This window comes from Leuresthes tenuis, unplaced genomic scaffold (genome assembly GCF_036924035.1).
Source record: "Leuresthes tenuis unplaced genomic scaffold, fLeuTen1.0.hap1 SCAF_20, whole genome shotgun sequence".
Taxonomy (NCBI): domain Eukaryota; kingdom Metazoa; phylum Chordata; class Actinopteri; order Atheriniformes; family Atherinopsidae; genus Leuresthes; species Leuresthes tenuis.
The window spans coordinates 21,802,175-22,275,502 of record NW_027325374.1 but is presented as its reverse complement, the minus strand read 5'-3'; the positions used below and the strand labels follow the sequence as shown (position 1 = coordinate 22,275,502).

Below are 473,328 nucleotides of genomic sequence, written 5' to 3'. Positions count from 1 at the left end.
GAGGTAAAACTCCATTTGGAACTTTTTTAAATTTATTTTAATTCCAATGGAGGTTGCAGTGTGCTACCAAGATAACACTTGACTCTTTTATGGTTAGATTACTTTTTTCAAACAATGCTTTAAAACCTCAAAAAGAGAAAATATTAAACACTATATGTGACCAACAGAAGACTCTTTTACAATTAGCATTTGTTGCATTTCGCTTTTTTTACTTTAAATAAGAGGTTCCTGTAGTGTTTGAGAATTTGCCTCAGTTTCATATATTTAGTATTGTTATTTGGATAATATGCAAAATGCATTTTTTTTCTTGGGTTGTCATGTTAGCTGAACCACAGAATGACAGATTTGCTATCCAAAATTAAATAATGCAGTGTTTTCTTGTAGACTCTGAGGGCAGCATTCATATAGGACAACAGGATTGTAAACAGGCAGGAATACACACATGCATACAAATATGTGTGTGTGTGTATGTATGTATGTATGTATATATATATATGTGTGTGTATGTATGTATGTATATCTATATATATCTATAGATATACGCACACACACTATATCGCCAAAAGTATTCTCATTGCTCATCTGCCTTTACACGTATATGAACTTAAGTGGCATCCGATTCTTAGCCCGTTGGGTTTATTATGATGTCGGCTCACCCTTTGCAGCTATAACGGCTTCAAGTCTTCTGGGCAAGCTTTCCACAAGATTTAGGAGTGTGTTTATGGGAATTTTTTACCATTCTCCCAGAAGCACATTTGTGAGGTCAGACACTGATGTTGGACAGAAGGCCTGGCTCGCAGTCTCCGCCCCAATTTAACCCAAAGGTGTTCCATTGGGTTGAGGTCAGGACTCTGTGCTGGCCAGACAAGTTCTTCCACACCAAACTTGCTCATCCATGTCTTTATGGACCTTGCTTTGTGCACTGGTGCACAGTTATGGTGGAACAGGAAGGGGCCATCCCCAAACTGTTTCCACAAAGTTGGGGCATGAAATTGTCCAAAATCTCTTGGTATGCTGAAACTAAGGGGCCAAGCCCAGCTCCTGAAAAACAACCCGACATCATAATCCCCCCTCCACCAAACTTTACACTCGGCACAATGCAGTCAGACAAGTACTGTTCACCTGGCAACAGCAAAACCCAGACTCGTCCATTTGATTGCCACATGGAGAAGTGTGATTTGTCAATCCAGAGAACACCAGTGCTCTATAGTCCAGTGGCGGCATGTTTTACACCACTGCATCCAGCGCTTTGCATTGTACTTGGTGATGTATGGCTTGGATGCAGCTGCTCAGCCATGGAAACCCATTCCCACAAAGCTCTCTCTACGCACTAATCTGAAGGCCACATGAAGTTTGGAGGTCTGTAGTGACTGACTCTGCAGAAAGTTGGCGACCTCTGCACACTATGCGCCTCAGCATCCACTGAACCTGCTCTGTCAGTTTACCTGGCCTACCACTTCATGGCTGAGTTGCTATTTTCCCTAACTGCTTCCACTTTGTTATAATACCACTGACAGTTGACTGTGGAATATTTAGTAGCAAGGAAACTTCACGACTGTATTTGTTGCACAGGTGGCATCCTATCATGGTGCTACGCTGGAATTCCTAGAGCTCGAGAGAGCGACCCATTCTTTCACAAATGTTTGTAGAAGCAGTCTACATGCCAAGGTGCTTGAATTTACACACCTTTGGCCATGGAAGTGATTGGAAAATATTGAATTATTTTGATGAGTGAATGAATACTTTTAGTAATGTATATAGTGCAATTTAAATGTTTATAATATATACATACATACATATTTATATCTGTGTATGTGTGCGTGTATGTATGTTAATTTTAAAAGTCTAATATTTATATTCATCAAATTCTATTTCTCATGACTAAGGTAGTATAGAGTAACAAATCCTCAGTCAAAATGGATAAGATTATTCTTTCATTCTAAGTGCTAGAATTTTGCAGCTGTTTACCTACTACCTCCCAATGCTAGTAGCATTTAGCTAAAACTGAATGTGTTAGCATATGCAAACAAATTTTGAGGTTTACAGCCTGAAGAGTAGACACCAAATGGAGATTTTTTTTTCACAGCACATGAGGTAGTCTTCTGAATGTTATGCAATAACATCCCATATTTTTTGCTATGTTAAATAAAAATTTTACACTTGCAACTGTCCTGATAACTTTTTTTTTAATACAATGAAGAGATAAGAAAACTTTACTGAATGCTGTTGTACAACTGTGATTTATCTATGGGCAATGGTTCACAAGGAATATTCACTGAATGGTCAAAGGCCACATTGAAATGCAGAGCAGACTTTTAACTTTCAGTGATGGTATAAGAGCCAGTCTTTCTCTTCCTACCAGTAAGGTTTAGGATTCAGTTCTCAGGAATCTTTTTTTTTCTTTTTGTCAGTCAAATGTATTATAACATTTCAAAATCAAGCAGGGTTTGAGACACTTAACAGCTTTGTTATTTCATTTATCATGATCATTTCTTCTGTGGAAGCAAATAAATGCTCTCATATGCTTTTTAAGAAATGGAGCAACTGTTGAATACTTAGTACTGAAACCTAAAAAACAAATGTATATGATACGCATGGAATAATTGTATTCTAATTACAGAGATACATTTTTTTTCATTTTACAATGTTAAAGATGAAACTGTCAATATTGTTTTGTATTTGTTCATTTCACTTGTGTGTATTATACTTTAGCAAATTATAAATTTCATGAGTATATAAACAAAGAAACCTAAAGTTCTAAAGACTAAAAGTCTTTTTTCAATTCTGGAAAATTAGCTTGAGTTTTTCAAATATTTGAGTCCTGTGTTTCTAAATATAATTTTTAAAAATTGTTTATTATGATTATACAATTCAGTAGTCACATCTTTCTGTGTAACTACTGTGTGACTGTTTTTTTCTGATTAAAAACGTTTAGACAAACCAAAAAGTTAGTATGATGAAATTGGCCTGGCAACACTAAATGTTCTATTTTTTTTTTCTCCCGTTTTATTGTTTATTAAAGAAAATGCAAACGGTTGTTTTTTTTCAGGGTTGTCAGCGATATCTAAATCTGTACAGTGAAAATTGCGGTTAAAATTAAAAATAATTTGGCTGCTTATAAGGCTTGGTTATAACATTACAAACATTACAGTACCAGTTGAGTGTATTTTAGACGCTTTTTTAAATTTTACCCTGCTCCCACTCAGGTTGCTGTAGTTGCCGTTGGTTCTTCTAAAAAAATTAATTTAACAGGAGATATAAGAAAAATTGTAGGATAAATCAAAGGTTTTTACTGAATTAGTCTTTTTTTTTTATCTCATAATTTTTTTGGTTTTATTGATTATTGACACCATGGACTCAAATTGAAACTACTCAGTTTTAAGTGTATAGTATTGCAATTATGACATCCATCCATCCATTTTCTATACTCGCTTAATCCATCGGTCGGGTCACGGGGGGTTGGAACCTATCCCAGCAGTCATTGGGCGAGAGGCGGGGTACAACCTAGACAGGTCGCAAGTCCATCAAAGGGCGCAATTATGACATAAAGAAAATTATGTATTTTGTGATCAATTTGTACCGTTTTCTACAATTTTGGCCAAATAAATTAAACTTGTAATTCATCTGTAAAATTGCTTTGTTAAAGTTCAAAGAAAAAGACAACTTTTGACTTTTAGTCGTAGATTAAATGCAACCCCCACAAGTTTCTATTGAAGGCCTCAATTGTGATATTTCCATATATGAAGAATATCCTCGAGTTTTTTTTTTAAATCGTCTCTCCCCCACCCTCCCAGCTTGTATAGTAACACAGGTCTTTTGTATAGTTCCTCCAAAATTATCATAAAACGTTATCTTGTGGTGCTAACAATATATTTGATAAAAAATTCTGTAATTCGATAAGTGTTGTCTGAAAATAATTACCATTTGAGAGGATTTTGGTGCAAAAAATATTTTGGATACAAATTTTGAAGAAGTATGTTGATAGTTACAAATCTATTTGTATTAACCTTTACTCTAAGTATATTAGACCGCAGTTTAAAGTTTGTATCTTTTTCAGTTTCTTTGACATTTTAAATTTGTACTGTGATAGACTGTAAATAAAGCCAAATGTTTGGATCATCAGTTTGTTATTTTTCTAATTAATGCATAGTTTCTGCTTGACTCTTAGTTTACAATTTCACTTCTATTGGAAATCCCTCAGCATTTTGTTTCAACAGCCTTTTGCTTTGGCTAACCGAGACTGATATAAATTACTGATATTGAGAAAAAAATGAAGGGACTGTACAATTTTATGTAATCAATATCTTGGATCCTCATCCACTATCCAACGCATGGTCATTCTTTCACAATGTAGTTTGCATTTACTTAAGTGAATTTTGGGACAGTTTCCCTTTTTTTTTTATGTATGCATAGTATGGCAGAGTAACCACTTTAACAAGCTAGTAAGCTACTAGGAAATGACTTGCAGCAATTGCTCCCTATTGCCAATAAGTGGTAACTGCATGCATCTGTATGCAACTATAAGATGGCTAGAGGGCACAAGCAAAAGTCATTACTGGATCTGAATGCAAACACCTAATTGTTGCTCTTCTTGTTGGATAACTGCATCTTATGTAATAATTTTTCACAGTACATCAACTGAAACCTTTGAAACTTCTGTAAGCAATTTTGTAATTTGGTGCTGGACACTTGAAAGAATCTAAACCGTGGCAGCTTCGCCTGCACATTCTCATACGTTTATTGTATACACCCCAAAGAATTTAAGCTTTCTGCACATGTGGAGGGTTTATACATGACTGCCTAACAGCTTGCACAACTGATCTAAATCAACTTGAGTGCAACAATCAGTAACACCTTTACATTTAGTTCTGCAAGATGTCATTTTATTCTGGAGTTCAGCAAATCATAACATCACATGTACTTTTTAAGTGTTGTGCCCCTTTATTGGAAAGCAGATCACCTTTAACAAAACAAGTTGCCAGTCAATTACTGCACACAAAGACTGGATGGAATGTTATCACAGGAATGAAAATGGAATGCACAGACTTTAATAGAAACTGCAGCATACAGTATGATGAGTATATGAAAGGAGGGGGAATGTGAAATATGAACATATCACTGTTCTGCATCTAGGCTAGAGGTGTTAGTTTCACTGGTGTGAGGCCAGTGGGAAGAACACGCACGACCGAGGGCAGCTTAGTAAAGCCAGCTGAAGGCACAGCTTGTGTAGCTGGCCAACTCTTCTGGTTTGAACCACAGGGATATTTCCTTGTTGGCACTCTCCACCGAGTCACTGCCATGGATTATGTTCCTTAAAAAAAAAAAAAAAAAGAGTTAGAGGATGAGAATCCCCTCCATTTCAGAGTGAGACCAACTGCACCTCCATTGAAGTATGCAAACAGCACTCACTTGCTGACATCGATGCAGAAGTCTCCTCTAATGGTTCCAGGTTTGGACTCTGCTGGGTTTGTCTCACCCAACATCACCCTACCCGTCTTCACCACACCCTTGCCTTCCCACACCTGGAACACAATAAGAATGATTAGGAGGAAGTCTTTCTGCTCTGCAAACACCGCAGTTCTTGGAAATAAACTAAATTAAACATAACCATGTTTTAGCTCTTAAAAAGGTAGAAGAGCAGGTTTATATGCAATGATTTGAGTATCCTTGATGCCTTAGTGGTTCAAGATACACACTTGTCTGTGTGTGTTGTGTTCTTACCATGGCAACCACTGGACCAGAGCTCATGTAGTTGACAAGGGAAGGAAAGAAGGGCCTTTCCTTCAGGTCAATGTAGTGCTGCATAAGGAGATCTTCAGAGGCCTGTAGAAGGTAGAAGATGTAAATTTCATAAATTTGAAAACAAATCTGGTTTCTACACCCTGCATTCCAATCCACATTACATCCAACTGCTCCATTAACTTCACTGAGTAAAGGATTTCACAGGAGGACATGATCCACTTAATACTCCATAACGCTAAACAGAACATTGTGCAATTAGACCTACAAGACCTTTTTAAAAGACATCTTATCACAATAGAGGTGTACAAGTTGACACACATCATGGTCAAGAAACTCATTCCATTCTATATGAGGATCGGATGTTAAGAAGATAAGACTTCGACCTAGCGCTTATCAGTTGTGCAACAGTCAGGAATAGAGCAGAGGGCTAATCCGCTCACCAGAGCTTAACTTTCCCTCTCAACGTCATGCACAGTCACATTTTAAAACAAGATCATAGATTTACAAAAAGCACCAACATTTACCTTAACACCAGCCTGTATATAACCTAAAAAATTTTTTTACTTACATGGAGCAGCTTCATGCCCACAAGTTTGAAGCCTTTAATCTCAAACCGTTTGATGATCTCTCCGATGATGCCCCGCTGTACACCATCAGGCTTAATGGCAATGAAAGTGCGCTCCTGCAGCTCAGCCATGATTCTGAAACAGAGCAGGTAAAGAACTCAAACAGGGATAAAAAACAAAGACAGCACTCGGCAGGAGAAAAAAGGAAACTTAAAGACTCTCACATAGCTTTGCTACACTTGGCACACAACGTTGCTGAAGGTGCAGACCCCATACCACAAAAAAAAAAAAAACACAAGTGCTCCAATAGCTCACAGCCCAGGTCAGTGTGGATATGTCCAACACCTCAACAGGACTGCAGTGATTCACAGCCATAGTTTTAGGTGGTTGTAACTCAGGACTAATCAGAAGGTCAGTGGTTTGACTCCAGCTTCCCTGGGCCACATGTTGAAGCGTCCAAGGGCAAGACACTGAACCTGAATTTGTGTAAATGTAGCAGAAAGCACTGTGTAGCTCTAAGGACTAAGACAAGCTGTATGAATGACTGTGGCATGTAGTGCATGTAGCTGGACTAGAAAAGCACACTACAAGAACAGTCCATTTACCACATAGTTTAAAAAAAAAAAAAAAAAAAAAAAAACTTTGTTCAATGTTACTATAATGCACACATCTAACAATCATTGCTTATGACTGAGTGATGCTGAGGAAATTTACCATAAAAAATTTCCTACAACTGAATTAAATTAAATCTATTGCTCCATGTCTTTGTTGTCTTCATACACAGCGACTGATAACTGCCATTAGAACCGATGATTTACCTAATATCTGATCCATTTGCCACGTTTAAAATATAATTTTCTTTGGCAAATTGTAATACCACATATGCTTTTTATTCTTCTAGTCTCCCTCATCCCTGTATTAGAGGCTGTGTTCACTTCACCTCATAAGTGGTCTGACTTGTAATTAAATTCCTTTTGCTATTCAAGAAAAAAGACCAACAAACATCCAATCTGCGATGGAAATAGAAAACTGGAGGAAGAACACATTGACGACTAACAAGCATTTTTAAGTGTACTTAACAAACCCACACACACTCAACTTTCCTGCTTCTTCCCCGAGTTTACATACCATTAGATGGAACAGGCATGAAAACAGGTCAGGGGTGTAAAAGGTGAGAAGGATACAACCCCTCTAGTTAATGTCTTTCTGACAGAATGCATCATGCAAACCCCTGCTTACTGATCTTCCTGAACACATGACTTTGTCTTCCAATTTAAGTCAAGACCAGTTCCAGCTGCACTTGATACATGCATCCAGTTGTTTAACCACCACAGCATCTTTCTCTCCCAACACACTCATTCTGGAAATACAATGTTAGTATTAGGGTTAACTTATCAGTGGTTGTTCACACGTTATGTTATACAGATATCTGTTCACTTGAAAAATCGGATGAAAAAAAAAACCAGAAACAACAACACTTGTTTTACCCATAACATTAGTCCAACATATATAGTTGGATTTCAGATTGAAAGGCAAATGTATTTCCTGTTACAATTTAGTATTGTATTTTCCGGAGTACAAATCGCCTCAGTCAAAAAAAAAAAAAAAAATTGTCATGAAGGGGAAAACAAGTCGTATCGGACTACAAGTCGCATTTATTTCACTAAATCCAAGGCATGCTTTTCAATGAACTCACGGAAACTGTCGACCTTGGATTGGAAGTCGGCTGGCAGTTTCGGACACGCCGGTATCCGTGCTCTGATATTGAGGGTTGGTAACACCAACAAGCCCCGCCTGCAAAGTAATTTACATTCTTCTCCTTGGCAAGTACCAGGGCGTGAAGAAGTTGACAAGCGTCTCCCGGCAGTAAGTTGTTTAAGCACCCACCTGTGGTTTCTCCAGCTCTGTCCATCTTGCTTTCAGCCTGCAATTAGCTGTCTTTGTTTTCTTCATTGCAGTAAGATTAATCTCTGCATTTCGCTAGTCCCTCACAAGTTTCTCACTCACAACTTTCTTTCTGCTGCTTCATTACCGTTTTCGGCTGAATATTTTACCACCTATAAACGATCGTGAAGGTGGGAGATTGATGCATCTTGCGCATTAAGTACGCGTTCATTTTTATTTCGCGTTAACCAACGACCAAGTCTGAGTTAACGATGCGTGAAAGTTGCGGTTTAGCCTTAATTGCGGCTTTCAATTTAGGCTATAATCGCTTTGTGTTGACAAAGGCAGATACTCGTTTGGCTACAAGTAGACTTTTCTCTTCTGCTCACTGTTAGTGACGTTTGACGTGCCAGCTGTAGCCTATTTGCAATCAATTTCTTATGATGCAATCTTTCCTTATTACATCCAACTACACCCACTTCATTCCCCAAAAACACCTACTTCATTGTTACTTTTCGTTTTGAGGCCGAAACAGATACTTGACTTTTAGTACAGAACCGGTGAAATACCAAACACTGTAAAGAGTCGCCCAGACAGGCCCGGGCCTTGCATAAACAGCCACATGGTCTCCTCTGTTTCCGCTGCCTCGCTACGGCAGAACCGTCCTGAATCTACCATTCATTAATCACATCGGAATCCCATTAACTCAGGTCTTTAACAGTTCCAGAGTTCACATTCGTATCCTAACATGCGACTATGATGAAACCGGGGGTACGCTACACTTGGTGGAAATAGACTTATACATACATTTTTGAAAGCTGACTTCAATCTCAGCCAAAGTAAAAACAGCGGGGATTCAAATTAAAACCAAAAAGACTCCAACGGTTAAATATTTTAATATGAGACCATAATATATTATTACAATATATGTTCACATTACCTTAACAGTGATGCTCTGTTTAAGCGCCTGGAAATAGTCACGCTGGTTGTCTTGGGAGAGGACCGACGGAGGGTGAGCAGAACGTTTTTATCCTGCTAGGCGGAGACTTAAAAAACGGCAAGTCATAGGGGCCAAAAGTGTTCACAACGAGCTACAGGAGTAAGCTGCCCATTCTCATATTTCACAATTAGCACACTTGAGCACTGTTCGAATTTTTTATTCGTTTACGGTGTAGCACACTATATAGATAGTTGGCCATTTTATAGCGCTGTTCAAAATTTCATTTGAAACTTCCCATCCGCTATATAGTGCACTCTTATTCCGTCACTTTGTACATAAAAGTAGTTATATTATTTTCATCATCATCGTTATTATTGTTATTGTTACTGTTGAAATAAACATTTTACAACAATAATAATTTAAATAAATAAATATAATATAATGATAAAGAACAAGAGAAGATTAAAAAGTTAAAACAAACAAGAGAAAACCAAATTAAATAAAGTGATTCGGGTGACGTTTTAAATAATTTAAAGGCAAATGTGTGGTGATATCTAATGGTCATGTCCTAACGCATTTACATTTGAGAGTGAAAAGAATTTAGGAAAATTATTTACCTGAAATAATTCCCCCCAAAAAAGGAAATCAAATTGGATTGGAAACTATCAAACCTGGGGAGAAATTGGAATTTTGGAGTTTTGGACATGTATATCATACCAGAAAGCATTACTATAAGCCAGAAAGATGATCCAAAGTCGCAACGTCTTCATAACAAAATATATAATTGTTGGGATCAGGGTTAAATTCTAGGAAATTTTCATATGAGGTAAAAATCTTTAAATACCTTACAATTAAGCTCTTTAACCTTTGGTGCCCAGCTCTTAAACTCAGCCCAAAACTTGTGTAAATAATATTTTTGAAGTAGCTTGGCTGAGGTTGTAAGAGGTCAAATCCCTGCTATATTGCCTAAGATGTAGATTGTTTGTTAATAAATAATGTATTACTTTGTTTGTCAGTATCGCTCTTGAGAAATCATGAGGGATACTAATCAATCTACATAGAAGGAATATAGTAAGCAATTAAATAACAGCGTGGCTTTTGACATAAATGGAATATTGATATGGCATATTGAAAATCTTGAAATTTTTAAAATTTATATGAATTGCTATAGGTCGCAATGAAGATGACGTTTCAATCAGAATTTCCAAATGGGTAAAATGTTGACATCTAATAAGTGATGGACTGACAAAATATTTTTCAAAAGAAATATATTGATAAAAACATAAAGACTTATTTCTGATGATTAATCTTCAGTTCCGAACATCATGCAGTGTGAAACTGTGTTTGTTCAGCAGTTTCCAGTATAACAGGACTTTGCCATGAAGGACCTCAAAAATGAGATTTTTAGACTTCTGTTTATATTGTCAAAGTCGATAACCTGTAGACCCCCGTCTTTACAATGTTATTTAATTGGCATCCTTAATACTGAGATTTTCTTTCCAAATATAGCTCAAATTTAAGTAAAGTTTTAATTGCTTTGTTTAGTGTGGAAAGAGACAAAAGTCTTCGCAAATTCCCTTCTTAGTTTTATAAATGCAATCTATTTATTTTTTGTCATATTTTGCATTATTCTGTCAAGTATTTTACCAAAAGTTTTAATGAGGATACTTTATGTTGCTATAAGCTGACAGTTGTTACTAGAAAATAGTTCACACTTTTTCAAGTTCAGCTACATACAAGATGCTTTAGGAAAAAACCTGCTCATTATTTCTTTAGAAGCAGTTTTGTGTCACACGCCAACTGTCTTACAATAATTTGGTGGACAAAGATTTTCAGATCACATCACAACATCACTCTATCACCTGCCTCTGCCCCACAGAAACCCTATGAGTCATGCATGCCTGATCCAGAACCCTTTTCCGGAGATCCCAGTAAGTGCAGGGGATTTCTGCTTCAATGTTCCATGATCTTTCAACAGAGGCTGATAACTTTCAGCACAGAACTATCCTAAGTATATTATATTATGGGCTTATTGTGGGGTAGACCGCTGGGTCTGGGCAGAGGTTGTTGATGTGCACAGCCCAGTGTCGTCTCTCACTGCTTCAGAATTCATTTCAGAAATCCGTAAGGTGATTGCGCTCTCTGGACAAGGAGTGGAGACTTCACACTAAGGAAACCGGGGTATGGCAGATTTTTCTGCGAGTTTCGGACACTGGCTGAAGACTTGATATAACAACAAGGTTTACAGGGACTATTTCTTAAAGCCTTATCTGAACCTATTAAGAATGACTCTAAATTGACCCTAGAAGTGAGTGTGCATGTGGTTTTGTCTGTGTGTTAGTGTTACGACCCAACTCAGCCAGGGGTCAGGGGAGGTAACATAGAAATGTGTCAAGATGGTGAATTTGGAGTTAAGAGTTTATTATAAAACTAAGAAAAGACAGGAGGTGGAATTCAAACCAATAAAGAATTAAAACAAAATAAATCTCTCTTAATATTTGAAGGACTTGTCCAACTGCTAAAAGTAAAACAGCCAAAAACCTCTCTAAACTAAACTGACTATCCCAAACCAAAACACACAAAGGAGAAGCACCACCAAATTTAAACTAAGTACAAAATTAAAGCAAAAAGTGTCTAACTTAGTGTCGAACAGGCTGTAACTACTGCAAAACACAGGCTTTTACAGATAGATCCATAAAGACTCAACAAAATCACAATACCCAAAAAAATCTCAGGAGGAACAAAGGGGACAAGCTGCACACTCAGTCCAAAGCTGCCCCAGTGAATGAATGCTCCTCAGAGCCTTTTGAAGATGCAGGTGTCAGATCATCTGTTATGATTGGTCCAGTGTCCTGAAGCTGGGTTAGGGACACTGGACTTCCACAGGAGGGAGGCAGGCCAAAGGCTCCAAACAGCCAATCTTCAATGTGCGTTGCCATGATCAAATCTGCATGGAGGGAGGCTGCACCACTTCTTCTAAAGCCAAGACCGGTAACAGTTGGTTCTATAATAGACTACCGACCAATCTAGAGTGTGCGCTGCCTCTTGCATGATGGCAGCTGGGAAAGGCCCCTGCCCTCATCCCACAACCTTGAATTGGAGTTATAGAACTGTATCTCCTGTTTCCTTTAAATTGGCAGTGTTGTTACTGCCAAAAAAAAAGGAGAACAGGCTCTACACTAGAGCTGTTGGCTTTACTTTGCACAGATTACAAAAATATGTCTTGAGCATTGTCAAGAAGACTTTCTAGATATTTTTGTTAGTATGGATTATTGTGTACCTGACTGGACAATATTCTAATTCATTATGTGCTTGATCTATGATTTTCTTGATCTATGATAATCTAAATTTTGGTACGTTTCAAGCTGGAAGGCTTTTGATGGTGCTGGGCGCTCTCCCGGCAGTGCAAACGAAACAGGCTATAAACGCCTAAGCGCTCCCCTCTGTAACTTAAGGGGAGGAGGAGCGCGGCTATGAAAATGAACAAACTTAGAATCTCTCCACAACGGGAGGAAAACAGAAACGCTATGAACACTTAGCAAAGCAAAGTCACGCTCTCAGAATGAAGCGGATAAAACAAAGGCGCACTCTTCCAAAACAGAGGCTCTATAAAACTTTAACTTTAACTTAAAGCTCTCCTTTAACGGAGGCGACTGTAACAAGTAAGAACGAAAAATCACTCCGTGAAAATGGAGGAAAAACAAAGGCTATGAAACTTACCGTTCAATAAATAACTAAGGCTATGACTGTGGAATAAATTACAAAACAAGATTGCACTGCAGGAGAGTCGCTCGCTGCAGGCTCGTGGAAACAAGACAAGGAGAGTGGCTGGTAGTGACGCTCGAAATGAGACAACATACTGGCAACGAGACAAGGGAAACGCAGACTATTTGAACACACGAGGGACCAAGGGGAACAGGTGGAAACACTTGGGAATCAGGGAAGACAATCAGACGCTTGACACGGGAGGAAGAGCAAGTTACCTGAAACGAGAGGAGTTGTTAATTTCAAAATAAAACAGGAAGTGACAAGACAAGACATAAAACAGAACGTAGATCGTGTCAGATATATATTGTTGGTGCCTCATGTGCCGGCTATATATAATTTGGCTACACTATCCTCCTGTCTGACTGACTTTGTACAGTATGTGGACTGTCCAACATGTGGAGAAAAGACATTAGATCTGTTCTATGCTTACATGAAGGAGTCTTACATTGCAGTGTCCTTTCCACCACTGGGTAGATCTGATCATAGCATGGTCTATCTACAGCCCACACACAAACCTTGTGTACAAAGACGTCTCCCAGAAGTGGTCATCAGAGGTGAGTGATGCATTGAGAGGCTGTTTGATGTCACAGACTGGGCTGTGCAGCTGGATGAGGAATAAATGGACATTGACATGGACAGGAGGGTCAGCACCATCACAGACTACATTAATTTCTTAAGGGACACTGTGATTCCAGTGAGGACTGTAAGGTGATATACTGATAATAAACCTTGGATCACCGGTGACATCAAGGACCTCCTGAACCAGAAAAAACAGGAGCTTGAAAAGACACTACGTCAAGTTAAGGTGGAGTACAAGAAAAAGGTAGAGAGACAGCTGGGGAACAATAACACCAAGGAGGTGTGGAGGGGCAGGAGGCCCATCACTGGATACAGACTAAAGAACTCTCAGTCTGTGGACGGTGATGTTGACAGAGCCAATTCTTTCAACCACTATTACAATGGGTTTGACAGTGTGGCTTTTTCCACCTCTGCTGCTGATCCCTCCACCCCCACCACTTCAGCTGATTCCTTTATACTGCTTCCACTGCCCAGTTGTACTTCCACCTCAATGACAAATCGCCAAGCCTCCTCCTCCTTCCACCGCCACGCCTCCTGAGCCAAGCTACACCTCCACCTCTGCGGCTGCTTCCACCACCAGGAATCCTGAGCCCAGCTGCACCTCCACCTCTGTGGCAGCTTCCATCACCAGGCATCCTGAGCCCAGCTGCACCGCCGCTTCTGCGGCAGCTTCCACCACCAGGCATCCTTAGCAGAGCTGCACATCCACCTCTGCGACAGCTTCCACCATCAGACATCCTAAGAACAGCTGCACTGCTACATCTGTGGCAGCTTCCACCACCAGGCCTCCTGAGCCCAGCTGCACCTCCACATCTGTGGCTGCTCCCACCACCTGGCCTCCTTTGTCCAGCTGCACCCCATCTCTATGATTGATACCAACATCACTCCTGTCGCCATCCTTACGCTCCCTCTGTCTCTAATTATAGAGGATGTTGGAGCTGAGCTCAGGAGACTTCAATCAGGGAGGGCTGCAGGCCCAGATGGAGTCTGTCCTAGGCTTCTTAGGGACTGTGCTGGACAACTAGCAGTCCCTCTTTAGATGTTCTTCAATTTGAGCCTTCACATGGAAAAAGGTGCTGTGGAAAACCTCTTGTTTCATACCAGTGCCCAAATTGGGGCAACTTGTGGGGCTGAATAACTACAGACTGGTGGCTTTGACATCTCATATCATGAAGACCTTGCAGAGACTCCTTGTTCGTTGCATGAGATTGCAGGTTGCTGGGGATCTTGACCCCTCCAGTTTGCCTACCAGAAGGGCATAGGAGTGGAAGACACAATTCTGTACATGCTGCATTGGGCATATGCTTATCTGGATGTGCCTGGTTCATATGTGAGAATTATAGAATCATGTCTTTGACTTTTCCAGTGCCTTCCACACCATACGGCTTCTCATACTGAAAGACAAGCTTCTAGGTATGGGTGTGGCCCCCTCCCTGACACTGTGGATTATAGACTATCTGACTGTCAGACAACAGTATGTCTAGATGGGAAGATGAGTTTCTGGAACCCTAGAATGAAGTACTGGGGCTCCACAGGTACTATTTTGTCTCCTTTTCTTTTCACCCTGTACACATCGAACGTCAGGTACAACTCTGAGTCCTGCTACATACAGAAGTATTCTGATGATATAGCTGTTGTGGCATGTGTGCACGGTGGACAGGAGAAGGAGTACAGGGACCATGTGGAGTCCTTCAATGGCTGGACCAAAAATAACTGTCTGCTCCTGAACACTACCAAGACCGAAGACCTGGTGGTGAACTTCAGGAGATCTAAAACTCCATGCCAGTCAGTGTGCATTGATGGAGGGGAGATAGAGACTGTTCAGACCTGCAAATACCTGGGGGTGTTGCTGGATAATAAACTGAAGTGGTCTGCCAACATAGAAGCAGTGTACAGGAGGGGCCAGAGCCGGCCAAGGTCCTTTAATGTCTGTAGTGATATGATATGCATGTTTTATCACACTGTCCTTGAGAATGCACTGTTCTATGCTGTTGTGAGTTGCACTACAGACAAAAACTGTAGGTTCCTGCGTCACGGGGAGGAAGGGGGTGGTCGTTCCCTCGCCATAATCCACCGACAGCTTGCAAACCACCGCTCTCCACTGATTGCAGCTCCTTCCCTATAGCTATGATGGTGAGCGATACTGATGAGCCACAACTTAGATGCACAATTAAAAACAATATTTATTGTAAAACAAAATGTCCGCTCTTTAAAAAGAGATGTGGGATCACTCCATAAAAACACTATTAAAAACTATTAAAAACTTTACTAAAACTGCACAGTCCGTGCGCCCACGACCATTGTCTAAATTTTGTCCTCGCCACGTCCTCCGCCACGCCAACTAATCCTGCGAGCCGTCCTCCACACCGTCTCCTGGCTGTTCAGCTCAGCCGGTCTCCGGTGCTCCCCACTGGTCCCAGCAATGGACCTAAAAAACAAAGAACATGGCCAGCAGACAACTATGCGGACAGGAGGGTCACTTGCTCTCTACCAGAGTGGGTCTGACCCTACAGCTAACAGTGCATTGTACATCAGGGACTCACAGCTTTCGGAGCTTTCTGAAGTTTTCAGACAGAAGCTCCAGAAGCTCCAGAAGCTCCTGCTTCTGCCACTGCGTCCCAACAATGCACTGTTCTGGTTCTCTGGCCAGCCCTCAAGTCCCTCCTGCCGTCGCTGTCACTGCTGCCACCGCCGCTGCCGCTGCCGCTGCCGCCACCGCCGCCACTGCCACCTCTCACTTGTCCGCGTCTGCACCGACCAAACGCTACTTCTTGTCTCTTTTCCTTGCTCTTCCTGGCTACCTTGCCTCCTTAAAAACCAATCTAGGTTCCAGTCCCAGCACCTGATTGGCTGGCGCCGCGGTCCAGTCCCAGCACTTGATTGGTTGGCACCGCGGTGAGCCAACAGGTGTATCCACTTACTTGTTAACGTAAAAAAACAACAATACATGCAATAACTCAAATCATAATAAACACAGTTGTAACAAAAAATCCAAAACACAAAATATAAACAAACATGCAACTTAACTAAATACACAACACATAACAGAAAATATAAAACAAGTAGTGGATCACAGTTGTGACACCTGGACAAACGGCTGGAAAAAAAGACCAGTTCTGTAGTAGGCAGAAAGCTAGACCCTCTCAGTGTTGTGGTTGAGCAACAGATGAGGAGGAAATTATATTCTGTTTTGGAGAATAATAAACATCCTCTCCACAGCATCCTGGCAGGACAGAGGAGCAGTTGCAGTGAGAGGCTCATCTCACTGCGCTGTAGGACTGAGAGGTTGAGGAGGTTCCTTTGTCCCCACAGCCATTAGGCTTTTTAACAGTGACTGCTGACATGCGTTTCTCTAATTTAATTAATTAATTTATTAATTTCTTTTTCTTATTATTATTATTGTTCTTATATACAATCATTCTAAAAATTAAAACTAGAATTAAAGCTGCAAGCAGCGATGATCGGGCCCAAGCGCCTGCACACGTTAGTGAAGGCACTGGATGCCGGCCGACGTGCATTGCACAGTAACCTGCACAAGTTTGAAGCCGTTACTATTACATCTGCAGGAAGAGTTCGATCATATGCGAGGTGTGGAAACAAAGTGACGTTTCCAAACACCAGCAGGTGGCACTATAGGTGAGTGTCAGTATGCACATATGTACAGAGTCAGGGCAGAGTCCCCGGCAAGCCTATGAAGTTTGGTGAAGATCAGACAATGTATGCACAAGTTATAAGTGACTTTGTGTTTTGTGGTGAGCTGTAGTGAGGTGTCAAAGTCTGAGGGTCTGCCACAGCCACACCCTTCAGATTTGGAAAAGTTGATCACAACTTTTAATACACCATGGCTGAAGAGTAACATGACCAAGTTTGAAGCCGTTGCCATTAAATCTGTAGGAGGAGTTCGATCATATGCGAGGTGTGGAAACAAAGTGACGTTTCCAACCACCAGCAAGTGGCGCTATAGGTGAGTGTCAGTATGCACATATGTACGCAGTCAGGGCAGAGTCCCGGGCAAGCCTATGAAGTTTGGTGAAGATCGGACAATGTATCCACAAGTTATAAATGACTTTGTGTTTTGTGGCAAGCAGTAGAGACTCCTCAAAGTTTGAGGGTCTGCCACGGACACACCCTGCACATTTTGGAAAAGTTGATTACATCGATAGACAGAAAGATACAGTATTTGTTGATTTTTTGAATAGGGTCAAGTGTCGTAGTAAACACACGCCAATGTCAAAGAGCAATGTAGCAATGTTGAAAAGTTGTGAAAAAGGTGAGGTCAGCTCAGCTTTGCACATATTCGCGATAAATAGTTAATGAGCATAATATAGAGCAGTTCTTTGAGACGTGTCCAGTGTAGCCCAGGCTTTGAGATGACACCCTTTAATATTAGAATCATCCCTTTAAAATAATTCATATTGAGGGATAAACAATTAATTTTATTTTGAAATAAATAAGTAATTCATCAAAGTTGATTTCATGCAAAAGAAATAAATAACTCTAAAAGTGTCTATCTAAAAAAGTAACATTTGGAGTGATGTCACCCATATAATTTCTGCTAAAAGTGTTTAAAAATATGTGAAATTGTGTGGTGAAGGGAGAAATATGGTTAATACTGTGTTTTCCGAGCAGCAGTGAAGAGCTCGGTATGACAGGATCCCCAGATAACGAATCAGTGAACCCCACCAGCCAGGTGATAGGTTCTGCTTCCTGTTACAACTTCCTGATGCGAACTTTTGATGTTGCCACAGACAGATAGTATCGTTGTCATCAGTTGACATTGCAGAGCGGTGTGAGAGACCGGATGATTTGCGAGGGTCTGCCGAGGTGACATGCTGTAAAAGTCCGTTCATACATTGACTCGACGGTGAGTTAAAAAACTAAAAACGGTTAAGATAATTGAAAGGCAGCTGATATTTCTGCAAATTGGTGCTAATGTTACTCTGTCTGAGACTGTTTGTGAGATTAATAGTGTGTTAGTTGGGCCTAGTTACTCGGCTGACACGATTATTTGGTGTTGAATTTGAATTTATAGTGTATGTTTATGGTAATTAAAGAGATTAATATTTAGTGCAGTCTCTCACTATTACCGGTGTAAGGGGAGATAATTAAGCACGTTGAGCCTTAATACCTCTAGTTACTATGAATGTTACCTCGATTTTGACCATATTAAAGGGGTACTCTGTAGTATTTTATTTTATTTTTGTGAAGTAAAACCCCATAATTTGAGTATTTGTTAATGGTTATTAATGTGAATTGTGTATTTGAACATGATTATAAGAAGCGCTTTGAATATATTTATAGTTACACAACTACAAATGAACACTTGAACTAAAGATGTACTTTTGTTGTACAACTAAATCCTTTTTGAGACCATGATTTGAACTAATTAATGAAGAATAATATTGTTGATTGGTGATAATTCATGGGAGATTAGAAAATGAATATGATTTATGCAAACAGTATGAATGTAATGAGATATTTGGATCTCATCTGGCCTGTCTCTAGGTCAGTTTCTTTTTTTTTTTGTTGGTGATACTAAAAGAAAAGGATCCAGCCACATTCCGCCATCCAGTGCTTCCTGAGGTCCAGAGATTCCCAGTGTGACTGGGTGGTGAGCCGAACTACGAGTAGTGAACCTGAGATGTGCGCAGGATTTCTCATCTCTTCCTTTCCCACGGACGGTGTGGTAGGGCTGAAATAAAGTCACACTCTGACATTGATTGGAGAAGGGCCCCAACACAATAAGAACTGACTTTGGGAACAAAAGGGTTTTTTTCTGCCGACTTTATTATTTTAGTTTGTTATTTTCTATTCATTGTTCCTCAACAAGTGTTGTTATGTTTACAACTGGTCTGTAGGCTTGCAACAATAATAAGTAGCCACAGAACTTCAAACCCACTGTTGTCTGTGTCATTATTGATGTTCAAGATACTGGCTCCTAAAACAACTTAGTGTCTTCTGTTACTGGTCCAGTTATTACGATTGACTATTACTTACCTGTGCTCTGTTATTAAGCCGTAAAAATGTTGATGTAGAGGATGACCTTGTTAATGGTGTGTGTGGTGTAGTAACCCATGTAGAGACTGGGGACTGGATAGTGTAGTGGAAAGATTGCCAACTTTCATGTGGGTAATCTGCATGAAAGGTACTACTTCCAGTAGGGATCCTCAGGCAAGACCCCCTTTCCCCCTTTCTGTACACCTACCAGTGTAAGTCACTTTGGATAAAAGTGTCTGCCAAATGCATAAACATAAACATAAAGATGTCAGACAAGAGCAAGTTTCCTCAAAAAGTGTATGTTAAATTTGATGAAGACTTTGTGGGCTAACAGAGGACGAAACAGTGCCCTAACATGGCATTACATGTGCAAGGGTCTAGAAACGTGGCTGCCTGCTGCTTTGGCATTAGAACCAGTAAAGATTGATGGGTTCAGTTGTTACAACTGTCCACGAAGTTCCTCCAATAGTAGCAGCCATCCAGCATTGATCGCACTGCAAGACCAACAACATATTGGGGTTGGCATGTATAGGGCTGACAGTGTGGTATGTGACATTTTAGATGTCCCACGTGTCAATTTGGAATGTGTGGTGTGTAGGTTTGATAGGTACAACATAGTCATGGCGGTCGTTTATCGACCACCATCTTATCCCGTCTCTTTGTTTAAGGAAGATCTAGGGCAGTTACTTGCTTGGCTCGATCCACTAAGTAACACAGTTGCTGTCATGGGAGATTTTAATGATAACATTTTGAAATCATCAACAATCTCCCAGTGTAGAGGGTATGTCCAGTTAGTGAAAGAACCCACAACAGAGAGAGGGACGTTAATTGATCATGTATATGGGAAAACCACTCAGGACAATGTAGAAGCTTCTGTGGGGCCCTCTTATGTTAGTGATCATGAGGCGGTAGTTTGTAGTTTTAGGCAACGATAAAGACTGATGGTTTCAGTTATAGCATTAGTCCACAAAGTTTATTGTACAAAGGTTTCGTTTCCTGCATTATGACAGCATTGAACTAATATGTGTATTCATAACCACTTTCTAGGACATTTCAAAATAGATGTGACAATTGAATTATACACATTTCATAAACAAAATATAGTGTAAGTAATCATACTAAATTATGAAACTGTGACACTGATATGCTGTTCCTAATGTAAGTTTTGCTTTACCTTTTCATGTAGTGTTAAGAAGTAAAAGACACTGGTAGAGGTACTCTTGGTTTAACAGAACGGGGTTCAATTCCTGTGTCCTTTTCACATCTACACGAAAGGTAGTAACGGAATACTGTGATATGTAAAAATAAGGAAGTTGTTCAGTGTTAGTTGAATTTCTTGGGAAAATAAACTATATACGCATCAGGAAAAGCTGTATTAATGTTAATGTGTTTGTCACAGCACATGCTGTGATTTTAAGGTTCAGATTTGGTTTCTCTGATTCCTTGTATTTTTCACCTGCCTTTTTGTTTTCTTTATGTGGTGTGCATGTTTGTGTGACCATGGCTCCTGAGGAATCCTCACACCTGGGTGTGTTAACTCATGAAGCCTGCTAGTTGTCTTGCTCTTCAATCACAGATTGTTCTATCTGACAGTAAATAGACAGTGTTGGCCATGCTTGTATTCTCTAGAAAACTTTTTATATTGTTTTGATGACCTTTTTCTTTTTGTCTTCTGGTACGCAGTTTTCTCAAACTGTGAAGTATGAGTCACATTGGACAATGTCTGTCTGAATTATAAGCACTTCCTGTTTCATATTGTTGTCACAGGAAAGCATGACAAATGCCTTAGGCCCTTCCTGAGCAAATTTGACATCACTGCAGTAAACCAGCCAGATGTAGTATCGCTACACGTAAAAAGTGATGTTTTTGGCCATCAGTAGGTAGCGCTATAAGCATGTGTAAGTTTGGGCATATGTATGCCTATGAAGTTTGGGGTAGAGTGGATAATGTATGTGGAAGTTATAAGCTTCTTTGTTTTTCATGGCGAGCAGTGGCCAGTTTTCAAAAGTTGAGGTTTTGCCACGGCCACACCCTTTAAGGTTTGAGAAGGGTTTGTGCAACATGTAGTCCCCAATGACTGAAGAGTAACCTGGCCAAGTTTGAAGCCTGTAGCATAAAATCTGTAGGAGTAGTTCGATCATATGCAAGGTGTGGAAACGGGCAAAAATGGCGCCGAAACGCATGTGTTGGAAAAATTATATAGTTATACTATGACAGAAGAGTCACTCCATCTGTTCACCTTCTATGATTCAAGCAAAAGTGTTTTGACTCTGGTACTAGACTTTCCCATAATATTAACTGGTGAGAAGCACCTCTTATGTTCCTTCCCATAACAAGGAATGGGGAGAGAAGCACCTTTCCCCATAACATTGAATATTCCTACCCATAATAATGAATGGTGAGAAAAGCGCCTTTTCTCATAACATTGTGTGATCAGCAAGCATAAGCAACATAAATAGCTGGAGCACCGTTTTGTCGGGAGACAACTCTGAGCGATCTTCCCGACAGATTGTGTGGATTTGTGCGGACTTGTCTCTTTCTTGCAAGAAATAAATGTTTTGTGTTAATTAATCGTATCCAGCGACTCTGAGCCTAATTTTACAGAGAATTTTTCTAACATAATGGTCCTTCGAGCCGGATTCTAAGTGCTTTCCACCTTCCAGAATCGGAGCTGAAACCGTGCACGGGGGAGTCCAGGATTCCTAACTGAAGTCCTCTCAGCACAGTTTCTGATAGAGGCCGGCTGCCACTGGCTGGAGGAAAGGTGACAGAATCTATTTTTGAATCAGTGGACAGACTCGCTGGATTCTTCGTTGTTTAACTTACCAGTGGATTTATGGTAAGGAACCCTTTGTGTTACTATCGTTGGTTGGAAATAGTGTGATTATTAGGGAAAATTTTGATTAATTAACTAGCAATTGATGGTAACTGGAGGCTTTTAAATAGATTGAGTCGTTGCTATTTTCCTAAGAATATTACTATTTCGAATGCAACCTAGTAAAGAAGCCTTTTAACTGGTAACTGTGTAAAAGTTATGTTGGATCACTCACAAATGAAGCAGTCAGAAAAAGTAAGCCTTTTAACTGGTAACCGTATGTAGGTTGTGTTGGATTAACCCATAAAAGAAGCAGTCAGAAAAGGTCATCCTTTTAACTGGTAACTGTGTATAGGATTAACCCATAAAAACCTAATTAGCGGTCAGAAAAGGTCATCTTTTTAACTGGTAACTGTGTGTAAATTGTGCTGGATTAACCCATAAAAGAAGCAGTCAGAAAAAGTCAGCTTTTTAACTGGTAACTGTGTATAGGATTAACCCATGAAAACCTAATAGCAGTCAGAAAAGGTCAGCCTTTTAACTGGTAACTGTGTGTAGGTTGTGTTGGATTAGCCATAAAAGAAGCAGTCAGAAAAGGTCAGCTTTTTAACTGGTAACTGTGTATAGGATTAACCCATGAAAACATAATAGCAGTCAGAAAAGGTGAGGCAAAGGAAAAAAGCCTTTTAACTGGTAACTGTATGTTGTGTTGGATAACCCACATATGAAACGGTCAGAAAAGGTCAACCTTTTAACTGGTAACCGTGTGTAGTGGTGGGATTAACCAAGGACAACAAAAATGCAGTCAGAAAAGGTTAGTCCATAGTCTGTGTGAGAAGACTACAGGAATAAATAACTCCGCGCCCCGCGTTAGAAACTGAATCTTTCTTAAGAGAGTTTGCGATGAAAGATCGCAAGTTTTAAATCCATGTTAGTTTTTGTTAGTGTTATACGTCTGATCGTTTGTTTGTTAAATGGCCTGATTGTTATTGTTTGTTTGTCGAATTGGTTGTTAAGGTCTTTACCAACCTCCGAAGGTTGCTAAAGTCTTTGCTGCAGTGTTGTTTTATTTGCTATGTATGTAGGGGGGAAAAACAAGTGTGTGTGTGCATGGTTGCTGAAAGGATAGGTTATTGTTGAATTGTTGCTTTGTGATAAGATTGTTTGTTTCTAAAAGGGCTGGTTGCCGAAGTTATTTGTTTGTTAAATTGTGATTTTTTGTCCTGCTTGACTGCAGTGTTGGTTTATTTGCTATGTTTGGATAAGAGTGAAACAGCTGCTGGTGTGTGATGTTGCGGATGGTGACGACAGAAAAAATGTATTACTGACTAATTGAGTTGAAGTGAACATTGGAATCTGGTTGTTGCTCGTGACATAACGACAGAAGTAGTGTTTCATTCAGTAGTACTCAGAATAACTCCACCGAAAATTGATTAGCTGCAAGAGGACAGTATGGGAAATACCTGTTTTAAAGCTAACCGGGAGTTAAGTGGGAGTGCTAAAATCATGTTTCAGAAAAAACAGATAATATTAAATACTTAGAGAGATGAGAAAATAAATTTGGGTTTGAGGGAGAATTGAACATGGTAAAATTGCCCAATCCTAGAGAAGGGGAAGACAAAAGTAATGTACAAAGTAAATCTAGTTAAAAAAAAACACAAAAAAACAAACAAAAAAAAAAGAACAACAAGGATTAAAGCTAGACATTTGTACAAGTTTGTGTATTAAGATTTAGCAGCTCTCTTAAAGAGTTAAAGTTCAGAAGATCTCAGACAAACAAACAGAGCATTTAGAATCTTTACTCCTTTCACAGGAAAAACTGTCTGAGCAAAAGATGTTTTACAAGCTGAGATTTTTATCATTTCCATATCAAACCTGCCATTCTTAGGCAAAGTCCTAGGAAAATTTGTATACCAACAGCTTTCTGACTTTTTCCTGTCTAACAATGCTTTTGATACTTTCATCTCATAGTCTTGATTTTATGTGTTTAACTGAGAGATGAAACAACAAGACCGAGAGTTGGGAGGGTCTTTGTGCCATATTCAGGGCCAATATACCCACTCACAAGATAAAACATTTATTTTTGTCCTTAATTTGAGCATGTGTCATTTAAAAATGGAGATAAAATTATCTTAAATACTTTGTCTCACCGCAGAATGATTTTATTGATGATTTTACTGGAATTTCTTTAAATTGTGTGCACTGCTGTTGACTGTTTAGTCATAACAGGGGACTTGAAGGTGCACATGGATGTAGCCCATAATAAGCAAGCTAAAGAACTCACTGCTTTCCTTGAAATGTTTGGTCTAACTTAGCGTGTGACTAAACCCCCCCTGCAAATTATCAGTTTTGAAAATACTGTTCTAATGATGATGATCTGTTGAGCTCTTACACATCAAGTCTTTTGAATGCTTTGGATACCATTGCTCCTGTCAAGGTTAGAATGGTTAAAAAGTGGACAAAGGGCACCATGCGAGAAAAGAAGAGTCGGTCAGGGCACAGAAAAGGAAGTGCCAGAGAGCCGAACGAAAATGGTGCAAATCAAAGCTCCAGGTTCATGATGAGATTTACAGATGACAAAGGCATTAAAAAAAATAAAAAATAAAATGAAATAATTTCCACCTGAAGCAGGTCTGAGACCAGACAGTCAACCCTTTCAGGTGCAGATGGTTTTCAAGCCAAACTGAAACATTTTCTAAATTTGAGATTAGCTCCTCTGCAACAAAATCATAAGTGTATCAGAAACATAAGCCAGAAATAGAGAATTTAACATATTAATGTTAAGTTAAGTAATGCTTCATTACTTCTGATTGACTAACTTCCCTAAAACTTATGAACTGACATCATATTCATCAGAGATTAAAGCATTTATCTCACAGAATGGGATAAAGTGAGTATTAGTATATATATATATATATATATATATATATATATATATATATATATATATATATTTTTTATATATAAAATAAAAAAAATTAAAATATATTTAAAAAAAAAAACAACAACACAGCAATGAAATATGCTATGTGAGTCAGATATCAAACAATAGTTTTCTTAAAGAGAAATTTAAAGACAGCTGCAATAAATCAGCGTAATATATGGAGTAATATATTAATACTATAAGCAGTTTCTAAGCCTGCAGATAAATATTAATTAAATTAAACAGAAAGGTTGTGCATGTGTGTTCAACAGGTGCCAAACTAGATGGGTCAAATGCAGAGAGTAATTTTGTGTGACTTGTAACACTTGTAACATGACAATAAACAGTCATCTTAATGTGTTTGCACAGCAATGGAATAAAGAGGGAAAGCAGAGGAGCACTCTAACAACAAAAAGAAAAGGAAGAAAGGACTAAACTTTTTGTTGGAAGGGAGAGAAGCAACTATTTAGGTGATGAGGGAAAGCAAAAACACAGATCACAACAGGAGCAGTGACAGAGAAGGAGAGACAGAGCAGGAGGAGATACATGTTGGCTGTGTGGAAGGAGGGGGCATTGGGCGAGGGACTGCAGGAGCAAGAGTAAGACAGAGGAAGAGTTTGGGAGTCAGTTATGACTAGATAAGAAAAAAAACAGGAGCTGTAACTAGGATAGAAGCAGAAAAGCCAGAAAAAGTGTTAAACTTAGAGGGAATTGAACTTATCTTATAGTATGACATCAAACCTGAGATTTCATTGAATGTTTCCGGGACGGAGGTAACTTTTCTATGCGACACAGGTGCAAAACGAACTGTAATCCATCCTGATGACATTCCGGGAGTTAAGGAATCCAAAGAAATTATTTGGGTCAAATCAGCAAATGGTAAGAGCCATCCTGAGCATTTATCAAAACTCTTGACAGTAACAGATACACGGAGTGGGGTAAGTGCTGATTGTCAGGTTGTCTTGTCCACACTGTGTCCCTGTAACTTACTGGGAAGGGATTTACTCCATTTATTGAAGCTAAGAATAGTTCCAGAAGAAAAAGGGTTAACTGTAGTTCGAATGAAGTCCGCTCAAACAATGATTCAGCATGAGACCACCTTCATACTGGTATAGTTTGGATCTTGTGTCTACAGGCCCCAGCTCTATCACGCTTCCTCTCCTTAAGAAGGCAAAAGAACACGTCTCAGGAGAGCTCACCCTCAGGTCACCACATGAAGTACACTGCACTGTGTCTTACGAATATACTCAAGGGGAGGACATATTTTATTTTTTAAACAAATGAGAAAGTTAAAACATGCTAAAGTTAAAACACTTATACTGGAATAAAGAGGGTTGTTGTGCAGTCAGCTGCTTACTCTCCCACAGCATGAGAAAGTTTTTAAGATCATGTTGTGCACCCCATATGTCACTCTCCAAACCCACAGATGACCACTGGAGGCGTTTAGATGTGTTTGTGACTGCATGTGAAGAAGCCTCAGATTGGGAGAAGGTGGAGCCAGGAATAGAGTATTCTGAGAAACTGGATGCATATATTAGTCCATTAAATTGGACCATGGATGCAAAACCAAATGTACACTTACAAGGACAGATCTGGAAGAATAAAGGTGTCATTTACTATGAAATGTAGAACTTATACTGCCAAAGAGTTTGTTTAAATATGCTTCAGTATCGAGCCATGGAGCACGTCATATCTCTACAGGAGGGATGGAAGCAATAATGAACAAGGTTTTTGCAGTTTATGGTTTTATTAATAATAAATAACAAATCATAATAATGAAAAATAATTTTTGTCTAACATGTCAAATATGTGCAAAATATGATCCATACATATGGCCTAGGACCGGGACGAGGACAGTTCCCGAGGCCTGAGGACCCTTTTCAACAAGTTTGTATGGATTTCATTGAATTAAATAAAGGTGTCTCCCTGGTGATTAGTGATGTTTTACCAAATGAAGTGAAGTATTTCCAGATGCACAGGCAGATGCACTCTCAACACCGGTGAATTAAATGTTACCTAGATTTGGAATTCCTGAAAAATATTATCTTCCTGATGGAAGTTAAGAATAGACCTTAGAAACCACTGTGCATATCATCCACAATCAGCAGGTTTGCTGGAAAGACAAAATTGAATAATTAGGTCAAGACTGAAGAAACTGGGAAGAATTGGGTTTACTGTTTACCACTAGTAGTCCTAAACATACATATTACTCTTACTAGCACAGGATTAACTCCATTTGAGATAATGTATAATGTATGACCATTTTTACTACCACAGTTAAAACTATTCACCGGACATGATGAAGAAAGAGAAGAAACCTTAGCAGGATACATGGTTAAAATGTTAACAAGTAGAGAGATCTCTTCTGTCTAGTCTGTTCCAGGTGACCCTGTGGAGGAATCTCTAAAACCTGGAGACTGGATCCTCATCAAAGTGATAAAGAAAGAGAACTGGTCCAGCCCAAGGTGGGAAGGTTCATAGCAGGTACTGCTTACAGAAACCACAGCAGCTAAACTAATATATCCTGGATTCACTCATCACACTGTAAACTAGTAAGGCCACGACCTGCAGAAGTAGGGAAAGATTAGTTACCCACCATCGTTCTCTGAGGCATAAGTCTGACTACAAAGGGGAATTCTCTCAACAGGAGGGGGTTCGTCTCAACCTCAGTGAAGAAAACAACGGCTAAAATGAGAACATAGGGTGTGGCTAAAATAAGACAGGGAAAATGGATGGACAAAGGCCGTGGCATCCATTCAGATTACCAGGATTTTGTAGGTTAAAAGGAACCAGTTGTGTATTGTTAATCATTATTCTTATTATCGTATTCCTAATTCTATGGGATTAAGCACAGATTAATAAAAAAACTAAAAGATAATGCATTACAATGAATCACACAGCCACAGACTGACCACAGAGATAGGAGGTCCCTCAGGTCCAACAGACAACTTGTCAACCTATTTTTTGTTGCAGGAATAGATGGGGTGGCTGACATTGACTTATGCTCAATTATTTTATGTAAAGACAACCAAAAAGCCCATGTGTATTCTGAAAAGTACATATGTGAAATGTATGTTAATACAAGATTTCTGAAGAATCGTCGGTGTATCAGTTGGAATTTTGTTAGAATGTATACAGCATGACAAAATAACCAATCTAATTGTATTGAATGTGCAAAAGTCAGAATATAAATTTATAAAAGAAGCATTACAATTGCATTACAATTGCATAATGAATCTTTTGTACCTAACACAAAGCAATGTAAAACTCTCTCTTTGTTGTTCCCAGCAGTTAAGAAAAGAGATGTACTGCCCTCAGCGTTGGCTTATAAGGGTAATTATATATGTTTCATCCACAGGGGTACAGGTAAGAATGTGGGTACACTCATGTCAGATTATTGTAAAAAAATCCATCAATGTCACTCAGGACTCAGGTAACTACTCAACATCTTGGTTTCGGAACCAGACTTCCATGAGAGCAGACCTCTGGTGGCTGTGTGGGGATATGAAACTGAGGTCCGTCCTTCTGCCTAACTGGCAGCTGCACAATAGTCCAACTACAGATGCCTTTCCATCTGTTCCCTGTGGAGGACTTTAAGGCCTTGGGTGAGAAGCTGCAATGTCTCAAGCGTTCAACTGCGTCTGGAGGTTCATTTGACAACAGAGTGTACCTGGATAGCATTGGAGTTCTGAGTCCCAGATGAATTTAAAGCTAGAAATCAAGTAACTACAGACTTTGAATCTTTTCTTTTCTGGTGGGCAACAATAAATAAAAATGTTTATTGGATAAATTACATCCACAAGACATTGCTGAACAATTAAAATGTTTGGAACTTTATCCTGTTCCTTTATTCCTAACAATACTTCCGCAGATGGCAGAATCACAAAGAGGGACTCACCTCACTCTCTGCAGAGCTGATAGAAAATCAACGACCCCTTCACTGACATGATGGAGAAGTGGTTTGGTCTCTGTCTGTTGTCACAGCCATAGTAGCCACCTGTGCTTGATGTTGTATCACATGCTTGAGAGGACTGTCCCAAAGACTGATTGAAACCATCCGTACCCGCATAATGTATCAACAGGTAGAGGGAGATGATGACAACAAGCTACACGTGGACGATGGAGACGATGATACAGATAACCTTTAAAGTTCAAAGTACTTTGAATGACCCCGAGTGAATTCTCAATGATTTCTTTAATGATTATTTTTGCGTTCATATGAAAGACCAATGAACATGGGAATTAGACCTATTAAAAGACAATTCCTGAATGTAGAGCATTGTAAAGATGATATGTTGCTTCTTCCTGCTAACATTTGTCCACAGGTTAAATTAACTGCATCAGCAGCAGAACCACTACAGGACTCAAAGTCAGGTAACTGACCAGGTTTCTGGAATTCTGGAATTCCCATCATGCCAAGATGATGGCGGAACAATTTTTATCCACATGTGTACAAAAGGGTGGACGGCGAAGCTAAGCGCTCCACCCCAACTGAATGAAAAGCTGATTTGAAGAGTTCATTCCACCAAGTAACGTCTAACAATCTACAGCCTCCAACCACTGTATGGCTGAATTATATCCTGAAGTGTCCTAAAAGAGGATTAGTTAGGGAATAAGAGGTGGTAAAGACCTCTTCCGGGAAGTGAAGTGCTAGTAACCTCTCCTTCCAAGATAGCTTAGCAGTTCCAGACCCAGCCGGACTGATGTTAGGCCAGAAGCAGACGATTGCAGAGTGGACTGAATAAACTGCATTGTATTATTATTATTATTGTTAGACTGTCCTTGATTTTCATTTATTATTATTTTTCATTTTATTGATTTTTTTATCAATTTCATATTATTTATTAATTGCATATAATCATATTTTCATTTATTATTCATTATTCTTCCATTTTTTAATCATTTAGTCATAGTTTTATTGATTTCCATTTTTATTGATTTTTGTCCTTATTTCCATGTATTTTTGGTTGTATCCGTTTTGTGTTTGCTGGTCACACCTAGGTCCATCACCATTCATTGAAATTAACGGTTCGGAGTGCGACCTTTGATACTGAGTGAGTGACTAAGCGGTCGGTCGCCAAGGAGAGAATGGGGCCATAGGAGAATTTTCCCGTAAATAAAGCAAATGGGTTTTTCGCTCCTATGCACTGCGAACGATAGAAATACATTCAATGTTAATTGTACAGTTTTAATACTTCATAGCATAAACAGGAAGGAATGTTGGAAAAATGATATAGTTATACTATGACAGAAGAGTCACTCCATCTGTTCACCTTCTATGATTCAAGCAAAAGTGTTTTGACTCTGGTACTAGACTTTCCCATAATATTAACTGGTGAGAAGCACCTCTTATGTTCCTCCCATAACAAGGAATGGGGAGAGAAGCACCTTTCCCCATAACATTGAATATTCCTACCCATAATAATGAATGGTGAGAAAAGCGCCTTTTCTCATAACATTGTGTGATCAGCAAGCATAAGCAACATAAATAGCTGGAGCACCATTTTGTCGGGAGACAACTCTGAGCGATCTTCCCGACAGGTTGTGTGGATTAGTGCGGACTTGTCTCTTTCTTGCAAGAAATAAATGTTTTGTGTTAATTAATCGTATCCAGCGACTCTGAGCCTAATTTTACAGAGAATTTTTCTAACAGCATGTTCCACTCAAAATGGCCGACTTCCTGTGGACCTGGCACATTGGTGTCCATAGGCTTTTTTGTGCATCTGGGCATGACGAACGCGTGTACCGAGTTTCGTCGGAGTACCGCAAAATGACCCCAATGCAGAGGCGTTTTTGCAATGTTCTAGGGGGCGCTACAGAGCTATCTTGCAACATCAATACATGAGAAAGCCAAATTGCAGTCCCCCCACGACTGGCATCTCTGGCGAGTTTCGTGAGTTTGCGCAAATAATAATAACTCCTTCAGATACAATAGGGCCTCCGCTGTTTCACAGCTCGGGCCCTAAAAATTGGAGCTATTTGACTAATTCGAATTCCTCCCACTGGGGGATGAATACAGTATTTTTCTATTCTATTCTTTTCTATTTTACTAAGAAGGATAACCCAAGGTTGATCTTAAGGCAGTTTATAGCTTTGCTATTGTGTCTTTGCTGTGCAGGTTGAGGGTTTTGCTCAGTGGTCTTTTATTGTTTACAAAACACTTCTCTATGGAAAGACTCATCCTCTGCACCAGTGAAGTGGGAAAAAACATGAGAGCTTATTGATGTGACAGTTGAGACATTAGGCTATTATTGACTTACCTGGAGGACTTCAAAAGGGAAGACAGGTTTCAGAGTTTAGGGAGGGTTTTTGGGCTCTGACGTGTTTTAAAGAAAGATTTTGAGGGAGTTGAGTTGAAGATGTCTACTTGTGTCAGTGGAAGTGGTTGCTTCCTCAGCTGTCATATAGGGGGAATGGTCTTGGTTGCTAATAATTTGATTGTCTTGACTCTATGACATAGCTCTGTTAACATAACATGGGATTGGCGGAGGAGATTTAGAAGACAATCATGGACTTGGTTCTGGTCTGGTTGACATTGAATTTGGCAGCTGGTCTCTACCTGTCTGTTGCAGACGGAGGGCAGGGCATTATTGATATTCAGAGATTTCCCTTGTTAGACTTTAGACTGCATAGCAGTAATTGTATTATTGTGGCCCTACTTGAATTGACACAGCAAAACTGCTCCTGAGAAAAGTTGGTCACTGAAGAGCTCTTCAACCATGGCAATATTTAGAATAACCAAGGTCTCTGATGAGACTCTGGGCATGTGGTTGTTTGGGATGTATTTATGATTGCTCAAACACTACAATCTGCCACTCATTTGCACATGGATGTACCTTATCAGCGGAAAAAAAGATGCTAGAACGTGCAGCCTTTCAAGAAGGAGAGAGAATAAAAAGGCACCCTTCGATCAAACTAATTTGACAGGTGACCTTTGACATACATCCGGTTGCTCACATCTGGTCAGGTGGCCTTTAACATCTAAGGAAGGGGGAGGTTATGGGTAGGGTTAAGAGTGATTACAGCTAAGGTCAGGAGGTTGTGATAAATATATTTCTTTAATGTTTAAATAAGAGAAAGGGTTGGGTTTAATAGGAAAGGTTAAGTTTTAGAAAGTCCTCCTTTTTGACAGCTTCAAAAACCAGTCCCTGTAAGGTAAAGATGAGAAAATAATTAGATGTGGGGGGTATTGTTCGACCCCAGGAGTTTCCAGCACTGCAAGGATTTGGGTGGGGTGGTGGTAACAGATAGTTAATAATGACCACCAGTGTCGAGACAATCATGCATTGTTACCTTTTTCAGTAAGAGACAGGGCAGTCCATAAGGCTTACATCTGGTTATATCAGACTGACCAACTCATCTGAACTGCCAGGGATCACAAGAATGCACCATACTGTGTGGGGGAACAACCAGGGTCTTTGTCTTAGTTCACAAGTAATCATATTCAATAAATCTGTATCTAATCGTAGAATGGGCGTAGAGTAAGTGTGAAGAATTGGTGTTTTTAAAAAAAGTGTCAATACAATTTTTAAGAAAGAAAACTAGAGTTGAAATCCACAGACTTCCATTTAACAATTCTGAGTATATCTCAGGATTAGTCGGCAGTAAGTAAACAGCCTTAATAACGAACATATATGTATGTATACTTAGATTCCATTATGACACATTTCTAACTGTTATTCTTCTGACCCCGTTGCACAGGAGTTGGAGGTTCTGTTTTACCACAATTCGACTTTGACAAAAGAAATGATTCAATAAAGGAACAACAATTATAGCTACTTACAGATATGATTAGTGATGTGAAGGTAAGCTGTCAGTTAGGGTCACAGAGTTTTTACACTTCAACTTTGCTTTCTCTGCATTGTGTGTATTTATCAGTCTCAACATCACAGAGCAGTGTGTGCATGACTGTGTGTGTGTTGGTGGCGAGCGCACTTCCAGTTGCCCTGTTGTGAAACACTGCAGGCATCCCACGGTCTAAGAGACAAGACCAACACAAGAGGGAAATGGTCTCAAGCAAATATACCAAACAATATAGAAACCTTCAGTTGAATAAAATACTGAGAGTGCACCTACTTTTCCTTTCCTTTTTAATTTTTTAACATCCAGCTAATTATGAGATATTAGTTCATATGAGATAACATAGTTAAATAAAACTCACTGATCTGACAGAATAATGTGATAATTTCACCCTGTTTGTTATAGAAATCAAAGTAATTATGCAAAAATGTCAAGAAATTATTCAAGAAAACCCCTGAATCAGGTTCATATGCACAGGGAGCCGTTAATGTAATCTCACACCAGCTGTATATCTGCATCTGCACCGGACAATATTAACTCTATAAGATGGCTTTTGTTGCTCCTCATACTTTATGTTACTTTGATGCTAAAAGATTTATCTACCTTCAGTTGGCCAGTGTAAAGAACATTTCAGGAACCTTGTTACTGATCCTTATAACTTACTCAACATTTGATTAGCTATATTCAATGTGATCTTCATTGCAATTTATTATTAATCAAGGTGATCACACACAGCCAAAGACAAACAACTAAGTTCTCAGGACTGCAGACTGTACAGAAAATGTAAAAACCTCCGAACAGCATGCACAGGAATAAACTAAGGTCAAAATAAAGTTTTCAAGACTGCAGACTGTACAGAAAATGTAAAAACCTACTAACAACATGCAAAGGAATAAACTAAGGTCAAAATGAAGTTTTCAAACAGTGCAACATGTTCCTAAAGCAAACAAAACTTAATCAATACCTAAGCACCAAGTTACCCACGAAGTGTCAAGAGACAGATGTTTCTCTGTGATAAGATGATTAAATTTTTCTTTCATTCTGAGAGCTCATGAATTTCCAGTTAAACATTTACATTAGCTGTGTGTAACAGATAGATGTACAAGTCATATCCTGCATTTGCTGTTACTGGTGAGCTGTTAACTCAAATATGGAGTAAATTTTCTCAGCAGCAAAAGACTGCAGCGCGCACACTGAAATGTAGTCAAGAGTTATCTTTCCACAACAGCCTTTTAGGGGTGCAATGCAATTGTCCAACCAGGAACTGCAGAAAATAAGTCAACTTTCTGATGAATTTCTCTCAAGCGGCGCCAGTGTAAAGTATTTTACAAGCGTAATGCTGCACTGTACAAACATGTTGAATGTGATAAGTCAAAGGTGGAAGTGGATAACATTAGACTCTGCTCTTAAAAGCTTCAGTAAGCCAGTTCACACATATTCCTGATAAAATAATGTTCATATTGCAACGTTCCACAATACTGGACCTGAATCCGACTTAATGCCTGATTGTAGTTAAGCTGTTAACCAGCACACAAGGCCTGAGTTTAAGAAGTAGGTTTCCTAAAGAAATTTATTCAGCCTTAAAGACTTCAGACTCTGCACAATCTATCCTTCATTTGAAATCAAAACACAATAACCTCAACTGAGGTGACTTTGTGGTAAGATTCAGACATGAACAATTGTTTGATTTTTATGAGTAGACCGTGTGGAACGAACAGATGATCAAAGTCTAATCTCTCCCGAATTGTTTATGGCATCTTGGTTACTGCCTCAGCCCCATTTAGTGTTTTTGTGTTTGTTTTTTTTTTTTTGATAGTTTATGCTCCATGAGAGATTTGATTAAGCTGAAATTAAAACTCCAATGCTTTTTTTCTGCATAAAGACCATATAATTGTACACTTATGACCTAATATGCCTGCATGTCTTGGATTGTGGGTGGAAGCCTGGGTACATGGAAAGTACATGAGGAACTCGACACAGAAAGGCCTCTGACAGGAATCAAACCAGAAACTCTCTCGCTGCAAGAGTACAGCACCAACCACCACACCACCATGCATCACAAAAATATCATATATAATATATTAGACACTACTCCCCCCAACCCCCAACCAATCATTTGCATAACAAAGCAGATATACAAAGAGAGGGACAGAGAAATATAAAAAGAAAACATGAATAGGGGTGTAAATGCCACACAGTTATTTCATGGTTGGTGACATGGAGGCCTTCATTGACAGATGGATAAAGGACCTTTAAAAACTTCACCTCCATCTCCACTACCCACTTTCACTTCCTTCCTGAAAATAGCAGCAGGTGCTCTTATAAAATAAATGGAGAGTTAATCTGAAAGCCTAATCTCTTGTGTTCCTTTTCCACTCCTATTTTTAACATAGCTTAAGGCCAGGATTAAACTGACTTTTTTTTCTCTCTTTCTCACACTGGCTTATTCAGGAGAATGAAACTATCAACGCCTAAGTGCAATTTAAGCCACCACTGACAATTTCTTTGCTGAACTAGTGTGTGTTTGTGTTTCCTGTGAAGACCACCTACAATGTGCTGAAACAGCACACTGAGGATGTGGTATAACTGACATTGCCTGAGCAAGTGGGAAGCAGTTTGTGCTGTTTTGGATTTTTTATATATATATATATATATATATATATATATATATATATATATATATATATATATATATAAAAATCCCCTGTCACAGGCTTTAAATTCATCTGGTAGCAGCTATGTTACAAATGTGGCTCTTCCACGCAAAAGAGACAAAGCCTGTGCACCCTTGCCCCCTCTGTAGCTGAAATCACACTTTGGATTTATGTAAAGACTTTGCAAAGAAAGCCCACAGAGACAAGCTCAGCTTTTTGAAAACAAAGGGCATTTGCTTTGAATGCCTTTCCATAGGCAGCCACATTAGTAAAAGCTGCAAAAACCGTCTCACCTGCAACATATGCAAGAAGGCTCATCCAAGCACCCTTCACATTGAACCAAAAGACCATATAGATAAAGACAGCATGGTTAGAGAGCCAAAAAAGCCCTTTGGTGTTAAAGGGCAGTGGATCAGCAGAGTTATGTGGTCATATAGGGGCCAGTGACAAAGAGAGCATGCTTTCCATCGTTCCGGTCAGAGTCAAGGCAGAAAAGGGCAGCAATGTCTATCAAGTGTATGCTCTTAGATTCTGGGTCCTCTGCCACCTTCTGCTCAGTGGAGCTCAAAGGGAGCAAAAGGACTCACATCTTGCTGCGACCTTGAATCAGGAAATGTCTGTCCCAACTCATGTGGTATCAGAGCTCGAAGTTTCAGCACTGGACAGCGACAACTTCCTTCCTCCTCCTGGCACCTTCACTCAAAAGGAAATGCCGGGTCACCACAAGCAGTGTCCCTATGCTATTAGAACACTGTTGGGGCGCGTTGTAAATAGGCCATTGAGAAGTGCTGCTAACTGTGTAGATAGGGTGACTGTGAACAGGATTTCAGTGGTGAATCTAGAAAAGCTGCTGATATCACAGTACAATCAGAATTTCAATGAAGTTACCTCAGAGGAAAATACTGAGCTGTCTATTGAGGACAAAAGATTTTTGAAAATTACTAATCTAATGGAGCGCTTTTGAAAGATGGACATTACAGTCTGAAACTGCCCTTTAGAAATCCTGATGTGCTCATGCCAAACAATCTCCAAGTTTCGGAACAGAGATTGCAGAGCCTGAAAAGGAAAATTAAAAGAGATAAGCAATTCAAAGGGCTATGTTACGTTTATCAGTGACATACTTAAGAACAACCATGCATAGCCACCAGCAAAGGTATGGTACCACAGGTTGTACCACCCTAAAAAGAACAAACCTAGAGTGGTATTTCATTGTGCTGCCTCCTATCAAGGTGTATCCCTGAACACAGAACTGCTCCAGGGTCCTGATCATATTAGTTATTCTGAGATTTCATAAGGAGCCCATTGGAATACTGGCTGACATCAAATCAATGTTCCATCAGGTCAGAGTGGCTGATTCTGATGTGAACCACAAGGTGACACCTGTCAGACAGCAAAGGAACACCTTATGCTTGTGCATATCTTTGGTGCCGTGTCCTCCCCAAGTGTGGCCAACTTTGCATTGCAAAAGACTGCTGCTGACAATGAAAACTGTTTCCCCCCTCAGGTGGCTGAGACCATCCACCACAACTTTTATGTAGATGATTGTGCCAAGTCTGTGGCCAGAGAATCTCATGCCATCCAGCTGGTAAAAGCTCTCACTGCAGTGTGTAGTAAAGGTGGGTTCCAGTTAACTCAGTGGGTCAGCAATAGCTGGGCTGTTTTGGCATCCATTCCAAAGGAACATAGAGCCAAAGAAATTAAGTCACTGGACCTTTACAAAGACAGTCTGCCCGTTGAAAGAGCACTGGGACTGCAGTGGTGCGTGGACTTGGACAATTTTCAGTTCAACATAAACCTGAGTCAAAAGCCACACATTCGCAGAAGCAGGCTTTCTGTTGTCAGCTCCAACTTTGATCCTCTTGGGTTTCTTGCTCCTCTCATTCTTCCAGCTAAGCAGTTGCAAAGGAGCTCTGCCATAGGGGCTTTGGATTGGACTAACCTCTGGCAGTGGGTGGAATGGACCAGCAGCTTGAAAATGATATGATATGATATGCCCCAGGACTATGGAGAGACAAAATGTGCAGAACTGCATCACTTTGCCAACACCAGTGAGAGTGGCTATGGCGCAGTCAGCTACATCAGACAGGTAATGGCGTTGGCGACTTTGTGGTTTTGCTTTGCGGTAAGACGTATTGCATGTGTGTACTGTGACATTTCTTGCTCCTCTTGGACTACTAATAATCACCTTATTTCTCCCTATAATTTACACTTTGCATGGCTACCAGTTCTCTTCCTCCATCTTCTGCTTTCGCCTTCTCCGTGTGTCAGATGTTTAGTTACTCCTCTGCCTCCTTTAGTGATAATGGTACATGTAACGAATGTAGTCTTTTTGTAGTTTTTGAGGTGAGGTTATCTGAATTGGAAGCTTGGCTCTGCACTGTTGAAAACCACCCGATAGCGAGCCAGGCCCCTTTAGCCAGTGCGGAGCCAACTAGCCTAGTTAGCTCCATTAGTCGTCCCCGAGCAGATCCAGAGCAGCCGGGACCCCAGAGTGGCTGGGTGACTGTCAGGGAGAGAAATCATCGTCCTAAAGTCAAGCCCGTGGTTCACCATCAACCTGTTCATGTTTCAAATAGATTTTCCTCATTCAGCGACACACCCGCTGAGGACAAAACCCTGGTAATTGGCAGCTCTATAGTCGTGGCATTAGTGACACCAGCGAACATAGTCAAATGTATTCCAGGGGCCAAAGTGGGTGACGTAGAATCCTATTTAAAACTGCTGGCTAAGGATGAGCGTAAATACAGTAAAATAGTTATTCACGTCGGCAGTGATGACACCGTTGGCGTCGGTGTCTAATTTTGGCAAAACAATGTTTGGACCCCTGCCAAATCTGACCAGTGATGACATGTTTAGCCGCATGTCCTTCTTCAATCGCTGGTTGTCTAGATGGTGTCCAGCAAACAACGTGGGCTACATAGATAATTGGCAATCTTTCTGGAGAAAACCTGGTCTGATGAGGAGAGACGGCATCCATCCCACTTTGGAAGGAGTGGCTCTCATTTCTAGAAATATGGACGAATTTATTAGTCATCCAAAAACATGACAAGCCAGGGTTGAGACCAGTATGCAGAGTTATGGTCTTAATAAGCTGCCAGTAAATGTCGGGGAATCACCCTTTCCACTTTTAAGATTGGTCTTAAAACTTTCCTTTTTTGATAAAGCTTATAGTTAGGGATGGCTCAGGTGATCCTGTAACATCCCATAGTTAAGCTGCTATAGGCTTAGACTGCTGGGGGACCTCATCTGTCACACCTTTCCTCACTCTTGCCCCTGTTTAATTTCTCAAATGATATTATGTACATGTGACATTATTATGGTGATTAACTTGTGTTTCCCTGTTCCAACAGGTATCTGTTGAATGGTGTTATGGTGTTCTTTCCACCTATTTTCTGTCTTCTCAAACCCCAGCTGGTCGAAGTGGATGGCTACCCTTCCTGAGTATGGTTCTGCCAGAGGTTTCTTCCTGTTAAAAGGGAGTCGTTCCTTTCCACAGTCGCCTCAGGCACGCTCAGGATGGGAGATTGGACTGAAGACAAATTTCGGTGCAATCTGTTGGTTTCCTTAGCTAGGAACTTGTAGCACTTTGAGATCTTCTTGATGAAAAGTGCATAAGAAATTAGATTTATTATTATTATTATTATGAATCTTTTTTGCAATGTTATATTTTATTTGACGTTATTCATTAGTTTATTGTGTGTAACTGTCACAAGATGGGTGAGATATATGACTTAATAAAATCACGGGATGTTTCAGAGGAAGTCAACTGGAAAAGGATAAGGTAATTAGATTGTTAAGGAAATCAGTACCATTAAGCAGTACAACACTATCATAGAGACATGGCAAAGACGGATATGTTATATCATTTGGCCTTTTTTTAACAGATTTTTTTATTTTATTTTCATTTATAGGTTAAATAATTGCTTCAACAATTTTTTTTGTAGATCGATTCCAGTGTCCTTCTGCTCATAACAGATGAGCAGCTTAAGGAGTATCTCCCATCTCATGGTGATCGACTGGCGCTTCTTGGATACTGCAGACGGAGGGAAAATTATCCTGCTGGCCGGAAATCAAACATTTTTGATCGACTGAGAGTCAAGATTTCAAGAAACAAAGGCAATGATCAGAAGCAATCTGATACAATTTCTAATTTTAACAAGAAAATGTTACCATCCAAAATGCTCAAAAAAGCATGCGAAAAGTTGATATAGGATGGCTGAATTCTCGAGATGGGAAGTTTGGACAAAGAAAGGTGGTGGAACAAGAACAATTTGTGCCAAAGAACTGAAGAAAAATGAGTTAATTGAAAAGGCAGTGTTTTTTTTTCCTGCTCAAAGAAATTCACAGGGAAGAATCACAGATTTTGAGGTTGATATGACAGATTTTCAGGAACATTCACTCGATGAACATATTACCGTTGGAGAACTTTATGAGCAGACAAAACTCTTTTGCGAACAACCAAAATGAAGGACAGTGCCAGGGACTCAGAACCAGACCACTCCAGTGGAAATGACCAAGAAGCTTTAAGTTTTTCTACTCACTGTCAGGTTTGCCCACCGCTGACTCAATCCAAAGCACCAGTCAGTGTTGATATCAATGTTGGAATCAGCAGTGACTTGACAAACAGTAGCACAGGTACTGTTCACCTCGTTTACTCTACTGTTGACATGGGTGATTTGTACAGTGTCCAAGAGCTAGATGCAGCGATCAATGTTGACGTTTTAGAAGACAGTGGCACCGTTACCTTTTTCACAGGACACATTTCTTTTTTATTTATTTATTTATTTTTCCCTTTTTCCCCTTGTCCTGTTCAGCATTATGGCTATTTCCTGAATACCTTTGATGCCAAACAGATTTGCTTTGCCAAGGGAAGTTTTATAAATGTAAAGCTCCCCTTGATGCCCATTTATTTATTTCTGTTGACAATATATGACATGTAATAGAACTGAACCGGACCGGGGGACAAGGAAAGAAGAAGAGGAAAGAAGAGGAAACACAACAAAATAGAAACAAAAACCAGACAACCAGCTGCTACACCTGTAAAAAACAAAACAGACAACAATCCATGGCCTCTGAGGGGAATCCAACCTTAGCGCCACCAGGAGCACCTGAAAGCAGACAAGCAGAGAAAAAACAAACACACAAACAAACAAAAACAAGCACAAGAAGCGGTAATCGCATACAACACAGCTGTGGATATAGATGACCTGAGACGACATGATAATACATCAACTGCTTAGCGAGCATGCTACTGGGCTAATAAATGTGTGTGTGTGCATGAACATGCAACACCCATGGCACAGGACCTACATGATAACCGTGCTTAGTTATGAGTGTATAAGTGTACAGAGCCACAATCCACAGCCCCCCCCCCCCAGCAATCAGAAGCAGGAAGAGAGGGCCACAAGACCCAGGCCACCAGCAGCCCCCACGGAGCACAGAACCCAGGAAGCCCACCACAGGGACAACCACGCATCCACCCAGAAGACTGCAGAGGAAGCCCCCGGACAGACCCCCCATAAGCATAGGGCAGAGGCCCTCCGAGAGCCAAGGGCAACAGCCCACCGACCCCGCCAGGCCCCAGCCGCCCAGACACGGGCCGTGCACTGGACCCGGGCCCCAGGAGCCCGAGCGCCCCCAAACCCCCCAGCAGAGGCCCCACCCAATACCCAGGAGGGCCAAGCGCCCCAGACAGCCACACAGTGGGTCAGCGCCTGCCCCAGCGCCCCTGGCCAAGTGCCCTGGGAGTCAAGACGTGCCCACAGGTGGGTGAAATTGCGAGCAGCGGGGAGAGGCAACGCCGCCCCCCCATCGGGAGAAGCACAGGCAGGCCAGGCGACAGCAAGTCCCAGATCCAGGCCCAATCATTACCACACACACTTTCACGTCCCATACATCCAGACGTCCTCCCTCCCTCGACTCCGCTGGGGTGTAGTGTAGCGGGCACACCAGGGGGCCAGCAGCCCCCCAGCCACCACAGACCCCGAACCAGCAGAACAATTAATTAATCCTCTTGGCCCCTCCCGCCCCGAGCAGCAACCAGAAAACAGGGGTGTGGGAAGACCCCTCCCCTCACCCTTCCGGCTCTTCAATATTTTCTAATAGTGAGCGACTAAAATTGAGGGGCAGCCAACCTTGTAGAACTGGGAGCGCGGCCCTCTGGGCAGCCTACATACCCAAAGATACACCAGATGCCACTCAGTTTAACCACCCCCCAAAACCTAATGTGTGTGTGTGAGTGTGTTTGATAAGTAGTAATGTCTAAGGTGTAATTAAAACAGGGGCGGGGAACTGCAGAGTGCAATCAAAGGGGACCACCTACGTGGCCCCATCCACTACACCCCACAGAACACACACGCCCCCAAAACCCTTCATGTGTGAGTGTGTGCTGTGTACAGGAGCCAGAAGGGAGAGGGGTATGGGGATATACACTGGGGGAGCTACTCTCCCCCGGAGAGGGCAGCCAGGGACTGGCTGCAATAGGCATCCCCGCTACCTGGGAGCCAACCCAGGGCAGGAGGGGCTGATGTCCACCAGGCTCGGGGGCTGCAGCGACCATATTCCGGGAGCTACTGTACCCCCAGAAGGTACCCATCCCGCCCCACCCCACCCCGGAGGACCTCTACAAAAAACAAACAAACAACAACAAAAAATAAACAAACAAACCACCCGGTCACACTAGTCGCAACAGCCCAGGCCTGAGACCCCCCCCCCCAACAGGGGAAAAGCGGACACCTTGGAGGTCCCAGAGCAACAAGCCCGGCACCAGGACCTGCACCAACCTACCCATACTGTGGCGGGTCCAGGGCAACCCAGCCCCCCCAGGCACAGGCAGGGCCCCCACCCCCGGGCGCAAGGCAGCGCCCAGCCACCAGGGCCCAGGCCCAGCACCACCACTCACGCCAGAGCGGCCCGGCCACCCGGCATAGAGCCAGCAGCCACCACCCCAAGGCCCCTAAGGGACCCCGCCCCACACCGCAAGACAGCCCCACCCGCAAGCCCCCAAAACTGCCCTCCAAGCCCGACACACAGTCCCCCCCAGCAATGACCAACCCGGTCCCCACGACCCGAGAGACCACCAGACGCCCGAAGCCACACAGCCCCCCCCAGAACACACCCAACCGCCCAGAGCGACGGGACAGCAACCCACCACCACCACTATGTGATAAAGCTAATCAGAGGGGACCAGAGAGAATGAAATTCAGCCAATTGATGTTTTGAGGAGGCAGACATTGTTTCCATGCTAATATAATCTAAAAGAAAATTTCTAAACTGGTTAATACACAGATTGTTCTTCGCTTTCCAGTTCATGAGAATAGTTTTCTTTGCGATACATAACACTGTGAGAACCATGTGTGCTGAGTTAATTTCCATGTTGATGTTGTCTAAGTCACCCAGTATGCACAGTGTGGGGCATGCAGGGATGCTACACTTTAGCCATGTTGATAGGTCCTCATAGACTTCAAGCCAGAACTTCTGGACAGGCGCACAGAACCACAAAGCGTGTGCATAATCATCAGGTGTGTTATCTGTGCAATGTGAGCAGATGTTTGAGTGTGTTAGACCCATCCTGAACATCCTTTGTCCTGTATAGTGTGTTCTATGAAGGATTTTGTATTGTATGAGCTGTAAATTAGAATTCTGAGTCATTCTGAAGGTGTTCAAACATATTTGTGGCCAGAAGCTATGACTAGAACTGATGCATAAATCTGCCTCCCATTTTGAGGATGGAAGAGACATTGTGTCATCTATTTTAGACAATAATTTATATATTTTTGATAGTAGTTTTGGGGTGCAGATACTTAGAAATTCTGCTACCCTAGTCGGGAGTTGTAAGTCTGGTTGGTGGAGGATATATTTCTTTGTTATTATAGACTTAAGTTGTTGATATTCTAGGAATTTATTGCTGCCTATCTCGTGTTGTGATATGAGCTCATCAAATGAAATAAAATTTCCATTTTGGATTATATGTTCCAGATGTTTGATTCCTTTGATCTTCCACAGAGTAAAGTTTAGCATTTTTTTGTTTTGCAGGATGTCAGGATTGTTCCAGATGGGTGTAAGCTTACATGGGACAATTGAAGACTTTGTTATTTTAAGAAATTCCCACCAGGCTGTCAGAGAGGTGCTGATGTTAATGCTTTTGAAACATTTGTGATTTTTTACGTTTTGACTAATAAGTGGCAGGTCAGAGATTTCCAGATTATCACACAATGCTTGTTCTATATTTATCCATGGTTCATCTATTGGGCTAGGTTTAAACCATTTTGATATATACTGTAACCTATTGGCTAAGGAATAGTGCTGAAAATTAGGTAAATCTAATCCACCACAGTCCTTGGTCTTCTGTAGGGTTTTTAAACTAATACGCGGTGAATTGTTTTTCCACAGAAATTTGGAGATGCATGAATCTAGTGACTTAAACCAAGTAGCAGATGGTTTTATGGGGATCATTGAGAACAAATAATTAACTTTTGGTAGTATCATCATTTTAATGGTTGTAACTCTCCCCATAAGTGATATAGGTAAGGACTTCCAACGAGAGAGATCGTCCTCTACTGTCTTTAATAATTGCACATAATTTAGCTTTGTTAGCTCTGAGAGCCTGGAGGAAATGTTTATGTCTAAATATCTAATATTTCCTGACTGTAAAGTGATCGCAGGTATATTCTGGACCCTACAGTTAATGGGCAGAACTGTGGTCTTAGACCAATTGATAGAGTAGTCAGAAAGTGCTGAGAATTTATTTATGAGTGTGATCGTGTGAGTGAGAGACGTTTGAGAGTTCTGAAGGAAAAGTAAAACATCATCAGCATAAAGACTTATTTTATGCTCAATATTTTGGGGTTGGATGCCTTTAATATTTCTATCTTGTCTGATAGCAGCTGCTAAAGGTTCGATGAAAATAGCAAAAAGTGAGGGAGAAAGTGGGCAACCCTGTCTTGTACCTCTCTGCAGACTGAAGCTTGGAGAGGTTTGATCATTTGTCCTGACACACGCATTTGGGGAGCTATATAATATCCTTATCCAGTTGATGAAGTGTGACCCAAACCCAAATTTGTTTAATGCTGCGAATAAAAATTTCCAGTTCACTCGATCAAATGCTTTTTCTGCATCTAGAGAGACTATTGTGGTTTCCAGGTTGTTGATGTTAGAATAGTCTATGAGATTAATTAGCCTGCGAGTGTTAGTGGATGAGTGTCTACCCTTTTATAAAACCTGTCTGGTCAGGATGTATTATAAGTGGAGTTATTTTTTCCATTCTTTTGGCAAGGGCTTTACAAATTATTTTGAGGTCTGCATTTATTAGAGATATTGGGCGGTAGCTGGATGGAAGTATTGGGTCATTTCCTTGTTTCTGTAGTAGGATAATGTTAGCAGAGTTCATGTGTGGGGATAATCTGCCATTCTGCTTAACTTGTAATACCATTTTGTGAAATGCAGGTGCCAAAATAGTCCAAAATTCTTTGTAGAACTCTGCTGGAAAACCATCTGGTCCCGGGGCTTTGTTACTAGGCATATGTTGAAGGGCTTCATGGAGTTCTCCTATTGAAAGAGGTGAATCCAGAGCCATTGCCTGTTCGGTTTGTAATTTTGGAAGGTTGATATTACTAAGAAACTGATCTATGTTACTGTCTGATGGATCATTTTGTGATGAATATAAGGTTTTATAGAAGTCCCTAAAAGCATTGTTGATTACATCGGGGTCATGGGTGACATTTCCTTTTGAGTCTTTAACAGAAGTGATTGTTGTTTTCTCTTTGTTTCTCTTTAGTTGGTTAGCTAGGAACCTTCCAGATTTATTGCCGTGCTCAAAGTTCTCCAAACGAAGTCTTTGTATCAGAAACTGTGTTTGTTTATCAATAATTTTGTTTAATTCAAGTTTAGCTTTTCTTAGTTCATTCAGTGTGTGTTCCTCTTTGGAGGTACTGTAGACAATTTCTAATGATTTAATCCTGAGTTCTAAATCTGATATCCTTGAACTTTCCCTCTTTTTCTTATTTGATGAAAAAGAGATTATTTTGCCTCTCATAACTGCTTCTCCGGCTTCCCAAAGAGTACAAGCTGACATTCCTGGCAGGTCATTATTTTCTAAATATACAGACCATTCCCTTCTGAAATAATTAATAAAATCAGGGTCTTAATGATGTATTAAATCTCCAATTCCTAGCTGGTGGTGTAACTCTGTTATTCTTCAGTGTGATAGAAACTGGAGCGTGATCACTGATAGTGATGGGGTGGATTTTGGTGTCTGAAATATCCCTCATCAAGGAACTGCTAACTAAGAAATAATCTATTCTTGAATATGAGTGGTGTACCGGTGAGAAGAAGGTGTATTCTCTAAGAGTGGGGTGGTGGGAGCGCCAAGCATCACAAAGACCAAAATCTTTCATATACTGTTTAACAATATTCGTGGACTGCCAGTTCCTCTGACTTCCTGAAGTACTGAGTCTGTCTACTCCTGAGTCTAATACCATGTTAAAGTCCCCTCCTATGATGAGTGTGTTATCTGAGTGATCAGAGAGTGAAGTGAAAAAGGAGTGAAAAAATGAGGGGTCATCCACATTTGGACCATATATATTTGCAATGCATAAATTCATATTTTGAATACATAAATTAACTATTAGAAATCTACCTTCTGGATCTATAACTGTGTTGTTTACGGTGAAATTTACTCTTCTATTTATCAGAATGGCTACACCTCTTTGTCTGGAGTTGTAACAGGCTGAGTACACATGAGGAAACTGCTGTGGTGAGAACATCAGCTACAGTCTTTGATAAATGAATCTCCTGTAATAAAACAATGTCCGCCTGTAAATCCTTCAATTTATTGGAGATTTTTAATCTCTTCTCCCTGGACCCAGCTCCATGCACATTCCATGAGATAAACCTCAGCGTGGACATGCTCAGACTAACGCAGTGAGTGCTGGATGCTTGCTAAAAGCATCCCGTGCGTGTGTGTGCATATATGCTTCCATGAACATGCCATTGTTGGTGTTTCAGTTGTCAATATGAGCTTGCTACAATATGTACTTGCGCTGTCGATGCTGTGTGGAACTTGATTATGTGCTCTGCTCAAAACTCTATGTGCGCCGTGCTTGTTAACATTACTTATTAAGGTGGAAACGCAGCGGGTTGGGGAAGAAAGACAGAATAGAAAAACAGTGCAAAAGAGTGGAAGTGTGAGATAGAAGAAAACAAAAACGAAAACAAAAAAACATACCCAAATAAACAAATATGAACTGCATATATCCTATGCTGGTGAGACTGGCAGTGAGCTATATATTTTGCCTTGATAGATAACTGTGAATTGGATAGATTATTTCATCTTACTTATGTCATCTACAGTGAAATGATTCATACAAGTTAATGAATACAGATCACCTGGAGTTTAGAAGAGCCAAGGAGTGGTTTCCTGGTCGCGGTACAGCTGCCCGTTGATGAATAATTTATCCACCGCGATGACAGCTCGGGAGCCTCCTTCCATGAACTTTCTCCGGATGGAGAACAGAACTCTGCGTCTTTCCAGGATTTCTTTGGGAAACTGCTCGTTGACGCTGAAGTCCGTTCCTCTCAGCTCCCCTCACCCGGACCTTCTGTTGGTAATGCTCGAACTTGGCCACAATCGGTCTCGGTCGGCGGGCATCAGGTCTCTTCCCTCCCAGGCGGTGGACTCGGTGAAAAGTAATGTTTTTCACGACATCTACTGGAAGTTTCAGTTGATTTTGGATGAAATTTTTCACTGCGAGTTCAGGATCCTCGTCTGCCTTCCAGAAAACACCAGATTGTCCCTCATACTACGAGCCTGGAGATCAATAATTGATTCTTTTATCCTCTTGTTGTCATCAGAGATCCGGCTCATTCCTTCGGTGAGTGATTTCACCGATCCTCTGAGGGCTGCGTTTTCTGCAGCCAGCGTCTGCACCTGTTGCTGCCTGAACTCCAACGACTCCCGTAATGCCTGGAACTCTCTGTGTAGAATTTCTAACAGAGACATACGGGCGTCGAAGCTGGATAATTTGTTATCGATCGATGTTAAAATGTCCGTCGAATCATTACCAGCTGGAGACGTCGCTCCGGGTGACTCTTCATTACGACTTCTTTTGGAGGTTGAAGCCTTGCTGCTAGCAGATGGGGTTTGGTTAGTTTTCTCCATGACGATCCTGTCAAAACACTCGTCGATGAAATCCGTGAGGCTCTCCAGGCTTTCTTCACTGTACTCCAGTGTTTTGTTTTTGTTTCACCCGATAATATATTTAGTCAAACAGTAATTATTGGCGTAATTATAATCTTACTATATTGTTTGCTCTATTTGAGGCGCGCCTTGTTTGAATCTGCCGATAGTCTCACACAATCTCGCGACACTACAGCATCACACTACCTGACACTACCCGACACATTTCTAGCACAGACAGTCTCAGTCTTGATGACACCCTTCCGCTGTCTCCACAGTCATCTTGTCCAGTGCTTTCTTCTTCACACTTTGATTCTTTGAAGGAGCCCATTATTCAGAGAGAAGGGATTAAAAAAATCCTTGTTCTTCACCGTGGCCAAATCCTGAAAGAACTCATTTCACATTTTTGTGATGCAAGTGTCACTCAAGAGGACATAACTATTTAAGTGGTGCTTCCCGATGGAAGGCGAGAAAAGGCTGTTGATGATGAAGGAGTTTTGAAGGATGTCCTCTCCGAGTTTTGGCAGGACTTTTATGAACAGTGCACACTGGGTAATAACTTTAAGGTGCCCTACTTGCATCATGATTTTAGACAGAAACAATGGGAAAGCATTGGCCGAATCATTGTCTTTGGCTGGCAAAAACAGAAGTACCTGGCTATAAAACTTGCATCTCTTGGTTGTATAAAGAGTTCTCTTGTTGACAGTTTCCTAAGGTATGTTACAGAGTCAAATCGAATGGTGTTTGAATCTTGTCGTTCAGATTTTCAGAGTTTGGACGGAGAAGAGCTGCTGGAAATCTTGGATCTCCATAACTGTCAAAGAGTACCAACAGCTGATAACATTGAGCTACTACTAGAGGAACTTGCCCACCAAAAGTTGATTCAGGAACCTGCCTTTGTTATTGAGAAGTGGAGCACTGTGCTTTCCCCGCTGAGGTCAGAGTTGGAAGGTATTACAGCTGCATATGAAAATCTCCAACCAACATTAAGAAAGGTTATATTTTCAGTTGTATACCCTGCAATCATGAATGCACAGCAGAAAAACATCAGCAAACATTTAAGTTCTTATCTCAGGGAATCAGACACACAGCACCTGTCACTTTTTCTTCGATTCTGCACAGGATCTGATTTGTTTCTTGGAAAAACCATCAGTGTTAGCTTCACTCAACTTTCAAGGTATTCAAGAGACGGCCAGTTGCCCACACATGCGGTTGCTACCTAGAGTTGCCGGTTAATTATGAAAATTCTGAAGAACATGTGTGATGGGGTTTTTCGTTCTTACTAACGAAGTCCCACCTTAAACAGAAAGAACCACACAAGAGATCAATATAAAGTTCAGCTTTTGCAAAAGGGGAGAGCCGTCGCTGCTTCAGCCACAGGTGTATGTGTCTAAGCAACCTACAACAATCTCCGACTCCCTCATTGCAGCAGCCTGGTTTTATTCAGAGATAAGAAAGGGGGAAGAGCTTTACAAAAACAAAGGGTTTCATAGAAAAATCAGAACGTCGGTCGTTTACGTGTGCATTTACGTATGGAGGCACATCTGCCAATTAGAGTGTGAGACCTTGACGACAATCATACAAAGAGATACATCAATAAACTAGTGTGAATCAGCCATTGTTGGTTTGTAGTGTAAACTCGGGTGAACTCGGTTGACCTCTGGAAGACTCCGTCCTGAGGTATCTCTCTTTGTTCACAAGCACCCTCATTTCCTCGCCACATGATTGGAACTAAGTTTTTTCTGCATAATGTGGAATCCACGCTCTGCAGTAGTTGCAAAGTCCTAGGAAGGACATCATTTGTTTCTTTGTCTCTGGTTTAGGCACGTCAGCTATAGTTTGTTTTCTAGCTGTTTGTATCTGCCTGCCTGCGGCTGACAGTGTGTGGCCCAAATAGTTCACCTCTTTTCTCACCCACTGGAGCTTATCTTTTGATACTTTGTTTCCAGTTTTGCAGCAGTGCTGCAACAGGGCAAGAGAGTCTTCTCTGCATGCTTCCTCTGTTTCTGATGCCACCAAAATGTCATCCACATACACAAGCAACTGGCTTCGCTCGGGCATGTGAAAATCTGCCAAACAGGCCATTATTGCTTGGGTAAAGATGGTGGGGCTGTCAGCAAACCCTTGTGGCAATCTGGTGTAGGTGTATCCTTGACCCTCATATGTGAATGCAAACCAGAACTGAGAGTCTGGGTGAATTGGGACTGAGAAAAAGGCGTTACTGAGGTCAACTACAGTAAAGAACTTTTTATCAGGCTTTAGAGAGTTCAACAATGTGTGTGGATCAGGTACATTTGGAGCTCTTGTTTCAACTGCTTCATTTACAGCACGTAGATCTTGAATCATACGCCAGTCTTTACCATTCGCTTTTTGCACTGGAAAGATTGGTGTATTACATGGGGAATCTGGGCATGGTCTGATTATTTCCCCTTTGTTAAGGTCTGTTACCACTGGTGAGATGCCCTTCACTGCCTCATGTTTCAGAGGGTATTGTTTTACTCTGGGCCTCCAGTCTGATCGAGGTTTAATTTGTACTGGAGGTATGGATGTTAAAAGTCCAACATCAGAAGGACCCTTTGACCACAGTTTTTCTTCTTTGGCAGTTAGAAAAACGTCAGTTTATCATGGGAGGGGGTGCACTTGTGCTTCGCACGTTGCTGCTCCACCGAAAGGTTGTCTCCACATGTCACAGCTGGGACTGTAACTCCAGTTTTCGTCACTGCTCTCATAATCATTTGCAACTGCTGCCATTTTTGTTCTCAGGCCAGCATCTGTCCAAGTTATGTTCTCAGACTTGAACAGAGAGATATGAGGGGTAGTTGATAACTTGTAGCTGGATGCTCGATCCACAGGGAGGAGTACAGTCACAGCAGCAAATGACCTTCGGTCAGTGTACATGTGAAGCAATCCCACTACGACAGGAGACATTTTGGCAAATTCTTTGACGTATGTGTCATGGGGATCAGTCAAAACATTCATGGTGACATGTAATTGACTATGCGTCATTTCTGTCTCTGGATTTAGTAGTTGTTCACGTGCTTCTCGTAGCATTCTGCTAGGAAGGTGAGAATCAAACTTTGGGCTCAAATCATATGAACAATACACACTGTTGTCATCTGTGCAGGATGCATAAACGTCAACATCTCTGACTCTGTAAGCCTTCATTCCGTTTTTAATTGGGACGATGGCGATGCCCAGCCGGGTCATCAAGTCTCTTCCCAACAGGTTAACAGGGCATTTTGGTGAAATCACTACAGAGGCTGAAATAGTGAGTTTAGCTTCTTCATCTGCAACAGTCAAAGCTTTAGAAAAATACTCTTTGTGTGTTTGCCCATCTGCTGATTTAACCCAAATGCTATTTTGAGACTGTTTTAAACCTGGGACATGTGTTTTAAGAACTGTTTTGCATGCACCACTGTCACATAGAAACTCTGTAGGTTTACCATTTATTTTCAACACTATATAGGGTTTCTCTTTGAGTGCATTCAAAACGTCCCAAGCTGCATGAACATCAACAACCATCTCATCTGTAGGATTAGAGGAGTCAGAGGTTTTCATGTCTAGTCAGGAGTTAGACTTTCCTCTGTCTCCTCTTCCTCCTTTGTGATTATCTTGTTTTTTCTTTGGACAATTTCTGGACCAATGTCCCTGTTCTCCACAGTTCCAGCATTCGTCAGAATTTCTATCAGATCCAGACTGGAAGGGCCTTTGGCCTCTTCCCCTCCCTCTGTTTTTGCCTCGACCGCCATCACTATGGCTGCCGCGGAAGAAAACAGTGGAGCTGCTGGATTCCAAACCATCGGTGTAAAACACATCTGAATTTCCTTCTTTCTCATTTACCACTCTCTCAGCATGTCTGATCAACTTTCAACTTTTTGTCAACACCAAACTTCTTCTGCCACTTTGACATATAACGTAGACAACCAGGAAATTTGCCAACCATATATTTTTCATCACCTTCGGCACCTCTGGGGGAGGATTTACTGGTTTGATTACCCATTTTTTATTTTAACTTAATTTAGTACTCTGCATATATTTTTATTAATATATGTCCTTAATACAGATTAAACTGACCTGCTTCAACAAACTACTGGTTTGTGTTAACACCGTTAGGTTTCCACCAGTAATGCTGATTCAGTCAGTGTAATCTGTCATTCACACTCTCATTCACTCGTATTTACACAGCAGCAAGAATTTTGTACAGCACAAAACACAAATTCTTTCCCTGCTACTCAGAAGCAAACCTTCGACAAGGAACTACTTCTGACAAAGAGCAGAGTTCTGCAGCAGTCTCTCTCTCTTGGGACTCAAGGTTTTTAGCCTATGACCCTGTACTCTTTGGGACTCAAGGCCTCTCTTCTTACAGAGCCTCTGACCCGTAACACAGCACTTTTCACTTACTTCTCTGTTGGTTCGTTTCACTCCGTCCGGATCCCGTCAATCCACCGTTGGCAGACGAAGTCGGACCTATGACGCTGGCCCAGTGAAGAATTTACCCCCCAGGACTTTCTTCCAGGTCCTGTTGACACTGGCCGTGCACGGATTCAGCGCGTCGTCCTCCGTCCGCCAGCGGTCAGGTATGTTGGGATCCGGGTCACGGCACCAAGTTGATGGGGTTTTTCGTTCTTACTAACGAAGTCCCACCTTAAACAGAAAGAACCACACAAGAGATCAATATAAAGTTCAGCTTTTGCAAAAGGGGAGAGCCGTCGCTGCTTCAGCCACAGGTGTATGTGTCTAAGCAACCTACAACAATCTCCGACTCCCTCATTGCAGCAGCCTGGTTTTATTCAGAGATAAGAAAGGGGGAAGAGCTTTACAAAAACAAAGGGTTTCATAGAAAAATCAGAACGTCGGTCGTTTACGTGTGCATTTACGTATGGAGGCACATCTGCCAATTAGAGTGTGAGACCTTGACGACAATCATACAAAGAGATACATCAATAAACTAGTGTGAATCAGCCATTGTTGGTTTGTAGTGTAAACTCGGGTGAACTCGGTTGACCTCTGGAAGACTCCGTCCTGAGGTATCTCTCTTTGTTCACAAGCACCCTCATTTCCTCGCCACATGATTGGAACTAAATGCAGTATATGTCATATAGGACATGTATAGTAAAGCGTAAGAAATGCAGTTAAAGCATAGCAATACAATTAAAGGCACAGTAAGGTAATTGTAACACAGGGTATATCATGAGATAAATGTTAAAAACCCTAACAATGTGAGTTTAAGGATTTTTTTGCATTGAACTTTTAAAGTTTAGCATTTTCTTTTTTAAAAAAAAAACTTTTTTAGCTCATCTCAAAATCAAGTTATTCTGTGACCACAACACTTAACAAATCTTGCTAGTTCTCTGACTTACAACTGTAAGATGGTTTAATTGGATGTGACATGATTTTGAGTTCTGGAATGGAACAAAATATTTTATTTATCCTTATTCATGAAAACGTTTATTTTGTTTACTCAGCATTTTATTTATGGTGCTGTTATTTTAAGTTAATACTTACTTATATCTTCAATAACAGATTGGTTCCATTGCAGTAACTCAATGTCAGATTTAACTAGAAAACAGCTGAGAAAGAACACTTTTTTTCAGTTATTTATTTAAAAAAAATATTTTTTTTTACACCTTGTAGCATTATTTGTTATTATTTTAAAAAAAAGTATTTTAAAATATAACTCAAAGCCTTCTGTAATGGCCATGTAGAGACTTTTTAAAATGATTTTGAAGAACAATAAACCACTTTCTTAGTTTATAAGAGTGATTTATTTGGGGTGGGTAGGGGCTTTAAATCAGTATTGGGATGCACACATGAAAAATAATTTAGTTTCAACAGCAATTTTCAATTCCTTTGTTTCCTATTTAATAATCAACATAATGTTCAAATTGTAATGCAATGATATTGATGATAAAGGGAATATATCAAAATCAAAATGGTCTGACCATACTAGTCCAATGTATCAATATATTTTTCTAATGTCAGACATTTTTTTTTAAAATTGGCTCAGCATGCATTGATCTTAACATTTTGGCATTTCTTCTTACTTAGTTACAGAGCTTGTGAATGGCTTTGACCCATCTTCATACTTGTGCTACAATGTGCTGAAGCAAATGCAGGTACACCCAGGAAATGTCTACTGAGGTCCAAATTGGTAACATTGTGGCAAAGTGTCAAATCAACAAAATGTTTTTACATTCATCACTGCAGTTCCAAATCACAGGTAATCAGTTGTCTGAGTCTTATATATAGATCAGTTGTTGCAAACACATCATCTGTGACATCCAGGTTATGCTCTGAAATCAGGTTCACACAGATACTGAAGACATCTTCATCGTATGGAAAGTCTTTGAAAACAGAATTTTCCAAGCAGGCTTCACCCCTGTTCAGATCGATGCTACGAGGTGTAGATAGTCTCTGGTTCCATACACCTGAGGTACTATGTACATTATGGATGGGCGACCATGAGGACTTTGTGAATTGTGTGCTGGATGTATCCTGTGGTGGTTCCAAGCTGAAGCAACTTCATTTAGTTCTTTCTAGAAGAAAAAAACAACCAATCTAAACTCATAGCCTTGAAATAAGCATTCAAAAGTTAAAACGGAAATATGAATCTAGCATCACTACTATCTATCTAAAAACAAGGAAATGTTATATAACTAATTATCCAAACATTGCAGGGGCGCTGGAGCCTATCCCAGCGATCATCGGGTGAGAGGCGGGGTACACCCTGGACAGGTCGCCAGTCCATCACAGGGCCACACAGAGATAAACGACACAAACAACCACACACAGGCTCACACTCACTCCTAAGGACAATTTTAGAGACCCTAATTAACCTAACATGCAAGTTTTTGGGAGGAAGCCGGAGTATCCGGAGAGAACCCACGCATACACAGGGAAAACATGCAAACTCCACACAGAAAGGCCCCAGCCGGGAGTGTTGTGAGATGACGGTTCTAACCACCACGACACCATGCAGCCCCCAGGTTCAATTTGTTTGTCAGAATTTTCACACCTTTCTCCTTCAGCAATGACAGTGTCAAACAGACAGTAGCTTCAGGAGATGCTCCAAATGTTCATGGAGTCCAGTATTTTGTGCAGCAAGTTCTAACACATTATTTACTGATGCCATAAAAGTTTTTTTTTATCTTATCAAATCTGGAGATTTGTCTTCTTAATAGTGATGTGTCGTTCGCGAACGATTCGTTCGATATTAACTAATCTTTTATATGACTCGGGAGTAACGAGTCGTCTCAGTGAGTGATTCGTTAATTTTCATGCAGTACCCTTCGACGGCTGCTGCATAAACTCAGTCAGCACGACAGGAAACAGAAATGATTCGTTAATTTTCATGCAGTACCCTCTTTCGCCACATGGCAGGCGGCAGCTTAATAAGATCAGTCAGCAGGACAGGAAATAGTATTGATTCACGACTCAACTCCTTGGGTGACGGGTCCTCCTACAGGAAACAGTATTGATTCGTTCACGACTCAACTCTTTGGGTCTTCGTTCATTTGTCACGTGACAGGCTGAAGAGCAGCAGGCACAACAGTTCGTTCACAAACCGGATCATTCATACGGATCGTTGTTTCGTTCATTTGTCATGTGACTGCAGCTCAGCTACGGGGCTGTGGACCACAGGCTGCATTGGGAGCCGGCGGCTAAAAACACATCCTAGCGACAGGATGTCAATAAATGATGTGGAAAGGAAGCTCAAAGAAGGTCTTTACAGCACAAAGACAAAGCAAGGCAAGTCTGACATTTGGAGAAGTTTCTCAATTGTCCATGAATCTTAATAATTAACAGCCTATAAAATGACGTGTTCCCTCTTGCGGGACGGGAGAAGACACAAAATCAATGCATTTCTATTACTGTGCGGGCATAAATTCTCAAAGTTTTGCGGGTGCGGGCGGGAGTGTAACGTACACGTTGCGGGTGGTAATGGTCAGAAATTCAGCGGGAGCGGGGTGAAGAAAACAGTCCCGCGCAGGGCTCTATTGTGGACTGAGAAACGAAGGAGGAAATGAATGATGTCTGATTTGTGATGTTCATTCATTTGTCATGAAATCATAATTAATTTGTGGTCTTCGGTTCTTGTAGATATGTATAGTGTTGTTGTGTATGTAATGTGTGAAGTGTGTAAATAGATAAATGATAATGTAATAATGACAATAAATACTTTTGAAAATTATATCAGCATATTGATTTTGTGTTATACTCTACCATAAAATAATAGAATATAGTAATGATAATAATAATGACAATAATAATATAATGATAATGATAATAGTAATAATAATAATAAGACACAATAAATGCACCATGTAACATTTTAAGGAACTTATTGTTACTTTTTTCTCACTTAATTGTGTTACAAATTGTCAAAATCAATGTGAGTTTTACATTCACTTGTTCTCTACCAGCTGTCACGTGACAGGGCTGAACGGATCGTTCTCGTTTGTTAATTTGTCACATGACAGCTACTGAGTCAGTGTCGTGCTTTAAACAACAATGGCAGGGAGGATACAGACACAAGTCAACTTATTGTGTATTTGCTTCCCCAGGTTTTCACATGGTTTGAATTGTTTGTGGCATTTTGTGTATTGTATTTTGCCAGCTCAGCTGAAGAAAACTATGTTGCCTTCAATGTTAAGTGTTTAGAACTGTGGCCGTTTTGTGCAACGCCCATAGTAGGGCAACAGTGTAACCTGCTGGAAAAGTGAACGAAATGACTCATTCAAAGATTCGTTCAGTTTACTGTTCGAGAGTAAAAGATCCGAGAACACGACCCTGGACCTTCAATATGCTGACTTTTCCTTGCGGTTTCCAGGGTTTGATTCGCGGAGGCGGGGCATGACGTAGGCCTACGCTACACTTTCAGCCAATGGTATGCCTGAAATTGTTGTGACGTCTGCCTGGGCGTATTTTGTAAGGCGAACTGCAACGAATATGCCTCAAAGCAACTTGACTCCTGCATTCCTCCGTCTCATAAACATTTGTTCAGAGGATTCTAAAAACACCATAACTTGTTAAGATATAAAGGGTAAAGATAAAACAGGATATAAAGACATCAAAAGCAACATAACATAACATAACATAACATGATGGTTATGAGTCTCAAAATCCAGATGGATATCTGTAAAATTATGACGTATGAATAACGAACCAAACAATGTTATTTTCCTGTGTTAAACACGGAATACAATAAGAAACAGCCGAAGCATTGGTTAACAGTTACATTATTTCATTTAAATGTCACATGTCATATGCAAGTTGTTGACTTAGTTTTGGGTTTAACTATTCAGTACTACGAACCACTCGGGGGCAATGTGGCTCCATAAGCTGATTCGTCATTTTCCAAAATAATTACTTATTTCGTATCCTTCCACGTACGATCATGAAAAAGGTATTAAAATGCAGCTTGTGATATCACTGAAAACATGAAAGAACTTGTACAACAATATAAAGCACATTTAATACAGTTTCAAGATTCAGCTAAAAAGTGATTATGAGTGAAATCCTTTTGAGAGGTCCATGCCGCGACTGTCTCTGACTTGAGTCATAGTCAGGACAAACGGTCACTTTGAACCATATAGGGTCGGAAGGGTCATGTTCTGGTTTTCCCCAATACTCTCCCGAGAGGGTCCATTGTTTGTTCAGCTTCGTTAGCACTAAGCTATTAATGCATTTACCTAAATTTATGCCACAGGTCTGTGGAAAGAGGGGCTGAGAAAACTCCTCCAAAATGCTTTCGTGGGCAAAAGTTGTTGTAAATTTCTCTTCTTTGATGTAGAAATCCCCCATCTGGTATTTCCACACTGACCATCCCCACAAAAGAATGTTGCAGTCATTTAAAGTCTTAAGTTTGTATTAAATTCCACACTTGAGTTCGCTACACAGAAAAGGCATTGCCAAATCAGTTAAGAGCTTCAGCAACCTGGGGTGTTTTCTCAAGTTTGATGTATCCAGCTTGCAGTTATCATATGCTAACATTTGTATTTATTTATTTTTTTATTGTTTCCTCTTAACCTGCAGTTGCGAGGAGACACAGCAAAGACATCTACCATCACTGCTTGTTCTTGCATTGGTTTGATGTACCAAAGCTCTATAAGCCTTTCCTTGATTAATCTAGTTTTTGTGTTGTTGATGAAATGGAAAGGAAACTGGAGAAAAAAATTGCTGAAAAAAATATCCTAAATCCAATCCTTTCTGGATATCCTATTATATCTGACCAATAGCTCCAAACCTTCGTTTGCTTTCTGACAAAGAAAAGGTTCAAATTCTCATTTAAAAAAAAAAAAAAGTAAATATTTGACTTTTTTTCATTTAAATATATCATGCATTTTCTGTTATGTTACTTTACATGTATTTGCAATTCAGAATTCAGAAATACTCTTAAATGACTGGTGAGCCAATAACTGGTGTATCACAAACACTGAGAACATGTGGTTATCCCAATTTGTTTTTGGATGACGATCAAATTAAGTTCCTGATATGTAGGAATTATTTCACTCAATTAATTCCTGTATATTGCCAGGTTAATAAGACTGATTGCAAAAATAAGCAATAGCATAAGTCTCTTTCCAGCTAAATTAATCAATATCTTTTAATGCGTATTAGATAGCAAATATACAAAAAAGTGTGCAAAAACAATTGTTAGTAGAAGCAATTAAACTCAAATAAATTCTAAAATTGAAACAAGGAAAGGACTTTTTGAAAAGTGTTGAGTAATGTGTCATGAGTTTTTAAAGTTTTTCACCGCAGTATAAAGTTTGAGATGTCTCAGTTGTCTCTTGAATTTGACAGCAACTCTGTTTGCTCATAGATTAAAAAAAAAAAAAACTTGCTCACAGTCACTGCTGCAGTGACAGCAAAACCTCCATCAAAATTATCACACCATCTACATAAAACACCCCAGAAACACTTTAAACAACCACTTAAGGAACTGAGATTGTTTGCTAATGCTGCTTCAAATCGTTTAGCTGAAAGAATTCCCAGCTAAATATAGATGATCTGACAAGTGCCACAAGCTGACTGACAGCCTAACAGAAATGGTGCATTGAAGGAAAATACTTGTTTTGCTGCAGAGCAGTTTCTGTGTCAGTCTGATAAAGACTGTGTTTACACATTCAGAGTCCTGTTGAGTGCCAGCATGCGAATCAGACTGCATCACTCTGTGTCTGCCTCCTGTCTACTGTCATTACAGGATTTGTGAAAGGAGGACCCAAAAGTAGACATCACACTGGAGTGAGGTGGATGTAGAACAAAATGGGTTTTCACAGAATAAAACACAAGTGCTTCCAAGGCAGGATAAGAACAATTTACAGAATATAAATTAAAATAATGAATGCTAAGAGAAAAAGGAACAATGGGGGAACTGACAAACTAAGTGACTCACTGACTGACTCAATGAAACCAAAGCAAAAGACACAGAGGAACTTACAAACAAACTATGGCAGAAGACAATTAAGACCCCGAGATAACACGTACACTAAACGTGCATGTAGACAGCAGAAGAACGTGGTGGATTGGAAGAAAACAAAAGGCACAAAAACTCATAAACCGTGACAGTTAGTCTATCTTTGTCACTTCTTTTTCTTTGTCTCTCCACCCAACCTTTTATTAGTCTTTCTTTTTCACATTATTTATCACTCTGGAAACTCTGGGAACCATTTAATAATTACTGGTATGGAGGAAATAAACGGAAAAGAGACTTTCCATTGTAGTTAAAGAAAAATGTCTTGGACAGTATTATTGTTAAATGTTACATCAATTGTTGTCAAATTTATGTAATAAACAATAGGTTTACTATTGCATTTATGACCAGCTGTTGAGAGTAGAGTAGATTTTTTTAAAAATAATCTTTTCAAAGGAAAATTTGTGGTCATTTTAAGGAAACAAACTGGCAAATCATAATAACAAAGAAAACGGCAACACCATGATTCCTTCACTTCACAATATTTCAAAAGGAAAAATATTGTAGTCTTCATCCTACTTATTTAATCTGCAAGTTTTAGTTAGTGACTGTGATGGAAAAAATATTAATGATTATCCAAGCACTGTTAAGGTAAAAAGCACTCAGGCAGGTTTATTGAACAGTTCTTGTACAAGAGAGAGCACTTACCAAACTGAATCCCTATCTCTTGCTCCATCAAAGGTTGCTAGAAACTTGGGTGTCATGATTGATGACCAACTAACCTTCAAAGATCACGTTACCTCGGTTGCTCGTTGCTCGTTTGCATTTCTAAACATAAGAAAGATCAGACCATACCAAACCCAACATGCCACCCAACTCCTGGTGCAGGCCATGGTCATCTCCCGCCTTGACTACTGCAATGCTCTCCTAATTGGACTCCCAGCCTGTACTATGAAACCTCTGCAGAAGGTCCAGAACGCGGTGGCGCGTCTGGTCTTCAAACAGCCTAAAAGAACACACGTCACCCCTCTGTTCATTGAACTCCACTGGTTACCTTTAGCTGCCTGCATCAAATTCAAGTCATTGATGTTAGCCTACAAAGTGCTAAGACACGCCTAAGACAATCCAAACTCATTCATGTGTCGTCCCACGATGGTGGAATGACCTACCGAGCACTACCAGAACAGGGGCGTCCCTGTCTATCTTCAAGAAACTCTTGAAAACCCAGCTCTTCAGAGAGCATCTCCTATCCTAGCACTTACCTTGTACTTACCTACCCCCTCTATCTTTGCACTTTATCTTTCTGCACTTCCTTCTATGCCTGCACCCTATCTCTACTCTGTCACCTCTGATAGAGTCGGACTAGTGGGTTCCTTCTATGTAGTTTATTGTTAGCTTTTTATATAGCTTGTTATATCTTCATTTATAAGTCGCTTTGGATAAAAGCGTCTGCTAAATACATAAACATAAACAACTTACAGTTTCAGTGCATGTCATATTATACCAAAACACAGGAGAAGAACAAAATGTCTATGTATCAGACTATGCAAGTTAACTTCTTCTTATCTCTTGATGAGCTGGATGGCCTTGTGGAGTGCGCAAAACAGAATGAACAACGAAATATAGAAATGTTTTATTGGAAACAATTTATGCCTCTAGTTGGGGGCACTAGTGAGCAATGGTAGGGTAAGCTGCACCTCCAGATAGCTCGTCAAAAATCCGTTTAAAACTGAACAAAAACACAAATTTACTGAACGCTATCCACTTGATGAAGAACATAAACGCAGCAGGAATCGACAGTGCACAATATTCTGCTCAGTTTTCACAATGGTTAAACCGAAAAGCAAGAAAAACGAGTCACCCGAGGCAGGCCCAGATGCCTCGAGCACGCCGGACTCGGAGGCCCCAGAAGCTGACGACAGGGGTGTGGATGAACCCTCTAATAAGATGGTACTCGAGGCCATCAGTGCTTTAAGCACACAGGTGAACCGAATTAAATCAGAGGTCTGTGCCACCATAGAGAACCGCATCACAGAAGTTTCTGCTACCATCAGGGGCGAGATTTCATCACTAAATGAACATGTCCAGAGGTCTATTTCGGAGTTGAGAGGCATATCGGTGGTGCACGAGGCCGCTCTGAAAGAGCTAGAAGAATGCGCTTCAACCCACTCTGACATGATTTCCACACTGCAATCCACAGTGGATAATCTGACAACGAACGTTAAGCACCTGGATGAAAAATGTGAGGACCTCGAGGCGCGCTCGAGGAGGAACAATATCAGGATTATAGGAATACCGGAGGGAAAAGAAGGACCACGGCCCAGAGAGTTCATCGTGCATCTCCTGGCCGAAGCGCTATCTCTGTCGGAGCAGCCGCTGATTGACCGGGCACACAGGATAAACCACCAAAAGCCGAAACCCGAAGACCCCCCGCGACCCTTCATCCTAAGGCTGCATTATTACCATGTTCGTGAGGAAATACTACGCAAGGCCACAGAAAATAATAACCTGGAATACCAGGGGCGGAAAATATTAATATTTCCGGATTTCCCCCCTTCTGTGGTCAAGAAGAGAGCTGCATTCACTAAAGTTAGAGGAATGTTACGAGGAAGATCGGATGTCAGGTACGGACTGATCTACCCGGCCAGATTGATGGTGGCGCACGGAGGAGTGAAAATATCCTTCACCGACCCGAAGGAAGCTCAAGATTATGCGGAGAAACACTTTGGACAGCCACAATAGACATCGGCAATGAAATGGATACACCGGGCTGCCCGACTGAGTGGGTAGCGAGCTGCATACAGACATTCATATCCCAGAACGGAGGGCAACGAGAAGACGCTGACCGTCGGTGAGACGTCACCGATGTGGTGAACTTTTTGTTTTCTTTTGTTTCACTCTCTTGTCCCTCTCTTGCCTCTTTGCCCCTCACTTGTTTGTTCATCCAAAGAGTGGTAGCCCATCTTTCTGAATGGCATAATATGTTTAAGGTGTTAAATCTGTACAGGTGAACCGCCCCAGTAATTATGCATACTGGTTTAATTCCCCAGAATCTACGTTGGGACTGTGTTACACCTGAATTGTCTTCATACTTACAATGAAAACGTTTTTGTTATTTTCAAATCTAAGAAATTTGACGAGCTATCTATTTTGAGAAGCTAGAGTTACTTAAGTTAACAAAGGTTAACAGTAACAGCTCAGGGAAGTAAATTTTTGGTTAGAGCCTTATTATTTTGTATTTATTTTTTATTTTATCGTTATTCTTATTACTTTTTGTAACACTTCCCGAAGTATTCTCGCACTATACCTTTTGTTTGGTACTAGCTAGAAATGTCTTTGTTTTTTGTCTGCTCAGTTTGTTCTAGGGGGTTTAAGGGAGTTTATGGGAAGGGAGAGGGAGGGATGGGATCTAACCGTCTAGCTATTGTAAAATCACTCGAAGGTGGACTAATTGAATCAGATTTTTACTCTGCCTCTGTCTGATATGTCAACACAAGATGATCTGAATACAAGAGAGAGGAGAGGTCTAACTTTAGCCAGCTGGAATGTGCGTGGACTTAACAACCCGGTAAAAAGAGGTAAAGTCTTTGCCCATTTTAAATCATTAACACCAGACCTGATATTCCTACAAGAAACTCATTTGAAAAAGGACTCTCATATTAGATTAAGGTGTAAATGGATTAATCATATTTACCACTCATCTTTCAATGCTAAAGCGAGAGGTACGGCGATCATGGTAAGGAAAGGCTTTCCTTTCATCCACAAAGACACAATATCTGATAAGGAAGGTCGCTTTTTGATTGTAACTGGGGAAATATATTCTACGCCTCTGACCTTGGTGAATTTATACGCTCCGAACATAGACAATCCATCTTTCTTTCAGAAGGTGATGTCTCTTATACCAGACTTGTCCCAAACTAATTTAGTTATTGCAGGGGACTTCAATTGCGTGTTAGATCCGTGTTTGGATAGGTCTTCCGCTCGTAGAATAGAGAAAAGCAATTCAAGTGTCTTTCTTAATACATTTATCAATATTAATAATTTGTCTGACATTTGGAGAGTCGGTAATCCGTCCGGAAGGGACTACTCCTTTTCTCTGCAAGGCATAACTCATACAGCAGAATAGATTATTTTCTCATAGATGCTAAACTGATGCCATATGCCATGAATGCGAAATACCACAATATTCTGATCTCCGACCACTGCCCCCTCACGTGCACTTTGAATATTTTAAACATGGCGAAGCCGCAGACGAACTGGAGACTAAACCCTCTTTTATTAACCGAAAAAGAGTTTTGTGATTATTTAAAAGCTCAGATATCCCTCTATTTTGACACTAATGATAATTCAGAAACAACCCCATCTACTCTCTGGGAGGCATTTAAAGCTTTTCTTAGAGGCTCTATTATTTCATTTGAAGCATTCAGAAGGAAAAAGAACAAAGCCAGGTTGCTTGAACTTGACAACCAAATTGACCTTCTAGATAAAGAGAATGCCCAGACTCCTTCCAGTGACTTACATAAAAAAATTTCAGCTTTAGAATATGAATATAATAAGATACTCTCGGCAAGGATTAGTAAGGCATTTTTGTATACCAAACAGAAACATTTCACGTTTAATGACAAGCCACATAGACTCTTAGCCCGACAACTCAGAAAACAGGAAAATGATCGCACAATACATCAAATTAAAACTGACAACGGTGAGACTCGGATTAAACCCAAAGACATTAACGATCGATTTCTTCAATTTTATAAAAATTTGTACACTTCCAAAAATGATGCAGACTATATAGCTATGCAGAACTTCTTAGATAAATGTAATCTCACTCAACTTGATGAACATGAGTCAGCTCAGCTGAACTCTGAAATTTCTATCGAAGAAGTCAAAAAAGCCATCACTTCACTTAAAAGCAACAAAGCCCCAGGCCCTGATGGCCTTCCAGGTGAGCTGTATAAAAAATTTAACAAAACTCTCTGTCCTTATCTATATAAGGTGTTTACTCAAGCTCACATTGATGGTGTCCTACCTCCTACCTTAACAGAAGCAGTCATTACAGTGATTCACAAAAAGGGTAAGGACCCAGAAGAGGTAGGCTCTTTTCGTCCCATTTCCCTGTTAAACCAAGATGGGAAATTATTTTCAAAAATTTTAGCAAATAGATTAAGCCCCTTTTTAGAGAAATCAGTGCATCCAGACCAGACTGGTTTTATACCAAGCAGAAATTCTTTTTTCAATCTTAGACGCTTGTTTAACGTAATGTATGCTACTAACAGACCAAAGGAAGAGTTAGCCATTCTCTCACTCGATGCTGAGAAGGAACTTGACCAAGTTGAATGGCCTTATCTATTTGAAATCTTAAAAAGATTTAATTTTGGTGAGAGATTTATTTCAATGGTGAAACTTCTTTATAACAACCCCCATGCTCAGATACTCACAAACCAAATATTGTCTCCCTGTTTTAATCTACATAGAGGAACAAGACAAGGGTGCCCTCTATCGCCCTTGATTTTTGCTTTAGAAATCGAACCCCTTGCCGAGAGTATCCGCTCAGATCCCTTAATTCATGGTTATAATACACAAAAATCTTTAAACAAAATTTCATTATACGCTGATGTTTTGTTGTTCATCTCTCAGCCACAAGTCACGATTCCGCAGATACTTGATCAAATCAACACTTCTCTGGCTATAGGATAAATTGGAATAAAAGCGAGCTAATGCCCGTGCACGTACAGAATAATGCCTGGTTACAGAACCTCCCTTTTCGTGTATCTCCAGAAAAATTTACATATTTAGGGATTCAGATCACAAAGTGTCACTCCCAGTTATTTAAGGAGAATTTCCAACCACTGCTGTCTAAGTTACAGTCAAATATACAGTTCTGGAAGTCCTTGCCAATATCATTAGTGGGCAGAGTCAATGCCATTAAAATGATTTTCTTGCCCCAATTACTTTATTTACTTCAGAACATCCCAGTGTTTCTTCCTAAATCCTTCTTTAATAAAATAGACTCGAAACTTGGGTGTCATGATTGATGACCAACTAACCTTCAAAGATCACGTTACCTCGGTTGCTCGTTGCTCGTTTGCATTTCTAAACATAAGAAAGATCAGACCATACCGAACCCAACATGCCACCCAACTCCTGGTGCAGGCCATGGTCATCTCCCGCCTTGACTACTGCAATGCTCTCCTAATTGGACTCCCAGCCTGTACTATGAAACCTCTGCAGAAGGTCCAGAACGCGGTGCTCCCTTTCCTTTGGGACTACAAAACCCATAGAATTCGCAAGAAACACCTCTGCAAATCTAAGATGGAGGGGGGCTTGGCACTCCCAAATTTTTTATCATATTATTGGGCCTCACAAATTAGGATTATGGCATACTGGCTGGATGACACAGCAATCCCACCAAACTGGCTCGAATTAGAACAGGAGACATGCCAGCCTTATTCTTTGGGTGCCATTCTCCTGGCACCTTGCACTATTGAGAAGTCTTTATATAATTGCAATGTGATGATCCATAGTACAGTGCGCATTTGGAAACAAATTAAGTCACACTTTAAGCTGAAACCCATATCTTATGCACTACCTATCGCTAGAAACCCGACCTTTCCACCATCCATTATGGATGATACTTTCAATCTCTGGAGGACTATAGGCATCCACACAATAGGAGACCTATACATTAAAGGTATGTTTGCATCCTTTGTACAGTTACAGAGTAAATATAATCTACCTGGACGTAGTTTCTTTAGGTATTTGCAAATAAGGGACTATATAAGAACACATCTGCAAAATTATGAGACTTTCAAAGGCTTGTGTCTTGATAAATGCCTCCGCCCCATGTCTTGCTCAGAAAAATCAATATCTTTTATATATGATATCTTGCAATCTACTAGTCCTGTGAACTCCATCCCAATTAAAACAAAATGGGAGGAAGAACTGGACACTGAGATACGGACACTATATGGGAAGAGAGTTTGCAGCACACTCATCGATGCTCCAATAATGCCAGGCACTGCCTAATCCAATTTAAAATTTTACATCGTCTTCATTACTCTAAGGAAAGGTTACATAGAATATACCCCGAGTTGTCCCCTATATGTGACAAATGTCATGCAGCGGACGACACGTTGCTTCACAGCTTTGCTCTATGTTCTATGGTCAAGTTCTTTTGGTCTAATATCTTCAGTTTAATGTCTGAAACGTCTGTACTTAACGTACAGTTAGAGCCTAAACCACTCACTATTATTCTAGGAGTGTCAGATGATATTAAGAAATTAAACAAATCCCAGCAATGTTTCCTCTCCTATAGTCTCATCGTTGCCAAGAAATTACTTCTCATGCATTATCTCACACCCCGTAGTGGCAATTAATTTTTAAATTTTTTAAAATATTTTGCCCTGTATTAAGACAAATTAATGAATAGACGGTAGGTTAAAAAATATTTGAAACTTATGCCTCTAGTTACTGGGAAAGAAGATCAAGTCTTACAAGTGATGCCTGGGAAGAGAAACCAAGTTTCTCAAGAAACAGAATAAATATTTTACTGGAACATCTTGTGCATCTAATGCCTGAGAAAGAAGATCAAGTCTTGCAAGTGATTCAAACATGATGAGACACAAGCATCAGGCTAAATAAAATTTTCCATTACAGTGCCTTTCAAAACAAGATTTCAGCTTAAACGTTATATGGAGCTTATGACATTAAACACTGTGAAGTTTGCTAAAATTAGATTTCAAAAGAAAAGCTAAAATGCTTGGTTTCATTTCACATTCACTATGAAATAATCTTTGATAATCATTCATGTCATTCTACTGTGTAAAAAACAATGTTTGAGAGAACCACATTTTAAAATGACACTAGAGAATCTGGCAAATGTTTTGCTCCTTGGCTCCTCCTACAGTTGAGATTTGTAACACCACTGACATAAAAACAAAACTTGTGAGCAAATGTACAGCCACCCATGTCATGTTAAAGAGGAAACAAGAGAGAAAAAAAAAACGCCCATGAGTGTTGATTTAAAATGTGTGTATTTACTGTGATTTATTTCAATACTTTTGTTCAGTTAGAGGCTTGGACATATCAGATATTGTGGTGGCTCAAATATTATTTTTTGAAATCTTAAATCAAACATGATATAGAATTAACAGTGAAAGAATCACAGTGGGCAGTTTTCACAGCTTTTGCAGAACATATCAAGGAGTATTTCCACTACTGACAAATTAGGATTTAAAATCATGAGACTGACTAAGACTCTCTAATAAATTTGTGCAGGTACAAAGTTTCCTGAAGGCAACGTGACAGGAGTCCCCTCAGCTGCCACTCTTATGCTGTCACTCATAATTCCACATCCCTGGCATCTGATGCCCTGCCCCTCTCATCAGAACAGTGTCAAAAGTTTGAAACTGGAAAAAAAAAAAAAGGAATCTGAAAGTGTACTAAAAAGATTTGAAAGTGATAAAAAAAGTGTACTTAAGATTTGTGGAACAAGATCTGAAGCCCTTAAAATCAGATTTAGAGAGCTAAAATGTATTCCTGTCAAGTTTTTTTAAACAAAGTTTAAAGTTTGATTATGATCAAATTATCTTTAAAAAATAATTTGGTATTGCACAGACAAGCCTTAAAGTCTTAAAAGCAAAATTGGTCAGTACTTCTCAATATTCTCCATGAAAATTAATAGATTAAAATTAAGATTCATATTAGCTATCAAGAAGAAGTGGTTCATTTGTTTTTTTGACTAGTTTGTAATTGTGTATGTAATTGTGATATATAATTAGCTAACTGTCGAGGATCAAGAGATATGTTTTAGGTGAAGATTAAACTATAGTAACTTTAAAAGCCTGTGGTACATACCGATATGGAAAATAAATAGAAACAACTGGTTTGTTTGTTTCATCTATTGTACATCATCTTTGCATTTTTTTCAAAAAGATAATAAAAAGAATCACATAAGGATCATGTGAAAACTATGTATGTAGTATATAAGGAAAGTACATATCAAAGTATGTTTTCCATAGATGTTTAAAAAATATAATATATAAAATAATTTTTTTGACTATATATCTGATTTAAAGATATATGCTTGAGATATATAAACAAATGCTATTATATATAGGTTTTCTGTATGTAAACTGAGTATAATTTGCAGGGGAATTGCATCCATCCTGTCCATCGCCTTCGTGAGTGGGAACCCTGGGCGGATTCATCGTGGGGGTCCGTGCTGGCTCACGTCTGCCCTCGCCTCTCCTCTCTGCCCTGAAGGGGCGTCCAGATCGCCGGAGGTTTGGTCGTCCACCAGACGGCCTCCGGCCCCGGGGACCATGTCGCCGGAAGTCTGGCCGTCTCCGGAAGTCTGGCCGTCTGCCAGACGGGACCTGGCAGTAGGCCCTTCAGAGCCCTTGCTCCCACCCTTGTTGGATGTCTGGTAGCCATCCTTGAGGGGGCTCTGTCACAGTTTATGTTTTGATATTCTTGTTTTCAGGTTCTTAGTCATGTTTTAGGTTCTCATGTTTTCAGGTTTTGTCATGTTTTTAGATTAATTTCTTGTCATGTTTTTTCCTCTGTCACTTAGTCTCACTCAAGTCACCTGTTTCTGTTCACAGCTGCACCTCATCACAAATCACCTCCCACAGTATATAGTTTCCTGGTTACCATCACTCTTTGCAGAATCCTCACTTTCCGTTCCAGGCTCACGCCACGAAAGCTAAGTCTGGTTTTGCCTTCTAGTCTTGTTGTTCATAGTTTTATTATCCACAGTTCCATAGTCATGTTATCCCTATCCTTGTTAATCCACAGCCATTGTTTTTCATTCACTTGTTATTTATTCACAGTCTTGTTTTCTTTTCATTTTATGTTAAGAATTTTGATTGTCCGACTCAGCTGCGCTTTCTGTTTTTGCTATTTTTTGCCTTTGGAAATAAATCTCAGTCAAGTCTGCATCTGGGTCCTCCCTTCCTGCACCATCGCTTCATGACAGTTTTAGACAAAACAGATATAAACTTTACAAGATTTATCTATATCTTTTCAATATGGGTACCTGTCAACAAAGAAAGAGTGGTAGAATCCGATATGGCAGTGGTAATTGGGGGCAAAACCTCCTTGTATAGTGCATATGTGATAGAGTCCAAAATACAAGTTGATGGTTAGGATTAGGCTATTGTTGTTACTCAGAGCTCAATGGAACTAAAGCAGTTTGGACATAAATCATATTCTACAAATGCTTCTAAATCTAATGATGGTAATGATGCCGTGAAGTTTCCCTCTAATAGAAACAATTTTATGTGTGAAGGAGCTCATGAACTTATCCCAACTGAGAGTTAAAAGAATACACGGCTCAAAAGAGCAAGGAATCTTCATCAGCATTGCTAAAGTGCTGAAAAGAAACCTGGGATTGTTCTTATTATCTTCAATTAATGATGAAAAGAAGCAGTTCTCTATTTCTGAAGAGCTTTCTTATACTTTATTAAACTATCTTTCCAGAATAATTGAGACTCTTCTAAATTAGAGGAGTGCCACTGTCTCTCCAGCTTTCTTGCAGTTTGCTTTAAAGCACACAGCTGCGAATTATACCAAGGAGCCAACCTCTTCTTACAGATTACCTTCCATTTCAGAGGTGCAATGTTATCCAGTGTTGTACGTATTGAAATTGTAGTGCTGTCAACAAGAGTCAAGTTTTACTGGAGTAAAATTTAGGTAGCTGTCCTCTGTAATATTTGCACATAGCAGCAAAGAAAAGGATATAATTAACTCTTTAAATCTGGTTAAAGCATTCTCTGATAGATACCTTCTATATGTAAATTTCTTCTCAGAAGCTTTATAGTTAAGTAATGTAAACTCGAAAATTATCAAAAAATGGTCAGATAAGATGGGGTTATGAGAGAATACAGTGAACTGTTTCGTTTCAATGCCATAACTCAGCACAAGATCAATGGTATGATTAAGAAAGTGAGTAGGTCTGTGAACACTTTGATAAAATCTAATAGAATCTAATATAGAATTAAACTATATATAGGGTCAGGATGTTCTCTGGGTTTGGGTTTTGGTCACATCCGCACAGAACGTTATCAGAAAACATAAGCGAATACCCTGATCTACTGTCTTTGGGTATTCTGTATATGCTGCCATTTAATATGTTTCTATGCAGTTTGTGTTAATAAATTCACCATAAGATGCTGCCAAGTTGAGTCCGACTACTCTTGTCTGTTCTCCACAACACTGACACCCTTTTATAGACTACGACTAATTCCTCTCCAAGCTCTACCCTCTAACTGGTCTCACTATTCTCACTATTCTGAAACCTACTACTCAAACACAACTGGCTTAATTTCTCTATCAACCTCCTGCATGAACGTCCCTCCCAGGCCAACTCTAGGTGCATTTGTTTGTAGATAAATGGTTTCTCAAAATCCGGAGAGTGAGGAACTGACTCTGTACAGATGGCTCTTGGAAAGTTTGTCACATTCCTCAGTCGATTGCATCTTGTTGGGTGACATGCCTGTCATGAAGTTGTTTATCACTGCTGAGTGCCCTGCAAAATGAGGAATGAACTTCCTAAACCACCCCATCAGACCCATGAAGCTTTTACCTTCTCCTTAATGGTAGATACAGGAAAAGCATATATAGCCTTCTTGCCACCTTGGCAACCACCTTGCCAACCTGTGGCGTAGTCTTGCCAAACCCAATAACATAGCCCAAATAGGCCACTTCACTCTTGGCAAGAAGCACAATTAATGGTTAATCCAGCTGCTCCAATGCAATGCAACACGTGTTGCAAGTGGGACATGTGTTGTTCCCAGGACTGGCTGAATATCACCACATCATCCAAATATGCTGCTGAAAAGTCAGACACATCTCTTAAAATATGGTCCAATATGCTCAAAGTGGCTGATACCCCCGAAGGCCAAAAGGCCTAGTTCTTAAAAAAACAAATGCAAAACCTGGTGTCTCCTTGAACAGCTCTGTATCTAGAAGGGGCACCACCTCCTCCTGAATGGAGAAGCTGACAGATGAGACAAGTCATCAAGACCGAACTGTTCCTAGCTAAAAGGGAAAAGCTTTTCAGGCACCTCCATCCTCCTGGACAGCATAAACCACCATCTGTTGCTGCACCTGCCCTTTTCGAAACGGAAACTCCTTCAACAAGTTCACACGAAAAGTCATATTTTTTCCCCTATCTGGCAGGAACAGTTCATAAGAGACCTTAGTCACTTTTCTTGTGACTTTGTATGGTCCACGCCATTTAGTAAGCAGCTTACTGTCAGATCCTTGCACACAAGAGTAAGTCATGGAGTTCCACATGGTTCAGTGCTCGGCCCGATTCTTTTCACCTTATACATGGAAGCATAGAAATAGAAAAATAGAAAAATACTTCATTCATACAATTAAAAAAAAAAAGCATAGATAAAGGTAATCATTTTGACAGCAAATTTCATAAATTTTCATTGCTATGCTGATGATCCTCAGCTCTACTTATTCATGATACCAGATGAAATCAATCAGTTGGACAGACTAGCACATACAGCATGGTGGTCTTAATTTATGATGCGCAGTGTATGACGCATATACAGCGTAGCCGCACCTTCCCACCCAGAACTTGGGATGTGTGTGTGATGTTGCTGTGGGAGAGCTTGTGCTTGTGTGTCTGCACACTGTCTCCCCCTGCTCTTATAGGCATTACAGTGCAGATCCTATATTCTGCTCATGAGAGTGGTCATTCTACATGCAACCAGATTACAGCTGCTACACTCATATATAAAGCTCTTAATGACCAAGCTCCATCAAGCTTAAAGATCTCATTGTTAGATATTTTCACAACAGAGCACTTCGTTCAGACTGTAGGTTTAATTGTCTTTCCTAGACTTTCTAAAAGTAGAATGTGAGGCAGAGACTTCAGTTATCAGTCCCCTCTCTTGTAGAACCAGTTGCCAATATACTGTGTGTCTGGGAAGCAGGCACCCCCTCTACCTTTAAGATTAGACTTTACCTTTTAATTATTTAGGATTTTTGTTAGCATCTCCTTCAACACATCACTTTTTACCTGATTTTATTTGATTGACGGTGTGCTCTTGTCGCTAGGGATATGACAGCCTTTATCTGTGGTTTTGCTACCATGCACTATATAGAATTTTGATAATTTTGCATCTTGTAACTAAAAAGCACTGGATAACATTTTACTTCTACGATTACTACTAGTGCTACTTTTACTGAAGAAGTTTTTATAAATGATGTCTTTCAATAGGAAGCATTTTTATTCCTGTTTGCATTCACATTGGAAACTCTGTTTTAATCATTTTACCAAAATCTACACCCTGGGGACAAAATATCTCTTAATGATAAATTGTCAGGAGTCCAATTGAATATCAAGATTGGTTTTACTATTACAATTTCAATTTTCAATTCTGCCCAAGTATCCTCCAGGTCTCTTGCTCCATGTGGTTGAAGCTGGCCTTGGTCACACTGAAGATCAGAGTTTCCTTGTGTTGTTTGTATAATGACCAATTTCATCAAAAGTCCAGCATGCTCCTGTGGATTTTTGCATACCTGGCCTAAGAGAGGCAGTTTTAGGCCCCTCAAGGCTCATATAGATGTCACCCCACTGAAGTCAGTTGTTTTCACTTGCTTCATTCTTTGTGTGACGTACATGGATGGATTCACAGTTTCTGGCTCTCCCTCTGAGGCCTTTGTTCTGCTTGCAATGATCCCCAGATTGCAGCTCAAAAATCATTAAATTGAGTTCCAAATGTTTTGTGGTCCAAAATCCAATCATTGTTGGAAAACTGTTCAAAATGTCCTTTGTGGTGTGAGTCCCCAAATATGTACATGCTGCTTCAGTGTCAACTACTCAGAATAGACTATCCAAACTCTCATCATAGGAATACTTATTTTACACCCTCATCAATACTGACCAGCTCTGCCAAGTCCTCAGGTTGAATTCTGCAACTAGGCCTGAAATGTTATATCTAGCAGAGTGTATATAGAGCGTACTAGTTTTTTGCAGTTGAAGTAAGCTCATAAAATGTGATTTTTTTCAATTTAAGTTAAATTTTCCACCTTATACAAACAGATTAATCTACCTTTTCCAATATGAGCAGCTCAGACCCGTTATCATTTTAAACTTAATAATAAAGTTTAAAGAGAATAAACTCCTTCACACTATTTTTTTTTTGTTTGTTTTTTTGGTTGAGTGCATCTTGACTGTTATCATGTAAACACTGTTTGTATTTCTATTTCAATCATTTTATTCAATGTTTAATTAATATTTATCTGCAGGCTTAGAAGTTTCTAATAATATTCATGTTTTGTTCAGCTTGTACAGCTCTCTGGTCCACTGTGGTTGTCCTTAAATGCACCATAAAGATAAACCTTGACTATCGTTATGACTCAGATTCACTGCAGCTACCTTTAAATTTTTCGGGGTTCTCTCTTGAAGAAGCCATCAGTATTATCTGACTCACATATCACACATTTATTGCTGTGTTTGTTTTAATAACCTGAAAATTTAACTCACTCAAAATTGGTGAAAATATTATCTCTGTCCTTTTACAGGTTGTCAAGAGATTTAATGATTTCTTTATTTAAGCTGTAAAAATCTAACAATGAAATTCCCTTATGACATAACTAATTTAGATATTATAATCTCTGATGATGATATCTGCCAAAGATACTTTGAAGTTTATCAATCAAATGTAATAAAACCATTGACAAGTTAAGTTCTATATCTTCTGCTTATGTTTCTGGTAAAACTTGTGATGTTGTTGCAAAAGAGCCTCAAATGTAGAAAAAGTATCTGCTTGGCTTGAAACCCATCTGCACCTGAATGTTAGATTGAAAGGTGATTTCACTGAGCAAAAAGCATAGGAGGAATATTTAGATGTGATTTTAAACTTTAAGCTAAATTTTAAAAATCATGTTGAAATAATCTCTAAAACTATAAAGGTTAACCTTTACTGCTTTAAAATGATAAGAAATCTTTTTCTGAACTTTGACTTTAAGAGAGCTGTTAAAGGAGCAGTGTATAAGAGCCACTTTTGGTCAGATTCTGTAATTTCCGAGAGCATTTGAACGGTATTCGCTAGATTATGTCATTTCTGATTGCACATTGAACGCAACACCACGCTTCGGAGAAACTACGGTGACCTGACACTGCGTGCAGCACACACTACCTGACACATTAATTTCTCAAATCTGTCACAATGTCTTTGTCTCTGTCTCCATTGAGTGAAACCACCTTTCTCAGGTTCTGAGGTTACTTTTAGAGATATAAAAGTTAGATATTCTGTGAAAAGATAACTTACAGTGAATGTCATTATTAGTTGTTCTGCATTATATTAGTGTTTTGTGGACCCCAGATAGCTACCTGCATGGTCATTTTCTCACAATTCGCAGAATGTAACACCGGAACGGAGGTAAGAGAGAGAAGGAGAGGACAAGGAAGAGGACAAGGAGGCAGAACTGCTGGAGCAGGCAGGGCGAGGCGAGGGAGAAGCAGGACGAACACAGCCGCTGCCTCACGTGAAGAGGAGGAGAGTATTGAAGGAGGATCTCCTTAACATGACATGAGTAATTTCTTTCCAGCTAACAAAGCTACTTAGTAGTTTTGGTGCATAAGCTCACATGAATCAACAGTTGTCAACAGGGACATGGGGAAAACGTTACGTTTGTTTAATTAGATCAGTTGATCTAACATGCACGGGCTACAACCACCAAACAACATTTATCATTTACATTAACAATAATATATTAATGAATTTAATTTCTAATGCACTTTTCATCGAGAAGATCTCAAAGTGCTACAAGTTAGGACTAGAGTTGCACGATACCCACGGTACCCCGCGGTGTCAAATCGTTACGGTTCCTACTATACTACAAACTCTACATGACAGTACTACCATGGATTACTATACTAACGGTGCCAGTTTCCGCTACAAAGCGTCCGCCTCGACTCTCCTCCCGGCTTCTCACCGCTTGCTACTCCTTTGTAAACAAACCCGCACGGCAACTACTGCAACCGAACTACACACCTGCTGAATGATTGGCTGTTTAGAGGTTACTGGTGGCCTCCGGGATATGATAGGCTGTTTCCGCACGATGGATCTGACCATCTGTTAGCTGATTGGCTGTTCGTGTATTTCTGACGGCGAGAACGAACTCCATGTAGACAGTTCGGCTTCGATAGAAATTTGTTTCAAAACTAAAGTTCTGTCTCGCCCAGACACCGGACAGCAGTCACAAACATGAGACAACACACACACACTCACTCCTGTGAGGATCTTTGGAGTGCAGTTTTGGAGGCTTGTTGGTGGAGCTGTCTTGCGGCATGTCACTAACCCGAGGGTTGTGGTCGCTGGCCCTGGCATGGGTGGTGGTGCTGGTGTCCTGGTGTCTGGGCGCTGCCTTGGGGCGGTCTGGGTTGCCCTGGGCACACCACAGTGTGGGTGGGTTGGTGCGGGTCCTGGTGTCAGGCTGGTTGCTCTGGGACCTCCGATGTGTCTGCAGGTTCTTTTTTTTTTTTTAGGGTGTTGAGGCGTACGGTGGGGTGGGGTGGTGCTTTTCCCCTGTTGGGGGCAGCCTGGGTGGGCCTGGATGATTTTGGATCTCAGGCCCGGGCTGCTGCGACTGGTGTGACTGCATGTTTTTTTTTTTTTTTTCTCTTTTCTTTATTTGTAGAGGTCCTCTGGGGTGGGGTGGGGCGTGTGGCAAGTCTTCTAGGTGCACAGTAGCTCCCCGAATATACTATGGGCCCTAAACCTGGTGGACATCAGGCCGTCCTGCCCTGTGGCAGATCCCAGGTAACGGGGGTGCCTATTGCAACCAGTCTCTGGCTGCCCTCTCCGGGGGAGCTTCTCTCCCCTGGTCTATATCCCATACCCCTCTCCCTTCTGACTTCAGTACACAGCACACACACACACACACGTTTTGGGGGCGTGTGTGTTCTGTGGGTGTAGTGGATGGGGCCACATAGGTGGTCCCTTTTGCTGCACTCTGCAGCACCTCACCCCTGTTTTAATTACACCTTAGACATTACTACTTATTCGACACACACACATTAGGTCTTGGGGGGTGGTAGCACTGAGTGGTATCTGGTGGTCGGGGCTTTCTGGGTGTGTAGGCTGCCCAGAGGGCCCACTGCTGGCCCACTGCGCTTGGCTGTCTGGGGCGCCTGGCCCTCTCGGGTGTTGGGTGGGGCCTCTGCCGGGAGGTTTGGTTGTGCTCAGGCTCTTGGGGCCCGGGTCCGGCACGCGGCCCATGTCTGGGTGGCTGGGGCCTGGCAGGGTCGGTGGGCCTTTGCCTCTGGTTCCCAGTGGGCCTCTGCCCTATGCCTATGGGGGCTCTGTCCAGGGGCTTCCTCTACAGTCTTCTGGGTGGATGCATGGTTGTTTCTGTGTTTCTGTGCTCTGTGGGGGCTGCTGATGACCTGGGTCTCTCCACGTCTTCGCCGGAGGGGGCCCGGGCAGGCTCGCCTCTCTCCACATCTTTGCCAGAGAGGGCCCGGGTGGGCTCGGCCCTACTCTGAAGGGGGCCCTGCCTTTGGCACAGCCTTTGGCACAGCACATTGGTGGTCTTTGTTTCACAGCTGCACCCCATCACCAATCACCTCCCCACAGTATTTAGTTTCCTGGTTTCCCTCAGTGCAATGCAAAATCCTCACCTCACTTCATGATTCAAGGTTCACATATTTCCAGGTTTGGTCAGGTCAGGTTTTGGCCTTTATTTTCCATAGCCATAGTTTTGTTTTATTTCCACAGTCATAGTCCAGTCTTGTTTTGTTGATAACCGGTACAGCCCCACTTTTTGTTCTTGTTTTTTGAAAATAAATCAAGTTTCGCTTTTGAACTCTGCATCTGGGTCCTCCCTCCACACCACCTACCTGATAGAAAGAAGCGATTCTGTACATGCTGCAACGGGCATATGCTTATCTGGATGTGCCTGGTTCATATGTGAGAATCATGTTCTTTGACTTCTCCAGTGCCTTCACCACCATACGCCTCCCATACTGAAAAATAAACTTTTAGGTATGAGTGTGGCCCCCTCCCTGACATCATGGATTATAGACTGTCTGACCACCAGACCACAGTGTGTCAGAATGGGAAGATGTGTTTTTGGAACACTGAAATGCAGTATTGGGGCTCCGCAGGGTACTGTTTTGGCTCCTTTTCTTTTCATATGCATGTTTTATCACACTATCATTGAGAGCAGAGAAAGTAAAGACATCCTTCGATCAAACTAATTTGACAGGTGACCTTTGACATAGATCTGGTTGGTCACATCTGGTCATGTGGCCTTTGACATCTAAGGAAGGGGGAGTTTATGGGTAGGGTTAAGATTGATTACAGCTAAGGTCAGGAGGTTGTGAGAAATATATTTGTTGAATGTTTAAATAAGAGAAAGGGTTAGGGTTAATAGGAAAGGTTAAGTTGTAGAAGCTGTCAACATTTTATGTCTCGTATGAGTATGGCTCAGGGTGCCGGAAAGTCCTCCTTTTTTTTGACAGCTTCAAAGACCGGTCCCTGTAAGGTAAAGATCAAAAAATAATTAGATGTGGGAGGTTTTGTTTGATCCGTGGGTTTGAGGGCCAATGAGTGGACAGGGAAGGGGTTTGGGTATCAGATAGTTAATAATGATCCTAGTGTCTGTACAAACATGCATTGTTACTGTTTCAGTAAGAGACAGGGCATTCTGTTAGGGTTTACATCTGGCTGCATCTGACTGAATATCTCTCATGCTGTGATGAGGAGCCTGGGGCCCTATGAATGCATCAAGAGCATGTGAAACAGATAGTTAATAATGATCCTAGTGTCTGTACAATCATGCATTGTTACCTGTTCACTAATAGACCAGGCTGCCCATAAGGTTTTCATCTGGTTATATCAGGCTGCCTCAAGGGTCGCATGAATACAGCACACAGTGACACTGAACGGAGGATGGGGTATTTATAGCAAATAGGGGTAGGTTTAAATTAAACAAAAAAGGTTTCTCTCTTAGTTTGCACTCACGATGCATTTGGTGTTATGACAACAATCATGCTTTGTTACTGGTTCACAGACAGACCAGGTAGATCATAAGGTTTACATCAGGCTATATCAGACTGAATGAGGAGTGAATGAGGAGCCAGGGGCCCTATGAATGCATAAAGAGCAATGGCGGGGGTGAAACAGATGGTTAATAATGATCCTAGTGTCTGTACAATCATGCATTGTCACTGTTTCAGTAAGAGACAGGGCATTCTGTTAGGGTTTACATCTGGCTGCATCTGATTGAATGGCTCATGCCGTGATGAGGAGCCTGGGGCCCCTGTGAATGCAGTATAGTGTCAGAAACAGATTAATATAGGGTGATACTGTCTTGACAATCATGTATTGTGAGCTTTTCACTAATAGACCAGGCTGTCCATAAGGTTTTCATCTAGTTGTATCAGGTTGACATGCCTCGAGGGTCACAGGAATATACCATACAATGGCAGTCTCTTTTCACGCTCAGGAGACAACAGATTCAATAATTTGTAACTAATTGTAGGATGCAACTAAGGTAAGTGTGGAGAACAAATTAATTCAAATTATCACTTCAAGAAATTTTTAAAACACTCCCTTATTTCTGTGGAGGGGATGTAATACTATATAAAATGGTTCAGGCATTTACTTGGAAGACTCAACACGAGAGGGCTGGAATCAGAGATTGCCTCTGATACTAACCTGGAGTTAATCCTCCAGGTAGTAAGAAACCCCACAGGGGGTGCAAAACGGAAGGCTTCAAAAACTTTAGAATGCAAATTAATCCATGAGAAAAAACGTCACTTGTACGTTACAGATAATTGTGACAATCAGCTCTGCTTTGCCATCAGTCTCGTGCACGTCTCCGACCCTAAATTTACCGATAGTCAAGCCTTGGTACAAGGGAGAGAGTGGCAGCGTCTGGCAGGTCTGACTGATCAGACGCCTGTATCTTTCAGTGATGTTGGAAAATTTGAAAAAATCCTACACAGAAAAATTGTGGTGTTTCACAGAACCAAAGATGACCGAGCTCTGTGTAAATTTGAGACTGATTTCAGAGATCGATCAAGCTCTCTCTTTCTGTTATTACTCCAAAACCATTACTATGGAATAAAAAACCGCAAAGGTTTTATAGGGTCAAGATACATTTGTGAACACTGCTACACCAGTTACAATGAGCCCCACTCACACTACTGTTCTGGTTACTGCTCTGTGTGTTACAACCCTTCTTGTACTACTCAAGAGTTCAGCCCTGTGTTCTGTGGTGATTGCAACAGGAGCTGTCGTAACTCGTTGTGCTTCAGCAGACACAAAGAACCTCGTGAGAGACCCCAAGCCAGAATGCGTGTGAGTGATTGTGATCTGATTAAAAGGTGTCCGACATGTAAGAGATTTTATCGTGTTGTGATGACTAAGGTAAAAACCCCCACGTGTGTGTGGTTTAAAATGTACAATCTGTGGTGAGAAACTGACCCCCGGTTCTACAGCAACTCTCAGTGGACACCAGTGCTACATTCAACCTAGCAGCCTTGACGAACGGCTTGATGAAAAACTGATCTTTTATGATTTTGAATCCTTAGTCGGTCAGAATGTCCCCTTTCTGGTCTGTGCAAAAACGCTGAAAGGTGTCGAGTGGTCTGCCTATGGATTGGATTGTGTCAGGAAATTCCTCCTCCATTTTAGGAGACCATGCTACCGAGGATACACGTTTATTGCTCGCAACGGACGAGGATATGATAGTTATCTTATCCTTAACGTTATTGTGCAACAAGGTATGAAGCCCTCTCTCATCACACAGGGGAGTAAAATTGTCTGTTTTACAGACTGTGATTATGGTTTGAGATTCATCGATAGTCTGTCATTCCTGGCTATGAAACTGAGTATGATGCCGAAAGCATTAGGTTTCAGTGATCATACTAAAGGTTTCTTTCCCCACAGATTCTCTTCAGAACAGAATTTGAAATATGTGGGGCCTTTTCCTTCACCGAGTTACTACTTTGTAGAACTCATGAGCCCCAGTGAGCAGGGAGAGTTCTACAGATGGTACGGAGGAGTGTGTAAAGGTACCTTTAACTTTCGTAAACAGAGCATGCTTTACTGTAAAAATGATGCTGACATACTCTTCAAGGGGTGTGTCAAATTCCGCGAGCAATTCTTTAACGAGATGCGTGTGGACCCCCTGAAATGCATCACGATCATGCATACCTTCACCCATTGATTACAGTCAGCAGAGTAAGACCTTCTCAAACGCATCCATCCAGTGGTTGGAGTGGTTAGCATTTAGCAGAGGGATTGAGATTAGCCACGGGTTAAACACAGGGGAACAGGGAATCAGCCCTTATCACGTAGATGGCTATGCGGAAATTGATGGTGTGAGGGTAACTTTTGAGTTTTACGGTTGTTTCTTTTACGGATGCCCCATCTGCTATCTGCCTCAGGACACATGTCCGTTGTGGAAGGCACCATTTGAACAGTTCTATGCAGAGACCCGTGAGAGAGAGAGAGTGCTTCAGTCTGTGTATGGTTTTTGCCTGCAGGTCATGTGGGAGCACGAGTGGACTGAGATGAAAAAGTCCCATCTGGAGGTGATTGAATTTCTCAAGAGCTTTAACGCCCCTGAACCTTTCTCTCCCAAGCACTGTATGGTGGTCATCAATATGCGCACTCAGGTTGAGGTACACTGCGGGGGTAGATGAAACTGTGCACTATGCTGACTTTACATCTCTTTACCCCTATGTAAATTGCAGCTTTCCTTACCCCCTCGGCCATCCCAGAATTATCTGCAAAGATTTTGATGACCCTGACAGCTACTTTGGTTTCATAAGAGCTGTTGTCTACCCTCTGCGCGGGCTGTTTTTCCCAGTTTTACCTTACAAGTCATCTCACGGAAAACTTGTATTCACTCTCTGTCGCACCTGTGCTGAAATGAATAACCAGGCTGGTGCATGCAACTACAGTGATGAGGAGAGAGCACTAACAGGTGTGTGGGTGAGTGTGGAGTTTAGCAAGGCGTTAAAGCTTGGTTATCGTCGTGCTAAAAACACAGAGGTGGGGCACTTTGACAGAAGCAGTAGCTCAATCTTTGTAGACTACATACACACATTTCTTAAGGGTAAACAAGAGGCTTCAGGATATCCCGCAGATGCACTTGATGAGGAGAGTAAGTTGAGGTACGTCAGAGATTACAAACTCCATCAAGGTATTCAGTTGGATACCAGCAAAATAGAGGTGAACCCCGCTAAAAGACAGGTGGCTAAACTGTGTCTGAACAGTTTCTGGGGGAAATTTGCGCAGAGGAACGACCTGCATCAGACCACCATCATCACTGACCCGAATTCATTTTTTAATTTCATGTTCTCGGGTAAATACAAGATCGTCTACTTCCATTTTCTAAACCCTGACATGTGCATGTTGCAGTGGACTTACAACAAACGATGCATCGCTCCTCCCAACAAGGTAAACAATGTATTCATAGCAGCATTTACCACCGCATATGCACGTGAAACTGGGAAACTATCTGGGGGATTTGACCGATGAGCTGGGGGGTGACACAATTCAGGAATTTGTTGCAGCAGGACCCAAGAGGTACGCCAACCAGACTAGAAATCAGAAAAAAGTATCGATGCGCGTTAAAGGCATCACTCAGACACATGAATGCAGCGAGAAGGTCAACTTTGACAGAGTCAAAGAGTTAGTGGAGGGATACTTGGCTAACTCCAGAGAAATGGTGATCGAGACCCCTCAGCGTACCATCAGAAGAGATAAAAAGGGGTTTCTGTTAAAAAATGCGACATTCCTAAAAAAGTTCTGGGTGGTGTATGACAAGAGACGCCTTTTTCCTGACGGTACAACTCTGCCTTTCGGTTATTAAGGTATTAAGGTGATTAAGAGGAAAAAAAAAATGTCACAATTTTCTGAGTTGAAGGAGATTGATTTTGACCCCAGATTAAAGACTCCTTTTTCATGTCTGATTGTGGGGCCCAACGGATGTGGGAAATCGTTTTTTGTTAAAAGTGTTTTAAAAAAGTGTAACCATGTGATGGATGATGTACCTGATAATATTGTTTGGATTTATACCTCTTTCCAACCTTTGTATGCTGAACTGCAGCGGATGAATAAAAACATCAAATTTGTGGAAGGATTGCCTCATTCTTTTGAAGATGAAAATCTGTTCCCTCCTGATCGTAAGCACTTGGTTATTCTGGACGATGTTATTTTTCAGGCTTCAGACCATCCTGAAGTGGTAAAAATGTTCACACAGTACAGACATCACAGAAATTTGAGTGTCATGATGTTGACTCAAAATGTATTTCATCAAGGGAAATACAGTCGCACCATCAGCCTGAATAGTAACTACCTGGTGCTGTTTAAGAATCCCAGAGACAGATTGCAGGTGAATATACTAGCCCGTCAAATCTTCCCCTCAAAGAAAGCTATCTTCCTGGAGAGCTTTGAGGACGCCACCAGAGCCGCATGGGTATTTAATCGTCGACCTGACCCACTCATGCCAAGAACAATACAGACTGAGAACGGGGTTTACTTCCTAGTCAGTGGCCAGTTGTCTATGTTCCAAAAGCATAGTAATTTATCATGTCTGCCCGTATATAAAGGAATGCTCCATTACTCAGAGCTCTTTACCACACCACACCTCAGAAAAGTAAGGACATTCTCAGCCATTGTTCACCCGACTTTCTTAAAGCTTTGTGCGAGATTGCTCTGAATATTTTAAAGGGTAACATTAAGCTATCCCCTTCCCAGTATCAGAGTTTGAAAAAGCAAAAGAAAGTAATCAGACTGTTGGCTGATAAGAGAACCGGTTTAAAACGTAAGCAGTTGGCTCTCAAAAGTCAAGGAGGTGGGTTTATTCTCTCCATCCTAATGGCTCTTGCACCCATAATTGGGGATCTAGTGGCTGGAATCGTTAGAAGATAAGAACCATGTCGCTCAGGACAGCACAAAAGATGTTTCTCATCTCACCTCATCAGTTCAAACACTTGAGTCAGTCAGAGACTTCTATCAGACAGACGGCGGAGGATGATTTGGATAATAAAATGAGAGCGATACTCGACGAGTCAGGAATGACCTCTTATGAAAAAATGAAGAAATACGACGCCCTGCTGCAAAGATACCTTACCCTGATCAAGCAAGGTCAGATGGAGGAGCCACGGGTGACTGTGACTCTTCAGCGAAACAGTCTTAATGATCCAATACCTGAATCAGATTCCTGTGAGACGCACCGTGTTCATGAACCCGATCAGTTAGAATTGGATGCAACGGCGAGTGAGGTATTAAAAAGGTATTAAAAAGAGGTCCTTTGTCCCCACAGCCATAAGGATTTTTAACAGTGACTGCTGACATGTTATTTTCAAATGTATTTGTTTATTCATTGATTATTATTATTATTATTATTATTATTATTATTATTATTATTATTATTGCTGTTGTCTAATATACAATCAATCTCCCCCACTGGGGGATGAACAAAGTATTTTTCTATTTCTATTAATTACAGCAGGTTGCATGGTGGTGTGGCGGTTAGCACCATCGCCTCACAGCTAGAGGGTTCCAGGTTCAACTCATGTTCAACTCTCAAAGGAACCATAACTGATTTAATGAGCCATTCGCAGTTTCACTGTACTGGTCGTGTGTACTTAGACTCGCATTGCTTAATCTTTTGAAACTTAAAGGACTTGACGGAATGGCACCACCTCACTCGGCCCGGACACGGAAAGGATTGACAGATTGATAGATTGCCTTTCTGTGTGGAGTTTGCATGTTCTCCCTGTGTATACGTGGGTTCTCTCCAGGTACTCCAACTTCCTCCCACGTCCAAAAACATGCACGTTAGGTTAATTGGTGTTTCTAAAACTGTCCTTAGGAATGAGTGTGAGTGTGTGTGGTTGTATGCCTCATTTGTCTCTGTGTGACCCTGTAAGGTGTACCCCGCCTCTCGCCTGATGACCGCTGCGATGTGCGCGACCCGACCGACGGATGAAGCGGGTATAGAAAATGGATGGATGGATTAATTACTGCAACCTTAAAAGTCTGAGGGTGATATCCTGTCAACAAAGACAGATTGATCAAATCCAACGTGGAATTGTCGATTAAGGGGAAAACCTCCTAAAGTACCAGTTGATTGAGACTATTGCTGTTGTTAGCTCAGAGAGATTGACTGAATATAAGCAAATTTGTCTAAATACAAATCAGGTTCTAGAGATACTTCTGAATCTGCGGTACTTGATGATATATTGAAAATAATGGGAAGGATTCCATTAATCTCATCTCTGATAGAAACTATTTTACAGGTAAAGAAGCTCAAGAAATCATTACTACTGAGAATTAAAGGAAAACCTGGCTCAACAGAGCTCAGACTCATCGTCAGTCTGACTACAAGTAACTAAACATCTGACACATGGAAAAAGTGAAAGCAGGAGGTGGAGAGAGAGAACTGGTAGCCATGCTAAGCTAGAGAACCGGGCACATCGCTACAAAAGTGAAAATAAACACCAAAGATCTGTAGGAGTGACTGTTAGAATAGAACAAATATGCTACTAAGTTAAGTATGCAAAACTAGGCAACTTATAAGTAACTTTTAACTGAGTCATTTTAAGAGTTCAAGAGCAGCAAGAAATTCCACAGAACACAATGAAGGTAACAGGAAGTGTGGTGGAAATTTTAGTAAGGCACAGAGTCAGTTATTTTCTGAGGAAATAAGATGCTTTTATTAATAATATCTTGCAAGAGAGAACAACACAGTACAAATTACAGAGTTGCTCTGACCACTGAGGCAAAGACACTCAGTTATATTGCCCACTTGTCACGTCATCTCTCTTTGGGTATAATTGATTGTTCTTCTACCTTTCCTCCCTAACCATCAATTGAGGTAACCCAGACACAGTCGTAAATATCAGCCTCACCCCTGCCCCCCTTAAAATGCAGCTATTTCATTATAACAAGCTCACTATTGTAAAAGAGGAATTTAAGAAAACAGGACAGGGTGGTAACTTGCAGTTAGGTCATTTGCAGGTTATACACAGTAAAACTCAATACAATGCGTATAAAAATAAATTTTCCATTATAGGAAGTGATGCAATCCGTCTTGCCGCAAAGCGTCAGCATGCACGCAACAATGTCAATTGTAGAAATGTCTAATGTGCAATTAAAACTGAAGTGCACGTGACCCACAAAATCCTATGTGAATGGGTGTGTGATATGTAAGGGAAGCAAGAGGAGGAGAAATATAAAAATGTAAGGGGGGAAAAGATTGGAAAAGCCAGCTCTCTATCTGGCTAAAATAGGTACCCCAATTGCCTATGATCCGCCACCGGGGAGAAGGGCTCTGGGTCAGCCAAGCCTGAGCCCAGAGCTACCCCGCCCGCCCTCCTCCGCCAAAAGATGCCCACACACACGGGACCCCCCTGGCCAACACCCAACCACCCAGACCAGCCAGATCACAGCCCCCATGAAGTCATGGAATTAACAAACGGGGAGCAAAGGGTAATTAATGTTTTGAGTGTGCAGATATTGTCTTATTACTGAGGCTGTCTGATAGAAGAGTTCTGAATTGATTAATACATTATTGTTTTTGTTTCCAATTTATGAGAATAGTTTTCTATGCAATACATAAGGCAGTGAGGACCATATGTGCCAGCTTAATTTCTATGCTAATGTTGGCCAGGTGACCTAGTATTCATAGTGTGGGGCAAGCAGGAACTCTACACTTGAGTCTTCACATACCTCAAGCCAAAATGTTTGTATTGGTGCACAGAACCACAAAGCATGCATGTAGTCATTGAGTGTGTTATCAGTGGTATGTGGGCAAGTGTTTAAGTGTGTAAAGCCCAGCCGGAACATCCTTTGCCCTGTATTATGTGTTCTGCAAAGATTGGATGGCATAAGTTGAAAATTTAGATTCTTAATGATACTTAATTAAACATTTTTGTCATCAGAAGGGCTGGAGCCTATCCCAGCAGTCATCGTGCGAGAGGTAGGGTACACCCTGGAAAGGTCGCCAGTCCATCACAGGGCCACACAGAGACAAACGAGACAAATAACCACACATTGACCTTAGGAGTGAGTATGAGCATTTGTGGTTATTTGTCTCAGTATAGAAAATGGCGAGACAAATCAACCTAACATGCATGTTTTTAGGACAGTGGGAGGAAGCCGGAGTACCTGGAGAGAACCCACACATACACGGAGAGAACATGCAAATTCCATACAGAAAGGCCCCAGCCTGGAGTTGAACCTGGAACCCTCTCACTGTGAGGTGACAGTGCTAACCACAGATTTACATCCTGTCCACTAAATGCTGCCTGCCGTGCGCTTTAGAGCGCTAAGTATTGGTTGGATTAGTTATTACAGATGTCTTTCAGCCGGGCATTATATGGCCTATAAAATATTTCGGGAACGGAACATTTGAGGAAGGCAACCAAGGGACCCATCTGCACTCAATTGACTGCTTGGCCGTCTGTCTCCTTGGAAGTCCTCCTTCAGACATCTAAGACCAGCACTCCAAATGCAGGTGAGCAGGGATTCCAGGTTGATTACGTGACTGTGTCACAAGAATGGATAAGGAATGCCCCGGTGGTAGGTTAGGGTGTAAGAGTCACTACCACGTGAAGGTGAGTCTTTCTACTCCTAGAAAGCACTCAGTCAAAGTAGCCTTTACAAGGCCAGCAAGTGCGGGTGCATCTCTGGCATCAAACCCAGCTGGTTGACTACTAGGCAAGAGGTGGATAGACATTGGCCCAGGGGTCCCCTCAACCCCAAAGCGTCCGAGAGACGTTACCTCTGCTAAGAGAGCACTCTTCTCTGCAGCAAAGGCAAAACCAGGTATTATCTTCCTCAGGCTATCGGCCAGTTACAGGAGTGGACTCAGTAAGGGCAAGTTGCCTCGTTTAATCTCTATTGGTCATCATATCCCTTGGTGCAGACAGCCTTGCCCCCTATATGTTACATATAAGGGTTCTGGTACCTTTAGTTCGCTTAGGTGTGCCACCCAACATGCAATCTAGTGCTGCTCTAGGAAGAAAAAGAAGGAGGGAGCCCCATTGGTTAAATGTAACATTTGCCCAAGAGCGTTCTCATCTAAAAGAGGGCTCTCGCTTCATAAAAGATCCAACCACCCCGGTGCTTGTTTAGGGAGCGAGAAGGGCTCTCCCCCCACCTAGATTGAGCAATGATCATTGGGCCGGGAATCTAGATCAGATGTATTCAAAGTCTGAAGCCATACTTTTAAAGGTGTCGGTTCCTCCTGTTCCAGTGGTAGACATCATGCTAGTGGCATTACAGCAGTCCCTCCAGGAAATCCAAGTGACTCAGAATAAATCGCCTGGTAATGAAACAGGTAATGAAAGTTATCCGTAAACTTGGAAGGGGATGTAAGCCACACAGGAGGTCAGTCTGAGCTCTGAGAAAATTTTTCTCTAACTCTTGCAGAAATAAGAGGGAATTGTTCAAGAACCTGTAGGAGCTCTGGAGAAAAGACAAGAAGCAAGTCGCCCAGTTTGTCCTTGATACATGCAGGATACGTGTCGTGTAGAGTTCCAAGAGTGCAAGTCTAGAAGGCATACAATGGCATCTGGGGACGGTGGGATGATTTCAGTCATCTGGGTCTGTTTGGGGTTCTTCCCCCTGCAGATAACCGGTTCCCGTGTCACCCTGTATGTCCTGAGGAAGTTCTAGCAACTCTGAAGAAGTTGAGGCATGACAGTGCACTTGGACCAGATGGAGTGAGGAGAGATGACTTCTTAAAGTGGGATTGCAATGGATCAAAATTTTTGAGTATGCTCAGTATGTATGATCCCCTTCTCCACATGTTGGATGACTTGGGTGAAGGAGTTAAGATTGTAGACATTGTCCTGGGAGCGCTAGCGTATGACCTAGTGCTGTTGAGTCATAACTGGTCTAGCATGAATGCTAACTTAGAGTTACTTAACGTGTTCTGCCAACTGACAGGGATGAGAGTGAATCCCTCAAAATGTCATAGCTTCATGATCCGGAAGCATGGTAAGAGCACTTCCTTCAACCGCTGCAAAAACTGGACAATCAATGGAATACCCATTCCATTGTTAAAAACCACTGACTCGGAAAAATGCCTGGGAGTACTGGTCAGTCCAATTGGGTTAAATACTAAAGACTCGTTTGACCTACGGGCAGATCACGCGTTGGCCGGACAAAAACTCCACCGGGAGTGCGACAGTAGGATCCGGATGGTGGTTAAAGAGTGGCTACATCTTGAGCCCTTCACGACAGATGGAATATTATACTTGAGGCACCATTATGGTCTTGCCCTCCCCAAGCTTGAGTCAATGATATCCGCCATCCAAATGAAGAGACTCCTTTGCATGTTTACCTCTGAGGACAATGTTACCAGGTGCCTGGTCCCACACGTGGTCATCACACTATGGGAAAGATTGACTCACGAGAAGGTGGTGGGAGTCTTGCAACCAGGGTTGCTCAACCTCAGCAAGATATCCCCCAAGCAATTGATGTTCAGACGGAGGGTAGAAACAACCAGACTGTAGCTGACCTGGTGAGGCCTGGTCTTAAGCTTGTTTTATAGTTGACACGTTGCTCATGGCGCGTGACATCAAAATAATGCATTTCCGCCTGGCGCAAGCCATGAAAGGCCGGTGCTGGGCATAGTCATGCACCAGTTGTAACTTGGTGCGTGCGGAGAACGACAAACCGGATGGACCAATTCGAAAACAGGCTCAGTTAGGAAGTGCGTCTGCACTGAAACAGCATAAGCAAGTAAAACAGCAAACCGATCTATTATTATTATTATTATTGTTATTGTTATTATTATTATTATTATTATTATTATTATTATTATTATTATTGCATCCTGAAAGGCAATGATAATTCCCAAGTGTGTCCATTGTAGCACAGTATTTCATAACAAACAAAGAAAAGGTAACACAATACACTTAAAAGTCCTATAACAATATTCTAAGTACTATATCAGACTATAATGGTGATAACGCACCTATTAAAATTTCAACTTCTGCAGGCTCATCAACTACGTAGGGGTAAGTAGGGGTGAGAATGTTCAGGTATTTGGAGGTGATATGGGATATACCCCCCCCCCCTCCCCCGTTGGCAGGTTCTGTCATTACTCATATTATTAGTGTTGAGGTCTGCTCAGATTCATGGGAAACGCACCAGAGAAATTCATATTATAATGCCATGTGTGCTGTGTGAGCGTGTGAACTTGTATGTGTGTGAAATGTATGTCTCACGCAATGACAGCCCTGATCATGCCTATTGAAATGATAATTTCTATAGGCTCATCATCTATTATGTAAGCAGAGGTGAGAATGCTCATCATTGATGACAGTGCTACTCTTCCTGCTCTTGATGGGGGCATTGTTTACTTCTTCACTTTCGTCGTTGTAGAATAGTTAGCGGTAACCTTCACATATTAGCGACACCTCTGTGACAGAGAAGATTGCAACTACTGGCGCATCAAGTTGCACCAATATATAACTATATATGGCCGGCACGGCACTGTGACGTCATCGTGCGAGCCATCGCAGCAACCATTCTGGGACCTTTAGGACCAACGCATGGAAGGACTAGTCAACAAACGAAGGTTGCCAACAAACTGTTCAGAAAATTCTTTCCTTATGTGAACAACCAAATGTAGCCTAACAGGGATAGGAGGTGGTAAAGACCTCTTTCATGGAAGTGAAGTGCTAGTAACCTCTCCTTCCAAGATAGCTTAGTAGTTCCAGACCCAGCCGAACTGATGTTAGGCCAGAAGCAGACGACTGCAGAGTACTGGTGACAGGACTGGACTGGATGAGCTGCATCACATTGCATTATTATTGTTGAGTTGAGCTGCAGGCCGAGCCCCTCTCTGGCTGAGAGCATCAGGTTTGGGTGTGTTTCCCGGGCTGGAGGCAGATGATTGAATGCACCAGGTGGAGATGATCTGGAGAGCAGGGTGATTTGGAGGCACTCACTCACAGGACAGTGAAGAGCGAGCAGTGTGTGAAAGGAATGGTTGGAGAGTCTGAGCTTGGAAAAAGGAGACTGCAGGACTACAGCTTGCAAAGACTGAAGAAGGAGCCGGTGAGGTTTTGGGTGGTTGTCTTTGCAGCTCACAATGGGGTTGAGTGGTGGACTAATCATGGGATCAAATACAAGTTAAAATATGCTGTGGTTAATCATGTGATTAAAATACAATAATACATGAAATAATTAATAAAATCAGGGTCTTTTAGTATTGCTGGTGGTGTAACTCTGTTATTCTTCAGTGTGATAAAAATTGGAGCGTGATCACTGATAGTGATGGGGTGGATTTTGGTGTCTGAAATATCACTCAAAGAACTGCTGACTAAGAAAGAATCTGGTGAGAAGAAGGTGTATTCTCTAAGAGTGGGGTGGTGAGAGCGCCAAGCATCACAAAGACCAAAATCATTCATATACTGTTTGACAATATTTGAACTGCCAGTTCCGCTGACTTCCTGAAGTACTGAGTCTGTCTACTCCTGAGTCTAATACCATGTTAAAGTCCCCTCCTATGATGAGTGTGTTATCTGAGTGATCAGAGAGTGAAGTGAAAAAGGAGTGAAAAAATGAGGGGTCATCCACATTTGGACCATATATATTTGCAATGCATAAATTCATATTTTGAGTAGATAAATTAACTATTATAAATCTACCTTCTGGATCTATAACTGTGTTGTTTACGGTGAAATTTACTCTTCTATTTATCAGAATGGCTACACCTCTTTGTCTGGAGTTGTAACAGGCTGAGTACAGATGAGGAAACTGTGCTGTGGTGAAAACATCAGCTGCAGTCTTTGATAAATGAATCTCCTGTAATAAAACAATGTCTGCCTGTAAATCATTCAACTTATTGGAGATTTTTAATCTCTTCTCCCTGGACCCAGTTCCATGCGCATTCCAGGAAATAAACCTTAGCGTGGACATGCTCAGACTAAAAGCATCCCGTGCGTGTGTGCATATATGCTTGCATGAACATGCCATGGTTTGTGTTTCTGTTCGTCAGTATGGGCTTGCTACAATATGTACGTGCGCTGTCAATGCTGAGTGGTATTTGATTGCATGCTCTGCTCAAATCTCTGTGCGCCATGCTTGTTAACATTACTTATTAAGGTGGAAACGCAGCCGGTTAGGGAAGAAAGACAGAATAGAAAAACAGTGCAAAAGAGTGGAAGTGTGAGATAGAAAAAACAAGACAAACCCAAATAAACAAATATGACCTGCATACATCCTATGCTGGTGAGACTGGCAGTGAGCTATATATTTTGCTTTGACAGATAACTGTGAATTGGATAGATTATTTCATTTTACTTATGTCATCTACAGTGAAATGATTCATACAAGTTAATGAATACAGATCACCTGGGGTTTAGAAGAGCCAAGGAGTGGTTTCCTGGTCGCGGTACAGCTGCCCGTTGATGAATAACTTATCCACTGCGATGACAGCTCAGGAGCCTCCTTCCATGAACTTTCTCCGGATGGGAAACAGGACCCTGCGTCTTTCCAGGATTTCTTTGGGAAACTGGTCGTTGACGCTGAAGTCCGTTCCTCTCAGCTCCCTGCCGCGGCTCCTCACCTGGACCTTCTGTTGATAGTGTTCGAACTTGGCCACAATCAGTCTCGGTCGGCGGGCATCAGGTCTCTTTCCTCCAAGGCGGTGGACTTGGTGAAAAGTGATGTTTTTCACTGCATCTCCTGGAAGTTTCAGCTGATTTTGGATAAAGTTTTTTTACTGTGAGTTCAGGATCCTGTCTGCCTGCTCCGGGATTCCAGAAAACTCCAGATTGTCCCTTGTACTGCGAGCCTGGAGATCAATAATTGATTCTTTCATTCTCTTGTTGTTATTATTAGAGATCCAGCTCATTTCTTCGGTGAGTGATTTCACCGATCCTCTGAGGGCTGCGTTTTCTGCAGCCAGCGTTTGCACCTGTTGCTGGCTGAACTCCAATGACTTCCGTAATGCCTGAAACTCTCTGTGTAGAATCTCTAACAGAGACATATGGACGTCGAAACTGGATAATTTCTTATCGATCGATGTTAAAATGTCCATCGAATCATTACCAGCTGGAGACGTCGCTCCGGGTGACTCTTCATTACGACTTCTTTTGGAGGTTGAAGCCTTGCTGCTGGCAGATGATTTGATTTGATTTGTTTTACCCATGACGATCCTGTCAAAACACTCGTCGATGTAATCCGTAAGGCTATCCAGCCTTTCTTCTCTGTACTCCAGTGTTTTGTTTTTGTTGTACCTGATAATATATTTATTTAAACAATAGTTATTAGCGTAATTATAATTACACTACAGCCTCCTCACCCTCCGACCAGTTTTTTTTTAAGTCTGCATCTGGGTCCTCCCTTCTCGCACCACGAACTGTGACAGTGCTGCACTTTGAACCTCACAAAAGTGAGAGCCACTTGACAACTATTAAGGTCTGATTATTCCTGATTTTCTGTATTGTACATGGTACAAAACTGTAGTTCATTCATTTGATATTCTTTTTGTTTATTCATTTCATGTTTATTACCAGTTATAACTAATCACACACATGAATCAATTGTTCGTAGCGTGACCTTTGGTACTGAAAGGGTAATTAAGTGGTCAGTCACCAAGTGGCGATGGGGCCATAGGAGAATTTTCCTGTGGATAAGAACGTGAGTTACAAAAGTAGCAGCCAGCGGGTTTTTCACTCCTATGCTCTGCGAACAGTGGAAGAGCTTAATGGTAATATTAAAGTAGGGGTGGGCGATATGGCAAAAATATCATATCACGATTTCTTAAAAATAAAATCACAATTTCGCTGTTTGACTCTCAGCATACTGTTTGGGATGCTTCCTCTTCAAGTGATTGAACAGGTTCGTCGTGTTGACATCCGACGTGCAAACCGTTTCTGTGCAAACTTTGCAAATTACATTTGCTTGCGCTTGATCAGTTGCGGAAAATCCAAACCAATTCTATATAATGGAGGTGGAATTTTTTTTAGCAACTAACTCCTCTGTTCAGCTTTCAGCAATGGCTCTCCATGCGGCTACTGCTACACACACAAACAAGGAGGCGGGTAAGAAAGCGGTCATGCCCGTAATTCGCTGTGATTTGTCGGTCAGGTTGACGATGTAATACGTCTGGTATGTCGGTGCATCAGCATAGAACTGCAATTTATAGAGTGTGCCCTCGAGTTTGACAGATTGTTACGGATCGTCTTCACGTTGCAATCCTTCACGATTTAATATCGTCATATCGCCCACCCCGATATTAAAGGTCTTCAATGATTTCTGGATTAAAATATTGTTTGTAATAGATGAGTTTTTATAGTGTTTAATTTGTCGGTTCAGGGTGTAAGTTCACATTCTATGTTTTTCAGTTTTAGCTTGGTACTGTTTCATTTCATTTCATTGAATTTTCAGTTTTCATGTTTGAATATGTAGTGATTTTTAGTGTAGCATTTTATTATTTTTGGTGATTTCTTTGGTTCATCATTGATTTTGTTATGTATTGTTACATATGTATTTTTCCTTTTGTGATATTTCCATTAATTAAATTCATTCCATTTCATTCCATTTATGGGTGAACATGTTTTAATTTATTATTTTGTTTGGTTTTAATAATTTTGTGTCAATTATGTGTGGTGATAGTTTAGGTTATTTCTTATTACTGAGAGTGATTTCAGGGGGGATTATGTGGGGAGAGCAGGGCCTTGACACTGCTCGAACCACCCATATCTCGGTATTGACCTAGAATATAAAAAAACTTTATCCCCTGTAGGGGAAATTCAAATTGTCATGTAGAAATATTAAAATATTGACAATGATTGTACATTAGAACAAAAATAATAATGAATAAATGTCAGAAGAGCATCTCAGCAGTCACTGTTAAAAACCTTATGGCTGTTGGGACAAAGGACCTCCCGAACCTCTCAGTCCTGCAGCGCAGTGAGATGAGCCTCTGTCCTGCCAGGATACTGTGGAGGGGGTGTTTATTGTTCAACATCAAATAATATAACTTTCTCCTCATCCACTGCTCCACCACAGTTCTGAGAGGGTCCAGGTACCAGCCTATCACAGAACTGGCCATTTTCACTAGTTTGTCCAGGCACCTGCAGTTTTCGAATGTACCACTCCCCCAGCAAACAGCAGCATAGAACAGTGCACTCTCAATAACGGTGTGATAAAACATGCACTGCATATCACTGCAGACATTGAAGGACCTGATCTGTCTCAGGAAGAAGAGATGGCTCTGTCCCTTCCTGTACACTGTATCTATGTTGGCAGACCACTCCAGTTTATTGTCCAGTACCACCCCCAGGTGTTTGTAGGACTGCACAGTCTCTACAATATATCGAATGTAATACAGACTCAGGTGAAAATGCAACACTGAGGCAGTGTATAAGAAGAGACGGACCATAATCTACTTTTCAAGGAAGCTTCGGTCCTCTGATGATTGCAGCAATATATAGCATATCTCCTAAATCCCTGTGTTGGCAAGTGTCATCTGCTTTACAACCATCTGATGAGGTGGCAGCATCAGAGCCAATGACCCAAAGAAACTGGACAAACTGATAATGAAGGCAGGTTCAGCGCAATATATCTTAGTGTCAAATACATAAAAGCTTTCATAAAAGTATGAAAGTCATAATTATGACTTCCATGTAGATCTGAACATAATATACAAGTATGAAAGTGATAATTACAGTAACTTAAATGAGATGCTGCAGAATACTGCTCTCAGACATGCTTTTAATTCACTTTCCAAAACATTGCATCACAGATGAAATGAAGAGGAAATGGAGGACTACCTAACAAAATATTTATAGAGACCACTAACCAAACATTACAAATTTCCTTTAAGATGGCAATAATTTTGTCACCCATTGATTATTTATCAACACATTTCACTCTTTTAGCGACACAAGTTCAGTAAGCCTTGTGTACATGGTGTACGTGGCCTAAGTGACATGAATTATGTATTCTGTGTCAGCCTGCAAGGCTGCAGCCCAAATGTTTATAACCACATAGACCAAGTGTGTCAACTACGCAGGTGACTGGATCAGTCTCTCTTCAGAATAAAAAACACATAAAAGACAAAATAGAGGAGGAACAGAGGAACAACCCTGATGCCTTATTCGAAGAGAGATTTTGCAGGAGAATTGCTGCTATCCATACTTTTGCAGTGTAATGTAGACTGACTACAAATCCATGCATGGCAAAGTCTGGCGCAGCTGACCCAAAACGTAACATGAATAGAACAACATGCAAGTCTGCAGAATTAGTTTGCACACACAACACCATTACTTGGTCTTTTTGTTGTACTATATTACCATATATGACGTTAAATAAGTAACATTTATGCTTTATGGAGATTAAGGGTCAAATGAATTGACTCAACCTGTAGAAGGTACACATAATTCTAAAAAAAACATGATAAGTAAGAACCAAATTGTGATTTTGATATTGATGACATCAGAACAAATTCAAACAAGTTCACTGATATTGGTAAGATGGGACATTTTTTTCTACTGTGATCCTCAAGATAAAAGGAAATGAGTCTGATGTAAATGGAAGCCTCAGACCAAATTTCAAGATGTGTCTCATCATTTCAACTAATCAGAATGAATCAATGAAAAAAGTTTCTAAAATTTTGGATTCTTATATATGAAAAAGTTTTGCTATGGCTTGCTATGGAAAATAAATCTTATTATTATCTCAGAGGCTTTAGCCAAAATGTCAAGTCAACTGCGTAAAGGTGAACTATATAATGTGAATTAGAATGCGGATGCGCTATGTCTACCCAAAACTATAGTTTCTTTTCTATCCACTGACAGTGCCATTTTAATTGTCTTTATGATGATCATTTTGAGGCCAGAGAAAAGCTGGCTGCTTACAGCTTCAATGTGACAGTCACTACATGAGGAAAACAAAATCCAAGCTGAATGATAATGAGACCTGCCCATCTTTGAACAGATATATTCTGAGTGAATCATAATTAGCTCAAATGAAATCTTTCAACATGCTTTTTTTTGTTCTCGTTTTCTCTCTGCGGCTAATCTCACTTTGCCTTTCATTCTACAACCCTTTTCTGATATGGCAAAGGCATGGAAGAAAATAAAATCATTCGGCTGGCCTTAATGTGTTTTGATTTTGCCATTAGCAAACCAGTCATTCTTCCTCATATAGGCTTGAGCATAATTAGTCTTTCATCTGCATAAATTTGGCCTCTGAACCACAAGAATATTGATCAGGCTTGTAAGCACAGCCATACCTGCAAATTATGAAGTCTACAGTGACAGCTTAGCTGCTGTGCAACCAGAAGAGACTTTTCGTGTTTTTGTTAATCAGAAACACATGAACCGAATAAACTCGCTATTGTCTGACTCACTTATTTGCTTTCTAGCATTTCCAATTCTTTATCATATTATATGTTATATATTACAGCTACACATTGGAAAATGAGTTAACATTTTACACAATTAAAAACTGATATTAATTTGTTTTTTTGTTTCAATATGTCAGTTTAAGATTTAGTGAGTGTTTAATCAATAAAATCCAGTATTTATACCTTCCCTTCAGTCAGCATAGCATCATTTTGATAAATAATAATTATCTGCTGCCTTCTCCAATACAGGCATTTTTGTGGAGAAGATGCCTAAATGAATCCTATCAAAATGACAGGTAAAAAATGACAAGTCAAAAAGCTTGAAGCTAGATTGCTCGGGAGGAAAGTATTCAAAGTTGTTTTGAAGCTTTGCAACCCCACTGTTACGTGCCAGGCGGCCAGGTATTCTGTGGTTTTGTGTCTTACCTGTGTGTTGTGTTGTCTTTAGGTAATTGCTGCAGGGATGTTGCTCACCTGTGTGATCAGGCGGTGTGGCTGGTTGGATAATTACCTCTACCGCTGACCAATCACAACTGAGGAGCCACTTTAAAATGGAGGAAGTCTCGGGCCTTCAGGGGCTTCTTTACTTGTGATTTTGCTGCACATGATTGCTACCCACCTTGTCTCTGTTTGGTGCTCTTTCAGAGGCATATTTGTTCAGGTAGGTGTGGGAGGTTTTGGTACTAGGTAAGTTGGGGTACCCTTTACATTTCTTTTGCACTCACGTAGCATGTAATTGTTATTCCACTAGGTTTATCGGTTGTGCCACCACTGTACTGTGTTGGAGGGTCTTTTGTTAGACAAGCCAGTGAGGTATTTTGTTTAATTTCTTTCGTCAGAGATAGCTCAGACAGGCCTTCTTTTGTTATATTAATTTCATTTTATTTGGCACAATCACTTTGTCCCATCCTCCCCCCACCTTGGAGTGTCTTTTTTTGTTACAATAAAGCTCATTTGTTCACTTCAACTGAGACTGATTTGATTTACTGGTTGTCGTGTTATTGTCTGCTAACTGGTTTCACCAAGTGGACGTAACACCCACCTAAACAACAAATCTGCATCAAACTTGAGCTGACTTAAAATACATTTTGATAAGGATACATTAGCTGAAGGAATAGAACACAGTTTATCGATGTACAAGAGTTTAAAAGAAGTTCAACTAGAGGGAGAATAAGAGAAGTTTTAAGGAACAAGTATTAGTCTGCTTGGCAATTAAATGTATATGGCAAAAAGACTGTTGGATGAGAACAACATAATTGATAATTATTGAAGTCTGACAGCATTGGAAAAAGATGGCCACAAAGGATAATTAATCAAAGAGCCCAAACACCGGAAAAGAGGACAGATGTGAAGAAACAAATCTTCCAAACTGACTACATGACAAGTTTCATTCAAATTTTGAAACACTGTTATATCCTCTTGGCTGTAGTTCAGGAGGCTGAGTGGCTGCTGGTTCTATTCCCAACTTCCCAGTACACATCTTGAAGTATCTTTAGGATAATCCCGTTCCCCCAATTGAGGTTCATGTTTGTAAGTCACTTTGAATAAAAACATCTGCTGACTGGACATAATGTTTTTCTTTTGAACAGTCTGGAATTATATGCTTATGTGGAGTACTGCAGATTTAATTTTCATACTCAGCCTACTCATACTTATCATTGTGCCCTTCTGAACACACTCGGTAACTAAAACTTGTTTCTAGTCTCCCTTTTTATCATGTGAATCCCTGAATCTTTATGTAGTTTTGGAGGCAAGGTTATCTGAATTGGAAGCTTGACTCTGCACCGTTGAAAACCACCTGATAGCTAGCCAGGTCCCTTTAGTTGGTGGGAGCTACCTAGTGTAGCTAACCTCGTTAGCCACCTCTTAGCGAAACCTGAGCAGCCAGGACCCCAGGATGGTTGGGTGGCGGTCAAGAAGAGAAGGCATAGCCCAAAAGTCAAGCCTGTGGCTCACCATCAACCTCTCCATGTTTCAAATAGATTTTCCCCACTCAGTGATACACCCGCTGAGGACAACACCCTGGTAACTTGCAGCTCTATAGTCAGAAAAGTGGCATTAGAGACACCATTGACCATAGTCGAATGTATTCCAGGGGCAAGAGCGGGCGATGTAGAATCCTATTTGAAACTACTGGCTATGGATAAACGTAAAAATGTGGTGAAATAGTTATTCACGTCGGAGGCAATGCCAACCGGTTACGCCAATCGGAGGCCACTAAAATTAATGTTGTATCGGTATGTAATTTTGTCATAACAATGTCGGTAGTTTTCTCTGAACCCCTGCCAAATCTTACCAGTGATGACATATTTAGTTGCATGTCCTCCTTCTATCGCTGGTTGTCTAGATGGTGTCCTGCAGGGGTGCCGATTTATGTTTCTGCTGCTGGGTGCTTGCATGACTCATTGCTATTTTGACACATGCACACATTCATCTCACAGCAAAACACACATTAGATCAATTAACAGCAGCAGCGCAATGAACACACGTATGCTCTTTCCTACACGCACACGTTCTCTTTCACAAACACACACCTGTGATGCATACGTGGAGTTAATGTCAATGTGACCTAACACAAACGGCCCCCATGAAGATAAAGGATCCACCTCCCTGGTGAGGTGTTCCAGGCACGTCCCACTGGGAGGAGACCCCGGGGAAGACCCAGGACACGTTGGAGAGACTATGTCTCTCGGCTGGCCTGGGAATGCCTCGGGGTCCCCCCGGAAGAGCTGGAGGAAGTGGCCGGGGACAGGGACGTCTGGGTTTCTCTGTTAAAGCTGCTGCCCCCACGACCCGACCCTCGGATAAGCAGCAGATGATGGATGGATGGATGGATGGACGATCCAACAGTGCAAACCTCACAACATACTGTGTTTTTTGGAGCATCATAGTCTATCCATGGGTACTTACCTTTCCAGCTAGCTTGATAAGTCCGACCTTTTTTCTGCCTAACATCTGCTCTGCTACTGTCCTCAGTTGTTGACAAGGTAGAGCTCTCACTGGAAGATGGTGTCGGGTTGGTGTATATTTTTCGTATTTTCTACAAATTTGTCCATTTTGTTGGCTAAATCAACCACTATGCTTGTTTAACAGCAAGTTGCTGTCCAGCCTTTTTGGAGGTTTATCTGACATCACTATGCAATGCTTTGATAGGTAGTGGAGTGGTCATTAGCAAATCAAGTGTAGGCTGCCTGGCACATGTGGGTACTTAGGAATCTCAATGGGTACTCGGGAATCTCCGTGTGTGCTCCGGCCCTGAAGCACCCAGAATTGGCGCCTATGGTGTCCAGCAAACAACGTGAACTACATAGATAATTGGCAATCTTTCTGGGGAAAACCTGATTTGTGTAGAGATGGCATCCATCCCACTTTGGAAGGGGCAGCTCTCTTTTCTAGAAATATGGACAAATTTATTAGTCATCCAAAAACATGACAACCCAGGGTTGAGACCAGAATGCAGTTATAGTTGTAGCTACACCCCCAAAACCCCATGGTGACTGTTTGCACCCACACCAACCAAATTAAATAAATCAATAAACACAAGAGGAGCAAATCTAGAAAACCTAAAAAAAAATTAACAAAAAATTTAACTAAACAAAAACATAAAACTATTAAATGTGATTTGCTGAATAATAAATCTCTCCTTTCCAGATCTCTGTTAGTGAATGACTTGATTTGTGATCATCATATTGATTAATCTTGTCTTACAGAATCCTGGCTGCAGCAATTCAATTCAATTCAATTCAATTTTATTTATATAGCGCCAGATTACAACAATTGTCATCTCAAGGCACTTAAGTAATATAGTCCAATTCAAGCCAATTGGAATTCAATTCATTGTAATCATAATCCAATTAATTCATATAGAGCCTGTTAGCCCGATTTATTTTCATTGGAAGCCCAAGAACAAGCTGGAGAAATCGTTTATTAAAAAAGTATTTGTTAGTGGTCACAAGTAAAGTATATTGCAGCGCTGGTCTCGGAGTGCCAGAGCTCCCGCAGGAAATCCGTCAGTTCGAGCCCCGATATCCGGAAACATGTCATATTTATATTCAGTCAACTTAGCAGGTCCCCAAACTGCAAGTGGCCAACTACCTTGAGGTGCAGCACAACCAGACAGGAGATTCTTGTTATCCCCCTTTTGATATAACTTCATTATGTGAGCTGTTATGTGTAAGCTGTTCTTCTTTGCAATTATCAGCAGCAAGCAAGTTTTCATTGCATATGCATGTGTAAAATAATTGTAATGCGTTAGCTAAACCTTTCTGTATCAGGAGTGTTTATCATGATGCTGGGAACAGAACATCTTTCCCAGAATAGTTAAACCTTCATTACTCAACTGATCATAACTCTGCAATGAGCACATTTCTTAAAAGCTATAAGTATCACGCCTGTACGTGTATGCAAGGAATAAATTAATAAATGTTTCAATATGTCTTAAAATTAGTGTGTGTATGTGGCCCCAACCCAATCTCTGTGTAGAATCTTAGTTCATTTTGGCCCAAAACTATATGTGGTTTGAGCAGTGTCGAGGACCTGCTAACCCATAAGTACCATCACAACACATAACAATCATTAACTAAACTACAACAATTTATAAAATATTGAAACTCCAAAAGTGTTTAAGGCAATTAACATTACCATCAGGATCGTCCACTGTTCGCAGCTAATAGGAGCGAAAAACCCGATGGCTGATATCCGGGAAAATTCTCCTATGGCCCCATTCCCCCTTGGCGACCGACCACTTAATTACCTTTCAGTGCTTAAGGTCCCGCTCCGAACAGCCGATTCACACCAATGGCAATGGACATATGTATGAATTCCTATGATTAATAATTGGTCTACTTAAAATCATTAAAATAAAGAGGAACATCACAAAACACAAAACAATACAGTACAGACATTTAAACATGATGTGAATATGAAGATATGACCCTGTTGAGAACAGATGAGTAATGATAGTGTAAAAACTGACCATTTCTTTTGAGTGAAAATTTCATGATAACATTGTGCAGAGTGGTGTAGTGCAGCTCAGTCTCTTGTGGTCCAATCCTGTCACTGCTTGGTGTTTGGTTGTCCTTCTGGCTGAACCTCAGTTCAGCAGTCTGAGCTAACTAGGAAGGAGAGGTTACCAGCACTTCACTTCCACAAAGGGGTCTTTACCACCCGTTTTCCCTAACTAATCTTTTGCTTTGGGACAATTCAGGAGAGCATTCAGATTATTTTGTTGACAGTGGTTGAAGGTTGTTCAACCATTATCTTGGCATGATGATCATGCCTCCCAGAATTTCAGACTGACGTCTTGTCAGTCACTTGGCTGTGAGTCCTGTAGAGGTTCTGCTGCTGGTGCAGTTAATTTAAGCTGTGGATGAATGTTAGCAGGAGAGAACCGAGCAGCACAACAATGCAACATGACTTTTTCACAATGTTTTATATTCAGGAATTGCCTTTTAACAGGTTCAATCCCAGTATTCATTGGTCGACCAATTAAGTTTTCATATGAACCCCAAACAAAAACAAATAAATAAACCGAAAAAAAATTAAAATAAAAATAAAAATAAAAATAAATGAAATGAAAAACAAAACAACTGGCCAGTTGATAGAAACCATATTTTAGGACAGTACCGTAAGACTCACCAATCTGCTGTACAGCATTAATGTGAAATCCAGTACCATCAACTTTTTCTGTGGAAAAAACTTCAAACCATTTAGAGAACACAGCAAGACAAAGACAAGACAACATAGAACAAAAGACAAAAGAAAGACAAATACACAGAATTTTGGGAAAAACTTGAGAAGTGTTAGTAAACTATGATTAATTGTTGTATCATCCACCCCCCTGATGAGACTTAGTCTCATCCGTATGTTAGTTCTGCTGAACTCTTCCACTGCAGTTTCTGCTCCTGTGTTGCTGCTGCAGGACAGAAATGTTTGTGGTTAGAGTTCATTTTGGGAGCAGCACAGCATCAAGAAAGCAGCCATTTCTTCTCAATGAGTAACTGATTAACCTTTTTGGGATAAATATTGTCTGTCCTCTTAATTCAACTCAGAGTGCTTTTGATAAAATTTCAGCATGATCTGCTTAATTCTCACTTGTTACTTTATACTAAATTCTATTTAATTCTTACCAGTGGCTGTGTTTCGTGATGCTGAGCCATCCACAGGCAGTTCAGGATCAGTATTAGGTTTTTTCTGCTCCATTTGAATTAGAAACACTTCATGTGGTACCAACAGTGTGACATCAGAGTTTCTTATAACATCACATGATACAATAACATATTTCCATACAAATTAGAATCAAAGACAAAGGTTTATTCTATTTTTCTATTTGTCTTAATTTCTCATTTATTTATTTTTTAGATGAGCCATGTAGCCTTGTGCTGCTAACATTTTCCTTAGCAGTGCCACAGCATTGTGCTTGTGTTGTCAGACATCTGATCTTGTAATCTGGCGCTATATAAATAAAATTGAATTGAATTGAATTGAATCTTTGGTTGGTTATTGATCACTGTTACCTTACATGCATGCTTTGACCTAAGGGCCCAGATTCTTCATATTATTTTGTAATATTTTTCTTTGCTCGTAGCAGTTTTGGAATGTTAGCTAAATTGTTCAGGATCCTTCTTGTTTTTCCCTTGACATGAATTAGGCCTTTAATTGTGCAGTTCAAAGCTCTGTGCTTTACCTTACTTAGAGCAGCTCTGCCTCAGTTTCTTATGTTTTACTTAATCTTTACTTCTTCCTTCCAGTATGTGTGGATGTATGTGGGTGTATGTGTACGTATAGATGTGCGTGTGTGTGTGCGTGTGTGTGTCTGTATGTGGCCTTGGGTTTCACTGTTTTGTTTTATTTTCTTCTATCTTGTGAAGCACTTTGTGCTACATTTTCTTGTATGTAAAGTTTTATAAAAATAAAGTTTGATTGATTGATTGATTAAGTGCACCAGATTAAACAACTTGGGTCATCTCCCGTGTAATTTCTCGAATGAACCAGAGCAGATGATTAAAACTGTTCTCACAGCACATTTTATTCATCCCATTCATATCCTTTTCTTTCGACCAACATGTCATGACTGAGCACAGATTGGATTGTACATATTGTTTCTCAATAAATTGCAATTGAAGTGGGTTGTTGCCATTTTTCAGAGATCTTTTAGTCACCTGGTGTGGCGTGGTGGGAAGAGAGGGGGTGTCCAGATTACTGTTGTAGTTCTTTGTCACTTGAGCTTTTAATGTCTGACTTGCACACAGGAGAGGTGTGAAAATTAGTTATTGTAACCTTTATTGTTTCTGCTACTGCGGTTCTACAGTCTAGTCTCCACAGTAATGTTTTCTTTTGGTTTCATAGTCAGTGGTCCGTTCAGTCTCTGATAGAGTTTTAGTCCCCGTGGTCTAGTCTTTGTCAGTAGGTGAGGTTCCTAAGTCAGTCCGGACCTCAGTTAATGTTCTTCCGGCAGGATCTTGAGCCCGAGTACAGTGATCCTTGTGGATCCAGTTACTCAGTCTATTCTCGGTCAACCATACCTTTACACAATGTGTTGTAGCTTCTGCGTCCTGTCCATATAGGAGAGGACCAGTTAAGTTTGTTCACTTTCCTGGTCCTGTTCCTTGGTGAGTATTTCTGTAACCTGTTGAGATATACTCATCACCGTGTTATTCTGTTGTTTCACATTCATTTTCACATTCACACAAGTTTCCATACTGTAGTACAACAAGGGGTGAGCCTTTTGAGCCTGTTTGCTTCTTGACATAGCAAATTTAGTAGTCCAGTTGGAGCTACTATTTTGCCTTCATGATTCCTGCAGCGTCCTGTGGAATCTTTTTTTTTTTTTTCGTTCCATGCTTGCTTTTCCGATGGTGCCGCTGCTTCGTGAAGTTCTTTAATGTTTTCTAAACATAATTCTCGTTGTGATTTTTCCTCCAATGTTTTCTGAGACATCTGGTTAAATGCAGTATACCTTGCTTTTGTTTTTGCTGCCTTATCTGCCGCACTGTTGCCTCTCGCTACTCTCCCATCTCCCATTTGATGTCCTCTGCACTTGACTATAGCAACTTGTTTTGGTTCAAGTATGGCACAATATAGTTCGAGTAATTGATTCAAGTTTTTAACTGGGGTGCCTGCTGAGGTCACAAAGCCTTTCCTTTTCCAGTGACACATGTCTGGTATAGAGGCATGTCTTTAACTGTAAACACTGTTTTTGTTTTCATTTCACTCATTTATTCAATGTTTATTGTTAGATTAATTAATAGTTATCTGCAGGGTTAGAATTAGCTAATAGTATTAATATAGTGTTCAGCTTTACAGCTCTCTGGTTGCTGTGGCTGTTTTTAAATGTGCCATGAAAACAAACCTTGACTTGACTTGTTATGAGTCAGACTTACTGCAGCGCAGCTGTCTTTAAATTTCTTTTAGAGTTTTCTTCTTTAAGAAACTCATTGGTGATATCTGACTCTCGTTGTGCCTTTTATTGCCGTGTTTTTGTTAATTCCCTAATAATCTAACTCACTTTAAACCTTTCTATAAAGCACTTTGCTGCTCTGTTAAGATAACAGATCAATTGATTCATAGATCTGCTGCAGTTATATAGTTAAATGGTTTAATGAGATCAAATATAAATACTGATGATGAATATTAACTCAGAATTCGTGAAAATAAGCAGAGGAGAAGTATTTAGATCAGCTAAATTTTAAGTCATGTTACTGTGATCTCTAACATAACGAAGGCTAACCTTTAATGCTTTAAGATGGTAAGAAACTGTCTGACCTTGCTGTTAAATCCTGATATTTTCTAATATGTCATATGGTCTGACTGTCCGGTCTCAGACCTGCTTCAGGTGGAAATCAGAAAGTCTCACTTTGTAGAACATCTTTTGTTCAGGCAGTTTTTCAATTAAAGGATCAAAGATTTAAATGCTGTGTTTGTTTGTCTGACTTTAACTTTTTAAGAGAGCTGTTAAATCTTAATTCAACAACAAACTGGTTCTAATGTTTAGTTTTAAACAGTCTGTTCTTCCTGGATTTATTTTGGACATTGTATTGCTTCTTATCTCTTCACTGTGACACTTGCATTGAAAAGCGGTTTTCAGATTGTCCATTCAATGTGGTATTTCTCCCATTCAAATTTATTTAAAAATAAATTATTGAATTGATGATAAATGCTCTAGTAAAAACTGCCATTATCATTGTAAATTTTTCGACTAAATAACTATATGTAACTCTGGTACTCTTTAAGTACAGGCCAATGATCAATCAGAATCTGTCCTCACTCTCAGGGCTGAATGGGGGAAGAAGGAAGCAGGGTTGGGATGAGATAATCTTAGGATGAGAGCATTTATGACAAAGCTAAGGATATCTAACCTTGTCTTTTCCAATTACACATGTCCACATGTACAGCCTAAGCTGTTTATGCTGAATCTGTATAACTGGTCAGTTTTTTCTTTTGCTAAATGGCATGCTTCTGTTATTGAGCATGCGTGATGTTGGGAAGAGGTGTCTTATCTTCTAGTGTAGTAGGATGTGTCCCTGGAAAAGATGACGTTGTGTCTGGCACATGCTGTGGTAGTGGTGCAGAGGACTGCGTCTGAATAGAGAATTTAACTTCTCCTAAAAAAATGCTGACAGTCTGCAAGAAATGTTCTTTTTTTTTTTTTTTTTTTCGACTTTATCTGCCCTTGCTTTCTGGAATAAACCTGCCTCCTTTAGCTTTGCTGTTGCTTGATTCCTACTGCCTGTTGCTTGTTTTGAAAACATAAAGAAATCACTCAGTTGCGGAGGAGCACTTTCATGCACTTTCCAATGAGCCGGGTTTACATGTTTTCCACTTATCAACCAAGGTTTGTGACACATTCAGATATTTCACACGTGTTAATCAGAATGGGTGAATGGCGCAATGCCCGAGTGTTGGACCCGACCAAGAAGCTTCTACACAGAATCTTTTACTCTGTGCGCTTGATTGCTGGGGGTTCTCCCAGTCTCTTCACTCGTTTTAATTCACCAATCTCTGTAACACCCTAACTAAATTCCCCTTTAATTTGTAGTCCAATGCCCCCCTTTTACAGAACCACTTGAGATCTGTGTCAGTGTAGGAATTCTCCAGCAGTCTCTATTGCTAGATACACTTCCACTAACACAGTAAAATATCAACCAAGTAGCAAACCACCCCACATTTTCATGAAAAATAACAAACTTAGCCCTGTGTCCTTATGCAGAGATAAACCCTTAGTGTATTGTCTGTTCACAACAACTGCAGAACCACCGCTGATTGCGGAAAAAAACAAAACAGACACACCTCCAATTATGGAGAGGGAAAAAAAAAAAAAACAAAAAAATAGACACACCGCCGATCGCGGATTTTACAGTCCAAACACCAAATGTGAAGTAATACAGACCCACCGCCGATTGCAGATAAAGGTCCAAGCGCCGATTGCACAAAAATTACTCACTCCGTCTATTGTGAAGTAATACAGACCCACCGCCGATTGCAGATAAGGTCCAAGCGCCACTTGCACAGAAATTACTCACATCGCCGGTTGTGTAGTAATACAGACCCACCGCCGATTGCAGATAAGGTCCAAGCGCCACTTGCACAGAAATTACTCACACCGCGATAGCGGACTAATAGACCCCAGCCCATTGGCTCATCTACTTCCTATTCAGTTTAGAAGACAGGATGAATGTCTTTTATTTGGCCAAATTGGACTAAACGAGGACACAAATCACTCTTCCTATGTGAGACTATGTGTTTATACTTTACATGTGACCACCTAGTAAACCTGCAGACACAAATTTTGTGCTTTTGATTTAGTGATCAGAGGACATCCTAATTCAGACAATTTAATTTAGAATGACCAATGTGCAGAAATTTCACATATCCTGATACAAGAGGTTTTCTGCTCACCTTGTGTTTTAGGCTCCTTGAATTGTCTGAAGAAGGGTCCCCTCCACGCAGCTCCAGAAGTCCTCGATCGAACACGGTCTCAGAGTCAGCCAATCCGGGTCACGGCACCAATTGTTAGCCCGATTTTTTTTCATTGGAAGCCCAAGAACAAGCTGGAGAAATCGTTTATTAAAAAAGTATTTGTTAGTGGTCACAAGTAAAGTATATTGCAGCGCTGGTCTCGGAGTGCCAAAGCTCCCGCAGGAAATCCGTCAGGCCGAGCCCCGATATCCGGAAACATGTCATATTTATATTCAGCTTTATCTCACAGAAGTTGTATTCACACTTGTCAGAGTATAATTGGCCAGTTTTCAGTGGCATGATCAGGCCAGCTGCTGTCCTTGTTGTGTTCTTTGGATGTGATAAACAATGCGTGTGTGTGTGCTGTTTTTAGGCGTGGATCTAATGTACCAGACCTATCTGCCCTAATAGAGATGTTTTGTCTGACCCAGTTGTTTATGTCCTTCTAAGGTCTTGGACCATTTAAGGTCATCTGTTGTGCAGTATGAGCAAAGTGGAAAAGTACCAGCTAGGAACAGAGGTTATTTAGGAAAATACAGAATATGAATTTATCCCATCCTGAGCGTGCCTATGGCGACTGTGGAAAGGAACGACTCCCTTTTAACAGGAAGAAACCTCTGGCAGAACCAGACTCAGGAAGGGTGGCCATCCGCCTCGACCAGCTGGGGTTTGAGAAGACAGAAAAGAGGGAAAAGAGGGGGGAAAAACACCATAACGCCATTCAAAGGATATCTGTTGGAACAGGGAAACACAATAATAACCACAATAATGTCACATGTACATAAAATCAATTGAGAAATTAAACAGGAGGAAAAAGAGAGCAAAGTGAGGAAAGGTGTGACAGATGAGGTCCCCCAGCAGTCTAAGCCTATAGCAGCTTAACTATGGGATGTTTCAGGATTACCTGAGCCATCCCTAACTATAAGCTTTATCAAAAAGGAAAGTTTTAAGCCTAATCTTAAAAGTGGAAAGGGTGTCTGCTTCCCGGACATTTACTGGCAGCTTATTCCACAAGACAAGGGCCTGATAACTGAAGGCTCTACCTCCCATTCTACCTTTAGAAACTCTGGGAACAACAAGTAAACCTGCAGTTTGGGAGCAAAGTGCTCTGTTAGGAAAATATCTTACAATGAGATCTTTAAGATATGATGGAGCTCGGCAGGAGCCTCATGTTAGCATTAATGAATCAACTCCCTCTGACTATTTAAATGTTCACATTCCTCAAACCACAGACACAGGAGGAGGAGGAGGTGCAGGTGTCTTCTGATCAGTCCTAGACCCAAGACTTGTTTTAACTCTTTTGAATCTCTGATTCCTAGTTTTTCCCACCTAAAGTGGAAATCACAAAAACCTTTGTTTTTGTGTATCATCCACTTGGCCCTTATTCTGAGTTTCTGTCTGAATTCTCAGAGTTTTTAATCCCAGTTAGTGCTGAGTACAGATAAAGTAATTTTAGTGGATGACTTTAATATTAATGTAGATGTAGAAAATAACAGCCTAAATAGTAACTTTAATTCTATATTAGACTATTGGATTTTCAATAGTGTTCACAAATCTACTCACTGTCTTAATAATACCCTTGATCTTGTGCTGACTTATGGCATTGAAAGTGAAAAGTTAACAGTTTTCGCTCATTACCCTGTCTTCTCTGACCATTTATTGGTAACATTTGAGTTAACATTACTTGACTATAAAGCTTCTGAGAAGAAATTTACATTTGAAAGGTGTCTATCAGAGAATGTTGTAACCAGATTTAAAGAGTTAATTCTATCATCCTTTTCTTCCCTGCCATGTGCAAATATTACAGAAGACGACTGCCTAAATTTTACTCCAGTAAAACTTGACTCTCTTGTTGACAGCACTCAAATTTCAATGCTTAGAACATTGGACAATGTTGCCCCTTTGAAAAGGAAGGCAATTGGTCAGGAGAGATTGGCTCATTGGTATAATTCACAGCGGCCTGCTTTAAAGCAGACTGCAAGAAAGCTGGAGAGACAATGGCGTTCCTCTAATTTAAAAGAGTCTCAGTTAGTCTGGAAAGATTGTTTAATAAGACCACACCAGAGTGTGGCATAAATTTCCATTGATATGCTGATGACACTCAGCTTTACTTATCTATGAAATCAGTTGAAACCAATAGGTTGGTCAGACTACAAAGCCTGTCTTAAAGACAAAGATCTGGATGACACAGAACTTTGAGTCATCACTTTCAGTCAATAAGCTTCTGGCACCCATTCATAAGCCTTCAACACAGCTGATTTTATTTTCTCATAACTAACGCTATCCTTGTGACGCAAAGCTGAAAATGCTTCCTTCGCCTTCCCAGTGAGCACACATGGCACACTCTTCATCAGACCACTTTTACTGACCCTCTCAAACAGTGAAAAAAACATGTCTGTCTCATTAAAATGTGGCAACCATTGCAGATTACTAACTTCAAAATGAGAAGACAATTCTTAAATATCAGAACTACTATCATTGTGCACAGATGAACAATGTATTTAAATCACTAGCTTATTCATATTGCAGGCAACTTTCTCCTATTTCAATTAGTTTTTTTAAAGGAGAACTCTTTGAACCTAGACCTTATTTCTGGCATGAAATATGTTAATCTACTATGAAGCTCTGCATCTACGGAGTGAGCGGGGCTCAGACGATGCAGCCTCTAATTAAGGCATTATCTGTCTTTATTTCACCAATACTTTAAGACGAATGAACGCGTACTATTGCAATGTTAGCTCATAGCTGCTGTGTTGTTGCTATTGGCGGCTATCGGGGGGCTTATAGAGGGCTTTCTACATACTCGTATACTGGGATGATGTCATCGACGCGCGAGGCTGCAACACAGCTCATTCACTCCGGTAAGGACGTCCATTGTACTCAAAGTTGTCGTCCACATCGTCAAAATCTGATAAATATCCTGCCATGTTGCACAAAACTAACAGTAGCAAACTACGTGTGAAGTTAGCCGACTGTCACAGAGCATGGAGTAAATAAGCTGTGGATTGCCCCATCCACTATATAGTATAGTGAAAACAGACCACGCAGGTGGTCCCCTTGGCGGCACTCTGCAGTTCCCCGCCCCTGTTTTAATTACACCTTAGACATCACTACTTATCAAACACACACACACACATTAGGTCTTGGGGGGTGGTTGCACTGAGTGGCATCTGGTGGGCGGGGCTCTTTGGGTATGTAGGCTGCCCAGAGGGCCGCGCTCCCAGTTCTACAAGGTTGTCTGCCCCTCAGTTTTAATCGCTCACTATTAGAAAATATTGAAGAGCCAGAAGGGTCAGGGGAGGGGTCTTCTCACACCCCTGCTTCCTGGTTGCTGCTCGGGGCGGGAGGGGTCAGGAGGATTAATTAATTATTCTGTTGGTTCGGGGTCTGTGGTGGCTGCTGGCCCCCCTTGGTGTGCCCGCTGCGCCCCAGCGGAGTTGAGGGAGGGAGGACGTGTGGATGTATGGGACGTGCCAGTGTGTGTGGTGATGATTGGGCCTGGGTCTGGGACTTGCTGTCGCCTGGCCTGCTTGTGCTTCTCCCGATGGGGGGGCGGCGTTGCCTCTCCCCGCTGCTCGCGACTTCACCCTCCTGTGAGCACGTCTTGACTCCCAGGGCAATTGGCCAGGGGCACTGGGGGAGGCGCTGACCCACTGTGTGGCTGTCTTGGGCGCTTGGCCTTCTCGGGTATTGGGTGGGGCCTCTGCCGGGGGGTTTGGGGGCGCTCGGGCTCCTGGGGCCCAGGTCTGGTGCACGGCCCATGTCTGGGTGGCTGGGGCCTGGCAGGTGTCTGTGGGCTGTTGCCCCTGGCTCCTGGGGGGCCTCTGCCCTATGCTTATGGGGGCTCTGTCCGGGGCTTCCTCTGCAGTCTTCTGGGTCTTATGCGTGGTTGTCCCTGCGGTGGGCTTCCTGGGTTCTGTGCTCCATGGGGGCTGCTGGTGGCCTGGGTCTTGTGGCCCTCTCTGCCTGCTTCTGATTGCTTGGGGGGGGCTGTGGATTGTGGCCCTGTACACTTATACACTCATAACTAAGCACAGTTATCATGTAGGTCCTGTGCCATGGGTGTTGCATGTTCTCACACACACACACACACACATTTATTAGCCCAGTAGCATGGTCGCTAAGCAGTTGATGTATTATCATGTCGTCTCAGGTCATCTATATTCACAGTTGTGTTGTATGCCATTGCTGCTACTTGTGCTTGTTTTTGTTTGTTTGTGTGTTTGTTTTTTCTCTGCTTGTCTGCTTTCAGGTGCTCCTGGTGGCGCTAAGGCTGGATTCGCAACAGAGACCATGGATTGTTGTCTGTTTGGTTTTTTACAGGTGTAGCAGCTGGTTGGCTGGTTTTTGTTTCTATTTTTGTTTTGTTTCCTCTTCTTTACTCTTCTTCTTTCCTTGTCCCCCGGTCCGGTTCAGTTCGGTTACATGTTATATATTGTAAACAAAAATAAATAAATGGGCATCAAGGGGAGCTTTACATTCATAAAACTTCCCTTGGCAAAGCAAATCTGTTTGGCATAAAAGGTATTCAGACTACAATTCTGCTGCCATAATGCTGGACAGGACAAGGGGAAAAAATTTAAATAAATAAAAAAATACACATATTAATAGAGGGACTGCCAGTTTAACATTAAAGTGTAAACAGTTATACTGCTGGGATCAAGGCGGTATGTAGTGATAAGGGGAATCTCAAGGGTATAGCTTCACTGAGGTTATAGATTGTACTTTTAGAAGTGTAGGCTTGATTTGGTTTGGATAAGTCTGTTGGAAATTAAGGTAAGTCTATGCAATATCTTCTGGTGGAAAGAAAATAACCTGCTGGCACACTCCTCCAATGTGTCCAAGTGTCCACGCTTGTAACTGCTTGATCCTCAACGGGCTTCAAGGTCCTCCCTGAAATCTGCATTTCAGATCTGCATGAAAACTACATCTCTCTCTGAGATTCTGCTTCACTTAGAAAGCAATATTTCAACGCCAAACAAACTTTTATTCCTGCAAAGGGCCGTCCCCTGCCTGCCTGTTTATGAACACGCGCTCCATGCAAGAGCCTATTGCCGCGCGCCACTCACTGGTGTGTCCGTGTGAGGTGTGGAACCGCAGAGCCGGGTAGCATCGATAGGGGTCAGACTGCACCAGCACGTCCATGCAAGAGGATCAAATAGTTTCTCTTGTATGGATTAAATAGCAGTTAATCATTAAAGTATCACATTACATCTTTGATGACATTTTTATCTCACTGGGTTTCGTCGTGCTTCTCGTAGGAGAGATTATCTGGTGCATTTCGGAGCTCCTCGCCGTTTGGGTTTTGCTGGGAATTTGTTTCCTCTTACTTTAAGTGATGTCCCTATTTTTTGCTTTCATTAAAACACTTTCCAAATTCGGTCTCGTATCTACTCAGGATGCCAGTAAATTCCCTGCACAGGGTGTGTGCAGTGAAGGAGCAAAGTAGCTCTGTGTCACGCTGAAACTATTTAGTTACAACATGATCGGAAATCAGACAGTGCGGCCTAAAATATAAAAGCACACATAAAATAACAATGAAACTACTGAAAAACAGCCCACATACACTGACGAATAACTCCACTGTGATTTAACAAAGGGGGATTTAGAATTAGCCTATACCAAAATAGAATAATGCTATTGCTGATTGACTGCAGGAAATAAGAGTTACTTCAACATCCTCTTTCACTTTTATATTGCTTTTTACTTTATTTTGATTTGGCGCTATATAAACTGAATTGAATTGATGCCCATCTTTGGGTATGCGTCGAAACTTACTCGCCCAATTAACAATAATACTTTTATTTTGACAGTCACTACCGGAAAATTACATATTGGATGATTTACCTTGATGCTGTTCCCTTGCGGTGACTCGGAGAAGTCTCGATCAGAGGTTTGTCATCTGGCGATGCGAGTTTACTGAGTTGTGGGGTGTCTCCAGGTGTTGGACGTACCGCACAGCTGTCCCAACACAGTTACCTATGCGTTCTACTCCTGCTTCCCTAACCGCACCCAAATCACATAGTTTACTAAAGCGATCGTGTGTGACATGGTGTGGTGAGAACGGGATGTCCGCTCTGTAAAACGGCGCCGGACGGATGGATGGATGTGTCCGTTACAGGGCGCGCTGGAATAATACAGAGAACTAAGTGAACGAAGGATCCTCTTCGGTTATTTTGTCTGGAGTTGATCTTCGGATTTTAAAAAATATTTCCGGTGGGATCGTGTAGCATTCAGTCCCCAGCCTTTAATCACCTGCTATGTGTCAAGTGTGGAACATACCTGGTGGAAAGTATACAGCAGGATCAAGCCCGGAAGGACAGGACTAAAGCTCCGTGCATGATTTGTTTCCCATTTCTAATCAGTGCGTAATGTGCGTGGAATGAACACAGAGGATGGATATAATTTGGGAGATACTGATTATTCTTCAAACTAATTTCATTGTCTGCATATCAGGTGAGTTAAGGGCATGTTTTACGTCACATACATCCAGAAATGTAGCATCAAGGGCAGTTTTAATTTGTGTTATAAAATTATACAACTCACAAGAAGTGTGGCTCAGAAGGCAGCGTTTCAGGTGGAGTGAAAGCGGCAGATTGTTTTTAGTCATGTTGGGTATATATTTCTACGTGTTTGTGTGTGCGCGTGTGCATGCGCGAGTTCATGTGAGACTCTAAACAGGCACGGTGTTGACTCCAGGACTGGATGCGCAGTAAGCTGACGCGCACATGACACGGGTGGGTTTAAAGCATTAGGAGCCACAATGAACGTAATTGATTGTTTGTTGAAGTTTTTGTTGCTCGCAGACTCAGTCCATTCTCACCTCTGCTCCTTATCAGTTGGAAGTACGCTCCTTAAACAATTTAGTCAGAGTTCTAATCGAATGAAGCAGTAATGCGCACCGCTGAGCGCAGTGCACTCTGCGTTGTGGGGAGCGATATAAGTCATATAGTGTGATAATGGTTTTGTGAATACATAACTGGTACCCGTTTTATTTTCTGCTGCTGGTTTCACTGCTAACTGGTGTATTTAAAGCAGTCTTTAAAAATAATATGCGAATATACTTATTTTAGACCTTAGTTGAAATCACCTGGGAGAAATTACAGGTTCGCCTGTTTCCGCTGTTCACTGCGCAGAACTGAGGATTTGCAGTTCAGACAGATATTGTATAAACTGACCCTGCTTTTTCAGTTCGCCTCAAAACAGACGAATCTGTATATCAGACACGCATTCCCGATACAATATGTGTGAATATTCTGTAACCGGAACTGCCACTATTCTTGGTTTCTTTGGAATTCCCGCTGGTTGTGTTTGAGGGGTTGTTACAATCACCTTGTATCAGTGAACTGGCCCCACCCTTCCGGTCTATCTGCCTTGTCTTTGAATGGTTATAACTGAGATAATTTTGAAACAAGGTAAGATTGTTTTCTATTTCAGATAAACTGTGCTAAATTTGTTTTGGATCACTTTCACATTCACTTTAAATGTGCTCATGTTTTTTCACTTCCCACATCGGTCAGCTTTCACTTGGTCAATTTCACTATGCCCTATTTGCAACCATGCTCTCCTTAATCATTTTGGGTCTAGCTTTGATTATGATAGACTTTAGTTGTCAAGTTGAAAAAATGTGTCAAATTCTCATTTACTAAACAGAAAGTGTGATCAATTAATGTAAAATATTTCACATGGTGAAATATTGCTTGGTGTTTGATGAAATACACTTTTACACACTTCTGGACTAACCTATTAGTACAGTCTCTCTGAGGAGTCTGATTGAGTGGTTGCATTCGTACTGCAAAATGAACAGCTAAGTGACAAAGTGTAATAACCAACTGGTGGTTGAGACATGAGTCATCCCCCATCGACCCTGGACTTCACAGCTTGTCCATTCACATGTCTTGTTTAAGTTTTTAAGGCAAATGTCAGGAATTTTGTTTGAGCAATGTTAGTGATGTTTATATTTTTTACAGTGAATGGTTGAGGTGCTGCTCTCAGCCAATCTCCTTCTACTTCTGCCACCTGGTCCAATTACGGTACAGTTATGAACCAAATGTTTTTTGTTTAAGTTGTAAGAAGACCAACCAAGGTAGAACCTCACCAATACTCTACATAGTTATATGAACTACGATCACTCGAAAGAGTTTGTACCTCTTCCATTAGTTGTAAGAACTATGAAGGAAAGTGCCTATTGAGAGTTGGATTGCAGTTTTAGAAGCTTGAGTCACAGTAGATATTAAAAGGGTTTATGTATCACAAACTTTTATTTGAATATGCTTAGTTTATTATTTATTGTTATCATTACCAGTGATGTTACCATGAGTTTTGCTTTGTTCAATCTTTTTTCATGAAAGTTCACATGGCTTGTTTTGGACCACTTGGCATCTCTTTTAAAGCTATTTTTCAGTACTAAACAGGTAAAGAGGATGCCAAAAGACTTTGAATGAAATGTTCTCAGCTGATCATGTCAAAGGCGTTCAACACATTACTGTAGTACCAAGGATAATGGAGAAAATGTTTTACTAAACCAAACAAATTGCTTTGTTTATCATGTGGCTATCATGTGTGTACCGTGGCTTCCTCCCACTGCCCCAAAACATGCATGTTGGCTTAACTTGTGATTCTAAATTAACCCTTGGAGTGAGTGTCCATGGCTGTTTCTGTGTGGCCCTATAATAGCCTGGCGACCCTGTCAGTGTACACCGTGCCTCTTACCCAGTGGTAGCTAATTCTGGATTAAATGGGTATAAAAAAAGAATGGACATTTTTTCACACCAAGGTCACATTCACAAGTTCAGATGACTACTAGACATTGCCTATATTCAAAACATACGCATACAGGCTGCAATACCTCCTTGAATAACAACCCACAGTGTCTTTTTTTTTTGTCTTTTGTAGCAGTCCCATTAAACACCATGCTCTTGAACAGGTCTTAGTATGTGACCAGTTGAGAGTGAGGATGTGTACCTTTCTGGAAAGGTGTAGATGTTAAAACCTTAAGTCATGCTTAACATCTTCCAGAACTTCTTAACTTTATAATTTGAACTATAAACAGTCTGAAGCCTCAAGTGAGCAAGGAAAGATAAACTTGGGTTGCAATATATTTATAACCCAGCATGTTTGGTCTATGTGTCACTTTGCCATAATCCTGAGGAATAGAATAGAAAATAGAATAGAAAAATACTTTATTCATCCCCCAGTGGGAGGAATTCAAATTAGTCGAGTAGCTCAAAAAATGATAAATATTTCGAATGATTGCATAATAGACGACAAAAACAACAACAATCATAATAATAATCAATGATGAAAATAAATTTGAGAAGAACATGTCAGCAGTCACTATTAAAAAGCCTTATAGCTGTGGGGACAAAGGACCTCCTGAACCTCTCAGTCCTGCAGTGAGATGAGCCTCTCACTGCAGCAGCTCCTCTGACCTGCCAGGATGCTGTGGAGAGGATGTTTATTATTCTCCAAAACAGAATACAGTTTCCACCTCATCCGTTGCTCCACCACAGCACTGAGAGGGTCTAGTCTTCTGCCTACAACAGAACTGGCCTTTTTTACCAGTTTGTCCAGGCGCCGACAGTTTTTGTTTGTAGTGCATCTCCCCCAGCAGACAACAGCATAGAACAGTGCACTCTCAATGATAATGTGATAAAACATGCATATCATATCACTACAGACATTGAAGGACCTGAGCTGTTTCGGGAAGAAGAGACAGCTCTGGCCCCTCCTGTACATTGCCTCTATGTTGGCAGACCACTCCAGTTTATTATCCAGCACCACGCCCAGGTATTTGCAGGTCTCTATCTCCCCTCCATCAATGCAGACTAACTGATATGGAGTTTTAGATCTCCTGAAGTCCACCACCAGCTCTTTGGTTTTGGTAGTGTTCAGGAGCAAAAAGTTATTTTTAAACGGGTGTCGGCCCGGTCAGTGCCCTTCTTTTCTCTGGTGCTGGTTCTGGTGGCTGATCTTGGGACCCCTGCTGCTGCTGACTGTCTGGAACACTTTTTCTTTTAAGCCATCGCTCCATTTTTACAGCTAGCAAAGTTGCTGCAGATGAGGCTAAAACAACAACAACGCGCCTGTTTTTTTTTAAAAAAAATCTTTTTCTTCGTTCTCCCCCCACCACTTCACCACAGAGTGCTTCACTAAACAGAATCTGACCTGCACAGATCAGAATCCCATACAAACGCTGCGTTGATACAATGAATTTTGGACAAACAATGAAGCAGAAAACAACTCTCTGTTTGAAATGATGTAATTTAATATGAATGTAACAACGCTTACTTTTATAATGTTTAAGTAGCGTAATGTTTAAGTTTACGTTCTGCGATTTCAGACCGTCTATGAACGCTTTCTGCAGCCGCCGCTCCTGCTGACAGCAGACCGAGGAGAAAAAAATGTCTTTGCTCTGATGTGTGAATGACAACGGCAGACATGAGACTAGTGGACAGGTTCGCTGTTGTTTTGGTGTAGCCTAGTTACGACCGACAGTAACTGGTTTTGAGTAATAAAATGCCTGTTTAAGACCAACCGCTTATCCTTTTAACGTCCAGTCGGAAGGTACATTAATTTTGTGCTTTTATATTTTTCCAAAATGATTTGGCGACCCCCAGAAATCATCTCGCGACCCCAATTGGGGTCAGGACCCCAAGGTTGAGAATGGCTGGTTTAGAGGACTAATTTAAATGTTGAAATTGCAATGTTCTGTGCGTAGTGTTTTTTAACGTCATAAGGGTGATAATTATGTCTGACTATTAAACTTTAAAATTAAAAATAAACAGTTTAATTGCAATTTTAATTGTAATTTAGTTGTGTGAAATGTGACGACGAGTGTATATTAAATGCAGAGTATTGGTTAAATTTATTCGGTAACATTTATCAAAAGAAAAGTGGTAATGATTACCTTATTTTAGGTAGTAGTGTAATGTAATGCAACCAAGTAAATTAAAATGTCAAGCGCAACAAAATAATTAATATCTACTTAATTATTTCATAACGGCAAATACTACAGATATGTAAAATTTACTTAAAATTTGAAAGAAAATGATGTTCCTGCCTATGAAAAGCAAGTAGACTTTACTTAATTTGTTTTAATAAATATACCATAAAACTTAAATGTTACTTAATATCTTCACAACTGTAATGTTTTATGGAAAGTAACATTTACTTGATATTGGCAAGTGAGTGTTACTTAATATTGCAGGATTGAATTTGACTTAAATCATTTGCATGCAAATACTTACAATATATTTTTTAAGTAAATCTTATGAGTTATTTCTTTCAGTGTGTAGTGGTGGGGGTGGAGGGAGCAGCAGCAGAGGTGGAAAAAGCCACACTATCAAACCTGTTGAAATATTGGTTAAAAGAATTGGCTCTGTTACCATCACCTTCCATGGACAGAGTTTTTCAGTCTGTAGCTAGTTATGGTCCTCATGCCCCTCCACACCTCCTTGGTGTTATTGTTCTCCAGCTGTCTCTCTACCTTTTTCTTGTACTCCATCTTAGCTCGAAGTTGTGTCTTTTTAAGCTCCCGCTGTACATTCCTCCACCTTTCTCCATCCCCATTCTTGAACGCCCTCTTTTTCTGGTTCAGGAGGTCTTTGATGTCACTGGTGATCCATGGTTTGTTATTTGGATAACACCTTACAGTCCTCACTGGAATCACAGTGTCCCTTAAGAAATTAATGTAGTAAGTGATGGTGCTGACCCTCCCATCCATGTCAATGTCCATTTCTTCTTCCTCCAGCAGTACAGCCAGTCTGTGACATCAAAGCAGTCTGTCAATGCATCACTCGCCTCTGGTGACCACTTCCTGAAAGATCTGGTAGTAACAGGAAGTCTTTGTACACAAGGTCTGTATGTGGCTTGTAGATAGACCATGCTGTGATCAGATATACCCAGTGGCGGAAGAGACACTGCCCTGTAAGCCTCCTTCACGTTAGCATAAACCAGATCTAATGTCTTTTCTCCACGTGTTGGACAGTCCACATACTGTACAAAGCCAGTCAGGCAGGAGGATAAAGAGATGTGGTTGAAATCCCCTGTGATTGCAATGAATGCCTCAGGATGATGGGTCTGTATTCTAGCAACGGCGTCATGGATGATGTCATACGCCATTGTCGGTGCTACCCTCGGTGGAATGTAAACAACGATGACGACTGTATGTGGGAACTCTCTGGGTGCATAGAACGCACAGAAACCTACTGACATCAGTTCAATGTCTGGACAAAATATCCTCTCCTTAACGATCACATTACGGGGTTTAACCCATCTTTGATTAAAAAAAAACGTACTCGTACTCCGGTCACGATCCGCACATGAGTCTGATGTCCGCACATGAGTCTGGTGTGTTGTCATTCAGCCAGGACTCAGAGAGACAGGTCAAACTGCTCTCCTTATACAGCCGTTGGTTCTGCACAAGTGCCTCTTGCTCATCACACTTGTTTGGTAGCGAGTTAGCGTTTCCCATAATCACAGAGAAAAGGCTTGTACGTCCACCTCCTGTTGTCCCTCTTTGCCTTTTGTTTTACTCCAGCTCTGCATCCATGGTACAGCTTTTTTAGCGGTCGGAATTGGATGTTTAATTCCGCGTCCAATCCTTGACAGTGCCAACAGGTCTTCTCTTGTGTACACTTCTCTACTACTGGTAGCAGTGCACGTTGTCTAAAAAATAAAAAAAAATAAAACAAAATGTAAGTAAAAAGCAGATCACTAAAAATCTCTGAAAAAGTTTAGATATAAAATGAAAATTACATATAATTCTATGAAGGATGAACAAAATTGAGAGCTAAATAGACTTGCTGCCAATAAGGCCGGTGCATAGCAACCGTATTAGGAGCAATATTCTTCTTCCATTCAGAGTATCTGAAGCTTCAACTGTGATTCTAAAGCAAAATTTTCCAGCACTTTTTCAATGTATGCATAAATGACTCTATGTGTAAATGTTAGAAATTAATTGAAATGTCCCCTTCGCTGAGGCAAAAGTGTTATTTAATCATTAAAAGCTAATGCTACAAAATGCTGTGGAAACAATTAGTGAGTAATGATTACAGGATTACATTACATTCATTAAGCCTGTGACCGTCCACTGAAGAGAAGAAAAATTGACAAAAAGATTCAATTTGTATACAGAAATGAGGACACGGTCTTTATAGTAATGAAACAATGAAACACATGAAACAAACAGAAATTACACATTTTTGTCACACAGTTACTCCAGTTACTCTACTGGATTACTGTGATACTGAGGAAAAGTTGAGTGCCGTCTGAGTTTTGTTTTTTCAGTGATTTCTTAGCAGATTTGTTGACATTTCGTCATAATAGACTTCTGAAATATCCATCAATCCGTTTTGTTCTTCTTACTTTGGACTTTCTTCGCTCCCTTTCCCCAACCACCTTCTCCAGGTCTTCCAGGGGACATCAAAGTATTTCCTAAACAGCCAAGAGATATATTCTCAGAAAGTCTTGGGTCTGCCCTGCGGCCTCCTTCCAATATGACATTTCTAAAACATCTCTCTTAGAGGTGTCCAGAAGGCATCTAGACCCGATGCCTAAACCACCTCAATTGGCTCCTATAATGTAAGAGGAACAGCAACTTTATTCTCAGCCCGTCCTCAATTTTTTTTGTGGCGAGCCAAGACATCCTTTGGAGCAACCTCATTTCTGATTTCAGCCACTTGTATTTGCAATCTTATTCTTCTGGTCACTACCCATAGCTCATGACCATAGGTGAGAGTTAGAATGTAGAACACCTAGTAAAATGAAATTCTTGACTTTTGGCTCTCTTCCCCACAACAGTGCAGTGCAGTTTAAACATCTCTGTAGACTGTGTTCCGTGAACAAGACCTCGAGATCCTTAAACTCTTTTGCTTGAGACACAACTCACCCTGAAGTCAGAGTGGGCATTCCAGCCTTTTCCAATTAAAGATCAAGGCCTCAGATTCAGAGCGCTGAAATGATCATTTTGAAATTGCACTGTGTATAAAAATAAGTGTCTGTTGGTTTAGTTTTCATTTGATTACAAGTCTGAGAATTTGCTTTCTTGAACTTTGTCTCTCACAGTTTAAAAAAAAAAAAAAGACTCAATTTAGCTGACAGCTTAAAAACAGGCCAATAAATAGGTGATGTTAAGTCGGAGGATTACCCAGTCACTAATGGTACTTCATAGACAGTGATTAGGTGACTGGATAGTGTAATGGTATGATTGCCACCTTTTCATGTGGGAGATCTGGGTTCAAATCCCCTGCATGAAAGGTACTACCTCCAGTAGGGGTCCTTAAGCAAGACCCCCTTACTCTACCTGTAAGTTGCTTTGGATAAAAGCATCTGCCAAATGCACAAGCAATTAATGGTACTCCCAGGCTAATTGATTAAAGGGAAGCTAAAGCCTCTACATTCCGAGAAGCGGTGTGCAAGTGGATTCCAAGGCGGACCCTTTTCCGGATCCGTTGTGAAGGCAGTGCAAGTCTTTTTGCTATCTGGGTGTGCTTGCTCCCTCCTACAGACAGCAACATTATTTTTATCATGCATCTGAAAACCTGGCAATTGCAAGAACAGCATTCATCTATTCAGCTGCTAAATGCTACTATGTTCATCCTATGCTCCTACGTTCTTGGAAACAAGGCAGTAAAGCAATAAAGTTTTAGACACTGCAACATTCAGAAGTGATTGTTTATTTCATCAATAGAGTTGTCACAATACCAAAATAAGTAACCACAATACTATACCAGACAAAGTATCACGGTTCCGGGTATTATCGCGATACTGCAGCCTTTTTAAAATTATTTTTATGAACTGCAATGTATATGTACAAGTTATAAATACTTATTAATTACGTATGTTGTTATGTGCTTGATAAACTAATATAAATAATCGACTTAGGATCACAAATCCACTGTTTTTTAAAAAACAATAATAATGACAATAATGCTTCTTCTCCAACACAATAAAACATAGAGGACAAAATACAATAAACAGGAACTGATTCCCTGTGGAAACTATATTTGTATGTATTTTCTAGGTGCTTTAACATCTTTTAACTCTCATTCTTCAGCCTGTACGCGGAGCATATAGCCTAATATTGGCCAATTAGAAAATAAACAGGAAATACTAACCTGGTATTCGACATATAAATCTGGGTGATGACACTGCAGATGTTTTATGAGGTTGAATGTGTTGCCTCCTTGGGCTCCTACAGCTTGGTGGCAGCGCCTGCACAGTTGATGGCCAACGTCTATTCCTTTCCCATCTGTGCCTTGTTTAAACCCAAAATAGTTCAAAATGTGGCTTTTGGAGTTTGTTTTTAGTGGTGCCACTAGCACGCTGCGGTAGACTCGCTGCTCAGGTCCGGTGCTTCTGCCATGGTGAGTGAGTGTGTGTGACCGTGCGCGCGTCTGGGCGAGACAGAACTTTAGTTTTGAAACAAATTTTTATCGAAGTGGAACTGTCTACATGGAGTTCGTTCTCGCCGTCAGAAACACACGAACAGCCAATCAGCTAACAGATGGGCGGGCCCAGCGTGCGGAAACAGCCTATCATATCCCGGAGGCCACCAGTAACACGAACAGCCAATCATTCAGCAGCTGTGTAGTTCGGTTGCAGTGGTTGCCGTGTGGGTTTGTTTACAAGGGAGTAGCAAGTGGTGAGAAGCCAGGAGGAGGGTCTAGGTGGACGCTGTGTAGCGGAAACTGGCACCGTTAGTATAGTAATCCACGGTAGTACCGTCGTGTAGAATTTCTAGTATAGTAGGAACCGTAACGATTTGACACCGCGGGGTACCGTGGGTATTGTGCAACTTTAATCTACATGTAACATAAACATCTTTAGTGTTAAGGATTCAAGCTTTAATGCTTAAAGTGTTCAAACTTTGTACTACTGCAGTATATCTGCCACAGGTTGTAAATATGTATTCAATATACCTAATAGCCTCCAGCTTGATACAGATAAGGAAATCTTTTTTTAATCAGGTTTATCTTGTAATGTGTGGTTACAATAAAACTGTTCACAGTAAATCTTGGGGTTCTTTATAATAAGGAGAAATATTGAGCTTTTCATACCTTGCAGCTGCACATCCCAAATTTGCATTACTGTGCTGGAGGTAGAAATTTGCTGTCTTGCGGGGTCAGAGATCAGGTGTTGAGAGTTTGAGGTCTAGGCATTTTTATTTTATTTTTGTTGCTGCAACATTCTGAAATTAAAATCTTCCAACAGGGTGGCCCTCACCACGATGTTAATAGAAGGTCAATATCATCTGGAGTTTGAACTCTCAAGCTTCCAGCTCTATTTTGATTTGTCAACATCTTGATTGGGACCTCTAGGTTGCCTCAGGTTACATATGAAAGAGTGACTAAACTGTGAATTTTTGAATGAACAGTACAAACACTTAGATTATATGATAGTGTACTACATTAGTTCCTCTTTACTTTTTTAAAGTCCTTGTTCTAACAACAAATCAGGCATGAGATGGTAGGGAGTAATTATCCTGACTATGGTGTCATCCCATTATGAATGTCTAATTCTAAACCATGATTTGATGGTAAATTGCCAACAGTGCTTTGAAGATGCACAAGCTTTTCAAAGCAGTCCTCAGCCCTGTAATGTGTGCTTTTCTTCCGTGTCATGTTCATTTAATTGGTGTACTGAGCTCAACTGTAACAAGTTCAGATGGCTCACATAAATAGAAGCAGAGAACTAAATACTGACTGCTAGACTTTATTTTTAAAAAGAACTTCAAATACAATTCATTGATAGCAATGGTGTAGGACACCATATTTTCGATATATCAATTTATTCAATTCAGTATGTGGCAGTTTTCACAAATATTGAATATGTTGTGTTGTGGATGTGAGCTCAAGAGGCCAACATATGTTAAAGTTTTGGACCCTACTTTTGTTGCTCTTTGTGCTCATTTGCTTCAAACTTATTGATGGATACACACCACCTAAGACCCAGTTGCACAATATGGTAGTAAAACGCTAACTACTTAGAAAAACAACTTTTTTGGTAGAACAGGAGCAATCATTTTGCCAAAGGATGAGCACGTCACATGAAGCTGAAGAGTATCCTTTATTAACAGCAGATAACAGTAAAATGCTTTCACAAGCTTTTGAATATATTTTTAAGAGCAGGACAACCATTAATTTCTTTTAAATTGAGATTTTTTGAAAATTATATGAATGCTGTTGGAAATGTCTGCACTGTAGTAGTGGAGAATTTTTTTTTAACATGTTCAAGTGTCATTTTAGCTTCAGAGTGCTTGTGTGAAGAAGCCAACACTCTGAGCAAGGGTTAGCAAGCCATGACACTCAGTTAGGACCCAAACCTTTGGCATGCATTTATCAGGACTGGGTGTTAATGAAAAATAGCTAGTTGAACAATTAAACAAAGGAACAGGTCACATAAAATCAGTTGAGAAATGACAGCTTATTATCAGCTAATTTGGAATCCGTCTGAAAGATGGACTCACAAGCAACAAAAGCATCTCCTCACATGCTTCTGTTGGATTACTTTAAATATTTGTTTAAAATATTTTCTTGTTTGCAGGTTGCGTGATCAAAAGTGTGGAAATTAAGTTTGGATTGGATTTTAGGTGTAGTGACAGATTTACTTGTTTTAAATCTATAATGTTTTTTTCTAACACAATATAAAATCAGGCAATACTTTTTATACCCCCTGTGAAATTGTGCCAGTGTGACTTTTTATTCTTTCACAGCACAGCCATCCCTCTTTCTCGATGTGTTTATGAGCAATATGAGTTTAAGACACTCCTTATAATGACTTTGTTCTTGCATACTTTTTAAAACTAAAGCTTGTATTAAATGTTATTTTGCTATTTTTGTCAAACAATGGCTACTTCCCTTTCAATAGGGTCACCAAAACAGAACTTGCTTCTCTTCCTTGACCTCCTTCCTTAAGCTCTCCAGTAGCTCTGACTGTGTTGAACTGTAAATGAAAACTGACCTTTTTCGAGTAATTCTAAATTATCAGTAGAAAATTAGGCATTGTTTGCTCTTTAGCTCCCCTTTTACTTTTGGGATGTAACATCACTGTAGTACAAACAAATATCCATGCGAGCCCATGCTTATGCACAGCTATAGATGTGTTTTGTCTAGCCGAAGAGACTGACCCCTTCAGAGGGCACCAAAAATGTAAAGCAACAATGTGTTGTAATGTTACAGGCCCTCGCAAGAATAAGACTGCATATTTTCTCTGGTAAATAACACAAAATGGATGAATACACGGCTGTTGTAATGTTGTGTATTTCGCATGACACAGAGCACTAAAGTAAATGTCTGGAGTGTATAATCCATCCATTTTCTATACCTCCTTATTCCAATTTGGGGTCGCAGGGAGGTTGGAGCCTATCCCAGCTGTCATTGGGTGAGAGGCAGGGTACATCCTGGACAGGTCACCAGTCCATCTCAGGGCCACACAGAGACAAACGATACACACAACCATGCAAGCTGTGTATAAACATGTTTCCTTTATTTCATTATTTGAGTTTAATAAGAGAATAAGAGAACAAATCGGTTCTTATTTACCAACAGCTGTGCTGGAGCTAACTCTGTATTTGTCTGTTTCTTTGGGCTCTTCACAGCATTAAAATCCAATCATATGCATTTACTAGTTCGGTATCCCAAATATTTGATTTGGAAAATTTCCAAGGTTTAGAAAAGAGACGACTCTATTGTGGAGTTCCTTGCACAGTTTGCTGCTTTGTCTGATGGATAGTTAAGCTATTATATGATAATTGTGCACTGGGAAGAGCAGTTCATATTATACTTTTGGGTGTATAAGATCAACTATGTGCTAAAATAGTATTTGCTGTTGCTCCTGTGTTAACCTCTTGATTACTTGTACACTACTTGTCTGTTATTTGAAGAGACATTTATAATGAATACAAACACTAACTTAACTGGCTGCTATTATCAAAGTAATCAGGCTATCTTTGGGCTCTATTTCTGCTCCAATGACAAAATCAAAGACCAGAGATTTAGGCAAACTAAACCGAGGAGTCTGGCTGTTTTAGATATTCTAAAGAAAAAAGACATGTATTGATTTTTTGGGGGCACCAGCTGGTAAGATCTATACAGACTATTTGTGTGTGCTTTTACACAGTTTATTTATTTCATGGCAAAAGGCCAGAGCATGGTGCTGTGGTCGACATCAAGAGCTTTTCCAGTATATTTTTTCGTTCAGCATTTGTTGCTCTTAGAGTTCTTAGAGTTCCTCTTCCTGAAGGAATTTTAAGCATAGCTTAACAAGTTTTGATGTGTTGCGAAGTTAACAGTTTGGTCTATTGTCCTCCATCAAAAAGTCATAGAAAAGCTTTTCTGTGCAATCCTTACATTTGCTAGCCTATATATGAAGCTCTTCTTTCTTTTTTTTTTTAATATAATCTTTCTTAAAAAAGTAAAAAGAAAAGAAGTGGATGAGAATTTATTAAACCAGCTTGTTCAAAGTTAATATTGGTGGCTTTCTCTGTCTGTATGTGTCAAACATAACAGCACTGAACTGCATGATAATAACATAAACTGTAAAAAGAGAAAAGTCTTATGTGTGTTCTAGCCGAAATTTTGTCTGATATATGCATAATGCCCCTTTTCTGATGGATTAAAACTTCACTGAAGCAATGGAAAAGGCTAGTTTCTCATAGACTTTGATGGAATACGTTTGTGGAGTTACAATGACAGAGCAACCTTAGCAATACATAGGGAGAGGTAGGCTGCATCAAAATACCTGAACAGGTAGCTAGTCCATCACAGGGCTGTGTGCATATTATTATCTATCCATCCATCCATCATCTACCGCTTATCCAGGGGTCGGGTTGCGCGGGCAGCAGCTTTAACAGAGAAACCCAGACGTCTCTGTCCCCGGCCACTTCCTCCAGCTCTTCCGGGGGGACCCCGAGGCGTTCCCAGGCCAGCCGAGAGACATAGTCTCTCCATTGTGTCCTGGGTCTTCCCTGGGGTCTCCTTCCCAGTGGGACGTGCCCGGAACACCTCACCTGGGAGGCGTCCAGGGGGCATCCTAACCAGATGCCTGAGCCACCTCATCTGATTCCTCTCAATGCGGAGGAGCAGCGGTTCTACTCCGAGCCCCTCCCGGATGACTGAGCTTCCCACTCCATCTCTAAGGGAGAGCCCAGACACCCTGCGGAGGAAACCCATTTCGGCCGCTTGTATTCGCGATCTCGTTCTTTCGGTCACTACCCACAACTCGTGACCATAGGTGAGGATGGGAACGTAGATTGACCAGTAAATAGAGAGCTTCGCCTTCTGGCTCAGCTCCTTCTTCACAACGACGGGTCGGTGCAGAGCCCGCAACACTGCAGACGCCTCACCGATCCGCCCGTCAATCTCCCGCTCCATTCGTCCCTCACTCGTGAACAAGACCCCGAGATACTTGAACTCCTCCACTTGGGGAAGGATCTCATTCTTGACCCGGAGAGAGCATTAATTGAATATAAACTATGTTAAAACCTTGAATTACAATGGGTTTAATCAGATCTAAGTAATGTTTGTCTGTTTAAACATAACTTTTGAATGCAGTAATTACCCCTCTTTTCAGTCTAAGTATGTCAGTCGACCCATATAAATAATACTTTATTTTACTTAAAATAAAGTAAAAAATGTACATAATGTGGCAACTTAGACCATAAATTCAACAACACAATGTTTCCTGAGATATGAGGTAATTTTCTCTAATTTGGTAAATACATTTTACTTTTTTTTTAATGGTTTTATTTGCCAGAGTAGTCACTCCCACTAATAGTTTAACTGCTCATTTTAATGTCATTGATTAAAAACATGCCTGGTGCTTGCTTACTACCACTGTCTGCTGACATTTAAGATCAGGAGTGGTGCACAGTGTGCTAAATGCTGGCTATTTCAACTGCTGTTACCTTTTTTGTGTGGAAGACATCTTTGAGTTTTTGCAGAAAAACATCCATAGATCTGCACTTCTCTCTCTGGACCAAATGTTTCTTTTGAGACTGTGTCACTTTACGTCCTATTCAATAATAGATGTGTTTGGATGATATTCTGCCTCAATCTACATAGCTCGAGTTTTTATTTCTCAACATAATTATTCTCATTTGGTGTAGCTTGGTAGCAAAGATGGTGACAGGTTAACCTACACTAGACAAATGTGCAGAGCTTGTGTGACCTGAAATACAGCCCCTGTGATGACTCTTTCCTGCCTTCTTCACAGCTGTTTAGGCTTTTTAGTTTTAGGCTAAGGGAAAAGTGTCTGTCCTGCAGAGATTTTGGAATATCATCTCAATTTGTGGCATGAGCGACAAGAGATAAATATGCTGAGCACAAAGCAGGGCACCAGGTCAACCTATACCCCGGTCAACAGAAAGAATGAAGGCTCAAAGCACTTTCACAGTGGCCAAAAAAAAGAGATTTTATGTGGTAGGTTTAGGAGAGACCCAGTTTTAACCCATGTCATGTTTCCCTAAACCCTACCAATTAGTTCATTAATGCTATAACTTAACCACATATTTTTTTATTTTTAAACCTAACCAAACAAGGACTGAAAATGAATTTAACGTTTCAGAGTTAAGTAAGGGTTGAAAATATTTTTGTCAGATGCGAGATGGATCTCAAGCTTAATGGTTATGTTTATAATTCCACCAGCAAATGTCAGGGTTTACACAGGGTTGGACTCAAACGCAGGACTCGAGAATAAAGTTCAATAAGTTTATTTTTACAGGGGTGAGTTAGAAGTGAGCCACATGGGTTCATGGGTTGTCCACTGGAGAATCACCACTAACATCCACTAAGCTGAATGAATGAATGAATGTTTTATTTATAACATGAGAAAAACAACCAAAAAACAACAAATCAAAATAGTAAAAAACAAACAAACAAAAAAAGTTAACAAAACATATCTGAGAGGGAGTAGGACGAAGCATATGTTTATTTAATCCTACCCCTTGCCCTGTCTCAATGATTAAAAATCATCAGTTGTTTGTTTATATATATATATATAAACAACTGATGATTTTAAATTTTGGAATACATACAGTACATCTATATACAGTACATACTGTATGTATGCCAGCACATCATGAATGTACATATTTACAACCAAAAGAAAATAAATAATGTAAATAAACAAGTGAATGAATTATCTGTGAAAACACCTGATGATGGTTAAAGCCCTTCATCCTCCCTGCACCCTGTGAAAACCGTGTTTTTGTGCCGCCTTTTGAACTGAGTCATGATTAGACATTGCTTGAGCTCCTCACCCAACTGGTTCCACAGCTTCAATCCACATATGGAAATACAAAATTTTTTCAATGTTGTGTGGACACAAAGATGTTTTAGATTATATTCCCCCCCTCAGATAATCTGAGGGGGGATAATTTACAAAGATTGCTTTGTACATAATTTGTGATGTTTGAAATTGAACCAGGTCAATGAATTTTAATGTTTTTGATTTTAAGATTATTGATTTTGTGTGATCTTTGTAACTGGCGTTATGAATTATCCTTATGGTAAATGGACAGTACTTGTATAGCTCTTTTCTAGTCTAACTGACCACTCAAAGCGCTTCTAACACTACATGCCACATTCACCCATTCACACGCACTCATACAGCAGACATAACTACGTGCTTTCTAACCATTTATGTAGCCTGGGGAAGCCAGAGTCGAACCACCAACCTTCCGATTGATGGGCTACAGCTCTTATGGCTCTTTTTTGCAATATTGATACTGATTATATTGTGCTTTTGTAAGTGTTGCCCCAAACCTCCGTACAGTAATTTAAATATGGTTTAACCAGTGAGCAGTAGAGAATGTGGAGGGATTTGTGGTCCAGAATGTATTTTGCCTTACTGAGTGCTGACATGCGTCTTGACAGTTTATTTTGTACATATTTTACGTGAGGTTTCCAGTTTATTTCGTCATCTATTATTACACCAAGAAACTTTTTTTCATGAACTCTTTCAATGTCCACGCCTTCTACTTCCAGCAGCACTTGAGTATCACTTTTTTTTAGTTGCTAAATAACATGAATTTAGTTTCTTCAAATTTAATAGGGGATGCCAAATGTTGTTTAACCAAGAAAAGGGAGGGCAGCTTAAGGAAACAAAGTCAGAGGGAAGAGTATCTAAGAAATACATATTCAGATCTTGAGCAGTGTAGAGTAGTAGGCCTTCCACCTGACATGCCACCATTAGGAGAGATAGCTCATAAGATGGATGTTAGACCACCTAGGTGGAAAGAGGTTGAGGAGGTAGTCAAGCGTGCAAAGGCTTCGTCGGCTCCAGGGCAAAATGGAGTCCCCGACTGGGTTTATAAAAGTGCACCTGATATCCTAAAGTTTTTGTGGAGGAAATTAAGAATAGTTTGGGAGAAACAGTTTATTCCTAAAGCATGGCGTAGGGCAGGAGGCGTTCTTATTCCAAAGAATAGCTTAATAGATACTACTGTGCAGAAGGCAGGAATTCCAGATTTCGTGGGGTCTTTAAAGCACACTAGCATTATTTAGTGTCAGATTCAGACTGAGAGATTGAGAATAAAAGACTTGCATGTTATATTTCTGGATCTAGCAAATGCATTTGGTTCAGTGCCACATAGCCTTATTTGGAAAGCGTTGGATTATTTTAAAGTGCCTATAGTAGTTGTTAACATAGTAAGAGCATATTTTCAGGATATTAGACTGTGCTTAAGTACAGGAGGTTTCAGAAACGGTTGGCAGAGGCTAGAAATAGGCATTATGGCAGCGTGTACGATTTCTCCAACAGCATTTACAATGGCGATGGAGATAATTATTAGAGCTTTCAAGTGGGTTGTAGGTGGAGAGAGACGTCAGAATGGCATGCACCTTACACCAGTTAGGGCCTACATGGATGACATGACATTGGTGACTACAACAGTGCCATGTATGAAGAGAATACTTGAGAGACTTAATAAAAATCTAAAGTGGGCTGGTATGAAAATCAAACCTACTAAGTCTAGAAGTATCTCAATGAGTAGAGGGAAATCAAGTGATAGAAGTTTGTAACAGATGAAGAAAAAAATTCCAATAATTAGGGAAAAGACAGTAAAGAGTTTAGGTAGGTGGTACCAGGCAGACTTGAATGATGGAGAGCAGGCAGTGCAGTTTCGGAAAGATGTTGCTGAGGGACTGGATAGAATAGATAAATCAGGGCTTCCAGGAAAGTTAAAGCTGTGGTGTCTGCAGTTTGGACTGTTTCCTCGGTTGATGTGGCCACTGTCTGTGTATGAGATTCCAGTATCTGTTGCAGGAAAAAAATGGAAAGATTAGTTAGCTTTTACATTATGAAATGACTAGGTGTTCCTAGATGCTTAAAGGAGAACAATTATACCCCTTTTCCACCAGTTCACACAGGTCCCAAGCACCTTAATGACATGTCTGTGAAATGATTTGGTCTGGGCAGACTGCGAGAGGACCTTTGGTTGCCGTACATGGCAGGCATGTTTTAATCTGTTTAGACAACTCAAAAGAACATTCATACTTTTATTAAGCAATTAATAACAAGTTATCACATTTTTACAAAAAACCTTCATCTGCATGTATTTATGTAACCTTAGAAGCACAGCTGAGAGAAAGTTCTGAGGCAGTGGGATTTTCATGCCTCGGCTGCTAATGCTCACTCCGCCCCTCGGTTCGGCGTCAGGCTGCTATGAGAACAGTTGAGGACGAGCACTCAGGGCCGTACGCAGGGCCCAAAAAATACTGAGGTCATGAGTCAGAACTTCTAGTCAGGTTCAGGGGCATGCTCCCCTGGAAATTTTTTAAATTCCGTTATTTCTTAAAGGAACAAAAACAACATCATAATGACTTTTAGGTTTATTTGTTTTGTTTGTTATCAGAGAACATCACCCTCATCCTAAATGATTTGCAAATGAGTTACAATGTGAAACTGGAGAATGAATTTCATCAAGTCATGGATTAGGAATAAAAAGGAATGAACTGTCCCATGACAGAGGGATAATATATACAAATATTTCCTTCAGTATTTAAAATAGACACCCAAGCCCTGTTACACTATCATGTTGATGATAGTGTCTAATCTGTTCACTCTTGTTAAGGAAAGCCAGCATTTGAACACATTTCTATTATAATCTTACACAATACTTACACAATAGTCATCCAACCATCAGTAATTTTCCATTGATCCTGCTTCTGCCCCACTCAGCCTGTCAGTCACACACACCTCATCAGTTAACTCCACTCACCTGTGCACACAGCTGCCTCTCATCACATGCAATCAGCCCAGCATATAGTCACCAGCTCCACACTCTATCCTTTGCCAGATTGTTCTTTGCCATGCAAGTCTTTCCAGCGTTCTCCTGCCAGCTTTACCGGTACCTGCCTCGTCTGCCTCGTCTGCCTCGTCTGCCTCGTCTGCCTCGTCTGCCTCGTCTGCCTCGTCTGCCTCCTCTGCCTCCTGGTAATTCGACCCAGCCTTCTGTCCCTGACCAAGAACTTTGCCTCTTCTGTCCTGATTCCTGTTTGCCGGTTTCTAAACCGTTTGTCTGTCTGCCAGAGTTTCAGTAAAGCCTTGAACTTTTTACCACTGTCTTCTGACTCCTTTGTACTGCAATTGGGTCCATACACCACCCGTTACAACTTCAATTATCATGCATTATATATCTGACTTTTAAAACGTGTACAGTTTTGGCATAGTCTCTTCCTTTTATAGTACCTGCTCTCCCTCTATCACTGTTCCTCTTCTTGCTGCTTGGCCCAAAGATGATTTTGGTTTGGCTCAGCCTTTTCCTCCCTGTCCTGTTTTCCCTTTAGTGAAGAATATAAAAAAAAACTGGACTATCTCACTCACCTGCATCTTAATGCTAACGTCAATAATATTGTTAATATTGTAAATTTTTACACTTATATTTTAATACCCTACACTTTTACTGAAGCATTTTTCTTATTTTTTGTGGAATTATTGTGCCAAGGTTTTTTTTTTATTCGACATATTTATATGTAAATTTGTATCCTTAATTCTTGGTAGCAGGTAAACTGCACATTGTACTATGTATGATTATGTATGTGACAAATAAAACTCTTGAATCTATAAACACAGTCACATACTAAACTGATAGAAATGAAAAGAATATGCCATTTCAACATCATGTTTTCAGATGTGTCAGAAATCTTAAAAAAACCTTGATGGCAATTGAAATTTGAGGTAAAAATGGGGCATTCTGAGGATATCTGAAGGACCATTATGGTGACTCATGAAGTAAGGACAAGTTACCACAGAAAATTATTTATTATTATTTATTGAATATATTTTTGAAAATTAACCAGGTGTTTTATTTTGTTTCCGCGCACGACTTCCTGTCCCGCACGATTTGCTCTGTGCAGTGTTGCTGCGTTGTGCTCCGGCATCCGGCAGAAATGTATAATAGGATCAGCATCCAACATTGAGAAATCAACACTGAATAAACGTTTAATTTTCAATCAAAGACGTCGCTGACATTTCAATCGCAAAATGTGTGCTGACTCAACCGGTGGAAATTGATTGACGACCGGTACTGACGGAGTTAACCAAAATTTTGATTCACGTTTCCTTGCTATCTGAGTTGTAAGCTGGGCATATCTCCACATTAAAATGCATTTTTTCTCACAGTCATCTGGCACTTAAACTGCTCTCCACCTACATTTTTAGCTTGATGTGCTCCTCTTCCAGCGACAGGTGTGACTGACTGACTGACTCACTAACGGTAGCGGTAACATCACAGTCCGACTTGTGTGTGGTAGTTACCACAGACAGTGCATGTTGTTGATGACGCGTAGCACGTATGCCCAAACTGAGCCACTACTCTTGGCTCTTCAAATATAAAATCACCACAATTTAAGAAAAAAAATACCGAGGACACGACTTCGGTGTCCTCTATGTTAGTTACGGCCTTGCGAGCTCTGGTCATGGATGCCCACACACTGCGAGTCAGCCCTGACTGCAGACTAGTGATGTGTCGTTCGCGAACGATTCGTTCAATATTAACTAATCGTTTATATGACTCGGGAGTAACGAGTAGTCTCAGTGAGTGATTTGTTCGTTTTCACGCAGTACCCTTCCTCCCCATATGACAGGCGGCTGCTGCATAAACTCAGTCAGCACGACAGGAAACAGAAATGATTAATTAATTTACATGCAGTACCCTCTCTCGCCACATGGCAGGCGGCAGCTGCATAAGCTCAGTCAGCAGGACAGGAAACAGTTTTGATTCGTTCCTCGCACAGGAAACAGTTTTGATTCGTTCACGAGTCAACTCCTCGGGTTACTGCTCCTCGCACAGGAAACAGTTTTGATTCGTTCACGAGTCAACTCCTCGGGTTACTGCTCCTCGCACAGGAAACAGTTTTGATTCGTTCACGAGTCAACTCCTCGGGTTACTGCTCCTCGCACAGGAAACAGTTTTGATTCGTTCACGAGTCAACTCCTCGGGTTACTGCTCCTCGCACAGGAAACAGTTTTGATTCGTTCACGAGTCAACTCCTCGGGTTACTGCTCCTCGCACAGGAAACAGTTTTGATTCGTTCACGAGTCAACTCCTCGGGTTACGGCTCCTCGCACAGGAAACAGTATTGATTCGTTCACGAGTCAACTCCTCGGGTTATGGCTCCTCGCACAGGAAACAGGTTTGATTAGTTCACAACTCAACTGCTGGCGGCTGGCGGCTAAAAACACTGTGAGATCGGGATGTAGCCTAGCGACAGGATGTCAATAAATGATGTGGAAAGGAAGCTCAAAGAAGGTCTTTACAGCACAAAGACAAAGCAAGGCAAGTGTGATATTTGGAGAAGTTTCTCAATTGTCCGTGAATCTCTTTATCAATAGCCTATAAAATGACGTGTTTTCTCCTGCGGGACGGGAGAAGACACAAAATCAATGCATTTCTTTTATTGTGCGGGCATAAATTCTCAAAGTTTTTTGGCTGCGGCCAGGAGCAACACACCCGTTGCGGTGGTAATGGTCAGAAATTCAGCGGGAGCGGGGTGAAGAAAACAGTCCCACACAGGGCTCTACTGTGGACTGAGAAACGAAGGAGGAAATGAATGATGTCTGATTTGTGATGTTCATTCATTTGTCATGAAATCATGATTAATTAGTGGTCTTCGGTTCTTGTAAATATGTATAGTGTTGTGTGTAAATAGATAAATGATAATGTAATAATGTGAATAGATACTTTTGAAAATTATATCAACATATTGATTTTGTGTTATACTCTACCATAAAATAATAATAATAATAATAATAATAATAATAATAATAATAATAATAAGACACAATAAATGCACTATTTAACATTTTAGGGAACTTATTGTTACTTTTTTTCTCACTTAATTGTGTTACTAATTGTCAAAATCAATGTGAGTTTTACATTCCCTTGTTCTCTAATTGTTAATTTGTCACTTGACAGCTACTGAGTCAGTGTCATGCTTTAAACAACAATGGCAGGGAGGATACAGACACGAGTCACCTTATTGTGTATTTGCTTTCCCAGGTTTTCACATGGTTTGAATTGTTTGTGGCATTTTGTGTATTGTATTTTGTTACCTCAGCTGAAGCAAACTATGTTTCCTTCAGTGTTAAGTGTTTAGAACTGTGGCCGTTTTGTGCAACGCCCACAGTAGGGTTACAGCGCCACCTGCTGGAAAAATGAACGAAATGATTCGTTCAAAGATTCGTTCAATTTACTGTTCGAGTGTAAAAGATCCGATTCTGCCAAAAGAGTCAAAGTTCCCAACACTACTGCAGACCGCAGATCGGGGCGGTGCTCAATGTGGGCGGAGCTCAACGTTGAGCCCCGCCCACATTGAGCCACGCCCATATTGAGCCCCATTAAAGAGATTCATGGGGTTTTATGTTTCGTTTTCCTTGCTAGCATGTTTTTTGATGCACTGGTCAGGAATAACACTATTTCATTGTTTTAATTTAGTTTTTAATTAAGTTAAGACTGTTTCATATTCTGTTCTCCTCCTCTGTATTTTATTTATTTTTCTATCTTTATATAATCCCGCAGTGATTGAAGAAGAAACATTAATGAGAACACAAGTAGGCTACATCCCAATGTAGCCCTCAAATGTGTGTCTCATAAAACAAGTGTAGTACTAAGCTCCTACACTCATTTTAAATAAATATGAGCATTTTAGCTCAATAGCTTCCAGGTCATGTGACCTATTGGGTAAAAATGAGTGTAAATCAAATTTTGCCAGCCTTTGTCATGTTAGCAGACGGTCAGCTGTTCTTCATCCATGCTCTTCAACATCCATGAATCATCGTTTGTTATTGAGGTGAAAAATGATTTAATATTTTTGGTCTTTTGGATTTCTAATTATTACTTTTATTCATTCCCCATCTGATATGTAGAGACACGTCAGTATATGGTGACACACCAACGGTGACTAAATACACCAACAGTGGACTATTCCACTGTCCCTTAAAAGGCTGCAAAACCAATGACGGACAACCATATTAAAGACCATTCCTCAGTAAAATGCACACTTTTAGTTATCAGTATTTTTTCACAGGCATGAATCTTTTTTCATTTATTACTGTCATGTCCAGGGCATCCAGTCATGTTTATTTTTTGTTTGTTTGTTGTCTATTTTATTTTTTAAATGTATCTCTCCTCTTGTTTCCGGTGACTTGCCCCTTCCTCTTGCATTCGCCTGCTGGTCTAATTGTCTTCCCTGCCCTGATTGTTTCCACCAGTTCCCCACCTCCTTAAATGTGTATATTCAATTCAATTCAGTTTTATTTATATAGCTCCAAATGACATCAAATGTCATCTCAAGGCACTTTGCATGAATGAATCCAATCAATTAATTTCAAAATAATCCACTTAATTCGTATAGAGCCAATTCAAAAACAATATTCTAGCTAAGGAAACCAACAGATTGCTTTGGAAAGGAATGACTCACTTTTAACAGAAAAAAACCTCTGGCAGAACCAGACTCAGGAAGGGTGGCCATCCGAAGAAAGATGAAACTATTGATGGAATTACCTTTTTAAATCTGGTTACAGCATTCTCTGATAGACACCTTCTATGTGTAAAATTCTTTTCAGAAGCTTTATAGTCAAGTAATGTAAATTTAAAAGTTATCAAAAAATGGTCAGACAAGACAGGGTTTTGAGGGGGAACACTGTTAACGGTTCACGCTCAATGCCATAAGTCAGCACAAGATCATGGGTATGATTAAGGCAGTGTATATATTCTGCATTCCCATTTGTTTTGTGCCAGTTTGTCTTGTCCAGAGAAAGCAGGCATGTCCAAACTATTCCACAAAGGGCCATGTGGCTGCAGGTTTTCGTCCCAACCAAGCAACAGTACACAAGACTTGACTCAGTTAATCAACTGATCTCAGGCGTTTTCTGCCTTTGAATCCTAACCCCTACAAATGTCCTGTCATGGTCTTTGTCTTTTGTTGAGATGTACAGACTATCTCTGGTACAATCATATACAGTAGGTTTCTATACAGAGGTGTATGTTTTTGTTTCTGTTCTGGGGAAAATCTATAAAAACTTTGTTTTAAATATAGGCAGAATGGATAAAATTATGGACGGGAAGAAAAAACAAGATTTATCTAATATATGTTATTATAATTGTTTCATACATTGGTGTTTGGTAATGTGCTTCATGGTCTTCACCACCAGATGGCGTCCAAAAAAGAGTCAATCGGGGCTCGACGTGGGCGTGGCTCAACGTTGAGCTCCGCCCACGTTGAGCCCCGCCCCGATCTGCGGTCTGCAGTCACACCGTTGCACACCGCTGCAACCATATGTTTGAGCCAGAGTTAGACCCTGAGAATATATATACTCTAATATAACACAGCCTGCTGTATAAATAATTTATATCAGCATCGTTTGTACCTGCATGAACTAGCGGTTAGAGTTAGCTCGTGGTAATCGGGCTAAAGAAACACAAAGCACACTTACATCGTCCTTTCCCCACAGATGGTCGGTATCGATCCCTCTTTACGGAAAAGTTTTGCTGCCAGTCCTGCATTGTACTGACCCAAATTGTTGAAGCAGTCCATGTAAAAATGTTTGGCACACAAAGTAACTTCGCCGTGAAAAATAAACTATATCGACTCCCATTGTAGGTTCTCTGAGACTCGTGTCTAATGCAGGGTCTTGTGCTGGTCATTACAGCCAACAACAGAGCAACTTACATGCTTACCTTTCAAATTCGCCATACTGCCCACTGTTTTTTTCTTCGCTGCGATTAATGAAATATGGGCGCCTCACCTGAGCTTTGCTGTTTTATAACCTGTAGGGCATGCTTGGTTGAGACTGGATGTTGGCCACTGCTGGAGTTCAGATTCCATTCCCCTTCCTACGTAGGAAGGAGAGTAGAGGCCTTTGGTGTATTCGTGAGAATAACATGTGTCTCCACCAGCTGTCCATATGCCGCCAACCAAAGAGGCGTGTTACCAAGGATGCTTGCAATCTCTCTCTCCTCTGCTCTGACTGGATGTAGCGCATGTTGCAAACCCCAGTGGCATATGGCGCCCACAGTGTGTTTCTGCTTGAATCTCTGCCCATTCACTTATGCACGGCTGTCTGGTCAGTGTCAGGATGTGTCTGCTGCCCTTATGCTCTTCTTTTGAGTACCAGCTAGTTAACTTGAAACATTGAGAGCTGCATTATTTCATTGTAACTCAATCCAATCAGGAATTTGCTTATTAAGTGAGAATCCTTTTGAGAACCTGTAATATTGGTTCGCTTACAAGTTACTTAATTTTCTTGTTGCTGCATTTGGTTTCTAATAAGCTGTACCTAAAGCCTGAAAATGAGATTTTATGTTCAAGTTTATTTGTTGTATAAATTAAAAGTAGTGTTAACAAGAAATGCTCCTGCATTTTGTCCAGGCTCTTTCTCTGTCCGCAAAACTAAAAATGCAGTGCAAAAGAAAATTTTAGATACATTGTGGAGTTTGAAGAGAAAGAGACGACGTTTCGGTAAGTCTCTATTATTTATTCATCTCCTTACTCCACTTAAAGAAAAACTATCAAACTGACAATAACTGACATTAACTGACAGAACATACATTTCATTTTCATGACAACAACCGTTGTCCTGGAGACCAGAAATAGAACTTTATTTGTGTGTGCGTTCTAATTCATCAGTGTCGCCACAACATATATAATACAAATTTAGAAAAGAAAATGAAGACAAACTAAAATATACCTGATTAGAATAAGCATCTATGAAAGACAGTGTGCAACACTGACATTTAATTTAATAATGGGAGTTGCTTTTCAACACATCTTCATCCTCATCTGAAGAATGTATGTGCAGTATTCATTCTTGTTTTAGTTGTGAGAATGCATTAAGGCATTCTCACTATTGTTTTCCTGTTTATCTTTATTATTATATTTTCCGTACGTTTTTTGCCGTTTAACTACTTCCACACACTTTAAGCAAATTAAACCATTTTTGCACAAAACGTTCAGCTCTTTCTGGACATGATGGCTATGACTTTTGGTGTTTCTAATGTTTATAGTTTTTAAAATATTAAGGTTTTTGTGCAAATTTTTCTCCCTTTAAAAGTAATGGTAAATCCTTTCAAATCATTCAAAGAGCTTCCTCCTCTTTCAAATTTAACTACTTCAGCATACGTTAAGATAGAGACACCATTCAAACTTTAAAATGTTCACAAGACATTCAACTATTACTGAATGATTGAGCTTTTTAAAATATTCAGCCAATTTTGAACTATCACAGTTTAAAAATGTACTAAAATCCTTGATGATTTCTGAGTTTACAATGCATTCCAATGACACGGAATGTTCATGTGTAGAGTGGAGGCTCCAACTGGCAGAGTGGAAGAATACAGCAAGATTCTTCAGAAAAAAAGTTTTTAACCTGTCACTGTTTTTAAAATATTTAAGCCACAGAAATAATTTTAGCATTAAAACGTAGGTCATTTTGTCCTCTTTCAGCCAATGTGACTTTCATAGCCTTCAGGACTTTACTTTTTAAATTAGAAGCCTTTGAATCACAGCAGTACCTTCCAACTGCCAGTCCTTTTTGCACGTTTCTTCTCTTTCCTGTATGTTTCTGCCTTCATACAGCTCCACATCCTTTCAATAATGCATTTCAGGCCTTTTGAAGCTTCAGCAAATGAATTTCTACTAAATTTTCACAATTTTTCTATAGTGTTTCTCTTCTTTTTGAATTTATTCACTTTTTGTTTAGCATTTTTCTTCTCTGTCCTGTACATTTCTCAGGTCCTTCAGGTCCTTTCAAAAATACATTTCAGGCCTTTTCAAACTGCAGCAAATGACTTTCTACTAATATTTCACATTTTTAGCAATATTTAACATAACTAACTGCACATTTTTCCACAAAAATTTTAAATCCTTTAAATCTTTCTGTTGTTTTTAACCTTTCAACTTCTTCAACTAAGACTTCTGCAGTTTTTTGGACATTAACTACTGCATATTCTTCACCGATTTCTACAACTTTGGTATCAAAATGTTCAGCTATTTTAGGAGATTACTGCTATATCTCTTGGAATTATCTTATTGAATTAAATTGGAATTAGTTTTTACTTTTGGTGGTTCTAACTTTTATACTTTTAAAATGATTTAAAATAACTAACCGCACATTTTTCCACAAAAATTTTAAATCCTTTAAATCTTTCTGTTGTTTTTAACCTTTCAACTTCTTCAACTAAGACTTCTGCAGTTTTTGCCAACAGGTTTAAATTATTCCACTATTTTATTTTCACCTTCAACCTGCTTCAACCAGGATTTCAGCAACTTGCTTTCAGCTAAACTTTCACTCTTTCTAGTTTTAGAAATGTCACACTTTAGAAATGTCAAGACATTTCACTTATTATCTGCTTGAAACCCTTTTGTTGTTCTTAACCCTTCAGCTTTTCTTTGCTGACAGTTACTCCAGCACCTTTGAATTGTTCCACTATTGTCTTTTTGACCTTCAAATTCCTTCAACCAGGACTAACAAGTACCCAGTACACACAGGACAACAAAAACGGAACGGAAAATACATTCAGAAAAATACACCTATGCCATTACTTCGGCCTAAGCTCCCTTTCCTTTTCTTCCTCCTCATTAATGAGCTTAATGGATAGGGAAATAAATGAGTAGTTGAGGCGATTATGTTTACAGAGTGGAACCCTGTACGTTCTTCCTGACTTTAATAATGTGTATTCTGGACTGAGCACATGTGATGTGCCAGTTGGAAACTCTGACGTTCTTTTGCACATTTTCAGCTGCTGAGTTCAGGTGGCCTGAAGTGATTGAAGCAATAAAGAGACAGCAAGGAGAACAGGTTGATTTTGAATCGCTTGACTGGACTGTAAAGTGTGAGATTCTGCGATCCAACCCTGTCACCTGCATGCGCTTGTTTGATAAGCGTGTTGAGGCACTATTCAGAGATCTGCTGCTCTCAGATGCTCAGCCACTGGGGAAAGTGATTGACTTTTTCTGCAGAGTTGAGTTTCAGCACAGAGGAAGTCCACATATTCATGCAATGCTTTGGGTTGACGGAGCACCTGAACTGGATGTTTGTGATGATCAGACTGTGTGTGATTTTGTAGACAGATATATCTCAGCACAACGGCCTGACCCAGAAACACAACCCGAACTGTTCCAGAAAGTCTATGAAGTTCAGAAGCACAGTAAGAACCACACTAGGGGCTGATTCAAGAGTGTGAACTCTGGTTGTCGGTTTGGTTTTCCAAAGCCACCCTGCAGAATCAGCAGAGCTTTGGTTGTAAAAAAGGATTCAGACCCAGATGTGTTATGAGATGAATACATACAGATGAGAGATCAACATAGTTTAAGTGACAGCAGTTCATTTTTCAACAACCTGAAGTATCAGAAACAAACATTTCAATCAAAGGTAAATTCATTTGTGTTTGCCATACTGTAAGTTTTTAAAAAGTATTATTGAAAGGAGCTGGAGCTGTATGAAGGCAGAAAAGTAGAGAATAGAGAACATGCAAAGAAAGTGTTTTGTTGCCTGAGCTAGCATTAATATTACTGGACTCGTCCAGTTTAAGCTCTCAATTATTCCTTTCTTTCTAATATCAGAGTGCATTCCAATGGTCATATTAGCTTCTTTAAATGTTTATATGTTTCACAGCTGAACTTCTTTACATGGTAGTGTTCAGCACTGTTCTTTTTACATGTTCAAGTCGCTGTTTGTTTTTCTAATCCTCTCAGCTTTTATTCAGCTCCAGGTCCTTCAATAATTGTTTTTCAGCCCTTTTTCAACTAATTTTCTGCTAAGTTGTTTCCATCTTTTCAACTCCTTCTTCTTCTCAACAACTTTAGGTGCCATCATTCTATTATGATTGAAACAGAATTTAAAACTATCAACTGAATTCTTCTCCTTCTGTTCTTAATCAGGTCTTCAACCAAGACCAGGTCCTTTCAAAAATACCTTTGAAGTGCTTTGAAGCTTCAGCTAATAACTTTGTGCTAAATTTTCAGCTTTTTTAGCATGGTCAGCTATACCCATTCAGCAAATAAGCATTCTCACTGCTGTTTCGCAGGAACAGCTCTTTCTAGTTCTGATTTGTTCTCCACCAACACAAATATATCTGCCTCATTAGAGTCTCAATGGCTCCCTAATGTCTAACAATTGTAGTGGGCTTTGTTTGTAGAAATCCTTTTCAGTGAGTTAAAGTTTTGTTTTACATATATATATATATATATATATATATATAAACAGCTGAATGCTGCTAAATATGTTAATGAGAGTAGTGAGACTGTAACATATTAAACAGTGGTGAATTAAGTCAACAGCTCACTATGTTCATATGTATGTGTGTGTGTGTTAAGTTCTCCTTGTTATGTGAGGTTTCATGTGGGTGTCCCATTACTTGTAGTCTGTGGTGTAAGGCCTGTTTTATGTTAAATTAGTATTGGCTTCATTTTATGTTTTATGTTGTAAGAACTGTATCAATTGTGTATTCTGTTAAATTTAGGTCCTTAATCTTTTTTTACACTCACTTCTATAATTTTAATCATTATTGTCCCCAGTATATATGCTACCAGGTTTCTTTTGTTAATCACCAAACTCTTGTCATCTCTTTCTGATTATTTTTTGTTTACCTATTTCTTTTTTTCAGATTTTATTTTGGATTATGTTGGGTATAATTTGAGATTACATTTCACACTTCACACACTGTGCTCAGTGTTTGAAGCTTTAAAGTACATGTAGTAAAATAAGCTATATACTGTATATTTTTGTTAAACTGATGAGAACTATGAGACAAAACTGTAAAGTTGCTGCATGCAAACCAACACAAATGGCTAAAATATAGCTTTTTGGCAAAGGACTGTTTAGTTGGAAGAAATTTTAAAGTTGCAGAGGTGGCTTTTTTCCTATGAGCAAATCATTTTACCATTACACCTAATCATAATCAACTATAGATAATAAGAAATTCTGATTAGTTCAGCATTAAACTGCAGCAGTTCATCAAACCTGTGGCTAATGATAGTTAAACTAAAAGTCTGTTAATATTACCTAAATGTTTACTTCCTTTTTACTTGCTAATGAATACATGTAGATGAAGGTTTTTTTGTAAAATGTGATAACTTATTATTAACTGCTTAATAAAAGTATGAATGTTCTTTTGAGTTGTCTAAACAGATTAAAACATGCCTGCCATGTACGGCAACCAAAGGTCCTCTCGCAGTCTGCCCAAGAAAATAAATGAATAAATAAAGATAATGAAGTTAAAAAAAACACACCTTCTTGAGCTATATTAAATATTAACAAATGGACTAATAGTGACCACGCCTTATGAAAATATTGCTTCATTAACATTTCTATCTGTATGGTCGTTGTTAATAATGTATATACTATTCCATTATGCACACCTGGGTTGAGAGTTGACTTTAACTGTGTTTTATGTTCTGCTTGAGTGTCATTTTCTTTATAGACACTAACTACATGAAGAGATTGAGGAGGGGGGCTTTTTCTTAGCAATAATTCTAGACTTCAGTTTGAGATGTCAAATTTTTTGAGTGCAGTGTCACAGCTCTCATCAACTTTGTTTTCACATACACCATACTGTTGTTTTCACAAAAAGTCATTGCATTATTTCCCTGAACACAGGAGAACTTTTGTGTTTCTCAGCTAATTATTTAGTTTTTCAGACTATTTGTGAGTTTTAGTATTTCAAGCAATAAAATACATATGTTGGTCCTTGGAAAATACAGCAATTTCTCACAAAAAGGTAAACAATTTAACAATATCTACATTTTGCTTCAGTACCTCTCTACTGTGATCTAGCTCCTGTCGCTCTTCTGATGATGATTTTAGACATTAATGCATGAAGACCTCAGCAGTTGCAACTTTTGACTTGGACAAGAAAAAGTTTATTAGGGGGATATTTGGCGTATTGCATTGTCCTAAAGCTTTAAATACAGTTGCTGTTAACTACGTGCATGTGTGTTTATCATGGCTGCCTCAAGTATCCTGTGTTTGGTGCATTTGTTGTGCACGACCTTAGAAATTATTGTTACATGTACACAAACATGTAGGTGACCAGTTGGGGGTGTGTAAGCTTATTTTTGATGTTTCAGTGTTTTGTGTCATTCAGTTTCTAGCATCATGCTTGCTTTAGGGGTCTCATATACCATCTATGATACGGCAGCTGTCACTTTTTTTTGTCGTGGTCTGAAGGAAAACAAAATGCTAACCTCTTGTATTCCGTTGATCAGACTGCTTCTGCTTACATTCTGTAAATCCATGCCATTTACAGTTTCTGGTCTGAGTGATTAGGTGTGCCCCCTTGTGGAATCCTCTAGTAAGTGTGTGAGTAGTTAGGCTAAGAACGGAGATGGTTGCAAACATGAACAACAGCTGTATTATCATATTAAGTCTCTAAGCATCAAGCAAAAGACTGTTGGTTCAAATGCCATTTTTCACAATCTTTTCTCAGTCCGTTTGCTTTTGTCACCCACCATGATGGTTTCCATTAAATGACATGACTCCATCTGGCACAAAACAATTGCCTAAAAATGTAATCTCACAGTTTTGAAGCCTGGACTATTTAACTACTACGTATTGGATGATTTGACTAATGTTCATGTTATACTAGTTCTGGTGAGAGTGAGGTATTTAAGCGTCTATCAACCATGCTTTTGCGTACACCAGGCCTCTGTTTCCATTGGAAAGAGTAGGGTAAAATTTGAACTCATTCTTAACATGCTGAACTGTAAAAAAAATGTTAAAAGCCAAACAGTGATTGGTGATTGCTGATGAACATCTATAAGATTGGAGAAAAAGTGTAAAAATGAAGCTGTGTATAATATGGACAGTGTCCTCTCTGTCCTCAGTGTCCGTGCCCCCCCACGACCCGACTGACGGATTGACGGTATAGAAAATAGATGGATGGATGAATGAAGTGACCAGTGGTCATGTTTTAATGCAGTTATAATGGTATATCTATTAACTCTACAAGAGACATAGAAAGTCAGAAAGACTAAATATAGATCAGAAGGGTGTGGTGGTTAACTGAAAATAAATTTTTCACGAAAACATGATACAAATAACAGACACAGGGATACAAATGTGTGTGTGAGCATGTTAGTAACTACCTTACCTGTCCCCACGCTGCCATAGCTCATCACATCTGCTGCTCAGGAATCTGAAGTCTATCAGCCAGCTGGAGTGAGACGACCTCCATGCCAGATGTAATTTACCACCATGAGATGGGATAGGGGAGTGTGTATATGAGAGGGATTGATGCAGCCAGAAAGTGAGAGATTAATACGTCAGCAGTGTCTGGCAGAGACAGAAGGACAGGAAAGGGGAAGTCAGGCAGTGGCTGTGGTATCGGCAGTGATGTGGCAGCATCACACTACAGGTGGATAGGGAGTTTTTAGTCAGAAAGCTATCTTGTCTAGTGTGTCCAACAGCACAAGCCAAGTGCCTACAATTCAATCACTCCCAAACAGACACATACATACATGTGCCCTGTCAGAGAAGATAAATATCCAGCTGCTAATCTGATAATCCTGTGCAGATGGGTGTCCAACAGCAGGAATGGGAATATTGCGTGCTAAAGAGTGAGTATCTTCAACAGTAAGAGGGTGAGTGATACTCAAACACTGAGAACTGATGTTAAACCAGGCCATCAGTTTCTATGACAGTTCCTCTGGAATAATCTACACTGATGTTTATAGGGGTTCTTTGTTTGGGGATTTCTCAACTCTGGTAATGGTCCCATCTTCATTATATTTGAATGCAAATGAAAATGATTGGATGTTTTAACCCAGCTCGATCAGTTTTAGTTGGTATTTGCTGGAAGATACTTTTGACAAAAAGACTAAATCAGGATAAGAATCAGAATGAATGAATTCTGGCATAGAATAGTTCTTTATTTAAAAAATAAGTCATATGATGTTAAGTAATCACTTATGTTATCATGACTGTTTCATGTTTCACTAGTTGTTTGTCATGTTAGTTGACATACAAACTGAATAATATGGTGAAAAACACACACACACACACATACAAATACAAACATAGTGAGCTGTTGACTTAATTCACCACTTTTTAATGTGTTACAGTCTGAATACTCTCATTAACATATTTAGCAGCATTCAGCTGTTTATATGTAAAACAAAACTTTAACTCACTGAAAAGGATTTCTACAAACAAAGCCCACTACAATTGTTAGACATTATGGAGCCATTGAGACTCTAATGAGGTAGAAATATTTGTGTTGGTGGAGAACAAATCAGAGCTAAAACAAGAATGAATACTGCACATACATTCTTCAGATGAGGATGAAGATGTGTTGAAAAGCAACTCCCATTATCAAATTAAATGTCAGTGTTGCACACTGTCTTTCATAGATGCTTATTCTAATCAGGTATATTTTAGTTTGTCTTCATTTTCTTTTCTAAATTTGTATTATATATGTATCTAAAGTTTTCTTTTGCACTGCATTTTTAGTTTTGTGGGAACTAAAAAAGGAACATTTCTTGTTTACAGTACTTTGAATTTATACAACAAAATAAACTCAAACATAAAATCTCATTTTCAGGCTTTAGGTAAAGGTTTTTAGAAACTCCAAGTTGCTGTGGGGACTGTACCCTACCCTGCTGATTTCCTTGGTTTCATCATAGTTTTTTGCAGCTTCCTCCTCAATAGATTTTTGATTCTAAAGTTGTATTGGTAGCCTGATATTAGAATTGTAGAGTTGTTACACTCTATTTAAAGCTTCATTTGTTGTGTTTTGGTTGTCCATTTGTTCACTCATACACTATTTAGAGTTCACTGGATAGCGGACTCAAAAGGAAATGGGGACAGACAACTGCTGATGGATTTCAGACTGTTTGAATATAGCAGTGCTTCTTAATTTGGAATCAGATATTCACAGTGATGTGTCAAATAAACAAATGGCGGCAGGCCATGACATGTGATGAGTACCACAAGTTTGCTGGTTTTGGTTGAAAATATGTAATAAATATCTTCCCCACAACTCTGACAAGACACTTCATGACATAATCTGTGTGCACCCATAAACGTACTCTCTCCCCTAAGAAAGTATAACTTGCAACTGTAATTACATAACACCTTTCAATGTACCATTATGAAAAAGCAATTATGTCAAAACAAATTGATTGTTTCTCAACTTAAAGTCAAGATGGCCCCATTGCAAATATTTCCAAAGCAAATTATATTACAACTAGAGTTGCAAGGTACCCACGGTACCCCGCGGTGTCAAACCGTTACGGTTCCTACAATACTAGAAATTCTACACGACGGTACTACCGTGGATTACTATACTAACGGTGCCAGTTTCCGCTACACAGCGTCCGCCTCAACTCTCCTCCCGGTGCCCACACGCCAACCACTGCAACCGAACTACAGAACTGCTGAAAGTTTGCCTGTTACTGGTGGCCTCCGGGATATGATAGGCTGCTGGGTCTGCCCATCTGTTAGCTGATTGGCTGTTGGTGTGTTTCTGACGGCTAGAACCAGAGCTATAGTACGGTGTACATTTTAGGACATCCTCAGGATCAGGCTTCAGCGTCATACCTCAGATGAAAAGGTGTCACACTCGCACCAAAAGGCTTCATAAAAACTTTTCACAATGAACGGCCTCAGAAAAAAAACAAAAGGCCGGCTCAACGGCTTCAGCTAAAAAGTTCTCATATAAAACGGCTTCAGCTCAAAAGTTGTCATTTAAAACTGCATCAGCTCAAAAGTTGTCATTTAAAACGGCATCAGCTCAAACGTTGTCATTTAAAACGGCATCAGCTCAAAAGTTGTCATTTTAAACGGCTTCAGCTCAAAAGTTGTCATTTAAAACGGCATCAACTCAAACGTTGTCATTTAAAACGGCTTCAACTCAAACGTTGTAATTTAAAACAGCATCAACTCAAACGTCATTTAAAACTGCTTCAACTCAAACGTCACTTAAAATGGCTTCAACTCAAATGTTGTCATTTAAAACGGCATCAGCTAAAATGTTAACAGAAACAGCAAGACATAATTGTCAAAAGGTGGGCTTACCTAATTTGGTGTCCACAAGACAAAAGCACACTTCTGATGTCTTTTGTTTTAGACCTTGTCTGAACAAGAAGTTTATCAATTTATCTGGAAACAGTTAAGTGTGACAACCATAGGCTAACTCCTCATCTACTTCTTGTATTGATCTTTAATAGCTTACCAGGGAAATTATCAACATTTGTTTAAAAAAAAAGAAAGTACAACAAATGTACAACAGAAGATATAGCTGCATTCTCTTAAAGGTAAAATATACTCCCACACAGTGAACTTAACGAATTGCTATATTCAGAATAGCAGAAGTACACACATCTATGAAATTTGACTATTATGAGATCAGGGGACATACACATTACATTAAACTGATAACATATGGATGCTTGTCCTCATAGCAGCTTAGTAGCTTGTAGGGTTGTCAAAAACCTTTAAGTGTTTTAGTAATTTAGTGTACTGAAATTGTAACTCTCTGTACAATTCATTGAGGTATCAATAACTTATGTTGGTCTGTCTGTTTTTTTAGTGAAAGTAACGCATACCAGTTTATGGAGGTGCTGGTGAAGGAGCAAACATGGATAAAGGGAGGACGCCGCACACTCAACAAATGCAAAGAGTTTTATTTGACGTTTCGGACTGCAACAAGGCCATTGTCAAGTCATGCATGCTCATATAGCCAAATATGAGGAGGTGCACTGTGTGCAATGCCACTAATTGCATGAAAGGCAAGGTGAAAGAAAAAAAGGGGAAAATAATAATAATAATTGACTCAGAACAAGTCCTAACTGCAAAATGAGAAATACAGCAAACCAATAATGATAGACTGACAACACACTGGAAAATCAATAAAACAAATATTTGTACATAAGTCTTATTCAGAAACAGTAAGTTTACACATTTCAGCATTGTGGATGTACAACAAGCAAAATGTTATTGCTCAACCACAGTGCGACATTTTTAAATAGAATTGGGTGCATGCCAATTAGGAGAGAGTGGGTAAGATTCACTTTTCATTATCAAGATCACCAAATCAACACAGTTATATTATCTTTTAATTAAATTGCGTCTGCTTTCGGGGAAAGTATTTGTTTTAATCATAAACATATTTAATTGTGATGTAGTAATTACAACATACACACATAATTAAAATATTTAGTGTATGGGGCAGGTGTCTCAACTTACCCCAGAGGTATTTATTACTTTGTTACTATCTATTACTCCCCACAGCTAAAACTGTGCACTTTCATGCAAGGTCTACTGTTGTAGCTCACAGATAGTACCACAAGTCACATATAAAACAACATAGCCTACAATGTGCTGAACTGTAAAAAAAATGTTAAAAGCCAAACAGTGATTGGTGATTGCTGATGAACATCTATAAGATTGGAGAAAAAGTGTAAAAATGAAGCTGTGTATGATATGGACAGTGTCCTCTGTATTTGAAATACGGTGCACATGCACATGGCCAGGAGGTGGTTTAGCAAAACTGTGCAAATGTGACTGGACTTTCATAGTTCCCCTTTGGTTCACATCAAATAGCAACTTTTAGAGACAGTTTTGCGTTGTGAAAGAAAGAAAAATAAAATAAAATAAAACTTACGTTCGTGTCCTGTTCCAAATATGTCTAGGATCTTTCTGTTTGGAGTTGTTGCCATTGCAGATACAGTCCCAACTTGATGGCGAAGTTGTCTCTGGCCGACGTCATTTATTTCCGCGATCAAACCATGGATTATATTACATCCATGGGTCAAACCTAGACCAAAGACTATCATTGCCTAGACTTTGCACCCGTGACATTTTTTCCCTGTGCCGTTTTACAACCTTTTAGCTGATGCCTTTTAGTCTGACGTTTTTTTTCCTGATGCCGTTCATTGTGAAAAGTTTTTTTATGAAGCCTTTTGGTGCGAGTGTGACACCTTTTCATCTGAGGTATGACGCTGAAGCCTGATCCTGAGGATGTCCTAAAATGTACACTGTACTATAGAGTATATACAGAGTTACGACACTCCCATTGACTCTCGTTGTAAAAAATGGCGGACGACACTTCCGGGTTATGGAGATGCCAATAGTTCCACACTAGGCACGGAGCTCCGTTGAACTCAATTGCTTGTCAACAACAATGAATGAAATAACAGCATTTTAGAAGTTTTTTTTTTTTTTTACATCAGAAGTACACTGTCAGACATAGTTATTTTTACATTTGGTTTGCATGAAATGTCGATGTTAATGTTAAAAATGAAATTGATTTAGCAACCTAGTAAGTACAGTGTCTTGTCACTGGCACAGCTACACAGGGTTTTATGCTTTTCCACTCAATAACATCAGGCCAGGAAGGACAAATTCACATACCTTCTTTAAACTCCCTCAATTATTCATGGAACCAAACCTTTTGTTCTAGCTCTCTGTTTTCTTATAACACATACATAATAATGGATTTCTTCATTTTTCAGCTTTATGTAGTGGGGAAATGGTGTAAAAGTTTTAGAGATGAGATGCTGCATAGGGAAGAGGAAGAGAACCGTTACCCTCAGAAGTCAGTTCAGTGTAAGTTTACCATAACAAATGAGCCCCAAGTATTTTAGTTTTTCTTATATATACAATTTTAATGGTTTACTTATATTAGGGGAGATTAAAATTTCAACTATTAATCAGCTTTGCAATACCTGATATGTTACTGATATGAGTGATCATACAGAGAATTCAAACAACTGTTTCTGCCTCTAGAGTCCCCAACCTCTGGGCTATGGACCCACACTGCACTGTTGATAATTTGTTACTGGGCTGTGAATGGTCTGACAAAAACAGAGGGAAAATAAGACAATCCTTAAAACAATTATACACTACCAAACAATAATTGTTCCATTATGAAATTGTCCCAATCAAGATTTTTTGTTACAATTCCAAATAATTAAGGATTGAGTATCTGCTGACACAGAATCTTAGTCTGAGTTTGAGTAAATCCACAGATGTAAATTACATACCATAAGTGCATTAAAGTTAATGAAATAAAAAAATCAATAGAAATGAAATTTTTTACAGAAAGAATAGTTTTGTAGCTTCAGTAATTTCTCTTTATCGATATGCTATTACCAATGATAATCATGCAGTGACTGGTTTACTGTGATGATCTCATCTGCACAGATTTTGAAAAATAAATCAATCGTAATACTTGTATTAATAATTTTTTAATTCAATGTTGTAAACATTTTCTCTGACTAGCAGGCATTTTCCTAATGTCTGTTGTTTGATTAGTAGCAATATCAGCAATGTAAAATAGGAATGTGGCAGGAAATTGGAAATGTAAATGTATTAAATGTATTTAGCAGTGGATATTTTGGGATCATTAACTGAATGCATATAGGTTCCGATGGCAGCACAATATATAAGCTGTTCTGTTGTATAAACAGTTAACATCTCATAACTGTTAACTGGTCAAAACTAAGTTGGGTGTAATTTTGAAGCAAATCATAGAAATTGCTTTAATAGATCAGCATGTCATTGAATCAACATTGTATAATGGTTCAGTGTAACAACTAAAATGCTAAAATTCCATGAAATGGTAAATAGACTATACTTTATAGCACTTCAGGTCACAATAACTTGAATCAGTACATTGTTAATATCTGAGCAAAGTGTAACTGCAGCAATTCAGCAACAATTCCATATGTTGACACTTTGTTCCACTGCAGTGAATTTGTTGAATGTATTATAAAATTTGTGTGGTGACTAAAGCCATTTTATTTGATTGTGACTTTGTTAGATCTGCTTCTAACATTTGACTCTCATTTGATCTACCTTCACTTGCAATTTTTTCCAGTCACAGCTTAGCATTCAAAAACACTACAATTATTATGCCTAAATAGGCAAGTATGCACAGTGCAATTTTACAAAAACGTGATTTTCAGGACTTAGTAGGTGCTTTGTGCGTAACCTAATGCTTCAAAGAAGACTGCAGAAAAGCATTAGGTTTTTGCACATTAGCCTCAGACAATCAACCTTACATAGCTGTTTTCGTCTATCTAAAAACCAGCACCAGTTCAGCCAGTGTTTTGAAATCAGTTAGCCAAACTTTTCCCCTTGGAAAATGATCAGAGTCCAACCAGTCTGTCTGAATGTTCCTGATACTGTATGCATTTACTTCACCAGAAGGAAATTCCACAGCATGTCATCTCTCTAAAGAGTCAGCTGCTCGACCACCCTGTGACCTGTAACAGTCACAGATGTCCTCCAAGCTCCCTGTTCTTAGCTTTTCAGATAATTTTCAGCGTAGAGATAGCGAGATGTAGTGATCATAGCATCAAGGTCAGCGATGATGCTTACAATCACCCTGGATGGGCGTTTTCTACAGATGATCCAGTTGTGGTTATTGACAGTGTTGCTGGGAAATGTATAATGCTTTGCACCCTAAAAGACTGAACTCTACAAAAATGGGGAAGCAAAGATTTTTACAAAAGTTAACTGAAATAAAGTTATTACAAAGCACAAAAAAAGATTGACAAAAACAGACAATTCTTTTTGTTAGATACTGCATTTCAGCGATTTTTCATAGAGTATGTGTTATCTTAATGAAGAATATAGCAGCATTTTTCAAGTATTATGTCAGGCATTTCTGTCACAGTAGTAAAACCTTTGGTGAAACTTTGATGTTCCAAGGCAGCACAAGAAGATAAACAGTGCTGTGAGAGCATACTGCCCACTGCATTTCTGTTAGAAAACCAGCTGGATTTGGTTTTCGATGCAGACTTCAGTGCCCACATCTTTCATTCTGTAACTCAGAAGCAAATATACATCTGGACATTCACACAAAAAGACACACACTAGTGCAATTTCATTACAGATCATTAAATACAAATGTTGTAACACTGTGTAACACTTAAGGTTCCAAAACTGTACAATAGTGACACTGTTCTTCCTCAGTTCTTGTGAAATAGCTCCCGTCACGCTTCTGATGATATTCTCACCTTGATGCTTGCGATATAATGTCGAAAGTTGCCATTCTTGGCAGGACAAAATTGTCATATAAGGGTTTGGTGGACGATGTTAAACTCCCAACATTCACGCAAGATATCGCTGGTTAAAATTCAGCCCCAAACAATCTGCAGTCCTTTCACTTTTCCACTTCTGCTGTACTATCACGATGATTAATTTTTATACTTCACTCCCACTTGCTAATAGGTAGGGTTACATTTTAAAGAATACATGCTTGGGATTAGAAAATTATACATTATTATGAACTACACAGTTTAATAGTCACTGGTAGTGGTTCCTCCATCCTTCCATCCATCCATACCCACTTAATCCAACTGTAGGATTGCGGGGGGGCTGGAGCCGATCCCAGCCGCCATTGGACGAGAGGCAGGGTACACTCAAGACAGGTCGCCAGTCCATCACAGGGACAAATGAGACAAACGACCACACACGCTCACACTCACTCCTAGGGACAACTTAGAGACACCAATTAACCTTACATGCATGCTTTTGGATGGTGGGAGGAAGCCGGAGTACCCGGAGAGAACCCACACATACATGGGGAGAACATGCAAACTCCACACAGAAACTCCCCAGCTGGGAATTGAACCTGGTGCTAACCACCACACCACCGTGCAGTGGTATATACTGTGTGTATATGTATATATATATGTATATCTATATATATATGTATATGTATATATGTATATATATATATGTATATGTATATGTATATATATATATATATATATATATATATATATATATGTATCGGTTGTAGTTGTGGAAGAAAAGATGGTTGTTGTGGTGTGAGGAGCAGTGATGGCTGGCATTAGGGGAGTGACTCTGGGACACCAGTGATCACTGTCTAGCCTCCTGGAGGTGTCGTGTTGCCCAACTAGACGAAACACTGATGACAGGAGGTTCCCACCTGATGACCCCAATGATATGTTGGTCAGCACTGCTCACTGGTCTATATAGGCATTAAAGGGATCAGGAGGTCTTTTATTAGGTACTGAGCCAATATTAGAAGATTAATTAGAGAATTATTCAATGGGTCCATTTTCTTTTGTAGCACAAGTTTCTTGTGTTTACTTCGAATGTATATATATATATATGTTTGTATATATATATATACATGTATGTATATATATATATACATGTTATATACAGACTCTTGGAAGACTCTTGGACATATAAATATACATGTTATATACAATATTAAAATGAGGCACCAATAGGAGCTTATTGAGAGGTAATTTTCTCATGAGTCAGTAAACACAGCTGTTGCCAAGGTCAACTTTAATATATGGACACACATCACCGCATGCTCTTAGTTTTGTCTCTCTGTCTTTTCCAGTCTGTTTTTTGTCTACTTTCTTTTCCCCCCTATGTTTGCTGGCTGAGCCTTTCCTGTACCTTTGCTGCTCTCCTGTCACTCCCCATCATTCTTGCTCTATCTGCTTGGTTGGACCTCTGGATTGCTCATGCCCCACAATGAATATTAATGGAGGAGTTTGGATATTACATGAAAATTAACTGTTTATTTACAGAGACTCTCTCTCTTGGCCTTATGGGAGCTTGGCGGGGGCTAGCTAGCCAGGCTCCCAAGTATGAGGATGAAATAGGGCAGTGCTGTGCTAAACAGGATTCAGGCCAATAAGAAACTGTGGCCAACCAGATCTGTCATACAGCTTAAGAGGAACATTCTTCCTCAGAACATCACAACAAATTGTAAAATCGTTTGTATCTAGAAGATGAGTGGATGATGTCTCAAGTAGTTCAGAGTTAGTTCTTTACATAAACCAAATTAGATTTTTGTTTGTATTAAGGTATTAGAAAATATCCTTTCTGAATATATACAGATCAGACTGTCAGCAGAGATGGTCAAAAAAGTGAGGTATGAAAATAACTTTAACTAGCGGAAAGAAATGAGAAAAGAACAAAACCCAACTTAATGATACTGGTCTAATTTTTTCATTTGATTAGAATTAGTTGATAGAACTGAGTGGAATGATCTGACATAATGACTGAAACTGAAATCACCTTAAAACCAGAGCCACTCTTCAAATCAAAGAATGGTTAGAAAAGCAGCATTTCTGTTATTTAGAACAGTACTAAAAAAGTGTTTAACAGCAAAGCAACACTTGTTAGTTATACATAATATGGTATTGTACTGTATTACCAACATAATCTTCTCTTACTCCAATTACAATTGGAGCAAACTGTCATTGATTGTCTGTGAGCTTTTGACCCATGGTCAAGGCATGGACGGAACTGTAAGGATAAGAAACCAAACATGAAATGTTGCAGAAGAATTTGTATTTAAGTTTAAACAATGACTCATTTACTGTGTTGATTCTTTTGGCCCTGTGGGTATATCAAAGGGTTTGTGTGAAAGCAATTGATTAGATTAATTTACATTACCAGGTGTCAATGAACATATCTGAGGAGAGCTGATGGGGCTGATGATCATAACCAATGACCCAGAGGGTGAAAGTTCTGATGCAGAAACCTGATTTCACAGTAACTGTAATATGGTAATCATGTTATACCACTTTAGTTTATGGAGAATACCTGTATATGGCTTTCATTTCTCAAGCAATTAGTCTTGCAAACAGAAAATTCCAATTATGCCCCTTCCAATGAATACTGACCTGTACATATCAGGCATTGGTTCACTCATAATGAGCTTGTGGCACTAATTCTGCTACATGGTGAACAGGTCTCTTTTGCTGCATCAGAAGTTCAGAAGGTGTGGTACTTCCTGTCCTTTGAAGAGAGAGAGTACGTGCTGACAGAGAGGACGCTAGAGAGATTTAGCTTTATATTGGGTTTTACCGTGTTTTAACGGATAGTTTTACTGTGTACTTGGTGATATTGGTTGTTTTTATCGGTGTGTTCAACTGTAGCAAGAGGTTTTAACAATTGGATGCTTGGATTGTTATTTTAAGTCCCGGTGTCTCACCTGCCACACCAGCTAAACGCCGGCTGCTACTTGTTTTTAGCAGTGTGGCTAACTGGGAAGCTACCAGAGGCTGTTACGACTAACACGGGACGGGACTCTACTAAACACACAATGCCTCCATTCATCTATGCAACTGGCTGTGGCAGCTGCCTCCGTTTGACCCAGCATTTATCTGAATTACAAGAGAGAATATCCATCCTCTACCAGATCCGCGATGAAGAGCGGATCATGGACTCTCTGGTCACGGTGGGTGCCACAAACGCAGCTACTAAGTCATAGTTTATGCTTCAACTTCATTTCGATGACGTAGCTATGAGGTTGACCCCTCCGTCGTAGGCACCTCCAAAAAATTCTAACTACACGTCGCGTAGATGCGGGCCATAAGGGCTGTGAATGGTCCACTCAGAACGTAATTTCCGGCAGTTGCCTTTTCCGGTCTTAATGGCTGTATATGGTGAAGAAGCTCATTGACATTCGAAATTATCTAAAGTGCATTTGTTCATCCAGGTTGTAAATTCACACCAGTGAATTCACAACCCGTGTTGTAAATTCACCCGTTCCCAGCCTCGGCCGGTCGTACAGACCACCCCCGCGAACGTCTTCTCTGTCGCCTGCGCTTCAACATTTGCAATTTAAGCATTTGTTCTTCAATATTGATAAGCTCCAACTACAAATCCAGCTGCTCCACCTCGCTTGCCATTATTTACTGTTGTTAACTGTGACCGGAAGAAAAAGCAAGGATTCGGCTATATCCCCTGAAACCACTCAAACACACAGCCACACACCCCTAACGGCATGGTGAATTGCAGAGCGACGTGTTCCCTCGACGCAGAACTTCGAATGCTCAATGAAGACGTCACGTCGACGTTCTGGAAGACTATAAATCTAGCTTAACGAGCTGGACTCGACTTTCCCGTGCCTGGACGCTGCTGATACTGCCCAGTCCATGGAGCACTGGACCAAGCTGGGAGGGAAGCCCAAATCCCTGACCAGCTCCACACCAAACCGGAGGGAGCCGTGGACCACAGCTGGCAGAGTTAACCATGGTGGGAAGCTCCTTTCTCGTCTGCACTCGCCTCAGGATCTCACCACACTTTTGCCATCCTGGAGGAGAAGGAGTTTCCTCTGCTTTGGGGTCATAGAAACCCCCCCATCGTCTTCGGTGCCTGACCGGGTGTCACCGCCTGCAGCCTTCGCTGTCAAGTCGCCTGTCAACCGGCGCCTCACCTGCTCCTCTCGTCCCGGTATCATGCACTTCACCCCCTGTCCTGCAAAGAACCATCTCCAAACTGAAGAGAGCAGACTCTCAGCGACACGCCCCCTCCACCGGCTCCTCATAGTCCACTTCTGCAGCCTCCCCATCACAGCCTGACGAGCCTCCATTGTGACTTCATTGTTAGGCATGTTAAATCCAGGACCTCCGCCACACACTGCTACCCTGGGGCCAAGGTTCGGGACATCATCCAGAAGATTCCAGCTCTTGTGAGTAAACACCCACATGCCAAGAACCTTGTTGTACACATTGGTACAAACAACATGGCGGATTGTTTTTTTTTTTTCCCCCCCTTGTCCTGTTCAGCATTATGGCAGCAGAATTGTAGTCTGAATGCCAAGGGAAGTTTTATAAATGTAAAGCTCCCTTTGATGCCCATTTATTTATTTCTGTTTACAATATATGAGTATGTAATAGAACTGAACCGGACCGGGGGACAAGGAAAGAAGAAGAGGAAACAGAACAAAAATAGAAACAAAAACCAGACAACCAGCTGCTACACCTGTAAAAAACAAAACAGACAACAATCCATGGCCTCTGAGGGGAATCCAGCCTTAGCGCCACCAGGAGCACCTGAAAGCAGACAAGCAGAGAAAAAACAAACACAAACAAACAAAAACAAGCACAAGAAGCGGCAATCGCATACAACACAACTGTGAATATAGATGACCTGAGACGACATGATAATACATCAACTGCTTAGCGACCATGCTACTGGGCTAATAAATGTGTGTGTGTGTGTGAGAACATGCAACACCCATGGCACAGGACCTACATGATAACCGTGCTTAGTTATGAGTGTATAAGCGTACAGGGCCACAATCCACAGCCCCCCCAAGCAATCAGAAGCAGGCAGAGAGGGCCACAAGACCCAGGCCACCAGCAGCCCCCACAGAGCACAGAACCCAGGAAGCCCACCGCAGGGGCAACCACGCATCCACCCAGAAGACTGCAGAGGAAGCCCCCGGACAGAGCCCCCATAAGCATAGGGCAGAGGCCCTCCGGGAGCCAGGGGCAACAGCCCACCGACCCCGCCAGGCCCCAGCCGCCCAGACACGGGCCGTGCACTGGACCCGGGCCCCAGGAGCCCGAGCGCCCCCAAACCCCCGGCAGAGGCCCCACCCAATACCCAGGAGGGCCAAGCGCCCCAGACAGCCACACAGTGGGTCAGCGCCTGCCCCAGCGCCCCTGGCCAAGTGCCCTGGGAGTCAAGACGTGCCCACAGGTGGGTGAAATTGCGAGCAGCGGGGAGAGGCAACGCCGCCCCCCCATCGGGAGAAGCACAGGCAGGCCAGGCGACAGCAAGTCCCAGATCCAGGCCCAATCATTACCACACACACTTTCACGTCCCATACATCCAGACGTCCTCCCTCCCTCGACTCCGCTGGGGTGTAGTGTAGCGGGCACACCAGGGGGCCAGCAGCCCCCCAGCCACCACAGACGCCGAACCAGCAGAACAATTAATTAATCCTCTTGGCCCCTTGGCCCCCCGAGCAGCAACCAGGAAGCAGGGGTGTGGGAAGAAGACCCCTCCCTTCACCCTTCTGGCTCTTCAATATTTTCTAATAGTGAGCAATTAAAATTGAAATTGAGGGGCAGCCAAACTTGTAGAACTGGGAGCGCGGCCCTCTGGGCAGCCTACATACCCAAAGAGCCCCGCCCACCAGATGCCACTCAGTGCAACCACCCCACAAGACCTAATGTGTGTGTGTGAGTGTGTTTGATAAGTAGTAATGTCTAAGGTGTAATTAAAACAGGGACGGGGAACTGCAGAGTGCAACCAAAGGGGACCACCTACGTGGCCTCATCCACTACACCCCACCGAACACACACGCCCCCAAAACCCTTCATGTGTGAGTGTGTGCTGTGTACAGGAGCCAGAAGGGAGAGGGGTATGGGGATATACACCGGGGGAGCTACTGTCCCCCAGAGAGGTCAGCCAGGGACTGGCTGCAATAGGCATCCCCGCTACCTGGGAGCCAACACAGGGCAGGAGGGCCTGATGTCCACCAGGCTCGGGGCCTGCAGCGACCATATTCCGGGAGCTACTGTACCCCCAGAAGGTACCCATCCCGCCCCACCCCACTCAACCCAACCCAACCCCACCCCGGAGGACCTCTACAAAAAACAAACAAACAACAACAAAAAACAAACAAACAAACCAACCGGTCACACCAGTCGCAACAGCCCGGGCCTGAGACCCACCATCACCCAGGCCCCCCCCCACCAGGGGAAAAGCGCCCCCCCCCCCCCACCGCACGCCCCAACACCCTGAAAAAAAAACAACCATCTGCGGACACCTTGGAGGTCCCAGAGCAACAAGCCCGGCACCAGGACCACCTGCACCAACCCACCCATACTGTGGCGCGTCCAGGGCAACCCAGCCCCCCTAGGCACAGGCAGGGCCCCCCCCCGGGCGCAAGGCAGCGCCCAGCCACCAGGGCCCAGGCCCAGCACCACCACCCACGCCAGAGGGGCCCGGCCACCCGGCATAGAGCCAGCAGCCACCACCCCAAGGCCCCTAATGGACCCCGCCCCACACCGCAAGACAGCCCCCAAAACTGCCCTCCAAGCCCGACACACAGTCCCCCCCAGCAATGACCAACCCGGTCCCCACGACCCGAGAGACCACCAGACGCCCGAAGCCACACAGCCCCCCCCAGCACACACCCAACCACCCGGAGCGACGGGACAGCAACCCACCACCACCACTATGTGATAAAGCTAATCAGAGGGGACCAGAGAGAATGAAATTCAGCCAATTGATGTTTTGAGGAGGCAGACATTGTTTCCATGCTAATATAATCTAAAAGAAAATTTCTAAACTGGTTAATACACAGATTGTTCTTCGCTTTCCAGTTCATGAGAATAGTTTTCTTTGCGATACATAACACTGTGAGAACCATGTGTGCTGAGTTAATTTCCATGTTGATGTTGTCTAAGTCACCCAGTATGCACAGTGTGGGGCATGCAGGGATGCTACACTTTAGCCATGTTGATAGGTCCTCACAGACTTCAAGCCAGAACTTCTGGACAGGCGCACAAAACCACAAAGCGTGTGCATAATCATCAGGTGTGTTATCTGTGCAATTTGAGCAGATGTTTGAGTGTGTTAGACTCATCCTGAACATCCTTTGTCCTGTATAGTGTGTTCTATGAAGAATTTTGTATTGTATGTGCTGTAAATTAGAATTCTGAGTCATTCTGAAGGTGTTCAAACATATTTGTGGCCAGAAGCTATGACTAGAACTGATGGATAAATCTGCCTCCCATTTTGAGGATGGAAGAGACATTGTGTCATCTATCTTAGACAATAATTTATATATTTTTGATAGTAGTTTTGGGGTGCAGATGCTTAGAAATTCTGCTAACCTAGTCGGTAGTTGTATGTCTGGTTGGTGGAGGATATATTTCTTTGTTATTATAGACTTAAGTTGTTGATATTCTAGGAATTTATTGTTGCCTATCGTGCCTATCGTGTTGTGATATGAGCTCATCAAATGAAATAAAATTTCCATTTTGGATTATATGTTCCAGATGTTTGATTCCTTTGATCTTCCACAGAGTAAAGTTTAGCATTTTTTTGTTTTGCAGTATGTCAGGATTGTTCCAGATGGGTGTAAGCTTACATGGGACAATTGAAGACTTTGTTATTTTAAGAAATTCCCACCAGGCTGTCAGAGAGGTGCTGATGTTAATGCTTTTGAAACATTTGTGATTTTTTACGTTTTGACTAATAAGTGGCAGGTCAGAGATTTCCAGATTATCACACAATGCTTGTTCTATATTTATCCATGGTTCATCTATTGGGCTAGGTTTAAACCATTTTTATATATACTGTAAGTGAATAGTGCTGAAAATTAGGTAAATCTAATCCACCACAGTCCTTGGTCTTCTGTAGGGTTTTTAAACTAATGGTGGTGGTTTGTTTTTCCACAGAAATTTGGAGATGCATGAATCTAGTGACTTAAACCAAGTAGCAGATGGTTTTATGGGGATCATTGAGAACAAATAATTAACTTTTGGTAGTATCATCATTTTAATGGTTGTAACTCTCCCCATAAGTGATATAGGTAAGGACTTCCAACGAGAGAGATCGTCCTCTACTGTCTTTAATAATTGCACATAATTTAGCTTTGTTAGCTCTGAGAGCCTGGAGGAAATGTTTATGCCTAATCTAATATTTCCTGACTGTAAAGTGATCGCAGGTATATTCTGGACTCTACAGTTAATGGGCAGAACTGTGGTCTTAGACCAATTGATAGAGTAGTCAGAAAGTGCTGAGAATTTATTTATGAGTGTGATCGTGTGAGTGAGAGACGTTTGAGAGTTCTGAAGGAAAAGTAAAACATCATCAGCATAAAGACTTATTTTATGCTCAATATTTTGGGGTTGGATGCCTTTAATATTTCTATCTTGTCTGATATCAGCTGCTAAAGGTTCGATGAAAATAGCAAAAAGTGAGGGAGAAAGTGGGCAACCCTGTCTTGTACCTCTCTGCAGACTGAAGCTTGGAGAGGTTTGATCATTTGTCCTGACACACGCATTTGGGGAGCTATATAATATCCTTATCCAGTTGATGAAGTCTGACCCAAACCCAAATTTGTTTAATGCTGCGAATAAAAATTTCCAGTTCACTCGATCAAATGCTTTTTCTGCATCTAGAGAGACTATTGTGGTTTCCAGGTTGTTGATGGTAGAATAGTCTATGAGATTAATTAGCCTGCGAGTGTTAGTGGATGAGTGTCTAGCCTTTATAAAACCTGTCTGGTCAGGATGTATTATAAGTGGAGTTATTTTTTCCATTCTTTTGGCAAGGGCTTTACAAATTATTTTGAGGTCTGCATTTATTAGAGATATTGGGCGGTAGCTGGATGGAAGTGTGGGGTCTTTTCCTTGTTTCTGTAGCAAGATAATGTTGGCAGAGTTCATGTGTGGGGATACTCTGCCATTCTGCTTAACTTGTAATACCATTTTGTGAAATGCAGGTGCCAAAACAGTCCAAAATTCTTTGTAGAACTCTGCTGGAAAACCATCTGGACCTGGGGCTTTGTTACTAGGCATATGTTGAAGGGCTTCATGGAGTTCTCCTATTGAAAGTGGTGAATCCAGAGCCATTGCCTGTTCGGTTTGTAATTTTGGAAGGTTGATATTACTAAGAAACTGATCTATGTTACTGTCTGATGGATCATTTTGTGATGAATATAAGGTTTTATAGAAGTCCCTAAAAGCATTGTTGATTACATCGGGGTCATGGGTGACATTTCCTTTTGAGTCTTTAACAGAAGTGATTGTTGTTTTCTCTTTGTTTCTCTTTAGTTGGTTAGCTAGGAACCTTCCAGATTTATTGCCGTGCTCAAAGTTCTCCAAGCGAAGACTTTGTATCAGAAACTGTGTTTGTTTATCAATAATTTTGTTTAATTCAAGTTTAGCTTTTCTTAGTTCATTCAGTATGTGTTCCTCTTTGGAGGTACTGTAGACAATTTCTAATGATTTAATCCTGAGTTCTAAATCTGATATCCTTGAACTTTCCCTCTTTTTCTTATTTGATGAAAAAGAGATTATTTTGCCTCTCATAACTGCTTTTCCGGCTTCCCAGAGAGTACAAGCTGACATTCCTGGCAGGTCATTATTTTCTAAATATACAGACCATTCCCTTTTGAAATAATTAATAAAATCAGGGTCTTTTAGTAATGATGTATTAAATCTCCAATTCCTAGCTGGTGGTGTAACTCTGTTATTCTTCAGTGTGATAGAAACTGGAGCGTGATCACTGATAGTGATGGGGTGGATTTTGGTGTCTGAAATATCCCTCATCAAGGAACTGCTAACTAAGAAATAATCTATTCTTGAATATGAGTGGTGTACCGGTGAGAAGAAGGTGTATTCTCTGAGAGTGGGGTGATGGGAGCGCCAAGCATCACAAAGACCAAAATCTTTCATATACTGTTTAACAATATTCGTGGACTGCCAGTTCCGCTGACTTCCTGAAGTACTGAGTCTGTCTACTCCTGAGTCTAATACCATGTTAAAGTCCCCTCCTATGATGAGTGTGTTATCTGAGTGATCAGAGAGTGAAGTGAAAAAGGAGTGAAAAAATGAGGAGTCATCCACATTTGGACCATATATATTTGCAATGCATACATTCATATTTTGAATAGACATGGCGGATTGTGAGTGTGAGATTTTTTTCTTTTTAACCTTCTTAAGGACTGCAATAAATCCGTTTTTATCTCCGGAGTGATTCCCACCTACCACAGAGGCATTGGACGTTTTAGCAGGCTGCTTTCTTTTAATACCTGGCAACAGTCAGTCTGCTCCTCCCACAACACAGTTTTTATTTACAATTTTAATCTCTTTTGGGAACGTGCACTATTTTTTTTACAGAGATGGAGTTCACCTCAGTAGACAGGGCACCCAGGCTCTCGCTGCAAACATCTTCCACACTGTTTCAATACATGCATGGTACATCCCTGGTTATGCACAAGGTCACAACACATGCCACTGATATTCCCCCTCTGTCATCATTATTTCCCATGTCACCAAACAGTACCCCCTGCAGTCAATGCAAGGACACACCAAGCCCTGCCCTGTCCATCCCGGTTATCATCACCAGAAGACAATTCTGGAGAAGGACCTCTGGAGTTCATTTTCATAATCTTAAACCGGTGCAGCTACTCAGACCAACTACTCATCCACCTCATAACAGAACTCTGAACATGGCCCTTTTAAACGTCAGGTCGCTTTTAAACAAGACATTTATTATTAATGACCTGATTTTATATATCAATATTGACTGCATGTTTTTAACAGAGACTTAGCTTAGCTCAGATGGACCAGCTACACTCCTAGAAGCCTCACCACCAAACTACAAGTTTTCATTTTCATCGCGGATGGGTAAAAGAGGAGGAGGCACAGCAACCATCATCTCAGCAGCATTCAATGTTAAAAAAATTACGTTTGAGGAATATACATCTTTTGAATATCACTGTCTTGTTTTTAACAGTCCACAGATCTGATGTTTGACTGTTTACAGACCACCAAAAAGATGTCCAACTTTTTGCTCAGATTTCTCAGAGCTGCTCTCAATCATCCATGCCAATTTTAACAGAATTAACATTTTAGGTGATTTTAATTTACACATTAACAATCAATCAGACTAATTTGCCTCAGAATTTTTAAGTATGCTAAATTGTATAAATTTTATCGAACATGTAACTCAACCTACCGTATTTTACGCACTATAAGGCTCACCTGATTATAAAGCGCACCCTCAATTATGGGGTCCATTTCTGTACTTAACCCATACATAAGGCGCAATAGATTAAAAAACTAAAAAAGAACAATACAGATTTTGGGTAATTAGTTTTACTGCAAACATTTAACTTCCCTCGTCGAAGGTGTGATTTCCATCTGCCATACAAGTGGGATGTGTGAACACACTAAGCAGTATACAGTCATCTTCCACTTCATAAAAACACCTGACATTTTAAACAATGTACATTCTCAGGGTCGAGGTAAAATGGGAAACAGGGATCCATCAAGCTTTCCTCCTACACCTTCTCGTCTGCATTTCCGTTTATAGGTGGAGGCATTTTCTTTTTGCTGATGTCAGGAAATGTGTTTTAAGCCATAGCCAGACAGTGTGAGAAATGGGACAGTGCTTTTTGTGCTGCTTTGCTTTGCTTCTTCTCTCACTTTATTCAGTTGAATCGCAGGATGGTATTGAGGCTTATCTTTTCTCTTCAAATTCGTATGGACCATCAGTGGCAGTCTGCAGGATTTAGTGCCAATAATGACATATTCTAAATTTTCCAAATTAATTGTTTTGTTTTTTATTATTATCAGTATTAAAATATATTTATATTACAATTTATAGTTACATTCTAAATTCTGTTCTCATAAACCCAACATTGTTACTTTTATTTTCCTATTTTTTTCACATACAAGCATTTACCAACTGGCAAATCATTGTTACAAACTGGACATATATGTTTCATAAGCCAGGGTTACAGACATATATAACTAATATATTATAAGGTGGAGTATTCATATACACAACAAAACACAATTTTAAATGGTGAAGTTGGCACTAAATTAGGGGGAAAAAAAGATAAATATAGGTTTAGGTATAGGCATAGATTTGTAAATCAATATTAATGAATAAAGCAATAGATAGAACTAATATAACAATCAATATAATGACTTTTTTCCTTTTTGAAAACATTATTTAAATCATTAAGAAAGTGTGAAATTATTTTTTGTTAGAATTTGTAACCCAGTTATATCAGTTTTGCTCCATCATGAATGTTTACTGTGACAGCAAATTAATATAACTTTTTTATTGATAATGTCACGGCCTCAGGATACAGGACACAAATGCAGGGTCGGTTCAGATGCAAAGATGATTGTTAATAAACACAGCAATGCAAGGCAAGGCAGGATGAGGATCTCCTCACAGGGCAAAGGAAATGGCTGTGAAACTCCTAAGAACGCTCTCCTCACTAACTGTGGTGGAGGAGAGTGCAGCAATGAAATTTTATAAACAAAAACCCTCTCCACTCTGGGAGGAAAACAAAGGCTATTAAAGATTACGAAATAAACTCACGCTCTCTCGCTGAGGCGGACTTAAACAAAAAGAAGCTCTCTTGAAAACAGAGGCACTATGAAACTTAACAATTGACTATAGGCACACCTTTAACGACGGCACAAATGTCTTTCAAGAACCAACACACAAAATTGCTCCACTAGCGGAGGAACTATGAACATTAACCTTTAACAAACACAAAAGCTCCGCTAATGGAGATGAATATGAAAGGATACAACAGAAAACACTCCAAAAACGGAGGAACAAAACAAGGCTGTGAAACTTACCGGGATAAATAAATAAACTATGGCTAGGAATAAATTACAAACAAGATAGCTCTGCAGGAGGATCGCTCACTGCAGCTTCAAGGAATCTATGGCTGTGAAATCTATGAAAACTATGGATCAAGAGGCTAGTCATGAGGCTCATGGAAAGAGACAACATACTGGCACAAGACAAGAGAGACGCAGACTATTTGAACACATGAGTGACCAAGGGGAACAGGTGGAAACACTTTGGGAATCAGGGAAGACAATCAGACGCTTGACACGGGAGGAAGGGCAAGATATCTGAATGGAGAGGGAAGTTAATATTTCAAAATAAAACAGGAAATGACGAGACAAGACATGAAACGGAACGTAAATTGTGACAGATAATACTAATTTGCATTCACAGTCTCTATTTTTTTCCAACATATTTGGACACAAGATGTCATTTTTCAATTTCATATTCTCTCCTAATATATGTAGTTGTAATTAGGGCCACTGTTCATATGCTGTAACAGCTCTGCTTTCCCACAGGGATCGTGAAGGGCCCAATTTGTCTCACAGAATTTATCATTTCACAATCCCAGCAGCTTTTTTTCTCAAACTGATTGTGATAAAATGTCCACTTTAATTAGACTGGCATAGCAAAGGGAGTGAAAACTAAACCACTTCAGCTGTATTTTTATAGACCATTACAGTGCACATGCAAAGTGTGAGTAAGGGAGAAACAGCATCTGTGTGTTTGTCAGGAGCTTATAAGAGGATCATGTCCACAGGCTTTCAAAGCTCTTTTATATTATTACTTACAGAGGCGAGTATCCCAAAGGTTCTTACTTGGTATTACTACCACACACCCAAACAAAATCACACAGCTAACACTGTGTACCATTGTTCTCTTTGACCACTCATTAGTTTTAACATGATGAGAACAGTCTGTGGCTGATAAAGTGTTGCACCATTACAACTACATTTATTGTTTTCTAAGGTAGATATAAGCACATTTTGTAGACGTAGTATAACATATTTAACTGTCCTGGCATGTTGTGCAGCTGGGTGTTGCAGCTGCAGAGTTTAATGGCAACAGCTGAATGAAGTTTTGTAATAAAACTCAGGAGAGGAGAAAAAAATTGCCAATAAGGTTAGTCAGTGATGTGTATCTGGGCAAGTCATTACAACCAAACTATTTCTTTTTTTCAGCTGAAGCAGTGTAATTGGTTGCAGTTTGTAATCCAGTTATTTTGGATGTAGACATTTTGGATGTAAACCTATTATCAAAGATAAACTAATCTTCAATGAACCTGTATTATTAGTAACTCTCGCATTCTGTATCATGTGGTGCCTTCGCACTGACTCTAATGTGAAGAATTACAGTACAGTCAGAATAAAAATGGCTTATATAACCATCTCAGTCAGAACACTGATCCAACCTACTCCATTTAAAATTTGATGTGTCTTTCTGAATAATAGGTTCAGAAAGAAATATTGGCATGTTTTTTGGAATAATTATGAAAGTGCAATGTTTTGTGCTGTTACTAACAAAGCTATTGCTGTTAGCTGCACAGTTAGGAAGTGGTACTTTGGTAACTGAAAATCTGCAACAGCTACTTTTGTTTTCGTCTGAGGAGCTCTGGAACACTGTGGCGAACAGCAGGGGCGAACTAAGATAGCTGTTAACTAAGCATTAAATTGCAGTTTCTGCCCTTGTTCCACATATTTTTCAGTTTACAAGGTTGTAACTTGTGGATGTGGCAGCTTTTGAGCACATACTGTTACAAATGATATTTGCTATATTAATTTCACTGTTGCAAAGTTATTGTAATGCTACTTTTCTTTAGGTTCGGCATGTTACATTTGGGTTTTCCTCAATTGCTAAGTTTGTGGGTCATCTGTTATAAAGCTTCAAGATTGCTGTATGAGGTAAAAGAATATTTCTTATGGTATGTAGAAAATGCTTTTCTAATACAAATGGACAGTTTGTTTTCAAAAAAGTGTTGTGGACAGATCACAAGCAAATCAACATAGTAACTATGACATTCCAAAGTATTGTACAGTCAGGTGTCTGAAGTGGTTAAAAAAAGGAACTCTTACTACTCTTTTTTTGTAAAACTTACATATCGTTGTAGAAAATTAATAAATTATCTTGTGTTTTTGATAAGCTATTGTCTTGCCAGGAGTGATGGGCATGGGGCCAGCCTGCCTGATATAGTTTGGAAAGTTATAGTTAACACTACTGCTTAAGTTTTACTGCTGCAAAACTTAATTAGATCCCCTCCAATCCTGATACAGCTTAAGTTAATTTACCATTAAAAAAAATTAGTTTATCACATTAAGAAAGAAATTGATAAAGAACAACATTTTGTTTTTCATTGGAAGCAAACTTCACCACCCATATTTCACTTTGTGCCTGAGGAGATTGTGAAAATAGCCTTTTTTGGACCATGTCCAGCCAGCCCGCCCCACTGTAATTGAACCGGTTCTCCAGTGTTACTGCAGCTAGGCTGTTTGGAGTCGAGAGCAGAGGGAGTAGGGTTGTTCAGTCAACTCACCCTCCATTAAAAGAAAGCATGCAGGGCAGCTTCTGGACCTGCGATTAAACCCCACTTTTTTGTGTTTGGTGAGGGGTGTTTGGGTGGTGGCCAGGAGAAGCAGAGGAGGTATAAAAAGCAATATCCCAAAGTCTCAGTTGGTGATTCTCGGTCAAATCTCCCTGTTTGTAGCGAGACCTTTACTCACCTCAATTACACTCGATCACCCTGCTCTAATCTGGGGATTTCTTTTACAGCTCATACATTACATAATGTATTTCCATAATGCCTAGGAAGTCATCGCATCCCACAGTCTGCAAGCATGTGTTTGCTTGTGTGTGTTCAGTTGGACTGAAACAAGCGGTTGAATTCACTATGAATGCTACAAGGCCATTAATTTACTGAAGTTTCCTGCTGAGTTTAGTGTCTTGAAAATTAATAGGGTGATTGGAAAATAAGAGAATAGAAAACAGAACATTTTAGTCTGAGAATGTTTGAAAACTCCAAGACAGTGATTTTGCTTTCTTGTCTAAATGTCAGTTATAAACAGCTGATGTCCTTGTTTCTGCGTCTCTTCTCACCTCTCAGCTCAACAAAATCCACCAAAAATTCATGAGGGATGGTGGGCGTACAAGGAGGTGGTGCAGGGGAGCTTTGTTCCAGGTAAGCCTCAGCACAGCATGCAGCACTTTGATGGGTGGAAGTTTCCCACAGAATACAGATTATACTGCATACACTTTAAACACAGTGTGCTTGATCTTTTAGTCAGAGCTTATTACATATTTAAGATAGCACTGGGCCACCTTGCCGCTGGCAATAGTTTTATTTTCTCATTCTGACAAGATCTCTTCATCCTTTCCTCTCAGTTGATACTTTTTCGTATGATTGATTGACAGAGACTCACTGTTCCTTTAACCTGTTCCATCTTGTTGTGTTGCTGTGTGCCAACCTTTTTTTCAAACTGTATGCTCTTATATAGAGTATTGTTTGGTTGATAATTAATAAGAACATTTTAAATCATATTTATATTCAAAAGGTGATTTTCATTTTCCACAAATGACTACATCTAGTTCCTTAATAATAAACTGTCAATCAAAATCACTTATGGTCACATCAGAGGTCATAAAATCAGACATCAGTTATCATCAACACTTAAAGAAAATAGTATTCATTCACATTATGTGGGTTAGGTCAAGATGACCGTTTGTTTAGTTTAGTCTCCCACTTCTGTCTGATACCTTGGTAGTTTCAGGACAGTATAAATATTATTTCCCTCATCAATTTTCTAGCCTTTCCTCATCGTCAAGCTCTGATGGTGTTGAAAACTGTCCCTTTGTAAGGTCAGCTTGAGTGTAAACACTAAAAGGCAAGTGTTGGGTTGCTAATCATATGTTATTGATAACCTCTGAGGACTGATTTTCAATTCCACAACAATTTTTATCCCAGAAGTGAGATTTCTCGCATGACTCAGAGTCAAAGCTGAGGACCGACTGTTGTCCACTGTTGTTGCACAAAATGTATCTCACCTATAAAAACAGTAGAGAGGTTGGACAAGTCATCTCAGCACGGCCTGCATCACTGCTGGAATTCTGGACCTACAGGACAGACTGTGGGTTTCTCAAGTCTACTGTGTGTGGAACTCTTTTTCATGACATAACTTGTGATAGCTGCATTGATCCATTGTGTTAAACTTTGCAGTTTCACATCAGAGACTCACAAAGTTTCACAAAGAGACTTGGGGCGGCTGTAGCTCAGGAGGAAGAGCAGTCATCCACCAATTGGAAGGTCGGTGGTTCGACTCTGGCTTCCCCAGGCTACATGTCGAAGAGTCCTTGGGCAAGACACTGAACCCCACGTTGCCTCCCAGTGTATCACTGGGGTATGAATGTGTATGAATGATTAGAAAATGCAGTGAATGCGGCATGTAGTGAAGCGCTTTGAGTGGTCAGTTAGACTAGAAAAGCGTTATACAAGTACAAGTCCATTTACAAATTTAAAAAATAAATAAAATAAAGAGTGACCAGTAGCTTTGAATAATGAACAAAAACAAGTTTGCAACTGACAGTTATGATACATAAATTCACAATATAGTAACACCTCCCCGATATAACACACTTGAATGACATTTTTGAAAGAGACGTTGAGGCTGCTGAAATCATTAATGAGATTAATGAGAAAAAAAGTATTTTATCTACTGAAATGTATGTATATATATGAGAAGAACAGCCTCTGCATGGCAGGATGAAAGCTTCATTCTCTTACAGGTCTTGGGATAAACTAATTGTACTACTACTACGACTGTTACTAGTTGTTGTCAAATTTCAGAAAGGGGTTTCATGTGTGCTGGAATAACATGGAAATGACTGAAAGTGAGAATTTGAGCTTTTCAGTTTTAAGATGATAAAGAACCTCCATTATCCAGTGGATATGTGATGGGGAGGGACAGGTAAACTTACAGCCAAGCAAGACATGTCACCTGACTAGCAGGGTTGAAAAGTTTAAGCCTTATTTGTTGCAACAGATAGGTTAGTATGTGGAGGGATGACATAGAATGGATTTCGAGGTATGACGTTGCCGTGGGCTTTGCTTATCAAATTTTAATTTTTTTTACTGTAGTCCGAGTCACAGGCATCTGCAAAACCAAAGCCCACAGGGCTAGTGTTATCATCATAGTTTCCAGCACCATTGTACATATAAATATATATATATTTAATAATTTGTAATTTATATTAATAATTTTTTACATTTTAATTGAAATGCGGAATGAAAGAAAGAGGGAGAGTGAGGGTCAAGTAAAGAAGATAGAACCAGAATACAGACAACCAGCTGCTGCATCTTTGGAGGAAAAGAAAACACACCACGGATGCGAGCAGGACCATTGGGAGCATTTGCAAAAAGATGAATGAAGGAAAACACTAACAAAAATAAATAAATAAACAAACAGCAACATCACCAGCAACAAGCATATGAAAACTTAAGTATGGTCACTGAAAAGCCACAAAGTGACATGGCAACTGTGTTTGTGTGTGCGAATGTGCGTGCAAAATATATGGCAAAGATTTTACATGAATTACCACCCCCAACTCCAGAGATCAGAAGCAGACATGAAGGGCCCCCAGACCCGGGCAACCAGCAGTCCCCATGGAGCATGGAAGAGAGAAACCAGGCAGCCCATCACAGGAAAACCACGCTCCAGCCCAGAGGACAGCAGGGGAAGGCCCCAGGTAGAGCACCCACAACCATGGAGCAAAGGGTCCAGGGAACCAGGGGCAATGGACCAGGGCCACACTGGCCGCCCAGTATGAGCCAAGTGCAGGGACAAAGAGCCCCGCGTGCCCAAGTGCTTATCATATGGAAAACACTCAAACAAGTCGCCAGTTTGTGTCATGATCTGACTTGGTTTGGAGGTGTGTATTGAATTTCAGGCTGGGTGAGCAGGTTTCCCCAGTTACCTGGGCGAGTCTGGTGGCTGCCTGCTGGCACACCTGTTGGACAGCTACCATCATCAAGAGCCCTTCTTAAGGAGCAGCAGGAGCACCAGTCTACGCCAGATCGTTTTGCCATCTTTGTGGTAACTTGACTAGCTCTCACCAGAGTGTTTGATTATCAAGGAAAAGTATATTTGCACTTACCTTGTCTCCTCGTTCCAGCCTCATCCCAGCCTTGTTCCTTCCAAGTCTGACAGATCCCCTGGCTTCCCTTCACATCTCCCCTACTTTTCGGCCTTACCTGGATCTACTTCACCACCTGCCTGCTCACCCGCCTGAACTCTGGAAAACATTCTCCAGCCAGTCAGTCACTACCTCTCCCTCCAGCCAAGTTTCCATCAGATCACAGTAAAGCAACCTCGTAATAATATTTTGGAACATTTACCCACTTGGACTCTCATGCTGAAGTCTTGTGCTTACCTGTTTTCTCCAGTGTTCCCCACTCCACACTGCTCGTCAAGATCCCACTTCTGTCAAAATAAGATATTTTATCCATTTAAATCCTGCAATTGGGTCCTACCTGTGTTTTGGCTGTTACCCCATGACATTACGATATGGCCAAACATGGACTCAGCGGATTAATTTCATTCAGCCTTATCAAACCAGGGACGGCTCTTGGGAGAGCATGATAAGGCTCTTTGATCACTAAATGACCAACAAGAGTACTGTTGCCAATGTTTGGACCAAGTTTTTGGAATGATGGTGAAAATGAATGATGATCTGTCTACTCTCTCCACAGTGTCTCTTGCTGACAAAAACCCACCTGTGCCACCTCAAGTCCCGGTGCCCCCCACACCTCCGACTGAGCCTCAGTTCCGGAACATTACTTTTCCAACTCCAGACTCCAATGCTGGTGACGTTGGGGGGTGTGAGGGTTTCCTCCTTCAGTGTACTCTTGCCATGACTCAGTCTCCTCGCTCCTTTCCCTCAGATTCAGCAAAGATCTCTTTCGTGATTGGCCTTCTGAAAGACAAAGCCTTAGCTTGGGCTTTGGCCTTCTCCAGGACCAACACCCTCGTGTCGCGAATTTCGTATTCTCGCTGCTGAGACCGGATGGGGTTCCGATACCTTAAGAGGTATCCTTTTGAATTCACTCAACGATCAAATTAAGGACCAGCTAGCGTTCCGTGATGAACCATCGTCTTTCAAGGAATTAGCATCATTAGTCATCAGGGTCGACAATTGGATCTGAGAGCGTAGGAGGGAAAGGGACTCAAACTCCCATAAGCCTTTGCGCAAGCACAGCTCTCTCGAGACTTATCTTCCACCGCTTCCGCAGTTCTCTCGTCCGGTTGACTCTCGACCTACCACCAACACGACGCTACAGAGCCCATGCAATTAGGACGAACCCGCCTAACGCCCCAGGAAAGATTTAGATGCATGCGCAATAAAGAATGCCTTTACTGTGGTTCACCTAGTCACTTAATTTCCTCCTGTTCAGTTTGCCCCAAAATATTACGCCCACCAGTAGACGCTGGGCGTTATTCTTCGGGCGGTTCAACTTCTCCATTACTTATCGACCAGGCACCCTGTACTCCACTAGCTTTCCGGACACCCCCGACACTATCCTGCCGAGCATCTGCGTTTTAGGTGTTACCTGAACCGTAGAGGACCAAATCCAACGCGGACTGAACAACGACCCTGACCCTGGTACCAGGCCTCCTGATCGCCGATACGTCCCATCTTCTGCAAGGTCATCAGCTATCCACTGGGCTCATACGGCCAAGTTCACTTGCCACCCAGGCGCCCAGCGCACCCTGACCTTCCTTAAGAGGTACTTCTGGTGGCTGTCCATGGATAGCGACGTTCGAGAATACGTTTCAGCCTGCTCCATCTGTGCATGAAGCAAGAGTAACAATCGTCCACCCGCCGACTTACTACAACCATTAGTCACTCCCATGAGACCCTGGTCTCACATCGCTTTGGATTTTGTTACGGGACTTCCACCATCCCAAGGTCGCACAGCAGTCCTTTCCATCATGGATCGTTTCTCTAAAGCAGCCCATTTTGTCCCTTTCAAGAAACTCCCTTCTGCGTTGGAGACTGCTGACCTCCTGGTAAAACACGTCTTCAGACTCCATGGCATTCCCACCGAAGTGGTCTCAGACCGCGGACCACAGTTAATTTCCAGCATCTGGAAGGTGTTCTGCTCTTCCCTTGGGGCCAAAGTCTCCTTAAGCTCTGGTTAGCACCCTCAAACTAACGGGTAGACTGAGCGCCTTAACCAGGAGCTGGAGGCAGCTATCAGGTGCGTCACCACCAAAGATCCCTCTACGTGGAGCCAGCAGTTACCTTGGGTGGAATATGCACACAATTCCCTTACCTCTGCAGCCACCAGTCTTTCACCTTTCGAGTGTTCTCTTGGCTACCAGCCACCTTTGTTCCCCGAGTTGGAGAGGGATTTGGATGTCCCTTCAGTTCAGCACCATCGACAACGAGTACAACAAACCTGGGTTACCGTCCGTGAAGCCCTTCTACGGACCGCCGATCTAAACCAAGCTGATCGCCATAGATCACCAACACCCCAATACACCCAGATACCCCAATACTGGCCAGAAGGTTTGACTCAACACAAAGGACGTGCCATTAAAGGCTTCCACCAGGAAACTCTCACCCCGCTTCATCGGTCCATTCAAGATCCAGGCTGTTATCAGTCCCACAGCAGTAAGACTCAACTTACCTCCTTCTCTCCGTATCCATCCCACCTTCCACGTCTCCCAAGTCAAGCCTGTTTCCACCAGTTGTTTGTGCCCTCCGGCTCCACCACCTCCTCCCCCCCCGGCTGGTCGACAACTCGCTGGCCTACACTGTCCACCGAATTCCAGATGTCTGTCGTCGTGGAAGGGGCCAGCAATACCTCGTCGACTGGGAGGGATATGGCCCAGAATGGTTCCTGGGTTCCTTGGTTGCACATCCTGGATCCTTCTCTCATCACTGACTCCCTCTGTTCCAGACAGGGTGAGTCTTCTGGCTTGCCTGGGGGTTGCCAGCCATTGAGGGGGGAGGGTGTGTGGGTGGTGGTGGTGGGGGTTGTCAATTCCTGCAATTGAGTCCTACCTGTGTTTTGGCTGTCACCTCATGACAGTTTGGGGCAACACCAAAACATCTGAATATTTTTTAAATATATTTGAAACATTTTTGCATTAAAACCATTTAATCATTTAAACATTTAATCTGTTTGTGGTCCTTAACTAAAGGGTATCGGTTTCAGTTTGAAAAGTATCCTTCACTATATTTAATTTAAATCAAAACTGAGGCAATGAGATGGAAAATTGTCTCGATAGTTGATATCTCAACTATGTCTGTTCGCAGTTCTCCACAGCACAGTTACTTTACTTACCACCATACAACAGCAGGAGTGGTTATACACTATTCATGATCCTCCTGTGGAGAGAATTCCCAGCCCTAGTTACCTTGTTTGTATCCGGAAGGATCTCACAGCTGGGATGTGAAAGAGAAGAGGTTTTTCACTGCATATGATGGGATATATTCTTATTCTTATTATATTCTCACTAACCTATCTTATTCTTATTGACAGTGGTGATAAAAGATTTCAGTGTAGGATATTCACTGTGGGACACATCAAAGTAATGATATATTCCCTTAATGCAGTAATCTAGTGGAATTAGTTTTATAGAACTTTTCCTCCTCTACCCACACTTCAGTCATTCCACAGAGAAAATCAGCGCCAAAACTCTGGAAATGTCTTCACAATCTTGTTTGAAATATTTCTTCAATAGTTATATGGGTCCTAACAAAAGTTGTTTGATTGACAGCTGAAATAATACTGTAGAAATTGAAATGGAAATAATTTTTCTCCCTCCCTGCAAGAGAAAAGCAATAATATCAGTGTAACGCTCCACTCAGCTGTGGTACAGTAGTGCGAGCAGAGCTCTGAGGCCTCTATGCTTCTTTTCACCTGTTAATGGCTTTTTTTAGCCTCGCAGAAGCATCTCTCCGAGGAGGTCAAAAGCTGTGGCCTAGCATCTTGGAAACATTTGCACCTCAGGATTAGCAAATAGGATGAAATCACATTTTCAGGCTTGTATCACTGTGGCTCACTTTTACCTATCCTTTTAAAACTCTCTCCATTAGCTATAGATTTGGTAAAGGTTGTCTCTTCTCTCACCTTTTGTTTCTCTGCTATGTCTTAATGTTTAACTACTTAAATTGGGGTTAAAAGCTTTGCAGTCTTTCATCAACCTTTCTTACTGTTGTGCTTATTTCTGTAGCACAAACATGTTTCAGTGACACATGCATTTTTTTCAATAGTCTGAATGCAATGTGTTAACTGTAGAAACATACAGAATATGAATTTTTAATTTAATTTATGATTCCATTAGTTTGCACCTTACATATGATTTTATAATTCTACCAACTTTAATTAACAATACAATGCAAAATGGCAAATAAATTATTTTACCAAAGTCTTCTAAAACAAAAGCTGGAGAGCCTGCAGTGCTGGAAAACTGAAAAGACAAATTAAAGCTACAGTATTAAAAATTGTGAAAGTGAGTACTGTTTTTTTTTCAACTTAAGTTTAATGGTATGAAAACACTTCTTTTACATTAGTAGACAGAATCATTTCCGAATCTGCCTTAGAGTTAATTAAAAAACTTGACATATCTCAGCATGGTGTACAGTATGTCCTCAAAAATGGTTGAAACTGGACAAGAGGAGAACAAAAGAAGTGTAGGGATGAAAAATCTGTCTACAGCAAATGAACAGTATCTGAAGATGATAGATAAGAAAAAGATAAAATCTAGCAAAGACCTGACACAGGACCTGGTAGATGCACCTGAGCCTTCAGTTGATTAATCTTCTGTTCATCATAGTGTCTTCAGAAGTATTCTCCTTGAGAGGATGGTTGTCAAGAAGCCATTCTTATGGAAAGAAAACTGCCAATTGACTCAAGAACTGGAGAGAAAATCACAGTTTGGCTGTTTGACCTCCTCCCCTCTGGGGGGCGCTACAGGGTGCTCCGTTCCCGGACTAGCAGGTTCAGGAAAAGCTTCCTCCCTGCACTTTAACTGCTGTTTTGCACTTCTGGTTGGATGCTAACTGCATTTCGTTGTCTCAGTACCTGTACTTTGTGCAATGACACTAAAGTTGAATCTAATCTAATCTAATCTTATAGAATGATGAATCGTCCTCAGAAACTTGACATCAATATTGTTGAAACAGTGTGGGATCATCTTGACAGAAAACCAAACAAATGGCAGCAGACATCTAAAGTGGAGCTTTGAACTTCATGAAGCCTGGAAAACTGTTGCCAATGAGTGCTTAAAGAAATTACAAGAAAGCTTGTCAAAGCGGTTCAGACTGTGTCGAAGAATGAATGAATGAATGAATGAAGGTTGTCATATATTTATCTTTGATCAAGGTTGTTAGAGTTGTACAAACTCTGTTTTTACCTTATATACTGTATCTTTCAACAAATCCCCATACCTTTTCCCATTGTTTTGGCAAATAAATGAAAAGGTGAGAAGTGGCTTATGCACAGTACCGAGATAGAAATTTTGAATTTTCATTGAAGAGGTCTATGAAAATATCATGTGACGCAAACTGGCCTTTATAAACTCTAAAATAAGTTGATGAAAATAGAAGATAATCATGAAAATAACATTATTATTTATGTATGTATTTATTTTTACTATCATTACACCAAAGCATGAAATACAAAAAAAACATGGAATCAGCCATCTACCTTTGTGATTTAAAACAACATTTTGAAAGATTCCATTTTAATTTTGTTCATGCTACTTTATCCCATTTAACACATTACCTTCATAATCACACAGTAATCAATCCTGTACAATTCTCGAATAGGATTATTAATTATAATGCCGGCTCTATTTTCTTAGAATCCAGCTCTCTATTGCAGTTTATTTTTTCACCCCTGCTTTTTATCATCAGAAACGCATTATAAGGCCTGATTGTGCAGAGGTTTAACCTTAAAAGTTTAATGGTCTTCATATTAGTTCATTCTTCCAGCATAGTCACACATCTCAGATTAGACACTTCTAGGAAATCTGGAAACATTTTGAAGATAAATTAGATGACTTGGGGTTCAGATTGCACACAGTGCCAGTCACATGCAGCTACCTCTCCGTTCTGCATCTCTTATTGTCTTTTTTGAGCTTCTATCAGTCTCTTTCATTGATAAAGAGATTATGATGATTGTGACCGCTTGGTGAAGTCAGTGTGACTGCCCTGGATATTATGAACCTGAAGACGTATGAACCCCCTTGGTGTTATGTTGTTTACTGTATAGTGTTGGTTTGTGATTGCTTTTTTTCGAATGTGCAACAAGGGCCTTCTTTGAAAGAGAGACAGAAAGACTGATTTACAGACAGAGGGCCACTGTATGCCTCAGGCTGAGTGCAAGCACCTTTCTTGAAGAAATTGTATTGTGATATCTATGACTGCATGATACTGCAGAGGCAATGTGGACTATGAGGAAGGTAGGTATTTTCACGAGTATACTTTGGGGGGCTGTTGATGCCAGAAATGTTAGGAAGCTAGATTACAGTGATTTTATGGGCTTCCTCAGAGTCTGTCTTCTTTACTTGCATGGACTCCCTCATAACATTTTAGTCCATGCTTGTTGGTGTCTTTTAATTTTACAAAACACATTAACATTTAATTTGATACAGCAATTCTTACTTTTGTTTGGACAGAAAGTCCACAGCAGCAGGTTGATGTCATTTTCCTGTTTCTGTTGTGTATCATCTCATTAATACCCTTAATCTAAGAGCACTTGCAGCTTTCCTTAAGCTGATTTTATCACTGCCCACTACATACTGCAACTCAGCACTGAGATTGGCTACTGATTAACAGAAAAGGCAGAAAAGGGACACCTCACTGCTTTTTTCATTGCCTTAGATGAGGTCCAGATGACAAAGAAGCTACATTACACACAGCCATAATCAGGAATAGATGCAAAAATCCAGAATTGGTACGATTAATAAATCAATATGTTCATGATTTAAATTATATAGGGAATACTTTTGTACAATAATTCATGTATAGCATGTTGAAAAATGTATTTCAATTAAAAAAAAAAACTTCTTTATTGTTCAAGTATTCGTTACATTTTTGTGTCGATCTGCATTTTTTGCTTTTCACTTTGTCATTTAATTTAAAATTGTATTTTTTTCCAATCACTTTTTTTTTTCATTTTATAAGTTTTGTGATTTGTGAAACCTGTATTCGACATGTTAAAGTGCAAAATGGGTCAGAAATTTTTAATCTTTGAACTGAACTTGAACTGAAAATGGCCTTCTTTGCATTCCTAAAAACTTGATAAAGTTTTTGAAACTCACAGTATCATCAAGAATTTATACTATCTGTGGAATAATCTAGACCTGATGAACGTTGGTTCAGAAAAAAAAAAAAACGAGTGAAATGACCCCTTAACAGGTGATTCAAAGCCAAGAGCTGCTGAGAATTGTACAAACCAGAAAAGGGAAATTACACCACCTGTTGCAAGGGACTTAGGCTCAGTCCCATTATAGGAACTGTCCTATCTTTATTGTAAAAATTAAATGTCATATTTCATTATATTTTGTACAGTATTTTCACAAAGGATTGTAAAGTTTCTCTCTCAGTTAACCCAGTATTTTGTATGTTTTACTACATCAGCTTTGTCTGTCTGACAAACCCCCATATTTAAAATACAGATAACAGTGCAGTAATGAAAGAAACCTCACAATAATTTACTTAAAGAATTCATGTTATACAATGATTTTTGTTTAATGATCATTAACATTTTACAATGAGACTGGATTGGCCAATGCTTCATACTTTATGTAGACACGGTGTAATACTTCCTGTTTTTGCTATATTTAATCATAAATTCACCTAAAAAAATGTTAGCCAACACCAAATGGATACGACAGAGCTCTCGTTCTTTGACCAAAAGATAACCAAACCAATGCAGCAGTTTCAACAGTGAGAATTTCTGTTTTGTTTCTGTTATTTCAAACTGTATCGTTTTAAGCTTTAAGAAGAAATGGTTTAATATGTCATCCTTTGCTGATAAAAGTCTTTCTAAATTTTGATAAATAATTTATGATGAATGAATATCTTACAGGTAAAGTGGCATACCCCAAATTTTTCTGAGGCAAACAACCAGTGATGCACACACTCACACTTGTCAATTTAGATGAACCCAATACACATGTTTTTGAGTGTGGGAAGTATCTGGAGAAAACCCACACAGGGACATGGAAAACATGCTAAAGTAAGCTCCAAGCAGAAAGTCTCCATCTGAGATCCAATCTGAAACCTTGCTGTGATGCTGCAGTGCTATCACATCGCTGTGATGCACCAAGAACTCCCTAAAAGTTAAGACTTTAATGCCAAAATCCTAGTTAATATAAGAAAGACTTTCAAATTATGTGCTGACTGATGCAATGCAGATAATTTCAATGTTACAAGCCTTTAAGGGTTTTATTATTTATTAATTTATTTTTCATCTCAGAGATGAAAGATGGGTACCTGATGTTGAAACATATTTGGACGGGCGGCTTTTTTGCATGCCATCTCTAGATATTGCCCACCAAAAAAAGAACTAAATAAAACCTCAACAATAAACCAGACAGTGGCTCGATTGATTGGTATAAATCACTTTAGACAATTCAAAATATGAGAAATAATAATAATAAAAAAAGACCTGATATTTTACATTTGTTTATGTTGACTGACTTTTACATGAGAGTAATTAAATAAATTGAGTTTCCTGTCACTGTATTGGAATGGAAGCAGACGTTTAAAAGAAGGCTTTCAATAAAGTAATATTTGACATTTTGGCAAAGCAATCCCTATAATCGTATATAAGAAGAATATATTGGGGAATTATTACAGAAGGGGTTCTTAATTCTAATTTAAAATATTTCAGATTTAATTTGCCACAAATTACCATAATTATTGATATACAACAATAACTAATAGAATTTGCAGCAACACTTACATGATTATTTCTTCTAATTTCAGGATAAATAGGCACTTAAACATTTTGACCCCACAGAGGGAAAAGTGTACCCAAGCTCTAAGTTCTTCTGGCAGTTCTATGCTCTTTCTCCTTTCTCTTCCCATGTGGGCCATCTTATGGGGAAGAAAACGGAACATAGAGAGGGTGCCTGGTTTCCCCTCTGATATCAGTGGGATGTCTTGTGAATTATATTTCTGCAGTTTAAGACACTTAAAGGAAACACGTTGTGCGTATTTGCAGATCCAAGTTTTTATTCTGTTCAGACTCACCATCTGACAGATCTTTTTTTTTTTTTTAATCAGTCAGTTTTGCTTTACAAATTTAATTTAAATTCTTGTAATGAATATCTATGAGATTAGGCCATCACAAGAGCATTTCAGGAGGCATTGGCTGTCTTATGTAACAACTCGGCCAAGGACAATTGAACCCAACATGACAGATTAATTTGCAACGCAACACTCGCTCTGCCAAGTCATCCTTCCTCTGTCCCTTGATACCATCATGTAAACATCATCATGATCTCTTTATCTTAGGGTCAGGTTATTGAGATATTTGATGCATTTGTTCTTTCTTTCTCAGATTAGGGCCTGGGCGTGCAAATGTGTAATACAACCAGGCTTTCTCATGTTCATATATGTGCCTATGCATGCAAGAAGTATTTTACTTCAACAATGACAGCCGTTTTAGTCCTCTTATAGATATTTGCTGACCAGACAACTCTCTGATTCTTCTAAAATTTGCGCAAATAAAAACTTAGATTTACCTAAACGCCTGGTCTCTTACAATGGCTAGGATGCTGTGATGTGTTTTGTCTTTTACGTTTGTGTTTACTGTACATAAAAGTAATGTTTATAGGTGTACCACCAGACCTTCCAGCCTCCATCACTGCATCCACTCCATATAGTTTCAGTAGAATGCTGTGAGATTGTGTTTTGATATGTAGTTGATTTTATGTCAAAGTAGACTGAAAGAAAAAAAAAGCTGTGTCACGTGACATGAATTAATAGACCATGTTTTGCAACAGTCTTGATCCTTAACAGATCCTGTTAAAAGAGCCCCGCTGTCATGCCAGCCAAACTTCTGATTTTAATAAGATACTGTTAAGCTTTTTTGGTCTTAACGAAGCATGGATGCCTCTTAATCTTAAAAGTGTGAGCATCCCAGCTAATTATCAGACCTTATCACTCATATCCACATCTGATGCATTTTCTGAAGCAGCAATGCACTTTGTCACTGCTGCTTATCACCAGAATTTCATTTCATTTTGTATTTTTACATCTTTACATTTGTTTGATTTCCACTTTTCTTTCCATCCTGTACACAAGTAGCTGCAGTTTTTCTTGCAGGACTGTGCACTGATTAACAATTAATTAAATTTATTATTTTTTTTATCCCAGTGAGACAATATCCAAGCACCAATTACGGATATATATATATATATTTTTATACTGCTCCAGCTAAACTCCTCTCTGAATCAATGGAGGATGCTAATTGGCCAGTACTTTGTATAAGTCCGGCAAGTAACAAGCTCTTCTTCAAGTGGCAATTTCTAATCGAAAACCAATTAAAAGAGCACATGAAGCACCAGCAGGGCAATACACGATTTGTCTTTGGCTGGTTTGTGTGAAGAAAATGGATATCCAATAGCACATTAGCAGCTTTTTGTGAATCCAGCCTCTGTTCTGCAGGTAGAAATCCAACTCTGAAATAAGCCAAAGCTATAGCATTGTGTTATAGAGACAAGACTGAATGGAAAGGTCTCTAGGTGGTGTGATGAGTGCCATCAGAGTGCAGGAGATGGTTTTTGACAGCCAGTATTGCACACCAGAGGCTGTTCGACGGCCAGTCAGCATCTATCTGAACAGATCTGGCCTTGGTAGAAACTTCCCTTACCTATCGTGGCGAAATATTAGCCTCTGCACTGAAACACTGCTCTACTATTTTTCAACTTAAGCACACAGTAGCACAATCGCCGTCATTTCCTCTTTATTCTGTAGTTTAGTGTTGAGGTGTTATACTAATCTTATTTCCCAACTTGCAGTTTCATAGTCCACAAAGCTGTTCATGCAGAAAAAGGTTTATGGTACCATCTCTTCCAGAAATTACTTTCTGACCTTCCAAATAACAGAACCTGAATGGACAAAGGACCAAACAATAAAACTCCAGTGTATGGATGCTACTGTTGCTAAAGTTTGCAAGCTTGGTTGAACCAAGTGTCACTTTTGGCACAGGAGTCAATGTGCACATCTAAGACTATGAGGACTGGTGTGTTCAAGTATTTTCGGAGCATTTTATTTGAGCTGCGATGTACTGGTACACCTCTTAAAAAATGACATAGCAAACAATTTCTAAATGCTGCAAAAACACCATCAGATGTCACAGTGCTTGCTGGTGTGTGTTGTGGTTATTTTAATCGGCATTTTCAAATTGCAAGGCTGCACGGTGGTGTGGTGGCTCGCACAGCAAGAGGGTTCCTGATTCAAATCCCAGCCAGAGCCTTTCTGTGTGGAGTTTGCATGTTCTCCCCTGTGTACGAGTGGGTTCTCTTCAGGCACTCTGGCTTCATCCCACCATCTGAAAACATGCAAGTTAGGTTAATTGGTGTCTCTAAATTCACCCTATTACTGAATGTGAGAGTACATGGTTGTTTGTCTCTGTGTGGCCCTGTGATGGACAGGCGACATGTACCCCGCCAAATGACAGCAGGGACCGGCTCAAGCCCCTTGTGACCTGAATTGGATTCAGCAGGTATGGAAAATGGATGGATGGATGGATTTTCAAATTACAAATGAAAATATACTCTGGAGAAATGTACACCATGTTTCATTTTGGACCATGAGCCCATTTTCATCACAAAATGTGTGTCAGTCCACATGTTCTAAACTTTGAGGAGTCACAATCCATACCTAGAAACTATGAGAAGGTGTTTTGCGGTGAAAAACATCCACATGGCATGACCAAGACCATTGGCACAAATTGGGTAACCCAAAGCAATGTATAGTTTACTCACCCCCAGTCATTAGAAATTGAGAGTAATTAGACAAGTGGAAGGGCATTGGATGATGTTGTGTTGGACTGATATTGAATTAATCTTTTCTGTGTCAGACTCCATGGACTTCTCCCTTCCTCTTCCCTCCAAGCATTTGTGGCCAAATTAAGTCTCAAACTCACACTTGTCATGTAATGGGAAGTTGAACATTGACACGGTGAGATGTTGAACAAGTATGTGATTAAGCTGCCATATTTAGGAGGTCAACAGTATCATGCAGCAAGGCGAAGCAAAATATTGAGTGCCGTGAATCCAACAGAATCAAATTCTACTTACGGTCAAGATTATCTGCATCTACGTGATTAGATGAAGTGAGATTGGGTTGGAGCTGTAGGAGTTGGGAGGTGATATCAATCTTTTTTTTTTCTGACAATGCAATACTTTACTCGGCACAATTACATGCACATTGAGTCGAGCTTGGCCGTTTAATTGAACCACCATCCTTGTCCAAGAATCATGTAATTAGCCCAAGTATGTTTAATGCCATAACACTGTGGAATGTGTGTTTGAAAATGTTTTAGACATTCTGCTGCATACTACTTTCTCTCATTGAGAGATCATTCTACATTGTCTTAATGGGCTGAATTTCAGTCATAATCTAAGACACGTCGTCTAACAAAACAAACAGAAAACTATGTTAATGAGAGCACTTTCATGTGAACTGGATGTATGAATATCCAGTTAAACTTTACTGTTTTTGCAAAAAAAAAAACTTCTTTGGCGCGTGCACAGAGCACCCAGGCCCATTTAAGTGTAGTTCAGTGTATACATAGAGAAAGTAATTAAATTCCTAACCACATGTGCCACGTTCTAAATGTACAATTACAGTTTTGAAAAGCCTGATTCCATATGATTTTGGTTTTTTACTAGTTTCACAAAATGTTTACTAACTTATACTGCTGTAAACCGACTCCTGGTTTTCACTTAGTATACAGAAATGTGTATTTGCATCTATCACGTGAACCCTACTCACATTTTGTTTTGCTTGGCTTATGTCATGATATTATTATGGCAATGTCTCTGAACTTGGATTGTTTTTGTTTAAATTGTAAGGCCAAAATACCTATGCCAGCAAAAAACTGGTTTTAAGTCAGCACATGAACCTCACATTTGAATGCAAACCCAACCTTTTAGATCTTTTTGTTGGCACACAGACCAGAGACACAGAAAGAAAAGGAGTGATGTGTGAAAGTTGATAGAGGAGGAGAAAATATAAATGACAAGAAAGAGGAAAGAAGGAAAGAAAACAGGTGGAAAAGTGCACAGAAAAGAAAGGAAAAAGCAGGTGACAGAACAGAGGGACTGGAAGGAAACAGGTGAAAAGAGAGGTGGATGTAAAGAGAACAACTTAGAGGGGAAGAGGGCTGAGAAGGACACAGATCAAAGATGAGGGCAGGATGCTTAAAAGGAGGAGAAGAAAAAACTGATTAAAGAGGACAAGGGAAAACAAGAAAGGAAATATACAGTCGGACCGGTGTCTCCTTTTCTGTATACCGTATTTTCCGCGCCATAGGGCGCACCTAAAAGCCTTAAATTTTCACAAAAATCGGCCGTGCGCCGTACACCTTGTGTGCATTGGATTCCAAACTCTGTCACAGATACCGCCATTTTGAACTTACCGCGAGGAGTGCCGAGCATTCATCGGGGCATTAAGCCCCCTCCGAATCACTCACCGCTCTCCCTTCGCGACGATCACTTTTGCCGTGTCTCTTCGCTCTCGTACATTGGAAATGAATGGCAACTGGCCACTTCAGCCGCTTGCTTTGCGTTCGGTGTGAATCCAGGGTTATGAGGATCCCAGCCATTCACTCTGAATGGGGCGAAGCTCGTACTTAGCGATTGAATCGCGTCATCATTAATGCTTTTGCCCATGTCCCAGTGAGTGCCTGTTCTTCAGTCTGAGATGGGTGATGCAGACCGATGTGCAGTTTATTTTTTTTGCGCCTTATAGTGGGGAAAATATGGTATCTGAATGTGTCTGATATTGTTCGCTTTCACAGAGTGAGTCTGAGACGAAAACCCCATGTGGTGTTACTGCTCACTGTCAGAAATGGTTGGAAGAACTCTGCTCAGCAGGCCTGCACCATACAGACACTCAAACACACGCACACGCAGGGATGAAAAATAATTCAGTTTCAGCAGTGCGAAGAGAATCATGCTGGGCTGATGTTGGGGCATTACATTTACATTTACATTTTTGTAAACCTTCTCTCAATGTGATATTTGGAAAACACACATACAAACTCTAGCTACCTGAATGCACATATATACTCATCAGCATGCTCAAAGGGACAGTTGTTGTAGTAAGTGGCAGTGTGATGGATGGGGTTCAGACAAGATGGCCCATAACCTTCCCTTTATTTACCCTCTTCTGACAAACAGCCAGGACAGAGAGGCGAAAACGAAAAAGTAAAAAAAATAGGAAGGAGTAGAAAAAGCAGGAGAGAAGGAACAAAAGAAAGGAAACAGGAGTAGATTAAGAGAAAGAGGGGAGAGGAATTGGGAGAAGGAAAACAAATTTGAAAAAGGATGGAAGGGGAGAGGAGAAGAGAGGACAGGAAGAAAAGAAACAGAAGGGAAGAAGACAGAGATGAAAATGAAAGAGATGATAAAATCAGAGTATTGAAGGAAACAGAAAGGGATAGGATAGAAGGAATACAAGCAGATAAGGAGAGGAGATAAGTGATAGGATGAGTAGCATAGCAGGTTAAAGGGGAAGTTTTTTTTTTTTTTTAAACCTGGACCTTATTTCTGGCATAAAATACGTTTATCTACTCATCAATAACATTTTGGTGAAAGATAAGGCATTATCTGTCTTTATTTCACCAATACTTTAATACGAATGAATGAACACGTACTATTACACTGTTAGTTCAGAGCAACCGTGTTGATGTGATTGGGGGGCTTTCTACACCTGGGTCACTTGGGATAAAATCATCGACGCACGCTGCTGCAGCACAGCTTATTTACTCTGTGCTTTGTGATGATTATCATCACATGGAGTTTGCTACTGCTAGTTTTGTGCAACTTTGCAGAATGTTTATCAGATTTTGACGACGTGGACCACGACTTTGAGTACGATGGGCGTCCTTACCATTTTGAGCCAGAGTATACGGATGAGGAGCTCCTGAAAAGGAGGATGCAGAAGCAGAGAGAGGAACAGTTGGCCAGAGAACAACAGACCGCTGCACGTCCGTGAATGGATGCCAACCGGTGGTGTTCTTGTGGACAATGTTTACTTATGCCAACCGAGGAGGAATGCCAACAGTGCAATAGTATGCGTTAATCCATTCATTAATTTGTCTGCAAAGGGAGGTAAGCAGCAAATAGGTTAGAGATTAAACAGATGTAAAGAAGGGACTGTGGTGGAGAAATAAAGGAAACTGATAAAGAAATTAAACAAAGTGAAAAAAAAAGAAAGGAAGAAGGAAAAGGAAAATGAAATGTTGAGAAAGGGAAAGGAGAATAAGACTACATAAGAAAGAAAATATAAGCAGACTAAGAGAGGAGAAGAAATGGTTTCAGAGAAACAGAAGAGAGAAGTGGGGCGGGGAAAGAAGATGAAAGAAAGGAGATGAGAGGACAGAAGATATTGTAGATGGATTGGGAAGGGTTGAGGACGGGGGTATACAGAGAGAGAAGTCAAGTCCGAGTTAGACCAAGTGAGGTTAAGAGAAAGAGAGTGAAGAGGATATAGTTGAAAGTTGGATGGAGAGATGGGGCAGGAGGATCTTAAAGAAGCAGGCAGATAAAAAAGGACTGTAATTGAAAAATATTCCCCTCGGTTGACAGTAACCCTGTGATGATGGGTGTAATCACTTTCCTCACCTCCTTTAAGTCCTTCAGTTGCACAGGTCGGTGTGAATGTGTCTATCATAGCGACCGTGGCTTCCATTTACTCTTTTCACGCTCTCCTTCTCATCTCTCATTACTTCACATCAGAAGGATCTGCAAGTTACTCTGAACAGACACAATATGCTAACTGCTAAATCTACAAAATCAAACTTGCCACACACGGCCACGCTGACGACCTTGTACATACGTAAAGCATATCGTGTGTGGCCGCAGCTAAATGGCTAAGTGGTGCTCCCTATGCATTTTTCAAAAACCCTGATGATGATGTCTTGATATACATGGGATTCTAACAGCCTGCTCTACACTTGACGGGCAGCTGTGCTGTGTGCTGCGCTTCGCCCGGCGTCCAAAGCCTACTCCGACGCATTCACCTGCTCGGGCCCAATCATCGCTGCTTGCAGCTTTAATTGTAATTTTTTCTTTTCTTAGTCATTTGGCTTAACCCTCAGATACCAATATTACAATGGTAAATGTCTATGCTATTTCAGGCTATTTGCTTATTTTTACTGCCTTGAGGCTTTGAGGTTTTAGTTTGGGGGTGAGACTGGTGGAATTGCCAGTCAGTCATTTGTGTGATTCTTGTTCAAATAAAGGGTTAAAAACCCAAAAATAAATAAGTAAAATTTGATGTGTATATTTCAGGCTGAAGTAGCTCTAAAAGACTGATGTGTTTAAAGTCACATTTTTTTTTTTCATACATACTGTTTTTAATAGCGTTTTTTGCGAAAAAGCCACATTTTGGTGTAAGGCCCTTAAAAGTAAATGTAAGCCCCCTTGAGGGTTTTAACACTGGTTTCAACTAACTCCAAAATCCAGATTTCTTTTTTTGGAGACCTTTTCAGAACACCAACTTTATTGTGACTGTTCACACAGACAGCCCCCTTAACAAACAAAAAACCTTCTTCACTCAGCTGGTTTTCCTGACCGTTAACTCCATGTGCCTCTTTTTGTATCAACAGTCACTAGATTAGATTAGAATAAATTCAACTTTATTTTCACTGAATAAAGTAACAGCTACTTGGACAAAAAAATGCAAGTCATCTTCTGTAAATTATTTACAAATGGCCATGTCTTACGTACCTATCTGAACTTTCATAAACCAATATAAGTCATCAATAATTCATAATAAAACAAGCTTCACATCAAGAGCAAAAAAAGATAAGGTAAACCCAAAAAAAACGATCGCTCCAGTTCGACTGTAGCCGCACTACTGTAGCCAACTGGTAAACGGTGCCTGGACTCCAGTACTCGCCGATATGGTATCAGAATCGGAACAACTCTAGTTAAAACAAAAGAAGTGTGAGACACAGCTTTGGAGCAACTTACTTAGTTGATTCCCAGCACTACAACTAAACGAATTCTCACTCTGCGCGAGTGTCACGCTGGACGACGGTTGGGCTGCAGAGCGGTGAAGGTACAAAGGACAAGTAGGGGTTAGAAGAGGATGACACCATTTGCTAAGTGGGAGTGTTTCTCTCCTGAGCTTTGGGCTTTCATCACCCAGAAAAAAGGGTGGAGAGAGAGTGTGGCCGCAGCAGTACACGCAAAATGGACGCGGTTGTTATTTCTAAGACTGGGGGATTGTACGCACCCAAATTCAAAGATATTGGTGTAGAGGAGCTGGGAAAGTGATTTTTACATAATATGTCCCCTTTAAAAGAAAAATATTATCATGACAAAATGTATAAAAGTTATTTTCTTCCAACTATATGGTAATGTTCAAAATGGAAAAACATATTAATGCTTTTTCTAATACTTTGTATTTAATCAGATTGACACTACTGAATACATTTTTGCTGTTTTTTTCATGCTAATTAACATGAAAATAACAGTGTCACAGCATTTGGTAAATATTTACATTATGACAGTTGCATCTCATTTAAGTCAAAATTCTAGGAGGAGGCTGGAAGATTGCACTGCATAACTGCCAAGTAGGGCTGCACCGTGGTGTGGTAATTAGCACCATCACAGCAAGAAGGTTCCTGGTTTGATCCCGACTGGGGCCTACTCAGCTAGAGCTTTTCTGTGTGGAGTTTGCATGTTCTCCCCATGTACGTGTGGGTACACTCTGGGTACTCCAGCTTCCTACCACCACCCAAAAACATGCATGTTAGGTTCATTGGTGACTCTAAATTGTGAAATGTGATAGTTGTGTATCTCATTTGTCTCTGTATGGCCCTGTGATGGACTGGCAACCTGTCCAGGGTGTATCCTGCCTCTTCCTCAAATGACAGCTGGGACAGCCCCCCCAACCCTAAATTGGATTAGAAAATGGATAGATGGACTGCCAAGTAGTAGATCCTTGTGCTTCCACTCACTGTTTTGTTGCCGTTTTCGACATTAAGAAACAACTTAGTCCAGGGTAGGTATTAAAATTGAGATGGTTAAGGTTTGGAAAACATTATGGCTTGCATTAATTAGTGTCACGATGGAAGGAAGGCCGGACCAGGCGTGGACGAAACCTGCAGGACGGCCGGACCAGGCGTGGTCACTGCGTCAGGAACGGCGGCAGCGGACGGCTGCGTCGGAACGGCGATGGCAGCGGACGGCTGCGTCGGAACGGCGATGGCAGCGGACGGCTGCGTCGGAACGGCGATGGCAGCGGACGGCTGCGTCGGAACGGCGATGGCAGCGGACGGCTGCGTCGGAACGGCGATGGCAGCGGACGGCTGCGTCGGAACGGCGATGTCAGCGGGCTGTGCCGGGACGGTGATGTCAGGAGACGGAGCTGGGGACGCAAATGGAGAAACGAGAGGCCCGCGGAGAGCGTGTAACATTTGAGCCGAATCCGCGCCGAACACATCCACGAGTGCCTTGTGGTGGATGGCTCTCACGTCCTCCCAGGCAGCCTGGATTGCGGGCGTCCCCGGACCGAGTCCCCAACGGAACACCTCCAGGACCTGACCCGACAGCCACCACCGGTTGAACATGTCACCACCCTCTGCAAAGCAATTCTGCAGGGCGGCGAGTCGGCTCCGAAGCTCCTTCAGAACTGCTGGGTCCATACTGGCAGAATCCTTCTGTCACGATGAGTGGTGTGAGAAGGGACCCAGATGCAGTTCTTTTCCAAAAAATCAAAAGGTTTATTTCCAAAACGGGGAGCAGGAACAAAAGGCGCGGCAGAGCCGGATTATCAAAAATACTTAAAATAAAAAAAAAAACACTAAACAAAACAAGGCTATGAAAAAGTACTGACTATATTAAACAGACTATGAGGCTGGCAATCAAACTTATCTTTTTCGTGTAAGCATGAAGGGATAGTGAGGTAAGGATTCTGCAGTGACTGAAAGGAAACCAGAAGACTAAATACTGTGGAGGGAGTGATCAGTGAATGAGGTGCAGCTGTGAACAATTAACCAGGTGACTTGAGTGAACTGAGGTGGCAGGGGAAAAACAGGACTAGAACATAACTGAAAACATGATTAAACAAACTGTGACATTACATAAACTTCTATAGCAGACTGTGACAATTAGACCGTGTAATAACAAAACACATCAAAATATCCTTTTCCTAGATCATAAGTTGATGAGTCTCATCCCCACGACTAAACACACAAAATATGCTGAACACATCATTTTGAAAGTTGTGCTGGATGGCAGAAAAAAAAACAGATTTCAACTTCATCAGCATGAATACAAAGTTTTCTGTTATGTGAACGTTTCACATTTTTCAATGAGACCAGGTCATATGCATACATTTAACAAACAACAATAAATGTGAAACCTTGACAGAGAGGAATGATCGTGATATGTCACCTGATCAGAAGCCACAAGGATCTTGTCATAACAAAGCTTCAGATTGTGATCATAAGTGAAACTCCCTCACTATCTTTCATTTTTCATCTTTCTTTTTTGTACAAAATAAATCTCTGAATGGAGCATAGTTTTCCTAAATGCTTTTTTTCCGATGCAGTGCCTGTTTAGAGTTGAATATTTCTTAAAGATTTTACTTCTAGGCCTGTGATTAGGAGGAAATAAGCCTATCTGACTGGCTTTGAAAGCAAAATAATGGCAGATGATCAAGTAAATGACAAAAACACTTGACCTATGGAGCTCTCATCAGCGAGGTGACACACACTGTCTCCCCTGCTGACTACACACAATGAGCAGGTTATGTAATCATAAGAAACACTGTTGCATTTCACACAGTGCGCACTATCTGTCTCTTCTGATTATCAGTTCATCTCCAAATATGCAGTGCTTGATATTCGTCATAAGTGTGAATTCAACTTGCCAATCATATCATCCCATTTGAATGTAGCATTTGGCAGACTTGGTTTCAGCAATAAGCTTGAGCAGACTCACAGACGTTCTGATCTGAGCATAGATATCTGTTAAACAGCATTGCCTTTTATTGATACTGATAGTGTGTCCTGAAGGGATTACAAATGTTGAAACAAGTCAAATAATCTGTTGTCTTCTGAGCCCTGTGAAGCACAAAGAAGATTACAGAGAAAAAACTGCACATGATTACATCTGCTTCCCCTCATCTACCTGTCTTTTTTATTTACTGCTCTGTCAGCGGCTCCATTGTGTGTTTCGCTTCCCTGAGTTGTGTTTAAGAGGGTTAGAGTACAGTATGTGCAGTGCAGCTGTACACCTACACTATTGTAAGTTGCTGATGCTTGTATTCCAGTCAGTTTTCTGTTGTATTTGATAAATGGTTTGTGTTAAACTCACTTACAGAGTTTCACATCTGGCTGCTTAGACAGATTGTTTACAGCTCCCACAAGATGCTTTATAATATTCCGTTATATATATAAACAGTTTTCTGGTTTCAGCTTTTGTAGCAAACATTGATAAATAAAATAGTCACTATGGCATGACTTATGTGTTAATACAATTCATTTTTGTCTTCAAAGATAGATAGATAGCTAGATACTTTATTGACCCCGAAGGAAATTTGAGCATCCAGTAGCAAAAAAGTGACATAACATACAATCAACATACATTAGGGTCTATACAAAAACTATTAAAAAACTAAGAAGTAACTGTAGAAATAAAATGTTTTGTAGAACTATAAATGTAAATGTTTTGTAGAACTATAAATGTTTTGTAGAACTATAAACTATTTGAAAATATAATGTGACCGTAGCAGAAGTACCATCACTGTGACCTGTTGTACAGCCTGATGGCCAGAGGGACAAAAGAGTTTTTGAGTCTGTTGGTGGAGCAGGATTGAGACAGCAGTCTGCCACTGAAAACACTCCTCTTCCTGATGAAGGTGGTGTGCAGAGGGTGGTGGGTGTTGTCCAGTATGGACAGCAGTTTGTCCAGGGTCCTTCTCACTGCCACTGTCACCAGAGTCCAGCTCTGTGCCCGCCACTGAGCCAGCTCTCCTCACCAGTCTGTCCAGTTGGGCAGAGTCCCTCTTCTTGCTGCTACCTCCACAGCAAACCACAGCGTAGAAGAGGACGCTGGCCACCACCGACTGGTAAAACATCTGCAACAGTTTTTTGTAGATGTTGAAGGACCCCAGCTTTCTCAGGAAGTACAGACGGCTCTGTCCTTTCCTGTGAACAGAGTCTATGTTTTCTGTCCAGTCCAATCTGTCATTCAGCTGCAGCCCCAAATATTTGTACGTCCTGACCACCTCCACATCGACCCCCTTGATGGACACAGGTTGGAGCTGTGGTTTCTTCCTTCTGAAGTCCACCACCATCTCCTTAGTCTTAGTCCACCACCTACAGTTCAGCTGTAGGTGGTGGACCTGCGCCACCCCACAAAGTCCTCAACCAGGCCTCTGTACTCCCCCTCCTGTCCATCCTTGACACAGCCAACTATCACAGTGTCATCTGAATATTTCTTTATGTGGCAGAGCCCAGAGTTTTACTGGAAGTCAGATGTGTACAGGATGGGGGAGAGCACAGTCCCCTGTGATGCTCCGGTGCTGCTAACCACAGTGTCCCACATGCAGTCCTTCAGTCTGACGTACTGTGGTCTCTCTGTGAGGTAGTCTGTAATCCATCTCACCAGGTGTGAGTTCACCCTTGTCTCTGTCAGCTTGTCTTTCATCAGGAGGGCTGGATTGTGTTGAAAGCGCTGGAGAAATCAAAGAACATGATTCTTACAGCACCGCTCTCCTTGTCCAGATGAGAGTAAGCCCTGTGGCATCCTCCACATCCACCTTCTCCTGGTATCCAAACTGCAGAGGATCCTGTGCATGGAGGACCTGGGATCTGAGGAGATGGAGCAGCAGCCGTTCGAAAGTCTTCATGATGTGTGATGTTAGTGCCACTGGTCTGAACTCACCCGGCTCCCTGGGGTTCGGAACAGGGATGAGGTTTCTGGTTTCAGCTTTTGTAGCAAATATTGAAAAATAAGATAATCACTATGGCATGACTTATGTGTGAATACAATTTATTTTTGTCTTCAAAGATATCCTGGTGAATGTCAACATAATGCAAAAGCTGAGAAATTTATCAGGGGCTTGTGTTGCTTTGTCTGCTCTGCTCAGAGATATACAGAGATTAGGCAGTGTCCCCTGGCTCGCCACATTCTTCATTTTGCTTATGTTGGTCGTACAGTAACCTGCATAGTGAGTGTAAAGCGTCAGGCAGAGGAAGAGAGAGTCTGAAGACATAATCCAGATTGTACCAGTAGACACTGAAGGCCTCCAACACAGACAAATCAATGGTGGTCAAAGGCACAGCAAACTTCTACAGATGCCACACTGAACCAGTACAGTTCATGTCACAGTTCACTGCAAAATGTAAAATACTTAACATAGATGTCTGATTTTAAACTAAACAAAGATGCTATTGCTTCATCTTGAATATCATTAGATACATACAGGTACTATTGTTTGTATCTTGAATTTTATGAGAAATAGGTAATATAAAATTGAATATTTAAATGATTCATGTTCATGTTTTTTATCAGTAATATGGCAGCGTTTGCTGTGTAAGATACAGTAGAGTAATGACGTCTGACCAGAAACACACGTTGTGTTTATCTGGGGCATTATCCTTTAACTTTTTCTCAAGTAAAAGCTCCTTAATACCCTTGAATGTGCCATTTTAAAATAAGTATTCCTTTACTCATGAATTTTTCTCAAAATGTGTGTATGAACCAACTTCTTATAAGCTGACATTTAGTCAGAAGCCTGCAGTAATGATTTTGACCACAGAGGGTATCAAATGTGCAGGGTTTCCTGAGTGAAATAACAGTCATTTGGTACATCACGTTGACAAGGTGGAAAATTTTGTCAAAGTTATATACAACTGTAACATGTAACTATGGCGTTTTCTGAATCTTAAGCAAGTGCTTTTAATGCTTTAACTTAACTATGTTAACTTAAGTGTTTTTACTGTGTAACCTTAATAAAGTACATTTAATGCATTAGATAGCATGTGGTAGAACGAAGCAAATAAAAATAAAGCAGCGGTCAGAATACTCTAAAAAAAATCGGTGTAATTGTTGGACTTCAACAAAAGTCTCTTGAAATTCAAAAGTCCACCTTTTCTCCTACCTTCTCACATGGTCTGTGTTACAAATAATAAGCCATTATTGTAGAATAATTAGTACTTTTTCCTGATGTCTTTTAGTACTTATGCAGATGATGTATCCCTTCAATAACAACCTGGAGCATTTCCTTTTATACAGGCATTGTGTTGGTGAAGTGGAACCATGTATGCTGAAAACTGATGCAAAGGGCTCTTAACCGAACACTAGTTGGAGATGAGAATGCATTGGCTATGTAGCTTCAAATCTGGGATTTTTTTCCTAGTTTTAAGTTTACATTGTTTATTGATTGTTTATTATAGTGGCTAGATTTGTGTGCTACTTCAAATTCATACAAAAATGTGTAATGTTGCAGTTGGTGCATAAGAAATTGTAACAAGAGAGGTGGTCTGTGCTAATCTAAAAAAAGTCTCTGCTGGCCCGACTCAGCTGCCTGCCAGCATGTTCTTTTGGTCGCTTGCCAAGAGCTTCAGCATCATTGCATTTATTTTTTCATTTATGAACTGCAGGCCTTTCAACATAACTGAAAAGGTTGGAGACTGTTTAAAAGAAAAATACAGGCAGACTCTGGCTACCTAGCACGCTAACTTAGTGGATAAGTAAAAAAGATGAAGGTTTATTAAGTCGTATTTGTTTGGGCTGATATGAAAGCTTTTTAGTTGAGTCACCTGAGAACAAGTGTCTCAGATGCTTACAGAATATTAAAGTATGTTTTCTTTTTCACCTGTTTTTATTTTCCATCATTATGTATTTCACTCAACAATAACTTTTTTTTTTCTCTGCATGTCAGACATTTCTAAATACTGTAGTATCCCTAAGCCATGACTATCACTGCTATGGTAGAGATAGCATTCAGTTGTGAAACTGAGTAGTACGTCCAGTAGGTAGAATGCTGAATTCACCTAAGCAGAACAGTCTGTCGCTTTTATGCATAATTAACATAACACCCGATGTATTTTAAAGGTGTGAGATTGGATGCTTTATGCTGAAATGCACATGCTTGGCTCATTGTACAGTTTGTTTTCCTTAAAAATAGATTCACAAGTTTTTCTTCTGCAGTACCCTGTAAAAACTGTATTTATGATTGGACATAATTAGTACAGTATTATCTTATAAATGACTAAATTGAAAATGAAATGTGGTTGAACTATCCAAGGTGTACTCATTGGTTATGATTTAGGTCAGTGGCTCACTTGTCTGCAGAAATCCTCCAAGCACAGTTTTAAACAGTTAAAAGTTTTAGTTTTAAAAGTACAAGTTCACACATAGGCTGTATAGACACATAAATATGACTAACAGGAATTAGTATTAACTTGACCTCATGCATACCCTTGTAACTTCTCAGTGAAGCTGAAGTTGTGTTTTCTAAGTTCCTATGAAAATTAAAGAAACAAGAAAAGCCCTTCAAAGCAAATCTAGAATAGCCCTCCAAAGAAGACGATAATGACACAAAATAATCAGAGAAGGTGTTTGGATGTAGTTTGAATTTTACACGTTAGATGGTATGAGTAAAATACCATACCATCTAATGGTATGGTAAAACACACAGCCGTCCACATTTCAGAAAATATATGCAGTAAATAAGATGACTTCAGCATCTCCCATTAATCTGTTGTCGCTGTTGCCAAGACCGATGTGAGTTCAGATCATTTTTATCTTTTTTTCCTTTTTTTGATTATCTCACCTCTTCAGTTATATATTTACTTTTAGATGTGTAAGAACGCCAAATAGATTCTGACAGGGAAACAAATGTTTTGCTGCAACCAGAAGGGGAGAGAGTGCTTTCGAGTGCTACATCCCAGTAACTTTAGACTGAGTTTTACAGCAGCAGAGATGTTCTAAACATCAGCTTTAGTGGGAATTTCTCTGGTGAGCATCTTCGATTTCTCTTGGTTTCAGAAAGTAAAATTCTCATCTGTCACCTCAGTACTTTTGCCATTTTCTCTCTCAAGCAGAAAGATTGTTTAATCCTTATTGTAATCATATAGATCAGTACCTTAAAACCTTCAAATCTGTAAAGCCAATGCTGGGATAATAATATTTGCCCCATTAATTTTCTTTGGTTCCTTTGAAAATTGAAATAGACATTGAAAATCTATAACCCCATTTAAATATATGACCTTCTGAGGGTTGAGCACATGAAGGGGTCTCAATTGAATTGGGTAATACAGCGCAACACTGTTTAAACAAACCTCCTCTGCAGGACTCAATACAGTTTGACCTCAATATGTGATACCTCACCAGACTCGAGTGTAAAGAGGAAGAAGTGTCCCTGGAGGCAGGTGACCCTCTACTTACAACTAAATCTGCTTCACAGATCATAGCAAGGAAACAAAGATGAATTTTCAATGTGCAGCAGGGACTGAGTGAAATAGGCAGATAATGACATAACTATTAATTTGCCCTAATCTTTGGCTTTTCTTTCATCAACCAGCAGTGGGTGTTTTATATGTTTCACTAAATACAGAATGACGTTGTCCTCAATTTCCTTGAGACTACACAAAGATAATGATAAAGAGAGACGGAAATTATGTATCACAGAGACAGGAAGTATTGAGTGTGTATAGTTGTTGTGGAGCAGCTTTTTATTCAGTCCGCTCTTCAAAACTACCTTTTCCCTTCTTTGTCTGATTTGGAAATTGTATCATAAGAAACTCAAGTCTGATATCATATTTCAATTTAAATATATTCACCAGGGCTTATGCAAAGTCCTCACTCTTATGAATCATTAAGCTAACTGCAGTGTTTTCTCTAAAAGTCCTCATCCTCTGCAATTTGTTACCAAAACCTTGTTTACTCACCAGGCTTTTGACAAACACATTCATAAGAAGTTGACTTAGACAGATTAATGGTGTTTATAATGCATGAGAAGACAAATGACTCCTTTTAGCTTCCAAAGTCCACATCATCTTTCATGTTCTTTCCGTGCTTAAAACTAAACTCAGCAACCTGTTTGCACAGCAAAGAATGTGCATCAGTGGCAGTGTGAGGCAGGAATCATGATATTTACACGCAGGTAATTGTAAGGGTCCAAGCCTGTCAAACATCAAGCAGCTTCGAAAAGAAATGTCTTTGTTACTGCACCTGTCAAACTCAACATGGTCAGACAAAAACACGACTACCGTATATAAAGATAGTCTGTACAAATAAGCCGTCAGGAGAATAACTGTCAAAGTGCATGTGGCGGCCTGTTGCCACTGCGGGTTCTCTCAGAGAGACTCAGAGACAGCGGACGGTTCAACATATAGTTTATTTAACTATTTTTCACGAATGTGGAGTCGTTCGCAGGCCTTCCCTCCTGGTTCGTGCTGCCGACTCCACTTCAATCCTCCTCCGAGCTCCAGCACGCTACTGAGTTTTTAAAAGAGGAGAGTGATTAGACAAGTGACTGCCGGTGTACTAATCACTCACCTAGTCCTGCTCCCCAGAGCTCTCTCCACAGCTCTCTCCTGCAGCTGATGCACCACGCCCCCTCCACAGTGCAACATTATGAGGGTGTTTTAAGTGGGACTGCATGATGGTGTGGCAGTTAACACTGTTGCTTCACAGCAAGATGGTTCCCGGTTCAGTTCTTGGCTAGGGCCTTTTTGTGTAAAGTTTGCATGTGTGGATTCTCTCTTGGTACTTCAGCTTCCTCCCACTGAAAAAAAACCCAACATACACCTTAGGTTAATTGGTGATCCTTGATTGACAGGCATGGATTAAGAGGCATGTTAGTGTGCATGGTGGCTTGTCTCTATTGGACTGGAGCCTGTCCAGGGTGTACCCTGACTTTTGCCCAATAGCAACTGGGATAAGCTACAGCCCCCCGCGAGTGGGTATGGAAAATATTATGATGGAAGGAAGTTGTTTTAAATGGGAATTTTAAGGGCAGATTCACCTCTAAATGAATACATCTAGTTCAGAACTTTTTTCTCATACGAGCATTAAGGAATGGATCTCTGTACGACAGCCTAATACTGCAAAGAGACATGAGCTGCTAATACTATATAACCATTATATATTATATAACATTATTATATTATATAACTATATTAACCATTAACAAAGAAAATTGCAGAAAAAAAAGAAACAGAATGGCAACAAATTCCTCATCTAACTCTAATTGCCAAAACACAGATGAAGAAATTTACCAGATGTTAAACCACTACAAACTAATGCAAAATTAGTTATGCAGATATGCACGACAACAGTCCATCCATTCATCCATTTTCTATACCGTCAATCAGTCGGTCGGGTCGCAGGGGGGCTGAAGCCTATCCTAGCGGTCATCAGGCGTGAGGCAGGATACACCCTGGGCAGGTCGCCAGTCCAGCACAAACAGTCATGAAGTGAATTAAAATTACTATCAAGATGCACAAAATAACGATAAAGTTACACAAAACAACTAACAAGTATAAATTGTAAATGACCACAGAGACATGAAATGACAAACTTTTAGATAGTGAAATAAGTAAAAATAGATGGTTTGTTTGTTGCTTTTTTCATGTAAATCAAAGCAACAGGTATTCAGTTTTGCAAAACATGAGCAAACCCACATTACCCATGACAACAGTTAAACACTAGACAAGGGGCTGGTTTTACAAGACAAGTTTTTACAAAATCAAGCAGTATTCACATGTATAGAAGCTGCTGGAAATAAATGTTTGCTTTTATTGTTGAATGCTAGGATTGAAAAATGTGTGCTTGTGAAAATCATACAGTAATAATGTGATTACTTTTGTGACTTTTGTTTCATCCCTAGATGATGGCATTATAAACGCCTTATACCGTACCAGTACCAGAAAATATTAAATGTAGCGTTCTCACTATTGAGTTAAATAAACCTCGATAGGAGGCACCATTTCTCCAATAAAGGAACAAATCTTAAAATGAATATTTATCAGTCTCACAGTGCTACTTCATGATTTCTCATTTGAACAGACCAAAACTACATAAAGAAGCAACTTTGGAGTCATTTATAGAAGATAGATTTAGAGAAGAAGATAGTTGACCTTGCTTTGGTTGGCACTTAGCCCAGTTTGTTAGCTGTGAACACACCAGGTCGATGGCCAGCGGTATCCAATGGTGTCTCTCGGGTTTGGTCTCTGTCTTAGCCTTTCTCTGTAGTCAGCTGGTTGTGGATGAATTTCCATGGACTTTCAAGGTGCCTGGCAAGTTTTGGTAGGTCTCTCTTCTCCACTGGGGGCTTCTCGTTGCCAAGGAGACGGAGGTTTGATATCGAGACTTCACCATCAAAAATACAATTGTAGATGTTCACCTGAGAGTTGGACTTGGTTTGTTTGTTTGTTTAATCAAATAACCAGCTCTGGTGAGGTGAACTTCAATTCACAAAAATTGTTAACAAATAGTTGACAAGCTTAGGCTGGCTATAGTTGCAGGGAAAAATATCACTGTGTGGTAACTTATGCAGAGGTGGGGGTTAAAAGTACGACAAAGAACAAAAGATATGGAGACGAGATGGACAAATGAAAAACAAAAGAAAAACCCTATATCCCTCATAATATTTCCTTCTGCTTTTCTTCTTTCTTACTCCTTACTCTGGCAGTTTTTTCGAGTTTGATTGAAGGAGGCGTGGCATGACGCAGGCTTAGGCTCAACTTTCAGCCAGTGATATGCCTGAAAACTTTATGGCGTTTGCCTGGGCGTGTAAAGTAGAAGTTTTAATTCTTCTAGTGTTTAATAAAACAAAGAAAATCAATTTATCCAGTCTTTTTTCTTAACACATTTGTTTAGAGGATTCTGAAAACACCACACCTTAATAAGACATATAAATAAAGGAGTGAAATAAGAATAAGAATATCTTTGTTCCTCCCACAGTGGGGACATATTTTATGTTACAGCAGTAGCAGCAAGAGATAAAAAAATAAATAAAATAAGAATGGTTAGTATATGGTAGTATCTGATTAATATATTATTGCACATAGTTAAACTGTTTCAGTATTACTGAGTGTGGTCTACTGGGAGCACTGCTGGTTGTGAAGTCTGACAGCTGCAGGAAGGAAGGATCTGTGATAGCGCTCCTTCACACACTTCGGGTGAAGCAGTCTGTCGCTGAAGGAGGTCTTCAGATCTTTTACAGTCTCCTGCATGGCGTGGGAGTCATTCTCCATCATGGATGACAGCCCCTCTCCTACCACCTCCACTGAGTCGAGGGGGCATCCCAGGACAGAGCTGGTATTCTTGTTCAGTTTATCAAGTCTCTTCCTGTCAGCCGCCAAGATGCTGCTCCCCCAGCAGACCACTCCATAAAAGATGGCCGATTCTATAGAAGTGTCATAGAAGGTCTTCAGGAGTGCCCCCTGCACTCCAAAAGACCTCAGTCTCCTGAGAAGATAGAGTCTGCTCTGGGATTTCTTCTAGGGAGAAGTTGTGTTGTGAGTGCAGTCCAGTTTATTGTTCATTTACTCGTTTATTGTTATCTGGATGTTCACTGGTGTTGTGTCAGAATCATTGCCTGTGGAAATACACTGGTGGGCAGAAGGCAGGGTACACCCTGGACAGGTTACCAGTCTATCACAGAGCCACACAGAGACAAATTACCACTCCTGGAGACAATTTTATAGACACCAATTAACCTAACATGCATGTTTTTGAACAGTGGGAGGAAGCCAGAGTACCTGGAGAGAACCCACGAATACACAGGGAGAACATGCAAACGGCGACAAATGATTAGCATTGATGCTCCAGCTGGGAATTGAACCTGGAACCCTCTTGCTGTGAGGCGACGGTGCTAACTAAAAAGTTAGCCATTTTCCTAAATAATGATTTCTTCCTAATTATATCAAGCGTGATCATGAAAAAGGTATCAAAATGCAGCTTGGGAAAAAAATCTAAGTTTCGTGTCTTGCGAGATAATAGGTCACCTCATTTTACATGTCCAGATAACATGGAAGAAACATTTGGTCTGGATTCTCCCTCCATTTTCATAAAAAAGGGGTTACTTTATTTGTTCACTGGAAGCTTTTTGCTAGCTGTTATTTTATTGTCCTCCAGATAAGTTATGGGACAGGTCTGGTGGTCTCCAAAGGACAAATGTTGTGGTAAATAGAGGATAGTGTCTGTCTGTCTATGGAAATCCCCCATCTGTATCTTTGAATCAACATTACCAAACAGGAATGTTGATAGATCCTCCAAAGGATTAGGTTTCATGCTGAGTTTGCTCCATGCTTGTTGACTTAGAATAAAACAACTATCCTACTCTACAAGTACAAATCTGCTGACTCAACTTTTATCCTGCCACCCAAGTGAGACCATGAGGGCACCGCAAGTCAGCATTGGGTCAGTTACAACAGGTCTCTTGCACTAAAAATGCCATCACTGACAAGATACCAAGATTTATATTACCCAACCCATCTGGCAGCATGGCAGCATAGCAGCATAGCAGGCAAGCCTATGGCTGCTTAGGAAGGCATCATGAGTCCATACACCAAGTTTGGCATCGATACATCAATGCATCAAAGAGATATGGCGTCACTTCCTGCTTGGTGTGTCAGCGCCGAGTTTGACTAGCTGCTACGGGTAAACAGAAGCAAAAATAAAAAATCCACATGATAACTTAAGTGCGGTTTGGTCTGAAGATTCTATGTGTCAAGTTCCGTGGAAATCGGACAATCTGCGTGACCTGAACTTGTTGGTGGCGCTAGAGGGTTCACTTTTTGGGCACCAAAATTCTTGACTTTGCTAATGGCACTGTCCTGAATATGTCTGGAAAATTTAAAAACTTTTTACCATAGCGCTCTAGGGGCTGCCATAGACTTCAATTGCAGTAGGTCAGTAGGAAAGTTGGTCAATAATAAGAAAAGCTACAATAACAATGGGTGCCTTCGCTGCTTCGCTGCTAGGCCCCCAAAAATATTACTAATAGGAAAACCTACTAACACAATGGGTGCCTTCACAGCTTTGCTGCTAGCCCCCCAAAAAGCTCCCAGCTGTTTCTTCTGGTATTAGAGGCCTTCAACAACAAGTCACATTGAAGTATCATGGAGTAATGTCAACTTTTAGGGGAAACAAAACCTGCAGCTTTCTACATCATAATGTGGCAAGATTCTCATTAGCTTTATAGCTAATATGCACGAATTGTTAGGAACCAATGAAATTAAAAGCATGGGCAAGACGAGACAGTTGTCCTGCTGTTTGAAGCAGCCACTAGCATCTGCAGTTACTACTGCAGTGACTTTAAATTTTCTTCATAACAGAAGGTGCATGGAAGAGTAAGTAAGAAGTTTATTCAATTTTCTAATGCTTCCAACAACAGAAAAAATGCATCACAGCTAGCTGATTTAATGAGGAGCCAAAAACAGCCCCAGCTTAGGCCCTGTCACGATCGTGGGAAGGTAGGACCCAGATGCAGTTCTCTAGTTAAAAAAAACAAGGTTTATTCTCCAAAAACAAGACGGGGAGCAAAGGCAAAAACAAAGCGCGGCAGAGCCGGATTCAAAATACTTAAACATGAAAACAAAACTATGACTAAACAAAGAAACAGGACTACGAATAAATACTTTGACTATGGCTATGAATACTATGGAAAAACAAGGCAAGACTATGAGGCAGGAAAACCAGACTTATCTGCGTGCAACGAAGCATGGAGGGATAGTGAGGATTCTGCAATGAATCAAAGTAAACCAGGAAGCTAAATACTGTGAGGGGAGTGATCAGTGACATGAGGTGCAGCTGTGAACAATTAGACAGGTGACGTGAGTGAACTGAACGTGACGGGGGAAAAATATGACTAGAACAAAACCTGAAAACATGATTAAACATAAACTGTGACATGAAAAAAGACTGTTACAGAGGCAGACTGTGACAGGCCCATTAGCTTCTGCGAACATCCATGGATAGGTCAGCCTAGCAACCAGGAAGAACAACCATGGTGAGTAGCTATATGATATATCTAATATGCAACAATTTGTTAAACCTTAAACAAAATGTCATTGGGACTTTACGATCTGTGTGAATAAGTTAATTGTAGCCTAACCCATTCAACGTGGTGTATTTGTTTCTAATATTCAACACACTTTGAGTCTCTTTGTTCTGATCTAACCATTAAGTGAACCCAAAATGTGAATGAAAATGAACTTCTGCAAGACATGTCTGGCTGTTCCTTCTATTCCCTAGTATTCTTGCAAAAGTCTCTGAAATTAAAGCAAATTAATTATTTTCTGCTCTAAGAAAAAACATGGTTTTATTTTTTTACTCTTTTTTACTGTTACTCTTTTAATGAACCAGCTTGAATAGATTCTCGTGGACTACTTCATATTGGTGTCAACCATTTTATTATTCCATTCTTATGCTTGGAGCCCACCTACTGCCCTCTGATAAGCACACAAATTATTTCCTGACTCTTAATCCATTTCACATGGCCCACAGGAGGCAGCTGCAGGGTGCTGCTCCTGAGCTAAAGGTTAATCGGGCTCGTATCATCTTCATATTATTTCTCTCTGAACAGTCAGGGGCTGCGTGTCTTCCTGTCAGGTCACAGAGCTGAGATGAAATTTACACCCTGGCCAGTCTGATGTAAATTTAACTGGCATTTTTATGAGCTGTGGAGACGGAGCTGTCCTGCTACTTGGGGGGGCAGACAAATGGATCTGCCTGACCAGCGTCTGAGAACAAATCACACTCAGGCAGGTGTCCCAGTGTGATATGTTTATGTGTGTTTGTTCAGGTTACTGAAGGAATATATATTCATTAGAACCAGAGTTTATTGGGAGGAGAGAGCTCACAACGAGCCCCATTATCTCCTGCACTTAGTTTGCACTATTGGCTCTAGACAAGCATGCAGTGAAAACGTTTTTAAATCCCTGCAAATATTTTCATGAAGTATCAGTCTGGTTGGTCTTGGTGATTTAGACTTGATATAATTTACCTACATCCCTCTTTATGTAATGAATCAATATAAACCTGAAAAGGGAAGAAAATCTTAAAAGAACTTTAAAGATGTTTTTGGCACTGTGAATAACATAGCTGATTGCCAGTTTTCCATGATGTTTTGAAAATACACTGTTGCCACTGATGCAGAGCTAGCCTTCCCCCTACAATACACTTCACTCATGAGAGTCATTGATTGATTGATCTTGGACAGCCACAACATTACTAAGAATTGATCCTCTATCAGGAAATTAGCAAGCTAATGGTTTAGAAAGAGTAGTTAACAGTTGTTGAAAGCAAGAAGACGATCACAGAATCACGCCAGTAATCCATCTCTGCACAGGATAATTAAGTGCACACAACCATTGACTGCATTATGTTAAAAGTTGAAGAAAATTGGTCCAAAAACTTTGTATGGTTGATTAGACCAGATGGTTTTGGCATCAGACTTTCTGCTTTCCCTTTCAAAAAAGGTCCTGTTTTTTGCTATGCTGCTTCATCTCGAGATCTCACTTTCATTATCAAGAACAACCGTTTTCAAAAATTAAAACAATTGCTGGGTTTTCTTTGGCTATTCAAAAACATAACTCTTACTTTTTAGTTAACTGCCTTACATGCTACTAACTGCTACTAACTTAAACTTAAAGTTGACGTGACATAATTTTTTTTCTGCATAAAATAAACAAACTGCAGTTTTCATTACTGAGTTTGATCAGAGTTCATCAACACATTAAAGACTTGATATGTGAAACTTAAAAACATGCGGGTTAAATATGTTTGAGCAGTCAGCATGGAAGGAGTTGGTAAACAATATATATTATAGATTATATTATATAACCAATGAGAGCACAAGAAACAGGGTGAGGGGAAATTACAACATGGAAACACGAAAAAGCAATCAGTTGGGTCAAAAAAATCATGAATCACTTGGAGTCACTTGTTTCATAGTCAAATTGTGATGAATACAGAGAGGCAGACTTGCCTGCATAAAAGTTACAAATGTTGCAAGATCAGTCTGATGATTTGGGGGTTAAGTTTGGAGAAAATCTTCCAGTGTGTAACCCTGTGCTGCTATTGCGTGAGGACTTAAAAACTCTCCAACACAAAAGAAGCAAGCCATGCAGTATGAACAATACAACTATCTGATCACTCAAAAAAAAAAATCTTGTACAGTGAACTTGTTTTAGCAAAAAAAAGGTACAATCCAACTACCACTACAAATAAAGGCAGTATATACATTATATACATAATGCTTTAGTCATCTTTTCCTTTTTACTGTAACATTTCACTTTTCAACATAACACAGACAGTGGTACTCATAATGTCATCAGAGTGCAAAACTGCTGCTCAAGATAATATACAGTTAACCCGATAGTTAAATCATTTTCATATTCCACAGAAAATCAGGCCCTTAAAATCTGCTTTTTAGTTCTTCACTAGGATTCGGCACATCTGATCAGGTGCTGAATGAAAAAGAGTTGAAAGACTTGGATAGTCTTTCTGGACTATCTGGACTTGGATAGTCTGATAGCTGGTCTGCTGGATGAGATAATCTAGCCATGTGAGTTTGTGAGTTTTCTTCAAAAAATATTTAGGTAGGTTACAAGTGTCACGGTAAGATCTAGATAAATGCAACGATGCATGTTTTCACCCTGACTTTTAGTGGTTTGGATGATATTTTGATTGCTATTTGATAAACATGCTGCAGAGTTTGTTGTCTCTCATACATATTTCACAAGGCTCATTCCAGCTACCACAAGAAGTACAAATCTATTGACCCTGGAAACATATAAATCTGCTATCCTTATTTCATTGCTGGTCATTTACATGATGAACCTGCTTAATTTTAACTTTTTAAAAAACTTTTTAATGAAACCCTATCAAATAATTTCAAGTATTTCCTTTTAAAACAGTTGATTAAAAAAAGTTAATCGCCTCAACATCTATTGCCAGTACACACTAAAAGTCAGCTTGTATTGGTAAACTTAGGGCTGAACTCCTAAAAAAGGTTGAGGCGTTCAGTTCAGTAAAATACTAATGTGTCCTACGCATTTTTTAAATGCAGACTAGTTTACAGAATCTTGTCACAGCACTACATTAGGGAATAATGGACTACTCAGTTTGGTAACTGGTTTTGAACATGAATATGGGGATTAGATGGAGCAACATTGTAGTGGGAAGGAGAGCTGAACCAAATGCAGTGAATTTAGTTGTGGCTATACTTTCCTATTAGTAGTAGTCATTGCTTTGTATATTGATTAAAATGTGCAGATACAGGTGAGTGCAGAGCAGCAGATCTACTTTGAGCTGTTAATTGGTTCAGACAAGTGACCCCTCATGGACTCTAATAGTAGTCCATATGCTTAACCCCTTAAAACCAACTGTGACATTTTAACAAAAGACTAAAATCTTAAAAAAGTATTTGACTTACCTTACTGAAACAATAACAGATGAAAGTAACATGAATTTGATTTTCACTGTGATGGCCTCATTGCTGCCATTTTGTCAGAACTCCTGAAGAATTTACATATTTAAAATCTACCTCTTCCTCAACATAAACCATCCATCCCTCTATTTTATATACCCACTTAATCCAAATCAGGGTCAGGGTGGGGTGGGACGAGCCTATCTCACCAGCAACTGGGTGAAAGGTGGGGTACACCCTGGACGGGTCACCAGTCCATTGCAGCCTAAACCTAACCAAATAGCTTTAGCGCCTCAGCCTAACCAGGGCATTGTGTTGCCCAAGCCTAACCAAAACAGCAAGCGAAACCAAATGTAAAGAGCACATGTTTACAATGGTCATAGACATTGACATTGTGTGGTATTAATACCTAATTTGAATAAGATTAAATCAACTCACCACAACCAAATCAGTATTGATGTATGGTATCGTCAATCTGCACTTAAACAAACTACAGCATATCCAGACTGTGAAGCAGGATGTAACTGAGCAGCCTAAGTGACATTTTTAATACAACTCAATACTGGACATAAATCAGTGTAACCTCAGCCATCTGGGCAGCATCTCTTCAACAAAAATTATCAAGACAGAACAGTGCGATTGGCATTCCAGAGTGATCATGTCTAGGCCATGCTGAAAATCATAGCAGTCTTTTTAATCAATTCAATCAGGGTCAGTAGCATGTCCTCCGGGATAAGAGGCTGGATAATCGGCAAGGATGAGGCTGCCCCACCCTCCTCATCAGTCCCTATGATTGCTCCTTCAAATGGAGCCCCAAAATACTGATCTGCAGTTTCTGCTCCTGGCAAAACATAAGAAATTATGATAAATAAGCCCATTAACTAGCAGGCAGCGCAGAGATCTGTGAAAAATGTGGACCTTTTACTCCTCTCTGTTTGTGTCTTCACTGATGGCCCAACAGGATCTGAATGAGCAGACATCAGCACAGCTGCTCAGCTCATTGATACAAACCCTTACTGCCACTGCTGGTGTGATTACTGCTGATATGTATTCAGATCAGTCTGCCACAGCATTAAGATGAGATTCATCTTATTTGATGTTTCATTTTATTGTAGTGCTTGGTGGTTCACTGGTTCTCTGTAGCTTGTTCTGCATTACAGCATCTTAGAAGCTTTTAGTTGAGTCCATTCGCTCAATCTCAACCAGTCAAACAGATAAACATCCCATAATTTGAATAAAAAGGCAAAAGAGAAACCAAAGCAGGTGTTTCAGGAAGGAACCAGTATGAATTATGGTTTGTCTATTTGTTTTTCTATGGTGCATGTGTTGGTACACAAAAGGCTGTATAAATCTGTGTGTGTGTATATGAATAAACAAATTTATTTAAAGAGAGTGTGTTTCTGTTTTTTATATGTAAACAGAGCCAGACTTGTGTGTGTATTTCTTTGAAATGATAACTTACCGTTTACAGTTGTAAATTGATTTTGATTAGATTCCTTATCATTTCCACAGACCTGCCATTGTCACAGGGTGTCAGCCAAACTAGAGATAGGACTCAAAAGCAGGATTCAGTTGAAGAAAAAAAACAAAAAAGATTTTATTTTAAGTGACCAAGTGGACTGAACAGGGAACGTTGGATCAGGAGCCAGGTGAATTGTGAGAAACCAGGGCAGCGCAAGAGTCTGAGAGGCAGCCGTGACTGGATAATGAGAGGCAGGTTAATTTGTGAATCAAACTGGGAGAATGTGCCAAAAAGAGACTGCCTTACTTTGAGCTGGTGAGATCTGACAGGAGGGAGAGACAGAGTCTGACTGGCTGGATGGTGTGTGGCGGCGGGTGAGCCAGCAGGTGGTGAGGTGGACGCAAAGGAAGATCTGGGTAATACAATGTCTGTCGGTCAAGAAATGAAGCCAGGAAATCCGATAGGGTCTCAGGAGTAATGTGGCTGAAATGAGACAAGATAAGTGCACGCAAAATTCTTTGTTTTTAAACTTGGAGACTATTACCAGCCTGATTAAAATGGGAATGGTAAAATGAAATGGTGAAGACTTGTACTCCTGCTGCTCCTTAAGAATGGTTCTTGATGAGAGTAGATGATGAACAGGTGTGACAGCAGGCAGCAAACAGACAAACTACGGTATCCAAGGAAACCTGCTCACCCAGCCTGAAACTCAGAAACATACCTCCAAAGCCAAGTCAGATCATGACAGAAATCTGTACTGATACATACAGGTACTGTATGTCTGGAAAATGTCATGATTATAGGGAATTATATATTTATTCATAGGCTGATTTGATGCATAAAGTGTGACATAAAATACAACTAATGCAAGATTTACACAACTCTTGGCCATTTGTAAACCATGTCCCTGGTTAGACTTTTTAGGGACAGCACTTTAAAACAAGCATAAAGAAAAACAAAGAGCCGAGAAAAACAAACAACTAAAGAAAACACACTAGAACAAGCACAGTGACTTACAAACAAGGAGAAACAAATAAACCCCACAGAGAGTAAACCCTCTTGTACAGATGTACAGGCTAACACTGAAACAAAGAAAAATTAAAGCTGCAAGTGGCGATAATCCAGCCCGAGCACGTGCGCACGTCCTGGCCAAATTTGAAGCTGTTACAATGACATCTGTAGGAGAACTTCGTTCATATGCGAGGAGTGGAAACAAAGTTCCTTTGCCAATGTAGCGAACTCAAGTGTGGAATTTAATACAAACTTAAGACTTTAAATGACTGCAACATTCTTTTGTGGGGATGGTCAGTGTGGAAATACCAGATGGGGGATCTCTACATCAAAGAAGAGGAATTTACAACAACTTTTGCCCACAAAAGTATTTTGGGGGAGTTTTCTCAACGCCTCTTTCCACAGACCTGTGCCATAAATTTAGATAAATGCATTAATAGCTTAGTGCTAACGAAGCTGAACAAACAACGGACCCTTTCAGGAGAGTATTGGGGAAAACCAGAACAGGACCCTTCCGACCCTATATGGTTCAAAGTAAACAATGGTGAGAGTTTGCCCTGACTCTGACTCAAGCCAGAGACAGTCGCTGCATGGACCTCTCAAAAGGATCTCACCCAGAATCACTTTTTAGCTGAATGTTGAAACTGTATTAAATATGCTTTATATCTTTGTACAAGTTCTTTCATTTTCTCAGTGATATCACAAGCTGCATTTTAATACCTTTTTCATGATCGTACGTGGAACGATATGGAAAATGACTAATCAGCTTATGGAGCCACATTGCCCCAGAGTGGTTCGTAGTACTGAATAGTTAAACCCAAAACTAAGTCAACAACTTGCACAGGACATTTATATGAAATAATGCAACTGTTAACCAATGCTTCAGCTGTTTCTTATTGTATTCTGTTTTTAACACAGGAAAATAACAGTGTTTGGTTCATTATTCATACATCATAACTTTACAGATATCCATCTGAATTTTGGGACTCATAACCATCATGTTATGTTATGTTTTGTTATGTTATGTTGTTTTTGATGTCTTTACATCCTAAGTTTATGCTATATCTTTACCCTTTATATCTTAACAAGTTATGGTGTTAAAAATAAAACTCAAAGGGAGGATATATTTCCAAGTCAAGCCGGCTGCCTTGTTTGACATATTTTATGCACCGTGATGCACAGCCACAGATGTTTTGGAGCTAGGTCCGGGCTTCCATCAGTGGTGTTGCCCTTTAATTACCTATATTCTAAAAAATTCACACAAAATATGTCCCTTCCTCTCTAATTAAGACAATTTTGGTAAATTAATCTTAAACTTCATGCAATCAAGTTTTTTAATTGAAGCTATTTAAACAGAAAACGACGTAATTTCAATTTGTGCACCTGCAATTACCTAGCACTTTTCACCCATTTGTTGTTGCTTATCAGTGGGAAAAAAAAGATGTAATTCACACATGCCAGACAGCCCCGAAGCAGTGGGTGCTTATACCTATGCTTATGCTTATACATATAACACTGGCATTGCAGTAGCAGCTGAGTAACTGTGTCCTTGGTTTGGGGGTAAACTCCACGATGCCGGCTTGCCATTGCGCATATAACCCATTTTCACCTCTGTTAATACCTCCTTCAGTGGCAGATCAACTTTAACCCCCATCTTCTGTACCTTCACTCATGACACTGATGCTCACTGAAGACACGTCAGTCCTGACCTGAAAGGCATATGTGAAAAGAGCTGCTGTTTAAAGCTAGGCTCGTTAGCTAGTCTTAGCTCTCATGGTGCTGTCAATGCTCAAGGATTGAAGATAAGAAGCACAGAGTCTTGCTGTGAGGAAACGGTTGCATCTACACATTTATTGGAAAATTAATACTGAGAGGACTGACCCACATGTAAAGCTGTGCTATAAGTTACAGTTCTTCTGTAGTTGGTGTAATGAGCAGATTAAGAACATGGATGCTTTAGGCAATGTAAAATAGTAAATATATTACCGTACTGCCTGTGAGGCAACAGTTTGCACTCCATATAGTTTTAATGTATTTGTTCTCATTTAGGCTTAATGGGAATATTACGAGTGTGTGTAATTAGCATATGCATAATTAGCTCTGAGCAGTTCTTGTTTGCAATGTACCCATGGATGTACACATGATTACTGTGATCCTGAAGAAAATTTGCACACCTGGATTTAAGCATTTGCAGTTAATCTTTCTGAGCTAGTGTTTAACTGCTTAATGGAAAGTGTTTGTGAACTGCCATCTTCAAGTCTGCCCTCTGGTTTCCTGGGCTTTGGCCAAAGACTTTAAAATTATTCAGACTTTTCCTGATTCAACACCAGTGTTGTCTTGGGTGTGCACGTTGCATTGTTGTTTTGCTGAAACGTGTACCATTGCCCTATCTCAGGCCTCTGTACTGAATAAAAGTAACCCTACATCATGACATGTCACATTTATGCTTAATCATAGGTATGGTCAAAGCAGGCTGCTTTGCATTCTAATCAAGGTGATTTTCATCTACCTTCTCTACCATAACAGACTAACTGATTGAGAGTTTCTGAAATGGTCTACCCCTTACAGGTATACCAATTATTTTAGGGGACTTCAGAAGCTCTGTAAGAGTAACTTTTGGGTCCCTGGACAGCTGGTTGACCCGAGATGATTGTTTAATGTATTAGTCCAGACTGCAGCCTAAAGATAAACTAATAGTTCCATGACAGAGAGTACTGTGCACCTGAGGAAAATCGGATATCAGATATATATAGGACTTAATTCAAAATATGTAATCTCTAAGCACTTAAGTGAGAAAGTAAAAAAGTTCAATACAAGTCCGATTACATATGGTCCAATTCAATTTAATTCACTGTATTCCAAATATACTAAATTCAATAGGATTATGTTAATTTAATTACAATTCACAAAATGTTGCCTTAATAAGGAATCCAATGGAGAGCATCAGTTCTTCAGTTTGTTCAGTCTTCGTCCTGAGTATGCACAGTGCAGTGGGCAACAGTTGGGATGGAAAGGAGGAGACCTCTTACAGAAGGAGGAGTGATCATCTGCCTGACTGGGCTGGGACACTTTACCTGAATTGAGGTAGCTTAGTTACACTGATGTGTCATACAAACATGTCCAGTCACAGATGATGGAAGGATGGTAATTATAGATAACAATGCCTATCTGACCAGAGCTGGAATGCCACAGTAAAGGATCTTAATGAGATTATTGACTATCAACTATTCTTCTTCATCATCATCCAGTTCCACTGTACAACGTAGGCTATATTTTCAGTACTTGCTCTGGTTTGTGTGGTGGCAGTTGTATTGAGGGTGTGCTGAGACCCGACTATATCAATAGTAAAATAACATCTAATACTGTATGTCTTATGATGAGGTACTGATGCACAGTCACATCTTACTGTAACCTGTTACCTAACATGCTTTTTCATTTTCTGTATTCTTGCGCTTCTAACATGTTTGTTTGTTCTGCTTTTAGCCTTAGCCTTTTTCTCTGCCACTTTACCAGCCCACACATTAATTTTGTGAGTTTACCTTATGCTATTCAGTGTAATCTTATGAGTAAAAACAGTTGTAGATTATTCACATTATTCTAGCTGAGCAGCAGGTCTACCACATGCACCATTAATAGTTCAGTAAAATCTCTCAGAAGCCCAGTGGCAGTAACTCTGCCTCTCTGTGAGTAGCTTGTCAGAAAGTACAAGCACAGCATTTCACCTAATGTGGTAAGCCTTGACAATAATTTTAACACGAGAAATGTAGACACAATTTAGAGGTTACTGACTGACTTAAAACCAAAAAGAAAATCTTACAGACTGGTGAATACTTAAACACTGGTATCATGGAACTTTTTGTTCTGCTTTCTGTTACAATAAGTTACACTTGCTTGATGTCTCATTCCACTCAGATCTTTTATCTACATTTTAACCCTCATTAGGAGACTGGTTTTGTTTACTGACTTTTCACTACATTTTAGTAGTCTCCCTTCAAGCTGTAATTGCTTACTCTCCAGGACTACCTTTGGTACACCTGAGACTGACAAAAGCTTCCATACCAACAAACAAACCAGCATATGTTGCTTTTCTTAGAGGAATGAAGGGTATACTAATACTGCTGTGACTATTTAAACCTGAGCTGAAGAGCTGCAAGTCTATAAATTGATTTAAAAAACGGGAATACTCAAGCTATATTGCAAAATGGGTCAGATGAGTATGAGCACTATAAATGGGGTTGTTTGCATAGTTTATCCTAGATAATAATCACCTAACTACCTATGAAAGTTTTTTTAGCCTCTCTTTCCTGTCACTAAGTTCTTGTTCAAAGAACATACATAAAATTGAGTTGAACTGAATTGAATTAATTTAGGTAATTTTTATGTTTTACACTCACAAACTCAGCTTGTATTATTAACTTTGTTTTAATTTGACCCAGCAAACAGTATTATATCAAGTGTTCCCATCCAGCATAAAACAATATTGTCAATTAGCCAGTCAAAAAAGCAAACATGTTTGGAGTGTTTTTTCCCAGAAGACCCAAAAGGAGAGCAAATATCGGGCTTGAATTTGCCAGTTTGAAAGTAGCAAGTAGTTTTATGACTGATTATAGTCTACTTAAGCAGTAATTATAAAAAAGGAGCAACCAATTTAATTAATTTAATAATTTACCCTATAAATTTGGGCCATCCCAGTTTTTTTCATATACTGCCAGGACAACATGTTTTTCTACCAACTTTTCTGTTATGTGTAGACACAGCACAGGTTCATCCCAAGAGTTAGGTGCCTTTTTTATGGTTGAATGTTTCATTGGACAGTGGTAAGGGTCTAAAAAAAGGGGCCACCAAAAATGGTCGGGTTCAAGGACTGGACCGAAAATAAGTGAAAAAGCAGCCAATGCCCAAATAAAAACTTTTAAAAGACCTTCAAAATTCCTGGAGGACTGTCACTGAATAACACTTTGGAAGATTACCAGAAACCCTGCAACCCAGCTGTCTGAGAAAGATATAAAGACTCTTTAAAAAAAGATTTTTGCTCAGTATTCCATATTCAATTTCAAAATTCCAGGCACAATTTATTAGCAGTTCTTAAATACCAGTGAAACACTTTAGAAATGTAACCATTTTCTTTGAAACTGACATTTGCAAAATGCAACTGATTTTAGTGTAAGTATAAATTAAAGTTATGACTTTCAAAAACAAAATACAAACTCTCATTCAAAATTGGTAAATTTTTAACAATACTGGTACTGGTAATTAAAGATCAAGCCTTTACAAATCTGGTGGAACAGAGAATTTAAACGAGTGTCATGACTTTAGGCACCAAGTCACCAAAGTAATAAAGACACTCTTATCGCTATCAGATGATGATGTTAAGTCTGATACTTATGTCAGGCTTTACCTTTTTTTTAAAAAAATCTTTAGGATCCTTTTCATCTTGTAAACTTCTTTGTCATGTTCAGTGTTTCCTTTTGCCTCTCTCCTCTGACTAATAATTCTTATTGTTTTCTTTAGATGTTCTGTTCTTTATCTAGCTCCATCTCATCATCCAGATTTCCTCCACTCTTCAATGAAGTGCAAACAGAATTCTGTTAGTCTAACAAACAAAGAATTGCCTATTTTGTTTAATCAGAGAACAACCCAGCAGTGGAAGCTTAGGAAGCTTAGGAGAGTAAATAGAAATCCCTATCTTTATTTGATACTTTTGAGTTATTGTATGGAATCTTGGCTTTTCAGTCCTTCTGCAGTCTTGATCTACTCATACTTTTCATTACCAATTGTAGCTTTGCAGTCCTACATGATTTGAATGTTGACAATGATAAACATGATAATAAACATATATTGCAGCACAGCACAACTGCTAAGGACAATAAATATATTTGATCACAGGAACTTACTTAAATTCAGGTTCATTATAAAAGATGGAGTAAAAAAAACCCACCAATGAGTATTTTAGCTAAAAATTAAAGTATACTTTCTTTGTAAAACTCAGTGCTACGAAACTGAGACATCTCTTCTAGTAACACATTCCTTTTCACTTACTCAGATCTTCTAAGCACCCAAATTAAATTTGAAAAGACTTTGAAAAAAGCCAGAATTAGGAAAAAATAGGAGCACTGACAGGAAGTAAGATAAAAGCCATCATTGAGAAAATCATATGAGCTTTGATGGAACGTAAAACTACTGCTAATCTTCTTTTAATGCAGTGCAACAGTACAGTTGGTATAAACAAAAATAAACTAGAACCAACCACTGCATTCATGAGTGGGTATAGCCTATATGACTGCAGTGACTGTTGATACAATTATCCCCTAAGAGACACATTGATTTGTACACACACCTGCACAGACATGATAAAAGAGAAACAGCTTTCTTTTCACCAGTATGTCACTATTTACACCCGGAATTAAGATGTAAGCTTCATCTGTATCATATTCCAAAGCACCATCTGATCTATTATCTTAGCTTTATGAGAAAACAACATGATCATCTGATGTTTTGTTCTTTTAATATTTTTTCGTAGGTAACAACACTATAAAGTTAAGTTAATAGCTTCTTATAAAACTTAGTACAGACTGGACATATTCCTCTTATCAAAGAAATTATGTGTTAATTGGTCTCAGACCAGACACAGCTAATAAGTAATATATTTTTAATATTTTTTCACATTAGTGGATGTTTGATCGATTTTTAAAGTTTCCATTCCCTTTTTCTCATACACATTTTGTAAAAAAGTTTCTGAATTCACATTTTCTTAAATGTTACAGGAAGCCAGGCTTGTATGTCTTTCACTTGGCAGAGTAGGCTAACCAGGTGGTAAGCAAAAAATAAAAAATCAGCTGAACAAACAGTCAAAACACTTGCTGATTTTTTTTTTTTTTTAGACGAATTAAAGACACATCAAATGGAAGAGTGACAACAGTCTGAATGGCATAAAATAGATATTACTTGCTGAGTTGCTCTGTCATTAGGTTACACAATGGAACTGCAGTTAACAGTTGTAAAATCCCCATTTAAAATTTGCTGACAATACAACAAATGAGAAAACTGAATAACAAAATAATAATGAATGATAAATACATATTAGCACTAATATTAAAAAAGAACGGAAGACATCAAAGTATGCACCATTTAAACATATCCAAACGCCTGTATTTCCATTCTTTGGTGTAATAACAACATTGCTTGATAATATTTAAATGTAATGTACATATGTGAACCTAGTTCTAGTGTCTAGTGACTTACGACAGTCCCTTTTCAAGTCTTTTGGCTTTTTATTTGCTTGAAGCTCACGCTGCGTGCGGTCCTGCTTGTGTGATTTTGAAGCAGTGCTAAAAGGCACGACTCACTCTGTAGCAGATGGATTCAGTCCTGTTTCTCTTTAACACCTCTGACATACCAAATAGCACACAGAGGATGAAAGAGAAAGGACCTCTGGTTAATTTGCCAGGTTGCTGTTTATCAGAATTTTTTTCCTGATGGAAGTCAAATTGGTTTGTCATTTAGGTGAAGTATGGCTTGAGGGTAAAATCAGTTCAGCAGTATGCAGCTAAGTTAATTCCACTTCTTAAAGTTAAACTTCTAAAAAAAAAAGAGAATAGAAAATTAGTATTCACAGGTTCCAAGCTATTAAAATGTGAAATTAAGAAATACATTTGATGTAACATAATGGTAAACATGCCTGTATACTATTTTTTTTAATTGTATTGCTCGCATCAAATTTTAGATTTGTTTACATTTTCTAAATACACCGGAAATTGTCAGTAAAACTCCAACCTTTAAACACTGAAAATATATATTTTTATACTTGTTTTTGTGAAATAAAAGTTCAGGCAAATGACCAAATTAAAAAGAATAAAATTTGAGTTTTATTTTAGAAAGCTTCTCAGGTTTTCTGGAACTGAGGCTTGTAATTACACTGATAGGGATTTAATTTACACTGTATTAGATACAGATGTTAATGATCTTATAGCCAGCAGATAATGTTTATGTTTATGTTTATATAGATAATCAAACTAGCCTGTGTTATCCAGTCATAAAAGATTTAAAGTAATTTTGATATTTTTCTAAAAACCATGCTAGCTAGCCCAGCAGTTTAACCTGCACTTGGGCTGGATTATTAGTTTAATGTAACTTTAGATTAAGTTAAATATCAATTAAATTAAATAACCTTTTGTCATGTAGGCTTGTCTTTTCAAAGTAACACTTAGTTCAAATGTCTTTTAAATTAATTTTGAAATTTGAAACAAAATAAAAACTACTTAAATGAAGGTGGAGGTCGCGTGGGGAGATTTTCTTTGTGAGCATGTCAGGGAGGTTGTGAAGGAGTAGCAAAGCTTATGGTGGTTGACCAAAATGTTGAACAGGATTTGTCATATTGGACTATTCAGTGTTGTCCCAGTATGTTCACATACTTTCATGTTAAATTAGCAAAGTTGAGACACCATGAATATAGGAGCTCCTCGTGTTTCCAGAGAAGCCTAATGTGCTACTCATTTTAAAAAGGAAAGCTGTATAGCATGGGAGCTTTTGAAATGCATATTTTAAAAGGAAATTATAGCTCATTGCAATATATGCATAATAGATGATGGATTACGTAGTGTTGATGAGTATGATGGACTGTATGTACCAGGGCTGAGCTTTCCCAAATTAAGCCCTACTGTCAAGCACAAAATAAATAAAATTAAATATTCCTTGTCATCTAATCTAAATAAATCATAATGCCAGCATTAGTTTTTCATTATTTTTTCCACAAGATGCCAGTTTTCTCAAAAATCTTGTTTGTTCCACTAAAGTTTGATAAAGTTATTGCTGGACAGAACTGATCCAGTTGCTGATGCTTATAGTGTGACTGCCAGATGGTGGTCCATTTATATTAGCAGAGAAATGGCAGACTCTTGCAAATACAAGATTCACAAAATCAGACTTTTTGCACACAAAGTCAGAAATATTCGTATGTTTGTGTTTTTCTAATTCGTAATTCGATAAATACTGTTACACACATAGAGCTTGCACAATGAGACCAATGCATTTATCAATCCAATGATTGCATATGATAGTAATTTGAATAAAAAGGACATTGACGCGATATATTTCAACTTCTTCTTGCTGGCTCCCTGTCCAATCCAGCCCTCTTCTTCTTCACTTCTTATGAATGCATGTGTCCCACTGCTAACAATACATTTTCTTCATGGTTTAGGGATGCTATAAAAAACAAGAGAAATAAACAACAAGTGTTTAGCTTGTTTGAACAAATCCCTTCTGCTTTCACTTTTATTAATCTTTTTTCTTGTGATCGGTAGCCTTCCCACCATTTCTGAGTAAGATGTTCCACAATGATCAACCAGAACCTGATTTTAAATACTGCATCCCTATTCTCTTTACACTGGTTGTCTCAAAGTGCTTTGTTTTGAGAAACAAAATGAATCGGGTTGTCAAATGTCATTTTGGATGACCATATTCGTGGTGTATGACAGACAAACACTCTAGTCAGTGTGCAAATGTGATTGACATAAGGTGACGTCATATATATACACATTTCTATGTGTGTTTTATGCTGGACATAAAATACACACTTGGTGTAGAAAGGGCTTAACCACCCTGCTATGGCTGATACTACAAGTGAAAAAAAAAATTCCTTGTAGAAATGTTGTTTTGGAAGTAATAGGACCACGTGTACTATTATCACCAAACTATGTACTCATAGTAGATTATTTGGATTGTCAGTGCTCATGTACAAAATATTGATTTGTGCTGTTCTAACCTGACTTATGTGTACGCAATATGTGAAACTTCCCAAGGGTATCACAAAGCATGGTTTGCAAATGTTGTATACCAAACCATTCACCAGAATTTCCTAGCTTTTCCTGCTTTTTATACTGAAAAATATATCAATATATCAAACAGAAATGTGTGCTCACAACTAAAGTGCCCACAGCAAAAAAATTTTGCATGGGCTTTCAAGTGGCCTGCAACATGCAGCCCAATTCCTATAGTGTATTTACACTCTGCGGTCAGCTTTGATTCATGTTTCTCCCACGACACCACACTGCTTCCACATAATTATCTTGTGAGATTTATCTACAGCACCAAGCCTATGTTCACAAAAAGGATTGATGCAGAATAATACAGTGGGTATTTTTAGAGAACAGTCTGTGAACAAATTAAATCTACAATAGGAAGAGGATTACTATGTAGCATCCTCCCCCCTCCTTCTTCACCTCTCTATAATCTCCCACTTGCCTCCCTCACTGTTGGACATTCCACTGCTATAAAGGTAAATACACAGTGACTTATGGGAGAAGGCATGGGGCTAAGCATAACTTGAACCTTTTGCACTTGTACCTTTTCAGGTCACAAAAGCTCGGGAGATTACAAAAGCAATTGTACACCCATAGCCTAACACCAAGTGATACATCAATTTGTGCACCTTCAGGCCATTAGTGTGTTTTTAGTTTTTCACTGTCTGTGTAATAACAAACACACTCCACACACACTCATAAAACTTGAACCACTGAGTTTACGAACTCAATGCACGTCTTTTGTGGACATCTGTGCCTGGGGCCAGTGATTGAATTGGGCTGGAGCCCTCGGAGCTCAGCTCCGCCTCCTCACCTCGGCAGTACAGCCAGCAGGAACTGAGCTCCCTCTGCTTCGATGTTTATAATAATTATGGCCCTAGTTACCATTATACGACTTTTTAAAATCATTAGTTTGGACCTCCCCTCTTTTACCGTGTCACAAATCAATACATCAGTCTGTTCCCTCATCTCTGTTTCCAGAGCGCTGTGTCAGAGCTTCATTATTGAATTCGTTCCGCTTGTTTATTGATATAAAACCTGAATCAATGAAACTCCATGTTAGGTACCAGATCGACTCGGCTTCCGAATCAGCTCGGGGTCCTTCGTCTGCTGATTACGTCACACAATATGATTGGCTGTACGCTTGAAAGGACAGTTGTGGCTGTAAGCTTGAATGGGAGTACATTGTGATTGGCTGTACGTCGTACAGTTGTGATTGGCAGTAGTCATAGCAACTTGTAGTCATAGCAACGAGATGTAACTAGACGCTGTACCTCGGAGAGTTTTTTTGCGGTTTTTCGGTGATCGGCAGCAGCTATGGAGAGCTTTTTCGAAGTAATTAAGTATTTCTTTGAAATAGGGTTTAGGTAGCTTCCCTTTAAAATTTAGTTTGTTTTGTTTAATTATTTTGGTCTTGGTTTTCTCCGAAGAGAAGCTTCATTTTCAGTTTTGTGTATTGTTTGTGTGCTAAGCAGCAATAAACTGCTTCTTATTTTGACTATACGTGTGTGTGAACTCCTATTTATGTTAGGCAAAAAATTTACATAAAACATAAGAAGAATTGTGATTTTGCTGTTACATATGTGTGTATATACACAACTACACACACAGATAAGTGAAAAATAGTTTAAAAGTATATGTGTATGTGTATAAATATGAAAATATATATAATTGCACAGTCTAAATAAATAAGGCAACTGAAAATTAGCTTAAAGAAATGGCGTCTATCTATCTATCTATATAGAAAACATGACAACATTTCAGAAGACACAACAACATTTCAGAAAATTCAATAACATTTCAGAAAACACAACAACGTTTCAGATTACGGAAAGGGTAGGGACCATGGGGACAACACTTCATGTTTGTGATTGGACGAACCCAAGTCTGGCAACATGGGATTTCCTGTTGCTCTCAGCAGCGTCCTTGTGGGAATTTTAAACCCAGTTTGAAAGAATGGAAAAGGAGAGAATATTTTAACAAAGGACATTGTAGTGAACTCAAGTGTGGAATTTAATACAAACTTAAGATTTTAAATGACTGCAACATTCTTTTGTGGGGATGGTCAGTGTGGAAATAACAGATGGGGGATCTCTACATCAAAGAAGAGGAATTTACAACAACCTTCGGCCCACGAAAGCATTTCGGGGGAGTTTTCTCAGCACCTCTTTCCACAGACCTGTGGCATAAATTTAGGTAAATGCATTAATAGCTTAGTGCTAACGAAGCTGAACAAACAACGGACCCTTTCAGGAGAGTATTGGGGAAAACCAGAACAGGACCCTTCCGACCCTATATGGTTCAAAGTAAACAATGGTGAGAGTTTACCCCGACTCTGACTCAAGCCAGAGACACTCGCTGCATGGACCTCTCAAAAGGATCTCACCTAGAATCACTTTTTAGCTGAATCTTGAAACTGTATTAAATGTGCTTTATATCGTTGTACAAGTTCTTTCATGTTCTCAGTGATATCACAAGCTGCATTTTAATACCTTTTTCATGATCGTACGTGGAACGATATGGAAAATGACTAATCAGCTTATGGAGCCACATTGCCCCAGAGTGGTTCGTAGTACTGAATAGTTATACCCAAAACTAAGTCAACAACTTGCATATGACATTTATATGAAATAATGCAACTGTTAACCAATGCTTCAGCTGTTTCTTATTGTATTCTGTTTTTAACACAGGAAAATAACATTGTTTGATTCGTTATTCATACGTCATAATTTTACAGATATCCATCTGAATTTTGAGACTCATATTATGTTATGTTATGCTATGTTGTTTTGATGTCTTTATATCCTAAGTTTATGCTATATCTTTACCCTTTATATCTTAACAAGTTATGGTGTTTTTAGAATCCTCTGAACAAATGTTTATGAGACGGAGGAATGCAGGAGTCGAGTTGCTTTGAGGCACCCTCGTTGCAGGTCGCCTTACAAAATACGCCCAGGCAGACGTCACAGTTTCAGGCATACCATTGGCTGAAAGTGTAGCGTAAGCCTACGTCTGAGAATCAAACTCCAGAAACCACGAGGAAAAGTCGGAATATTGAAAGTTCAGAAAAGAGTCCAGATCAGTAGAGAAGATGAAGAGCAGACAATTTTAACTGATGGAATTAGAGTCTGGCGGAGAGTCTTTTAAGGAAGGAAGGAGGAAGATGAGATGGAAGAAGAAGGTCCGAACAAAGACAGAAAGGGAAGAATGTAGTAGAAAGATACATTTTGCGTTTTTGTTCGTCCGTCATCCTGTCTCCTCTCTATAGCACGTTTTAAACTCTGCTGCTGTACGCCTCCTCACCTATTTTTGATCACCAAAAGGAGCCAGCTTTAAGTTTGACAACCTTTTTTTCAATCTTTGGTGAATTTAAGTTCACCTCATCAGAGTTGGTCAGCAATCAAAACCAACTCGACCCGTGGACAGTTTTATCATCCTTTGCGGTGTATTCCGACACACCACCCCGTTCATCTTCTGAGCTACCAGAAGGAAGCCATTCTCCAGCGCAGGAAAGCGACCGGTCCAGTCCCTGAAAGTCAACCACAACGAAGGCCGCGAGACGCGGAACCAAGAGAGACCCAGTTGGACCCGCTAGCGATTACCTGTGGTTCGGAGCTGACCTAACCGTAAGATCTGCCCTGTTCTTACATTTCAGACGGTATGCGGTGGGTGTCGAGAGAATTTGCTGTTAAAATGATAAATTAACCCAAGCTGTTAGCCTTTAAATTCAAGTAGTAACAAACCTAGACTATTTGAATGATTCCGGTATCCATCCATCCCCTCCCCTTAGTTCTTTTCAATTCACTAAGTGTTTCTTATATAATCATCCATATTCAAAACATTTCTCCTGTTGTCTTAAGGTTCATGTCTTTGATAATGTCACTTTAATAAATGGTTCATATATATACATATATAAAATCAATCGGCTTTTGTGTACGTGTTCTTTACGTATGTGTGAGTCCAACAAAACGAGAATGCACGAGTAGCGACTATATGAGACTGGAATTTATTAATTATTGATTAATAATTGATTATTAATCTAACATACCAGAATCGTAAGATTCTGTCTTTTTCCTTCGATTGAAGGTGGTGCTCTAAAACAAGGTAAAATAAGGCTTATTCAGATAGTGAGAACTTTCGGATAAATCCTTATATCTTATCACATCATGCTACGTGTGTCCGCTATAAATATATATTGTGGTTGGTGCCTTGTGTGCCGGCGATATATAATTTGGCTGCAACATACATATGATGTAATTTGCAATATGCTCTTGACCCATCATGACATTAAAATGTCCCATGGGACTCTGAAGGCACGACTGAAAGATGTAGGACTGAGGAGATGGGGCGGCTACTCATCGCCAACTGAAGTTAGAAGGGCCATTGTATCAGAGCTGTGCGGACCTGGACAGCTGTTTGGGTACAGAACAATGTGGCTGACCTTAAAACAGAAACATGGTCTGTGTGTCAAAAGGGAGACGGTAATGCGGATGCTTATGGAACTCAATCCACGCGGAACCTTGTCACGGAGACGTTGTATGTTCGTCAGAAGCACGTACCGTTCCATGGGTCCCAATTATTTGTGGCATGTAGACAGATACGATAAATTAAAACAATTTAGCATGGTGATATCTGGCTGCATAGATGGGTTCTCCCACAGAATCATGTGGCTCCATCACTAATCACCTCCCTTCAGTATTTAGTTTACAGGTTTCCCCATGCACTCTGCGAAATCCTCACCATTATTCATGTTTCAGGTTTGTCACTGGTTTTCTCGCTCATGTAAAGTCATAGTCATAGTCATAGTCAGGTTTTGTTTATGTTTATTTCTCCAGTTTAGGTTTTTCGTATTCCAGCTCAGCTGTGGTTTTTAAAACAATTTTTTTTGTTCTTTGTTTAAATAAATCAAGTTTTTACTTTAAAATATCTGCATCTGGGTCCTCTAATCTTCACCACGCCACGTACACCACCAAACTTGACAAATATAGGCAGCACCCTCTAATTTTAAAAAGAAAATCCATTTTGTACTTGTATAGGCCACACCGGATTATAAGCCGCAGGTGTCTATATTGTAATATGAGATATTTATACAGAAAGATGTTACACGTGAGGATTGTTAAACTTCTAATTAAATGCATATGGTAACATATACCAATATATACTGCAAATGCTTTTTTTCCCAAACAGTGCCTGTAACACGGCTGTTTTACAAAAAAACAAACAATAAAAAAACAGTAGCCTACCAGGAAAAGTCATTGATTGCATTCTTCATCTTTCTCCTGCGCACTAAAACCATCAAAGTCATCTTGCTCAGTGTCCGAATTGAACAGCCTCAGAACTTTGTCACTCACTTCAGTCTCTTTGTTGTCCCTTTCCTTCTTCGTTTGCTTTCCATGTTGAGGGTGAGTACAACCGACAATAATTTAGTAGTGCTTTTGATTTATCGTACAATTTCATTACACCACTGTGAACTATTCATTAATTTTAATGGTCTAATGTTACGAGGCAATGTTTTTGGTGGCATGAAAAAAAAAAAGGAAAAAAAACATAGTAGCTGCACCGCAGTGCTCAAAACCTGGGAAAAAAGTAGCGGCTTATAGTCCGGAATTTACAGTACATTTGTCTGGCTATTTCACATATCGTTGTGAGTGGGTTAGTTCAGGTGGTGGTATGAGGAGACCTATAACCACCATCTCACCATTCCTCATCCTGTTTGGGATATTCATAAGTGAAGTCGGTATTAAAAATTAATATACATAAAGTTTCAGAGTTTACCGACATAAAAGGTTGTGTTTTGTTTATGCATGGTACCTTCAGACCACTTCCATTAATTAAATCGCCATGTAACCATAGACAGCAGATTTAAGGATAATTCAGTGTCTCCATTATATAATGCATGCTTTCAGCTTTGATAAGCAGGCAGGATGATTGAAATGTCACATTAACATTATGCGACTTTGAATGGGGCTGTCGATAAATTACATTTTGAAAAATATTGCCCCACCTAAAACCATCTGTGTGCATTCAAGGCTTTATTTTGTCTTTTCAAAGTTCCTTTCAACCTTCCAGAACACAGGGGTGACTGATTTAGCCACTTCCAGGGTGTCAAATACTGCTGTTTTGTCAAAGCCCCTGGCATCTCTGAGATACACACAAGATGTCCTCTGGCATTGGTCCCTAATGCTGCAGCAATATTTACCACTGACATTAAAAAGCATCAAACATCATTCTGGAGTGGCATGAGAGGCGGTGGAGCAACATCTGTGACCACCCCACAATGTGGTCTTGTTCTCATTAATAAATATATTTTACTTTGGTTTCACCTGCTGTTTGGCTGGGTTTAGGCATTAAAACGACCTGGTCAGGGTTGAGCAAAGATTGTGGCTAATTTAAAATCAGTTACTTAGTTTGTGTGGCTTTGAAACAGAATAGCCAGGTTTCCATTGCTGTTTTTGTCAGGCATTTTGAAAATGTGTTTTTACAAAAAAAAAAAAAAAAGTGAGTGAAAATACTAAATGGACTTGTATAGCGCTTTTCTAGTCTAGCTGACCACTCAAAGCGCATTCACCCCACTCACACAGCACGTCTTAAGATATAACTACGTGCTTTCTAAGCATTCACATACCCCCAATGATACACTGGGGGAGCAACGTGGGGTTCAGTGTCTTGCCCAAGGACGCTTCGACATGTATCCTGGGGAAGCCAGAGTCGAACCACCGACCTTCCGATTGGTGGGCGACTGCTCTTCCTCCTGAGCTACAGCCACCCTAAGAAGCATAAAAACTTCTACTTAATGGGGAAAAAGATAAACCTGTTTGCTTGAGGAAGGTTTTGGCTGTTTCAAAGAAGACGTCATGCAAATTAGGTGGCATAGAAACACGTGAGTGAGCTATGTCTGATGAAGATTAAAATGTGACTCACCACCTGTTTTTGTCTGAGCTGGCGAACAATAAACCAAGGTGACTGGACAGCACTTTACGAAATATTATATAGTATCTGTGGATGTCCACCACAATTGCTGAAATTGTTGAAAAACGCATGCAAAAGTGTCCTCTTGGGAGTCAAAACAGGTGCTAAAGTTCCCCTTTGGGAGCCAAAACGCATGCTAAAGTGCCCCCTTGGGAGCCAAAATGTGTGCTAAAGTGCCGTCTACAGTGGTCAGGATGCGCTATATGTGCCCTTTTTTCTTTTTTTTCTTTCCGCCCCTGCCCTTCAAAAAGTCTGCTGCTGTTTAATTCAACCCCAACTTTCTGCAATGCAGTCTTTATTCTTAGCATTTGTTGCGTACAGATAACAGTCACATGAGGTCCTTGTCAAGACAATTTAAAACATTGATTGTTTGAAGTGTTGAATATACTGTTCACCTTTCTCCTGATAGTCCCTGTGCTGGTGGAATCCCTTGAAACTTGAGCTTTATTCTTCTTTCAAGCCAAATAAAACAAAACTGCTAAACTCCCGCTCAACACTTGTAGCTTGTAACTGGCAAAGATTTAGAGGCCCCACTTCTGGGCCTTTTTCTTTATTTCTGTCTACTTTTTTTGTCTCTCCCACAATTCCTTTCATATTCCACTCATTCCAGGAGTGTGGCCGCTCCCAGCAGGATGTCCATTTTGTAAGTGCTGCAGGAGTTTGTGGAGTGGCAGTTATGCTAGCAGAGCTGCAGAGAAAGATGGAAGGAGAGGAAAGGGGCTGATGGTGAACAAAAGGAAGGATGCAAGAAGAGATAAAAGCAAGAGCAAACTCTGGAGAGAGAGAGAGAGAGAGAGAGAGGGAATGCAAGGAAAATTGCATCAAATCATAGTATTTAGTGGACAAAATTAAAGAGTCTTGCTGTCATTACAATGATCAAAATGACTGCATCTCCCCAGATCATCTTAGATTGATTATATTTCAAGAATCTAATGCAGACACATATGAGTTTAATTCAAAACATTATTTGCTGATCATAAAATCAGCTATCAGTTTCCTTGGATCGATACAGCATTTGATGAAAATAAACATTTTTGATCAAATCTTTATCTAGTTTAAGAGGTCTGCGATAGGAAAAAAAAAAAGACATGAAACTTAGATTCCTGATTTGTTATTCATGCACAAGCTCTGCTCTGCGCCTCATTCATATCATACTTCAAATGATTTGGCAATCAGGTCTCAGGGGGTGTAATGGAGAGAAGGAGGGCAGAGACATGAGAAATATTGCTCTGCTTGTCAGCTGTTCAGTAATTATTTTTCAGGCAAAAGCGAGAACGCCCAGAGGCTGATGAAAGACCACTAGATCTTGGGGGTCCTCTGAGAGCCTCAGTGTTTCGTTAGAGGAGTTCCATTAACTAAAACACCATGGGAAATCTTTTACTTGAAGCTGGACAGAAGTCAGATGTGAATCCTCTCACCAACAGAAATGTAACTAAGTTTTTATGTTGTATTTAAGACACTGCTGTGAACCTTTTTCTTTTTTCTTACTTCTATTGAATTATTCAATTCAATGAATAATTGTGTTTATCAACATTTCTAGTTTCCAGATCTTTAGTGATTTCAGTATGTTTGGTGTTTTGGTAATTGATTAATGTTTCTGAGGGATTTTTTTATGTTTAATGTATCACTTTCACATATTACAGTATTGAAATATTGTGAATTGAACTGAACTGGGTTGAATTGGAGTGAATTGCATTATAACAGCCCAATTTCACCAGAAGCTGTGAAAAAGCAATGTTTGTCCACACATCTTATAAGTAGTAGTTTCAGAATCCAGGCTAAAAAATTGTGAGATGATAATGTTTTGGTGGACTGTTGGTTTGCAATGGTTAGTGTCTAGGCATATGATGGAAACTGACCAGTGAGTATTAAACTGTGTAGTCTGTGATAATGTTGAGTTTCCGAACTCCCGCCACATGTATTTTTCTAACATTTAAACCTAATCATGTACAATAATTCTCACCTTTACCATTAGATGATGGGATCAAGTATAAAAGGTAAGCAATCAAAGTAATAGAGCAAAAGAGGTCCAGGGTGGGATTTAAACTAACAATCTGTAGTTAAACTCCCCCCTGAGCTGTCACCTTATCGTGGTGGGGGAGTTTGCGTGCCCCAATGAGTCTGGGAGCTATGTTGCCCGGGGCTTCAAGCCCCTGGTAGGGTCACCCAAGGCAAACAGATCCTAGATGAGGGACCAGACAAAGAACAGCTCAAAAGACCCCCCATGATGAACAAAAAATTTGGACCTCGTGATCCCTTGCCCGGATATGGGACACCGGGGCCTCCCCCCGGAGCCAGGCCCGGGGGTGGGGCCCGGCAGCGGGCGCCTGGTGGCCGGGCCTGTGCCCATGGGGTTCGGTCGGGCATAGCCCGAAATGATGACGTGGGTCCCCCTTCCGACGGGCTCACCACCCGTGGGAGGGGCCAAGGGGGTCGGGTGCTATGTGAGCTGGGTAGCAGCCAAAGGCGGAGGCCTTGGCGGTCTGATCCTCGGCTACTGAAGCTAGCTCTTGGGACGTGGAATGTCACCTCTCTGTTGGGGAAGGAGCCGGAGCTGGTGCGCGAGGCTGAGCGGTTCCGGCTAGATATAGTCGGACTCACCTCGACGCACGGCTTGGGCTCTGGAACCAGTCCTCTTGAGAGGGGTTGGACTCTCTTCCACTCTGGAGTTGCCCGTGGTGAGAGGCGCAGAGCAGGTGTGGGCATACTTATTGCCCCCCGGCTGTGTGCCAGTACATTGGGGTTTACCCCAGTGAACGAGAGGGTAGCCTCCCTCCGCCTTCGGGTGGGGGGACGAGTCCTGACTGTTGTTTGTGCCTATGCGCCAAACAGCAGTTCAGAGTACCCACCCTTTTTGGAGTCTCTGGGGGAGGCACTGGAGAGTGCTCCTACCGGAGACTCCCTCGTTCTGCTGGGGGACTTCAATGCTCACGTGGGCAATGACAGTGAGACCTGGAGGGGTGTGATTGGGAGGAACGGCCCCCCCGATCTGAACCAGAGTGGTGTTATGTTGTTGGACTTCTGTGCCGGTCATGGACTGTCCATAACGAACACCATGTTCAGGCATAAGGGTGTCCATTTGTGCACTTGGCACCAGGACACCCTTGGCCGCAGTTCGATGATCGACTTTGTGGTTGTATCATCGGACTTGCAGCCGTATGTCCTGGACACTCGGGTGAAGAGAGGGGCGGAGCTGTCAACTGATCACCACCTGGTGGTGAGTTGGCTCCGCTGGTGGGGGAGGATGCCGATCAGACCTGGCAGGCCCAAACGTATTGTGAGGGTCTGCTGGGAGCGTTTGTCAAAATCCCCCGTCAGAAGGAGCTTTAACTCCCACCTCCGGCAGAGCTTCAACCATATCCCGGGGGAGGTGGGGGACATTGAGTCTGAATGGGCCATGTTCCGTGACTCCATTGCCAAGGCAGCTGATCGGAGTTGTGGCCGTAAGGTGGTCGGTGCCTGTCGTGGCGGCAACCCTCGAACCTGCTGGTGGACACCAGTGGTGAGGGAAGCCGTCAAGCTGAAGAAGGAGTCCTATCGGGCCTTTTTGGCCAGTGGGACCCTGGAAGCAGCTGATAGGTACCGACAGGCCAGACGGGCCGCGGCTTCGGCGGTTGCTGAGGCGAAAACTCGGGCCTGGGAGGAGTTCGGTGAGACCATGGAGAACGATTTCCGGACGGCCTCGAAGAGATTCTGGTCCACCATCCGGCGTCTCAGGGGGGGGGAGCGGCTCACAGTCAACACTGTTTACAGTGGGGACGGAGCTTTGCTGACCTCAACTAGGGATGTTGTGAGTCGGTGGGGGGAGTACTTCGAGGAACTCCTCAATCCTACCAACACGTGCTCGGAAGAGGCAGAGTCGGAGAGCTCGGAGACGGGGCCTCCCATTTCTGGGGCTGAGGTTGCCGAGGTGGTCAAAAAGCTCCTCGGTGGCAAGGCCCCGGGGGTGGATGAGGTCCGTCCTGAGTTTCTCAAGGCTCTGGATGTTGTAGGGCTGTCTTGGCTGACACGCCTCTGCAGCATCGCGTGGACATCGGGGACAGTGCCTCTGGACTGGCAGATTGGGGTGGTGGTCCCCCTCTTTAAAAAGGGGGACCGGAGGGTGTGTTCCAACTATAGGGGTATCACACTCCTCAGCCTCCCTGGTAAGGTCTATTCGGGGGTATTGGAGAGGAGGATCCGTCGGATAATCGAGCCTCGGATTCAGGAGATGCAGTGTGGCTTTCGTCCTGGCCGTGGAACAGTGGACCAGCTCTATACCCTCGGCAGGATCTTGGAGGGTGCATGGGAGTTCGCCCAACCAGTCTACATGTGTTTTGTGGACTTGGAGAAAGCGTTCGACCGTGTCCCTCGTGGAGTCCTGTGGGGGGTGCTCCGGGAATATGGAGTGCCAGACCCCTTGATAGGGGCCGTTCGGTCTCTGTATGACCGGTGCCAGAGTTTGGTCCGCATTGCCGGCAGTAAGTCGGATACGTTTCCGGTGAGAGTTGGACTCCGTCAGGGCTGCCCTTTGTCACCGATTCTTTTCCTAACTTTTATGGACAGAATTTCTAGACGGAGCCAGGGCGTTGAGGGTGTCCGATTTGGCGACCTCAGAATCGGGTCTCTGCTTTTTGCAGACGATGTGGTTCTGTTAGCGTCGTCAGGCCGTGACCTTCAGCTCTCACTGGAGCGATTCGCAGCCAAGTGTGAAGCGGCTGGGATGAGAATCAGCTCCTCCAAATCCGAGACCATGGTTCTCAGCCGGAAAAGGGTGGAATGCTCTCTCCGGGTCGGGAATGAGATCCTTCCCCAAGTGGAGGAGTTCAAGTATCTCGGGGTCTTGTTCACGAGTGAGGGACGAATGGAGCGGGAGATTGACGGGCGGATCGGTGCGGCGTCTGCAGTATTGCGGGCTCTGCACCGACCCGTTGTTGTGAAGAGGGAGCTGAGCCAGAAGGCGAAGCTCTCTATTTACTGGTCAATCTACGTTCCCATCCTCACCTATGGTCACGAGTTGTGGGTAGTGACCGAAAGAACGAGATCGCGAATACAAGCGGCCGAAATGGGTTTCCTCCGCAGGGTGTCTGGGCTCTCCTTTAGAGATAGGGTGAGAAGCTCAGTCATCCGGGAGGGGCTCGGAGTAGAACCGCTGCTCCTCCGCATTGAGAGGAGTCAGATGAGGTGGCTCGGGCATCTGGTTAGGATGCCTCCTGGACGCCTCCCTGGGGAGGTGTTCCGGGCACGTCCCACTGGGAGGAGACCCCGGGGAAGACCCAGGACACGTTGGAGAGACTATGTCTCTCGGCTGGCCTGGGAACGCCTCCGGGTCCCCCCGGAAGAGCTGGAGGAAGTGGCCGGGGACAGAGACGTCTGGGTTTCTCTGCTCAAGCTGCTGCCCCCGCGACCCGACCCCCGGATAAGCGGCAGATGATGGATGGATGGATGGATGGATCTGTAGCTTGAAGATCGGTGGTACAGGATTGGAAACGTCATCACTGGCTCGATGTATCACAGTAGAGAACTGCGGAAGAACAATGTAGCTATGCACAATTTTTTAACCTTTGTTGTGAAATTTCAATAAAATTTTAAGTTTTGAAAAACTATTTACCACAATTCTATAAAAAATAGTAGTATATATAAATGAGCAGGTGGACCAACCTTAATATAGTTATTTATATGAGGTCTTGCAGATCTGGAAATAATATCCTTTATTGAAGGAAAGATAAAGATTCATATGAATATTTATATGATAATAAATAGAGAAACTCTTTATATTTGGAGCCCCATTTTTATGGATTTCATTTGTACTCGAATGGGCCGTAAGGCACACAATTCAAAGTTGTGAATGTAAATATACTCTTAACTGCATTCAATTAATTTGTAACAGGATGGGCTCATATCATTACCCTGCTTCATATCATGGACAAATAAACCTCAAACTGCATGGTTATCATACACCAACATAAGAAACTGTATTTTTTCAATGGTGTGTACTAACTACTAACTAGATTTAAACTACCTCAGTTTCCTTTTGTTCAGTGTTACTTTTCATATCACAGCTCATTTGTCACATACAAAATAACATACTTGTCAACAGATTTATCTGTGTCTGCACTTGAGTATGAGGCACAGACATTGGGCCCCATGCAAGAACCACCTGTACGAACAGATTTGTTCTTAAATAGTGCGGACGAGTGATTTGCTTGACTTGCACATTCGCCAATTTTCGTATTTTGAGTTTTCTTTCAGGTACAAACAGAATTTACGAGTGATCCAGGCCTGTCGTAGGAGTAATGTAAAATAGTCCACGGATATTCGAATCAAGTTTGCTTGACTAATGGATTGTATATTTAATTACTTTGAAGTTATCATGTATAAATACATTGTACCCCATAATTATGCTGACATTATTCTGTTTGACATAAATTATGCTCTAATTGAAGGTTCATTTGACTCTGTATATAACAAGGTCAATGGGAAGTATAACCAGCGGCTGACTTGCTACTTTTGGATGCTCTTTGAAAAGAGCGTGTGTTCCGAGACTGTGTAGATATCCTTGCGGAGACAGATGAATGGCTGACATTGCGACATCGCCACAACTTTCCGAGGGACTTTGGTGACAGATTGGGTGTCTCCCAGTCTTCTGAGTCCCATGCTCCCCTTGGTCATCAAAACTCTCATCAGTTTATCACCCATGGTACATCAAACTCCCATACACCACTGTCAAACAAGTACAAATTAAGAGGGACTTTCATGCCATGGCTGGACTGCCAAACATAATCAGAGCAATAGACTGCACACATATACGCATCAAAGCACCCGTACTGTTGTAGAGCGCACTATTGGTGTGCTGAAGGCCAGGTGGATGTGTTCCGATACAGCGGGGGGCAACCTGCTCTATAGCCCAGAGAAGGCATGCCAGATTATTCTGGCGTACTGCGTTTTGCACAACATTGCCATGGACGGTCTCCCACTACCTGAACCAGCCCAGGCAGACAACATGCCAGAAGTCCCCCTCATGGACCGCCCCATCAAAGGCTACAGTCACACTGCAGTTGCAAATGACCTAAATCTAATTTTTTTCGCTCATATGTGACCAATATCTGATTTGCTTTTGGCAGTATGAACAATACAAGTCTCATTGAATTCGACATTTTCGAATTGGAATCAGGCCACTTTTACTGAATCAGATACAAATCAGATTTTTTTTTTTTTCAGCCAGGTAGCATTTAATGCAACTTTGACGTTATTCTGACCCGCGCTGCACTGCTCCTGTCGATCGCTCCAGTACACTGGGGGAAACCCCACCTCTGCCTGAAGAAGCCTTGCAGAACCTCCTAGAGATTGTCTCCCTGGGGTAGTTTAATATAGTCAGGCATGAGGACCTGGTGCACAGCTTTGCAGAAGTCATGCACAAAAGCACAAACAGAGGACTTTGTGAAGGAGGGAGGGGTGGGGGGTTGTCTTTTATTACTTAGATTATTATTTGTGTTGTTGTGAGTGTTGGTCTGATCAGACTCATGGAAGATGTGCTTGTTTCCATAGCGATAGCGGCGCTACAGAAAAATGTATATTATACTTTTTTGTCAGCGTGAGAAATACCATGTGTGGCATGTGAGCGTGAGAACTTGTTGAAATGCGTGCCTTGTGAGACTTGAGAGCCCTGATTTTTAGCATTAGGCCATACAGTCCTGCAGTACTGGTTGCCCAATAGATACTGTAAAAAAACTTACGACTTCCACTGGTGTGCCCATATCAGCAAGTCTGACTGAGACCTCTTCCTGAAAATATATAGACAAGCAAAATGATCAGTTGTAATATTCAAAACACAAGCTCCAAAAACAAGAAAAAGAAAACATTCCATCATTGCCCTCTTCTAATAGGTCTACCTAGACTTATTAGAAAGCTCAACAAATGTTAATTTTAAAATCCAATGATGCATTATCTAGACATTTTATTTTTGAATCGCAGACAGCAAGACCGACCTTATCTTGTGAATGGCATTTTCTTTAAAGTGACCCCTCAATTTCAGTACAAAAAATGAATGCTTCTGACCTGAAACAAAAGAAAAACTCAGACAGAACTCAAACAAAATAAAAAGCTGACCTCAGCAATGTCATCCACCTTCTTTTTCATCAGCCTAAGCACTGGTGACACCTCACAGAAGAGCTTTTGATGCTTCTGTTCAGTGGGCAAACAGCTTTCCATGGCTCAAAAAATGATTAGCTCTTATCTAAGAGCAAGTCAAGAAAATGTTTATGTTAGACAATGACAAACAAGTCACATGAACACACACACACAAATCTGTGTGTGTGTGTGCACGTATGTATCTTTAATATAAAATGCAAGGACATTACCTTCAAATATAATGGCATTTTTCATGTGGACCTCCAAATGCTGCCGAACTCTGCCTGTCTACAATTAAAATCCCAGCGCTTGTCCACTGCACCAATCATGCGCTGGGGGTGCCCCATGTGCTCATCATCAGTCCACCCTAATCCAGTTCATAAAATGTAAAAGTCCACAATCCATGCAATAATCAAACCAGTAAAACATGCAATCTTCAATCAATATAAAAAGACTAGACCACACAACATGCAAACAAAATCAAAGTGAAATGGTTGTTAAAAGAGACTGATTAAAAAGGCCCTACTGTGACATACGCACGGGTGTAGGGGAGACTGGGGTAAGATGAGCCATTTTTCATATTTAGGATCACTACATCAAGGCAATCATAGATTTGTTACAAACTAATATATCAGCAAATATTTCAGGATGTTGTGCATCCCTTCAAACAAACAGAATGAGTGTAAACTGTTTTGACAATATAGCATATAGCATGTCCAAAAAAAGGTATCCTGTGGCACAATTTACCCCGTGTATGGGGTAAGTTGAGCCATATCCATCCGACCCCTCCCTTACCTTCTCCCTCCCTAAGTAAAAGTCACTTCTTCACATTCATGTGTATTTTTTTATTATACACAATTCTACAGGTATTCTAAAGGCTCATGATATTTGACACGCGGGAATATGAACATGGGGGGAATTGTGTTCCCTGTAGCATTTACAGCACACACTACCGTTACAAGCTCTCCTCTTTCACCAGATGTGACTGAGCCAACTTGCTTTTTCCCCGTCTTTGTCACAATTTGCTTTGGCTTCTGCGCAGTTATTACGCCCTTCTATAACTTTTGGGGCCCGGTAAACTTACACCACATTTCCCCCCTGTGGTCCTGATAAGGACCACCCATCAAAGAAAATCACGTTTCAGTAGATATCGTGCACACACAGATTAATGAAGTACAGCACACTGGTTATATTATAGAGGTAAAAACACCACACCGACAGTAAGTGGTCAGCACATATGCAGCCCACAGTGAGGATCACGAGAAGATGAAGTTCCAACTGTAAGGACAGCTGTATGACTTCACCTTAAAATCCATCCTGGGACTGGCCCATCCAGATGGCTCTCGTGATCGTCCCTGACGGCTCCTAGCTGAACCTTGCAGACACGGCCAGGGAAACATCCTCTCACATGTAGATTGTGAGAGGTAAAGCCCTCGCCAGGTGGCAATGTCAGCAGTACAACATGTCAACACTAAACTAATCGTACCATAAAAATCACACGTGAACATGCAGGGTAAATATACTTGTGACATAATGATAGTTGCAACACCACACACCAAACCATGTCCATTTCTGCTCACGCAGCTAGTTACCTTTGGTTTGTTCTAAGGGCGAACCCTTGGCACACGTATGAGGGTTAATCCTCTGAAACTTTTTTTATAGAAAGATTTTTAATTATTGTTTTCACTAACTTCATTGCCACTAGGACAATGCTTAAATTGTACCAATTTAAAGTCACTCATCAGGCCTGTGCCTGTGACGCAGGCTAAGCTTACAACAGCATGTATATTGCTATAGAGCATCACAACATAGTGCTATGTAGCAATATACTTATTCACGGTGCATATGCACTCGTGAATACATCATTGAACCATGCCTACATAGCAAGGTTACTAATTTACAAATATTAATCATTATCCCCTTTATCCATAACCAAGCACTAAGTGTATATCTGTACTTACTACCTTTGTCTTAATTACTTTCATTCCTTTAATCCATCGTAATATGTTATACATCCTCTTTCAGATAGTCCCATTTCTATTGCCTTAATCCTCCAGCCGGTCCTTCCTGGGGTAAGGTGGGTTCCCCCACCCCCCTTCTCAGTATGGCTTCAATTCCATTGACTGCAGTAGTTTGTCGCCGCAGTCTGTTTTGACAAAATGTGAGAAGAGAGGCATTGGCTTGTCGCAGTTGCGTTAGGGTTAGCTGAGCCCGATCATAATCAGCCTGGGTCCGATCCATCTGCCTTTGCAGAGTGTTGGCTGTCTGTTGGGCAAGGACCAATTGCTGAGTCAGTCGCTCTTGCTCCGCTCTCGCCCGAGTCAGGTTCTGTTTGTACTTGCCTCTATGAGTGGAGCTTCTGACTTTCTGGATCTGTTTGCGGGCCATAGGAGTGAGACCTGCTCGCAGCGCAGAGTAGACTGTTTTTGTCATGGTCCCAATCTCACCCTGAAGATCACTGAGTTGTATGTACTGATCAAAAGGCCGGGTCAGGAATGCTGAAATATGAGCCCTATCACCCGGGCCGACTTGAAGATAGGTCGGTCTGACAGATGAAGGTCTTGCCATCGGTTGGATCGCAACTGCTGGTTGGTTGATGTGGATCTCCGAAGGATGCCCTCGATCCTCTGGATCGTCTGGACTTTGCGGGTTGGACGGAGGTCTGTGGAAAGCTGGAGGCCACTGGATGTTGGATAGATCTGCTGCTGGTCTCACTGGATTCCCCCTTGGTGGTGTCTGGGACTGGCTCCACTCAGGCCCCCCTGATGGCGGGTTGAAGTGCCTTTCGTCCTGCTGGGAGTCACCAAGGTGCCTATTTGGAACAAATGGGTTGGCAGCTAGGGGTGGGTGTGTTCCGGGTGTGTGTGTGTAGTCCCCTCTGCTAGAGCCGTGACCAAACCAATCATCCACGGCCACATGTGGTCGGGTAAAGAAAGCTTCCGCCATTTCCAACAGTCTGTGATGGAGACATGGTAGGTTTTAGTGGTTATGTGAGTATAACATGTATACGAGAGACTCGCCTTCCTTTGTATATATGACGATTGACAACATGTACGTGAATATTTACAACATGTATGTGAGTATTTACAACACGTACCTTGTGGGGAGCAGGCGGCGACCATCTACCTTCCTACCTATTTTCCTATATTTCATACAGCCCTATACGTTCTTCCACGTCTGGGTGATTTTGCATCAACACTACAGGGAATTGTCCAGTTATGCTAGCAAAAATACGTGATATTAGGAGACGGAGCAAAGGTATGACACAGCAGATCACCAGCAGCACCACCAACACAATTCCGGCCAGTACTATTCCAGCCATTTTTAGGTATTTTAGCCATCCTAATTTACCTAGCCAGTCCCAAAAGCTTGTAATTTGCGTATTCCAATTGGAATTTTTCACATGTTCATTCTCAGCCGCTTCATTTCTTTCAGGACTCCTGTCAAACTACCGTTAGCGCCTGTGTGCATTGGAATCAAGGTGCAACATTGACAGCCCTTTGACAGTGAAATTCATAAATCTCTGCTGATTAAACCCACTGACTGTTTCTAGCTATGTATTGGGTGTTTGCTACAGTTCCTGCAAACGGAACTGAGCCTAATCCCCTCCCAGTCTCTATCCAGGCTTCTCCTATAGCAGTGTTATCATCAGGAACACCCAAGGGGATCTGATCCCAGGTAATATAAACTTCATTTGATGCCCTCCAATCCCATGCTTTCCAAACATCCCAGTCCTTATCTGGGTTGGAGTCAGGAGCACTTTGTTTGCTCCTAAGGTGTATTTCAGTGTCATTTGATTCTTGTGTAATTAGGGATAAACGTCCTGTTAACATTATTGGAGCACATATGCCCGTCCAGTTGGCCGGTAGGTGTGGCAACATAGTGGCGTTACTCTCACAAGTCCAAAAGATATCTCCCAATGGTTCTGTTCCCTTTGCCAAATCCAGCAGTCTGTACTGGGCTATATAGGACGAATTTTGTTCATAAATCACATGTCCCCCGTTTGGTACTATTTGCTTACATTGTATTCGGGCTTTCGGACTGGTCTCACATATTTTGATGGTTCCTGTGGCATTTCCTGTGGTTAGTTTTGGGTACCATGTTAATCTGCTGCATCTCACCAATCCCTCCGCATCCGTCATCACTGCAGATGCTCTCTGCGTAACCTCCTCCAATTCATCTCCTCGTGCTATGCAGAAAGGAAAGATAAGGTCGTCAGGCTTGCGCACCACTGGGGGAAGTACTGTCAGTGTGTCATAATCGTCAAAAGCAAGCTTTTTGGGGCAGACCTTCATGTTTCCACTCCATCCCGACAGTCCCCCTGCCATGTGCATTGTACAGTGGGAAAAACATTTGGAAATGTCTGGACAATCCCCTATCTTACTCCCTGGTAATATTTGAACTTGGGGCAGTTTTTTAGCATTATAGCAGGCAATGCAGTCTCGTTTTTCCTGCTTTCTTGCTGCAAACATATCGCTTATTGAATACTGTATCCATTGTTGGAACAAATTTGTGTCCCAATGTGCTGTTCTTAATTTGTTCAAATCCCGTTTTTGTCTTTTATTCATCAATCTTACGTTGATTCTGGCTTCTTCTAATGACATGCTCTGTCCTGTTTGTGTGTTTTTACACATTGTCTTGGTGCATCTTACCTGAATGGTCACCGTCCCCTCCCCACTGCAGTCCGCGTTTTGGGGATATCCCAGCCAATGCTTACCCATTGACTCAGCCCCTGTTATTTCTTCTGTTAACACATAATCATATATATCTGCTTTGACATGCATTATGTATTTAATTTCCCCATTATCACTATCTATTATCCCTCTGTTAGTGGCTAATGTGGTCATTGCCAAAGCGCATGTGTCTAATGTGTGTCGCGGGGTGACTGTGTGAGGATTAGCAGTGGTGGTTACTATAATTTCCCCCGTTGTTAACCCACAGAGGGTTAACACCAACATGCAGCTAATCTGAATCAGAGGTAAACCAGTCCCCTCCTGGCTTGGGCGGATACGTGAAAGATTGTGGGTCAGACGGGCCTGGTACTTCCTCTTGCGGTGAAAGTGGCGATGGGCATGCATGTGACGGGCCATCTGATGAACGTGCCACACGGCCATCAGAACCCTGTGTGTGTTGCGAATGGTGCTCTTCAGGTGCTGGTGGGCCGTCTTGATTTGCAGGAGCACCTGCGTCAGTAAGAGGGTCACTGGGCCTGTCAGGCGTCTCAGCAGCATGTGAATGCTCTGAGTCGCTGGATTGCAGTCTGTGCCGACGGGCTGACAAACGGGCTGACCTCATCTGACCATGTGGTGACTGTGATTCAGAACTTGAGGAGGTCGGTGACAGACTGGAACTGGTGTCCTGAGGGAGGCTGTGCGCCGCCCTTTCAGCATGCCCAGACCCCGACAGTTCTGGAAAGTGTCCAGGTGGGTCTGGTGGCCTATAGCGGGTGCAGTGATTCTTGTGGAACCAGAAGGGCTTACCTTCAACCTTCAAAGCAGTGGGAGTAGTGAGCACAACCTTAAAGGGTCCCTCCCTACGTGGTTCGTTCCACTGTCGCCTAAACACCCGTATGAACACCAGGTCACCAATTTGGACGTCGCGAACGGCAAGGGGAATGAGTGTCTCGTCTTTGCCGTGGGCCTCTTTCACCTGTTGGAACACAAGTCTGTGGATTTGAGTTAATGCACGTAAATAATCTCCCAACTCACGTTCCAGCTGAGCCATGGCAGGCCCCTCCAGTGGTCCTCTAGTTTGTGGGAGAGGCATAGGACGCCCTGTAAGCATCTCATGAGGAGTTAGATGGGTTAGTCGATTAGTTTGGGAGCGCATTGCCATCAATGCCAGGGGAAGTGCGTCTACCCATGTTAGTTTGCCATTGCAATCAGCCATGATTTTTGCTATTTTGGTTTTCAAGACACCATTGGCTCGCTCCACAGACCCCTGAGACTGTGGGTGATAAACACATCCATACTTCTGCTTGATACCCAGGATTTTGAACATTTCTTGTATCACCTGTGAAACAAAATGCGGACCATTATCAGATGAGATGGTGTCTGGCATGCCAAATCTGGGAAACACCTCTCTACACAGAAATTTTGCTGCAGCCTTGTGATCAGCCTTGGAGGTGGGGCAGGCCTCGATCCACCTACTGAACCTGCAAACAACAACCAGCATGTATCTTTTACCTTGTACCCGGTCAATCATATCCACATAATCCATAACCAGATGTCGAAAAGGACCATCTGGCATGGGAATGTGAGCCAAAGGCTGGGTAAACATTTTGTGGACATTGTACTTTGGACAGTGAGGACACATGGCAAGTTCTCTATCAACCATCGGTGTCATGTATGGCGACCACCACACAGCTTGCAGCTTTCTGATAACTTGGGCCCTAGAACAATGATCAGGTTCATGCATCTTTTTAATAGCAATAGACAGCAGAGATAGTGGCAAAACAAAATGCCCGCGGAAACCCCGCCACAACCCCAGATGGGGGTGTGAAGTTCGAACAGCTCCCCTTTGAACCCACAGGCGTTTTTCTGCTTCCGAGACCTTGTTTTGTGCTTCTATCAATGATGCTAGGTTTGTTATAGGTGCACAATCTTCTTCAAACAGAATTGGTCCCTGCACTACCTGGCCTGTCGCTTCTTTGGCTGCCTCGTCTGCCAAATTGTTGCCTACCGCAATGGGTGAGGTGTTGTTTTGATGCGCTGCACATTTAACTATGGCTAACGAGGTTGGAAGTTGTATAGCCTGTATTTGTTCGATCACTGCTTGTCCATGTGCCACAGGGGTGCCATCAGTACGCACAAACCCTCTTTGCTTCCAGATACTGGCGTTTATATGGCACACTCCATAGCCATATCCACTATCTGTGTAGATTGTGGCCCTTTTGTTAGCTGCTAATCTACAGGCTGCTGTCAGTGCTTTAATCTCAGCTAATTGGGCAGAACAAGGCTGGTCCAGACTTACTGATAGTAGTTTGGTGAAGGAGCCATCAGGATTAAGTTGGACGATTCCATACCCAGCCTTGTTCCCTGTCTCGCCCCTGACACATGAGCCATCAACGAACAAGGTCAGGTCGGACGGAATAGGGTGATTGAATAAATCATCCCTGACTTTCATGAATGTGTCCGTCTCCTTGAGACAATCATGGGGCTCACCTTCTATTGGCAATACCATTCTTGTGGCCGGGTTTATGGTAGTGCATCGCAGTACCGTCAAGTCAGGTCCTGAAAGCAGGATCTCATAACCCGTTCGTCGTGCTTGGGTTATCACAAAGCATGGGCTTGTGAGCATTGCATGCAGCTGATGTGAGGTGTACAAGAATATTGGATGGCCCATAGTGATGACAGAGGCCTTCTTGTATGCAAAAGTGGCCGCTGCTAGCCCCTGGTAACAGGGTGGTAGCCCTTCTTCCATACCATCTAATTTTGTGCTGTAGTACGAAATTGGTGTTTACCTGTGGGGGTTTCTTGCATCAATACTGCGCATGCATACCCTTGCTTTTCTGCCACATACAGATGGAATGGTTTGCCATAGTCTGGATTGGCTAGAGCTGGGGCAGTCTGGAGATCATTTTTCAGCAGTTGGAAAGCCCCTTCTGCCTTATCAGTCCATTGCAGCAGGGTCGACTGTTGTCCTTGTCCCGCTGCACGGATCAAAGCTCTCAACGGTGTCGTTTTGAGAGCGTAATCACAAATCCAGGGCCTGCTGTAGCCTGCCATACCAAGGAAAGACAACATGTGACCAACAGTTTGAGGTTTAGGCGTTTTACTGATGGCTTCAAGCTGGGACGGTGCAATTTGTCTTTTGTCCCCACTTAGCTGTCTGCCCAAATACTCAACCGTTGTTTGGCAGAACTGCAGCTTCTTCTTACTCACTTTGTGTCCTCCTTCCGCCAGAGCTGTCAATACAGCGATGGAATCTTTCTCGCACTGTTCTTTTGAGTCAGAGCAAATCAAAATGTCATCCACATACATTAAGGTGGTGGACTGTATGTCCAAGTGACTGAGATCATGTGCAAGAACGCGATTGAAGATGGAGGGAGAGTGTACAAATCCTTGAGGCAAGCGAGTGTATGTGTATTATTGACCTTTGAATGTGAACAAGGTCTGTGTCTTGTGTGTTGTTTTCTTATGTGTTCCCTCATCTGCATGCTGATGAGATGATGATTCACTTGCCTCCCTCTGACTGCGTGGCCTATTTTCTGAGTGGTGACAAGATGATAGGGAGGCAGGTGCCTCATCATGTCTGGGTGGCCTATCTTCTTCTTCTTCCTCTTCCTCGTTTACTATCATCTTTATCCTTCCTGTAATCCCCCTGCTCTGTTCTGCTCTAGCTGCACAAATTGTCCCACTCTACCAGGGTTGTAAGGTGGTGGTCTGGGGCCTGTGTTTTTATTTATCATGGGGTTTCTGCTGGCTTCTACTCTGAAATACTGCAGGATGTCTCTCTGCTCAGCATTCTTCTGCTTTTTCTTCACGTGTGTTACATCGTACTTTTTGTCTTTATTTCTTAACTCTTCCTCCACCTCATCACAGCATCTTGGATCAAAGCTGCCTTTGAGAGGCCATCGATTTTTACCAGATGTTATCCTGTGCCAACTTTTCATACATCAGAGAATTTTGCGCCCGTTTGTTGGATGGGTGACCATGACTAGTTTTGTAGGCGTTATCTCATTTTTCTGCTTACTTTTGTTGGCTCCCATGTTTTATGGCAGTTCACAGCAATCTCCGGGGTAGTGTGGCTACTTAATAACTTTTTTCTTTTATCACCTAGTGTCTTACACCTGCTTTCTTTCCTACTGCCCCCACTCTACTCAATGCAGAGCTGATATCTGCACTTTGGTATTTCCCAATTTTTGTTACAATTTCGTTATTCTACTAATAATTATTTTCACTGCTTCATGCTTCATTGGATTTTTTAGAGATAATATCACCTATCGTGTGTCAATTCGTTACACTACAACTTTTCTAGCGACCATATCTTATTTATTTATGCTTATGCACTATTCTTACAACATTAACACCTTTCATCTATATTATATGCCTAGTTTGCACTTTTAACAACTATTCCAATTATACTTTAACTTTTGTTAATTAATTACACATTAACGATAACATAGGTACATTTTACAACACTTTTTTTGGAAAATATCAATCCTTTTGTTAACTGCAAGTCTCTTCCTTCAACAGTTACTTTTTTGTACTCGCTGTACTTTACTGTTTTCTACAGTTTTTTTCCCTGCCTTTGTCCACCCCTCGAGAAGGCACGGTGGTTAACGTCTCCACAGGCGGTACTTTTATCCTTATGCTTTACCTTAGCATTTTAGTCACCAATATAATTATTTCATCAATAACATAGACAAAAACACGATTATCCTACGAAGTTTCCACTCGTCTTCTTGCTGCTTTCTTTACTGACTTACTGCGACCTTCTTGATCAGACAGTCAGTGGGGCTGTCTGATTAAACCTTCCTTCTTCACCCTTCATATACCTCACCAGCACATAACTTACAACTCCAAGACCTGTAAGTGACATAACAGCCCATAGACAAATCAATAGGTTAAATATGCATTGTTGGAGCTTGTCCATCCCACACTCGTCATATTTTCACACAATCATTCATACGTGGACCGATCACCAGCTGTTACTTCTGCTCGTAAGCACATTCAATGTTACTAGGTTGTTTTAGGATAGTGTATTAATACCTTCTGACCACTGGAGCTTAGGTGGAGGCTGGATCCCCATAAATTTGGAAAAAATAAAAGGAATTGGTATCTCACCTGTTCTTGGTGGATATGTGGGCCCTTTGGGGTTCCTGGCCTCCAACCAGCGCCCGTGGCCTTCCGGTGTCGTCACTTCCTCCTGAAAAGCTGGATTGTTGTGACTTTCGTGGAGTCCAAATTACCTAATGTGCTATACTTAGTAGTTAAAGATGAGAAGTCACGAAGTGTCAAAGATGAGACAGATTCAGCTGGTTCGCGGTCCAATGATGGTTTTATTGCAGAGTTACAATTCGACCATACATGAGAAGTAGTCTGGGCTAAGTCTGAAAACCCTTCTGAAAGTTCCCCTCTTTTATACAAGTTGGGCCTATGGACGCTCCTCCCCGGGCCCCTCCTTTCGTATGGCGTGTTTTCCCTAATCTTCCACCGTTATGTCTTAATTAATTAGTTTACCCGTGGCAGGGCCCTTCGTCCTGTCTTTTTTAAAACCTTTATTCATGTAATAGTCCTTCCCACTACTCCTGACTTCCCCTCTACATCCATATTTCCTGTTTTTACTATCTTTGCATTGATGCGTGACTCGACACTGACCTTAGGTACTTTCCATGACCTTAATGCCTGACTCCCATTGGTACTTTCCAGATATTAACTTTCGTAAGCATGCCTTTTTATTCTATAACTTTTGGGGCCCGGTAAACTTACACCACAAGGTACATTGACAAAAAAGAAAATGTACCTCTGAAAAAGACAGGTTACGATTCAGTGTCATTCTGTCTATATTGGCATCTTTTGCTGCTGCTCTAATAGACTTCCCTTCTCTCACCTCACTGGTGGCTCTTTCAAGAACATCAGTGGTGGTTCCCCTGCTTGTTTTGCGCTTGTATACTCGAGGCATGATGTTCACTCTGTTCAGGTTCAAATGCAGAATCTTGATTTAATAATTAAGACATATAGGCTACAGCCAAAATACACTTATTAAGTGCATGGCTCAACTTACCCCCACTGGCTCAACTTACCCCTGGCCAAATGGCTCAACTTACCCCAGAGCTACCATTTTGACTTTATTAGTCCCCACAGCTAAAATGCTTCACTTTTATGCTAGGTTCATCACCTCGTGTTGTAGCTCATAGATACCACAATTGATGTATAAAACAAATTTAAAATGACCTATTTTGATCTAAACACAATTCTCATGAAACTTATGATAGACTAAATTCACTTTCAACAGTGAAAAATGTTTTTTTTAAGAAATAAATTTCCTAGCAACAAGGGGTGGCTCAACTTACTCTTTGGCTCAACTTACCCCAGTCTCCACTACGGTGTAAATTTTAGGACATCCTCAGCAGCATCAGGCTTCAGAGTCAGACCTCAAATGAAAAGGTATAAGGTCTCAGGAAAACTTCTGTCACACTCGCACCAAACAGCCACATAAAAAAAATCATCGGACCAAAAGGCATCATAAAAAAACTTTTCACAATGAACTGCCTCATAAAAAAAATGTCAGACTGAAAGGCATCAGCTAAAAAGTTGTCACACTAAACGACATCGTGAAAATCAGTTTCATACCGAGGTCGCATGAGCCTTACAGACATAGCAACAGTAACTAAGGGGGCGGGGCTAAGTTGGGACATTCATTATTATTAATATTGATTGATTTCTCGCCGACTATACTGTAAACAAATGCACGTGGCCTGGACAAACCAACTTGAACAGTTTCCCCTTGGTTCACATCAAATATTTACGAGACAGTTTTGAGTTGTGAGCAAAAGAAAAATAAAATAAAATAAAACTTACGTTCATGTCCTGTTTAAAATATTTCTAGTATATTTCCCTGTTGCTGTTTGGAGCGGTTGCCATGGCAGCTATGGTCACGACTTGAGACCTTATACCTTATCTGAGGTCTGACTCTGAAGCCTGATCCTGAGGATGTCCTAAAATGTACACCGTACTACGGTACACCGTACGGGTGGCATTCAACATTTACGCAGATCGTTCACACACTTTTCCGAAGTTAAGAGCGTTTGTTTAATTTGAAGTGGCTTGTTCGTACGAGATCTTCATCTGAAAAAAAGTGAGAGAAATTTAGAATAAGAATACAAAAATGGTCTTGCATGAGGCTTGTGTTTTTTTGTGTATGGAGAAAAATTAGGTGTCATTGGACATGATTACTGATGACCAATGATTTAGAGCTTAGATCTCAGAGCCAGAGTTGTCAAAAGTATTCACATTCATTACCCAAGTAGATGTATAGATACTAGAGTTTAAAAAGACTTCTGTGGAAGTTGAAGTATCAACTCAAGTTTTTTACTCAAGTAGAAGTATAAAAGTACAGGCTTCAAAACTACTAAAAGTATAAAAGTAAAAGTAATGTAAAGAAGAAAAAAAGCCATCAAATGTTATAGGCCCCGCACCACAGGGGCCTATAGCGCACTGGACACAACCAGTTTTCATTTATGACAGCTAGTGCTTGCAGCTCAAAGGCATTTGGGTTCAAACTGCCTTGGCATTAGTTGTTTGCCAGAGCAGATGCTCTCTGTCTAATTACAAGTCTTTAGATGTAGAGTTGAATGGCCTTGACCAATCTCCTCATAGACCACATGCTTGTTGAATGTATGCTGGATTATACATGATTGAACTAAAGAGTGAATTATAACAAGTTTTCTTTTGTATTAGACTCATTAACAAACAGAAAATGTCTTACAGTGAACAGAAAATAAAATGATTCCAACAAGATGAGGGATCTATAGTATGAGGGATTAGTCTGGACCCAACACAGTATGGTCTGATGCACAAAAATAACAATATTCTCAAGCTGTGGCAACCCAGAAAAAGTGGCCTCTTCCTTTGTGGCATCCTCTTGAGCTACTGCAAATATCTTGCTTCGTGAAAAGCTCTCTCATACCTCCAGCATTTATCATCAAAGCCTTTAAATAGACCTTTGAGATGAAAGGCATGTTATTGCAGGCTAAATGCATTTATGTTGCACTGAGGCAAAGTTGAAGAATTGCTTGATTTTTCTGCCATTATGGCTTGGCTTTTCTCCTATAGTACCGATTGTGTATTCCACCTGTGACGACACAGATGCTTCTGTTTTAGTCTGGAAATTGGCAACACTGCAGCTTGGAACATTGGCAACCTGTTTTAAGAGAAACTGGGAAAAAACTAAAACATACACACTATAAATAAATCATGTAATATGACATCAATAAACTGCAAACAGCATGATCTGCATATTGATGAGACTGATTCAACAAGAGGAAAACATGTCAAGATCCTTTGGTAAGAACTCCTGGTCCCTGTGTTTGGATGGTTAAAGCTCAGTAAATTTGGAAACAGCTTTTTTTAACCTTACTTTTGCTTCTTTCCATTTGGTTCCTATCTGCATTTTGGAATATGTGACCTAGATTTCTGCCTCAGCCCTAACACAAAGGAGGCAAGTGGAGTTTCTTCACTTCAATAAAATTTAACACTAATATTTAAGTCAGAAAATATTGCCTCATCAAAGCCTTTCTCCAAAGCAATTCAATTCAATTCAATTCAATTTTATTTATATAGCGCCAGATTACAACAATTGTCATCTCCAAAGCAGATAGGACTGTTACATTTTTGGCATAAAAACTATTTGGAATTTGGAATCAGATGTCATTATCTAACACATAATGGAAAGAATCTTCCTCATAATCCTCTTGTACAGCGCTGGCTTTAAAGAAAACAAAGACCAGAGATTCTAAAACAAATGGAGATACCATAGCTTGTACTTGTATACTAAAATGGAATGTTAAACAAATTGTTTTTGTAGTTTTCATGCTTTATCTGATCTTTTGATTTAGGCTTATTTCAGCTTTTATTATCTTATAAATTTGGTGTCTTTCAACTTTCATGCATTGTCGTTAGTGTCTATTTGACTGTGCGGTTGTGCTGTATAACATGGATATGCTGCTGCTGGTATGTCTCTCAGTGCGGTTACATGCGGGCAATCGGATCAGATTAATGGCTAAATTACAACAAGATTGCGTTATTCACCTCATGTAACAAGCTTAATCCGACAAGAAATTGAATCGGATCGGGTTACTTGCGATCGAATTAAGACCCCGGGATAACTCGATCCGATCGCCCACTTAACATGCCTGGAGACGACAGTGGATAGGATCGAGCGTTCTGCGCATGCTCGAGATTTTTTCCCGCAATCGTCACCCGGAAGTTGAAGGAGAAGATATTACTGTTGTTGTCGCCGCCGTCGGAAAGAAAGAAACAACGCGATGCGCTTTGTGCCATAACCATGCTCATAACAAATGAAGAGGGATGTAGCTTCATCTTGCTCTTCGTTCGCCATCGAGGTTCGCCAACCCACTGACTGACTCCTTTGTAATATACATCTGTAATTTCCAAAAAATATCCCAACTTGCATCCCATGTGGGTGGTACCTCTTGCAAGCTTGGGCTCGCTTGTGGAGGCCAGGAACCTCAGATTTTATTCCAGGAATGCACTGGAGTCATTTTCCCAGTTTGAAGGTCACAGCCACAAGTGCTCCAATTACCACTGGCACCACTGTTGCCTTGCTTTACACGTCTTGTCAACACACTCTTTTTGAAAATGTTTACCTTTTTTTTCCTTTTGATAGCTAGCTGGTTAGTGTAGTAGTTGTGTAGCTATCCTTATATCTTGGTCAGGGCAACTCTCCAGCGTTATACCATGGAATCAATGTGATAGAAACATAACTGACACCATGGCGTCAAGGATCTATCTATCTATCTATCTATCTATCTATCTATCTATCTATCTATCTATCTATCTATCTATCTATCTATCTATCTATCTATCTATCTATCTATCTATCTATCTATCTATCTATCTATCTATCTATCTATCTATCTATCTATCTATCTATCTATCTATCTATCTATCTATCTCTATCTATCTATCTATCTATCTATCTATCTATCTATCTATCTATCTATCTATCTATCTATCTATCTATCTATCTATCTATCTATCTATCTATCTATCTATCTATCTATCTATCTATCTATCTATCTATCTATCTATCTATCTATCTATCTATCTATCTATCTATCTATCTATCTATCTATCTATCTATCTATCTATCTATCTATCTATCTATCTATCTATCTATCTATCTATCTATCTATCTATCTATCTATCTATCTATCTATCTATCTATCTATCTATCTATCTATCTATCTATCTATCTATCTATCTATCTATCTATCTATCTATCTATCTATCTATCTATCTATCTATCTATCTATCTATCTATCTATCTATCTATCTATCTATCTATCTATCTATCTATCTATCTATCTATCTATCTATCTATCTATCTATCTATCTATCTATCTATCTATCTATCTATCTATCTATCTATCTATCTATCTATCTATCTATCTATCTATCTATCTATCTATCTCTATCTATCTATCTATCTATCTATCTATCTATCTATCTATCTATCTATCTATCTATCTATCTATCTATCTATCTATCTATCTATCTATCTTTCTTTCTTTCTTTCTTTCTTTCTTTCTTTCTTTCTTTCTTTCTTTCTTTCTTTCTTTCTTTCTTTCTTTCTTTCTTTCTTTCTTTCTTTCTTTCTTTCTTTCTTTCTTTCTTTCTTTCTTTCTTTCTTTCTTTCTTTCTTTCTTTCTTTCTTTCTTTCTTTCTTTCTTTCTTTCTTTCTTTCTTTCTTTCTTTCTTTCTTTCTTTCTTTCTTTCTTTCTTTCTTTCTTTCTTTCTTTCTTTCTTTCTTTCTTTCTTTCTTTCTTTCTTTCTTTCTTTCTTTCTTTCTTTCTTTCTTTCTTTCTTTCTTTCTTTCTTTCTTTCAACAATGCTAAAGATTACCAGCCGTATATTTGACTTACCTACAGCAGAACAGACATTTTACCTAAAGATATAAAGGTAGCAAAGCTTGAATAAAACCAGCCTTACATGTCTAACACAGTTGTTGGTGTTCTGCTGCCTCAAGAGGTTGGTATACTCTTGATTTCTGTCCTGATTTATTTGACTGGCTTTTCCAACAAAGGATATATCCCCTGCAATACTACCCAGCCATATTCAGTTCACCCAGTAGAATGAACTAATTACCATATAACTTGCTGGTTTACTTAAGGAACTAAGAATCATTATAAAAGAACCACAGAAGAGGTACAGACTTAGCTTTTATGACTGACTATATAAGATGAGACAGCTGCATAATTACACATTATGAGCGATCAGTCCATCCACATATGAAAATTAGACTCTCATTTGGCAAGTAACTCATTTTCTTTCCCAGCTCATCACATGCTGATGTTGATCATCAGTTTCCGATACACTTTGATGTCACTTTCAGATGCACAGCTGTCTATTGCCAGTTATCCTTCAGCAGCAGTAAGTGATACAGCAGCTGTACTAAAAGTAAACGGCAAAAATAAATTGTTATTCTGCAAAATTGCCAATTAACAAAAACACCACAAGGATGTGAGGAAGGAGAGGAATACCCACCTTCTTTCATGCTTAACAAGTCTAACCCTCAGACTGTTTTTCACTCTCTTGTTTTCCTGTCTTTATTTGGACCTCTAGTCCTAATTTTTACTTCCCTTGGTTTTACTCTTTGTGCTGTGCATGGGGGAAATGCTGTGATATCCATGATCATTTAAGATTTTCTTCTGGCTGCATTTCCTTTGAGAAAATGATGGTTCACCATTATCCTTCCAAATTTTATTGAGGACTATTGTGGATTATTTGTAATATAGTTATAGGAGCTTGACCCTTGTGAGACAGAATAACATCTTTTCCATGACCACAAGAAGGACTGAGAAGCTACTCACTGCATCATTTGGAGTTCAGTAACTCATTGGCAGCTGAAATGGAGAGATGAAATCAGCTATCTATCTGTGCGCAGTGAATGTAATGGGTATATTTGCAAAGTTCTGTCTTCCCCTATATTTTTTCACTATCTCAGTGACTTTACATTGCAGAAAGCACAATGTGATCCCAAAGCAAATAGGACCTTATGTGACCTTAACTACAGATGAAAGGCAACAGAAAAGATGACGTTTGACTTTAGTTGAGGGCTTTGTGGTGTCTTTGTGAAGGCTTCAATGTATAATACTTTCTGAGAAGAGTGAAAGGAGTGCCTTCTGTGCTTCTGTGTCTGTTCAGTATTCCCCACGTTTGTCTCTCTGCTAGGCTCAGCCTCAAGGCTCGTCCCCAGCCTCACACACACAGCTACTGCTGATGCTTTAAGTTCTGCTTGGGACATAGAAAGAGGAATAGGAACACAGACTGTCCACAATGCTATCCACTCTTCAGTTACTTCTCATCAAGATTCTGAATCCATTAGCTGCAGAATCTGTGAAATAAGAAAGTAAATAGGAGGAGCAAAGTCTGATGATGCAATGGCTTTCTTGGTAGAGAAGCTCTGACAGACACATTAGGGTTTTGCTGACGTGTATGTCTGCAGTGCTTTGAAAACATGAAACTGCAGATGCTCAAATAGCCCACATTAATTTGAATATCCAGACATCTATTCACCCATTGCCTTCATATTCTTGAACCACCCAGCATAAATCTGTGCCAACACGGATAGATCACAGAGACATCACACTCCGACTCTAGCCTGGCAATTATGCATCGGTAGCATAAGGGATTTTGTACTGGATTTTAAGCTGTGTCAGTAGGAATATTTTTGTTCTTCATCTTAATTATGAGTATCTAGTGACAAGCAGCTGCAGTCCTACATAAGCTCTGGAAAAATAAAAATAATTCTAATCCTTTGTGAAGGTTTTTTTTTCTTTTCACAACTCTTTTAGCCAACTTTCAACAAAGCTGTTTCTTGTGCAAATGATCCTGTCTTTCATCCAGGTCATATCACATAGAGTTAACATTTTCCTAGTAATCATAAGTAACTGCCTGATTAGTTCTAATCAAGCCCACTCTATTTTTGCTGTTGTTTGCCACCATGACATAACACTATGTTTTTGTTCAATCAGTCTATATTGGTGAGGCAAGCATGGATTTAATTTATTTTCTACAAATTAAAATGTAGATTATAGGGATATCCTGATCATATTTTTTTGCCTCCGAGTCATTTGATTTTGAATATCTGCCGATACCGAGTCCCAATCCGATACTTCAGCAATGCATTAATAATAATAAGAAAAAACAAATCCAAGTTGTCCTTTAAGTTTTTATTATTATTTATATGGCAGTATTCAACATGATCCCTTTTTATGTGGCTCTTTTATCACAAGGTTTGTTAACATTGGTTCAAACTAGGTAAACAAAATAAAATCTCTGCAGCTTATCAGTGGTGCAGCACAAAATAACCATGTAAACCAATTCAATTGAAATAAATATATTTTTTAGAAAAGCAAACTAGAAGATGTCTGTAAAATAAAATCTCAATAATTCCACATAGTGTTGCATTGTAGAAGTAAAACTAAAGCACTTAACTCCAGTTTTACAGTTTGAGGAATTATATGGACCCCATTGCTTTTCTATTCCCCAACAGTTCAGCATCCTCTCGATCGACTGTTTCACTCGCTCTGCCGTATGAGATCCGTGAAAGTGTTGAGCATGCAAGATCGCACGCTGTAAATTAAAACTGGAGTGAACCCATGGTGCAGTAAAGTTAGCAGTGACATTGGACAAACAGATGATCTCCATATGTCTGTGGTAAACCCAAAAGCAGGCATCTCTGATAAACGGGCTAGCAGGTGTTATATATGTTATATATAGCTTGTTGTGAATGCCCGGCAGGGCTGTGTCGGTACAGTATTGACAAGAAGGCAACTCCAGGTGCTCAAGGAGGTGGCGAAATCCGACGTTTGCAACCACAGACAGCTATGGCAAGCCATTGTATCATTTAAAAGCTAAGTTTGACTATCCAGAATTAACATTATAGATATCAACAATGTCTTTCTGACTAGTTGTAATTACTTTTTGAATAGTTGGATTTTTCATTCAAGAATAATACTTGTGACAAGTCGAAACAAAATATAGAGAAATCAGTAATTCAGTTGTGCCTATAGACACAGGTATACAACTACATTCTTGTTAGGACAAATTAAGTCACTTTTGCCATTCATGTATATTAGGTTTAAACATTATTGTTCCTCTATTGCACCTAAGTTTCCACAAGAGATACCAGAATCTAAATTAAAATCTGGGATGATTGTTAAAAACATTGATTATTGTGCTCTGAAAGTCTATTTTACTCCAAGTCTTTCTGTAGAAACCCTAACAACAACGGCTTTGAGAAGTAATCCACAAGCAAAAAGGCTACAAAATATGATAACGGATATCTGTTTTTCAATACGAGAGTTGGTTGAATTAACTAACATTTGAGTAGAATGGTGCCCAACAAAAATTAGATGCATTCGGACAGAGAGTTCTAAGAACACAGTTCTAAGAACTGTCCACCTCAAATTTAAATATAAGAACTGCCCTTCCCCAGGGGAACTGTTTCATTTTGCATTCGCACATAAGTCGGGGACCTCGGTCGGGACTGATGTGACGCAACCGTCTGCGACAGTGAGATGTTACTGTAGCGCCACACTCAACAACAAAACCTGTGAAAAGTAAGGAGAGAAGAAAACAGAACAACACCACCAAGAAGCTAACATGGAGAGCGAGGAGGCCACCGTGTTTATGGTCTGCATGACGGCAGTATTAATCATGGACGATCACATCAGGCGTCTAAGATCGAGGCTGGAAGAGTACAAAGCGAGAGTCAGGAGACAAAGAATCGAGCAGCAGGCGATACTTCTTCGTTTCATGAAGGAAAGAAGGAGAGCAGAGCGCCGCAGACAAAGGAGACGACGTGTAAGTTTAACTTATTAAACATGCGCTGGTAGTGTCCATGTCGTATGAGTAAATATTTCAGACAAGGGGCGTAGCTACCAACCACCAAACACCTATGTCATATGTGTTCCTATGGAACCCAGAAAAGACCCTGCCTCGGAGAAGGAGATACAATGGTTATAGGAACTGAGTGCCGTGGTCCCGAGTTCCTGTATGTCCAAATGTGCAAAAAAACGGCCTGAAAAGGTGATAGGAACTGCAAAAGGTTCCTATAGTGGGAATGCGCCTAATATAGATCCATGAAAAGTTCCCTGCTAATAGATATAACAAAAGTTCAAGGGGACTCCAACTTTTTGGCTCCAAATGTAATGCATGGCCCACAGGATGTATTACAATCCTGCAGATTTATTGTTTGCTCTCATAGTGTGCAAATGGTTATTGCTGTGATACTGTAATTATGGCATTTTGAAGTCAGACAGTTTTTTTTGGAGCATGAATGAGATTTGGAGTGTCTTTATCTCTGTAGACATCATAGTTTTCAAAAGACAAACAAAAATTCCTGGGGCATTTTTCCAGGGAAGTCGGAGCATGATATCAATTCCTAGAATTCAATCCTTTAAACAGTTAACAGCAACAGTTGCTCTCCCTTCCGCACTTTTTTCTATTTATTGTTTACTTTTATTGTTTTTTTCCCAGTAAGTGGCTGAGCTAACCTTAGCCAACTATGTTTGGGAATTTTCTTTCATCGTTTTTGTCCATGGGTCTCATTTTATTGGTAAATTTTTCCAGACCATGTCTCCTTCTGGGCTCAACACTGTGGCAAGACTATTGTATACACTCGGGATAAGCTGGTGTCGCTACGACCATCCGCGCTGATACAGGAGAGGCCTGGAATCCCCGCAGAGCTGAGGAGGAAGTACAGGGGATGTAAGTTTGGACGAAAACACTGGGAGAAGAAGCGGAGATATAAACCTTATCTCCCTTCCTTCACCATCAGAAACATAAGATCGCTTGCTAACAAGATTAACGAGCTGGCCTGGCCTGGCCTGGCCTGGTGAGGACTCAGCGGGTGTTTTGCGAGAGCAGCATGATGTGTTTCACTGAGACGTGGCTTCACAAGGACATCCTGGACTCAAACATAACAGTGGACGGCTTTCAGATTGTTCGGGCTGACGGGAGTCACCGTGAGAGTGGAAAGAGGAATGGTGAATGGTGCTATTCTTATTAACAATAAGTGGTGTCATCCTGGACATGTTACTGTGAAGGAGCGTGTGTGCAGCTCAGATACTGAACTGCTTGCCATGAGTCTGCGGCCATATTATCTGCCACATGAGTTCTCACAAATGATCATCCTGGTTGTTTACATTCCCCCGTCCACTAATGCTGTGCCCACAACTGACGCCTTCCACACCGTCGTCACGAGACTCCAAACACGGCACCCTGATGCATTCATCCACCTGCGGCCCCTGTATATGCCTCTAATACAGTGGCTCCCGATGGCTTTACAGGCTGCTTCGAGCTAACATATTGGGAGTTGCAATGTGATTCACATGGTGAGGACCTTGATGATCTCACGGACTGCATAACAGGGTACCTCAACTTCTGTGTCGACAGTGTTGTTCCCACAGTGATTGTACGCTGTTTCCCCAATAAAGTTGCGAGTTAAGAGGGAGCTTAAGGAGAAGATCCAACAGGGCAAAGACAGCTACAGGAGGAAGCTGGAGCACAAATTCCAGCAGAACAACTTGAAAGACTGTTACGGCTTGAGCCCAAGCTGTCAGGAAAAGAGACTCCAATGCAGACCAGAGGGAATGAAGGAAAAATATGTATTAAAGGGGAACTCCGGTATTTTTAAACCTAGACCTTCCTTTGGAAGAAGAGTGAACGGGGCTTAGACGATGCAGCCTCTAAATAAGGCATTATCCGTCTTTATTTCACCAATACTTTAAGACGAATGAATGAACGAACACATACTATTGCTCTGTTAGCACATAGCTACTGTTATGTGGCTACTTGCAGCTATAGGAGAGCTAATGGAGGGAATTCTACATACACCTCGACTGGGACGACTTCATCGACACGCATGGCTGCAGCACAGCTCATTCACTTCGGTAGGAACGTCCATCTTACTCAAAGTCGTCGTTCACGTTGTCAACATTTGACAAATATCCTGCCATGTTGCACAAAACTAGCTGTAGCAAACTCTGTGTGAAGTTAGCCGACTGTCACAGAGCAAGGAGTAAATAAACTGTGCTCCAGGGGAGCGTGTGGATGAAGTGGTCCCAGTAGAGTGCCTGAAATGCTAGTGGTGGAGACTTCCAGGCATGGGAGGATTCTGCAGAGGGAAGGAGATGATTAGAGCGGACTTCCTGCAGTGAGATGAATAATCTGAGAGAGAGGAGTAAATAGTCCCTACTTGAAAGGAGTAGGAGTCCGGGGTGGAGAAGAGGGTACAGTTGTGTCGGTTGGGGTCCGAGCAGAGGCTACGTGGGCAGGCAGGTGTGGAAATGTGGCTGACGAGGAACCCAGACTACGGAGAGTTAGGTACAGGTTGGAACCAGGAAACCAAGGCATAGGAACAACGGGTCGAGACAGGCAGAAGCTGCGAGAACAAGGGTAAGTTAAACAAGTATGAGGAACACTATGGCAGAGCATAGGGTGAGTCAATTTACCACTTAGTAAGTGAGACAATCTGGTGAAGACTGATTGCTCCTACAGTTCCTATAAGGTAGTCATAATGAGGGATGATGAGGAGCAGGTGTGTTAGCAGGAGCAAATCAAATTTCCCTTTACCCAATACCACTTTATACACTGCCACTTTATCCAGATCACTTGTTTGTATGTATGTATATATTGCTTTTTTATTGAGGGTGCTAATTTGCACACTGCACATATTGTATTCAGTTACTTATGTTAATTTATGTTAGCTTTATTTTATTTTATTTTAGTATTTTCCCTCTTGTACCATAACTGTTGCACAGCAATTTCCCTCGGAATAAATAAAGCTTCTGGAATCTTGAATCCATACTGCATAAGCTGCTGAGCCTGCTATCAGCGAGGCAGCTAAACAATAGTCATCCAGGATTTTAATCACAGGTCAGATCTGCTGTCGTCTATGTCTATTCAATGTGGGGTGTCAAGCTTAGAATTGACTCTTCTTCTTAGAGCCAAGTGTTTTTTTTTCTCCTCTCTACTTCTCTCTGTTTGCGCTTTACATCTAACCTCCCTTACTGCCTAAATTGTGTGTATGTGTTTGTCTGTGTGCACAGCTATTAGGTCCTTATCCTGCACCCTCTGCTTCACTCCATATGTCTTATCCACATCCTTAGATGGTAATAACAGACAAGAGAGGGTGTGTGCTGTCATGTAAACATGCATTTCATTCACACCTGTCACAAAGCGTGTGGATCTTGTTGCTTCGATGACCTTCGATGCTGCAAGACCAAAGACATTTTACTGTATTGTCGGTTTGTCCTTGTGCGGTTCTCTGACTGTGGCTCACGAGCATGCAGAGTTACTGTTTGGATGAGAGTGTAAAAAAACACTGGCTTCTCTGTCTGATGCCATGCATGTGACAGCAGAAATATGTGCATATTGAATCTTTCTAACCTTTCAGTGAAAATATGAGCAATGCAGCAGAACTAGAAAGAGAGATTAAAAGACAAGTGGTTTTTTGGTGGTTGCTGGTGCTTTTGCTGCCACATCACTGGCATCACTGACCCTCTTTCTGCTTCCTTTTGGGCTCTTGAGTATCTAAAAGAGGAAGACAATGATAAAAGCAGCTCTCTCGCTTGCTTTAGTGCTGAGCTGACTACAGTGACCAGATTAATGAGCAGCCAAGTCTCTAGTCCACCCACTCCCACTCCCACACCATCTTTAGAGAGGGCCTTCAACACAGTGTGGCTAATGTGACATGATATAACACACTCTCCCACCTCAATTCATATCTCTTTGTTGAGGTCCCTTTGAATAATGGGGGTCTACATTAGCATACTTAGGGCTCCCAAAGCCTGTCTGGAAACATTACAGACAAAATGTTTCATCCAGAGATAAAACACAAATGCATGGTGAGAGCTGGAGAAGAGTATGCTGGAGCTCTAAAATACAAGGCATTGATTAGTTGGAAATCTATTGTAGCTGGTGAGAGCAGGGTACACTTTAAAAAGAAAGCAGCAAATCCACATTTACTGCAACCGAAATTAAGCACAACAGTGAGACATCTATATCAAACATGGTGGTACCAGCTGAGGTCGAAGATAACTAAATACATTCATTTGAGTTCTGTACCAAAGTGTAGCTTGAAGGTGCTTTGACATACTTGGCAGCATTGATAATTACTTTTGAGATGGAGTTTTCATACTGCAAAAATCTTTTAAAATGCAACACATTGGAAAAGGACTTAACCAAGGGTGTCCAACCTTTTCATGTTCAGGTGTCTTACATATTCTCTAATTTATTTCTCATTTTTTTAGCGACTTCAAAATTCTTAATTTAATTGTTAATAAACATCCATTTTTGCATTTCAGGCCTTGAATACATTCCAAAATTAAGCTGGGATGTAAGTTTTTTTTGTTGTCATTCCATCTGACACCACTGAAGATGTTGGCCTTAAGTCTTAAGGTGTGTAGCAGTTTGGGGTTGCTGTCACGTTTTTCTGTTCAAAATCCTCCACATATTCTCTATTGAGACCAGTCCAGTATCCATACCCTCCTCTTCTTGAGCCATGCCTTGTAAGGTCAGCAGGATGTGGTTTTTCATTGTTGAATAATAATAATACTGATGATGATAATAATAATAGTAATAACATTACCACTGCTACTACCACTACTACTACTACTAATAACAACTTTATTTATATCGCACCTTTTAAAAATATAGTTTATAAAGTGCTTTGACAGACCAGGTAGATGTGACAGGTCAACTGTGAGTCAATTAAAAAGGTAAGACAAGCATTAAAGATAAGAAACATGGAATAAAAGTACAACAATTATGGAAATAAAAGTTAAAAATATTAAAAACAATCTAACTAAATATCTTCAACCTGAGCCTGAGTCTGAGTCTGGAGAAGGTCCTTATGTTGTGGAAGACATTCTGTAAGAAGTTATACCTGCTGCATTCTGAATCAATTGGAGACTGGAGAGTTTTTGCCTGATATCGGAGAGGAGACAGTAATAATCTAGCCTAGAGAGGATAATACGTGGATAACTTTTTCTTTTTTTAAATCTGGGGCATTAAGCAGTGGCTTTACTTTGGAGATACCTCCGAGCAAGTTGACACCACATCTGGTGTAGTGAACTCAAGTGTGGAATTTAATACAAACTTAACAACATTCCTGTGGGGGGATGCTTCCGTGTAGGGACCAGATGGGGATTTCTACACCAAGGAGGAGACCGGGATCGTCTAATTTACAACAACCTTTGCCCTATGAAAGTATTTTGGGGAGATTTCTCAGTCCCTCTTTCCACAGACCTGTCCTATAAACTTAGGTGGATGCATTAACGACTTAGTGCTAACTCTTAGGAGACTCTTAGGACACTCTTAGGAGAACATTGGAGAATAACCAGACTAAACCACTCCCTACCTTATCTGGACAAAATAAACCAAAGGTGACATCTGCTCAGACCCAGCCAGATGAGAGACAGACGTTTCAGGTTCTCAGTGAAATCACAAGCTGCATTTTAAGATCTTTTTCACGATTGTACTTGGAAGAATAAGGAAATATAACGAAAGAATCATTATTTTGGAAAATGACTAACCGGCCGATGGAGCCACATTGCACCCTAGTGGTCAGTAGTATTGAATAGTTAAATCTAAATGAAGTCAGTAACTGGACATTTATATGAAGTAATGCAACTGTTAACCAATGCTTCCTGATGTTTATTTTTGTATTCTATGGTTAACACAGGAAGATAACATTGTTTGGTTTGTTATTCATATGTCATAACTTTACAAATATCCATCTGAATTTTGAGACTCATAATCATTACATATGTTATGTTGTTATTTGACGTTCTGTATGTCATACGTTTATGTCATATCAGATAATTTTTTTGGTCCATTATTTTGTCACAAAATCTCGACATGTCGTCAGGGTTGTGAAATGTGAATTTCAATGGCTCCAAGATCACTTCTCTTTCATTCTCGTCCAGTTCTTCATTCCACAACCTCCCATATTGTAAAGCAGCCTCTGCATGTTCCTCCTCCCCCATACCCAGAATGTCAGGCAAGTCCACTTTGGCAGAGAACAGTGGTTCGTTGGCCTCAACCCACTCTGCTGCATGTCTGCAATTGTGAAGAATACGAACTTCAACCGAGTCCTATGGAAAAGACAGAAAGAAAGATGTCTGTACCATAGCTGCCACACCAACAGTATCTGACCAATAGATACTGTGAAAAAGCTTACGCCTTCTACTTGTGTGTCCACATCAGAAAGTCTGACTGAGACCTCTGCCTGCTGCTCTTCTTCCTGAAAATATATAGATAAGCAAAATGATCAGTTGTAATATTCAAAACACAAGCTCCAAAAAGAAGAAAAAGAAAAGATCTCATCATTGCCCTCCTCTAATAGGTCCACCTAGACATATTAAGAGAGCTCCAAATGCTGCCGAACTCTGCCTGGTTTGCTTGGTTTAAAGAGGTGTTCGTGACACAGGGAGCAGTGGAACTGACTGCAGCATGTTGTGCTCTATATGCTCCAATATATATTAATTGGATTATGATTACAATGAATTGAATTCCAATTGGCTTGAATTGGACTATATTACTTAAGTGCCTTGAGATGACAATTGTTGTAATCTGGCGCTATATAAATAAAATTGAATTGAATTGAAATGAATTGAATTGAATTTGAATTGAATTTGAATTTGAATCTGATTAGATAACTAAAAGATGCATCTAAAAAAGGACATAAAATAAATTATGTGTTTAAATTATAATATATGAACTTCAATTCAAATGAATGCATATGGAAATTTAGATTGTCTTTGCTTACAGGTAAAATGGCCACTTGCTCCAGGTAGTGTAAATGAGGCCATACTTATGTAGAAGAAGTAATAATGACTACGAAAGTACTGTCGCAGAAGTCATCGAGTCCAGTTTAGAAGTTTGCAGTGGTGTTGTGTCTATTAAGAAGCATGTCGGCACACTGGTGAAATGACGGTCACAGAGGGTGTCTGAGCCAGTGAGCTGACCAGGAGCAAATGAAGAGAACCACTTTTATACAGAAAATCTCCATGATTACACAATATGTAAAGGTGGGGAAGGTAAGGGAAAGGGTTGGGCAACAAAGGGTAGAGGGAAAGGAGGGGGATAGGTAACAAAGGGTAGACATTTACATGAGGTGTGAAAGTTGGAGCCAGACAGACCATAAGGCAAGAATACACATTTGGTATGTGAGGAAGATTCAAGACCTAGAAAATGGGGTTGGGGTGATTCCTAGACGTTGTTTGATTACTCATTTGGCAAGTCTACACTGCCCCAAATGTGTATTACCTTGATCAAGGAACCAGACCAGCAGGGGTTACAGGTTGAACCCAGACGTACAAGTTTTCTACATGTCAGGATGTATGTTCTTCATCTTAACATCCATCCATCCATTTTCTATACCATCTATCCGTTAAGCGGGTAGCGGGTGGGCTGGAGCCTATCCCAGCAGTCATCGGGCGAAAAGCGGGGTACACCCTGGACAGGTCGCCAGTCCATCACAGGGCCACATAGAGACAAACGAGACAAACAACCATGCACGCTCACATTCACTCCTAAGGACAATTTGGAGTCACCAATTAACCTGACATGCATGGTTTTTGGATGGTGGGAGGAAGCCGGAGTACCTGGAGAGAACCCACGCATACACGGGGAGAACATGCAAACTCCACACAGAAAGGCCCTAGGCAGGGATCGAACTCTTGCTGTGAGGTGACGGTGCTAACCACCACACCACCGTGCAGCCCTTCATCTTAACATAACGTATTAAATTACTTAAGTGTCTTGTCTTATCCACTTTCACTTAAGTTAGTACTGATGAAGAAAATACATCCTGACAAGAAAACTTGAAGCCAAGTAATGTATGTTTGGGCCCAACCAGTAACCCCTGCTGGGCTGATCCCTTGATCAAGGTAATTTTTTGTTTGTAACTTTGTGACTATGCACAACTAATGCACAGAGAGTTTACAAAAATGTTTCATAACATTACATACAAACAAATGCGAACAGTTACTTTAGATTATGCACTAAAAATGTAAGAATCCTTAGGTGTTTATGCTAACCACCATTGGTGAAAGCAAACTTTGAAGTCATCTAAATAAGCTTCAAAACGACAACCCAAACCAACATTCGGTAATTTGCGTAATTAATGATTTCTATAACGACTACTACAACGGCACCTATATTGACGAAGAACACAAGAAACCATGCATTTACTTTATGTGGATAGTAAAAATCAGAAACTCACTGCTACTCGGACAATAAGCTCACTCTCCTTTCTTCTTTTCGTACATATGCTCTCTTGCTGGTCTCTCTCGAATTTAAAGGGCAGGTGAAAATGACCCTCTCAAAATGTCCTCCCCACCCCCCAAAAAACGTCCTCACTTCTGGGCCTGACAGTGGAGGTCTGCAGCCAGGTGCCTCTCACCAGTTCTGTCTCCTAGGCCACGAGCAGCCCCCCCTCCGGTTTAGAAGAGAGACCTGTCTAGGCAACTTGAAAGTCCACGAAAGTCACCCACAACTCAGGAAGGCCTTGAGACGCGGAACCGAGAGAAACCCACTTGGACCCCGATGGCTATTACCTTGTGTGTTCCAAGTTATATATATATATTTATATATATAATTAACAGGTTGTGTTGTATGTTTTCTTTACGTAATGTCGGTCAAACAGCGGAATAGTAAGATTCTGTTTTTTTTTTATTCTTTGAAGTTGGTGCCCATACATATGAGGTTAAATAAGGTTTGTTTAGATAGTGAGAACTTTTTGTAAATCCTTATATTCTATCACTTTATATTACACTGGATAAGGTTAACACAAGGCTTTTTTTTGACACACTAAACTTTCATTAAATACTAAACCTAGCTCTGTATTGTAGTGGTTCATGTAAATCAGCTATGATGAATGTCAGTTTTTGATGTAGTGCCATCTTTGAGATCAAAGATCTCAGGTGAGTGGCTTGGGTTCTTGCCCTTTCAAAGTTAAATTTCTCCAAATATAATGAATCATTTGATTATATTCTGTACTGTAGGGGAGTTCCAATCTTTATGTAAGGTAATTGTTTTTATATAGTTAAATGAATTAGGGATTTTCTTTTTACTGCTAGAAAGGACTTTGAATAATGTACTCATACTTTTACTCAAGAGTGGAATCATATTTTCTCTGCCAACTTCTAAAAACTCTGTCTGGTTGTATTTTGATAACAGACTCCATCTGTTGCTGGTACTGAGACTTGAGAAGATGAAAGGGATTAATTATTATTAATCTGTTTTTTCCTCTCTTTTTAAAAAGAAACCCTTCAAACTCCAGCCCTAATGAAAACAGCAGGTGCATTTCCATCCACATATTCACATTTTCATTAGTGTATAAACAGTAAAAATACAAAAAAATCAAACTAGATCTTCTAATATACCCATAAACAATTCATTCAAATAGACAGTTACTAACGGATGACATGCATAAAGTGTAATTTATCCTCCATATATTCTGCTGTGACTCTGCTGTGACTCTGTGAAGCTTTTACTGTGTTAAACCCACCAGGCTGATGTGCCCTTTAACAAAGTTTTGAATCTGTTATAGGTCCTACAGCTGCCGCTTACCTCCGACCTGCCTTTTAAAGAAAAACCTTGCCGGGATCTTGGACAAATTGCATTATTATTATCTGTAGGTTAAGCTCACCGACAGTTCTGTAAGTGGGTGTGTGACACTTTCATGTCACCAGCATGAGAGCAGCCCAGGCTTTCAGCTCTAATGCTCTCCATCGCTTCATTAGCAGGGACAGTGTGTATGTGTGTGTGAGTGGGTGTAGGGAATAGAGTGAGGAAAGAGCAGCGTTGATGCTGTCACTTGGTTGCCATTATGCTTAAAACAGCCCACGTAGATGCAGACAGAGTCAAAGAAGAGCCACTATTAATATTCTCCCTCTGAAATGAGCCTGAGAAGAAGAAGCACACAGGATGGACTCTCATTTTCTGCTGCCATTGAAGCCCCCTTTGTGTGGACATGGAAACTGACACAATGATTTCTATTAGGCGACCTTATCAAGCGCTTAGCAAGGAGATTAGCAGTGGTAATTCTCTCTTTTTTGATGTAATGGTCCTTTTTTTAATGCAAAGCTCATGAGGCAGGAGGGGATATAAAGTGAAATGGACTCATTAGCCTGGGATAGGTCTTTCAGTCAACATGTATTCTCTCTGAATGTTACATTACGAGACGTCTGGAGAACACCTGATCTTTCACTGGGGTGAGATACATTTTGGTTTTAGAGGCAGTCTGGTGACTCTTGAGTTGGGTTTCAGTGTTCTGGATTTTGTCAACACCAAAAGTGACTCCAGAGATGCCATCAATCAGACTCACCATTGCTGCAAAGCCATCAGTACACCTGCCACTTGGTAATTCTGCCCCTATTCCCATTTTTTCTCATTTACTTTCTTCTAGCTATGCTTCATCTTCTCCCCTGGAGGACTTGATTCAGTGCCAGCAAGTTTTAATCACGTTCCTCCTTCATCTGTATAAACTCGAGCCTCTCCAAGTGTTGGTTAGACTGAGAGCAGACCCAAGAGAGCAAGGCAGAGATTACCCCTGCTCATTCTCTCAGGGATTTGAAACTACATATAAGCCCATGTACATGCTTGCTTGGACACGCTTGCCACGTGGTCATGCAGATCACAGTAAAATGTTATGACGTGGATTGTTGAGTGCCCTGCTGTGATTGAAATGGAGACATAAAGCTGTGGGAATTTGGAAGAAAAGCCAGAGCTCAGTCTTGTTCTGCTACATCCTTCATGGTTGTTATACTTGCTTCTGCTGTGCGACTACAGCACTTATGGTGTGTTAAGCTAGTATGATAAAGTCTCTGCTAATAAAAAACAAAGAATCCTTAAACATTGAAGCCAATGTGCTTGCTTTTCCCACAAGGTGCTCACCTGTTTTAATACAGATGACTTGGCAGCAAAACTATCTGAGACTATCCCCAGGAGGGGCTGGCAGAGCTGCGGGTCTTTTACCTTTAAGTAATTATTACTGCAGTTGTTTTTCTGCTTTTACCTCTTTCTTTCCTCTGCACGGGGGCTCCACAGAGTTAGTGATAGAAAAACTCCTGAAAAGGAGTAATGTTTGTTTGCTGTGAGCATCAGTGTTTGTCAGTCAGGGGTTGGCCCTCTAAATAAAGTCTAGTGTCTGCCCCAAAAGATCTGCCAGTAATTAACAGAGCACATGACTGACACTGTCCGTGGCTCTCTGCCTGTGAATGATAAGACTATTAGAACCCAGATTAGGACGAGTTGCTAATGTAGTACAAGACTCATCTGCTTAGCTGCATTAATATTTTGTCAATGCTGTCGATTCATTTCACAGACGATGTCATTAAATATGTTTCTATCAAAATCTTGCACAAATTCTCTTTAAAGTTGGTAGAAAGATATGCAAATCACTAAGTTGATTTCTTTCTTTACTGTTTTAGGTCAATTTAAATTTGGCAAAATATTATCTTATCGGAATAGCAATGTCTGATTCAGATTTTTCTAAAACCAGGTACTCGGGAACAGTCTGGTGCAGTTACGCCCTTTACTTTACCTTGAGGTTTGATATTCTTTGTGCACACATACTATAATGAACTGGATAGGATGTCCAAGATGTTACTTAATGCTAAAAAAGCTATGAAACTGAGAAGTCATCAGAAGCCAAAAGAATACAAAGATTCCCTGGTGAAAGTAGGTATTTTCAACAGTTTCCACCACTCCCATGTACTGAGTTATGTTATAAAAATGAGATTAGGTTGAATGGCTCCACACACCAGATAATCAAAGTTTAGCTATGGACCTGCATCTACATATAAGGAGTTTTTACATGCCAAGACTATTGCTTACAATGTTCTTTTCCATCGTATTACTTAACAACCTAAAATTGGTCAGAATTAAAGAAGTGATGAATGGTGATAGATAAATACAAAGTCCTGAGGAAAATATGTTTAATTCTTTCAGAGAATTTTGTTGGGATGCTGGAGCAGTCATTCATTGATCAGAAGGTCACAGACTCAATCCTTGACTTTTACAGTCCTTATTTTTAGCCATGTGTGGGGGCAATATGAACCCCAGTTTTCACTAATACGTTTATCTGTCTGAGTTTGAGTATCAGAGAGATATGTCTCAATGTATAGAATAAACAAATGCTAAATAGGACTTGCAGCCAAAAGCTCTTTGAACAGTAAACAAGAATAGGAAAGTATTACATAAATCCTGTTGATAAGAAAACTTACTATTTAATTCTGTGTCCAGAAGACACAGTTATCAGTTTTGGATTTGAATATTAAGATTATCTAACGAGCAGGCTCCACTTTCATCTCCACAAAGGGTAGTCACGGCACAAACTATATGTGGGGTGTGAATGTTTCATCATTTTGTCAATAAACTTACAAATAATGGTTGATATGTAAACTTCCTGTCCAATGTGTAAAATTTGTTGGCCCTGAAGATTTTTGAAGGGTACACTGAGCATACAATATGATGTTTGGAGAGACAAGAAATTCAAGATTCCAGACTCAAGATATTAAAGTAAATTAACTGTCATTTTATCACCAGAGGTTGTATAAGGCAGATTCCCCTTTATGCTACCCACAAACATTGTGAAGTTATATAAAAATACATAAATTACTATCATTGAATTAGTTATCTCACAAAGTCTAGTGGGATTAGAAGTCAGGAGGATGATAGTTAGGTGGATTTTATCTTTTAGTTTCCTTTGGACTCTGCAGACACTTCATCGATAATACTAATGCCTAAATGGGAACTGATGATGTTCTGGGTAATTTGAGTCGCCAGTCTTGAGCTTTGCAGTCTGGAATGTTTCTGTTTATAATGCTCTTTATTGTTCCTTTGTTGTAATTTATACTTGAAGTTGGTTTGGAGTCAGATGAAGATTCCTTAAAGTTATTTTTGAGCTTTGACAGATACATTCTGTCACACTATGAAAGGTTTAGCTTTTTTAAAGCTCAGCCTGTCATAGTGTGAAGATCAAGACAGGTTCCTGTGATAGTGATTCCTAAAAATCTAGAAATGAACAGCTTCTCTGATTTGGACAACAGTGTCTATCTATGTCCCTTTTCTTCAAACATAAATGATAAGCCCCTTCGTTGTGTTTTACGTCGTGCTGCACTTTACGAGAGCACTGATTCACCCTCAATATGGTGTCATCATTTTTCTGTAATCTGACCGATGATGTTGGTGTTATTCACAACACCACTTCATGTCACGGTGTGCAGTTATTGGTACAGAGTGATAAGTAGAGGGTTGCTTGACAACACATCCTTGGAGGACTCAGGTGTTAAGGGTCAGAGTGAAGGAGGATAATAATAGCAATGTGTCACAGGTGTTCTTTTTTTTGGGAAGTCAAGCTCATAGAGTGTGATGAACTTTACTGGTGACTCTTGTAGCAAACGCCTGACATGGGGGTATCAGAAAATATTATATGTAGTGTTCTCACTATTGAATAAAATAACCCCAATAATTACATAAAGAAGCATTTAACAACAACTTGTTAAATATATATTAACCATTTATTGAAAGATGTAACCAAAAACATGAACCTTAACGACAAGCGTGCATTATGTATGACGGTATAGGGAACACCTTATGGTTTGGAAAAGGGGCAAGAGAATAGAGAAATGTAATGGGATTGGGTATAATTGTGTTAATTTAAGTCACTACTTACAGTTAAAGGCTAAGAACTTTGGAGTCATTTATCATTTTTAACAGTGAATTCTCTCGACACCACCATACCGTCTAAAAAGGAGAAGAAGATGGTAGACCTTACTTTGGTTGGCACTTAGCCCAGTTAGTCAGCTGTGAACACACCAAGTCCATGGCCAGAGGTATCTAATTGGGTTTCTCTCGGTTTGTTGTCTCTGGGCCTTTCTCGGTAGTCAGCTGGTTGTGGATGACTTTCAATGGACTTTCAAGGTGCCTGGCAAGTTGTGGTAGGTCTCTCTTCTCCACCAGCAGGCTTCTCATTGCTGAGGAGATGGAGGTTTGATATTGAGACTTCACCAAATAGTGCAATTGTAGATGAGTGTAGGAGTTGGTTATTTGTTTGGTGAAAAACAATAACACAATAACAGGAAGAAAAAAGAAAGAAAAAAAATAAATAAATAAACAAACAAATAACTTATATCGTTCTATTACTTAATTCTGCTTTCTTCTTTCTGTTCCTTGACTTTCTAATTTAGTTCTGGTGGTTTTCTGAGTTTGATTCATGGAGGTGGGACATGATGCAGGCTTAGGCTCAACTTTCAGACAACAACATGCCTGAAAACATTATGGCGTTTTTTCTGGGCATGTAAAGTAGAAGTTTTAATTCTAGTGTTAAGAGTTTGATAAAAAAAGAAAACTCGATTTCTCGATTATTTTGTCTTAACACACATTTTTTCAGAGGGTTCTGAAAACACCACACCTTTATAAGATATACAGATAAATAAATGTATGAAATAAAAATAATGAAAGAATGAAATTAAATGAACAATACACTCTGATCTAAAATAATCTAAAATTCAGATAGATATGTGTAAAGTTTCAACATATGAGTAAAACCCAAACAATGTTATCATTCTGCGTTTAACAATTTTCCTGAATAACTATTTCTTCCTTATCATACCATGTACAACCTTAAGAAAGGTATCGAAATGGAGCTTAAGATGTCAATGGAAACCCTAAAGAACCTGTACAAAGGTATGAATCATGTTTAACACAGTTCCAAAAATCCAACTGATAGTGAATATGAAGAAAATAGAGGTGTGAGAAGTCTGTTTCTTGTTTAGCTCGATAAAATGCACCTAAAAATAATAAATAATAAAATGTGTCACCTTTGATTTACATGTTCAGATAAGTAGAAACATTTGGTTTGGATTCTCCCACGACTCTCATATAAAGGGGTTCCTTTGTTTGTTCAGGGAAGCCTTTTGCTAGCTGTTATTTCAATGTCCTCCAGATAAGTTATGGGACAGGTCTGGTGGGAGAGAATCCCCCAACTCATCTCCAAAGGACAAAAGTTGTGGTAAATAGAGGATGGTGCTGGTCTCTTCCTGATGCGGAAATCCCCCATCTGTGTCTTTGTACCAGCAATACCACACAGGAATTTTGATGGGGCCTCCCAAAGGTTAAGTTTCATATTAATTCCACTCTTGAGTTTACTACACTCTGCTGGGGCATCAAAGTTAGTGTTCACTTTCCTTATATATTTGCTCTTGTTGATTCTCACTACAGTCTCCTTTGATATCTCTGCTTTTCCACCTTGATGGTTGTTTATTGGCTCAGGAGAGAGAGCTGACTTCTCCATTCATTCAGACTTTTTGTCAGGGAGTGATTTTATTGACTTTAAACTGACATCCTGATGTATGTCATCACTGATGACGTATATCCTTCAAGATAGGGGCTTTCCTGGGTTGTAGTATCTTACTTTGTGTGTCTGCATTTTAAACAATCCTGAGAAACTGTAGCAGCATTATCTGAGGGTACAATGAAGAAGATCTGTCTAATCTGATAGACCTGAATGAGGATTAGGAAGGCTTTATAGCTGCTAGAAATATAGATCAGGGTGTTTCTTTGTCTGTTGTTCACATCCCTCAATAAAGGAAGAAATGGTTTTATGGAGTTCTGAGGTTTGATTTCTATTACGACTTTGATAAGTAGTATTTGAATTGTTCCCAGGGTAGCTGGCCAGAAGAATGTTTTACTTTTTTCAATCTTTCAACAGATATGCCCTGTCTCTTTACCTTGATTGAGAGGCAGAAAGGGCTAACACACAATAAACATGTTAACACAATTGCTCAGCCTTCACAGAAAAAAAGTTTACCTTATTACTGTAAAACCAAAGAAAAATTCCTTGTACAATGTGAAAACATGAAGGCTTTTGAAAAGCCCCGGCTAAAGGGCTTGGTTTCAGCTCTAACATATCTCTGAGATATTTTGGCACTCTTGTCTGGCCAAGAGGTATCGATCACAAATCTGATGACACTCCCCAGCACTTCCAGACTACTCTTCCCATCCAGCACTCATACCTTACGTTATTCCTGCTCACAAAACAACTCTGCCTGAAGAAAATTTTTCCATTTCTCTTCACTCTCTGAAGTAGTACTCTACTTACTCTACCATTGCCACTCCCTCACCTCCAACTCGGCCAACCTCGAGGGATTTGGCATTTGTTACTCCGCCCCCAGGAGTAAAAACCTCTCCTAGCCGCCAGCTTGTATATCCCACACCATTAACAACTTGACAAGAGGAGTTAGCTTGACTGGCATGTTTATTGTTCTGTTGACTGGGCACTGCTAATGAGGCCCTCACACTGTGCTGGGCCAGCAGGATTAGCCCAGCATCACAGGACAAGCGCAAACAAGACCTATTGTCACTGAGAGTGCCCAAGCATCCTTACTCACACACTCATGTGTACCTTCACGTGCTGACACTACACTCTGACCATAAGACACAAGTTCAAGAGTGGTACGTTTAATTTTTAGATGCATTTAGCTGTAACAAATTCAAATTTGTACAAAGTCATCTTGTTGTGACTTTTTTATGAGTGGTCAAACAGTGCTAGGAAATTGAGAGCAAAGGCATGGAAAATGTGCATTATACTTCTAATTGATGCATTGATAATTTACTAACTTGAAAGCAGATTAAGCAAAATTGCACTGGTAAAGTGGAGTCATCTTTAGCAAGTCATTGATAAGATGGAAAATACAGAGTTTTGCCACTCTGCCTAAATGGCTAAAAAAACAAGTTGCATGTTTTTGTGCTAGTTCATTAGCTGCTCCAGCCGACTTTTTTTCTCTTGACATTAGCACTAGTGAAGTATGTCATGGAGCCCTCACCTTGTTTCCTTTTCTTTTGACTTCCCAGGATCTCAGTTGTATGCAGTATACTGTGGCAGCAACGTCTCTTGCTGGCAGGTCAATTTCCATAGCATCCTTCCAGTAATGGTAGCCTAGTGATTTACTGTTCGTTCTGTTAAATGTCAGCAGTTTTAGCATTAGGTCCATTAGTGCTAATGCTAGCTGATAATAAGGCTCATTGATGAGCACTGCTAAAAAACGTTGCTGTTTAACAGGTGATAAATCTCTACAAAGACACCCTAACACATTACCTGCAGCTCCAAACATTCACATAAGTATTTTTAATTTTTTTGTCTTTAGATGCTTGTTAGAGGAAACAATCATTTTTCTTCAACGACTTCATATATTAAAGCTTTCAAAGAGTAGTAAAAAAATTTTATCATTTTCTATAGAAATACATAAATGCATTCACACTGACAACTTTTCTTAAGGTGCATAAAATGGCCAGTCTACTGTCATTGCTTTTTCTAGAGAAACACAGCACTACCTGTGGTGGCTCTTGGTCTCCCTTTTGAAACTAAGTCAAATTTAATTAGTTTGATAATTACAGTAATGACATTAAAGGGAAACTCCGGTATTTTAAACCTATACCTTATTTCTGGCATGAAATATGTTTATCTACTCACTGAGAACAGTTTGGCGAAAGTCGGCGTTCTTCAGAAGATATTTAGATAACTCGCGATCCATATAATGGAGTGAACGGAGCTTAGACGGTGCAGCCTCTAAATAAAGCATTATCTGTCTTTATTTCACCAATACTTTAAGCTGAATGAATGAACGAACATGTACTATAGCTCTGTTAGCGCATAGGTGCTGTTATGTGGCTACTTGCGGCTATAGGAGAGCTAACGGAGGGAATTTCTACACAGGCACTCTACTACAGTAAATGCAGCAGGTCCTGTGTTGTAATAGGTATATATATATTATTATTGGTACTGATGAGTAGTCAATGTCGTAGTGGAAAGCATTCAAAGTGGTTTATAGAGTCAAACGCTTTCCTGCTGGACGAGCTAAAGCTAAAAGTTATTCAGAAGTGGGCCAACAGAAGAATGAATTTCTCACCATCTAAAATGCATACTATTAAACTGAACTGACTATTACAAGGGAAATTAAAAAGATGAGAAATTATGTCAAGCAATGATTTGTCTAGAAATCAAAGGTATCAAATAATAGCAATTATTCATATGATAGGTTTTAGGTTTGTTTTGTTTTAGATGGTGAAAATTTTTTTTTTGGTGGCCCTCCTCTGAGTGGCTTTTAGCTTTAGCTTTCGTATTGGCATAGCTTCAGATTTTTTAAACAGAGAAACTTCTGACTGCTGTCTTCTAAAGGTAAGATAGCCACTCATAGCCACTCATAGCCATTTACACTACTCCACTCTCCTTTGAGAGGAAGGCCGCTGGAAGGTCGGTGGTTCGACTCTGGCTTCCCCGACTTCACATCACGTCCTTGGGCAAGACACGTTGCCTCCCAGTGTATCACTGGGGTATGAATGTGTATGAATGATTAGAAAAAGCACGTAGTTAAGACGTGCTGTGTGAGTGCTGTGTGAGCGCTTTGAGTGGTCAGTTAGACTAGAAAAGACTAGAAAAGCGCTGTACAAGTCCATTTACCATTTTAATGCTTAAAAAAACAAATAAATTAACAGATAACATTGTACAATAATTTATATCTAGAACTTTTTCTTCTGGTACTTCAAGTGAAGAATGAGTCTGAGTCCCCCTTCCACCAGTGGACATAATGCACCGCACAGAAAATCAATTCAGATTTTCAGAGCAAGTCAGCAAGAGCTGTCCAAGGTGCTGATCCCTTGCACCATCTTAGTGTGAAACACCTCTGACTATTTACATGACAGTACTGGTTTTGCTCACACTTCAGTAAATGCAGTAACTACAGACTTTTGAATTTTTAAATTTTCCCCCACTGGGGGATGAATAAAGTATTTTTCTACTCTATTCTATTCTACAGAGGCCCCGCTTCTACCTGTAGACTTCTCTAAAGAATTCAGCCATTATCATGAAATTAACATGACATAGTTACTATAGTTTCTAAAAAACTACTTTAAAATTGTGTTTTGTCTGTGAGTGTTTGTTTCATACTATACAACAGAGCATCACGGCAGCTTAGAGTGGGGAAAAAAAGATGTATATTTACATTAATTTGCACTATAAATCTCATATAGCAGTAGTCAAACGTTTGGACACAACTATTGTGGTTAATTTGTTTTCTAATAAAGTGTCAAGTAAGTATTACATTTTGTACTGCAATTAATATATTTATTTTAGGTAAAAAGGAGGCAAAGTCATATTTAGACTTTACCATTAGCTCTATCGCCACCACACAGCTGTGAATTTCAGTGATTGAATCTTGCATGGTTGATGCTATTGTGTTTAATGAAATCTGTTCACCAACAGAAAGACAAACAGACCTTAAAAAGTACTCAAATGGCATAGTTCTTGCAAGAGCAGATGTATCCAAGACTGTACTTTGCCATCATGACTCACAAGATGAAACCAATGCTAGAAACAAAACTAATATGAATCCTTGCATGTGTCTGATTGTAATCAGACAGTTTTTCAACTATTATTAACTAAATATTTTGTTGACAGTGGAGATATCTCAAATCTAGTTGCCTTGAAGGCCCTTATACATCAAACTGAGAACATGTTGTTGGTTGTATCTGTGAACCTTTTTTAGCCAATCCAGTCTGAATCAGCGTTAGGTCTGTCAGTAAAGAGATAACTTTGACTACCTTTTCAGTTTAGTGGGAGAATCCATGATTCCACCATCTTAGAATGGCTTCTCCTTTTATTTCTTTTCCAACTCTTCATTACTTCCAACAAGATGGAACCCATAGCGCCACAGCAGTGTTTCAAATTGAGAGCTAGCAGAATGTGACAACTCCTTTAATGCTGCTCTTAGACATTTGTTATCATTAAGATGTTGGGTTTCAATACCTGCTTAAGTAAGTATTTATCCCAGAGCAGTTAGGTCTCCTTCTGCACTCTGTCTCTCTCCCACTGCGGCTAAATATGGAACCCAGCTTTGCATCAGCAGTTACAAAAGGAAGGTACTTTTAAACTTTTTTGATATGTGTCCAAGAAATTGATGCATCTGGGTCTTCCAGAGAAGTCGGGAACAGGAGAGAATGGGTGTGTGAGTGTATGTTTTTGCGTGTACTTTTCCTATTCCCTGCCGTCTCCCAAAGTCCCATTACCCATTACTCCCATTACTCTAACTTTTCATCCATATCCAGTTGTCAGAATAAAGACATTTCATTAAGGTTTTCTCTATGTCTGGATGTGTTTAATGAAATACATACTGCAGCTTTGCACCATCTAACTCTACTTTCTACAGGTTTTTTGTGTGTGTTAATGCATATACGGGTACGTGTTTATCTTATTGAACAGTCATTTGGAAATATTAGGTGGACATTCATTTCAGTACAGTACAGTATTAGCTTAGAGACACTTTGTTGTTGTTTTAACACAAATTTAGTCTCACTTAGGTTTCTGCATGTGTACATGATAATGTATTTTGGTACCAGAGTTCTTCTGTAATGAGAAAATAATTGCATTTTTTTTCTTTAAATATGTAATGTTTGTACAAGGCAAAAGCAGAGTTTTTACAAGTCAAACAAGCTCAAAAGTCAGTATTTGGTATGAGCACCTTTAATATTCAGCACAGCCTGAACCCTCTTAGACAAGCTTCTTGTCTTTTCTATAGTCTTCAGGAGTAGTTCTCTAGGCTTCTTGAAGGACAATCATGTTGGCTGCCTTTTGTTCCGTTCTCTGTCAAGATGATCCCACACTGCCTCACTTATTTTGAGGTCCAGGCTCGGGGATGATTCATCCTTGCATCCTGTTGCCACTGATTTTCAGTCCAGTTCTTGTGTCATTTGGTACCTCAACCTTTTATCCCTGTTTCCCTTCCTTAAGAATGGCTTCTTGACAGCCACCCTCCCACAGACCATTTCTGATGAGGCTTCAGTGAACAGTAGATGGATCAACTGAAGGTCCAGATGTAGCTTTCGGTCCTGTGTCAGGTCTTTGCTGGATTTGTTTTTGCTATTTCTGAAGGACATCACTTTCAGATACTGTTCATCTGCTGTAGATAGTTTTTTAGGCCTAACACTTCTACTTTTCTCCTCCACTTGTCCATTTTTTGAGGCTACACAGCACACCATGTTGATTTATTCAATTTACGTTTTTGGCCATTGACTCTTTGAGAATAACTATTCTCAAGAATACTGCAAAAATACTATCTAATTTCTGTCAAACTGTTTTTTTATTTATCATTTATCTTGGGCAACGTTGATTGAGATGAGCCTTGAACGGCGTTCCCTGATGTGACATTGTGTGGCGTTATGCCACCTTTCACTGCTTCTTACCTCCTTATGAGTATTTTTGAAAAAAATTATAGTTTTTAAAATGTTCTTTTTTGACAGTTTTAAGTAATGCAAAATGTAGGCATGTTCGGATCAGAAATATTCATGCAGTTATTTTAGAGCTTCAGAAGTGATATACAGTTTTGGAGCCTTCTGACAAAACTGCTATGCTTTGTGTTATGAATCAATGTAAGTATTATAAGTTCTGTTGTGAGATCAGGTTGAAATGTCACATATTAAAACTTTCCGTTTAAAATCTTTTTAAGAATTCCTGAAAAGTTCAATTTTACTTTAATAATTTCTTGTAACACTAATTGATCGAGACAAGGTACATTAATTTTTACAGCAATTGCGGAAGAGCTGTTTAACTCAGTGATCAACATACTGTAGATTTAGATATTGAAAACAAGGATAATAAAACATGGTTCTGATATATGCATTTGTGTTAAAGAAAAAAACAGGCAAATATATTAGTAGGTACTTGTGGAGAGAATAATCAGCATGTAGTTGTAGTACTGATGGCACAAATATACTGTTGATGTTATTCCCTACTTGTGTATTTCATCATAGAGAGAATAAGTTCTGCTTTGGTGTCAGTTACATTGTTGTTTGTAGGTTATGTTAAGCAGATAATTTCTTAAGCTTTATTACACTTTAATGTAATTGTCTGCTGCAGCTTCACAGGGTTGCACCAGTGTTAGTGTGTTTCAGCCCATTAAACTACAAATTGTTACTACTTAAAAGAAACGTACACATTTGCGGTTAAAGAATGAGCCCACAAGTTCCAAAACCCCAAAAGATTAAAGAGGCATTCATCAGAAGAACTTTGTTAAAGTGTGTTTAAAATCCATTAACCGTCAATAGACTAAGGGATTCTCCAATGCATATAGGTGGAATGGAGTCTCAGTCAGTACAAGCTGTAAGGCGCTAGTTTGAGTGTGACACACTCACCAGCCGTGAATGCGGTGCAATATTTTCAATGTGCCAAAACTGTGTTTCAATTTAAGGAATCCCAATTATTAAAAAAAGAAGCGGGATGAAGAACGTGCATGAACAAGAAGCAGCTCACCCTCAGTTGCCCTATTCACAACCCCATTAGGCATCTACACCATGCAACATCTGCAAAAGGCCACACCATATTTCCCTGTCCACTTTTATTGGTTGCCAATAAGAAATGGAAGTGGCTCTAACATCTGCAAGCTGCTCTAAATTAAATATATGGGTTACAGTGCTATAGGAGGGTCTGTGTATGTTATTGAAGGAGCTTCTGGTGCCTCTTACAGCAGTGAGTGATGTTCCTAGCAGCCATAGTTGCATTCAGGAATCTATCAACAGCTAATAATTATGTGTACATTTACGACAGAGTGCCCGGGTTTAATGGATCGATTCACTCACACTTCAATTCCCATTCTGTGCATGGATTTCCTGTCATTTTCATGAAGGATTCTGCATCAGACGAGGCCTATCTCTCCCCTCTCAACCACACTTCCCGATGAATGTCACTCTATATTTTATTACTGCCTTTAACAAATGATGACTAAAACCATCTTCAAGGTTTTTCCATTCTGTTTTGCTTTATTTGCCTCCAATAAATAGATAGAGTTTGCACATTACTGTCAAGAATGCTGAGGTTGCTTGTGACATGGCGATGATGCACTAACGTAACAGCTCAATAGTGGCATATTCATAACCGCTAATATCAATGGTATATTCATCGGCTTTGCTCCTAAATCCTATTGACTATTTTTAGGAATGTCTGTAGGGAGCTAAATAAGTCTCAATTATCACAAATGCACAGGACAATTTACAAATACGCAGGATAAGATTCACAAACGTATTTCTGATGCACACACAACTATAACTTCATTTACAAATGGCTTCTGGTCTGTGGACTTCGCTGCATTTGCGTGTGACTTTTGAGACTCCCCTGACTTGCGTCAACCCACAATTGCTTTTTTTCAACACGGAATGATCTGCAACCAATCAGATATCTTCCTTGTTTCAGCCAATCATAAGAACACACCCAATGTGGGAGACGATTTACTCATAAGCCAAATACATTAAGCCATTCGAAACAGTGAGACCCTCCGCCCCAGGCTTCCTGGATACCTGCTTGGCCCCACCTGAAACTCAGAACACAACCAAAACACCACAGCCAAGCACAATCATGACAAATTTTAAAAAATGTTGCTATGCAACAGCAGGTATATTATTAAGAAAACATAAATTAATCTTGAAAACAATTTATTTGCATCTAATTAGTAAGTGTGAAAGCAGCTTAACTGTGAAGAATCTCTGCTTGAGTTTTGATAAATAATGAATATGCTTCAGGCCAACCTTTAGCAAGTATTGGAGGGTCTTTACTAATGAGCAGCTTACTTACTGTGCTGCTGAGCCCAGCTTGTCACCTCAGGTTCAAATGGACTGTAGAAGATCTGTGTTACAAATATCACAACCTGAGATTAAAATATCACAACTCAAAATACCATGCAAAGATTGTTCCAACAATGACATGGAATTTATTATTTATCTTTAATATTATGACGCAGTGATCATCATTGGGATACTTGGCTTGGCTTCCCATGTGGTTTAATAAGACAAACATCTCCCAATAATATTTGGATATATATTTGGAAGTAGTTATCCAAATTGGAAGAAAGTATGAGTAAAACTAAATAAAATCAGAGTTGTTATAGAATGAAATTACGTTTAATTCAAGTTTGAATCAGTTTGAATTATTAAAACTGACTGATGCTGAAAAATGCAGTTGAGATATTCTTGTGGTTTTTCATTTCAGCCAACAACCCACATTATTTACTGTCTTATGACATGTTGTCTGGTTGTTTGCTGAATTGCTGACATTCATCTGTTGTTGGGAAACTCCATGAAATCTGCACCTACACTAGCTGCATGTTCATGATAAACGCACTTGCACCTTACTCCATGTTTTTATCTGAAATGCGATGTAGTGGTTTTCTGTACAGAGCATGTCTATAAGCACAGCAAAACACTAGCTCCAAGTCTGAAAGAACTTGTTACCTTCCCTTTAGCTTGAATTCACGCCATGCCATGCTTCCCTCTGGTTCATCATGAATTAGCATATTTTCAAATTATCTCTACTTTTGTTGAAAATCTTGGTGGATTATGCATAGCACAATTGCTGTGAGTCATCTCTGTGTAATACTCAGTTCCTAAATGGGAAATGCAGCTCTAGGCCACAGCAGACAGCTAAAAGCTTGCTTCTTGTTAGAGTTGACATTGATAAGGCTTAGCTTCTTTCTCTGAGAAGGAATTGAATTCTCTGTCCCGGTGACCAATTTTTACATAAGTGAATGACTAACTGAGATGCATCTCACTCCTACAGTGCTGACATTCTATCACTGAGCCATCCTGTTCTTTCGCTCTTACACTCGCTGTATATGAGCTGATTATAGGCTGATTCTACTTCTCTTACCTATATTCAGGTTTTGACCAAATTGCTAAAGTCACTGTGGTTTAGTTTTTCCCACTAAGCTTTGTGACACCCATCCTCATCCTTACTGCTGTATTTTCAAGATGTAGGATGAGTGCATGGGAGGTTAGAACAAAATTTTGAATGGTAATAAATTGTACTGTCACAGAGTTTGTTGTTTGTTTTTTAAAATGTGATTAAAAAAAAAAGCGATAACAAGATTTAAGCAGTTGTATCAAATCAAATGATTGTCACTTTGTCAAAATTAATTTAATAATGAGGATTCTGATACACAGAAGTGTAAAACAGAAGACAAGGAAGTTAAAAACTGCTTCCAAACTTTGGTCCCTTTATTCAAGTCTGGTGACTTAGTAGGTAAACATTTAAGAATGATGGGAGAATTTGCTCTTAGGATCTTATCTCAGCAGGTGAGTCAAGGCACTAATGCCAAATTACACCATGTATGTCTCTAAAATGCCAGTGGTTTTGACAAACAGCACTGTTTAATGCCATGGAAATTAGATAACACTGTATGAACCTATATGGAACACAATGTTTTATGGCTAATGATTAGGAAATTAGTTGCTATAGTCCATCATCCAACTCTGGTAAAAAAACAAACATGTATACTAACGCGTACAGTCAATTTAGAATCACCAATTCAACTAAAAAGCATGTTTTTTGGACTGTGGGAGGAACCCGGAGTACCCACAGAGAACCCATGCACGCACAGGGAGAACACGCAAACTCCACACTGAAAGACAATACCTGACATTGGAACCAGGAACCTTCTTGCTGTGAGTTGACATTGCTCACCATCAGACTACCGTGCAGCCCTTGGCAAATTGTGTAAAGATGTATTCCACTCCCTTTTTGTAGGGATAATCTGTTTTCTGTCCTCTGTTTTCATAATCATTGTCACCACACTTGATATAACAGCACCGAACAACTAAGAACAGGTTGACTTTGCTTCATTATTCAAATATTTTTTATCCTAGTCTAGTCCTAGATTTTTCCCTTTCAGTTATTGCTGTATTGTCACGGTTCGGATAGGTAGGACCCAGATGCAGTTCTTTTCCAAAAAAATCAAAAGGTTTATTTCCAAAACGGGGAGCAGGAACCAAAAGGTGCGGCAGAGCCGGATTATCAAAAATACTTAACATGAAAAAAAGACACTAACAAACAAGGCTATGAAAAAACACTATGACTATGGCTATCTTAAACAGGCTATGAGGCAGGCAATCAAACTTATCTTTTGTCGTGGAAGCATGAAGGGATAGTGAGGTAAGGATTCTGCAGTGACTGAAAGTAAACCAGGAAGCTAAATACTGTGAAGGGAGTGATCAGTGAATGAGGTGCAGCTGTGAACAATGAGCCAGGTGACTTGAGTGAACCGAGGTGGCAGGGGAAAAAACATGGCTAGAACATAACATGATTAAACAAACTGTGACATAACATAAACTTATAGAGCAGACTGTGACATGTATACTGGTGTATCCATGTTATAGTAGCCATAATACAGAGCAGTAATTTGATCATGATAAAATTAAGTAAAAAAACAAAACAAATCATGTACATTTTTTAACTAAGTTTAAGTTTTTAATTAAACAGCAAATAACATGTACCATTGCTATAAGCCATCAAACCCAAATGTCAATTAAACAGTGTTAATTACATTTCTGCCACTGTGAGACTGCCAGGTGTGAATATAAATATATAACTCTGGTCAACACTGTGTGACCTCTGGGTGGAACAAGCTCCTATCTTGCTGGTGCAGATGCTCATTCTTCTAATCACTTCCTGTGTCCTTTGTGTTGCAGTGCCGTCGTTCTGGGGTCTGGTGAACTCAGCCTGGAACTTGTGCTCGGTTGGGAAGAGGCAGTCGCCAGTCAACATCGAGACCAGCCACATGATCTTTGACCCCTTCCTAACGCCCATAAAGCTGAACACAGGCGGACGCAAGGTAAACATGCACCAATACAAATGTGTACACACTATCTCTGCTACCTGTCTGTGGTGATTCTACTTTTTGTGTGCTTTTTGCTCCCCCAAGATGGTTTACTACACTCATTTAGTACTATTGTGTTTGTTGCTGCTTCAGACCTATTGTAGTTTGATAAAGTGTGTGTCCCTGATCGATGCTCTTGACTGCTGTTTGTGTTGGCAGAGAATGTGAGCCATTTTGTCTGACAGACACACTTTATCCTGAAGATAAAATACAACACAATTCACCTATTTAAGGATGCACAAGGCTTCTGTTCTGGTTTAAGAAAAGCTTGGACTTTATCCTGAGGCCTTTGGAGATGAAATTCAGCAGCCTAACAGTGGATTAGTGGAGCATATTGTTTATTATTTCCTCCTTTACAGTGGTGCACCAAGGACCAGAAAACTGTTCCATCATATGCCATATGACAGCAGCTAATTGGGGAGCCTTTACAGATGGGCTGCCTTCAAAAGTGCACACTTGCATGCTGATATTAATGTTATGAGTGGTTTATGTTTATTTTCCAGCAGTGAGTGCAGGGTTAGCCTTGGGCAAAAAAAGAGTGTATAGGACGCATTGCAGATAACCACCCGTGGCACACTGCTGCTGTAGCTTTCTTCATTTTACAGATCCCAAAAAAGACCTATGTAAAGTCTTTGGGCTTCTTTTTGATCTGGATTTATTCCTTCTGTCTTTTATGGGGGAGGTTAGACTTTTAAAATTCATTTGGAGATCCATCTGCTCCCAGAGAGAACAATAAAATCAGTCAGGAAACCTGTGATCAGAGTAGTCAGCTCATACAGCGTTTCACCTGCATGACGTCTTCTTGAATTGAAAATTAAATTGAACAATTCCTCCTTTTGTTCCTTCAAGGACTCCACGTTGAGAGCAGCAACCCTGCAGTGTGTTCAGAGAGAGGACATCGCTCACAATGGCACAGTTTTATTATCAGGATAAATCCTAGAGAATGACAAGGGAGCAGGGAGAGATCGAGACAGAACTGTTATACTTATGATTATATCTCAGTGTCAGCATTCTAGAGATACGCCACCTTGAAGCTGTCCTCGTTGAAGGAAACAACAGTATTTGGTGATTTTGTTTAAGCACAACCTATGCGTTTTCATTGTCAGTGAGCAAGATCTTGGGCTCCTGAGAGCGTTTAGTGTTCACTCCAAAGAACTATGACAGAAACGGTGTGATGTGTCTGGGTTTTGGTTTATAATTGATAATTGTTTTTTGTGCTGCTCATTTTTATTTATTTTTTTGTCAAAAAGTACAAATGTTTCAAAGCTGAAGATTCTCAGTAATAGTAAGTAAGTAAAGGGCAGTGACCACAGAGTCTTGTAGGCGTTAGCAGAAGCCATAGGAATTCTGTCTGTAACTTTGCCTAAAGGCTGATGTTTAGACAAGTGTGGTTATGGGAGACTAACCTTTTATATGATATGAGAATATTACGATACTGAAACAACTTCTTTGGGTTTAAGAGAAAATTTCAGTTGGTAGATTGTTAGGGTTACAGCAGTTTTAGGCTTAGTGGCTATTTGGATTGTTTGTCCCTCTGAATACAGTCCATGAGAGCACCGATATTTGTCACCTTAAGAAACAACTTGGAACAGCGGAGTCTGTTTCATGATATATATATATATGAGATAAGTCTATGTTTACAAGAAATTGTCCTTTTGGCTTGTTTTTCTGCTTGACCTTCCCCTTCACAACTCCGTGTTTACTTACTGCTTTGCTGTTGTGATATATATATATATATACCACTAGAAGAAGCTGTCACATTGGGTCTTCATGATTTTCAGAAGTCTAAAAAACATTTAAATGACCTATCAGCTGATGCATTTGCTGGATGCCCCACTTAGAGTGGTATTTCTGCCCACCTGGACCAAACGGTACATATAAACACAACAGGGTTGATTAAGTGTGAAGCAACATAGCAGTCCAGTTTAATAAATAAAGCCACTGACTCTGCTGAATATGTTTAATTCCAGACTGTATATTATCTGGCAAATGATTGCAGGTAATTTTTATCTCTGTGACACATTTGTCTTGTCCACAATTAATGATACATCATTTGCCATTACATCAACCATGCATCGGCAAAAGGAAAAAGAGCACAACCAGTGACACGTAGCTATGAGTTATTACAGACTGCGTAGACAAATGGTAAATTTTAACCAAAGGTCAGTCTCAAAGTGTTCATAATCAGTGAACATGTAACTGATATTCAGTGTATGTGTATTTACAATTTTACAATGTCATTGAACGTCATTCCACCAATAAAAAGTACAAAGTAATATGATGCCAGTCATATAGCATTTCTAATGAACACAGTTGTTTGTGTAGTGTGAAAGTAAATGTCTGCTATTCACTGGTCAATGTGACCAGAGTTGTTTCAAATCAAATGTTTCACTTTGAGAAATAATTCAAATGACTGTTGGAGGTCGCTTATAAAATATTACTGTGGCTCATAACAAGCTACTTGCTTAAAATCGCTTATTAGGTGAAACGGTTGGTATGTGCTGGCCTTATCGCCAGTAAGTCTGTGTAGCTCTCAATTTTGTTATAGACTAAGTCGTTTTTATAATTATATGTCATTTTTAGTTTTTATCTAAACTTTTTTAGTGATTTTTAGTGATCTGCTTTTTATTTACATTTTGTTTTATTTATTTACTCAGTTTTTTTGACAATGTGCACTGCTACTAGTACTAGAACAGTGTACACAAGAGAAGAACTGTTGGCACCGTCAAGGATTAGATACGGAATTAAAGATCCAATCACGACCGAGCTAAAAAAGCTGCCATATGAGCGGATCGTGACCAGAGTACGAGTGGTAAGCGGTAAGGCAGGGGTATTATCCAGTTTTTTTAATCAGAAATGGGTTAACCCCCGCAATGTGACCGTTAAGGAGAGGATATGTTGTCCAGACACTGAACTGCTGTCAGTTGGTTCCCATATGCAGTCGTCATCATTGTTTACATTCCACCGAGGGCAGCACCGACAACGGCGTGTGATGTCATCCATGACGCTGTTGCTAGGATACAGACCCAGCATCCTGAGGCACTCATTGTAATCACAGGGGATTTCAACCACGTCTCTCTATCCTCCTGCCTGACTGGCTTTGTACAGTATGTGGACTGTCGAACACGTGGAGAAAGGACATTAGATCTGTTCTATGCTAATGTGAAGGAGGCTTACAGGGCAGTGTCTCTTCCACCACTGGGTATATCTGATCACAGCATGGTCTATCTACAAGCCACATACAGACCTTGTGTATAAAGACTTCCTGTTACTACCAGATCTTTCAGGAAGTGGTCACCAGAGGCGAGTGATGCATTGACAGACTGCTTTGATGTCACAGACTGGGCTGTACTGCTGGAGGAAGAGGAAATGGACATTGACATGGACAGGAGGGTCAGCACCATCACTTACTACATTAACTTCTGTAGGGACACTGTGATTCCAGTGAGGACTGTAAGGTGTTATCCAAATAATAAACCATGGATCACCAGTGACATCAAAGACCTGAACCAGAAAAAGAGGGCGTTCAAGAATGGGGATGAGAAAGGCGGAGGAGTGTACAACAGGAACTTAAAAAGACACTATGTCGACCTACAAGAAAAAGGTAGAGAGACAGCTGGAGAACAATAACACCAAGGTGGTGTGGAGGGGCATGACGACCATCACTGGATACAGACTGAAAAACTCAGTCTGTGGAAGGTGATGTGGACAGAGCCAACACCTTTCACCAATATTACAACAGGTTTGATAGTGTGGCTTTTTCCACCTCTACTGCTGCTCCCTCCACCCCCACAGCTGCTTCCTCTAACTGCTGCCACTGCCCAGCTGTACTTTCATCTCAATGGCAACTTGCATCGCCAAGCCTCCTCCTCCGCCTGACTGCACCGCCACCTCTGCAGCAACTCTCACCAACAGGGATCCTGAGCCCAGCTGCACATCCACCTCTGTGGCAGCTTCTAGCACCAGGCCTCCTGAGCAAGCTGCCCCTTCATATCTGTGGCTGCTCCCACAGCCTGGCCTCCTCAGTTCAGCTGCACCTCCACCTCTGCAGCATCTCCCACCACTAGCCCTCCTCTGTCCAGCTGCACCCCTACCCCCATCTCTATAATTGATAGCAACATTACTCTGCTGTGTCATTATTGTGCTGGTCAACTAGCAGTCCCTCTTCATAGGCTCTTCAATATGAGCCTTCAGATGGAAAAACTCCCAGTGCTGTGGAAAACTTCTTGTCTCCGGTGGAGCTGAATGACTACAGACCAGTGGCTTTGACATCTCATATCATGGAGACCTTGGAGAGACTCCTTGTTCGCCACATGAGATTGTAGGTTGCTGAGGATCTTGACACACTCCAGTTTGCTTACCAGAAACACATAGGAGTGGAAGATGCGATTCTGTACATGCTGCATCGGGCATATGCTTATCTGGATGTGCCTGGTTCATATGTGAGAATTATAGAATCATGTCTTTGACTTTTCCAGTGCCTTCCACACCATACGGCTTCTCATACTGAAAGACAAGCTTCTAGGTATGGGTGTGGCCCCCTCCCTGACACTGTGGATTATAGACTATCTGACTGCCAGACCACAGTATGTCAGGATGGGGAGATGTGTTTTTGGAACATTGGACTGGAGTATTGGGGCTCCGTAGGGTACTGTTTTGGCTCTTTTTCTTTTCACCCTGTACACATCGGACTTAAGGTACAACTCAGAGTCCTGCCACATACAGAAGTATCCTGATGATACGGCTGTTGTGGCATGTGTGTGCGGTAGACAGGAGAAGGAGTACAGGGACCTTGTGGAGTCCTTCTATGGCTGGACCAAAAAGAACAGTTTGCTCCTGAACACTACCACGACCAAAGAGCTGGTGTTGGACTTCAGGAGATCTAGAACTCCATACCAGTCAGTCTGCATTGATGGAGGGGAGATAGAGACGGTTCAGACCTGCAAATACCTGGGGGTAGGGCTGGGTATCAATCAAAATTGTTCGATACCGGTACCAATACCAATAGTTTCACTTCGATACCAGTTCCTGAACGATACTTTTTTCGATACCAATTTTATAATATCAATTCTAACAAAAAGGAAATTACATTACACATAACATTTCTTCAGTTTTATTTTTCAGCTCAGTATTTCAATTTCCCAGAGGGAACCTCCCAAAGGGATTAATAAAGTTGTCTATCTATTTCTCCAATCCAAGCAGTTTTCTTACAGAAAAATCAATAACAAATCATTTCCAGTGCAAAACAATTGCAAACAGGTGACAGGTTGGTGTCTAATACTATCCTACATACTGAGGATACTTTTCACTTAGCAGTTTTTCTTCAGAAAAATCAACATGTCTGCTTTCTGCACGTATTAAGTTGCAGTAACATTAAGATTGCTGCTGGATTTCGCTGAACGTTAATTTACCAGTTAAAATGCCACACACTGCGCCGTCCTCGATACTCTTAGATAAAGCCGAGTCAAGTGGTGGAGATTCTGAATTATGCTGCTCGGGCTCTGTAGTGTCCACAGTCTGACTTGAATGCTGAGAGGAGGATGGTTGTGGTCCGACCTTCTTGCAGTCAAATACGGAGCAACTTTCTGCTCTTAAATTGATTTTGTGCACGGTCAAATAATTAATTAAATAAGTCGTGTTGCTGTGAAATGGAGCCACACTTTTGACCTCGGTGGCATTGTTTAACCGGTTCGACGATGACACATACACAACTACAGTTCCCAACGCAGATATGCGTGAACCCCGTCTGTGGGCGTAACCACATTTTCCTGTATGCGACAAAGTGTAACGCTAATACAGCCAACTAATACAGCCAATCGATGGTAGCATGATCAGTTCTTGACAGGTTATAATATAATATAATATAATATAATATAATATAATATAATATAATATAATATAATATAATATAATATATATATTATGATTAATATTAATGTTATTATAATAATAATTATTATTATCATTGTCTAATATACAATCATTGTAAATATTTATCATTTTTAAATATTTTTTTTTGAGCTACTTGACAAATTTGAATTTCCCCCACTGGGAGTTGAATAAAGTATTTTTCTATTTCTGTTTCTGTTTCCATTTCTATTCTATTTCTATCTTTATGAAGGGACACTCTCAACTGATCCATAATTTCTACACACATTATGTAAAATACTTATTTGTTGCTTTTGATGAGCTTCACATTTTGGTGAACTGAGTTCTACTTCCTCATTTATCTGTAAAAGAAGTTTCCAAAGCCATTTTGGACTCACTACTCTTTCCTCTCCCCATTCATCCCTCTCCCCACTCAGTCTGTGGTGGCCTAAATGTAATCTGTTGTGTCTCCATCTCTCTGAGCACCTGAGCTGTCAGCCGCTGAACACGAATCCGGCTTCACCTTGTCAGTGCTGATTCATCTGTGCTCTGTCTCTGGCTGTTTGGCAGCCAGTCAGCCTTGGCCAAACACGCAATGGAGACCGGTAAAGAGCTTCCGCTGTGGCTCAGTTCACCACCTCGACATGGAGAGAGCTTAAGCCCACTTTCTGCCATGAAGAGAGGCAGAGGGAAAGATTAAGCCTGCCAAACCCCTTCCCCTCATCTTACAATACATAACACATGGATGAACAGCGCTCAGAGAAGATGAACCCCTTTTTTAATAGATTTTTGTGCTGCTCTGAATTATGGCTAATGAACAGTTAAAGTAAATTTAATTGACCTCCAAAGAGAAATTTTAATTAACGACAGTGAGACATGCAAGGCTATGTGCATTGGATTGCAGGAATCATAGTTATTAAAAAGGCATTATTAATTGAATATTTACTCTGCCATAGATGAGCTGCAATTACTTGAAGAGATTTTAATGAATTTAATCACTTTGGAGCCTGGGAGGTTGAAAGGGGATAATTTTTTTTCAGTCCTCTCTCTCATGAAGTGTTTCTAGCACATTTATGAATAATGCTTATGAAACAAGACTAAAAGGACATTGTCCTCTTTTCCTGCTTTATCTTCCAACCTGAATGCACAGTGCATTCATAAGTGCTAAGAAATCAGTGCTATTCCTCCCATTTGGGGCTGTGGGGCTGTGGGGTGAGGTGCCAACTGCTTTTCTACAAATGCTCTTGTGATGTTTCTTGTTCTCCTGTTCCTGAAAAACATTTTCCTGCAGTCCACATGAGTTACATGAGGAAACTTCACAAGCAGGCAAGCATGTGTGTAGGCTTTTGCGTGCTACTGGTAGCCCTGAATGTGCCAAATTACAGGTGGAGGTTGAGTAGCAGGCTCTTGCATAGCAGCTGTACTTTCACACAGGAGGGAGTAACCACTTTCTCATATTTTCCCAGCCAACCAACTTGTTATCAGTCCAAAGAAGCAGGCAGTTGCTGAAACTCTTTCTGTACATGGCTTTAATATCCTGAGTGTGATAGCAGGTATTTGATAACACAACACTGTATGTCTCTTTGTATGAGCCTGTCACCTGGCCAGCACTGGTTCCATCCATCCATCCATTTTCTATACTCGCTTAATCCAACTGTAGGGTCGCAGGGGGGCTAGAGCCTATCCCAGCCATCATTGGGCAAGAGGCAGAGTACACCCTGGACAGGTTGCCAGTTCATCACAGGACCACAGAGACAAATGACCACACACGCTCAACTAAAATGCAAGCTTTTGGACAGTGGGAGGAAGCCGGAGTACCCGGAGAGAACCCATGCATACATGGGAAACATGCAAACTCCACACAGAAAGGCCCCAGCTGGGAATTGAACCTGGAACCCTCTTGCTGTGTGAGGTGACAGTGCTAACCACCACACCAACGGCCACTGCTGGTTTTTTTTCCCTACAATGATAGCTGAAGAATCAACATGTGCTTCTGTGGATATTCATGAGATTTGTTTTGCAATCTGTATATCATGATACAAAAAATGTATTTGCTGAAGTTATGGGTGTCATGAAATATCGATATTAATGATTATCGTTATTGTGAATAATAAAAAAGTGAAAATTAGAATTTCTGACAGCCCAACATTAAATACTAGTCCTTTCCTATTGTGTGTAGCCGGTCTTGACAAAAAAAAAGAAAATAAATAAGATAGACTAGCATGATGGCAACACACTTGGCAACAGTCAAACTGCTCAGGAATTGAGGCAAACAATAAAAAAAGAAACAACCTAATGAATTCCAGAAAAGATATGTCTGGGGACTCTGGCTATACACATGAATCCATTATTTTTTTTTTTTTTACTAATTAGTAAATGATCAAAACACACAAAATAACTTGAAATGTTATATGCATACTCATATTTCGCAGTCTCAATTTCTTGACATATACCAGTTGACATAGTTGCCTCCTTCCTGCACTACACATACCAGCATGGTGCTAAATCCATTCAAAATGCATTATCTCATCAAAATACATACAGGTACATTTGTATTTACACAAATACATTTTAACAAGCTGTATGTATATATACGTTTTACTTAAGAAAAAGAACAGAAGGGTGGAGAGGAGTGAGTACACCTTGAAACAGGTCACCGTTAAAATTGGTGTGTTCTTAATCTCTGTGGTGTTTTGACGAAAGCTTGCCACAGACAATTTATTGAGACCTGAATGTCTTCTTTAATTATGACAGATCAGTAGTTTTTGTAATATAAATTACAAAAGAAGTATACAAGGCAATACAGCTTTACTTTTCAAATCCTTCAGTATTTTTTAAAAGTCTTTAATTAAATTAAAGTCTAGGTTGTTCCAGTTCCAATCAGATTTTCATGATTTGACCTGGAGCTTTGTCACTATGCAGATGAACCGTTTTCATCTTCTTGTTTAGTCCACTGATCTTCTTTATCACACAGGTGACATTGGGTGTTTTTTACTATTTTTCTAAATGGTAAAAGAGATGGAAAATTTTTACAGGACACCCCATAGTTAGTGCTGACAGTTCAGAGATAAAATAATTCAGTGTGAGGTGTTAAAGTAGAGCAATCTGTAAAAGTTGTACAATGCTGTGTCATGGACAGAAGCGTAAACATCTGGTGTCATCAGTGATGAGTGATCTGTAGAGGGACAGCCATAAAGCTGCCACGAATCTTTGGAATGTGCTGGGGAAATCTTATTAATGATGGCTACAAAGCACATTTAGCAAGAATTCTGCCATGCTTTTTTGGTTCAAAGTAGTTTAGGTAGCTTGCAAAGAACTAACAGCAATTTAGGAAGATAGTTCAATGGTATCCTCTTTGTATGTGCCAATGGTTGTTTCACTTTCAGTGTTTTTTATAGGCTAAACAGCGGTGTTGTGGTTAGCACCATTGCCTCACAGAGAGGGTTCCAAGTTCAATACCCGGCTGGGGCCTTTCTGTTTGGAGTTTGCATGTTCTTCACGTGTATGCATGGGTTCTCTCTGGGTACTCTGGCTTCCTCCCACCGTCCAAAAACACTGTTTTGGATTGTTAGGTTAATTGGTGACTCTAAAATTGTCCCCTAGGAGTGTGTGTGATCATTTGTCTCTGTGTGGCCCTGTGATGGACTGGCGACCTGTCCAGGGTGTACCCCGCCCAGATGACTGCTGGGATAGGCTCCAGCCCCACCGCGATCTGACCGACAGATTAAAACGGGTATGGAAAATGGATTGATGTTTTTTATAGGTTTATCCAGCCCTCAAACTGGATGAAAAATCACAAAATCCAGTGATGTAAAAGCCTCTTTCACTGTTGGAATGACGCCATGACCTGGAATGTTTTCTGCTTTATCTCAGACTGAAAACCTCTGATCACTGCAACAATACTCTGACGAGCGTAGAACCGCCAATTTGTTCCTGACAGCGTTGTATCAGTGATCGGACATTTTCAGTCCCAGATACAGCATGGTGTGCATCAGTCTTCCTTCAGAGCATAGCTAATTTCCAACAGGACACTGGAATTTCACATGTCCAGATTCTAAAGTTTTCAGCTACTGTCAACACATATGTGGATTTCTATTGACAAGGATTTGCTACAATGGTTGTATCAGGGCTGCGACCAGGGTCCCAAATACAGCAGTAGCTTTAGAAGCTCACTATGTTATGTCTCCCATGTCTCTTACTGATATTGCCCTCCTTCAAAAATAGAATTATACATATCTCTCTCTCTCTCTCTCTCTCTCGCTATATATATATATATATATATATATATATATATATATATATATATATATATATATATATATATATATATACATATGTTAATATATATGTATGCACTTTTCATCCTCTATTTTAGACATGACAATTTGATCTGCAGTACTTCAGCATGTGGGTGTGACAGGCTCACATGAACATTCCTGTCATTTGCAAATGTTTGCTACTGTACAAGGAAGAGTCAGTGGCCTGATAAGTCTGTAAACAAAAACTGATGTCAGCTACAAAAACTAGGGAATGCATTACAATAATGTAAATATTCAGATATGCAAAATATGGCTCAAATTGATGAGACAAGAGTTTGCTTTGGCTGAATCTTTCAGTTTGATGTTGCTGTACAAAATGGGAGCTAGCCCCATGCATTAAAACGTGGCATCATCTGACTGAGGCCTGCTCTAGCTTGGTGTAATTTCCTCTGAGACACATGGGCCTGGAAGCTTAGGGATTCTTCACGTGTCTCCAGTTCCTCAGATAGCTGTATGTGGAGTGGTGCTGTTCGAGCCAGCATCCAGGGCATATCCATCTGAATCTCAATTATGAACTGCGCAACAGAGGTGCAGGAGGCAGAGAAGCAGGAAGGAGAGATGCAGCAGGCCTGAGAAGCAGGATTTCTGTTTATTATTTATAGAATTTAGAACCCAGTCTCATAACAAAATGTCACCGTGTCACTGTAAAGGTGCAGGAATCGTGTGATGGTAACATTTGGCTGTTGTTTTGTACATTGGTATTATACATGCGATGGGATGTCAGTCTTTAACTTGTATTTATTATTATTAATATATTCCTTAATATTTTTGCAGGAACACTTTTTGTGACACTTTCATGAAAAAGTGAGGCATGTCACTTTTTTGATCTCATAAAATGTAGTATTTGCGTATTTTGAGTATTTACTGTGTAAAACTGCTATGTTTTGTGCTGTGGGCAATCATAACTATAACATGTTCTGAAATGAGACAGTGTTGGAATTCATTCAGGCTTTACCTCTCACACACTGTCTTTATTCTGTCTTTATTATACTTGTATTATGGATACTTGACTTAGTTAAAGGTACCAGTACATGAATAAAATAGGATATTAATGTATTAGTACCATGAGTAAATGTACATACATATGATAAAGTCATATAATACAGTGACCAAATAGCGCGTGTTTGCTTGCTTAAATGTTAAAAATTGAAGTATACAAAAAGAGAATAAAAAAATTCTACCGAACAAACATTTCGATTCAATTCAATTAATCCGTTTTATTTATATAGCGCCAAATTACAAAAAAATGTCATCTCAAGGCACTTAAATAATATAGTCCAATTCAAGCCAATTGGAATTCAATTCATTGTAATCCTAATCCAATGAAATCCAATTAATTAATTTCAAAATAATCCAATTCACTCGTACAGAGCCAATTCAAAAACAATATCCAAGCTAAGGAAACCAACAGATTGCACCGAAACTTGTCTTCAGTCCAATCTCCCGTCCTGAGCGTGCCTGTGGCGACTGTGGAAAGGAACGACTCCCTTTTAACAGGAAGAAACCTCTGGCAGAACCAGACTCAGGAAGGGTGGCCATCCGCCTCGACCAGCTGGGGTTTGAGAAGACAAAAAAGAGGGTGAAAAAACACCATAACACCATTCAAAGGACACCTATTGGAACAGGGAAACACAAGTTAATAACCACAATAATGTCACATATACATAATATCATTTGAGAAATTAAACAGGGGGAAAAGAGAGCAAAGTGAGGAAAGGTGAGACAGATGAGGTCCCCCAGCAGTCTAGGCCTATAGCAGCTTAACTATGGGATGTTTCAGGATCACCTGAGCCATCCCTAACTATAAGCTTTATCAAAAAGGAAAGTTTTAAGCCTAATTTTAAAAGTGGAAAGGGTGTCTGCTTCCCGGACATTTACTGGCAGCTTATTCCACAAGAGAGGGGCTTGATAACTGAAGACACTGCCTCCCATTCTACTTTTAGAAATTCTGGGAACAACAAGTAAACCTGCAGTTTGGGAGCGAAGTGCTCTGATAGGAAAATATCTTACAATGAGATCTTTAAGATATGATGGAGCTCGGTCATTAAGCGTTTTATATGTGAGGAGGAGAATCTTAAATTCTATCTTGAATTTAACAGGGAGCCAATAAAAAGAAGCTAAAACTGGAGAAACATGATCTCTCCTGTTAGTTCTCATCAGAACTCTGGCTGCAGCATTTTGGATCAGCTGGGGGCTTTTCAGAGAATATGTGGGCCAGCCCAATAATAAGGAATTACAGTAGTCCAATCTTGAAGTAACAAATGCATGGACTAGTTTCTCTGCATCACTAGACAATTTTTCCCTGAAGCGCTCAGGTCCTAAGAGAACAACTTCAGTTTTGTCTGAATTTAGAAGCAGGCAGTACTGAGTCATACAGGTCTTTATGTCTTTAACTTGTCTTTATGTCTTGTAGTCTGACCAACCTATTGGTTTCATCTGGTTTCATAGATAAGTACAGCTGAGTATCATCAGCATAGCAATGGAAATTTATGCCATGCTGTCTAATAATGTTACCTAATGGAGGCATAAAGTAAAAATAATCGGTCCAAGCACAGAACCCTGAGGAACTCCATGACTTACTCTAGTGTGTGAGGAAGATTCTTCATTTACAAGAACAACCTGGAATCTATGAGATAAATATGACTTAAACTAGCCTAATACAGTTCCTTTAATCCCAATAACATGTTCAAGTCCCTAACAGAATGCTGTGATCGATCGTATCAAATGCAGCACTGAGATCCAACAGGACAAGCACAGACACAAGTCCGCTATCAGAGGCCAAGAGGAGATCATTGGTAACTTTCACCAGTGCTGTTTCTGTGCTATGATGCACTCTGAATCCTGACTGAAACTCTTCAAACAGATTATTTCTATGTAAATGATCACAAACTTGAGCTTGCAACTATTTTTTCAAGAACGTTAGAGAAAAAAGGGAGATTGGATATAGGTCGATAATTAGCCAACACTTTTCAATCAAGAGTAGTTTTTTTAAGTAAAAGTTTAATTACAGCAACCTTAAAAGTCCAAGGTACATATCCTGTCAACAAAGACAGATTGATCAACTCCAATATGGAAGAGTCAATTAAGGGGAAAACCTCCTTGAACAGTCTGGTAGGGATTGGGTCTAAAATACAAGTTGATGGTTTAGACGAGACTATTGATGTTTGTTAGCTCAGAGAGATCAACTGGACAGAAGCTGTCTAAATACAAATCAGGTTCTAAAGATACTTCTAAAGCTGCTGCACTTGATGATACATCAGTGATAATAGTAGGAAGGATTCCATCAATCTTCTCTCTGATAGAAACAATTTTAATGATAAAGAATCTCATGAAATCATCACTGCTGAGAGTTAAAGGAATACATAGCTCAACAGAGCTTGGACTCTTTGTCAGCCTGGCTACAGTGCTGAAAAGAAACCTGGGATTATTCTTATTTTCTTCTATCAATGTTGAATAAAAAGCAGTTCTAGCTTTGCGAAGGGCTTTCTTATACATTATTAAAGTATCTTTCCAGACTAATTGAGAATTTAGAATTCTTCAATGAGCTATCTCTATAAGAAAGGAGGATGAAATAACTAATCAAATAAGATGTTTTACAGATGAGATTTCAGTTTTAAAAGACAAAGCTTATTTTTTAGTAACTTTCTTGTTCTTATATTGTATAAAAAGACCAATGAGGTATTCCCTTCTTCAGAGGTGTTTTATCCTTTTTTTTAAAGATAAAATAAAAAAAAAAAAATAGGTAATGATAATTTTGTTTGTTTGATTTTTGTTGTTGTTTCATTGTTTTGTTTTTCTAAAGGATGAGTCTTGTCTCCAAGTAGTTGTTGCTGCAGTCAAGACAGAATAGATTATGATTTGTTTTTATAATTTGTGTTGTTAGAAATACACAAACTGAGACATATTGATTATTGAAAAACAATTTGTTCAGCCGCATGTTCTAGTAAGATAATTCGCAGGGAAGTGGGTCAGACTGAGAAGATTTTCTGTGGTTCTGCTGTCCCACAGCACTGTCATGCAGGCAGAGGGTGGACTGTATCACTGCACAGCATGATACACAGCACTGCCTCCATCACTGATATACAAATAACTGTAATAGTGTTGTTGAAAGGAAAAAGAAAAAGGGCATCACAAGGTGGTCCTCTTACCTGCTTTAAAGTTCAAACAAGTTAGACAGGTAAAGGGATGAAAGTTGGATTTTGTCTTTTGTGTAGCGCCTCCAACCTGCCCTCCTTTTATTCCCACTGATGGACTCTTTCAGAGAGAGCTCCAAGGAGGAACATACGTATTCAGTGCAAATTATCATGATTGTTTTCCCTTCTTTTTCTTTGTGATAAACAATATACTTGAGAATTATATATTCTCTGATGTAGAAATGCTGATATGACATAAGGACTTATTTGAAAAACTTTCAATTCTGTATAATTGTTTAAGAAAATTCCCCCTTTACGACCCCAACTGAAGGCGGTAGACAGCATTCTTCATTTTCTTGTTAGCTTTATGTCTGCCTTTTTCACACACTCATCTTGAGACAAAGACAAGTTGTGTTAAACAGCCTTTATTTTCGGAAGAGAGTTCCTCACGGAGTGAAATTCCCTGGACATTTCTAAGTAGCAGCCATGATAAGAGCTTGTTGAATTCACTAAATGAAAGGAGCTTTAGTGTTTACTGTATTATTTCCTGGACCATCCTTTAATGCCTTGTGACCAAATGAGACAAAGAAGACATCCTGATGCACTTTTTGTATCTCCACTATTTGAGCAACTGTAAACGTACTGCTCCAAACTTAATCAGAACTTAATGTAAGTGTGTAATTCTTGTTGAGGAGTTTTATTTTCTTTGTTAGTCTTTACAGATTCCCCCTATTATCTTTCCTTGATCTCATAATGTTTTTTTTCCACTATTCAACAGCAATCCGTATCTAATATAAGGTCATCCTAGATCAGTTTTCTGCATTATTGACTAGATCAAACAGATTTCTCATGCTGTAGCATTTGTTATTCTTTTCTTTTAAATATAGATATATGAGAAAAAAAATCTAATTTCTAATTTCTGTCAGGAGTATTGTGCATCTTAGGGTTTTAGGAGGTAAGTAAAACTTACTTGTTACATATGCTGACAAATTGTTTGAATGGATAAGTGGTTGTCTCTCAAATGGAAGATTAAGGTTTTAATCCCCAGTACCTCCACATGTTGAAGTGTCTTTGGGTAAGACACTGAATCTTACATTACCCTTGCTAGGTTGTGTTCTGAAGATATGCACAAGGTGTCTTTTAACCTCAGTGCCCAAACCCACCATTTGAACAAAAATTAACTGGTGACAGCAAATGCTTAGAAATATGAGATTTAAGTTTGACAATATCTTTGGACAGCTATTGTTTCATATCCTCGTTTTCATTCAATTGCCGTTCACTTCTAGTGTAACTCTCAGTTATTTTAGCCAGGATTAAGCATGACAAGTATTGTATTATTACTGAATTTCACAGAAACAACATCCCATCTGCCTCCATTTCCAACTTCTGTCTGACACTGCATCTATTCTAGTGGGGGAGGGTTTTCAATTATTTGCAGCTTTATAATCTTTCATTGCTTTGTATTTAGCACAAGTTTCTTCTCTCCATTTTATGTATTACCTTGGTGACAAGTCACACAAACCCATAACAGTGGCACTCTTTAAAAAAGATTTTATCACCATATACAGTCCACCTGCATGATGTTGAGCTGATGCCAAAAGTGAATAAGTATGTTTTATTAATGTCAAATTGATTAATCACTTAATTATTTGAGTCCTGACTTTGAACTATTTTACAGTCTAGCCTTTCTCAGGGAAATCGACATTTCAAAAATTAAACAAAAGAGAAATGTCACCAGAGTAATTTAATTATGTTCAGATTAGGATTAAAATATGTACTTCCAATTTTGGTAAAGTTATTTCAGCATTTAACATAAACTGTGTAATTAACTTGAAAGTAATGGAATGATTATTTACTTTAACATCTTTAACAGCAAGCAAAAAGACAGCATTGTTTCCATAGTTACAAAGGATTCCGTCACACCACTCTAACTGGGTCACTGGTGCCATGATTTTTTTCCTCAAATGCTACCTGTGTGAGATAAATGACTCTTATCTAACCAAATCAGGCTGGTATAATTGATGAAGTCAATCTGTTACCCATTGGGACTCTGTGAGACTTTGTTGCTTATGAAGACAAATTGTTTAACCTAACAAGGTTACTTGACTTCTCAGAACCTCAGAAGTCAGTAATTACAGTGCAGACACTGACAAGCCTATCACACCAACAATTCCTTAGCAATGCAAGCAAGGGTAAGCACACAGTGGGTGCATCATGACTGTTATTTCAGAGGAGGGCTGGCGGGCAGCTGGGACAGAGCTGACAACTTTATGAAAGATTGTCAAAAAAAGAAGAAAGGTGGACAGACCTTGTATTGTAGATATCAAACTACTCTGTTCTACAAGTAGTGGAAACAGTGAAATCATCAGCTGTCAGTTACACCCTTCATTGTGACAGAAACCTCACGAAAGAGAAAATCTTTATTGTAATGCCATACTTACTATAAGATATGTCATATCTGTTTATATGTATATACATATTTTGTTTTTTTTCCAGGAGTGGTTTGTTCAGACTCCAAAATTGCAAACCTAAGCTGTGCTGTTCTTTTTAATGGTTTTCTCCTAGCAATCCTTCCAGGAAACCATACTTGTTCATTCCTTTTCTAATTTCACTGTCAAAATGAAAATGAAATGAAATTTAGTATATAATATGCTAACTGAGACCTGTAGAGTCTGAAATGTAGCTCTTGGGTTTTTATTGTTCCAATGAGCATGGCAGAGTGACCTTGGGGTGAACTTGCTGGGGTTGTTGTCTTGAATATTTTACACTTCCGAATAAGCTTTCTCACTGTAGAATAATGGACTCTAAATAGTTTGAAAATGGTCTTATAATCTTTCTCAGATTAATGGCCGGCAATAATTGCTTCTCTAAGATCACTGCTGATGTTTTTGCTCCTTGACGTTGTGTTAACACACACCTGAATGCTCAAGACCAGGAAACTGGCAAAATTTCTTATTTTATGGAGGTGCTCACTTGTTGATAATCAGTTAGTCAAGTTGATTTGATCAGCAGCACCTGGGTGACACTTCCCTTGGTGGAATTAGTTTTTTACGTACTGGTTCAGCATTTTGCTTAGCTTTTGCTAATGAAAAAAAATAATTACAGGATGTAAAAGTCAAGAGTTGTTGTACATCTTAACCCATACAGACCCATGGGGACACAGGTGTAACAAATGATTGAAACTAAAATAAATTGACCAAAAATGGGCAATGTAACATAACTTTACAGATCTCAGAAATATGATCTATGTGATCCATTTGGTTTGTTTCATATTTCCTATAATTTTTCTAGATTTCGCGATGGATTGAGTTGAGTTTACATAATGTTTACTTACTGTGAAGGATTTTTATTATGTCCTGACAATTTTTAAATCTTAGCATTGATTAAACCACAAGATGTGTTGAGATGGGAGAAACAATTCTATTCCATCGTAACAAAGGAGAAGCTGCAGAGAATGCAAAGTTCTTTGTTCAGATCAAAGTCAAGTTTGTGTGCTGCACTTAATACATAACCCAACAGTCAAATGAACCAGAGCAGAACTGTGCTTCCTGATATTCCAATCCCTCGTTGCTGCTGCTCAGCAATGTCTCCTTCGATATCACTGTTACTCTCTCAGTACTCTTCAGTACTGCTTTCAGGCACTTTCTGAAGCCTAACAAGTGATGGTAGAATGTCACCTTCCTGTTTTCTAAGTTGATTGAACCACTGTGGCATCTTGGGATTCATACCATGCTGAAACATAACTCATAATCCACAGTGGACTTCCTCAAGAAGCTGAAAGTATAAACATGTTGTGATAGTTGTTACAAATACTCCTTTCAAACGGGAGATAAGAATTTTTGGCTGCATCAACGTGCTAAAGCGTCAGCATTTATTAATGCTGCCAATCGTCATTTTTCATTATTATTAGTACTCTACATTCAGACATGCCTCTGAAAGTGACAGAGAGCCACCGTGCACATGCATATTTTCTAGTGGAGCAAGACTGAAAAATTAATTAAGTAATATAACTAAAAAGTCCTCGAGAGTTATTCTCACATCATATAGCTAATTCATAATTGATTGCCTTATGGTAGTGGTGTTGTACGATATAGCACTGATGAATGGAGGCAGGTAAAGGGATAATTTAACTGTATAGTTATTACCAGCTGAAGAAAACGTGATTAAAACAAGAGTTACTGTTTATTGAGTTAAAGTTGACTCATAACCACAACTTGTTTTTCCATAAAAATCTATGTCAAGCTAAAAGAGCACCGCATTTTTTTAAATAAAACAGTAGTGGATAGGCATTCAAAAGTATTCATATGTTGTCAGAGAGCAGAAGCTGCAAGTACAGTACAAACACTTTTAAATGGTTTTCTCTTATTATTTGTTATTTGGCTCTGAAGCTGTTAAAAAAAAAACGATGCTGCTGTTAAACTCCACTGTCCACCTCCTCTCATTGTAACTGCAGCATTTCACACTTGCACCATTTTCAAAGTTATATGTGTATTTTGCTGGGTCCAAGTAGTCATATTGCTTTCACAAAATACCACAGTTACTAATTCACACATGACATAGACATGTTCAGTTGTTACCAGAATTATTCAAAGCAGCGCATGTCTGACAGAGGCTGAAGTATTGACAAAGCATGATATGCACATTTTTCATATTTTATTTATTTTCAAAATGTAAAAGCTAGATCATTATCTAAAATATTATAGAAATTCATCATCTGTGAAATCAAGTAAGAGTAGTAAGAGTTTCCCCTAAGATCAGACAACTCATTTGAGTACAACAACCTAAAAAACTTCTTCCCTGCTGCTTTTTGAAAGTTTCTCGATGAATACCATCTCAGTTCCTTGTGAAAAAAACCTCTGTTTAATGCCACATGCTCATTAAATGCAAGTTTACCAGAATATGACCTAGATGCAGAACACCCATTCAGCGTCAAAGACTTTTCTAAGCTGTGTCCAGTTATATTGTGACACCTTTACAGGCGACTTGCATAACTGCTATTTGAATCTACAAGTTTTCTCACTACTTATCTCTCATCCATCACGTTGGCTGATGGCCAGCTCGATGCCTCTGCTCGTATATTTGTCAGCGGAGGCAGGATGGATGACGGTCCACCTGCTCCATCACTTCACTCTAGCCCTTACATACTCTTCTCTCTCATTGCGTTGTCCTATAATCCCAAATTCTCATCAATCATTTCATTCAGGTCTCCACAGTTTTCTGAAGGTGGACTAATAATAATCATGTTTAAATGGGCTTATTCTTTCAGTAGACAGAGATATATAATAGAGTCATTTTTCCCGGTAGCACCTGTTTTTGTTTTAATCCTACTCATTTGTAAAATAGTGGGCATTATAAAACAGATATAAGCCTTACATACTCCCAGATACATTACTGCCTCTCGTAAGGACGGTTAAATGCTAAAGATAGAATGGAAGGAAGGAATTGCTGCCTCCTTCTGGCAGTGGCTCCCTGTGGGTATCCCTCTGTTTCCCCTTCCCATTGCTGTGAACAAGCAACAAATTAATCTTCTGGTTAGATAAGTACATTTATTACACTGTTTTCATTGCTTTATAGTTTGGTAACAACTTGAGCGGTAAGTATGAAGAATCAAATTAAACACAGTGGATGCATGTTTGTTTGGGTTACAGTCAAAAAATGAAATAGAATTAAGTGAAATTAGGTTAAATCGAACTTGTATTTCCTTTGGAGGATCTTGGACGCCATAACTGTCAGTTATTATCATACAAAGATATAGCTCAGTAGTCCAAACCAATCTGCTTCAATTATGATGGAGCCATTCTTTTTTATCGACCAATTCAGGAACTCCCTATCTGTCTTTGTGAATCCTTCAGCTTAAATCTGCCAAAATATAACTTGCTGACTGGAACCTGAAAACACTGAAACAGACCCAAGACACAATGTGACAAGTGGATGAGTGGCAAATAGATTTTCAACTTCTAAAACAATAAGAATTTTATTGTGGTTGGAGTAAAAGTAGTATGGACAGAATTTTAAACTGTGTCACTTTTGCATGATACACAATTAAATGAAACAATGAAACAATACTTGTTTACTTCGTCATTATACAAAGAAATAACTTTCTGTTGCATCATGTCATTGAATGAACATTTGCCTTACAATGAATCCTGCCAATAATTGTCTGGGCCCATCAGAGTTTTGTTAGATGTATTGTATAGCTTACTGCTATCCAAGCTACTGAGATTAAAAAGATAGTGCTTTTTCAGATGTTTGACTCATTTTTGTTATCTCCTGTTTTGAATTTTGGGATTCAACCGGCATAATCTTAACTTTCAGTTTATAAGCATAGCGTATATATTGAGCAGCGACCATACATGCAGTAACACAAATGTTCCCTAGTTGAAAAAATAGTGTCAAAGTAAACAACTGTCTCATGAAAAAGTGATAAAGCTTTTCACTATATAACAATTCATGATATGAAGCATTCACAACAACTGCTTTGAATTTTTTAAGGTTTTGATTGATGTGGAAACTTACCATACTATGAAGTTATGGTTACTAGCAGACTTTTAGTGAAGAAAGTTGCACAGCCAATCATAAAAAAGTCAGATACAATCAGATACTGTATCTGATATTTAGAGACTGCATCTGAAAAATGTCACATACCAATGTTGTAAACAATGCAGAGTTCAGTTTATAGTCTGGTTTTACTTTGGATTAGCTACTATTTTTTCCTTTTAAATGTATTCTAAATATATTTTAAATATATTACTTTTTTTTTAGTAAAAGGATTGTGAGGGACCGAGCTGGTCAAGCACGAGGACGCAGATAGATAAAAAAAAGAAACGGGTTTTATTTACCCAAAGAACATAATATCAGGGCCCTTAAAAGCGGTCAAATGAACAAAACAAACACAGAAATCATACTTAACTTAACAAAGAACCAAACTGACCTAACAAACAGGAAACAAAGGAGAACTCAAATACTGGCTGATCAGACCAATTTTCAACACAAGAGGGGTAACACATACTAACAAACAGAGTTTGTTACACTGCTTTTGGTAACTAAGAAACAGAACCTAACAGTTAATTTAATAATCACTCAAACAAAGAATTAACAAAATAACTAAATAAACAAATTACTTGTAAATCTAAAGGAATACATCTTAACATCTAAAGAACTTAAACTACACTGTGTACCCCCTGATGAAGCTTCCTTGTTACAGGCTCATTGCACTTCCTGTGCATGTGGTTTTGCCTGCAGCTTGTGCTCACTTTTGCCTCCCAGCTCTCACATGGCTCATCCCAGCACCAATAGAAGAAAAGAAAACAGGTTTAACATATAGAACAAATTTAACAAAGTTGAAAATACAATTAGATCTAAATGTGTGCGCTTACAAACAGAAATAATGTATTTCAACTTAGTTTAAACAAATATGTAAACAAAATGATATCAAGAAATACACATAACATAACTGAAAGTGTTGGTGCATGGGGTTACCGACTACTTAGCTGTGCGGCTGTAGGTGCAGCCGTCACAAGGATCTTGTTCAGAGTTGAGTACCAGTTGCCAGTCTGCCCTGATGTTAAAAAATATAAACACTTAATACAGTCTAAAGAAGACCTGAAATTGCCATGTAGTGCCAAGTGTCAGAGTCAAAGAACATATTGTACTTTTCTGTCACTGCTTTCTAAAAATATTTGTTGACATGGCAAATTGGCAAAACATAGTCCTGTTTCTTACTGAACAAAATTGTCCCCAATGGCATATGTACAAGAACCCCACGATGAACATTTCTAAATGTTTCATGGTGGAAAATGACCTTAAACAAAGTCATCTACAGTACCTCCCACTCTGTATCCTTATGAACTCATCCTTTCCAGCAGAGTAGCATTTAGCTATACGGATGACATAATGATGCATTTGGCAATGTTATCAGAGCTGTAGGGATGCACTTAAGGGACTGACACTGCGTCAGAAGGGTATTAAATATGAACGGTGCTGTACTGCTAAAAATAATGACATACCCATTTATAATATAAAATATCGACGTGGGCTCAGCCCAGAGGGGAGATGTAGCTCAAACGGTACATGTGTCAATGCTGTATATTTTGTATCGAAATTGTCCTGGAGTCATTCTGTAAGTCTCATGCATTTTGTGTAGAACATTTTATCTAACAGAGCCTTTGATGAAATGTATAAAACTGGTGAAGAAAAACAAAGGCTGTTTCTCCTGGCCAATATTATTCTCCTTCCTTTTCTTCCTCTTCTTTTTACATTCTGCTTCGCTCACTTTTAATTCTTCAATATTCAGCTTTTCAGAATAATTACTCAAGCTCAATACATTCCATGTGTTTCTCCATCACTTATAGTGCCTGTGCTGTCTTAGTTGATGGTTTTTTTCAAGCTTTCTATCAGTTCAATAGTTTCCCATTTTAAAAGGTTATCACTGTCACAGATTGGAATACACTGAAGCACCTCTCCAAATCCAATTGTGTGTGTCCATCTTTGTCAGCCTTTCCACACAAACAGAGAGGGATTCATAAATGTTTCATGCTTTTATCTCTGCCTGTGTTTTCACTGCTACGTGTTACGCCTGTCTAAATGCACATCCACTCAGGTGTTATCTGCCCTCTTCCCTCTTTATCCAACCCACCTGACTCTGCCGGCTCCCTCAAGGCACTCTCAGCTTTGTGAGAAACAAACTATGCAAAAATTGAATTGGAGACTTACTTTTGCAATTGTGGGTTTTGACAGCTGGTTCCTGCTTAACTAAGTTCTTTCTTTTTTCCAGATTTACCTTACTTTTCATGTCAACTCTAATATTTATTCATATACAGGAGGAGGAAGACATTGAATTCCAGCTGTGGCTATAGAATGTTACAGTGGATTGACTTTTAGAATTCTGTCTTTTTTGTCACTATTTAGCCTTTTCAGGCCCGGAGAGCATACTCAACTTGATAAAGATGTGGATAACTGCTGTGCTAATCAGTACTCTTTCCTTGTCTGTCTGCATCCCGCCTCCACCTGTGCTCTCACTCCATCTTTGTTCATTCTAATGATGCCCAACCTGAACTTCTTCCCTCCCCTTTCATTTGCTCAGGCCATTATGGCATACACTGAGTTAATGAACAGCAAATGGGAGAGGAGAATGGTATTAATCATCTCCATCCCTGCCATGTGCTCTATTATCATTCAGCTGCTTTCATTTCGGTCTAACCGCTTTTCCAAAACCTCATCTCCCGATGCCTAAAGTGCTCTAAGGTTCCCACTGGTCATATAAGGTTTCTCGAACATTTGAGAACCTTTAACATGAAAGTCAAGAATATGATATCAGCTTGGGTAGTCTGACAAGGGATTCTTAAAGTTAGTTTCTCTGAAGAACTATGCAGAAATTAACAGTATTCCTGTTTTTGATGGGACAGAACTGCTCATCCCCAGCAAATATTTCACAAAGGTGTTCACATTATAGTTACACAATGTCCAATTCTTTTGTAAAAATAAAGCTGTCATTTCAACCAAAAAACCAAGTATGCAACATAAGAAAATATAGTCACATTCTCTATTGCTCCTAAATTAAATTCTATATCATTCACTATACATGCAGGATGTTACAAATTGAAAGCTATGACTGCATTTAATTAAAATAAGTCCAGCTTTTTGCTCCATGGTGTAACGGACCATTTTCACAGCAGATATTTGACTTGTCACAGCTGGAAAAGAACAGATGGAATTACAAGCATTAATGATGGCTTAGTTCCCTTTAGTGTCCCAATAAACCGTAATAGCGAACTTGTCGACTTATCAGCGGGACATCCCCTTGGCGCATCACTAACACAACAGTATATTTAAAATAGAAGGATTTCAATTGCAAAACTGGAAATGTATCCCACACAGAAAAAAGCTTGACTTCACAGGAAATTAATTTTAAACGATCACTTAACCTTTCAGAACTTTTCTCTGCAGATCTGCATCTTTATCCGCCTTGATGATAAAGGTTTGCAGAACAAATAAAGCCAAAGCTCAATGTATGATATGAGATAAGACAGAGCTGTGGAGATGTGAGCTCTTTATTCCACACCTGCGGCTGAGAGTAGAGCAGACTTACAATCGATAGCCAAGGATCTTGTCTGTCTTGAAGGGTTGGCCCTAACTCCCACCACCAATGTCCTTCAGGGCAGAATTTAATGGCCGCTTCTTAGTGTGTGTCTTTTCCTACGTGTGTGTGGGTGTGTCTTGTCAGGGGGACTGCACTATCCCATGTGTGTTTAAATCTAGCCCACCAGCCCTCCATCTCCAGGCTGGGGAGGTGAAGGACAAGGTTGGAGAAGAGTGAGGGGCCTCAGGCTGGATTTGTTCACATCATCAATGATGGGCGAATGTACTGGTCTGAGATCTAGAACGTTCTCCATTTTCAACTCTTGTTCTTTCTTGGTTTACTCTCAAACCTCGCACAGTTCCATTTCTTTAGCATGGCATTGTTTCTGTATACCTGTCTACTGTTCCAGTCCTGTATTTCTACTTCTAAAGCTGGTTTTCACAACTTTTTTTTTAATATTGACTTCCATTTTTGCCAACTGTTTATGTTGCTTATGGAAAATAACTTACACTGCTTTTGGTAATGGTATGGTAATCGTAATCGTTCTATTGTCTAATCTCATGAACAGTTGAATAATCTGGTCAATTCCTGTCTCCACAAGAGCTAATAGAGTTCAGTTAGCAAAGAAGATTCTAAGATGCACTTTATTAACTTTGAGTATACATATAATTATTTCAAAGAAACAATGAAAAATGGTTTAAAATTGATATGTTAATCAAGTGTCCTAATAAAATAAGACATGTTCTGACAGGGAGCATCTAACAAAGAAACTAGCATTATTTAAAGTATAAGTAGATTAACACCTACAAGAGGCTACAATTCAAGATATTTTAGCCACTTATAAATTGGTTAAAACACTCCTCCTTCACTGTGTCTTGAAGTACCCAATTTCATTAAGATCTAGTTCTAAGTGCATGATATCCTTAGATTTAGAAGGGTTCTAATTAGCTTACCTGCGGTTTTCCAACAGTTTTGTTTCTAAAAGGCAATTGGTGGAAAAAAAATTATTATGGAGATACTTGAATATGCTCTGTAACTTTTGTTGTCACTGCTGTGCTAATATGAAATAATTACTGAATAGAAGTTCTCAGTACCAACTTAGACAAGGGTCAGGGGGCTCCAGGATCAGAACCTCAGTTTAAAATGCCTGTTAACATGTCCACCAAAATTAAACAAAGGCATTGACAATGAGACACAGCTAAGAAATACAAAACAACCTTCTAAATCAGGCTTATTTGTCAAATCACAAAACACCAAGAAAGGAGTTAAAAACAACTATAAAGAGATGTAAAGTGAAATCAAGTGATATAAAAACACATTCTCCTCAAGGAATAATAAAATGTTACAAAGAAACATAAGAGCATTGAAAACAGAATCAAAACAACTATGAAGAGACAAAAAAAGAGAATAACTAATGAAAACATGTAGAAAGATATTCATCCTCACAAAATAACTACAGAGAGATGCAAGAAGACTAGAAACACACAGCCACAGGTCTCTGTGTGCCTGGTTCCTACTTAAAAGGGTCAAGTCAAAAGAACAGTCCATAATTCCAAAATTGACTGAGTCTGAGTTACAAATAAGATTCATAAAACTTTCACTTAATCATTAGTTTCACCCCACTATTAAATTGATCTAGTTATAATGTTTATAAAGATCTTTATAAAATTATTTATATTAAAAAAAGTGATCTGTATGAAAAATGTTTTTAAGATGTTACAGATCAACACATCAGTGTGTCTGTGAAGACTGGCAGGTTTTAGGTATCAGCCATTTTGTAAGTGCTCTCAAATGTCAGAAGCATTTATGGATTTAGATCAGTCTCACCAAATATTTCATAATGGCTCACAGCCAAGTTGCAGACACAACATTGTGTTCAGTGTTTGCTGTCCTGCCAGCAGAGAATCTTATGGACAGTAAGTGATCAGGCTAGAGAGACCCAGATATTGTTGAAATAAACCATGAAACATGCTTTGAGATGTAGCTATAGTCTGAAATTTACTTCTGATTCTTCATTCTTCCCATCTGCTGGGATGATAACCAATTTGAGATTGCTATGCTGTCATCTCCTTCTGTGGAAGCACTTAGGGAAGTAAATATAGATGTGGATTAGTCGTGGCCAAAAAAGTACAGGAAGCTGCTCACTCTTAATGTTCCTCACCTCCATCATACCTTGAATAATCTCTTTTGATAACTAGTTTCCATTATTTATTTCCTCTAGAAAAGTAACACAAAATGGAATACTAACATTGAGAGTGCTAAAGAGCCACAGAAATTCAAATTCTGGTGTCAAGCATTTATTTCACATGTGACAAATTTGTGAGTAAATGTAAAGCTAAAATGGATTAAATTTAGACATTAGCTAAAGGCAAATGCAAAACTGCCTTTCTCTGCTATGCTATCTGTGCTGCTATGTGCCAATATGGAGTGTTGCGAAGTGTCAGCAGTTTGGAGAATCCACAGTGCCCAGCTATAAAGTAGGGTGTGAAGATCACAGGGATGTTCTTTGCTCCTTGATGTTTGCTTAGTTCAGTATTTTTTCCACAGTATTAAATTCTGTTTCTCATACAGTTTAACAGCAGTCTCATCCCATTCAATGATTTCATTGAGCTATGCAATGCAATGCAGTTTTGTCATGAAAATGTAGCTTATGACATGTAATTATTAGAGGCTGTAATTAGCCTGAACCTATATCAGAACAGAAGTAGCTTATATGATGTTGGATATGTTTTGAAAAAAATCCTATTACACTTGATTTTTTTCAAAACATGTCCAACATCATATAAGCTACTTCTGATCTGTTTGGTGTAATGCCACTGATAATTGAATTACTGTACTGGTTAGAGTTGTACACCCTATATCATGCATCTCTGGGTATTGGATGAGAATGTTAAATGCATACTATTCTCAAGCTGTGCTTTGTCTGAACTATATTTAGCAAATCCACTGCATCAATGTATTCTGTCATATACAATGAACAGAATGTTAAGGAAGTGAAAGAATCAGGAGCTAGATGGATAAAAATGAAGAGAAAATGCTGCAGTCTGTTACCTGCAGTGGTTTACATCTGTTGATACAATCATTAATCTGCTTTGAATGTCTTGGGTAACATTTTATTTCACTTCTTCTGTATTCTCAGACACTTTCTTTCTTGTTCCCTTTACTTTTATTGGAAGAGTTAGCTGTAAATTACAGGGATCATTACAATAAAACGTAGTGCCATTTTGGTACTAATCATAAGATAAATTATGTTTTTGTTATTTCTTGGAAGACCTTGTTGTAACTTTCTGTCGAGCATTCTCGTGAAACAAGATAACAAGTGTGTACTGCAGCAGCTAGCACTTTCTCAATTTCCTTTATAATTTATACCAATTAGTTCCAGAATTAGTCTTTCCAGTTGACAGTCTCATTTTCTGTTCCCAGATGCACCATAGATCAGAATCAGTAGTATTTAAGTCTATTATAGAAGTCATTGGAACTGAAATGCTTGGAAATTCAGCTCTGAATTATTAGTTTTGTGTGAGAGACACAGAGCATCGGATCACCCTCCAAATATAATAGACAAATTCTTTCATGTGACCAAACTTATAAAATAAAATTATATATATTTACTCTTTACCATCAATGTTAAGCAAATATTAAGATATGATTAATTAAAGTAATTCATTTATGGGTCAGGTTCCATTGCAAACTGATAAATTCAGCTTTTATCAGTACGTCAACATTTGCATTTGTACTTCCAGCATTGACACTGAATGTTGACATGCAATGCAATATGGTCTTAAATGCTGGCTGAAATCAGGCTTGTCACTGAGCTGCTCAGATGTGAAAACAAAACAAATTTCTGCTTACATTAGCTTGTATCATAACAATACAATTGAAACGATTTGGACAGCATTCAGTGTATATTCAGTGTACATTCAGTGTACATTCAGTGTACATTTATCAGCTAAAAAAAAGCTGATAAGAAATGCTGACTGTCTGCACTGTAGAGCCATGTGGCTTACACTGAAGCCCATGTCAGCTGTAAAACATTCTGCTTAATCCCTAATTAGATCAAACTAAAGGCATGAAGTGCATGAATGTGAATGTGTGTCTATTTGTGTGTTGCCACGGTTAGCTTTACAATTAGTTTAAGGTTATGGTATTATCATCATTATAGTTTTTAAAGATCCCAAAAAGGTAGAAAAACAAGGATGTGCATGTGTATGTGTGTGTGTAACAGAGCACATTCAAAGGTTTTTCTCACTAGCCGACATGAGTAGGCATCTGTAACACTGCTTTGACCAACACCTGGTGCAACACAGGATGTGCTATAACATGAGCACTCACCCCTACCTTCAGCTATTTATTTTGTCTCTTTCTCAGCCAGTCCTCTGATCTTGGCAGTGTTAGGTTGCCAGCTGCACAACAGTTTCACAGATGTCTGTGAGTGTGAGATTAGGAGTCACCTCAATGGATGAACACTGGAGAGCTTTCTGTATGGAAATTTAAATAAAATAATAATAATAAGAAGAAATCATACAAAAAGAAGAGAAAAACAAACAAATAAATTAAGACAAATACACACATCAAGTTGAGCATGTCTTTGTTTGTCTCAGTCCCAAGAGTGTCAATGTTTTCTAGCCTGTGACCCAACTTTTTGGCCCCAGATTGTCATGGACTCAGCCATCAAGTATTGGTTATGCTGGAATATGAATTTAAACGGGATATAGATTGGATTTTTTTTTATTTCATTTTAATAGTATGTAAGTAGTGAAATCTTACAATACCATTGCATTTATAATGGATTTTAGTATATTCTATTTGTATCCTGTGCCCAGTTAGCCCTGCACAGGAGAAGCCATATTTGGTTTACAATAAAGGTTTGTTTAAGTTTTAGCATAGCATTAGTTTGTGTATAGTAGCTAAGGTTTATTTCCAATTTCTCCCCTTAGCCCTGCACTTAGACCAACCCTGCTATTTTAGTGGCCCTTTTCTTGTTGGGATAAATGAGTTGTGGTGATCTAGTAATCCAACATCCAGCATGAGGGGCGAGGTGGCTACTAGTCTTTGATCTCTGCAAAATCTAAGTAATTTGTAACAGCGGGATTCTCCATGTTTTTATACGTTTTAATGAGATTTGAAGGGCAGAATTTACAACAATGAGTTTTACAGGCTATACCAACAAAACAGATGAGTAAAAACTTCCCCCAGCTCCATTCATCCATCCACCCATTCTTCTATAATTTCATATCAGTATATCAGTATATGATAATTTTATATCATATACTCTTATACTCAACATATAAGAGTATATGAAGACAAAATATTCCATCCATCCATTTTCCATACCCGCTTAATCCAATTTAGGGTTACAGCGGGGCCTGGAGCCTATTGGGCAAAAGGCGGGATACACATGGACTGGTCGCCAGTTCATCAAAGGGCCACACTTGCATATTTTTGGACAGTGGGAGGAAGCAAACTCCACACAGAAAGGCCCTAGCAGGGAATCATACCTGGAACCCTCTTGCTGTGAGGCAACGGTACTAGCCACCACACCACCATGCAGCCCAGAGAAAATATTATATCATAATATATCCAAAGTCTGGGAATCCTACCTCAGGTTGTAATGCAACAGCCATTTAGCCGACTTTGCTGTTGATGCACATTTCCTTCAAATACTGATGCAGCAGGCTGTAACTGTCTTTAAAATTCACAGGATTTTGCTAATTTAGCATGTAAACAACATATGTTCTTCAGTTAGCCTCTGTTGGCTTGTTTGGTTAGAGGCTCAGTACACTCTTTAAGACAAGTTGTTTACCTTTCCCTTCCTCCTCCCTGCGCCATGCAATACTAATGAGAGAGACTATAGGGGGTGAAGAAACGTCAGGGAGGCAGACAAATGCGACCTTTTCTGGCATCCCACCTTCTTGCTCGCTCACTCACTCTCCCTGTTTGGCTCTATCTATCTCTGAATATCTGCAACCTTACCTTGCAGGCTGTCGTCTTATGGGGGTTGGGCTCCACAGGTTGGGGGTTAAAGACGTGGGCAGGGAGAGGTGTTGGGAGATTGTACAAGAAAAGGTCACAGACACCTCCGCAGTCAGCTGCATTCACTGGAGGGTTATGTAACATATTAGTCCCTATAATAAAATGATAAGAGAAAATGTAGTTTAGATTCAACCCAAGTGAAAGGAAGCTCAAGAAGAGGAACAAAACCCAATGTTGTTCGATTGATCTGTGTGTATTTGTGTAAGTGTGTTTCTGGCATTATCTATCTTTACTGCTCTGACTTTTTGGGTTCAAACCCAGCTTTTGACCTTCCACCACTCTACTGACCGCTCCTCATTCTCCCATTAACCCCTAACTGCTGACCCCTGTTCTAACAAGCTCAAGCACCAGCGGCAATGACAGACCTGACCTGTGCTCATCAGTGGAGGGCATAACCAGAAGTAGCCACGAGCAACTCAAAACCAACTCTGTGCACTTTACTTTTTAATCAATTCAGATTCCCTTAAAAAGCAGGGTTCTGCACTGTTAAGTGTTGTTTAACATGGATGAAATCTTGTATTTCAAATGTTAGGTCAAAATTTTCATAAGCCCTTTCAATGCCAAAGTTGCAACTCAGGCCACAAAGTTTCTGTCAGGATAAAAAACCCTCTTGAGATTCACTTAGACCATCCATCACTGAAACATCCATCACTTCTCTGAATTCTGAAGTTTTTATTTATGAGTAGTTCCATCAGGCAGACCAACACGGGTCACTAGGTGCGTTTCCATCAGCCTGTTTAGATGCGCATCGAGAAGTATCGCATCGGAAAATTATGATGGAAACGCCATAATTCAAATTAAAATCCCCTGATTCGCACAAATGAAAATACACTCGCCAGTGCCGGGTTTTGGTTGATTAGAATGGGATGGAAACAGCTGTGTTAGCATCAAGTTTGACATAGCGCACTTTCACTCCACTTTCACCCCGATTTCTGCTTGGCTAATTAAGGGCATTAAATGAGAACAAACATTAAACACCTCTTGCTGCCTTCTCATCATGACAGCCCCTCTAATCGCCAGGACTAACATGGCTGACAGCTTCAATAACACTTGCCCGATTTTTAATAAAGGTTCAAGTCCTCTCTCAATGGTGATACACTCAGAGTTGGGAAACTGGTAAAACGTTTACAGGCTGGTTGTCATGCTAATCTGCGGAAAACTCCCGCGAGTTAGTAGTTTTCACCAAAGTCCGTACTTTTAATGGAAACATACATGATTCAAATTTCTTAAAATGCGCATTTCCTAATGATTGAAATCACTTTTGGATCATTGGGATTGACTACTGTAGATTTTACAGATAGACCTTCTCGGCGCCGTGGAGTAAGCACACCAGCCTGGAGTGCATTGTTGGTCTTTTACAGAATTTTTCTTTTTAATAAAAAAATGAGGTGTGGAGTTCCTCAAGGTTCAGTCCTTGGTCCTCTCTTATTTAACCTTTACATGCCTCCCTTTTGCGAGACAACAATATCAACTACCATACCTATGCAGATGATACTCAAATTTACATTGCCCTCTCTCCTGATGACTACAGCCCGATTGATTCCCTTTATCATTGTATCTCACTGATAAATGACTGGATGTTCCACAATTTCCTGCAGCTAAACAAGAACAAAACAGAAGTTATTGTTTTTGGTCCTAACAAAAATGAGAGAATTGAGGTCAGTGTTTATCTGAAAACCCTATCACTATAGACTACAAGCCATGCCAGAAATTTGGGTGTTATATTATATGCTGACTTACACTTTGAAAACCAGATTAATTCACCCACCAAGTCGGCATTTTACCACCTAAAAAATATAGCAAGTATTTAAAGCCTTCTATCTAAACCAGACCTGGAAAAACTTGTCCATGCTTTTATCTCAAGTAGACTAGACTACTGCAATGGGCTTTATACTGGCCTTCCAAAGAAAACCATCCAAAAACTGCAGCGTGTTCAAAATGCAGCTGCACGGGTACTCACAAAAACCAAAAAATACGACCGCATCACACCAGTTCTCAGATCTCTGCACTGGCTCCCTCTGTGTGAGAGGATTGAATTTAAAATGAATTTGCTGGTCTACAAATCCCTAAATGGTTTGGGCCCAAAATACCTGCTAAATCTTCTTATTCCCTATCAACCATCAAAAACCCTTAGGTAATCTGGAAAGGGACTGCTAACGGTTTATAGTCCAAAGACAAAAAATGGTAAAGCATCATTCAGACATTGTGCTGCTTATTTCTTGAACAAACTCCCTGAAACACTAAGATGTGCCCCAAATGTTGCTACTTTTAAATCAAGGCTCAAAACTTTCTTGTTTTGTCAGGCCTTTGAAATGTGATGATGGGTGCCAGTGGTTAGAGTCAGAGATACTCTTGAGTGTCTATTATCTCCTTTTTACTTGTCTTATCCATTTTTTTTTCTTTCCAAAGCATTTTATTAATTCTATCTTGCACTACTTCTGGTTCCGGCTGTTACAGAAGGTTTTATTGTCTTGCTTTGTTTTATGTGTCTTTGCACGTTTTTATCTTTTTATCTTTTCATCCTTTTATTCTGTTATTTATTTTCCTGCTATGTAAAGCACATTGAGTTGTACTTGTGTATGAAATGTCTTGCCTTGCCTATAAACCAGCTCTTTACTGGCTCATTTAGCTGTTGGCTTTACAGGATTTGTTAGTATGGTGCTTGAACTAACTGAAGCTGAGTAGCCAATTTTATCACTTCACTCAAAACCTACAGGCTCGAACTTTTCAAACATTTGATATTTAATCTACAGCTATGAAGTTAAAATTAGCACTCTTAAAGTAAATTGTACTCAGGGAAAACTGAGCATTTGAAATGTAAATGTGTTCATTTACATTACACAATCCTTTGCTTCTGACATTACTTTAGCTTTTTCATCTATAAGTACAGGAACTGTACCATATAAAGTTTTTACACAGCTAATAAAGAGAACTCCAAAAAAGTAGCTTGGAGGTCAATTTGTGGATCATCTGAAACCATATGAAAAGCAACACAAGAAGAAGTATGTGAATCGAAGAAATTACACAAAAGTACACTGACCTTTGTTATGAAGGTTCCTGGGTCTGAAAGTGCCCTGGTGGTCACTGAGATGCCACTGTTCTCTACTTTGGTTTCAGTTTTATCACACCATGTGTCAACAACTAGGCAACAACACACTTTTGTTATAAAGAATAAAGTTGAGAAAAAATAGAACTGTACAGAGTGAACCCTTCTCTTGCCTGTTGGCAGCTGGAATAGACTAGATAGAGGTAGTAATGTCAGTCTCAGTCTGTATTCCCTTTTCATGTAGTTCTTTAAAAAAGACAACTGTGTTGAATATAAAAAGCTGCATCTTTTCAGTACCAGTGCCTGAGTGACCTACAGTATCAAAGTACACATTGTACAAACCCAAATGCAGGCTCACAAGCATGAGGCAGACAGTATTGAGACTGAAAATTTTATTTCAAAGAAAAAGTGCTGCAGTAGCAGAAAATCCAAGGCCTAACACAGACTGATAAAACAGAATGGTGAATGTGAGGATCTGGCAGTATGCAAAGGATACAGGGGAGTTTTAATCTAAGGGGGATAATGACTTACACAGGGCAGGAGGTGATGATAGCTAACAGAATCCAGATGGAGAGCAGAAAACAAGACGAACACAGAATCTAAAGATGAAACTGAAAAAATGCAAGTAAAGAAGCAAAGCAAAAAACTCAAACATGAATTGAACAAGGCCCAACAGAGAAGCCATACAATTCAGAATAATTAAATAACCCTAAAACAAAACTTAAAACCTTATAAGACCCACAAACCATGACTTGTAGAAGTCTACTTGACTAGCTTGATTCACTGAATCTTTTACCTGATCCTTTATCTTGTTGTTTCGCTCTCTGAATATTGCTCCTTGAGATAGCGTCAAAGAACTCAAGTGTTTCTATTATTCCCAAAGGTAAAGTATCATATTCACAGGATGTTATTGCAGACATTTTTAGTCTTATGAGCTAATGAGGGAAATAGTGATGGCTCAATAGTGATTGCTACATTGTAAAGTATTGCAATGTAGCAATGAATGTTTTTACTAAACTTTTTGTGTGCTTTGTAAAAAGATCGTTGAGAGGACACCCCTGTCATATATTGTTCTTGATCTCCTTATTTTGCAGCCCACCATAGGACCCACCACAGTTTTGGTATCAATTTATCCAATGTAAATTAAGGAAAGTGTTGTGGTTTGTTTTAAAATCAAACTTCATGACAATAAGTCAGGAAGATATTAGGATTTTCCTGGAAAATACATCTATCACATGAGGTAATCATCTTAGGATCACTGTCAAACATAAAGCTACTGCTCATAGCAATCCTTGTATTTGTTATCATTCTATCAAAAGTGTCTGTATAGTCTCAGTTTGCAAGGCCATGTATGTAGCTCTGTTCTGCTCTTCATTTGTCACACTTAGGAGTAAAACCTTGAGTGCAGGGTGCTATAGTAGCCCTGCAGAACTCTCCTTTACTGTAGCTTACTGAAGACTGATGACTGGTGCTATGAAAGTGAGCAAAATGAAAGATTTCCATTAGACTCCATACGACGGCTGTAGGATGACATAGGCACTTAGACCAGTCCAGACTTTGAACACTTGACCAGGCTCTTTTAAAGCTTACAGGGAAAAAGGCCACTTTTCCCTAAACACGACAATATTGCACAGATCCTCTTCCCTATAACTTTGACATATAATAACATATATAACACTTGAACATCATTTCCATCCCAGCTACTGATATTCTATTTAAATCACAGCCCAGAAACCTGAAACTTGGCAGATCCACAGCTCTTTTTGTATATGTTGATGAAAGCTGAACTGGCCATCTTGCTCACGTTTCTCTCCACCCTGCTCTATCTTTTCCTTCCCTCACTTTCCACTGTCACAGTTAATTGCTTCCTCTCCACCTGCCCATACTTGATTTCCACCTGTTTCATTGTGTGATGTGATTAAAATGTAAAACGCAGCGGTGGATGGAGCTGCTTGTATGCTCGGCTCCTCCATCATTCCTTATTGCGCTGGGCCATGGCTTTTTTGCAGGCATCGCTGGGGGAGTGTGTGCGGGGTAAGATTGAATGGGTCTGAGGCTTAGCGTGCTATTTCCTCAAATGCACGGCAGGCATGAAGGCTATCGGGGAGATTAATACAGGTTTGGGATGTTTGTGTCACCAGCATTTATTCTCTCCAAAGTCCCAGCCACTGGAGGGCACTTCTTAATTCCAGTACGTCAAGCCTGTTTACCCCTCACCTATATGCTGCGTGCCTTATTGCATTCTCACCTCCTCTTTCTCTGCCCTTCTCATTCCTCCGCATATGTCGATGATTTCAAACCTCTAATCCATTTCTTCCTTCCTGCATCTTTTACTTGCTATGTTGTCCTTGCCCTCAGCACCCACATTGCCTGATTTTAATAATAATACCTAATACCAAGAAAAAGTTTGGGAAATCCAATAAGGATTAAACTATGAAAACTTATTATCTTCTGCAAATCCAGCAGGTACCAAAAAAGAAAAAGAAAAAACACCAGTGAAATGAAAACACCAATTTTTATGATTTAAAATGATCACACTTGTCTGTCAGCTATTTTTTTTAGAATACACCTCATCAAAAATATCCTCTCCTATCTAAACCTTGCATTTTCCACATTTAGAATGGCAGCCACCTCTAAATAGCAGAGAGAGGCCTGTCCGAGTTTAAACTTGTCTGTATAGGTATCAGCCACATCACAGCTTTCCAGTGGGGCCAGAGACTGCAGAATCGGTTCCACACACAAACCTCCAAACTTCAGATTGTTCCATTCCTTTTCATTTTTCACCTCCAGTCAAGACCCATTTCTTTTTGCAACGCAAGCATCTCCACAAATTGTGTGTTGCCACCTGAAAATGAATTTAGGTTATAGTTCAAGGATACTGTATATGTTTTTCCCCCCTATGGTTTCAATTTAAGGTGATATTTCTGTAGGCGCTAACAAGCGGGGTAGTATCGGTGTCTGGGTGCAGTAGAAGAGGCATTGAATCCCCTGCTGTGTTCTCATCAATCAAATGTTTGGGCCCTGCCAAGGAGGCACATGTTACCGGATTTCACGGTAAACTTTAATCAATATTGCCTTGCCCCAGACTTATGTTTATCTCCGTAATTTCACTCCAATTTAACTCATTCTTCATTGGAAAGCATTATTTCATATTTTGGAAAAGCAGTGTTAAAAATATATGGAGTACAATCAATACAGTACCTAAAAAAATCCAACTGTACATCTCTGTGTTGTGATGTGTTGTGCATATTGACTCTCCCTTATTCAAACTGGTGGTGCTTCCAAAAGCAAGTCCAGATCCTACAGGATTCTCATGGCTAGCACTCAATGATTTCAATAATTTTCTGGGACTTTAAATCACACATTTATGTCTATTTTACACCACAGTCAGGTGTAAATATTACGTCGTTACTTTTTTCACTTTTTTCACATTAGCCATTTATGAAGTACAGACAAGTACTGTATGCTGCCAGGAAAATAGGGGTAGTCATTTATTGAAACATGGAACAAACATACAGTATATAAGGGTATAAATAGTTGTGCTATTCTAACAAATTTTATAGTGAATATTTGGTATGAGCACCTTTATTCTTCATAATCTTTCTTGCATTTCTTTAAGTAGTCTTCAGGAATAGTTCTCCAGGCTTCTTGAATGACATCCCAAAGCTCTTCTTTAGATGTTGGCTGCCTTTTGTTCCGTTCTCTGTCAAGATGATCCCACACTGCTCTGGAGAGGATTCAATCCCTCCATAAGACCTGTTGCCACTGGTTTTCAGTCCACTTCTTGTGCCATTTGGGATACCTCAGCCTTTTCTCCCTGTTTCCCTTCCTTAAGAATGGCTTTTTGACACCCACCATTCCATTGTGACCATTTCTGATGAGAGTTAGAGCCAGGGGTAGAACAGTTGAACAGTCGATCGATCAACTGAAGGTCCAGATGTATCTCTCAAGTCCTGTGTTTTGCTGAATTTTTTTCTGTTTCTTCTGGACATCACTTTCAGAAACTGTTCATCAACTGTAGAGAGTAATTTTAGGCCTGACATTTTGTCCTCCACTTGTCCATTTTCCTCAAGGAAACACTCCTTGCTGAGAAATGCCAAGTTCTTCGCAAACTGCTCTTTAGGAAACACCTTGTTTGTGTCAAACTGTGTAATTTTTCATAGATACAGAAATGGGAACAAATGGTGTGTCTTTGCATCAAACTGAAATGACAAAGTGTCTAAAGATGCTATTCAAGATACAGTGATGATAACCTGCTTCAGAGTGCTCTGGACCTTCGAACTGGGCATAGGTTCATCTTCCAATAGGACAACGACCCTAAGCACAAGATAACAAAGCAGTGGCTTCAGGACAACTCTATGAATGTCCTTGAGTGACCCAGCCAGAGCTGACATTTGAACCCAATTCAACATCTCTGGAAAGATCTTAACCCTCTGAGGTCTATGAGCATGGCGGCGTGATTAGATCGCATGATGTTATTACGATTCAGACCACAGAGGGTTAAAATGGCTCTGCACCAACGCTCCCCATCCAACCTGATTGAGAGGTTCTGCAAAGAAGAATGGGGGAAACAGCCCAAAAATTGGTGTGTCAAGCCTGTAGCATCATACTGAAAAATACTTTAGGCTGTAATTGCTGCCAAAGGGGATTTAACAAATTATTTGAATACTTATGTATATGTTTTATTTTTGTTTTTTACTTTTAATAAATTTGGCAAAAGTTCCAAACAAAAGTTGTTTCACTTTGTCATTATGGGGTATTGTGTGTAGAATTTTGACGTAAAAGATGAATTTAATCTATTTGAGAAGAAGGCTGTAACATCAGATATTGTGGAAAAAGTGGAACGCTGTGAATACTTTAAACATTTTTAAACATATTAACGCTTTTTGTTCCACACATACCCTGAGTAATTTTCTCCGTTCCGATAAGATCTAAGAGAAGATCAGAGCTCCCAAATTTATAGATTTTTAATTCTCCAAATAAAAATGTGAATGAACTGATGTGATTGGAGAGTTGAATTGTGAGGGAGGACTCAAAGTCAGAGGAGTAAAGTGAAGGAGGTGGTTAGTACTGAAAACATCCTTGTAGAAGGTTAATATGAAGGTTACCATAGCAATGTTTAGGCACTCTCAACATTCATCTTCCTCCTACAAATGCCCTCCAATTCCACAGTTGATTGTGATTAATTGTGTTGAGGTTTATATGTTTAGAACGTAATGCTACAAGGATTCTCATTCTCTGTTATAGATTAGTCTGTCTGAGTCATGTTGCTTCATTTTCATTCTAACCAAGCCCCTGTGGTTATAGCATCTCTTTCTGCTTCTTGTCCCTTGGGTCAAGGCTCTACTGATTCTGTCTGAGTCTCTTTTTTCGCAGTTTGCAGGCACTCCATTAATCTGGTGAGTTCTTGTATTTTATGTCTTCTTCCTGTATCAGAGGGGCCAAGGTTAACAAGAATGAAAGATTTTATATTACATTAAATTGCCACCTAATTGAGAGAAAGGATCACACTTGTTGCAAAATTGAATTATTGTTTTTAATGTTTTCGGGATTTTCAATTTTTTGGTTTTCTACTACAAGCAGAAAATGTTTTCTTTCTGTTCTTAATATTGTATTATAGTTGGGTATGTAGTGGGTAATATTATGTTCCGTTAACTGTCCAGTACAGTGAAAAAAATTGCTTTCTTCAAATTGTTAATAATTTCAGTGCACCCTAAGTAATCCAAGTGTTTTGCTTACTTGCTCTCTGAACAAAATGATCCAGCATTAAAGAGGAGAAGGCAAGTTAAAAAGTTAATGTGTAAGATACAGGTTACAGCAGGGGTTCTGTGCACCCCCTTTTGGGGAAATGAAAACAGGATTCCACACTGGGGATTATATCACCACTCCTCCAGCTGGAAGTTAACCACCATACCACAATCACCCTTTTTGTTTTTTCTTTTTGAATTGCAGAAAAAAAATTATCATCTGAAACTGTGCTAACAGCTGACTGATGCTTTTAAACCTCAAACATATTCACTGTCTACAACGAGACCAACAACAACACATAATGCAGTGCTAAGACACTCATCACGCACAAAATGGAGAACAGAGTTGGAAAAATGTCAGAGTCACAGCCATTTCCACTGCAGATGAAACAGTCAAGTGTATTCTCCCCTTCAGCACTAGGTCCTTTGTGGTGCCTGAGGTATGCAAGCTCAGTGTGGTCAGTATGTCTTATTTTTTCATGAAAAGAAAAGTGTGACTAATTGTTATGGAAAAGGGAGAGAATAATGTTTCAGAAATGTATATGTTTGCATGTGAGTGTGCATAAATTCAATTCAGTTTATTTATAAATCACAGCAAATGCCATATCAAGGCTGCAGTCCAATTCAAGTCAGTCCAAAGTCATTGTAATCATAATCCAATCAAATCCAATTCAACTCAGCGGACAGAGTTGAATTGGATACAACTTTATTTGTAGATATAGATAGACATCAATCTCAACAAACTTAGGCTGCATTAAAAGTTTTGGTGTGATTCCGATACTGTATTCTGCAGAACCACGCATTCACACACCTATACCGTTTCATGCCATCCAACCAAACCCATGCCTGTAACCCACCTGTGCCTGCCTCTCATCAGTAAACTGCTTAAACTGGATTCCAATCTCCTCTGTTCGTGTACTGACTGACGCCCCGGGAGCGAATGTATCTTAAACTCATAACGTATCAACCCTATACAGTCCTTTATTCTAGTCTCACCAACAGCATGTGATGGCATCATAAATTCGTATTAGTATAAATTCATATTAGTCATTGTAATCATAATTCAATCAAATCCAATTCAACTCAGCAGACAGTTGAATTGGATACAACTTTATTTGTAGATATAGATAGACATTTTTGGTTGGTTTTGTAGGGCAGGAAGGAAAGAATATCTGCAGTTAAAGTAAGCAATTGTGACAAGTGAAATTAGGATATGAAGTTTGTAGTTTGCTTCAAAGCACAAGGTGAGCCGAAGCCTAGGCTGGATTGAGAGTAAGCAGAAGAAGAAGTAGAGAAAGAAGAAGGTGGGAAGAGGAGGAGGGAGCTCTGATAGACTTTGTCCTTCACCTTCTCGTCAGGCCGAGTCTCCACCGCCAGAGGCCATCACTCCATTTGCCTTTGATCTTCCTTCTCACTTCAAACTTGCTGCTCAGTGACGTTGATAACGATGTTCTGTGAAAACATCATTACCCCCCCCCACACACACACGCACACACACTTCCCAATACCTTTTCTTTCATGTGTTCAGAATATAGTCCAAAGTGTGATACACACTTTTGTAAAGACAGCAGTGCAGAATAAACTGTATCATGGCCCTCCTGCTGTTATAGCGCAGTTGATAAGTGCTTGGCACATTTGATGTGTGTGAGGTCATATGTTCTCTCTGGGCTATTATTTTAGAATTCATTTTAGAAAGGAAAGCCCAGCGCTGCCAGTTATGTTTGTCTCTGTAATTTCACTCCAATTTAACATGTTTGTGGTTTCCCTGAGAGGACCAGCAGTCCTTAGTCAGACATGAGTGATGACACTGTGTAGGGTGAGTGTGCGTGTTAATTCTCCAGTTGTAGTGATGAGTTGAGGTGGGATAGGTTCAGACTAAGGTAACACGGTGAAAATGGAGATGTCAGGCTCTGTTATGAAACAGCATTCAGCTTGTTCTTCAATGCATTTGTAGTACATGTATGCGTGTGGCAAGGTAAAAGTCATAATCAAGCATTTGTGGTAATGAGCATTAAGTTTATGTAACCAACATAAAAAATATATCTTATTTTACCCTGATCCATTTCATGATTGTGTTATCTTAGTAATCATAATAAAACTGCCATTAAACAAATCACCTTTAACAATTATCGTCTGAGCAGTACACTATATAAATGTCACTGTGAAAAAATAACACAGGCATCTGTATTTGGCTGTTCTTTTTTCTTTCTTCAGTAAATCTACTACACTTTGTCATTATAGTATACAACTGCATATTGGATCACAATATAAGTATATCACACTTTGAACGCTGCTGTTTGTGTAATTTTGAGTAAATTTGACCTGTTTCAGCTATCTGAAAAGAATCTTATCAAAGACAATGACAAGTTATGCAAACATTTACAAAAGGAATAGGTCACCAGTTGAGAAACAAAACTCAATTTTACATTCATTTAAATCAAAGGATTAAAATATAAATAAATGTATAATACATATACAGACATTAACATTGTTGAAATATTAGAGAAAAAATCATTCTTTATTACCCTAAACCTCTAAGTAAATGTGCCAAAATCTAATCTTTCTGCTGTATCCATTTTTCCTAATATGTGCATGGTCATTTAATCCAGCAGGTACCTCCGGTCATGGTGTCAGAGCTTCAGTAAGATAACATAAAGATGAATGCCATCAAAAAAAAAAGTGAATGCCATGAAATCTGAGAAACAGTTAACTGTAGACAGACAGTATAAAAGACACAAATGTAAAACAACTCAGCATGGATTAAAAGAAAAACATTTGTAAATGTTCCACAAAAAATTAGAGACCATGGTTCCTTCCTGGTAGCAGCACCCATGAAACCTGCATATTTATCTTTCCATCTTTGCCAAGAAAAGACGAAAGCCTTGGGAATTAGAACTGAATCTGAATAAAGACGGTTCAATCATTTTTGCACAGTGGCAGTGTGTTTTTCACATCAACTACCTCTGTGACCTTGCTGTGGTAAAATAGAAAACACTCAGTAATTTCACCATACATCAAATAACCCATCATAAGATGACACGTGTCTCTACTCCAATTGGAATAACAGATCAGATGAAACAGATATTTCATGGACCCCTCAAACAAGCCTTTGAAATATAAGGTCCTTAGTGCTGCTTTTTATGTATCTTTTGTTGCTATTTATCGTTCCATGTGTGGTGACTTTCTCCTTTGTGGTGGTAAGACAAGCTCGAGTTGTTCTCCCTTGCATCTCACATTCATGAGAGAATGATAGACTGTAGTAATATGAGCTGGAAAATGCCTGCGTGTTGCTCCTTTTAAAGCTTTTATCTCAGATTCAGGATGTGTGCATGCTCAATAATCTAGTGAACTATGAAAGCATGTTTTTCATCAGATGCATGACTGATATCTGGCCGATGGCTCATTGAGCAACAGGGTGAGTAAATCTATGGACCTCCCAGAGAATGTGGAAGAAAGACACAGTCAAGTCAAATTAAAGTTGTAGTATTGGAAAACTTTAATTTCATTATTGATTTTTGGCAGAAAATTGAAAAAATATTACCTGGTGCTTTGAAAGAACAGATATAAGATATTACCTACACCTTGAATTCTGCTTTTTTTCTGATTGTATAGTTGCAGTAGGAAAGGTTAAGGGTTGTGTGTGTATGTATGTGTGTCTGGATGGGACAGATAAATGAATGGTCTTTCTTGGGGCTGGCTTGGGCATGGAAGGCTCAGGGTACGGATGACATTTTGAGCTCTTATTGCCTGGCAGGCCTTCTGACACGTGGAAGGACTGTGGTCCCACAGGGAATGTGACAAAGATAGAGTGGAGCTCACTGTGTCACATACACACATGCAGACCTCAGCAACTACTACCCATGTGTGTGTGCGTTTGTGTGTGTGTCACACTGAGTGACCTAGGTGCTCCATCCTTGACCAATCTTGGGTGTGATTCAGAGGAGATCTAGCTAGTGAGCATGTCTAGGCTGCTTTATCCCGGCTGCCTTACCACCCGCCTAACCTTGTGAACCTACAATCCTGCCACAGCCCAGAGGGAATTGCAACTCATCGCCATACAAATCTAAGTAATGCAATAAACTGCGGCATGGGGGTCAAAACTGCAGTAAAATCAGCTACAGAAGACACTTGCCACCAAAACAAAATGGTAACTTTTGCAGTAAATATGAAATGACATTGAATTTTAGTTTGAAAGAAACTTTTAGAATGAAATAAACAAACAAAGGAAGCTTGAGGAACAAATTTCAGCTGTGGTTTCTGAGCTGCAAATCCATTGTCAGCCAAGGCTAAAAGCTGATTTGATTACTTTCATTGACTTTCCATCACATTGTTTCCCTCCATCACTGCTGGTATTAGCCTGTGTGTGGTGAAATGGAGAACCTGCAAAATTTGCACTTGACTGTAAAACAGAATGTCATTCAAAATACGATGCAAGCTGAAAGATGGGATTTGTTTAGTGCCCTAAGAGGACTGCATAACAAATGATTTAGTTTGCTTTTCAAGGCAACTGATGTGAGGCAGTTTCTATAAATATACTTTTAGAATGATGCATTTTATTCATGGCAGAATATTTTTTAAGCACTGGTACATACAAACCAACAGCCAAAGAAGATGTTATGGCTAACATCCATGGGGCATGCTGAGTCCTTGTCCTTTCATGCAGTTTTTTGCAAATTCCTCGAATACATTTTCAAATTGATCTTGCTGTGGCCATTTAATGAAGGTTGAATTTTTACAAACCTAGATGTGTAGAAAAATGAAAAACATTATATATAAATATTATGATATATTAACATTAGCACCTATTATGCCTCCAAGCCAGCAAGGCCGCTAGTTTAAAGTGATGCTCCAAGACTGAAAATGCACCGAAACTGACCCCTATCCAAAACCTCTAACTATGTATATTTTTCTAACCTTAACCATGTATTTAGTCAGATCTAAACATAAGCGTGCATATTAACTCTAACCCCTACTATGTATTTTTTTTACTCTGCAGCTTAATCATCTGTGACTGAGAGCAAAAGTGAGGACTAAAAGAAGCTCAATAAATAATAACTAAAAAACACTGTGATACAGGTTTTATACTCATTGTCACCAGCATGAAAGTCTGCAGACTAACGCCCCCATCCTCCGCATCCTATGTCCTTAAAAGCATCTGTGGCTACGTCAACACTGTTGACCATCAACATTATCACTTAGTCAGATTTACTGTATCAATCGCAGAATCAACTGAGAAATTACAACTCCATCATTTAGTAGCAAGTCTGCAATGCTGAATTGATGTCTTCAAGCACACACTTTGTGTGGACCTGTTTCATCTGTTATTACGTCTCATGCTAGATGAGAGGACAATCACCAGCAGATCAACACATGACGGGGGTGGCTGTAGCTCAGGAGGAAGAGTAGAATGCATTACTGTCAACAGAGTATGACAAAGCAAGGTCTTCGGGAAACATGTTTGCTGAAGTTTTTTGCACTCCCCGTGTGCATAAACTCTTTCTCAAAAGGGAGGATCATTTTTTTTTAAGTTTGTTTCAAATTCAAAATGCACATGAAAAACTTATGAGCACAACTTGATGTCATTGAAGCCACTCTGAGAGCTTTCAATGAAACTCTAATTGGATGCACCAGAAATTACATTACAAATATTACAGGTCCAATCCCCATTCCTCCCTTTGTGCCATCTCTCTGTTTTTCCATTCTTGCAGATAAAGCAGGTGCTTGAGGCCACGCCATCTGAAGGCCAAGATGACCACCACTTCTTGATCCCTAAAAGAAAAGGGGTATTCCCCCTCTGAGAAATGGAGTGTGGGTCAAGTAGTAAGGCCAAGAGTAAGAACTGAGATTAACCTGTAGTCATTGCAGTGTTATGCAGTCTTCTGACTAAATTTGCCACTGTCTGCAATCTTTTGAAAATTATAGTGGCTTCAATTTATCAACAAATATGGTACAGTGTCTTACTAGTAAGTAGTTGTTTTTATTCATTCTCTGATTAAAATTCTGCCTCTGGCTGAACTTCACGGGCAGCTTTGCAAAGCGCAGCATATTAAATACGAGCAGATGCTGAACATCTCCAGTTCTCATCATTTCCTTACCAGTGAGTACAAACTGTCTACAAGAGGACTTTTTTTAAATTTTTTTTTTTTTTTTAAACACAGCTATAAAACCACTTACCTCAAGGAATGAAAAGTTTATTGAATTACAGGTTTTGAGCAACAATGCTTTGCTTTATTTCCCAGCACCCACATCTGTTAGTGGAAATAGTGTTGCTTTAAAGGGAGCAGAGTGGCAGGTAAGAGCATCTGTGAATAATTTACATCAGTCCTCTTTGACGAAAAGGATGAGTTGTACCTGGGCCAGCAGATCACTGGACCTCACTAAGCCTTCCAGTATGCTAACACATAGATAATAGAGCATCTATCTGCCTTCGTTCCTCTTATGTAAATCACTGAAAAAAGGCTCTGTCCTTTCCTGTTTGGATGTCCTATTCTCTTTTAGTGCACATGTGGTGTTCCATCCTACAGCTCATTAAAGTCTAACATGTTTTTCCCAACTGACCTTTAAATTAAAGCCCGCATTATGCTCTCTGGCTGCCTTTTTTTCTGCACATTATAAAATCATTATTTTTGCTTGTTCTCACTCTGCTTGCATTCTGTTTTTTTTGTTGCGATGTTCATGGACCTGTTCAGTTTCACTCCTTTAGTTTATTGGTCCATGGGTGAATCTCAGCAAACTAGAGCATGGATAATCACTTGTGACACTCGATACATTATTAAATATTGCACATAAGCTGACATCTGTCATTTGTCCTCATTTATTTTTTTATACTTTTTTTTTTTTATACATTTTTCAAAAATATTTAAACAACTAATAGCCTTTTGACCTCTCCAGAGATAGACTTATTTGAGTTATTTGAGTTTTTCATTGTAGTTTGAACACACTGAAAGTTTGTAAGATCCCAGTACACAAGGTAACACATACAATCAACATTCACAAGCAGGCAACTCGTCCACTTTATGACAGAGAATCATTTAATTTTCTTGTCATAAAATACAATAACAAATGAATCTAGTAGAAATCACACCTACATTGTTGACTCAAGACATTATGAAGATTGATGACAATGTGAATAATGATTGTCCGATGGACTGGGATTTAATAGATGCCACCCTGCAGGACTTTTAAAGCAATGTGTTTCACTTGGAAAACTGGTTTCTGTGCTTTGCAGGCCTTCTTGAATATATAAAGAATATATTGAAGCAAAATGTTAATACAATGACTGTTTTAATCCAAGGCGTGGTGTCTCCCTTACCTTAACCAAGTAGTATTTATTGGCTGACTTTAATTAATTAGTTTACAGTGTGTAAAACAATGAAAAAACATCATCTTGACCTACAAATGACTTTTTAAAAATGAAATTTATTTATTTTTCTCACCCTTGTCCTGTTCAGCATTATGGCAGCATAATTGTAGTCTGAATACCTTTGATGCCAAACAGATTTGCTTTGCCAAGGGAAGTTTTATAAATGTAAAGCTCCCCTTGATGCCCATTTATTTATTTCTGTTTACAATATATGACATGTAATAGAACTGAACCGGACCGGGGGACAAGGAAAGAAGAAGAGGAAACAGAACAAAAATAGAAACAAAAACCAGACAACCAGCTGCTACACCTGTAAAAAACAAAACAGACAACAATCCATGGCCTCTGAGGGGAATCCAGCCTTAGCGCCACCAGGAGCACCTGAAAGCAGACAAGCAGAGAAAAAACAAACACAAACAAACAAAAACAAGCACAAGAAGCGGTAATCGCATACAACACAGCTGTGGATATAGATGACCTGAGACAACATGATAATACATCAACTGCTTAGCGACCATGCTACTGGGCTAATAAATAAAGAGAACATGCAACACCCATGGCACAGGACCTACATGGTAACCGTGCTTAGTTATGAGTGTATAAGTGTATAGAGCCACAATCCACAGCCCCCCCCCAGCAATCAGAAGCAGGCAGAGAGGGCCACAAGACCCAGGCCACCGGCTCTTCAATATTTTCTAATAGTGAGCGATTAAAATTGAGGGGCAGCCAAACTTGTAGAACTGGGAGCGCGGCCCTCTGGGCAGCCTACATACCCAAAGAGCCCCGCCCACCAGATGCCACTCAGTGCAACCACCCCCCAAGACCTAATGAGTGTGTGTGAGTGTGTTTGATAAGTAGTAATGTCTAAGGTGTAATTAAAACAGCCCCCCCAGGCACAGGCAGGGCCCCCCCCCCCGGGCGCAAGGCAGCACCCAGCCACCAGGGCCCAGGCCCAGCACCACCACCCACGCCAGAGCAGCCCAGCCTGGGACCCCGCCCCACACCGCAAGACAGCCCCACCCGCAAGCCCCCAAAACTGCCCTCCAAGCCCGACACACAGTCCCCCCCCAGCAATGACCAACCCGGTCCCCACGACCCGAGAGACCACGAGACGCCCGAAGCCACACAGCCCCCCCCAGCACACACCCAACCGCCCAGAGCGACGGGACAGCAACCCACCACCACCACTATGTGATAAAGCTAATCAGAGGGGACCAGAGAGAATGAAATTCAGCCAATTGATGTTTTGAGGAGGCAGACATTGTTTCCATGCTAATATAATCTAAAAGAAAATTTCTAAACTGGTTAATACACAGATTGTTCTTCGCTTTCCAGTTCATGAGAATAGTTTTCTTTGCGATACATAACACTGTGAGAACCATGTGTGCCGAGTTAATTTCCATGTTGATGTTGTCTAAGTCACCCAGTATGCACAGTGTGGGGCATGCAGGGATGCTACACTTTAGCCATGTTGATAGGTCCTCACAGACTTCAAGCCAGAACTTCTGGACAGGCGCACAGAACCACAAAGCGTGTGCATAATCATCAGGTGTGTTATCTGTGCAATGTGAGCAGATGTTTGAGTGTGTTAGACCCATCCTGGACATCCTTTGTCCTGTATAGTGTGTTCTATGAAGGATTTTGTATTGTATGAGCTGTAAATTAGAATTCTGAGTCATTCTGAAGGTGTTCAAACATATTTGTGGCCAGAAGCTATGACTAGAACTGATGGATAAATCTGCCTCCCATTTTGAGGATGGAAGAGACATTGTGTCATCTATTTTAGACAATAATTTATATATTTTTGATAGTAGTTTTGGGGTGCAGATGCTTAGAAATTCTGCTAACCTAGTCGGTAGTTGTAAGTCTGGTTGGTGGAGGATATATTTCTTTGTTATTATAGACTTAAGTTGTTGATATTCTAGGAATTTATTGTTGCCTATCGTGCCTATCGTGTTGTGATATGAGCTCATCAAATGAAATAAAATTTCCATTTTGGATTATATGTTCCAGATTCCTTTGATCTTCCACAGAGTAAAGTTTTGCATTTTTTTGTTTTGCAGTATGTCAGGATTGTTCCAGATGGGTGTAAGCTTAAAAGCATTGTTGATTACATCGGGGTCATGGGTGACATTTCCTTTTGAGTCTTTAACAGAAGTGATTGTTGTTTTCTCTTTAGTTGGTTAGCTAGGAACCTTCCAGATTTATTGCCGTGCTCAAAGTTCTCCAAGCGAAGTCTTTGTATCAGAAACTGTGTTTGTTTATCAATAATTTTGTTTAATTCAAGTTTAGCTTTTCTTAGTTCATTCAGTATGTGTTCTTCTTTGGAGGTACTGTAGACAATTTCTAATGATTTAATCCTGAGTTCTAAATCTGATATCCTTGAACTTTCCCTCTTTTTCTTATTTGATGAAAAAGAGATTATTTTGCCTCTCATAACTGCTTCTCCGGCTTCCCAAAGAGTACAAGCTGACATTCCTGGCAGGTCATTATTTTCTAAATATACAGACCATTCCCTTTTGAAATAATTAATAAAATCAGGGTCTTTTAGTAATGATGTATTAAATCTCCAATTCCTAGCTGGTGGTGTAACTCTGTTATTCTTCAGTGTGATAGAAACTGGAGCGTGATCACTGATAGTGATGGGGTGGATTTTGGTGTCTGAAATATCCCTCATCAAGGAACTGCTAACTAAGAAATAATCTATTCTTGAATATGAGTGGTGTACCGGTGAGAAGAAGGTGTATTCTCTAAGAGTGGGGTGGTGGGAGCGCCAAGCATCACAAAGACCAAAATCTTTCATATACTGTTTAACAATATTCGTGGACTGCCAGTTCCGCTGACTTCCTGAAGTACTGAGTCTGTCTACTCCTGAGTCTAATACCATGTTAAAGTCCCCTCCTATGATGAGTGTGTTATCTGAGTGATCAGAGAGTGAAGTGAAAAAGGAGTGAAAAAATGAGGAGTCATCCACATTTGGACCATATATATTTGCAATGCATAAATTCATATTTTGAATAGATAAATTAACTATTAGAAATCTACCTTCTGGATCTATAACTGTGTTGTTTACGGTGAAATTTACTCTTCTATTTATCAGAATGGCTACACCTCTTTGTCTGGAGTTGTAACAGGCTGAGTACACATGAGGAAACTGTGCTGTGGTGAGAACATCAGCTACAGTCTTTGATAAATGAATCTCCTGTAATAAAACAATGTCCGCCTGTAAATCCTTCAATTTATTGGAGATTTTTAATCTCTTCTCCCTGGACCCAGCTCCATGCACATTCCATGAGATAAACCTCAGCGTGGACATGCTCAGACTAACGCAGTGAGTGCTGGATGCTTGCTTGCATCCCGTGTGTGTGTGCATATATGCTTCCATGAACATGCCATTGTTGGTGTTTCAGTTGTCAATATGAGCTTGCTACAATATGTACTTGCGCTGTCGATGCTGTGTGGAACTTGATAATGTGCTCTGCTCAAAACTCTATGTGCGCCGTGCTTGTTAACATTACTTATTAAGGTGGAAACGCAGCGTTTTGGGGAAGAAAGACAGATTAGAAAAACAGTGCAAAAGAGTGGAAGTGTGAGATAGAAAAAACAAAAACAAAAAAACATAACCAAATAAACAAATATGACCTGCATACATCCTGTGCTGGTGAGACTGGCAGTGAGCTATATATTTTGCCTTGATAGATAACTGTGAATTGGATAGATTATTTCATCTTACTTATGTCATCTACAGTTAAATGATTCATACAAGTTAATGAATACAGATCACCTGGAGTTTAGAAGAGCCAAGGAGTGGTTTCCTGGTCGCGGTACAGCTGCCGTTGATGAATAACTTATCCACCGCGATGACAGCTCGGGAGCCTCCTTCCATGAACTTTCTCCGGATGGGGAACAGGACCCTGCGTCTTTCCAGGATTTCTTTGGGGAACTGGTCGTTGACGCTGAAGTCCCTTCCTCTCAGCTCCCTGCCGCGGCCCCTCACCCGGACCTTCTGTTGGTAGTGCTCGAACTTGGCCACAATCGGTCTCGGTCGGCGGGCCTCAGGTCTCTTCCCTCCCAGGCGGTGGACTCGGTGAAAAGTAATGTTTTTCACGACATCTACTGGAAGTTTCAGTTGATTTTGGATTAAGTTTTTCACTGCGAGTTCAGGATCCTCGTCTGCCTGCTCCGGGATTCCAGAAAACACCAGATTGTCCCTCATACTACGAGCCTGGAGATCAATAATTGATTCTTTTATCCTCTTGTTCTCATCAGAGATCCGGCTCATTCCTTCGGTGAGTGTTTTCACCGATCCTCTGAGGGCTGCGTTTTCTGCAGCCAGCGTCTGCACCTGTTGCTGGCTGAACTCCAACGACTCCCGTAATGCCTGAAACTCTCTAGAATTTCTAACAGAGACATACGGGCGTCGAAGCTGGATAATTTGTTATCGATTGATGTTAAAATGTCCGTCGAATCATTACCAGCTGGAGACGTCGCTCCAGGTGACTCTTCATTACGACTTCTTTTGGAGGTTGAAGCCTTGCTGCTAGCAGATGGGGTTTGGTTAGTTTTCCCCATGACGATCCTGTCAAAACACTCGTCGATGAAATCCGTGAGGCTCTCCAGGCTTTCTTCACTGTACTCCAGTGTTTTGTTTTTGTTTCACCCGATAATATATTTATTTAAACAGTAGTTATTGGCGTAATTATAATCTTACTATATTGTTTGCACTATTTGAGGCGCGCCTTGTTTGAATCTGCCGATAGTCTCACACAATCTCGCGACACTACAGCCTCTGTAATTGTTTTAAAACATTAAAAATTGATTTAAAACATCAGTAAGCGTGTTTACATGATACTAGAAAGAAACTAATTACTGTGTTAGTCCAGACTTTTGAAGTGCATATAAACATGTTAGGCCAACTGAAATGGTACGTATTTGAGCTTCTTAAAGCCAAGCCAACACATCCAGATAATGTAATTATAGATCTAACCATTCCTGCACGTACACACTCAACAAGACTCAAATTAACCTAATCGCTCTACATATGCTCCATTAAAGTGTAAAGAAAGTTAAATATTAGATATTGTGACTTAAAACTTCTTTCACAAATATCTGATGAAATGCAGTGACTACATGTTCCTCCATGTAGTTAATTTAGTCTTCATTTATATGGAAAAAAGCAAAAATAATTAATGTGAACACAAATCAATACGTTTTTGGGACTATTTTATGTTTTGTTGTAAGACTGGGTTGTGAATTAACAGTAGGTTGATATAGTTTATGTTCTGAAATGACCATCCGTAAAGACCACAGTGACATGAGCCAAATCAATATGTCAAGGTAAGAGGGTAGGAGCCATTTAAAAGCCAAGCACCAAAGATTTAAAGCTTAAGGACTGAAAATGGATGTTCTGCATGACAGCTTATTGTTTCATATCATATACTGTGTCCAAGTGCATGACAAACACTACAACATTTTTGACGACCTGTGATATTTAGGCAAAAGACATCTGTTATGTTATACACCATGTATTCCGGCTATCAGATCCAACTCACCAATTTTGTTCAGAAGCCGTGGTGGGCTAAGCAGGGGGAAATCAAATTGTTTTACGCACACTGAATAATCCAATGTCCACACGCTTTCTCTGGTTTCTTTGGTTTATTGCTATCCAGTCAGTCAGACTCCAATAATCTTTCTAGACTCCAATAGTCTTAAATGCAAGATAGAGCAAAAAAACAAGGCTTTTCAGTGAGTCCATGCCATGTGCGAGTGCGGTACACAAAAGAATAGCCTTCCCCCATGCACACCCCACGCCAAACTGAACTGAAGCACAGGTGTCAAGTAGGACTAATTAAAACTTCCAATTGTGCACCACACACACCCAGCATCACACCCACGTCCCACAATAACCAATTAACAAAAAACACAAATCAAAATAAACCAATACACATAAAATGTATCATTATGAAAAGCAAAAACATATAGAAAATATTTATGGCTCCTACACCATGTATTGAGTTAATTGTTTACGGTTCTGTTTCCAGATGTTGGTCCTTGCTAAGCCATGTCATACATTTTTGATTCAGAATTTGAAACAGTGACACCCTTATTAGGTAAACATTTTTGACAGTCTGAATGTCGGATGCAGATATTCCAAAAAATAAAACTTGATTTATTTAAACAATCCAAACAAAAGGGGCGGCTGAGCCGGAATACAAAAAAACCCCAAAAAACTAAACTATGAAAAAACTTACTGTGACTCTGACTCTTGACTGTGAAAACTTGAAATAGGCAACATGGACAAACCTGACTTTGACAGCATGGGTAACTTTAGCATGGATGACTGTGAGGATCTGGCAATGGACATGAGAAAACCTGGAAAGTAAATACTGAGGAGGGTGATAGGTGAGTGCAGCTGAGGGGAGAAACACAGGTGACATGAGTGAAGCTGATGGCAAGGCAAGAGTGACTGAGGATAACATGGAAAAAGTAAAGATTAGACAGAAACCTGAAACATGACCAAAAAATACAACCTGCTTCTTACATCTTTTTGCCACATATGCAGTGCACCTTCAGAGGTGTTGTAGTGTTTGTGGGTTGGAGTTTTTGTGACCCTGTGTCAATCACATAACAGGCAAGGCAGAATGTTTGTCCTCATCATTGTTAGAATTGTGTCCTTTAGTGCTGGAGTCTTTAAAAATCTAATGTATATTATATATATTAATGTTTATTTTCATTATGAAAATGCAGTTGGTTGTGTAAGTCTTCATGATATAACTAATATAAGGAGCAATGATAAACATCTGCTTTGGAAAAAATAATCATTTAGTGTTGTGCAGAAGTGTTTGACATTTTAGATGCTTATCTGTCAGGCAGTACTGTAAAGCAACCATCTGATTGGTCCCAAATGGTTCTTTGTGAAAAAACAAAGTTAGCTGTCCTAAAAAAAACTATTATGGCATTATATTAGAAATTATCCCCAATTTGGTGTTCATGCCTTAAACCTTTGCACATTACATACACGGGACTCATAGTTTTCAACACAGACATAATTATTGAATTTGTGAACTGGAAACTAAGGATATGTGTTCATTGGCTGTGTGTTAATCTGCAGCTCTGAAATTAGCCTCATGACATTAGGTATAAATGGGACAGCAATTAGTGGAGCATATGCACTTGGACCTGGCAAGAAGATGACGAGGTCTTTGTGCTACTGACTGCACACCCATGTGTTTTTGTGTATATGTGTGTGGATGCATTTATGTGTGTGCTAGCAGTACAAGGCCATCCACAACAAGAGTGTGACTGACAAGCATAGAATTCTGAGAGAAGCAAGCACACAAGAAAACAAATCCACTCTTGCACGATCAGAATTGCATCAGCACAGCTCTGCCTGCAGCTGTGTTCCAAAAGACAACTCCCTAGTGGCTCATTGATTGGCAAAAAACAACCAAAACAAAGTAACCAATGGAAATATTGGTGTTCAAATTCATTCTTTGTTCTTTATTTAAATTATACATGATCTAATACATAATTTGATACAGTAAATTCGCCTTGTAGAAGAGTTCAATATATTGCTAACAAATCCATTGAGGGTGAACTGATTACACTTTCCTCACACCCTGCTTCTGTTGTTGCAAAGCAGACACTCGGCTTTTAGGTTTGTTGAGCTCTTTGTGCATATAAGACAGCACACATAGCAGCCTGCCGCAACCCTGCAGCCTGTACCAGGTGGTTACAAGAAGAAAAGGCCTGGATCAAATAGTACTGTCAAAAGATTTATTGCAGGGTTTCATTCTCACCCTGTGAAGCAAGGATTTTAGCTTGGTTTTCCCTTGATTGACTGTAACAGCTTATTTTGACTACAATATGTTGCTATCAGGCTCAGAACTGTCGAATGCATGGAACATACATGTATATTAGGATATACTCTTTTTTGGATTGTTTTTAATCTGAAGACCCAAACTATAGTTATGGTTATGCGGACAACTATTAAAGTTGTGGCATTGTCATGTCAGGACTGTAGAAGAAATACATTTCTAAAAATTGAAAACAAATAGGTAAAATCTACATATCTAACGTTAAGCAACTAGGTTATTATGCTCGTCTAGCTTTAAAAATTAGCACTGTGCAAACACAATTAAGAAATGATAACGACACATTTATCTCTCATAGTTGTTGATAATTTTCTTTTCAAATGGACTTTGATTTCAAACAGATATAGACTAAAAACCTTTAGTGGTTCCTTCTTTGCAAGTAGCTTTTGAAATCTTCTGTAGCCATCCTGTTATCATCTGTTCCACAATTTGAATCCTGGAAACAGATCTGCATATAAAGCATCATACCTCGGAACTTAAGCTAAAGCTATCATGTTCCAGATAAAAAGCTAACATTAGTTAATGATCCATAAAGAAGACGAATGAGAACTTTGTTTTCAGAATTCTTCCTCAGTGTTGTGATACACTTTTTTTCTCTCAAAGATTAATTTGATGCAGTCAATTCAACTGTTTTTTTTTCATTTTGTGGTGAACAAACAGTCAAGATCATATTTTGTAACTCATGAGTTAAAATCAGCTCATCAAATTACAACAAACAAGTCTGTAGTTGGCATTTATTCAACACCTTAACTCTTGCCAGCCGTGATATCGCCCCTCAATTATACACGGTCTAAATGTAGACATTTTCATGACTACAGCTATGTAAGCATTTTTAATATAGCATATCAGTAAATGTAACAGCTTGAGCAGTTGTTCCTTAGTTTGTCATCAGAGTCTGTACTCAGCAAAACAGTGGTTTCTTATCCTCACTTTCATCTGTAGGGACTTTTACTTGTTAAATTACTCTGTGTTGTATTTTTCATTTTTTTACATAAGTCCAAACAAGAAGAATGTTTCTGGTCTTTTTAGAACAACAGTGCCCCTAGGTATATCCATGCTGATTCTGCTGGTATCTAAAGCAGACAATTACTATGTAGCTGCTGTTAAGTTTAAAAAAGTCAGCAAACAGTTCATGGTTTTCTTTAAAAAGTACAACTGTGCTTTATTTCTCCTAATATTTGGCATAATGTTTACCTGATTAGAGTTGGCAAGGGCTTCATAACTTTATTTCTCGTTTCCAGTTTTGAAATTGTAGACTAGATTTTAAATTGGAAGTGACTGGGCAGAATGATCCTATTATATTAAGAGCTTATTATTTTTTGCATTGCTCTGCTGTTGTCTATACAGGTATGTGGTAATGTTCTAAGCACTGTTCCCCCGATCCCTACTACTCTATGCTACAATAGAGCAAATTACTGCACAGTAACTGGCCCCCCTTTATAAAATATCATATAAACAGGGAGAGAATTCAAGCAGAGTGAGTTTCTATTTGACAGATCATGTTTATTTTTCTCACATTTTTGAGAGCTTCTCTTTCAATGTCACCATCACTCACCATGCAGTCCTCATTCTTTATATTGTCTGAAGTGGCAAGCATTGACATGGTGATACTGCATGCCACTGGGGCATCTTAGCACTGATTGATGGCTAAATGCTACTTATACATCTCAACTTCCATATTGGATGGGGTTGTGTAGGGCAACTGACTGCTGGTGTCATCCTACAATAACTGTAAGTGTCAGGGTAAGGGCTGGGATGTGTATGAAGAATTGAAGGGTACCAGACTCAACTGATGGATAGTCAATGTGATGAATGGGTAGCTAGGCAGGTGTACAAACAGATTACCATTTTTTGACTTGCGTCAGCAGGATTATGCAATCATTCCATTACTTATTTTTCCTGCTCAGTGACATCTTTCTTTCACTTTCTGTCGCATTCCTTCTTCCACTGTCTTTCTTTCTTTATCTTCCTGCCTTTCCTATCTTGACATTTGTATTTAATCCCAACTAGCCTATCCACCTAGTTGACGTCTGATAATGAGGTAATTTATTATCACCATTTTAACGCATGGTTTTTTACTTTACAAAAGACGTGTTTTCCAATAAAATAGCTCTTTTTCAATCTGGATAGTGTTAATCCCTCAGAACAGTCATTTCAAAGTAGCAGTCGCCACTCCAGCCCGTTTTCAGAGAGCAAAAGCCATTAAAAGTTGTGTTTCCTAGTAATGGCATTATGAGTGAATTGTGTAGCCTGTGTCTGCCCGAGCCTCCCTAAGGTCATCTCCCACTCTCATGTTTTCTGTGGCATATGCACTTTCTAGCTGTTATCGCCCCCACCCATGCACACACATACATACACTTTGGCCCAATCTGTTTGTATTCAGCAATGGCCTCATTGTTTAATAGAAAGAACTCATCTAATTTCATTAGCTCAATAAGTAATTTGCTTAACGAGTCATTATACTGCAGTAATTGTCCTCTGCATCGCCTGAAATGAACATTTTCTTCACATTTAAAAAAATCTTCATTGTTCATGTCTAGTGATCTTGTTATTTTCTGGCTAAATAGGCAAATTTTGTATCTAGTTTTGTTGAATGTAGAGCAAAAGAAAGGAAAACAGAGTTCTGTTCCAAAATTAAGAAAGTTTCCGATCAAAATCGTTTTTTGGTTATATTTATAGACACAGGCATCGGTAAAGCCAAAGCCCACAGTGCCAGTGTTCTCCAACAAAAAACAAACTCTAACATTGATGATTTAATTGAAATTCAGCTTTGAAACCTTGTGTTTCAACATGGCTTGTGGCTTGTTTAATCTGTTTGGAAGAGCAGTATGTTTTGACAAACTCATAACTTTGCTTTTTTGAATATTTTTCTTTTTAAATTTTTTAATTTGAATGACACTTGTCTATTTATTTTGTAGAAAGTTATTGTTTTTGTTATAACTGCATTTGAAGGCTTGCTACTGAAATATATAGTTGGACTGTCAAAGCGAGGATGAGATTTAACTGATATTTACTTCTTACCAGTCACTTTGGAAGGTCAACTGTATGTTGGCTACACTTTTTGCTTGACTGGAGTTGCCACAGTTTAAGAATACACACATCTCATAATAAATGAGAGCTGTTAGACTTATTGAGCTAATCTATTCCATGTTGGAGAAAATCTGCCCTTATGTGATGATGTGGGGTATGCGCTTTACTAGCTGAAGTGACTTATCATTGAAAAAATACATACATTTTACAAAATTCAATATCTACATCTTCATAGATGAAATGTGCATGCATTTTTGACATTTTTTTCTTTGAATGATGACAATTTAATAACAATTTTACAAACAATTTGTTGCACCAGACAGAGAATGTATGACATCATCCCTTGGTACAAAGAGAGAAACATTTATTTTGTAGAAAGCCTGCATTTAATTTAAATGTCCTTATTAATAGGGGTTCTAAATAAGATGTAGTTAAAGGTATACTATGTAGAACTGTTTGTAATTGCAGCTTTCTCACTTGACTTTTCATCCTTCATCTACACAGACTTGCTGCCAATAAGGCCGGCGCATAGCAACCAAGTAATGCATTGTAACCTATGCATACATAGTATGTTTTCTTAAGTAATACATAGTAACCTCATAGTAACCGATGAATAAAGTATTTTTTCTATTTCTGTTTCTATCCTATTCCATCTCTGAGTTATGCAGCACTCAGTTTTCCTCAATAGACAAAAGTTGAGATTGAGAAGCATATCTGTAAGGTCCAAAAACGAGGAGCCCATTATGTGGAGTCCAGTGTGTTTTGTGGGGACCAAATGGTGGGACCATATGAACTTCTCAACATTTTTTTTGTCCAAACACATGCACCTGCTGATGTGTACTCACCTTCTTTAAAAGAAATTCCAGCAGAGGGCTGTGTGGAAACAGAAATACATCAAGATACACCTCGACTGGGTCATAAAACACAATTGAGGAATTACTTTGTTATGAGGCTTATTGTTGTTTTGTGAATCAGTCATTTATGTAGTTTTACCTTTAATCAACAGGTTACAAGACTGGTATTGGTTATTCTTATCACAGTAAAATCAACATAATGTGATGATAGTAATAACAACACATATTGTAGGGTTATTTTTGTAATTCTACACATAAGAAAGAATTATTCCATACTAAGAAATAAGCTGTACAAGGCAGGCTATTTTGCATTTTATAATAAGTTCACATGGACATACTAATGTATTTGCTGTGGATCTTTTTTCTCTGTCAGTTCTTTGCAGTTATTTTCAGACTGATCTGGTAGAATAATGCTGGCTCATTTTGTCATTTTGTAAATGATTTTCTGTTCTGAGAAAATGACACTCTGTCCTCTTCAGAGGGTTGAATAAAATGTATGAGGAGCCAAAATGATTAGATTAATATGTGATGAAAAATTATCATTATTCAAATCAGAATCTGTCACTCTTCCCATGATACTGGGACAAATGCAGCTGCAAATCTCAAAGTGATATACTCTGTTTAGACTCTATAGTAGAGAATTGTAAGTGCTTTGATCTATCAGTGCAGAGAAATTAGATACATACATACAGGAAGGATCACACATCATGATGATGGCAGGTCCATGATTGGACAGGGAAGCCATGGGGACAATAAATGAGAATTGTGTATGTGAATGTTAAAACTTGTCCTGTCCAGTAAGTGTTGTGTACTAGGCTTTCTGCATGGTGGTCATCTTCTTTCGACAAAATTTAGTTTTTTCAGGAAAACACATAAATAGTTGCTTACTCCCTACCCCATGCTCCCTGCTCAGGGAATGGCAGCTAAGAGAACTTCCGTTAGTAAATTCCATTTGGAATGCCCTGTAAAATTACAAATGAAGCCAGCACTCTCAATGTGTTACATTTGTCGTCCATTTACCTGAGATATTTGCTACTACTACTGTACTAATTTTAGCATTGAAGTTCACATTAGCAGTTCAGCAGCTAAGATAGCTAAACTAATGTTTGCTCAGCATGCTAAAAGTCTATTTTAAATGACAACATCAGCTTGCGAGACATCTAAGAAATTTTGAACATTGGTTTTCAAGGGAACCCCTTTCTCCTTTAAATCACATATTTAATTATTAACATTTGTAAACTGTTTTGTAAGCTCTCTCTTTTTCCTTGTAGTTTGGTACTAAGGCGAGTTGCAGTGACAGTCTTGTTATTCAACAACATGTGAAGTAAATGTCATGATACATTGTTCAGTTCTTTCCTCCACAGGTCACTGTTTTCTTTAAATTGAGTGTTTCTGCTTCATAAATGGACTGTACTTGTCTAGTGTTTTTTTAGTCTAGCTGACTCAAAGTGCTTCTAACACTACATGCCACATTCATACATGAATACAGCACCTTAGTCTATACATAACTACGTGCTTCCCACTCATTCACACACCAATGGATGCTTTGGTAGGCAACATGGGGTTCAGTGTCTTGCCCAAGGATGCTTCGACATGTGGCCAGAGTAAGCCGGAGTCGAACCACCAACCTTCTGATTGGTGATTGAGTGACTGCTCTTTCTCCTGAGCCACAGCCGCCTTTCTTATGGTTTGGAATCTTACTTAACCTGGTTCAATAGTCCACTTCACAGGAAAATAATGTCCAAACAGAACACTTAAGACAATAGCATGCTTCTAGTGTCAAAAGGTGATCAAAAAAGGATGTGAAAGATACAGACAAAACCAAACCTTATGTATTCTGTCATGCCAAAAGTCAGCTGACTCAATTTAATTTAACACAGTGATCATTTTATTGGAAAGTGCAGGAAGTCACCTGCTGAATGGGCTAAAATTCATTGGTATTACAAAAGCATTAATGGACATAAATCCAGAAACATTTTCCCCACTTTGCCCTATCTGACACGTTTTGTTGTTTCTCTTACAGACACACAAACACCTCTAATGTAATTTGTAATACTATACACACAAAAGTGCTTTCCAAATAGCCAGAGATCAACAAAGAAGGCTGAGATGCAAAGAGTTTCACAACTCACTTACAGCCGGGCTGAGTGATGGCCAGCGGGGAGGAAATCAATAGCAGGAGGGGATACACCATCAAAGCTGTCCACAGACCAACATCTCGATACAGTTGACAGGTTTTAATCCATAAAGCTGGAGTCTCCCCCGGAACAAAGAGAGAGCCAGGAGGCCCTTCTCTTATCTCAATCAGGGGTTTGAATTACAAAGACCTATCACTCCAGTTAGATGGGACTACACTGATTTAGTCTAAAGATTAGTCTCTGAGTGGAACTAGAGAGGTTTCATTGTTGTCTGGCTATTGCATAATAAACAAGATTGTTGTAAAATTAAGAGAAATTTATGATCAATGAAAAATACCCAATTCGCTTACAGATGATTTCATAAAACCTTTATAACTAGTTAAAGAGGTCCTTGTTTCTCCTCTTTCCATCTGTTTTGTGATGAAATGCAGCATTTTAGATATTTGTCGGGTTTGCAGCATGTACAAGAGGTACAGCTGTGACTACTAATGACAATACACAGAAACTAAAACTTTATTTACAGCCTCAACTTAAATAGCTCCACTTGTACAGCCCAAGCAAGTCTGACTGACAGCAAAGTAAATTTCTTTACTTTCATTACTTTAATAGACTGAAAAGCAGTTTTTTTAAGCCTTCAAATGAACCAACCCTCATTTTACTGGGTCAATATAACAATTTGAGGGAGGTACTGTGCTCTCTTTTATACTATGAAGAAGAGAATTCATGACTATACAACTGTTTCTATAGTTAAGTAAATAGCAAGCAAAACTTAATTTAATTTTACAGCACATTTCAAGTCACACTGACATGTTAAATTACATTTATAAAGACAAACTTTTATCTTGTATTTATTCTTACTCTGATTTGTTCTCTTATAAACTTTGGATCATTGCATTTATATATTTCATGATACAGTATATACCAATGCCATTCAGAAGCAGAGCAGGCTGAGCATTTGGAGGTTTCCTAAAACAAAAGATAATCAACCCTTAATTCGATTGATCATTTCAGAAGGAAGAAATGGCTTTGCACAGTTGCATTTAATAAAAGCAGTCAGGACATTTTGTTCAGGGATGGAACAGACTAGTTGCTCAGTCCCTACAGTGACTGACTTTTTAAGTTAAGGTATGATATTTACAAAATATTTCATCTTTTACTTCACCTCAGTTCAGTAATGAGTTGAATGTTGAAAATGAAACTTTAAATGTTTGCTCAAGTAAACATTGAAAAATCTGTTTTCTTAAAAGTATCATATTGATACTCTATATTCTTTATAATAATTGTAAAAAAGTGAAATGGCCTAGATAATCATATATAAGCAAAGAACAATGAGAACGTCCATTTCAAGGTGCTTTTTCCTGGATTATTGTATTTTTTGTTAGATCGGTTTCATGTTGGCTTGAGCTAAAAAAAATTATAACCATTATAACCTCACTGAGACAAACCAAGACCCATTATTTCCATTTGAACAAGTCTCACAATCTTCCTTAAATAAGCTAATATGCCAACATGCAATAGAAGTTTCAATCAGCAGGAATGGTTATAAGTTTAAAAACAAAAATTTACTCAAATTTGCCAACAGTGAAGTGGTGGATGAATTATCCCATCAATTATTAAAAGTATTGAATTGGTATTTTCTGCTGGAATGTAAAACCTCTAATCATTTTATTGACGAGCCATTTACTCTGACAAGCCCGAGGCAGTCGGATAGTGAAAAGATTTTAAACCTAATTCAAACCAGTTGTAAAGACGCACAACATTCTTGATGTCAACTGTTTCCTCTCCAAATCACATGGGCCACATTGGTCACGTACGCCCATATATTATGAATGAAAAGTCAGCGAGGAGGAAAGTGCACTGATCCAGTAAAGATTCATTCTGACAGTCTCAAACAGTCTCCCACCTCCCTTAGTCTGATCCTAACGCCTCCTTAGCTGAATTAAATCTCTTGATCCACTGCCCTCCTATGCCTGCACCACCCTCCGCGGTATGTCTGGGAATGTATACATTGGTTCATGTGTTCATCTTTATACATTTGTGAAGTGTGTGTGTGGACAGGCTCATGTAATATTCAGCAGACCTCCGGGCCCCCTGGGTGCCACTGGTCTGTCCTCTGATGGAATGGAAGTGTCTGCCCTCATCTCACCTGGTGACTGCTAAAGGAAGGAATAACTATAACCTTTTTACTCCTTCCTACCATTTCTTCTTCTTTCTCTCTTCACTGCCTCCTCATTTTCATTCAGAATATCTTTATCACCCTGTCCTGTCCTTTCAACTCTCTTTTTCCTCATCTACTCTGTCACCTCTCTCATATTTGTATCCCACTGTCACCCAATTGTCCCCTAACCCCATAAGTCCTTTTCCTATTTTTTTTCTGCCATTCTGTATTTCCATCACTTCTTTGGAGCTCAGTGTGCAGTCCTTTGTGCATCTCTTCTTCCTCCTTATCCCCCCTCCTCTGTGGGCAACAATCCTCAACCTTATGGCTGCCTTTTCACTCTCAGCATGGCAAAATTAGCCCTACCCTTCCAATTCCTTCACTTGATCCTGTGGGAAATAACAATGTTGCAGTCTGCTGTCGTTCTTTCACAGATCATAGCATTGAAATTGGAACTGGCTGACTGAATAGAAAAAATCAATACAAGGGGAGTTCCTATCGCGTCATTCACCTTTGCATCATTCTCCCTTCTGCCAAGAGGGGTGTGGGACTCTGCAGTCTGAACATCTGTATGGAAGGGTGTGGGTGCATTCAAATTATTTGAATTATTGAGTCTCATCACTCCCCCCTGGTGGCAGAGACTGAAGTGATATAATATAATGCAGCCCTTGAGGGAAGCAACAAGTGTTTCACATTCGTGAAATGTTCTCTCAATAAGTGTATATATGATAGTGTAGTGGATTATCTCTGCAGAATGAGTAACACTACTCTTCACAAGGCTTGTGTTCCGCAATCACAGCTTGTTCTAAACACGCAATGTTAAAAGTAGAGAAAATAAACGCTAAATGAGTAAAGCAGGTCAGTAGCAAGCTTTATTTGAAGCTATGTGAAAACAATTATTTTTCCTCTCCCTCATTTTTCACATAGTTTCTCTTCTATTGTCCTGTCCTTTTTATTAGACACTCTTAAAAAATATCCTCCTGTTCTGGAGACCTAGGTGAGCCAGAATGAGCTGTAACAGTAGTCATGCTGCTGTGTTTGCTGTGCTCTTTGTATTTTTTTTAATTTGTTTCATTCTAATTCCAGACCAACTTTTATCCTGAGGCAAAACTGGCATAAACAAAAAGCCTGTATGCAAATATTCAATATGAATCGTGAAAGACTGATTACATATTAATATATAATGCTGTCAGAGCTTCCAGATTAACATGAAACAGTAAATCTCTCTGTTTCCATCATGCAAGATTAACAAAAAAAACGACTTCTGATAAACAGCCTTGGTAATTAGACAGTATTTTGAATTCAAGTCACTAACAAAATAAATATGAAGCAATTTTTTTTTAAAAGCTACAAAATAGAAATATGAAACAGATACATTTCCATTGACTAGTCCAAAGTGCATGAATTGGGCTGCAAGTGTCACCACAAGGCGGGGGTATTTACTACATTGCTAATTTTTGATATTCAGTAGAAGAAGTAGTTGTTCTCTGGAAACAAACCTGGATAGAAAAAAGAAAACAACAACTCCGGTGGACATCCACAAGAGAAAAATGGAGAGAGCTCTTCTTGAAGAATTTATTTAGTCTCTGAATTTATCTGCAATATTATATTATATCTGCGAGGATTCCCAGAGATTGTTAACACTGGAATGGGCCGCTCAGGTATATTTATGACAACCCAAAAATATTTAGCAACCCACTCACATATTCTTAGTCTTAACTGCAAAAACAATGTCAACAATGTGAATGTTGTAGGCCTACACACAAAGTACTGACAGGTCAGGTTATTGTTTGCTGGCTCAGACAGGAAACAGCTGCTGAGTCACATGATTTTAATGTTTCCACTCCACCTTGTGAGCATTCTCATTCCTCTTTGAAACAGAACCAAAATGACCTTGAGCAATGATAACATTTTTTTTCTGTATTTGTACCATTTTCGTCATATTAAATCTGCCAAATGGAACACTAGGCATTTGTTACAGAAGGGTATGTAGAGGAGCACTGATGATGGATGCATTTTAAGGCTGTGTTTCGTTATGTAAGCTGTTTGCAGTCATGGTTTCCAATAATGGATCAGAGCTGTCATTAGTTTCACCTGTCTTTTACCTAAAAGTAAAAACGTCATGAAAAACTTCTCAAAAAACTTCTACAATGTTGATGCTGAACAGCTTTGTGGTAAAAAAGGATCTGTGTAGGGGTAGATTTTGTTTACTCACTGTACTGTACCACTCTATATACCTCACTAGGAGATATGTGTTGTTTCCTGCAATTATGCATATGCCAATTCTGGAATTTTAGGGAAGCTGATGATACCACCATTTTGATAATGCTACCATTATGCTCCAATCAACTAAGCCATCTGGTTGCCAGTTAAACAGAAAATTACAGCCACCGACGGAGCACTGCACTCACACTGTCTCTATGATGCCTCTGGTTTTACAAACACAGACGACTGCAAAAAAGGTTTGGAATGCTTACAACCTTTGTTCCTTCTTTTGACTCAACAACAAGCGAGAAAAGAGCATGTTTTGTGTGATATCTGAACATCTGCTGTTGCCAGTGTAATATGTGAGCAGACAAGGATGGGTGGGACATGTCAAGTGCAATGGGAGTTTCAAGTCAAGTGGGTAATATTCTCACCAGCCGTCTATGTATATATGTGTGTAAGAAAAGGTGTAGGGGCTGGGTTTGTGATGAGTGTGTGTGGCGGTTTTGAACATCTGGGCGTCTTTTTGAAGTACCCAGGTGGATAGTGTTGCAACAGCTGCACTGCTTCTCCTTTCGCTGCTCGGAAAGATGAAGGCTGCTTGACAAGCTTCCTTGATCTACAACACCTCCCCCAAAAATTCTGTCCTCTCTTCCCCACGTTCTTGAGTTATACAACCACCAGCTCAACCTACCCTGAGTCCAGGGAGATGTGGGCAGATGGGCCCACTCTACAGGTAGATAAATGCCGATACCTTCCCTCGAGGCGCTCTTTACATCAACAATGGCCCCATGAAGGAAGCTGTTGTTTTAGCAGCTGGTCCAGCATGTGTTTGTCCAAAGGCCCAGCAAAGTGAAAAGGGAAAGGATAAACTATCCAGTGGTATCAAAACTCAAGGGAACAATTAGAGTCTTGTGAGACATTTGCTATGCAGAACAATAAATAAGTGAGGATGCAACCCTTTAAGGCCAGCGTGATTCTGCATGCGTCTGTGAAGTAAACATTTTAGCTTCCAAAAAAAAGAAAAATCTTTCTTTGGGTTTTTCTTGATCTTTGCTCTCAATTATAATGTTAAAGCTCTTTTCTCAAATGTGATTAAACTCATGGTAGTGTTGAGTGCAGATAAAAGTGACTGCTGAAAAGTTCCCTCAGTGAGTTACAAACTCAGAAGTATTGCTTATTCATTAAACTTTTCATGTAAGTTTATCTTTGAACTTTCTCTGCAGGTTGTGGCTACATAATGTTCTAGCATTTTTCCACTCTGTGACTTCTTCACATTGAGAGTGTGTGTGGTAGGGCAAATGTTATGGACTAATTGCCCTGCGATGCATTAAAGCAACAGATGAAGTAACTGCAGCTGAAATGAAGATCAAATTTGAGCTTACTGTATGTGATGAAATAAAAGTGAAATGTGACACCTCATTGGACACATTCATAGCTTGGGCAAAAACAGTCAAGTATGTTCCAAGAAATGTTCTAAAGGGAGGTCCCAAAGCATTTCTTTCCATCTTCAACACACTGTGCACACCAATACTCTAATCTAATTTACCAATAAGCCTGTGTAATTACACTCTAAGATCTGCTCCACTGGGCAAAATGGCTTCTGTCCTCTGCTCCAGTGGCACAGTTGAAACCGCTGCCCTGTTGCTACTGATGAAGACAGAGAAGGAGAAGAACGTGACAAAGCATCACTGTTACAAATGAACATCTTTACATATTAATCAGGAAAACCTCAGTTGTGTGCTTCAGGTAATTAAAGAAGAGATTAATGATGGTCTTGATTCAGTTTATGAAAATTATAAATGATTAGAAAAGTCATGTTTCAAGTTTTATGAGTCAACACAGTAGATTCATAAAATCTGCACTTTGGATATTAATGAAGTTTAGCTCCTCTTTGCTTCAAGCCATTCCTCATTCATTTAAAAAACCCTGCATTCCTCTGTTGTCGTCTCAACAATTTTCAAGCAGCATGATACTTTTATCGTTCCATAAGAAGCCCTGCAGTGGAGTTTCATGTGGTTGCTCCTATTCTCTGCAATTTATAGAGATCCTGTGCTATGTATGGAACATCTTATGGTTTGGGAAGGGGACAAGAGAATGGAGAAGTGTTCTGTAATTGCTAGAATTTAGTGCTAAAAGTCACTATTTATGGTTTAAAGACTAACAACTTTTTAGTCATTCATAATTTTTAACAGTGAATTCTCTTGACACCACATACTGTCCGAAAAAGAGCAAATGATGGTAGACTTTGGTTGGTCTTCACTTAGCCCAGTTAATCAGCTTTGAACACACCAGGTTGATGACCAGAGGTATCCAAGTGGGGCTCTCTCAGTCCGCTGTCTCTGGGCCTTTCTCTGGTTGTGGATGACTTTCTGTTGTGGGTGGGTTGTTGGTCTCTTTTCTCCACTGGGGGCTTCCGTTGCCAAGAAGACGGAAGCTTCACCATTAAAAAAAAAAATTGACAAGATTGCGCTGGCTTTCTTTGCAGGGAAAATAATTACTCTGTGTGGTAACTTATGCAGCAGCGGCGGTTAAATTGTGCAAGGAAAAACAAAAGACACGGGATAACGACAGACAAACACAAAAAACATTTTCTTATTCTTTCTTATTTCTTATGCGGTTTTCCAAGTTTGATTCAAGGATGCAGGGCATGATGCAGGTTTCCAGTGTTAAGGGTTTAATAAAACGAAGAAAACTACATTTTTCCATGCTTTTGTCTTAACACACATTTGTTCAGAAGATTCTGAAAACACCACACCTTGATAAGATATTAAAATAAAGGTGTGAAATAAAACGTATAAAATAAAAGCACATGAAGTAAACAACATTCTCTTAACTAAAATAACAGACTACAGGTGTGGATCTTGAATACCTCACAAATTTAGATGGATATCTGTAAATCTACAACAAGTGAATAAATAACCAAACAACAACCTTCCTGTGTTTAACAGTGCAGCACATAAAGAAACAATGGAAAACATTTGTTAACAGCTGATATGAACTTCATATAAATGTCTGATTACTTTCTTAATTTAGGTTTAATTGCCGGTGCTCTGTGCTACAGACCACTAGATATCAATATGGCTGCATAGAAAAGTTTGTAATTTTCCCAAATAATGATTTCTTACTAATCATACCAAGTATGATCATGAAAAAGGTATCAAAATGCAGCTGGGGATATCACTGAAAACCTTATAGAACCTGTACAGAGGTATAAAACACATTTAACACGGTTTTAATAATCCAACTGAGAGTGAATCTGAAAAGAATAGTTGGTAGAGGTGTGAGGTGTCTGTTTCTTGTCTTGCTAGATAAAAGGGGGGAGACATGTCATGGCATTCTTTTGATTTACATGTCCAGGTAGGGGGAGGAACATATCGTCTGTCTGAGGTTCTTCACTCACAGGAAAAGGTTTTGTTTATTCACTGATAGCTTTTGCTAGCTGGTATTTTGATGTCCTCCAGATAAGTTATGGCACAGGTCTAGTGGAAGAGAGTCCCTCAAATCATTTCCAAAGAACAAAGGCTATTGTAAACAGAGGTGTTGTCTGTCTTTTCCTGGTGTGGAGGACCCACACCAGTCAACATTCAACAAAGAATGTTAATGGGGCCTCCCAAAGATTAGGGTCCACATTAATTCCACACTTGAATTCACTACAACAATCCATATGCTTACAAAGTTCTGCGTACAGTTATGTGTTCAGACAATTGTGCATCAGGGTTACTTCAGGGATCTAACCGGTGACTCTGGTGAAAGGAAGATCTTTTAAATTTAGGAGCCAGTTCTCTTTCCTGATTCAGTCCCTACAAACTGAGAGAACATTCTCACATCTCTTAAAACGGTAAATCCTATCTGTGTGTAGGACTGTGTAGAGTTACAGGTCAGCTGTTATCAGATCCTGGTGTGCACCCTTGATACAACTTCTGAGAACTGAGCATGACAAAGATTAGGATGTGGCATGCAAGTTTTCCTCGAAGGCCATGATACAACAAAGATGAGATTACAGAGAATCTTGCTGTGCTTTGTGCTGTATATAATCATAGTTTGGGGTTATGGTTAGCACTTACAGTCTACAGAAGTAACGTGGTTACTCCCTCTGAGTAATTTTTAATGTAGCTTGCTTCTTGGGACAAAAGTATATAGCCGTTGCAGTATGAGTGGGCTTGTATCCTCATTTGGTCATTGGAGTTTCAAAGAAGCATAGAATTGTACATTTTTAAGTTTGAGTATGACTGTACATCATTTTCCTCATTCTGTGAGTAGGGACCAGTCAATATTGTTGTTTGCCAGCAGATAACACTTCTTAACCTCATTACCATGACTATGCAATGCTATGTTATGCTAATGCATTCTTTTGACCAGAAAGTAATTTTTCACATATCACTTAATTATATATGCAAGTGAATGTATAAGAATTGTTGTGTATTACATTTCTATAGCTGTTCTTTTGAGCAGAATCAGAAATTTGCTGTTCCCCAGCCCAGCTAGTCTAACCCATGGCTGACTAAGGCGTCCATGCTAGCAGTTGCAGATTTCAGACGTTTCAGCTGCTAGCATCTACAACTAACCCAGCCCCTCCTTGCTGCTAGATGCTTGCAGGAAGCTGCCACCGTTTGCCAGGTGGCTGCTACTAGGCCAGAGCTGCAACTGCTAATAGGTGCCTCAGCCTACCAGGCAATACAGTGCTGATATTGTTGAAACCAAAATAAAGTGACAACACCGCCATTGTGGTACCTCCGCTGACATAAAACTGCTATTGTTTACTATGTTAGTTTGTTTACAGTCACTGCTCTAGCATCCCCACCAGTGACAGCTTGTGGTCACATTGAATGGGTGGGCTAATGTATTATAAAAGCCAAGTAGTTGCATTTCAACATAAAAGGTGTCCTGTTAGAATGTAAGTTTAAACTATCACAACAGCATGGGCCTTTTCGACAAACCATCAAAACGCTATTTAGAAGAATGCACTGATGGAAAATATACCATCTACCTATCTCTCTGTAAATACACATACCTTCATACCATACAAGGTTTTAAAAAAAGGTCAACCCAGACTTGTGCTTAAAAATTGGTTTCAACTCTAGCCTATTGCAATTTGCTTTGAAACACAATAATCCAAACATCAGCACAAAACTAAAATAGTAACTCCAGAAATATGAACGTTAAGAGATACTCCAGAAAATGTGCCATCTGTGTGACATGAATGGGGGTGGTCTACCTTATTTGAAGAGAAGCTCAGCGCGATGATTTCTCTGGGATGCAAACAGGTTGATCACCATTTTGTTAAAGTCAGGGGATTTCTGAATTAAGTCCCGCTCAATAGAAAGCACAGCCAATGCATTCAGTCTACTTCTCAGAAAAGACTTGATCCTCTTCAGGGTCAGAAAAGTGACTTTTTAGCTAGGCTAGCCGTTAGCCAGTCCTTTCTCTCAAACTAAGTTACACAAAAACTACGATTTTGGCGCTTTTCTTTCTGTGTAATTTGGATATCCCTTGGATGATGTGCCCCTACTTTTTTCACCTCAATTTTTTCTCCTAAGGACATTGTAGAAAACGGATTTGAAAGTAAATAATCCACTTTGTTAACGTTGATGCCTGCCATTGTCAAAGTTTTGCCCTACACACACACACACAAGCATGCGTGCACAACTCCCATGAAGTAGAGTCGTCTGTGATTGGCCCAAATCTTCTGGCTTTGGGCTGTACAGATTTAGCCCAAACAAGCCGCAAATGGACGGGGCGTTACTTGTAACCTGTCACTAAAATATTGAAGAAAAGTCAAGTGTAACTGAGTTGCTTCGCTTGGGCTGTAGATAATTAGCCCGTGTTCACCGAATTCATGGGTTTCGGTTCAGATTTTGCTCTGCCTCTGATTAAAAATTAAAAAAACAATTTGTTTAAAGTTTTTATTGAATTAGTTATATATCATATTCTCATTTGCATTTTCTCTGGTTCACACATCACATGCACATTAGCTGTAAAGCCCCACCCAGCAAGCAGTGGTTTGGTTAGTTTTATATCCCTTTAATACCAAGCAAAAGTTATGGCAAAAGGCTTTTTGTTAATGTTAACCTGTTGATGTTAAGATGTTAAGCTTTTTTTTTAAATCTAATCGTCTTATTCAAGAAATATGTAAACTAATTGTAAAAATGATGATATATGTGCAAGGTTTATTGATAATAAAAATCTTCTCTAGTTGTAGCCTCAGGAAATATTGTCAAAAACTTGACTGACTCTAAAACTTTCTAGAAAAAAACTGCAAGGTGAATCAGAAACACTGAGAAAACAAATAGACTCAAACTTACCACAAAAAGTCAAACATTTCACAAGAGTCCTTTTAAGATAAAACCACAAGAAGACAAATGAAGGAGACTTTAATTGCCCACAAAACCTAAAAAAGATGCAAAACAACCAGCAACAGAAGCAAACAGACTCAAATATAACTCACTGAAAAGAGTGGCAAAGATAGATAAGGCTACTGCATATACACAGAAAAGAGCCATTAACAGATGTAAAGTTAAAGATGCTGAAAAATCATAAGAAGATGCAAACAGCCACTGCATCAATCTCTCAGTCTGAGTTTCTAGCTTCTATGTTGGAGTCATGAGTACAGTTTCACTTAATCGTTGTCTCACTAGTTGCCCCTGGAGTTTAACAAAGCCTTTAATGCAAGAGGAAGTCATAATTGTCTCAGAGCAGATGTGTGGGCCTAGCCTTAAACATGACTAATCAGAGGTAAGTTTTTCCTTCCCTGAGCACCCTCCTCTGCACTGAGTGGACAAGTGGCATTTTCACCTGCCACCCTCATAATTACACCTAAGTGGGAGGGATTGACACTTTGTGGAAATTTACAAAGAGCTTTTGGCAAAAAGAGGCTTCAAGTCCAAAGGTCACCCTGAGAGTGGAGTCAATCTTTATTTCAAACAGACCGTGACAACTGGCTACACTTCTCCACTTTTAGCTTTTATATTTTATCTAATTGAACTCTGAATCTGCCATCGAGGTGAGGTTGGGCTTTCTGATTTTTTTCTGCCTGTTGATCTCTGACAGACGAGGCCAGCATATTTTTCCCTCTCTGTCTTTTTCTCTGTCTGTCTGTCCTGCAGCTGCCATGTCGTCTGTCACTTCAGCTGTGCTCTATCCTCCCCAATGTTGTGCAGATATTTCTTCCTCACTATTGCATCTGCCCCTCCTCTCCTCCAACCCTCCTCCTCCACCTTTCCCACTCAGCCTCTGTGTCCTTCACTAACTCATCTCTTGATTTTTCGGCCCACGCTGTGGGCTTGACTGACATGTACTTACACTGACAGACCATAAAACCTAATAAGTGAAAGCATCATCTGCATTAAATGTGTTCACTTTGTGATATATACTGTGTAGATGTATTATGTATGTATACATGTACAAGTGTTTCACGTATATTTGCTCTATGGTTTAAAGTGCTATTTCCCTCATCTATCTTGAAAATATGTACAGTTTCAAAGAAGTCTTATGTAACACAGTCCGTAGCTCTGTTCATCACTTTGATGCTGAGCAGCAGAATGGTGAACGAAACCATGTTTCTTATTAGTAAATGAGAATGACTATGTACTTGTATGAAATTGTAAAATGCAAGTCTTTCGTAATGGCGTCTGCTTGGACTGATGATAATGACGATAATTTGCTTCTCAAAATATGTTTTGTCCAGGTTTACCTCAAATATGCTAAAAAATTTTAAATATTATGGTGGAACCCCCACTTTGTTACAGAGTGTTCAATAAATTAAGTATTAAGCAGGCTAACAAATTACTGACTAACAAACCTATCACTGTTTTGAAACACAAGCATATTCAGCTTTGTATTGAAGGTATAGGAAGCTGTTTAAAATACGGAGTGAATACAGAGCAAATTTTATTAAGAAAATCTTGATGGAAACTGATCACGCAGGCCTGGAACAATCTTTTAGACTTAGTTTGCCTGTTGTATTATGTATTTTGCAGTACTTTGATATGCATATTTCAGTAAACTGAGCAATAAAATGGTTAAATATTGTGTCTGGATGTCTGACCATCCGTCAGACCGGCTCCAGGTCCCTTCTTCCATGCACCCCCTCCTCCCATCCCTCTAAGTTTATGGCACAGATCTGTGGAAAATCTGTGGTCTGAGAAATTTCCCCAAAGTCCTTTCATAGGGTAAAGGTTGTTGTAAATTAGAGGATCTCTGGTCCTTACAAACGAACATCTCCACACAGGAATGTGGGAGATTTCCAAAGTCTTAAGTTTGTATTAAATTCCACACTTGAGATTGTTACATTAGTGACGATAGCAACTTGACTATGAATGACGGTGAGGATCTGACAATGAACATGAACCAACTAGGAGACTAAATATAGAGGAAGGTGATTAGTGAGTGAGTGAAGCTGATGACAGTGAACACAGGTGAAGGAAGTGGAACTGATGGCAGGGCAGGAGAGACATAAATTTCAAACATAATACATGACAAAAGAAAAAGAAAACATGACATGCTGCAGTAAAGTTCTCATCCATCCATTCTTAGGACAGTAGAGAATTGGGTATGAAATTATTGGAATGGAAATAGTCCAGTGCAAATGTACATAACGATATTCTATTAACCTCTGACAATTTTCATTGGCCTGTGTCCTCATCGGGACTGATAAACCTGTTTTATTCTGTCATCAATATCAGAATAAAGTTTGATAGATTGTGAGTGCATCAACATGTGTCTTACCCTCTACTTGTCAGGTATTAGCTGCACATTCCTTTTCAGCCTTGTCTGGATCTTGTCTTTCTATCAAGATGTTTTTTATTGCAAATCTCTCATGAGTACTTCTCTTACATTAGTGGCAGTGAACAGAGTGACAGGACACAAGTTATCTCAAAATGGTTCTGCTTTGACTGTGAAAACCAATATCTCAGTATTTGCTCAACACTGTTTCTCATTTTGAGGTCAAAATCAAATGATGGAATCACGCAGTGTGACAGCGGGGCCCAGGAAATGAGGAAGATAGGTGCACATCATTGGCTTCCCCTGGAGTAAAGCTGTCTGGCTAATGTACATTGGAAGTATTTTTGGTAATATCTCTATTGATCAACAGGACTACCGAGTTGCTCATATGTTGTGAGCCATAGTGATTACACAGATCATTAATTCAACCTCCACGTCTCAAAACACATGCGTCTGACGCATCATTGCATTGACGCCCTGATTATAACTCTGCGGCCACGTCCTTCTACAGATGAGATAGTTACAGCAATAGGATAGTTATATAATATGTTGTAAAGCACTTGAGCAGACCAGATTGGCACACCTGCTAAGAAAGGCTTTTTACAAAAAATATGACACCCAACAAGAATAACTGGAGACAAAAAAAGAAAATAAACTGTCTTCTGAAGGGTAGCTCCATCTTTGGGTTCATCTGTGTGCATCATTGTTATGAAGGATTTTGAACCGTGCAAGACATGTTGTATTGTCCTCTTGTGAATAAAAAGACAAATCCTTAATCACAATGCAGAGTAAGTAGGAATTTAATTGCTTGCAGGTTTGATTAACTAAATTTTAGTGTCCTTGTGAGACATGTCAACCTTGCCATTTTTTTTTTTTTTTTTTTTACTGACATCTTATTCAATAATGATGGAGGGTGTCGTATGATCTGCACATAGTGAAGCTTTGTGGGGAAATAGTATCAATAGAAATAAAACATAGAGTTTACAATTGTCAGAAACTGGCAGGACACAGGACACACTTGCAGGATAAGTTTCAAAGTAAGATAGTTTATCATAAATAAACATCTTAACATAAACATCTCCGTTCAGTGAAACAAACACTATGAAACACTCTATTACACTGAACTCTATAATTAAAGTAGAGACAGATGTCTGTATAAAACTTTATCAAAAATAACATGAACTCCACTCAGGGAGGAAAACGAAAAATCTTATAAAATTGAATACGTAAATTGACGCTCTCTTCTAAAGAGGCAACAAAGAAAACTCTCCATCAAAAGGAGGAACTAGAATTGTAAACTTTAATTCTATAATAAAAATAACTCTCTCTAAATGGAGGTAATACAAAAACGATTACAAAATAAACTCTCTGAAAGGAGGAAACCAAAATCAGGCTATGGAAATTCATCCAAGGTAACTAGAGATACTGAAAAACATTAACAAAGCAAAACACCGAAGGAGTAACGCTTGACTTCAGGACTGAATACAAGATTCAAAAATCGGAAAATTCACGAGGTTGGAAACTAGAACACAAGGATCTAATACGGGTTTCGGAGGCTAGTAATGCAGACTATAACGTACAACACACTGGTAACGAGACAGGGGAAGACGCAGACTATATACACATGAGGATGCAGGGAATTCAGGTGGAAACACTTGGGATAATCAAGGGAGAGACTCAGGCACGTGACACGGAAGGAAGGGCAAGTTATTTGAAACAAGAGGGGAAGTTAGTATACAAAATAAAACCGGAAGTGACAAGACAATGTGCAAAAACAAAAAGTAACCATGGAACATGACAACAATATTTTATAAACTGTCTCTTGAAGAGTGGAGCAGGTATTCACAAGAGACTGTTTTGAAAAGAAATTCAAAGTTCAAGCAAAAGAGAGACTGAGTTATCCTGTTATGCTTTTGTAATAGTCATACTCCAAAAACACCCATTTTGACTTTAACATTAAGGAATAATTTGTAACAATTACCGATGTCTATTGGTCAACACAAACGCCGTCCCCAACAAGCTAGCAACACCCGTCTCAGAGAAAACAAGCAACTTCAAAGTCACTCTGAAGATCTTTATTCTTTATCAGCCAGTTTCATCTTGGGAAAAAAACACACCAGTGTTTCATCTTGTTTTCTACCTTTACCTAGTTCACATCTTCGTGTTTTCACCTCTCTGACGAGGTTGATTCATACACCATTGCTTCTTGTATAAAGTAAAGAGTACGAGCCTCCATTTCTTAAACGTATATCCTCAAACTTCCTATAGAACAATTTCCACAACTACTAATTCCTTCACTTTCTTCTTCTCTGTCACCCTCTGAACAGTACTCTTCTTCTACATGCCTTTAAAGCCTTCATTTCATTCCATATATTCAAGGTTCATTCAATATATTCAGAGTTTCATTCAATATATTCAGAGTTTCATTCCATATATTCAAGGTTCATTCAATATATTCAGAGTTTCATTCCATACATTCAGAGCTTCATTCAATATATTCAAGGTTCATTCCATATATTCAAGGTTCATTCAATATATTCAGAGTTTCATTCAATATATTCAGAGTTTCATTCAATATATTCAGAGTTTCATTCAATATATTCAGAGTTTCATTCCATATATTCAAGGTTCATTCCATATATTCAGAGTTTCATTCCATATATTCAAGGTTCATTCAATATATTCAGAGTTTCATTCAATATATTCAGAGTTTCATTCAATATATTCAGAGTTTCATTCCATATATTCAAGGTTCATTCAATATATTCAGAGTTTCATTCCATACATTCAGAGCTTCATTCAATATATTCAAGGTTCATTCCATATATTCAAGGTTCATTCAATATATTCAGAGTTTCATTCAATATATTCAGAGTTTCATTCAATATATTCAGAGTTTCATTCCATATATTCAAGGTTCATTCAATATATTCAGAGTTTCATTCCATATATTCAGAGTTTCATTCCATATATTCGAGGTTCATTCCATATATTCAAGGTTCATTCAATATATTCAGAGTTTCATTCCATATATTCAAAGATTAATTTCCTGAACGGCATGCCATATATATATATATATATATATATATATATATATATATATATATATAATTATGCTCTGGTGACTTCTAAAGCTGCCCAATAAATCAAATTCATCATGTTGAAAAGTTAATTTAATAGTTATTCATATTTATATCAAGATCTATTCTTTAATAGAGACTCAAAAACATAAATATGTCACAAATCCAACAATACAGTGACAAATGGAATTTATATTAATAATGAAAGCAGTCATAAAAACATTTAGTAATAAAACTTTAAAACCCCTGAGAAGAATTAATCTAGATTGAGAGTGGAAGATGAGCACAGATACTGCTACCACCTCTGGAAACACTAGTGAGAATACTGAAGAGATCTATCATGAATTAGTCATTAACATTAGATATTAAACGATAATTATCATACCGTCATTATATATTTACTGAATTTTAACGCAATCTCAGGACAGAATATGTAATGGCTAGTTTGATTCACCGCTCTTAGTTTTGCAATCTCACAAAAGAGGTTAAAATATTTTAGAAATGTTTTTCATACTCCGTTCGCTTCCCAACATATTAAGTTTTGATTAATCAGCACATTGTTCAACATCTCTATATATTTTCCTTCAACATCCAGCTTCTACATTTTGCCAGTGTTTATTTGACCACAAACATAATAATGAAGATGGGGCTAGCTTCACAAACTGTCATACACAAAGTCATTAGTTTGAGGCTTGTTCAGCACAACTTTCCTTATTCCTCTCCCATTGTCAATTCCTTTCTGTTCCCTTTCTACTAAGTTCTGATTCAAGAACAGTTAGCGTTAAAAGTCAAACATATATTAAGGAAGATGGTTTGGTCTATATGTGATAAAATGCACGGTTAGACAGTTGTTATGACTTAAACATTTTACTATTCATTAGTTGCACATCCAATCATATCACATGAACATGGCCTTACAGAAGACTACGGAATAATCATCTTAATTTTTAAATGTGATATTCTATTCTGTGTACAATGAAAATATAGGGAAAAATATATTTACCTCTGTTGAATGTGGGTTTAGACAAAAGATGTCTAAAAAAAATGTTGATGCCAAAAAGAGCCATTGAGGAAAGACTGAAATACAATACAATAATCCCTTGATTTATATAGCCCTTCATTTCTATCTGCTTATTTTACATGTTGGCTGTAAAATGTTTATGGACAGTTCAATCAAAAATATTTTTACAGTTTATTTATGAAAATCACTGAGATTAACAGATATCCCTGACTGTTCCCACACCCACCATCTGCACTTAACAGACTAGATTTTCAAATCTACTTAAGGAAATATTGTTTATATCCATCGTGCCTGTGCTGCCAGCATGTTGATCCTTGTTTAGACCTTAAAAATACTGGCCTCTCTAGAGTTAACATGCAGCATCATCAGCTATTTATGTAAGAGCAAGGCCAACAGGGACCAAACTGGTGAAAAAGAGCGATAAAACCCAGAGAATATGAACGTGTGAGTGAGTGATGATTTGTGTTTGCATGGGTAATTGGATGCGGCTGTGTTTGTGCACTTGTCTACTTGTCCATAAATTCATGGTCTGTGTCTCTCACCCTCTCAGAATCTGCATTTTCCCCCTTCTTCTAGAAAGAAAAGAGAAGCAGCTGAACGTTTTTGGAGCCAAAGCAAGGAATAGTGAGAGATCACCCTCCAAATCCTCCCATAATCCCATTTTTGAAAGCTATTGCCACCTTTGTATGGTTTTGAACCTTTGCATTTGTGAGAGTGGTTGAGTTTTTGTGTGATTATAATGCTGTTTATACAGCAGTAAACATCAGGAAAATGTGGGCCATTATAAATGCTACAGGTTTTCATGCTTGTGTTAATGCCAAAGCAGCACATTGAAGCTTGTTTAAGAGCAACAGTACCTCTATTAAATAAATGTATAACTGTACTGCTGATATTATCAAATTTATACAGTGAGGCACACTGACAGTAAACATGTAATGTAAGTACTAGATCTCCTGACAGTGTTTTTTCCAGTGTCACCTTACCAATCAGCAGATTCAAGATCTCTGAGATGTTTAAAAAAAGATTGTTTCAGACATATTTTACTTAGGAGCACAAGAAGACAGGGTGGCTTCCTCTCTTGTGAAATGTTTTTTCAACCATTGTGTAACCATGGCAACCACAGAAACTACAGAGAGCTAAACAATGAAGGAGTTCATTTAGCTGGCATTAGAGTGTTCTGATTTATGTACCTCCTAACCAGCTGAGAACAACAATTAATGACAGAAAGGGCTCATCTAAACATCAACTTCATTTAAGTAAAGCCCGTGGATATCTTGATATGAGCTGTCAGCTCTTCCTATGTTTATTCTGTCTTGTTACATAATCCTGGGTCTCTGGGTAACCTGTTTTACTTAGCTGTTATTAAACGAGAGAAGGTGGGTTGTGCATCATTGTAGTTATCAGAAGCAGTCGATGTTGCTCTTATCTGCAAGTGAGGCAGCTGCTTTCCTGCAGTTCATCCAAGCACCAAATACAGAAGAAGGAGCTCACTGTCAAGGTGCCTTCATAGAATATTTGATCATTTTAGTGCTTTGTGGCAGCTTATGCTACAGAAAAAGTTAATGAATTAAACTTTACAAAGGATTTTTAGATGCCTATGTTTAAACAAATATCAACTATAGTGATTGTGTGTAGTGTCAGATGAAACATCTTTTAAATAGGACAATCCCTAAAGGCATCCACAAATGTTTTTCTGACAGAATAAACATTAAGTTAGAAAAAAATTAAATTTTGCATTGAAACTGACTGACTTTGTGGGAAGTTTCTGCAAACTCTTCAATAACAGTACAAATATTATACCCCTCTGTGTTTCAAATTAACATGGAGGGAATCCCTTAGCCTCAGTTTTGAATGTGTCAGGTTAACATAGTGAATTTGTTTATTTCCACATCATCTTACATGTTGGATTAACATCTTAACACAATCTTTTGCAACAGTAAATGACAGCAAAAGTAAACAACAGTTGAAAAGTGAAAAGTCTCGGGTCTCATGATTCAAAAGACTGTCTTTACACCACACCCTTTCGACTTCCTTAAGCAAGTCATCATTCCTTCAAAAGTGAATACTCCTGAATGATGCAGGGTCAATGTCTGATATAAACACACCCGTGTCAGCATATCAACACTAAGAACACCTTGTGCTCATCTCCCAAAAGCCTGGAGCTTTCACAAAAGCAGTGACTGACACACTGGGATCAGAGTGAGACCATGGCTCTAGTCTTTTAAGAGAGCCATGTGTGATTTGTTTCCACATTTAGGTTTTGGCACCAGAATTATTTGGTTTGGTTAAGGGAAAATAACTGTCATTTCAATAATGCTATGCAGTGATGTTTGCAGTCACTTCAAATGAGTAAATGTAAAATGGTAAAGGGTGCTTTAAATGTGGAGCCAAGAGGATCCTGACCAAGTGCTGGTACGCTAGAACTTATAAGATAATTGGTACTCACTTTCTTTGGGAGAACATAGAAGGCTTTTGTCCATAGCAATACAATGTGAGGAACATTGTGTTTTGTGATCATGATGTTTTTTCACCCTTGAAGACCTAGAGCAATTTTAGAACAGTAGCTATTTTAACCATGGCCAGAAGCATAGGCTTTTGAGGGTTAGGAGACATTGTGACCATTCCCCAAGAGGTGTTGCAACATCAAATATGCTTCTCACATTTTCTACAGTTGTTTATATTTATTGTATACTGTATCAATTATTTTCACATGTTGGTAGAAACATAATTTGTCTGACAATATGTCTACAGCAAAGCATACAGAATTTTTGGGAACAGGGTTGTGGTGTGTATGTGTCATCATTGGCTCATGGAATCTTTTCAACTTCTTCAATCAGCTCCGTCCACTGCTACAAGGTCTCTAAATGTCATGAGCACTCACTGTGAAATTGCAATTAAGACCGTAATAAATAAGTGATCGAGAAACAGTCTCTCACAGGCCTGGATGGACTGAGGCACATTCACCTAATTAAGATTTTATGATCAATTAGAAGCATTCGTTGTGAGAATGAAGAACCATTTGAGGCAAAGTGATGCAGAGACGTAATGAAGTGAAACAGGCATCCATTTGATTCTTTCCTTGCTTGTGTAGATATTCTCTGTAGATATGTGTGTATGCATTTGCTATTCCCGTGGAGGCACCTCTTCCACATCCACACACACTCCCCCATGGTGTGCACCTCTATCCAGGTTGGCGTGGGAAAGGGCTGCAAAGTTCATTGGGTAGATTTAAAGAGCCTAAAAAGTTCACTGCTGTGCCTGTTCTATGTCTTTCTGAAGAAGCGAGGAAAACCAAGTTGGAATTAATGTCTCTGTTTGCAGAAAGACATAGTAAGAGAAAAAAAAGAAAAGGGTGAAGGAAGCAATGGGAGCAGTCCTCGGAGGCTGCAGACTGTAATTCATTTCAGGTTGAAATCAGATCAGACAATTAGAGGAGAAATGGCTGCCTTGGTAAACAGTGGTCCTCCACAGACTCATCTGAGATGGAGCCTAATTCTGCTCATTGTATCTGAGAGGAAGTGTTTTCTCTTGCTGTCATTAGCATCGGGTGTTTGGATTGCTCCAAACTCCTGCTTGATTGTTTAAGTCATAAAAAAGGACAGATTAGGTCCCCCTGTGCTCTGGTCTCTTTCACCCTTGCTCATTTCGGAGTCTGACACCATCTCAGAGTGTGTCAGTATTTCGGCCAACTGTCTTTTGTCATTTAATCCAAATGTATATGCAAAATGCCCCCTACCGTCCTCCACCCTCCATATGTTGAAGTGGCAGATTAATTACAAAAACAGAGCAGACAGAGACAGAAGACAGCGACAAATAGAGAAAGAAAGGAGGAAAATCGTCAGGGAGAGAAAGTTCACTGTAATGAGTGTGACAGATTGTTCTCTAAACAGACTAATTGTAAAAAAGCATATTCCCTTTTAAAAATAGATGAGGAGTAATGAGGCAGGGACATAGAGGACAATACAGAGAGTAATGGTGTGTGTGAGGCCAGAATGAGAAACTCTGGAAGGCGCAGTACAATATGCCAACATGCTGCTTTAGGCACAAAATAGTCTGGCCTTGGGCTAAGCACTGGGGCATCTTGGGTCATAGTCAAAAGTTTCTGACTGTATTTCCACCAGTGTCACTTAACAATGTACAGTCGTTACACTGGTGCACAGTGAAAAATGTGTCAGTTTACAATCATGGTCGTACTTTTAAGCTCCAAATTCGTGGTATGCCTATGTTTTGCATTAGGTTAAACTCAATCAAAAATTGTAAAAAATATTTTCAAATTGTTACTTGCTTACTTTCTACTTCACATGAAACTGTTACAAAAATAAAATTGCTCCTAAGGTTTGAAATTTGGATATATGGAGGTTGGAAGGTGGGGCTACACAATGAACTGTCACACAAGAGAACCGACTAACAGCTCTATCCGACTCAATATAGTTTAAGGACTTATTGAAAAATAGATGGCTTGGCTTGAATATTAATATACATGTGTTTATAGGTTGGCTTAATATGCTCAACTAGAGCCTACGCCTTCTGCACATGATTCCATCCCAAATCATATTATTTGTATGCATTAGTCTGGCTTTGAGAAACTAAATTTTTATATGATTTCAGTTGGACAAAGATATATTGTAATAATCTGGTTTTGGTTGTATGCCACATATGTTGCACAATAATTCTTTTTTTTTTCCCAGTGTCATGAAAACATGTTGAACGTTTCCACCACAATGTGAATTTTGCAATGCCTTAAACACATGACATATCTGGTTCTGCAATACATGTAATTCAACCAGATTCAGACATTTGACATTTAATTTCGTCTTGCAGCTGTGTAGATAAAAAAAAAAGATCAGACTTTCAAAAATATGTATTATTCTATGATAATTAATATGACTTCAATTAGCAAATAATTGCAAACTGAAGTCATTACTAAAAGTTGCAATATTACACTAGAGTATACAGTAATGTTAAATCCTACTGCCATGTTTTAAGGTTACTGAGCATGTCATATTTAGGGGTGGCAACACCCATTCCGACATCCCACCATTCCGACTTCCCACCATTCCGACATCCCACCATTCCGACTTCCCACCATTCCGACATCCCACCATTCTGACAAAGCTTTCCATTTAAGGAAATGTGCATTACTCATGAGATAACAGGCCCTTATTTCTGTTCACATCTGTACACATGTCTTAAAACATGTGGACATATGATACAGTCTTTAAAAACGTAATTAAAGCCCCCACCCCCACCCTCTCTGCCTGTTATTCTTCAAAGCTTGTGATGTCTGAACGATATTAAATTGATACTGAATGATAATTTAAAGGTCAAATCTACAGTCAGAGGGGAGGATCAGGTGGATGTGGGCTTTTTCGAATTTTGAAAATAAAAGTAAAAGATGATGGCACTCAGGATCCATCCATAAGGGTTGTGTTGTCACTATTCACTATAAATCTGGTGTGTGCGTGTAATAGCTGTCATGTAGGTGTGTCGGATACCGTCAGATCCTGACAATGTCATGAGTCCATGGTAATTTTCAAAACATACTCCAATAGCAAATTAATGATATTCAAATAGATTATTACACAAAAAGGAGCGACAAACATAGACAAACACTGTTCACTTATTGATTTAAAACTATTAAAAAAAATAATAATCACAGCGTCGCCTCACAGCAAGAGGGTTCCTGGTTCAACTCCTGGCTGGGGCCTTTCTGTGTGGAGTTTGCATGTTTTCCCCGTGTATGCGTGGGTTCTCTCTGACCAAAGGATTAAGAGGATATAGAAAATGGATGGATGTTTTGGGTAGCCTAATACATGACACTGGTTTTATTTGCAGCACCGGGATGTCCGACACAGATGAGCTTTCACTGATGTCTGTAATTGCAATTATTACTTCTGCATATGATGCCAGCGTGCAAAAGACGCATGGGCTCTGTGGAGAGCTCCGATCCAGCTGGAGTGACAGGTCACTGACACTGTTATTTCTCCTTAATCTAACATGTTTCAGACTCGCCCGATTTACATTAATACCTTAGGTGACCAGATTTCTGAAATGAAAATCGGGGACATTTTTAATGCGCCGGTGTAAAATCATTAAATATTATTATTATGAAATAAAAAAAAAAACTGGGACAAGTACTTTTTCATCTATTTCATCCAGCTTTTATTACACAAAAGGCTGCAATCAAACGAATGGGTGACATCACATACCGTCCATCCACTGAGGAAGACAAAAATATCATAAATTAAGATGGATTTTTTGGGTAGAAAAAGAGCAGAGGAGAACATGAGAAAAACGTGTCATCACCTGGTAATCTCATGCAAATGTTAACGTTACAGCTTCACGAATGACAAATATGAAAACAGTGTCATAATGTTAACGTTCACTGACTTTTATAACATTACGCTAGGTCTTCAATTCAGATAAACAATCATACTGTAACGACTTGCGGAGACTTTGTAGACAAGACGTTGTCGAACTGCTCTTTTATTTTACTGTACAACATACAGCTTACAACACAGTCATTGCTGGACCAGAAAACACATGCGACTGTCAGCACTGCTCTGCAACCAAAACCCAGGAGAGCGCCAAACCTGCAAACAGACTGGCCCACGCCCACTCTGCTCCACCAACCACCAGCCCACACCTGAGTGACATGACCTGCAGTCCAGTGATTGACAGGGAGAGGAGGAAACAGCCAACTGCGTGCTTTTAACTTTACTCTGGGTCGTTATAATACTTACACTCACAGCCAAGTCTACTGCCAGTTCACAAAAAATAAATAAGTTAACACACAACATACAATTTATCGCGGCCGCTGACTCCTTTTCTTTCCTTTTTGTCGCCTCTGATCTTTGTTGTTGACGCTGCTGCGTCTGTACGTCATACGACGTCTTCTCTGGCGATGCGTTACATTTTTGGGGGCATTTTCTGGGACAACTTTCACCGGGGACAGGTCACTCAAAACGGGGACGTCTGGTCACCTTATTCATACCTGTTTGTTGATATTTGAAATTTAAGGCAATTTTGATAACAATTTATTATAGTTGGTTTGCGAGGTTGTCGAGTTCCGACCATAGGAGGAAAAAAGTGTCGGAATGACTAGAGGTTTGTTAGAAAATTAAGTGTCGCCATTCCGACAATTTGAGGCCCATGTCGGAATAGTGGGATGTCGGAATGGCACATTGTAACCCATATTTAGTTAACATGTGCATCGTTATGTGCTTTATTTCTGTTTTCAAGCTGTGATTCAATCAACAAGTCTTTAAAATCACACTCCAGTGTGGTGACAGGGACTAAAATACTTTTCTCTTAGCAGTAGAGCCACAGTTTACTCAATTCTGTCCAAAAGTGTAGAGCTGAGAGAATTAGAATTTTTTTCAGTTGGACTTTTCTAAAAAAAAAAAAAAGTTCTTAAAGGGTAAGTTCATTTTTTTAAAACCTGGACCTTATTTCTGGCATAAAATACGTTAATCTACTCACCAATAGCAGTTTGGTTAAAGTCGGTGTCCGTCAGAGTTGTTATATCACTCGAGATAACGGGAGTGAACAGGCATCGACAATACAGCCTCTAAATAAGGTACTTTCTGTTTTTATTTCAGTATACTTTAATACTTTAAGACGAATGATTGAATGAACGCGTACTATTTCACTGTTAGTTCAGAGCTGCCATGTTGTTGTTATTGGGGGCAATTGGTTCTTATTGGGGGCTTTCTACACATGCGTCTTGTGGGATGACGTCATTGACACCGCCTGCAACACAGCTTTTTTGACGGTCGGCTACCTTTAGAGCAGTTTGCTACTGCTACTTTTGTGCAAAATGGCAGAATATTTATCAGATTTTGACGACGTGGACGACGACTTTCGTACTGATGGACGTCCTTACCGTTTACCGTTTGAGCCAGAGTAGTGTGAAGATAGCTGACCGTCACAGAGCATGAAGTAAATAAGCTGTGCTGCAGCGGCATGCGGTGATGACGTCATCCCACTAGACAGTTTAAGCAATTAAGTTGATAAAAAGTTGCCAATGTGCCAATGCTTTTAGCCTTTGACTGTCAACTTCAACATCATACCTAATAAGCCCTCACTTTCTGTTTTGATACTTCATGTTTTTTTATAGTGGATCAGGCAGGAGCACTGACCCCGCAGTAGGTTGGGCAAAGCGAACTTCACAATGATAACACAATTGTACTCTCTGGTTTCTGTAATGTGCAGTTTGCACAGTTCTCTGTACACCAACAGAGTTATGGCCTTCCTCCTATTGCCCATTGAGAATGAGTTATTTCTTCCATAAAGAACTCTCGATGAGTGGAGAGGGCTTAATGAGGTATCAGCCTGGAAGCGGCGAGTGTCACAACTTATGTCACGCTACATCATTGCAAGGCCCATATGCTCTCCCTTCATGTCAGTCCCCATGTGTTATGTGTTGTGTTATGTAGTGGCCTCATCCAACTTTCCGAGAATAATGGACTAACTAATCGGATAGTAAAACATATGGACTAAAATATGGTTTTAGTCCATATATTTGAATTTCTTATACGGATTTACATCCTAGGACAGGGTATAGGTTTTTAACATTTGATTACCTTGTATCATGTAATTGTTAGCATAACTTCATGTAAATATACTTGTACTGTTACTCTTCATTGTACCTTGTTGATATCAATAGTGAGTTTTATGATATGTGCAGACAGAAAGAACTGCAACTTTTTTCAGTAATTCTTGGAAGTTGGATGTACAGTACTGTGCAAAGATATTAAGTCACCCTTCAATTATTTTTCATGAATTGTAATGATTTATTGAAACATGTACAAACATAAACGGAAATACAGTCTATGAGTTTGTACAATTCTACCAAGCTTGAAAGTCAATATCTCGTATGAGCACCTTTATTCTTCAATTCAGTCTGAACCCTCTTAGCCAAGTTTCTTGTAATTTCTTTAAGTAGTCTTCAGGAATAGTTCTCCAGGCTTCTTAAAGGAGATTCTAAAGCTCTTCTTTCAATCTTGGCTGCCTTTTGTTTCATTCTCTGTCAATATGATCCCATACTGCTTCAATAATGTTGAGGTTTGCACTCTGAAGAAGATTCATCCCTCCTTAAGGCCTGTTGCCACTGATTTGTAGTCCAGCTCTTGTGTCATTTGGCATACCTCAGCCTTTTTCCCTGTTTCCCTTCCTTTAATAATGGCTTTTTGAAAGCCACCCTTCCACAGAGACCATTTCTGATTAGGCTTCAGTGAACAGTAGATGGATCAACTGAAGGTCCAGTTGTTTCTTTCAGGTCCTGTGTTGGGTCTTTAGTGATTGTTTTTTTTCTATTTAAGAACATCACTTTCAGGCACTGTTCACCTACTGTAGCCAGTTACCAGTCACCTTGTTTGTACAAAAATAATCATGTCTATCAAACTGTCTTGCCAAAGAAAAAACTTTGAAAGCCCTTCAGATAACCTGAATAAATATTGCCAGAAAGTCTGGCTCCTTGGGAAAAAATATTTGACTAAAACTGCATGAATTATATTAAATATTGGCATATATATGAGAGTAAATTATTTCTTATATAATTTAAAGAAGACACAGACCGAGTCTGAATCCTGTTGTTTTTGGACAAAAATTACTGCTTTGTTTTCTATTTTAATGTCACATTGCAACAAGACACTTTTTATTTTTTAAGTCTTAACTGGACCTAAGCCTGTGATAACTATCAAAGGAGAGTAAAAAAACACAACACTCTATGTTTGCACCCTTATCAATTGCATAACACTCTGTCCCTGTGAACTTGTAGCCCATGGATGTAAATCCAAGCTGAAACCTTTTGCCATGACCAATTACCCAGCCCTGCATCTGACTGCCTAATTACCTCAAATTAGCTGACTCAGTGGATTATAAGATGCGATAGTTTTTATCAAAACCATGCATCAGTTCTGAATATTAATTGTGTTGTAAAATCAAGTGATTTCAAGCTAATTTCTACAGACAGGAAATATGACACTTGTGTTCTATTACATGCAACTTAAACCCAGCATCATGATTAATGATTGATAGCAGATGAGCTTTTGGCCTGATTGACATTTTGTGGTAGTTGTGGTAGATTATGGTGAACCACAATACATAAAGCCTTGTTGAGTAAAATAAAAGTCAAAGCAACAAAACAAGGACAGAAACAGTGCAACGCCATCTTGCACTGTATGTTTGTATATTTAATTACTAACTGTATTTCCTGATTTACATTTTACACTTGTCAACAATTAGTTAGTCCAACACAGTTCATGCAAAATAATACAATTTTGATGAGATCACCATGATTTCCATGAGCTACCAGCTATACAAAGTAATGACCCAAATTTCCTCTGCATCAGAACGATGAGAACAGCTGTTGTATTTCCTTAGCACATATTGTAGCACAGTAAAACACAGTATATAATGCTGCCTGAAAACAGTGTCAGCCTAAATTTGACCAGCAGCTTCACATCAGTCAGAGAGATGGAGAAAGCATAGCTGTTAGTGTTTTAATGGCTCATTAAAGTTAAAGGCATTGTCAGCAAGGCGGTTCGCTATATCAAGGTTGTTAATCTAAGCAGGCAATGTTCTTCTTGAAAGTAGAAGGGAAACATAAGCTCATCTGTGGATCCTGATGCTGCTTCATGGGTTCATAGATACACAATTTACAAGCAGACCTAGAATAAGAACCACATACAGTGATGTCAGTTTGTGCTAATAATTATTTATTAATTTGTGGGTCACCTTTTTATTCTACAAGATTATGGTACCTTTTCGTACCGGTAAGTTAAATGTGAGCTTTCTGTGACAACTGGTTGCTACAGAGTATCACCGGCAGAAGAAAACATCACAACGTTTATTGCTATTCAGCATGAAGGAAGGGAGAGGGAGCAAAAGGCCAACTCTACCCTGCTAAAATCAATCCTGCAGAGAGCAGTGAGGGCAGCATACTGATGAGCTTTCATTCACATGGATCTGCTTTGTTGCTGCCTTTGGCTCTCTGAAACTAAAATTAATATCTGATTGTCAGAAATCTATAAATCACACTCTGTGTTTGAGTGAGACTAAGTTTCTTTAGAATTTTATACATTTCTGGATTTTTCAGATTTTCACACATTTCAATGACAATTCTTTAAAAAGAAGAGCCAAATTAAACAGGACTGAGGAAAACGATCTAATGTGAAATATCTGGGAATTGCAAAGAGATGAACTTTAAAAAAATGTTTTTAGTATCCTCAACCAGCTTGTGCTTTGACTAAATATTTCCTGTTTGTGTTTATCAGTACTATACATCAAATGCAGTCCCACTCCAGAATATGTAATACATTAGCTACATTGGTCCATGACATAAAATGTAGAAGTTACATGGCTTAAAGAATTGGAAAATGACTAAAATCTCAACAGTGTTAAATTGCTAGTTTGCCTTTACAAACTGTGACATACCTATGTTTTGCATTATATAAAACTATAAATTTAATGTCTACTTCACTGTCAGAGATGATTGGTTAGGTTTTTGCTTGTTCAGCATACAGTATATGGTTGGTGTTGTACATTGACAAATGTGCAATTAGGCTTAAGTCTGAAAAAAGTGACAGTCAAGTTTAGATATTAAAAATATGTGTTTGCGGTAAGCTGTCATATCACAAAAATGATACACAGTACAAAACAATAGGCGGCTGAAGATGGTTGTGGTCTCACAATTATGGAGCCTTTGTCTCTGACAAAGTGGTTAGTGCTGTGGACAAATGTTGCTATTACATGTCCTTCAGTGAAATTGGGCTGAATATTCCTTTTAAATAGACTAAATTTCCATTGGACAAGATGTAAGAGGCTGTCAGGTGCTTAGAAGTTACCCTGGTTCCTCTGTGACCTCGCAGTTTATAGGTATTTTCATCTCACAGAAACCTTTTCACAGTTCTAATATCTATTGGACAAATCATCACAGTTCATGGAGGGGCTTTAGTGTCTCTTTTAGAGGGGGAACATGAAGGAACCTATTTGACATCTGTGCTGTAATTGGTGCAGATGATCTAAGTACATGGTGATTTGTGTAAAGCACAAGTTCAACCCAAGGACCTGCCTTTACAAAAACAGGAATGTAAACATTGGTGAAATGTTCACTTCAACAAACCCCAGAGGCGTGACAGTGACTGACAGTGAAGCTCAGGAATATTGAGCTTATATGCCACAGAGGAGTTCAAATGTGATTTTGACTCTACTACTTTCCATCGACTTGGCCACTCAATCATTTCAGCATTCCCATTCTAACAGCAGTGGAAATGCAACCAGTTGAAAAAGCCTTTGATGGTATGTCGTCCAACTGTCGCACAGTGCCAAGAACAATTACAAATGTGCCTTTTTACACATTTTGCTTTTGGATTCATTTTTGTTTGTTGGCCACACCTAAGAAGGGTTACAGTTTTGTTTCCTCCATTGGTAACCAAAATGTTTAACAGTGGATTGAGGAAGTTCAACCTGCAGAGATGGTCTATAACCTAACTTTATGAGCACATGAACTTTTTACTTAAGGTTCCTCAGAAATTTCATTTGTTTGTTGCATCAGATGTTAGTATATCCCTATATTTAAATAAAACAGAAGGCCAAATAAAATCTTAAAAACAGATTCTACACAGATTAATTTTTGCCATGAATTGCAAGTTGATGAGCTTCACATGCATTTGTTATTTACAGATATACATTGTTTATCATATCATATAATATCATTATATTATATCATATTGTATCACCATATTATGCTATATTATTATATTATGAATATTTCCCCAAAAAAACAAATAAGCAAATACTGTATAACAAACTCACTTTGTTTGTTTACCTGTGTTCTCTTTATCTGCGATTGTCATCATCTGATAATGTTTTGTTATTTTCATCAAGACATGTAAAACTCCATTGAACCAAAGTAGTTGGGTAGATTACAGTTCAACAAGTGCTATACTTCATTACAAATTTGAGAATTCTTTGACATTTATTGAATTCCAACTGGAACTAACTGCAAAAACATAGATTCAGCTTTCCAAATAATGAGTGACAGCTTCTTGTAGGGTATTATCAGTGTGACTCCTAAACTATGAACACAGTGCATCCTTTATATTAGTCTTTAAAGAGAAGCTCAAAAAATCAGACTTTGGTATTTCTCCTGAGTAGGCTTCTTTTTATGCGTGTGATATTTATAGTAAAGTAACCTGCCATTATAAAAGGAATGGATGTGGTTTTCAGAGAGTTTCAATGGAGTAGAGAAAGTGTGACCAGATCAATTTCCTCAGGCCAAAGATAATTGAGTATTTTAAGCCAATTTAGCATTTTTCCTGAAACAGCAACAGCATCATCAGTGTGCATACATTGCCACCGCTGTCGTAGAATAGATTCACTGAAAGCAAAACAAAAGCAAAAACAATCCCAAAACATCTTGTTACTCAACAAGAAAAAAATAAAATGAGCTTTTGCATCACTGCAGGGAGAGAAGACAATACAGTCAGAAGTCAGCTTAATTGTCTTTTGTGCATTTCTTGATGGTGTTGCCAGTTGAGGCTACGTTCATTGATTGACCTGGGATCAAGATTTTCCAGTGGTCTCCAATCAGTCTGAGACAAGCAAACAAATTGGCTGCTGGCACAAATAGCAATGCCTGTGAGGTATAGAGAAAGAGATGAAAAGGGAAAACAATATACAGTGATACATGCAGATTGTGAAGGGGAAAGGGGATCTAATTGTTGTAAGTGGATTATGTGTACTTCTTTTTCCATCTGTTCATACCATCACAAAGAGAGCCATTTTATGGCTCATTGGCGAAGATCCAAGCTGACCCCCCACTGAGTTCTCACTTACATACCAGAATGCTGTGTCTTTTTACATAGTGCTGACTTAAGTCCCATTCAGATGGGTTTAACATGAGAGCGGAGGATGCGAATAAAATATTCTCTTTGCTCTACAGTATTTTTATTCATTATTCCAGACAGTCTTTTTAACAGTTGCAGAATAAAAGAATATGGATTCTATTGGAAGTGGGCATTCATCTATGGTGAGCCAAAAACCTCCCCAGAGGGTTCACATAAAAATACTTATCTCATTTTCATCTCTTTATCCTTTAACTTCTATTTGAAAGGACAACCAGAATATAAGGGCCAAGAATGACATTTAAAGATAGTAAAAAAAGTTTTTTTTTTGCTTTCTTTGATTGTAACTTTTACCATCTGAGAGAAAAACAAATTATAAAGGTAATTTTGCATGCAGAATTTTCTACATGATATTCAGACTGCAAAACATTGCAGTTTTACAAAGATGGCTCATAAATTGTGGAATTGCTGCATTTTCTTGACATGTTTCCCCACTGGAATGCAGTTTTCATCCTACTAGCATAATGTCAGCTTCACACTTTCATGCAACAGATTGCAGATCTGACACCTATCTAGCATAAACATTTTCTCATAGCCCTTTCAGTGTTCTACTTTTCGTTACACGCCCAATTCCTTCATTTTCAACTTCATCAGCGAATGGTTAAAATGAGGAGTTAAAAGTAGTTTTTAGGGTTTGAAAAATACGTCTTTTTAAATGTTATACATTTTCTGTAAGTCATGGTTCCCGTCATGTGCTTAAAACAACAACCTTGTGATACATTATCCTCTAACATTTTAACATTGAACTATGACCCTACTAAGTTTTCAGCATCTGCATGTGGATAGATGTTTATGTCACACGTTTTTTTTGGTGAGACAAGGCTGCAGTTTGAAAACTAGGCAACATATCAAATGTAGACTCAGAGAATTGTGTTTTTTTGTTTTTTTTTACAAATATGCTAAATTTTGATATCAAACCAGGAAGAGGGTTTGTAAAAGCAGAAAAAACTTACAACAACTTATATGGCAGCAGGTGGATAATGTGACTGGATTTAAAAGTGCATCCGTGAGAAGAAGAAAACTGGGAAGGGGTTCAACATCTCATGTTAGTCTATGTGGGCAAATAGTTTAACAAGACCCATACATGAGTGCATATTTCTCCAAAGATTAATGACATTCATGCTAATCAATACATTATACAATAAGTTGTGCCTTTTCTGATAAAATGTCCGTGTAATCAGGCCATATCATTCTTTAACAATTTTGATAAAAAATACATAAAGAAATACATAATTTCAGCCACATAACTTTGTTGGCTTGGTGGAGGCAAGAAAAGAAAATTCAGTGGAATTTAAGTTTGAAAGAAATGATAATTTAGTGAAAGAATATAAATCTCAATGTGGATGGGAAAGGCACAATGCTGAAAACCAGTATTGAATGGCCATTGACCTCAGGCAGCACTGCATTAAAAACAGAAACCATTTTGTCATTGCATGGGCTCAGGACTTCTTCACACTACTGTCAGTTTGATACTGCATCCACAAATGCAAGCTAACAAGCAACAAAGAATTCAATTTGTACAAATCCAAAAACACTGTCACATTATTGTTTTTCTTAGGAAAACTTTCTTGTAGTCTTATCAACCAAAATCCCCAAATTTTTTTGCAAGTCATGGGCCCCACGTTCTTGGTTTTAAGAAGAGAGTGTGTGGTCTGTTAAAAAACACTTCAAACTCCAGCATCCAGTCGGTAGGCAACAGGAAAGGCAGGAGGAGGGATCTTGTATATTGTTCACTTCATGTCACCAAAGGACAGGCTGTCAGCCATGCAATATTTTTGGCTGACAGAGTTTTGATCTATGTTTTGGCCAGGAAAACAACATGCCTGTTTTGTGTATTAGTCAAGAATTTGGGACTATTAATAATCTGATAGAATGACACAAAGGTTAGTGCAGTATAAGGCAAAAAACACATCTGTAATCCAGCAATTAATAAACACATGGAAATACAGAGTGGGGGGCAACATGTATCTGCTGCCATGTAATAAGTACAATTAGTCTCTTTATTAATTGAGTTAAGAACAGTCACTACCGAAAGAAAGAAGTAAAAACTAAGCTGAGTTTGTTTGTTAACAATCTTCATATTCTTCAAAGGTGTGTATCACAGCAAAACCATGAGAATGTGTTTTCATTAGAATGTGCGTGGACTATTTTTCTTGATTTTCTCTGACAGAGCCAGTAGCATTTGACAACAACAAAAAAAAAGAAACGTGCCAGTGGTGGTATTGAAATATTTCCTGTCTTTTTGTGCTTTCTATCTCACCACATTCTCTTTGGCTTGCTTTCTCACCATATGTCCCCCAAAGGCAGAATATTGGAGGATTCTTTAATCATCTTCACTGCCCACTCTGTAATCCCTGCTAAGAGACTAATCCATGATGTGCCACTATGGAGACCAAACCCACTGAGGGGAGGGCAATAACAAAAAAAACAAAGAATGTTGGCCTCGGTGCAAAAATATATCTCCTTAGTAGAAACTTTCAATATTTTGAATTCTCATATGAAATTAATTTTTTCTTTAGTCAAACAGGAAGGATACACCTTGTAATGACATTCTCAAAATCAAGGATTTACACATTTTAACACTGATATGTGTTAAAATGTGTAAAAGCTTAAAGAAAAACTTAACAAGTGGAGTAAGTGTTAAAATTTTTAAAAGAATCTCTGTCTATTATCATCATTTAAGTATAGTATTAGAAAATATATAAATATAGAGACTATAATAATATAGCTTAGCACAAACAATCTGACCAGAGACAGAACCACACAGGCAAACAATGTGCAGCATTTTTTTCAAAATCTTTCTGTGGTCTCCTTATTAGAGGCTTGTATAGTTGTGCTTGAGACAGACACAATAATATTTGCTTATCAGCCTGGACACAACATGTGTGAGTAAATAAACTGTCTATCTTTAATACATTGTTAATAGCTGCATAAAACCACAAACTGTTAAATCATTAGGTAACTTTTGTTAGATGTTTTTCCACAATTAAAGCCTAAGTGCTTAGCTTGGCAAGTTCAGTCTCCCCAAAAAACATACAGTGGGCAAATTTGTTCAAATAGTCCAAAGCATAGTAATTGTGAGATGTCAATATATTCCTCAAAGTTTTTTTTTTTTTAGGGCATGTGTCCACGTGACACAACAGAAAACGTGACTCGTGAGTAGTAGAATGATGAAGCCCTAGCCATGTACATTTTTCTAACCCTAGTTCTCTTTTTGTAACATCTAGATTTAACCATTTGCCTTGATTCCAACACCATGTGTTTTAGCTATTAACCTTATCCATTCATCTGTACAAATTAGAAAAGAGAGGAATTGCGGAAAGTGACAGCAAAGCTGAACAGTGAAATGATGTGGAAAATAATGCAACGGATGGGGGGTGAACTGCTTTCTCCAGGACCGTTGAATGTGGGGAAACACCTCCATCTATCCATTCTTCCACCTTATAAGCATTTGTGACTAAATGAACAATGTCAAATGTGTATGCAGTCATGTAGCTTGACTTGGACCACGTCACTGTGTAGCTGTATGCAGCAAGATGGTAAATGTCCATGTCATCATGTGACAAGACTTAAAGCTGCGTCTGTGTAGAGAACTGAGGGAGGGAAACTGTCATTGTACGAATTTCTTTTTTATTGTGAAACTGCAGTTTCACAAGTTTTGCTCTGTGAACAAATGCAACTTCTATATGTTCTGTTGTGAGATTGAGCCTAGCTAGGCTGAAACATTACAAAAATGACAAATATAAATTGATCTATTAAAAAGCTGTCTGTATCTATTATTTTTTTTATCCATCTGATATTTACTGAAAAGGGTTACTGTTCTTGGGACCAGGTGAGAGGCCTCTCTCTCACCTTGTCCCAGTTGTCTCACAGCTTGGTGTGACTTTATAACTTTGTACCCATGTGGTAGGTGACATAATCCTAAATAAAGATGTACAGTCTAATTGAGGTCAGATGGTTTTCTTGCATGAAAGCACAATTTCCTTCAGTGTGCCTGGAGAAATAATGCAGCTGCCATTTTTGCTTTGCCGGTTTAACTGTGTATGATGGGAACTTGGAGGACAGCATGTTGTAGTTAATGTCCAGACAGGTAAGGAAAAAACAATCTGCATTGTCTCAATATGATGTAGAATCATTGCATTCATTGAGTCTCCAAGTATGTGGTACTCTACTGCAAAGATGAACATTCTTCTGAAAGATATTTCCTTGTTTAGTGTTTTATGGTGACATTGGAAAAAGCTCTCACCCACAGAGATTTCAATGGGTCATGATCTTTTGATTGAGAAGGTCATAGCATTTTATTCACATAATTTTCATCGTCATGAAAAAAGGAATGAAAAATTAGAAGTATTCAGATGAGTTCTCATTTTCATTTCATGAGCTCAATATGTTGTACTACAAGCTGTCAGATCTCCTGAAAAGTAATTTGGGTTTTAGACAAGGGGAGGTCAGATAGTATAATGAGTATGTTGAGTGTTTCTTCATACCACTGGTTTAAATTAATTGTCACACACCACACTCATCAAAGTAAACCGAATGGGATGCAATGAGTAGATTTGTCATCTACATTTCTACAAAGAGCTATTTGAATTTTACATTTTACAGCCTGGCCAAAGTGTGAACTGCTCTGAATGACAAGAAAGGTTTCAAGAAGTTAAGTGTTGGTTTCAAAATGAATGTGCAGGTATACTTTTATTATAAACTTAGGGTTTAAAGTAATAAGTTCTGATAATTGAAATAATCTCTTTTACAAAAAGTTTATTTTGTATTTCAGTTTAAGCTGGGAAATCCCATTTTTTGTCAATTTGATGTGTGAAGGAGAATGAAATATTATTCTTACCATGAGACTCATTAGTGGTTGAAATTGAAAAGACACCTACTTACTTAGCTCTTTATCATTTTAATCAGTAAAAAAACTCAGCTCTGAAGTAATAATTGATTCAAAATTGATCCAAAATTTTAAAGTGGATGTTTCTTGAGATAAAAGAGGAACAGATTGTTCTCACTGTCACTATCATTATTCATCTGGCAACACAGAATGGAGCCTATGCATTTAAAAATAATATTTATTTTCAAACAGAAGCTTGTGATCCATGCAAATTGTCAACACTTGCTTCTTTTGATGGAACTTCTGTTTTTTAATTAACCTACCACATTTAAAATGCTAGTAAACTTACTGAAGTGTATGTAAAGTTTGTGTTTTTGTCAAAATCCTTCTCAAGATAGTTGATTGTCTATAGAAAAAATATACATACAATTTCTTATTTCTTGAACAGGCTATGCTCGTTCATTTTCATTGACATCACATTTATTTATATTTCATGCTGGGCACTGATGTTGGTAGCTTTAATCCAGATCATTTGTGATTATTTTGTACAGAAGTAAATAATATATTGGAAAATTATTGGCAGATATTGGAAAAGCTTTAGAAAGAACATATTTCCATAATTTCCAAGTAAGTCACACGAGCTCGTCAGAGCTTAATTCAATTATGTTCACTCCGTATTACCTCATTTTAGTTAAGGGGATCAGAAAGGGCTATTTACATGGCAGTGTCTTATTCAAAGTGAGTTCTTCATCCCCTTAATATCAGAATATTGCTGATGTGCACCTGTGAAGGTGTGGATAAAGGGCATAACTGGTGCAGGGCAATCCACTGTTCTTGCTTTTGGAGCACCTATGTGTTGTTCTTGCATACTGTTTGTTTGAACTTTTTCAATCCTAATCATCCAAACCTTTACTTTTCTAAACTCACTTGTCAGTCACCATTATGCATCACCACGGTCCATGCTGTGGGGTCGAGATGCCCCACAAAGCCATCGCAGGTGATGCTCACGTGCACCAAGTTATATCAGAATTTGAAAGAAGAGAGGAAGGAGGTCTCACACCAGTCATCAACCATACCATACCTATTGTTGCAATAATTGATTGGGACACTGCTGCAGGAGGGAAGATCTGAGGACAGTTCTACGATGTGAGAAGATAAATTGAACAAATAAAGAATGTCCCTCAAAGAATTATTAGCAAGTTTTATTTTACGCTTTGGCTGCAATTCACAATGTGACAGAATTCTAGTCTCTGTATTTAAACTATGGGAGATTAGGTTATCACCAGTAGTTGCTTGTGATGTTTTAACTAAGGGAATTAGAGATTACCATACTGAAAGAGACCAAGGGAGACAAATTTATTTGTTATTGCTCGATTGAATTGTGTTTAGTTGATATATTGTTGACAGAATCATCATGCTTTTTAAAAATCCCCCATATGATAATAAAACAATAAAACAAATAGATAGTACTAATATTATCATTATCAATTATAATCATTATTATTTGCATTACTTACATTTGAATTTTATTAGTCTTTTATTCTGTGCTTTGCAATAAAGATCAAAATCTATCTTATTTCTGCTTTTATGTTGGATTTCTTATTTTTGATTTTCATGAATAAAATGGGTCAGTGTTGAAATTAGTCACCAAACAAGGCAACAAGGAAGCAGCCAGCATATTACCAGGATGTCATCAAGCAGCTCAGGTTATTGACACACCAGCACTCACAGGGGTCTGGCTGCTGCTGTTTTTTAAAATTATAGCTTAAAGCTATTTTTCAAGGAAAACACATTTTGTTTAAATAGTTAAATAGTAATTTATTGATCTCAACTGTTTTAGCTGTTGTTCATTTTAGTTATAGGAATTATAATGTCAAGCAGTATTTTGTCAGACATCGACTGCTTTGAATTGTCATGTCTTTGGTGTGTATATTTTCACAAACAATTTTTTTGCTTAGAGATGAAATTTGACCGGGAGCAGTCCTTGTCACCATTTTCAGATGTAAAAAAAATAATTTTCATTCTTCCCCTGTTTAAAACACAGTAACTGTTAGCGGATGCTTGTGATTCTAGAATTATCGTACTACATGTACTGTAACTATCCCTGTCACCACAATTCAAATTCAAATCCGATAGCAGCGTAATTAAGGGATGTTTCAGGGTCACCTGAATCATCCCTAGCTTTAAGCTTTATCAAAAAGGACAGTTTTAAGTCTAATATTAATGATAGAGAGGTTGTCTGCCTCCCAAACCCATTCTGGCAGCTGGTTCTACAAGAGAGGGGGCTGACAACTGAGGAATTCTTTCAGGAAATTTAGATACAAAAGGGAGTTTGGATATAGGTCATTAGTTAGCTGACAATTGTGGATCTTTTTTAAATTCAGGTTTAATTTCAGCAAACTTAAAAGTGTGTGGTTCGTCAACAGAGATCAAATTCAATATGAAATAGTTAATTAACAGAAAAAATATCTTCGAACAGTCTGCTTGGGACTGGATTTAAAAAATACATTGCTAGTTTAGATGAAGCTATGGTTGTTGTTAGCTCAGAGAGCTTGATGATACACAAACGGTTAAAACACAAATAAAGTTCTTTAGACACTTGTAAAGCTGCTGTACTTGATGATACATCAGTCAGTGGGTTTACATGATGAGATTAACTCGATTATAGCTATAGGGTTATGCTCCTTATCTGAGAAAGGGTAATTATCCTTGGATATATGGCAGTGAATGAATCAAATCACTGGCACAAAGCATGCAGTACAATAGATAGCGCTGTACCCATTTCAACTATTGCTAATAGAGCCACTTCCGGTTGATGTCTTCACCACCAACAACAACAAAACTAAGGCATTCGAGAAAGATGGCGAACGAAGAGTAAGACAAAGCTACGTCCCTCTACATTTGTGATGAGCTGGTTATGGCACAAACACGATGCGCAATGTCACGTTTTCCATCGCGTTGTTTGTTTGTTTCTGACGGTGGCGACAACAACAGTAATATTGTCTCCTTCGGCTTCCAGGTGACGATCTCGGGAAAAAATCTCGAGCATGCGCAGAACGCTCGATCCGATCCTCGGTCGTCTACATGCACGTTCAGTGGGCATTTGGATTGAGTCATCCAGGGGTCTTAATTCGATCACAAGTTACCCTATCCGATTAAATTTCATGCCAGATTAAGCTGTCTACATGAATAACTCAATCTTATTGTAATTTATCCATTAATCTGATCCGATGGCCCACATATAACCGCACTGAATGACAATAGTAGGAAGAATGCCAAGAATTTTCATGATAAAAAATGTATTGGCAAAGAAACCCATGATGTCATCACAACTAATAGGTAAATAAATACATGGCTATACAGAGCTAAGATTCTTAGTCAACCTGGTTACAGTGCTGATAAGAAACCTAGGGTTGTTCTTGTTCTCATCTATCAATGAATAATAAGCAGTTCTAGCTTCGCAAAGGGTTTTGTTATATGTTAATTAAGTCTCTATCCACACCGAGATCCTTCTCAATTAGTGGAATGCCATTTTCTTTCAAGCTTTCTTGAAGTCTGCTTTAAAGCACGCAGCTGTAAATTAAATGAAGGAGCCAGCCTCTTCTGACTGATTATCTTCTTTTTCAGAGGAGCAACATTGTTCAGTGTTGTATGCATTAAAGCTGTAGCTCTGACAACAAGATAATCGGTCTGTGCTCTCTTGTCACACATGCTGCATGTAAAATCTGTTGCAAAAACAAGCAAAGAAGTGATAATATATTAAAGCACAACTTCAGTAAGTAGTAGTATATAGTAATAGTTCCATCATAAATGTGTCTGTACGGACACATATATTACAGATAAATTATGTGCAAAACCACTTCTGTCATGTCCACCAACATAATTTTGATCCTAAAGGCATTGCAGAAAACAAACTAGATTGACCAGAAATATACATTTTTCATTTTAATTGATTTTTTAAAGCTTTTTTACCCATTGTTGTTGAAATTAAATTATGAGTCAGTAAGCTATCTGTATTCATTACTGCAACAAGCAAAAAAAACAAAAACCGTCTCAGGCATTATATCCGCTTACAACTACACTCTAGGCTGTTACAAATCATTTCAGATGTTAATGTGCTACTTATGAATGCTAAATATGGGGACTTGGCTTGACTAGCTTGGATCAGATTCTATCAAAGCCTTTGATGTCAGAAACATCACTGTGCTTCTTTTTGATAAAAAAAATAGGACTCTGAAGTTAAACTATGTTTGCCTGTGGTTCCAGAACACCACATTTCAGCCCATGCATATCATGTGTGCTGCCCTGCAGAGCACATCTGCTGTTTATATGAGGGTCAGCCTATGTTTCCACTATTTACGTGTGTGCGGAGCTAAGTGACAGCTGGCTGGTGGAGGGAGCAATTGAGACAAAGAGACTCAAATATATACTGATGTACATACAGCGTGTGCATACATTTTGAGTGTGGCTGTTGGGCTGCTCTGCAAAGACAGAGAGACGGATGTGATGACGTGGCTGGGAAAGGCATGGAGAAACGCATTTGTGACTCTTTAGAATCAGGTGCACGTATAGATATAAACACACAGTATCTGCAGTTGATTCCTCTCAGTCTGATTCCTCTGACAGCAAAAGCATAGATATTTGATGTCAGTTGTGAAGAGGTGTCAAAACCTCTGCTGCTAAAACCTCCACCCTGACAGAGGGGTGCATGCGAGAGCTTATGTGTGTGAGTTTGACCCTGCTTGTTTGCATGTGTGATTTATTTTTTTAACTCCCTTGCTCCCAGTAGTGACTCTTCATTCACATTTCATATTCAGTCTTTTCTCTTTTGTTTAAAAAAAGTAATTTATAGTGGTCAGTGCCTTGTTTTGCAGATTTTGTTTACATCTATGTGTGCTCCTGATTACAGGGCATATTTTCACACCCTTTCCAGCCACATTATCGCATCTGTCTCTGTGGCTTTGTAGTGGCACACAGGAGCATTATCAAGACTATTTTCATGTGTATGCATGTGTTTGAGAGCCTGTTGCTGAAGCACTTATTCCTCCACCTGCCAATTGTCACTATCAGTTCCTCACACACACGCACATACACAAATGTAGTGAAGACATACACTGCCCTTCACACACACAGCTGATGTACTCTCCAGGGCAGCACACGTGACATGCATGGGCTAAAATTAGGTCTTTTGGGACTACAAACCAAATACAGTTTAAGTACAGTTCTATTTATATCCAAATGTAAGACTCCAGACACCAGAGGTCCTGACAAAATCTGGTTTGGTAGATCATAGTGTTTTAAACAAGTGGATGGAAACTTTAAATGTTTCAGAAATCTACTAAGTGACCCCAGAGCAAAAACTATCTGAGGGCACCTATTATTCTCATCACCACTGTTCCTATTCAACACTGACTTTTTAACTTTTCAATACTACTAATTTGAAAAAAATAGGTATAAAATTTACAGAAATGTGACACCATACACATTCTTTATGAAGTATCTAGGTGAGAGAAGGAGAGTTTTAAAGGGGCCTCATGGCACTTTTGTGTATACAATGTTCTTTGAATGTAAGGTCACTCAATAATATGTATTGTGTTTATGCTTGAGGTCAGAAGAAGTATTTTTTTTTAGTACATTTGAAAATGTGTGTTTTATAAGCTTGCAGCCTTTTCTTGTTCTCCTTTTGTACACTGGTATCTTCTTAAGAAAGAAAATGTAACGATTGAAATCTCCAAGAACTGTGTTTTCATTCTCTTAGTAATCTCCCACTTACATACTTCCCTCATTCTTTTGCTGTCTTCTTTTGTTTATCTTTTTTTTACCCAGTCTTGTTGTCATACTATAGGTTTTGAGGGGTTTTGAGTACATGTTCTTTCCTTCTGTGACAGCTATTGGGTTGTTGTCTACAATTTATATGGACTGACCAGACATCATAAAAAAATGTGGACTTGAAGAAGCCACAAAGTCCACATTAGAAGGAAGGAAGGGTGTGAGATTAAGAGAGGCCATTTAGGAAATAATTTGCTCTCACAATTACTATCATACTCTCTCACAAACACTACAATAGTCACACACACTTACTATCATACTCTCTTACACGTTATTATGGATGGAACAACATGATAGTGAATGTATGAAAGAATGATATGCGATGTGTGCGAGTATGGTAGAATGTGTGAGAGAGTTTGATAGTAAGTGTGTATGACTATAATAGTGTTTGTGAGAGAGCATGATTGGGATTGGGCCTTAGTCAACTTGTATGGAGTGAGAATCCTGCCAAAACCTCATAAGTTTCACTCGAGCTAAATGTGTTTCACTTGAGCAAAACGTGTTTCCCTTGCACCCAACGATTCATAGACAAACTTAGTGTGGTTTGCAAAGAAACATATATCTTCAATTGCATAAAATCTGCACTGTCAGCCCTGCTATTTCAAGCACCCTGTCCAGGATTCTGCAAAACAAAAGAGAACCAGAAACCATACCAATAGTAATTACTAATAATCATCATTAGCCTAATAATCAGCTTGCAAGGCACCAATTACTCGAGTCACTCTTGAAAGCAGCTAAGAGTATACTGAAAAAAATATGCCTTTTGTATCAACAAACTAGCTAAGCTAACGTCTGGCGGTTAGCTATAAATTGTTCTAAAATCTAGTTCTTGTTTGCATTAGTCGACGCAATCAAATAGCTTAAATATCTAACTTACTTCAAAAAGCAGTTTGCAATAAAAACGAAACAGTTCACTCTGTGGCTTAGGCTGAGCAGCCTGGAAGTCGACAGTTGAAGGCAGATTGACCCTGGCGCCTGGAGCCTGACGCCAACTGTTGTTGTGGAGTGCAAATTATAGGCACTTGTGCACGGATCAGTTTGCCTTTGCTCACGGATCTGCAAAGCGGAAAGTTACTGCCAAAGTTACTACTGTAAGATGTAATTTACTGCCAAAAGTGACGTGACAGTTTTTCACAGTTGTACAATTGTTTTGTACTTGAAAGAGTTTAGGTGCGTACTTGAAGGATATTTTTTTGCAATTGAAGATGTTTCTTTGTAAACCACTCTAAGTTTGTTTGTGAATTGTTGTGTGCAAGTGAAACACATTTCACTCGAGTGAAACACTTTTTGCTCGTGTGAAACACGTTTCGAGCGAATGAAACACATTTTGCTTGCTTACAAGGTTTTGGCAAGATTTTTACTCCATAAACTTGCTGTACCTTTGGACCATAAAGACTGCAAAAACTTGTCAAGAGGCTTGTAAGTGTAATGTTAGTATGTACTCATTTGACTCTGTGGCATACCATCAGGAGAAAGATTGAAAATTGTTGTAATAATCGATAGTCAATAGTTCACAGTTGATCTGTGACCCATTTACCTTATTGGAGAGTGTTTGAACCCCATAGGTTGATTGCAAACACATGCCCTCTAGAAGTCTCTGTGCAATCTGGTTTAGCACATTGTCCAAAAATCCAGTGCTAATATGAGGGAGGATCCTCATATTTTTTCCATTTTCTTTCTCTTAAGAAAAATGGCCACACCAAAGGGGAGATGCATGTTGAGGTTAAGTTTAATGAAATATTTAATCCAGTGAGTATCTTTTAGTAATTTAGCAACATAGTAAACTCAAGTCTCTCAGATGTACAACACTTTATGACTGTATGTAACTGTGTATGCATGTGGCATCCAATGTTTATACTAGATAAAATTTTCCTTAGTGATAAATAAAGCATTTTTCATTTAATTTAATTTCATATGTATGTGCATGCGTGTGTCCTGTTTTTTAGAAAAGAGCTCTTGGTCTAGGTATTATTTGTAGGCAGGTTTGAAAGGTTCGAAGCTTTTCCTCTGGTATTTAGCCTGTACTCCACCCAACGACGAGACATTTATGTTTTACTTTCAAATGGGTTGTTTAGGAATAAATAGGGAAAAAAGCTGATGTCTGTTAAAGTGGATCCTGCTCATCAGAATGTCAATGCAGTGGAAGAAAGAGTTCTATCCTAATGGATTTGAGAGGATAGACAGAGAGATAACTCAGTGCTCTCGAAAACACACTTTTTTCCACTTTGACTGAGTATTGAAGCGTGAATTTGAAGTCATTTACTTTTTCATGGCCATGGAGACAGCAATGTCCCTCATCGTGAGGCAAATTCTTTCTCAATAAGTGAGGCACATGGACACACAGCAGCAGCAGAATGAGGAATGTGCTGTCAGACAACTTGAAAGTTATTTTATCTTTTTTGACAGCCCAGGTTTTTCCCTGCTGTAGCTTGAGCATTTAAACACAGCAGGGTGGGGTTGCCTCACATCACATCTGTTCATCATTGTTGGTAGATACTGCACACATAATTCAGCCGCTGACCACACATGCCTTGTGACGGTCATCATTAGAGACATCTAGAGACACTTGGACATAGCCACCACCCAACTATTCCCTTTGGGACTGCAGTCAACTTGGCTCAGTAGCTACAATCGATTAGCCCCAACTCACTATGAGGCTCAGGATGCCACTAGGTATTGATTCAGCATTAGCATGTTCATTACAAGATGTTGACCCTGAACATCCCAGTGTAATACATGGAGTAGTGGTCAGCTGTCATAGGGTACTAGAAATGCAGTATGACTGGCATGTTGATGTCTCAATCAACTAACAACACTTTCACAGTCTAAGTAATCCATTATATTATAATACAAATTAGTCTGTTAATCACAGTTATTGTCACTGGTTCATACATTTACAGAATCAGATCTATGTTTTTATATTGTGTAATTTGGTGCTGTTATATTACTCCATTAAACTGTAGAGACCTTCATTTTTAGGATTTACACGTGTGATGTGTAAGTGCAAAAAACTGCATTTACAAACTGTAAACACAATAGTGACTTTAAACCACCTTAAAGACTTCAATATGTGCTTTTCCTTTAAATCTGTTTTGTTCTCCACCAAAATAGAGCTGCATCTCTAAGGCAGGATTGACAGAGAAGTAATGCTTCAATGCTCTGGCCTTGACTGGCCTGAAGTTCAGTCATGACAGCAGACATATGATCATACAAGCCATGTGAAAGACTTGCACCTGCAATGCTATTCTATTCTCAATGTCCACCACAAACTATTCTAGCAAAGCAAAACAACAGGCCCAAAATTCAATCCTGCATTGGTCTATTCAAAGTGAATAAGAACCGAAAACATTGAAGTCTGAAACACATATTTGTGAATCTTACACAAGTGTCACAGATGAATACACTGGTTTCATTGGTCAGTGAATACTTTAGTCTGTTTGCCATTTGGTGTTGGAGTTGATGTGCAGTGGGTTTTATTATACAAAAGTCCTATAAAGTTGTTTCTATGAGTGGCTGTTTGTCAGTACTCAGACATTGCATGATTTGTCGTTACACAGTTATTGATCAGTGCAGTCTAATTCTTTTTGTTGTCCAATTTTATTGGGGATGTAATTTGTAGTGTGACTAATTTGTTTTGTCATTAGTAGATCGTACACTACAATAACTCCAACAACTGGGATTAACTACTGTTTCTTTTATGTGTGTGCAAAGTCACAAGTAAAATGGTTGTAAAAAGAAAAAAGATGGTTTATGTATTTGTCTTTCATGCTGCCATTTCATCTCTTTTGATAAATTACAAGACAGGTTCAATTTAAGTTCTTCGTAGTACACTACCATGCTTTACATCTTTTACTGTAATAGCAATCTCTGGAGCAACAGTTTCTATTAACTCTTTTACTCGGATTATATATGCTGTGACAGAAATAGTTTTTTTTTTTTGTTATATGAATTTATTAGTGCTACAAATATATGCCTCTGACCTATTTCAGATTGGCCTGTGCCAGATTACTGTGCCATCAGTCTGTGCAGTTATTCAAGGTACACCTACACATCTCTGTAAATCCAGGTTGTTATTATATCCCAGTGCATCTGCGGGGGCTTTCATGTAATAACTAGAAATAAAAGTCTGCTATGTGGAAATCCAGGAATTCATTTGGGTGATTATTCCTATTTTCCTGTCAAGTTTTTTCTTTTTTTTTGTCTTTTATTCAGCCCTGATTCTGGCACTGTATTACTCACTTGGTTTTGGCTTTGAGGATAATGTCCCAGGTAACTGCAAATGCCAGTCAACCAGAGGCTGTGTTGAAAAGGAATAAATAATCGGGGTCTGGCAAATAGGTAAACTGAGGTAGCGCTCGTGCTCTGGAATGGCAGAGAAAGTTTCTTTGTTAGTGTTGGTGTCTTGATTCAGGCTTGGCTTGGTCTAGATGCAGGTATAACTTGGGGAGTTTTCACACATGTCGAGTTTAGTTTGATTAAAATTAAATGTTGTGTGGTTCCTTTGTTAGCGTGGGTTATTTTAAGAAGCGTGAATGGTGTCATCCTGACTTTGGTGTGCACTAAGCAAGCTGAATGAGATCACTTGAAAATGTAGGTCCTGGTCTGCTTTAAACTATGCTGTGGTTTGACTGAAATATCAACATAACTGAGACACACAAAGAAAATGGTTGTTAACAACAAAATATATGATAGAAAAGAAATCTAATCAGGGTGAAATGTTATCCATATGTCTTTTATTTTATATATTTCATTATCTGATGTCAAAATTACCAGTGTGGATGGCAAAGCAAACCAAATTTTGCTCAGACCCAGAAACTGAACTCAGAGTGAAAACACACCTTTAGATTTGTGGCCTTAAGCCTTGAGACTTTGTTTGGTCTTAACATGGGATTCACTGGAAACATTGGATTTGTTGGTGTTGACACAGGTTTTTGGGATTATTTGGGTTTTTTTTATTTTCTTTTTTACTCTGTCTTACTTTGTATTTGTTGGTCTTGAAAGGGCATGGCTTTTTGACTCAAGATTAGACTAAGGACTTTAAAGCCAAGACTTGTGACTTGAAGGGAATTTAATTTGTTTCACAGATTAGCAGCTAGTTGCAATTACTGTCAGTTTGTCTGTCAGTCAAGTAAGTGATAGTTTTCCTTGACAGTAGAGCATTAATCTAATGGTGCAAACATAACAAGTTGATATGTCATTCTGTGCAGTTTGTCATAAAGATGGACAGCTGAATCTGCATTATGTCGTGATTGGAAAAAATGGCCTATGATATGTGTTTGTGTGTTTTTGCACAATTTCATAATGTGTTTGACGTGTTAAGATGCATTTCAGACTCTGTGGTTATTGACTCTTCTGCATTAAAACCTTTTCTGCCAGTCACCTTTACAAGCAGTATTGAGAATCAGTTGGTCGAGGTTCAGTGTGTAGTCTGATACATCTCATGACCAAATCACAGCTTACACTTGACTCTCCATCATGACCTAAACTGATGGAGTCAACATTAATCATTTATGGTCTTGCAAAACAGAGATACAACAACACTGATAACACACTACCTAAGAATTCAACAGGAATAGGCTACAGCTCAGCTTCTACAGTCAACTTTGAAACTCCACACCACTCCGTAACCCTTCAACTTTAGTGTTTCAACACTGTTTAAAACAGAAAATCTTTAAAACTATAGAAGAAAAACTTTTTCCTGTCTTTCTTGCTTTAATCCACTCTTTATTTCAGTGGTTCAGTTTGAAGTCTTTGATTCCACTCCTTTTTGAGCTGCACGTCAAGCAGATGAGCAGCATCCCTAAACTTCATCTTTTATGTCTCCCCCCTTCAGTACACAGTCATTTTAGAGGCTGTTTGGCTTCTTTTTCTCTCATCTCTTCTTGTCGACAGTCCTAACCTTGCCAATCAGCTTGTCTTTCTATATTGTTGCCTCGAGATGTGAGCTCTAATGGTGAATCAGACACAAATCACTGTGGAGATTATTGTCCACAGTCTTTACCATAGTGCGGGCCCACAAGCCCCCTCTGTCCAGAGGCTTTACACAACTCAGATCACAGGTTTCTCTGTGTTTCTAAGCTTTGAAACACACTCTAGCCACTAGGAAAGCAATCTCAGTTCACACTCCCGGAAAAGAAACAGAGTGATAATGATGTGAAAAATAAGGGGTTTAAATTTGGAGTTACTGCTGCCTTAGACACATAAAAACCTTCAGGCCAGGCATTGGGCTCTCCCCTTATACAATCCCTTGTAGATCACTCTTTGCCACAAACAACATAGATAAATCAGATCCAAGTGCCCGAGAGCCAAGTGTCTGAATGGGTGTCCATCCCTATCTTTAGACACATTATGAAGATGAGTTATTTTTCTTCTTCTCTTTGATTCACTTCCCATTTGTACTCTCACTGCTTTCCCTTTTCTTCTCCTGTCTATATAAGCTGCCTGTCTTCTTAAATAAAGCACAGCAATACAAAATGATAATATTATTTCTTAATTTCTGTGTGCCATGTTAAATCCCAGGAAGCAGGACAATACAGGGTGTCGGTGCCATAATCTCTTTTGGTTTAATGTTCCTCATCTTTAATGTGTTTGTCAGGTTGATGAAGGGATTTTAAATTAATACTCTCCCAGGCTGAATTGTTACAACAGTTACTCTTAGGTTTTGTTGCTTTATAAACCATTCTGCACACAACACAGCAAGCACAGGCAGGCAGAATATAAATATGGAGCTTTCCGATTGAAAAATGGCCTTAGCAGTTTCCCGCAGTTGTCTGCTGTTGGAACAGCTGGAACTGTGGTGTGTATCCAGATCTTCCGTTCAGAGATAAGATGCAGCACTTCATGCAGGCTGACGCATACATATGGTCCTGCTTTTTAACCACCCCACAATGATAAGTAGACCGACGGGCAGCTTTGCAAACCTGCACTCTGTCTGAATGCTAATAAGGACAACGCTATGCAATCAGGGAAGCTTCAAGTGTTGAGAGTTGCGACTGGACCAGTACTAATTTAGCTGAATCCTGACCTTCTCTCCTTTTTTCTTGGGTGGACAGTGATTTATGGGTTTGAGACTCCTGTGTAAACACCACAGGATGGTGGGTATAAATTTCTTGTGCAGAATTTGCATGAATCTCTTATTAAGTTCATATTAGCAAACCAATGACTAATGCAGTATCATTATATGTTATTGGACTTTCATTGCCAATATATTTGTATGTCTGAAACATGTTTAAATCATCCATGAAGGTAGAAGGACACAACATGAAATTCTAAAGTAAATATTGGACATGAGGCAGTATCTTTAGTCATTTGGAGACAGTTAATGATGTTAGGTTATTGGTTGGTGGTTAGAGTGACATGTATCGGTCTCTTAGAGATTATCTGCATAACATGTTATCAGACAGTCACAGGTTCACACATTCAACAGTCACGGGTAACATTAGTATTCATTTGGTGTTGGGCTTCTGGACCTCTGATGAACATAATATATAACACAAGTGAGCATGTTTGTAAAAAGTTGCCTGTTTGCACACTCTGCTGTCATAGAGCAGTATTAACATTCATACAGTCATGTTTCTGTTCCCTCTACAAATATAAGCTCAGCATTCACCCCCAGTATCTGGCTCTTCACCCCGAGTATCTGGCTCTCTCATCATGCAGTGTTTAAAGAGCTGCCAGTTCCAGAGACTAATCACTTGAGAATTTTCCAGGGAACGACACGTTCCATCAGTTCTTTGTTATCTGCTCTTCCACCAGCAGTTAAAACTTTCATGAAAAAAATTAGTCTACTGATTTTATAAGAAAGCAATGGCTTTTTTTTTTTTCACTGTTTCCTTTATGGACTGTCTGTACAATACCACAAAGGCCCTCTCACATTTTCATCACTGGCCCATTTTTTTGAATGCTTCATATTGTTGAGGCTCAATGACTAAAATGAAATAAACTTTGCCTGTTTTTAACAAATGTAAGGTTGTAAAATGTCAAAGAAAAACCTAATATGCTCGGCAAACCCACAATTTCCTGTTGTATCAGAGATCAACCTCCAGGTAAAATAATCACCCCAAAACCTCAAAAAGACCCTATGGTGGAACTACAAAGTAAGTTCCACACAGTCAAGCTTTTTCTATGTTCCCTTACTGGGCAAAACCTAAACCTCCTCTCAGAGGTATAAAATGGTGGAGATGAGCTTTCTTTGTTAAGTCAGGCTTTTCTGTTCAATAACGGTGAAACGGTTACCAGTATTACGGTAAATCACGGTAAAATTTTACACGATAAAGATTACCGTTTATGTTTGAATTAATCTCATTATCTCGGTGGATTATTGGGATATGTAATAACAGCCTCATCCAAGTCTCGCAAGCAACTCGCGACTGCGTCTCATGTGAATACCTAGCTTGTAACATAGGCATCGACAATAAAAGCATGGCGGAAAGCGATGACAGCACACAGAACATTTTCCACCCCACCCAAAGGACGAAATCCGAGGTCTCTCAGAGGGACAACTGGTGGAGGACAATTATCCTGTCTGCAGACCATGCAACAAAAAAGTTGCTGCAAAAGGCAGTAACACTACAAATCTACTGGCCCATCTCCGTGAGCATCATCCACAGCTTTACAGCCAATGCAAGCAGGCCCGCATTAAAGTACCATGGGCCCCGGGGCTAACCACTTTCTCAAGGCCCTCTACGCCGCCAGGAATATATACTTATAATAAATAAAATAATGCTTTAAAGAATCACTGCAGTACAACTTTGACTGTAATAAAAATACTTTTAATGTCAAAGAAATTTACATAACTCTATACAGAAATTGAATGAACATACTCATACGACACTATGAGCGCTTTGTTAAGTTCTTTTGAAATACACAGAACGGCCTGAAAGCTCACACAGGGAGGATTAATGTAAAAACAAAAACAAACAAAAAAAAAACCCATCCAGGTAGGCTATTACACACAGGTAATACAAAAATTTAAAAAAACAAGTGTGCTGCAGTGCATCCTTTCGCGCACAAGAAGTGCATACGACTAAATCAGTCAATGTCATGTCTCTCAGCTTAACTTTTAAATGGATTTCTCCTGGCAAAGTCTTTAATCAGAGGAGTAAAAAGTCCAGTGCTTTAACAATGTCACTTTCTAGGGACATCAGTGTTAAGTGGTTGAGTTTCTTTTGTCCTATTGTAGAGCGCAGTCTGTTCTTGACAAGTCCAAACTTTGAAAAGGAGCGCTCTCCAGAGGCGTTGGTTTCAGGGAGAGTTAAATAAATCCTTATGGCTATATCCATGTTTGGGAAAACTGATGACAAGTCCATCTTCTTTATTAGTTGAAGGAAGCCCTGTGCACATTTGTTTTCTTTTGTTCTGATGAATTCTATAAACTGCTCTATGTCAGGAACCTCGGACTCAGGACACAGGTACAGGGTCAGTTTGGATTCAAAGAGATGTTTATTATAAACACACAAACACACAGAGCACAGCAAGGCAGGGCGAGGATCTCCAAGCAGAGCAAAGTAAAGGCTGTGAAAGACCTAAGCACTCACCTCCGTAACTATGGGGGAGGATGAGCGCAGCTATGAAATCTACAAAACATAAACCGCTCCAACTCAGGAGGGAAACAGAAACGCTATGAACAGTTTAACCAAACAAAGACACGCTCTCCTAATGAGGCGGATTTAAACAAAGGAAGCACCCTTACAAAACAGAGGCACGATGAAATTTTACTATAACAAAAAAAATCTCTCCTTGAAAACGGAGGAACAAACCAGGCTATGAAACTTACTGTATAGAATAAATAAACTATGACTAAGAACAAGAATAAATTACAAACAAGATAGCACTGCAGGAGAATCTCTCACTGCAGGCTCGTGGAATCTGTGAGTCGAAGTAAGGCTGGCAATGAGGCTCATGAGTACAGACAACATACTGGCACAAGACAAGGGAAACGCAGACTATTTGAACACATGAGGGACCAAGGGGAACAGGTGGAAACACTTGGGAATCAGGGAAGACAATCAGACGCCTGACACGGGAGGAAGGGCAAGATACTTGAAACGAGAGGGGAAGGTCAGTGATTTTTCAAAATAAAACAGGAAATGACGAGACAAGACATGAAACAGAACGTAAATCGTGACACTCTATTTCATCAACAAAGTCCTCCTGTAAATCTGAATGATACTTTTTTTGAAGCACTGCAGCGGATGAACGAAGTTCTTGTGATGAGAGGATGTGAATTTTATTCAGAAATCCAAAGATGCTTTTCAGTGCATTATAAGATGCATACCTCCGGTCCAGTTCGGCCACAAGTTTATCAATGATCACATTGAAAACATCCACAGCGAATTTTTGTTGGCCGGTAATTGTTATTCTTACATCTGGCTCAAATTAATCATTTGGATTTTTTTTACGCCATCTCCGTCTGTCTGTGTCTGCCTTGTATGTGTCTGCGACATCTGATGACAGCTCCTTAGCGGCCACTCAAACCTGTCAAACTGGTTCCATAGGCTTGATATAAAGTCCCTCAATGAAAGTACCAATTCCACGGCACTGGAGAGGTCAAGATCAACTTCTTGGAGTTTGGTGCTTGTTTTCTGGACCCGCTGGAGTACAGTGTTCCATAGATTGCATAGAAAAGCTATTTCTAGCCTATCCATCTGCCTGTATAGAGCCAGAGCTTCATTGCGTGTGGTTATGTTTTGATCATCATCCTCTGTGATTTTTATGAGCGAGTTGTAGACGTTGTCATAATTCAGGCATAATGCGTTAGTTGCCTGGGCATGAGAACAACACCTTGTATCTGACAGTGACTTCAGAGTCTGAACTCTTTTGTTCGCATTTGGGTCGAGGCCTGATGTAACAGTCTGCCACCAAGATGTTGCTAAGTTTTTTCCTTCACTCACAATTTCCACTTCGGCAGAGTTTATATAACACAACTCATTCATTGGACTGAGTGGCAGATCACAAGTTGACAGCCATAATCGTTAACCAATCACAGTGGCTTAATTTTATTTAATGTATTAATCATCTCGCCCCCCCCTCTCCCTCACAACTGTACACAGACAGTAGTCAGAGCAATGGGCATGATTTTTTTCTGCTTTTTTTTTTTTTTTCGAGCCTTGCGTTAGGCCCCCTACATCGTCGGGCCCCGGGGCTTGAGCCCCGGTAAGCCCGTGCATTAATACAGGCATGAATGCAAGGTAAGCGAGCGTCAGTTCAAATCAGAGCATGTGAACGGAGCGGGGTGTGAGCGAGGAGCAGAGCGTGCAAAATATAGTCGGATCGTCAAGCGACTTTATATCAAATGGCCAGAGTGATTGCTCTGTGCAGCTCCAGTTCTGCTCTGTTACCGCTAACACCACGAGTCTAGAGCATGCACAAATCCACCCAGAATTCACCTGTGCCTTCAACAATTAACAAAACTGTTAGTCGTTCGTTGTGTCACGCAACAAACCCGCTACACGTACACCACGCAATGTGTCCCCAGATGAATTGCTCCTTCTTTAAAATTTGAGCGAGCATGGAGCAATTTCACTGGAGTGGAATACATTTTTTTTGGTGAGCGGGGAGCAGAACTGAGCAGCGCATTTTGGTGTGACTTTGAGCAGTGGAACTCTGTGAGTGAGGAGCGGAAATTCTTACTGCTCAGCTACGTTCACATGCTTTGGTTCAAATACATCATGTGAGGGACATCGGCTTTAGGAAGATTGTGTAACTTGTTTATAACTTGTCAATGACGTATACCAAAGTTTCAAACAGTATCTCTCCTCCTAAAATGCAAACGTTTTCTGTTTTCGTTTTGAGAGCTTCTAGCTGAGCAGCTACTAGCCGTGTTAGCAGCTGTATTGCTAAGTGTCTCCAAATAAAAGTCTACTGTCAGCTTTGTGTGCACCACTGAGTGGAGCTGACACATGTAAGTCCGAGTAACATAATGTAAACATGTTCATATATTTTTAATAGCGAGTTGAAAACGTGAGATTGACAGCGAGTTATATAATAAAGAGAGTTTCTCTTTCTGTGCCAGTCTTGCCCTCTTAATGTGAAAGTTTCATTTTGCATTCATTGCATAAGATTTTAGCTTCTAAGGTTTTCGTATGACAAGAAGATGACAAGATTTCGTGAATATATTTCAATGTACGTTTTTTTTGGACAGCAATTGAAAATATCGTGATAATATCGTTAACCATGATAATCTGGTCTCTATAACCGAGATATCAAAATTTCCATATCGTTTCATCGCTTTGTACGTGCAGACTCTAGTCTTTCACATAATTTTGACGCTTCTTCAGCACAAAATACAGCAGCTGGTTGTATGAATGGATGAATACAAGAGAGGGCTGCAATTGTTGTGCTAAGCAGTAAGTTCATATCTGCCTGTCATTAATGTCCAGCTACACAAATCTCTGAAGCTTCTGTTAGTTAGATGCTCATAAAGGTACATTTTGCTCTGACACTGTCTCATGATAATAACTATATAAATAAAATCAAAGTGTAAAAAATGTCGACTGGTTTTAAATTTCTTTTGCAATATCTGTTATGAGCCGTTTAGAATGTACAACAAATTAGGACCAAATTCACGAGATGAATGCATGTCTCCAATGATAATGTGATGCACAGCCTGCAGTTTGTTTTAATGTGACTGCAAATCCTCCTTTGGTGGTATAACATAATTGAATTAAATTTTATTTATATAGCACAAAATTACAATAAAAAGTTATCTCAAGGCACTTCAATAATACAGTCCAATTCAAGCCAATTGGAGATCAATTCATTATAATCATGATCCAATCAAATCCAGTCCAATATCCCATTCTGAGCATGCATGAGGCGACTGTGTATATATATACATATATATATATATATATATATATATATATATATATACAAATGGCACCAAAATATATATATATATATATAACTAGATAATTTCTCCCTGAAGTGCTCAGGTCCAAATATAACGACTTTAGTTTTGTCTGAATTTAGAAGCAGAAAGTTATGAGTCATTCAGGTCTTTATTTCTTTAAGACATGCTTGTGGTCTGACCAACCTATCGGTTTCATCTGGTTTCATACATACAACTCAACAAGTTTCATGGACAACATTCCCACACCAATCTTTAATCTTACACTGAATCCTGATTAACAAGATTAATTTAGAGTTCAGGTTACCATAATTTAATAGATTAAAGGGTAAAAGAAAAAAGTTTTATGAAAAAAAAAATTGGCAATGAAAATACCAACATTTATACGGACTTGTTTAGTTGTGGTTATAGTGTGGTGTGTGGTTATAATATGTAGCATCAACATGGATTTGATACTTCTGCATGACATTTAAATGTTGTTTCAGTCTGATTTTGCTGTCTGGGATATCATCAGGGAAAGGATGGTGGAATTTACGGAGGAACTAGTTTGAAGCTTTTAACGTGCTCTAGAGCAGGTTATGTGTTCAGCCAAAGATATCATGGTAATCTAGCAATGTGAAAACGAAGCCACTGTGACACTAACAACTCTGACTATAGGATCAACATATCTGGCTAAGCCATTAATCTTCGTAGTATACCCCTCATACAGAGGAGCTCCTTAAAGGTTTCTTAGTCCAACAAATTTCTGCTGTTGAAACTGAATGTTTTTGGAAATAAATACAATGAGCTGAAAAACAACAAAATGTGACATACAGCTGAGGACAACTGTCAAGTCAGGTGATAAATCATAATTGGTCTCTACAAGCTGTCGTTGTAGAGTTTTGGTGCCATTTGTGGTGCATACTCCTTCTGTCCTGTGAGTTTTACTCAAATTATAACATATTCCACAAAGACTCTATGATGAGACATTTTTGTGTAATCTTACCTTTCTAACAAAGCATCTAACTGAACCACTAAACAAGCAACACAAAAGAGCTAATCAGAGGCAGAGGCAGGGAAGTATTTCATAGACAAAAGAGGGCGATTTCTTCTATTCACATGTATACTGATTAGTTATTAATCAATTAGTTTAGAATGAACCAAAATAATTTCAGCTTCAGGTTTTGCTCTCACTGTTCTGCAATGCATTTTTTAAATGGGCAGTAAAAAGAAAAAAAGAAGACTTTCTTTACCTAAACTCTATGATGAGAATTCTCAGCAGTTCTCAAATGCTTATGTTTGTGTAGTTATGACCATGTATGTGTGTGTTTCCATCACGTGTGTCTTCTGACATTCTGTCTCAGTCTAACCTCGGTGACACGCGTCATGACATTACAGATGGCATTGTGGGATGTGCTCCAGAGTACCTCTTCCTACTGGTTCAATGCAGCGCTGTCATCTTGCTGGCATGTCCCCAGTTTTAATCCCAGGGCTGGAGGGATGCCACTTTACACCTGCACTCTATCACTCAGCCAGAAAACACTGATGCAAATTACGTTGATGTTAGGAACATTAGGTGATGTTTTATATTGTTCTTCTTCTCCCTTCTTTTCCTATTCCTTCACAGCGGAAAGAAATACCAAAAGTTTTTGGGAATGGTGCCAAAGAAGAGAAAGCCAGATGGTTTAAGAGTTTTTGTGGTCTGATAGTCATAGATTTCTGTCCAAATTTGTTATAAATGAGGGTTAAACAACCTCAATTTAATTTGAATTTGAACATCTCTTGCATATTTGCATTCCAAAGCAGTTAAACTTAATTTTCATTTTATTCTTAAAAATGCTTGGCACCATCTGTTTAAAGCTTTCCTCTGATGTTCAGAGCCAACAACATCTGAAATAATCACTCTCCTTTCATTGGCCAAGCATGTTTCCAAAATATTTCCAGACAGAAGTATTGGATTGTTATCAGCTTTTAGACCCACTGTTGCCTTTTCAGATCATTACTGGACAAACAGATGAAGAGACAGGGTTCTGGCAAGCATTTGCCTTTATTATGTTAGCATGAGCAAGTTCTATTACTCGCATTCTGAGCACAACAACCTGTCAGAGGCATCAAATATTTATCGTCGTACCTGTCTTCCATCAAAGCTATTGGCTGCCTTTGCCTGTCTTTGCCCTGAGGTTAGTGCTACAATGTCAAAAAACTGTGAGTGAAGGGAAAGTCTATTACTTTTATTCCCCCCTCTCGATATTCGTGCACTTCATACATACTGTATATATGACCTTGGCAAAGCTTAGAGAACTTTTTAATTCAAGAATAAGCTCAAGTCTCTTGTAACTTTATTGATTTCTAAAACAGAGCCCATGTGTAGTATTTTGATTGCAATCAACTGCTCTAACAGCAAAGCTGTGACATTATGCCAAGTTTTTTTTCTCCACTTTTTTAAAGTTATCTGTCTTCTATTTCCAGCTGTGGATAAAGGGGGATTTTGAGTCATTGACCCTAAAAAATTGTCACCACAAGGGGTCAGAGTTTTACCAAACTGATTTATTAACCAAGTCTGTTTTTTTCCAGCCTACTGGACAACAGAGTCAAAGGGGAAAACAACTCTCTTATATACGGCTTTGTCGGTATTGTTATCTGTAGATTAAAACTGGCTCCCTTTATTTCAAAAGAAAAAATTTCAAGAAAAATAGTCAACAACCAACGAAAAAGATGAGCATGTGCTAATTTTGATCTTGTTGCTGATAATATGAATGCCACAATAAGACAATAAGACAACTACCTTGTGCAGTTTATTGTGTGATTAGCTTGGTATTTAGCACAAACATGACAGCTTACATATTAACACTGTAACTGTCACCTATGGTTTCTGATGTATCAGTAAGCCACTTCTGTCCCACTTCGGTAATTCACACAAACCAGGATCAGCACTCCATTAATACATACAGCAAGTTGACAAAATGGAATCAGCTAATCAGCTGTTGCAGAGGCAACAGGATCAGGAGGGAAACCCAGACATCCCGAGGCATTCCCAGGCCAGAAGGGACATATAATCACCCCAGCAAGTCCCGGGTCTTTCCCAGGGATTCCTCCCAGTAGGACGTGCCCGGAAAACCTCCAAAGGGAGGCAAGCGGGAGGCATCCTAACTAGATGCCTGAACCACCTCAGCTAACCACCTCAGCTAATCTTGATGCGAAAGAACAGCGGCTCTGCTCTGAGTTCCCTCCAGATGGCCAAGCTCCTCACCCCATCTCTAAGGCTGAGCCCAGCCACCATCCGAAGGAAAGCCATTTCAGCCGCTTGTATACACAATCTCATTCTTTCGGTCACTGCCCAGATCTGTGACCATCGGGGAGGGTTGGAACAAAGATGGACCAGTAAATTAAGAGCTTCGCCTTTTGGCACAGCTCCATCCTCACAACAGTGGACCTGAGTAGTACCCTCATTGCAGCTGACGAAGCCCCAATCCGCCTGTCCATCTCTCGCCCCAACCTCCTTCACACCCTGCTGCGAACCGCTCCAGTACACACTGAAGGTCTTGGTTTGAGGAAGCCAACAGAAGAAAAGTAGAAATGTGATCTTGAAGTTTCCAAGCCAGACGCCCTCCTCCCCACGACTATGCTGCTAGATCCTGTCCATGAAAAGCACAAACAGGATCGGTGCAACCCTGGCAGAGTCCAACACGCACTATAAGCAAGTTCAACTTAGTGCCAAGAATAGGGACACAGCTGGTTATACATGGACGGTTGTACATGGCTCATAAAAACACCTCCAGTACCGTTTACTCCCTCAGCCCGGTTGTAATCGATCAGAGCCTCCTATTCAACACCCTGGACTAAACTTTGTCAGGGAGGCTGAGAAGTGGGATATCCCTGCAGTTGGAACACACTCTCTGGTCACCTTTCTTAAAAATGGGAACCACCATCCTGGTCTGCTACTCCACAGACGTTGATCCAGACCTCCATGTGACATTGAAGAGGCGCATCCACTAAGACAGCCCCACCATGTCCAGAGCCTTTAGAATCTTTGGGCAAAATCCGTCGACCCCCGGCGGTTTGCCGCTAGGAAGCTTTTTTTCTGCCAAAGTGATGGACTAGTTGTTCCTCAAGTCCTCAGACTCTGGCTCCTCAATGGATGCTAGTGAGATTGAGGAGATCCTCAAAGTGCTCCTTCCACTGCCCAACAATATCCTCAGTTCGAGTCAGCAGTTCTCCACCCAGGTCATGCACAACCAGGGAAGGTCCCCGCTTTCCCTTTCTGAGTGGTCGAATGGTTTACCAGAACATCCTTGAGGCCAACCGAAAGTCCTTCTCAATAGTCTCTCCAAATTTCTCCCACATGAGAACTGTAAACTGTATCCTCTAAAGTTGCTAATCGTGCATGAGATTTCAGTCATTTACTTACCAAAAGTTATGTCTAACAAATGAAAAGTCACACAAAAATTTACTCAGGCTTTATTTCTTTTGTTTTGTTTTTAAGTATCTTTGCTGCTGAACGCAATCACTTTTTTGGAGGAGGAGGTGATGATTCAAAATGTGTCAAAAAGAGCATCTCAATTTCCAAAGAATGAAGACAGAATTTCTCACATCTGAATATATGCACAAACAATTTGCCAGAACGTGTTCTAAAGGCTTTGTGACGAAAACATATGCATATTTTTATTGTGATGTGTCACAACGGTAAAAAAGGAAAATATTGTGGCAATTGTACAATTTGATAACCTAATCCTTACAGTGTACATGTTTGGGTTTTTTTGGATATGATTACATTGTCACCTCTCTAGCAAAGCCTCAAGCAGCAGTCTGACACTTCCATTTCTTTTTTCAGACAATCAATATTAAAGCACATATCAGAACGCATTGATGTGATAATGTCAAAAGGTTTCCATCTCAAGAAACATTGAAATCCCTATTAGATATACAGTAAGCATTCATTTCAAGGCCCCTCTCAATGGACTTTGTTTACCATCATTGGTGTAACATGGATTCATTCTCTGTCCAGAATTAATCTAACCATTGTTTTTCTTTACAGTATGGTGACTAGTTAACATAAAAGTAGCCATCAACTTGCCAGCCAATTCCACCGTACTGAAACCTTAATCACTGTTTGCATAAAGCTAATCTGTGTGACGTTTTAGACACATAAGACAGATCAGTAAGTCATTTCTCATATTGTGGCAGACACACTGATGAAACGTTCTTATATAGAAAAATGATTGTGCTGCTAAACTGACTTTAGATTTATAAGACTCGACTAAACATGATTTAGAAGATTATCTTTTTCTTTTCTCATGATAGGCCACATTGCTATAGGACTGACAGCTCAGTTTGTCAGCTCAAGGTTAAATAACTCAGAGTTCAGGACTAGATTGCTGCTTTGTTAAGCCTGCTTCCTGGAATGGATCCCAGGTAAGTGGATACACGTGTACTTGATTGAAAAACAGGGAGCTAATGAGATGAATGTGGCGAGATGAGGAAAAAAGGTTCTAGGGAAGTCTGGAGGGTTGACAAAGTGAACCAAATGAAAAAGAGACACCTAACTAAATGACACAATCCAAAATTAAATGATGAATTCATTAGAATATCCAGAGACTTTCATAGGAAATGTTAAGAGGAAAATGGCAGACCTTGCAGCACTCAAAAGTAATTTTCATAGCATTATCACCTTATAATCATCAGAATACTCTTTTTGCAGTATTTGTTGGGATTACTATTGCAAAAACCAGTTCCAATACCATTTATTTTGGACAGATAGGTAGATATAAGTGTTCATTGGAAAGCTTTAGAGATGTTGATATGTAGTTTTTTTACAACTTTGACAACTTTTGACAGTGATTGACATCAATCTTAAAAAAACACAATGTTGACTTTTGTTCAAGCCAGTATATATTTCTATGCCCTGTACTTCTGTACATAATTGATAAAAAAAACTTTTGCTGCAAAGAAAATCTTCACACATCATAGAAAACATCTTGGTATAAATTTGGGAACTGAACCCGAGTAGTCAGAGATGAAAGTGAACACTCAAACTAAGCCACAGCTTGACCCTCACAGCCTCAGGCTTTCTGCCAGTTTTATTTGTGTCTTCTTATTTCATGCATGGAGCAAATCATTTATATTTTAGGGCATAATGCAAATTTCACAAAATTCTACTTCTAGTCCTAAAAAGTAGTATCTGATTGGGATCACGTTCTCTGCCCAAATGAAGCTCTAGGCTTGGTTTGGAAGCATACCAAGCAACCTCCCTGTCAACAAGAGCTCGATCCAATTGATTTTGACTGCACCCGACTGTAATTGCTATGATCTCATGAGTCCAAACAAACCCAACATAGGGGAGAAACTGCTCTAGGGTTCAAAATAACTGCCCAAAAAATACCTTGCTGTAAGAATGTGGTAAAAGTTGAAACACTTGGAGCAAACATAAGAGAGAAGAAAAAGAAGAACTGCATATAAAGAGATGCTGATTTTAAGCCTTTCAAACTCGACTCCAACACGTGATCTCCTTGACAAACACTAGCACAAACAGAATGTTTTAAATGCAGAATTTTGTTGGTAGACTGAATAAACAGCCTCATCGCAGTAATGTATTTTCAGTTTTATTCATAATATTTAGCTTGTTTTTGGTTACATGAGATGGATACAAACATGCTTCCAGCACAAGAATAAAAAGAGATTACTTGGAGCCTTAATGATACTCAGAGTTAAAAATTAAACAGAATCACTTTCTGAAACCACGCTTAGCTGGTCAAATTTTTTTTAGATAGATAGATAGATAGATAGATAGATAGATAGATAGATAGATAGATAGATAGATAGATAGATAGATAGATAGATAGATAGATAGATAGATAGATAGATAGATAGATAGAATGATACCTGTTTTCAAGGAAGCTGTTGTACCGCCACAATAAAAGAGCCCAAAGCATCTTGATCAGTATTCATGTGCAGCCTTATCTCAACAGCCAACAATCTAGAGAATTACTGAAAGTAAACATGTATCATCATGGATTTTGTTTGTATTCTATTACATTCTGGCTGCTAGGAGCATTTGTGGGTTTAGTCTTGCCCATTGTCATATGGACAAATCATACAATCAAATAGGATTATACCAGTGCGAATACAGAGAATGTGCAACAAGTCCTCAAATTGAAGCAAGCATAGAGACTGTTTGTTCATGTCCTTAAGTATGACCAATGACAGCGTGCCTGTAAAGTACAGGCCCTACAAGCAGCAGGAGGGAAATATGACTCATATAAGTGTCTTCGCGTCAAATCAGACATCCCTCTCAAGTCATTTATTTAAGAAGTGATACCGTCCTCATAAGGAGAAAGGAGGGGAGGTAGTCAGATGGGCCAGCAACACATAGTTCTCTTGGCTTCATGTAACATGAGAGCAAGACCAATATATAACAATCATGATAACAATTGTAGGATAACTTTGATTATGCACTTGGATAAGGTTAGAAATTTGGTCACTGATCATGATTAGGCAACAGCTAATCAAAACAGCTAATTCTTATAACACAACATTAACTTAAAAGATTTTGCTTGTTGTCCTGATTACATGTGAACACTACATATAATGATGAAACTTTTTCCCTGTTTGGGCTATGTTAACATCATTAGCAGGGGGGTGGCTGTAGCTCAGGAGGAAGAGCAGTCATGCCAATCGGATGGTTCAATTCCAAACACATGTCAAACTGTCACTGAACCCCACATTGCCTACTGAGGCAGATAGCCAAGGTTGCCAATTATAGGCAATGTATGAGTGTGTGAGTGAATGGGTGAGTGTGAAAGCACATTGAGTGGTCAGATTAACCAGAAAAGCACTATACATGTACAGTCCATTATCATCACTTGGTTAGGGCTTGACATCAAAACCGCTTGGTTAGGGTTAGAAGACAAACATGTTTAGGGCTAAAACACATTCATTTTTACAACATAATTTACACACATTTACAATCTTGCATATTCTTTGAAATCTTCAGCATGTTTTGTGTAATAAGACAGTCTTTAATGTGACTGTTTACAGTTTATGTACACTGACTAGGGTTTATATTCACTGATCAAAATATATTAAGGGCTGAACCAGATCTCTGCAGGCTCTTCATTGTAATAACATTTTTCTGCCACTTGGGTGCGGTTTCAGAAACATGTGGAAGTTGCTCATAGTTATGTTGGCGCTGTTGTTGGTCCTTGAGCTTTACTCTGCTGAGGAAAAGACAAAATACACAAAAAACTGCTTTGTGGCGGAGTGAATTGAGTGTTGATATAATAAAGACTGACCAATGCAGTTGATGTCTGTGCTTTTCGCCTGTGCTATTTTTTGTTTTTTGGTGCTTCATCCTTTATGGGATGTTTTGGGGCTGAGAGCAATGGAGATCTCTGTCAAGGTATAAAATGGCCATGACATCTTCTTTCACTTCCCAAGGCAAAGATTCTACAAGTTCCCTGGCTCTAAGTCTTGACAGTTCGATGATCAGAATAGCTCAATCTTATCTACCAACTCACTGTCACTGGTTCATGCTTTGTCTTCCTCAGACAGACAGCAATAGATCATGATACCTCTATGTTTTGGACACGTGAACAATCATCCTTGTGGGACTGATGTAAATGTGTAATGACTATTTTTATTATTGATCACTCATTGATCTCACTTATATATTTAAATTTGATTGTGTTTATTTTGAAAGTCCAACAACAGTTCAGAAATAAAATCTAGAAGAAAAAAGCCCTGAGATGAGCATTAATGTACATTTGGTCTTTTATAAGGTTAGAAATGGAATCCAAGTACATTTTCATAAATGAGGTCTCTGGAGTACTAGAGCCTGATTGATTTCCTAATGTTTTACATGGTCTAATCAAGTGCTTCTCTCTCCGCCCTTTGAGTTTAACAGCCTATTTTTAACATTCTCAGATGAGAGAGGCCTGGACATTGGATTTGTACACCAGCACACAAGAATGAACCACTATTCTTGCTGCTCTCTGATCTTTCTCAACTTTAAAAACATTACGACACACAAGTAATGCAGGAGATTAATGTTATAGTAACTAGAACTATGTTATAAAACTTTAGAAATTGTATAATTCTAAATTTACTGAAGTGAATAGTGAACATATATGTTTGATTGTAACAACAATGCAGTAGTGAGTGAGTGTTTCAAAATTAAATTGATTTTAATTAAGCAAGTTATAAGGGCAACAATGGATTTGATTAAATCTGTTATTACCTTTGAATATGACCCATTTGAACAATTTTGGGCAAAAGTACATCATCATACCTCATTGACAAAGTAGGTAACTTGTCCTGTTTCCCAAATACACATTTAATTTTTTACAACTGTTAATTGAGCCACCACCACTATTGTCTGCTCATACTTTAGCATCCATCATTAGCTTAAATTTTGATAAACTGGCAAACACGTGCAACTGGCACACACATGTATCCACATAAAAATCTTGCTGCAAACTATTCTTATATTAATATTGAATCTTGTTGCTCAGTGTACTTTTTAGGCACAGAACTGTCTGGTCATACCTGTAGAACCACAAAAAATGTGATAAGTAAAAAAAAACAGTTCAGGTCTTACTGCAGTTGTTAATAACAGGCCTTATTTAAGTGTAAATGAGGTCTACTATTTCACTGCAATCTAAACCTTCTGTTGTTTAGACTGTAGAATATTTTCACATCTCTGTCTTTTGCCAAAAGTGTAATGACATTGTTTGAGCCAATCATCAAGATTCACTTTAATATAGTTGCAGTGTGTCTTTTGGGTTGTCCCTTGAGGATAGCTCCTTAGAATATTGGTGAATCCCTGACTTCTCCTCTATCATTAATGATAATAAAGTTAACAGTTTTTACAATTGTTCCTTGTCATTAAATCCATAATTATCCATCCACTGAAACACAGAAATGCCCAAAATATCTTCTCCAGCACTCAGGCAAAGACATTTAGGGGCTGTCCAGCAATGGTGTGTTCTAAAATCTGCAGTCTGAATTTGAAACTCACCGAATTTCACTTTGCCCTAAAGGTTGATTAGTTGAAACAGGTATAGACATCTATAGATATGACTTTACAACATGTTATACAAAACTAAGCACAATAAAACTAAGCACTGTTTTTTGTACTAAACCCTAAAAAACATTTTCAATGATCACAATGCAAGATTTTGTGGTATCTCTCGGTATCTGCTTTCTTGTCTTTTAACAGGGTTATTTGGAAAAACTGTAGCTGTATTTTCCTGAGTGAGGACAGCACATTCGCTAGAATTTTTTTTACTAATGTTTCAGATCTGTGTTGAATCTTTCTCATTATGTAACATTACTAGAACTGCCTTGAGTTGTGAGTCCACAACGTCACTGAGCTGCAATCCACACAGCCCTACTTGTGTTTAATTCATTACAGCTTTTTTTCTTCCACTTCCCTCCTGCCACACATCCTATCTCTATCTATGCCACTTTCTGTTTGTCTCAGTGAGCTCAGTGAAAGAGTAGCAGTCATCATCATTGAATGATGAATGTGGCCACGATTCTAGTCTAACTGACCACTCAAAGTGCCACATCCATTCACACACACTCATACAGCAAGTCTATAAGTCTATCACTACGTGCTGTCTAACATTCATACATTCTAACATTCAACGTTGTCTAACATTCATACAACGTGGGGTCCTTCCCGGGGAAGCCGGAGTCAAACCACCGACCTTCCGATTGATGGGCGACTGCTCTTCGTACTGAGCTATAGCCACCCTCTGTTGACAGCTGTGGGCCTTTAAAGGACATGCTAAAATCCATGTAGCAGTTACTAAATAATATGTGCACTTCACAGTCATTGTCCAAAATGTTTATGTTGCTCATCACCATTTACAACATTAAGACAACCAATGAAATTTAAGGCAGGCATTAAAACAACATTCAAACCAATTTTCTGTTTATGTGCAACATCTATATCCCGAAACCTTTTTCCATTCACTAATGGTAGCTTTTTTTTTTATTTAAAATGTTCCACAAAAATACTGCACCCTAATCGCTGAACATATACAGTAGTTAGTGAAGAATTCTTCTTGTAATAAAAAGGTTATTTACTCTATTGATCTGTGTGTTCAGATAATGATGATGTTCCTTATGTTTTCTCATTACCAGCTTGTTGCTAATGTTTTCCATTACTGTACATTCCTGCTACTGCCATGCCTGCCCCACAGTGTCAGTTCCTTTTTTATGACTTGTTTATCTTCCCCAAGTTATTACCTCTAATGTTGGAGTGCACTTTGATTGCCACTATCTGTTAAAGGAGGGCAAGCATGCAGTTCAATTGTTCTTTTCAGCTCCATCGCTCCAGGAAGCTTCTTGGAACTAATTAAAAGATCGCCAATGTTGTTTGGACAAAATGAGGTGTGTTAGAGCGGTTACAGGAAAAGCACATGGTCACGAAAGAAGCCATAACATACAGGCAACTCACAGGCCCACATTGCACTGCAGTACAGTGGTGTGGCTGCTACCATGTCTTAGGTCTGTGTTCACAGAGAAATGCCTACATGCAATAAAACTGTATCCAACCAGTATTTCCTGTGTTTTTCCAAGTTTTTCCAACCTTGGATATGAAATATCACAGTTTAATCTACTACATGAGAATTAATTATTTTTATCTTTTAATGTGGGTGACTTTTATGCTGGTGTTTCTTTAGGCTTTATTTAGATAGATCAAACTACTTACAGGCTAGACAAGATTGTACAGGAAGTTATTTGTGATGTATACAGTCTGGTAGGTTGGTTGTGAAAGTGTAGTCAATGACGAGCAGAGACAGAGTAGAGCAGTTACCTGATATCTGTTTTTCAGATTTTTTGAGAAGATTACGTATAAGCCCCACCTCTCTAACCATTAACCTCGGCCGCTGTCACTATAGACGCGTCATTACCATAGACATATAAAGAATAAAACTTTAACAAGTCCATTGTATTTGTATTTTTCCAAACTTTATAATGTCTATGGTCATAACAACAAGAACAATGGTGGACTACAGGCTTGTACTATATACTATAAAGATTATTTAAATGTCTATGCCTTTATACGCATGCTCCATGGCTTTTCTTACAGCTTTAGTGTATTGGTGTGGCGGCGTTACAGCGGCATATACAGGTCTGGCATATGTACGACAGTGGTTTGGGTCGGTTCCAGTGAATCTGTGTGGACGTAGATAATTCTGGAAATGACTCCGTGTTTACGGAGACTTTTTTCAAAACGAGTATTGGGTGAGGCTGCGTACTCGTGTGGACCGTTCCTTGGATTAATAATAATCACTTTATTTCTCCCTATAATTTACACATTTTGCATAGTTAACTATATCACATACTTGTTCTATTCTAACACTCACTCTTACAGATCTTTAGTCTTTATTAGCTGTGTCTGGTTCTCTAGCTTACCAGTCCTGTGTGTCAGATGTTTTATTTACTCCTCTGCCTCCTTTAGCGATAATGGTAACAAATGTAGAAGAGAATAAGAACAATCCCAGGTTTCTTTTCAGCACTGTAGCCAGGCTGACAAAGAGTCTGAGCTCTGTTGAGCTATGTATTCCTCTGCAGTTATGATTTCATGAGATTCTTTATCAATAAAACTGTTTCTATCAGAGAGAAGATTAATGGAATCCTTTCCACTATTATCACTGATGTATCATCAAGTAGAGCAGCTTTAGAAGTATCTTTAGAACCTGATTTGTATTTTGACGGCTTCTGCCCAGTTGAGCTCTCTGAGCTAACAACAGCAATAGTCTCTTCTAAACCATCAACTTGTATTTTAGACCCAATCCCAACTAGACAGTGCTAAGAGGTTTTCCCATTAATTGACACTTCCATATTGGATTTGATCAATCGGTCTTTGTTGACAGGATACGTACCTCAGACTTTTAAGGTTGCTGTAATTAAATCTTTACTTTAAAAAAAATATTATTGGTTTATTAGTGTTGGCTATTAGTGTTGGCTAATTATACAATCTCCTTTTTTGTCTAAAGTTCTTGAAAAAATAGTTGCAGCTCAACTTTGTGATCAATTGCATTGAAATAATCTGTTTGAAGAGTTTCAGTCAGAATTCACAGTGCATCATAGCACAGAAATATCACTGGTGAAAGTTACCAATGATCTCCTCTTACCCTCTGATAGCAGACTTGTGTCTGTGCTTCTCCTGTTTGATCTCAGTGCTGCATATGAGACGGTCAATCACAGAATTTTATTACAGAGACTTGAACATGTTATTCGGATTAAAGGAACTGCATTAGGCTTGTTTAAGTCATATCTGTCTGAAAGATTTCTGTTTGCTCTTGTAAACAAAGAATCTTCCTCACACACCAGAGTAAGTCATGGAGTTCCATAGGGTTCTGTGCTTGGACTGGTTATTTTTACTTTATACATGTTTCCATCAGGTAACATTTTTAGACAGCATGCCATAAATTTCCATTGCTATGCTGATGATACTCATATAGTTACTCTAGATGGCATTTCCTTGGCTTCTAGTTCTACAGTGAGGAACCTTTTTTTGACCAGAATTTATCATTTGACTCGCATATAAAACAGATTTTTGGGACTGCCTTCTTTCACCTTTGTAATATTGTTAAAATCAGGAACATCCTGTCTCAGGGTGATGCAGAGAAACTAGTCAATGCATTTGTTACTTCAAGACTGGACTTCTTGTAATTCTTGTAAGATTGCAATTCTTTATTATTGGGCGGTCCCACATATTCTCTGACAAGCCTCCAGCTGATCCAAAATGCTGCAGCCAGAGTTCTGATGAGAACTAACAGGAGAGATCATGTTTCTCCAGTTTTAGCTTCTCTTCATTGGCTCCCTGTTAAATTCAGAATAGAATTTAAGATTCTCCTCCTCACATATAAAGCTCTTAATGACCAAGCTCCATCATATTTTAAAGATCTCATTGTAAGATATTTTCCTAACAGAGCACTTCGCTCTCAGACTACAGGTTTACTTGTTGTTCCCAGAGTTTCTAAAAGTAGAATGGGAGGCAGAGCCTTCAGTTATCAGGCCCCTCTCTTGTGGAATAATCTGCCAGTAAATGTCCAGGAAGCAGACACCCTTTCCACTTTTAAGATTAGGCTTAAAACTTTCCTTTTTTTTTACAAAGCTTGTAGTTATGGATGGCTCAGGTAATCCTGAAACATCCTGTAGTTAAGTTGCCAGACTGCTGGGGGACCTCATCTGTCACACGTTTCCTCACTGTTTCCCCCCGTTTAATTTCTCAAATGATATCATGTTCAGGTGACGTTATTGTGGTCATTAAATTGTATATAGGTATCCCCCCCTCTTTTTTGTCTTCTCAAACCCCAGCTGGTCAAGATGGATGGCCACCCTTCCTGAGTCTGGTTCTGCCAGAGGTTTCTTCCTGTTAAAAGGGAGTCGCTCCTTTCCACAGTCACCGCAGGCACGCTCAGGACGGGAGATTGGACTGAAGACAAGTTTCGGTGCAATCTGTTGGTTTCCCTAGCTAGGATATTGTTTTTTAATTGGGTCTATATGAATGAATTTGATTTTTTTTAAATAATTAATTGAATTTGATTGGATTATGATTACAATGACTTGAACTTCAATTGGCTTGAATTGGACTATATTATTTAAGTGCCTTGAGATGACATTTGTTGTAATTTGGCGCTATATAAATAAAACTGAACTGAATTGAATGTGTTTAGTTTTAAAAGTGCAAATTGAATATTACCTGGTCCATTCAGAATGCCACTGTAATTTACAAAAAAGTGAGGATGGTGAGGATTTATTTAGAATTGAGGTCGGCTGGGGCCTGCACATCTGAAAGTTTCAAATAGTTGGCCAAAGGCAACAAAACTTGAGGAAGCTTACAGGCAGTAATAGTCCTGAAGTCAGTGAGTAAAGCAGGATACACACATATGGGCAACAAAGATCTCACTTCTAGTTCATTTTGAATTTTATGAGTCTTCCATTTTCAAATTGAAATATGGATCTATTGCATGGATCTGCATGTCTTTGTCGTCATGGAAAGTTGAAAAGAGTTACACTTTTCAAAGCAGTCAAGTTGAAGCCAGACAATCAAGTCCTAAACTGATCACGTGTCTGATCTCTTGAACTGTGTTGGGAATAACAAACTAATGTGTTAGAGTACTTAGTAAACTTGCATTTACTTGTAAACTTAATTGTTGTTAAAGAGCTATAAAGGGAATATTGTATCTGTCATTCCTGTTTTTAGGCGGTAGAGCCTCAGGTTATGGTAGAATAGGCTATGTAATGACCAATGTGGACAAGAAATTGCAAACAGGTGTTTGGTAAGTAAGTATTCATGCCAAAGTTTTCTACCAAGTCTAATATGTTGTTTTATCTTTACTAGTTGTGCCACTCAGTATATTGTTTGAACGTGTGAAATTTTCTCAAAGGGAGAGTTTTTCAGACTTAACAAGCAAATAAGTCCACATTTGGAGGTCAGAGGGATTTGTGGTGGGTTTGTCCACACAACTGTCAGTCTAAAGATCCAAGTTCAACTACTGTCCACCTAGTGCTTTCTAAATGGACTTTACTTCTTTTTATTTATTTTTCTTTGGTTGTTTTTTTTCAGTCACTGCTTAACATATTTCCACTGTTTGCTTGTGTTTATGTAATAAAGATTGCATGGTAAGGCATTAAAGATTTTCAGAATGCCTGGAGAACTATTGCTCATGAGAACTTTGAAAGTTTAAAAGAAAGTCAGACAGTTTGTAAATAAAATAGAAAGAAATGAAGTATGGCTCACAATGTTTGCTCAATACTGTAAATTTGTGTGGGCTGTTGTAATGCTTGTAATGTAGGGCATAATAATAAGTAAATGATGGGCATAAGTAAACAAATCTTAAGTAAAAATATATTATTTCATTTTAAAAAACACCAGAGCGCTACAGTTTTAATGAAACCTAACTTTTGTGAAACTGGAGCACAAACTCTTTCTAGCAAAATCATGGTGTTTTAGGGAATATACGGGCAGCAGCACAAAGTGTATGGATTGAATCACCACAAACTACATTGTTTATGTTTATGGTATGTTTAAAAATATTTTTTGAACATGGAGCTCAACACTACAGCTGGAGACATACAAGCCTCAGTTTCAGGCTTCTATGATTTTTTTAGTTAGTTAGAATTATGCTGATTATTATAATACTATCAACAAAAGACAGTGCAGAGTGCAGAGAGTTTAGCTTTTCCTAATGATGTTTGCAAGTCATTAGCATAAAAGATTCATAAGCAGTATTACAGTCTAATGCTGAAACATGAGATGAGTTGGACAGCTCTGAGTGGTTTTGTTGATTGTCGTACAACGGTGTTAATCAAAGTCCAATATACAGGCAACACACAGCCTCTGCTCATCTGACAGGCTGGACTTGTTTTTGATGAATAGAGCACAAAACCAAGTGGTTTTCTCAAATACATTCACCAAACAGTATGAAAATATGAAGTCGCTTGTAATAATTACTTCATCACTTGCAGAAGTGTCGAAACTCCAAAGACTAATGGCAAAGAAGATTGGAATATAGTGCCTTTCCTTTGCTTGCAAGCTTTCCACCACATTGACTGACTGGTAATTGTTGCAGCAGAAACATGACAAAACGAAGTAAGCCACTTTTACTCGAAGGTTTGTTGATTTATTCTCCAAGTGCAGCTGCAACCAGCTGGCTAAATGTGGTTAAATGTGATCTTTTTGCCTCGTCTCTGAGATTTGAAATTTCATTTAATTACAGAGGATTTTAATATGTTCAGTGACTCTTCTAACATTGCTTTTGTGTTCCATCTGAGTTCTGTTTATCTTTTCAAAATCACCACTTTTAAATCTGGTCATTTGCAAGGTTGCATGACATACATTAGGCTCTCTTGTGCTGGGATTATTGATCCAAGAGATGAAAGAATGACCAATTAGAACAGAAATGCAGTTTTCCTCAGTACATGCTCTTGTAGCAGCTGTTCCACATCTTGGTTTCATTGTAATACACAAACGCGATTACTCTCTTTGTCTCTATGGACCCAACCACACTTCAGTACTCACGTCTTCTGAGCCAGCCTCCAGCCATTTACCCTGACACAAACTCTCACACTCGACAATGCTTGTTTGCTCTGGAAAGAAAAAAACACTTACACAAAGTGGACTCTTTGATGTAAGTTTTACAATTAACATTTTCTGGTTATACATGGTTTGCATGTTCTCCCTGTGTATGCGTGGGTTCTCTCCGGATACTCCGGCTTCCTCCCATCGTCCAAAAACATGCATGTTAGGTTAATTGGGGTCTCTAAAATTGTCCTTAGGAGTGAGTGTGAGCCTGTGTGTGGTTGTTTGTCTCGTTTGTCTCTGTGGCCCTGTGATGGACTGGCGACCTGTCCAGGGTGTACCCCGCCTCTCGCCCGATGACTGCTGGGATAGGCTCCAGCCCCGAGCCGACAGATTAAGCAGGTATAGAAAATGGATTGATGATTTTACATGGGTCTTGGAGTCGAACGGATACCTTTTGAATAGGATTGCTTTCTAAAAATGTTATGTTTACTCTCCCATGTTCAGTACACATAGAGATCTGAGTCTTCCCACAGATGGGATGGGTGCACATTGTCTATCATAACTATACTTTAAAAAGTTTTTAGTCTGCAATAAACAGACAATTAAAAAGTTAGGCTTTTGTTACTTTGCCCAGCTATTGAAGACTGTGACATGACATGAAAAAAGCTTAATTCCTATGCATGATAGGCAATTTCAAAATCAGCTGAACACTGTAAAGTTCAATCAAACATTCTTCCAGCAGGAAGATTAAGTGAATTTATTTGTGACTATTTTCAGCAGCCGATTAAATAATCTAGCAATAATTTATTTAAGATTATTCTTGCTAGTCCTGCTCTGCTTTATCCATCTATCCATCCATTTTCTATACCCGCTTAATCCAGCAGTCGGGCCGTGAGGGGGCTGGAGCCTATTCCAGCAGTCATCGGGCGAGAGGCGGAGTACACCCTGGACTGGTTGCCAATCTGCTTGGTTTTAGATTATCTAAACATAGTGAGTAAGTGCTGTGCTCTTACTTGATCTAATGACTGAAATATTTTCTTTTTAAATAAGCTACAGTTGTATTGCTTATGTAGCTCTTATACTTCAGAAAAACTGCCTTGAAAAATGTTTCCACTACCTAAAGTATTACTTCTGCCTGCAGATTATGCTGAGAAACGTTATATTCTAAAAACTGTAATAGATACATTTACCTAAATGTCAAAAATGTTGTCTTGTAACAGTATAGGCAAGGCAAGGTGAGGCGAAGCAAGGCAAGTGTTGCACAATTGCACAATTTATACACAAGGGAATTCAAAGTGCTTAACAGCTACATAAAATCACAAGAAGGCAAATAAAATCATTAAAACATAAAAAATAATTATTAATTAATTAAATCAAAAGCAAAGAGTGCAGATAAAATACTTTCAGTTGTCATATGCAGAGCCAAAAATAACTGTTTTCAGCCTGGATTTAAACATTGTCAGATTTGAGGCCTGTCTCACATCTTCTGGAAGACTGTTCCAGATTTTAGGAGCATAAAACTGAAACACAGCCTCACCTTGTTTACTCCCAGTGAGCAGGCCGTTACAGTAGTCTAACCTGCTGGAGACAAGCGCATGGATTAGTCTTTCTAAGTAAATGATAAATGGACTTGTACTTGTATAGCGCTTTTCTAGTCTAACTGACCACTCAAAGCGCTTCTAACACTACATGCCACATTCACCCACTCACACACATACAGCACATCTTAAGATACTACACATAACTACACATAACTACGTGCTTCATTCATACCCCGATGGATACATCGGGAGGCAACGGAAGGTTCAGTGTTTTGCCCAAGGACGCTTCGACATGTAGCCCGGGGAAGCCAGAGTCAAACCACCGACCTTCTGATTGGTGGGCGACTGCTCTTCCTCCTGAGCTACAGCCGCCCCTGTCTGGTTTAGTCACTATTCCTTTCATTCTAGCAATGTTTTTTAGATGGTAAAAAGCTGCTGATGTTATTGATTTAATGTGGCTCTTAAAGATCAGGTCTGAGTCCAATATTACCCCTAGATTTGTAACTTGATTATTAGGTTTTAGAGCGAGAGTCTCAAGGTGATTGATAACATTTTCTCTTTGTTTCTGTGGGCCACAGACAGTAATTTCACTTTTGTCTAAGTTTAGCTGGAGAAAATTGTTTTGCATCCACACACTGATTTGTTCGATGCAGTGACACAATGTATCTACAGGCCCGTGTTCTCCTGCCATCAGTGACACGTAGATCTGAGTGTCACATTATAGCTGCGTGTTATCGTATTAGATTCCCACCCAGTCTTCTAACCTCTGTAATAAGATTGCATGGTCAACTGTGTCAAAGGCAGCCTCAGGTCCAGCCGAACTAAGACTGAGACTTTGCCTCTGTCTGTGTTCAGGCGAATATCGTTTGTCACCTTGATCAGAGCTGTCTCAGAGCTGTGGTGGGGCCTAAAGCCTGATTGGAAATTATAAAAAGCATTGTTAGACAGGAGAAAGTCAGTAAGCTTTTGGTATACAACTCTTTCTAGGACTTTGCCTAAGAATGGCATGTTTGATATGGACCGGTAGTTGTTCAGTACTGTGGCATCAAGATTGCTTTTCTTTAGAAGAGGCTTTATGACAGCAGTTTTTATGTTAACAAGATGAGCGAGTTGTGGTAACAAACTGCTCAACACAGACTTTAGAAATCTAGTGGGCAACTCGTCAAGGCAGTACATCGATGAACTCAGACTGCAGATGATCTCTTCGACTGTTTTATCAGTAACAGGTGTGAAATGTGTCCGCTCTAGGTTTCTAGCTGGCTGCAGAGTTGTTTTTTGTGTTGTGGAAATTATTGCATTTTTAATGCCTTGAACTTTGTCATTAAAGAATATTTCAAACTCATTACACTTAGATGTAGAAATTAGTGATGTGTCAGTTACGAACGAGCCAGTTCAAAGTGCCGGCTCTTTTAAGTTGTTGAGCTGTTTTTTTTTCTGTTTTAAAAAAAAAAAAGTTTTACTTTTCGCTTTCGGAAAAGCACCTGCAGGCGCTGCATGCGTTGGCTACGGGTGTCACATTTATGCTGTGCAACCAATAATGTGAGGATTGACAAGGATCATACCACCAATCAGGGAGGGGCGGGGGTAGCAGTGCTGAGACGGTGACAGGAGGATGAGGAGGGAGAGATGCGCTGAAGAGAGAGGGGAGTGAAGAAGAGAGAGAAGTGTGATGCAAAGATGATTGAAAACAGAAAAAGAAGTAGTATTTGGATGCATTTGACAGTTGTGTCCTATTTTAATTTCTATACTTAGTTATAGGCATTTTCTATCTGCTTTGTGTAGCAGAGTGGTTCTTCAAGCAAGTTAGAGAGTTACAAGGGATTTTACAACTGTAAATGCAATTGGCTACGACAATTTATTGAAATTTAAGTGATATATGTGTTCAAATACAAATGACAGTCAAAACAGCGCTAAATTTGGCTGAATTGGCTGAAAGGTATAAGTGGTAAAATGGTAAACGAAAGTGCCGGCTCTTCTTGGTGAGCTGAGCTATATGATCTGGCTCACTGAAAAGAGCCAAAATTCCCATCACTAGTAGAAATGAGTTCTAAATGCAGTGAAACTGGAGGGTTTGTTTATCTGCTTAATGTAGCAAGTAGGACACGAGACTTGTTTATGCAGTTTTTGGTGATTTCAGAAAAATATAATGAAGTGATCCCAGTAGAGGTGTTTGTAGAATTCCCTCCGTTAGCTCTCCTATAGCTGCAAATAGCCACATAACAGTAGATGTGCTAACAGAGCAATAGTACACGTTCGTTCATTCATTTGTCTTAAAGTGTTGGTGAAATAAAGAAAGATAATACCTTATTTAGTGGCTGCATCGTCTGGAATTCCCAGAGTTCCCCTTTAAGTCATTGCAACTAAGAAGTGAAAAAAATTGTCTTCATGTGGTAGTCTTAAGAAAGGTGCCATGTGTTCTGATTTAAAAATGATCATAGAATTCATGTTTCCCTCTAGCTATGGCCATAATGGGTCTTAAAGGAAAAAACTACGAATGTTTATCTTCATTTCTTGGGATTAACATAGCTATTTTACATTGTGGTGTGAGACTGTTTTAATTTGTTCACATTTCTATTCAGTTAAATTCAACACAATTCAAAACAGCTTATTCCCCTGAGGGAGCAATTTGTAAAGCATGTAGGGTAGTATGATTAAAATAAATACTGTACACATTGCAATACAGTTTAGACTCAAAATTCTCAGGTCTCACATATCTTTTCATGACTTATTTGAAATAAAAGCAAAACTTGACTGGCAGCTGACACAGTGAAGAATGATGCTGTAAGACAGAGGGTGTCAGTATCTTTCATTTCTCAAACATTCTGTGCTGTTTTAACAGAAAAGGACCACTTGCATCTGTTTCTTTAGAGTTTCGGGTCTTTGAAGATGATTTGACTGCCTTCATAAAAGGCTGCTCCAGTTTTCACTAACTGATATGAAGTAGCTATCAATCAAAATGTAGGATATGGCCCTCTAGAATGATTATGGACGACTGGATGACTGAGAATCATCATAGTGAGATGTCACTATTAGCTATGGCTAAGGATGTTATACCCGACAATACAGTCCATACAAGTGCAAAGTATGCATATCAAACTCTTATAAACACTATTAGGAATGTTTCATGCATTTGATCTTTGGCTAATGTCTGAGGAAGGATAATAATGTGGATAATGGGGACAATTTAGTTCATTTAGTGATAGTGATTACGACAGATGAGGGAACTAGTTTGTTAGCTGCCAAATGCACAACTGTGCTCAGAAGCTCATTGCTCCAGTAACTGGGTTTGCTTTATTAGATGCTCTCAATAAATTACCACCCGCTGACTCCTTATAATAAGACTGATGAGAGCTATGAGACTGAACCCCAGATGTTAATTTGGACAAATGCAAGTAAAAAAATTAACTTGTCAATATTTATCCTTCCTATAATAATATAATTATTCTGCCTTAAATTAGTATTTTTCTCTTAACTGGACACATACCATTATGACTGGATTTAGACTTAATAAAAGCATATTAATGGCCTATGCTCCTGGAGTCCTTCATAACCAGCTTGCTCTTCAAGTTTTTTTTTTAATCACTGATGATTCAAGGGACAAAACCACTTCCGCTCGAAGAGTAACAGCCAAATAGAAATAAGAAAAAAAACTATACTATATATAAGGAATGTGAAGTTTTTCTGGCCTTTTCAAGGGATCTCACCTCACTCCTGTCACCTTGCCAGGGAATATAAAAAGACTCACTATTCATTGCCCTTTCCCTTGTTGGCCACTAAATTCAACATACCTCTCTCCTTCTGCTCACAGTACTTATCTTCTCTTTACATCACTCCCTCTTTCTCCCTGTTTTTCCTTTCAAATCATTGATTTCTCAGAGCATCTATAAAATATTTACAAAGTGTGGGCAGACTTCTTTCTCTGGGAGTTTAGAGGAGGGAGGGAGTGATCATTTTGAAAGCCAGGCAGTGGTAAAAGGAATGAAGGAACAGGAGAGGAGGAAAGGGATAGAAAGAGGCAGATAAGGGCGTTGGAAGTCCACTAGAAGTTGTGGCTTGAATATCAATGTTTCACCTTGAAACAGCTGAAGATTATGAATAAATAAACACAGCTACAGTGCTGATGAATATCACATTTCCCTTTGCAATGTATTGATTGTGAGTTTATTCTGATAATTTCAGTCTTTTTTCATCTATTCCTTCCTTTCTCTGGCTTGCTAGCTCAGCCCTTCTTGTCAGTCTTCCTGAGCAAGCTCTGCCGATTATGAAAGCAGTGATGGAACAAAAGTAGAGACCCCTATGTCATTAGAAAATGCAAGACATTACCTTCATATTATTGAAACCTGAACCTGAAAGAAGAGTTCAGCAGAAAATAAAGTCTTTACTTCCTGAACAACTGAGCCATTGCTCTGACAAACTCGTGCTGAGGCAACCATCCATCATGATTGAAATTTAACATGTCTAAATAGACAGATGGTTTCAAGTCTGCATTGGTGGTCAAGTTTTCTTGTGTAATCTGAGTAGTTCTTGCTATGAAATACACGCCATCAAAAAACAAAAGCATATAGCAGAAGCTCATTAAAACTGTCTCATAAAAATCGAATGATTTATCTCAAGACATGACCGTATTTTTTTCCTGCAAGTGGAAATGAAAATAAGTGCATATAGAAACATAGTTTCACTTTCATTCCTGATAGACTCATAAATCTTATGATTACTTTACATTTTAAAATGTAAAAAAAAGTTTATATTTTGAGGCTTGAGGAGTTGTGGAATTACACAGAACTGCTGGCCAAGAGACCTGTGTTTGTTTTTCATATTAGATCCAGTACTTTCATGTCACTTGTTTGATTTTATTCAGGCATTAAAAACTATTTGGTATTGAAAAGCCGTAGGTTTAACTGCAGAGAGGACCTGCTTTGGATGTTTTTCGACCTGACAAGCAAAAAATATTTTTAAAAACAAGATGAAAATCATGACCGCTGGGATAGGCTCCAGCCCCCCTGCAAACCAACAGTTGGATTAAGCAGGTATAGAAAATGGATGGATGGAAGATGAAAATCATTATGATTCAGTTGATGAAGCTCAAACTGACCAAGCATCTTAACATAAGCACAAGGGAGTGATTCATTTTGCATATTTTTTCCTACTGTCTCCTCTTGCGTGTTTGTTGACAAATGTTGCACTCATACCTCACTTCTAATAACAATCCTGAAGTATCTGTGTCAAGACTTGGCAATGTTATATATTTTCCATCAAAAGGGCTTCGGTTTGCAGCTTTGGCTTGTTGATTTCATAAGCCCCCCATAAGGAGCTCACAGAATTTCTTTGATAAGCAACAGTAACTACTTCAGGTTCTCACATCAGGACTGTTTGGTTCAAAGTCCATTTGCCAGATTTATGAGGTTTGTCAGACTGTGGTGTGCTTTTGATCTGCTTCCTGTTGGACTGTGGTTTAAAAGGAATAGAAACAAGATAAAAAATTAATCTCCTGATCTACATATACAAAGTAAATATGCATGTTTGATAATGTGGTAACCATGGTTACTCTCATACTGCTCTATGCTAGAACAATTTTCTTTTAAAATACATGAGAAGTCAAAACAAACAAATCACTTTATTTTCATGAAAACAAATGGATATCTATATATGTATGTAGACACTATACACACACACACACAGGCATATATGTATATAACATAATATAATATATGTATTTTTTTGCTGTACAAATATATTATACATTGATGATGTAAGATGACAGGTCATGTGATCTAATGTCACTTCTTATTCTTTTCTTTTTGTAATGAGCCTGAACCCTAAATACAGCATAATCCTTTTTTTTTCATGTGCACTATGTGAGCAGATATGAAAGAAACTTTATTTCCATTTTCAGTGGTACTTAAGTTTTACTAATATTTAAGGCACACTCTAAAGAACACACTAACATGGGTATTTAAAAAAAAAAAAAAAGTGGTTTTGCCCTCCTCTGTTTTCACAAAAACGTTATGTCCACATAACGTTTTACAAAAAGCCAGATTTACAAAAAATTTAAAACGCAACCAGAAAAACAAAAAAACCTTCCCCCAGAGAGGTCGTTCAGTGTAGTACCAAAGATTATGTTTGCATTTGCAGTGCAAACTCACTGAAAAATGTTTGTGTGTCAGCGTATTAGACATTTTTACAAGGGAATGTTGTTCTTTACATGTGTAATCAATTGCATACAATCTGTTTTTCCTCAAGGTGGGAGGGACCATGTATAATACTGGTCGCCACGTTTCTCTGCGTTTGGACAAGGAGCATCTGGTGAACATCTCCGGGGGCCCGATGACGTACAGCCATCGTCTGGAGGAAATACGGCTACATTTTGGCAGTGAAGACAGTCAGGGCTCTGAACACCTCCTGAACGGACAGGCTTTCTCTGGAGAGGTGTGTGTCATCATGTGTGTGGAAGTCATTGCTTTATATTCAAAAAGTGAAACAATTAACAACTTGTAAATTCAATTCAAGTTGACAAATGTCAAGAGAATCTGCAAGGACAATATGCTAATTATTTACATTTATTACAGACAAGTTTGTCAGGTGAGACAGCTGATGATACCTTTTCTCCAGTCAGTGCCAGAAACATCCATCTATCCATTTTCTATACCCGCTTATTCTAATTTAGGGTCGCGGAGGGGTGGGGGTGTTGGAGCCAGCTGTGTGCCATAAACATTTAAAGGGGAAAAGATATAATTATGTGATGCATTTAAAAGAACTTCAAATGTGTAATGTTAAAAAAGAATGCACATTTATGTCGATCATCCTTTATCAACAGAGTCTATCTCTGCTGCAAATTAAACTCCCCCCTCCACACACTCTTAAACCAAGATTTCCACATTAACCAGGTGTCAAAACTTTCTTGCAATTCCATGTCTTTCAGTTTTTCACACTTAAACTTTTAAGGGTACCGTCTCCGTGCAGGAGCTTTAACAACTAGTGACGTCAAGTTGAATTAAATGTCTACACGTCATTCGACAGGTCACACACGGTGTGCTCACTTAATTTCTGCAAATGCACATTGAGGTGTCATTTTAGATTTGTTGCAGAAGATTTTCCAAACACACCAATGTGAAAATGGAGGTTCTTTTAGTGTTGGTGTTGATTTGACATGTGTATGGTTGGATATGTCTCAAGAAGCTTTTTCTCGCTGCACTCTAAGATGGTGGGCTATAAAAGTTCCACCATCCTTTATGTCTGCATAAAGTAGAAAATGCCCCGAAACAGATATCCTTTTCCAGGACAAGGTTATGTTAGAGAATATTTCTACTTGCTCCTCAAGAATGATATTGAATTAGAGATAATTTAAAACAGCTGGGATAACTATGTAGTGTGTTAATAGAAATAAAATCAACAAAATTAAACACTTTTACTTGATACGTAAAGTCTAATTTCCTTGAAAGGTAGGCGCATGTAAAAAGTGTTAAACTATGTATGGAAATGTGTGTGTTAGTGTATAAGGCATGAGTAAGGGGCACATCTGTAATCTTATTATGCTGAATGTTATATACAAGTTTTTGAGTCCCAACATTAAAGCTACTGGCTTGCCGTGTATTTTTTTTTAAATGGACCAGAATCAGTGAATAATTCTCTATAATCTCTATAGACCAATAAGCAGTGCTGACCAACATGTCATTGGGGTCATCAGATGGGAACCTCCTTTTATCAGTGTTTCGTCTAGTTGGGCCCACAACACCTCCATGAGAGTAGACAGTGATCACTGGCGTCCCAGAGTCACTCCCCTAATGCCAGCCATCACTGCTCCTCACACCACAACAACCACCTTTTTTTCCACAAGATGCATTAATATCAGCTACCCGAGCCTCTCATCAACTACACACCAGTCATAGCGGGGTGGGGATACAAACTCTGGTTCGGGTAGGGGGTAAAAATAGAAGAGGTAAAGATCAGTATGAATGGGATTCAAACCCTGGTTTGGGTAGAGGGTAATGAAAGTAAAGAGGGTGCTAGAGGTGGAGGCAGTACAAGACACACTAGTAGATTCAGCAGAAAAACTCACCCAACAGTCCTACAACTCACCTGAAATGGCCGCCTGGTTTCAAAAGGCTCACATGGGCCAAACCCTCCACTTAAATATATCCTGGAATTTCTTCATTGCTTCTTCCAAGAGTCTGTTTACCCTAAGTGCCCCAGCGACTTGCTTCTTTTAATCCAAATCCACTGACTGGACCTTACTGCCTCATCTGACATTTCCATTACTATTTTCCTCACACTCTGTCCACTTACACCCAACTCCCTCAACAATGAGACAGCAGACTTTGCAACAAATCCTCTACATCCTACTTCCACTGGACATATCCTAACTTTCAATCCTCGCTGCTCTGCTGCTGCCCCTAACTCCACATACCTAAGCTTTTTCCTTTCAAATGCTTCAACAAGTGTTCCCAAGGAACAGTCAGCTCTATGAAATAGACTCTCATTCTACTTCTAGACCACAAGACTATATCAGACCTTAGATTTGTAGAGGCTATTTCCTAGGGAACAACATGCTTTCCTCCTAAATCTACCCGCAGCTTCTAGCCAAGGTGCCCTTGAGCAAGGCACCATAACCCCACTAACATCTGCTCCCTGGTTGCTGTGAATGGCTGCCCACTGCTCCAGTGTACATGGCATTTGTGGAGTTTCTCAGAGTCAGAGCAGAGGGGCTTTTGGAGATATACACTACTAACTAGCTGGAAACAAGGTAATTTTCCAAACATAATCAAGCAGTTTTATAGCTTAAACCCAAGCAGGAAATATCAAAAGGATCAACGTAATGTGTTGTTGAGTTTAGATGTCACTAAGATGATTAACTAAATGTTCACTGTCATATTATTATTCAGTTGAAGAGACAGAAACTAGAGGTTAAATGGAATGGGGGTGGTGGTGGGAGTGTGTGTGGATGTGTGTACATGAGTGCATGGGAGCGAGAGATTATGATCGGGTGTGCTTTTTAACATTTGTTAGGTCAATTAGCTTGTTAGGTCAATTATTTACGAAGACCTGTTTTTAATGTGTCAAAATTGTTTTTCTGTATAGCACTTTGTGTTATTTTTTTGTATGAAAGGCGCTTTATAAATAAATAAATTTAATCAAATTTAATTTAATTAAATGGGGGCACTGATGGAAGGAAGGTGTTTTTAACAAAGAAAGTATTTTAGTTGTAACCATGAACATTTTCTAACCCTGACCAAATAATTAACCAAACACCTAACAACGAAATGTTATTGCTTAAGGTGAAATTGTTCATACTATATGTGTCATATATAAGGGAGTAACAAACGTCATATAAAACTATGTCGCCTTTAGGTGTGCTAGCTTAGAGGATGCATTGATTGGTCATATTTAATGTTTTGAACAAGCCCCATAAAAGATTGTGTGGATTGCAGGACTTGAATTGAAACCATTTGACGCATTAGTAGTGGATGAAAAAGTGTATCTAATAGATGCACTGTACAAAAATAATTGGTTACTTTCAAAACTAAAGATACACTTTTAAAAATGTGAAAATCTGATTATAATTACAGAGAAAAAGAAGAACAATTGAAATTAAATTCATTCAAATGACCTATGAATCATGTCTGAAAGCCATCTCAGTATTTAGCCTTGTTTGAAGGTTGTTTTTTATGCTATTTCTGGTTGTCAAAGTTTTTTTCATTCCTAGAGTCCCTGCCTACAAGAACACCAATTGACATTCTAAAAGAGCTATCACAAGACGACAATGAACAAAGTTATCTTGGAGAAGACACTGAAGCATTTACCCCACACACATACAAACACACACTCTGGCATTTGGAATTTTGGACGAGTGAAACAATTAGCTTCCTTGGCTTTGATTGCTCAACAAACTCATGAGTCACCCGCGCCACTGCATTCAACTGCCACCATTATTTGAATAACCAATTTGTGTGGCAACAAAATAATTGCAGTCTTGACAAGCAAATTTATTATAATTAATGATAATCATTTATCCTCCCTCAGCATGAGAGAGTTGATAGTCAAATTATAATAAAACAAGTGTTTACTGCGTCCTTGGGGGGTGAAGAGAGCTGTAACCCAAGTCCAAAAGGACACTTCCCCACATACACATACTCACACACACAGACACACATTGAGGGAGTTTATGAATCTTCCCTCTATGGCTTTATTTTTTCCTTTTCATTTCAATCCTGCCTTAACCGATCTGCACCTTGTGCGTAAACATTGCATTTGAGGAGTTTCTCAGAGCCAGAACAGAGAGGTTTAGAGATATTTGTAGCTTGAATATGTTGTCACCTGTTTCCATGTTGCAACAGCATCACTAAACCGGGCAAATCGAAGGGGAAAAGGTTATGTTACAGCACTGATTTCCACACAGATTGTGTGACAGATCTCCTTTCAAGATATTCACTATATGTCAGACTCAGTCACAGTTGTGATACAGCTGTGCTATAGTTCTCATAAGAGGCTGCCAGCAGTATTGTTTTTTTTTGTTTTTTTTGTTTTTGTCTTTACTGTAACTCTGTAGCCTGGAAACTAACACTGATCACTGGGAAGCTGTTGCATTGCTACACACAATATGGACATGAAAATTGCAGGGAGTTAGCCTAAAAGCTGTACAAAAAACAAGCCCCATTTTCAATCTGTTTCCACTTTGCTTCACTAAGTGATACATTCTTGAGATGATGTAGTACATCATAAATGTAACTAGTGTTTCCATGTATCTGAATTAAGGAATGTAATTAAACAAAGTTTGTCACTGGGACAACAGTGGCATGAGCTTAGCTAATGTTGCTAATGCTTTTGTACGTTCATTGTAAAACATTCCAGGTGGAACTCATAATGGCGTACTTTGGTTTTGCATGATGCTCATCAGTCTTTACTGTGTATTCAGCTGCACACAAAAATCTGTAAAACAAGTATCGAGCCAGTTAAGGACAAATTCACTGAGCACTACCTCCTTGATGTCAAAGCGACTGCAGCTGAGGAGGTAGATTGGTTATTGGTAACTTAATGGGATTGATTCCCAACTTCCCAGTGTACATGTCAAAGTATCCTATGGCAAACTACTCCTCACATTGCCCCCAATGTGCTCCTCACTTGTAAGCACCTTTGGATAAAAGGTAATGTAATAAATAAATACATGTAATGTTAAATGTTTATGCTAAACAAAAACATTTCTTCACAATAGCATTACTCAGTTTTTACTCAAGATCTCCATGCTTCTCGAACTTTAACCAAAGTGCTTATGTTGCCTGAAGCAGACATGAGTCTAGATGTAAACAATGGTTTCTGAACATTAATTCAAAGTAAAATACTTGTATTAGCTCTGAGTATGAGTTTGCTAGTAATTCAGCAGGCACTGTTGTGTAACTGGGATGAAAGAATAGCTATTCTCCCCCCTCTATGGGTTTATTGTATACTGAAAAAAATTTAAATAGAAATATGTTTGCTCAACAGAAATTTATTAAATTGAGGATTTGTTGAGCAAATACATTTCTAATAAGTCAGTCTAACACATTGTTATTTTATTGGACTAATTTGTAAATGGGATTTAGCCAAGACACAAACTAGATATAAAACAAGGTCAGTAATCAGATCATGGGGTGGAAAAGTAGAAAGTAACTACCGTAGAGGAGACTTGCAGGACTGGTGGAGCAAGTAAGGATGACAAATTGAGAAAATAGTAACCAGACAAAATTGTCCTTCAAGTCACTTAGTACAACGAAGACCGCACAGTATGAAGATAAGGGTGAGACATGCTACAAAGTTATTTGCTTTTCTAATACTGGATTTCTAATACTATAGCCCAGCTTGTTGTTTATTTGGCAGCAAAAACTCACAAAACAGGAACCAAAATAACTATTTTCGATTTATCTTTTAACTCAGTTCTTCTTGGCCTCATTTACAAAGTATGTCATAACTATCAGACACTTGAGTGGTAAAAATGGACAGGAGTTAATGAAAAATTATTTGTAAATCAAATTTATATCTTTTATCCCTTTTCTTAATATATTTGCGATTATTGAACAGTTGACAAATTAGTACATACATTGGGAATGTATAGTATTAGGAAATGTGACAATTAATTTCATTTAATTTTCTATCTATGCAGATACAGTTGTTTATACTGAATACATGTTTAGAAATGCTGGCAGCCACATACTGTATATCTGTAGCTCTTGAATTTAGTTTGGGGGAAACTGAACAGAGATGCTCATCAATCTTCCTTTTCTTACTGCATAATACAAAAAATTAATGCAGCATTTTATTTTTTTACAGTGGACCACTGTGAGTATGTATTAATGTATTATGTTTTTAGTATTATCTATCAGGGGGTAGGTTATTTTAAGCACATTTTTTCCTGGATGAGGTCCTGGATGAGAAACTGCTTCCTCAAGTGATTCTTTCCAGCTTCTCTTGCGGGATTATCAGGTGTTTCCAGGCTAGAAGTAATATATAGCAGACTTCATTACGGCTTATGCCAACCACCTGTCACTTGACATCCTGGCTCTCACTGAGACCTGGATTAAGACTGAAAACAATGCTACCCCGGCTGCACTTTCGACCAACCACACATTCTCCCACACCTCTTGTACATCTGGGAGAGGTGGTGGAATAGGCCTGCTCATTTCCAACAAATGGAAATACAACCAACTGCTACCTGCTACCCGCTTCTCCTCCATTGTTGCCTCCGCTCTTCCGACCTCCAGCACATTCTCCTCCCTTGAGGTTAATGAGTCCCTCTGCTCTACACTGAGCTCATGTCTGGATAGTCTGTGTCCTCTATCCACAGAACCCGCTCGATCCTCAAAGTCCCACCCTTGGCTTAATGATTCTCTCTGAGCGTTGCACACCAACCTCAAGCTGCCGAAAGGAAATGGCACAAATCAAAAAATCCTGCAGATCTAACTAAATTATAACTGTCATAATTCTCATCCAGTGTTACTGATTCAAAAAGTCTTTCTACATTGACAAGATTCACAGTACTATTGACACACGGAAACTTTTTTCTACCTTTAAAACTCTACTTAATCCTTCTCTCTTCTCTACTTAAACTTCTCACTTGTCTTAATACATGCCTGCCGGATCCCATTCCCACTAATCTACTCCAATCCATCGCTCCTACTGTAACTGCAGCAGTCACACGTGATTATTGCTTCACTGACATCGGGCACATTTCCTACCACATTCAAGCGAGCTCGGGTTACACCGCTGCTCAAGAAACCTTGCCTCCCTCCATTTGGAGAACTATCAGCCGGTCTCTCTCCTCCCATTTCTGTCTAAAACCACTGACATGGCTGTCTTTAAGCAGGTCACTGATTACCTCTCATGAAACAACCTCCTTCTTGACAGAAGCCTTAAAAGAAGCTAGAGCAACAGCTAAGTGCTCAGTAGTTATCCTGCTCGATTTATTGGCTGCATTTGATACTGTCAACCATTGTATCTCTTTGTCCATACTCTCTAGCATGGGCATCACAGGAGAGCGCACTCCTGGTTTGAATCATACCTCACTGATCAGTCATTCAAAGTATCCTGGCTTGGTCACACTTCTGCAGCGCACCACCTCGCCACAGGGGTCCCGCAAGGTTCAGTACTAGGACCTCTTCTCTTTGCCATATACACCACCTCACTGGACCAGATCATCCAATCACATGGCTTCTCATACCAATGTTATGTTGACAATACCCAGCTCTATCTGTCATTCCCACCTGACAACCACATGATCTCAGCACGAATCTCAGACTTTCTCTCTGACAGTCCATCACCTCCAACTAAACCTGAACTGCTTGTCTTCCCAGCCAAATCAACCATAAACCACAGCATCTGCATCCAAACTAAATCCCTATCTCTTGCTCCATCAAAGGTAGCTAGAAACTTGGGTGTCATGATTGATGACCAACTAACCTTTAAAGACCATGTTACCTCTGTTGCTCGATCATGCCGCTTCATATTGCTAAACATAAGAAAGATCAGGCCATACCTAACCGAACATGCCACCCAGTCCCTTGTGCAGGCTCTGGTCATCTCCTGCCTTCACTATTTCAACACTCTCCTAACTGTTCTCCCAGCCTGTGCTGTGAAACCGCTGCAGATGATCCAGAACACAGGGGCACGTGTGGTCTTCAATCAGCCGAAAAGAGCACATGTCACCCCTCTGTTCATTGAACTCCACTGGCTACCCTTAGCTGTCCGCATCAAATTCAAGTCACTGATGATAGCCTTCCTTAATGGAACGGCTCCCATCTGATTGAATGCTCTTTCAAAGGCTTATGTCACAACTCGGTCCCTCCGGTTGTCACAGGATTGTTGTCTAGCGGTGCCTACACCACACTTATGACAATCCAGCTCTCTCCTTTCCCCAACTATGCCGTGAGGTTCCCCCGAGGTCCATGAACAAGGGAAACAGGATCGGTGACAGGGTGCATCTTCGGCAGAGTCCAACAAGCACCATAAGCAAGCTCACCTTTGTGCCAAGAATATGGACTCAGCTCTTGCTTTGGTTATCCAAGGACCAAATAGACCGCAACAGTAACTCCAGCACAGCACCCCATACTCCAATAGCATCTTCAACAGAATCCTCAGAGGGACATGGTCAAGCATTCTCTAAGTCACAAAAAAACATCATGTACACTGGATGGTCAATCTCCCATGATTCCTTCAGCAGCTCTGCAAGGATGAAGATCTGCACACTATCCAGTCCCCTTTATGAAAATGGGGAGGGAATCACGCCTTATTGGAGTTTAGGGAACCATATTTTCAGTGTTTTTCTCTTGGGGAAACTGCAATTTGAAAACAACCTCCTCATCCTCTGCGACTTCTCTACCCCAACAACCATCCACTTGCAGCCTTTATATAAGCCAATTTTTTTTTACTTCAGGTCCAATAAGATTTTCCATAATCAAAAATGCAAAAAAAAAAGGTCCTTTTCACCTCCACTTACAGATTGAGTGGTGGCTGTGCATGTCCTTGAAACATGTACAAAGATAGCAATATTTATACTTTTAAGGCTGAACATGTTTCTGAAATGGTAGCCTGTAGGAGGAGTGGAGGATGAAGAATGAAGTGTATGTATGTGTGTGAATGTGTGTGTGTGGGAGTAGTTCTGCTCCCCCGGAGCAGCCTCACAGTGTAATCTGAAAATGAAACACCTTGCTCAAAGTGCTAAAATATTCCAAATATTATTTCTCCACTAGGCTGACTTGTGTTTTTACAAACTCAGATAACACTCAGCCACCTTATTATCCTCTGATATTATAATGAATAGAAAACAAGTCCTCAGGTTAGAATAAGGCCGGTCAAAATTGCTTTTTGCAAATTGCTCTGCTATTTATACAGGTGTATCTCTACAACAATACATTTCCAACTCAGGAGATTTTGCCAATATTATTTTTTTTTCAATTTAAACAGAATAGTGGGTCATAATAATCAAGCATGAAATGCATAATAGGATATCTTATCAGAATGCTGGAGTAAAGGAACAGTCTGGAGAATGTTTTAGCCTATTAGGTACATCATTTTTGCCAAAAGTATTTTAGATTGGTTTCATTGCTTGCAGGCAGCCACCACCCCATGTTCATTTAGTCCACTGTTAAGACTTGCGACACAGGTGATCCATCACTGGAAAGAATTAACCTGTTAAGTTTTTGTCAATGTTATATTAAATTAAGGTCACATTGGCATTCTGATCCCCTAAAGTTGTGTTTAAAGACATCTTGATGCGACACAGCAAACCAAGAAACTCCTGTTCAGTTTCACAGACGTCCATCTTGTTAATAATCTCGAGAGACATTTGTTTAAAATCTTTTTTTTTTTTTTCATTAAAGGAGCAAGTATATAGTATGAACCATAGTTCACAGCAATGGAAATTGTCAAGAACAAGCATTTCCCCTCATGACCTCTTGCCTTTAACATTAGAAAGTTAAGTGATATGGTGGCAGTGTCACAGGTTTTAGTACAGGACAAAGCGGACTCACAGGGATGATTTAGGGATTTATTGCAAAAAAGGGCATGTAGACAGGTAAGTATTCTCTACAGAATCAGAGCTTGAAGAGGCTGTATGGTGCTTTGTAACATGATCCAAGGAATGACAGACGGCACGTTTAAATTCCAGGAGTTTGCTGGCTTGATGTGTGGATTACAATACTTGCAGAGGGCATTCCAGAACTTGAGTTGATTATGGGTATTCTCCTCAGGCAAAAGCAGGCTCTGGCAATGTTTGGGCCAGAATGTTTAGGTACAAGGATAAAAAAGTCAGTAAGTGGAAACAAAAACTTCAATATAACTTCAATATGAGCACCCCTGCCAATAGTAACAACAATCTGGCATTTAGTAAGTGCAGAAAATAGAAATTTAAGGACGTAGTGACTAATAGGCAGTATCTACAAGCCATCCTCACACACCTGACACTGCTCTTGCAATCAAGCACAAGGGATAAGGGGAAAGGGAAGCAAAGCAGTCCTCATGAAAGGTGGACAAACTAGTTAAGCAGCCACCACTGAGGGCTACCATTCAAAGTGTTAACTTGATGAATTTGGATTACACCAATAAACTCAACAAAGCGTCCCCACAGACTGAAGGAGACTCCACTGGTTGCTAAAGAAAAGATCTATAGCTATATTTCATTCAAATCTTGTCAAGTGTCTCAGAAGGATTCACCACAGGCAGCTGTTCCAAACGTTTTAAAGCCCCATCAATCACAGAAACCCATCTCATAGGTCCTCTTTCAAACAGTTACACACATGGAATATCACAATTGAGCTAATGTAGCTGCAGCAGATTATCGTCACAGAGATGTTGCAGTGGAGGCTTGGTCCATTTTATTTTTTCATCCTCTAATTATCATTAATTATTATATGGCACATGTGGTTATTATATGGCACAAGTGGTGTAATAATTCCTGAGGAACTTGAACTAAAATCAGATCAGAACATCAGATTGTGGCTTGTTCAGATGGAAACATAAATAAATGACACAATGAAAAAGGATAACTAAAGTTGTGATCATTATCAGTTATCAGTGTATTACAACATATTCTCAGAGCTGATGGATGATCAGAGAGTGATAGGTGTGTGTAGCAAGCACGCCATGTCCATTTGTTAGTTTTATGGATTTATGCTCCGGTTAATCTGTGGAGGGGGGGATGGATCGAAGCTAAGATGGAAAGCATCATTTTCAGCCCAACGCTTTTTAACAGTACTGAAACACCTCTCCTCTCCTATCGACTTGCTGTCCTCATATTTCCCTATCCCTGGAGGCCAGGCTAGCCATCATGCCATAAAGAGGCTGTCATGACCACCAGAAACACACACTCACACACTCCAGAGAGCACTGGCCAACACAGCAGAAGTGACCCAACATCCCATCCAGTTTAAAACACCTCCTGCTCAGCGCAGTTTGCCATTCAGGTTTAACGGACTGAAACCTGAATACTTATCACTGTCAAAAGAGCTACTAACACTAACACCGCATTCAGTGGAGATGTTTTAGTCTAGAATATTGGTCTAAATGTATGTTTATATTTGAAAGATATATAATTTCCCTCAGGGCTGAATACAGTATTTTTGATTGCATTTAAATTTAATAAAAAAAAATAAAAAAAACTGAGAATGAAGTGTTTAGGGACAACCCAATGTTTGTGTAGCTCGGTGTCCACATGACTGCACTGCAGTTATGGTAATGTGGATATGATACATGTAGCCTAAATCACGTTTATTAATTCTAACCCTAAAGGTGTTTTAAACTCCTTATCCGAACACTTTGTAAGTGAAAGCAAAGTAGAAAAGTGAAACAATCTGGAAGTCCTTCAGTCAAAATTACCACATAAATTGTTGGCTTATATCCTTAAATACAACCCATTATGGCCGCTTGCAAAGCAAGCCAACCCTGCAAGAGGGAAATACAACTCATGTGGGCTTTTCATCATGAATTGTATTTTTCCCCATCAGAAGTCATCATTCTCAAGACCCTTTTTCCAAGGGCAAATGGATGATCCGGTTACATGCTGAGCTTTCAATCATTCATGAGATTTTAACTGTGGAATGTGAATTCAAAACCAACATCTGACAACATAATTTTTCACTCCTGAAATATTTTAACGGAATAACACATTAAGACTTTACCAAGCCACTTTTGTCACATCCTGGTTTGGTGAAGTTGTCACGGACCGGCAGGACACAGATGTAGGGTCTTTCAGAGTAAGATTGTTTTTGTTTTTTTTATATAAACCACTGGTGATTCTCCAGAACAAAGCCAAAGCAAGAGACTGTGAAAACCTGAAGCACTTTCCTCAACTATATCTGAGGATGGTGCAGCTATGAAAATTTATCAAAACCAAAAACTCTCTCCACTCCAGGAGGAAAACAGAAAAGGCTATGAACAATTACAAACTAACACACTCTCCTAATGCAGCGGACTTAAACAAAAGTCGCTGTCCCGATAAACGGGGCACAAATACGACAGAACATAAATATCTCCACGAAGGGAGGCACTATAAAACTTAACTCTTAACACTAGGCTCTACTTTAACGGAGGCGCAAAGATTTCAATAAACAAAACACAAAATCTCTCCACGAGCGAAGGAACTATGAAACTTGAGCGATAACTTCAGCACACAACACTCCTCCATCAGAGGTTCTATGAAACATTAACGAGAAAAAAAAAAAAAAAAAAAAACCTTAACGGAGGAACAAAACAGGCTATGCACTTACCGTGAGCTAAACTATGGACTATGGAATGAATTACAAAACAAAGATTACTCTATAGGAGGATCGCTCAACTACACGCTCAAGGATTCGAGACTATGGTTTCTGTTATTCAAGGCGCTGGAGTGAAGAACATGGAAAGTTACGACACACTGGCACAAGACAAGGGAAACGCAGACTATTTCAACACATGAGGAGCCATGGGGAACAGGTGGAAACACTTTGGAATCAGGGAAGACAATCACACTTGACAAGAGAGGAAGGGCAAGATACCTGAAACAAGAGGAAAGTTAATATTTCAAAATAAAACAGGAAATGACGAGACAAGACATGAATCAAAACATAAAACGTGACAGAAGTCAATTACTTGGTTCGAGTTAGAAATCAAAACCACTTGTTAAGGTTAGAAAACAATGATGGTTACAGATTATACATTCTTTTAACAACACAGTTGTCACCTCTATGGACAAAATTTTGGTAGTTGCCTTGATTACATGTAAACACAACATGTCACAATTAAAATTTGCCACCTTAGTTGATTTATGCAATAACATCACTTAGTTTGGGTTTAGGAACTATGAGACTTAGACTTAAAATACATTATTTTCATAATGCAACATTCATGGGTGCCATTTTTACATTTGGCTGCACAGCTGTGGTGTGGTGGTTAGCACTGTCACCCTTACAAAATGAGGGTTCCTGGGCTGAAACCAGGTAAGGGTCTGTGGAGTTTCCATGTTCTCCCAGTGTATGCGTGGCTTCTCTCTGAATCAAGATTTTTTTTTCATTTGAAAAGAATAGAAAAATACTTTATTCATTAGTTATTCATACTTTATTAAAGTTACTAAAGTTATTTACTAAAGTTATTCATACTTTATTAAAGTTACTAAAGTTATTTACTAAAGTTATTCATACTTTATGAAAAACACTATTGACAATTAAAATTAGTCAAATTGCTCAAAATTTTTTAAATATTTACAATGATTATATATTAGACAACAACAACAATAATAATAATAAATAATACATTTGAAGAAAACATATCAGCAGTCACTGTTAAAAAGCCTTATGGCTGTGGGGACAAAGGAGCTCCATTATGCAAACACAAACAAACAACATTTTCATTTGGTAGCTGTCGGCATCATAAAGGCACAGTATGCATCAACAATATTGAAAATACCAGCAATAAACCCACTATAAATATGTACAAAAAATAACGTAATGTGTGAAATAGTGTAGTAGCAGGGCATGTAAACAGCGATATGAAGATGTAATATTAGTAAAATGTAAGTGTAATAAAGTGCAGTACAGTGCAAAGTCCCACTCTTAAGGGCATGCATGATGAGTTAATGAGTGTGTGCCAGCAGGGTCCTAGTGGTCTGACTGACTGCAGGGGAGATGGATTTCACAGCTCTGGGGAAGAAGCTGTCTTTCAATCTAGAGGTACGTGTTTTTATGCACCAGTCTGTAGCCTGGGTGGGTGGGGTCTGCAGCGATACATCTGGCCTTCTTCTGGACCCTGTCAGCATATATTCAGACCAGATGGGAGAGGTCAACGCACGCTCCCCTGTGCTGTTCTCACCACCTGGGCCAAATCTTTTCTGTCCTGGGCTGTGCAGGTGTCGTACCACACTGTCATACTCGAACAGAGGATGCTCTCTGTAGTGGCTCTGAGAAGTTCACAAGCAGCTGAGAGGAGAGTCCAGCTCATTTCAGCTTCCTGAGGAAGGGGAGCCTTTGTTGGGCTTTCTTCATTAGGTGTGATGTATTCAGGGACCAGGTCAGATCAGCTGTGAACTGGAGACTCATGGAATCTTATGTTGCCCAAACGCTCCACTACCTCCCCGTGTATGATAAAGGGAGGGTGTTCTGTCTTCCTGAACCTCCGGTAATCCACAGTGACCTACTTGGTCTTGCTGGTGTTCAGGACAAGGTTGATACCCACTAAACTTCACACCCATGTTTATGGAGAGGATGGCAGAACAATCCTGTGTGAGAATGGTGAAGAGCTGGGCTGAGCACACAGCCCTATGGCATACCTGTGTTCACTGCTTCTCAGCACACTGTTTGTAACTGTGTTTTGCCAGCTGGATGCTCTTTTTCTGTTCTTTCCAAGCCCTGCTATCAGCCAGCCTATCACCTGACCTATAGGCAACGTCTCAGGCTTTGAGCAGCGGCCGTACTGTGCTGTCCAGCCACTTTTTTTTTTCTACTTTGTGGGTAGGATAACATCAGCATAGAACTGTATGTAGGACAGGACAGATGAAGTGTATTCCTCAAGGTCTGTGTCTGCTTTGAACACTCCCCAGTCTGTGAACTTGAAACAGTCTTGCAATGCTGAGGAAGCCTCCTCAGTCCATACCTGGATGGTTCTGTTGGTTGGTTTTGTCCTGCAGATCAGAGATTTGACAACTGCCTCTCAATTCGCATTCATCTGCCTGCTGTTCAGGCAGTACAGCTCCTCCAGTCCTAATTTAGCATTAGCTTGCAGTGGGACATAGGTAGCCACGACCATCATGGGGCAGAACTTTCTAACCATTTTGAATGGTCTGCATTTTGTTGCGCCCTCTGCTCCAACAGTTTGGGAGAGGTATGTGGTAACTTTTGAGCTAAATGAAGGACAGAGACTCAGCTGACGTCTTCACGCTTTATTCAAAAGAACACACGCTTTTCCGTGCAAGCGCAAAACACAGTTCTCTGATGGTCAAAAGGAATTGATCTGCAAACCCTCTAACTCTTAATAAATTGTAATTAGTGTACACAGTATTTATACTTTTAGTACCGTATTAACAATATTTTTAATCAACCATAACAAAATTGTAATTATGAAATATTAATCATTTGTAACTCTTAACTGTATATAAATTCTACTATTGACCTTTTACATGTGTATTTAAATCTGTGTATGAAATACTTTAAATAATTTACTTTAATTTTAATCATTTCAACCTGTCACAATTTCACTGTCAGATATTCTAAATCAGGAGAGCAGTACGTTCCAATAATGGTCATAGCTGTAAACCAGCAGTTATGAATATACAGCACTAAACGCTTACCTGAGGCTGCAGTCCTGTCTGCCCAGAACAGAGAGTGCCCCTCTAGTTCCACCCCAGCATCTGGGGTGTTGTTATCCAGCCAGGTCTTAGTAAGAATCACCATGAAGCTGTCCGTACTGCCTGATATGATCCTCAGTTGGATCTCATCAAACTTGTTGGTGACTGACCTGACATTTGCAAGGAAGAGACATGGAAGAGCCGGTCTGCGTGGGTTAGCCTAGCACACAGCCCGGTCCTCCTGAATAAAGGAAAAAAGAGAGAGAAAGCCGAGAGCCCTGAGCCACTGCGTACTCATGTACCATCTTGAACCAAATCTGGAAACTCTGGCTTTCTCCATCTAAAAACATGCATTTTAGATTAATTGGTATATGAAATAGACTTTACACTTTACATTTGGGAGGAAGACAGTCAAGAAAGCATGGGTTTCATGGGTCTGGCTTTACACCAAACAAACCAAAGTACAAAAGAGCTGAAAAAAACACCCTGCATATGTGTATTAATCCACGCATTTAAGTGTTACGGTCTGTGTTTTTGTGTTATGGTTTCTTAATTTCATTTTAGTATCTTCCTTCTCAATCCTTGACAGCAAGCCCATAGTGCACCTTGTTAGAATAAGAAGAAAAGCCTCTTAGAAGCTGTTACCTGACATCTCATCCCGGGACAGATGCATGCAAGCTCATTAATTTTTAATGAAAGGAATAAATCTGGCTGATTTTTATGGAAATGGAGGTTATGTTTATGTTTCACCTCATGATGGTTTTGTTGTTTTCATTAAGCTGGTATCAAATTACCAAACTCATGAAGTGTCTGGCGTGAATGACTCCTGTCAAAACATCTTGGTGCAAAAAGTTCAGAAAGTAAAAGATGATCTAATGTCCAAATACCATCAAGTTAAACATTAGATTTTTTTTTTTACATTTTAGTTAACAGTAGTGTATTAATTTAGTTATGCAATATTTTGTTGATGGAAATAAAGAAAGGAATGCCATGGAAATGTTTTGGCACCCCCAAAAAGATTTAAGCTGTCATGACTTTTGCGATGGTCTCAGTCCTAGAGGATATGAATTACAATTAATCACCAACATTATTAGAAAAGACCAGATTATATACTATGAATTTGGTTGTATGTGTTCTTGGAGTCCTCAAATCTTATTCTGGCTATCAGCTCTTGTGGGGTCCTTTAAAACCCACATCAAGATGTTGAGTATATTGTAAATTTGAGCTGTTGTATTCAGATGACTGCACACCTTAAAGCACTATTTCTTAGGTTAATAGCTAAAAGGCAGCAATAGGCAACATATTATCATATGAATATATATTTTCTTTTTGGGCTTTTTATATACATTTCAACTACTCATTATTCACAAAACATGTAGCATCATCACTGCCGTTAGCTTTTTGAAGGACTACACTTCTGTCCATCTGCGTTAAAAAAAAATTTGACTGTGGAGGCTTACGGCACTGCAGAGGGATACAGAGTGGCAGCTGTAGCTTAGAAATAGGAGCAGTTGCCTGCCAATCGGAAGGTGGTTTGACTGCCGGCTTTCCCAGACCACATGTCGAAGCATCCTTGGGCAAGACACTGAACCCCATGTTGTCTACCAATGCATTCATCGGTGTGTGAATGTGTAGAAAAAAGCCCTGTGTAGCCTGTAGACTAAGACCTGCTGTATGAATGTATGAGTGAAAGGGGAATGTAGTGTAAAAAGTGCTATAAAAGTACAGTCCATTTCCAATTTACTTCAGTGAAGTTATTAAACAGCCCTTTTCTTTAAGTAGTTTTCATACCAAAGTTCTTCTTTGGATGTTGACTGACTTTTGTTTTGTTCTCTGTCAGATGATCCCACACAGCTTCAATTATGTTGAGGTCCAGGCTTTGGGGAGGATTCATCCCTCCATAAGACCTGTTGACACTGATTTTCAGTTAACTTTTTATGTAATTTGGCATACTTCAGTCTTTCTCCCTGTTTCACTTGCTTAAAAATGACTTTTTGATGGCAACTCTACCATGGAGACCATTTCAGAAGAGGTTTCAGAAGAAGCTTCAACAGTAGATGGATAAACTGCAGGTCCTTGCTGAATTTTTACCTATTTCTGAAGGATATCACTTTCAGATACTGCTATGGATTTTTTTTAGGCTTTTTGGACTTCTTCATTTGTCCTCCACTTGTCCACTTTCCTAAAGTTTTTAGGGACTTTTAAGGACTCTTGAAGGATTTTTTTTAAGAATATGAGAAATTCTAGCTCCTTGCCAAATACAAAGAATTGAGAGGTGGCCCAAGACTTCTTCACAGTACTGACAAAGAAAATAATATACTGTAACCCAAAATCCAATTTTCTTCTTTCTTTAATTAGTTTCAAAATGGAAAATGGGAAGGATTCCATTAATCTTCTCTTTGAAAGAAACAATTTTACTGGTCAAGAAGCTCATGAAATCATCACTACTGAGAGTTAAAGGAATACATGGTTCAACAGAGCTCGGACTCTTCATCAGTCTGGCTACATAGCTACAGTGCTGAAAAGAAACCTGGATTATTCTTATTATCTTCTATCAATGATAAATAATATGCAGTTCCAGCGTTACAAAGGGCTTTCTTTTCTGTTATTAGAGAATTACATCTTCCCAGACAAATTGAGACTCTTCTAAATTAGAGGAACGCCACTGTCTCTCCAGCTTTCTTGCAGTCTGCTTTAACGCACGCAGCTGTGAATTATACCAAGGAGCCAACCTCTTCTGACTGATTACCTTCCTTTTCAGAGGGGCAACATTATTCAATGTTGTTGTACGATTTGAAATTGTAGTGCAGTCAACAAGAGAGTCAAGTTTTACTGGAGAAAAATTTACGTAGCTGTAATATTTACACATGGCAGTGAAGAAAATGATGATGGAATTAATTCTTTAAATCTGGTTACAACATTCTCTGATAGACACCTTCTTTATGTAAAATTCTTCTCAGAAGCTGTACAGTCAAGTAATGTAATTTCAAAGGTTATCAAAAATGGTCAGATAAAACAGGGTTATGTGGGAATACTGTTAACTGTTAACTCTCAATGCCATAAGTCAGCACAAGATCAAGAGTATGATTAAGACAGAGAGTATGTCTGTGAATCTAATATAGAATTAAGGTTAATATTAAGTCAGTCGTTTTCAACATCTATATGAATATTAAAGTCACCCACTACAATGACTTTATCTGTACTCAGCACTAACTGGGATAAAAACTGAGAATTCAGACAGAAACTCAGAATAAGGGTCCAGGTGGACGATACACAACAACACGTAGAAGAGGTTTTTGTGATTTCCACTTTGGGTGGGAAAAACTGAGAATCAGAGATTCAAAAGAGCTCAAACTAATCTTGGGTCAAGGACTGACTAGTAACCCTGATCTGAAGATAGCTGCCAGTCCTCCTCCTCTGCCTGTGGTTGGAGGAACGTGAACATTTAGACAGTAAGAGGGAGTTGATTCATTAATGCTAACATGATCCTCCTGCTGCAGCCAGGTTTCTGTAAGACAAAAGATATCAATATGATGATCATATGAAAAAATTATGATCATAAATCAAATCATTCACTTACAGAGACTTGGAAAGATCTAATATTCAGTAAACCACATTAATACTTTCAAGTTTTTGTTCAGTTAAAGTGTTTGTCTTAATTTTTTTTTTGAGGTTTCTGGATTTGCTCCTCTTGTTTTTATTGATTTGTTTAATTTGGATGGTCTGGGAACAGACACAGTCATTATGGGGTTTTGGGGGGTAGCAGCAGAGAAGTGTGAAAGACTACAACTGCATCCTGGTCTATGTTTTTGGATGACCAATAAATTTGTCCATATTTCTAGAAATGAGAGACAACCAGCAATTGAAGGAGGACATGCAGGACATGTCATCACTGGTCAGATTTGGCCGGGGTCCAGAGAAAACTATGGAGTCCGACATTGTTTTGGCAAAATTATACACCGATGCGACATTAGTTTTAGTGATCTCTGATTGGCGTAACAGGTGTCATTTCCGCTGACGTGAATGACTATTGTACATCTTACAAATGTACATAGGGTAACTATGTACATTTATCCTTAGCCAGCAGTTTCAAATAGGATTCTACGTCACCTGCTCTGGCTCTGGCCCCTGGAATACATTTGACACATTTCTGACTATAGAGCCAATTCACAGAGTTTTGTCCTCAGCAGTTGCTGTGAGTCCCTGGTTGAACAGAGGATCACTGCAATAAAAAATGATGTAGTGCTACAGGCATGCAGGTCTGGGCAACATACAGCAGCTATTCTCCTCTCCACTCCCCCAACTATTTCTTTATCTAATTACAACCTCTATTTTCTCCCTCTTCTGTTTCATCTCTGTCTTCTCTTTCCTCTCCATTTGGTAGATATTCTCACTTTATTATGGCCCACGCTGGCCTTTTATTGCCCACCAGCAGCAAACTTTGTGCAATTTGTCACTAAGGGAGACTGCATGAATTCCTCTGGCTGCTTCTGACACTCTCCCCTAAAAATCTAATCAGATCAGCGTAGGCCCCTAATCACTTCCTCGCTCCCCTTGATTGCATTTATAGACATTCTGTCATTCTCCACTCCCCTGGTTGAGCATTTCATAATTACTCTCCTCTTACACTTGTTTATTTACATCTGCCTGTACAGTACCTTCCAAGCTCTTTGCCAATGAGGGAGGATGAGAAGATTATGGAGGTGAGAAGTGAAAGTCTGAGAGCCTTTGGGAGAGATCTAAAAATCATTACCATCCTTTGTATTTGAAATATTCATAGTAGCTCATTTTGTATATTACCATTAGAATATTGTGGTGTGGCAGCTTAGGGGCAATGAATTTGAAGCATCAGGTTAGGCACTTTGCTGATTTGAATGATAAGGAGTAGCACAAACGTTCTGTATGCCAAGAGTGTTGCATTGGTTCATAATCACGTTTTGTTTGTTTTTCTTTTCCATTTTTTTTCCTAATCATGACTTGTATTTGTTGCTACTGGTTTCCCCTGGCAGTGGCCAGGTTTTCTCCCGTGCTAATATTTTTCAGTTTTGGCTAAACCAATGTTGATCTTTACATGACTGTTGTAAGCACAAGCTGCAAAGCCCTCATGACAAAGTCACAATAAATCCTCAAGTAAGACTGAAGACCCAAGTAAGACTAAACTAAACAGTTGCAGGCTAAAACCAAAAAAATTGGTTTTGTATTGGTATTTTTAGTCCATCTGTCCATTTCCTCATTCTTCTCTGGTTGAAGAGCACATTATGTAAAAATACAATTTATTGGCGTGATTGTGGTCACTTGGCCCAACAGGGCACTTGTCTTGTAATTCTGCATGCAGCCTTAATGAGTGTTTAGAGAAACAAGCTGTTGAGGTGTTCCAGTTACAGGTGAGACAGTGTGCTACAATCCAGTTAGCTGAATGGATTTGTGTTAAAAGACACTAGATAAAAGATAATGGATTTGTGTCCCTAGATACTCAAGACTCATGTTGTCTCAAACCCTACAAACAAGATTTGTAAGATGGAGGCTACTTTGATATAATTCAATTTATTTATGTGGTGTTAAACTGGTCCAGTGAAATATGTCCAAATCAAGTGAATACAGTCCAATTCTATACTATAGAAGTCATTAAATGCAAATGTGTAATGAGTTGTATCGCTAAGGAAACCAAAAAAGAAAAGAAAAAGAAAGAAAACATAAAGTTGACACAGCAATAATATCTGTACATACATGCATAATTAAGGGCAAAAAATGAGGAGAGGTGCACAGTTCTCCCCCACCTTCCCAGCAGCCTATAGCAGAACAACGAGCTAAATATCCCGAGGCAGCTCGAACTATAAATTCTATCAAAAAAGGAAAGTTTTAAGCCTAATCTTAAAGGTAGAGAGGGTTTCTGCTCCCCAAAACCATGCTGGAAGCTAATTCTACAAGAGAGGGGCCTGTTAACTCCAAATTCCAAACAGGATTTTCTCTAACATCAAAAAGCAATATCAAAAGTAAAGACATGCAGTGAGACTCAGGTTATTGCTCTCATATAGAGGAGAGCTGCTTTGTTGAGTTAAGAAAGGGGCATCACAACTTACGATATGTCAAAACAAGATGACCTCCACGGGAAAAATTTTGACAAATTTGAAACGGGTATAAGTAGACTCTGAATCATTTATACTTTGGAATATACATCCCAGCCTGACCAAAGTCTAAATGTCTGACCGACCAATGCATGTTACTAAAGGGTTGAAGGTTTGACCATAAATTGCAACTTCCTCAGTTCATGTCTTATCTTGCCCACTCTACTGAATGCCCGTCCATTTACATCTCTGTTAATCAAAGGCTTCAGATACTTTATAAAACATACATTTCTTATAAACTCTACATATTTCAGACAGATTCATCTTTACTTGCTCTCATATTTGTCAGAAAATAATTTAAAACAGCACACTCCTTTTTCAGTGGTTTCCCCTTGTTATGAGGTGGAAATTGAGCAGCCATATCTGCCGACGTCCACATCATAAAAAAACAGTAATATTGAACAGCTGGATAGGATGAGGCATTTGTGGAAATGAAACATTAACTGTATGTTGGGAGATGGTTTTTAGCTGCTTTCACCTCAGCCTGTATGAGTAGGCTGGCCTTGGATCAGATGATGACAGAATCCTTGCCTCTTTATGTCCTTCTTATTACTTCCATTCACATCCACACCAAGTATAAAGATGCTCTGAACATCAGCTCCTTCCATTACATTGACTATCTGAGAGAATCCTTGGAGAAGATTTGATACTGTATTGATTTTTCCCTTTTAACTCATCTAACATTATGTAGCCAGGAGAAAGGATTTATGCGTGCAAGGAAATCTTGATATGAGGCAACTGGATGATGTTCACAAGGTTTTCAGCTCAAAGTTTCATATTGATGATTATCTTTAGGTAATTCTGTCCACTTTTTCATTGTGTTTCAGGTTCAACTGATTCACTACAACCATGAGCTGTATACAAATTACACAGAGGCTGCTAAAAGCCCCAATGGACTGGTCATAGTGTCAATATTCATGAAGGTAAGTCTCTTACATACGTTTGATATCAGTGATTATCTGGGTTGTTTTCATTAACAGATAACAGAGTTTATGTTGACACGACTCAGCCCAGTAGTTGCTACCATGACATATATTATTTGGAAATCCATCAGCATTGCTTTGGTTTGGAGTTTTGTAAATTAAAGTGAATTTCAAGAAACTCGGCCTTATTTATCTGTTTTTTAATCTTTACAAGACAGCTACAGTGCACTGGTGGAACATGTAGTGCAAATGGAACAGGACTTCATCATGTTCAGTACAGGCAAAACTCAATTACAGGCAGACCAAGTGTCCGTTCAAGTGTAGCAACTCTCATTCGATCAGTGTTCTTTCCTCTTAGATTTGTTCCCTTTAGGGCTGTGAAACCTTCTGTGGCTGCAGTTAGATTTAAATTAATAACCCTTTAGATCTATTTTGTGCAGTCTCTTCGACTCCTGTCCAACAAGAACGTATTGATGAATTGTAAAGGAAACATTACACTGACACAGGAAGTATTTTAGTATTTTAGTACTTCCTGTGTCAGTGTAATGTTTCAGTGTAATGTTTCATGTTACTTTAGTTTATTACGTGGTGGCAAGAAAAAAAATAATCATCTTCCTTTCAACAAGAAAAGTAAGAAATGTATTTACCCTCAGACATGTAAGACTTATACTGAAAGCACAGTATAATTTAACCAAAATGTCAGCTGTGGAGAGGGTCCACTGAAAGGGGAGAGCGGCAGTCGATGAAAATCGAGGTTTATCCAACTTATTCTCATTCAGAACTCATCACATTTCTTGAAGAATAAAAGCGCTAGGTTAAGTTAAGGAAAACATGATAAGACATTAGAATACTCAATAAAATAGATTCTATTGTCAACTCATTCTTATGGCGCCATGTCCCACAACTATTACGTTACCAGCTAAAAAAGACCCTGCGCGTTAAAAAATTCCACATTAAGGGTATCCTGTACATTGAAAACTATCAAGTGTCAGTATGGGATTAACTTATAGTGAGGGAAGGTTGAACTTTTTTAATGTCTTTTTGGTAGTGGTGATATATAAACTGCTAAATTAGCAATGCCAAATTATTAAGGAAATTGTTTTCCTTAAGATTTATGTTTAACAAAGGTAGTTTAGTCGTTCTCAGAAAAATGAATGAATTTTGAGAATTTATCCACTTGAGAGAGAATACAATTGTCATGATACACATGTTATAATGTGATGGTTTAGTAAATATAATAGTAAAATCCCACCAGTGCCTTATCAAACAGACTTGTCAGGCCTTGCCTAGACTTGCATGGAAAACAGAACCCCTTTTTAAAAAACAAAAAAAACAAATGTATTACACTGCTCTTTTAAGCTGTAGTGAAAATGCAAATAACAAAGACCTGAAGGAGGTTTAAGTTTCTGGCCAAGTTCCCAGCCAAAAGCAAAGCCTGCTTTTCAACACAGATATTTATTGTCCAGCCTTTACTCAAAATCTGATACTACACTCTAAAAGTCCTCACGACAAGTAAAATTCAGCATAAATTCTTCTTAACAAATGGTTGAGATGTCACTTCACGGTAAAAGTGAAAAAAAAAAATGAAAAAGCAATAGTGTAACATATTCTCACTTTCAGAATTACATACCTTAACTGAGTGGTAGAGATGTCTCAGGACAAAGATACACTAAAACATCATCTACCAAATGGTAGAGCAGGATATTAAGAAATTTAACTGTTGAGTAACTGTAAATCAAAACATCAATTCTTATATGTTTATGTGCAAAAACCTCCATGTGTAAAGTAATTAAAGGAGTCAACTAAATGTTGTCAAGTAGAAAGTAGCATGAAATGAACATGCTCAAGTAAAACAACTCAAATTTGTATGGTGTTTAGTTAAAAGCTTTGAAATATTTAATTAAAGCTTGAACATGATTTGCTTTTGACTGTCAGATCAGTCAGTGTGCAAAGTCTGGAGAACTAAGGCCAATCAGATTGCCCAAATTGAAACAAATAATGGAAATGTCCTTGGGCAAAGCACTGAACACGTAATGCGTCCATCATTCTGTGCAGACTAAGAACTGCTACATTAGTGTATGTGTATGTAAATAGGTGAATATGTCTTGTACTGTAAACACACTCTGAGTGGTCAACTAGCCAAATGGTAAATGGACTGTACTTGTATAGAGCTTTTCTAGTCTAGCTGACCACTCAAAGCGCTTCTAACACTACATGCCACATTCACCCACTCACACACACTCATACAGCACGTCTTAAGTCTATACATAACTACGTGCTTTCTAACCATTCATACACACATTCATACACCAAAAGAAGCACAATATAAATTGTCCATTTATCAAAATAGAATATTTATGTACACAGTAGTGCCGCTCACATGCCAGGAGATTTTAAAGTTGCCTTATTTCCTCTTAAAATAATATGACAGTACCTTATTGATTAAATCAGAAGGAACCAAATTATGTAAGCTATGGATATAAATGACCTGGCCTCCAACCAAAAACAACAAAGAATTACCAGCAGTGCTCCTAGCCGTCCACTCTCCTGCTTCTTCTGAGTATATTTGCCAAAAATCTTCTAAATGTTCATATCAAGAACTCACAATTCACAAACAATTAGCAATCCAATTATCCAGCAGAGCAAAACAATGTGTTCCTTGGATTTGTGTCAGTGCTGAGCACCACTGTTTGGCTGATGGCAATACTCCACTGTCTCTTTGTTGTTTTTCGAAATGTCTCCATCTTGAATGAGAAGCTGAGAGATCAGAGAAGCAGCCAGCGTCCTCGCCACTGTGAGCACAAAGGCTGAAAAGTTCAGCTGCTAACTGCTAATGAGCTCCCCAATGTCAATGGGCCCATCAGTCAGTCTTGAAGAGACAGAAAAAATGATGACCTAGGTCAACCCTCCTTGACTTGCCCCCTTCAACAAGAGAGTGTGTGGGAGGAAAATGTGAGAGATGAGCCGAGCTTTGGAAGTAAAGTGCTGCAGGTGTGGCTGCTGTGTGTGACAGCCTGAGGAAATGACCCTGGAACAGCTATGTGCAGCACTGCACTGCTGTATCGTGAAGCTGTCACAGTAAAAAAAAGTGCATAGTGAAATTATAAAAGTACTAATAATCCAATTTGAGTTCAGTAACATTTTTCATGCAGCCCAAATACTTTAAAGGCAGATTAAAATGGCTATTAAAATGGACATAGAAAACTGCTGGAATGAATTACGAATTATAAGACTGTTTTAAAAGTAAAAGAGTTTGCTTGGCCAAAGAAAACGCAGTAGAAATTCAAAGATTTAAGAAATCCCAAAACTGGGAAGGATTTTTGGTTTGATTAGATACGGTAAAAAGGGAAATATCTCAATATGAAAGACACAAGCAGAATACCAGTATTTAATTGTTTTGATCCTTTGACCCTAAGGCAACTCTGCATTAGAAACATAAAATGATTATATGATGACAGTGCTGGAGAAAAACTGACCCGTGGTCTAACAAATCATAATTAAAAATTCTGATTTTTTTTTCAATTAATGAATGCTCTCTCATCTCGGCTAAAATGAAGAGGTATTTAAATTTTGTTTATTTCAGGGCAATTTAAAGAGACAATAAGCAAGTTTAATCTCCATTTTCCAGATTTATGCATGCTTTTTCAGCAGTCAGAAGGGGAAAATATTTCTTTCATCTTTGTCTAAACAATTTGCCACCCTCTTTGACAACAGTTTTGAGCCAATGTCATGCTATGTAATTTTGAGGTGTTCGAACAATAGTGCTCCATCTTCCATTTTCATGTCATACCTTGATCCCTCTTTTTGGATAAACACATGATGCATCACTCCATAAAAGTCAGTCTAAATACAATTTTTATTAATGCTCACGTTTAAAAATAACCTAAGAGGCATGCTTTTAAAAGAAATCATGCTTCAACACCTGCTGCCCACTCAAACACCCACCCCACTGCAGTCTGTTTCTTTCTTTTTCCTAAGTGTTTCTTCACTCCCACTGTGTTAAGCATGTATAACCCAGTAATTTTCTTCACAGAGCAATTAAGTGGTAATTAGCCAAATCTTTTGTGGAGCACAAGCTAATTTTTCTCACTTTTCAGTGACTCACGCCTTTTTTAGTCCTTGTCAGATTTTCAATCTTATTGCTGCAACTCAGAATGCCAGGAAGAGTGCCTGGTGTGTCGAGTCATGAGGGACCATTGAGAACAGCACATGGTGGCTGCAGACAGTAACCAGACACTGACATAGGGTTTTATGTTCAGGACAGGGCTTTGTCACGCCCTTTTTTGTTCTTTATGGGCAAGAAATATCTGAACTTTTTAAACGTGTTTTGTTCCAGATCAGCATTCAGTCCAAATCTGTTCTTTTTTCTCACACTTAATATGAGGACATTTTTGGAAAAGAAGAGACAGAATAACTGAATCCCCACAGGTGGTTCTTTAGAAATAATGATAAAAATTAGAGAAATGGAGAGCAGGAAAGCCGGTGAGTAGCACAAGTGGCTGTTAAGGAATAATGCCAAGCAGAGAACAGGGAAAAGGTCAGAGACTAAGTAATTTCCTTACAGTGAGGGGAGGGGGGAAAGGAGCACATCTCTTTTTAATCACTTCGCCCTAAGACATCTCGACAGAGTTGTGAGGTCCACCAAGCATGATTTAGTGATAGATAGAGTGGGGAGGAACGAAGAAAAGAGGAAGCAAAGGACCTGGGGGTGGACATGAAGCACAAGGTGCTTCCTTCGGTTATTATCAAGCGTGTTTGAGAGTTAGAAGCTGCTGTCAGATTTAACTGAGCAATGCAGTCAATCAAGCAGAGTTGAGAAATAAAGATGCTCTACAGTGTTCGGAGTTGTGGGACAAAGTTCACTAAGTTTTCTATTGTTAAAATCTTTGTGGTCCTCAACAGTGATCACAGTGTTGGTTTCTGTTATTTACTTTGCAAATCAGAGGACTGGATGATCCTGTAGACTGTCCTACACTGGGTAATACTATGTGGAATCATCCTACATTGGATGCTCATATGTAAAATCAAGTGATACATAGGATTAGACGATCCTACTTATTGAGCTGAACAAGGCATTGGATTGGATGATTGTCCATCTTGCAAGAAATGGGCCACATTGTTTAAGTCAGCATCATAATATCAGTTAACTTTTATGTATCAGTGCAAAAATTGCATATAACGTGTCATGAAAAATTATGGCAATGAATGATGCTGTTTTATTTGTTGAAGATTATGAAATTGTGTCAAACAGATTTGCTTGAATTTGAAAGGTTCGATATTAGATATGTTTTTCAATATTTTATAATATGTTATGATAAATCTTATATTAAAGCATAATACCAAACATATGTTCTGAGCAAGCTGCACTTTTTACATGTTATTTCTTTTCTGACCCAATTTTTCTTTAGCCTAAGTGCTTCAGTGCTGCAAGACGGCACACTGTGTGACAACTAAGAAGAATATCAGAGCATATATAGGCCACAGGAGGATAATGCAGGATATCAAAGTGAAGCAAACACTATCTATCCTAAAATATTTTGAGATAAAACATTAAGAAGATAAAACAATTCTAGAGAATAAGAACAGCACTCAAATAGTAAAACCAAAATGCAGGAGTGTCAAACAAAGTGCAAGGATATTCAAAGTGAACTGCTGGCCAAATTAGCCTGTTTGGATTCTTAGGAGTGTGATGGAAGTGGCAATAAATAAAAGCTTGAGTTGGTTTTACACTGACAGGCTCTGTAACTGGTAAATGGTCAAATTCAGAGAGCAGGATGTGAGAGGAGTCATCAAGGATCTTATGAGTTAGTCCAAGCACAGTACCTTCACAAATGGTTCACAGAAAAGGATAGGATAGGATTTTTATTGCGTTGTCAGTTTCGAGTTTTTGCTGAGCAATAACAGTTTGGCACCAAACTGCCAAGCGAAATCTAATCATACTTTCTGGCTTAGCAATATAAAATATCCCCATGATGTCAATACTTGCATCAAACAGTCCGAGTCTGTGTAAGAATTGCAGCCTCTGAGCTAATTTATCACACACACTGTGGACATGTGCACTCTATTTCAAATACAGGCAAGCTGAATGCCTAATAATAATAAATGGTGCACAACTGTTCAATAGAATTATCACTGATCATAACCAGGTAATGCACTTTCTATTTTCTGGGCTAAAATATAATCTCTTTGTTCTTTGTAACATTAAAAATGAGAGGGTTGACTGTCATACCAGATTTTGTAAATATCAATTTTATGCAGATACACTGAGAAGCAGAGATCCCTGTGCAGAAAACTTTTCACTGTACCACCTAAAAAGTTCATTTTTCATATTAATCTTCTATGCCTCTGGTAGACTGGTAATCAAGAGATTTACCAAAATATTATTTCTGGTAACATTGTAGTTCAAAAATCTATTTGTCCTCTAATGGCTTGACTCGTCTCCAAGCCAAAGCCCACAGTGCCAGTGTTCTCATTATAGTTTTTTTTTTTTTTTTTAATGATACTTGAAAAGAGAAATTAAAGAAAGAGTGTGAGTAAAATTTTGTGCTTGTGCATGTGTGTCAATTACATGCCAAAGGTTTTACATGAATTGTGTATGGTAACAGGGGAAGGGGGCCACAACCACACCCCACCCAGAGATTAGGAGCAGACAGAAAAAGGCCCCCAGACCCGGCCCACCAGTAACCCCCTTGAGGCAAAAAAGAAAGAAACCAGGCCAGGGCGTGAGCCGAGTGCGCGACCAAGAGCCCAACATGCCTAAGGACCACACCTCCATCCAGCAAAGGCTACCCTGCCCGAGTGGACTGGGCCACCCCCAGCAGGCCAACACCCGCCCTGGCGTCCAAGCAAAAGCTGCCCTGGGAATCAGATACACTCGCCAGCGAGTGTAGCAGGGAGTAGCAGGAGGGGAGGGAAGGCGAGCAACCCCACCCCCTGGGAGGGTGCAGGACAGGCGGGCCACAATACAATAAGCTCCGAACTCAGGCCCAACAGTGGACAACGACGCTCATGATACAAGGACACAGAGACACACTCACACAGACAAAAGAAGGCAAACAATTCTTAAAGCATTTTTCAGTTAATCTCAATGAAATTCAAAAGTTATATGATAAGAAAGAAGCCTGTGTGGTCTCAGCGGACAAGTAATGCCTCTAAACCACAGCTTAGAAGAAGAAACAACCTATTTGGATGGGCTAAGAACATCAGCATTTTACAGTGGGTGATAGAAAAAGACCAAGAAGTGCTAACTGTCTTGACTTAATAGGCCAATTCCCAACATGACAAGAAAGTCTTTGGTACGTTGTCAGGTCATAGAGAGTCTATGCAGCTCAACTGCTGCTATTTGAAAGTAAAAGTGTGACAAAACTACAAAGATATTCTAAAACTCATGGTTTGCTTTCAGTGATCCAGCTTGTCATTCAAATTGCTCAACTGATATTATCACTTTCAATGAAAAACAGAAGAGAAATGTCTTTACTTGTGCTCTCAGACTGTATAAATGGTATTGTATCTGTTGGTTGGAAATAGATAAAATGTGGGTTTTAATAGACAAGAAATCGTAAACATGCAGCCGTGTAAAACTGTGGTGATCCTGCCACCTTCGCCTCTGATAAAATTAAACTTGTTTTTCTACATTATAGAGTCAGGACTGAAACACAATGCATTTACTGTTTACAAATATGGATCGTGTAATGGGTTCAAAGCAGTGTGTGTCTTTGAGATGTTTTTCATGGTTTCTTTAAAACAGTGGGAGCCTTTGTTTTCCAGAAGGCAACACAGCAGCAGAAGATGGTGGAGAAGCTCTTGACTGGAAAAAAAATACATTAGTGTGTTTCAACATTTCACAGGCATTAAAGATAATAGATTAAAAAACACATTGGCATTATCTTTACGAGTACTGTCCTGAGTAGATTAAATTTTGGGTAGATTAAATTGAGTTTAATTTTAGCTCGGCTCTCAATTAATTATGTGACAGTTTAACCCCACCCTTTTTGTTTTCTCTTCTCTCTCTGTCTCTTTAATCCAGATTGCTGAGACATCAAACTCCTTCCTGAATCGAATGCTGAACAGAGACACCATCACGAGAATAACATATAAAAGTAAGTGGGTGCAGTTATCTAAATGTCAAAACTAGGGATACACGCTATTGGATCTTTGGACGATATCCGATATGCTGATATTTTACAACTCGATAAGCGATAACCAATACCAATATTTTCTGAAAATGATTCCTTTTGTAAAAAAATTCCTTCTTCTAAAAAAAATTATTCAACTTGCTTTTTGTATGACATGTCAAATTAATGTATTTATTAGACTTTTGTTTTGAAACAAAGCAAGTAAGATATTTGCATCCTATCCTACTTAAAACTTGGTTAATGTTCTTCCTGAGACAATCAAAACAAACAAATGGTCATTTTCACAAATGACAAAGTACATAACCTCTATTCACAAAGAACATGTGAAAAGTGCATTGTACAACTGTACAGTGATTTAACACAAATTAAACAGTGAACTCTTTGACAGTAAATGTACCTCAATTAGTAGCCAGTTGTCCTCAACAGACAGTTGCTTAAATTCAAAATTAACTGAAAACAGAAGCCCAATATGTGGGTACAGTCTTAAAATGATCAACTCAAATCTCAATTAAATCTGCTCTGTGCAAACAAAATCAAAAGGGTAAAAACTATTTTTAGCCTCTGTCCTTTGTCACAACATAGCCCTCTTATTTGGGCTCAGTCTTCACTGCACTATTCTATTTACTTCAAAGATTGCGTAACAGAGAAGGTGATGTGCAAAAAGGAAAAAAGTGTTAAACAACATGTGCTCCATGTTAACAACAGCTTCAGTCCCCAGTGTCAACACAGCCTGCCCTTAAAGTCCATTGAACAAGGCTGAACGACTGACATATGTAGGTCTAGTCTGTAAATCCAGTGTGAGAGGCAGGTTTTTTTGGACAGAAATGAGCCTCTCTGCTTTTCCGCAAGCAATGCTTTTTTTCTTTTACTTTATGACATGGGCGACAGCACTGAACAACCATTCACTGTCAGCACTAGGTAGTTGTATGCTACATGAGGACGAGCTGAGAAACGGGCCTGGTTGGATTTCTAGTTCTCCAAAGGACTGGCAGCTCAGGGAATGGTGGGTTCACCCAGGTATATGTGTACATTTTTATGAAAAAAAAAACAACAAGAAAGCAGAAATCCTCTTGTAAGCACTAACAGCAGAACAGACAGCTTTAGCCCAGTTTTAATTTAGCCCAGTTTTTATTTATAACATTTTTATTTTTAATATTTAATCTTAAATGTCGAGCAATAGTTACATATAGAGCTGGTAATTTATATTCAGTAACAACCATATGTATAGCACTTTAAGTTACATTAAATGAAAAGTGCTACACAGAGTTAATTATTATTATGACTCACCTGTGATGTTGTCTCGCTTGTGGAGGCATTTTTAGGGAATCTTCGATGATTTTGTTGTACATGTCTGGCAGTGTTCCAGTTTGGGCCTTGTTCTTTGGAGGGAGGTCTCCCGTACTGGTATCTCCATGCTCACCACCATCTTTGACGCTGCTATCCATTTCATTGGCAGCGTTCAGTTGCAGGTTTGTGTGCGCCATCCTTCCTTTCTCTGTCGAAATAACGATCTTTGAATCGTGCATCCAGCATGGTTGCAGTGACATAAAGAGCTCTGCTTTGCACACCATCAAAGTGAGCACGGACAGCTTCCAATAGAGTACTTTTGGCTGTTTGCACACCACTGTCTGACTGACTTCTCCTACTAAGCAACAGAATTGGTGCCACCACCGCTGACATGACCTCTGAAGGTGAGAGGCCTGTGCAGAACTGATCTCTCTGGTCAGTTGCTCAAGGGGCACAAGCCGGGTGATGATATTTTTAAGAAGTCCCTGATTTGCTGTCAGAGTCACTGGGAGGTCAGAATCAGCAGCAGGTGCGTATGCAAAGCCAACTTTTGCTCCACCAGGCCCTGCATCATATAAAAAGTTCAATTCCACCTGGTGGAAACGTCTTGTTGTTGCTATTTAATGGGCATCCCATCTTCAAATTAACTGCAGGCAAGTTGTGAATACTTGCCATTTTCTTTGCCATGGCCACAACATCCGCGATGCTGCGCTGATATAGCACACCTTCATTCACTGCAAGCTAAAAGCTGTGTGCCATGCAAGGCAAACTTGACACACCCAACTCCATCATCACCTTAGTCATGGTGCGTTGTCTCTCACCACAACATGCACATGCTCGTAGAAGTGGAAAATCCCAAAGAAAAACATAATTCTTTGGGATTTTCCACTTTCGAGTATGCCTTCAAAAGCATTTGCAATCATAGCTGCAGTTTGGGATCCTGAAGGACAGCCTTTTTAAGTTGAAAGTCTTTGCCTATCGATTGTGCCGTAAGGCTCAGCATGCTAAGTTGTAGTTTATGCTTCTCCGTCATTTCAACGACGTAGCTACATGTACCTATGACGTGCTCCTCCAAAAAATTCTACACGTCGCGTAGACGCGGGCCGTAAGGGCTGTGATTGGTCCGCTCAGAACGTAATTTCCAGCAGTTGCCTTTTCTGGTCTTAATGACTGTATACACGAAGAAGCTCGTTGACATTCGAAATTATCAAAAATGCTCAGTGTAGTCCAAAATTCTACAAAATCCAATGTCTTCAACAAATGAAAGCAGCTGGTTTTCCAGAGTGATGCCTTTTGCCCACGGGTGGTTGCGGCTGTATTTCCTGGCTTTACCCAAGGCTTGTAGAAGAGACTCCTGGTGAGGTTTTGTTTCACCACCTGTTTCTCGTTTTTTTCCTTGCTGCCATAAACTCATCGTAACGGTCGGGATGAAGGTTCTTGATATGGTTAATTAAATTTACAGCGTTCAAATACTTAGTTTTGACTCCTCCTTGCATCACTAATGCTCAGCAGTCATTGCAAATAGCAATTTTGCTATCTAGTTACAACAGTTCCACACCGCTGACATTTTGAGTTCTACCTTTCTCTGGCTGCCAGTCTTAGATCAGGTAGGCGCATGTGACGTCATAACACCACGCTGCAGGGCTGATCCTCAGGGGTTCATCACAAAAACGGTGCCTGTTATTTTATTGGTTAATTATATCGGTGGAATGGCCGATGTCCGATGATTAATTTTAAAGCCAATATTGGCCGATACCTATAACGTGCCAATAATATTGTGAATATCTAGTCAAAATATCTCCAAAGCAAAACGTTGTACAACACACTATTTATTTAATTAAATGGTTCATGATTTTAACCAGAGGTGGACAAAAGCTGCTTGTAACCTCTAGCCAGAAGCAGTTTGTTGAAATAACGACTGTTGGTAAAAAATGTGGGTGCTAAATAGCTATTTAAGCTAACGATTTTAAGATGACTTGACTGAAAAACCCCTTCTACAGCTTGGTGTCACCCTGCAGTGCTTTATGGTTGCTTGACATTTTTGTGGGCTTTTGTCTGTGTGGCCTCTTCAACATGGTAAAAAATTCATGTGTATAGCTGTACATGTGCAGGACTCACATGGAGATTTTTGTTATGACAGTTGCAACATTTAACAACTGTAAGGGGATCCAAAGAGCAAAATATTTACCAACTTCTGTAGTATTATTTCAATGTTTCAAGCTGTTTCATTTTTAAAAACAGGTCATGCAGATTTCAAAACTGATTTCTTAGTTTTTTTCAAAATACAGTTGCTGGTTACAGATAAGACACGATGCTTACAACACAGAGACTGAAGACAAGACAAATAGGCTTTACATGCTTGGACAAGAGAGTTTTGATTAATTCTTATAGAGCTGTCAACTCAGAGGGAGACTTGTGCAACTGACACTTTTTTCTGGTACTCCACATATCCATGAAAAAAAAGATGCTTACATGGAAAGACAAGACAGAGTAGCACAGCACAACAACCACTGTAGAACAATCAGGAGAAGTGAGATATATCCACAAATCTATTTTATTGCAATTTATTCCAGTCATGCTGCTCAGAGTCCTCTGGCAGCAGCAAAGTCTCTTCCTCTCATCTCACAGTGCACAGCAGGCAAAAATGAGAGGAAGTTACTATGGTAACAGAGACGCTTTGTGTCTGTCACTCTGAGGTTCTTTTACACCCCACCAAATATGTCTCTTTTGAAGTTTGCTCACACATTTTGATACATAACCAGGCCACCATGATGCATTTAAGGAAAATTCTTTAAAATTACACTTACTCTAGATAACTAAGATTGTAAAGACAATCTCTCTTGCAAAATGTTTTCTTCAGCTTGGTTTCAACATTATCCTTATTAAGACATCTAACAGTAGCAGAAAAGTCTGATACAGCCTTTTAGCAGATCTGAAAGCTGCTACATGTCTTGCATTGGTGAAATGAATATCCTACCACGCTTGCTACCAAATTTTTTTCTCAATGAATTTCGATTAGATATTTTTTGTTTTATCATTATTATTGGGAGCTAACATACACCTTTACTAAGCTTCCAAATATTCTATAAGTTTTAAAATTAAATGGTGTTTTTCTTTTCAAAATAGCAAAACACTGTGCTGACAAACTGCAATGACGTGGCCTGTGTGTTTTCTTTTATTTTTGTCAAAATTATTTGAACTAATATGCCAGCTGTTTTCCTAATTATACTGTGTATGCTGTGTGAAGGCGGTGAGAACAAGCGTGATCATTTTAGAAGATTGAATACAGTTTTTGACTTAGGTAACCCAAATAATCATTGTTTCTGTTATTAAGACTTCTCAGTGTAACATGAGGATTCACAGTTTGGATTCTTTTTAGCAGACATTTTGACATGCCATCACAGGGCATGCTAATGCTAAATAATGGCTGCATTCAACCTTGGGTACAGTCCGGGTGTTGTGTGTGTTCACTGTCAAGGTTTACTGGAACACCCAAATGAGCTTTCATTTTCAGCAAGTGTGGTGCATTATATATGTGCTTGTCATGCTGTGATTAAGATCTATAGAAAGCTTACAGCGCATAGCTACAATCATTGTTATGCATTTGCATCTTATCCCAACAGAGTGCCTTTAATATTTATCTTTGAATTTTTTTTTTTGTTTTAGGAACCCCATTGTCTTTTTTTCTATACCTCTGACATCAGGCACTAATACTTTAAGCTCGCTTTACTACAAACTCTCTTATAATTTGATAGATTCAGTCTGATAACATTGAAAGTCAAAGAAAGGCCAAGTGGTTTCTTGATTTTAATCTATTAATCTGTGTGTGTAGGAAAATAATCAGGCAGTGAAATCTTTGGACATGAAGCTGGAGAGGGATGCTATTACATATGCAAAGTGTGGGGGGAAAAAAAGAAAAAAATCTGCTGAAACAGGGCAAACATATTTCAGCATGAACATCCATCATAGAAGTGACTTGACACTACATTTAATCTCAGTATCCAGTTCTCCTTAATGGCACAGAGAACTAAAGTTCTGTATCTTTGAATAGATAACACTGAAGAGGTCATATACGTTTACTGGTTTACTGAGTAAAACACAAAGTTGGCAACACTGGTTTTAATACACATTTATTCAAGCACCATTATTTTATTTCAAAATGCTAAATGAAGAGTTGCTGAAGGTTGGGACGGAGAAATGGCTACATGGGGAACTTGTGAGGTTGTGGTGCAGCAGAAGTAGACAGCTGCTCTCAGGAGATCTCCCTCTGCCAATACAGCGATTGCCTGAGGCTATGTTGAAAAAAGAGACAAATAATTGGATTAATGGGGGAGGGAGCACTTTTAACCACACTGACCCCTTCTAGCTGGGAGGAGCCTCAGAGGACTTGGGTGGAGCTGGAGGTTGCCCGCTGGAGTTGTTGTGTTGTGTGTAAGGTGATTTCTTCAGGTCCAGCTGGATAAGCTGGAGAGGAGCATAAATTCAGACAGCTGTCAAAACTCTGTCAGATACACTAGCTCATACATATGACTCTAGAAACACATGCAGACACAGTCATACACCACCCACATGCTCGTGGGTCCTTAGGCTTCTTACAGCCAATAATGCTGCCAGCCTAATGTCTTTTTAAAAAGTACACATGTGCAGACATTCAAACACTAAGATGTATTCACACCATCAAGAGGGAAATGTTTATGATTTATTTCAACCACACATCAAAGATTTATGACTGCTATTCAGCTGTTGTTTATAACGAAGAGATGTGGTGAGGCTCACAGATTTTATCATGCTTATTATTCTTTTGATAAATAAATCTTCCTTTGTTGCATACAGTTACAAAAATAGGTAGTTGGTGTTTGATAGTGATGCAGCTAAATTAGCACGAAGTGGTCCACTACAGTAACCTTATCACTGTAGGCAGTCTATTTGTCAGTGGAGGCCCTGAGGATGACAAGCTCCTGGGAGCGATCTACTGAAGTATGAAGAGAGAGATGGAGAGAGTCACAGTCTGTCCAATTAGTGTTCTGGCAGTGAAAACAGTGGATAAAAGAGGTTTTGTGCTGCAACACCAACAGTCTGTCATTCACAGAGCTGTAGATGTTATGTGAAAGAGGTGAGAAAATGAGTTTTAAAAGATGAGCTGAGTGTGCGATGAGTTGTGAGGAGGATGTATTCAGTCTACTTCCAAACATTATAATGCTTAGCTCTTGGTGAGTAGACCGAGTGTGATGGAGAGAGTCAAAGCAGAGAACATGTTATAATGGGATCAGACCAACTGCATGTCCTGTCCATGCATCAATGTTGATGACCCATAAATATTTAACAGAGCCGCATTATTTCAGATTGTGAAAGTGTTGTTTTCACATACTGAGTCACAGTGTGTGGAGGTGTGCATCATCCAAGGAGAGAATTTGTTCTGAAGAATCAGAAACAGTGGAAACTACCACAAAGATGTACCCTTTGTTTCTCTGTGGACAGATTTTACTTCAATAAGAATCATGTGAGAAGATCAAATCCACCTATGATCAGAAAGCTGATTTATTTGAGTCATATTGTCAAAAATACTAACGCCCAGCTACCGGAGAGCACGAGCCACTGCATTTCTAGTGCAAGTCCCAAGCCTGAATAAATGGTAAGGGTTGCATCAGGAAGGGCATCATAAAACATGTGCCAAATCGATGTTGCAAGATTGACTCGCTGTGGTAACCCCTGATAAAAGGAGAGGCCGAAAGAAGAAGAAGAAGACGACATTGTCAAAAATACTGTTTCAGTTGTTTTCTCTCTAAATCCACTATTTAAAAAAATTCATTGCATCTGAAGGATATATTAAAATATAACACTTTTTCCATTTGTTCTCAGTCCTTTGGACCCCAATATATAGTACCAGTCAAGGGTTTGGACACATTCACTTTTGATGAGCAGGTGTGTCCCAACCTTTGGTTGGTATTGTGTGTTGGTATAAACATATTATAAACACACATGATAATAATAATAAATTCAGGCCTGTTTCTAATAAGGGCATGGTACTGAGAGCAACTGAAGTAAATAAGGGCCTTGGCCTTTATTTAAGGAAATACTTTAAACTACAGTTACACAACCAAATAGCTGTCAATAATCTGAAAATATGATTTGTACTACAAACAATTTGGAGAGAAAAAAAAAAACTTTTGTTCAATGATAACGTTTTTTTTTTCATACAACTTTTCTATAACTACAATACATTAAATCTCAATTTCTTTTTCATGTCCTATTCTTTCTGCAGATGATGCATACCTTCTAACTGGACTAAACATCGAGGAGATTTACCCTGAAACAAGTAGTTTTATCACATATGATGGATCGATGACTATCCCTCCGTGCTTTGAGACCGCCACGTGGATCCTGATGAACAAGCCAGTGTACCTTACACGCATGCAGGTAATCAGCCATCAACCCATACCTGAGACACTGCTCGCAGAACCCACTCGGGCTAATCTGTCTCAGACAAGGACGCTCTCTATCAATATTTTTTTTTTTCCCTGTGAAACATGTCAGCTCACCACAGAAGCTTTCACTCAAATTTTCTTTTGTCTAATCCTTTGCATATTTATATCTGGAAAATAAGTCTGTGGAGCAGAAAGCATAGCTCACATTTACATTCTGCCTCTGCCTTCTTCCCTCTGTGGCCCTCTTACTCTCTCTGTCCCTTCTCCAAACTTTTACAATAGATGCACTCCTTGCGGCTGCTGAGCCAGAATCAGCCATCTCAGATCTTCCTGAGTATGAGCGACAATGTTCGTCCAGTCCAGCCACTGAACAACCGCTGCATCCGTACCAACATCAACTTCAGCATGCAGGGCAAAGACTGCCCCAACAACAGGGCTCAGAAGCTCCAGTACCGGGGTAAAAACTTCTACCATATTACCTCACCAATTTTAACTTTGACATCCATAGATTCGTCATGATAAACGTACTGAATCATACCATGCAGACACATCTATTTTCATCAGGCAACATATAATATTTTTGATATATAGAACTAAAGCCATGACATTGCTTCCAGACTAGAACCCTTCACTACCTTCTGGGACATAGTGCTATTTCACATAGAAAAGCTACCAGTTTATAGAGCAGACTCTTCGAGTCCTTCCTTTAAATAAAGAAAAAGTATTTAGTGATTGTTCAGATTTTCTGTCAAAATATTAGCTTATGCACAGCTTTAGGCCTTCAAAGAGTGTTTGAAAACAGCCAACATAACATTATCAATACGTAACTATCTGTTTCTGTCCTGATTATCTTCACACAAGGCTGTATAGTATACAGGCTTTGGGTTAATCTGTTTTAAGTAGTCAATCAGCATTTAGTAGCCCTGATGCTGTCCTTGTCTGAGCATATCATTAATTTGGCTTCACATTTTTTTTAATTAAACCATTTATTTTTTAAATCTGAAGGGGCTTTTCCTCAGAATGTAGACATTTGATCTGTTCTGTTACTTTTTCCATTCAGTAGTTTTTGTTCTGTTCATGATCCCAGAGCTCAAATCAACAAATGAAACAGACTCAATTTTCTCTACTTCACAGATCAACAGTTCAATTTTACATTTGGTCAAACTGCGCTTCTTCTTTGCTGTTGTTTTCACTGTCATGTCTGTTGAGTTATGGGTCAAACTATAATTTGATATGCAAATGCTCATTAGGATGGTTACTACAGTGGAAATGAGGTGTGTGCACATATGTATAGTTTCAAGTTGGTTGAGATTTTAAAAAAGAGAACCGTATGTGTGCATGGCTTTATAAATATAGTGAAAAGAATGTGTATAAATATTTTCTTTATTAAAAACCCAAGCCACATACACCTCTTTAGTAAAGTGTATATATATATAAAGCTTGTTTTCAGACCCAGTCCAGTGCCTGAACCAACTAAAGTATAATACTGCCTTCCTTCCTATGACTTTTTAAAAAACTAGTATCACACAGCAGCTGCAGGATCAATACTGTCTCAGACTTTTAGGAGGTTGTATGTGCAGAATGCTCATACAGCAAAACGTGTGCATTATTTTATTATTAACATCTTTTGATATATCTTTGTGATCTCACATAGCCAAAATAAAGGCTTTTCAACACAGAAAACAGCTCAGCTGCAGAACAACAGTCTCTATAGTGAAATAAATGGGAACAAAGTAGTCACGCTAAAGATAAATGCAACATCTTCAGTGTTCACCATTTTATTTTTGTAATCTGTACAAATCTCCTCTAGAGAACCACAATATTTCTCTGGTGTATCAAGTGGATTATTACAGTTTAGCTACAGCATTATAATGGCACTCTACAAGCACAATGTTGTCCATCATGGCTAAGCAAGTAAAATGGCCATCTTCCAACCAGAGAGTCGGCACATCAATCCCTCGGGCATTCATGTGTCTTTTGGCAAGACACTGAACCCCAAGTTGCCCCTAATATGTTCATTAGTGTGTGACAATAGGATAAAAAGCACACTATACTATGCATACTATATACAAAACAAATATATAGTGAAAAGCATTGTGTGAATGGTGACTGAAAATGATGTGTAAAGTACTTAACAAAATGTAGAAAAGGTTAAAAGGGTAGTATATAAGTTTATAACATTGACATTGTTGAAAAATGTATTATTACTTTTATTTTTATTATCTTTATTACACTGTTACAGGCCCTGCAGCTACTGATCTAATTGTTAACATTGACAGGGAACTGACTACATTTTGTTTTGATCATTATGATCAATTATTTCTAATCAAATTCACTCTCAGTTTCTAGAAAGGAATATCACTCACTACCGTCAACAAAACTTGCAACCAATTGAAAAAAACAAGACAGGAAGACAGTAAGACAGTGGCAGCATCAGAGCACCTGTTCTGACTGACAGATCTGACATTTAGGAGGCTGAAATTAGACTTGTCACAACTCCCTGCAACCTACAGTGGCATCACAGTCTGCCTCTTCATCGCTACTGTTTCAACCAATATATCTGAGTAACTGCTGCACAGAATTCTAGATTCCATCCCTTGAGTGCAAAATATGTTTAAGGCAAAAGGCAGCCTCAGTGCCTTCTACTCATTGTAGAGTTTACTGTACTGTGAACAAACACAAACCATGACTGTTGTTTCACTACATCTCTGTCTATCTTGCTCTGCTTCTTGTAATAGCCCTACTTCCCTTAAAAGACAGAATTCTTATTCTGTTCAGCAGATGCGAAGGAGATTTCAAAGCTCCCCATCCACCGTTCAGCCCCTTGATTGTCACAAATACACACTCTGGATACTGTCAGAGAGGCAACAGAAGGGACAAAAGCAGCTCTGCTTTTTTGATTGTTTGGAGATTTAAAGAACTTTAAGATTAATTGGTTTTGGTACGGCAACAGTGTCTCATTAAATGGGGAAAACTGTCTTTTTTCTAGGATTTGTGTATGGTCAGGAACAGGTGATCATCAATACTGCTAAATGGACTGACTCCAGTCCTGACTGGACTCCAGAATTGGAGTATTCATTAGAATTTCGAAAACAAAAAATATTTAATCTCAAATGTTTCAGGTCCTGATCTATAGACAGCATGTAATCATTTGGGGGAGTAATAAAATAATCCTCCAGCAACTGAACCTTTTAACACATTCAGGCCATAATATGGGGTGAGTTAAAATTCTGCTGCCCCATTTAGAAGCAACTAACAACTAACCAGCCTGCAACCATGTTGATCAATCTGTAGCGGTGGCCCAACACAATTAAACTTGAGCATTGAACTAAAGTGGAATTGTTTGGGATCATGTAAATACAACTAGGAACATCAGCATTCAGTGGCCTGAATATGAGCCAATTGAATATTCTGCCAGGAATTCTACATGACAGCAAACGACATTAGTCCAACATATAATCTGACCAACTATCCATCGTTTAAAGGCAAGAGAACTTGCATTTCAGAAAGTGTAAACCATTTTGAGATGCCTATACATCAGTAGCTGTATATTTTTACTTTCTAAAAAAGTGTAAACATGACAAAGCAAGTAGGTTGCTACACACACGTGACGCTCATGTGAAAAAGAACTTCAATCTTCTTCCAATTTTAAGATTTTACGCCTTCTGAATTGATTGAACTTTTTTGAATTGAAAAAATTGAAAACATTTTTTAAACTTTTTAAGTACGAAAGTAAATCTGATTGTGATGAAACACTCCAATAAATCCATTTTCCCACAAAAATGCCAGCTTCCTCTTCATCAAATTACAGTGTTTACTCATGCTCTTGACACCTCTGCATATTAGGTGTAATTTTCTGTTAGAGCTGCCACTTGAAAAATAATGGCAACTGTTCACACCCTCACTCCAGAACCCCTCCACCAGTCACACCCATATGCATTCTCTCCATTTATTCAAGCACCATCCCTTTAAAATTGCACATTACGGCTGAAAAATAAATGTGGTGCAGGGTGAGGTAGGGGGAATATTGTCAGAGAACAGCTGATCTATGAGGCTGGGACACATTGTATTTGATATATACAAAACACTGTATTTATATGTGCCATGTCTAAGTAAATCATTATTTTGATATTCTGGTGTCCTTCTCTTTTCCAGTGAACGAATGGTTGCTAAAATAGTATTCCTTGGATGAGTGAGGAGAGGAAGAGGATGTCAAAGATGGAGAGCGTAAACAAGACAAGGGAGAGGAAGAGGAGAGTGAGGAGAATGGAGGAAAGAAATGTGAAAAATGATCTTAAGGCTGTATCTCATCTAAGATTCTTTCACAGCATTGTATAAAGAACAACACTGGACATTATTGAAACGAAGGAACTTGCAATCAAAGAGACTCTTTTCATACATTGACAACTGTTTAAACAACTCAGTCTACCATATGCCGACAAGCCCTTTCCCACACTGTATGACTGCATCTATATAGACATTTTGATACCAATACATTTTGGGAGAAAACAAAACAAACTAAAAAAAGACACTTGGAAAGCAACTTAAAAAAATGTGGAAACATTTATTTCTTTGCCTCTCAAACCAACAGGACAATGTCAGGTCTTTGAAGCCTTTGTACATAAACGATTTTGCCATCAGTGGGAAAATCTAAGGACTAAGTCACTGCCCCCACCCCACCGGTCAAGACAAAGCAGTAAGCAAGACGTTTCATTACACTCACCAACAAGGCATGTACGCAGCAAAAGCAAAAGAAGGAACACAGCCTTACCTTGTCATTTTCCAAAACTGAAGTTACGTCACAGAAGAAAAGCAAATGTTTGCAGGCTTTGTTACAGCCTCAGAGCAGCCAATGTGTTGGCCTCATTTGTACATATTATTATTATTATCATCAATACTGCAGAAAATGAATATGTAAAGAACATGTAATGAGTTAACATTAAAAAGATATATAAAGATGATTAAAAAAAAAGACAGAGTTAAGAATTTTAACCAGCTTGACACACCTTGAAATCTGGAGCAGTTCTTAGTCCGAGCTGATGCCTTTTTTCTGTTTTATTGTTTACAATGGTCATACACTGTGTTTGAGTAATGTTATCAGCCCAATAAATGTGTCTGGAAAGTTCACTTTGGAAAATACTTCACTATATAATGATCTAAATTACTGTATCTGTATCTGTTTTGTACTGTTCCATATTAAATGTGTTGATCTGTCAATATTCTCCCATAGAGGCATGCTCACTAACACCAAGAGAAACCATTGCTCACATATCTTAGTGTTGCTGCTGATGGTACAGATGCAGCATTGCAGTCTGGAGCATATCAGCCACACACAGTGGAGGAACTGTCAGGGTTTCAGTCATAGATTATGTTGTGAAATGGGGAAGCAACTTGGTAAGACACATGACTGGCAAGGTGGTTTGGGGATCCTATTTTTAATAAAAATCAGATTTCTGCATTTTTATACCATCTAGCCTCTTGGCTAATGTAGGCAGGTACAGATGACCACAGTGTACACAGAAGGAGAAACAGTTCCATCACACATAGCATCCACAGAATCTGGGTTTTTTTCAAAACACATTCTGTATAAAACATTACAACTCTATGAAAACATATTTAATGTCATTATCTCGAGAGGCAAGGTTTAACAATTTTTGAATAGTGTAATTTTAAAGTTTGCAAAAGAACTTTGTTAAGCAAGTACATAAATGTACCCATTAGAAATATGACAGACATGAAAATTTCAGAATTGTATTTCAGAACCCTCAAATTAGTTTTTTCAATTTCTGATAGTTATGAATCAGACCCATTTTTTAATGTATTGCATTTCTCCATCACATAAACTCACTTTTCAACAAGAACATTAAAAGAACAAAGCGTAAGATTCAAGTGATTAAAGGTGAAAAACATGTATCCAGGAGTAGAGAAAAAAATGGCAGCACCGCATCAAGGTTAAAGTTCCGAGGGACAGGCTAGGACCAGGGGACCCTGAGGAGGGTGATAAAGGGTGGGTGGCTGCAGCTGGCATGACATATCCAGAGTCATAAATCATGAATAAAGAATAAAAATGAATAATGTGGTTTTAGTAGCAGCTCGCCATTGCCTGCTGATGACCCGTCTAAATGACTGACTGGACTTTTATACTTTTAGCTAATTTATTGATTGAGCCAAAAAAAAGTTGATTTAACATACACTTGTACATTGTTTTAAGCTCTATTTTCAGTCAGTGATTACAAACCGTTAATGATCCTTCTGCAGGTTCATCAACAGAAACCTCGTTATGACTTTTATTTCCTGGCTGTCTGATCATTTTCTCTGCGTTTCAAGGCACTGTCCTTGCCTGGAAACAAAAAAACTAGGTCCCAGTCCAGCCCGCAACCAATAGAACCTGACGGACTGATTTTATTGGCTGTAATAATTTATATTCATATACTGATATACTGAAGTTTATTGGCTAACTCAAAGTAATGGTATGATTTTGGGGACTTTAATGTAGGATTACAGTTATCGTATTATACAGTTTTCAAACACATAATATACATATACAAAACGTGGGGGTTGGAAAAACATAAGCTTGCAGCCCCTCTTTGAATAATGGAGATACGATTCCTCCACTTGCGCCATTGATCAGGCACCTAGGCATACAGACTATATAATACAACACCAAGTCAGAAAAAGTTGGAAAGGTATGGTAAATTCAAATGATGAAAAAGAAAAACATTGACTTTTAGTCATACAGACAGTATGAATCCAACCAATGTCAAGGTTTGTCACATCAACTTTATTTAATTTGTCAATAAACATCCATTCTTGCATTTTGGGCTGCAATACATTCCAAAAAAAGTTTAGACTGGGGTACTGGGATCATTTTAGGCTTGTAATGAGGTAAGAAATATATACAGTATATATCAATGTTGCTGTGTTGGAATGAGCAGAAACTAACAGGAGACGCAGCTTTGGTGTCAAAGCTAAGCCGATTAGTTTCTCCCAGAATTTAAAGGCCAGAATAAATTATTGTTCCAATTTGGTTGATTGATGTTATAGTCAGCGGCTCTAGATTGAGTTTAATTTAATTTCCAACAGTGTGAACCTGAGAAATATCTCAGGTTCCTCAAAGAAAGATTGGAAGGAATTTGCTTATTTATCCCTGTACAGTGCAGAATATCATTTAACCATTCAAAGAATCTGGAGGAATTTCAGTGTGTTAAGGGAGCAAGCTGATGGTGTACACCCGTGATCTCTGTTCCCTCTGACAGCACTGCATCAAGAAACATAATTTTACCAATAGCTGAAAGAACCAATTGGACAAGGGATTATTGTGAAACTACTTTGTCAAGAACTGCAATACTGTGCAAAAAATATTATATAAAAAATATTTTTCTGTACTTGGGGCTGCACGGTGGTGTGGTGGTTAGCACCATCACCTCACACCAAGAGGGTTCCAGGTTCAATCCCTGCCTGGTGCCTTTCTGTGTAGAGTTTGCATGTTCTCCCCGTGCATGTGTGGGTTTTCTCTGGGTACTCCGGCTTCCTCCCACCATCCAAAAACATGCATGTCAGGTTAATTGGTGACTCCAAATTGTCCATAGGAGTGAGTGTGAGCGTGCATGGTTGTTTGTCTCTATGTGGCCCTGTGATGGACTGGCGACCTGTCCAGGGTGTACCCTGCCTGTCGCCCGATGACTGCTGGGATAGGCTCCAGCCCACCCGCTACCCGACCGACGGACTGTCGGTATAGAAAATGGATGGATGGATTTTTCTGTACTTTTCCAACTTTATTTTAATTTGTTTTCAACATTTGCAATATGAATACAAGGTGTAATACAGTGATAGTTTCAGCAATGGTAGAGGCTAAAGACACCTGATAATCCTGAGGCAATTCACAGGTGGAATTCAGATGATGAGAATCTGAGATGTTTCATCCCTATCAGTAATTCTCTACCTGTATTTCAAGAAGATAGAAAGAAAATATGAATCAGAGGATACAGAGACTCCACGGCCTGCTGAAGGAGGAACTGTTTCATCTAAAGTTGAAACAAAAGTTACAGCTGTTGATGATTATGATGATATCTCTCTTTTGTCCAGTGGCCACAATTTTATCTATAAACTATTTAAGAAGTCCAGCATCATGAAGACAAGAACCAACCTGCAGCTGAAACTGATTTTCAGATCAGAATATTCTGATGATTCAGAATCCTGCATCAGAGAGCTGCCATTTCAAGAGAACTGGACTGTTTATTTTATGAAATGCCTGATAATCCTGATGTGATTTGCATAATGAAAATTGGATGTTCTGTAACTGGAATAAACATGGAGCTCAAAAAGAATTTGAACTCAGAAACATTGGAGAACTCAAAAAAGACATTCTGTCTGAAGACATATAGCAAGGTAACTGTTGTGTGACTGTGAGGGACTATTACTATGATTATGAACCAAAGTGTTACTTTGACAGTTATTCTAAACCCTGCTGTAAAAAGGAAATAATCACTGAATCAGAGGACACAGATATGAATAATTTATCCACTGAGATGACAGCTTGGGAGCCTCCTTCCATAAACTTTCACCAGATGGGGAACAGGACTGTCATGTCTGTTAGTTTTGTTTTGTTAAGTTCATGGTTAGTCTTTAGTTTTTGCCATGTTTTCCTTAGTTTCTCTTGCCCTGCCATCAGCCTCACTCACGTTACCTGTGCTTTTCCCCTCAGCTGCACTCCATCAGCAATCACCCTCCACAATATTTAGTTTCCAGGTTTTCTCATGCATTGCTTAATGTGACCACAGTTCAGACATTAAAATCGGGGACATTTTCAATGCAGCGGTGAAAAATCATTAAATACTATCATTATGAAAAAAAAATGCAGGGACAAGTACTTTTTCATGTATTTTAACTAGGGCTTATTTTTGCGTTAACTAATTAATTCATTATCGCCGACAGTTCTTTGTCTCCCATTAACAGTTTTTATTATTTATCATTTTTATTTTAAACGTCCGTTTCTCACTTGCTTTTATTTTGAAAAAGTCCATCGTGAGCGAGCCTAGTATGTTGCTTACCTCTGCGGCTCACAGGAAACAATCAGAGAAAAAAGGGAATGGCGGATAAATCGGGCTGAACAAACATGAAGAAGGTTATGGAACTTTTAGATGGCCATTTTCACTTCCATGTTCTTCCAGTCGACAGAGCCAAAGTTATTTGTTAGCACTGCAACATTGAATTGTCTTATCACAGGAGTACTTCAATCATATGACTGTACAGTTTCAATAAAAGTGCGTTATTTGCTACTATTGAATTCATTATTGAATGACAATTAATGCGATTAATTGTAAATGATCACAGGAAATCATGCAATTAACGCAATTAAAGAATTTAATATTTGCCCAGCCCTAATTTTAACTAGCTTTTATTACACAAAAGGTTGCAATTAAACAAATGGATGACATCACCAACCATCCATCCACTGAGGAAGACAAAAATATCAATATAAGTTAGGATGGATTTTTTGGTCAGAAGTTTCTACTCACAGCTGAATACTGAACTGATATTTATGACACAAAAGGTGGCAATAAAAAAAAAAAATGGGTGACATTACAGTTTTCTCCTCATTCATCCACCTCCACCTCAGGATCCTGGATAGAATAAGAGCAGAGGAGAATATGAGAAAAACATGTCATCACCTGGTAATCTCATGCCAATGTTAACGTTACAGCTTCACTAATGATGGATATGAAAACAGTGTCATAATGTTAACGTTCATTGACTATTATAACGTTACATTAGGTCTTCAATTCAGATAAACGATCATACTTACTTGAACGTTACATCACTTCACACACACTCACAGCCAAGTCTACTGCCAGTTCACACAAAATAAATAAGTTAATACACAACATACAATTTATCGCGGCCGCTGACTCCTTTTCTTTCGTTTTTGCCGCCTCTGATCGTTGTTGTTGACGCTGCTGCGTCTGTACGTCATACGACGTCTTCTCTGGCGATGCGTTAAATGGCTATATCATAATAACTGGTGTTTGAGTCTGTGTGCATTTCCTCCTATTCAGTGTCAAATCGGGGACAGTTTTGTTTGTTTTGTTTGTCCATATCAGGTATCTTCATGTTTTCACAGTCATAGTCAGGTTTTTTTTTTTGCAAAGTTTTTTCATAGTTCAGGTTTTTGTATTTCAGCTCAGCCACGCTTTTTGTTTTTTGTCTACAACAAATCAAGTTTTTCTTTGAAATATCTGCATCCGGGTCCTACCTTCTCCACCATGACACACTCCACTCCACTCTTATCCAGTATATATATATATATATAATGCTATATATAATGCTATATATAATATATAATAAAGTATATATATATATACTACAAATTGCTTTGGATGCAGTAACACTTTAATTTCAAGTATGGGCCAACATTTTATCTATTTTCACCTCTGTCATTTTACTTTTCCCTGCCTCTATGAAAGGGGTAGCTACAGATATGCGGGAGCCTGCCTCTGAGCCTGCCTCACTCTTGCAGTTGGAAATCAGATGGAAATTATTTATATAGTATGTTGCTAACATTATTACAATCAACAGGACCTGGAAGTTTTATGTTACAGAGCTCTTAGGTTATTTATTTTTTTCCCCTTTGTCCTGTCCAGCATTATGGCAGCAGAATTGTAGTCTGAATACCGTTTATGCCAAACAGATTTGCTTTGCCAAGGAAAACTTTATGAATCTAAAGCTCCCCTTGATGCCCATCAACTGCATATTTCTTTATTTTTGTTACAATATCCATCCATCCATCCATCATCTGCCGCTTATCCGGGGGTCGGGTCACGGGGGCAGCAGCTTGAGTAGAGAAACCCAGACGTCTCTGTCCCCGGCCACTTCATCCAGCTCTTCCGGGGGGACCCCGAGGCGTTCCCAGGCCAGCCGAGAGACATAGTCTCTCCCCTTGATGCCCATCAACTGCATATTTCTTTATTTTTGTTACAATACTTAACATGTAATTATGCCGAACCGGACAGGGAAAGAGGAAGAGCAAAGAAAAAGAAACAGAACAGAAACAGAAAGAAAAACCAGACAACCAGCTACTACACCTGTAAAAACAAAACAGACAACAATCCATGGCCTCTGAGGGGAATCCAGCCTTAGCGCCACCAGGAGCACCTGAAAGCAGACAAGCAGAGAAAAAACAAACACACAAACAAACAAAAACAAGCACAAGAAGCGGCAATCGCAGACAACACAACTGTGGATATAGATGACCTCAAACCACAGGATAACATATCAACTGCTTTGCAAGCTTGCTACTGGGCTAATAAATGTGTGTGTGTGTGTGTGTATGAACATGCAATACACATGGCACAAGTCCTACATGATAGCCATGCTTAGTTATGAGTGTATAAGTGTATAGGGGCACAATCTACCCAAATTGAGGGGCAGGCAACCTTGTAGGACTGGGAGCGCGGCCCTCTGGGCAGCCTACATACCCAAAGAGCCCTACCGACCAGATACCACTGAGTGCAACCACCCTTCAAGACCTAATGTGTGTGTGTGTGTGTCTGATAAGTACTAATGTCAAAGGTGTAATTAAATCAGGGGCAGGGAACTCTGAAGTTTTGAATGCTCAGACTCATGGGAGACGTGATTGTTTCCTGCCGTTTCCATAGCAGCAGACATTCGTGCAAAGTAATTGAATACTATGTCGTCAAATGTTTTAGCATGTTGGAGGTATTTCCTAACCTTGATGTGATCAAAGCTCTGCACGTATTGCAACTGGCCCTAGTATTGTCCTTTTTTGGTGAAATATAACCAAACTTTGAAGTGCTTCTGCCTCAACGCCATGTTGTAAACATTCCAAGCCTAAAAAGGAAGCGTGCAAATGCGTCAGACATTAACAGAACCTATAAACGGATCATTAGACAGGCGGATTAACAATTCCACGGAATCAAACTAGTGGGAATGAGAACCGGTTCTCGATTCCCATCCCTAAACAGGACCCTGCATCTTTCCAAGATTTCTTTGGGAAACTGGTCATTAACACTGTAGTCTGTTCCTCTCAGCTCCCTGCCGCAGCTCCTCCAGTTCTTTCTGTCTATAATGTTAAAATTTGGCCACAATAGGTCTCGGTCTGCGGGCATCAGGTCTCTTCCCTCCCAGGCGGTGAACTCGGTGAAAGGTGATATTCTTCATTGTATCTCCTGGAAGTTTAAGGTGTGTTTGGATGGAGTTTCCTCATCCGCCTGTTCCGGGATACCAGAAAACACCAGGTTTTCCCTCGTACTGCAAGTCTGAGATCAAAAATTGTTTATTTAATTATTTGGTTTTCATCGAAAACTCAGCAAGAAAAATCACTGCCAGTCTCCAAGCACAGAATATTAGGTTATGCAA

At 39.5% G+C, this 473,328-nt stretch overlaps 2 protein-coding genes and 1 pseudogene across 2 annotated transcripts; 2 read left to right on the top strand and 1 right to left on the bottom strand.

The window, feature by feature from the left end:
• Window positions 1-4,921: 4,921 nt before the first annotated feature.
• Window positions 4,922-9,240, bottom strand: LOC140278701 (nucleoside diphosphate kinase-like). Its single transcript, XM_072373771.1, has 5 exons — window positions 9,133-9,240; window positions 6,311-6,443; window positions 5,722-5,823; window positions 5,410-5,522; window positions 4,922-5,311 (listed from the first exon to the last, which is right to left on the bottom strand). Exons 2-5 carry the CDS (start codon window positions 6,437-6,439, stop codon window positions 5,197-5,199), a joined length of 459 nt encoding a protein of 152 aa, XP_072229872.1. The 5' UTR covers window positions 6,440-6,443; window positions 9,133-9,240; the 3' UTR covers window positions 4,922-5,196.
• An 81,017-nt stretch (window positions 9,241-90,257) lies between these two features.
• LOC140278053 (uncharacterized) lies at window positions 90,258-100,066 on the top strand (annotated as a pseudogene).
• Window positions 100,067-113,465: 13,399 nt separating this feature from the next.
• ca10a (carbonic anhydrase Xa) lies at window positions 113,466-466,078 on the top strand. Its single transcript, XM_072373770.1, has 9 exons — window positions 113,466-114,045; window positions 170,270-170,344; window positions 282,447-282,589; window positions 422,527-422,712; window positions 445,011-445,106; window positions 453,133-453,205; window positions 460,791-460,945; window positions 461,236-461,410; window positions 465,109-466,078. The coding sequence occupies exons 1-9, from the start codon at window positions 113,985-113,987 to the stop codon at window positions 465,129-465,131; spliced, it is 987 nt and encodes a 328-aa protein (XP_072229871.1). The 5' UTR covers window positions 113,466-113,984; the 3' UTR covers window positions 465,132-466,078.
• Window positions 466,079-473,328: the final 7,250 nt, after the last annotated feature.

Excerpts from the sequence above, each read along its gene's own strand:
- LOC140278701 (XM_072373771.1), bottom strand. The coding sequence starts at position 6,439 with ATGGCTGAGCTGCAGGAGCGCACTTTCATTGCCATTAAGCCTGATGGT. Across the intron at positions 5,824-6,310 it reads TGGGCATGAAGCTGCTCCAT|GCCTCTGAAGATCTCCTTAT; the intron begins GTAAGTAAAAAA and ends TACCTTCTACAG. Across the intron at positions 5,312-5,409 it reads TTCTGCATCGATGTCAGCAA|GAACATAATCCATGGCAGTG; the intron begins GTGAGTGCTGTT and ends TTTTTTTTTAAG.
- ca10a (XM_072373770.1), top strand. The coding sequence starts at position 113,985 with ATGGATATAATTTGGGAGATACTGATTATTCTTCAAACTAATTTCATT. Across the intron at positions 114,046-170,269 it reads TTTCATTGTCTGCATATCAG|CTCAACAAAATCCACCAAAA; the intron begins GTGAGTTAAGGG and ends CTCACCTCTCAG. Across the intron at positions 461,411-465,108 it reads TCAGAAGCTCCAGTACCGGG|TGAACGAATGGTTGCTAAAA; the intron begins GTAAAAACTTCT and ends TCTCTTTTCCAG.